Genomic DNA, 512,967 nt, shown 5'->3' with positions numbered 1-512,967 from the left:
CACAAGCGGTTCGCCTAATTAAGACGGTAGCGATTCGCATTAAACGGGCAACCTAATTTGGCGTCACTAGCTCACTCTGAAATGGCCAATCAGCGTTCGATATCAGACGATGGTGCAGCCAAATTCGCGAGTCAATTACTTTTGCTTGTTTTTCGCCGATCGACGTAGCTCTGGCACATTCCCTTGGGGCGCCACGCAAGCAGACGGCGTATGCAGCGGCTGTTTTGTGAATTTGGGTGGAACAAGTTACCGCTCGCATTTACTCGCCCGTGAAATGAGATGCGAACGGTTAATTGGCATGTCGTGTCACTGCCCAGAATAATTATTTGCTCTCGGGGGTCGAAACCCAAACCGTGATTGTAGACCGCGAAAATTGCACATTAAATACTATGCAGTAAACGTTGTAGTCACCATAATTTTTGGTCCAAAACTCCATTTTTTAATGCGCGCCTGTAAATCATTTAAGCATTTACAATGATTACTATGGGCGTTGTGCTTACTCTTCAAAATGTGCTAAGTATAACTCCCAAGCGTTGGCTGTTAAAGACCCAAAAGTTCGTGCCCTATCTCGGGTTTAAATGCTAGTCCGTTTGATCATATCCACCACTGGCGCGGCTAAGCGAGTGCGTGAGCTCACGGATGACGTCACCGCGAGGCGAACCGGCCTTTTTTCCTAGCCGGCTGTTCTCAATACATGGTCTGTACGGCCGGCACTCAGTGGTAGTCGCATCATAGCGTTTTTTTTTCTGCCGGCTACTGGGAGGTGACTGCAGACAGACAAACACTGCAGCAGTAGAGCAGAGCCGGCCCGTTGTGCGCGGAAACTAGCCGGCACGTCGGTGTGCTGGCTTTGTTTGTACGGTGGTGTGGGCAGTTAAAGGGTAGGTCCGGAAATGTTTAGGGTTTGTGGGTATAACGCCAGCATGCCAGCGCTTACAGGTTCTATTATAAATATTTTGCTTTGGCTTATATTGAGTTTATATATTTACTAAGGACAACATGTCAAGTGCAATAGTTCTTGTAGTGTCAGTGTAGATTCTGAACAATAGTTTTAAAGTAGTAAAGAAATATAAATAATCAATATGACTAAGTTTTATTTACCCAAAGTGCCAATTTGCCTGTGCTGCTATTGCAATATTGTGATACGGCCCTTACTTATAACATCGTGTATAGCAATTACGATTGTCAGCAAAGCTTTTTCGCGGGTCTTAGTTTGTTTGTGGGGCGTACGGTTGCGTAGAGATCGTGAATGGATTAGTTTCGGTTTGAAACTTTCAACAACGCATGGAATATAATGAGCAGCCTTTGTAGCGAACGCAGCAGTCGCGCCTGTGGCTGAGAAACGGTCGCTCTAGGCATTTTACTAATCACCTGTGTTCTCTTCTTATTGTCGCAGTGTATCCTTGTATCCAACTATTATCACTTGTATCAGTATTTAGCTGTATCTGTAATATACATGAACCATATAGCCGTGTAACCTGCATGCGAACAATACTCGATCTCTAACCCGACTGCCGTTGAAGATCATCAGTGTGGTTTGCTGTGTCACTAGCCAGTCCGTTTCAGTCGCTTGGTGTAAATTTTACCGAGCTAAGTGCCCGATCAAGCTCTTCACAGACTTAGACCTTTTCGCCACTCCCTTGTGTATATTACTTTGAAATTGATTTTTCGGCTGCTGCACCATGTACATCTGGGCAACTAACCCTGTACCATATTGGGTGAGTAGCGACTTAACCGCTTTCGATTTGGGAGCTGCGTTTTGTCTGTTGCCGTCTGCGGTCTGTTGGTCGGCGTAAACCTTGCACAGCCAGTTCTTAATCGGCCCGCGTTGAATGATGCGCTGTAGACTTGAGAGCATTACGCTGGGAATTCCAAAGCCGGCTAAAGCGTATGACGAAAAGCAGCAGCCTGTAATTACTCGACCTCGACAACTGTACATTACAAGGTGGTACATAAACCGATGCCACCTTTGCAGTGGTTGTGAACACCTTAATCAGATTTACCAAAGGTTACGTTTTAAGTTGGTTAACGAGCGAGTATTGTGCGGTGAAACGTGTTACTACTGTCCAAATCTGTTTAAAACCGTGTGCAAGTGCATAATATTAACTGTATGAGTATTTAATGTTGAGGTTTGTAAAGTATAGCGATTAGACATAGAAGCACCGTGGTAAAAGGCTTCAATAAGTGTTTATGCTTGCTGGTGGCCAGTCCCGACTTCGTGGTATGTTAATCGAGTCATAACGTCATGTTTAAACTCAACGGCAACCGCAGCGCAAATAGTCACAGCCCTGTGGGTCTTTCTGCCGCTTAAACAATCTAAATTAAGGAGAATTCAACTCCTCTATATGTTGCGACATTCATAAAGTCATTCTCCTATTCTTCACTTATGTTTGTTCAATGCGTGAGTGTCATGGAATGTAGCGCAATGAACTCTTTGCGGCGACCTTTGATCGTTGGTCGTTGGCCCAGTACGAGCTACAATAAAACCAATGTGACTGATCACCCAAACTGTTTGCATTAGCCATTCCAACGGCGTTCATGTCGAACATTTACCACGCGCTTGTGGTAGTAATTTAACAATTGTGATTCGGTAATGGAATGAATTTACGTTTTTTTGCGAAAATTTAGCTGTTTTCATGTTTTAAGTCAGTTAGAAGTGTTGACCAATAGAACCATTGGAGTAAACTGATACGGGTCAGCTGTCGGTACTTGGAACTGTGCAGTGTTCCGTTTTCTTATGCAAATAGTAATTTTACTGCATCAAAAATAAAGGGCAAACACTGGTAGTTTAAAATTTAAACCCTGCTGTCGATGGTGTTTCATTGTTTTTTTTTTAAAAAAATTTGCGTTTCTTCTTGCTTCTGTGACCCGCCTACATCGCGAAGAAACGGATTCTGACCGAATTTCCTCATTTATTTTGTTTCTGCAGCCCTACGCACACCCCGCAGCTCCGCCGGCCGGCCACCACACACGGACCATGCCACCCCCGAGTCCGTCCTCTGCCAGCAACACATCATCGTCCAATCAGTCAACCAGCACAGGCAGTCCGGCTAGCGGCTCTGGCAGCCCACACTACCTACCCGTTATGCCTCCTAACCAGCACATCGTACCTCAGGTATATATATACACACGTACACACTCCGTGTTTAAGCGCCAACCACTTTGCCCGACCTGCCCATTTAAGGCACGGAGCGAGGATTATTCGCACCGGCTGGGCATTACCGCATGCGCCTCCCACACATTTGGCGCGTGTTTAGAATTTCGTTAAAAAATGCCGTGTTTTTTTCGTGCAGGGAATGAAGCCGCTCCCAACGCCGCCGTCCAACGGCCATGTCCATAGCAACGGAAACAGCAACGAGCAGCTAAGCAAGACCAACTTGTACATTCGCGGTTTGTCCGCTAACACATGTGACGCCGATCTTCAGGAGTTGTGTAAACAGTAAGTTGAAATTGGAGCTAAAAATAACAGCATTGCATGTTTTAAGCCGCAAGACGAAATATTTTGTTTTGATTTCCGCCAATCATAGACTGTCACGTTGTCGTTAAATGAAGCGATTACCGACACTGATACCGCCGCTTCGATTTCTATCGCCGAGCTTGACATTTCGCTAAAGGCGCACTGCATAACTGCCCTTTGCCACGACAGGTTTATTACTAACGTTGTGCTAGTTAAACCGCTATGTAGTTCTACACAGAAGGGGTTTTGATTTGCTACAGTAGCGCAATGAATGAGGCCACATACCGTGAAGCAATAAAACACCAGTAAAGGTTTACACACAGCGCAGGCGGCATCAACGTCGCTTAACTTATATTCCCGGAAGGCGTGCATTGCCTCAGGGCGAGCCGAGCGTAGCATGTTTGGATTCAAATGCGCCGTTGCCCCGGTAACGTTGCGTCACGCATCCCGGCGTACATGTCAAGCTCATGACTCCACCGTGGTTACTACTCCACTTTGTTGATCAATATTTACCCACCATAGAGCGCCCGTATCAAGTTTCAACGCCGACGTAACCGCAGTCGCGTATAAAAGCATGCGGTTCGCATATAATCTCATGTGATCCCAGTTTGTTCTGAGAACTTCAAGCCGATAAAGCCTTTCAGCCGTTTGTTCCTTGGGCGCTATTCCATCGCTTGGCCGGCGATCCGTAAAATTGGGATTTGAAAGCTAGCCGGGATTCAAGGGAGATCGTCAGGGACACCAGCGGCCCGTTTTGCTACGTGCGATGCCGCCCCACGATTCGGGACTCAGTGCGGGCAACATAAACAGGAAACAGTCGAATTTTAGGCGAATTCCCGGACGTGACGTGCGATTCCGGAACCACGACCCATCGCCTCGTTTTCAGTGGGTAGTGTACAGTACTGATGAAACCCACAACAGTTAATTCCGCATGTATTGTGTTTATCTGGGCGAAATGAGCATTTACGTGCATACCTAAAACAGTTTCTGGTCTTTGGTGTAGAAATTGTTATAATTTTTACTCAGTATTTCAGATTTCATAATGTACCACATGTCAAATATTATCCATACAAGAGTGTTTTATAAACTGACCTCATCATTCTAAAGCGTACTTTAAACTTTAACACATAAGTACAAGCACGCAGTACGTGAAATTTTAGAAGTACTGCTTGTAGTAATTTCCTTATAGCCCCCCCTAAGCCACGTATATGTTAAACTACAATCAGGGGTTCTTAACTAGGGGTGCACGCACCCCCAAGGCGTACGAGAACTGTTCCTAAGGGGTACGGGGATGCTGAATCATTAAAGTTGGTTACGTCTATTCTATATGAATACAAAAACCTAGGGAGTGCGAAAATTGGGGGTACTTTAAAAGGGGTGCAGCAAGGAAAAAGGTTAAGAACCACTGAACTACAGGCATGTAGCGACTAGCGAAGGCTTGTTTCTATGTAATTGATAGTTGGTCAGTGATATAAAACTGTCAGTGGTTTAAATGAGTTGATGTTCTCGATGCTGTCATAAATCCTTCAGCTCACGCAGCAGTGAACGGTATACAACACGCACTGGGGCGCTGTTTAATTTTGGACTTATTGCTGACGACTTTAATCGCTTTGTACTCGACTCGCCCACAAAGCCTTATAATCGCCACAGCCTTGAGACGTGTGCATGACGTGGGTTGCGCCTAAATTTAGAAGCCCCAAAGCTTGAAGCATGGCAAGGTATAAGCCTGTTGTGAAATTGTGTTGAAGCAGCGCGTGGCAAGAAACAGATACTTGTTCTTTAGCTGGCCAGGGCGTGGTGACATAGAATCGTGGCCTCCGTACATTCACACCACCTGTAAAAACGCCTAACCCCTAATAACACGGTACTGTATGATCAGATTTGACCGCCCCACTGGCTGTGCTGAAAGGAACCATTGTAGGCGCGGTGCGATGCCGGTATTATCTCGGCATTCCATTCAACGTCACACAGCGCAGTGAAGCGTTGAGCCACGTCACGGGTGCCTGACTATCCTTGCGTCATCGGTTGTGTTGAGTTAAAGCGCCGAGTACTAAATTTAGTTCAAGGCTTTTCTCCAGTCTCCAATCAGTTGAAACACACTCGCTGTGACCGCAGGTTGATTGTACTTCGTTCCAGGGCGTTGATTTACTCGCCACTGTTAAAGGCCGTTTTAAAATTAGCCCTCGCGGATCACGGGACCTGTATGTATCAGCATTCGATTCACATGACCACAATTTCGTTAATGTCGCGAAAAGCAACCTTCGCCTTGGCCCTCGCAAGGTTTCGAGTTTCAATACACATGAAGAATGCGGTCGAAACTTAACACAGTCGAGCAGTACATTCCGTCAGGGAACATACAACCCGAGCTATTTTGCGCCCGGTACTTGTTTCTTGTGTCACAGCCCTGATAGTCGTGGGCGGACTTTTTTGTGAAGCTTTAAGCCGGCCATGGTTTTTGTTTACATACACCGGGACTATGACAGCGCGTCATATCCCTTGCTCAGAGCTCTTGTCCCTTTAAGCCGGCTAGCCCGGATCTGTGCTGATGAACCGGCAATACTGTACACGAAACTTAAGACTGTGATTTACATACTTGTGTGAGACGCACGGGCTTTAAAATACTTGTCTTAAGGTTGTTGTTTTTTGACGAAATAAGAACCCTTTTTTACAAACGAAAATGGATGCTGCATAAAACTAAAAGGCCAAAGATTTGTTTACAGTTGTCCAAGTTTACATTTGTAGTGTAGTGTTTTAAAAATACCACTTGCTGCAACTCAAATTTATTCAGCCCCGAAAAGGTGAAAAAAGTTAATACTGGCACAACAAATATTATCGATAATAACCATAAGGTCTAGTGTGTTGGAAACAGTTCAAAAATCATTAACACAATGCATTGTGGTTTATGTAGTCGTGTGTGGGTTAACTACCATATTGGTGGTCTTTTGACAGCAGTTGATTTTGAGGCCATCAATTATTTATGCGTCTGTATTAACTTGCGACTGTCAGTCGTAACTCCTCCCCGTCCCGAAACGGCAATCCACGCAATGCACGCTTTTGTTTGTGCGTCACCCGTCTTTGTGGCTAATTAGTATATACCCGAATTCGTAACTAACCTTCGCCGTGTGTTTGTGTTTGCAGTTACGGCAAGATTGTCTCCACTAAAGCCATCATCGACCCTGCGACCAATCTATGCAAAGGTATGAGCATATACTTAAACCCTAGAAGCAAATTTCTTCCGTTTGGCTTGCATTATACAAAAGCATAGCCTAGTATGTGCATATTCTGCCTTAACAAGTGCAATATTAAAGGGAAGGACTTTTAACAAGCGCAATTTTGACTGACCGTCTTTAGTGTGCATTGACTGTGTCTGTGCAAACAAGGGAGCTTTTCACGTTAGGAGTTGTGTTACGCAGCTCTGTCTTACAAAATCATACGTTCGCAAGGCTAGCCTTTTGATGTAAAGTAGCATTTCAAACCAGGCACCATGTACAATAAAAACTTTAGTCATTGGGTCCAACCTATGGGACATTTTATGCCAAGTTTTAACTGATAAATGTATATTTTATGCCAAGTTTTTAAAGTGTATCACTGATGATGGTATCAGCATTTGCCGAAAACGTTTGAATAATAATGCATGCCGCTTTTTACGTTTATTTAGGCCATTATATTGGTCATTAAACTTATGAACAGATCCGTATGTAGTGTTCCAAAGGTTTTTAAACTAAAAAATGCCACAGTTTATTGTCGTTGAAATTTGAATCACCAACCCTCCCCAGTGTTACTGACAGTTGGAATTTTATTAGATAACTTACAGCACAAGAGAGACTTGGCTATTGATTATCATATTAACCGGGGGTCGCTAGGCGCTTGTAGTCTAAATGTCATCTCATATTACACAAAATATCCCCTTCTCGAAATACAAATTACGCATCCTTGTGTATAACCATCATGTGCCCTTCGTTGTGTAAGTCTTCATTTTCGTTGGTAGCGACGCGTTGGCCTACACGCCTTAGCTGACTTCTGTCAACTGACATCGATATTAATGCACTTGTTATTTGCACAGGATATGGCTTTGTTGACTTTGATCGTTTTGATTCGGCTCACTTCGCCGTGCAACAGCTCAAGAACAAGGGCATTCAAGCACAAATGGCAAAGGTATGCTGGTTTTGAATGTACAAGGGTCCTATTGTTTTTTCCCTTGAACTGCTTGTAGCGAAGTAAATGGACTTGTTATACTTTGTCCGAAATTTGCTGCTCGTTTTAAGCATTAAAAACAGGCGGAATTTTTGAATTAGCGTGCTGAAACAATTAGGCCATGCAGTACATCCGTAGGTCAGCGCCTCTCATACACTAACTTTGGAAAAACCCTCGTTCCGAAAGTTCGCGTTGGAAAATAACCCGAATATTACATTGATGCTAAAACACTGGTTTTTGAAACGTTGTGAAACACTGTCAATGTAAATGTATAGCATTAAAAAAATGGTTTGTCTGGCGTTTAAGCATTTAAAGGTTACGTCCATAGGAAGGTATAGGAAATTATGCTTAAGTAAGCTATGAGCTTCATGATGGAAACATGGCTACATGTTACTGGTAAACCTGATTGCCCAGTAACATTAGTTGATTTCCTATGTTTTGTCCCGACAAGCATAACGCTCATAATAAGCCTGCGTTTTCGACGAGTTTTCGTTTGGCTTCTGCTTGTGTTTTGTTTAGCCAGCTGTTTTCGTTTTACTCGTTAAGAATCTCGCTAGCTGTTGAAACGAGCACGTCGTCCATTTCCTGAGTCAATCGCGGTAGCTCGGAGAAGCTTTGTTATTTCGTTGTGGTTTGTTTTTGTACGGTCTCCCATGCGCTAAAACAGCGATGAAAGAAGCAAGCAGAGGTGCTATCACCACTTTACCGGTTATAACTAGTAGTTTAACCCACACAGACCGCTTGTTAACGCTGCTTGCTAGTTTCCGCGTCAAAATTGACTCCAGTTTGGTTAGGCATATTGGGAGTCCCGTTTATAGCAAACGAAAGTGTTCGGTTGCTATTTTAGGCGAGGTTAATGGTTGCACGGAACCTTTGGATGGCAATTTTGTCTGTAACGAACATTTGGGCATTTTGACGTAGATGTAGACTTCCATTTCCAACGAAAACTGTGCCATAAAACTCTTTTTCGCTGATCTTTGTTTGTTTGAAGTAAATTTGTTTGCATCTTTAACTTGCCATAAACGACAAATCATGTATTTATTGAAAACAAAGTAATACATAGAGGCCGAACCCATAAAAGACCCGCATTTTACAAAGAACCAGCATTTTACAAAATCCCGAATTAGACCCAAAAGCTGGTACAATTTCGGCACAAATCATGCAAAGTATAAAGTCAGGCCCGTTTTATTTACTTAAGCCCGAACCCGGTCAAACTTACATCTCGACATAAGCTTAATACTCATAAAAACTATGTTAGCCTATCCCCTTGTCAACACAGTAGCTTAGAACATGTTACCATGTGTATGCAGCAACAAGAGCAAGACCCAACCAACTTGTACATATCGAATCTGCCAAAGAATATCAACGAGCATGAGTTGGAAACGATGTTGTCGCCCTACGGACAAGTGATATCAACCAGGATTTTGCGAGACCATGCTGGAATAAGCAAAGGCGTTGGCTTTGCGAGGTAAAACCATTACTTTTTTTTTTCGATTTGAATAGCTCGTTTGAATGTTATTTTTTTGTTTCTCTGCTGTGGTATTTTATGTGTACGTTAAAGAGTTTCGTTTCGCTAGGTGCTTTTAATGTAAACCACTTTAGTTGTCAGTTTATACACATAACGAAACAAAGCCCTTTAAAAAACATTTTTAGAATCGCAACAAAAAACTGTGTTATTTTGTAGAAACTGGCATAATATTTTAAATTTGTATGTATTGTCTTTCCCAGACGGTAAAACATAGCATACCAAATAGTACAAATAATTCACAAGATGTTGTAAAAACACTGGTTATTCTAATGGGAAAGAATAATCATTTGAAACGTGTATTTTGCTTTTAACGTTTGCTGGTAAAACCTCAAACCCCCTTTAAACAGGTTTTTTAATATATCACCTGTTAGTGGTAAAGTTTCTGATTTACGAAGCACTGGTGCAAATATAGCAAGGATCGAATAACAGAGCGCCTGTCTCGTAACTTACGTGCACACGCTGCTATAAATATCCCGAAAAAGCAAGTTTGACGTATAGAAAATCGAAATTCCTACCCACACAACAACGTTTTATTAAGGTTGACCGGCGAACCTTGAAGAGCTTTTAAGTTGATGAATACTAGCAACTCAAAAATTTCGGTGAAAACAGCTTCGTCATTTCGTTCAATAAATCACAAATGCTTTCAAGCTGCTATGAAGTTAATAAACTCCATGTACGGTGAAATTTTGTGAGCCCCTTGATGACCTCATCCTTTTATCGACGTTTACAAAAAATGCGCAACTGTAATAAACCGGTTTTACTGTAAAATTTTCATATTACCCAAAGGGAAGCCATTTTTCCAGCAAAACTTAGCAATTGACGATGTGTTTTTTTCACGGAGGTATTTTTTTAACAGAATGGAATCAAAAGAAAAATGCGAACAAATTATCGCAAAGTTTAATGGAAAGTACCTGCACTCGGTATCCGGCGGAAGTAAGTAGTTACTTTTCTAGTCGTTCACTTTAGCAACGTGATCTAACACCAGGCCTTAAGACTGATTAGGGAGAATTTCCTTTTCCCCAAATACCTTGAACAGTCAACATAAAAATCAGGGGATTTTTTAGGGGTCACAGTCCTAGAGGATCTTTGCTCCAAGCACCAGATTTATTCGGCTACACGAAAACGAATTGAAGTAGAGCTTGCTGAAATAGCTTTAATAACAATAGTTTGGTCGTAACGCTTGTTTTTTGTCATTCGATTTCCTAATATGAGTTTAGTGTTAGGGTTTTGGTAAGCTATTTATTAGGGTTGTTAGGGTCCCAGCGGTATATAACTCAGTATCATAGACTATGTTAAATGGGTGATGTTTTATATAAATGCCAACATATTTGCGTGGGCGGCGTTGCTGGTATAACATAGGTACAAAGCAAAAGGTGCAAGCTTGGAAGAAGCGTTGTAGGGTTTCTTGGGCATACATGACTTATAAAAGCAACAGGACCATATTTTAACACAGCAAGAGACTACGTGTTCATGCGTGACGAGTAACATCCGGTACAACCTTAGCACAACAGATAAATGGTGCTATCAGGAATTGACAGTTCCCCCGTATAAACATAACTGGGAAATAGTCACCTACACATCCTGATGGAGTAATGGCATTTGTATTTCTGCGAAACAGAAATTGTAGTGGCATTTTCCCCATTTAGGTATATTAATTTTTTTTACGCAAATTAATTCTTGGTTGTACATACTAGGCTTTAAAAAGATGAACTTTTTAAATTTAAACAATTGTAAACCCCTTTACACATAAAAAACATATTTTTTGCATGAATAAGGCCATACAGTGTCCGTACCCGAGCTGTATATTAGGTATTACAGTAAACTTTCTCTTTTCTATGGTCTCATATGATAAGCTGTCACTTATGTTTGCCTTTTCGCCTTTTCAAGACAGACACGCCCAAATCCGGACAAATATCTCCCACTCTCCTATGTTTGTTTGAATTGATAACACACAGTATCCATCCTATTCCATATACCTTTCCGCCCTCGACGGTACACAAACCTCGCTTTATCGCATGCTTATACACAGTCTTTGAAGGAGATATTTTTGACGCTGGTTAGAATGGGGGCAATTTTAAAAGCGTTGTTTTTTTGCGATAACGTTTCCTACATGATTGTAAGAACAAAAAAATTTTTGGCAAAAAATCTTTTTTACTATTTAAAAAAAAACAAAAAACGATTGAATGAATCAGTAAAACTTGAAATGTTATTAGTTTTAAAAATATGTAAGTGTGTTAATGCCAGCTCCAAAATTTTGCAAACCCCTTAACATTAGCTTTATTTCTGTTTAAAGCGATTTTGTTTTTGATTTTTTTCTGATTTTGTTTTACCTACTTTTAGTGCATACCATTTAGTAGATACTTTGGAAAATGGGTTTAGTTGAGAATGGATTTTTTATTTACTTTCCAAACGGGGTGTTTGGCTGCGACGCTATATTCTTTTCAGTTACTTGGCACGTTGTGAGCAAGTGTGTAGGGATATTGTGTTTAGCTTTAAATATTCATGCAGTGTTTTGTCGGCAAGCCAGACAACAGCTGGTCTTCTAACTAGTTACACCTACATCCATACGACTTATACCGCTGTTTTTGTTGTTGCCAACATATAGAGTTAGCCAACAACTCCTGTGTGTTCGCAAAAAATCTCAAATAATTAGCAATACGCGAACCTTGTAGCAACTCCTTCACAATTTGAATATAAGGGTCCATGATTAAATGAACACTTATCTGTGTGGTGTAATAAGGTGTAAATCATATTATATTATAAGCCTTTCTCTAGTGCCAGGAAAGGTTAATTATCGATCCTAAATTACATCTATGACGGGGCCATTTAAGGCATGTTGAGGAATTTGAATGCCAAAATTAGTGTTTTCATTTGATTTTCGACTACAGGTCAACCCACGGAACCTTTGCTGTGTAAATTTGCCGACGGCGGACCGAAGAAGAACAAACAGCACCAGAAGTTCCTGGGAGGCGGCCGAACATGGAGAGACGGAGATATGCAATACACATACGACCTCCCTCCCATGCACAACGGGTAAGCCACCTAAACATAGCTCCCAAAATCGTTCACAGATTCAAATCAGAGTTTAAAACGTTCGATAATGATTTTTTTGTCACGTGACGCCATACTTGACCGACGATAAGTACATGACGTCATTTTTTGGCCATGACGTTATAAAAATCAATGCTATATGACGCAAGGGCAAAAAACTGTTTTAAAACTTATATCATTTGAATTGAAACACAATCTACAAGGATTATTACCTTTGCCAAATACTTTACCGTATTTTGGACTAGTTGTTTTTGAACCACAAACCTTCAAACTATCGCAGGAGAGACGAGTTTATGAAACGTGCCGCAATTGAGACAGTTCTGTGAACTATAGCGTGAATAATTCATGTCACAACACGCAAGTCTTCCTCGAAACTCACAGACCTTGCAACAGCGCATCGCCCAACTTACCTTCTGTTTTTTCTTTGCAGTATTCCACCCAACCGCTTGATGGTCCAACCTCTGCCCAACCCACCTTACCAGGTATAAAAGATTAGACTTATGTATGCTTTTTGCGACTTGTTAAGGTTTAACTGTAATTTGCCTTGTGTATTAACCAGCTCTGGTGATGCCTAGAGCTGTGTGTTTACTATCCTATGGTTTAAAGTTAGACAAAAGCTTTATATTGGGTCCCGCAGCAGTTCTCAAAAATCTTGCAAAAAAATGATGGGGTTAAATAAATTTTGAATTGCTTAGATTTTAAGCGGATTTGGTTTTCATAAAGAATAAGAACTCTGGCTTGAAGTCTAGTAACTGGCAACATTCTATTATGATGCGGTTTACTGTCGTACCTGACTTACAGCATCGGCTTGAAATAAATGTGCTTGTTTTTTAGATGCCTGGAGCTCCAATGTGGGTCCAACCCCAGTCATACGTTGTCCAACCTCCCATGACCCCGGTAAGCGATTGTGTTTATGTTGGTCTGGCCAATCTTTGCAAAACAAAAACACTTGCTCAAGTATGAATGTGTAGACTTTCTCATTTGGCTAGACCAGTAGTTCTCAAACTGTGCGTCGTTTCAATTTTCCAAGGGCGTCGCAGAATATTTCCGTTTCGTGGCTTTTTGTTGTTGTATCAATAAACCCAACTTTAATAATAAGTTTCCTCATTAACTTTTATTTGCTGGTGCGTCGCAAGTCCAGAAAACTTTTCCAGAGGCGTCGCAACAAACAAAAGTTTGAGAACCACTGGGCTAGACCATCGCCGGCTCTTTGTAAAACAAAAACACTTGCTCAAATATAAATGTATAGACTTTCTCATTTGGCTAGACCAAATTATATCGACCCTTTGTCTCATTGGTAAGGAGTCTGCTGCTCTTTTGTTTTAAAAGATCAACTCTTCTCAGGGGACTCTACAGATCAAACCGTTTCCGGCTTTGTTGACCTAACGAAACATGTATTTAATATCCAGCTTGTTTTTTTGTTTAGGGCGGAGTGATTCCAGCCGTAGACCCAGCCAACATGCATTCCATGCACCCGGGTGTAATCCCGCAGTTAAACCAGATCACCGCGCAAATGAACCAACTGCAACTCACACCACACCCAGCTCACTCTGCTCCGGTAAATATGTCGTCCTCCTTCGACAGTGGATGTGGAAGTTTACCACAGACTCCCAGAGCACAGTCAGATCTTAGCAACGGGGCAAATGAGGTCATATCGACAGCGAGAGACATCCAGCAGATCAACAACTCGCCAGCCTTGCACGAAGTCATTGATAATTCGCAATGTGTTGTTGTTGACAGTTACCCAGGGTCTATGGTGCCTTTACCAGCGTTGAGTCAGCCAGGCAGTGCACCGGTTTTCGGATATAGTTTATGCAATGATGCGAGCTGCTTTGAGTCGGCAGGCCTGGTAGCAAACAACAGTAGTGTCCTACCAGTCAGCCCCTTTGAAGAAAATACATATGCATCGTCTTCAGTTATATTGCCAGGAGCTAGTCCTGTATGCAATGCTGGGTGCTATTCGGTTTTACCTGTGCCTTGCAGTTGCAGTGGTAGCATGGTAATGAACAGCTCCAACACCTTTGCGTGCACCTTTTAGAATCACACTTCAGAAAGTGGTACTTTTGCCAAATGGCCAACTTTAGTTGATTTTGTTGTTTTGATTTTTAGTTTAGTGTTGTTTGCAATGAAATTTTAGTGACACACCAATGAAATGAGTTTTCATTACTTTTGTTTTTTTAACCAGACTTGCGTTTATCTTTTTATGTTTAGTTTTGTTTGATTTTGTTTCAGTAATACATTGTTCTGATTTGAGATAGTTTTGTCAAAAGTGGTTTATGAAAGTTGATTTGTAATGGCAACTGGCAAGAATGGACAAAGGACAGTTTGAGATAGGCTTAGAAACTTTAACAGGTAAATAGTCAGTTTTCAGTTTTTGTATCATTTTGCAAAGCATCCCTTCATGGTTTCCAGTAAACAAGTTTGTATTTGAATAATAACCTACGTTGTTCTAATCAGAGAAAGATTTTTCCTTTGTTGTTTTAAGCAGTGGATTTATGAAGGCAACTTGCTAGAAGGATAAACAAAGTATACAAAAGTTTGAGACAAATTCGGCTGCTACAAGAGATAAGCAGTTTTTATTGTTGCAGTGCAGGATTATTAGTGTGTAAGAATCTAGCATGGTGTTGAATGCAAAACGTTTTTATTTCGCTTTACATGAGAACTAAACGATATGTGCGAAGATTTTTAGACTTGTTTAAAAACTTCAAGCTGTGTAAAATCATAGTAAAAATACCCTACTAATCAAATCGGGCCTTAGGGTATAAATATTGCCATTTCACCACATAATATTGTCCTGTTTATTTCAGTACGTTCCAAGCACCGGCGGACCGCCATTGATACCTCAGTACTCGACCGCTCACACCGTTCCTATACCGGTAAGCAGAAACTCAGAAACCAATTTTCGCCAGTAGCAATGTGTGCCATTTCGTTTCCTCGCACAGGAAACAATTATCCAAGCTATCGGCGGCCAAATCGGTCTTTGCGGCTTGCCCGCCATTGTGCACGCTAAATTGCCTTTTGCGCTAGTTTGTTGTAGTCTACTAGCAGTATTTTAGGATTTTTAACATTCTTTGAATTGTTGTTTTGTAGCAAGTGCCTGACGTTCAAGCCAGCAACGAACAAAGTCCTGACAGTGTTACTCCCGCCAACGATGAAGCAATTGTCGAGCAGTAGCAGCCATGCCCACATGCTGGTATGTTTTTATGTGAAGCACAAACTTAGTTTGGCTAAAATATTCTTGTACCAAGTCCACATGTGAAAAAAAGTAAATTCCACAAAAGTGTAGATACATGTGTAGGCTACGATTTAGATTAACGTTCTGTTTTCGTTATGGTTGGTTAAACCTTGGAGAAATTTGGTGTTCAGCAGTAATTTCTAGCTAGTGTACTTTTTAGAGCTATACATAAACATTATCATTTTAGGGTTACACACTTAAATGTGATATGCTGATTATATAGCAGTGCCGACCCATAATGCTATCTTTACTTTGCCTAACATGCAACTTGAATGTTTGCAGATGGACATGGAAGACTTCTGACGATTGTTGATAAAACGACGGGCGCGCTTGCCGAAAGGAATTGAGCTACGGCGACGGGTCCGTTGCCATGTCAACGCGCTTGAAATTCGTTTGATTCCGTCACTGCTTGTTTGGCTTGTTCTACGCACACACAACAAAAAAACATAGAAAGAAAAGAGTGGCTGACCATTCAAGTGATTTTTGTGTTTGCATCATGACGTGTTGTTATTTTTGGTTCTTTGCTCTTGATTTTTTTCACGATTGCGCCTGTGATCTCTATGTGTGCCGTTCAGGACAATGCTCCGTGCGCGGCTTCTTCAAAACTCAACCGACTTCGAAGCCCGGTCGTATACGCGAGGCAAAAGCATGTGCAATGTCTCATTGTCTGTCCGTAGATATCTCCATGCGAAAATCTAACTATGTTTCCGTCACTCTACTCACTGTGCAGTACCGACCCAAAACGCAAATTTCTAACACCAAGGCACACAGAATCAACATAAACAAAGCAACTCGATGCAGGTTCTTGCCTAGGCCGAAATACAAGGGCGCTTACTTGTACAAGCTCAATGGTTTAATGTTACACCTATCAACCTTTCTACAACGCCTCAAATTAACCGTGACTTTTGCAGTAATTCCAAAGCTTTACACGCTATTGCTGCTTAATTTAGACATACAATTCGTTTAAAAAACACTTTTATAGATACAGATCCATTTGCGCAATGTTGTTTTACTTTTTGATTTGGCAATTCGGGCCAATTTTATCAAGTTACGCACACTTTGTGGTGATATATTTTTGATCCCTTTGTAATATACCATGTTGTTCATCAAAGAAAAGATTTTATTTTGTTACCAGAGCGCTATTTATGTAAACTGTGCATTGGGACACTGCTTTTACTTGGCGACACCCGATGGAAACTGTTCGTAGATGCGTCTTCCATCGAAAATTGGTTTACAGAGTTCTATTCGTGAAGAAAACGTTTCTTCGCGTTTTTGTAAATAACTAGAAACAAATCGCTCTACCGTGCTTACCAATTTTTGCGCTCTTTTGCTTTACGAGTTTAATGCTCGTTGTCGCTTTATGATTTCTATCTCGGGAAAAAAAGTGGTCGTTTCTGTTTTGCTTCCTTGTTGTTTTTGCGTTTGAAAATCCCTCGTGTTCTTGTGCAGTGCGTTTCGCATTTGAAGTATGCGTTCGCTTGTGTTGGATGTTGTCCCGTTATGAACGTTGTGTTGTGTACCGAGTGTAAAATCTGTCGTCACTTTTCCGCACTCCCCTTTTTTCTCTTCTTGTCACGAAGCAATTTTCTCACGCACCATTGCACACCATCATCTCCCAGTATTGCCCAAAAGGCGAACGCCAAAGCACAGAATATAGAAAGACAAATTTTTATCGTGTTCCGTCGCACCCCCCTTTTGAGTGCCTTCCTGGATTTTATCGTCTCCAAGAAATATTTTATGTGTGATTATGTTTTCTCTATGTGAGTTTACAGGCTGCTGCTGCGGTCGCATTTTTGCGGCGACTCTTGTGCGCCAGCTTGGGAGCCTGACGCACTTTTTATGTTTTGTTTTTGCCGTCCCCCTTTTTCGTCGGTTTAAGCCCCCAATGACCGCGCGATGCACCTTAAAAATAGCTTATGGCACGCCGCATGCAAACATTGTACACGGAATACTTGTCGTACAACCTTGGACTGAGCCTTGGCTATGGAATTTTCAGTTGAAACTCAAATAAGCAAAACGCAATAATTCACTCTCACTGTTTTGTTGACCCCCAATAACCCTTGTACATATTCGTCATTCGAGGTGTCGTCGGTCATGGTCATTTGTCTTCACTGTTGGACTATGCATGCCAATTTCCACTAAATCCACCTTTGCAATTCGACCGTTTAAAAACCTTCAGAATTATGTCCACATATTACTGAAATATTCTGCGCAAATCTTTTCCGGTGCAAGTCTATTTTGTGCATCCGCCACTTTTGATGGTGAACCCCAAATGGTTTGGTGCCTGCCTTCGTTGTAGCGCCTGTTATTTTGCCAAGCGACGAAACTTTCAAATTCAGTGACTTGCGAAAGCCATTTGGAACATTTTTTTCTTTCCGACTGTAAATAAAAGAGAGACGCTTCCCCTAATTGTGAGTGTTGGCAAGTGAGGGCATATTTTTTAGATTTATCAAAAGTCAGATATTGCAGAGTGGTTTAAAATATTAAACTAGTGTGGTAAATATTAAAGGCAAATTATCTCTATAGGGGAAGCCTCAAATTGACTTTATTGTAAGCAAACATATTTACAAAAAATGGTTTTGAATCAACGAAAACAGTTTCGTATGTTTTGCCAATAGGTTGCAGGTTTGCCATTTCTGCTTTAAATTTGAGTGCTCTATTACAGTGGTCGGCAACCGCCGGTCCGCGGCCCTGTACCGGTCCGCGAGGAGTTCGTTACCGGGCCGTATAGGTTTTCAGGTTAAATGCTATTAAACATTTTGCCCATGTATCCCGGGGATGATAAACTAATTTAGGCGTTTTTATGCTAAATATATGTAGTTTTTTGAAGACCGGTCCGCGATAAAATTTTAGTTTCAAAAACGGTCCGCAGTGCAAAAAAGGTTGCCGACCCCTGCTCTATTAGACTTCATGCATTATCTGAAGCTCGTGTAATTTTAGAATTTTGTCTTGTTGGTGCAAAAGGTTTATATCTTTAGAACAGTGATTCTTAAACTTTTTAACTATGCGGCACATTAAAAAACTGAAATTTCCTTCTGCGGCACAGTTCGTAGGTAAACATAACAAAATTTGTTTAAAGGAATGTTCATTTTCAACTTTGTTTTGGTGGAAAGGATGCGCATTTCCCGTAACAAAAATATGAGCTTGAAAACATTGTCATGCACATCAGCTTTTTGGCACAAAGTCCTAAAACACCGGGAAACATTTGCACTTTAAATATGAATCATTTCGCGGCACACTTTGAAATCTCTAAGTTTGATTTTAATTCATCTGCGAGTGCCACATAAAATAAAATATCAAAACAATAAATGTTAGGTAAACGAATACAATTAAGTTACTTTATAAGTCGTTAAAAATAATTTGATGATTTCGTAAAAAATAAAAAGATACTATTTTTTATGATCACGTTTTATTTGTTTTATTGGTTGTTAACTGTTTTTTTAAACACGGCCCAGGATTTAATAAACCAAAATATTTTTGGTTTTCGAACTCAACCACCACAATTATGCAAACATTCTTTCCCGCGCCACAATTTCACACGTTTGAGCATTTGCAGCCAATCAGAGGCGTTTGAACAAAAAGCGTGCTAAAGTCAATCGTGGCCAAGTCATTTGGTCGGTTGAGTTGTTGGGAAACGATGCAAAAACTATTGCTGAAACAAGGTAAATACAAATTTGTGTTTTTGCAAGCTAATTACATGTTGCTGATTTCCTCAGTGTCTGTAGTTAATTGAATTTTAACGCTTTACTTTAATTTTGTTTGAATTAAACAGGTTTAACCAAATCCCTGTGCGATAAACTTAAATAACCGTGGTAACATAGAATAAACTTTGTTACAGTTGGCATTTAAATTCACAAACTTGTGGCATTTATGTTATTATCACCTCACAACTATAATATAAAATATGTAAGTTACATAAAATGCTTTAACTGCTTAAAAAAAACGGCAAAGACAATGCAATAAACACACGGCCGTGTGACGTCACAAACATTCGGCAATTCGTTCAATTACAACTGATCGGATAAACTGCCTTCCATGCGTTTTTGTGTCCTGTTAGTTGTTGGCTCTTTAGGTTTAGTGTGACTAATTGATTTGGTTGTGTACAGCATTTTAATTTCCACATGTTTACAGGTTGGCAGTCTTTGATGTTTTGACGAGCTCACCAATCTCCACCAATTCGTGGTCAACAACCGGCATTCCTCAACTTCAAATAATTACTTGTATGTTAACATAGGAGTCTGTCGTGGGTCAACCGGGTTTGCGGAATTGTTAGGCTTAACTTAGGTTAACTGGCGCTAGGGCTGAGTGATCTATTCTTTGTCCGAGGAGAAACCGTGAAGGAGTTTCTCCACGGTCAAGGAATGGTCCAAGTCAGTAGGAGTGCTACTAATGTCAGCAAGTCGGCGCTAGGGCTAGAATAAGAGTAGCACTCGTTAACTAGGGTTAGGTTAGGTAATATAGGTAGGGTACGTTTGGGATTCGCGCGCCACGTAGGGCTTTAGCTTAGATCGACATTTAGCTAGGTGTGGCGCGTTGCTAAATGGCTTTAGCTAAAATAAGGTGCACATAGAAACACGGCTTGGGCATGGCCTCCACCGCATTGCATTGGCCGCGGTGCAGACGACACGTAGTAGGGACACCGCTATTCCCAATGATAGCCCAGGCTCGTGGGCCTGAGGGGACCGGCTTTGCATATAGCCCGAAAAGTTTCGTGAGCCATCCTGGTAGGGCGCAAACTGTCGTTACATTTTTTCCCCAGCCCTGCCTCTGCGTAAAACATTTGGGTCCTTTCAGGGGGGACTCTAAGGGCAAGGAACAGTGTCTTTATGTTGTTGAGTTATACGTCTTAAATGTCACTGTTTCTTTCAAACAAACGGTCGCGCCTATGTTAACTGTAATTGTAGGGATGTTGTGGATTTTTTTTCGGGTTTTGACCAGCCTTTTTATCCATGCTTGTACATCCGTTTCAAAGCTTTTTTCAATAAGAAAAAGACGCGAATCGGATTTCAAGCATGCGCTAATAACTCCTGTTTTTCGCGACGTAACATTTATGGTGACAAAATTTCGCCTCACAAAAAGTCCCACATGCCCTGTTTTGCTGGTCAAGACCATTTTTGTACTTGTGGATTTAGCTTAACTGTATTACTTTACTAACTTCAGTTCCGTATATCCTGCTTGACCCGACCACTCAGTCATTTTTTGGGCTGTGGCATTATGGGTGGTTGTAAAACACGACAGACTCACTTTCTACTTTTAATAGGCTATTTTGCGGCGATTGTATGCAGTGCAGTTAGTTGAGGCAAGCATATATTGTGTACTTTTACGTCGGCGGCGCAGGGACGATGGCGGTTCCAACGTTTTTTCAGGATATAGATTAAACAACGAAACAGAAGAACAAACCATTTTAAACTCCATTAAGAGTGACGATCTTGCCAGTGCTTGATTTTCTAAATCATTTTCAAATTAAGTAATTTCTTTGACTAATCTAATCGAAATGTGATTTTGCTGTCGATTTCCCTTTTTCACAAACAAAACTGTGTGCGTGTTCCACTTTTTCTATCCTTTTATTTCTTTTTAGCTAGACCAGATCTTGGGGGGTGTTGTGCCTTTTACATCAGCCTGAAAGGTTCCTTATTATACTTGTGTGTGTTTATCATGCTTTACTCTCGCCCGTCGCACGCTCTAACCGTGCGAACCGCCATCGTCAAGCGTTAGTGCAGTTGCAACACAAGTCAGTTTTTGCTGTTGTCAAATGCCAAGTGGACTAGAGTTAAATTGTATGTTGTTTGTTGTTTATTACTTGTTTTGCTGGAACCTTATTTTGTTTTGCTTTTCAGGATCGTTTTGCCATGCCAAAATTTCCAAAATGTTGGTTTGTTTTGATACGTTTTGAAAAACTGTTGTAAACACATGCAGTGCAATCCAGGAAGTTCAGGTAGTTTGAGTTTTACTTATTAACCTTTGATGTTTTCTTTTACAGCGAATTAGCTTTCTTGTTTTCCACAGGTTTAAACTTTATTTTTTGTTTTTCAGGTGTTATAGTCATTATTTGTAATTAATATTTTTAACATTTTTTTGTTTTTCAGGTTTTAGTAACAAATTTCAATTAGAATTTAATGCAAATTGTTTTGTTTTACAGGTTTTAGTAATAATTTGTAAATAGATTTTAATAGAAATTGTTTTGTTTTTTCAGGTTTTTGTAATAAATTCGAATTGTATTTTAATCAAAATTGTTTTGTTTTTTAGATTAGGTTTTAGGGAACATTCATTAGTAGGATCTAATTAAATTTGATGTATTTACCAGGGAGTCGAACCGCTTGTCATAAGGGTTCAGGTTCGGTTCGGGTTCACTTGGTTTTGTTTTTAAGGGTTCGGTTCAGGTTTTTAAAAATGTTTATTTTCGGGTTCGGGTTTTGTTCCGGTTTGGGCAAATTATCCGGTTCGAACCGGTTTACGGTTTTTAAACCGGTTCAAATTTTTATTTGTTTTCATTTAATTCTAAAATCATTGTCTGGCCTTATCAAACTCTAAAAAAAATTTGCCCGTGCACTGTTATTTTTGACACGCCGTATAAGTGTTATCTCGCGTATTCTTCACTGCGCTGTTTCTTAAAAATATCACAAAATATAAAACAGACTGCATTATTTACTGGTTCGGTTCCGGTTCGGGTCCAACGCCAAACAAAATATGGGGTTCAACTCCGGTTCGGGTTTTTGGAAAATCGTATTAGCGGTTCGGGTTCGGTTCGGGTTTAATGAAATTAACCGCTCAAACCGGTTCGCGGGTTCGGGTTCAGTTCCGGTTCGACTCCCTGGTATTTACACATATCATGTTTGCGTTGTTAAGTATCTGTGTTTGATTAATGCTCTTTTTCAGGTTCATCAAACTTTTATTTGTTTGCAGGTTGTAGGTTTTGTCAATTCAGTTCTGTATGTAAAATCTTCAACTTATCTGTTTTGAATATTGCTGTTTTATGTTTACAGGTTTTTAGGTTTTACAGGGCCAATTCAGTTTTAGTAAAATTATTGTTACAACTAAATGTGTAAAAACACACTTATTTTGCATGTTTCGTAATCTTAGTTTATGGAAGTTAATGTATTTTCCTTTTCTTGCAGGTTTCATACAACTTTGTATTTGTTTTTCAGCTTTCCCTTTGGGATTTTAATTAAACTTAGTATAGAAAATTAAGTTTTATATTTCCACAGGTTTCTGGTTTGTCATTTTTACTGCTGAAATAGAGTAAACACAGAAAAAAACAAGCTTTTTATTATCACACGTTAAGTACGTATACGTCAATTTCTGTTTTTTGTTTCAATGTGCCAGAAAAAAAAGTTTCCGTAAATCTTCTGTTTCTTGCTTTCATTTACAAAATAACTATCTTTTTTCTTTTCATTAAATTAAATTAATTTCTATCTATTTTCAGATGCTTAAGCGGACAGTGACGCCATGCCTGGGATCCGGAAACAACAATCACAGTTTCGTTCAGAGATAAGGGAAGCGAGGAAAAGGTAACTATATTACTTACTTGAAAGAAATATATATGAGTAAAATAGTACGTCGTGTGATTAACCTTAATACCGCGTGGAATTAAAATTTATTACTCAGCTATGTTTGTTGTGATTGCTTCTGTTTTAATACGATTTTTTTTATGTTGCAGACTACTAACCTTTGATCTCGGCACAACGACAAGCACTTTTACTCGTGGAAAACTCATCTTGACGTCATCGACCTGCAGCAACATCAGATTACGTCGCGGACAATCGCACTCATCACTTTGTCTCATCGTTGCCATTCAGAATCTCGTCATCGCAACATCTTACGTCACGGCGATGAAAAGTACGTTACGTCACGCATATGATGATGCTGATGTACCGCCCGACTATCCCCGTTCTGGGCAACTCCCTATCACAATAAACAACGTCGCATTGACTAATTAATTAGAGGCAACGTCAAGCTACGGTTCCATCTCAATGGCACCATCCTTGTCCTGGACAACAAGGAAGGTTTTCTGGAGTCTCGAAATGAAAATGCACAGCGGTGCGTGTGTAATATGCGTTCCGAGGATGCGTATGAAAAATGTTTTATGTGCACTGCACAAAACCAGATGTATAATATAACATCGGGCATGTATAATATACGCCTGCTAGCGGTTTGAAAACAAATATCGTTACATACACGCCTATATTATTTGTACTACGTGTTCTGCACCTTTAGTATGTACACAATAACCGATTTTCATGATAAAACTGTGTTGCTTTGAGGCATAGTTGCTTATCGTGGAGTTATATTTCCGACTTTGGTTAACGTTTCTGTGAGATGTATGGAGCAATATCTATGAACATTCTTAATGTAGTTTTCTTCCAAACTGCTGTATCAATAATTTTTACATGTTTGTTACATCACCAAGTTTTATTTGAGAAGTTTAGCGTTTTTGAAACTTTCCCGCTGATTTCCACTAAGTTCATATGCATTTTTACCGGTTTTATTGCTAATAACATTAGTTTACCTCCGGTGCCATTTTGTCCACTTCTCACTTTACACAAAAGCTTGTTTGCTAATAATCCCTTCCCAAATTTGCCTTTTTGTTCACCTGCAGTTTCTGCTGTACTTATCAACCAAAGGCCATCGATCACGTGACTTGTGTTATTTGTTGCTTTAGTCGTGTTTGTCTTTTCCAAGCCGTTCGGCAGCGTGTGCTTGGTTCAAACATTCACCCGGACTGCCATGATAAAATTCAAAAATTGTAGCCGTTATCACTGCGTGTGTTTGCTTTCTATAAACTGTTTGGCTTCAAAAGTTTGCGTGTTTACTATTATATCATTACGTATGTTGGTTCATCTTTTCAATGCGTTCACAAATGATAGCAAGTGTGTGTTAACTTTATATTTTAGTTTAAGCTTGATATTTCAATGGACTGTTGAATTTATTTGCGACTTTGTACATTTACTTCTAAACTAAAATACAATATTAAATCAGCTGTCGTGGTCTTTGTGTCGAGTTTAAGATGGTTGTAAATCCAGAAAACAAAAATAAAAGTAAATATGAAAGTACAGAGTGTTAAGCTGTTATCACAAACAAAGTTGCAATATTTGTGCTACCATGTAGGCAAACCAGTTTTAGCGTTTCTGCTCGCATATCTCGTTGTTAACACAAAGTATCAGTGAAGATGAACATACTGGTACTGGTCAATCTGGCGATCCCTGGCTTCGAAGCTGACATGTGCAGCATACGAGGCAGGCAACGGTGCTTGTGATTCCACTTTCGGCGGATTCTTGAGCACTGAGCCTGCGTAGCTCAGTTGGTAGAGGTCGAGTCCCTCAAAGACTTATATTGTGGGTTCGAATCCCACCGCAGGCTAGATTTTTAGATTATTCTACCCAACCCCTTGCCATATGGGGTGAATGCTTGGTGACCGACTGATTCGGTACTGCACCTTAAATGGGCCTAGCGCACTGTGATTAACACAAAGTAACAAACAATATAATGTAAGGATAAAACCGGTTTAAACCAGTTTGAAACTGGAATATTCCGGCGAAAACCCACCGAAAATCGAATTTTTCTTGAATTTTTTGATCCCCCAAAATCGAAAAAACGGAAAGGCTATAGCCTTAGGGTTTTATCGAAAATCGGGTCAAAATTTACGATTTTCAAATCCGGTTTAAACCGGTTTGGAGGTTCGGCAGGAGGCAGAAACCGGTTTAAACCAGTTTGAAACTGGAATATTCCGGCGAAAACCCACCGAAAACCGGATTTTTCTTGAATTTTTTGACCCCCCAAAATCAAAAAAACGGAAAGGCTATAGCCTTAGGTTTTTATCGAAAATCCTTAGGGTTTTATCGAAAAGCGGGTCAAAATTTTCGATTTTCAAATCCGGTTTAAACCGGTTTGGAGGTTCGGCAGGAGGCAGAAACCGGTTTAAACCAGTTTGAAACTGGAATATTCCGGCGAAAACCCACCGAAAACCGGATTTTTCTTGAATTTTTTGACCCCCCAAAATCGAAAAAACGGAAAGGCTATAGCCTTAGGGTTTTATCGAAAATCGGGTCAAAATTTACGATTTTCAAATCCGGTTTAAACCGGTTTGGAGGTTCGGCAGGAGGCAGAAACCGGTTTAAACCAGTTTGAAACTGGAATATTCCGGCGAAAACCCACCGAAAACCGGATTTTTCTTGAAGTTTTTGACCCCCCAAAATCGAAAAAACGGAAAGGCTATAGCCTTAGGTTTTTATCGAAAATCGGGTCAAAATTTTCGGTTTTCAAATCCGGTTTAAACCGGTTTGGAGGTTCGGTAGGAGGCAGAAACCGGTTCAAACCGGTTTGAAACTGGAATATTCCGGCGAAAACCCACCGAAAACCGGATTTTTCTTGAATTTTTTGACACCCCAAAATCGAAAAAACGGAAAGGCTATAGCCTTAGGGTTTTATCGAAAATCGGGTCAAAATTTACGATTTTCAAATCCGGTTTAAACCGGTTTGGAGGTTCGGCAGGAGGCAGAAACCGGTATAAACCAGTTTGAAACTGGAATATTCCGGCGAAAACACACCGAAAACCGGATTTTTCTTGAATTTTTTGACCCCCCAAAATCAAAAAAACGGAAAGGCTATAAGCCTTAGGGTTTTTACGAAAATCGGGTCAAAATTTTCGATTTTCAAATCCGGTTTAAACCGGTTTGGAGGTTCGGCAGGAGGCAGAAACCGGTTCAAACCGGTTTGAAACTGGAATATTCCGGCGAAAACACACCGAAAACCGGATTTTTCTTGAATTTTTTGACCCCCCAAAATCGAAAAAACGGAAAGCCTTAGGGTTTTATCGAAAATCGGGTCAAAATTTTCGATTTTCAAATCCGGTTTAAACCGGTTTGGAGGTTCGGCAGGAGGCAGAAACCGGTTTAAACCGGTTTGAAACTGGAATATTCCGGCGAAAACCCACCGAAAACCGGATTTTTCTTGAATTTTTTGACCCCCCCCCCAAAATCGAAAAAACGGAAAGGCTATAGCCTTAGGGTTTTTTCGAAAATCGGGTCAAAATTTACGATTTTCAAATCCGGTTTAAACCGGTTTGGAGGTTCGGCAGGAGGCAGAAACCGGTTTAAACCAGTTTGAAACTGGAATATTCCGGCGAAAACCCACCGAAAACCGTATTTTTCTTGAATTTTTTGACCCCCCAAAATCGTAGGGTTTTTACGAAAATCGGGTCAAAATTTACGATTTTCAAATCCGGTTTAAACCGGTTTGGAGGTTCGGCAGGAGGCAGAAACCGGTTTAAACCAGTTTGAAACTGGAATATTCCGGCGAAAACACACCGAAAACCGAATTTTTCTTGAATTTTTTGACCCCCCAAAATCAAAAAAACGGAAAGGCTATAGCCTTAGGTTTTTATCGAAAATCGGGTCAAAATTTTCGGTTTTCAAATCCGGTTTAAACCGGTTTGGAGGTTCGGCAGGAGGCAGAAACCGGTTTAAACCAGTTTGAAACTGGAATATTCCGGCGAAAACACACCGAAAACCGGATTTTTCTTGAATTTTTTGACCCCCCAAAATAGAAAAAACGGAAAGGCTATAGCCTTAGGGTTTTTTCGAAAATCGGGTCAAAATTTACGATTTTCAAATCCGGTTTAAACCGGTTTGGAGGTTCGGCAGGAGGCAGAAACCGGTTCAAACCGGTTTGAAACTGGAATATTCCGGCGAAATCCCACCGAAAACCGGATTTTTCTTGAATTTTTTTACCCCCCAAAATCGAAAAAACGGAAAGCCTTAGGGTTTTATCGAAAATCGGGTCAAAGTTTTCGATTTTCAAATCCGGTTTAAACCGGTTTGGAGGTTCGGCAGGAGGCAGAAACCGGTTTGAAACTGGAATATTCCGGCGAAAACACACCGAAAACCGGATTTTTCTTGAATTTTTTGACCCCCCCCCCAAAAATCGAAAAAACGGAAAGGCTATAGCCTTAGGGTTTTTTCGAAAATCGGGTCAAAATTTACGATTTTCAAATCCGGTTTAAACCGGTTTGGAGGTTCGGCAGGAGGCAGAAACCGGTTTAAACCAGTTTCAAACTGGAATATTCCGGCGAAAACACACCGAAAACCGGATTTTTCTTGAATTTTTTGACCCCCCAAAATCGAAAAAACGGAAAGGCTATAGCCTTAGGGTTTTTTCGAAAATCGGGTCAAAATTTTCGATTTTCAAATCCGGTTTAAACCGGTTTGGAGGTTCGGCAGGAGGCAGAAACCGGTTCAAACCAGTTTGAAACTGGAATATTCCGGCGAAATCCCACCGAAAACCGGATTTTTCTTGAATTTTTTTACCCCCCAAAATCGAAAAAACGGAAAGCCTTAGGGTTTTATCGAAAATCGGGTCAAAGTTTTCGATTTTCAAATCCGGTTTAAACCGGTTTGGAGGTTCGGCAGGAGGCAGAAACCGGTTTGAAACTGGAATATTCCGGCGAAAACACACCGAAAACCGGATTTTTCTTGAATTTTTTGACCCCCCCCCAAAATCGAAACAACGGAAAGGCTATAGCCTTAGGGTTTTTTCGAAAATCGGGTCAAAATTTTCGATTTTCAAATCCGGTTTAAACCGGTTTGGAGGTTCGGCAGGAGGCAGAAACCGGTTCAAACCAGTTTGAAACTGGAATATTCCGGCGAAAACCCACCGAAAACCGGATTTTTCTTGAATTTTTTGACCCCCCAAAATCAAAAAAACGGAAAGGCTATAGCCTTAGGGTTTTTTCGAAAATCGGGTCAAAATTTACGATTTTTAAATCCGGTTTAAACCGGTTTGGGGGTTCGGCAGGAGGCAGAAACCGGTTTAAACCAGTTTGAAACTGGAATATTCCGGCGAAAACACACCGAAAACCGGATTTTTCTTGAATTTTTTGACCCCCCAAAATCGAAAAAACGGAAAGGCTATAGCCTTAGGTTTTTATCGAAAATCGGGTCAAAATTTTCGGTTTTCAAATCCGGTTTAAACCGGTTTGGAGGTTCGGCAGGAGGCAGAAACCGGTTTAAACCGGTTTGAAACTGGAATATTCCGGCGAAAACCCACCGAAAACCGGATTTTTCTTGAATTTTTTGACACCCCAAAATCGAAAAAACGGAAAGGCTATAGCCTTAGGGTTTTTACGAAAATCGGGTCAAAATTTATGATTTTAAAATCCGGTTTAAACCGGTTTGGAGGTTCGGCAGGAGGCAGAAACCGGTTTAAACCAGTTTGAAACTGGAATATTCCGGCGAAAACCCACCGAAAACCGGATTTTTCTTGAATTTTTTTACCCCCCAAAATCGAAAAAACGGAAAGCCTTAGGGTTTTATCGAAAATCGGGTCAAAGTTTTCGATTTTCAAATCCGGTTTAAACCGGTTTGGAGGTTCGGCAGGAGGCAGAAACCGGTTTGAAACTGGAATATTCCGGCGAAAACACACCGAAAACCGGATTTTTCTTGAATTTTTTGACCCCCCCCCAAAATCGAAAAAACGGAAAGGCTATAGCCTTAGGGTTTTTTCGAAAATCGGGTCAAAATTTACGATTTTAAAATCCGGTTTAAACCGGTTTGGAGGTTCGGCAGGAGGCAGAAACCGGTTTAAACCAGTTTGAAACTGGAATATTCCGGCGAAAACACACCGAAAACCGGATTTTTCTTGAATTTTTTGACCCCCCAAAATCGAAAAAACGGAAAGGCTATAGCCTTAGGGTTTTTTCGAAAATCGGGTCAAAATTTTCGATTTTCAAATCCGGTTTAAACCGGTTTGGAGGTTCGGCAGGAGGCAGAAACCGGTTCAAACCAGTTTGAAACTGGAATATTCCGGCGAAAACCCACCGAAAACCGGATTTTTCTTGAATTTTTTGACCCCCCAAAATCAAAAAAACGGAAAGGCTATAGCCTTAGGGTTTTTTCGAAAATCGGGTCAAAATTTTCGATTTTCAAATCCGGTTTAAACCGGTTTGGAGGTTCGGCAGGAGGCAGAAACCGGTTTAAACCAGTTTGAAACTGGAATATTCCGGCGAAAACACACCGAAAACCGGATTTTTCTTGAATTTTTTGACCCCCCAAAATCGAAAAAACGGAAAGCCTTAGGGTTTTATCGAAAATCGGGTCAAAATTTTCGATTTTCAAATCCGGTTTAAACCGGTTTGGAGGTTCGGCAGGAGGCAGAAACCGGTTTAAACCGGTTTGAAACTGGAATATTCCGGCGAAAACCCACCGAAAACCGGATTTTTCTTGAATTTTTTGACCCCCCCCCCAAAATCGAAAAAACGGAAAGGCTATAGCCTTAGGGTTTTTTCGAAAATCGGGTCAAAATTTACGATTTTCAAATCCGGTTTAAACCGGTTTGGAGGTTCGGCAGGAGGCAGAAACCGGTTTAAACCAGTTTGAAACTGGAATATTCCGGCGAAAACCCACCGAAAACCGTATTTTTCTTGAATTTTTTGACCCCCCAAAATCGTAGGGTTTTTACGAAAATCGGGTCAAAATTTACGATTTTCAAATCCGGTTTAAACCGGTTTGGAGGTTCGGCAGGAGGCAGAAACCGGTTTAAACCAGTTTGAAACTGGAATATTCCGGCGAAAACACACCGAAAACCGAATTTTTCTTGAATTTTTTGACCCCCCAAAATCAAAAAAACGGAAAGGCTATAGCCTTAGGTTTTTATCGAAAATCGGGTCAAAATTTTCGGTTTTCAAATCCGGTTTAAACCGGTTTGGAGGTTCGGCAGGAGGCAGAAACCGGTTTAAACCAGTTTGAAACTGGAATATTCCGGCGAAAACACACCGAAAACCGGATTTTTCTTGAATTTTTTGACCCCCCAAAATAGAAAAAACGGAAAGGCTATAGCCTTAGGGTTTTTTCGAAAATCGGGTCAAAATTTACGATTTTCAAATCCGGTTTAAACCGGTTTGGAGGTTCGGCAGGAGGCAGAAACCGGTTCAAACCGGTTTGAAACTGGAATATTCCGGCGAAATCCCACCGAAAACCGGATTTTTCTTGAATTTTTTTACCCCCCAAAATCGAAAAAACGGAAAGCCTTAGGGTTTTATCGAAAATCGGGTCAAAGTTTTCGATTTTCAAATCCGGTTTAAACCGGTTTGGAGGTTCGGCAGGAGGCAGAAACCGGTTTGAAACTGGAATATTCCGGCGAAAACACACCGAAAACCGGATTTTTCTTGAATTTTTTGACCCCCCCCCCAAAAATCGAAAAAACGGAAAGGCTATAGCCTTAGGGTTTTTTCGAAAATCGGGTCAAAATTTACGATTTTCAAATCCGGTTTAAACCGGTTTGGAGGTTCGGCAGGAGGCAGAAACCGGTTTAAACCAGTTTCAAACTGGAATATTCCGGCGAAAACACACCGAAAACCGGATTTTTCTTGAATTTTTTGACCCCCCAAAATCGAAAAAACGGAAAGGCTATAGCCTTAGGGTTTTTTCGAAAATCGGGTCAAAATTTTCGATTTTCAAATCCGGTTTAAACCGGTTTGGAGGTTCGGCAGGAGGCAGAAACCGGTTCAAACCAGTTTGAAACTGGAATATTCCGGCGAAATCCCACCGAAAACCGGATTTTTCTTGAATTTTTTTACCCCCCAAAATCGAAAAAACGGAAAGCCTTAGGGTTTTATCGAAAATCGGGTCAAAGTTTTCGATTTTCAAATCCGGTTTAAACCGGTTTGGAGGTTCGGCAGGAGGCAGAAACCGGTTTGAAACTGGAATATTCCGGCGAAAACACACCGAAAACCGGATTTTTCTTGAATTTTTTGACCCCCCCCCAAAATCGAAACAACGGAAAGGCTATAGCCTTAGGGTTTTTTCGAAAATCGGGTCAAAATTTTCGATTTTCAAATCCGGTTTAAACCGGTTTGGAGGTTCGGCAGGAGGCAGAAACCGGTTCAAACCAGTTTGAAACTGGAATATTCCGGCGAAAACCCACCGAAAACCGGATTTTTCTTGAATTTTTTGACCCCCCAAAATCAAAAAAACGGAAAGGCTATAGCCTTAGGGTTTTTTCGAAAATCGGGTCAAAATTTACGATTTTTAAATCCGGTTTAAACCGGTTTGGGGGTTCGGCAGGAGGCAGAAACCGGTTTAAACCAGTTTGAAACTGGAATATTCCGGCGAAAACACACCGAAAACCGGATTTTTCTTGAATTTTTTGACCCCCCAAAATCGAAAAAACGGAAAGGCTATAGCCTTAGGTTTTTATCGAAAATCGGGTCAAAATTTTCGGTTTTCAAATCCGGTTTAAACCGGTTTGGAGGTTCGGCAGGAGGCAGAAACCGGTTTAAACCGGTTTGAAACTGGAATATTCCGGCGAAAACCCACCGAAAACCGGATTTTTCTTGAATTTTTTGACACCCCAAAATCGAAAAAACGGAAAGGCTATAGCCTTAGGGTTTTTACGAAAATCGGGTCAAAATTTATGATTTTAAAATCCGGTTTAAACCGGTTTGGAGGTTCGGCAGGAGGCAGAAACCGGTTTAAACCAGTTTGAAACTGGAATATTCCGGCGAAAACCCACCGAAAACCGGATTTTTCTTGAATTTTTTTACCCCCCAAAATCGAAAAAACGGAAAGCCTTAGGGTTTTATCGAAAATCGGGTCAAAGTTTTCGATTTTCAAATCCGGTTTAAACCGGTTTGGAGGTTCGGCAGGAGGCAGAAACCGGTTTGAAACTGGAATATTCCGGCGAAAACACACCGAAAACCGGATTTTTCTTGAATTTTTTGACCCCCCCCCAAAATCGAAAAAACGGAAAGGCTATAGCCTTAGGGTTTTTTCGAAAATCGGGTCAAAATTTACGATTTTAAAATCCGGTTTAAACCGGTTTGGAGGTTCGGCAGGAGGCAGAAACCGGTTTAAACCAGTTTCAAACTGGAATATTCCGGCGAAAACACACCGAAAACCGGATTTTTCTTGAATTTTTTGACCCCCCAAAATCGAAAAAACGGAAAGGCTATAGCCTTAGGGTTTTTTCGAAAATCGGGTCAAAATTTTCGATTTTCAAATCCGGTTTAAACCGGTTTGGAGGTTCGGCAGGAGGCAGAAACCGGTTCAAACCAGTTTGAAACTGGAATATTCCGGCGAAAACCCACCGAAAACCGGATTTTTCTTGAATTTTTTGACCCCCCAAAATCAAAAAAACGGAAAGGCTATAGCCTTAGGGTTTTTTCGAAAATCGGGTCAAAAGTTACGATTTTTAAATCCGGTTTAAACCGGTTTGGGGGTTCGGCAGGAGGCAGAAACCGGTTTAAACCAGTTTGAAACTGGAATATTCCGGCGAAAACACACCGAAAACCGGATTTTTCTTGAATTTTTGGACCCCCCCCCCAAAAATCGAAAAAACGGAAAGGCTATAGCCTTAGGGTTTTTTCGAAAATCGGGTCAAAATTTACGATTTTCAAATCCGGTTTAAACCGGTTTGGAGGTTCGGCAGGAGGCAGAAACCGGTTTAAACCAGTTTGAAACTGGAATATTCCGGCGAAAACACACCGAAAACCGGATTTTTCTTGAATTTTTTAACCCCCCAAAATCGAAAAAACGGAAAGGCTATAGCCTTAGGGTTTTTTCGAAAATCGGGTCAAAATTTACGATTTTCAAATCCGGTTTAAACCGGTTTGGAGGTTCGGCAGGAGGCAGAAACCGGTTTAAACCAGTTTGAAACTGGAATATTCCGGCGAAAACACACCGAAAACCGGATTTTTCTTGAATTTTTTAACCCCCCAAAATAGAAAAAACGGAAAGGCTATAGCCTTAGGGTTTTTTCGAAAATCGGGTCAAAATTTTCGATTTTCAAATCCGGTTTAAACCGGTTTGGAGGTTCGGCAGGAGGCAGAAACCGGTTCAAACCAGTTTGAAACTGGAATATTCCGGCGAAAACCCACCGAAAACCGGATTTTTCTTGAATTTTTGGACCCCCCAAAATCGAAAAAACGGAAAGGCTATAGCCTTAGGTTATTTTCGAAAATCGGGTCAAAATTTACGATTTTCAAATCCGGGTTAAACCGGTTTGGGGGTTCGGCAGGAGGCAGAAACCGGTTTAAACCAGTTTGAAACTGGAATATTCCGGCGAAAACCCACCGAAAACCGTATTTTTCTTGAATTTTTTGACCCCCCAAAATCGAAAAAACGGAAAGGCTATAGCCTTAGGGTTTTTTCGAAAATCGGGTCAAAATTTACGATTTTCAAATCCGGTTTAAACCGGTTTGGAGGTTCGGCAGGAGGCAGAAACCGGTTTAAACCAGTTTGAAACTGGAATATTCCGGCGAAAACACACCGAAAACCGGATTTTTCTTGAATTTTTTGACCCCCCAAAATCAAAAAAACGGAAAGGCTATAGCCTTAGGTTTTTATCGAAAATCGGGTCAAAATTTTCGGTTTTCAAATCCGGTTTAAACCGGTTTGGAGGTTCGGCAGGAGGCAGAAACCGGTTTAAACCAGTTTGAAACTGGAATATTCCGGCGAAAACACACCGAAAACCGGATTTTTCTTGAATTTTTTGACCCCCCAAAATCGAAAAAACGGAAAGGCTATAGCCTTAGGGTTTTTTCGAAAATCGGGTCAAAATTTACGATTTTCAAATCCGGGTTAAACCGGTTTGGGGGTTCGGCAGGAGGCAGAAACCGGTTCAAACCAGTTTGAAACTGGAATATTCCGGCGAAAACCCACCGAAAACCGGATTTTTCTTGAATTTTTTGACCCCCCAAAATCAAAAAAACGGAAAGGCTATAGCCTTAGGTTTTTATCGAAAATCGGGTCAAAATTTTCGGTTTTCAAATCCGGTTTAAACCGGTTTGGAGGTTCGGCAGGAGGCAGAAACCGGTTTAAACCGGTTTGAAACTGGAATATTCCGGCGAAAACCCACCGAAAACCGGATTTTTCTTGAATTTTTTGACCCCCCAAAATCAAAAAAACGGAAAGGCTATAGCCTTAGGGTTTTTACGAAAATCGGGTCAAAATTTACGATTTTCAAATCCGGTTTAAACCGGTTTGGAGGTTCGGCAGGAGGCAGAAACCGGTTTAAACCAGTTTGAAACTGGAATATTCCGGCGAAAACCCACCGAAAACCGGATTTTTCTTGAATTTTTTAACCCCCCAAAATCGAAAAAACGGAAAGGCTATAGCCTTAGGGTTTTTTCGAAAATCGGGTCAAAATTTACGATTTTCAAATCCGGTTTAAACCGGTTTAGAGGTTCGGCAGGAGGCAGAAACCGGTTTAAACCAGTTTGAAACTGGAATATTCCGGCGAAAACACACCGAAAACCGTATTTTTCTTGAATTTTTTGACCCCCCAAAATCGAAAAAACGGAAAGGCTATAGCCTTAGGGTTTTTTCGAAAATCGGGTCAAAATTTACGATTTTCAAATCCGGTTTAAACCGGTTTGGAGGTTCGGCAGGAGGCAGAAACCGGTTTAAACCAGTTTGAAACTGGAATATTCCGGCGAAAACACACCGAAAACCGGATTTTTCTTGAAGTTTTTGACCCCCCAAAATCGAAAAAACGGAAAGGCTATAGCCTTAGGGTTTTATCGAAAATCGGGTCAAAATTTTAGATTTTCAAATCCGGTTTAAACCGGTTTGGAGGTTCGGCAGGAGGCAGAAACCGGTTTAAACCAGTTTGAAACTGGAATATTCCGGCGAAAACACACCGAAAACCGGATTTTTCTTGAATTTTTTAACCCCCCAAAATAGAAAAAACGGAAAGGCTATAGCCTTAGGGTTTTTTCGAAAATCGGGTCAAAATTTTCGATTTTCAAATCCGGTTTAAACCGGTTTGGAGGTTCGGCAGGAGGCAGAAACCGGTTCAAACCAGTTTGAAACTGGAATATTCCGGCGAAAACCCACCGAAAACCGGATTTTTCTTGAATTTTTTGACCCCCCAAAATCGAAAAAACGGAAAGGCTATAGCCTTAGGTTTTTATCGAAAATCGGGTCAAAATTTTCGGTTTTCAAATCCGGTTTAAACCGGTTTGGAGGTTCGGCAGGAGGCAGAAACCGGTTTAAACCAGTTTGAAACTGGAATATTCCGGCGAAAACACACCGAAAACCGGATTTTTCTTGAATTTTTTGACCCCCCAAAATCAAAAAAACGGAAAGGCTATAGCCTTAGGTTTTTATCGAAAATCGGGTCAAAATTTTCGGTTTTCAAATCCGGTTTAAACCGGTTTGGAGGTTCGGCAGGAGGCAGAAACCGGTTTAAACCAGTTTGAAACTGGAATATTCCGGCGAAAACACACCGAAAACCGGATTTTTCTTGAATTTTTTGACCCCCCAAAATCGAAAAAACGGAAAGGCTATAGCCTTAGGGTTTTTTCGAAAATCGGGTCAAAATTTACGATTTTCAAATCCGGGTTAAACCGGTTTGGGGGTTCGGCAGGAGGCAGAAACCGGTTCAAACCAGTTTGAAACTGGAATATTCCGGCGAAAACCCACCGAAAACCGGATTTTTCTTGAATTTTTTGACCCCCCAAAATCAAAAAAACGGAAAGGCTATAGCCTTAGGTTTTTATCGAAAATCGGGTCAAAATTTTCGGTTTTCAAATCCGGTTTAAACCGGTTTGGAGGTTCGGCAGGAGGCAGAAACCGGTTTAAACCGGTTTGAAACTGGAATATTCCGGCGAAAACCCACCGAAAACCGGATTTTTCTTGAATTTTTTGACCCCCCAAAATCAAAAAAACGGAAAGGCTATAGCCTTAGGGTTTTTACGAAAATCGGGTCAAAATTTACGATTTTCAAATCCGGTTTAAACCGGTTTGGAGGTTCGGCAGGAGGCAGAAACCGGTTTAAACCAGTTTGAAACTGGAATATTCCGGCGAAAACCCACCGAAAACCGGATTTTTCTTGAATTTTTTAACCCCCCAAAATCGAAAAAACGGAAAGGCTATAGCCTTAGGGTTTTTTCGAAAATCGGGTCAAAATTTACGATTTTCAAATCCGGTTTAAACCGGTTTAGAGGTTCGGCAGGAGGCAGAAACCGGTTTAAACCAGTTTGAAACTGGAATATTCCGGCGAAAACACACCGAAAACCGTATTTTTCTTGAATTTTTTGACCCCCCAAAATCGAAAAAACGGAAAGGCTATAGCCTTAGGGTTTTTTCGAAAATCGGGTCAAAATTTACGATTTTCAAATCCGGTTTAAACCGGTTTGGAGGTTCGGCAGGAGGCAGAAACCGGTTTAAACCAGTTTGAAACTGGAATATTCCGGCGAAAACACACCGAAAACCGGATTTTTCTTGAAGTTTTTGACCCCCCAAAATCGAAAAAACGGAAAGGCTATAGCCTTAGGGTTTTATCGAAAATCGGGTCAAAATTTTAGATTTTCAAATCAGGTTTAAACCGGTTTGGAGGTTCGGCAGGAGGCAGAAACCGGTTTAAACCAGTTTGAAACTGGAATATTCCGGCGAAAACACACCGAAAACCGGATTTTTCTTGAATTTTTTAACCCCCCAAAATAGAAAAAACGGAAAGGCTATAGCCTTAGGGTTTTTTCGAAAATCGGGTCAAAATTTTCGATTTTCAAATCCGGTTTAAACCGGTTTGGAGGTTCGGCAGGAGGCAGAAACCGGTTCAAACCAGTTTGAAACTGGAATATTCCGGCGAAAACCCACCGAAAACCGGATTTTTCTTGAATTTTTTGACCCCCCAAAATCGAAAAAACGGAAAGGCTATAGCCTTAGGTTTTTATCGAAAATCGGGTCAAAATTTTCGGTTTTCAAATCCGGTTTAAACCGGTTTGGAGGTTCGGCAGGAGGCAGAAACCGGTTTAAACCAGTTTGAAACTGGAATATTCCGGCGAAAACACACCGAAAACCGGATTTTTCTTGAATTTTTTGACCCCCCAAAATCGAAAAAACGGAAAGGCTATAGCCTTAGGGTTTTTTCGAAAATCGGGTCAAAATTTACGATTTTCAAATCCGGGTTAAACCGGTTTGGGGGTTCGGCAGGAGGCAGAAACCGGTTCAAACCAGTTTGAAACTGGAATATTCCGGCGAAAACCCACCGAAAACCGGATTTTTCTTGAATTTTTTGACCCCCCAAAATCGAAAAAACGGAAAGGCTATAGCCTTAGGTTTTTATCGAAAATCGGGTCAAAATTTTCGGTTTTCAAATCCGGTTTAAACCGGTTTGGAGGTTCGGCAGGAGGCAGAAACCGGTTTGAACCGGTTTGAAACTGGAATATTCCGGCGAAAACCCACCGAAAACCGGATTTTTCTTGAATTTTTTGACACCCCAAAATCGAAAAAACGGAAAGGCTATAGCCTTAGGGTTTTTACAAAAATCGGGTCAAAATTTACGATTTTCAAATCCGGTTTAAACCGGTTTGGAGGTTCGGCAGGAGGCAGAAACCGGTTTAAACCAGTTTGAAACTGGAATATTCCGGCGAAAACACACCGAAAACCGTATTTTTCTTGAATTTTTTGACCCCCCAAAATCGAAAAAACGGAAAGGCTATAGCCTTAGGGTTTTATCGAAAATCGGGTCAAAATTTACGATTTTCAAATCCGGTTTAAACCGGTTTGGAGGTTCGGCAGGAGGCAGAAACCGGTTTAAACCAGTTTGAAACTGGAATATTCCGGCGAAAACCCACCGAAAACCGTATTTTTCTTGAATTTTTTGACCCCCCCAAAATCGAAAAAACGGAAAGGCTATAGCCTTAGGGTTTTTTCGAAAATCGGGTCAAAATTTACGATTTTCAAATCCGTTTTAAACCGGTTTGGAGGTTCGGCAGGAGGCAGAAACCGGTTTAAACCAGTTTGAAACTGGAATATTCCGGCGAAAACACACCGAAAACCGGATTTTTCTTGAATTTTTTGACCCCCCAAAATCAAAAAAACGGAAAGGCTATAGCCTTAGGTTTTTATCGAAAATCGGGTCAAAATTTTCGGTTTTCAAATCCGGTTTAAACCGGTTTGGAGGTTCGGCAGGAGGCAGAAACCGGTTTAAACCAGTTTGAAACTGGAATATTCCGGCGAAAACACACCGAAAACCGGATTTTTCTTGAATTTTTTGACCCCCCAAAATCGAAAAAACGGAAAGGCTATAGCCTTAGGGTTTTTTCGAAAATCGGGTCAAAATTTACGATTTTCAAATCCGGGTTAAACCGGTTTGGGGGTTCGGCAGGAGGCAGAAACCGGTTCAAACCAGTTTGAAACTGGAATATTCCGGCGAAAACCCACCGAAAACCGGATTTTTCTTGAATTTTTTGACCCCCCAAAATCAAAAAAACGGAAAGGCTATAGCCTTAGGTTTTTATCGAAAATCGGGTCAAAATTTTCGGTTTTCAAATCCGGTTTAAACCGGTTTGGAGGTTCGGCAGGAGGCAGAAACCGGTTTAAACCGGTTTGAAACTGGAATATTCCGGCGAAAACCCACCGAAAACCGGATTTTTCTTGAATTTTTTGACCCCCCAAAATCAAAAAAACGGAAAGGCTATAGCCTTAGGGTTTTTACGAAAATCGGGTCAAAATTTACGATTTTCAAATCCGGTTTAAACCGGTTTGGAGGTTCGGCAGGAGGCAGAAACCGGTTTAAACCAGTTTGAAACTGGAATATTCCGGCGAAAACCCACCGAAAACCGGATTTTTCTTGAATTTTTTAACCCCCCAAAATCGAAAAAACGGAAAGGCTATAGCCTTAGGGTTTTTTCGAAAATCGGGTCAAAATTTACGATTTTCAAATCCGGTTTAAACCGGTTTAGAGGTTCGGCAGGAGGCAGAAACCGGTTTAAACCAGTTTGAAACTGGAATATTCCGGCGAAAACACACCGAAAACCGTATTTTTCTTGAATTTTTTGACCCCCCAAAATCGAAAAAACGGAAAGGCTATAGCCTTAGGGTTTTTTCGAAAATCGGGTCAAAATTTACGATTTTCAAATCCGGTTTAAACCGGTTTGGAGGTTCGGCAGGAGGCAGAAACCGGTTTAAACCAGTTTGAAACTGGAATATTCCGGCGAAAACACACCGAAAACCGGATTTTTCTTGAAGTTTTTGACCCCCCAAAATCGAAAAAACGGAAAGGCTATAGCCTTAGGGTTTTATCGAAAATCGGGTCAAAATTTTAGATTTTCAAATCCGGTTTAAACCGGTTTGGAGGTTCGGCAGGAGGCAGAAACCGGTTTAAACCAGTTTGAAACTGGAATATTCCGGCGAAAACACACCGAAAACCGGATTTTTCTTGAATTTTTTAACCCCCCAAAATAGAAAAAACGGAAAGGCTATAGCCTTAGGGTTTTTTCGAAAATCGGGTCAAAATTTTCGATTTTCAAATCCGGTTTAAACCGGTTTGGAGGTTCGGCAGGAGGCAGAAACCGGTTCAAACCAGTTTGAAACTGGAATATTCCGGCGAAAACCCACCGAAAACCGGATTTTTCTTGAATTTTTTGACCCCCCAAAATCGAAAAAACGGAAAGGCTATAGCCTTAGGTTTTTATCGAAAATCGGGTCAAAATTTTCGGTTTTCAAATCCGGTTTAAACCGGTTTGGAGGTTCGGCAGGAGGCAGAAACCGGTTTAAACCAGTTTGAAACTGGAATATTCCGGCGAAAACACACCGAAAACCGGATTTTTCTTGAATTTTTTGACCCCCCAAAATCGAAAAAACGGAAAGGCTATAGCCTTAGGGTTTTTTCGAAAATCGGGTCAAAATTTACGATTTTCAAATCCGGGTTAAACCGGTTTGGGGGTTCGGCAGGAGGCAGAAACCGGTTCAAACCAGTTTGAAACTGGAATATTCCGGCGAAAACCCACCGAAAACCGGATTTTTCTTGAATTTTTTGACCCCCCAAAATCGAAAAAACGGAAAGGCTATAGCCTTAGGTTTTTATCGAAAATCGGGTCAAAATTTTCGGTTTTCAAATCCGGTTTAAACCGGTTTGGAGGTTCGGCAGGAGGCAGAAACCGGTTTGAACCGGTTTGAAACTGGAATATTCCGGCGAAAACCCACCGAAAACCGGATTTTTCTTGAATTTTTTGACACCCCAAAATCGAAAAAACGGAAAGGCTATAGCCTTAGGGTTTTTACAAAAATCGGGTCAAAATTTACGATTTTCAAATCCGGTTTAAACCGGTTTGGAGGTTCGGCAGGAGGCAGAAACCGGTTTAAACCAGTTTGAAACTGGAATATTCCGGCGAAAACACACCGAAAACCGTATTTTTCTTGAATTTTTTGACCCCCCAAAATCGAAAAAACGGAAAGGCTATAGCCTTAGGGTTTTATCGAAAATCGGGTCAAAATTTTAGATTTTCAAATCCGGTTTAAACCGGTTTGGAGGTTCGGCAGGAGGCAGAAACCGGTTTAAACCAGTTTGAAACTGGAATATTCCGGCGAAAACACACCGAAAACCGGATTTTTCTTGAATTTTTTAACCCCCCAAAATAGAAAAAACGGAAAGGCTATAGCCTTAGGGTTTTTTCGAAAATCGGGTCAAAATTTTCGATTTTCAAATCCGGTTTAAACCGGTTTGGAGGTTCGGCAGGAGGCAGAAACCGGTTCAAACCAGTTTGAAACTGGAATATTCCGGCGAAAACCCACCGAAAACCGGATTTTTCTTGAATTTTTTGACCCCCCAAAATCGAAAAAACGGAAAGGCTATAGCCTTAGGGTTTTTTCGAAAATCGGGTCAAAATTTACGATTTTCAAATCCGGGTTAAACCGGTTTGGGGGTTCGGCAGGAGGCAGAAACCGGTTCAAACCAGTTTGAAACTGGAATATTCCGGCGAAAACCCACCGAAAACCGGATTTTTCTTGAATTTTTTGACCCCCCAAAATCAAAAAAACGGAAAGGCTATAGCCTTAGGTTTTTATCGAAAATCGGGTCAAAATTTTAGATTTTCAAATCCGGTTTAAACCGGTTTGGAGGTTCGGCAGGAGGCAGAAACCGGTTTAAACCGGTTTGAAACTGGAATATTCCGGCGAAAACCCACCGAAAACCGGATTTTTCTTGAATTTTTTGACACCCCAAAATCGAAAAAACGGAAAGGCTATAGCCTTAGGGTTTTTTCGAAAATCGGGTCAAAATTTACGATTTTCAAATCCGGTTTAAACCGGTTTGGAGGTTCGGCAGGAGGCAGAAACCGGTTTAAACCAGTTTGAAACTGGAATATTCCGGCGAAAACCCACCGAAAACCGGATTTTTCTTGAATTTTTTAACCCCCCAAAATCGAAAAAACGGAAAGGCTATAGCCTTAGGGTTTTTTCGAAAATCGGGTCAAAATTTACGATTTTCAAATCCGGTTTAAACCGGTTTGGAGGTTCGGCAGGAGGCAGAAACCGGTTTAAACCAGTTTGAAACTGGAATATTCCGGCGAAAACACACCGAAAACCGTATTTTTCTTGAATTTTTTGACCCCCCAAAATCGAAAAAACGGAAAGGCTATAGCCTTAGGGTTTTTTCGAAAATCGGGTCAAAATTTACGATTTTCAAATCCGGTTTAAACCGGTTTGGAGGTTCGGCAGGAGGCAGAAACCGGTTTAAACCAGTTTGAAACTGGAATATTCCGGCGAAAACACACCGAAAACCGGATTTTTCTTGAAGTTTTTGACCCCCCAAAATCGAAAAAACGGAAAGGCTATAGCCTTAGGGTTTTATCGAAAATCGGGTCAAAATTTTAGATTTTCAAATCCGGTTTAAACCGGTTTGGAGGTTCGGCAGGAGGCAGAAACCGGTTTAAACCAGTTTGAAACTGGAATATTCCGGCGAAAACACACCGAAAACCGGATTTTTCTTGAAGTTTTTGACCCCCCAAAATCGAAAAAACGGAAAGGCTATAGCCTTAGGGTTTTTTCGAAAATCGGGTCAAAATTTACGATTTTCAAATCCGGTTTAAACCGGTTTGGAGGTTCGGCAGGAGGCAGAAACCGGTTTAAACCAGTTTGAAACTGGAATATTCCGGCGAAAACCCACCGAAAACCGGATTTTTCTTGAATTTTTTGACCCCCCAAAATCGAAAAAACGGAAAGGCTATAGCCTTAGGGTTTTTTCGAAAATCGGGTCAAAATTTACGATTTTCAAATCCGGTTTAAACCGGTTTGGAGGTTCGGCAGGAGGCAGAAACCGGTTTAAACCAGTTTGAAACTGGAATATTCCGGCGAAAACACACCGAAAACCGGATTTTTCTTGAATTTTTTGACCCCCCAAAATCGAAAAAACGGAAAGGCTATAGCCTTAGGGTTTTTACGAAAATCGGGTCAAAATTTACGATTTTAAAATCCGGTTTAAACCGGTTTGGAGGTTCGGCAGGAGGCAGAAACCGGTTTAAACCAGTTTGAAACTGGAATATTCCGGCGAAAACCCACCGAAAACCGGATTTTTCTTGAATTTTTTGACCCCCCAAAATCGAAAAAACGGAAAGGCTATAGCCTTAGGGTTTTTTCGAAAATCGGGTCAAAATTTACGATTTTCAAATCCGGTTTAAACCGGTTTGGAGGTTCGGCAGGAGGCAGAAACCGGTTTAAACCAGTTTGAAACTGGAATATTCCGGCGAAAACACACCGAAAACCGGATTTTTCTTGAATTTTTTGACCCCCCCAAAATCGAAAAAACGGAAAGGCTATAGCCTTAGGGTTTTTATCGAAAATCGGGTCAAAATTTTCGGTTTTCAAATCCGGTTTAAACCGGTTTGGAGGTTCGGCAGGAGGCAGAAACCGGTTCAAACCGGTTTGAAACTGGAATATTCCGGCGAAAACCCACCGAAAACCGGATTTTTCTTGAATTTTTTGACCCCCCAAAATCGAAAAAACGGAAAGGCTATAGCCTTAGGGTTTTTACGAAAATCGGGTCAAAATTTACGATTTTCAAATCCGGTTTAAACCGGTTTGGAGGTTCGGCAGGAGGCAGAAACCGGTTTAAACCAGTTTGAAACTGGAATATTCCGGCGAAAACCCACCGAAAACCGTATTTTTCTTGAATTTTTTGACCCCCCAAAATCGAAAAAACGGAAAGGCTATAGCCTTAGGTTTTTTTCGAAAATCGGGTCAAAATTTACGATTTTCAAATCCGGTTTAAACCGGTTTGGAGGTTCGGCAGGAAGCAGAAACCGGTTTAAACCAGTTTGAAACTGGAATATTCCGGCGAAAACACACCGAAAACTGGATTTTTCTTGAAGTTTTTGACCCCCCAAAATCGAAAAAACGGAAAGGCTATAGCCTTAGGTTTTTATCGAAAATCGGGTCAAAATTTACGATTTTAAAATCCGGTTTAAACCGGTTTGGAGGTTCGGCAGGAGGCAGAAACCGGTTTAAACCGGTTTGAAACTGGAATATTCCGGCGAAAACACACCGAAAACCGTATTTTTCTTGAATTTTTTGACCCCCCAAAATCGAAAAAACGGAAAGGCTATAGCCTTAGGTTTTTACGAAAATCGGGTCAAAATTTACGATTTTCAAATCCGGTTTAAACCGGTTTGGAGGTTCGGCAGGAGGCAGAAACCGGTTTAAACCAGTTTGAAACTGGAATATTCCGGCGAAAACCCACCGAAAACCGGATTTTTCTTGAATTTTTTGACCCCCCAAAATCGAAAAAACGGAAAGGCTATAGCCTTAGGGTTTTTTCGAAAATCGGGTCAAAATTTACGATTTTCAAATCCGGGTTAAACCGGTTTGGGGGTTCGGCAGGAGGCAGAAACCGGTTTAAACCAGTTTGAAACTGGAATATTCCGGCGAAAACACACCGAAAACCGGATTTTTCTTGAATTTTTTGACCCCCCAAAATCGAAAAAACGGAAAGGCTATAGCCTTAGGGTTTTTTCGAAAATCGGGTCAAAATTTACGATTTTCAAATCCGGTTTAAACCGGTTTGGAGGTTCGGCAGGAGGCAGAAACCGGTTTAAACCAGTTTGAAACTGGAATATTCCGGCGAAAACACACCGAAAACCGGATTTTTCTTGAATTTTTTGACCCCCCCAAAATCGAAAAAACGGAAAGGCTATAGCCTTAGGGTTTTTTCGAAAATCGGGTCAAAATTTACGATTTTCAAATCCGGTTTAAACCGGTTTGGAGGTTCGGCAGGAGGCAGAAATCGGTTTAAACCAGTTTGAAACTGGAATATTCCGGCGAAAACACACCGAAAACCGGATTTTTCTTGAAGTTTTTGACCCCCCAAAATCGAAAAAACGGAAAGGCTATAGCCTTAGGGTTTTTTCGAAAATCGGGTCAAAATTTACGATTTTCAAATCCGGTTTAAACCGGTTTGGAGGTTCGGCAGGAGGCAGAAACCGGTTTAAACCAGTTTGAAACTGGAATATTCCGGCGAAAACCCACCGAAAACCGGATTTTTCTTGAATTTTTTGACCCCCCAAAATCGAAAAAACGGAAAGGCTATAGCCTTAGGGTTTTTTCGAAAATCGGGTCAAAATTTACGATTTTCAAATCCGGGTTAAACCGGTTTGGGGGTTCGGCAGGAGGCAGAAACCGGTTTAAACCAGTTTGAAACTGGAATATTCCGGCGAAAACACACCGAAAACCGGATTTTTCTTGAATTTTTTGACCCCCCAAAATCGAAAAAACGGAAAGGCTATAGCCTTAGGGTTTTTTCGAAAATCGGGTCAAAATTTACGATTTTCAAATCCGGTTTAAACCGGTTTGGAGGTTCGGCAGGAGGCAGAAACCGGTTTAAACCAGTTTGAAACTGGAATATTCCGGCGAAAACACACCGAAAACCGGATTTTTCTTGAATTTTTTGACCCCCCCCTAAAATCGAAAAAACGGAAAGGCTATAGCCTTAGGGTTTTTTCGAAAATCGGGTCAAAATTTACGATTTTCAAATCCGGTTTAAACCGGTTTGGAGGTTCGGCAGGAGGCAGAAACCGGTTTAAACCAGTTTGAAACTGGAATATTCCGGCGAAAACACACCGAAAACCGGATTTTTCTTGAAGTTTTTGACCCCCCAAAATCGAAAAAACGGAAAGGCTATAGCCTTAGGGTTTTTACGAAAATCGGGTCAAAATTTACGATTTTCAAATCCGGTTTAAACCGGTTTGGAGGTTCGGCAGGAGGCAGAAACCGGTTTAAACCAGTTTGAAACTGGAATATTCCGGCGAAAACCCACCGAAAACCGGATTTTTCTTGAATTTTTTGACCCCCCAAAATCGAAAAAACGGAAAGGCTATAGCCTTAGGGTTTTTTCGAAAATCGGGTCAAAATTTACGATTTTCAAATCCGGTTTAAACCGGTTTGGAGGTTCGGCAGGAGGCAGAAACCGGTTTAAACCAGTTTGAAACTGGAATATTCCGGCGAAAACACACCGAAAACCGGATTTTTCTTGAATTTTTTGACCCCCCAAAATCAAAAAAACGGAAAGGCTATAGCCTTAGGTTTTTATCGAAAATCGGGTCAAAATTTTCGGTTTTCAAATCCGGTTTAAACCGGTTTGGAGGTTCGGCAGGAGGCAGAAACCGGTTTAAACCAGTTTGAAACTGGAATATTCCGGCGAAAACACACCGAAAACCGGATTTTTCTTGAATATTTTGACCCCCCAAAATCGAAAAAACAGAAAGGCTACAGCCTTAGGGGTTTTTCGAAAATCGGGTCAAAATTTACGATTTTCAAATCCGGTTTAAACCGGTTTGGAGGTTCGGCAGGAGGCAGAAACCGGTTTAAACCAGTTTGAAACTGGAATATTCCGGCGAAAACCCACCGAAAACCGGATTTTTCTTGAATTTTTTGACCCCCCCAAAATCGAAAAAACGGAAAGGCTATAGCCTTAGGGTTTTATCGAAAATCGGGTCAAAATTTTCGATTTTCAAATCCGGTTTAAACCGGTTTGGAGGTTCGGCAGGAGGCAGAAACCGGTTTAAACCAGTTTGAAACTGGAATATTCCGGCGAAAACACACCGAAAACCGGATTTTTCTTGAATATTTTGACCCCCCCCCCAAAATCGAAAAAACGGAAAGGCTATAGTCTTAGGGTTTTTACGAAAATCGGGTCAAAATTTACGATTGTAAAATCCGGTTTAAACCGGTTTGGAGGTTCGGCAGGAGGCAGAAACCGGTTTAAACCAGTTTGAAACTGGAATATTCCGGCGAAAACACACCGAAAACCGGATTTTTCTTGAATTTTTTGACCCCCCAAAATCGAAAAAACGGAAAGGATATAGCCTTAGGGTTTTTACGAAAATCGGGTCAAAATTTACGATTTTCAAATCCGGTTTAAACCGGTTTGGAGGTTCGGCAGGAGGCAGAAACCGGTTTAAACCAGTTTGAAACTGGAATATTCCGGCGAAAACCCACCGAAAACCGGATTTTTCTTGAATTTTTTGACCCCCCAAAATCGAAAAAACGGAAAGGATATAGCCTTAGGGTTTTTTCGAAAATCGGGTCAAAATTTACGATTTTCAAATCCGGTTTAAACCGGTTTGGAGGTTCGGCAGGAGGCAGAAACCGGTTTAAACCAGTTTGAAACTGGATTATTCCGGCGAAAACACACCGAAAACCGGATTTTTCTTGAATTTTTGGACCCCCCCCCCCCAAATCGAAAAAACGGAAAGGCTATAGCCTTAGGGTTTTTTCGAAAATCGGGTCAAAATTTACGATTTTCAAATCCGGTTTAAACCGGTTTGGAGGTTCGGCAGGAGGCAGAAACCGGTTTAAACCAGTTTGAAACTGGAATATTCCGGCGAAAACCCACCGAAAACCGGATTTTTCTTGAATTTTTTAACCCCCCAAAATCGAAAAAACGGAAAGGCTATAGCCTTAGGGTTTTTTCGAAAATCGGGTCAAAATTTACGATTTTAAAATCCGGTTTAAACCGGTTTGGAGGTTCGGCAGGAGGCAGAAACCGGTTTAAACCAGTTTGAAACTGGAATATTCCGGCGAAAACACACCGAAAACCGGATTTTTCTTGAATTTTTGGACCCCCCCCCCAAAATCGAAAAAACGGAAAGGCTATAGCCTTAGGGTTTTTTCGAAAATCGGGTCAAAATTTACGATTTTCAAATCCGGTTTAAACCGGTTTGGAGGTTCGGCAGGAGGCAGAAACCGGTTTAAACCAGTTTGAAACTGGAATATTCCGGCGAAAACACACCGAAAACCGGATTTTTCTTGAAGTTTTTGACCCCCCAAAATCGAAAAAACGGAAAGGCTATAGCCTTAGGGTTTTATCGAAAATCGGGTCAAAATTTACGATTTTCAAATCCGGTTTAAACCGGTTTGGAGGTTCGGCAGGAGGCAGAAACCGGTTTAAACCAGTTTGAAACTGGAATATTCCGGCGAAAACACACCGAAAACCGGATTTTTCTTGAAGTTTTTGACCCCCCAAAATCGAAAAAACGGAAAGGCTATAGCCTTAGGGTTTTTTCGAAAATCGGGTCAAAATTTACGATTTTCAAATCCGGTTTAAACCGGTTTGGAGGTTCGGCAGGAGGCAGAAACCGGTTTAAACCAGTTTGAAACTGGAATATTCCGGCGAAAACCCACCGAAAACCGGATTTTTCTTGAATATTTTGACCCCCCAAAATCGAAAAAACAGAAAGGCTACAGCCTTAACGGTTTTTCGAAAATCGGGTCAAAATTTACGATTTTCAAATCCGGTTTAAACCGGTTTGGAGGTTCGGCAGGAGGCAGAAACCGGTTTAAACCAGTTTCAAACTGGAATATTCCGGCGAAAACCCACCGAAAACCGGATTTTTCTTGAATATTTTGACCCCCCAAAATCGAAAAAACAGAAAGGCTACAGCCTTAGGGGTTTTTCGAAAATCGGGTCAAAATTTACGATTTTAAAATCCGGTTTAAACCGGTTTGGAGGTTCGGCAGGAGGCAGAAACCGGTTTAAACCAGTTTGAAACTGGAATATTCCGGCGAAAACCCACCGAAAACCGGATTTTTCTTGAATTTTTTGACACCCCAAAATCGAAAAAACGGAAAGGCTATAGCCTTAGGGTTTTTTCGAAAATCGGGTCAAAATTTACGATTTTCAAATCCGGTTTAAACCGGTTTGGAGGTTCGGCAGGAGGCAGAAACCGGTTTAAACCAGTTTGAAACTGGAATATTCCGGCGAAAACACACCGAAAACCGGATTTTTCTTGAATTTTTTGACCCCCCAAAATCGAAAAAACGGAAAGGCTATAGCCTTAGGGTTTTTTCGAAAATCGGGTCAAAATTTACGATTTTCAAATCCGGTTTAAACCGGTTTGGAGGTTCGGCAGGAGGCAGAAACCGGTTTAAACCAGTTTGAAACTGGAATATTCCGGCGAAAACACACCGAAAACCGGATTTTTCTTGAAGTTTTTGACCCCCCAAAATCGAAAAAACGGAAAGGCTATAGCCTTAGGGTTTTTTCGAAAATCGGGTCAAAATTTTAGATTTTCAAATCCGGTTTAAACCGGTTTGGAGGTTCGGCAGGAGGCAGAAACCGGTTTAAACCAGTTTGAAACTGGAATATTCCGGCGAAAACACACCGAAAACCGGATTTTTCTTGAATTTTTTGACCCCCCAAAATCGAAAAAACGGAAAGCCTTAGGGTTTTTTCGAAAATCGGGTCAAAATTTACGATTTTCAAATCCGGTTTAAACCGGTTTGGAGGTTCGGCAGGAGGCAGAAACCGGTTTAAACCAGTTTGAAACTGGAATATTCCGGCGAAAACACACCGAAAACCGGATTTTTCTTGAATTTTTTGACCCCCCAAAATCAAAAAAACGGAAAGGCTATAGCCTTAGGTTTTTATCGAAAATCGGGTCAAAATTTTCGGTTTTCAAATCCGGTTTAAACCGGTTTGGAGGTTCGGCAGGAGGCAGAAACCGGTTTGAACCGGTTTGAAACTGGAATATTCCGGCGAAAACCCACCGAAAACCGGATTTTTCTTGAATTTTTTGACCCCCCAAAATCGAAAAAACGGAAAGGCTATAGCCTTAGGGTGTTTACGAAAATCGGGTCAAAATTTACGATTTTCAAATCCGGTTTAAACCGGTTTGGAGGTTCGGCAGGAGGCAGAAACCGGTTTAAACCAGTTTGAAACTGGAATATTCCGGCGAAAACCCACCGAAAACCGGATTTTTCTTGAATTTTTTGACCCCCCAAAATCGAAAAAACGGAAAGGCTATAGCCTTAGGGTTTTTTCGAAAATCGGGTCAAAATTTACGATTTTCAAATCCGGTTTAAACCGGTTTGGAGGTTCGGCAGGAGGCAGAAACCGGTTTAAACCAGTTTGAAACTGGAATATTCCGGCGAAAACACACCGAAAACCGTATTTTTCTTGAATTTTTTGACCCCCCAAAATCGAAAAAACGGAAAGGCTATAGCCTTAGGGTTTTTTCGAAAATCGGGTCAAAATTTACGATTTTCAAATCCGGTTTAAACCGGTTTGGAGGTTCGGCAGGAGGCAGAAACCGGTTTAAACCAGTTTGAAACTGGAATATTCCGGCGAAAACACACCGAAAACCGGATTTTTCTTGAATTTTTTGACCCCCCAAAATCGAAAAAACGGAAAGGCTATAGCCTTAGGGTTTTTTCGAAAATCGGGTCAAAATTTACGATTTTCAAATCCGGTTTAAACCGGTTTGGAGGTTCGGCAGGAGGCAGAAACCGGTTTAAACCAGTTTGAAACTGGAATATTCCGGCGAAAACCCACCGAAAACCGGATTTTTCTTGAATTTTTTGACCCCCCAAAATCAAAAAAACGGAAAGGCTATAGCCTTAGGTTTTTATCGAAAATCGGGTCAAAATTTTCGGTTTTCAAATCCGGTTTAAACCGGTTTGGAGGTTCGGCAGGAGGCAGAAACCGGTTTAAACCGGTTTGAAACTGGAATATTCCGGCGAAAACCCACCGAAAACCGGATTTTTCTTGAATTTTTTGACCCCCCAAAATCGAAAAAACGGAAAGGCTATAGCCTTAGGGTTTTTTCGAAAATCGGGTCAAAATTTACGATTTTCAAATCCGGTTTAAACCGGTTTGGAGGTTCGGCAGGAGGCAGAAACCGGTTTAAACCAGTTTGAAACTGGAATATTCCGGCGAAAACACACCGAAAACCGGATTTTTCTTGAATTTTTTGACCCCCCAAAATCGAAAAAACGGAAAGGCTATAGCCTTAGGGTTTTTTCGAAAATCGGGTCAAAATTTACGATTTTAAAATCCGGTTTAAACCGGTTTGGAGGTTCGGCAGGAGGCAGAAACCGGTTTAAACCAGTTTGAAACTGGAATATTCCAGCGAAAACACACCGAAAACCGGATTTTTCTTGAATTTTTTGACCCCCCCAAAATCGAAAAAACGGAAAGGCTATAGCCTTAGGGTTTTATCGAAAATCGGGTCAAAATTTACGATTTTCAAATCCGGTTTAAACCGGTTTGGAGGTTCGGCAGGAGGCAGAAACCGGTTTAAACCAGTTTGAAACTGGAATATTCCGGCGAAAACACACCGAAAACCGGATTTTTCTTGAATATTTTGACCCCCCAAAATCGAAAAAACAGAAAGGCTACAGCCTTAGGGGTTTTTCGAAAATCGGGTCAAAATTTACGATTTTAAAATCCGGTTTAAACCGGTTTGGAGGTTCGGCAGGAGGCAGAAACCGGTTTAAACCGGTTTGAAACTGGAATATTCCGGCGAAAACCCACCGAAAACCGGATTTTTCTTGAATTTTTTGACCCCCCAAAATCGAAAAAACGGAAAGGCTATAGCCTTAGGGTTTTTACGAAAATCGGGTCAAAATTTACGATTTTCAAATCCGGTTTAAACCGGTTTGGAGGTTCGGCAGCAGGCAGAAACCGGTTTAAACCAGTTTGAAACTGGAATATTCCGGCGAAAACCCACCGAAAACCGGATTTTTCTTGAATTTTTTGACCCCCCCCCCAAAATCGAAAAAACGGAAAGGCTATAGCCTTAGGGTTTTTTCGAAAATCGGGTCAAAATTTACGATTTTCAAATCCGGTTTAAACCGGTTTGGAGGTTCGGCAGGAGGCAGAAACCGGTTTAAACCAGTTTGAAACTGGAATATTCCGGCGAAAACACACCGAAAACCGGATTTTTCTTGAATTTTTTGACCCCCCAAAATCGAAAAAACGGAAAGGCTATAGCCTTAGGGTTTTATCGAAAATCGGGTCAAAATTTACGATTTTCAAATCCGGTTTAAACCGGTTTGGAGGTTCGGCAGGAGGCAGAAACCGGTTTAAACCAGTTTGAAACTGGAATATTCCGGCGAAAACACACCGAAAACCGGATTTTTCTTGAATATTTTGACCCCCCAAAATCGAAAAAACAGAAAGGCTACAGCCTTAGGGGTTTTTCGAAAATCGGGTCAAAATTTACGATTTTAAAATCCGGTTTAAACCGGTTTGGAGGTTCGGCAGGAGGCAGAAACCGGTTTAAACCAGTTTGAAACTGGAATATTCCGGCGAAAACCCACCGAAAACCGGATTTTTCTTGAATTTTTTGACACCCCAAAATCGAAAAAACGGAAAGGATATAGCCTTAGGGTTTTTACGAAAATCGGGTCAAAATTTACGATTTTCAAATCCGGTTTAAACCGGTTTGGAGGTTCGGCAGGAGGCAGAAACCGGTTTAAACCAGTTTGAAACTGGAATATTCCGGCGAAAACCCACCGAAAACCGGATTTTTCTTGAATTTTTTAACCCCCCAAAATCGAAAAAACGGAAAGGCTATAGCCTTAGGTTTTTTTCGAAAATCGGGTCAAAATTTACGATTTTCAAATCCGGTTTAAACCGGTTTGGAGGTTCGGCAGGAGGCAGAAACCGGTTTAAACCAGTTTGAAACTGGAATATTCCGGCGAAAACACACCGAAAACCGGATTTTTCTTGAATTTTTGGACCCCCCCCCAAAAAAATCGAAAAAACGGAAAGGCTATAGCCTTAGGGTTTTTTCGAAAATCGGGTCAAAATTTACGATTTTCAAATCCGGTTTAAACCGGTTTGGAGGTTCGGCAGGAGGCAGAAACCGGTTTAAACCAGTTTGAAACTGGAATATTCCGGCGAAAACACACCGAAAACCGGATTTTTCTTGAAGTTTTTGACCCCCCAAAATCGAAAAAACGGAAAGGCTATAGCCTTAGGGTTTTATCGAAAATCGGGTCAAAATTTACGATTTTAAAATCCGGTTTGAACCGGTTTGGAGGTTCGGCAGGAGGCAGAAACCGGTTTAAACCAGTTTGAAACTGGAATATTCCGGCGAAAACACACCGAAAACCGGATTTTTCTTGAATTTTTGGACCCCCCCCCCCAAAATCGAAAAAACGGAAAGGCTATAGCCTTAGGGTTTTTTCGAAAATCGGGTCAAAATTTACGATTTTCAAATCCGGTTTAAACCGGTTTGGAGGTTCGGCAGGAGGCAGAAACCGGTTTAAACCAGTTTGAAACTGGAATATTCCGGCGAAAACCCACCGAAAACCGGATTTTTCTTGAATATTTTGACCCCCCAAAATCGAAAAAACAGAAAGGCTACAGCCTTAACGGTTTTTCGAAAATCGGGTCAAAATTTACGATTTTCAAATCCGGTTTAAACCGGTTTGGAGGTTCGGCAGGAGGCAGAAACCGGTTTAAACCAGTTTCAAACTGGAATATTCCGGCGAAAACCCACCGAAAACCGGATTTTTCTTGAATATTTTGACCCCCCAAAATCGAAAAAACAGAAAGGCTACAGCCTTAGGGGTTTTTCGAAAATCGGGTCAAAATTTACGATTTTAAAATCCGGTTTAAACCGGTTTGGAGGTTCGGCAGGAGGCAGAAACCGGTTTAAACCAGTTTGAAACTGGAATATTCCGGCGAAAACCCACCGAAAACCGGATTTTTCTTGAATTTTTTGACACCCCAAAATCGAAAAAACGGAAAGGCTATAGCCTTAGGGTTTTTTCGAAAATCGGGTCAAAATTTACGATTTTCAAATCCGGTTTAAACCGGTTTGGAGGTTCGGCAGGAGGCAGAAACCGGTTTAAACCAGTTTGAAACTGGAATATTCCGGCGAAAACACACCGAAAACCGGATTTTTCTTGAATTTTTTGACCCCCCAAAATCGAAAAAACGGAAAGGCTATAGCCTTAGGGTTTTTTCGAAAATCGGGTCAAAATTTACGATTTTCAAATCCGGTTTAAACCGGTTTGGAGGTTCGGCAGGAGGCAGAAACCGGTTTAAACCAGTTTGAAACTGGAATATTCCGGCGAAAACACACCGAAAACCGGATTTTTCTTGAAGTTTTTGACCCCCCAAAATCGAAAAAACGGAAAGGCTATAGCCTTAGGGTTTTTTCGAAAATCGGGTCAAAATTTTAGATTTTCAAATCCGGTTTAAACCGGTTTGGAGGTTCGGCAGGAGGCAGAAACCGGTTTAAACCAGTTTGAAACTGGAATATTCCGGCGAAAACACACCGAAAACCGGATTTTTCTTGAATTTTTTGACCCCCCAAAATCGAAAAAACGGAAAGCCTTAGGGTTTTTTCGAAAATCGGGTCAAAATTTACGATTTTCAAATCCGGTTTAAACCGGTTTGGAGGTTCGGCAGGAGGCAGAAACCGGTTTAAACCAGTTTGAAACTGGAATATTCCGGCGAAAACACACCGAAAACCGGATTTTTCTTGAATTTTTTGACCCCCCAAAATCAAAAAAACGGAAAGGCTATAGCCTTAGGTTTTTATCGAAAATCGGGTCAAAATTTTCGGTTTTCAAATCCGGTTTAAACCGGTTTGGAGGTTCGGCAGGAGGCAGAAACCGGTTTGAACCGGTTTGAAACTGGAATATTCCGGCGAAAACCCACCGAAAACCGGATTTTTCTTGAATTTTTTGACCCCCCAAAATCGAAAAAACGGAAAGGCTATAGCCTTAGGGTGTTTACGAAAATCGGGTCAAAATTTACGATTTTCAAATCCGGTTTAAACCGGTTTGGAGGTTCGGCAGGAGGCAGAAACCGGTTTAAACCAGTTTGAAACTGGAATATTCCGGCGAAAACCCACCGAAAACCGGATTTTTCTTGAATTTTTTGACCCCCCAAAATCGAAAAAACGGAAAGGCTATAGCCTTAGGGTTTTTTCGAAAATCGGGTCAAAATTTACGATTTTCAAATCCGGTTTAAACCGGTTTGGAGGTTCGGCAGGAGGCAGAAACCGGTTTAAACCAGTTTGAAACTGGAATATTCCGGCGAAAACACACCGAAAACCGTATTTTTCTTGAATTTTTTGACCCCCCAAAATCGAAAAAACGGAAAGGCTATAGCCTTAGGGTTTTTTCGAAAATCGGGTCAAAATTTACGATTTTCAAATCCGGTTTAAACCGGTTTGGAGGTTCGGCAGGAGGCAGAAACCGGTTTAAACCAGTTTGAAACTGGAATATTCCGGCGAAAACACACCGAAAACCGGATTTTTCTTGAATTTTTTGACCCCCCAAAATCGAAAAAACGGAAAGGCTATAGCCTTAGGGTTTTTTCGAAAATCGGGTCAAAATTTACGATTTTCAAATCCGGTTTAAACCGGTTTGGAGGTTCGGCAGGAGGCAGAAACCGGTTTAAACCAGTTTGAAACTGGAATATTCCGGCGAAAACCCACCGAAAACCGGATTTTTCTTGAATTTTTTGACCCCCCAAAATCAAAAAAACGGAAAGGCTATAGCCTTAGGTTTTTATCGAAAATCGGGTCAAAATTTTCGGTTTTCAAATCCGGTTTAAACCGGTTTGGAGGTTCGGCAGGAGGCAGAAACCGGTTTAAACCGGTTTGAAACTGGAATATTCCGGCGAAAACCCACCGAAAACCGGATTTTTCTTGAATTTTTTGACCCCCCAAAATCGAAAAAACGGAAAGGCTATAGCCTTAGGGTTTTTTCGAAAATCGGGTCAAAATTTACGATTTTCAAATCCGGTTTAAACCGGTTTGGAGGTTCGGCAGGAGGCAGAAACCGGTTTAAACCAGTTTGAAACTGGAATATTCCGGCGAAAACACACCGAAAACCGGATTTTTCTTGAATTTTTTGACCCCCCAAAATCGAAAAAACGGAAAGGCTATAGCCTTAGGGTTTTTTCGAAAATCGGGTCAAAATTTACGATTTTAAAATCCGGTTTAAACCGGTTTGGAGGTTCGGCAGGAGGCAGAAACCGGTTTAAACCAGTTTGAAACTGGAATATTCCAGCGAAAACACACCGAAAACCGGATTTTTCTTGAATTTTTTGACCCCCCCAAAATCGAAAAAACGGAAAGGCTATAGCCTTAGGGTTTTATCGAAAATCGGGTCAAAATTTACGATTTTCAAATCCGGTTTAAACCGGTTTGGAGGTTCGGCAGGAGGCAGAAACCGGTTTAAACCAGTTTGAAACTGGAATATTCCGGCGAAAACACACCGAAAACCGGATTTTTCTTGAATATTTTGACCCCCCAAAATCGAAAAAACAGAAAGGCTACAGCCTTAGGGGTTTTTCGAAAATCGGGTCAAAATTTACGATTTTAAAATCCGGTTTAAACCGGTTTGGAGGTTCGGCAGGAGGCAGAAACCGGTTTAAACCGGTTTGAAACTGGAATATTCCGGCGAAAACCCACCGAAAACCGGATTTTTCTTGAATTTTTTGACCCCCCAAAATCGAAAAAACGGAAAGGCTATAGCCTTAGGGTTTTTACGAAAATCGGGTCAAAATTTACGATTTTCAAATCCGGTTTAAACCGGTTTGGAGGTTCGGCAGCAGGCAGAAACCGGTTTAAACCAGTTTGAAACTGGAATATTCCGGCGAAAACCCACCGAAAACCGGATTTTTCTTGAATTTTTTGACCCCCCAAAATCGAAAAAACGGAAAGGCTATAGCCTTAGGGTTTTTTCGAAAATCGGGTCAAAATTTACGATTTTCAAATCCGGTTTAAACCGGTTTGGAGGTTCGGCAGGAGGCAGAAACCGGTTTAAACCAGTTTGAAACTGGAATATTCCGGCGAAAACACACCGAAAACCGGATTTTTCTTGAATTTTTTGACCCCCCAAAATCGAAAAAACGGAAAGGCTATAGCCTTAGGGTTTTATCGAAAATCGGGTCAAAATTTACGATTTTCAAATCCGGTTTAAACCGGTTTGGAGGTTCGGCAGGAGGCAGAAACCGGTTTAAACCAGTTTGAAACTGGAATATTCCGGCGAAAACACACCGAAAACCGGATTTTTCTTGAATATTTTGACCCCCCAAAATCGAAAAAACAGAAAGGCTACAGCCTTAGGGGTTTTTCGAAAATCGGGTCAAAATTTACGATTTTAAAATCCGGTTTAAACCGGTTTGGAGGTTCGGCAGGAGGCAGAAACCGGTTTAAACCAGTTTGAAACTGGAATATTCCGGCGAAAACCCACCGAAAACCGGATTTTTCTTGAATTTTTTGACACCCCAAAATCGAAAAAACGGAAAGGATATAGCCTTAGGGTTTTTACGAAAATCGGGTCAAAATTTACGATTTTCAAATCCGGTTTAAACCGGTTTGGAGGTTCGGCAGGAGGCAGAAACCGGTTTAAACCAGTTTGAAACTGGAATATTCCGGCGAAAACCCACCGAAAACCGGATTTTTCTTGAATTTTTTAACCCCCCAAAATCGAAAAAACGGAAAGGCTATAGCCTTAGGTTTTTTTCGAAAATCGGGTCAAAATTTACGATTTTCAAATCCGGTTTAAACCGGTTTGGAGGTTCGGCAGGAGGCAGAAACCGGTTTAAACCAGTTTGAAACTGGAATATTCCGGCGAAAACACACCGAAAACCGGATTTTTCTTGAATTTTTGGACCCCCCCCCCAAAAAATCGAAAAAACGGAAAGGCTATAGCCTTAGGGTTTTTTCGAAAATCGGGTCAAAATTTACGATTTTCAAATCCGGTTTAAACCGGTTTGGAGGTTCGGCAGGAGGCAGAAACCGGTTTAAACCAGTTTGAAACTGGAATATTCCGGCGAAAACACACCGAAAACCGGATTTTTCTTGAAGTTTTTGACCCCCCAAAATCGAAAAAACGGAAAGGCTATAGCCTTAGGGTTTTATCGAAAATCGGGTCAAAATTTACGATTTTAAAATCCGGTTTGAACCGGTTTGGAGGTTCGGCAGGAGGCAGAAACCGGTTTAAACCAGTTTGAAACTGGAATATTCCGGCGAAAACACACCGAAAACCGGATTTTTCTTGAATTTTTGGACCCCCCCCCCCAAAATCGAAAAAACGGAAAGGCTATAGCCTTAGGGTTTTTTCGAAAATCGGGTCAAAATTTACGATTTTCAAATCCAGTTTAAACCGGTTTGGAGGTTCGGCAGGAGGCAGAAACCGGTTTAAACCAGTTTGAAACTGGAATATTCCGGCGAAAACACACCGAAACCCGGATTTTTCTTGAAGTTTTTGACCCCCCAAAATCAAAAAAACGGAAAGGCTATAGCCTTAGGGTTTTATCGAAAATCGGGTCAAAATTTACGATTTTAAAATCCGGTTTAAACCGGTTTGGAGGTTCGGCAGGAGGCAGAAACCGGTTTAAACCAGTTTGAAACTGGAATATTCCGGCGAAAACACACCGAAAACCGGATTTTTCTTGAATTTTTTGACCCCCCAAAATCGAAAAAACAGAAAGGCTACAGCCTTAGGGTTTTTTCGAAAATCGGGTCAAAATTTACGATTTTCAAATCCGGTTTAAACCGGTTTGGAGGTTCGGCAGGAGGCAGAAACCGGTTTAAACCAGTTTGAAACTGGAATATTCCGGCGAAAACCCACCGAAAACCGGATTTTTCTTGAATTTTTTGACACCCCAAAATCGAAAAAACGGAAAGGATATAGCCTTAGGGTTTTTACGAAAATCGGGTCAAAATTTACGATTTTCAAATCCGGTTCAAACCGGTTTGGAGGTTCGGCAGGAGGCAGAAACCGGTTTAAACCAGTTTGAAACTGGAATATTCCGGCGAAAACCCACCGAAAACCGGATTTTTCTTGAATTTTTTAACCCCCCAAAATCGAAAAAACGGAAAGGCTATAGCCTTAGGGTTTTTTCGAAAATCGGGTCAAAATTTACGATTTTAAAATCCGGTTTAAACCGGTTTGGAGGTTCGGCAGGAGGCAGAAACCGGTTTAAACCAGTTTGAAACTGGAATATTCCGGCGAAAACACACCGAAAACCGGATTTTTCTTGAATTTTTGGACCCCCCCCCAAAAATCGAAAAAACGGAAAGGCTATAGCCTTAGGGTTTTTTCGAAAATCGGGTCAAAATTTACGATTTTCAAATCCGGTTTAAACCGGTTTGGAGGTTCGGCAGGAGGCAGAAACCGGTTTAAACCAGTTTGAAACTGGAATATTCCGGCGAAAACACACCGAAAACCGGATTTTTCTTGAAGTTTTTGACCCCCCAAAATCGAAAAAACGGAAAGGCTATAGCCTTAGGGTTTTATCGAAAATCGGGTCAAAATTTACGATTTTCAAATCCGGTTTAAACCGGTTTGGAGGTTCGGCAGGAGGCAGAAACCGGTTTAAACCAGTTTGAAACTGGAATATTCCGGCGAAAACACACCGAAAACCGGATTTTTCTTGAATTTTTGGACCCCCCCCCCCCCAAAATCGAAAAAACGGAAAGGCTATAGCCTTAGGGTTTTTTCGAAAATCGGGTCAAAATTTACGATTTTCAAATCCGGTTTAAACCGGTTTGGAGGTTCGGCAGGAGGCAGAAACCGGTTTAAACCAGTTTGAAACTGGAATATTCCGGCGAAAACACACCGAAAACCGGATTTTTCTTGAAGTTTTTGACCCCCCAAAATCGAAAAAACGGAAAGGCTATAGCCTTAGGGTTTTATCGAAAATCTGGTCAAAATTTTAGATTTTAAAATCCGGTTTAAACCGGTTTGGAGGTTCGGCAGGAGGCAGAAACCGGTTTAAACCAGTTTGAAACTGGAATATTCCGGCGAAAACACACCGAAAACCGGATTTTTCTTGAAGTTTTTGACCCCCCAAAATCGAAAAAACGGAAAGGCTATAGCCTTAGGGTTTTTTCGAAAATCGGGTCAAAATTTACGATTTTCAAATCCGGTTTAAACCGGTTTGGAGGTTCGGCAGGAGGCAGAAACCGGTTTAAACCAGTTTGAAACTGGAATATTCCGGCGAAAACCCACCGAAAACCGGATTTTTCTTGAATTTTTTGACCCCCCCCCCTAAAATCGAAAAAACGGAAAGGCTATAGCCTTAGGGTTTTTTCGAAAATCGGGTCAAAATTTACGATTTTAAAATCCGGTTTAAACCGGTTTGGAGGTTCGGCAGGAGGCAGAAACCGGTTTAAACCAGTTTGAAACTGGAATATTCCGGCGAAAACCCACCGAAAACCGGATTTTTCTTGAATTTTTTGACCCCCCAAAATCGAAAAAACGGAAAGGCTATAGCCTTAGGGTTTTTTCGAAAATCGGGTCAAAATTTACGATTTTCAAATCCGGTTTAAACCGGTTTGGAGGTTCGGCAGGAGGCAGAAACCGGTTTAAACCGGTTTGAAACTGGAATATTCCGGCGAAAACCCACCGAAAACCGGATTTTTCTTGAATATTTTGACCCCCCAAAATCGAAAAAACAGAAAGGCTATAGCCTTAGGGGTTTTTCGAAAATCGGGTCAAAATTTACGATTTTAAAATCCGGTTTAAACCGGTTTGGAGGTTCGGCAGGAGGCAGAAACCGGTTTAAACCAGTTTGAAACTGGAATATTCCGGCGAAAACCCACCGAAAACCGGATTTTTCTTGAATTTTTTGACACCCCAAAATCGAAAAAACGGAAAGGCTATAGCCTTAGGGTTTTTACGAAAATCGGGTCAAAATTTACGATTTTAAAATCCGGTTTAAACCGGTTTGGAGGTTCGGCAGGAGGCAGAAACCGGTTTAAACCAGTTTGAAACTGGAATATTCCGGCGAAAACCCACCGAAAACCGGATTTTTCTTGAATTTTTTGACCCCCCCCCCTAAAATCGAAAAAACGGAAAGGCTATAGCCTTAGGGTTTTTTCGAAAATCGGGTCAAAATTTACGATTTTAAAATCCGGTTTAAACCGGTTTGGAGGTTCGGCAGGAGGCAGAAACCGGTTTAAACCAGTTTGAAACTGGAATATTCCGGCGAAAACCCACCGAAAACCGGATTTTTCTTGAATTTTTTGACCCCCCAAAATCGAAAAAACGGAAAGGCTATAGCCTTAGGGTTTTTTCGAAAATCGGGTCAAAATTTACGATTTTCAAATCCGGTTTAAACCGGTTTGGAGGTTCGGCAGGAGGCAGAAACCGGTTTAAACCGGTTTGAAACTGGAATATTCCGGCGAAAACCCACCGAAAACCGGATTTTTCTTGAATATTTTGACCCCCCAAAATCGAAAAAACAGAAAGGCTACAGCCTTAGGGGTTTTTCGAAAATCGGGTCAAAATTTACGATTTTAAAATCCGGTTTAAACCGGTTTGGAGGTTCGGCAGGAGGCAGAAACCGGTTTAAACCAGTTTGAAACTGGAATATTCCGGCGAAAACCCACCGAAAACCGGATTTTTCTTGAATTTTTTGACACCCCAAAATCGAAAAAACGGAAAGGCTATAGCCTTAGGGTTTTTACGAAAATCGGGTCAAAATTTACGATTTTCAAATCCGGTTTAAACCGGTTTGGAGGTTCGGCAGGAGGCAGAAACCGGTTTAAACCAGTTTGAAACTGGAATATTCCGGCGAAAACCCACCGAAAACCGGATTTTTCTTGAATTTTTTAACCCCCCAAAATCGAAAAAACGGAAAGGCTATAGCCTTAGGGTTTTTTCGAAAATCGGGTCAAAATTTACGATTTTAAAATCCGGTTTAAACCGGTTTGGAGGTTCGGCAGGAGGCAGAAACCGGTTTAAACCAGTTTGAAACTGGAATATTCCGGCGAAAACACACCGAAAACCGGATTTTTCTTGAATTTTTTGACCCCCCAAAATCGAAAAAACGGAAAGGCTATAGCCTTAGGGTTTTTTCGAAAATCGGGTCAAAATTTACGATTTTCAAATCCGGTTTAAACCGGTTTGGAGGTTCGGCAGGAGGCAGAAACCGGTTTAAACCAGTTTGAAACTGGAATATTCCGGCGAAAACACACCGAAAACCGGATTTTTCTTGAATTTTTGGACCCCCCCCCCAAAATCGAAAAAACGGAAAGGCTATAGCCTTAGGGTTTTTTCGAAAATCGGGTCAAAATTTACGATTTTAAAATCCGGTTTAAACCGGTTTGGAGGTTCGGCAGGAGGCAGAAACCGGTTTAAACCAGTTTGAAACTGGAATATTCCGGCGAAAACACACCGAAAACCGGATTTTTCTTGAAGTTTTTGACCCCCCAAAATCGAAAAAACGGAAAGGCTATAGCCTTAGGGTTTTATCGAAAATCGGGTCAAAATTTACGATTTTCAAATCCGGTTTAAACCGGTTTGGAGGTTCGGCAGGAGGCAGAAACCGGTTTAAACCAGTTTGAAACTGGAATATTCCGGCGAAAACACACCGAAAACCGGATTTTTCTTGAATTTTTGGACCCCCCCCCCCAAAATCGAAAAAACGGAAAGGCTATAGCCTTAGGGTTTTTTCGAAAATCGGGTCAAAATTTACGATTTTCAAATCCGGTTTAAACCGGTTTGGAGGTTCGGCAGGAGGCAGAAACCGGTTTAAACCAGTTTGAAACTGGAATATTCCGGCGAAAACACACCGAAAACCGGATTTTTCTTGAAGTTTTTGACCCCCCAAAATCGAAAAAACGGAAAGGCTATAGCCTTAGGGTTTTATCGAAAATCTGGTCAAAATTTTAGATTTTAAAATCCGGTTTAAACCGGTTTGGAGGTTCGGCAGGAGGCAGAAACCGGTTTAAACCAGTTTGAAACTGGAATATTCCGGCGAAAACACACCGAAAACCGGATTTTTCTTGAAGTTTTTGACCCCCCAAAATCGAAAAAACGGAAAGGCTATAGCCTTAGGGTTTTTTCGAAAATCGGGTCAAAATTTACGATTTTCAAATCCGGTTTAAACCGGTTTGGAGGTTCGGCAGGAGGCAGAAACCGGTTTAAACCAGTTTGAAACTGGAATATTCCGGCGAAAACCCACCGAAAACCGGATTTTTCTTGAATTTTTTGACCCCCCAAAATCGAAAAAACGGAAAGGCTATAGCCTTAGGGTTTTTTCGAAAATCGGGTCAAAATTTACGATTTTAAAATCCGGTTTAAACCGGTTTGGAGGTTCGGCAGGAGGCAGAAACCGGTTTAAACCGGTTTGAAACTGGAATATTCCGGCGAAAACCCACCGAAAACCGGATTTTTCTTGAATATTTTGACCCCCCAAAATCGAAAAAACAGAAAGGCTACAGCCTTAGGGGTTTTTCGAAAATCGGGTCAAAATTTACGATTTTCAAATCCGGTTTAAACCGGTTTGGAGGTTCGGCAGGAGGCAGAAACCGGTTTAAACCAGTTTGAAACTGGAATATTCCGGCGAAAACCCACCGAAAACCGGATTTTTCTTGAATTTTTTGACACCCCAAAATCGAAAAAACGGAAAGGCTATAGCCTTAGGGTTTTTACGAAAATCGGGTCAAAATTTACGATTTTCAAATCCGGTTTAAACCGGTTTGGAGGTTCGGCAGGAGGCAGAAACCGGTTTAAACCAGTTTGAAACTGGAATATTCCGGCGAAAACCCACCGAAAACCGGATTTTTCTTGAATTTTTTAACCCCCCAAAATCGAAAAAACGGAAAGGCTATAGCCTTAGGGTTTTTTCGAAAATCGGGTCAAAATTTACGATTTTAAAATCCGGTTTAAACCGGTTTGGAGGTTCGGCAGGAGGCATAAACCAGTTTGAAACTGGAATATTCCGGCGAAAACACACCGAAAACCGGATTTTTCTTGAATTTTTTGACCCCCCAAAATCGAAAAAACGGAAAGGCTATAGCCTTAGGGTTTTTTCGAAAATCGGGTCAAAATTTACGATTTTCAAATCCGGTTTAAACCGGTTTGGAGGTTCGGCAGGAGGCAGAAACCGGTTTAAACCAGTTTGAAACTGGAATATTCCGGCGAAAACACACCGAAAACCGGATTTTTCTTGAATTTTTGGACCCCCCCCCCAAAATCGAAAAAACGGAAAGGCTATAGCCTTAGGGTTTTTTCGAAAATCGGGTCAAAATTTACGATTTTCAAATCCGGTTTAAACCGGTTTGGAGGTTCGGCAGGAGGCAGAAACCGGTTTAAACCAGTTTGAAACTGGAATATTCCGGCGAAAACCCACCGAAAACCGGATTTTTCTTGAATTTTTTAACCCCCCAAAATCGAAAAAACGGAAAGGCTATAGCCTTAGGGTTTTTTCGAAAATCGGGTCAAAATTTACGATTTTCAAATCCGGTTTAAACCGGTTTGGAGGTTCGGCAGGAGGCAGAAACCGGTTTAAACCAGTTTGAAACTGGAATATTCCGGCGAAAACACACCGAAAACCGGATTTTTCTTGAAGTTTTTGACCCCCCAAAATCGAAAAAACGGAAAGGCTATAGCCTTAGGGTTTTATCGAAAATCGGGTCAAAATTTACGATTTTCAAATCCGGTTTAAACCGGTTTGGAGGTTCGGCAGGAGGCAGAAACCGGTTTAAACCAGTTTGAAACTGGAATATTCCGGCGAAAACACACCGAAAACCGGATTTTTCTTGAATTTTTGGACCCCCCCCCCCAAAATCGAAAAAACGGAAAGGCTATAGCCTTAGGGTTTTTTCGAAAATCGGGTCAAAATTTACGATTTTCAAATCCGGTTTAAACCGGTTTGGAGGTTCGGCAGGAGGCAGAAACCGGTTTAAACCAGTTTGAAACTGGAATATTCCGGCGAAAACACACCGAAAACCGGATTTTTCTTGAAGTTTTTGACCCCCCAAAATCGAAAAAACGGAAAGGCTATAGCCTTAGGGTTTTATCGAAAATCTGGTCAAAATTTTAGATTTTAAAATCCGGTTTAAACCGGTTTGGAGGTTCGGCAGGAGGCAGAAACCGGTTTAAACCAGTTTGAAACTGGAATATTCCGGCGAAAACACACCGAAAACCGGATTTTTCTTGAAGTTTTTGACCCCCCAAAATCGAAAAAACGGAAAGGCTATAGCCTTAGGGTTTTTTCGAAAATCGGGTCAAAATTTACGATTTTCAAATCCGGTTTAAACCGGTTTGGAGGTTCGGCAGGAGGCAGAAACCGGTTTAAACCAGTTTGAAACTGGAATATTCCGGCGAAAACCCACCGAAAACCGGATTTTTCTTGAATTTTTTGACCCCCCAAAATCGAAAAAACGGAAAGGCTATAGCCTTAGGGTTTTTTCGAAAATCGGGTCAAAATTTACGATTTTCAAATCCGGTTTAAACCGGTTTGGAGGTTCGGCAGGAGGCAGAAACCGGTTTAAACCGGTTTGAAACTGGAATATTCCGGCGAAAACCCACCGAAAACCGGATTTTTCTTGAATATTTTGACCCCCCAAAATCGAAAAAACAGAAAGGCTACAGCCTTAGGGGTTTTTCGAAAATCGGGTCAAAATTTACGATTTTCAAATCCGGTTTAAACCGGTTTGGAGGTTCGGCAGGAGGCAGAAACCGGTTTAAACCAGTTTGAAACTGGAATATTCCGGCGAAAACCCACCGAAAACCGGATTTTTCTTGAATTTTTTGACACCCCAAAATCGAAAAAACGGAAAGGCTATAGCCTTAGGGTTTTTACGAAAATCGGGTCAAAATTTACGATTTTCAAATCCGGTTTAAACCGGTTTGGAGGTTCGGCAGGAGGCAGAAACCGGTTTAAACCAGTTTGAAACTGGAATATTCCGGCGAAAACCCACCGAAAACCGGATTTTTCTTGAATTTTTTAACCCCCCAAAATCGAAAAAACGGAAAGGCTAAAGCCTTAGGGTTTTTTCGAAAATCGGGTCAAAATTTACGATTTTAAAATCCGGTTTAAACCGGTTTGGAGGTTCGGCAGGAGGCATAAACCAGTTTGAAACTGGAATATTCCGGCGAAAACACACCGAAAACCGGATTTTTCTTGAATTTTTTGACCCCCCAAAATCGAAAAAACGGAAAGGCTATAGCCTTAGGGTTTTTTCGAAAATCGGGTCAAAATTTACGATTTTCAAATCCGGTTTAAACCGGTTTGGAGGTTCGGCAGGAGGCAGAAACCGGTTTAAACCAGTTTGAAACTGGAATATTCCGGCGAAAACACACCGAAAACCGGATTTTTCTTGAATTTTTGGACCCCCCCCCCAAAATCGAAAAAACGGAAAGGCTATAGCCTTAGGGTTTTTTCGAAAATCGGGTCAAAATTTACGATTTTCAAATCCGGTTTAAACCGGTTTGGAGGTTCGGCAGGAGGCAGAAACCGGTTTAAACCAGTTTGAAACTGGAATATTCCGGCGAAAACCCACCGAAAACCGGATTTTTCTTGAATTTTTTAACCCCCCAAAATCGAAAAAACGGAAAGGCTATAGCCTTAGGGTTTTTTCGAAAATCGGGTCAAAATTTACGATTTTCAAATCCGGTTTAAACCGGTTTGGAGGTTCGGCAGGAGGCAGAAACCGGTTTAAACCAGTTTGAAACTGGAATATTCCGGCGAAAACACACCGAAAACCGGATTTTTCTTGAAGTTTTTGACCCCCCAAAATCGAAAAAACGGAAAGGCTATAGCCTTAGGGTTTTATCGAAAATCGGGTCAAAATTTACGATTTTCAAATCCGGTTTAAACCGGTTTGGAGGTTCGGCAGGAGGCAGAAACCGGTTTAAACCAGTTTGAAACTGGAATATTCCGGCGAAAACACACCGAAAACCGGATTTTTCTTGAATTTTTTGACCCCCCAAAATCGAAAAAACGGAAAGGCTATAGCCTTAGGGTTTTTTCGAAAATCGGGTCAAAATTTACGATTTTCAAATCCGGTTTAAACCGGTTTGGAGGTTCGGCAGGAGGCAGAAACCGGTTTAAACCAGTTTGAAACTGGAATATTCCGGCGAAAACACACCGAAAACCGGATTTTTCTTGAAGTTTTTGACCCCCCAAAATCGAAAAAACGGAAAGGCTATAGCCTTAGGGTATTTTCGAAAATCGGGTCAAAATTTACGATTTTCAAATCCGGTTTAAACCGGTTTGGAGGTTCGGCAGGAGGCAGAAACCGGTTTAAACCAGTTTGAAACTGGAATATTCCGGCGAAAACCCACCGAAAACCGGATTTTTCTTGAATTTTTTGACCCCCCCCCTAAAATCGAAAAAACGGAAAGGCTATAGCCTTAGGGTTTTTTCGAAAATCGGGTCAAAATTTACGATTTTAAAATCCGGTTTAAACCGGTTTGGAGGTTCGGCAGGAGGCAGAAACCGGTTTAAACCAGTTTGAAACTGGAATATTCCGGCGAAAACCCACCGAAAACCGGATTTTTCTTGAATTTTTTGACCCCCCAAAATCGAAAAAACGGAAAGGCTATAGCCTTAGGGTTTTTTCGAAAATCGGGTCAAAATTTACGATTTTAAAATCCGGTTTAAACCGGTTTGGAGGTTCGGCAGGAGGCAGAAACCGGTTTAAACCGGTTTGAAACTGGAATATTCCGGCGAAAACCCACCGAAAACCGGATTTTTCTTGAATATTTTGACCCCCCAAAATCGAAAAAACAGAAAGGCTACAGCCTTAGGGGTTTTTCGAAAATCGGGTCAAAATTTACGATTTTAAAATCCGGTTTAAACCGGTTTGGAGGTTCGGCAGGAGGCAGAAACCGGTTTAAACCAGTTTGAAACTGGAATATTCCGGCGAAAACCCACCGAAAACCGGATTTTTCTTGAATTTTTTGACACCCCAAAATCGAAAAAACGGAAAGGCTATAGCCTTAGGGTTTTTACGAAAATCGGGTCAAAATTTACGATTTTCAAATCCGGTTTAAACCGGTTTGGAGGTTCGGCAGGAGGCAGAAACCGGTTTAAACCAGTTTGAAACTGGAATATTCCGGCGAAAACCCACCGAAAACCGGATTTTTCTTGAATTTTTTAACCCCCCAAAATCGAAAAAACGGAAAGGCTATAGCCTTAGGGTTTTTTCGAAAATCGGGTCAAAATTTACGATTTTAAAATCCGGTTTAAACCGGTTTGGAGGTTCGGCAGGAGGCAGAAACCGGTTTAAACCAGTTTGAAACTGGAATATTCCGGCGAAAACACACCGAAAACCGGATTTTTCTTGAATTTTTTGACCCCCCAAAATCGAAAAAACGGAAAGGCTATAGCCTTAGGGTTTTTTCGAAAATCGGGTCAAAATTTACGATTTTCAAATCCGGTTTAAACCGGTTTGGAGGTTCGGCAGGAGGCAGAAACCGGTTTAAACCAGTTTGAAACTGGAATATTCCGGCGAAAACACACCGAAAACCGGATTTTTCTTGAAGTTTTTGACCCCCCAAAATCGAAAAAACGGAAAGGCTATAGCCTTAGGGTTTTATCGAAAATCGGGTCAAAATTTTAGATTTTCAAATCCGGTTTAAACCGGTTTGGAGGTTCGGCAGGAGGCAGAAACCGGTTTAAACCAGTTTGAAACTGGAATATTCCGGCGAAAACACACCGAAAACCGGATTTTTCTTGAATTTTTTGACCCCCCAAAATCGAAAAAACGGAAAGGCTATAGCCTTAGGGTTTTTTCGAAAATCGGGTCAAAATTTACGATTTTCAAATCCGGTTTAAACCGGTTTGGAGGTTCGGCAGGAGGCAGAAACCGGTTTAAACCAGTTTGAAACTGGAATATTCCGGCGAAAACCCACCGAAAACCGGATTTTTCTTGAATTTTTTGACCCCCCAAAATCGAAAAAACGGAAAGGCTATAGCCTTAGGGTTTTTTCGAAAATCGGGTCAAAATTTACGATTTTCAAATCCGGTTTAAACCGGTTTGGAGGTTCGGCAGGAGGCAGAAACCGGTTTAAACCAGTTTGAAACTGGAATATTCCGGCGAAAACCCACCGAAAACCGGATTTTTCTTGAATTTTTTGACCCCCCAAAATCGAAAAAACGGAAAGGCTATAGCCTTAGGGTTTTTTCGAAAATCGGGTCAAAATTTACGATTTTCAAATCCGGTTTAAACCGGTTTGGAGGTTCGGCAGGAGGCAGAAACCGGTTTAAACCAGTTTGAAACTGGAATATTCCGGCGAAAACACACCGAAAACCGGATTTTTCTTGAATTTTTTGATCCCCCAAAATCGAAAAAACGGAAAGGCTATAGCCTTAGGGTTTTTTCGAAAATCGGGTCAAAATTTACGATTTTCAAATCCGGTTTAAACCGGTTTGGAGGTTCGGCAGGAGGCAGAAACCGGTTTAAACCAGTTTGAAACTGGAATATTCCGGCGAAAACACACCGAAAACCGGATTTTTCTTGAATTTTTTGACCCCCCAAAATCGAAAAAACGGAAAGGCTATAGCCTTAGGTTTTTTTCGAAAATCGGGTCAAAATTTACGATTTTCAAATCCGGTTTAAACCGGTTTGGAGGTTCGGCAGGAGGCAGAAACCGGTTTAAACCAGTTTGAAACTGGAATATTCCGGCGAAAACCCACCGAAAACCGGATTTTTCTTGAATTTTTTGACCCCCCAAAATCAAAAAAACGGAAAGGCTATAGCCTTAGGTTTTTATCGAAAATCGGGTCAAAATTTTCGGTTTTCAAATCCGGTTTAAACCGGTTTGGAGGTTCGGCAGGAGGCAGAAACCGGTTTAAACCGGTTTGAAACTGGAATATTCCGGCGAAAACCCACCGAAAACCGGATTTTTCTTGAATTTTTTGACCCCCCAAAATCGAAAAAACGGAAAGGCTATAGCCTTAGGGTTTTTACGAAAATCGGGTCAAAATTTACGATTTTCAAATCCGGTTTAAACCGGTTTGGAGGTTCGGCAGCAGGCAGAAACCGGTTTAAACCAGTTTGAAACTGGAATATTCCGGCGAAAACACACCGAAAACCGGATTTTTCTTGAATTTTTTGACCCCCCAAAATCGAAAAAACGGAAAGGCTATAGCCTTAGGGTTTTTTCGAAAATCGGGTCAAAATTTACGATTTTCAAATCCGGTTTAAACCGGTTTGGAGGTTCGGCAGGAGGCAGAAACCGGTTTAAACCAGTTTGAAACTGGAATATTCCGGCGAAAACACACCGAAAACCGGATTTTTCTTGAATTTTTTGACCCCCCAAAATCGAAAAAACGGAAAGGCTATAGCCTTAGGGTTTTTTCGAAAATCGGGTCAAAATTTACGATTTTAAAATCCGGTTTAAACCGGTTTGGAGGTTCGGCAGGAGGCAGAAACCGGTTTAAACCAGTTTGAAACTGGAATATTCCAGCGAAAACACACCGAAAACCGGATTTTTCTTGAAGTTTTTGACCCCCCAAAATCGAAAAAACGGAAAGGCTATAGCCTTAGGGTTTTATCGAAAATCGGGTCAAAATTTTCGATTTTCAAATCCGGTTTAAACCGGCTTGGAGGTTCGGTATGAGGCAGAAACCGGTTTAAACCAGTTTGAAACTGGAATATTCCGGCGAAAACACACCGAAACCCGGATTTTTCTTGAAGTTTTTGACCCCCCCAAAATCGAAACAACGGAAAGGCTATAAGCCTTAGGGTTTTTTCGAAAATCGGGTCAAAATTTACGATTTTCAAATCCGGTTTAAACCGGTTTGGAGGTTCGGCAGGAGGCAGAAACCGGTTTAAACCAGTTTGAAACTGGAATATTCCGGCGAAAACCCACCGAAAACCGGATTTTTCTTGAATTTTTTGACCCCCCCAAAATCGAAAAAACGGAAAGGCTACAGCCTTAGGGTTTTTTCGAAAATCGGGTCAAAATTTACGATTTTCAAATCCGGTTTAAACCGGTTTGGAGGTTCGGTAGGAGGCAGAAACCGGTTTAAACCAGTTTGAAACTGGAATATTCCGGCGAAAACCCACCGAAAACCGGATTTTTCTTGAATTTTTTGACCCCCCAAAATCAAAAAAACGGAAAGGCTATAGCCTTAGGTTTTTATCGAAAATCGGGTCAAAATTTTCGGTTTTCAAATCCGGTTTAAACCGGTTTGGAGTTTCGGCAGGAGGCAGAAACCGGTTTAAACCGGTTTGAAACTGGAATATTCCGGCGAAAACCCACCGAAAACCGGATTTTTCTTGAATTTTTTGACCCCCCAAAATCGAAAAAACGGAAAGGCTATAGCCTTAGGGTTTTTACGAAAATCGGGTCAAAATTTACGATTTTCAAATCCGGTTTAAACCGGTTTGGAGGTTCGGCAGGAGGCAGAAACCGGTTTAAACCAGTTTGAAACTGGAATATTCCGGCGAAAACCCACCGAAAACCGGATTTTTCTTGAATTTTTTAACCCCCCAAAATCGAAAAAACGGAAAGGCTATAGCCTTAGGTTTTTTTCGAAAATCGGGTCAAAATTTACGATTTTCAAATCCGGTTTAAACCGGTTTGGAGGTTCGGCAGGAGGCAGAAACCGGTTTAAACCAGTTTGAAACTGGAATATTCCGGCGAAAACACACCGAAAACCGGATTTTTCTTGAATTTTTTGACCCCCCAAAATCGAAAAAACGGAAAGGCTATAGCCTTAGCGTTGTTTCGAAAATCGGGTCAAAATTTACGATTTTAAAATCCGGTTTAAACCGGTTTGGAGGTTCGGCAGGAGGCAGAAACCGGTTTAAACCGGTTTGAAACTGGAATATTCCGGCGAAAACACACCGAAAACCGGATTTTTCTTGAATATTTTGACCCCCCAAAATCGAAAAAACAGAAAGGCTACAGCCTTAGGGGTTTTTCGAAAATCGGGTCAAAATTTACGATTTTAAAATCCGGTTTAAACCGGTTTGGAGGTTCGCAGGAGGCAGAAACCGGTTGAAACCGGTTTGAAACTGGAATATTCCGGCGAAAACCCACCGAAAACCGGATTTTTCTTGAATTTTTTGACCCCCAAAATCGAAAAAACGGAAAGGCTATAGCCTTAGGGTTTTATCGAAAATCGGGTCAAAATTTACGATTTTAAAATCCGGTTTAAACCGGTTTGGAGGTTCGGCAGGAGGCAGAAACCGGTTTAAACCAGTTTGAAACTGGAATATTCCGGCGAAAACCCACCGAAACCCGGATTTTTCTTGAATTTTTTGACCCCCAAAATCGAAAAAACGGAAAGGCTATAGCCTTAGGTTTTTTCGAAAATCGGGTCAAAATTTTCGATTTTCAAATCCGGTTTAAACCGGTTTGGAGGTTCGGCAGGAGGCAGAAACCGGTTTAAACCAGTTTGAAACTGGAATATTCCGGCGAAAACACACCGAAACCCGGATTTTTCTTGAAGTTTTTGACCCCCCCAAAATCGAAACAACGGAAAGGCTATAAGCCTTAGGGTTTTTTCGAAAATCGGGTCAAAATTTACGATTTTCAAATCCGGTTTAAACCGGTTTAGAGGTTCGGCAGGAGGCAGAAACCGGTTTAAACCAGTTTGAAACTGGAATATTCCGGCGAAAACCCACCGAAAACCGGATTTTTCTTGAATTTTTTGACCCCCCCAAAATCGAAAAAACGGAAAGGCTATAAGCCTTAGGGTTTTATCGGAAATCGGGTCAAAATTTACGATTTTAAAATCCGGTTTAAACCGGTTTGGAGGTTCGGCAGGAGGCAGAAACCGGTTCAAACCGGTTTGAAACTGGAATATTCCGGCGAAAACCCACCGAAAACCGGATTTTTCTTGAATTTTTTGACCCCCCAAAATCGAAAAAACGGAAATAGCCTTAGGGTTTTTTCGAAAATCGGGTCAAAATTTTCGATTTTCAAATCCGGTTCAAACCGGTTTGGAGGTTCGGTAGGAGGCATAAACCGGTTTAAACCAGTTTGAAACTGGAATATTCCGGCGAAAACCCACCGAAAACCGGATTTTTCTTGAATTTTTTGACCTCCCAAAATCGAAAAACGGCGTTGTTTCGAAAATCGGGTCAAAATTTTCGATTTTCAAATCCGGTTTAAACCGGTTTGGAGGTTCGGCAGGAGGCAGAAACCGGTTAAAACCGGTTTGAAACTGGAATATTCCGGCGAAAACCCACCGAAAACCGGATTTTTCTTGAATTTTTTGACCCCCCAAAATCGAAAAAACGGAAATAGCCTTAGGGTTTTTTCGAAAATCGGGTCAAAATTTTCGATTTTCAAATCCGGTTCAAACCGGTTTGGAGGTTCGGTAGGAGGCAGAAAGCGGTTTAAAACTGGAATATTCCGGCGAAAACCCACCGAAAACCGGATTTTTCTTGAATTTTTTGACCCCCAAAATCGAAAAAACGGAAGGGCTATAGCAGGGGTGGGGAACCTTTTTGTTTATAAAGGCCACCAAACGGTTTATCAACATTGGTTTAGGCCGTATGGACTATTTCCCAGGCCAAGGACAGTGGTGTTCAAACTTTGTGACGTGCAGAATGGTCGTTTTGTTAATCCCTTGTAGAGTTGTAGCACTTTCGGCCAAGCTGAATAAAATTCCTTACTACATTTCAATCTTTACTACAAAATTCAGGATTTATTACAAATCGCTCGTTTAGAAATATCAATGATTTAAGAGCACCTTGTGACATCACAGACAAGTTTAAGATATTCGGTTATGCGCAAACAATTGATTGTAGAATCTTGGGTTCTTGGGAGTACTACGGCAATCGCCATGTAAACCACTATGGGACCGTTTGGCTCTAATTTGAAAACCGCTGCCCTAGAAGTAATCAAATAGTAATGTGGAATAAAGATCGAAAAATACGTTTCTGCATACTTTTCAGCGCCTGGTGCAGTCCGTAATATCAACATCCTAAAATGTAGTTTGACATCAAAGGCCGCAGCCTTAGGGTTTTTTGGAAAATCGGGTCAAAATTTGGGTCAAAGTTTGAAAGTGGAATATTCCGGAGAAAACCCACCCAAACCCGGATTTTTTTAAGTTTGGAATCTCTCTGAAGAAGCGATGGGACAACGCCACTGGGTGTGACAACGTGAATGGATACTAACCGATTACAAACGGAGTAAGGTAAACAACGGCCACCAAAAGGGAAACCCTACCCAACATCGTGAGAGTTATATGAACCTGGTGTATAAAAAAGAAATGATTTAAAGAACTTACAACAAAACAAACACTGCGACTGCGGACTCATTACTAATATCACACAACCAGGTGTTGTACAATGTGCACAACCACAGTTCATAGAAATGTTACAAACCTGCTTCGTCTGGTCATTGGATATAATGTGATTTGGTTTCTTATAGCAACCTGAAGCTCACCCGGTGATTTTCATTTTCCTGAACGCGACTTATCAATTTAATCACACTTTTTTTGCGCAAAATAAAAAGCAAGTGCGAGATGCTGTAAATTTAAGCGGGAATAAGAGAAATCTTGGACATATTTTGAAAAAATTAAATGTTATGGAGCTTCGACGCGGACACGGAGAAGTTGGCTCTGATTTTAATCGTCATGACTTAAACTTAACCAGCACAGGAAGGGGACATTATTACTCAAAGGGATATTACTTTCCACCATCAAACTTTCGGGTAAATATGTTGTATGTTAACCTTATTAAATCTTTGGCTTTGGAGTTTGTTATAATTGGTGTTCTGGCAAGAAAGGTTTTGTTGTAAATTTTGCTTATACTATGGTTCTGTTGGCCAGGACTTATGTTGTTTTTGTGATCAGATTTGCATTTTGTCTGTTACTTTCAAAACATTATTATTACATCCAATTGACGATCGCCAACTGCACAAGACAATCACCAACTGTAGAGTGTAGGCCAAATCATAATGTTGTTTACATGATCATATATCATTAAGATTAATTCCAAAAAATAATGGCCTAAATGTGAGCTGAAACTAAAATATGTGTATAGTGTAAAACTAAACTGATAGCAAAAAAGCTATTTTTTGTGAGAAAAACAAACTGAAACTTTTTCTTCTGGCACAGAGAACAATCAATGATCATTTGCCACCTCCCTTAACTGCTCAAGACAAAGTTACACCAAATGACCAAGTTATTAATCACTATGACACAACAAGTGGTACGCAGCACAACTACAAACACATAGGAGGTGTTTTGTCTCATCCAATGTATAAAAAGTCCCCTGGATCGTGGAAGGTTCATTATGTTAAAGATAACACAGAAAAGGTATAAGCCACATGAGATGTGTCATAACAAGTGCAATTATTATGTTTTTTTCTGTGTAAGAACAAAGGAATAAAATTATGCAAAGGTTTTCCGTCTTTAAGTTGTGATTAGAAATACTATGCATTAAATTTCGTTACTTGTGAAAGTGCTTTTGAGGGAGGAAAAGCATCGAAACAGACAAGTGGAAAAGCAACAAATACATGACACACATATGCTCATTGGAAAAAAAATGACTTAAAGAATTTGTTAACAGTCAATTAAAGTTGATTATGATAATAAATAGCACAGTAAAGGTATAACAGATTTGCAACCGGCAAATCAGCATAAATTTTGGTTGAATTGTTTTAGGTTGAATTAAAGTTTTATTAGTAAGTCTAGTGGCAGCGGATATGAAGAGAAAAGTACAGTGCTCAATGCCTTTTGAATGTATGAAAGTGTAAGACTTTTTAAAGCATCAAACAGTGAGGTAGTAAGAGTTATGACATCATAATAACAGCTTATGCAGTCACAAAAGGTTTAATTTTTCCCAATGAGACCCAGCAAAGGTTCAGGGAAGTCAAACAAATGTAAAGGAAAAGATGTTGACCAAACGGAGCAGTGACCCTCGTCATATGCAGGTGTAGTAAGCAATTATCAATTAGATTTTTTATTTTGTACAGTAACATATCAATTATCCCCATGTTTGATCAGTTATAAGAAGTATGATTCTGACAAAAATTGCTTAATTAGTATTTTGTTGTAATGAATTGAAAGTTTTTAGTTTGCCTGCAGTTGCCATAGTTCAGAATGATTATTTATTTCTCCAAGCGGGTTTCTGGATGTCTAGTTTTGTTAAAGCAATATTCTTTTTTGTGTGGAATCCTTATTACTTTTAAAAACCACAAAAAAGGAGTTATAGACATGAAAAATGCTAATTCTTTCAATGCTTTATAGTTGAAGGTCAGGGAATGGCGAACCCCTCTGACCATGGGATACCAGTCTTCCGAGATGAAAGCCAAGTACACTGGAAAACCAGGAATGACATTAGACACCAATTTGAAAGCTGGGCCACAGCCTTTTGTGTTATCTCAGCACCACAAGACTGGACCCTCTCAAAAAATTATTGCCAGCACTCAGAACAAAGCAATGTCTGCAAAGCCCTTCTTTGTACGTGACAAGGGCATTTTAAATTTAAATGATGTGTACCTCAGTTCATCACAAAAGGCCTACCGATCATTTAAAAGGTAAATGCAGCAATGGTATACCATAATGTAAAACCATAAAAAATGTTTCAAAAAATAATTGTTCTTTAATATTATAATTATAGCTCCATAATAGGGTATAGCTGTTTAGGTATGATCCTAGTTTAATTTATATGACCAATTGTGCCATCCAGTATTCTGCACTGCATAATGTTTTAACATTGTTAAACTATTTATGGCTTGGTACTTGTTCAGTGCAAATCTGTAGCTATGTGTTCTTTCATTAAGTAAAATTAACCCAACTCATTACCATAACACAAAGGGTAACAACATTTGGAAATCAAAACTAAGTAATATTTTGGGATAAATATGAGAAAATGCAACATTTTTTAAATAACATTATTCAAATAAAATCTTCAACAATGCACATATGTTTAACAGGGAAGAACTACTAGACTATCCCCAAAAGAATGCGTCCACATATTGGGAATGTGAGGAATATCCTAAAGCATGGGGCCATGGAGCAAAAGAAAATCCCCTGCCAAAAGATTCTGTTCCTCGGGAAAGGCCACCTTTGAGGGACCCAACCTGGTTCCCAAGTTCAACCAAGATCCCTAGACTACCAAAGCCAATGGTTCCCGTCCCTAACAAAGGTGATATTCATGTTTATGTTTCTTTTTAAGACCTCCTGGTCAGTAATTTTCCTGTCTTCTTAACTTATGGCTTATGTTGACTTGGTATTCTTCCACAGTGGCAAAGTTAAACAAGGATACTATTGATGACAAAAAAACAACATTTTAATGTAACAAAGTTATACAAAGCTGAGGGCTACAACTTTAAAATGTTAAGCATTGTTTTTTTAAACATCGAAGTCTTTCTGGTTTTGCAAATTAGGACACCTACTGTTAAGCCCCTTTGAGTTGAATTACAAAGCTGGGATTATTACAGTTAAGCTACTGTTTCTTTGATTTGCCATAGTCACACATTGTTTTATTTCCACAAACCAAAAATTTCACAAATGTATTCTATTTTCCATCCTTCTCACCATCTCAAATGTATGTGTACAAAATTCTACACCACCATGGTGTGTTTTTGTTTTCATGTGTTATGCAAACACTGTTGCCTAGCACCCATACAAAGATAATATTTATGTGTTTAGGTCTCACAACCTTGGTGACTGAATCCTATCAAAAGCCATCCGACGTCAAGGTCAAAGAGATTTTCTCATGTCCAATCGACACACCATGGGTTATAGCAAAGCCAGGACCTAAAGAGATTATGACTATTCCTAAAATGTACAAGACTGAGTACATGACCTATGGTGGTGGAAGGCCTGTGACTGTTACATGAACATATTGCTAATGAAAATAGTTAATTTGTTTGACTAATCAGTTTGTGACTAATGTGTAAAAATGAATAAAAAAGCTGCTCTAAAGTGCACAATTAGAATTGATCATGTAAAAAAACTGAAAGATGCTAATAGCATTTTTTAAATCATGTTTTCTAAACTATTACAGTACTGACGTTGTTAAAGTTTGGCGTCGTACATAATACAAACTGAGAAATTCAATGTCATTTTTCTTAACTAAGTATTACAAAAGTATTAATACAATGAAGCATTTTCTTTGAAGCTTCCTTTTTTAAAAATGGAGCTTTTATTCGCCAAAAAATGCAACGATAAAAGCTTTTCAAAAATAGCAATCAACACCAAAACTGTGTTTTTACACCAACAATAAATTTCGCACAAAACTCGAAAAAAAACATAAAACAGTAAAACTTAATCAGCTGTAAAAATAAAAATGGGCAGTGAGTTTATACAGGCAAGAAATGTCAACAAATTTTAATTACATCTACAACAGCATTTGCTGATTTCCACAGGTGCAGCAATACTTAAAATTTGACCAAAAACGTCCATATATTGTAAGTTTTATGCATGTTTTTGGGGTCTCACAAGTAGAAATCAAGGCACATAAAATTAAATAACTTTTTTGGCAGTTTCTTTCAAGTTATAGACCAACCCAATAATGTTTTACAAAGATTTATCCATTGTTGCCTTTTGTTTGGGTGGTTCAACATTGGACCAAAATGCTTTAGTGTATTTATAATATTACACAAACAATTTTTGCACATGAATAGAAATGTTCTATGGCCTCGGAGCAATTCGAAAATTTTCTAAAATCCGATTCACCATGCTTAAAAACTATGAAAATAGAATTGAAGTAAAAATAACAGGCTTAAAATCATATAAAATGTCAACAGTTACTGAAACATCTTTTCCTGAGACTTGATTTTTACTTGTGTGAAAGCCAGCTCTGCCTCAGAGGTGACGTTGGTATTTCGAATGTTATAACCATTGCCACTAGGCACTATGAAGTATGATCCTTTTCCTAACACTGACCATTTATCACACAGCAAGACTTCAACGGTACCTTTTATAAGGTGAAAGCACTGCAACACAAAGCAAAAATTAGTTTTCCACTTGATAGTACACTGTGTTCTATTTTAATCAGTGGTTTTCAACCTTTTTCATCCCATGACACATTTCAGCAACCAAATGTAACAATTTTTTTATAATCCCTACAATTTGCTCTCACACAAGAAGAAACGTCTAGACTTGCTGGTCGTAAGGTTTTCACACACAAATCGGTTCGGTTATACTACACTGACATGCTGGTATAAGTAATCATGCATTATCCATTTCTTAATGCATATTTTGATGTTTGCTTCCCCCACAGCGCACAGTGGCACTTGCATTGAATTATTTTCAGTATAGTAACATAATAAAACAATTGTTTTTTATTGTAATGGTCATAATATAACACAAAATAAGTTCAAATCCAATGGTTTAATTATTTTATCGCCATAAATGTATTTTATTGTTTCATCGAATGCAGTTTCAACACCCAGTAAAATGGAAAATGACACACACAGCCTGTGTGACACAGGGGCCGTGGCCCACTGGCTGAAAACCATTGTTTTTGATAATTCACAAGGGCTACACTAAGCCATTTACTACAATTACAACCAACATATACATTTATAACCCAAAGTAGATAGGCGCTAATGCCTTTTTCACACCTTTGAAGGCAGCAAAACTCACCAGCATATGATGCATGCAGCTTAATCCTTTTTGTTGGCCGGCAGGTATTTTTATGGTTCCCATAGCAACTGCTTTGTTGGAAAGTCCCTTTGTGTAGGTCAACTTGTCACCCTCCACTTGATCTTCGAATGTCGTCTCGGTGTCAGGTATGCTGATCAACTTGTTTGCCCCTGGAGTCAGTGATATATGCATTAAGTTGGAGCATAGGTCAAGGCAGGTTATACATTTACACTTAAATATTTAAAATTGTAATACAATTGGCATACTCTTGAAAATTCAAGGTAAAAAAAATATGGCAATTTAACTTTTTTCCAATTGATTAGTGTTTCCAGTTGTGTTGCTATTTCTCACCGCAGGAGAGATGTTTCTTGCCCAGGAGTGTGCAACCTGCGGCTCAAATGCGCCACGTTGATTAAAGGTTGTGCGGCCCGCAAAGACGCTTGGATTTCAAATGTACTGACAAACGAGTCCGATTATTATGTATTTTTGAGCAGATTAATGCACCTAGTGCTATTTTTCTGTGGCCTGGCAATATGTGGCTAGAATCAAATTCGAATTTTACTTTTAGTTAAGCATATTTGGTATGCAACAAAGTAAAATCGTCTTGTGTTATATAAAGGTGCGGCTCACAATCTAGTCTTGGCAATTGCATTTGGCCCCACAGTGAAAAAGGTTGCACACCCCTGTTCTAGCCTTGTCTTGTTATTAGTGGAATGATTCAGGATAACAACAATAGGCCTTGCCTACTGTCATCTAACATGCAGGTCAGTGAATTGAGTTAACTTAAGATATTTGATGCTTGCACAAACAAAACTCATTCTTATAGCTATCATGAGTATTAGAAACACTGGTGACTTTAAGTCCATATTCAACTCACCAACTTCAACAACATGTGTCTGGTCAACAAAGCTGTATGTTGTTGTGTTTAGTTCATTTCCAGTAGTAAGTTTTACTTTTTCCCTTTGACTGGTTTCCACTGTTAGGTTCTTTTCTACAAAACCAATCTTATTCTTAATGTTCAATAGTACAACTTTAACTTTTAAATTTTTGTGAATTTTGTGAACAATTAGCTCCAGCGAAATGAAATTCAGCACATAAAGCATGTCAAATTCTTTTCTATGAAAGGTTTATTTTGTCCATTAAGTCAAAAAAAGATTTGCAAATAATGTGACAAGAAAAAACACATGTTTTGTTGCAAAAATTCAAATTAGCTAATCCTACCAGTGACTTCATGCTCCTCTAATCTGTTGCTGTCAAGTGAATTTTGCAAATCGTTTTTCTTTTTCTTTCCCGTTTGAGATTTCCGCACTTTCTTGTTCTTTCGTGATTTTTGTGTATTTTCTAAACAAAAAGGTCACAAAAATTATTATCAATTCGCTTTTATAAGGAAACATTGTTTTGATTTCAGTTTCTGTCATATATTGCCAAGATGGCATTGGGTTTAGTACAGTCTTGTGGCCCAAATAGCTTTATGCTGAACTTATATATCATTCTGCTTCAAGGATCGATATTTGCTAGCTTGTAGTCCATTTAATAGCAAAAAATGATTTCAAACTAAAATGGCAACCTTAAAGAGCTTATACTTTACAACTCTGTGACCCTTCTTATAAGAATAACACATTCAGCTGTTTTTGTGCCAACTAAACAAAAAAACTACCCACCATCAGCATTGTTGTCTGGTTGTTGGTTGACTTTTGGCAGCCTGATGACAGGATCCATGTCTGAGGTGGGACTTGGAATGTTACCAGTTTCAATCACTGTATTTTCCATCGCTGTGTGGTTCATTTCCTCACTGCGGTTGTCCTCAGGTTCAGAATCAACTAAAACATTGACAAACAAAGCTACTAATTGCCTATTTCTTTACTTACACCACTTATTTACTATAATAGTAAGCAAAATGTAGACAAAAATTTAAGATACGATGCTTTATAAGGAACGATTTAGTAGCTTTACATTTATTGAAGAGAAAGTTTGTCTAATATGCAACATATTGCCACCAAACATAATTTCTGGAATGATTAGCGACAACAATGGTGTTGGACACACAGCAATGTTCAATTTGTGATGCAAAAATGATCACAGATATATATTTTGAAACCCACATTGTACCATTAATTACTTTTATTTATTTTTCTGGTCTTTTATTTTTCTTGCACCTTACAACCCAAAAAACATGTCATTCCCCCCTAAGTGTAATAAGAAATGCTGAGATAAAAATCGAAAAAAGAAAAAACAGGTAACTGTCAAATTCTTCCAAATCTTTCATAAATTTTAGACAATAAAACTCTTTTCACTGATTTAGCATGTTAAATTTAATTCCTTTATTTCCAGAAAAAAAATGTATGGTTCGGTTTCAAACACAGTATGAAATTACAAAGACATGGGTACAGTTTGCTAACCTGACATTTCCGAAAAGATGCTTGAGTTTTTAGTTCTTCTTGCTCTCATAGCTTTGAACTGTTTAGGATTTCGAGGGCGCTCTGATGACAAAAATAAATATCACAAAATCTGATCATCAAATATAAGGACATCTTAAGGACTGCTGCTTTGAAAGTTTCCTCTCAAATCTGGCTAATCCAGACCAGTTTGGATAAAAAAAATTGTATGGATTAGGTGAAGAGTCGGATTAACTAATGTTGATTAGGTAAACCTTTCATATTATTTTAGTGAATATTATACAATAAGTTATGGCCATTGTGCCATATTGTGTGAAGTTATAAACAACAAATTAAAGCTCTTTAAAATAAACCGTAAAACAGTGGTGGCCAAACTACGGCCCGCGGGCCGCATCCGGCCCCCAGTCCTGTTTCATCCGGCCCGCCAAACACCTTGCCTGTTTTTTTTTCCAAGCACCATATTTACCACTGTGAACAAGCAGTGCAACAGCGCTGGCTGCTAGTAGTAGCTTGTGGCAAGCATTGTTATTTTTAGAATTAATGCCCTTGAAAAATATTATTCTACTACAATAATATATATTTTAATAAAGATGGCAACCAGTTACGACAAATTTTATGTAAATCTCATTTAATCCGGCCCTCCAGTGGCAAGACAGATGCAAATTTGGCCCTCTGGTAAAAAAGTTTGGCCACCCCTGCCGTAAAAGGTTATATGTTTTTATAACATATGTACAGCTATGACTGCTTGCTCACTAATATCAGCTTACCTCGTCTTTCAGTAATCTTTTCTAAAATATTAACCTTGAGAGCTGTTACTCCAATGATATTCCCTGCTTCACTACAAACAAAGAAATTTGTAAAAACCTAAAATCGGGTGCAGAAAACTTGCATTTCCACTCACTCATATTCATAATCTTCACCAAGCCATCTGTGAAGAGGTTTTGTCCTGACTCTCGAACTTCTTCGTACACCAGGGGGCGCCTTTTCAGGTTTCACTACAATATAAAGTTTAGTACACTTTAATAAATGCCTACATTTCTTTGTTTTTACATGATTTGGTCATTGTTCACATGCTTCATTATTATCACTGCTCTTTAATTGTATGTGCTCAACAAAAATGTGCTAAACAGGTGACAAATAATAATGGACAAATGTTGAAAAAGGCAATAAACTTTATACGTTTTTGCATTTAGTAACTTTAGTCATAGCAACACACCGTTTTACTCAAATTCACAAATAATGTAAGGGTAAATTCACTTTCGAAGTTTTAAAAACATTCATTCTAAACTAAGTCATGTCTCATTTGTGTTGTGTGATTCCATAATCTGAGCACTGAGCTACATGCGAGATTTTTTGCTGTCTAACAGCAGCTAAGCCATAAAATAAATAACACTCACCAATCTCATTAGGAGCAACATCAAAGAATAAATCAACTGGCCTGTAATATAGAATGGCAAGAGTAAAATTAGTTTAAAAAACCCAGAGTAAAACCCAATAAAACATTCAAAAAATTACTTTATGATGGTTTTGTTGCGTCTTGATCTAACCCTTTTTGGTGATCTGCAAAAACAAATGGAGATATTTATTGGTGGTGCATCAGACTGTCAGTTGGTCATAACATTTAGAGTTAAAGTGTTTGGGTGATGATTCAGTTTTGCTCTTTCATTAAATTTGTATTCCAAACATGAACAACATTTTCTGCAGGTGTTTTTGTGTTTCGGGCATATTTTAAGAATGGATAAAAAAGAAACTTGTTTCTTACTTTAGGTTAAGTGTCAAACAAACAGACTCTTGTATTCAACTGAAAACTATGATAGTACACATCGTTTGTTACTAACACAAACTGGTTTTTATGACAAGTTCTTCAAAAATTGTGTTAATGTATTGTTACTAGAGATGCACCAAATTGGCTCAATTTGACATGAAAAACATTTTTTTTGACATGGAAACATTTTTTTATCAGGAAGACAGTGGTGTTACACAACAGAATAGTTGTGTTTAATTATCATTTTAGTTCTGTGACATTTAAGGTTGATTTGGCCATAGTTGCCAGTCTGCCAATAAATTATTGACTTTCTGTCTGGAGTAGGAAAAATGACATGTTTTTAAAAATCATAATAGTTGAAGTGATTTTAATTATAATGTAGTTTGAAAGATTGAAATGTACTTTATTAGGCAGATAAGACACATTATTATATTTGCAAAAAAATCTAATTCAGTCGAAAAAATTTCTGTATGTCACTAATTGTTACTACTGAAATAATTACACATAAATGTAACAAACAACATATTACATAAAACCAAACCAACCTCACAGACACATCTTTGGTTTTGTTTTTATCCTGTTCCTTTGTAAGGGAAGTTTTCTTTCTGCAAAATTTGACATCAAATTTATGTATTGCCTAAATTGACAAATTTAGTAACAATAAATTCAACACAGTTAAAAAAACACAACGAACCTATTACTTTCGTCTTTGTTTTTATTGCGTTTCTTTTCCATCGAAATATCCTTTCTGTAAGATACAACAACAAATCCAAATATTTGTATAAACTAGAAGAGTGGCTTTCTGATATACTTCCATTTTATATATTCTATATGATATTTACCAATTTACTATACACATCATTTGATCTACACATATGATTGTTTTTGTAAACAAAAACAAATGGGTCCCCACACGCGCGTTTGTGCAGATTTACAGTAAACAAATGTTGCGGTGATTTTTAGATTCTTAAGGACAAATTTTTAGAAAGCATTAACCCAACAAAAAAAAATTGTTCGTATTCTTTTTGCACTCTTATTGTCATATAATTACAAAAACATTAAAAAACGTAACAAATACTTTAATCTAATCTCTTGCTTTGACCCAGATATTGTCGTCCAAGGTCGGATTTTCAACACATTTTTTTTAGAAAGCTGTAACAGTTGTGTTACAGACACTTTAAATTAAAAAGCAATTTGCTACAAGTGTGTACATAACAAATTGTTTTTCATTTAACTTTGTTTCGCAAAACGAGTACCATTGACCTGTAGTAACCTCTCAGTGTGCACACGCCAAACGACTGTTTTACTTTTGACACCGTTTTCAATAGCATGCCGTCCTTGGTGTTCAACAATACTGTTAAGCCTAATTTATACATGAGTATTGACTCCTAAATTGATTGTCAAAAAAAACGCTACGTTATGACGAAAGAAAGGTCTGAACTATGTTTGTAATACCTACTAGTTGACCTTAAGTAACCCGTGATCATGCGGCGGCCAACCTGACAACGAGCATTTAAAAAAACATTTATTTGGCAAAAAAGTCAAGTTAACTTTTTCATCTTTACTTCGATTAACAAAGTTTTGCTTGACATATACAAAACCGAAGCACGGTTATTAGGTTTAAATCACGTCATAGGTGTAAAACCTTCGCCAAAACTAAAAACGTGAGTGATAACTTAATAAAATGACATAGCATTGCTGTGCACAACAGCTGATTTCTAATCACTGAAACGACGTCTCGTAAAACGTCTCTCCGACGTCAAGCTGAGCCCTCCCGCTATCGTAAACCAGTGAGTTACTTTCTTGGTACTTCTGCCTACAGTGTCTTTCTTGTCCAAACGAGCGTTAGACACATTTACGTTTCGGGGGCCTGTGGGTGAATCGCTGGGTCATTCGGGGTCAAACTTCTAGAGAATCAAGTTCAGATTAATATCTAACATGTGTCCAAATTTCAATAAATTTGAAGCACTTTTTCTTGACCAAACCAGCGTTACAAACCAGCGTTAAAAATTTTACGTTTCGGGGGCCTGTGGGTGAACCGCTGGGTAATTTGGGGTCAAACTTCAGGTGGACCAAGTTTGGATTAATATCTAACATATGTCCAAATTTCAAAAAATTTCAAGCACTTTTTCTTGACCAAACGGGTCTCACAAGCCAGCGTTAGACAGAAAAAAGAAAAAAAAATACGGACAAAAACAATATGTGTCCCCTTCAGGGAAGGGGACCCATAAAAAGACGAAAAAGCTAACAAACCTTGAAGATCTGTTACTCTTATTTTTGTTTTCATCATGTTCTGTTTTGGACAAATTTTTCTTTCTGGAAAAATTAACAATAAAATACCTTTCAAAAAATAAATAAATACCATTACCAAAGCTTGAAACCAACCAACCTCGGAGAATTATTTCTCTTGTTTTTTTCTTTACGTTGTTTCTTTACAAATGAAGTGTTCTTACTGTAAAAACAGAACACCGGCGTTACATATTTTTGCTATAAAAACTGTAAATAGGAGTTAAACAAAACAATTACTAACTTTAAAGATATATTACTCCTGCTTTTGTTCATGTCTGGTCCTTTATTAGTAAAAGTTTTCTTTCTGTAAATAAACAGTAAAATTTTGTATTTGCAGCAGTTCAAATCAGTAAGATCACCACTCCAAGGCACAATTAAACATAGTAATATCAGTAAGAAAAAAACTATTTTTCTGAGTAAAAAATAGAGAAAAAAACTAAAACAGATTTTAAGCATACTGTGTCCCTATGTTGGGTTGCCAGTCTTATGATTTAAGCCACTTAAAAAAACCAATGTATAAATTTTTTTTATCACTTACCGCCTGCTTGTTTTGGTGTTTGGTGATTTATCATGTTTTTCTTTGTCTGTTTTATCTTTTTCTTTTGCCTTTTTCGATCTAAAAACATTGTGTTCAGTAAAGCCTAAGTCAAAGTGGTTACCACAAATGTAGGAATGATACCTTCTACTGTTTCCCTTAGATAAGTTTGTTTCGTGGTTTTCTTCTGGTGTGAACATATCTGTAGCTGGTCTAGAGTACAAACATAAATAAAAATTGTAATTTAGCTTAAATGAAATTCTTCAGAGATTCTTAACGTGGAGGAAAGGGTAAAATTGACATGCTTTGAAAAAAGATTTTAGTCAGCAAAACTCCTTAAGTTATGTAGAATCAGTGTGTGAAAAAAAGTTGATTTCTAAATTTTTATCTTCCAAATACGCCAAATATGAAAGAATAACAAAAATAAATCTTTTAAACTGCAAACTAATCACACTTTTTGACTCAAAAATAGAAAAATTACACTAACCAATTTTTTAAGATATAATTTACCTTTCGTTGTCATAGTGATTTGTGTCAATCTCTCGATAATCAGTATAAGTGTCATTTGAAAAGTCACTGTCAGTTGAAATGTCTGAAACTGGGTTTAAATATTGTAACAACTAAAATCTATATTTTATGCCTTCACCATTGACCAAGATTTTTGCAAATATAGCAGCAACAATTGCCTGAAGATTATGTTTGGCTTCATACAGATGAACCCATAATTGCATGTAAAAAGCTTAGAAAATTGGTTTGCGATTTACCGCATTCATCTGTGTGCATATTATCTTTGCTATTGAATCTATTAAGTTTCTGTCTGCATACCTTCATCTTCCATTGCATGTGCAGGAGAAGGGGAATGTTGGGTGACAACTTTGTTTTTACGTCGCACATGTCTTGGTGTGGAAGCTGGAGGCCCCATGAAGTGGGACTTGTCATTTCGGTTGCTGAAATAATAACAAGTGTTAATGTAGAACTGGCATAGCAATGAAAAATTTCATAATTGATTAAAATGACTTTCAAGAAAATCTGACAAACGGTACAAAAATTGTTTGTGATTTTAAAGGGGTGCAGACAAGCAAAAAAAAGAATACTAGTATGAATTTTATAAATTTATTAATAACAAAAACCTTTTTGAGATAAATTATTTACATAGTCCAAATTGTACATTGAAACATTTTTGTGTACAACAAAATAAAGCAACCCACTGGTCAAACTTTGCAAAATTTCAAGTAAGTTTTTTGTAATTTCATAAATTGCATGCAATCACCTGTGATGCAAGTTCATGATGGATGACTGGTCAACAAGTGGGAAGGCAGCATGCTCATCGTGATCCATCTCATCATGGGATATAAGTTCAGGGGGAGATTTGGTCACATGTCCTAAAATACAGACAACTGAACAACTTTTTTGGATCATTAGCATTTTAGGTTAGGGTTGGCAAGCCGGTCAATTGACCGGTCAAATACGGTCAATTGACCGGTCAATTGACAGCACTTTATTTAACCGGTCAAATACTATTTTTAATTTTAAAAATCAAATGTGGTAAATTTTGTGGGACTTGTTTTTTGGTTGTTGGAAAGGGTAAATTATTTCTCATAGCCCCACAGTAGAAAAGTTAAAAGCATACTTTTGTATTAATAAGTGCTTTGAAAGTCAATATAGATGTGTTTTGGTCATGAGAAGTCAATGCCCAAAACAATTAGGAGATACTTTTCATCTGAAATTAACATCTGATTTATGTTAAGGCAAACTTTGCACGGTTTACAATGCAATTAAAACACATGGATCACTTCTAGCACAGCTTTATCTTAATAAAAATGGAGTGTAATATGTCCATGGGGGAAAGTTAGTTCATTAGTATTTACTTGGGCATTTTTGCAAATGTTGCGCATTTTGACTGACTGATAAAAAATCTAAGTAATTTAAAGCATCTGTGTAAACTTGTAGGTCTACAGTATGTTTTTCTATAATTAATCCAAAAACTGTTTGTAGCTATATATTTGGCTTATAATTGTCCTAAATAGATTTTTGTGGATTAATTACAGGTCAGTACTTTTAGGATAAATAATGTATGCACATATCAAGCTTTTGTATATATATTCCTTGTTTGTCATGAATGGAAATGTGACAACAACACAACAGCATAAATTATGACTTTAAGCAAGATCAGCGAGTTTTGCAGTTAAATCTCAGTTAAAAGATAGACTTCAATATGTATGTAGAATATTATGAGAATCCGGTTTACAAATGTGATTACTGAAAAAATAAATACAGACACACAGGTGGGGCTATCAATGAAATGAAGCATGCAATGCAGTCGGAAAAGTCTGTAATATAATATAAACTGAACATTTCCCATTTCACAAACAAATTTACATGAGTTGAAACCTTTATTTCCATTACTTATGGTTTATAAGGAAAGATTTAACTTCCAACTTTTAAAAATTGCAATTTTATAATGTGAATAGTATTTGACCGATATTTGACCAATTTGACAAGTATTTGACCGGTCAATTGACCAGATATTATTTGACCGGTCAAATGCCCAACCCTATTTTAGGTAGTAATCAAAATTACAAAACTTGCAATTATTTTCACTAGAAAGAACAGTGAATACATATGCAATCAATTGAAAGAAAAACTAAACAATTTTGTCGCAGGCAAACGACTACATTGTCAGGGATGTCTTAAAAGTATGACACATATACTATACATACTGTTTCCAAACAAAGTCCTCTGTTTAATAAGGCCAGATGCAACCAGATTGTTGTTGTTTACAGTCGGTTCTTTGAATGGATTGAACTTGGATGATGGAGTGACTAAATTGCACAAAAAATGTTATTTAATTTGTAATGTCATCACCATGAAGCAAAATTTGTGAATTGTCCGCTTTAATGCATAAAAAAGTTACCAGCAGGCGCTTTTGTTTGGCTACCAATACACATTTTGTGCTACGGCTAGAAAGTCAGAGACAAAGTTTGGACCATTATGTTACATAAGTTTTAGGTTTAAAGTCCACAATACTAAGAGTTGACAGTTTTTTATCCGACCTGACCCTTAAAACATAATTATTTTTCAGTTGTATTTCTCAGAGATTTGAATCAAAGTATGGCAGGCCTATTAAAGTCGACATACAGAAATGTCACCAAGCAAGGTACAAACTAGAAAAATCTAGTCTGCAGTGGGATTTGAACCCACGACAGGGGCCTTTACAGGACTTGCACTCTACCAACTGAGCTACACAGGCTCATCAGGGAGCCCATCAAATGTCAAATCCCAAACACCATTGCCTGCCTTATATGCTGCACATATCAGCTTCACATTAGGGCAGTGGTTCCCAAACTGTGGGCAATGGCCCAGTACTAGGCTACCAAGACATTTTCAATGGGCCAAAGAGTCATTTGAACAGATTCTACTGTTTTGTTATACTGTAGATATTATGCGCTTTGTTTTAAAAAACGTAATTTTAGCAAAGAATTCTGAATCTTGTAAAAATCTTGTTCAGGATCATTTATCTCGTTAAAAATAAATTGCTAGAAACCATTTCGCCTGTTTTCAAATTATTATTTTTTTGTGCCCAAATTTACAGCAAATGGTGGGCCACGAATCGCTATTAAATAGACATTTGGGCCACAGACCAAAAAAGTTTGGGAACCCCTGCACTAGGGGATTGTTTAGGCTTTATATTCTTAAGCTACTTTGGCTATGTTTTCTAAATTATTCACACTCTAAATCAGAGTAACAACTTAAAACAGAGGTTTTTACAGTCAGAGCTTACACCTTCTGACTGTAAAAACCTGTTGCACCAAAAGGCAAAAAAGGTGTGTTGTATAAAACTCACCAACTTTAGAAGTATCAGGAGGACTTCCCTTTGATTTAGTTTTCCTTTTTGAGGTAGCTGAAGATTTTTATGTTTAAAGGTTTACAGTAATGCTGCATATACTTTTACCATTGAGAATTAATCACACAAATGTACCTTTCTCCACTTTAGACTTGGTAGTGTTTCGTGCATCAGGCTTGCCCAAATATAGGCGACTTGTAGCAACGCCGCTTGGCTCTGTGCTTGTCTACATAAAAGTATTTTATACCAGTAAGGTGGCTTTTCTATATATTTCCATTTTGATATATTCTATATCCTGTTTACCTATTTAAAATACACACCATTTGACATACTATGATAATTTTTGCAAGCAATAATGAATGGGTCCAAACACATGTGTGTTGTGCGAACTGGTTGCAGTCAAAATAGTGTGATTATACTTGGATTTTTGAGAGCAAATTAGTAGAAAACATCAACCCAAACTTAAAAAGGCTTTGTTTTGTGCGTAAATTTGAGTTAGTTTGAAGCATCCTTTCTTGAACAAACCCCTTTTTTGTGGAACAAAGTGTTAGACAGAAATACAGACAAAAATGCCTTTAGGAAGGGAACCCATAATTAGGTCTTAAGTTACCAGATGTTTTCTCCCTCAATGCAGCTAACAAATGTAAAGATGAATGTGGTTCAATGCACATTTTGTTTAACTACAAAGAAGATTTCAGAATCCAAGGCTATCATTTGTTAAATGAAAAAGACAAGGCAATATCACCTGGATTGTGGTGGTTCATTGCATGTATAAGTTATGTGTTTAGAGTAATCCATAAAACACCAATTACTTACAGTAGACAGCCAGTTGTGGAGACTCATTGAATTCTCCTTATTGCCTAAACCAGCAGAATCTACAGCAGTTTTTTCATCACTTCTACTCCTAAGACGTGGCCTTTTTTCAGGCGAAACACCAGTCTGCTCTTCGCCTGCTACATTTTCGGCTTCAGCAAGTCGCTTGTTTCCCTTTTTACTGGTCCTTCTTCCTTTCTGAATTCTTTTCTGCTTAGTCATTTTAATTGGTTCATCCTCCTTTAAAACAGCTTGGTTTTCTATTGCACTGTTAGTATTGCTGGATAAATCTTGGTTTGTTCGAGCATTACTGTTTTCTATTGTTTTATTGGTGTCATTATTATCATCATCTTTGTCAGATATCTGTCTTTGTTTTCTGTTTTTTCGGTTCGAAGCCTTTTGGAGCCATGACATTGGCTTTTCAGAATGGTCGGAATTGTCGTCAGTGTCTTGCAACAATGAAACTTTGTTCTTTTTCTTGTTTCTGCTCTTTCGCTTAATTGTGGTCGACATTGAATCATCCAACACTTCAGCAAGAGTCGATTTTCTGTTTACAAGGGAACTGTAAAATATAATTGACAATATTTTTTGTCAGTCACTGCAAATAAGGAAAATATAAATACCTTGTTAGTGAATAAGCTATTAACAAAACAGCCAAAGACCTTGAATTTACAAAATGCTTTTGAGCACAGGAATGGTGTCAACTAATTAATTTATTTTCTCCCAATCAGCAATGTTTTCAAGTTACCCTTTTCAAACAATTAAGACTTTTTGGTGGGTAATGCTATAGTAAAATGAATTGTCTCTGACATGAAGTAGGTATTTTACTCAATAGGGCAGTGGTTCCCGACCAGGGGGGAATTTGTGTCAATATATTAATCTCTTACCGGTTGTCTGTGCTATGTGTTATTGCTGCATTTGCCATATATGCGGGAATTAGATTCTGTAGGGGGAATCAGATTTGAATATCGACTAAAAGGGTGCACAGGACAAAAAAGGTTGGGAACCACTGCGAATAGGGTAAGTTCATAAAGGTAACAAACCCAAGTTTTTGAATGGCGTCTTTCTCTTTTGGAGTCATCGGTTCAACAGTGTACCGTTCCACTTCCTCAATACCAGCCGGAGAAACATGATCCAGTAACTGTTTCAAAATGAAGTCATTTATTGCGCAAAATAGAATTTTCACACTAAAATCAAGCTACTACCAGATACTACATGTAAAGAGTAAAAAAAGACTGTACAAAAAAATCTTTCTTTACATATTTATACACACTTACATACCTGAGGAGACTTTTCATGTGGCAGTGATGTCGAAACTGGTGATGACAAACTCCTGTACAAAATGTAATAATAAATACAAGCTTCTGTTTGTACATGTGCACATCAAAATGTAAGAACATTTTTTGAAAATGTACTAGTGCCAAAATGTACAACTCAAAGTAGGGATGAACCAAGCCGAAACTTGAGTACTCGGCACCAAGCATTGCTATTTTTGAAGCTCCTAGGGCAAGCAGTTGTACAAACCCGATTATTAAATTTGCTTATTCATGCCTATTTCTAGAAACTAGTGTTTGAAAGGGTATCCAAGAAAAAAAAATGACTGTTTGAATGCGTCAGATGTTGGAATAGCTCGTATTTCTGGGGTCAGAAACCTAAGAAAGCTACAAAACTAGCTGGAATTGGGAATGTTTGTGATGTCACAATGCACTGAGCATGCTCGGCCAAGCACCAAGCATTAACTTGAGATGCTCGGTGCTCGAACAAACAGAACATTTGTAGTTTTGGCACTTCCCTACCTCAAAGTGTTTGAAATGTTAGGTTTTAACGTTTTTTTGTCTTTAAAACTTGAAAAGAATCATTGAACCAAATCAGGCTGGAAGGACATTTTTTGCTTTAAATTTGTGTTCGTAAATGATTCAGTTTTAGCCAAACCCAAACAATTTTTTTGGCTGAAAGGGAATCTTTGTGAAAATGAGTGATTCAACCAAACAAATTTGGTAAACCGATTATTTAGTACATTTTCACAATTAACCAAAATTGTGCCAACAATAAATAATGGCTTTTTCATCAAAATGTTTTACCGGCTGTCATTTGGAGGTAATGTTTTGTCAGGGATTTTCTTTCTTCTGCTTGGTTTCTTTTTGTCATGATTTGTAAAGGTCTTTTGTGACACAACTGATGTCTCGTTGGCTTGATCTTGTGTGGTGGTGGTGTCAGTATCTTTAGGGTTTCGAGTCTTTTTTCTCTTTAACAAAGGTGATTTCTTTTTGCCTGCAACTCTAAAAAAGGTTGAAAAAGTCACAACTTGAGTGTTTCTAAATTGAACTTTTTGTGTTGAAACAAATAATTTTATTTTTTTCATAAATTTTGTGGTTTATTGTGTTTCAATTTCATTCTCTCAAAACAATGGATTTAAATAAATTAGTTCACTTTTTTAAAGTGATCTGGACCATTGAAAAGAAATTTGTGGTTTTGAGTAAGTGATATTTAAGAGTCTTTTTGTGATTTTATTTTTCATGAGAAACATAAATTTATTATGTGGAGAAAATTTTTCACACTGCTAAGATTATTACAACATTGATGGCATGCCAGTCTTTAGTGCTCTAGATGTCAAGTTATTACATGTTCTTTAAAAAAGTTATGAAAACATACAGATGGCTGCGAATTCTTGCACTTTCTGCTTCAGAGATCGATTCAACGACAAATTGATCATCCATAAAATCATCAACGTCGCTCTCATCTGGTTTCGATAGGGTACTTTTAACCTTGCCAAGAAATACATCAATTTAAACTAAATCAAACAATATTTATAACAATACATTAACATTATTTTTTTATATTTTCTTTAACACCTAAAAGCAATCACCACAGTTTCCAATTTAAAATGAATTATTTAAGAATTAAAACCCTATTTCCAAACAAATATAGAAAAATAAAAGCTTATGTCCTAAAATATAAGCTAACATCAATTTCATGCAAAACAACATACATCAGATGATAGGTGATTGTTATTGTTGATTGATTCTTCATCCATTTGGGCAGTTCTGTGTTGCAAAAATAAAGCATGTGGTGAAACTCAAATCACAGAACCACACCTAGTTTCAGATGAAATTTAAATTATTACATAATTGTTGCCTGGTATTATACCTGTCACTCTTGTTGGTCCCGTTTTGTGATGCAGACCTATTTTCAACCATTGTATTGGTGATATTGGATGATTTCTGGGTGGAATTTTCCAAGGCAATTTCATCAACCAGATTTGTTTTTTGCTTTGTATTTCTGTAAAAGAAACTAACAAATGTCATGTAAAATTGCATTAAGTGTTTGTTTACCAAGAAATTAATCAGTTTGTTGGGCTTGACAAGCTACTCCACACACACCCATTCCTGATGCACACAACAACAAGTTATGAGGCAATAGATTTGTATTGTTTAGCGAAGTCAGCACTAATGATTTGGTTGGTCCTTGGTCGTAACATTTTGGCTGAATATCCCATTTGGCCCTTGCTACAATAGTGTTGGTCCACTAAACTTTTCGAGTGCTAAAAAAATGCTTACTACTTGTTTTGTTCAGCCAATGCAATGTTAAGTTTTGTTTTGCTGTGTCAAAAATGAGTTTAGCTCAATCAACAACACAAGATTCAGTTGAAAACACCCCTTAGAAAAAGGATTTTAGATTGTGCCTAATTAGGCCAAAATTATTTGAACTTTTGACTGAATATTCCGTTTTCACCCGCATCTTTTGAGACAGGTTTGATACATCACTAGTCAGCACCCAAATACTTGGTTCTTTGCATCTCAAGCTTACAAACTAATATATATATATATATACCAAACTCTCAGGTATTTATATTTTATAGTCAAACACTCAGATTCTGAAGCAACATCATTAAACACTATCTCCTCATTATTTTTTTAACATATCTGTATGGAAATGTCAAAAAGTTTTCACCATTTACAATTTATCAGTTTAGAATAATAGAGTGGTTCCCAACCTTTTTAATTTTCATCACACTATGTAAACTACATTATTGTTCGTGGGATATCTGTAGTATGAAAACACAATAATCTGCAATATTTATGTGGTGTCCAAAAATATTACATTTCGTCACATTTGTGGTTTTTGTTTACATTTTTTGTCGTAAGCAGCAATTGCTTCAGTACTGTATTGTTCTATAACAGTCGTATCAGCAACAAAACCTATGCTATTTTTTTGTTTAAACATTGCTCATACAAGGCCACTGTTGTATGCCATACACATAGTACTAATAGTAGTGATGGGACAAGTATCCGGTACTAGGTACTTGGTATCGAATGATTTCAGTGGTATCTCTACTCGAAAATATTTCGCCTCATTTTTCGATACCAACGTTCGACACCTAAGTCCGCTTTACACTATAAGTAGCTTGTTGCCAATATTTGCTTCAGTCAGCACAAAATTGGAAAAAGTTCCACCATGTTACAGCTTTTTTGCTTTTGTAGAAAGATCACATTTTTCTAAATGCTTCTGCATGTGTGCGTGTGTGTATGTACCCCGGGCATGGCAGATAAATTAGCTTGTGATATACAACTAAGTTCAACACTATATTTAAGTACTCGGCACTCATACTCCGTATTGATACTCGCTTCAAAATCTGGTATCGTCCCATCACTAACTAATAGAAAATAAAAACTAGCTACTACCTAGCCCATTTATACAATGTGATTCGCGCTTATTAACTTACCTGGTTTTATTCTGAGGTTTAGTTTTCTTTCTGGATGAACTTCTTGGAACAGATTTTGCTGTTTTATCGATGGTCTTGTCAACCATGTCCTGCAAATTCAACAGAAAATCAGGAATATTAAAATAATGGGTAGTATGTTTGTTGGAAAAGCTCACAGAAATCCTAATTAACAATCAAGATTCACCTTTTCCTGGTCTACTGTGCTTTCGCCATTTAGACTGGTTCCATTGAGGATGTGGTTCTGTGAAATCTGCAAACATGTCAGGTTGTCAAAGGGTGGTGCAATAAAACCACCACCAACAACATATATATACATACACAATATAATGCATATCTAAACCATTATATAACTTGCAGTCTTTTATATTTGTGTTACGTTGACACTAGAGACAACATGCATATCCGGAAAACACCAAATACCTGTTTACTATCATTAAGATGTGATTTTGTTTTCTGTCTTGGTACAGTTCCAGTGTTTGTGAAAAGCCTAAAATAAATCACAAACAAATGTTCTTTGTATATTCTCAGAAATTGTCTTCATTTAGACACAATATACACACACCCCACTCTGCACAAAATGTCCATGTTACCTCTTTTTAAGAACTTTAGTTTTTACAAGTGGGGATGCAATAGTTTGACTGTCTCCTATACTGTTGACCAGGTTGGTAGTAAAGCTTCCATCTTGGGTGCCTTCCAAAGCAAGGGGTAAAGTGGGAGAAGAAGCATTAGCTGCAACATCTAAAATGAAAAAAAAACATTGGTATACTTTTTTCATTGGATTGGTATTTGAGAAAATTCATTGATTGATTCTGTACCTACGCAAAGTTTTGCAAAATAAGAAAACAGACTTAGTTAGTAAGGTTGAACTGTCTTTTGTGTAAAACAGAAACTTTTTTGTAAAATGTGCACTGCCATTACAATACAATGTCATATTTGGCACATATTTTATTTGTTTTTCACCGTTGGTACTTAAACAATGAGCACATTATATTGAAGCTGTGTTTAAGTTTTATTTGAAAGATGCGTTAACATTATTGCAGATTTTTTTCTAATACATGTAATATGTAAATATTTACCCAAAAAACATAGAAGACATGCAACCAAACAACATTACTACCTATCGATTTTGCGTTTAACACAATACTACACATCTTACGCGGAGTGCTTTCTGTGCTTGGCAAAAAATCAGGTTCGGGCAATGCTGCTGGTTCTGGCAGTTTCTGCACAAGAATAAAATTTATCACATACAAATAGCATAAAGGCACATCATGTCAACTTATGTATATTGAACTTATACATACCGATGGCTGATTTGCAGCAATTGGTGTATCCAAGTCCTCATTATCACTTGAATCTGAAAGCAAAAGTGAACGTAGCAAATAAGTTTGCAGCAGTTGTACATGTACACATACATTCATCTCAACAGTTGTATGCTTGTTGCTGCTTACACAGCAATACTTAACATGCACAGATTGATATCACTTTCAAAACGGCATACAAGAGTAAGACAACACAGTTTTAATTGAACCCACCTGAGCTTGGAAACAGTTCATCTAAGTTTGTGGTAAATGGTACCAACTTTCCAGTTCGTCTGTGGAAATTCAAATATTTAATAAATCAGGTTTGTTCAATTAAGTTTAAGTTTTCATAAGTTTCATTTCTGTACATTTATTTCTGTAACATAGGTTGCACCAACATTAAAGTTTTCTTTAACATAGGTTTTAAATCATTGTAGTTGCAATGCCCGATATTACCTTGATGTTTGCAGCCAATTTAAACTAATTCTAACCACCCTACATTCTTCAACTTCCTAAAGTTTATGACACAAAAATTTTTGTCTTCCTTAGTTTTGGGTATGTACGAATTGTACCTGAGTGAATTTTGGCAAATTTGTTTTATGATCAGTGCTTGCCAACAGCCAGTCTGCAGAACATGGCAGTTCCCGACGAGATCTCGTGCGTGCAGGACCTATATGTCCCGCGTGCGCGCATGCACGGCCCATAAATTCGCGTGCAAAACCAATTTCTGCAGGCGCAAAGTATGCGATAGAGTTTAAGACAGGACACTTAATGCCTTTGATGCAAAATTTCAGAGTGCAGAGCCGAAAATTCGGCACGCCAAATTTTTTTTCAAAACTAAATCGCGCGTGCAGTTGCCATACTCCGCAGACTGGGCCAACAGTGTGATGCAATTTTTAAATGCAATATAACAGTAAGATGTGTCTTTTACTATTTTAAGAAATATTACACAGAATGCAATCATATCTTATGAATTTCAAAACAATACCACTTCTAACTCTTACTTTCCAATTTCTGGGTTGTTCAAATGATTAATCCAGTTTTGTAGTTTTAATCTTCCTTCTGCAGTTTCCTGGCACTTGCTAACCTGAAATTAAAATGGCATAATATGACTAATTTAAACATTAAACAGCAAAAAACAAATTTGGTAAGCAAATAATTTAAACAGTAATATAGGTTTGCAGTCGTTTTAGTTGTTTATATAATACAGCAGGAATAACTGGTTGTGCAACCTTATAAGCTACAATTCTTTAGACTAAAAAAGTTTGTTAATTGCAATTTAAAAAGCAAGTTCTGCAAAGAAATAGAAGCAACGCAAAACTACTATACACCCAAACATTCTGCACAAGCACAACTCACCATAAGTTGCAGATCTTGGCGACCTTTTTCTAAATCCATTGCTTCTTATTATAGTTGAAAGCAAAACTAATTAGTTGTTTACAAATTCATTCCTGTCAGTGCAAACATGCAGTTGCAACTTGCAATTCCAATTCAAAAATGTCCATTGGAGTGCGTCGCGAGAATAACATCATTGTGACAGAACTTTCACACTGCTTCATGTAACGATGTAAATAGTCTGTGGTCATTCAAATATTTCTGGGGTGTCGTTTTGCGCGTATGATATGAATTACATTTTAATTTACACTCCATTTAGAATAGCACTTCTGGCCTAATATATGTAGCATCACATTTCGCTTTCAAAAGACAAGCTTTATTTGACAAATGTAAAATAAAATGTTACCGTAAGTATGGCCTGTGCAGGTTTTTTTTAAATTTTTATTTTATTTTAAGCTTGCAACAGTAAAAAACAACCCCCTTTCATTCGATTTACCTTGGGGGACTGATTATCGAAAGTTCCTTAACAGCTAACGCTCGTGTAGTCTGATCGGCAGCGAACCTTTTCTTTTACATTTATTTACGTTCAACCACACGTAGCCAAAACAACAAAAACAACAATCCAGCACTACCATGCAGTTCTCTATTCCCTTCTATATCATTCTATGTATCATCGTTAGATGGGGGCGCTTATATGTCTTACATTACAATAATCGGGAAAAAAGGCGTTAACTCGCTGCGACCCCTTGGGGGTGAGAACAATGACACAATAGGACCTGCAACGATAGACTCTAGCTCTAAACCAGTGCTCCGCAACCGGTGTGCCGCGGCACCCAGGTGTGCCGCAAGACGATGCTGGGTGTGCTGCCCCAAAACTTTTTGTTTTAAATTTGTTTTTGTGTGTTATAACATTATAGCAAATGATACAGTTCACAACACTACACTAAAGCTACACTACTCACTACACGTTCGTGTTTTATTACATTATACTATACTTTACAATGGCTTTACGCAGGGGTTTTAAAACACGCGGCCTGGTGTGGACCCAAGAGGGTTTTTGTGCCGCCCGCGAACTAACTTCGAAATTTTAGGTGTTTACCCCAGGTGGAATACCCTGTCAGACCACTGATTCTAAGAAACAATCATTCTTTATTAGTAATGGCTAGAAATAAATGCGACGTTTCAATCGTATGATGGAAATACCTCCTCCTGTAGAAAATCAGAAACTACAATTTGTTGCATTTTTTGAATCAGTTTCTTGTTTATTGCATTACAAATGTTTTGTGTACATACAAAAATTCCAATAGTACGGCCCTTTACCAAGGTAAAAAATGTTTTTGGCCCTCAAAAAAGTTTAAGACCCTTGGCTTAATGCTCTTTTAGGTTTTGAAAAATTCAAATCGCACTTTTTGGTTCGGGTGTGCCGCCGAACATTTAAAGCTAGTATGGTGCGACGTGCGTGAAAAAAAGTTGCGGAGCACTGCTCTGGAGTCTAGAGCCCAGACATACAGAAATGTTCCGTGATGCATTGTAACTGGATCGCAGGATATTGTCATGGGGCGGTCTAGAATATTTGAGACGAACGATAACTTGTTTTACCACTTTGACATTTGTTTGATAAAATTTGATTGGTAATGGTAATTATTTTCGATAATTGTTCAAATAATCTAGCGTGCTTCGTAAATGTTTGCTGACTGGCAATGGTTTTATTTGTTGTCTTGCCTAATTACATAGCGACATTCTGCATTTCCTGTTCTCTCTTTCTAAATTGTCCAAGCAGCAAAGGTATTGAACATTTTTTGTTTGTTGTTCTGATGTCTTGTTCATACCACTTGGCCCTCAGAAACAGGACAACAAAACGAAAAGCAGCTCAAGGCAAAGACAAAGGGAAAAGGCCGAATAACGAACATGTGCACGAAATAAGCAAGAGCTTCAAACTGAATAGGGGACCGTGAGCGCCACCTAGCTGCCCGCTTGCTGACGGGCACCCAAACCATTTTTCACCAATTGTTGATTCAGTGAGTGTGAAGCGTTCATTCAGACGCCAGCATTTGGTTCCTTTGAGGAAATATACGGCGCCGCCTTTGTCCGTCGGGTCTGTAAAGGCTCCGTCAATGTTGTCAGGCATGTCTTTGGAAATGTTTCTTATGTTCCGGGGATAGTTGCGCTCTATTTTGCGTGTTTCCTGTTAGAGAACAATAAAATAGTAAACTAATACACCGTAACAACTTAGTAGGCACGCCAAACTGATTATAATACGTTGCCTTAGATGCGATTTTAAGCCAAAATGTTGGTGTGTCACCGACAAAACGATTTTTTTGTATTTTTTTCAATGGTGATTTGAAATGGGGTGTTACAAAACTTACGCGTACCTCATTATAACCCCAGTACTGATTTCCTTTTACAAAATACGTCTGTTCATTTGCTTTCCAAACAAAGGCCGCATCAATACCACCCTCCATCGGAAGTCCAAAATCACTGATCGGTCTCGGATGGGACACGTTTAAGCGTCGACCGTGGTACTCCCAATAGTTTGTACCTGAAATATTCTTAATTTTACTGCAGTCCTGATTTTCTTGGCCTTTTTCCTGACATACGATCAATTGCTGCTCTTATGCCAGTTGTAGATTATTATCAAAAAGGAAAAAAAACACAAAGGTGTCTACAAACTGAAGCAAACAAATGGTGTCTACAAACTGAAGCAATAAAATTATGTATTTGCCTGAGAATATGAATATCTTGTGCTTTCGCTCGTAGACGGCATCGACAGAAACATTAGGAAACCCACTCCAGAAAACCGGCATTTTAATGTTGTCGAATATTTGTCCGTCTTTAGTAATACGCCAGAAGTAGTTGCCCTGAAATAAGAAACTGAAAAATTTGCTTTGTCTACATTCATAGGTTTTACAAAAATTCAAGGTGGCGGACGTAAATTATGACGTCAGTTTTATGACGTCACTGAACGTGTGCAATTAAACGAGCTGCAACTCAAAGCCGAATATACTTTTAATAAAATGCAAAGTTCGTTAAATCCTTAAAAAAATTAAGGTCCGAAGCCATGGAGGTAAAAATCTTTTCTAAAGCCAGAAGGTTAAATGTACCAAAGTCAGAATACATCATAAATTCGTTGAGTTAGGCGCGAATCAACTCCGTTTTATTGAATTAACCTTAAGCCCAGCAAACCCAAACACAACTAGAAAAAACAGTACAATAGATTGAGAAAAAGACCCCACCTTAAAAAAATAAACTCCTCCCCTGATGTTTGCCACTGCGTCGAACGTGTAGTTGCAGTTCTTGTTTGACGTGACGTCGGGTGTGCTGCTTTGCTGTTTCATGTCCCTTACCAACACTTCACCACTAGTGGCGGTATGGGGTGAGTCGGGATAAATCGGTTGAAGGTCAATAAGATAATCGTGCATATAGTTGTCCCCACCCGCACCTGCAAGGAAACGGATTAAATGAATTTGCAGTTAAACACACAAAAAAGTTGGAAATGAGAATAAATAACACAGAAATATATTAAAAGTTGGAAATTTTGGTATCATATGAAAAATGAAAATGTTAACCTGTGTGTAGAAACTGCAATGAAGACCCTACAATAAATCAAAAAAACCACCCATATTTTGTAGTATTCTCTAGCAAAAAAACAGGCAGCAAGTCGTTCCAAACACATTTAGGAGAGAAATTAAATCAATCATGGATTTTGACAAATTCGATTAATGCCGCCATGCTAAGCGTGAACGCCACTCTGTACGAGACAGCTCAAGGCCTGAATATTTCATGAGGAGAAAGACATAAGACACGAATCGGCGTCCTGGGCCAATAACGAACGACCGAGCAAGTTTTAGGTCTTCAGGGCCTGGCGTTGATCGAGGGTCCCAAGTTGTCACGTGACAGGTTAACGCTATCAGTCCTCTGGGGAAGTGATCACAAAATTTAATTTCGTAGCAAGTTGCATCCTGTAATTGACAAGGGGCGCGACCCAGGACGTGTTTTTTTCTCACTAAGAGCGCCATCGACCGGTGCGGTTTCCCGGGCTTTCCGGGGCCAGGACCGGTTTGATGACAAAAAAACAAAACTTTCCGGTCGATAAGGGTTTTATCATGTGGAGAAATTGTTTTCGACGCTCTTGGAAATTTTTTGTGAGTTTTTGTGGGAATGATTTTGTGTGGTAGTGGCACCACGAAGCTGTATTTTTTAGGAGTTCCGTCATAGGACAAACATCGCATTATTGCAATGACGTCATCGATGTAGCGCATATGTAAATATTCAACAGTACTTGCCGGAATATGAACTTTTTTGCTGTTGGGCAATGGTATAGGTAATCTAAAATTTGACTAATAAAACAAACAACTTGACATGAGTTATGGTTTTATATGGATTCTCCCTGCCTGGTCACACTAAAGACTAATCGGTTAATGATACAATCAGCGAATTGTATTTATATGTAATCTTCGTGTAACTAACATAGTACGTCAAACCGATTTTTTCATAAATTACAAAAGTGTCGGATTTGTGACTAAACTTCTTGTTCCTATGAACTTTATGCCTGGAGTCTGCAATCGTGACTCCTCAAAATTTGTCTTTTTTGTCAGTCGGTTCTATCACAAAAGCCATATTTTTCAGCCGGTTCTTTTTCTGCCGGTTCACAAAAAGTTCATTGACAGTAACCAGTAATGCTAACCGGTTCGCTGATCTCATAAAATTTCGTGAGACGGTTCTATAGAACCACTGCGCGTAAATCTGTTTAAACCTGTTTCACAACAAAAGCAGTACAGTCCCTATTAAATACAGAAACATATACCGAAACTGCTATACACAAAATATAACTCAAAGTTGAGAATTATTACAAAACACAAACTTACCATAAAGGTTGTAAATAGCTTTTGTATCGTCCACACCGAGTCTTGTGTTCTCGTGATAGTTCTGATAAAATGGAAGCATAACGGATCCTGAGGAGTTGCTGTGAGCAAGTCCGAGTGCATGACCAATCTCATGAACTGCTACCATAAACAGATTGGTGCCATCTGCAAAGTACATTTCATGGGTTAGTTAGAGCAGTGGTCGGCAACCGCCGGTCCGCGAGGAGTTCGTTACCGGGCCGTATAATTTTTCAGGTTAATTGCTATAAAACATTTTGCCCATTTTGCCCCAGGGATGATAAACTAATTTAAGCGATTTTATTGCTTAATATTTGTAGTTTTTTGAAGACCGGTCCGAGATAAAATTTCACTTTCAAAAACGGTCCGCAGTGCAAAAAAGGTTGCCGACCCCTGAGTTAGAGAAATATATTTGTTGATGAAATTACATTTTTAACTCTAGGAATACTTTTTAATCTAAGTTTGGCCTAAGTTTTGTTTTTTGTATTTTATTTGCTTTGATTTTTTGATTATCTGTCCTAAAAAACTTTGTGCATACACTTGGAAAAACAATATCGTAGATCAGTGGTGGGATTCAGCCGGTTCGCACCGGTTCTATAGAACCGTCTTACGAAATTTTATGAAACCAGCGAACCGGTTTGCATGACAAAAAATTTGAATCCCATAATGGAAATTGAATCGCACCACTGGTTTTATGAGATAAGCGAACCGACAGACAAAAAAAATTAATCCCACCACTGTCTAGAATGTATATTGAAAATCTCCGAAGAAGACAAATTAACACAGTTTACTAAAGAGTCCTATATATGTTTTTTAGTAGCCTCATCAACTGCAATCAGTTTGATCAACAATTAGGCAAACAATACTTTCGTATGTTAAAAGTTACGGCTTATTGTCATAACGATGTAAACATGTATCATTTAACACTTTACGTACAAAACTCGTTCACCTGCATTCTCGTTAATATTCATAAGTTCAAATAGGGAAATTACACATAGATCATAAACTTAGTAGAACCGTCGTACAAACTGTGAAGTCGATCTTACTTGGCAATGCAAGTTTCTAGAAATCTTAATATATTTTGCTATTTTGCGTGATTAACCAGTGATGACAACGCTTCGAGTTTTATCGACAAAAATTGGTTTGGATTCATAACAAAGGGATAAATTTTTAGCACACTTCATAAACATTCCCTGTAGAATTGCATTCGGGCCATTTCTCTCATTAGTTTTGAACCTGAAACCGAAAAGTTAGTTCCATTCATGCCCAGAAGGTAATTTGCGATGCGAATCACTTGCGTTGGCGGTCTTTGACATGTATGTACGGTTCTTTGCAACAAATCACGTGTTCATTTGTAATGCAAGGTATAAAGTACAACTAAAAAGTTTGAGTTCGCTCCCGAATTGATTTTTTTGTTTAAATTTAAATCAAAACCGGTGAATTCCTGGGATTTTCTTATCATTTTTCCTTACCGTCTGATCGTCTGTAAGCCCATTCTTCATCCTCGTCAAAGTGTACGTCGCCACTTCGCCCACCCTGGCCTGGGTAGAATGCGTGAGCTAGAGTGTGACCTGGTCCATCAAACGGGTACCCGTCGTCATGGATACCGCGCTCGAATGAGATCATGATATCTGCGTCTCCATCCCAATTCTACAATTTTTTGAAAATATTATTCTTAAACCTGAATTATTGATCGTCAAGAGCGAAAAAGACAGCGCCAGAAGTGTTTTGTAACTACTTGGAATTGCAGTGTATTGAAATTACACGCTTGGGCGACCTAAGTAAAGTGTAAGATACGAGGATTGGATCAGCGTTGCCCAATTTAATGTCATACTGAGAAACAAGAACATAATGTATCGCTTGCTTTCCAGTCTATGAAAATTCTTTCGTTTTCGGTCTTTCGTGTGAAATATGGTTTAAAGGCTAAACTGATACGAATAGATTCTGTTTCGCAGTTTAAAAGTGTTTTCGGCAAGCTGAAATGCCTGAGACGATTGGCCTTTAAAAATATCCTCGAGAAATGGTGGTGGTTTCAATTCAACTAAGGGCTAAAGGGTGAAAAATTATGATTTGTATTAGCAAAGCTCCTTACTCAATCAATCAAGAGCAAAGCTAGCAAAGATCTTTACAAATCAACCAATTTACCTGTGAAAAAGTGAGGGGAGTTTCATCACTCCAAACTTTCAAGGCTTGGGAAATGACATTTTGTTGTTGAATCCGAGAAAGTTTCTGACTGTAACTTCTAAAACTGGAAAAAAATTTGAAGCTTACAAACAAAGTGTAGAAATTCCAACTACAAACGAAATGCTGAAGAAATGTTATTTTAAAATACACTTTTAAAGCACGCACTGCTTGGTGCACATAAATTTGTTAAATTATTTAAGGAAACAAAATTCATCTTGACCGAAAATTTTCAGATACTTTATGGCGTGACGATTGCGAACAAGTTATGAACTTTAAGACTGTATAATTACCCGTAAGTGATGTGGGAAGTTGGCCACCTACTGACAAGCGCAAAGCGTTTTCTTCTTTTTAATGAAGTGAGATTTTTTGATTTGTTGTGGTTTCCATCTCCGGGTGATCGAAAACCTGTTTCAACGAGACGAGAGTTATGCGTGAATGTTGATGAAAACTATACCAGTACAAATTATGCTTCTATTTTAATAAGAATTGGCCTTTTCCTTGATTCTATTTGAATAATAAACTGGCACTTGTTAAAGCGAAATTAATGTTAACAACAACACATATCCCAAAGAAAACACATAGGCTACTGATTCAAGTGCACTGAAAAGTTGGATTTCTGTGTGAAATATTTTCAACTTAAATCGTCTGTATGGAACACACGTACTGATTTAATGCAATTTCAGAAACCTTCAGTCCTAAATAACTGAACAGGACAATGGTAGTACAACAAAACGTTGTTTTAAGATCAAATTTCGAAAGCGTTTTGAGTCTGAAATTTTAAGGTAAAATAAAGCAAGGACTTTAATTACCAATGGCTCCAATATGTCCTAAGGAAAAGCATGAACTGACAGTACATAACATGAACACAAATCACCAGAGACTCAGGACAAGGGACAGGACGTAAAGTAAAAACAAAGGGTGATCCTAAAACGTTGCTTATCCTGTTAATATTCTACTGCCATAAAACATAACGTCAACAGGTTTTTACTGCTTCTGTTCACGCTTTACTTGTACGATTCTTTAGCGCTGTCTGTTGTTTTCAGAAAACCCAAGTTGCCTATTGATCAGGTTTTTAGTCTGTTAAGTAAAAGCATTTTGGTTTTTCTAAAGCTAAAAAACAATCAAACTCCATCACAGATCCGACATTAAAACGTCTAAAAGATTTCGCTAAAACGCAATTTCAGACTTAAAGTCTTCCTGTAATCGGCTTCGCGTCAGACGCTTAACCTCGGAATCCGATTTGCAACATCAAGTTTCAACCTGAAGTTACGGTAAAGGTAAATTGCCTGGTCATTGCCAAGTTGCCAGGTGGTCTGACACAAAAACAACACCCATAAGTGAACGAATAACAAAAGTGAAATACAAAGACTTGAGACACTGCTTGTTAATTTTTAGACATTGATTGTTTAATGGGTTCATTTGGTAACCAATTGAATGTTTTGACTACAACACAAATAAAAACCTTGTTGTTTATTCATTTTCCATTTTATCCAACAGCAAAAACTTTTGGCGCTATTACAGGCATTGTGCCTTGTTTCCATTGTTACGAAATAGGTGAAAGGGCACAGCTGTCTTTCAGTGAGTTGTGAGAGTAATAACTTGGTTGTGCTTGAGATTCGTTCATTTGCATGTTGAAAGTTAGAATATTTCGATTATTTTGAAGCTGTAACGCATTTTATTTCTTCTTAACTTGGTTGGTAACAAAAGTTATAAGCTATTATTTTTTTCCTATGAAGTGCATATGAAGATATAACCGGTCCAATTCTGCTAGTCAAGGGACTGACAGGTAGATTTGGTAAATAAACTTAAACATTGATGATATATTTGGTTACAGGTTTATGCAATTGTTTCTGACAGAACTTGCCGAAAACAAAATACTGCGTTTGTACAGTCAAGCTAACACGCCGTTTGTGGAGGAAAAACAGCGAAACTCCTACAACATGTTCAGTACACAATAATCGCACAACTTGAAATACACTAAACTGGGCGTACGAATTGGTTCATGGATGAAGTTTTGGCTATGTTACTTGTTAATCCGATCATAAATAATCCATGCAGTCCTCACCAAAGGCTGGTTCCACATCTGGAAGTCCACATCTTGGCTTCTGCATTACTTTTAGAGTTCTGCGATCAAATCTCCGGGTTATTGGCAAACCGTAGGAGCTTTGAAACTTGGCGAGGGCATTGGCAACCGAAGTCTTGTCCAATGGACGGGGTTTTGCTTGCAAGTATCCAAACTCGACTAGAAAACTCTGTCAAAGTTATACAGAAAGCTTACATCGACATTAGGTTTTCAATGTTACGGGCCTGTTTAAAACAATACAATTACAGACATTAATGAGAAAACTCAGCCAGGGTATAAGTTCACTTGACTTAAAGGCCTTGAACTTGATAAATTATTCACGTGATGATTATATACAGTATAAAACAGCCGCGACCACGCGAACAAATTACTAAAGTAATAATAAAACCGTTTTAGATGTTAACAAGTTCATAAAACTCTAGGCGTTGGGTGATTTTTTAGTCGCAGTAAATCTGGTCAAACAGACGCAGTGTTTCCTGCTTTTGGGAAAGAAATTTTCTGGCTATTCAATGGGGACTGTAGCCTACCATGTAAATTTCAAAGTTGTTTTAAAACGTCTTAAGTTCGTAAGTAGGCTACTATGTATACCAGCCAAGGAGGTTTAGCTTCAAACGAGTTCTTCGGCAAATAAAATTATTTTTTTCAATTCTATTGATTATGGTTTTGCTTTCAGGCCAATTTTTTTAATGGGCAATTAAAAATTAACGGCCGTGGATTAATATTTAATCGTTTCCGTTGGAAGTTTCCGACCAAATCGCGTCGTTTTGCTTTCTCGTTTACAAAAAAAGTTATTACTTTCGAATTGTTTATGTGTTCAGTCGGCTACACCTGTCAAATTTAATTTGTGTAAACCAACACCAAATAACAATACGACAAAACTGTTTAAATTATAATTTTGGCAAAGTTAAAAATTCGGGCTAAATTTGTGAAAATCAACACCAAATAACGACATAAAAAACGTTTATAAATGTTCGAAATTTTGAAGAATTTTGGAAAAAGTAGACTGTAACGTTGCCAGTATAAACCCCAATTTGATGTGACGTCAAGCATCAACTGACGTCAAGATTGAGTCAGCTATGCTAGCGCTTGAGTTTACTTCTGGAAACTGCGTATTGACATAGCGGTAACTTGGTGAAAATTTTTTGGTAAATTTGGTGCTGCTGAAACAAACCGTTCATTTTGTGGAGCGGTTGCTTGATCAATTATCATAAACGTGCGTTTGGCTGAGGAATTAAAAGGCAATTTGCTTTTGAAATTGGAACAACTCGGTTGATTCCAATTGTGCGCTCTTACGTTTCTTGTTAGAAACACCAAAGCGGAAAGCTCAATACTTGACAAATATTGCAGCAAAGATGGCGGAAATATTCCCTAGAGGAAAGACGCGATATTCCACAAACCTGCCAATAATCTATACAAATCAAATCAAAAACCAACAACAGCCACTGAGCGTAAATTTGCGTCAAACGGCGGCGTCAAAGTTTTTACTCTGGTGCTTGCGTGCATAACGCAAAACACAGTGCTTCACCAGGCACCCGTTTTTAAAGCAAGGATTTTGCTTTTGCAGTGGCAAATACTTAAATCAATTTATTTTCATTTTTATTATTCAATTTTCTTTTCAAGCTAAGTGAAGCAAATCTTTTTTGTTAAATTGTGACGTCAATTTATAGCTTATTGATAGCGGCTTTAGACATATTGGCTAAGGCAAAAAAATTTACGAAAACACAAGCCGAATTGTTAATAAAAAGTACAATTTTGACCTGATAGCTTTCTAGATGACTTACCAAAGCATTTTCACTGTCAATCAACGAAAGCGAGTCCTTGGAAATCTTGCGATGGGATGTCAAACGCGAAACAGGAATGGAAGACGTTTTTGATACGAATGTGGTTATGAAAAGTAGAAAAACTGGCATTGCAGTGTACATAGTTGAACTTTTTGGATTGAAACCCATTTCGATGGTTTGCGTTTCAATTAGGACAGTCATGCACTTTTGTACAATGCGACTTGTTGATGCTGATGGCAATCCATAACTTTGAAGAGTTGTATTCACTAGGTACAGCAGGATCCAATTTGTTTCATGGCACAATTAGCTCAAAGTTTTCAACAACAGTAACAACGTGATTAGTGGCGATCGTCCGGTAAGTGGCGAATCCTGTAACGACACGTGACACTTTTGTTAAACCTTGTGTGTTTTGTAAAAGTCCACACACCATTACTACACGAGGATTGCCTTACCTTAAGGTGAAGAATCGTCTAATTCTAAGCAATGTCTGTCCAAATACACCAAAACAAACTCGACAAATGCCGCAATTGAAATCTATTTTTCTCGCAATTTCGCAAAGGGGATAACCTGAATTCGGAAAATAAATCAATTTGCATTTAAACCTGATTACCAATACCAAGTTATTGACCATAATCCTGTCGTAACACTTCCTGACTTGTCCTACTACGCCCCCTCCTCTGCTCTGCAACATGTGGCAATACGTCATGCCCTGTTTTCCCGCTTTGCAATGTCGGGCTACAGCGAAAAAAAAACGCAACAAATTCAATTAGGTGAAGGATTTACGATGCCGCTTTGTAAACGGATCAAACGTAATTCGCGTAATGGTTCGCGAGCATTCGAATTGCAATGAATCATTAAAAGCGTCGAAACGGCCCACGCCCGCCGATTCAGATTAAAGCTCCCCCTATTCCCATTGGAAATCATTCAACGACAGTTTTTCTGTCGGTTCTTGCATTGTGGCAGCGCGTCGAGGGCAGGCAGACTCTGCTTTTGTCACCGGACAAAGGAGCGACTTTCTACTGGAAGCACCGCACGGGCCTCAACAGACGGTCAGGCTTCCAGGTATGGATTTTGGCTTGGCCTTTAAATCCTTACCGACGGTACTTGTAGCTTGCAGATGGAAAATCATTGATTTGATCAAAAACCGTTGTTCGTAGTTTGACATGACAACGGCAAGCTCCACAGGTAAAAAGGTTCGATGGAGAAGACGGAAAATCAAAAAAAAGAAACGTTGTTTACTGCGTTTCAAACATGCTGTTTAATTTTTGCTTGATTACATTTGGACGAATCTTTGAATACTGTAAACCTTTACTTAGGCTTTTAAAAAAAGATTTGTCATTTTTTTCGAAAATCTTTTGCCAATTGGTACAAGAATTTAACCAATTTCAAAATAGTAAAACCTATTTAATACAAAATCCCATAAATTTTGACTTAAAAAATTAAAACCCTTTTACTTTACGTTACATGGAAGACATTTTTAGGTAAATTTTATTACAAAGGTAAAAAAGATTCAACGCTCACAGTAATAGTATGAACACACGGCAAGGCATAATTCAGGAACTTTTCCTGGAGGAATGACATGGTTTTGGATTGTCAATGTCACTTGGACAAGGCTTTAGCAAAAAAATAATATGTCGTTAGGCTGGCATTATTGGAACTAGATATGTACACAAGGGAAAAAAATGGGGCAAAATGTTCCTAATTAAGTTCTAAAAGTGCTTATTGACAGTAGACTTAAAATCAGAAGCGGAAACAAAAAATATCACAAGAAAACCGTGCAGATAAATATGTGACTATAAAGGTCCGCTGTTAAACTAACTGTTTTTTTGATCAGGACAGCAAAATAAAAAAAGCAAAAACACAACAACAGAAAAACATACATCGTCAACCAATGAAACAAGCATGGTAGAATAGGTTTAGATCAATGGCACCTAATTTTCGTAGCTGGAACATTAACAGTAAACAAAAAAACTAGTGGAAATGATAACGAAGATAGGGCAGACAGAATTTAAAAAGTAAACCTAATCGCCCCTTTTGTTAGAGCGGCAATCACTAATTGATGGCACGTCAAAGTCAGACGTTTCTTAAATAACGAGAAGTGAAGGGCAATGTGACTGATACAATCTCATTGTGAAGTGGAATTAGAAGCGGCAGGGCTGTCACTAAGGCAATTTGAAAGCTTGAGTTTATCTATTCTACGTTAAGCCTATAGTCTACCCTACAATTTTACTGGGTATATAAATTACGTGCTACGTAATTGGTCGTGAAGTAGCGGCTGTGGGGGTTGTGCTCATAAACCAATATTAAAGACATTTTTTTACAAGGAGCATGTATACATTTTATACTCACAACAGAAATGCACTGGACATATGTAAATAATTTTCACAACTAAAGCAAGTTTTAAAACGATCTTTAAACAGTCAAGTGTGGCGAAGATTTTTGCTTGAACCGACAAAATTGACATCTGATGTATATAACTTGTTTTGGAAACCTTTATGCACAATTGCTTGTTCTGAGATTGTTATAGCACCTGCTCTAGTTGTTCATGCAACATGGTAAAGCCAAGTGGTAATGATCAAAGAAAAAATCACAGTGAGCACAACAGCAAAACGTTGAAACGTGGATTGAAAAAGTGCGTTTGCCACATGAGAATTGAGAAAGCAATAAGTGAATTCAGAATTTTAAGTGGAAAGCGTGTTTACGCGTGAGGTGTGGAAACTAAAAACTGGCGCAATCATTTACTTGCCGAACAGTTGCATGAACTCCTACTTAATCTTAACACTTGACAACAAAGTCTTCAATCTCGTACGCAGACTCTGGCGGGTACCTGAAAATTTTTTTTCAAAAAGGTTTAAAAATCACATAGAAAAAGAGCATAAAATCATAAAATGGGATGTAAGCTGCAGATAGTGCAGCTGGTGACAAGACATTGACAGTATCAGGATAATGCAGCCACATTACGGCACTCCAGTTCATTGGGAATAACCCTAAATAAACGATCACAAAGCATAGTAAAACATTCGCTGGTGTTCTGAATTCCAACACGAGCAATTTTAACACTTTTAACACGTTTTTATGTCCACCTAAACTGTTCGACTTGTAGCACAGTATGGCCTACATTGCTCACAACATATTTACAGCACTGTTCAATATGTCCTTATTTTTTTAATATATTTTAACTTTACCATGTAGGCCTCATCAAATACTAAAACAAAGTTTGTTTTCCGCCGTAAAGCTTGTTTTTGCTGATACACTTACAAAGCCCATATTGTTTACTGTGGCAAAGGACAAAATAGCAAAAAAATAACAACTTACTGGTAGCACATGCCAGATACAGTGTTGAAGTCGTGCTGTTGCGATGTGTCAATGGTGTTCGTTTCTGGTTTCATTGAAGTTCGAGGACGGCCCGATTTCTCTACGAACGTCGACTTCGTGGTGGTGGAATGCTCAAGTGCGGGCCTCAGCTGTTAAAACACTTTCACTTTATCACATGAGAGTGTTGATTCTGTTAGAGTCTGTGTGGACTTTTTGCAACCTTTTAACAAAATTGCGTCAGAGTAACTAATGCAGTGTTTACCAACTTCTTGGGCTTATACCACCTCCAACGAGAAATATAAGTTATTGACAAGCATTACCACCAAATGCTTTTAATTAAAATGCTGCTTATTATTATTGATACTGTAGTGGAAATGCGCGTGGTATTTGCGACGAAGTTTTTACATTCCAGCAATTTCTTCGTGGTACATTCATCGTAGCAAGTTTTATCGTGCCAATTGCATCGCAGAAATGCCATTGTGGTTTATTTATTGCAACAATTTTATGCTGGTAATATCATCGCGGCAAGTTTTTCGTTGCGTTTTATCGCAGAAACATTGTCGTCACAATCATAGGAGGTGGCGTCCACGATTTTGTGGCCACTGCATAGCCGGTAGTGTAGTCCATTTGATGAGGTTCAAAAACGTCAGCAATAGGGCGCGTTTACTAGCTAACAAATAAACACTAATGGATCATACGAACATAGGCTGGGATGTATATCTGCTTGTAATGCTCGTGGAAGTCTCCGAATCTTGGGCGGCGTTTGGGCGCCCAGTCTTTGTAGAAGCTCTTGTTGGTTGTGGTTCCATGGAATTTGCCTCTAAACTCGACGCGATTCGATTGTGGTCGGTCGTTCGGACCCGGGCGTTCTACATTAATCTCCTTGGGGGTGAAATCGCGCTGCGAATAATTGAACACCGTAAGTGTTGTGTGTAGTCTGTTGGGTTGGGAACACGTTTTAGCGGCAAGAAAATGCCTGCAAGTCGTGAAAAACACTAGTGACCCAACAAACAGAAGAAAATACGGTGCAGCTGCAGCGCGTTCAGCCATTATCCACCAATTGTGCCCCCCACTTTATGTTGCGCTCCATAAAGTTTCAATGTTGCGCAGCTAATTCCGGCTTGGTGATTGTTTTACTGTAATTGAGTTGCTATGTTGACATTCACCAAGCAAATTAAACTTAACTCAAAATTTCTGCTGTCCTCGAAACTATTAATTGTAAGTATTTACATTTAATCAAGGTAGTATAACTTACGCCCATCGTGGACTTTGTTTGCATCGGGTCTTTTGAGATTTCTGTGTTATCCTGAAGTTTGGAGGCACCTGGCCGAGGAAACTTCTTCACATCCCAACCGTGATATTGTTTCCGCTGCTCGGTTTCGAACACGCAACTACAGGAAGATAACGGTTATCTTAGCTTATGACCTTATGTTGGTCGGCAACAAAATGTAAGTTATTTTGTGACATATGCGATTCTAAAACAATAACGCGAGTCACACCTTTTAGATTTAGAACATCAGAATTGTTCTACTTAACCTGGTCCCAATAAAATTAGCAAAATATCCTGAAACGTTGCCGGTACTGTGCATAGCAAAATGATACAAACCCATTCAACTCACTTACGTAATGTATACGATCCCAGCCGGCACCATAAACTTGTCCACATAACTTTTGATTGCATATCAAAATTTACCCCTTTTGCGGTAAGAACAACCTTACAAATAACTAACAGTCTTGCTTTTGGAAAATCCCTACAACTGTGTTTCTTACCCCGCAAACGGATCAAAACAACACACAATAAATCTCCATACCGTTTTCATTATCTAAGTCAAATTGATCAAATGATAAAATTGTTATGCCGAGGCAAAAAAGTCTGATACCGAAACGTTTACAAACTCTGTTTAAGAACATACTTATCATTCATTTTAATCTCGAGGGTGTCGGGGGCAGGTGTGGTTGGTTTTGGTGGCAGTGGATACTTCTTTCTGTGAGGAAAGTCGGCCTGGTATTTGGTGGTCAACTCCATCTGCCGCTGGGCTAGCGACTTTGTGTTGCGGCCCGGTCTCATGCTTAATGTGCGGGTTGCGTCTTTAGGTGAGAACTGGAAAGCTGACCGATGTGTAGTCTGCAGGTTGCGCTCCCCTGCAATGGTTAATACTGGTTGGTAAACAATGTTTCGTTTGGATAAAATAAACTCATACAGTTATTTACAACACAAGTTTATCTTAAAAATAAAAACAAATAACAGGATCATAATAAACCAACATGTGCATGCATGTACATATGTAACAAGTCATTAAAAAAGTTGTCCTAAACATTAGTCGAACAATTACTGTTGAACACTAATACAAGGTCAATGTCTGAGCTTCAACAGCATGGCGAAGTCACTCATGCATAAACTAAAAATCAAAGAATGTGAAACTTATTTTAACATTGGTGATAACTAATAAAGTACTGAAAATGTAGGGTCAAAACCAACTTCTGTACTGTACTTCTGTACATGATCAGAAAGTTTGAACCTAAATGTTTCAGCAAAAAGGGTATGTTTTCAATGTAAGTAAACTCACAATAAGTTACTTTATACAAGTTAACAGTAAACAGCTAATGTCCAAATATGGGAGTAACAAATAAACAGACAACCGTCCCATAAATACACACAGAAAAAGCAGGTACCGAACGAGCTGTGTGCAATCAACCGTTGCGAACCAGTTTGAAGAAAAACGCTTAAAAACAGTTTAAAATCTTATCTCGCACATATTCAATATTTTGAAAAACGTACGTGAGAAATTTAATAAATTTATTATGGGTTATTGTTCTGTATGTTGCAACACTTTTTTCCAATCTTGAACAAACTAGCAGGAAAACGCAAAAAAGCACTAACTCTTGCCGCTATTTTTTTTAATTGCTGAGATTTCAGCAAACTTGTATATACAGGCATTTATGTATCGAGGCAAAATCTGCTTCACCGGTAGGGTTTATACTTAACGTGTCCAAAAAACATTTAGTCGATTTGGATGATCCTAATCTTCAAATTTTATGCCTATATACAATGATTTGATGCCAATCTTATAATGTCAGGATTTGTTGCTTCTTGGCCTATTCTGTCTGTCAAAACACTAAAGCCTCGCGTGGAGCATTTTCCACGCAAAAGTTGACATAAGCAAAACCACTAAACTCACAAAAAAATTGCTACGACACTTCAAGTTGCAAAATGAGGATAAAGGATAAATTGAAACCCCAAACCATTTGTGATAAAAAGAATGAGTTATTTTAGCATATTGTGAGGACAAAAATCCAAAAGTTTTAACAAATTTCCCATTGGCATGTGATAAATTTTGTTTAAGTCAACGACAAAAACCGGCAGGACCGCTCAGACAAGCACACACTTTTGTTGTAACCGAGGTAACGCGAGCAATACAATGACAAACCCGACAAGGAATTTGATAACAGTCAACTACACCAAAATTTGGCAAGATGAATAAATTGTGCTAGACACTAAAGGACCAATGAACTCGGTGGGCGGACAATGTCAAAAAACGTTAGGCTCACAGTTGTCCGCCGTCGAGCTGCCTATTAAATTTAAAATCCGTTGAATCAACCTATCGGGATCATACCCCCCAAAATGTTGTGAACAAAAGGCAGTTGTGCTAACCACTCGGTTATCTTGTCAGGCTCAACTTTGTATCTCTTTTTTGTGTCTTAATTGCACTAGAATTTTCACCAAACAAGTTTTTTTGTGTTTTTTTTTTAGGGCGAGTAAGGTCATATCTGTTGACCACATCAACATGCAGCTACCGTCACTCCTCTTTAACGACAGTGCACAAAACCCTATTAATTGTAAGCTTGCGAGTGTTTATTGGTCCACTTCATGGAATCGGAATACGTGATTTGTTTGACAGAACAAAGGGCATTACCACACACTAATTCTGGATATATGATGACGTAAAACGTATATGACGTAACAAAAACAACATTTTTACTTTGGTCGAGCACACAACACGATTTTCAATGTTGGGTTAAGGACTCTGGTTAAAAATTGATGGTCAACAGCACTTTGTAGGCTTACCTTCTCCCACTTTGATGTTAGGTTCCATGGCCTTCACCATTTCAGGTTTCGGAATCGTCTTGTACGGAAAGTCAATTTGACTTCTCGACTTAAAGACATCAGGGTCCTCCATCATGGCTCGCTTGTCGGGGTAAAGAAGCGGAGCTGTGTATGTAGGGAATTCCCCATATCGTTTCCTTAATTCCGGTTTCCAATCTTGAAAGGATTGCTTGTTCGTTGTTCTGTCATCGAACTTAACTTGGCTGCTCTGAAAGTCTGCGTCTGTTTTGGGTCTCTGCATTAATAAATAAAGAATTATTATTGTACTGGGTTCCCATTCAAAAGAAATATGCAAATATGCAACTGTTTTACCATGTATTTACAAATTAGCAATGGTTTATAGTAACAATGAATTTGGGATTCACTGTGAACTAAATATCAGCTTTACAACTGTTCATATAAATTCAACTGCACGCCTTATATCACAAAGATATTGTTAGTGTACATTGTAATAATTGTTGATTGCATTTTTTAAAAAAAAAGTTAAACTTTTTTCATACTTGATTATATCGATTGAGTGCATATGCTTACATTTTCTTTAGGCTCAAAAATTAGCTGATAATATTCTCATGAATAATATACGTGCCACTTCGGTGATTAAAATATGGTAGGCCTAATCAGCACTCACAACAAAAATGGCAGGAAGCACAGGCTTAGCTGGGAATTCATTTCTGTATTCTGTTACACTGCTCAAAGGCTCATCAGAAACAACATGCTTTGCTTCCTGTTGAGAAGAAAATGGTCTTCAGGACATGCAAACACAAACAGGGTGATTTAACTTACAGGGATTATCATGTCTCGTTTTGAAGTAACATCTTGTTGGACATAACTATGTTTGGTTGTGGTTTCTGACTGCATTGCAGGAAACCTTGGTCTTGGTGGTGTTGGAGGTGGTTTGAGATTCTTGGGAGGTGAAAAGTCTCTGATATAAAAACCATTAAAACATTATATATTACCTAATATATTAATACATGAAATGTTTATTTTTATTTTTATAAGGCTTTATTTTGGCAATCTTGCTCCAGTCAGGAGAAACCTGGTTGGTCGATTGAAATCATTTTTACAAACTTGGAAACCATTATTCCCAAAATAATACTTTAAACTGCAATATAGCAAATTGCACAACAACCAATTGAAGATGATAAAGCATTTACATGTTGTAAAGACAATAATATTTTTTTACAACCGTTGCTTATGGCCCAAACTCACACAGTAATAAAAATGACTTGTGAATATCAAGAATATTAATATGTGTGTTTTATCGGTGCATCTAAAATATACAGGATCGCTTGGATCACTTAGATCGCTTGGTGCACCTTTACATCCGTTGGTGAACCTTGGTATTACTTGGTGCATCTTAATATAGCATGGTGCACATTTATATCGCTTGGTTCACCCTTCTATCGCATGATGCACCTTTATATCGCTTGATGCACCTTTATGCCGCTTGGTGCACCTTTATGTCGCTTGGTGCACGTTTATTCCACTTGGTGCACCTTTATTTTGGCCGGTGCAACTTTATATCTCACGGTGCAACTTTGTTTTGCTTGGTGCACCTGTATAATGCTACGCGTACCTTTACCTAGCGATATAAAGGTACACCAAATGGCGTAAAGGTGCACCAAGTGATATAAGGGTGAACCAAGTGATATAAATGCTAGTGATGGGACGATACCAGGTTTTGAAGCGAGTACCGATACCGAGTACGAGTACCACATGTATATGCCTTCGATACCGAGTACGATTACCGAGTACTTAAGTACATTGTTGTACTTAGTTATAAATCACTGGCAAATTTATCTACCATAGTCGGGGTACAGGCGTGCACACACACATGCCGAAAAATGTAATCTCCACACAATAGCGAAAAAAATATACGTAACCGGGCGGAACTTTTTCCCGATTTTGTGTTGTCCAAAGCAAATTTGGCATAAAGTTGCCTGTGTTTTTATGTTGTAAACCGACCTTCGGTACTCGCATGTTGGTATCGAAAACTGGGACAAAATATTTCGATACCGAGTACGAGTATCGATACCACTGAAATCGTTCGATACCATTGATACCGAGTACCGAGTACCGGGTACCCGTCCCATCACTAATAAATGCACACCAAGCTATATAAATGTTCACCAAGCCATAAAAGGTTGAACCAAGTGATATAAATGTGAACCAAGCGATATAAAGGTGCACCAAGTGTTGCAAAGGTGCGCCAGGCTGTGTTAATAATGCACCAAGCAATCCAAGTGATCTGTATATTTTAGATGCACCTGTGTTTTATATAATTTTTGAAACAACAGAAGTTGGTACCAACCTGTGCTCAACAAATGTGGATCTATAATCTGTCTTGTTGCCTCCCAATTTTCCTTGATTAACATCCACTGTTTTGGAAAACTTCTTGACTACTCTTGGCCGACCCATGATGAACAATCCTTAATTTTTGACCTGCACCTGTTTAAACATATGATCAGAAAACATTCTACAGTTTTTTATATATTTTGGAACACAAATTTTCAAATGCAAACTTTGGCTAAGATATTTTCCTTTACAACATATTTAAATTACAAAGAGTTATGGCATTTTAGCAACATTTTGCTTTTTCCACTTTCCATAAATATAGATTTGTACATCAAAGAATGGTATTGTACATATAATGGCTCTTACATTTTTACTAACTTTATTTAACATTATATAGTGAGAAAGTGCATTCTTATGAACAATTTAACTGAACATTATGCAATCAACCAAACAGCAAACAGCAGATGTTAACAGTCGCCTACCTAGCAATTTAAACAGGGTAATGATACGGTGTAGGTCTTTAAATTACGTTTAAATGCATTCTTACAATTGATATCAACAAGCAGACAAAACATCCTTACCAGAATCGATTCAGACGAGCAACAGACTGAAAGATCACATTACGACCCCTCGCTTCTATAGATACGCTCCTAGTTACTGCGCCTTCTTCGGCAACTCGTTTTCATAACGATTGCCGACGACCGGCGCTCGCAAATAGAATAATACCTCGTACAAAATTGGACTACACATTGGTTACTTTTATTGCATTTTTCAAGTCTATATTTATTAAAACTTACCCCGGAAACTGTAAAAAAATGTAGGTTTTGTTCATTTTTAGGGATTCTTTGAACAACCATTTCCGCAAAGAAACTTCCTGGAGTCGTGCTCACTACTACCGCTCAATTTCCAACAAACGACTTGATAAATTTATTAGCTTTTGAACAATCAAAGAACACAATAACTGCTATATCCCGTATTGCAATACTGGACAAGGCTGAACATTTTCCTAGGAAATATCTTGATTGAAAGTTGGAACTTGAAAAGAACTGGGTAAATTTTGAAGTTTTAGTGGAAGTTTGCAGCAAATTCTTCACCCTTCTTGATAGATTTCTGCAACTCTGGTACGCATGCATCCACCAATTTCTTTTCGTAATCACTCAAGTTGCCCAAACCAAAGTTCTTCTTGACACCATTGGGCTACACAAATCATTATTGGTAACCATAATATTACAGAATATTTGTAACAAATAAATTATTTTTATACTTACTCCAAGCAGCAGTGGTGTAGAAAAGTATGTTGCAGCAGTTATGCTGGATTGTATAAAGGCACATTCCACTACATTATCTTTTCCAGACAATGCATCCAAAGCAGATGCAGCAAATCGTGCACCAGCATATGCCATTGACAGAGTTGCAGATCCCTAGAAATAAGCAGCATAAAGCAATTGATAGAATTTGAATTAACTCATGAGTCTGTTGAGAAAACTGCTAAAAGAAAGTGATAATATCAAAAACATAAGCAAACAAACTTATTTTTGGCACATTTAGCAATGCACCCAAGGGCTCCTTAAAGCATTTGTGTAATTGACATTCATGTGCATGGATACAGAATTATAACAGAATATGTTATACATACAGCGCCAGCTTTAGCCTTCACAACTTCAGTTCCAGCATCTTGAATTCTTTCAGTAATTGCCTCCAAGGCAGGTTGTTCAAAACTGCAAGACGGTGAACATTGAGAAATGACTGGGATAATTGTGATTCCAGCATGTCCACCAATAACTGGAACATTCACTTTCGATACATCAAAGCCCTGCAAGAGAAGACATGTTTATCATAAAAAGGACAATTTAACATTTAATAAAAAAATGTGAGAACAACAACTATATCTAGTTCTGCTTCAAATTGGTACACTTGGCAGCCAGGTGTTTGAAAAACACCGCTTTAACAAAACATTTGACATATATTTATTTATGGGTCACGCTATTTATCTACATCATCCTTATGTTGGTTGTTTAATGAAGTACATGAGCAAATTTGCTGTGTAGTTACATTTACACCAAATTTTATGCAGTGCCCCAATCTAGTTTTAAACACCTGCTCTGCAACACACATTGAGAACCACTGATCTATATGTTAAACGGTATGTCATTTAAAACACTGAAAACCCACTTTAGCTTCAGCAATAAAAGCATTGGATCGGACAACATCCAGAGTAGTGACGCCAAAGATTTTGCTTGTGTCAGATACACCACTCTTTTTGTAGATTTCACAACAAATTGGAACAGTGGAGTTCACCTGCAATACAAAGTTTACAAGTTAAAACACAAAGAGGTGTCTAACAAGATGTAGGACCTACAGGGTTGGAAATGATGCAAATAAAGGCAGTTGGGCAGTATTTGGCACAAGCTTTAGACAAGTCTGCAACAATGCTGGCATTGGTGTTGAACAAATCATCTCTTGTCATACCTAGAAAAAGTAAAAAGGATAAAATGCTTTTGCTTTAATACATATTCTGTAACTTTCTGACGACATTAGAAGGTAGACCCTAGCAACTGGTAACAATATCATTATACATCTATTGCTTGCAAAATCTTAAGGTCTTGGAGATTTTAAATATTATACCTGGTTTTCTAGGTACTCCAGCAGGAATAACAACCACATCACTGCCAGTTAGACAATCTCCCAATTGTTCAGCTCCAATGTGACCTATAATAAAGATTTTGTTTAAATTTTCTGAAACGCATTTGCTGATTAAGCTACATGATGCATTCAACTTACCACTAACTTGGGCAGCAGTGTCAATGTGACTAAGATCTGCAGCAACACCTGGGGTATGCGCGATATCATACAATGCCAACTGTTTAATGGCTGGTGTTTGCTTAAGAAGAAGGGACATGGGCTGACCGATTCCACCAGAAGCACCCAGGACTGCTACCTTGTAATTGTTCTGTAAAATCATAAATGTTATTTAATGGCTAATGGAAAACACATTATAAAAATCACAAGGTCACAATTTACCTGTCCAGTAACAGAAAAGTTTCGCACCAACTTTGTGAGATTGTTCACAGTTGATGGGCGGAGAAATTGCTTTGCAACACTTGCCATTTTTGACAATAAGTTAGATAAAGGAAAAGTTAGGTAATGTTTAAAGTCCAAACCCTGTTTGTGTTGATTTAAAAACAATAAAATAAATGTGTTTGCAGCAGATCATACGAAATAAGATTGAATTGAAAGTAAACAGGCAGTCAATTTTCCAACTATTATTCGACAAATCACAACGTGAAAATATAACAAAACATCACTGCGTTAAGTATACCACTCATTTTAAACCCATATTAATGCTAGCTACAAAAAATACGACAAGAAACTCTTCACCAGCACTTCTGTCTTCGTAAATTTCATCAAGGTCAATTTTGTGCTGATCACGCCGATCTGCATTACGTGTTTTCTTAAGGCGGCATTTTTGTAATTTTTTACTTTCGTCGGGGTGCTAAATTTTTCCAGTTTTCTCAGAGCCAATACAATTTATGAGCTCTGTTTTTTTTTTTACAAATATGGACTTTGGTTCTATTATGCTCACAGAAATTGCAAAAAACGAAATAAAACTGTGGTTGTCATGGTATCCAAAAATTATTTGTTTTTCTATTTTATGCACACACAGTCACACATAAATCGTAAATCCCGCTCTTCTAGGTCAACTATAGTATAATTATGACACATGAGTACACTATGATTACCTCATTATTGATACAACATTTGTGTAAACTATGTAATAAACACTATTGAATTTATTTTGTAGCACCTGGCTTAACATAAATTTTTGTTGGCGCTGCAACCACAAGTTACACGAAAGAGATGTCTGGAGAATAATGACTGATTGTTAGGACACACAAGTTAAAAGAAAGGATTTTCTACTAAATTTGTGATGTCTGATGCATGCTGCAGAAAACTTTTGCACAATGCACACATTCATCACACAGAAACCATACAAGTTACTATGGACCCTGAGCGCTGTCTCTTATTTCCAGCTGTTTTCATATCTGAGTACTCTTGGATCTTGAAACAAAATAGGCGGCGATTCAGGAAACATGGCTAAAATTGTGCTAATTGAACCAACGGAACTGTATAATATATTGAATCAACAAACGGTTTATCCTTGTTTAAGTGACCAAAACTTTCTGCTTCTTTTAGGTAAACCTTGGTACAACTACATTGGGTTGTCATAGTTTATGTTTGTCCGTATTTGTTTTTGTCCGTTTAACCTTAGAATCTATAACTTTTTCAACACCAAAAGTTTGCCTTGTAACCTACGGTTTTGGTATATGTTTTAGTCCTAAAACAATCATGTTGTTGGGATTATTGTGCAACTTCAGCTTCATTATTTTGCAGTACAGTTTAACTATAATATATCCACCTTGCTATTGTAAGGCAACTATACAGCCAACAACTAATGTTTATTTTAATTTACAACTGAACCATATAAAAAAACATTTATAGAATTTTACAACAGATGCTCGAAACAAGGCAGAATACGACGAGAGCCATGTTGTAACAGCAAAGAGAGCACCATTGGATGAAGATGGGAATTACAAAGTTCCATATGATGCTGAGTTGGAATGCAAAACTCATGTCATTGTTTATGACAGCAACTGCCGGTCATTGAGGGAAAAAAGTGAGTAATGAAAAATAAGATAAGAGGAGTTACTTTTTTTTCGATTTCAGGATACCCATTGTGCTAATATGCATTGAATTCAGATCATATAACATCCATCAAAAACAATGCTTAGTGTCCTTGTCCTCCACAGAACAAGAAATAAACTAGATCATATCTTTTGAAAAACAATTTATTAATTTTCGATGAATTGTGCAGGGTTGTACATGTATTGAGTTGAGTATTTATAATATAAATAATCTTCAAATGTATTGAACTCTGTTCTAGATTCTGCTGTCTACTGTGCCTCAGTAATGGCAAATAGTGGAAGCAAAAATCCAGTCAAAATACTAAGAGGAGGCTATGAAGACTTCTCTGCAATGTATCCTTTTCTGAGGACACAGAAAATACTTTACATGCCTCAAGTAAGCAGTTTTTAAATTTATTGTGTTTCATATGTGGTTGATTTCATAGAATTTCTGAAACATGGACCAAAATTTCAAATATTGAGTTGGACTAGCACAGTAGTTTTAAACCTGTGGATTTGGGGTCATTTGCCATTTTACTGGGGGTCACAAAGGCTTTTGATAAACAGTAAAAAAGTAATATATGTATCAGCAATAAATAGTAAATTTTTTATGAGGAATATCAAAGAAACCATCTTAAAATTTGCTAAGGGTTTTGTTCTAGTATTTTGATCCTAGCCAATACAATAGGACCACAATTTCATTTCAACTTGTTCTGGTCATTTTATGAAAAAAATATACTTTGATGCTTTACTGTGCAGAAACTATTTGACTCGAGAAATCGCAGCTGTAAAATGTCAGTGTGGTATTGCAGATTAACCAGTTGTGTAAAAACTAAAATAACTAGAAAGCTCAGATCTTTCTTTCTGTCTAAAGTCAAACTAATCTATTTTGTGTGAAAAAACTAGTTTTCGGAAAGCAGGTCATCAGTTTCATTGGATTGCTAAACTATACCCCTGGATAAAAACACTGGACAAGCATACGATGTAACGCCTTATCAAGGCTTTATATTTTATAGGAATATGACAGTATTCAAACCTTTCCTTGTGAAGTTTTGCCTGGCATTATGTACATTGGATCAAGCAAACAGGCCCACGACAAATTTATCCACAAGGAACTCAAGATAAGAGCACACATCAATCTCTCCCATGAAAAAGACATGTTGTAAGTCATAGGTTTTTTATTCAATAACCTGCCTGATGCAAACCTAACACCATCCAACAATTAGGGAAATATTTTTGTTTCTGATTTATCCCAGGTACAAATAAAAAGATGAACCATTCATTTGTGTGTAACAGCAGTACAACAAAACTTTCCACTAAATTTTGAGTGCTTTTGAAATCTTGAAAATTAGGTTTAGGCATTTTACATGTGCTAGTTTTAACACTATAGTTAACAGCAAATTAGTTTGTTTGCATTTCAACAAACATGGTGTCAAGCTCTACAAATAGAGTACTAATTGGAAATATTTTTTTTACAGTTTTTCTGAATCCAACACAGATACCTATTTGCATGTTCCTATTGATGACACTGACGATGCAGACTTTACGAGTTATATCGACAAAATTGTCAGTTTTATAGGTGAGGCACAAAAAAAACGAACATTGAACCAAATCATGTGAATAATGCTTTTACCTACAAATCTTCTCAAGTGTTAAAATACAAAATCTTCACCATTCGCATACAGATACAAACAGGAATGAACTAAGAACAATCCTAGTATGGTCTAGCAATGGAATCAGCCGAAGTGCAGCAGCCTGTATCCTGTATCTTATGTCCTACTACAAATGGCCAATGCGGGTAAGCATTTTATGGACAAATGCCTTTTACTTCAAGGGAAATATATAGCAATCCAAATTACACAAGGCCACCAAACTAAACCCCAAAGTTAAAATGACAAATATGTTCAATATGATTAACACATAGTTATTTACAACTCTATGTGATGTACCATACTCGGTATACTAAAATTCACTCTATTCCATAGTAGTTTGCTGAATTTAAAATCTATTACAAATTTAAAATTCAAAAGCCCTTACCAGTAAATAGGTGTAATGGTGCAAAGAATAAAACCAAGTTGCTTATTAGAACTTGTTGTACCAGAAATACATGTTATGTTTACTGAAGATAAGCTGACTAAATTTAAAGATATAAGAATGTGCTAAATGTTTTTGGTTTGGAATGTACGTAATGCATGTGGTGCTAACAATAAGTGTGTGTTTTAACAGGATGCTTGGAGACACATGAGATCTTGCAAATTCATGATTCGGCCAAACAGAGGACTTGTAAAGCAACTGGCAAAATTTGAAGAAAAGCATTTGGGAAAACAAATAACAGACATTGAAGATCCAAACTATTGAAAACATTCTTGTTTCATAATTTCAGACAAACTGCTACTGTGCAAAAAAGTATATGAGCATTGTTGATTTCAAATAAACCTTTTATAACAGATAAAACCAATTATAAAAACGTAGAAAAAGTCAGGTTTAAAAGTTAAAGCACTACTTCACCTTGAAATGATGAAGCAATTTTTAAAAGTTTACTTCCAGTTTCATGCAAGTCATTTTCTCCCAAAAACTGGGTGGAAAGTTCTCGAAATGTGCAGCACAGTCTTCTTCCATGAATATCTTTCCTAAAAAGCAATAAAGTATATAACATTCTTAATAATATAAATCACAACATACAAAAATACAGTTTGTTGAAACTTCCTGTAGTAATTGGTTAGCATTTTTTAAACAAACATTATATTAATGAAGACAGTACCTTTGAATGGAATGTTTCCATTTATATCTTGCTTCTCCGCTGAGAATAACCAAAGACCTTCTTAGTAGGGGGATTTTCACTATTAAATCATGATAGGTTAAACACGGCGATTTATTGTCATTGCTGCATTCATCTGCTTGTAACTCAGTCTGTATATATCTTTCCAGACCCCCTAGATCACACAATTGAGTCATTTGTACTGGAACAGTCTCTTTGCTGGATAGGGACATGGTTAACCATGTATCTGACAATAAATTAAGGGTAACCAGCCTTTCACCCCACAACCAATCATCATCAAAATGTGGATCTATAGAAGAACCTCTAGTAGAATCATATTCAAGATTGCATTGTTCAACAGTTTGAAAATCAGAAAGCTCTTCTATGCTTTTCAATTTGTTTACAACTTCTTGAATGTAGCTAGGCAGGCCGTTGAAGCATCTATCATTTATCTTTTGCTTCTTAAAATTAACTTTGGGTCCATAATCTTGCTTTCTTCGACCAGACTGAGATTGTTTCCATGGTGAGGAATCAATACAGGTCGCCAACATGTTTTCCACATCCTCAGAAATAAAGTTTTCCAAAACTGTTACCCCTGGGAAATTCACCGCCATAATTTCTTGATCATGGTCCTTTATAAGGTGCAAAGCTTTCTTCAAGAATGGAGAGTAGAAAAATGTTTGATGATTCTGAAATTCAATGTAGAAATGTAAGACAAAAGTGTCAGATTCAGAAAGACTGCAGTTTCTTACCGAATTTGTCGTTCCGTTATTAGTTTCTGTCTCACAAAGTAAACACGTCCGACAGCCTTTACAGCCACATGAGCTCAAATTTTCCATTCTTTGAGGTGTTAAGACGTTATATTAATGACTGAACGACCGACTAAAATAGTATTTTGATTGAAAAAATTACAGCTGACGATACGCATGGCTAGACACGTCACACATCAGTGCGTGATTACTATCGTCGCTTTCTATCTTTATTTGCCTGTATCTTTTATTTTTTAAACTCAATGCAAAACAAAAGGTTGAAGAGGAAGTGGTCCAACACTTCGGGATCTTGAAGCAATACCATCAAAAATGGTTGTATAGCGTGCAACTATCTTGTGTTCACAAGGTTCTGGTTTCAAATCCTGTCTTGGGCACTCGTGTTTTCCTGCGAGAAACTTCACTTTGACCCTGTGAAATATTGGTTAGAACTAATTTGAAGTTACCAACTGAACAGAGGAAAGAATTATTCAACGGACTTGCAGACAGTTGACAACGGAAATAAGAACATCAGAACCAGAGTACTCGGCACCGAGCATCGCTGTTTTTGATGCTCGGCCAACAGTTGCACAAATTGACCCGAGCATTAAATTTGCATATTTATACACTGCTAGTGTTCGAAAGGGTATCTAAGAACAAAAATGACTTTTTAAAAATGCGTACTTCTGGGGCCTGTACATACTCCGCAGGTGACGTAAGGGTCCTTGGAAAGTTACAAAACTAGCGTGGAATAGGGAATGTTTATGACGTGACAATGCCACGACCGTTAACGTGAGATGCTCGGTGCTCGACAAAACAGAACAATTGCAGTTTTGGCCCATCCCTTGCAAAACTTGCTGTTTTGTTTGGATGTAGGCCTACCTTTCGTCCACCTAACTAGAACAAAACTATTGCATCAACCACGATGTATTCAAACAAGCAACAAAAACATTACGGGCAAAACAAACAAACTGCACAAAAATAAACTTTATTCAAATGTTGGAATTTCGATTTCGCTTGCTTGAAATTCTTCACCACTGTTTGATCCTTCTGACGAACGATTGTCTTCGTTTTGTAAAAAGGCTGCTGCGAGACTCAAAAAGTTGCCTTGGTGGAAAATGAATGCCCTTATAACGCATTCCAAAACCAGAACAAGTGTGGTATAAACACCAGCGGTGACAGCACAAGATAAAACGACGTCCATGGATTTGTCAACAGTTGTCAGCCCAAACAATGCGGAGACTGCCATGCAAAGCAACGTGCCCAACCAAACCGCAGCAACAAATAACTTTCGAGCAATGGGTACCTGCAACGGGTGTTATGTATTAATTGCTTGGTTATGCAAATCAATATTCTCTTTAACTTACATTTGGTATGTAGTCGTAGTTTTTGCTACAGCAGTTATTGAATAAAATTAAACATTTTGAGGTTTATCGGGATATTTGCGTACTTTTTTTTTTGCCCACAGGATTATTGGTGAACTCTGGGAACTTGCATGAATGTAAAAAAGTTAATGTAGGGGTTAGCAAGCATGATAAGGTTACACGAAATGGATTTCCTGGCATGCCAACTGATTTTCTATCTCACGGAACCTACCAAGACGAATCGACCTACTTCCTGATAGACCAGTGCTCCGCAACCTTTTTTCGCACACGTCACACCATACATGAGTTAAATGTTCGGCGGCACACCGAACCAAAAAATGCGATTTGAATTTTTGAAAGCCTAAAAACGCATTAATCTAGGGGTCTTAAACTTCTTTGAGGGCCAAAAACATTTTTTACGTTGGTAAAGGGCCGTACTATTGGAACTTTTTTTGTAAAAGTAATATGAACAAAAATATTATGTCCTTGAAAATGTTGTGCGTTTATGCCATATAATGTGCATAAAACATTTGCAATGCAATAAACAAGAAACAGATAGACGGTGTAGCAAAGTAAAAATACCAAGTGCAGTAAACTTCTATGTCGAAAACAATGGCATACAATGCCGAAACAATTGAAAAATTTGACGCAACAATTGGAATTGCTGATTTCACCAGGAGGAACTATTTCCATCATACGATTAAAACGTCGCATTTATTTCTAGCCATTACTAATAAAGAATAATTGTTTCTTAAAATCAGTGGTCTGACAGGGTATTCCACCTGAGGTAAACACCTAAAATTTAAAAGTTAGTTCGCGGGCGGCACAAAAACCCTCTTGGGTCCACACCGGGCCGATTAAGCCATTATGACGTAATAAAACACGAATGTAAAGTATATTATGACGTAATAAAACACCAATGGATAGTGTAGCTTTAGTTTGGTGTTGTGAACTGTATCGTTTACTAGAATGTTAAAATACACAAAAACAATTTTAAAACAAAAAGTTACGGTTTTGCGGCGGCACACCCAGCATCGTCTTGCGGCACACCGGTTGCGGAGCACTGTGATAGACAGATCATAGTATTGAAGGCGTTATACCGAACCAACCGGTTACTAAGTATTTAAGATGAACATAAATTTCTGGGATCAGCTATTAAGCGTTAATGTAGACCAGCAATCACGGCACACTATTTTTAGTCGCTCCTCAAATGAAAGGACATCGGTTAAAACTTAGTTTGAAATGGAAGCAAGGTTAAATGTGATCGCATAATTCGCATAATTCGCATGAACAACAAAACATTTCTAACCGTGTATAATACAGCAGCAGGAGTTGCTACAAGAATTTCTTCTGATCCAGGAATCTTGTGCAAAGATGGAGCACGCTCGATTGGTGGTACACTGCTGTGAAAAGATACTCGCGACTTGATCACTTCTGCTGTGGTGTCGATTTCCGTAGCAGTTAAACTTTCTTCGTCACTATGCCTCGATCGCGAAGCTGCAAAGCAAAACGTGTTTTGCTACCTTTTGGGACGCTTTTTAACTCTAAATTAGAGATGTTACAAAAATAGTAGGAAACACCTAAGATTTGGATTTGTAAATGTTGACCGGTCGTTTTTAACGAAACAAAACAGAGTCCCCGGGAGTATCCTGGGTTCGAATCCCGTGAACGACAAAGGGCAATTTTCAGTTCTCGGACTGCCGCCCGATTGTCGAAAAATACAATAAAAAAAACAGAGTTATTTTTCCACTTTTTGTTTTGAAAATATAAACGCGTGTTTTGCTTATGCACTATTTAGCTGGTAATGAGAATTGATTGTTTTTAAAGGCGTCTACGTTTTATTTTACATCGTTGTATTTATATTTATAAGTATTTTCACCCAGAAAATAACAACTGAAAAATCACTTAACCAAAATAATTCGTAAATACTTTCGTGCTAGTTTGAATTAGAGGCAAAAACTTGGCCATTTGGTAATAAAAACGTTTCACACAACCTACTTAGTTTTTGACCAGATGAAGGCATTGGACAGAAGCTGATTTGTGTTTGATCTTCGTATTCTGAAGTTTCTTCCGTTGCATCTGTTGTAGATTCGACGGTGGTTTGAAATCGGCTAGAGGAAGAAGCTTCACTCACATCAGGAGTTTGAGAAAACCGAAAATGCCTAAAACCATGAAAAATAAGACAACGAAACTTCTTGTCTGTATGAAAGCATCAAGCTAATACAGATGGTAAGTAGCTGCAGACAGTGCACGCTGTTTCGACCTATAAGGTCTCATCAGTGCAGCTGATGAAAAGACATGGGCTGTATTGGCTGGTGCAGTAATTCTCAACCTTTTTCCTGTACCACCCCTTTTACGTCTACGTAATTAATAAACGCCTACCTTAAAATTTCAAATACAATTCAAAAAAACAAAACTCCGCTTAATTGAATATTTCGTTTAATTGAACATTCCGGATAATCAAATTTTCAGTTTAAACGAATATTCCGTTTCATGGAATATTCTGGATAATCGAAAACTCCGTTTAATCAAATATTTCGTTTAAACAAATATTCCGGTTAATCAGATTTCCGATCAATGCGATAATTAGAGCTGAATCTTTAATCTATATTTTAGCACCTAAAATAATAACATGTTAATCGTTTATCAACATGATACCACTGCAGACAGTGCTCATTGCTTTTAACTTGGTACCAGTGATGGGCCAAAACTGCAATTGTTCTGTTTGGTCGAGCAGCGAGCATCTTACTTTAACGCTTGGTGCCCGGTCGATCACGCTGGGTGTATTGTGACGGTCACACATCGTTCTCATTAAAATGGTGTTTTTGTTATTTATTTTTTGACCCCTTTTCTAGCTGGCGCCTACGTTAAATCCACTGGGCTAGTGTATCCATCAAAGGCACTCCAGTTTGTTGAGAGTAACAGACAGAAAAGCTATGTCTCGACCAATTCTGTTCGATGCCACAAATGTGCACAAATATCTTTTTGAACTAACCACTTATGTCAGGGAAAAACGAGTTCGATATAGTTTATTTTTGAGCTGACAAACAAGTCCAAAATTGTGAGCTGAAAATCTATACAGTGCAACGCGTTGTACCACTATCCACTAATTGTGCCCGACACTTTTTAGCGCTCCATAACGTTTTAACGTTGCGTATAGCCATTTCCGGCTTGGTGATTGTTTTAGTGCAATTGTGTTACTATGTTGTCTTTCACCAAGCGAAATAAACTCAACTCAATTACGACACCAATCCACATGTGCAGTCAAAAAAGTCGGCGACCCAATTTGCAGTGATGTTTAGATTTTTCTTAAAGCCACTGTGTACTATCAAAGTATTGATCAAAGGTGAATTCATTCAAACCTCATTTTCAATCTTCCGAAAAAACTAGGAATCTGTTTTAAATCCACTTCTGATGAGGTATCGGAGCCGGTGGTAGTGTGTGTGTCACGATCTACTCTGTCAAACAATCGGAGCGAACTTTCGCTGGTCGTCATTATCGAAGGAGTAGTTGTTGAATCATCTACCTCTGCGGGTGGGGCTGCTAAAATACCACACATTAGTCTAAATCAGTAGTTTGCGTGAAAATAAGTACAATATTGGAAAAATTGCGTTCGATCTGTGGATAGAGTTGTAATTTCGAGACTAAATTGAAAAATCCTACGATTTCGATACTGAGTAAAAAATAAATGATAAGCTGTTTTTCCCCTTAAATTTTGAAAGCAATAGGTTCGAATCTCGGGATTTCAGCAAAACCACCACACGCAAACTTATAAACATTTTACGCCCTTGCGTTCGCACTAGGGATGGGCCGAGCCGAGCCGAGCCAGAACCCGAGTACTCGGTACCGAGCATCGCTGTTTTTGATGCTCGGTGCTCGGCCGAGCAGTTGTACAAACTGACCCGAACCTTAAATTTGCATATTCATGCCCTGCTAACATACGTAACTAGTGTTCTAAAGGGTATCCAAGAAAAAAACGAATGATTTTTCAAATGTATTAGATGGTGGAAAAACGCGCTCTTTATGGGCATGTACAGCTCAATGAAACACTGCCGGTGACGTAAGAGACCTTGTAGAGCTAAAACGTAGAAAGGGGATTTTTTGTGACGTCATAATGCACCGAGCGTGCTCGGCCGAGCACCGAGCATTAAAGTGAGATGCTCGGTGCTCGACCAAACAGAACATTTGCAGTTTTGGCACATCCCTAGTTCGCACTATTTGATATCAAATAAGAGTGTAATAAAACTTTAAACGCTCAATGAACCTGCTAAATTCGCTTCGCAAACTGCTGGTCAAAACTTTTCATCTTCTTTATATGTTAACAACTGCTACTGTTTCAAGACATAATGCCTACATATAAAGTATTGTTCTAAGGGCGGATTAAGGTTGCATAGAGCTCCGAGCTTAAACTTTGACAAGACTCACCCATACGTGTACATATAAACTGGTTTAAAAGAGAAAAAACACTAAAACTCTTTGAACACTAACTCTCTTTGAGTGTGGAGCCGTAGCTGAAATCCAGTCAGTTGGGTAAATAAAGACAAACTGTGTAATTTGCATTGTTTTTCACCTGATGTAATTTCGACAGCTTTTTGCCCCCATTCGGGCAGCGATCGTCTGTCGGCTCTGTGAAACTCGATGTTAGATGGAATTCGTCTGTAAGTCGGATCGTGCCAGAAAAACGGAGATCGATAACTGTACAAAAAATAAATCAAGAAAATTTGGAGGGGAGGAAAAAGTTAACAAAATGCAAATCCAAAATTTCACATTTGAGATTTGGTAAGAAATTGTCCAGTAAAATGCATAATCCAGTTAATCGCATAAAAAAGCTTGGTAAATTGTTTATGCGATTGAATTGTCTTTATAATCGCATATTTTTTTATAATTACACAACTAAGTATGGTAAATTGGTTATGCGAGTAACCGGATTCGTTTGTATTTTTAAACACAAACATGGTAAAATCTATCAATTTCAAACTCATATTTTAGTGCACTGACTTGTAATCTCCGAAAAGTTCTCCAATAGGTCTGGAAACACTTGTATGAACTCTGTGCCACGCTTCTATCAGATCATCACGTGACCAAAGGCTCGCGCAGCTAAATCGGCTGCGGACGTCATGGATGTCAGGTAACGATGAACTCGACCAAGTATCTTGAAAGTTTACGAAAACATGTCAATTTGTTGCTTTATTCGTGCCACTTTTGTTTTATTTATATTTTTAGCAGGCGTTATTAATCCAGGAACGTTATATGTATTTTTATTCGTGTAAAACGTTATTTGTGTATTCGTTTTTTTGTGTGCAAGTGTTGAAAATCTTTGAAGTTGTGCGGTGAAGCCCGAATCAAGTCCGTTTTATTCAAACCAAAGCCCAAACACGACCTTCTCTGTATCTCGGCACGATTTTTTTATTTTGTGTTTGCGTATTTTTGTGCTTTTGGGATGGGGACTTTGGCTAAATTTAACACGCCATGATTTACTATAGATAGGAGCAGTTTCGCTTAAGTTTCTTGCTCACAAAGTACAACCCATCGAGTAAAAAAAAAGAATTGTTCTATTTATGTTGCCTACCTTTCTAGATTTTTCATTAAATACAAACAGTTCTGTCAAATTCCCACAATATATTGACACAATCGTAATAATTTTATTCCTAATCTATCTACATGCGGTTAAACTATGAAAAATACTTCACACCGATATACAAAATACAAACCTGTAAATCTTGGTAGCCTGGCGAACTGCATAATGGCTGGAGATGATCTTGTTCTTCGTGGAAGTTTGCGAAGTCGTTTCTTGTGGGCTATTCTCAAATCTCGCAATGAAATCGTTTCTATATAAAAATACTAATTGTGCATTGGGATTTTAGCAGACCTCGAATTTCCTCCGAAATAAAGCAAAACAATAATAAGGACGGATCAGAGCTAAGTTTGCAAAAACTTTTCCTTGTTTATTTTTAATCAAAGAGTTATTTACAGAAAGGGTACATCCCCCAGCTTATCCGCACTTTCTGCACTGGCGCATAGTTTACGCGCTTTACACGACAAAACAAAACAGTCAAGTTTTTAAATTTGTGCGACGTACATTTTAGTGTATGTTATGTAATTAGTTGCCAAAATATATTCCTGTACAATTAGATAAACGAAATTAAAATGAATGAACATTTTTTTACTCGTAATGCGTCACATTATCAAAAAGCGACCTGTCTACATTTTAAGTTATGCTTAGCAATATAGTGCATTCTGTCTGCAGCTAATGTATTGGCTTGATGCCGAGCCATATTATTTCAAAATATACATTTAGCCCCAACCATAATTCCATAGACGTGGGACTCGGTATCTCGCAGGAAGCAAACACGAATCTTGTGTGTCTGTGACGCTCGGTATCGGCTCCGCAATAAACATTCGTGATTCCTGATCGTCCACGTCGTACAGTTCCCTCAATTCGTCTATTAACTCCTGAAGCCTACGGTCTGATGAATGGAGAATGGAATCGGCCAGTTTTTGAAATTCGCGCCCCTACGTGACGACTTGAGATTAGTAGTGGTATTTTGATCGTACAGAAGTTTCGTAAGCAGGAGTCTTACACCCCTGTAGCTTTTTATCGGTAGAGGTACTAACACCATCCTACGGCAGACCCACATTTAGCTACATTTCGATAGGTGGCGTAAAGAGCTGATTTATTTATTTAGCAGCCAAATAGGGGTAGGTTGGGAAAAATTTTTTTAAAATTTTTAGGTTAACTAAGTTTCAAAGTTGATTTTATTGCATTTTAAATAATAATACGCTACCCCAACCAAAATAGCCCTAATCGTCGGCATTTTTTAGAGATATTTCGTTTTAAATAGGCGTTCGTCTTTGAGCCACCTAAAGGAAATTATCTAAATGTGGGGCTGTCGTGAGGTACTTTGTCAGTAGATTTTCCCTTTTATCACGATAAAAGTTTTGAAAGAAAATTCAAAAGACACTATGCCTTGCTAACTTAGCACAGAAGAAAAAAAAAACAATATTTTGTAACATTTTGGAATTCTACTTTCGTATTGACAAAAAACTCAATTAAAGTGACTACAGCATATCTTTAATCAAGAGTGATTTTCAACAACAAAAATCGACGTTATTTCACACCAGCGCAGTCTGTCACAACGTTGAATGCAATCACAAATTTGTATTCTAGTGATAACTTACATCACGATTAATAGCTAAACCAACTCAACTTTAATCACTCGCCTTTTTAGTGGACACAGTCATTGCTCCAACATCACCTCTATCAAACGAAGCCAAGCTTGGTTTTTCCGCTAAATTATCAAAATCTGATGCAAAATCGCCACTTTCAGGAACTTGCAGTGACGACTTATCTTCACCCTTATCCAATTCTTCGCCAAGATCTTGCGTTGTGTGAAACCTGAATGCTTGTGAGGCTAAATATCGGGACAAAGCAAGGAGTAATGGAAGGACGAGCAATGAAGAAATACATCCTATTCCGTAAAAATGTAACGCGGATAAAATGTCGTGTTGACTCGATAAAACTGTGGAGACGGAAAGAGCCGAGAAGCAACCGAACGAGGTTATCATTACTCCATCCAGACGCGAAGTTTTGGTGATGAAGTCTGTAATGATAAGCATAGGGTTCATAATAACTTCATTGCAAGGTAATTATAGTTCAGGTTTCTTTAATGTACCTAAACCTAACACCATTGCAACGATCGTGTGCTATTGAAAAGCCTGTACTGTATCTGCATTGTTGTGAAAATGTACGATACCAATACCATGAAGAAAATGATTGCAATGTAATTACCTCAAATGGCATAGTAAATTTTAACGCAAAAATTCCCTAATATTCCTTGGTACGTGACAAAGTAACACTTATCACCATAGGTTTCGTTAGCTTACAGTAATAAAAGGTCTCAGCCGCAAAAGAAGATTATCCCTAATATGACAACAGCGCTTATTACACTGAAAACGGTACACCAAAATAATACTTTTTCACTAAGACACAAGACATTGAAGTGGACATAAAATTTGAGTTATGGTTTTGTCGTGGTTGTTATAATATACACAAAAATATAAATTACACATGAAAAAAAAATCTCATTTAGCCTAAACCCATAATCACTACAAATTTCCTACCTTTAAAAATGGTGGCAAAAATCAAATGGTTTGTGCAAAGCTTAAATAAGAAACTCAAGATTGGATTAAACAAAGCAACTTGAAGCAAGGTGGTGCGACTTTTCTTTGAGTGAGCTAAAAAAACAGTGGTCAAAATTACTTAATTTTTTAAACTTTACCCGAAATCACTGGTGTTACCGCTATCGGCCACAGAAATGTAGTTGACCTTGTTGGGTTCAAAGTTCACGGTTTTCGCGAAACTCCAGGTCAATCTTCCAGTTACAGGATCTGTAGCCTCAAACGGACCAGCTTTTACCATCATTTTCCTGTAAACAAATCATCTGCCCAATCCTTTGTCTCATGATAGAAGTTTGAATATCGGTATAGAAGTTTGAAGTACAGTAAATTTAAACATTAGCGGAAAAAGTGAAAGGCTACCTTGCCTCGACCCCTTTGCAAATGCAATTAAACGGATTGTGTGATTGCCCAGTAAGCAATTAACCGTAAAGTGGTTGTACCCAAATATATTGAGTGTGTGGTTTATGTATGACATAAAAGAGTTCGTAAAGCTGAGAGAGTAACACATTGGTTTGTAACAGGTAAAAATCGTTGATTTTAAAGTGTTAGTTTGCAGTTTTCTGGTCTAGAGGACGTTGAAATACTTACACGGACTGGTCAAAGTCTTCGTCATTTTGTGTAATACAGCCGAGACAAAGTTTGGTGAAGCCTTTACCACTGGGAGGAACAATGAGAATCGCATTCTCCGCTTTTATTCGGGAATTCTTTAGATCAATTGACATCACAAAGATTGGAGACTTCGATTCCACACCTACACATCTACAAAACGTGAAGTAATCAGCCAACCATGATATTTTAAACACAGAACAACCAACAGTTTAAACCAAAGTATTTTCGGAACAAATAGCTCAAAATGTGTGGGCGTAGAATTGGTAGTCTAAATCCAAATTTACGTCTAAATAAACCTCCTATATCAGTGTTTCTTAACCTTCTTATCACGCCGAACCCCAACGATACTTTTCATGCTTTTGTCGAACCCCAATTAATAGTTTGATATTTCATTTACTAATGCAAAACCAGCATTCCTAAAATATTTTGCAAACAGAGTTACAATTATAAACCAAACAAAGCAATTACTTCCGGTGATTTGTTAACTAGCGACACCAAAATGAGTTTACAGGGCGTGAAACCAGAAAAAGGCATTGTGCTCAAATCAAACAAAGAAAGCACCGAATCAAATTATTCACTATATATTCGACAACAGTGCAGAATTACGAAAGGTCAGGTGACGAGCACGTTTGCTGCACGTTTGTACTTGAAAGGTCCTACGTCGAACCCCTGTTTTGACGTTGGCGAACTCCTGGGGTTCGATCGAGCCCAGGTTAGGAACCACTGCCCTATATCCAAACTAGGTCGGATAGTTAGGTGTAGTAAGCAAAGAAAAACGTAGTCAATGAACTCATTCCAATCGTTTCAATAATTTCTATTGGTATTAATGGAGCTAAATCAAAACTTTGTGAATTACAAGGTATCTGGATGTTATGCTTTTATCGAACTGACCACCATTTTCGTATAACATACCAAATAAAAAAAATCAATCATATCAAACAAATCTCTACCTGCAAACAATTTGCTTCACTCTCCCAAGCTCCTTTCCTCTAAATTTAATCATAAAGAAATCCTCTTGCGTTGTGAGTTTGTCCATAAACGTTTCATTTAAACCGAACTGCAATCAACAAATGCGACTTTTATGGTCTGCTTTACTTTTGGTCCAAACCAAATTGGCTCGTTACTACAACGTTTAACTGTTAGACAAGAAATGTAAAGCTTCGAACAGAAATAGGTTTCGTAACACATAAAACAACCATAGTAAACAAGTTTGTAAAAAAAAGGTGGACGAGTTGTGGCCGTTGTGTTGTTCTACTATCCGTTATACATTAACACTGACACTTGCCTCAAACATACGCCCAATTGCTATTTTGGTTTTTAAACTTTCCGTCTTTTTCCTAATCTTCTACATACGCCTGATGTGTTTAAAAAGTTTTTTTTGCTAGCATTTCGTACCATTATAGTTTGTTTGTCCTTGCTGTCCTTGACGAAGGCATAGCATGCCCACGCAACGAATAGTAGAAGCAAAGTGCCAAGGAATATAGGAACACTCTGATAGTCGGGTGGATAAATTATTTCCCACTTAACGGGCTGGGCAAGTAGTTGGAAGTCGTGAACAACTGGTGGGTAATCAATGTGCCTTGTGGATAAAATTGCAATCTGTAGTAAACAAAATAACAGTATTTAATTTGACCTTATAAAGCTACTCTTTGATAAGACTGTCGCTTTATACTTTTGGTTGTTTTCAGAAAAAAAATACATCATTGGGTCATCGTATATTTCATTATGAGTCGGTTTTGCTGTTTTGAATTAAGTTGACCAAGAAAAAACTCCTAAAATAGAGGGTCCCCAGTAGGGATGTGCCAAAACTGCAAATGTTCTGTTTGGTCGAGCACCGAGCATCTCACTTTAATGCTCGGTGCTCGGCCGAGCACGCTCGGTGCATTATGACGTCACAAAAAAGCCCCTTTCTACGTTTTAGCTCTACAAGGCCTCTTACGTCAGTGGCGGTGTTATATTAAGCTGAAGTGCGCGTTTTTCCACCATCGAATACATTTAAAAAATCATTCGTTTTTGTTCATAGACATGCCTTTAGAACACTAGTTACATATGTTAGCAAGGCATGAATATGCAAATTTAACGCTCAGGTCAGTTTGTGCACCTACTCGGCCGAGCACCGAGCATTAAAAACTGCGATGCTCGGTACCGAGTACTCGGGTTCTGGCTCGGCTCGGCTCGGCTCGGCTGAACTGCTTAGTACGTCGCTGGTGACGTAAGGGGCCTTGGAAAGCTACAAAATTAGCATGAAATTGGAATGTTTTTTATGCCACAATGCACCGAGCGTGTTTGGCCAAGCACCAAACACTCACGTGAGATGCTCGTTGTTCAACCAAACAGAACATTTGCAGTTTAGGTCAATCCCTAATAAAATTACTTATGGTTTTAACAGAAACGAAGGTCATTTATAAGCATTACATGAGCAAACTTGGCGAATTCCGAAAACCCAGAAATTTTCCACTTTTGGCCTTGAGCTACACGAATTGATTCCATTTGAACACCTGGATTTGTCATCACACCAGATCGTGATGCGACTTCCATAAATGAAAGACCGACAGTTTTATCGAAGCGCTTCCCGTCAGCCGAAAAATCAACAACCATTTCCAGAATTTCATCTTTGTTTCCAGTCCCCGTATAAATTTCCATACCCTGATAACAATTGGGTTTTTGAAAGGTGGCATTCAAAGTTGGCTAACATCTTTCACAGCAAGCGTCTCTTAACAATGCCATAGGTTTGTCTATTGCAGCAGTTTTCAACTCGTTTTAGGCTATGGACTACCGACCCCGCAAAAATAATATCGTGGACCATATATTTTTGTGAGTACGATTGAAGTAAGAATGCACAACAAGCATTTTGGCCTAAAACACATTTCTTTAAAACGCTTTTCAAACGGTGGATTAAAATTATTTAGTGTAGAAAATTTGACAGAACAACTAACTCTGTTCCACGAAACCGTTTAACAACGACAAATTGATCTACCTTGACCATAACTAATTAGGTTTGCTTGCTTTACTTACATCAACACGATAATGATCGCCGAGATATAGCGACATCGAGTAAATTCTCTTTTCGGTTTTGTTGACTCGCCAACTCGTCTGTTCGTCTCCGTCCCACGCAAAATCCACAGAACTTCCCGGTGCTGAAGGGGAACCGGTTCGAATGATCGATTCGGGTAATGTCCTCCCGTTTATCAACTTTCGTTGTCCTGAAAGTAATTTTCGATTTTAGTTAAAAAACTTGTTTGTTAAACCTTTTTAAAAAATGACCAAACCGGTCGACAAGCATAACTTATATTATTGATTTCAAAGCAACTTTGTGTCGTGGAAAATGACGTTGTTATTTCAGCAAATGTCCAAAAAACCTTGCTACTTTTGTTTGTTTAAAGATAATAAAAACACACACACAAATCATTTCACTTTTATCCCCGAAATCAATTCGCCAACCATCAGATATCTTTAAGTCGGAGCAATGCTGTTTTAGTTTCTTGCTCAGGAAAAACAGTTGTGAATTTTAACTGGCAAATGTTCAAGCAAAATAAAAAAGTGTGTTGCGTAATTTATCTTAAGTTGTGTGTTTGAGTTAGTTTTCCCTTTTGCCTTGTTTTTTTTTTTTTATCTCGCGAGCTTAAAGAAATATTGGGTGTTTGTCCAACAAAGGAGATTGTGCGATTACGACTTTAAAACTTGCACAAAAATACATCTGCAAGCAGCAGCAGTGTATATAGTCTACATTTCTTAGCAATTTCTAGTTTCAACCATATAAATCTGAAAAGCTAGATGGGTATAGTAATTTTGTTTTGCAGTTTCAAGTATCAGTTTTTAACATAGGTACATAGAAAATGAATCTAACCAGTCGGTGTTGCTTGGAGATATGTATGTTTCCGAAACCCTTCCCACAAGAGTTCTTCATTTTTCAGCCATCCCGCAGCTTTCACTCCTTCTGCACTCAAACCTCTTCCTTGTCCGATGGGAAGTGGCCCGTCTTCCAAAGCTAAAAACGCAACGAAATGCTTACCATGTAGGTCGAGCACCGCGAGCAGCAAAATTGGCACAGTCATGTATCGAGTTTTCTAGCTCGTGGTTAAACATCCTTAATATCTTTATCACATCTTGAAAAATAAACATTAAGGTATCTTCTCAAACAATCTATTTTTACTTACATCCACAAGCAAATGAGTCGGGGTGGGGATGCCACAATCCCGATACATTACATCTCAATCCAACACTGGTAAGCCCTGAAAATGCCCATTCGGTGACGTTGTACTGAACTGACAGCCAATAAAAATCGTCGCACTTGAACGTCATCTTTTGATCCACATCATAATGGGTTAAGTTTATTCCACTGTCCGCGCTAAAAACTGAATTTGGTTTCTTCGATGGATGTGCGCACTTTACAACTAAACAAGAAAAGTTCAAAATTAGAGCAAACTTTATGAACAAAACAGATATTGTGAACAACTGAAATAATCTAGAAAGGTGCCTTTTGTACAAATTTTAGCCTGCGGTTGAATTCGAACCCACCACAGTAGTATTTCTGGTATTCGCGCTCTAGCTATACACAGGCTCAGTGGTGAAGCCGGCGAAAGTTGGATCACAATCACCGTACGTTACCTGCCATGTATGTTGCACATGACAGCTTCGTAGTAGGGGATCACCAGTGCGACCATTGATCAGCTAAGATAAATATACAAACGTTCTGGGATTAGTCCTGAAGCGTTTAATGCAGACCAGCGATCACGACAAACTCATTTATAAATCAAAATACACAAGACCTATTGAAGGAGGCGTTTTACCGAATCAAGGCCTGTCTGCCAGTCATTACCATATGACAAGGCATAGGCTTGAATTCGAATCCCACCACCGGCTAGATTTTTCTAACCCACGCCTTGTCTTATGGGAATGCTTTGCAGCCCGACTTGATTCGGTATAACGCCTTCAATAAGTCAGGCGTACTATGAATTGTGTAAAAAGAGAGAAAGCAAAAGTTGCATTGGAAGAACAGGTGAAAATTTAAATATAAGGATAGAGCATCTCTGTATCCGGTTAATGTAAAAAAAAAAACTGAATAAAATGGTTACGCGATTAACCGGATTCGTCTGTGTCATAATTCTAAACAAAATCTGATATGAATTAAAATAGGCTTTAAAACTTTACTTTTGCACTCAAAGTCGACAACTGGATTCCACAATCCTTTCTCGTCACAGAAAACACGTTGAGTGAAAACCTGATCCCGAATCCAAAATCCATAGTTGCACTTATAGTCGATGAAAGAGTTATATTCGGGTACAGTGGGTGAGACGACGAGTTGACAGTTGGGGATCTGACGTGCGGCCGGACAATGAAATGCTGAAACAAGCAAACACTTTTAAGTGGATTGTTTACGAACAATCTGTAACTGAACACCAGTGATGTCTGGGTGGCGGTTTTTCCGCCAACTTGGGTTGGTTTCCGACATTGAGTTTTTATCACTGATTGCGATTTTTGGGGCGGGCTGTCTAAAACGCCATTGTTTGTTATTTTACACGAATTTTAATATGCATGGGTCAGTTAAATCACCGTAAAATTGAGCTCATTTTGCGTTTGTTTTAAATTTACTTTACAATTCCGCTCGTTTTGACAAGTACACTGGCGGTTTTTCATAACTTGACATTGACCTGGCAACACTGCTGTAAACCAGGAGTGCTGAAAATTTCACGAAAGGGTTACGAAGGCAAAACAATGCGATTAAGCATATTTAAGCAAGGCCATACGATGTGCACTTGATAAAGGTCAGCAAATTTCTTTTTTGAAACCGAGCAACTTACGGAAGCACTCTATGGCATGAACGTCCTCGCTCCACGTGGAGTCATGCAGACAGGCGATTTCCATTTGGTTCACACCACGTCTTAAATAGAACCCAGGTTCGCAAGTGACCACTAATGTTGTGTTGTACAATCCCGATCCGTTGATGGATGCTCGTGGAATGAAGCGGGGGATGGGACATTCAACAGCTGCCGAAAAAGAAATCAACATTTTGCATGATAGCCATGTGTTTCAGTGTACTTGATGAAGAAATGATGTGTCTAGTATTGATACATACTCAACCTACGAAGTTAATTAGTGGCCCATTCCATTTGAGTTTTTGTTTAATTTTTACCACATTTTTTTAATAGTTAGTAACAAAGGCTAAATAGGTGGGGTGTGGCTTAAGTTTAAATGAAACAAACTTGATTTTACCCTCTGATATGTTTGTGTCACAAATGCACCTTGGTAAATTTACTTCCCGACACAATTCAGGCTTTATTATACGTTTCTAACCTAGACCATGTATAACTTCACAACAGTTAACAAAGGCATTTGATTTGTTTTACAAACAATTACCTTTGCATGTATACAGTGATGGGGTTGGATACCAAAACCCAGTCATGTCGCACATCACAGTTGGTGGACTTGAAGGTTCCGGGGTCAAAATATAGCCACCGATACAAGCCAACACTACCTGACTTGTGTAAGAGAAATCCTCATGTGCAAGAAGTATGTGGTCGAGATCAGGTTTTCCACAATCAACAACTACATCATAAATTGAAGGTGGTTCTGGTTTTATTTTTGTATATAATGGTGTAGGCCTTAAAAACTGTAATATCTGTTTAAATTTGCCTACATACAAATCTTTATAGATTGTCAGTGCAGGTGTTTAGGGACTGATAAGCCCTACATATTATATTGTACTTTTGTATATATTGTAAACCAAAATATGTTTTGAAACGGATAAAACTGCTTGGAATAACACATTTTCAATATACAATAGAAAATTTCTCTATGGTAACAGTGTGAACCACATTTTTTTAATTTTTTTTTATTGAACGGTACATTTTTTTAAAAGTATATTAAGTTTGATGTTGTTCGAACCATTTATTACCCTGACATTTTTTCCCCTCCAAACTTGGCTCCCATCTTCCATTCTCACCACAAATTGCCAGGATTTTTGTCATATTGTGACCAAACCACATGTTAGGGGGACAGCTAAAATAAAAAATGTTATTTTAATGTGCCTCAGAAATAAAATTCTGCATATAAAACCTGTATAAACTTCTTGAACCCATTGTAAATGAGTCCACCACTTTGTAGGCATTCTCCAAATCCACATTGTCACAATAAACATCTAAAAAAATGTAGTGAATCTATCGAATTGTTGCAGACCTATATTTTTAAGTTATAAGACACCTATATTCTTGAAGTATATACTCCTAAACTATGTTTTAAAAGTATTTAAACATAATTTCAATGCCAACAATGTTGATAATAACAGTTTAAACAATGAAGTCATATACACGTTATTAAAATTTAAGCCAACATAATTTTCCTCAAAAAAATGGAAATGTACATGGCCACAGGCATTTGCTTAATTCAACACTGATATTAACTGAACAAAACAAAGACATGTTACATAAACTACCATCATTTACCAGAACAATACAAAGATTTCGGGTCTGGATTCCATCTGCCATCATCTTCGCATGTAACCTCAATTCGACGAAGTTTCTGATGTGCAAAATGTTGTCCTCGTGCACATGTGTAGTTCACTTTACTTCCAAAAGCATTAAAAATTCCATCGGTTCTAGCTCCCTCTACTGGCATTACTTTGTCACACACAACCACTAAACAGAAATAATATTTTTTTTTATAAAACACCAAGAATTAGGGGAAATAAAGCAGAAACAAATGTTAAGTTTAGTTCAGCACCAAACAAAATGCTTCATACAAAGCACAAGTTCGGGAAATGTTTATTTCCAGGCTGAAATCAGTGTTGTCAGTGTTGTAAAAACAAATTAATTTCGCTAAAAAGCATCTTCAGTGTCTTGAGAGCAATAAAAGGGATTAAAATTAGAAAAGGCGTTAAAAATAGAAAAATCTAATGGTTCCTTTGCACACACAATCAATCCTCGACTGAAAGCCCAACAGACTAAACTGACTGGACATGCAATGAATGATAAGAATTGCACGAAATAAACATACTTGTGATTTATAAAATGAAAGGTGGAAATCGTTGCGACAATGGCAATAGAATAGGGAAAGATTCCCAGAAATTTTTTTTTTCAGCACCAAACAAAATGCTTCATACAATGGTTGACAATTTGACATCATACAAATATTCATAAACATCAACAAACTATAGATTGTTTACAGTTCACAATTAAATCTCTTTGCATACAATTGTTGGCCTGTCTTGAATGCCATTGGACTACTGAAGTATTTTTACCATACATCTACAAAGCATTAAAAAATATTTTGTTCGGAACTCACCACATTAAAGAAAAAAACTTTTGCTAGCTGATATTAGCAATAGTTACATAAGATTTTTTTTCAAATCCTATCAATTCAAAGGTAAGTTTACAAACGTATGTCTTTAAGTGTTATAAATAAATATACTTACTGACACAATGAATGCTTTCAGTTGGTGATGGAATCCAATCACCAAAGTCACAAGTTGTGTTTTTGGAAGTCACTTTGTCAACTCCATCACTTATCCAATAACCAGGATCACATGAATAAGTAAATTTATGACCTTCTTTAAACTCTGTGAAAATATGAAATAGGCTATTGCTGCCAGGCATAATGTATAACAAAGTATTGCTCATCCAGCAGTTTTATTATAAATAATCGACGTTTCGACGTCCTATACAAGACGCCTTCATCAGGATAATGACATAACTTGCAGGACAAAATTCTTATAAAGCGAGAAAGTGCAAAACACACACACAAAAATAGCGATAAGAAGATTGCGCGGCTGCAAACTCGCACCACACAATGATAACACAGCTCAGTGCTGTTAAAGCGCCCGATAATTTATCAGCAAATATGTTTTTGTAAGTTCAACGCATGACACTGACAGCATTTTTCAATTTCTGCGCACTAATTTAAATTTTTATTGCAGTTCAAGTTTTGTGTTAAAAAACAATTCTGCAACAAACAAGTTATAACATTTAAAAACCAAAACAATGGCCAACGGTTTAATTTATAAATATGAGGTAAAACAGCAACATGTAACATAATGCTTATTCTTACCTTTGATAACATGTCCAGCCTCAATTGCAGAAAGAGTATCATTGATGGTATGAGGAAGAATGGGTGGAGCAGAACAATGAACAACTGCAAAAAAGTTAACACTCTGCATAAATAGTTTGGGCCGAATGAAATCAACATAAATATACTGAAATAAAAATACCCTGGCATTTCAGCAGAGGTGAATTTGGTTCTGGAAACCAATCCCCACTTTCAAGACATTTTATATTTCTTGAGGTTACTCCAGGGGCCATCCTGCATAGATAAGGGATTGAATTTCAAACAAAAAAGAGAGATTGTAGTTTACAGATTAAATGTCAAAATTTTATATTGTTTGTTGTATATTACATTATGTGCGTTAAAAAAATCCTGATTTTATTTAGAAAAATATTAGCAACAGCCTTAAGGTTTATCCAATTAAATCACTAGCTTGGCCTGCTGCTACCTATGCTTCATGAAAATTTAAGAGCAACTGATTGCTATAAGCCTGAAAGTCTTGAAATGTACTGCTATTGGAGCTTGCAAAGAATTGCATGCAAAGTAAATACGACTAACAATTCCATATCAAAAGACTAAAAGTACAGCAGCAATTCATTTGCTTTGTAGAAAAATAATGTCCAAAATGTTAAGTACACATAAACCACCCCCTGAACTTTGAAATATTCGTGCCTACATGGACGGTGCCATGACAAAAGATCAACTAAACATTGGACTGATTTCCCACAACAACAGTAGACCTAATTCGATACTGCTCAAATCGACAGAATTGGAAAAAAACTGTGACAAACGCTAAGCCCCTGACACTTCACACATCATTATCTACCAAAAAAGTATTTTCAAAAGACTCTTTTGAACATTCGTCTCTGCATCATGAAAAATTACAAGCAAGTCACTTTGCAAGTTTTTTAAAGTTTTTTTTAAAAACATAAATTAGGTAACCAAACTTCTCAAAAAATAAGCAAAAGTTCATAGAAGTCCAGCAATGTGACTTTTACACTGTCTCCATGTAATTGGCTTGTTTAGACTCAAACACTTTTTTACTACCTGTATTCATCCAAGCATTGATATAACCACAGCGAGCCAACAACAAGGCCACTTCCTCTGAGAAGAGCATTTGGTATTGGTGGCGGATAATCACACAAAACATCTAACATTAAAAAAATCCTGATCAGCACCTTCACAGATATTATCTGAACTTTCTGTGCTGTTGATACTATTCTAGCTTTTTCTAAAATGCTAGTATGATAGATCGCAGTATGAATATACTCATCTTAGCTGATAAGGTCAAACTGGCGATCTCCTACTATGAAGCTGACATGTGCAGCATACAAGACAGGCAATGGTGCTTGTGATTCGACTTTCGGCCTGTGTAGCTCAGTTGGTAGAACGCTAGACTCCTGTCGCAGGTTCAAATCCCACTGCAGGCTAGATTTTTCTAGCCTGTGCCTTGCCATATGGGAATGTTTGGGAGACCAGCTGATTCGGTATGACGCCTTTGATAGGCCCAATATATATAATACAGGGGCCAATATATATGTTTTTGTACACCAGGAATCACGACACTCAGATATATTATAGTAGAAGTTGTTATTCTAAATTAAACTGGTCTCCCATGTCAAGGCAAAAAAGCCTGTGGTGGAATTCCAACCAATGACCGGGGCCTTTCAGGGGCTGGTGGTCCACCGACTGAACTGCACAGCCTCTGTGGCGTGCCCAAACTGAGTCTACTTTGTATGCTGCACATATCAGCTTAGAAATAAGGGATTGTCAGTTCTGCCTTTACTAAACTGATAAACATATATGCATCACTGGGTTAAGCTCTGAAGGATTTATGTAACACCAGTAAGTAGCATCGCACGGCACACTTATATATAAATCATACTGAGTTACAAAAGATTTTTCCAAAAAGCCGGTCTTCTAACCATTCCCGCATGACAAACCAATGGCTCTTTCCAGCAAGACTTTAGAAGTTGCCTAGTATGTTCCAACTATTAGATTCTTGCCATAAACATCGAGTTTGAATAGAGTTGATACAATAAGATGGGAGCTATCAATTACTTACCAATACATGAAAGTTTGTCTATTGAAGGTTTCCATGTGCCATCCCATGAACATTCCGCAGTTTGTTTGGATACATTGTGAGGTGAAAACCACTTTCCTTTGGGGCAGAGGTATGTTAACTGATGACCGTAATTGTATTCACTTGCAATGTAATCATATGCGTCCAACTTGAATGTGACGTTCGGTTGACCATAACACTTTACCCCTGTGTACAAATGGGTGTTTAATCCAAGAAACGTTTTTATATACATTGTTCCACAGCTTGACTTACAACCTGCACTGATGATGACAACAGAGATTGTTGAAACGTCTGCATGATGTATTCAATATACACCGGTTCTTTGGCAGTAATGTTTATGATTAAATTACTTTTCAAGTCCGTGCATAGTGTTCCTAAGTTTATATACTTATACAGCAAACCTCAATTGAACCAGATTCAGTTAATCTGGACATTTGCTTTTACAGAAACTGACGCCTGTTTATATAAGGCAAAATATTTATTTCTGTTGATTTAAATAAATGATTTATTCTTTGTATGTTTTTTTATGAAACAGTCTAAACTTTTACAAAACATATTATTCTTGCTTATTTATGTTGAGTTGAGTTTATTTTGCTGGCCAAAATCGTAGCAGCACAATTACGCTAATTATTCACCAAGCCGGAAATAGCTGCACAACGTTCAGCATTAAAAAAAGCGCTACACATGTGAATTAAAGTAACCTACTTTGACATGTGATAGTAGTTGGATCTGGGTTCCAGTGGCCAGTTTCATTGCAAATATGCTTGGATGAAAATTGGAAGGGAGCAATACTGAACCCACTCACACAAGAAATTCGAATCTCCTGCATTCTATAATGAAGCAAAGGCAATTTGTAAATGAAACAAAAAAACAAACAATTCAAACTCATCTTACAAAGCCACAGTGTCATTCAGCTTGTAGTCTAAAGCAGTGATAGTTAGCGTAGCAAACTTTGGAACTGCTGGAAGGTTGCACTTGGCATCTGCATAATAGCATATATGTCAGTTTTTTAAACCTGTGTAAACACTACATGCATTGTTGTTATTTTTCTCAATCTCACATTAACTATTAAAGGTACAAAACATATCTCTCCTAGTCCCAACAGTTCTTTTTATTTTATGTATTTCCTTAATCTTGTAGTTAGACATAACACTTTCTTCTAAGCCCCTACCGAAATGTGATATATGGAATATATGAACATTTTAATCATATGAAATTGTTGCGAAACCTGAAGATCGTATTATCCAAAATGTACCTTAAACTGGAAAATGTGATTAAACAGAGTATTTGATCATACAGAATATTTGACAATGAAATATCGGATTAATTAAAATATTTGAATTAACAAAATGATGTATAAAAAATATGCGATTGGACGAAACATGGAATTAAACACGACATTTGACTTTTCCAATATTTTAGTTTTATAACCAGAGTTTTTGATTTTCAAGAATATTTGAATGAGTAGATAGAGTTGAAAGCAAGTCTAAACCAGTCTTTGTTGAAAATATACGATCTAGGTCTGATCATTTGACATATTAATAACAAGTTACTATACACATGTACAAGCAGGTCTAAACTAGTCCTTTATTCACACTCCTGGAAAATAACATTCATGTTTTAACAAATTTTAACCTATACAATTTCAGTAGAGTTATTCTACAAACAGACTTACAAGAACACATTTGTTGGTTTGGGTTTAGTTGCCATGTTCCATCTTCAGTGCATGTTATTTGAAAAACAGTTAGATTTTCGAATGTCATATTGTGTTTGCAGTGGTATTCAGCAACTGATGTTAAATTGGTTAGATTAAAAATTCGCTCAGTGTTGTCAAGTTCAGGTGGGTTGCCACAATCAACCTCTGAAAGAATAAAATTAAATAAAAACTAAAAAGTAATATCACCACATGTTGGCAAAGATACTTATCCATTTTTGCTTTTATTTTAAGACTATGGTTCATGATTAAAACAAAACAATAAAAAATAGTATGTAAGACAAACATAAGCACTTGGCAGCAGGAATATATGCGAAAACAGACACATCCGGCTAATCATGACTCCCATTCAATTGCTATAGTATCGTCTTCCAGAATGCACTTAATTTTATTCTTTTCTTTGCCAGGTTAACAACATCATTTGACCATTGTATGCTTCTACCAAACTTATCTTAAGACTATGTAGTGGGCAACAAAATTTACCATTGGAACTGAAAGACAATTCTGACTACAAAAGGTAGAGCAGAGATTAAAGGAAAACAAATGATGCTGTTATCTTAAAGATAATGTCTTGGATCTACAACATGTGGGCCATGTTACATGATTCTTTCCTTATGTTTTACTAAAACACATTTTGCAACATACATATTATTAAAGTATGGTGACAGATTCAGTGATACACTGGTATGAGAGAGTGATAATATTTGTTCTCAACCATTTAAGAAAGAGCAAAAGCATCTTCGTTGGTGGTGGTGAAAATGATGGTAAAAACCTACAACTTCATAATTGGGACAAAAGTTTGGCCATTTGGAATCGCATAAAAGCAGAATCATCTGTATTAGTAACAAAACATTGCAAACATTAATTAAAGAAACAAACAAAAAAACTTTAAACCTTTGCATTGGAGTGAAGTTTCAGAAGGTAACCATTGTCCAAGTTCCCCACACAGCAGTTGTTTTGTAACAAACCATGATTTTGGTTTATTCAAACCCTTGTATGACATTGCATATCCATTATTGCATCTTACATCAACAATAGTAGAAACTGAAAAGCTTTTTGTTTTGACAGGTTCCCCCACAACAACATGTGGACCATCAATTGAGGGGTATGGACATTTGATTTCTATGTGTTAAAAAAAGTAAATTTTTTGTTACATTTAAAAACGAAAAACTATCATTTGCACCCACCAATCTTATACTGTGTTAAAAATAATTAACAGATTAGGCATTTTTTAACTTACAAAGTACCCCCCTTTAAATCTAGCTTAAATGAACATAAATTCATAACTGATATCAGGCCTAAAGCGTTCGTGCAAACAAGTCATCAACGCACATCCATATATAAGTCATATTGAACAAACGATTCTAAATCAGCCAGTCCTTAAGCTTTCCCCTTTTAAACTTATCATATTTGTTTCTAATTATAAAAGCAATACTTATTTATTTTCCATTACCTTCACCCAATAAATCAAGACACTATTATGAATATTTCTTTCCCAATTTAAAAAAAATACCTTCACATTTAAAGTTGGTTGGAATCCATGCACTGGAACCATTGCAGGAAAGCTGTTGAGTGGATGAGACGTTTCCGCCAGGAAGTTTAATTCCATACCCAGGGGTGCAATGCATATCAACCTTTCGTGAAGAGTTTCTGGTAAAATATGTGTTCGGCCCTCTAAGTGGAAAATCACATTCAAAGTCTGCCACATCTGCAAAAGTTCAAAAGTTGGTCAGCCAATTCAAAAGTTGATGCAAGATTGGCCATACCAATCCATCAGTAATTACATAATCTGTTTAATTGCACAGAGATTGCAAATCCTAGCTAGTAAAACAAAATATGGATCATTGGTTAACTTTATAGAAAAGCCTGATAAATTGGTTATGTGAATCCCGGATTTGTCTGTATTGTGTTTTTAAATTAGGGTATTTTTCCATAATTATGTGCTGTTTTTAACTATGTGCTAACTGTTTTTGAAAAACAAACAAATTGTTTTTGAAAAATATTGTACAAAACAAATATGAAGCATAAAATCGGAATGCCCCAAAATGAAATATTGAACCTTTGATTAAAGCAGTTATATATCTTTGGCCAACTATATGAAAAAAGTTCAATTTACTTGTAAGAAATTGCTACACAAATTTGGCCACTTGCACTTTTATGTCAAAATGTTCTTTTTTGAGAAAAAAAGGTTTCTAAAATTACTTCAAAAATTCTATATGTTTGACAAGTTTTGGTAACATACTCAAGCACTTTATGCGTGAATTGTGCCACTGTCCATCTTTTGCACAAGTCAAGATGGCTGTGTCCACTCCAGGAGAGAAGTAGAAGTTGGTTAAACACTTGTAGGTTACGTTTGATGTGAACAGGGTTGAGATGTTGGAGCTGACAACTACCGTATTCTCTAATGTTGGAAATGCCCCACAGTCTGTTGCTATAACAACACATTGGTATTTTTTGAAATTTAAAGAGAGCCAATCTATGCAATGTAGTCATAATGTAGTTTGAAACAGGTAAAAGCATCATTGGAACAGATTTTTCAAAACTTGTCAAATTTATGTAAAAAATATCACAGAAATATTTATGAGTTTAGATGTTTGGATAAAAAGCTTTTGCCATTAATCATGATTTTTGGGCTATAATACTCCTCATAGACTTATGAACATACATTATGTTTTCTCCAAAATGACAAAATTTGTGACTTAAGCAACAAAAATATACTTTTTCAAATTTTATGTTAATACCAAACACAAACCTTCACATTTGAGAGTCGTATTGGGTGGAAACCACTTTCCAGTTCCATCACATGTCAAGGTAGAAGCAGTAGATATTGTATAACCATCATGGCAAAAATACCTAAAAAAAGCTAATAGATACATCTACATGCACATTCATTTATCAATTGTTAGCAAGAGTACTGACCTTGCAGTATGAGTAAATGTCAAACCGCTAAGAACATAATGGCCATTGACAATGGGGGGTGGATCCTTGCATACAACTCCTGAAAAGCAAAAGCAAAAGCAATTCAACACAACACAATTGTCTAGTGCTAGTGATTGTCAAAACAAGTATGCTAACTATGTTTTGGCTATTATAGAGCATTGGTAAATTCTTTATGTGTCACAAGAATGCTTGTACTAGGAACTATTTTTACTAACAGTAAATTGATTTTGATCTTTGAAAATGTACATCAGTTTGAAAAACTCTCAAGGCATAGGAAAATTCTGTTGAAAATTTCTAAGTGGGAGCTAGGACCTTGTTTTGATTTTCTCTCACCAATGTAAAATAGCTTTTGAGTATGAAGCATAACTTCTATTGCTGGTTCAATACCACACATACTTATTAGCATGTTAGTAAAACTGAATTTTAAGGCAAATTTATTGGGTTAGTCCTATTGTTTATAAGGTTTAGTTGATCTGAATTCAGTTAAATTTAATTTTATCGGACGGAAATTTTTTTCCAGTTTGGTTAAGTAACAAAAAGTTAGAATTGCTTACGGATGCAACCCAAATTGGTCAAATCAACATTCCACTTTCCATTCTTCTGGCAAGTGACTTCCATATTAAATACACTGGTATTGAACCAAAATCCTTCATCACACTGATACGTAACCGTGGAATCCACCAAATATTGAATTGATGATGTTGCTATGTTTTTCGACACAAATCCATGCATTATAGCATTGGGTGGAGGACACACAATTTCTGTGTTAAAATTCATTGATATGAATATTATTAGAGGTCTAGAAATATGGACAGGCAACCAACTACTGAATGTATGCAGTGCTTTTTTTTGGTAAAAGCAGTCGGCCCAATTTTTACAATTACAGACATTAACATTTTTTCTGCTTTTACTTGGTTATGCAGTATTGCTCCTACTGTTTGATTTTCAAAACTTGAAATTAATTCAGTAAAAGTAAACTTAACTGTATTTTTAAAGTTGTTTCGTACAAGAAAAACACATGCAAATGTCAAAAAAGACAACAGCATTGGCAAAATGCTTTGGTTTATCCCCTTTAATAAAGTTTGTGTTTTTTTCAAGTATAAATACTCTACTTTGAAGTGTGTACCATTGCATTTCAAGTCTTGTGGGTTTAACGACCAAGTCCCGTCACCAGCACAAGTTGTGACAGCCGTCGATGTTTGCCGACTAAACTCCAAACCATGGTTACAAACAAGCTTTAATTGAACACCGAAGTTAAATTCCCACGTTCCAGTGCTAAAATTTGAGCAGAAACAGTAATACAAATTTAGTAAAGTTTCACAAAACTTCTTACTCTGGGTTCTCAAAAGCCACTTCGGCTATTGGTCGGTCAGAAACAACTGTTCGTTCAGCATTTTTGACACTACCAGGGTCTGGACATCTAGACTCTGACAAAAAGCAACATAACATAAAGATTAAACAAAAACTTTATTATAAAAGGTTATGTAAACTTTTACATTGGTGATGTTGGTCTTAAAATACAAAGGAAACATGCTTCGTTACAATAGTTAATACAACAGATACCTGTTACTTGCATACCAAACTTTTGAAGCTTTTTGAGCAATTATCTGTTAGTGTAAACCGTTTGTAAACAGTGCATATTGTTTGGTCAAATATGCAATTTATTTGTATTCAAACTAGTAACAATGTCTTTACCACTCATATGTCATTTAAAAATAATTTTCCATTTGCATTGTTTTAATTTTCTAAACATTTTTTTAATCTTTTTTAAATCTAAGTTAAAGTTTTTTGAGTTAAATAAAGAAGTAATTTTTGTGATTAATAAAAAGCAACCAACCAACACAAAATATATTTTCAGGTGGTGGTTCCCACAGGCCTTCTTTTGAACATGTTATGGTGATCATGCTTTTATGCTGATCTTTTAGCAGATACCCATCACTACATTCAATGGTGGCAGAAGCTCCATATTTTGTCCCACTGGGTGGTTTGACAGGTTTAGCATTGTAGAATGTGCCAGGGTGGCCACAGTCAACCTCTAAAAAAAATTAAAAATTACCTTTCAAACAGTGCTATGGAAGACAATGGAAAATAAATAATGCAAATATGTTTTTTTAAAATAATGATGTAGCTGCCCACATACTGCTATAAACAAATATTGCTCTTCCAGCAGTTTTATTAAGTTTAAACGTCTCATACAAAACACATTCATAAGTACAGTGCCATATCTTGAAACACAAAGTTCTTACAAAAACAACAAAAGCATTAGTAACACACAAATAACATTGATAGGGTGTCATATCAACTGTCTTAAAAACTGCTTGAAAAGCAATATTTTTTTTGCATTTTATGACTATGGGTTTATAAATGTATCCTGTCAAAATTTAGACCAAGGTTTCCCAACCGGTGGGCCGTTCTTTCTGGTGGGACACGAAGATTTTCAAACTATTACCATACCAATACAGTAGTTTAAAAAAGTCACACAGTTTGTAAGAACGTACTTTCAAGTTAAATTATATTTCTCTAAATTATAATATTACTTACTATGAAAGTCGCACAAGATTTCACGTTAAACAAAGCTTTATCACACAAACAAACTGCAATTGACACGTCACAACTGTACTTAAACTGCAATTGTCACATCACAACACTACTTGTATTAGCAACTATAACGAAATCAAAGACACGAAACAGTCTTAACACTGACACACTAAATGCTGCATTGTGTGTGAGCTTGTCTCTCATTAAACTTCGACTCGATCTCATCATATCAAATCATCAAGCTCAGGCTTTACATTAAAAGCTTGTGCGCTTACTATTTTTCTTTCTTAATTTTAGATCTTTTTGCATTGTGATTTTGTCGCACTATTAAACGGTGGTCCGCCCAATAATTTTTTTTTAAAGTGGGCTGTGAGCTGGAAAAGGTTGGGAAGCACTGTTTTAGACAGAAAAAATCTGTTTCCTTCAAAGATTTTTCGAAAAGTATGCTTCTACATGTTGTAATATCCATGTAGCAGCAAAACATTTCACTGCATCCATCAACTATGCCCCACACTTTATTGTGCTTCGTAACTTTCTTATATTGTAGCTATATTCAGTTTGATGATTGTTTTAGTCTAATTTTTTTGGTATTTTTTTTTTCATCCTGCAATATTAGTTCAACTTAACAGAAAAAACTCAAATCAAGGTGTTTGATTAAAAGTACAAATTAATGTTGTTCATTAAGCCTACAACATTTCAAGCATATTTTTTTATAAATTTTTTAGATTGCTAAAAATATCATCACTATTACAAACTATGTATTCTAAGCATACCTTTGCAAATAAAATTTCTTGGGTCAGGATACCACCTTCCATCAGCATTACATTCTGATATTCTTGAATGCAAAGCAGGTTGGATCCAATAACCGAGATCACAAAAATACTGCGTGAATGATCCAAACAAATGATCTGATTCAACCATTGATGTGAATGACACATTTGTTGGTTTGCCACATGAAATAGCTAAAATGAAACAAAAAAAATTAAACAATTATTTTCACTATGTTGTGGACACTCACAAATTGTGGCCAATTAACAAAGATTAGGAACACTATACACAAACTTGAAAAGTAATGTTATAAAAAACATAACCCAAGTTCTCTTGCAGTTATGTTTTTAAAACTAATATTAGGTTTTGACTTCGAATTGTTTTTATTGGCTTATTAGAGCAGCACTTTTGTGAATAAAATCATAGCAGCATGTTAATGTACGCTAATGTACATATGTGTGCAAAACAGTAGCAGGTTCTTTTATGCAATTTAAATTGAATTCTGACACAATTAAATAGTTTGTCCACTTTTTAGGGGGCCAGTGGGGTAAACATAATAACACACCACCCTGACTTAATCTGAGTAATAAAAGTTTTAAATAACATACATAAACTAAAAACATGTAAAGGGATAAATTAAATGCTAGTAACAGTAAATAAAACATTTTTGGAATGGCAAAAAGTACAATGTTAGTGTGTTGTAATTCTAAACAATACAAAATTGCTTACGTAAGCATTGAAATTGCCTCATGTCAGGAATCCACGTCTGCTGTTTTGTGCAAGTAATCTTAGTTTGATTTGTAGCTGTCAGTGAGTTACTGCCCAGTCGATGACCACGATCACACACAATCGTCACCGAGCGTTCAAATGAGAAATCGTCTCCAATCAGAAATGAATTTAAAGGGAGGTTTTCTGGCTTGCTACACGTCATATCTACAAAAAACACATATTTGGGAGATCTAAACAATGCATTTTAAAACTTAAAGGTGTGGGAACTTTTAACAAACAAGTTTGGGATTATTTGGAATAGGTTACCTGGACAACTTCAAATTTAAGACAACATAGACAATACAGGCATGTGGAAGAAAGATAAAGCAGTAAAGCAAACAAAAACCCACTATATTGTCCCAATATTGGTTTACCATTGGAAGACAAAGTTAAAAACATGATTGAGGTAACTAATCTATCTTTAAGCATTTTACTTGTTTTTAACTAGCATTTTGTCGAAACAAGGCAAAGTTAAAATCTTGCTTCAATGCAAGTACCTGAACTAGCATGCTTTGAGATATATTAGTCACCTGAAATTTTAAAAAAAATTTCCTATCCATCCTAAAATTTTAATTAGTGGAAGTTTTCAAAATGAGTTTTTAACTTTTTTTAGAATACAGGATACAGTTTGTAATATTCTTATTAAAATGGTTTTACTTTGTGCAAAGATGTTTAATATACTTTTTTCTCAAAAAACCAAACATGATTTAATGTTTAGACATCTTCCAGCAGGGACATGGTGCTGCTCAATATTAAGGTCTCAAATTATGAACAAACATTGAAACATGCTTACAGTTATTTTGCAAGCAAAGATACAGCATAGCTACAGCATATTTTGACCATTGTCATTCTGCCAGAATAAAAACGAAAAAAGGAATGCGAAACGAGAGACTGTCACGGATGGATGCGCAACGAACGTTTTGGCCAAATCCAAATATTGACGAAATATGCTAAATTTAATACAATTTTTAAAATCTTTTCGGGCCTATTATTTTCTTTACATTTGCAACATTGCTTAATCTTTCAGTCTATTTTAATAATCCGGTTTCAAAAAAGTGAACCCGACTCGATAATTACAGCAAAATGCAATTAACTAACACCCACTTTGGGACAAATGCTGAAAGCGACGAAATACGCTAAGTTCAACACAATATTCGAAATCTTTTCGGGCCCATTATTTTCTTTAAATTCGCCACATTGCCTAATCTGTTAGTCTATTTTAACAATCCGTTTTCAAAAAAGTGAACCCGACTCGATTATTACAGCAAAATGCAATTAACTAACACCCACTTTGAGTCAAATGCCAAGAGTGACGAAATACGCTAACTTGAATACAATATTTGAAATCTTTTCGGGCCCATTATTTTCTTTATATTCGCCACATTGCCTAATCTTTTAGTCTGTTTTAACAATCCATTTTCAAAAAAGTGAACCCGACTCGATTATTACTGCAAAATGCAATTAACTAACACCCACTGTAGGACAAATGCTGAAAGCGACGAAATACGCTAAGTTCAATACAATATTTGAAATCTTTTCGGGCCCATTATTTTCTTTAAATTCGCAACACTGCCTCATCTTTTAGTCTATTTTAACAATCCGGTTTCAAAAAAGTGAACCCGACTCGATAATTACAGCAAAATGCAATTAACTAGCACCCTCTTTGGGCCAAATGCCAATAGTGACGAAATACGCTAAGTTCAATACAATATTTGAAATCTTTTCGGGCCCATTATTTTCTTTAAATTCGCAACATTGCCTTATCTTTTAGTCTATTTTAATAATCCGTTTTCAAAGAAGTGAACCCGACTCGATAATTACAGCAAAATGCAATTAACTAACACCCACTTTGGGTCAAATGCCAAGAGTGACGAAACACGCTAACTTGAATACAATATTTGAAATCTATTAGGGCCCATTATTTTCTTTAAATTCGCAATACTGCCTAATCTTTTAGTCTATTTTAATAATCCGGTTTCAAAAAAGTGAACCCGACTCGATAATTACAGCAAAATGCAATCAACTAGCACCCTCTTTGGGCCAAATGCCAATAGTGACAAAATACGCTAAGTTCAATACAATATTTGAAATCTTTTCTGGCCCATTATTTTCTTTAAATTCGCAACACTGCCTCATCTTTTAGTCTATTTTAATAATCCGTTTTCAAAAAAGTGAACCCGACTCGATAATCACAGCAAAATGCAATTAACTAATACCCTCTTTGCGAATTTAAAGAAAATAATGGGCCCGAAAAGAATTCAAAAATTGCATTGAAGTTAGCGTATTTCGTCACTTTCGGCATTTGGCCCAAAGTGGGTGTTAGTTAATTGCATTTTGCTGTAATTGTCGAGTCGGGTTCACTTTTTTGAAAACGGATTATTAAAATAGACTGAAAGATGAGGCAATGTTGCGAATTTAAAGAAAATAATGGGCCCGAAAAGTTTTCAAAAATTGCATAGAAGTTAGCGTATTTCGTCACTTTTGGCATTTGGCCCAAAGTGGGTGTTAGTTAATTGCATTTTGCTGTAATTATCAAGTCGGGTTCACTTTTTTGAAAACGGATTATTAAAATAGACTAAAAGATTAATCAATGTTGCGAATTTAAAAAAAATAATGGGCCCAAAAAGTTTTCAAAAATTGTATTGAACTTAGCGTATTTCGCACTTTCAGCATTTGGCCCAAAGAGGGTGTTAGTTAATTGCATATTGCTGTAATTATCGAGTCGGGTTCACTTTTTTGAAACCGGATTGTTAAAATAGACTAAAAGATGAGGCAGTGTTCGAATTTAAAAACATAGTGGGGCCGAAAAGATTTTAAAAATTGTAATCAAGTTGGCATATTTCGTCACTATTGGCATTTGGCCCAAAGAGGGTGTTAGTTAATTGCATTTTGCTGTAATTATCGAGTCGGGTTCACTTTTTTGAAAACGGATTGTTAAAATAGACTAAAAGATGAGGCAGTGTTGCGAATTTAGAGAAAATAATGGGCCCGAAAAGATTTCAAATATTGTAAAAAAATTAGCGTATTTCGTCACTATTGGCATTTAGCCCAAAGTGGGTGTTAGTTAATTGCATTTTGCTGTAATTAACGAGTCGGGTTCACTTTTTTGAAAACGGATTGTTAAAATAGACTAAAAGATGAGGCAGTGTTGCGAATTTAGAGAAAATAATGGGCCCGAAAAGATTTCAAATATTGTATTGAACTTAGCGTATTTCGTCACTATTGGCATTTAGCCCAAAGTGGACGTTAGTTAATTGCATTTTGCTGTAATTATCGAGTCGGGTTCACTTTTTCGAAAACGGATTATTAAAATAGACTAAAAGATGAGGCAATGTTGCGAATTTAAAGAAAATAATGGGCCCGAAAAGTTTTCAAAAATTTCATTGAAGTTAGCGTATTTCATCACTTTCAGCATTTGGCCCAAAGTGGGTGCTAGTTAATTGCATTTTGCTGTAATTATCGAGTCGGGTTCACTTTTTTGAAACCGGATTATTAAAATAGACTGAAAGATTAAGCAATGTTGCGAATTTAAAGAAAATAATGGGCTCGAAAAGACTTTGAAAATTGTAATAAAGTTAGCATATTTCGTCAATATTTCGATTTGGCCAAAACGTTCGTTGCGCATCCATCCGTGACGTTCTCTCGTTTCGCATTCCTTTTTTTGTTTTTATTCTGGAAGAATGACGATGGTTTATTTTGCCACTGACCAATTGTGCCTTCCACTTTTTGCACTGCATAACCTTGCAACGTTGCCCAGCTACATCCGACTTGGTGGTTGTTTTAGTGAAAATTTTGCAACCATGTTTTCATTCAATAAACTCAATAATTCAGTTACCTTTGCAGTAAATAGTTGTTGGATGTGGATGCCATTCAGCGTCGTCTCGGCAAGTAATGGCAATTTTGTGCACATCCTTGGCAAACCATTGCCCGGTGGGACACTTGTACATAATTATAGAACCGAAATGAAACTCTCGAAAAGGTCTGGCAACTTCATATTTGTAAGTTCTTGGCACAGGACCTGGATCACCACATTCAATTTCTATAAAATTATACATGCCGATAATTTAATTTTAAGTAAAATCAGATAAGCAAGTCAATTCTAGTCACTGTAATAAACATGATATATTGATGACTTAGCACTTTTAATCGAAGGAAAAAATAAAAATGATGTGCTAAAGTAGCATAGCACAATTTTTTTTTATTTAGGAACAATACTTCACAAAGCATAACAAACATGAAGACAATTGCAAAGATACAATATCTGGAGAATAAATAAATTACTGCTGGTTTGAGCTATGAAAAAACGTAAAAAATAAATAACAAACAACTTGTTTGTCTATAAGATATACAGAACATCCAGTTATGCTAACAAATTGGCTAACATACAAAATATTTACTTTTACACGATAAAGTGTCAGGATCTGGTGACCAAGTACCAAACTGAGAACAGTGCACATCCTTATAAAAAATACCAGGTTTAATCCAGTATCCCTCATTACAGGAGTATCTGAAATTTACAAACAATTTTGGATCCTCAAATTACAACAGTACTTGTGGCTTCGTAAAAACAACGGTTTCTACATACTGAAAAACATAAATAACCTTTAGCTATCAGGCATAATAAATGAGTATTGCTCTTCCAGCAGTTTTAATTATAAATAATCAACATTTTCATGTCCCATCTGTGCCACTTTCATCAGGATAATGGCGTATCTTGCAAGACAATTTTTTTTTATAAAGCAGCAAGATATGCCATTATCCTGACAAAGGTGTCACAGATGGGACATGAAAATGTTGATCATTTATAATTAAAACTGCTGGAAGAGCAATACTCGTTATAGCAGTTTAAATTAAAAAACAACAAGTAAACCACCAGCCTAGTACAATACAAATGAAATTATAAGCAGATATTTTTCAATAAACTAAGACACAGAGCTCTTAATACATTTCTTTGCCAAATGGAATTCGTTCCTTACCTTGTAAGTGAATTGTATTGGGTCCCAGTTGAAGTCATTGTGGTATTAGCAAGTGTTGGAGGTTTCGGGCATATGACAACTGTGAAGAAATAGTTTGTGTGGCTGTAAAAAGTGTAAGGTGTAGCAACAAGTAATTTAAACAATACTTTGACATTCATTAACATCATGAGAAGCTTTCCATATTCCCTCGTCACTGCAGTATACAGTGATTGCCTCCAACGCTTCACGAAAATTCCATCCACTAAAACACATTAAATAGAAATTGCAAACGAAAAATTCAAGCCAATATTGATCTAAAATATTTTGACAATTTACCTTTTTCAAATACTAAGATGAAACAAAATTAAAACCACAAAACAGCATATTACTCGCCAAAACATAAAAATAAATTAATCAAATGTAACAGAAAGACATAGATGTCATTCAGTTACAACAGGGGTCACCAAACTACGGCTCTAAGACCATTTCATCGGTCAGCGACCACATTTTTTGGTTTGCCAAATGGTATAACTTTGTAACATTAAAAATTAACCTAATCCTTATGAAAGTTTCCCTAACGAGATATGTAGTAGAATTGATATTACCTAGCTTTATATAGAATTACAACGCCCAGGAGTGATCCAAAGCCAGTTTGTTAGACTACAAGTGTTAATTGTACGCAACAAATGGTTTCTTTTGTTACTTGTGACGTAATATACAAGCATTGCTAGTAAGATGAGACTAACTATACAGTTTAACAGTCGCATCACCATATTTTAAATTAGTGGTTCCCAAACTATGGTACACGTACCACTAGTGGTATGCGAAGGTCTCCAAGGTGGTACGCGAGCAACTTATTAAGTTCACACCAAACGATCGCAAATGATCTTCTATTGATTATCGTAAGCATTGTTTTAATTCACACAAGTTACGTAGAGCGTGAAATTTCATACTATATTCCCTACTAAATTCTAATTCCTTGTAGTGTATTGACGCATTGAACTGTAAAGCAGGGTTTCTTTGTGACGAAATAGGTTTATTATGACGTAATGAATCTGTTATTACGACGTAATAAGTCCTTAAAGTCAGTTTTTGTAATGAGCTACTAGTTGTGTTAACAGTAGCACCGTAGCGAGGGCGGTAAAAGTTTGACTAATTTTTGCTTAATATTTACGAGCTTTTGGTTACTAAAGGCTAAAGTTTCTAAGGTAAAGTTAGTTAGTAAAGTTTAGTAACATTTTTATTCATTAAGTTCTAACAATTATTGTAGGTGGTACGAGAACGCTGCATGAACCAAAAAATGGTACGCGAGTAGATGAAGTTTGGGAACCACTGTTTTAAATGGAATTGTTGAAAAGCCAATCTTGGCGCCCCTATAAAAATCGCCTTGCTGGCTAAGTTGAGAAAAACGGCGCTAAGGCATGTAAACCATGCAGCCCGAACGAATCATTATTAAACATATCCGGCCCTCAGTGAAAAAAGTTTGGTGACCCCTGAGTTACAACATTGTTAAGTTTAACCAAAATTGGCAAAAAATTTGAAGCAATTATTGCATCTAAAAAACAAAAACTTTTGTTGGTTTTGTACAGTCAATGTTTAAACACTGGTGCTCTATAAAAATGTAATGTTTTTGGACTCATAGGCAGTAAAAATGCCAGCTTACATTTTACAAGCAATGGTCATGTGTGCTTTGTAGTTCCTGTTCTCAATGTTCCCGAACGTAACTTTTGCATTTTCCGGAACTTTGTATGGAGAACATTGAATGGATTTACAAATAAGATTCACAGGGTTGGGAATCCAAGTGGACATAGCCGAACATCTGTGAAAAAGTTTCAATACTCAGACAAAAGCAAGTTATGGCATACAGCAGGGATTGACAACCCTTTAAACACAGCATATCAGTTTGATTGCTATACAAAATGGTTATGACTTGTGTGACAATATTTCATGTGTAATAGTGCTTTGTTTGTGTAAATTGATTTAAATACAAATACAGTAGCAGGCAGATTCATATTTGCAGGTTGTGTTTGCAATACTATCAAATGCAATCAATGTAAAATCAAACATCACTTGGGATGCCATAAAAACAACGTTGTACATCAACCTTGGCATGCATTTCAGTGGATTATGTATCACTAGCCTATAGATCAGTGGTTCTTAACAGTGGCACGCTTGTACAAATACAACAAACAAGTTAGTTTGTAAGAAAGAAGTTGTGTTAAGAAGTTAGGTATTTTTGGCTGGTTCAACCTTTTAACTAATTTTTGTTACCTTGATATATAGGATTTTTGTTTTCTTAAAAATTCATACCCAGACCAGCAAGTATACTTCACTGCTGTGCCATAAACATATCCATCCTTCCTCTCGGATATAGTTCGAACCTAAAAAAGTGAAAACCAAACAGTTGTGTGATTACTGATTACCCACAAATGGTATAAATAACTGCTAACAAAAAGCTAAACATTTAAAATAATTAAAAGAAATGTGGAGTTAAACAAGAGGACATGTATTAGATTGGATCCATACAAAAAACCTGTGAGTTTTTCAAAATTGGTGGAGAAGTACAGTTTATAGTTTCACACTGAATTGTGTAGGGATCAGGAATCCATCGACCCTGCCTAATGCATGACACAGTTTGTTTGTGGTAAGGTTTTCTGAAATGACATATGTCCATTTCTGTTTCCAGGTGCCTGTAGACATATAAGAATTGTTTCTGATTAGATATGGGAGTTGCTAATATGCGTTTTTAGGCATTTATCGAATGCAAAAAGGGTGGTAGGCTCCAAGTCAGTGGTTCTCAACCGGGGTCCGCAAAGCATTTTTAGGGGGTCTGTGTCCATTTCTTAAATTGCACAAAACAAGTTTAATAAATTGCAATTAAAAAAAAACGCTTTGGCGTTTTAAAACAGCATGAAGCGTGCCACATCACAAAGCAATGGGCCTTGCTTGTTAATTTCCCGACATGCAACCCAAACCTAGGGGCGCAATTAGGTTACAGTATCAAAAAGGGAAAAAGGTTGAGAACCACTGCTCTAAATTTTCAAGCAAATTTGCTTCCATACACAGAGCTGTCCTGTTGGTATAAAAGTATTTACCTTTCCGAGTATGCTATGATTTCCAAACCATCAATTTTGTCACTTGATGTATGAAGATATTTTCCACTTTCACTGTAGGCCAGGTAAAAATGTTGGGAGGCATTTAGACCAATAATAAGGTTGCTTACTCCCTGAAAAAGGTCAATGTTTTAAATGTTACCTCTAAACACAACAAAAAAGGTAACACTGATGCATACAAGACAAAATCCAAACAAAGGGCACAGTCATGTAGTTTTCAAGCATTTTTAGCAGTATACTTTCCAGAATAAACTAACTAATAAAAAGTCATAGAGAACCTTCACATTGGCAAAAATATATCCTTCATATGCAACAAAGCAAAAAAATTAAAACAAAAGATTTGGTTGACATTGTTTGGAATGTTCACCCAATTTAAAACAAAGTTTTTGACTTTTTTTTCAGAAATGTGCATCCAAATAATAATGCAGACATATACAAAAAAAAAACTTGTTCTCAAATTTTAAAGGTAAAAAACCCTGAAGCATGACTCAAAACTATGTGATAATTACATTTTTTTATTTTTTTGCTATAGTTTAAATTTTGTTTTAAAACTAACATCTTCATTGCAGAACCACCCTTGTCTATAGTCACTACTGTTGCAATAAGTCAAAATGAATTTCTTAAAGGTAGCGACAGCAGTAGGTAGGGATTCCACAGTGAGACAGAGTCCAGAATGTACATCTTTCAAATGCATTGTCTTCCCTTCTATTTCGTTTTCCACCCATTGTAGATACAATGCATCGGGTGTTCCACAAGCCTCTTCGCGAGCATGAATATATCCATCAGCGTCTAAACAAAGAAAGACATACAACCTTCATTTTACATCTAATGAAACAAGTCAAAAAAGTTTCAGATGTCAAATTTAAAAAAGTTGTTTTGAGTACATAATGGAGGCGAAAACATAAATAAAAATGCCTAACTGCAATTTAACCAAACAACATCGGGTGTTAATTTTCTATTTTTTATAATTCTGGAAGTTTGGATAGATACAAGTACAGGCTGCTGCATATATTACTAAATCTTTTAACTGTGTAAAAAAAACTTTTTTAGTGTTTCTCAACCTTAGTAGATTTTGTATCATTTCCTTTTTCGTCATAATCATTTGCGGACTTAATGTGCAGTAGAGAAAAATTATGGAATTAAGTAAGATGATTTAGCATTTTGTGAGATAGTCACAGACTCTTTTTTAGGTGTACAAACTTGTTGAGAAATGCCTACAAAACAAACCTGGTAATCACACTAAAGGTGCAACAAGTCGTAAGTGAAAAAAATAATTTTGTACCACACTACCAACACTAGTGGTCATGTGATCCAAAAAACATAACTGTGATTGCAAGTTGCTATAACACAACCACACCTTCACATCTAAAGGCAGAATTTTCTAATAGATATAACTCACATTTAAAAAAAAAATGATACCTTCAACAAAACAAGTTTCTTTCAATACTGCATATGGTGAAAATATTCTACGTATTGAACGTCCAGGGTGGCAGTAATAAGTGACCTCCCTTTTGTAAGTGTATTCATCAAGAAATTGAGTTTTGTTACTCTCTGCACCAACAACATCAGGTGGGGATCGACACTTGATTTCTGTATGCAAAGAGTAAAAATTTGCCGTTGTATTTTTCAATCAATTTTTTAAAGTTTAAAATCTTTTACAGTAAAAAATTGTACCACATTGTTGTAAGTGTTAAAATTAATTGCTGATATTGGAAAACACTAAAAAAAAATATAAACAAAAATGATTGTGAAAGTTCTATAGATTTTCTAGTTAAATTTGCAAAATCAACTTAAACACAAAATAAAATATACCTTACTTAGACAAAATACGCCTTACTTCAAAACATGTACGCCATATGAAGTATCAATATTAATCCAAAAGTATTTCATATGCCACTAAAAAAAGAAACTGTTTATTTTACTCTCCACCTTTTTAGTCATACTATAAAAGAAGTGTGCAATCAATATTAATGATGGGCCAAATACAATTAATTTAATTCAATTATAGCTAGCACTTTCAGATAACACAGGTTGTTTTTACTTTTTTGCACACTGAGCAATCATAAAATGAGTTAACAAGTAACAATATCATTAGCAAATAGGTTGCAAACTAATAGAACTGCGCACAGTGATATGCTCATTAACGATATATTCATTAAAATCACTCGCTAGCACTAAACTAAAATAGTTACACCTTCATTTGGAGTCCAAAAATCTTTACAGCTAGCACAACCTTTGTTGTACACATTTGGCCTGCAAGCCTATAATTGCAAACCCCTGTCTAAAAATTTTGCTTTTCAAGTCCTTCTTATGTTTCACTAGCCTACCTTCACAGTAGAAGTCAGTTGAATCCGGATTCCAGTTTCCATCATTACCACATCGCAGGGTAATAGTGTGAGTGAAGTTGGCACTAAGATCAGATCTCCAAGATTTTAGTTCATAACCAGCAGCACAACTTAAGTTATTCGTTTTTTTGTCCAGAGGAACCCAAGCTGCGTTCTTCACATCACCAGGAGGGGAACAGATCACCTCTACAGCATTGGATAAAAATAATGTATTTAAAAGGTTTTGTGTTTTGGTAAAACAGTTTGCACATAAAGAATGGACATCATTCTTCACTTTAGTTATCATTTTCTGAATTTAATGTAACAGTGGTCTTTAACCTGTGGGTCAGGACCCCAAGTGGGGTCACCTAAACTCTTTCTGGGGTCACTATAAATGCACACTATTGGCGTTTAAATTTATTACCGAAAAATGATATGTTTTTGTTCTAGTTTGCAACCTTTGCTCATGTTTTGCAGTACAGCTTGGTACCCCTTGTTACAATCTTATGATTGTGATGCAATAATTATTATAAAACACAAGTTGTTCAACCCATTGTTGCCTGGTAGAGCGCTATGAATGACATATTGTGTCTAAAATAATACAGCGGGTACAGGAAAAATGCATGAATTTACTGATTTCTGCAAACTGGTGAGCTTTAATGCGAATTAGATTAGCAAAATTAAATGAAACTTTTGGGTTCTAACATTTAAGCGCATTAATGCACGCTGAATGACGTGAATGCTAATGTTTAAAGTCTACTTGAAAATTAAGCTGGCATATTTACATGAAAATAGCTTCAGTTTCGACATTACTTAAAACATTTTTCTCCCTTGCGGAAAAAATGGGGTCGCATGTAAATGCTGATTTAATTTACCTTCAAATTGGGGTCGCCTACAAAAAAGGTTGATGACCACTGTAATATACGAATGTTTACCAAAGTGGATAAAGATTTTTGTTTAAATGTTTCGCATTTCTTTTCTACTTTGTTTTTTTGACATGCATTTTGGCAGCTTCTTATTTAAACCACATTAATGGAGTTTTCGGATTTTTGCCGAAAGGTTTTTGAAAACTAACAATACATCATATATTTACATATAGGGGTGATTTGGTGAGACATGGACAAAAAAGGTAAGAAAACAGTTTAATAAACAATTAAGCATGTTAATAGTAGGTGCTAACACCACACGAGTTTCATTTGATCTCACATCTCATATCAAACAACTTAATTTTGCTTGCTGCATTGTGCATCACCTGTAATTTTAAATTTACCTTTGAAAGTGCCACAGTTGTAAGAAGAAAGAGGTTTAACACATCTAACAAAAATTAACTAAGTAGTTCAGAATTGTATAGCATTTACCATCTTAAAGAGCAAAATAGTAATGATTATGTACACAATCTGCGCTTTAAAATAATTTCAAACAAACATATGCCAAACAGCACTGTACTGTTTCTTGGTATAAAAAGATTACAATTTTTTAAAATGTTACAAAACAGAGGCAATTATTCTGTTAAATACAATACTCGGAAATTAAAAAAAGTGAGTTATCTGAATAAATACTACGAGGCCAAAAGCTCTTTGCCCAAAGAAATATGTAAGTGCAAAGGCAGCGTGGAAACAAAAAAACAAAGGCTTACCCCAGCAGACAACGTCCTTTGGAGCAGGTTTCCAAGATCCGTCAGCAGCGCAATTAATATCAGTGGTTGGTATCCCAGGACCGAACCAATATCCATCATCACATGTTATCGTGGCATTGTATGGATATTCAAATGTAAAAGAATCTATCCTTGCGAACGGAATCTTCTCAGGTGGATCACAAACAACAGCTTAAAAGTTGTAATGGCATTTGTTGCAGAAATTTGGAAACACAAGCTTGGTAAAAGTTAGTAAAAAAGCATGTTTTAGAGTTGGGTTTCTCAATCTAGGAGGGTAATATAACTTTGAGACTTTTGTAAAGTAAGGCACTTATTCATACAATATATTAGATTAAGTTGGTGGCTATTTTTAAAGGTTAAAAAGCTGTGTGTGTGCTCTTTTTTAAAGCGGTTTTGAGCTATACTAGCATGTCTTTGGGTTTGAAATAAATAAAACATTTATGAGAATTATATTAAGTCAAGTGATTAAAACAAATTTTTGTAATGGACCAAAACCACCAACAGCATGGCTTCATCTGGCGATCACTGTTTATGTTTATACAACCATAAGCCAGTAAAACCAATTGACAATAAAATCCTTGGTTAAAACAGAATCTGCCATTTTTTTTCAGTAAAGCCATGTATATTTCGTCTAAATGACATTATCAGTTTCTTTCAAAATACAATCATGTATTAATAAAGAACTGGTGATGTCACTGAGACAAGTGTTAACCTTTTTACCATAAGTAAAGAAAGCAAATTCTTACGTAAACACTTAAGTGTGAGAAGAGACGGAGCCCATTCAGCATTGCCTGAACATGTCACTTTTGTTTTAAAGATGCTTTTGGCGAACCAAAATCCTGCGTAACATGTGAAGTAAGCTTTATCCTGCCAGTCAAGCCCATCTATTCTAGACAAGTTTGCATTAAGAACCTCTGTTGGTTTAGGACAAGACAAATCTAAAAATGTAAGGAGGGAACATAAAATATACAAATTATTCTAAATAAAATTAAAAACTTACATCTAGAGATTAAATACAGTCATTTTTTCTGAATAAAATTCAAAACTTATAGCAACACATTAAATTCAGACGTTTTTGAGTAAAATTCAAACCTTGCATCTATAAATTAAATACAGACTGAGAAAAAATCGAAACTTACATCAACAAATACAATTCAGACATTTTTGAGTAAAATTCAAAACTTGCATCCATAAATTAAATACAGACATTTTTCTGAGTAAAATTCGAAACTTACATCAACAAACAAAATGCAGATATTTTTTGAGTAAAATGCATAACTTGCATCTATAAATTAAATACAGACATTTTTCTGAGTAACATTTGAAATTTACACAAACAAATGAAATTCAAACATTTTTTGAGTAAAATTCAAAACTCGCATCTATAAATTAAATACAGACATTTTTCCGAGCAACATTTGAAATTTACACAAACAAATGAAATTCAAACATTTTTTGAGTAAAATTCAAAACTCGCATCTATAAATTAAATACAGACATTTTTCTGAATTACATTCGAAACTTACACAAACAAATGAAATTCAAACATTTTTTGAGTAAAATTTAAAACTCGCATCTATAAATTAAATAGACATTTTAAATTTTAAAACTTACATTTGCAGATTAAGCGGTATGGGTCTGGATCCCATTCAAGATCTGATTGGCAAGTTATTGTCTGCAAACAAAATTAGGCTTTTACCACCACAAAAATGTATGTTTTAACAAAAGAAAAATTACAATAAGCTACTGCCTTAAACAAAGCTTTATTCACACTTTTTGTAAAAAAATCCCTGCATGGTGACACAAAGTATTTATTCTGAGATGTTTTTCTCCAGCAGTCGGTATTTTATGTCGAAGATGACCAATTGACTGTTTGTTTTTTTATCTTGTAACGACCATAAAATTCACTGATAAAGATTCTATTTGAATAAGAAAGTTTAATCATACCCATAAGATTGAAATATATATGGTGTTTATAGGACTTATTAACTAATAATGTAAGGGAGAGTATTGTTATTTCAACATTATCCCTGCAAAAAAACTAAAAAGGACCTAGAATAGTAAACTTTTTTGTTTCAAATTTTTTTTTGTACATCTTAGGACAATTCAAGGCTATAAAGATTCTGACAAGAAACAGATTAGCCAATGGTTTTACTTGCTGCTTGGATTTGACTTTTCATTTTATTTAAAAATGACCTGAAATGTGTTGAAATGTCATTTTTTACTTTACATAACTATAATGGTCTGTTCCTTGTCACAATTTTTATCTTTTTTACACAAAACAAGCTTGCCTGAACAAATCTACCATCACCAAACCAATATCCAGGGTCACATTCATACGAAGATCTTCCAAGGTAGGAATAACTGGTGAAATGAGTCTCCAGGCGTGATGCATGCTGCAGATCAGGAGGCGGAGGACAAAACCATCTAGACTGTTTTCTGTGAATTAAAATAAGATAGGCAACTTTTAGTACAGCACCTCAATACAATATTAAGCCAGGGGTTTATAAGCAGGGGTACGAAGCACCAAAGTTTGGGCTGCAAGGCTTAGTGGTTAAAGAATGGTTTTATGGCTTAAACAAAAACAGTAAAGTTTTGTTATGGATAAAATGTGGGTGTGCTGAAATGAATATTTATTTAAAAGACTTATCTGGCAAGGCATGTATTCTATACATATTCATTAGTTACAAATGTATTGAGTTTCTTGTCAATGATAAAACGCTTGTGTGCTCGCAATCTTCATTCATTGCCCTGAAGAAGTCCTACCGTTCTAGTTGGGGTAGCATCAGCAAAAATACAAGTTCTTGAAAAACAACTAGTATTTTGTTTTGCACCACACTAGTTGAATGACAAAAATTATTAAATGAGAAGAAAATAGTTTGTTTCTGATAGTCATTGTAGACAAGTGTCTAACGCAATTTTGTGTGTGTCTAATTGCAAATGAGCAAAGTTTCAGACAGACTGGAATATGGGAGTGTTCTGTTAATTTAATTTGTTCTGGTAATTCTGTTACTAACTGTTAATTTAAAAAACTTATCTATTATTGTGTGCATTTAACACACATTCATTAATTACACATGTATTGGGTGCCAGTTGGACAAAAAATGTTTATTTCTGCAAGTAAATGTAGACAAGGGATCCACAGCAATTTTATAAAACATGAAACCTTACAAGCACAAAGGGAACCACTGGTTTATGAAATAGTTTACGAAAAAATCCATATACCTTAGTTACTCAACTTTTTGGGCCTACGCAAGATTTTAAATAATGACCTGCATATATATTGTCAAATCTAATCACTTTCATCAATGAAGTCATTTACTCCAGAATGATTCAAGCCCTGGACTTCAAATAAATAACTTAAGTCGGGGAAACAGCCTTGTTTAAACAATGGTCACAAGTACAAGCTAGGCTTTGTTTTAAGTAGAAAGATTGATTTCATTGGACTAAAGTTTCTCAAAAACAAAAGGCAACCTTCACATTACCATATTAAACTATACAACAATACAAACCTGCAAATGTATTTAGCCGGATCCTTGGGATTTTTTTCTTGCACCCCCTCCTTGTCAGCAGCATGCAGCCACAAAGCCAATGCCCACGGCAAAGTTAATGGATTATCACTTCCTAAAAATCAATAAAATGTAATGAAAAAATGATCATTTTCCACAGGGGACACCAAACTATGGACCACGGGCCGGATCCTTACCCGCGCTGTCATTTTTCTGGCCGTTAAGGTATTTTTGGTTTAACAAAACGTTAGGCACATTTTGTACTGTCATAAATTAAAGCTTGTACAAACCTGAAGAATGGATTCTGGTAACAATTTACATCACAGACAAGAGCAAATAATAGTAACTGTGCTCGAACAGTTGCCTTTATTTGGTACTTAAAATAAAGGAGCATTAGTGGGTAGATGAGAAACTCATACATTCTTCATGATTTAATAATTTACAAGCAGCACCATCTAAATACAAATAGAATTAGAAGGACCTGTAGTCGACCTGTCAAAACTGCGAGAGTTTCAGTTTAGGAAAAGGTGCGTCATGCAGCCCACATGCGTCAGTATTTAAGCTATCTGGCCCGGTGTGGACAAAGTTTAGTGACCCCTGATCTCCCAAAAAACAAATAATAAACCTTTGTAACACCACACATCAGCTTTAGTTGGAGTAGGAGTACATTGTTTTACGCCACCCTTGGGGGCACTGAATGTGCAATATGGGTCATTGCTTCCCATCACTGAATATGCATCACCTCCATCCACCCAAGCACAAGCGCAAGATGATATATCCTGAAATATTGGTTTTGAAGATATATTTACGCCAACTAGGTTGTTGCTACATATTTTTGTTATCTTTTTCTTATTGTTAATTGTTCAAGTATACGAAAAATGATTATTGATCAGTTAGGCTGCTATCAGGAAATCGCTTCTAAGTGAGAATACTTGTAGATATAGTAACTTTTTTTTACTTACGGTATACATTTAGCATTGATCCTGTCATAATAATAAAGCATTCAAGAATCAATTTTTAGTAAAGGATAAAAAATGCCAATAAAAAAGTCTTGTATAAAATTTCCTTATGTTAAAAACTATTAAGAGCATACAGAATTGGAAATAAAATTGACAAAATCAGTCAAGTGGCTATTTTAACCTCTTTTGTTAAGGCAGTGTCTAATTCTGCCTTTGTGGCTAATCTGCTGTGATGATCTGTACACTTTGTGTCCGCTTCTGTGAAAGTGTAACTTTTTCCTTCTGCTTGTTTCCCTTCCCACAGCAGAAATACATTGCCTACGATAAAAACATAAAACTTCAAAATTGCAGCTTTAATAGGGTATTTACACTCTCAGGAAGTTTGGGTATACAGAATAAGGAAACGAAAAAAAATAATTATGTTTAAATAAGTGATCTGCATCAAGGATGGGCCAAAACTGCAATTGTTCTGTTTGGTCAAACACCTAGCATCTCATGTTAATGCTACATTGTGATGTCACAAACATTCCCAGTTCCATGATAGTTTTTGTAGGTTTCTAAGGTCTCTTACACAACCAGCAGTGTATTAATCTGTACTCTAGAGTATGCGTTTTTTCACCATCTAACTCATAAAAAAACATTTTTGTTCTTGGATACCCTTTCGAACACTAGTTTTGTACGTTAGCAGGGCATAAATTTGCAAATTTAATGCTGGAATCAGTTTGTGCAACTGCATCGCCGAGCATAAAAAAACAGCGATTCTCAATATTTCCAATAAATCATCTTTCAGTTAATTCCTGTGGATCCATGCCATGAAAAAAACATTGCTTATACTTTATAATAAACTGCTAATAATACCTTAATAATTTATCAATAACAAAATCATTTACTAAGCATAATTACCTCGAGGCAATACAGAATGGTGGCAAATATCATAGTCACTTGTGTTTAAAACCCAACGAGTGTAATTTCCAGCATAAAACCTGCAAAGATTTACACTGTTAGGTGAATACTTTATGTCAACTACAATATCTTATCACTAGTTAAAATGAACATAAATTTGACAATTTTTTTTATAAATTTGAAAATTGAAGCTAACTTGTGCAACATATGAGGCAGGCAATGGTGCTTGTGATCCGGCTTTTGGGGGAAACTGTGTAGCTCAGTTGGTAAATCACTTTCAATTTTTTTTTTTACTTGATATGGTCCTACTATAACAGTGTTTCTCAACCTTATAATTATCGCATACCACCTGGTAATTTTTATATCGCAGCATACTATCTAAATCCTGTTTGGCTGGTTAGATCCAAGAAATAAACTTAATGGTTAGATTGGCATGTCGAAAACACAAGTTTTGTCACAAACCAGGACTAATCAGTTGGGTCAGTTGAGTTACAATTTCGATTGTGACTACTGGTCTAGTGGATAAAAAATTAATAAAGATGGTAAAAAAGTATTTAAAACTGTTGAAGGCATCTATTCTTTGCCTCATAAGTTACATTACATGTCTTGCTTGAAACATGTTCTGCCTGCAAACAAACCTGACACATAGAAACATATTCAAGTTTTAAACTAGTTTATCGTTAGGATCTTACTAAAAACATATTGATGTCCTCTTGCTTACTTACCCTCCTCCCATCTGAATCTTATCCCAAGGCTCAGAGACATCATCCACAAAGTAACTGCCTTCACGAAACAGAAGTTTCAGCGAAGAATGAGTTTTTTGTCTGCGACAGCCAACAAACTGGTTTTTGTTTGTGATGTCACAGGGATTGGCTCTTGCAGAAGGAAGGATGTCTTGCTTGGTAAATCCATCTTTTGGAAAACCTTTAAAGTTGGGAACATGTGAGACCGTTGCAGGAAAATAGTATTGAAAACCACCAATATGATGTAACATATGTGTTTACATGTTGCAAGTCTGCTTAAAAATACAAATCTGGTTAACAATATACCAAAGAATCCCACGTTTTGCTTAAGTGAACGAGGATTTTATACCAAGCCTATCTTTTGTTAAGAAAAAAAAAACTGTATTGCACATTCTGGTTATTTGCATAGAAATGATAGAAGAGTCCAATTCTATACAATACAGTGAAGCATATTTGTCTGTACCTGTCAAACACCTTTTGCTCGCTTTATTATAGAGATGAAATGGGGTCACCCACATCCACAACATCTGGCTAGGTTTGTAGTCATAGCAACCCCGCGAAGCAGCAAAGAAGTACTTATCATCAATAAACATACACCTGAAAGCAAGGCATAGACATTTAATATAACATTTCACTGTCTCTTCACAAAAAAATTGGGCAACTATTGGACATTTCACATTTAAAGTATTTTGTATTCACTAATCCTGTTTGTGGTAAATGCATTTAGGTATTTAGAAAGTTAGTTAAAAAAATCCTTATTAATGGTGTCTGTTGGAGAACCAGGTGTTCCTTTTAAACAAATAATCGCGTCATTTTCTATGTACAATCCAAAACATTATCATATGTTTAAAAAATAAATCTTTTATGTGCAACAATTTTAAAACATAATTTAAATAGTAAAAAGTTGCCTCAAACGGACCGGCAACAATTCTGAAATAGTAGATTTCTGGTAAATTGTGGTTTGAATCTGGTAACGTTTTATAATCAATGGCTTGTGGTTAACTCTGCTGTGCATTTCTGATCTCACCTTTGGTCATAGGCCAGTAAGTCATCAAACTCCTTGGTATATCGATTGTGCATGTAATGCATGACATAAAACTCATGGCGCATTATTGGCAAGTACGCTGAACCCTTCTTGATATTTATTTCTCTTTGACTTTTAGTATTTACCGACCTTTCAAAGATAAAATGGCAAATTTATCCAACATAATTTTTTGACATTTTGTGATTGAAAAAGTTAACATATGTTACTGTGGCACAAATCGCTAGTTTGTATTGTATATGATAATAAATAAAATAACTATATTCACAAAACATGTATTTGTCTTATCGGTGCAAAATTTAAGCATTGAAATATTTCCTATACAATCAAATATCCATTTACACACAAATTTATAAAAGTTTTACTACCATAAAAATCGATTACTTTTTGCTATTTTGGGAAAAGCATGAAAATCCTGATTCAATAATTCAAAACCACTTTAAATCGACAAGCTTGTAAAAATGACCCACACATAACAAATTATTAAAGATCAACCTATATGCACGCCACAAGGGGTGTCTTGGTGTTGGCCTCTTTGGAACATGCTGAATCCCCAGCCAGTATAAAGTATTCAGGCCATGTTTTGCCTTGTCTGTTGTAACAACTAGATGCTTGAGAAAACCAAATTCTGTTTCATCTTGCAAATCAGCAAGGGTTGCACCCTGTAATAAAATACTATAATGTTTTATAAACAATCAACATACTGCTGTTACATGGTATTATAAAGCACTATGTAACGGGAGCTCACAAGAAAGAGAGTGGTGTGCATTGAGAAAACTTGACAGGGGGGTGATGTTGGTGAAAAAAGTCGAGAGCGTCATAATAAAAACGAGGTTGGGGTTCAACAAGAAAACATACAGAAAGAAACCCTGTCATAGAGGGATGGGCCAAGCCGCATCAGAATCCGAGTAGACCAAGCATCGCTGTTTTTTAATGATCGGTTTGACCCATCCCTACTGCCGTATAGTTTCAACACTGAAAAAAGGAACACACCACAAATCCCTATTTTAATATTTCACTTTGGCCTAATATACAGATGTTATTGATAAAAGCATTATCTGAGTTAATATTTGTGAAGTATACGTGTTAAACATTTTTCATTGTCGTAAGTCTGTCTAAAAACCTAAAATAACATTTACATCAGCCATTTTGTGTGAAACAAAACCATGTTTTAGGATATTTTTGGCAAAAAATCATATGTGACATTTGCAAGTAACTTACAATGGCTTGGCATCCTGCTTTGGCTTGATCATAAGGTAATTTAGTTGTGTTCACTTTATAGCACTGAGTTCGAAAACTTGTCCATCCAGGGTCACAAGCTACTGTACATTCATCTGCCTGTCCACTAACTTTCTTCCACTGACCAACTTCGTTGCACTGAAAATCGACTAAACAAAAATAGTTCTTTTAATCTAGTTTTCAACATGATTTCGGTGTATATTAAAAAAATAGGTATATATTTGGTCAAGTCGGGTGGCCTGTTTTTTGGGTTTGCCCAATTTTTCACTTCGTTTTGTAGCATAGCATTTTATTCCACACAGCATGAAACAATTGCACAAAATAAACGATTACTTACACTTGTTGTTTAATAACCAACAGATGATGTTTTGGTTAAGTAGATGAAAAAACATTATTTGGTACGATATCTTTTTATAGAGCTGAACAGAAAATGGTTGTACTGGGCATTTTACTCACTAGATATTTTTCCGGGTCCTGCCAAGTTTTGACCATCGCAAACATAAGAATTAATTTGCCCATACAGAATATTTGTAGATGATGACAAAGTTGCTCCAGGGACAGTTAAAGTAATGGTAGGACAAGACACCACTGCAACAAAATGTATTTTTTTTTGCAGGAAAGGGGACAAAACAACTTTTGGTGTGGAGTTAAGGACTTCCAGGAGGTACATAAATATACTTAGTTGAGAAGAGTTAAATTAAAATGATATAATTAGCAAGGTTGCATTTTGCAATATTGTGTCATAATCTTTTTGTATGCACATTATAAGCTTATGAAGCAACAGGGTCTTAAAAATAAAACTGCACTTATACAGAAATGGTCCTGAACCAAACGTGTTCAATACAGTCAATTTCAATTGCAAATAATTAAACTCAACAGAAGCTATCAGTACACCTAAACCAGTCACACTTACATTCCATCTAAATTAGAACTAAGGATACCAATAAAGCGGTGAAACTGATATTATGATCAATACATTGGATAATGAAAAACTGATTGCAGTGTACTGAAAGCACTAGTTGATTGTAATTATCTGAAACTGGTATCATCTGGACGATTTCTGTACATGCGATATAGCAGGGGTGGCCAACTTGTTGGTCGTTAAATCGACGAAAATTTTCTTAATTGCACACGATCGACTGATCAGTAATAATTTAGGCTACCACTTACACAAAGCAATAACGCAAATTTCTGCATGAGATTTGATTGACAATAACAACATATTTATAGCCATGAGTTTTATTGTCACCACCTAGTTCTTGCAACAATAAATCGTCGCATATATACATATTTTTCAAACTTTAAAATCTCCTCAATCAATTGCAACTGCTTCGTTAACGCAAACATTAAAGTTGTGACGACAAACATTGTAGTTATTACGACATAATTTGTTGGTAAAAGCACAATTGTTACGCAACGAACAGAGTGGCATTTACATAATTATTGTCTCATTGCATATTTGTGCGTTGTGTCAAAATGTCAGAAGTGCTGTTTTATATTATTTAATTTGTTTTTCAATTAATAAGCTTTTGATTAGTAGTGGAGAATTTAGTGTGATCGACCAGTCATAAGCAGGCGATCGACATGTTGGCCGCACTTGCGATATAGGTAGTATGCGAGCAATGTATGAATCATAAAAATGGTAGACAAATCAAAAAAGTTAGGGAATCACTTCTTTAAAATAAATACCAGCATTTACACCAATTACCTCTGCAGGAAGCAGGCTCTGGTTGCCACCTCGCATCAGCACATGTTGATTCATGTCTGAATTTGCCAGCAGAAACCCAGTATCCCCTATGGCACTGTGTAATAGCTTTACTACCACTTTCAAGTCCATATACTGCTGCTGCAAACTCATGGTGCACTGTCTCAGCATGAAAAAGACCTTCTGGGGCTTTAGGACAAGTCTTATCTGAAAATTATTCATAAGTAAACACTTTGATGTGATGCTTGTAACTAAGAAAACACATGTCCAATTTTGAAAACACATCGTTTGTAAACGGTTCCCTGAAGATACTTCCTCAGAATTTATTAATAGTTTCTCTTTTTCTGTATTTTTACTGGCACTTGTTCCTATCATGCAACTTATTTTTGTTCACAAATTTTTGAAATATCCTTTTAAATATTTTTATATGTACAATATGGAACAAACTGGGTTTGTCTTTTCAAACAACACCATGCCCTAAAAAACAGCAAATAAATGATATCATCGAAATGTGCATTTTTATTAGGGATGGGCTCAAACTGCAAATGTTCTCATGAGAATCTCATGTTAATGGGTGCATTGTGATGTCACAAACATTCCCCATTCCAGCTAAAACAGTGACTTTTGTTCTTGGATGCCCTTGCGAACACTAACTTCATATCTTATTTAATGTTAGGGCCAGTTTGTGCAACTGCTCGGCCGAGCACCAAGCATCAAAAAGTAGGAGTACTCAGGTTCTGGCTCAGCTCGGCCCATCCCTATTTTTTATTTACCACCTGTAGTTAGTAGAACAATTGTCTTACATTTACATAACTGGCAAAGCTTTTATGTCAAAAGCAAATGAAAGTGATATATTTTGAATTTGAGTAAGATGCACAGCAAGAAAACACTTACGGCACTTTGGAACTGGACAGGTTTCTTTAAGTGTGTTCACTTTCGTTAAATAACACCAAGGCCCAGCCGGAGATCTGATACAAAAAACAAGCACAATGACAAAAAAAGAAATTTTCTAATGTTTTGGAACTGAAAAAGTTGCTGAAAAGAATTTTATAAGCTTGTATACTGCCAAAAAAAGAAACATAAGGGCTTACCCTGTGGGATTTCGACAAAAATTGTGATCTGCCACGCCCTTTGAGATATGATCAGACCATGAAACACACACACCACCTTTTGTGATATTCCATGAGCCAACATAATCGACACCAATGCCACGATAACACTCTGGTTCTATTTCAACAACAAAAAGGTAATATAAATCAGGGGTGTGCAACCTGCGGCCCGCGAAGAAAAATTGTGCGGCCCGCGGAGAAATGCCAATTTTGAAAGTGAATTCAACTTGTTATCTACGCCTATGACATAACAACGCTCTATCAGAATAGCTTGTGTGAAGCGAACAAAGCAATTCACAAAGCATTCAATTGCTAAGCAGTGAGCATATCTGAATCTAGTATACTGACTCACTGCAAATTGTTTTTGTCTGTAATGGCAAACTCTGTAGCAAATTTGCAGAATGCAAAAAAGAGAAAGGTAGAGGAAGAGAAACGATGGACCTTTGAGTATTTCTTCATTGAAAATTCAGATAAAAGGCCTTTATGTCTTATTTGCAATCAAACTGTTAATGTTGCTAAAGAGTACAACGTTAAACGACACTACGAAACAAAGCATTCTGAAGGTGTTTATGGAAAGCTAGAAGGACAAAACAGAAAGATGAAAGCGAAGCAAATGCAGGAAGAATTAAAAAGCCAGCGTTCGATGATTCAAAAAATAAATAGCGATAACGAAAAAGCAATCCGATGTAGTTACTTGATTGCACAGAGAATAGTTCAAACTATGAAACCATATTCCGACGGTAATTTTGTGAAGCAGTGTCTTATCGATGTAGCAAAAGAAATGTGCCCTAAACTGAAGAGCGAGTTTGAGAAAATAAGTCTGTCACGGTGGACGATAGCGAGGCATGTCGATGATCTTGCTTTTGATATCAGTGAGACTCTTAGGAATAAAGTGAAGAACTTTATTTCGTGGAGTTTTGCTATCGATGAAAGTACAGACCAGAAGGATACTGCACAGTTGGCCATATTTGTAAAAGGAGTGGACAAAGAGTTAAACGAAACTGAAAAGCTTCTGTCGCTACAGTCAATAAAGGGCACGACTACTGGTGCTGATATCTTTACTGAAGTATTCGATGCTCTTGGCAAATTTGGACTTGACTTGTCCAACTTATGCGGAATCGCAACTGATGGTGCTCGATCCATGTCCGGAACTGGCATTGGATTTGTAGGTCTCTTAAAGTCTGCCTTGAGGGAGAGAAAAATTGATGACGATATTGCAATTTTTCATTGTACTATTCACCAGCAAAACCTGCGTGCAAAATCCTTAAAATTCAAACACGACTTGAGCCCGGTAATTAAGGCAGTAAATTTCATTCGAGCACGCGGGCTCAACCATCGTCAGTTTCAAAATTTTCTGGATGACCTCAACATGACACATCAAGATCTAGTGTACTTTTCTGAAGTCCGTTGGTTAAGCAAGGGCTGCATGTTGCGCCGATTTTACGAACTGCGGAAAGAAGTCGCGATTTTTTTGAAACTTAAAGGGCACCCAATAGATGAAATGGAAGACGAAAATTGGTTATGCGATCTAGGATTCTTAGTTGATATAACAACGCATCTAAATGAACTTAATACAAGACTCCAGCGAAAAAGCCAGTATGCAAATGAAATGCATGGTCACATAAATAGTTTCATGAACAAACTAGAAGGGTGGCTTAGCACATATTGCCCTTGCATATACACTATAACCTATTTTAAAACATAAATATATTTCCTATGCTTATTTTGTATTGGGTCCCATATTAGCCATCGTCTTTTATAACTTTAGTCGTTTCTGCAGGCAAAAACTCATGGGTCCCCACACATGCAAAGTTGAAAATAATGCAATTCAAGAGATAATCTTGAGAAAGTCGGGTGTTGTAAGGTAAAACACAGTGATCGGCACTGGGCTTAAATAATAATACTATGTAGAATACAAACTATAAAATTAGATTCACCCCAGATATTGTTTGAAGTATGTCCTATTTAACGTTTTAAAAAACTGACCCATTTTAGGGGGCTAGTAGGGCAACTAATTGGGTTCGACACACAAACTAAAAAATATATAAAAACCACAATGAATCAATCAATAGTACTGCAAAATTTCAGCCCAATCCGCTAATGTTTAAAATTTCGACCACTAGAGGTGTTTTGAGCAACAACCGTTAATGTTTCTGACGTCATAGGGCTGTTAACAAGCCCCTAACTGCCATGGTGACACCTATAAATGGCATACTATACAAGAAATCCAAATTTCAGTCAATTCTGACACTGTTTAAAAAATCACCCATTTTAGGGGGCTAACGGGGTAAATACTGGGGTTATCAACAAAAACAAAGTGGGATGCACATCTACATGAATATATCTACCATCTGTGTAAAATTCACTTCAGATATTGTTTAAAAAAATGTCCTATTTTGGGGGGCCAGGGGTAATGGTTTGGGCTACAGGGCAGAACACAAGAATCAACACCTATAAATGGCATCCTGTACAAGCTTTCCATATTTTATCCAATTCAGACATTGTTTAAAAAATTCCCCTTTTTTAGGGGGCTAACGGGTAAATGTTGGGGCTACAGGTTGGAAAACAACAATCAACACCTAACAATGGCACAATAAACAAACTGTACAAATGTCATCCCATTCGAACACTACTTAAACCATTCACCCTTTTTGGGGGGCTAGCGGGGTAAATAATTGGTCTCTACTCCAAAACTAAAAAAATATCAAATCACATTAACCCAATCCACAGTCCTGTAAATTTTTTTCCAAATCGGCAAATGTTTAAACATTTGGCCACTGGAGGGGCTTTTGAGCAACAACCGTTAATGCATCTGACGTCATAAGGCTGTTAACACCCCCTGACTGTCAACTGCAAAAACATCCACCAAGCAACCCACAAACACTAGGAATGTATACATGGACTTTATAACATCACACAAAACTAACATTTGTGGTGCGCACAAACCACATTTTACATTTTTGGGGCTAGCGGGGTAAATACTGGGGTTATCATGACAAACGAAGCAGATGGCACATCTACACAACTATATCTACCATCTGTGAAAGTTTCATCCAAATCCATCAAACATTTCAGGGCAAAAAGGGGTGGACAAACTTCAGGGAAGAAAAAAAGAAAAAAAAAGAAAAGAAATTGAGTAAAATCAAGATGCGTCCCCTTCAAGGAAGGGGACCCATAATTACGACTGTGGAAAGCTCACATACAGGCAGGAAATCTTTTCCACTTTCCAACTTTAAGAAACTGTGGAATGCATCCCGAGAAAAAAACTGAATTTGCAGACCAACTTGAAAAATTGTTGTGTGAATTTTTGAATCGTTTTAAGGACTTCAAATCTCATGAACATCTGTTCGATATATTCTCTTCGCCATTCAACACAGACGCACCAGTTGATATCCAACTTGAACTGATTGATCTCCAAGAGAATACTGATTTGAAAGCAAAGTACCTGGAAATGAATCTTGGCGATTTTTACCGAAAACATCTCAACCCAGACTTTCCACATTTAAACAAATTGATGGCTTCAAAAATGGCCCTTTTCAGCTCAACGTATTTGTGCGAACAATTTTTCTCGAAAATGGGCGTGATGAAATCCCCCTATCGATCGGCTTTGACAGACGAACACTTGGAAAACGGACTTCGAATTGCGAGCACATCCATTAAAACAAGTTTGGAAAAAGTCGTCGGGAAAAGAAGCCAGCTGCAAATTTCTCACTGAATTCGTGTAATGTGGGTGTGACAATAAATTTGAATAGCAGTTTTCTTCAGTAATTTATGCGTCTTAACTTGATGTTTTTGCAAAGAGATAACCCCTAATAATGCCATCAGATTAATAACGAAAAGAAACTAGATTAGTGCCTGCAACTGCTAGAAAGCCTAGGCTGTGTTAAACGGACATGCTGCCCACGGTTTCTTCCAGTTTTTCATTTCTGGCCCTCCTGTAATAAAGGTTGCACACCCCTGATATAAATCATTTCACAACACACAACTGGTTTTAAATGGCGACCTGCTTGACAGAAACAATGCATCTTGTCTTTTCCGCTTACTGCATGCCATTTCCCAGCCTTATCGACAGCTACTTTGACTGTTGGGCATTCCGGTAAATGGCAGGTTTCTGGCTGAAGAGCACCCTGTTTGAACAACAAAAGGCGCTCTTTGTCGTTAAAACTGTTAAGTTTAAATTAAAGAGTCGTTCTTTTATTTATGTTTGACTGAGTTATATGTATGACTGATTATGTCCATGTGTCAAGTGGCAATTTGCATGGCCTTGCACTCTTTCTGTTCAGTTGCAGTTGGTGTACAGTGGTAGTTGACTAGACGTTACTCTGAATGTGTTTATATGGCAGCTATTGTATGTGTGTTCTGCACTTACGATTATTAATCATCTGTGTATGATTCTATTTAAGGCAATAAAATCAGCTTACAAAAACATTTACCATCCAGTCTGCAAAACATGGCAGTTCCTCACAAGATCTCAGGCGTGCAGGATCAATATGTCCCGCATGCGCAAATGCACGACCCTTAAGTTTGCGTGTGAAAACCAATTTGAGCAGGCGCAAAGGAAGTGCTAGAGGTCAAGGCGGGACAATAAATGCTTTTGGTGCCAAGTTTCTGTGTGCAACCCCAAAAAATTAGAGTGCAAAAAATTGCTGCCATATTCTGCTGACTGGATTACCATTGTATAGCGTCATTTTCACTTACAGATGCATCTCTGACATAACACCATGGAAACTTGGAGTCATTTCCAGGATTTCTGCAGAAATTTTCTTCCAATTCTGGAAATATTGCCTTTCCATGGCTTGACCACGGATTACACCTTTGTGAACAATACATTTTTAGACATTTACTTATTTAGCAATTGAGTAGTCGCGCCCAAATGCAATTCCTAATCATTGCAAAACTTAAAGCTTAAGGTTTTTTGATACATTTTATGAACCACCTTTCCTAAAACTTAAGAATTGTTTATATTTTAATAGTCAACATCTTATAATTGTCTATATATTTCTAAGAAACATCGTTATTTGGTCTTAAACTGGGGTTTAGATCTCAAAAGATTCAATGTTTATAAATTGCAAAACGAAAATACTTGAAATTAGTTGCAAAAATATAAATAAGTTTCCTCCCAGATGCCTATAACACAACTGCATATATTCTTGCTTCAATCCAAACCTTTTAACAACATCGAAGCCACCAACTCTTTTAAGTGGAAAATAAACTTGATTTAACATACTAGAAATAAAACAAACAGCTTGATGGCACACTCGCTGGCAGCACAACACATTTCAGTTCAGTCCGGCTACATAAGATCAAAATGAAACAAACAAACAAACATACTCTTTGCCACTTATTGAGTGAGAAGCATTTCCCCTGTAGAAATATTTTGACTTGATGCTTGCAGCTACACAGGATGCTGCATTTTCAATACTGGTTGCAATTCCTAAACTGCAAAAAACACACACATGTGTAAATGACAAACAAGTTTGCAGTAAAGAAAACAAAGATGTTAATTTTTTTCCATAATCAATTACAATAAAAATAAAAGACAAACAGACACTAAACAGCACAATAATGTTATCTCTGTTTGGTAATTGAAGCCTCCTATTAAAATGTGCATTTCCATTTATTTTGCATTTTCAACACTGGTTACAATTACTAAACTGTAGAAACACACACTTGTAAATGAAAAATTACTGGAAAGAAAAAAAAACTACATTATTTTTTTTTATGATGATGATTAACATGAAAAATAAACACAAAAATGGCAAACAAGATTATTTTTTTTGCTTTAACAAAAGCCTTAGTGTACCTGTTTCTAGCATACCAATACCGAGTAGTGTCGTCACGAATTAGCACATTCTTGTAAACCGAGTTCATCGAAAAGATAAAATTGAGGTCTTCAATCAAATGTATACTGACAAAGGAGCAAAAGTGCAATATTAAAAGTAGAATCTTAGCATTAAACTGTGCAAGACAGCCTTACAAAGAATACAATTTCCGTGTTGTCAAAATTAATGTGGCATTTTTGTGGAAATAGGTTTTGTGTAAAAGTAAAAAATGGTTGCCACAACACAATGCTTTTATACCTTAGTGCAGTGTTTGTCAAACTGGGGGCACAACCCTACTCAGGATGATATCACTGTATCATAAAACTTTTCCCATTTTTGTTTGTCATAGTAACTTACCCAGCAGTTTAGTTTAGAATTGGCGCAACAGCATATGCTTAACAAGCGTTTTGTCCACCAGGTTGCATATTTAACAAATCTGTCATTCAACTGGTGTAATGCTAAACAAAATTCCAATTCGAATGTTTTAAATTGCAATGATGGCCAAAACCTAAGCCCGTTTTTCTGGGACATTTATGTCCAACTTCCCCACCAAATATCGGACATTAGTTACGAACTGTTATATTATAGCGCATGCAACTCCTCATGGAAAGCCTTTGTTCTCGTGTAATTATTTTTCATCATATCCCGCTGCTCTTGCACATTTTCGCTTGTATGCCCATAATATATTATTTATTGCTCTCAAGAAGCCCTACCGTTCTGGTGGTGAAAATGTCAGATAAAAAAGAAGTTTTTGAATCAACAACTAGTATTTTATCAGTTGAGCAACAGCATCAGTTTGAGCAACTGTGATTAAATACTTCTATAACGGTAGTTTTGGGCTTTTTGACATAAAAAAACACGTTTATAGTAAAGTTTATAGTCCTGAGAAATAACCACATTTTTAGGGGGTTTTCTGTACAACGTTTCAAAGGATTTTAATTGGGTTGTTCGACGGCGGGGTAAAACATAAAGTTAAAACATGATGCTACAAAGTTTAATATCCACATGCCTGAGTTTTTTGTTTTTAATTTTGCTAAGAAGTATCACTGTGTATTTTTAGGACTTACAAATGTTGTTAGTTTTTTGCCCAAATTTACCTGTAGTATATTTTTGGCGAAGGATGCCTGAAAAAGTGGCTATTTCTTGGAAATATCGCCCAGTGTTGCAATGGATTTGAAAAAGAACAGCCTCTGCCCACTATAATAGCACCAGCTCGATCTAAAAAAGAATAACACAGCAATAATTTTAAAAACACAAAATTTACATGAAAAAAATATGGCACAAATTTTTGTTTTCCTAGCAAAGGCTGTGTTTTCTGCACTAGAACAGAGATATCAAAAAAATTATTATTTAAACCAGTGATTTATATAAAGCGTAATCTTAAATAATGTTCTTAAGGGCTGAATGACCAAATGGGGTTTTCTTTTCCAATCTTATTTGTTACCAAAAGCAGTTTTACCAATTTTTTACCAAAGTTGGGTGTTTTGGGCCTAAATATCTAAAAAAAAATCCCTATTCGTTGGTGTATAGCGTGCTCAAAATAGTTAGTTAAGGTTTGAGCAAAATGGCTGATCGGGGTGGTACAACAGATTGTAAGAATAAATTTTCTGTGAATTAACCAGAGGTGTATTTTTAAATTAATTCATACATAAACAAACATTTCCAAGAATCCTTAAAAAGAGAATTAGCAACTTTCAAGATGATGTATTTCAAATTGGCGCAAAATATTAAGCAAAAAAATTATTATTAAATTTTGGCAACAATCTCAGTTTTCCAACAACTACACTTTATCAAAACAAACTATTTGTAAGCAGAGTTGCCACACCGACCTTAGTTCTAATGTCCGCCCTTGTTTCAAAGGCAAATGTCTTGGGAAAATACATTGTACTTATTTTAAAAAAATGTTCTTGTTTCGGTTCGAGTCCTTATTTTGTGTTAATTTCAACAATTACAAGTCATATCCCTGCTACCAGCAAAAGTAAAGATAGACCTGACTGGTAAAATTAGAAGTATATTCTACAAAAAAGAAGTTACTGAAACAGATTGGCATTTGTTGTGTTTTGTTCGTATAAAAAAAATCAGTTGTCCTTATTTTGGGCTCCATGTTGATGGCAACCCTGTTTTTAAGTATTAATAACCCTTTTTTATGCACTTACATGTGCCAAGTGTCAAACAGAACCTGGTGGCAGTATGCATAATAAATGTTGGATTTTCCCCAAACTGCCACACCTCATCCTCTGCAGAACCAAAAGGTTGGCATGTTTTACCAAACACATTTCCATTGCCACCAGTCTAAAAAAAATTGAAAAAAATATCATTTTTTGCTTGCAGAAAGTTTTTTCTTAAACTCTTTTGTTCCTTTATAGTAGCAATCCTAGGACATACTAAGCAAAACTTTAACAGCAAAACATTACCAGAGATTTATGACTATCACTCGAAAAAAAATTATTGATAACACTGGGCAACAAAAAAATATTTTTTTACTGGTGTCTGTAATGTTTTAATTGATTTTGACTAATTCTAGTGCCCTGATTTCAAAAATGAAATCGGTTTATCTATATCACATCTAGTTTTCCTGTTATGGTACATCCACATTTGAAAAACAATCTATATGTATACACTATAGTAAAACTGGTTTCGAGTATTTTATTTGGAATTAACGTTATTGCAAGAACAAAATTTCGAATTTAATTTTAAATGTAACAGGTGGACATTCCTAACAAACAAAATTCAACACAAAAAAAACAACAAAATGTTTCAAATTTGTAAGTTATCAGGTATAGCTATACCTAGGCCTACACATGTACTTTGGTAACTTTCGGAACAAGGTGGCAGCAATATCGTCCTGTTTAACTGACCAACAGCAGTTAGCCAGGACCACATTATTCCCTCTTCCCTGACACGTTTCGTTTCACTGATATCCTGTTGGGACCTTTCAGCTTAATTCTTATCATTTATATCCCCTACGTTTTAAGGGAAGTTTAGCTTTATACTCATTTTCGTACCGATTTTTTCAGACCGCCTAATAACTTAGTTATGTACTCTTTCTAATAATTTTAGTCCCTTTCTACTGTTTTTGTCCATTACTGCAATATTCCAGTCAACATTAGGTGAGTGGAGTCTATTGCTTGTCCTAAAGCCACATCGAAGTGTGCAAGATATGCACATTTGATACAGATCTTTTTTTTTTCTTTTTAGTTGTGTTGTATGGGTATTCACCAGTAATGTAGCATAAAACATCTTGGTAATTCATGCAACACCTTATAGATGACCTAGCCACTATTAATTTTGGTTTTACCACCTTGTTTTACTAGTCTGAAAATCACTCCATAAAACACTTATAGTTTAAAGTTACCGCTAGCCTGCACCAACCATTTTAGACAGAGCATAGGCATAGAATGCATATTCATGCTATGAAACTGACTGCACTGTAGGAAATGGATGTGTATAATGTAACAAAACTTTAACAAACACATAAAAGCATGATTTTAAAGTCATTGAATCAATATGGTCATAAATTTTGATTTTGTAAATAACTTAAAAAGTTGATCTGATTGAAGAAAACCGTAATGATTTTTGAAATCAGCACCCCAAGATTAGTCAATATCAGTTTTAACATTAAAGACACCAAAAATTGTGTTGGCCAGTGTAATTAATGATGTCTAATGAAATATGTAGGGGTTGATATAATCTTTAAAGCCATAGAAGTTCATTATTTAAATAAATAAATAAACATATAAAAAACATTTCTGTAAGAGCTGCAAAAAATATTTTGCATATTTTCCAAGTGTCATTGTCTTCAACAGAAATGAAAGTAAGTTCATGAGATTTTCTTACATGCAAACACAGTTTGCTAAACTTGTTTCGAATAGAAAACTGGCTGCCAATAGGCTTATAGTGTATTGGTGTTTTCACACTGCATGGTGTTCTGCTTTTTGATTCCCAAATCATCCACTTTGTTGTTTCACTTGACAGTTCACTGATCTGTGATAGAAGCATAACATCAGAAAAAAACATTGAGTGGTTTGCCATGTTTTGTCTAAAAGTTCAATAATGTAAGCCATGCAAAAAACAAGATAGAACAAAGCTTTAGATAAAATGTAATTGGGCGCAATTTGTCCAGTTGCTAGAAAATTGAAAATATATAAGATACTCATTATGATAGAAAATATTTTAGATACTCATAACCCTGCCTACACCTAGCAATGTATTCTTACTTCCTGTCTGTGTACTGCTACAAAAATGCCAGCATTGCTTGCTTTACCAGTTAAACTTTGACTGCTATGCTTGCTTTACCAATTAACATGAGATAATAGTCAACAAATAATGGCCAAGTGTTAAGAGCAACTGTCTTGTGTTCGCAAGTTTGCAGTTTCTAACCAGCATTTCATACCGAAGAAAGAAACAAGGGTTGCTTAGCACATAAGGCTATTGCACATACACTATAACCTATTTTTTAACAATATGTTTCCCACACTTAACCTATAATGGGCCCCACATTAGCCACAGTCTTGGTTGTTTCAGCGGACAGAATAATGCACTCCAAGAGAAAACCCCAAAAAAGTTAGGTGTTGTCATGTCAAACGCAGTCATCAGTACTGTGTCGTGCTTAAACAATCTTGTCATGTAAAGTACAAATTATCCTATTGTTTGTACTTTACATGACAAGATTGTTTAAGCATGACACAGTCGTATATCCCAGACATTGTTTGAAAAACTATCCCAGACATTGTTTGAATTTAATCCTATTCTATGCTCTATTTTAATGGAAAGATGAGGCTACAAGGTACAGGGTAAAACAACTATCAACACCTATAAATGGCAAAATCTACAAGCTATCTAAATTTCATTCAATTCGGACATTGTTTAAAAATTCACCCACTTTAGAGGGAAGTGGGTTACTGTTGGGGCTATAAGGTAAAACACAACAACTGAAACCTACAAATGGCATATACTACAAGTTATGCGAATTTCATCACAATGAATCATTGTTAAAACTATAAAAAAACCTTAAGTTTAAATTTGCATCTTCAAACGTCCTACTTAAACAAATGTTGTGCTCCATTGGATAAAAATTTGCACAAAACACTGACTAGGAAACTTACTATGACTGAACCACCAGATGTTGTCAAATAAAGTTTGTTGTTTTGGGCCGAATTTATCATCAAATTGTCTTGGCAACTTAATTTCATTGCTGGATCACTAACACACGTTCCCATCTCCAACACAGTTCCCGATTTCAATGTGGGAATTTTTAAACAAAGAGCTGCAAATAAAAAGTATTATGAAGCTCTCATGAAATTCAACGTTCAAAATAGGGAGGGATGGGCTAAGTCGAGCCAAAACCTGAGTACTCGGTACCGAGCATCGCTTTTTTATGCTCGGTCGAGCAGTTGCACAAACTGACCCGAGCATTACATTTGCATATTCATGCCCTGCTAACATACATAACTAGTGTTAGAAAGAGAGTCTATAAACAAAAACGAATGATTTTTCAAAAGTATTAGATAGTGGAAAAACACGCACTACATGGGCATGTACAGCTTAATACACTGCTGGTGACTTAAGAGACCTTGTAGAGCTATAACTAACGTAGAATGGGGAATTTTGAAAAAAGTATATTGGCACAACATACAAAACATATTTTATCTAGTTTTGCAGGATCACGTTGGCAATGATTCAAAATTAAGTTTATTAAGTCACAGATAAAATTTGCGCAAACAATGGCCATTTTGTTAATTGTTTAGTAAAATAATGGATCATTTTTTACGTCACAGTTGCACAATCCGACCTCACTTAAAATTTTGGAAAGGCTTTTTGGGATAGCCTAGCTGTCATGATCCCCCAATAAATCAAAACACGGACCGCTGTTTAAAAACTGCTGCTACATTTCAATGATTAAGTAATTACCACATAATTCATAGTGTATGTAGCCGTAATAAAAAGATCGTCGAGGTCCACATCCAACGCTTTAAAGGTCCGGATGTGGATTGCAGTCCACCATTTGAGTAGCCCTGCTATAAACTGTTGAAATTTTATCCAATTCATTGTTTAAGGACATTTTTTTAGATTCACCCATTTTAGGGGGCTAGTGGTGTTGTCCAAATTTCATTTAATTCCAACAGTGTTTAAAAAACTCACCCATTTTAGGGGGTTAGTGGGGCAAACTAATGGGGTTCTACACCCAAAAATATAAAATTACATTGACCCAATCAACAGTCATGTAAAATTTTAGCAAAATTGGCCAATGTTTAAATTTTTGACCACTAAAGGTGTTATTAGCAACACTTGCTTTTGACATCATAAGGCTGTTAACATCTCTCTAACTGGCATGTGCTAAAACGCCTCCCAAGTAATGCACAAACACAAGTGTTCTGTTACCGTTATTACACCACAGAAATCTTTGGTTTGTGGGGTGCAGCAACATATGAAACGTTTTATATTTTGGGGGCTAGAGGGGTGAACAATGGGGTATCAACTCAAACGAAGCAGATGGCACATCTGCATAACTATATCTACCATCTGTGAAAGTTTCATCCAAATCCACCAAAGATTACATGACAAAAGTGCATTGACAAACTTCGGCCAAAAAGAGAAAAAAAAAGAGTGAAATCAAGATGCATCCCTTTTAGGGAAGGGGACCCATAATGATACTTACAAGTCTGCATGTGAAAGAAAATATTCAGGTTGCCTCTGTATCTAACCCATTTTAAGCTGGGTGAGTAGTGACACGGCATAAGGATTGGAAACACATTAGAAGGGTTCATGCTAGCTGCCTGGTCGCTTCCATCACTTATATTTACTCCCAAGCATAAGTTGTCTGTTATGCTGTACAGATGGAAAGATTGGTCTGCAAACAAAAGTTAAATTTGAAGATTTCTGCTGTGCGAATAGTTTGCAGTTAGTAGGATATTAATTAGTAATACTTGTACTAATGAAATGTCTGGTCCGTTGAAGGCGTTATACTGAATTAAACAAAAAGAATCGCCAGATTGACAAATAATCAGTTAAGATGAACAAAAATTTATAACTGGTATCAGCCCTGATGCATTCATACAAACCAGTGATCCAGGCTTATTTATAAATAAATCATAGTACATCAGGCCCATTGAAGGTGTCATACCCAATTCAGATAGAAAAATCGCCAGATCGACCAGTAATCAGTAAGATAAACAAAAAATTATAACTGGTATCAGCCCTAATGCATTCATGCAAACCAGCAATCACGACACATGCATACATAAATCTTAATACAGTACTCTGTAATTACTATAAGGTTGAGAACCATTGATTTATTGGTGTTCAAGCTGCTTTGATTTATTGGTGTTCAAGCTGCAGATTTTAAGTGTTTTTAATCCTGGGGCAACAAGTTTTTTATTCCTGGGGCATTATTTGTTACTAGAACTATACCTTCTAAAACTTTTCTCAGTCCAGCCCAATCAACAAAGTGTCCACCAGCCTTTGTGACCGTCCATGCAGTTAAATCAACTGTTGTAACAACGACGCGCTTCTGATCTATCGACATATCCAAATGCACATCCTAACAAAACAACCAACTGTTTGTAGTCAACTGAATGAAGTTAAGAACACTGTACATGAATCTGTTCTTCTGTAAATATAATGAGGGAAATATTGACCCAAATAGATGTAAAGCGACATGCCGTATTATTCAAATGTTTCAAAAAATGCTTGTGCCATTATCAGTTACACCTTTTTATAACCATTTGAGTCAAAGATTTATAGAGCTCTTCTGGCAAATATTTTTTATTCCCACGCTTCGATGCCCTATTCAGCTCGCCATAATCAGGTTAAATAACACTGAATGCACATAATACAGTGCATGATAAACAAAGGAAAAAAGAAATAAATGCAAGCATGTCACATTGCAAGCAAACACTGCACAATAACGAATGATTGTGCCTCTTTGAAAGATGCACATTAAGTGTTATTTACCCTGATGAAGGCGACCTGTATAGGACAGTGAAACATCGGAATAAAACTACATTTGCCAGAAGAGCTCTATAAACTTGGTGCAAAAACAAGCATCACGTCATAAAGATAGATAGGCAGGTGCTCAGCAGTGCAGCGAAGTTGTAGCTTCAACTTTTGATTGTCAAAAATTTTGTATTAGTGAATGATTTTTATTTATTCACAACAAGATTAACTATCTACCTTAGGATTTAACACCTTTTCTTGAAAGGTTAGTTAAAAAACACTTTTGTACAGACAAAAGTAGTCATATATCCAATTTGGTAAGCTTTGAAGTTAACTAGAATATGCAAATAAGTATTTTTGACGAGTAACAGACTTGTTGTGCATAATTGCATTGCAGTAGCTGAAGACTAACCATTTCATGAACATTAAGGTAAAGCATATTTTTGGCCGCTAACCATCGCTGATTAATTCTATTGGCAACACAAGTCACAAACAAAGGAGTAGATTCTGGCCTTGTTGACTTAGCTTCTAAACAAAGCTGTAACGAAAAAACATATCAAAAAGACTGAAGGTAACCAGTGTATGTGACAAGTTTACATCGTCTCGTGCAAACATGATTTTGTTCCTGGTTGAATCCCAAACAAATTTCCTCCTGCTTGGCACAGATGTACTGCGCCGTGTTTTCTTGTGAGCTACACAACCTAAAAGTAGAAAGCAATATGATTGTTTAGTGCAGGGGCTGGCAACCTTTTAGGTGACACATGGAAATTTTTACTTTTTTATGTGTTAATGACCTTGCGTGCCAACATTTTTCTAAATAACAGTGGTTCATGTCAGCAGACATCAATAATAAAGAGAAAGCAGGGTGTTTTCATAAAGAGAAAGCAGGGTGCATTCACTGGCAGACAATTATGTGTTTGACGTCATAAACAAGGCTCTATAACCTAAGCATGTTGCAGTTTTAATGCACGTTTTGTGGTTATTCTGCCAATACACTTATTTAAATGCATGATTGTTCCTAATTTTCTTCAAATTTGACGACTTTTCATTTGATACCGCTTCAAACAACCTGAAACATCCACGGTGGCTGCCACCGTGCTTCACAAAACCAAGGTGGCGGTGCCATCCCGTTACCGCCTACTTGGCGCCTATGGATAGACCGAATATTATCAACCTATCGGCATATTACAAATTATTGGTACATGGATTTTGTTAGTTGTATTTTTACATGGTTATGGTCGTTTTTATTTATTTTTATGTATATCACAGCCAGAACTTGCAAAAGTTGAAGTTATTTGCTTTGAATAAGTATAAATGTATGTCGGCCTATTTTCCTAACCAATAATCGGTATTGGCCTTAAAAAACTTATCAATCTATATCTATGTGATAGCATGGACCCTTGTTATATCCCAAGCTGTTAGTTGTCGTTAAAGCACCAATATTCGCCAAAGACTAGTTGGGCACCAAGAAATATATAATGCAAGATTCAACAACCACAAAGTTAAAACTAAAAGAAATAAAAAAATGTCTTCCATTGATATATTATTCATGAAATAGCCTCACAAGTCGGATACTTTTCTTCAATTGCATCATTTTTACAAACCCAATTTTCCAAGCTTTTTATGCTGTTTGCCACAATATTTTTGAGTAATTACAGTTTAGGATTTGGTACGCAGTTAAACAGAATATACAATTAAACAGTATTTTCTGTGTTGTACAAATATGTGCTGCTATAAATAACAAACATTAAACTTTCGGTACCAACCTGTCCTTGTGGCGATTTGAGATTTAACACCTACTGGACCAGTGACCTGGAGATAAGCAACTCCCTTGACCTTCAAGATCACATCTTGACATTCATGTTCAAATTGAAATTCTGACATGACTGATAACTGAAAATATCATTGCACTGGTGATGAACAGAATACATCCACAAGTCCACATAGACTGTAAATGTCTGGCTCTTTTTTTATCTAAATTATGGCTGCATCTGACTGATGTCTACTAATTACTCTAGCTACATACTTGAATTGAATAAACCTTACTTCAAGGCATATCTATTTTTTCTACTTTTAGGCCCAGGTTAAAATCACACTGGCCATTGTTTAAGGCTGGCTACTCAACCAAAGCCAAAATAATAGAAGTTTAAAAAAATAACATAATTGGCCAAATTGTTCGATTCCGAATGTGTCAATAATTTTGGCCAATCAAATTAGCGTTAAAGCTCCCCAGTTTGTAAAAATCAGACAATTTATGTTTTTCCGTATAGCCACTGCGCTATTTTGAACACAAAATGGTGTCAGTTAGGCAAATAGAGGCTCTGTGGCATAACAATGGGTCACTACTTGTGTTTTATGTAGACTTTGTTCTAAACAGCTAAACCAGTGGAAATGCTTCCACATGAATGTCTCTGGTTAAAAGGCTGGTTCTGGTGGACCCAAATTAATATAATAAAGTCATGCCTTTCCAACACATATTTGTGAGCCTCGCATCTATTACTAAATATCTTTAACTGCTCACTAAAAACATCAGCACTAAACTGCATAAAACTGGGATGTTTTTTTGTAAAAGACAAATTATCGGGTTAGCCTGTCGCAGTTTAATCAAGCTGACAACAATTACGAAGTTTGTGTAAAATAAACAGTTTGTTACTTTTTCTGTTGTTGTGGTTTCCAGGCAGTGAGGTATTTCACAATAATCTTTTTCTTTGTCTGGATCAGTTGTGTAACACCACGGACCAATTGAATCCAGATTTGGGTTTCTAAACAAAACTTTGTACACTATATAACTGCAATTCCCTATTGTTATTTTATTCCTTTTGTGTATTTACATCCCGATATTTCAATTCTTGTTTACATGTGAGGACACCATAAGAGCGGCGAAATTGATTTTATTTTTATTAAATTGCATAACAAAAAGCAGATTGAAGTAGGATTGACTAAAGCAGGGTTCCCGCGTAATTTTTGTTTATAAATTCCATGACTTTTCCAACACTTTTCAAGAAAAAAAAACGAATTTTCATAACCTTAATCGAAAAAAATCGAGCAATTCCCATAATGAAACTAGTAAAGAGGCTTTGGTATATGTAGCCAATTTTCCATACTTGCAACGAATATACAAACGTTACATAATTTGAAATTCCTATCTCTATCTGGCATTTTCAGGCGCCAAATTCCATACTTTTTCAAGGACTTTTGCAAAAGTTGGCTTTTTTCAAAACTTTTCCAGGCCTTAAAAATACAAATTCAAATTCCATAACCTTTCCAGGTTTTCCATACCCGCGGGAACCCTGCTAAAGTAGTACAAAAAATTTGTCATTAAAGAGGTTTCAAAATTACAACAATTTAAAACTTTTCAAAATAAATTAAACTTTACACAGTCTGGTGCTTTGACTACATACCGAAACACACTCTTGTGCCTGAAGTATGAAAAAAGCCTTAACAGCTCGAATACGAACCCCAAAAGTCGAAACCTACCTGCAACGGTTGTGGGCGTCACCATCAACTGGATGATAGTTTACAGTGTGTGGTATATTAATATCCCATCTTTGACATGTTATACCAGTTGATGTTTCTGCAACCTTTAAAAAGCAAACAGTTGTTAATGAATTCCAAAAAGGTTATGAGACAAGCGCTTTTGTGTACTATTATATCGTTTCAAGGACAGTATATAATAATACACTTCATTGCATAAAAAATTTCTAAATTTTGAAACAAAGCAGTGTCTCTTTCTGTAAATTGCTATTGATTTTTTTGTACAGCTTATTAAAATAAATATGTCCAATATTGTGTACTACACTCAAGGTTGCAGAGTGTCAAAATCGTGGGCAGGTTTAGGAAAAGACAAACTCCATAAAGTTACAGAAAATTTAGGTCATACAAAATCATTTAACCTTAAAAAGGAAGTCCAAAGTCACATTTTTTTCAAACTGGGGTGGATTGTACAGCCGATATTTTTACCCTCTAAATTGAAATGCCAAACTAAAAGAGTTATAGTCACAAAATCGGCATGCCTAACTCTGATATCATACAACATTTTAGTGACAAAAAAGGTTTGTTTTAGAGATAGACTAACTGTTCCAGCATAGTCAAAACCAGCTCCAAGCACACAGTCTGCTTTCCATGGTCTAAATTTTCCAATTGGTGTATGATCCAAGATGTATCTCAAGTGATGACCCTGTATCGGTGCGTTGTAAAAGTTTTCCTCAATACCTGATCAAGAAAATTGTTATACATTGTGAAACTTGTGAAGCACGCTTGGTGCATTGTGATATCACAATCATTCCTAGTGATGGGACAAGTACCCGGTACTCGGTATCGAACGATTTCAGTGGTATCGATACTCATACTCGGTATCGAAATATTTTGTCTCAGTTTTCGATACCAACGTGCGAGTACCGAAGGCCAATTTACACCATAAGAATACGGGCAACTTTATGCCAATATTTGCTTTGGACAGCACAAAAGTGGAAAAAAGTTCCGCCAGTTTACGTATATCTTTTTCGCTATCACATGGAGATTACAATTTTCGGCATGTGAGTGTGCACGCCTGTACCCTGACCATGGCAGATAAATTAGCCAGTGATATACAACTAAGTACAGCACTACCTTTAAGTACTCGGTATGGAATATACATGTGGTACTCGTACTCGGTAATTGCTTGAAAACCTGGTATAGTCCAATCACTACTAATTCCACACTAGGTTTGTAGCTTTCCTAGGTCTCTTACATCACCAGTGATGTGTTAAGCTGTACAGACCCCAGAAACATGTGTTATTCCAACATCTGACGCATTTACTAAAACAGTTATTTTTACAGTTACAGTTATTAGTAACGTATGTCAGGCATGAATATGCAAATTTAATGCTCGGGTCAGTTTGTGCAACTGCTCGGCCGAGCACCGAGTATCAAAAATAGCGATGCTCGGTACCGAGTACTCGGGTTCTGGCTCAGCTCGGCACATCCCTAATGCATTCCTAGGTTTATTGCCAGTTTGATTAAACTGCTGCATTGCCGATTGCATCAATTTTAACCAAAGTTGGATTTTATAGTTGTATAAACACATCTTTATATGTATGTTTGTTTGTTTTATTTAATCCTCAGTGGGCAGGTAATACCTTAATGTGTTATGCTCACAATCATTTCCCTGTCAAGTGGCCTGTTCTATTGTTGAATCATTTTTATTCGGTTATTTACATTTCATGTGATATTTATTGGAAGTATTAGGGATGGGCCAAAACTGCAAGTCTTCTGATTGGTCCAGGACCAAGCATCTCACGTTAACATTCGGAGCTGGGTCAAACATGCTTGGTGTACTGTGGCGTCACACACATTTGCATAACATGTAAGTCAAGCCAAGCGAAACACCTATGTTTTATAGTAATTTGTGCAACCGCAATTAATTAAAAATGCTAGTTTTATGTCTGCGATTCTTGATGTTACAGATATTGCGTTCGGGTGGGATGGTTCAAAGCATGTTTTCTTTTCAAAAACTTTTTTAAAGGTCAGCATTACTTCTTTTATCTAATGTTTGGCTTAGTTCATGTAAAAAAAATACTGAACAGGCGTTCATGTAATTACTTGGCTGAGCACTGGGCATTAAAAATTGCTCAGTACCAAGTACTCCAAGGTTTTAACTCAGTTTGGCCCATCCCTAGGTAGTATGTATAAATTGTATCATTCTGCTGGACCATGTGGCCACTATTCAAATCTCCAGGCAGTTATAGAGCAGCTATATGTCACTTCATAAGTATTGTGAGCCAATGCAATTATTAAACACACAGCACTAAGATTGTTTTTAGGAAACTTAGCCTTTAAGCCTTAATCCTTGGCTATTACATTTACTTACCAACATAAACCATTGCGCTGACTGAAGCAGATGCCATCAAAGTCTTCAAGATATCACTGCCAGCGTTATCTTTGATTGAAGCTAAAAATCCGCGATGTCTTGCACATTCAGTTTTTGCCTCCGCATAAGTCATCAGTGAAGCATCCAGCAATTTGTAACACCCAGGATCAATAGGAACTTTTTCAAGCAGTGCTCTTGAGTTGTTCACAGTCTTCCATGAATTGCGGCAATTTGAGTTTTGGCTGTGCTTTCCAGGAACTGAAATTTTACATGATATTGAAAATATTAAGATGAGATGACAAAAAACAATGAAAGTTGCTGCAATATTACATTTTTTTTCCATAGTTCATCAAATAAAACATCTTGGAAAAAAGAGGTTATTGCAACTCCAAGTATATGTGGTATGTAATTAACTCAATAATTTCAAACTCAGTGAATGCTTGTTACTGAAAAGACATAACTAACATTGTCTATTACATAATACGAAACAAGTAAATAAAAAGAAATTAATTACTTAAATTTAGTTTACTACTAATAGCTCCAAATTAGCAACACATACGGACACTTGATTGGTTTCACAGACATTGGTATAGTTAACAATGAGAAAATTTACCAATTAACTAATTTAAACAAGTTAGAATTTAAACAATGCAAACATCCATTTCACAACAATAGCAAAGTGCAAATACAACTTATCATAAAATACTTCCTTGCCTGAGCATGGGATCGCGGCATTGCAGGGAAGGACTTCATTGTTTCCACCAACACAAGGTGAAACTCCTTCCATCCCATTTATGCAAGTTCTGGTGTGACTATGATGCCCACCAACACATGTCATTGAACAAGGACCCCATGTGGACCATTCTGACCAGTAAACTAACCAATAGCAAAAATGGTTTAAATAAAGCACAATGTAGAATATATTATAGAATTCAAGACCTTTAAATAATTTTTAATAATTAAATACTAAATGATAGCAAATGTGGTACACATACAATTACACACAAAAGTGCAAAACAAAAATATCTTTTAATAATGATGAACTGATGTCTACACATTGCTGGCAATTTTGTGTTTAGGAAAGCTACTCTTAAAGTCTGTGTCTTGTGTACCTAAATATGTACAGAATGTCTATTCTCAAAATACTCCATAGTATAAGTATTTAAACACAATGTAAGACAAAAAAGACTGTGGCTGCAATCCTAACTTATACTGGGCTTCTTTCAAACTTAGTCTGCATATTAAAAATTATAAACTGCATGCACACACAAAAACTCTGTAAGAACCTTGCAAGTCTCCACAAATGGTTGATGGTGGTTCTTGGGGGCCTTTGTGCCAGAAATTGTTCAAATGTGTGTAGTTAGAGGTCAGTTCTGGAGGCCAACCAAGGTTAGTCAGACCAAGTGTGATATATCTATTGTCTGTTTCCTAAAAGAAAACGCAAAAGTTTTGGGGGAGTGGGCAGAACGTTATACATTAGTGTGGGTTAAATTTTAGATATCTAAGGGCATTAATGGTGCAGCACAACATCTTTATCCTGGAGGTCAAACAAGCTTCTTTGTGAAAAAATTCATAGTGTGCCAGGCCTATCATACCAAAACAGCCGCTTTCCAAAGCATTCCAATTCAGTAAGGCACAGGCCAAAAACATATAGCCTGCAGTGGAATTCAAATTCATGACAGGAGTCTTCCAGGACTTGAGCTGTACCAACCGAGCTACACAGACTCATTGATGAGCCCCTAAATCACAAGCCTCATATGCTGCACATGTTGGATTGTAGTACTAGGGGATCGCCACGCTTCAGGGCTGATCCCAGTTATAAATTTATGTTCATCTCAGCTAATATAGTTAAAATTTGCTAAAAATAGCTTAAATACCAAGAGCATCCTCCAGATCAATTAAACTTAAAACCTTTGACTATCATAAATCCACAAATCCGGGGCACATGAAGAAATTTTGTATTGCACTATAAAAATGGTTTGTAACCTTTTTGGTGTAGTTTCCCACTAAAGCAGTGGTTCCCAACCTTTTTGTAGTCATGGACCCCTTTTCTAAATTTGTTACGCCAGCGGTTCACATTATGTTTGTCTTAAATCAATATTCAACGGTTAATTTAAAGCCGGATCTTACATAATTTCCCTCTGCAAAACTTTTCCACTGGTTAAGAATGACTGTACTATAACATCATGCTACAACTACTATAAAATCATACTATTAAACATACCTAAGTATTATGACGACCGGTGATAAATCCTGGCATTATAAAATTTAAACTAGAAGATTAACAGAAAGTTTTTTATAGACCCTGTTCTTTGATTTGAATCATGTTGTTGTGAGTCAAATACACATGGCACTATAACCTTGTTTTACTAACATCTGTAAGCTTCCTTAGTCTAATGAGCAAATCGTTTGTTCCTCTGTCATCACATACAAACTTCTGGTTGTCTCTTGTGGAATCACATGGTTTTGTTGTTAACTGAAACACCAAAAATAAATTGTAACAAGCAACATTGCTCCAACAAATTTGCAATTGTTGAGTTGAATTGTGTTTATTTCGCCTGGCAAATCGTAGCAGCACAATTGCGCTAAAAACTAGAATAGTGGTTTTCCTATATATTGCCAGTTTATATATACTACATCATATTTAACGATGTATCACATATTGATTTACTATATTTATAATGGATATATATTTGGCACCTACATTTCATTGGGTCCCTATCTTTTTCCTGGCACTTTATACCATAATTGTTTCTGCAAGCATAATCTAATGGGTCCCCACACATGTGCACATGCGATTTGGTAACAGTAAAAATAGGGCACAATCATTGTTAAACTGGAATAGTGATTTTCCTATATATTCCATTTTACAGAAAATGTGCCATATTTACGCACCATTTGTTATAATTGTAAGGGATATATATTTGATGGATACATTCAGTATGGTACCAATACTTTATGGCCTGTTATAACATAATTGTTTTTGCTAGCAAAAACCAATGGGTCCCCACACCCACATATATTTTGAGTTCGACGTATTTAAGAAATATTTATAAACTTTTGTTTTGTAACAGTCACAGCCCTTTGTTGGTTGAATTATGATTTTTAATCCACACATAGCCTTCCCTGGCGCCGTTAAGTTTCTACATACCATCAATATGATTGCTTAGCTGGGCTTTTTATGTCCAAAACCTGTTCTGAAACAATTTTATTAATGCTTTCAGTTTGAGAAGTTAGGTTACACAGGTGTAACAAATAGTGAGGCGGTCTGCGTTTCGAAACACGAAAAAGTTGACCTAGATTAACATTTACAGCGCAATATAACCATAGGCGTCGATTTAGGGGTGACCGGGGTGACATGTCTTCCCTCCTGAAAAAACAGGGGTTACAACATATGTATTGTCTCCCCTGTTTTTTGTTTAAAATAAAGTACTGCCAGAAAGACCACATACACACCTATGCCCTAAAGTAGTTGAAACTGGATGTTTGTTATAGATTGAAGGTCACAATCAATGACAAACGCAAGTGTCTCGTGGTTTGTTATGCGAGGTAACAATGGTTGCAGTAACAATCGGCATTGTTATGTGATAGTTAATTGTTTTATTCCCAGCACATTCAAGCTGGTGGTTGAAGTATCTTATGTTTGCTTTATGTTAACTGCAGGAATGACTAGTCCAGGGGTGCTCAACCTTTTCGCCATGACGGCCGCATTGCAGATCCTTATTTTACCAACGGCCGGCCAATTACCTGCTTGCTTGTGTTTTAAAATTACTGATGTAACGAAATATTATATGTCAACCATCTAATGGCGCCTAAAAAGCTTAGACTTGTAACTTGAAGAGCAGATTGAGCTGAACAGTCTGACGATCAGTCTTAGCTGTTTATGACGTCATCATCTATATTGTGACGCTAAGGGAATCTGGTTTTTCGCATTGTTTGCACACAAAGGCATAAAATAGTCTGCCACATATGGCTACTAGGCTGGTAATACTTTTTCTGTTCCATAAAATGTGTTTAGAGCAGCTTGAAAATAAAAATATTTGACAAATAAGTTTTTATTTAGGTCATGGCCGCCAGTACATATATTTTAATAAACATGTTCATGCCCGCAGGTTGTGACCTCCTGGACCAGTCAAGCTAATATATAGGCATTTTTGCAGCCAAAACGCAAGCAACCCTCGAATAAGACGTTTTCTGTCTGATGTTGAGTCATTTAAAAATCATCACACGCAATGTAAATAAACATCTTGAACAATGTATACTTAAATACTGTCACAAATTTACTATCTCACTGTGTGAAAGTTGTATATCTGCAATGTTTAGTTCGTTACGTGCAACCGAATATGGGTCTATAACTTAGATCGTGCGGTCGCTAGGACAACGGAGCAGTTAACGTAACTGCTTTGTGTTCCTACGATTGTGGGCTTTAACGGCTGATGGATGTTTCCAAAACATGGAAAGGTCTCCCCTAAAATTTTGCAAATAATTAAAAAATCGACCCCTATGAATATAACTAACATCGTAACATCTTAATACCAATAAGAAATGGTCAAGTGACGACTGCGTTCATGCATGAAGCAGAGGCATTTTTTCCATGCGTCACTATCGTCAATCACTCACTGAGCGACAGGCCAAGACGGTCATGACGTCATACACATCGCCTGTCCCTGCCGTGACCCCGCAGCGTTAACGTTTACAGCGCAATATCACTAACATCGTAACATGTTAATTCAAACCAGTGAGAAAATGGTCAAGTGGCGACTGCGTTCATGCGTGAAGCAGAGGCATTTTTCCATGCGCGACTATAGTCAATCACTCCCATTGCATCAGCTGTGCACAGAGCGAGCACAAATTTGACAAAAGACAGCATGTAAAAACATATTTTTACTATTACTGAGCCAATTGCACTGAAATTTTTAACAGCCAACAAGGAGTACCCTATCCACAGCTGTTTAAAATTTCAGCAGGTTAAGTTTGTATTTCTGACCTTATTAACATGTGAACAAACAAACAAACATTTGGGGGTAAGGGGGTGAAAATGGATATATACAACTTCAAGTTACAAAATACTTCAAAATACGCTGCAATGTACCAATCAAAAAAGTATGAAACTCCAGAATCATCTGCTTTAGCAAGTATAGCCGTTTCAACAATTTCACGTTTTGGGGGCCTGTGGGTGAACCGAGGGATCAAACGGGGTCAAAATTCACATGGACCATCTTTAGACCAACAACTATAATGTGTGTAAATTTGAAAAAGTTTGAAGCATTCTTTCTTGTCCAAAACGTTGGAACAAATGCGCGTTAAAAATTTCACGATTTGGGGGGCTGTGGGTGAACCGAGGGATCAAACGGGGTCAAAATTCACATGGACCATCTTTAGACCAATATCTGTAATGTGTGTAAATTTAAAAAAGTTTGAACCAATTTTTCTTGACCAAAACGTTGCAACAAATCTGCGCTAAAAATTGCACTTTTTGGGGGGCTGTGGGTGAACTTAGGGGTCAAAATTCACATGGACCATCTTTAGATCAATATCTGTAATGTGTGTAAATTTGAAAAAGTTTGAACCATTCTTTCTTGACCAAAACGTGGGAACAAATCCGCGTTAGACGGAAAAAAAGAAAAAAAAAATACGGACAAAAACAATATGTGTCCCCTTGGGAAGGGGACCCATAAATAGCTGCGCAACATTTAAATGTTAAAAAGTGTGACAAAGTTGAGGGCACAATTGGGGAATAGATTATAAATGCACAACAGTTTTACTGTTACTACAAGTGTTTAGAGCAGGGGTGGCCAACCCGCGGCTCGCGAGCCGCATGCGGCTCTTTGCCTAGTTATATGCGGCTCTTACGTTGTTGTGGAAGTTTGGGGTCACTGCAGATTTTTTGGTTAGTTTGTGGCTATGACATTTTGCTTTTAAACAAACTTACTATCGGTATGGCCACAAACCTTGCCTTGAAACTGCAACCTTATTACGTAAATGGCTTGATTATGATGGCACATATTCAATTGTTGAACAATGAATGATTCCTCATTGTTTCGTACAATGCAAACAAGGCACAAAGCAACAGCAATATTTACAACAACGTGTTCCAAAATTAATAATGTTTCAATCCGTTGTTTTTCGGGTTATGGCCAACGTTATTTTATGGGCAGTCTGTCTCTTGGTCGTGGGTTTGAGTTGAGCGATTGTTGGTGTTGAATGCATTAGTGACGTTGCAATGAATTTAGTTTCACCACCTTGCATTTTTGTAAAACTCGACGCCTACTTTGGGGCTCGTGCGCGTTAGATGAAAGTACCGCTAAGTTCAAAGCAGGGAAAATCTTTTAAGTACCGGTAAGCAATTTTTGTCAAGTTTGCCTTCAAAATGGCAGAGAAAAAAAATTTCAGTACATCACCAGACATGAATCTCACCGTCCGTTACTGATAGTAAGAGAAAAAAAGAAAATTTTAATTTTTTTGTTTGTTTGTGGGATTCGTTAAAATTAAAGAGATTGTGTGTAAGACAGTGCAAATCATTCATTGTTAAAAATGACTGGCCCGTGGTCTGTACAAGTCAAATTGTGTCATTATTATGTTTGTGTGTGACATTTAGAATAAATCTGGCTAATACAGGTCGCTCATGTTGGCCAATGTTTATAATGTGGCTCTTTGTGGTAACACAATAACAAATGTGGCTCTTAGGCATTGGCCGGTTGGCCACCCCTGGTTTAGAGCCATAAATAAAATAAAAAAACTAGCACAAAACAGGCATGTAAGTTTTAGACTCAGGGGATATATTTCGGTACACAGATGAGTCTGGCTCATTGCTTTTGTTAAGTCTATGGAGAATAGGAATCAAAGCTTATTATTTGTTAAAAAAAGATCCTGGTTAATTTCATATTCTGGTAACAGCAAAAAAATGACAATTTGAACTTGTAATTATTCAGATTTGTCTGTGTGCTTATGATAAAAGGATAACTTATTTAGCTTTGTGTGATAAAAATTAATCAAATAGGTACATTACGAACTGAATTACAGAAAAGTACAGAAACCTTATCTAGTGTACCTCAGGGGTAGTGACTGCCATTGGGTTTTGGCTTTCTAAGCATCGTCCAGTTTCAATATTTAACAAATGAAACGACTTCCACCATTTCCACAGAAACCGGTTTCTACAAACATAAAAAAATGTCACATTAAGAATAATTGCACATTGGTTAATCACTTGTCTGCTGCAGATAAATTGCGAAATTAATTACAACTTGTAGAGAAAAAACTGGTTATTCACATATTTTGGTTATTGGCATAAAAGGGCATGGATATGTGTGGTAAATAACTAGATTCATCTGTATTTATTTTTATGTCGAATTACATCAAATTTCATCTATAGTTTACAAAAAGCTTGCTTAAATTACTTTTTACTGTGTTTTTAGGATTTAACTGGACAACCTTTCAGGATTTAACTTGCTGGGGCATCGCCTATAAGCTCGTACTCCATTAATTGGACCAGCAGGATCATCAGTAATTACTTCCATACATACTTGTTTCCACTCATTCTTGATCTGAAAAGCTATCCCAAAATATGATCAACAAAATTTGAAAGCTATCAAACACAAAGAGACTTACTGTCATTACTATCTTGACTTGCCACACAACTTGTCAAAACTTCGTCCTTGCCATTAGTGCAGTCCAAATAACCATCGCAAACCAATTTTACGTCAATACATGAATCCAATGCATCCTTGCAAGCAAATCTAGAGTCATTGCACAATGCTACAAACAAGAAAACATGTTACAGGATTCTGCTCGCGAATCATATGCAGTTCTTGTGATGACCGCGTCTGACTCTCAGACAAATCTTTATTTGCATTTTGAAATATGTGACTTTAGTTGCTCTCTCACCTAAAAAGACCTTAACCCTTGGTTACAGTGTCATTCTGTTTGAATCGGCTAAATTTCAATTCGGCCGAAAACGAATATTCGGCGGTTTTGCTGAATAAATTCGGCCGAATCAACCGAATCATTATTGCGTCACGCGACTTCGTACAGTATGCGTTTGACATGAAAAAAATGTTTATTTACCAGGCAACTAGTGCAGAATAGTTGTGTTTCGTCCTAATTTCGGTTCTGTGGGGTTTAAAATTGCCTCAAGCATGATTGGCAACCTGCCAATGAATTACTATTTTTTTACAACCTTGGGAAAAAAACGATAATGTGTTGAAAGAGATACAAATTGATGCGATTTTTGTTATGTTTGGGCTTTTGAAAGATTGTGTGGTACCTCAATAATCAGAAAAGACACGTGTAACATTTTAAATTTGTTTTCGTAAAAGATTCAGTTTCGGCCGAATCGCAACAAATTATTCGGCCCGTAACCGAATCTTTGCAAAAATCACCGATTCGGCCGAATAAATTCGGCGAACCGAATATTCGGTACATCTCTAATTACAATGAAAAGGGAAACTGGTACAGACACATGTAGATGGATAATTAAAGTGAACAATTTTTGGAGAATTAAGTGTGTTAAAGTAGTTAAAAAATTTCTGACTTCAATTTTACCTAAGACAAGTCTTTATGGTGTCCTTACACAGTTTATTGCTATGTTTGTTTGTTTTTTTGAGAAAATTGGTATATTTAAAAGTTGGGAAAAAAGCTAAAAAATACCATGAATCTACAACATTATAAATGCTCTTTTGTTTTAAAAGGACTTCACAAACACAGACTGCAACTACACCTAATGAAGTGTGATTTCATTACTATGGTATATTAGTCAAATTATGGTGAATATAAGCCAATCTGAGCTGTTAAAAATGAAGTCACATACAACTATATGTTTCTCATGTCCCTGTTAGACCTACTTCCTTTTTTCTGAACAATTATGTACCTCATCATATTGTCAATCATAGGATACTGTACAATTAAAAAACATTTTTTACTTATTTTGCAGATTAAAATTTATACATTTGTTAAAAATAACAACACTGTATACTTTCAACTTAAAACTAGAATCTCTTAGTGTCGTTAATTGGCGGATGAAGACTATAATGAACCTTATGTCTATTGGTGCAATGGAAAAAAATGTTGTTAGTTATATATATATATGCCGTAAATGAAGAAATATTAGCTAAAAAACAGTTTGCTATGAAACCCCAACATGTAAAACAACATATTTTCGACAGCTGCTGCAAAGCCAGTATGTTGAAAACATGGAGCAGACGAAACATTGAAATGTGAATTTACTAGCGAATTCAATGCAGTTTTCAAGTATATATTCACACAAAACATAAAATAAAAAAAGTAGTCAAACCTGGAAATGGCGCTTTGGTGACACCAGCACCGGCAGAGACATTGGTTAAACCAGCAGCACCAGTAACAGCTGCAAAACACATCTGGTCAACAAACAAGCTTTCTCCGTGCATTTACTAAATTTTTAACAGCGCTTGGTTGTACCTGCAATGGGAGGGGGAACTGTTGCACCATGACATGCAACACATGCTTTATGTTGAACATCAGGTCCTTTACATTCATCAGGTTTACCAGTACACAGCCTTGTCCTTGTTTGTGTTCCTCCACAAGAGCCAGAACACAAAGCCCAACCTGACCATGCTGACCAACCTCCACCTGTTTTTTGGTTGTTACTTAGTTTGTTTTTAGGCTTTACGAATTTGGTACATATTTTATAAACAAGTTCAAAACAAAATTAAAAAAAGTACAAGACATTGATCTTTATATTACTAACATTTTTACTTCGTACTAATTGTGCAGTGGTGTTTAAAAATCATTTGCAAAGCCTCCTTTGTATACTGTTATAGCCACAAACTGTGTTTTGAAGCAAAGTTGATTTTTTTCACCATAAACCTTACCGGCAGATTTGCGTTAAGTATGTATGGACCCAATGTTGGATTATTAAAACAAGGTGAGAAATGTCAAAAAAATTGGTTTGGCTCCACTATGTTTGCAGTGAAGCATCAGAAATTATATTTCCTTCTGGGTAAATCAGGCAAAAGACAGTGTAACTTGTACTTTGCACACAAGATGCCTATTAACTTTAATAATTATATTATCAAATTATAATTTGTGTGTTGTGAAATTATACCAATTGGTGTTTTTCATGTATGTATATTTGAATACAATGTCATTTGGGAAATTGGATGAAAGCTAAACTGGGCGCATTTTACAGCATTAAAGTGTGGATGTATAAATTGATAATACTTACCACAAATTCCACATGATCGACGACATGACACCCTGGCTTCATACAAATGACACTGAATCCACTTTACATAAGCATCACAAACATCAGTCATCAAAAGATCATCACATACCGGTGGGACAGCTAAACATAAAAACAATGTATGGAACTAAACAACACAAAATGCTGCCAAATATCCTATTGTGACACATGACAAGGCATTGTTATGTGTAATAAAGGGTTCTTGCGTCAACAAACTGTTCAGGCATTTTTGTGCCAGAGTAGAAACAATGTTTTTACTGGCTGTTACTTGGTATATAACTATAAAAGATAAAAACAAAATTATCTATTGATTAAAAACCGTACATAGTCACCCTGATGTTTGTGCCAGAAAAAAGTTTTACCTGCAAAAATTTCAGACCTTGGCCCGCGGAGTAAGTTAATGATTTTTAATGGCCTGCAATACAATAAAGTTGGACCACACCATTTTGAATCAATGATATTGTCCAGTTTGTACGATTAATTAGATGATTTTCTTAATAAATGACCAGCAAGGGTTTAGAAGCTTTATCTGTGATTGCAATTAAACAGGTTATGTGATAAACTGTCATGTGTTTAACCAGATTTGTCTGTAATGGATAGGGATGTCCAAAGTAGTATATCAAATCCTTTTGTTGTATATATTGGGTAATTGGAACCGTCATAAATGTGTGCTTTTACCGTTTGTAAAAATGTAAACACATGCGTTGCATATTTATGGCAATGCCTTGTCATTGTGCCCATCGAAAAAGACAAGGACTAGTTGGCGTCAAGTCAGAAGGTGCTATAGCAACACCATAACGACAGTGGTCCATCGGAGGTAAAATTAGGGATTAGCCTGTGACGCTTGTTTGTTACAGGATTAATGTTTATGCGGTGCCATTAACAACAACTTGTTGGCGTTAGATTGTTTTCGAACTTTGACAACAAAATACAAACGGTTATGGCGTTAGGCAGTAATTAGTATGGTATTGTCTGTCAAGATTGCAAAAACAGTAAAGTAATGCTTAAAAACATATGGTGTTTGGGTCATTTCTTAACCCCAGATAAACATAAAAATATAGTGGAAACACGCTGTAAAGTTCATGTTTTGTGTTGCAAAATCGTGGGTAGTTTAATTGGGATTTGAAAATTAACCACCCAATGTCCCAACTTGCTGGGGTGCCTGTTTTTTCAGATGTTTCAAGTTAGCAAACATTATATATTTGTGCACTAGGGTGTCTATGTCAGTTCTCTGCCACCGGCCAAACCAAAATTACCTCAGCATGCTCACAAAATAGTTACTCCTACTGAAGGCAATAAATACCACTAAAAAAGTTGTAAGGAGTTAAGTTTTCACAGTTGTGCTAAATTCTCTATGTCTTTGTAGATTTTGGGGCATTTCCAAGTGTCTTTTCTTTGTTTTGATTGTTTCTTTTTTACATTTTAAGTGAAAAATATATTTTATTGTGTTTTAAACTGGATTGAATTCATGGTTGTGAAGATAATTGATTGAATAGTGATGGAAAGTACCCGGCACTCGGTATATTTGCTTTTCCGCCAGTTTACGTATATCTTCTTCGCTATAATGTGGAGATTACATTTTTCGGCATGTGTGTATGCCACAGGACCTTGGCAGATAAATTAGCCAATGATATACAACTAAGTAGAATACTGCACTTAAGTACTCAGTAAACGTACTCGGTATCGACGGTTTATACATGTGGTACTCGTACTCGGTATCGGTATCGGTACTCGCTTCAAAACCTGGTATCGTCCCATCACTATTCTAGAATACACAGTTATTCTACTTTGAACATCCCTAGTAATGAAAATGATCATGAATCCCGTGTTACCTTTGACCTAATTAGTTGGTAAAGTTTAGTGGCAACACACGTTAAAAATCGCTGTTTTGGGAGCCAAAAAAAAGTGTGCTCTAGGGGCGACTTGAAACAAAAAATACATGTAATAAGATGTGTCACATTTACTTTTTGCTTATGACATGTGATGTAATATCTCGCGAGAAATTTTACCTTATTTCTCGAGAATCAAGATTCGATTTTTTTGGATACTTTTTAAAAATTTCTTGAGAAGGAACTCTACATTGTCCCTAGCGATATAAAGGTAGGCAAGCGATATAAGGGTGAACCAAGGGATATAAATGTGCACCAAGCGATATAAACATTGACCAAGCGATAAAGGATTGAACCAAGCGACATAAGTGTGCACCAAGCAATATAAATGTGCACCAAGCGATATAAATGTGAACAAAGCGATTTAAAGGTGCACCAAGTGTTAAAAAGGTGCGCCAAGCTGTGTTAATAATGCACCAAGCGATCCAAGCGATCCTGTATATTTCAGATGCACCCCTTTGGCCCAAATATACAACTGAAATAGATAGTTTTTGCCCATCTCAACTGTTTTTACATGAAAATGGCTTTCAGCAAAATTAAATTTTATGAAGTGTACACACAAAAATTGGTTTACTGTCTAATTTTTTATTGTTCTAAAAGTTGTGCGTAAATTAAATAGGCCAAAATCGTTCCGTTTACCACTGCGTGATAACAGGGAGTCGTTATCTCAAAGACGCGAGCCTTCAATCTCCTGTATTCGCTTGTTATCTAATCGCCAATTGTGACGTAACAAGGGTTTAATAAGGAGGTTTATGCGCTAACAATCGGAAAGTCACGTTCCGGCTAGGACGCTGATAGCAGTTTCTTGCTAAGTGGTAACTGCACTAAGTGCAACATATCAAACTGTTTTTGCATTTGAACAATGTAAAAGGGTTAAAAACGTGTAATGTTGTGTTGCTTTGATCCGCCAAACACGTAATAGTTTGTCAAAAACATTAGATCGATGTAAATCGAGTTATGTTATTAGGGTAATTTGTTACTTGCCAGGCACAATTTATGCCTTCTGCAGTTACCATCTTTAGTGCATTCGTGATTTTACGCAACTTAACAGTAGGATTACCGCTTCAGCAAAAGATTAAGTTCTTTAGAAATTGGACCCTGTTTTTTAAGCAACGATTTTGATTACCTGACAGTCACGCTTATTTTGCAGCTGCAGTTTGGCTGAGTAAGCTAGATAGCAGCGGCGAAATCAGAAAACTACAAAGCTTTCGCTAAAATTACCTGTTCTTACTGTCAATTAGATGGGTAGAGAAACCGCCAATTTTGGAAAAAGTGCTTTGCCGCATAACGCGTCGTTTTGAACGACGTGTGACGTCATTAAGGATTTCCCCCCAAAAAATTGTTGGACCCCCCCCCCTTTAAAAATTTCTGGATACGCCCCTGGTTCTAAACAAATCTGAAATGTTGCTATAGATTAATGTTTTTTTTCTAAAATACACTCACCTAAGCAAAATATAATGCCAGTAACTGCACACAGCAATGAAATGTGCACAAACTTCTCCATTCGTAGATTTGCAAATTCAAACGAACATATTTAACACTTCAAACATCATGTGCGATAGAAAAAAAACATTCTGCAATGCCATTGAGATGATAACTAGTTGTCGTTCGAAGAGTTGAGGTTTCCCGCCTAATCTCTCACAAAAAGGGTTTTTTCCGACATAGAAACCAAACCACATTTTTTTAAGATGGCAAACTTTAAAACTTGCCTGTTAATTTTTGCATCGGGAGGTCACTCGAAGATAATAATGAGCAGAACAAAATTTAGTAACTATTACAGATCGACGGTTATTATTCTTGTTTAGCGTTTAAAAGTTTCGGAGGCTTTTATTTTAAACTAAGCTTACAAAAGTTTACATTTTAATTTAAAGTAAAAAAAGTGACGTTATATTGGCCCAAATGCTTTAGCGAGCATTGAGACTTACGGTAACACCACTACACTAATGCAGTTGAACTCGAAAGTAAAGCATCTGTTACAAAACAATCTTCAACATGAAGTTTTACTTGTGTCACGTTGTTATGGTACATAATTGTTTTGCAACAATACACTTCTCTGACACTGCCAAGATGTAACAGATTTTTGGGCATGCAGATTGAGTGACTGATATGTTATGTTTAACAGCTGGTTTTGAACTAAGGCTTATAAATTGTAAGGCAAAGTTATTTCTGAATTCACAATCGAGGTGTAGGAGTTACATAGCACTTTAAACGCTTTTAGTATCTGGCTACATCGGCGCATAGATAGATCACACGTGCTCCTAGGGAGGTCAAAAGTAGACAGCACTTACAAAACTGCCGTAGAATTAGTCGGCATTGCAGTCTAGTAGCTTATCAGTCAGCACAATGTAATATTCCTTGTTTTGGGGCTTGTTCTTTGTGCTAATTTGCGCATTTTGTTTTGTGCTAATTTGCTTTTGATTTGTTTTTGTGAAACAACCTGGCACCGTTGCAGCCAGTGGCGTATCTAGGATCGTTTTTAGGGGGGAGCCAACAATATAAAATATCTTGCGCCACCTTGCGGCGACAAGTGCGCCACCTTGCGGCGACAAGTGCGCCACCGTGCGGTAGACTGTGTAGACCTCTCTGTTAGCACCTGTTGTGCCCACTAAACTCGCAATATCAACTAAATGCTGGTTAGCCTAAGGCCCTGTGAAGCCCTTACTCTTGCTGTAAGTAACGAACGTGTAGTCACGATTCGATCGTGTTCATGTAACACTTTTTAACACTTGGCACAGTTGTTTCTAACAGTAGTTGCCTCTTAATCATATTGTGAATTATCTTCACTTGTATGAGTGTGACGTAACAAAGCTATTATAAAACCCATTGTAACGTCATACGCGCAGTTGGACGCCAAGTGGCCTGGATTGGCATGCATTGTTTATTGAGATGTGTGACGAACATCAATGCGTTACGCACATTAAACAAAATAGCGCACATTGCTATTCACAGTTTTGTCTGAAATTACAAGATTTAATACTAAAACAGCCGGTCAAAATTTGTGCTTCCATCTGTCTTTGTGGAGGGCAGCAATTAGATTGTTTGCCATGGCCTGTCTCGATTGGAGACCTAGGCCAGTGTGTTCACACTGTCCAGTGTGTAGAACTTCTGCATGATAACCACTGCATCTTAAGCTTAGCTCAAGCATACGAATATGAATCAAGCTAACCTTTATTAGACACACAAATATTGTTCAGTATATAAGATACAGTTTTAATGACACAACAACCTGCTAAAACAAACACATTCAGTTAATAAAGTTTTGGGCAGTAACGAAAATCGCCATTATTGTAGAACAAATATGTACATGTATATGCACACCACAACTCCAAATGAGCTTGCATGCGCTGGTTTCTGTCGGGTTTCCTGTGCGACTGCCGCCATTTTTAGCCGTTGACAATGTGGTTTGGGGCGTAACTGTAATTGCATTTCTGATTGTACTTGCATTTGTGGATTGCTGGTTTGACGGTGGGTTTAAACTTGCTGTTACACATAAGTTTCCTTCACAATCTGGGGCTATCCTAGGGCATTGAGAGCATGGATTCCCTCTTACGCAGGGCCTAAAACCTTCGTTGTTATAAAAGGGACCGGAGTTGCACACGATCATCTTCTTCGGGGCCTTTTCACCATTGGGACACAAAGAGACGCCGCATCCAACACCATAAATGTCAGCCAAGACCAATATCAAGTAAGGACCACAGCCGAAAGTGCATTTATTTATGTTATAATCGTACAGGTCTTTCTTGGATATCCACAAGTTTAAGCTGTCCATGACGGCATCTTTAGCGGTGTCATTAGTCTTTACTTGTCGTCGTTTCTCGCCAACTGTCCCAAACCCACCAACGCCTTGTCACAAAGGGTTGGGAGTCACGTTGCACAATAACGAATGGTTGGTTGCGAGAAGCTGCAAAGCTTCGTTCCAGTGCATTTTTAGCATATTACTCGCTTTTGGATCAACAGCGGAACGTTGGAAATTGATCGTGTCCACAATCATTTGGATATCGTCAGATGACAATTCCAAAGGTTCCGGGGTTTCGGGCATAGAGGGAGTTGTTGTCATGATTGTACTTGCATTTGTACTCTGATTTGAAGGCACGGTTGAAGTCATACTTGTACTTGTATTTCCAATGTGATGATTTGGCACAGATGGAGTCGTGCTAGTACTAGTATTTGTGTTTTGCTGGTTTTAACTGGCTGGCACATATAAATTTCCTTCACAATTTGGGGCTGACAAAGGACATAGGGTGCATGGATTCCCTGTGTCGTAAGGCTTGGTGTCGGCAGTGTTACCTGCCGGACCGAAGTTGCATACGACCATCTTCTTCGGGGCCAGTTCACCATTGGGACACAAGGAGACACCACACCCAACAGCTTCTGTCTCAAGAATTCTTAGTCGGCTAAACCTTTTCTGAGATCCTAATTTCCTAACATTGATTTCAACAAAATAAGTTGGCACTTTCGAAAAAAATCAAGACGATTTTACAACTTTGTGCTAACCATGGGCGTCCGCAGGGGGAATATGCAATAAGTTGCGGTTTATTAAACGTGCCTACGTTACACAGTACACAATGTATATTAATATATTCAATGCACTTGGCGGATAACAAAGTGACCCACAAAAATCAACACAGCCAATTGAAACCAGAACTTGGGGTTTGCCAAAAGCACCACTTTTTCCGCTTGCTTCCTCAATGCAAAGATTTGTCAAACAATTGTGATTAACGGGACAGGCACTGCACGACGGACCAGATAAATAAGGATAACTGGCTGTTGCGTACTATTCAGCTATTAAGCCGAGCACGGCCTTCCGCTTTTATACGGCCGTTTTTCTGAGCAACAAGGGCCGAAATGGTAAAACAAATTCAATGTTTGTTAAAAGAATGCATGATATTGTTTTCACTTTCATCCTTTAAATCAGTGTTTCATACCGGAACGGAACGGAACGTTATACCGGAACGAAATAAATAATTTTTGGCTCAAATACCGGAACGAAATACCGAAATAAAAAATATTCAAGATACCGGAACGGAACGAAATACCGTTATTTATTATTCCGGTATTTCGTTCTGGACATTTGACATGAAACAATTGCTGAAAATTTCGCGCCGTTAAGCTAAAATAAAAATTGAAGTTCCTAAAATTTACATACGTTTGACCATCATTGTCAAAAGTTATGTGACGTAACAACTACCGACAATAATTCTTGTGTGTTGCAACTTTCTTTCTTTTTTCGCTTAATAGTTGCAAAGACCACAAAGAAATGTTCGTTTGTTAAGACCGAAATACCGAAAAATACCGTTATAAATTTATTTCGGTCGGACCGGAACGAAATGAAAATATCGGTCCAGAACGAAATAACGAAATAAATAAATTTGCTCAGAACGAATAACGTTATTTGGTTTCGTTCCGTTCCGGTATGAAACACTGCTTTAAATACATCGCAAGATCTATGAAATGAGCATAACTAAAATAAATTTGGTAACAGTTGCAGAGCGAAGCTTATTAACCTTGTTTAGCATGTAAAATTACCTAATCCGGTAGATGAAAACAGTTAACAATTTAATTTGAAGTCAAAAAAGTGACGTAATATTTAGCGAGCATTAAGACAGCCAGGCACTTTAGTGTTTTTTTTCTTATTGGCGGATATTTGAAATATGTTTCCAGCTGTCTTTTACTTAGCTCAAGACCACAAACCGTTGAAACGCGCATACAAATATGAATGAAGCTAACTTTTATTAGACACACAAACATTGCTCAATATATAAGATGCAGTTTAATTGCAGAAACTATAGCTGATGACGCAATAACCCACTAAAACAAACACATTTAGTTAATACAGTTTTGGGCTGTGACGATCAGCGCCACTATTGTGGAACAAATATGTACATGTATTTGCACAACACCACTCCAACTGAGCTTGCACGTGCTGGTTTCTGTCGGGTTCCCAGTACGACTGCCGCTGTTTTTTGCCGTTGACAATGTGATTTTGGACGTAAAGGTGATTGCATTTCTGATTGTACTTGCACTGGTGTCTGATACACATAAGTTTTCTTCACAATCTGGGGCTGACAAAGGACATAGATTCCATGGATTCCCTTTTTTGTAAGGTTTGGTGCCGGGAGTGTTACCTGAAGGGCCAAAGTTGCACACGACCATATTCTTCGGAGCCAGTTCACCACTAGGACACAAAGAGACGCCGCACCCAACAGCTGTAGTCTCTGCCCAAATTAACATTAAGTACGGACCACAGCTGGAAGTGCAGGTATTTGTGTTAAAATCATAACTGTCTTTCTTGGATATCCACAGTTGTACACTGTCCATAATCATATCTTTTGCAGTGCCTTCCTTGTCTACGAGCCGACGTTTCTCGCCAACCGTCTCAAACCCACCAGCGCCGTGTCGCAATAGGTTGGGATGGGAGTCATGTTGCACAGTAACGAATGGTTGGTTGCGACGAGCTGCAAAGCTTCGTTCCATTGCATTTTCACCATATTTTTCGCTTTTGGATTAACATCGGAACGGTAGGAGTTTATCGTGTCCACAATCATTTGAATATCTTCAGCTGACAAACCCAAAGATGTTGGGGTTTTGGGCATAGATGGAGTTGTAATCATGATTGTACTTGCATTTGTTCTCTGCTGGTTTGAACTTGTTGGTACACATAAGTTTCCTTCACAATCTGAGGCTGACAAAGGACATAGAGTGCATGAATTTCCTTTTTCGTAAGGCTTGGTGTTACCAGTGTTACCTGCTGGACCGAAGTTGCATACGACCATCTTCTTCGGGACCAGTTCGCCATTGGGACACAAAGAGACGCCGCACCCAACAGCTTTAGTCTCCGCCCAGATTAACATCAAGTAAGGACCACAGCTGAAAGTGCAGGGATTTGTGTCATGGTCGTAACTGTCCTTCTTGGACGCCCACAATTCTATACTTTCCATGAGAAGATCTTCTACACTGCCTTCCTTGTCTATGAGCCGTCGTTTCTCGCCAACTGCAACAAAACTACCAGCACCGTGTCGCAAAGGGTTGGGGGTCATGTTGCACAGCAGGGAATGATTGGTTGCAAGGAGCTGCAAAGCGTCGTTCCATTGTATTTTCACCATATTCCCTGCTGATGGGTGAACATCAGACCGGTAGGAGTTGATTTCGTCCACAATCATTTGGATAACGTCAGCTGACAAATGCAAAGGTTCCGGGACCTTTAGCAATGCGGGAGTTGTTGTCAAGACTGTACTTGTATTTGTACTTTGATGGCTTGAAGGCACAGTTGGAGCCATGCTTGTACTTGAATTTGTACTCTGATGGTTTGCAGGCACAGTTGGAGTCATGCTTGTACTTGAATTTGTAGCCTGATGGTTTGAAGGCACAGTTGGAGTCATGCTTGTACTTGAATTTGTGCTCTGCTGGTTTGAACTGGCTGGGACACACAAATTTCCTTCACAATATGGGGCTGACAAAGGACATAGTGTGCATGGATTTCCTGTTTCGTAGGGCTTGGTGTTAGCGGTGTTACCTGCCGGACCGAAGTTGCATACGACCATCTTCTTCGGGGCCAGTTCACCATTGGGACACGAAGAGACACCATGCACACCCAACAGCTTCTGTCTCAGCCCAGATCAACGTGAGATAAGGACCACAGCTGGAAGTGCAGGTATTTGTGTCATAATCGTAACTGTCTTTCTTGGCCGCCCACAATTCTACACTGTCCATGAGGAGATCTTTTGCGATGCCTTCCTTGTCTATGAGCCGTCGTTTCTCACTTACTGTCTGAAACCCACCAACACCGTTTCGAAAAGGGTTGGGAGTCATGTTGCACAGTAACGAATGATTGGTTGCGAGGAGCTGCAAAGCTTCGTTCCATTGCATTTTCACCATGTTCCCTGCTGTTATGTTAACATGGGAACGGTAGGAGTTGATTGCATCTACGAACACTTGAATCTCATCAGATGACAATTCCAAAGGTATCGAGACATTGGCAGGGGAAAAATTGTCAATAGTGCTGGAACGTGCAGGTATCACGCTACAAACTGCAAAAAGCAGCGCAACTGATACACACTTTTCCAAGAGACGCATTTTGTATTTTCAACTGTAACAAAAGAAGAGTGTAAAGAGTTTTTGATTTTACGTGCTGTCCCCAATATAAGTTTTTAAATCTACACTACAACTTTTAAGGTAAGCGAAGGTAGTACATTAACTGCAGTGATACAATTTTGTTGCGATACAGCTATTTATACTCACAATTACATTGTAATTGTGTTTATGTTTAAAAGTTAACGATTCCAGTTGGAGTCCATTTACATGCTAACATGGGAAGGAACAAACAGTTTGAACTATTGGTGTGCCGGTACAAAATGTCAGTTGTGTATTGCGATGCTGCTGTCAACCGATGACACTTTAGTGAAATATTGAAAACGGCCTTTCAAATTTTCCATTTGTATTAAACATCATGTCAATAACAAGCCATTGGCAAAGGCATTTTGATCATTTGTTGTGTCGAGGCAAGTTAAATGTAGAAAAATGTTTAGGTTTTTATCATTTAAAAATGCGCATTTTTTGTGAGGAAAAATAGCCTTATTGAAAGAACAGTATAAAAACAAAACGTTTGCTTGAAGTCAGGGAATTCGCCGACAATCTTTGGCTGGTGTCGGTGATCTTGGGGACAATGAAAGTTATGTTTGCGTTTTTACTGTTTACTATTCCGGTTCGAGGTCCATCTGGCTGCCAAACGGAAATTATGAACTGCCTGGTTGGCACTGTCCACTGATGTCGAGACCTTTTATGCAAATGTTTTTACTTTAACTGAGTATCACAGTGAAGTCAACGACAGGCGACAAGAGGTTATGTTGACTGTTTGCCAGACATCACAGTAAAAAAATCTGATATGTACTGCTGAATTTTCAACCTTTTGTATTATTCAACAAGAACTCTTAATCGGGCCAAACCTTTTCTGATCTTTTCTTGTTAACATTGATTTCAACTAAATAATTTGGCACAATGGGAAAATAAATTCAGGACGGTTTTACAAACTCGGTGCTGCGTCGACTAACGTATTTTTTTTTATTACGATAGCCTTTCATTACGTATTATCCAATCTTTGGAAACATCAGTTAATGCAATATTTTTACGCTAATGAATATTATTTGTAAGATTCGCGCCTTGTGTTCAAACAGTTGCAGTAGGTTGACCTCTTGTGCAGTTGTAATTAAGCGGTCGTTTATGGCTATTTTGAATGATAAAAATACCTATATCTATGCATTTTTTATCCAACAATGTACCTGCACTTGTCTCCTGATTGTTGGAGTGCACGCACATAAGCATTAAGTTGAAGTTTATTATATGCGCCTATATAATATAGAACACAATATATATTAATATATTCAAAGCACTTGGCGGATAACAAAGTGACAAACAAAAATCAACACAGCCAATTGAAACCAGAAATTGGGGTTGTGCCGAAAAGCACCACTGTTTTCGTTTTCTTTCTTAATGCTTTCCTCAATGCAAAGATTCGTCGAACAATTGTGATTAACGGGACAGGCACTGCATGATGGACCAGATAGATAAGGATAACCGGCAGTTGCGTTTCGTATTGGATCATACACACACACTAGGAATTTGACACTCGACAGTATTTTGCCATTTGTACCTTGCATATACTGGCAGTTAGAGATAGCACAGCCGACATGAGTGGATTTCGCCCAGACCATTTGCAAATAGCGGTCGCAAGTGCCATTGCATGTGCCGTTAGCGTATATGTATTTCAAACCTTCGTTAGCCCAGGTTGTGATAGCTTTAAACCCAACTGTAATTATGCTCTCATTCGCCAAGCCCAAGTAGAAGTTAACACCGATGGTTGGTGTCGCCAAACAGCGCTTTGCCCGTGATTCTGCTTCCGTTTCCAACTCTGAGCTCCAATTCAATTTGTGCATGTTAGCCGCCGGTGGCTGGACTACACTGCGAGCATCATTGTTTGTCGCTAACAATGCGGACCTGTGCATATAAGTCAATACAGTCATGTTCAAGTACTGGTTCGGTGTGCCTAGCACACACAGTTTCCCGTCACAAGCCGGCGGCAAAGGGCAAGCCGAGCACGGTATTCCGCTTTCATACGGTAGTGTTCCGGAGCTGCTAGGGCCGAAATTGCAAACGATCATTTTCTTCATTATCTGTTGTCCAGTCGGACAGTGGGCCACTCCACACCCTATAGCTCGGGTTTCTGCCCAGATTAACTGCGTGTAACGACCACACCCAGAAGAGCAAGTATTTCCTGTATAGTTGTATCTGCTTTTCGTTGACTCCCACAAACGTACAGTGTCCAGTAGAACGTCTATTGCGCTCCCTGATATGTTCACAAGTCGTCGTTTCTCCCCAATCATGTTAAAACCGGCAGTGCCGTGTCGTAGAGGATTTGCGATAAAGTTACACGATTTTGAATGAATGGTCGCCAGCGACTGCAAGGCTTGATTCCATTGTAACTTATTCATATTGCTTGCTTGTGGAGTAACGTTGGTGCGTATGGAGTTGATTGTCAGCAAAAGCCTTCGAATGTCCTCAGGGGTCAGCGCCATAGCTGTCCTGTTCATCACATATCCTGCACGAATATTTACATTGGAGCGTGCAGGACTAAGGTTAATTACTGCAAACTGCAGTGCGACCAATACGTACGCACCTATAAGACGCATGGTAGCCTTAAAAACATTTTTTGTGACAATAGTTAAATGTTCATGTTTTACTTTTACTAAAAACTAAAGTTATAAGACCATGATCATTTTTATATGTTTGATTGTTTAATTGTACTCTACTGTCTTCTGCTAAAAAAAAGTAAACAACAAAACCAAAAACTTTAATCATCAAAACTTATACAAGTCTACATTAAACCACCATCGTTTGTCTTTGATTATTATCACAGAAGATTGATTCAAAATTTAAGGAAAAATTAACAATGTGATAGATCAGATAGAATAACACCTTTTTATAATCTATTGTTTCAATGTCACTGCTGTTTCTGATAATAACATGAAGTTGTTTCTACACTTAAAATATCCGCGACACGGTCGGACTGTGGCTGATTGAATTTTACTTAAAATACAAGTGACTAAACTAAATAAATGAATGTTAACGAATATAGTTGCCTCTTACATACATCTGATATACCTATTCCATTTAACCTTGCTATTAGTTCAATCTTAAAGCAGTAGTTAACTTGCCAACATCTTTTCCTGTGTGTTCAAAACACCTGTATTCAACATATGACAGAAATCTATGTTTTGCGACAATGCATTATATTGTTTAGCAGGTACATTTTTGGTCTAATTCACACGCGAAGTGGTGCAGCAACGCGGAAGCAGACCTGACGTCATATGACCATAAAGCCACATTTTGCTAGAGGCGTCCAACATTTTTTAAGATACATATATAAATTTTAAAAACAATATGTTCGGTGAATATTATTGATTTACATGGGGTCTATATTGCAAATTATTTTAACCGAATCATATCCCTTAGGATATCCCGTTCAATACCATTAAATTGCCAAGAATTTATAGCACCTGAGGATGGTTTTATGGGTAAACTATAAAGAACTTATGCGTTGACTGATTTTGAATCCGAAAATACTGCTCAGAAAGTAACTAATTGTTACAATGTGTTTGAAATGTACTTATTTGTTTATTTATTTCGTGTGGTTAAAACGGAACCTATAACGTACCGCACGAATATTTCCATGAAAATGTTTGTTCATTTTACTGTATTTGCAGACGTCATTGATTTAATGTGACGATTACGTTTAACATAACTTACTTCAGTGCATTTCCCTTTTCATTGTGCTGTGTACTTTTAAGCGATAGTGATACTGATAAGGCGTCAAATAGCCGACAAAACAGCCTAGTTACGAAGCAAAAATGTTTTCTTATTTGTGTGTGTGACATCATAATTACGTCATGTGGGTATTTTTAGATTTGTCCTATGCTCAAAGTAAGAAATCGTATCACAAAAACATGGTAATGACACTCTTTGCTTTTTACCATGCGTTGCGGGCAAGACCAAATTCAATACAATATTCGTTACATGAGCGAAAACCATTGAAAAACTATTTTCATACCCTGTTTAACGACGGCTGTAAGCACTTGAACTTAATAAGAGTTGCGTTATTAAGTGCTTTCGGGTGCCGACAATTATACTTCAATCAAGTAGGCACGTTTCAGACTTAAATGTTTAGCTGATGACAATATTAGTTACAATACAGACCCAGTCAATGGCACAAATTTGCAGTGTATGTACGTCAATGATATGACCATGGTCATGTAGAGAACAACGGTATCAGATAGTTAGTTTGAATTATTTTGAATATCAGAGCCTAACCCAAGAGGTCAAAAAAGCTGATGGATACATGTAATTTACTCAAATCACTAAAAAGTCTTATTGAGTGAGCAACAAACTGCAATAGCAGAACAAAAAATAAACACAAAGCAAATTATATAAATTTTCTCGTTTCAAATTATGTCAATTTTCTCTAAAATAAACACAGAAAATTGCGTCAAATTTCTCGGTTTTCTCGGCATTAAGCGTTTTTTACCCGACCTTTTTGGGAGGCGTCGTAGTCATAAGTATGACAGGTAGGGAAATGGGAATGGAAAGACATATTTAAGGGAAAGGTACTCTCAACAGGACATAAAATACTAATTTTATAAAAAAAATGAATAAAAAAATAAAATTAGAGCGATTTTTCTAAATTAGAATCAAAATAAAGCAAACGGCAGCAACAACTGGTGTGGAATGACGAATGCATATTTTAATGGACATAAAGTTTAAGAAGGTTTCAGGGCCAATCGTTTGAAGCACATTAAACCTAAATCGCAATGGATTACCTTTCGCGAAAATTTTTCAGTATACAATGCCCCCTTAAGGCAGCTGAGTTTATATCGTCGGACGAAACATCTCCAAGGCATGTTGTTTTTAGTTATAAAGCATGCAAAAACAAGGGTAAGAGTTAGTAAATCAGTGATATTTATATGTCCACAATGTTGTGTATATAAGTATGTCCACCATGGACATGAGATCCGCATACCATACAGCCTCTTGATCCACTTAGAGGGGCCCAATTTGTCAGTTGTCCACTGGTCACCAAAACACTTACAGTCTCCTAAGCCCAGTACTTGTTTGGGTCGCGGGGTTTAGGTTTAAAGCACCGGTAGAGAGTATACGCATGAAATATATATTTTTGTTGCAAACGTTACAGTAAAGTCGTTAGAGTTTAAATGTAAGATTGTCAGTAAAAGTTTGGTAAAGAGATAAATAAACGTACAAGGATCCGCTAAAGCTTGTGGGGTTTGTAAATTTATTTCCATTTATATATTGAGGACCTAAAATAGACTAGTTTAAAACAATTATTTGTTCTTTCGTGCACAAGAAACATGATCCTTAAAGTTACAACTACGTGTTGCATTTTGCAGTGAGGTACCGTCGATAGATAGTTTGTTTTCTTTGGATAATGAACCGTGCAATCTTACTTGCGTGTGTGTGCTGGCTATGGCTTCTCCACTACAACTTCAACCACGGAGAAGTGGTTCTTCACCGCACGAGGCGAACAATAATAAACAGCACAGTTCTGCGGGAAAGCGAGAAGAAATTCTCGGTAATTCGGCACAACGATGCCCGAGCTGACACCAACCCGAGCGGCAGCAACTTACAGAAAATGAGCTGGGACGAGGAACTAGGCGTGACTGCGCAGGAGTACTCGCGCGAATGCATATACAGACACAGCAGCGGACGTAAACATAGCAAGTTTCCGTGGGTGGGTGAGAATCTGTACGTTGGTTCACCGGAGGTGGCTCCACGCAAGATTCTGAATACAGCTATCACGCATTGGGATGACGAGAAGTACAACTACACTTACGACACACAAGCATGTACAGCCGTATGTAGCCACTACACACAGGTGGTTTGGGACGATACCTACGCCGTTGGGTGCGGCATAACAACGTGTAAGGACATTGATGTTGGCGACGGAGAGATATGGCCAGTGGGGCAGCTTGTGGTTTGTCACTACGGCCCTGGAGGCAACATGAACCAACGTCAACCTTACGACATGGGAGTTTACTGTTCGGTTTGTCCAAGGGGCTTTTGGTGCGAAAACAACCTGTGCACAAATCGAGTAGGGCGCGTTGGTAGCGGGTCAAGCCTTTACATAACTGCTTTTTTCGCAATTGTTATTGCGCAAGCGCTTTAAATATAATTATCTATGTAATTAATTTATCGTTAGATGAAATAACCTTTTGACTTGTTGCGACAGATTTAGTGTCTGGTGCCTGGTGCTATGTTGGCTTTGAAGCTCTGACGTATGTGTTATTCAATTATCGTTTTTATTTTGTCCTTCCCTGCAATAAACCGAAATAAAGACCCAAATGATTTCTTACGCATAGGCCTTTAGCAGATGATCATTTTCTAAAAACATCACCGGAACTTCATATGATATGCGTCAGCAATCCACAACGTACGACAATGAGTATAGGCATTTATCAGTACGCCATCTCAGTTGAAACTAACATTGATATTGCTGCTAAATAGACTAGAACTATAGAACAAACAATCAGTACTCATGTATACCACACTTGCAAAACTCTCAGTAACAGTGGTAGTTATTGCGATCCTTATCGGAAATGAAAAAGGTATTTCAGCAAATCAGCAGGCAAGTGACGTAAAAGTCAGAAACAAACGGATGGTCATTGAAAGGTTGGCATTGACCTCAGCTGACAAGCAGGTAGTGGTGGATCAGCACAACCTGTACAGAACAAACGTCTCGCCTACAGCGACCAACATGATCAAACTTTCTTGGAGCAACGAATTGGCTCAACTGGCTGAAGATTATTCGAGAGAGTGTAAATTTGAACATAACCCGAATCGGAACATAATGCCTTTCCAACACGTAGGAGAAAATCTGTATGTTATAGGCGGCAACTCCGGAAGCGTCGTAGGTTTGATGAGTGACGCCGTCAATAGCTGGCATGGAGAGGTTTCCGATTTTACATATGAAACAAACACTTGTGCAGCTACTAAAGTGTGTGGTCATTACACTCAAATTGTCTGGGCGTCGACAGTATACGTTGGCTGCGGTGCAACGGCCTGTTCAGGGATTTTAGGTCCTTCTGCCAGGCTCGTTGTGTGCAACTATGGCCCTGCAGGCAACCTGCAGGGTTCTCGGCCATATCAGTCAGGCTCCTCTTGTGCATCCTGTCCAATGGAATATCCAACATGCGAAAATAGCCTGTGCACTACTTCAGCACCGGTTACCCAACCACCGATGGTGTCAGATCCAACAGTATCTAGTACGACAAGTGGGGCTGAAGATCAAGCGACGACTAGCAATGCCGAGAGCACGTTTAGGATGTCCGCGGCGGCGCCTGGCTATTTTATGCAAGTTCTTCTACTGTTGATGACGGCTTGTGCACTTAAGTTTTAAAAGTCAAACAATTAGTTTTACGCCTGCTGGTTATGAACTGAGGGCGATAAAATATTCTGTACATAATAATGAATGAACTATTTTTATTGTGTTTGTTAGTTGTATATGTTAAATATTGAGTTGCAGGTCATATGTAGCCAACTTGGTTCATGGCATTTGGATTTCTTTAAATACAAAGAAAAAACGAAGATTTACGTAAATTATTAAAACACCAACTTGCCACTTTTTTCAACATATATCCGTCCAAAAAATGTCAGCTAATTTGTTTTTGGGGGAAAAATATTGTGGCGTTTTTCAGTGTTTGTTTCCTAATATTGTTTAACTTTTTTGTCACGAATATATAAAAACAAGTATATTTGTGACAATTTTTGGAGTGTGAAACAAAACAACTTTTTCAGAAACTAATTTTGAGTAGTTGTTACCATCAGCCAAGAATTGGGTGATGGAAAAAAAAGGCAGACCCGTTTTGGTTCTTGATTGTTGGTTCAAACACCACCGCGGGCTGCTTTTTTTAGTCCACATTGATGTGCCACAGCAAACTTTTTTTACAGGGTAGAGCTGCTAACGTAAGAACTGACAGTAGACAGGTTTGGGAGTTTCCGGGAGGTGGCGCAACGGAGAATAGGCGTTTACGGTGACAATAATTGCTGAGTCGGCAATGAGTCTACTGTGAGTTTTACGTTAGTAGCTCTTTTTTTTACAGCAGACCGGATCTTTTTACAGCAGACCGGAAAATTTTATTATTCACGCGCAAAGACCGCATGGCTTTCAAGCCCGGACGCAGTCTTTCTCAAACCGGAACTCGCGAGGCGGTTTTGACAAGACCGCCAAGTTTTCTACAATCTTTTTTTTATTTAGATTGTGCCGATATTTAATTGGAAAATTATAAAGGATGTATAAGTGTCTCATCTACCAACTAATGCTTCCTTATTCTATCACAAGTGCCACAAAATGGCAATGGTTCGCGCACAATTGTTCTTCTTTGTTCTTGTGTGTGACGTAACACACTGCGTTTGGATCATAACCATGCGTTGTAATCCTGTTATGCAAGAGAAAATTATTACGAGAATGCGTTCTGGAGGTTTGCGTAATCTTTTACGTTTTACGTTACACAATGTTCCAAACGTATTGTTGAATCAAAAACACCTTGGCTGGGCAGAAAAAGTGACGCAAATCAATTTACTTATTGTAAAATTCAAAGTGCTTTATTCATGAATATATCGCAAATAATAAATGATAATCAAGTACAGAGGCTGCAGTTAATTGCAGCCATAGCGCCATAAATTTTACAAATTCTAGGTTTTTTCTTTAGAATCTAAAAAGTTTAGATTGACCAATATTACACACGTCTTTGGTAGAATAAGTCTAGTAACCATAAATGCTGCACATAAATTAAAAAGGTAATGTAGATTATGGCGTCTTCGCACAGTGGATTTCCTTTAGGACCGGAAAATTTATATTGGTCACCGGTCAACACTGAATTCAAAAGTAAAAAAAAACTGGAAGTAACGAAACTAACCGGAATGTAACGACCGCTAGGTGCGCAGCCTGGCCCTGCGCCGTTCGTCACACTAGATCAGTGCTTGTCAACCTTTTTTGAAACTGTACACCCTTTTAACGTTTACTCAAAATTTGTACACCCTAGTGAAAAAATTATTCAACCCTGTAACACACTAAATCTGTGGTCCCAACAGAAATAATGATGATGAGCACAACACCAACAAGCCATAATCCATAATTTCAAAAATAACTACCATTAACAACGATTATCAAGTGAAATATTGAATTATGATGTCACAAATAGAGTTTTGTAACTTAAAATCAACGTACACTTGAGATGCATGTTGTGCCATATATTGTACACTCCAGTCAGTCTGTTCTAAAACTGAAACCTGCCTATTGTGATGCCTGGGTCATAGGTATATTATATTTTGTATCTGGTACACCCCAGTACACCCCATCAAAATGGTACACCCTTTAAAAATTATGGTACACCCTGGGGTGTACAATACACCCGGTTGAAAAGCACTGCACTAGATAACCCTTTTGTAAAACGCGCCCGTAGCCTGTCCTCCAATACGACCCACTCTTGCATTTGCAACGAATGTTCTTTTTTGGCGATAAAAGGCAACGCTGACGAATAAACCAAGACGACAACGTCAATAGCAACGGCAACGGTTTTTCTGTAACCATAAATAACACACATAAGCCATACGTACACATTACGACGTCATAGCGACCATCACAAATTAATCAGTTTCAACAGTACACACAAGGTTTCAAATTAAATCTACATTAATCGGTCATATCTTACATTAAATTACTTCCAGATTACTCGTAATAAGTCCAGTTACGGTTTCAATACACTTTGACACAAGTTAAACACAAATCAAATAAGAACATAAAACATACCAACTGTTGGGTAACCAGGGCTTTACTAGCACGCGGCTAGAGGTTCCACAACTGACAATTCAGCATTTTAGCTATTGCTTTTAACATTTACAGTTTCACTATAAACAAATAGACACAAGAAATTAGGATAAATTCACTTAAATTGACTGCAAACCTAGCAACTAACGCAGCTCACAAAAACGTGGCGTTCAAAGCACATGCTCTGTCGCGGATGAATATTTCAATACGTCACGAATAAACGAGAACTTAAATCACCCAAGCGGAACAATTAATTCTCGCTGTAACACGGAATATGGATCAATCATTTCGCATTAGTTACGTGATCCCATGAGGTAACCAAAAGAAACGTTTGTTAGCAGATGATCAATTTTCAAAAGTAATATCAGCACCGGAATGTTATGTGGAGGTGTCAATGATGTACAAGAAACGACAATAAGTAGGCGTTTAACAGTTATCTATCTCGGTACATACATACATTGATGTTGCTGCTAAATAGACTACAACTGAGCTGTACAATCAATAATCATGTATACCACACTTGCAAAATTCACAGTAACAGTGATAGTTTATGCGTGTCTTATCGGAAATGAAAAAGGCATTGCAATAAACAAGGCAAGTGAGGTAAAGGTCAGAAACAAACGGATGGTCATTGAAAGGTTGACATTGACCTCAGCTGACAAGCAGGCAGTGGTGGATCAGCACAACTTATACCGAACAAACGTCTCACCTACCGCAACCAACATGATCAAACTTGCTTGGAGCGACGAATTGGCTCAACTGGCTGGAGACTATTCGAGAGAGTGTAAATTTGAACATAACCCGAATCGGAACATAAGGCCTTTCAAATATGTAGGAGAAAATCTGTATATAACAGGCGGCAACTCCGGAAGCGTCGTAGGTTCGATGAGTGACGCCGTCAATAGCTGGCACAGAGAGGTCTCCGATTTTACATATGAAACAAACACTTGTGCTCAAGTGTGTGGCCATTACACTCAAATTGTCTGGGCGTCAACGCTGTACGTTGGCTGCGGCGCAACGGCCTGTTCAGGGATTACAGGACCGGCTGCTTCCAGGCTCGTTGTGTGCAACTATGGCCCTGCAGGCAACCTGCAGGGTTCTCGGCCATATCAGTCAGGCTCCTCCTGTGCATCCTGTCCAATGGAATATCCAAGATGCGAAAATAGCTTGTGTACCACCGCGGCTGATGATCAAGCGAAGACCGGCAATGCCGAGAGGACGTTTAGGATGTCCACGGCGACGCCTGGTTATTTTGTGTTGTTGATGACGGTTTGTGCAATTCATTTTTTAATGTCAAACAGTTTGTTTCACGCCTGCTGGTTATGAACTGAGGGCGAGAAAATATTTTGTACATATTAATAATAATGAATCGTTTTTTTATTGTATTTATTTGTTATCTAACCGATATGGTTAATGGCAGTCTGATTTTTTTAAACACACACAAAAACTGTCATGATATTTTGGAAAATATTATAACGTTTTCACACAACACTTATTACAGAAACGTATTGATGCAACTTTAGTTAATAAATCAAAACTTATTACCAATGTGAACTAGAAACAGGTGCTAGATATAAAGTAGGCCAATGTATCCACAATTATACAACATTCTGATAGACGTTGCAACATAATGTCGCTTGCTTGTAACCTGGCTTTGAACTCGGTTCTTCTATAAACAACAGTTTAATAAAGTTTAAACACGTTTTCCAGTGTTAGTTTCACAATATTGTTTAACCGTTTGGTTACAAATACACACATTATAAACAGTAATGGTTGTGACAATTCGTAGAAAGTGGAACAAATACAATTTTAGAAAACGTTTTTCAGGCCTAGTTGTTACCATAAGGCGTGTTAAAGAAAATAAGACAGGTCCGTTTTGGTTTTTAGTTGTTGGTTTAAACCCCACCGCATGCCATACATTTATCTGCCACACGGGAGAGCTTGAAATGCGTTTGGTTCGAAACGATTGCCTTTTGTAAGACATAAAGTGAATATAAAATAATATTTTTCACATGATGATCAAATACGAAAGCTGCAACAGTCAGTTGTAGTTGTAGCGCAGAGGTGTGCTCAAATTTTACAATTTCTATGGTGGACACTCAATTTCTAAGTTTTTGTTGTTGCATTGACTAATATTCCACACGTTTTTTGTGCAATAAGTCTAGTAACAGAAAACGCTGCACATAAGTTACAAAGGAAATGCATATTATGACGACTTCGCACAGTGAAGCACTCTTTGACCGGAAAAAATGCATTGGTCACCGGTCAACAACGAATTGCAACGTAGAAAACCGGAAGTAATAGAACTAATTGAACTTTAGACAAAATCTTTTTAGATAAACGTCATCGCATAAGGTAATCAAGAGAAATGGTTGTTAGCATATGATAGATTGTCAAAACAACTAGCAATACCGGAACTTCATATGGAGGTGTCAATGATGCACAACAAACAACAATATGTAGGCGTTTAACGGTTTGTTATCTCGGTTGGTACACATATTGATATTGCTGCTAAAATGACTGCAATTAACTGTAAAATAATCATGCATATCACACTTGCAAACTCGCGGCAACAGGTGGTGGTTTATATGTGCCTTATCTGAAAAACATCTTTGCTTTGTCGGTTACTTAAAGGCCTTGGAGTGTCTTAACCACCATCGATTGTGAAAAGTTTTAATAGGGCTTCCCACATCACTTCATTTGGCTAATATAATCCCTGCATCAAACAGCGACAGTTCAAACCGCAGCAGGACTTTTCCGTGACTTTCTCATACAAAAAGGTGCACGACAGGGTTGTGTGCTTTCCCCACGTTTTTTAATTTGTACAGCGTAAAAGTCATGGGCCTATGTCAGTCCAAGGGTGGGTATGGTGGCATTGACTACTTTGGAGACAAGCTGCACAATCTACGACAGTGGTTCTCAACTGGTGGTCCATGGACCACTAGTGGTCGATGATGCCTTTTTTTGGTGGTCCACAGGACGTCCACTAAATTTAGTAATAAACTAGAAATGATTACATATTACATTTAGAAATGTAAAAATGCTAGCTGTTAATAAATCAATCTCACTTCTTGAAAATCGGTTTAAAAAAAGTATGTTTCAAGCCCAAATGGTTGCTATGTATATGTACTTCAATCTTACTCAAAAACGAAATGGTCCATGATATTATTTTTACTGGGCCGGTGGTCCATGGCCCGAAACGAGTTGAGAACCACTGATCTACGATATGCAAACGATGCAGTCCTTTTTGCTGGATTAAAGCAATCGCTTTAGCGATCTTTCAAGCTGTTGGAAATACAAAGTGAAAAATGGGTCTGCTTATAAACACAAGGAAAACGAAAGTTATGGTGGTAGCAAAACATCCCATAACAAGTACTTTTGTAACATCCTCTGAAAGCATTTTAGAACAAGTCTACTTGGTAGCTTTAGCATAATTGATTCTGGAAGTGACTTCGTAGAAATCAGTCGGAGGCTGGCAATGGCGAGAGCAGTCACATAAAATCTTTACTCTATTTGGAAAGATGCGACCATTAGCAACAGCCTAAAGGTTTATCTAATTAAATCTTTGTATTGGCTTTTTTTACTACCTTTACTGCAACCGATCGCTCTAAGCTTGAATGTTTTGAAATTTACATACGTACCGGTATCGTCGCTTGCTAAGAATTTCACGGAAAGAACATAGGACCAAAGTTCAATATTAAAACAACTGAAAGTACAACATCAGTTCATTAGATTTGTACAATAACAATGTCTAAAATATCATAGACGTATGAATGAACACTCGGTAATATATAGAGCGAATTAAACGTGCAGTGAATACCACATTATTTGTAGAGCTAATTCGATGCTGCTCGCAGCGACAGAGCTGGAAAGAAACATATGAAAACGTCTAACCGCTAAGCGGAAGGCACGCTGATATATTATTGGAAATAGAAAGCCATTGTAGCAAACCAGGCAAGTAAGGTAAAGATCATGCGCAGAAACAAACTAATGGTTATTGGAAGTTTGACACTGACCTCAGCTGACAAGCAGTCAGTGCTAAGTTAGCACAACTTGTTCAGAACAAATGTTTCGACCGGCAATGCCAAGAAGATTTTACGATATCCGCGGCGGGTTTTAGGATATCCACGGTTATTTTATGCTCCAGTCCAGTAATGGGGAGACTCGAGTCACCTTTTTCAAAGACTTGACTTGACTCGGACTCGTTATTTCACCAACAAACCGGAAATTTCTCATAATGGATAACCTGGTCATTTTGGCTTCAACCAAACAACAGCAGCAATTTACTGTGGGATGCGAAGTTGTTTCGGTGCTACATGCACAAACTTTCTTACGCTGGCATTAAGTATTGTACTTTTTGCTTGAGAAGGTCAAGTATACGCTTTTAAGCGCTTATATTGATGTACAAAGGCTTTAGCGCATGCAGTAAACATATTTTGGGTTTTCAAAAACTCCTTTGAACAGATTGACGTTCTTCTCCACGCTGTTTAATGAGTGTCAAGTAACGTGTTTCATTAAAGTTGAGGCTCTAAGAAAGGGGCGTTGATGGGATTGGTTCACTGTAATTAAGCGGTCCGTAAAAAAGTTGCGATGAACCATTCAAATAGAATAACTATCCAAACCTTTAACTTTTCCCTGCAAAAACTTTTTGGGACTCGCCTTGACTCGAACCGCTAATAACTTGACTTGACTTGAGACTCGAACCTCATTTGACTTGACTCGACTTGAGACTCGAACCCGTTCTGACTTGACTTGACTTGGGACTCGAACCCGTACTGACTTGACTTGAGACTCCACAAAAAGGACTTGTTACCCAACCCCGCTCCAGTCATCTACGTTTGCTGATGGTTTGCACAACTCAGTTTTAAACGTTCAATACCTTGTTTTACGCCTGTTGCTTTTGAACTGAACCGACTTTTTTATTATGCTCGTATAGGCCCCAATGTTCACTTCGAGTTGCAGTTAATATCTAAACATTGGGTTCAGACAATTTAAATTTCTTCAAACCTAAGGAAAATATGAATCCGTAATAAATTTATCAAACCCACCCACCGCAACTTTTTATGGAAGAAAATTAAATATTATGGCGTTTGTCATATTGCATTTATAACAACGTATAGATCCGACTTTGATAGATAAATCACAACTTCCTATAAATAGACTGTAAACAGGAAACAGCTGGTAGATAGAAAGTAGGTTAAAATCCTATCGCTGTCTAGTATTTTTCCACTCCTTATGAATGCGCCAAACAGAAGAATTTGGAATGTTTAAACCAAATCATTTTTACGAGTAGTATAACCCGAGTGATTTAATAATAAATATTTCGCAAGGCATGATAGTCTAATGCGAAAGCTGCGGTCAATTATGGCTATAGTGCTTAGGTGGACAAGGTATGCTATCGATTTTTCAATACATAAGTTTTTGCTTCACGTTGACCAATATTCCACACGTAGTAACAGAAAACGTTGAACATAAACCAGTTCTCTTCAACCGCTTTAGTGACGCTTATATTGTTTCTTGAATTTTGAAAGTTCCTCCCCCACCACCGCAATATATGTACAGAGACAAGTATATGTAAGTTATACATATTACAGGAAGGCTACATAAAAAAAACATGCAGTGTTTTACAACGCCACCTCAGCACATAAGTATAGTTGACTTTTAAAAAACGATTTACTGGATTGCCACGTTGTATGGATTAGTTGTTTTATACTCTTATTTCGCAATTTGGGCAGAGTGTAGCGAAAATTTACGAGACAATTGGTCACTGCTGTAACTATAACCCAGCAGTGTTAGAGAAGTTTAACAGGCTGTCTGGCAAGCGTGTTCTTCCTGTTTAAATTGTTACACAAACCTAGCGGAACCCCTGCGCAACCCTTAAAGTTCACGGAACCCCCATGGGTGTTGCACAGGACCCCAGTTAAAGAGCGCTGACAAATACCAAAAAAGGCGTGTACATTATGACGACAGCGCACAGTGACGCGCAGCCTTAGGACCGGAAAGTTTACATTGGTGACCGGCCAAAACACAATTCAGAAGTAGGAAACCGGAGGTAATAGAACTCACCCAACTTTTAGTACATCAGATTGCAGTTACGTCATGGCATGAGGTAACGAAGAGAAAAGTTCAAACACAGTGTTCCCAAGTGAATGTGTTTCTTTTGGAATGTAAATTGAAGAACTGTTTGTTGCAAAGTCACGCCCAAAGTCTCGAAATAGCTGGCAATGTCCATTCGCACTGGAACATGAAAAATAGCGAGAATTTCGTTGCTTAAAAAATTATTTGAACAACTATTTTCTGAACCTACATGAGCATGCTACACTTAGAAAGTGTTTTGTGTCAGGCGGGCTAAAAAGAGGCAAATTGGCACTTAGGAATTTCAGCCACTATTACCGTTCTTTGTGTACGAATTTTGAGCATCTATATTTAGCTTACAGCGAAATTTGCGGGTTGAGTCGGTTCTTTATAAAGGTTGTTGCGAAGCATTTATAGAACGCGCGATTTGTACGAACAATTGAGACCAGCTATTGTTAATACGAGACTGTAATTTTCCAAAGGATACTGCATGTGTAGCTAACAATACAAGATTAGCAGCACGTACTTCATTGGCTTAATGTGCGGAAGTTGGTAAACGCACATAAACTAACGCAGTGCACGACGTATGTAATAAATCACACGCCTGTGCAGGTAATCGTTTCCGTACTGATTCAACGCAATAAAAGTATAGACAGGTTTTTGCGGAAATATTAACTGCAATGGCTAACGCTTGCATGTTTTGCATTATACTACAGTACAAGGTATCATAGGCAATTAAGTGTGGATTTTTGTTGCTGTTAAATGCATAATCGCGTGCGTTTGTTTACAACACAGATATGACGGTTCAAACATATCGTCTTGTTGTGAATGTGATATATGACTCTCGTATGAGTCATATGTAAAAGGCTGCTTGCAGACACAACAAAGAAAACTAAAGACTAAAGACAATCATTTTGTTCGAAAGCATTTGTTGTTTAATATTGACAGAATTAATAATGGTGTTTAAAAGACGTGCTTAAAATGATATCTAGCTCTACGTTTAGTAGAACGCTTCTAAGTATTTATGACGTCACAATGTATATAGTCTTTTGCGTTGCATGTATTGGAGTGTTTGCACAAAATAAGCTAACAAAAAGTCTAATGTTTCCCAGAAAACCATTTCAGACTAGTCTTAGAAGCCAAATAACTAATTTGACTATTGAATAGTTGGTTTGAATCCATGCACAGTAGACACTATACATACTTTAGAACAGGTTTATGGCTGCAGGTGCACCTCTGCTATACAAAGTCCCAGGTTATTGTATGTACGCTTACTTATATTTTAAAGCTTGTATATGTGTTGGGTAAAAATCGCCCAGCACTGCGTTTATTGTTGTTGCGTACAATGGGTCATGTATTACGTCATACAGACAAGGATTGATAAACACATTAAACTCAAACTGTCAACATCTAGTTTAAAGTCTTTCCTGTAATAGACAATATAGTAAGTTAATAGTTGTAAAAAAAGCAACTCTGAAGTATAAACATTAATAAAATGAGGATTTGCGAAACCGTATTGTGTTTAAAATTCAGACCTCATGGCAGACAAGGCGTAATTGTGCACTAAAAGAGCGCAGATGCTATTTTTCAGCAGGCATAATAGTTATATGTGCATTAATGATTAAAAGATACCTTTTGTGGTTTGGTGAATTGCCTGTGGATAGAAAAAAATGTCACAAGAGATGCAAAAGACGTGTTGAAAGCGCATCCGACTGATTTTGTGCATATTTCTGTGTTTTGCGCTGAAGTTTTGTGTAAGTAAAAGGATCAAATACATAAAAATAGAAAAGCAGCTTAAACAGTTGTTACAAACGTGCTGTGATAATCACTTAATTGGCCCTTATTAGGATTTGACATGGCAAGTGACACTCTAATTTTATCCTTAATTTCGTCCGACTGCGGTAAACGTATGAGTCATAGCAAAGGGAAGTGTAGAAGAAGCAGATGGGAGGTTAAAATACAATGGGAAGTAATGCTAGATTTACAACAAGAAGTAATCCAACGCATCGAACTTTGGATAGTGTCAGAATAAAAAGGTCGATCGGTGCAAAGGAAGGACAATTAGGCGTTATTTGATTTGATGCTGTACCGTTGTATTATAAGTTGATTGACAAAAAGTCCGAAAGCACTATCTTTAAATAGTTATTGGCCTGATTTCGTAGAAAATCCACAAAGAAAGATGTCACACAGGTAAAATAATCAATAATATTTTATTCATCAAACTACAACAATATATATATTTGTTTCTGGAATATTCAGGCTAAACGAAATGAGAAAACACGCATTCCATGTACAGTGCACATGTTTTTTATTAATGTACGTACGACAAAACATGCTTTTTCAATGTGTGACAGCGAGGTCAGCAACAGTCAGTTTATGCAACCTAACAAATCAACTTCCGTTTACATAGAACAACAGATGAACATGCGCCTACAACGAGGCTGGTCGTTTGTTTAGTGGGCGATGTGATGCATTTGTCGGCGAGTTAACAGCATTACAAAAAAACTTCTTTTGGTTGAACCCATATCGGTCATAATACTTCCTTGCATGTAATGCATCGATTGGGTCGAAAGTAACTACACGCCATACAAAAAGTTAACTGAATTATTGTCACTGTTGCAAGTACATAAAAATGTCGTGTAGCCTGCGCCATTTTCGAGCTGTCGAAATAGTTACTCTTACAAAAAGGTGTGTTTATGCAATAGTAAAGCAGAGGTAGGAAACATATTTTTTGAGCTTGATTCTTGAGGCATTGAAACAGACTAACGTTTAACTGCATTAAAGGCCGCCGCAGGATCCTATTTTTATTTTAACGCAAAACGTTCGAAGCAATAGAGTAGTAGCTTGTCCACACGGCTAAAATCAGACGTTTTTTGTATTCTGCGGTACAGGTGCGGCGTTGCGTAAAAAAGCTATTCAATTTAACGTTAAATTATTTATGGTGTCACAGTTTTTGACAGTACATCCACGCTGTGCGTGTGTTTGCTAGTGTCAAAGCCTGTTTGGCGTGCAATGAGGTCAAAGCCTGTTTGACGTGCTCACGATATGTTTTCATGTTAGGAAGCAATAACATCTTTAGGTGCTTAGAGCTGTTCTGCAACCTGTAAAAACATGTTTAGGTACGCGTTAATGATGTTTTTCTGCCTGGCTTTTGCACACAAGGAAGAAAATCTGTTGGCAGATGGAATACTGTCAAGGCAGAAAAGGGGAACCCTGACCACAGCAATGGTGCTCAATACTGCGGATAAGCAAGTAGCAGTTGACAAACACAACGATGCAAGAAGGTCTGTTTCGCCTTCGGCCAGTGATATGATCAAGATGCAATGGAGTGAAGAGCTCGGGGTTCTGGCCCAGAGTTACTCCACAAAATGTGTATGGGGACATAATCCAACCCGAAAAACCGCCAACTATTCATCGATCGGAGAAAACCTGTACATTAGGTCGAATGAGCAGCTGGCTAGCACAGTGTTGGAGGGTGCTGTGGTATCCTGGGATAAAGAACGGAATGATTATACGTATTCTACACGTGCATGCTCCAAAGTGTGTGGACATTACACACAAGTTGCCTGGGCTTCATCGTACGCTGTTGGTTGCGGTGTAAGTACCTGTGCCAATGTTCAGGTCGACACCAAGGTTTGGGCAACAGCACAAATCGTAGTTTGCAACTATGCTCCGGCCGGAAACTTCCCGACTAAACCGTACAAAGAAGGGGCTTGGTGTACTGCCTGCCCCGCGGCTTTTCCTAAATGCGACAACAACCTTTGCTCGAAGACAGGGGCGGCCAGCATGTCAGCATTTTCACCGCTAGTACTTATATTAGCAGTTTACTTCGCCTGTGTGCAAAACGTAAATTAGACAAATACCACTTATCGAATGAAAATTTGTTTGGTTTGCCACATCAAGTAAAAAACGTAGAAAATATTGCGGGAAAATTATACACTAAATCAATTCTGACATCAACATTTTTTAAACCTTTTAACCGCTATTATTATTTTCTATTTATTATATTTTGAAACGGTCTTTGTAGCTTGGAATTTCGTTAACTTACTAAACAGGACCGATACTTTTAAGCGCAACCAATCAGTACAACGCTGTACCAACATGTCCATTATTTCTTGTGCCTTTCTTCAAAAACATTTCTCTGAAGTTTCGGTTTACTTTTCGACCGTCAAATTGTTTTCTATTTGTTACTTATTATTTGCGTTTTTATTTCAACTGTAGTGCACTTTTTTTAAGTAGTCGAGAGTTGTTGTATTCTTATTTCAATGTGATAAAGTTCGTGCTTATATTAAATTAGGACACGTAAATCATAAATAAAGTTTGCAGTTTTAGAATTTGTCGACTTGGAAGGCTTAGTACAGGGGACGATTATAAACATCAGAGCGCCTAACTATAAAGGTAGAGCTGCTAACAAAAGAACGATGTATGATAGAAACCTATAGAGCCTTGTGTATTAAACAACCTTGTTCCGCAGGTAAGATAAACATTACTCAGAAAAGTTCAGTCAGTCATGATTTTATGTCGTTTTCTAGCAATTTCCGGGCCAACTTTTTAGATAATAGACTTTGTGCAGTAAACAGAAACCACCACGACAATGGTTGAATATCCAATATTGAAACTCTTTTGTCAATTTATTTTCAGTTTCGAGAAACTTTCGAAAGATAATTCCAATGATAAATCTGCGTACATAGTGATCCGAAAGCATTATGCTTGCAGTGCGCGCGTTTGAACGAGATAATGTCTTACGATTTTAGCGGGTACCATGCACCGCTCTACACCTCCCTAACTCTTGTCGGGACAGGGCCCTTGAATCTCTACCCGGGTGTCTTGCAATTCGGCTCCATTGCCTGTTAATCACATGCAATGTTGAAAATAAATTAAGAAACCAAGGAGGGCAATTTATTCGAGACTAACCAAATTAACAAGTGTTTTTTAGTAACTCATTTATTTAAATTACAGTAACGTTACTGATATCGACTATACTTATCCTCATCGGTACGGAACATCAAGAAATTTTGATGGTGTACTTAACATCACCTATGTTCGGCAAAGAGACTTTTATCATTAAAACATTTTTTTCTCTGGACCAGGTACCGCCTTAGCTCGACCCAGACGGCCAAGCGCTTGACAGCATGTTGTCCGACATATCCCAGGTCCTACCTGCCGTTTTCCCGGTAACAGGGCAACCTTGCCTGTTACCGTACAACAGTAAAGATTTTCAAAGTTTAGCGGCAAAACCTTAGAGATATGTGGTTGTTGCTTCCACGACTCAGGCTAAGATTTGATGCACAGAAAGTAATATTTTTTCACAATAAAAACAACTAAAATTGCCAATTATTATTCAGTGCGGGAAAACCCTGCGTAATCAACTGGCTCATAAACGTTTGATGCTAAAATAGTTTGTTCACACATTTTACAAGACGACCCTTGAATATCTGTTACGTCACGCGGTATATACAAACGTAACAATGCTAATTGTAACCATGGCAGTTCATTTTCAAGCAGAAAGGTGTTGCTTTCAAATTTTGGCAAAGGAAGTTACAGTACACAACAATGTTTAGCACTGCAGATTTTAATTCCATTGCCGTGATGTTGGTATTCTTTCTACCTTATGTGACATACGAGACTAAAACGCAAGATCAAGTGATTTCAAGGCAGAAACGGGTTGTTTTGGCAAAGGCATATGAGTTTACTGCCGAGGACAGACAACTAGTATTGGACAAACACAATGAGGCAAGAAGAGCAGTTAGCCCAAGCGCCAGTGATATGATTGAAATGGTGTGGAGTAGTGAACTAGCCTTCCTTGCTGAAAAACATACTCAGAAATGCATTTGGGGTCGTAATCCAACCAAAGCTACGCCTAGTTTTTCATGGGTAGGGGAATCCTTGTATCTTCAAGCAGTCCCTCAGACGGCCGACGTAGTCTTTACGACAGCATTTACGAAGTGGAACGCACAGCAAAGCCATTACACCTACCGAACGAGTTCTTGTGCGACATCTAAATCATGCAGCGACTACAAGCAAATTGTCTGGGCCAAATCACAAGCTGTGGGTTGTGGTATAAGCCATTGCAGAAACTTTAAAATCTCAACGACCGTCACCTGGCCATCAGCAGTTCTTACAGTTTGTGATTACGGACCGGGCGGTAATCAACCGTATAACGAAAAGCCGTACAAAGAAGGTGGGACATGTTCTGCTTGTCCCGAAGAATTTCCAACCTGCAGTAATAAGCTTTGCACGAAAAGCAAAGCAGGGGTTGTGACGATTGGAGACGAAAAAAACACTAAAAGTTTAGCTGTTGATAGCCGAAAATCACCAGTGTTGGTGGTGATAACATTTTTGTTTCATTTTACTACACTTTTAAAATAAATTTCCTTTTACAAAACTTGTTTGTTTATTTAACTTGACAGAAACTTGATTTTTTGCAAAATGATTGTTTTACTTTTGACTTTTTGTCGGCAATAGCAGGTCGTGAATTTCCCAAAACGAGGATAAAGTTACCACCAGATGGGGATAGAGAACGACATGAAACCTTCAAGTTTATACATCATCTTTCATAATTTGACTGAACTTCACAAAACTAATGCAGCTCTGCAATAAGTTTTATGCGTAAGCACATAAAGCGAAATAACAATTAGTAGAAGTGAATTTACATAGCTATGAATCCGCCTATGTCGAAAAAATGCTTTAATCTAACTACTTAAAATTAAGCTAGGGAAAAGCAGGTTTCGTAAATTACAACCAGAAAATGCTGCAACATGTAAAATCAACCGCAGATGCTTCAACTTCACACAAACAACAGCATACCAGATATTCTATCGCTCTGGTTATGACGTCACCATTCGTCACAAAAAGTGCGTAATACAGGTGGGTTTAGAAAAAAACGAAAACACAGATCATGACTCACTTAAACGCACAATAAACAAACATACTAACTGTTTGGCCACAGGAGCTTGAGTCTAAATTTGTCTTTATAAAGCCGAACAAGCCCTGCATAAGAAACAAATATTCTTAGGATTAAAATTAAACGACACATCAAGGGATAAAGCTAAACTTACCAGCACAAAGTAATAGGAGGCAGTTCAAGTTTTCTTAGTTAAATCAGCAATTTATAACTCACTAGCTGCTAAATGAAAACACTTATAAATAGTGATGTACCGAATCGGCTAAATTTCGATTCGGCCGAAACCGAATATTCGGCGGTTTTGCCGAATAAATTCGGCCGAATCAACCGAATCATTTATGACGTCACGCGAAGTGGTAGGCTACGCTTTTGACATAAAAACATAAGTTTATCTATCAGGCAATTAGTGCAGAATGGTTGTGTTTCGTCCTCATTTTGGTTCTGTGGGGTTTAACATAGCCTTAAGCATAATTTGCAGCCCGACAATGAATTACTGATTAGTTGTCTGCAGTGGGAAAAACGATAATGTGTCAAAAAATACAATTATTTACGGGATTTTCGTTGGTACAAAGGAGAAGAGACACGCTTAACGCTTTAAATGTGTGTTCGTAAAAGATTCGGTTTCGGCCGAATCGCAACAAATTATTCGGCCGAAACCGAATCTTTGCAAAAGTGGCCGATTCGGCCGAATAAATTCGGCAAACCGAATATTCGGTACATCTCTACTTATAAACTGATTACAGGATACGTACCAAGCATGCAGTTGACGTCACCCAATAGAACACTAATTGTTATGTCGGCTATTGCGTCACAGGAAAATTGTTGTGTTTGCCTGACGTATTAATATCCACACCGGTTGGTAAAAAACAACGTAATAATAAGTTTTTAACACAAAAAAATAAGTAATATACTTGAGGGTTAATTTGAGTGTGCATTCGTAAGTGGTAAGAGCAGGGTTGCCATCGACTTGAAACCAAAAATAAGGACAACCGAAAAATTAATTTTCAATGCGAAACGAAACAAACGTTTTTGAACAAATCTTTGCATTTATACGAGCCATGACATATCATATGCAATATTTGGACCAGAAACAATCTGTTCCAGCAACTCGTTGTTCGTAGAAAATACTTCGTGCATCCCACAACAGGCTGGGTCTAGGTTGACTTCTACTTGTAGAAGGGATTTGACAATATGAATTGTTGAAAATAAGACAAAATAAGGACTACGGTTAAAAATAAGGACATTTCTTAGAAATAAGGACAATGAACTTTTCTAAGACATAGCCCTTCAAAATAAGGACAAATCTTAGAAGTAAGGACGGTATGGCAACCCTGGGTAAGAGCCACTGGTTTACAGACAACAGACCAGGTCACAAGCGTATGTTCACATGGACCTATCTGACAATGTATTTGAGCGGTACGTGGGAGTTATCATAGCACGTTTGTGTCGCAAAAGGACTCGACTTACATGTAACTCCACTGTAGTCCGAAATATGTGTGACCTGGACCATCTGCATGAATTATAAGAGTTAGACGTCTACACATAGCGTAATTGTTGGCGGCACAACATGCCTACGTCACGCCGGAAATGATACCTACTGGTTGTGTTAAGCAGGGGTCGCGCCAGGAGAGCAACAACTAAACACGGGCCACACCGTATTAAGTTATAACTGTTAACGTGCACGTTTTTAACAGACGCGGCGGAAAGTACAGGAAATACCACACTGTAAAAAGTTAAATAACGCTTTGCAGTCGGTATTTAGCAGTGCTTCAGTAAATAAATTTTAGGGAGCGATTAGTCGAGGTAAAACTGAAACGCAAAACGTTAGTTTTTAAACAACATTTGCAAAATAGGCAGAATTGTTGAAAAACGTTGAAAATTAGTGGTATAACAAATTACGTAGGCTAGATGTAGAATAAAAATCAGGTAGCCTATGTATGTTTTAGTTTAGACACATTTTGAAATAAACTTTGCTTGTTTACAACTTTAGTGTTTTTGACTTGTTTAAAGAAATATAGCGTTTAAAAAAATCTTTAAGTTGGTAATAATGAAGCTTTTTACAAATTTGATATTATGTCTATTGATTTCAACGTTAGTGGCGAGTGGCACGTGTTCGGACGTTGCCAAGTTACGACAAAAAAGAGGCATCAAGTTTCGAAACGAGTTTACCGCGGAGGACAAGCAACTCGCCGTGGACATTCACAATCAGCATCGTAGTGCGGTAAGCCCTAGATCAAAAATGATGCTCAAAATGAGATGGGACGAGGGCTTGGCTCAATCAGCTTTGATGCATTCACGAAACTGTAAACTGAAACACAGCAAAAATCGTCAGACACCCAATTTCAGCAAAGTAGGTGAAAATATGGCGGCGATGTACCACGCTGAAATACCTATTTCACAGTATCTTCCCGAAGCCATCAAACAGTGGGTTGATGAAGTAAAATACTTTCATCATTCTACAGGCAGTTGTATGACCGACAAGGTCTGTGGTCATTATACACAAGTTGTTTGGAATAGAACATACGCGGTTGGATGCGGGCTAACAACGTGCAACTGGGAGAATGGTCTCTTCGGCATGTTTATGGTGTGTCAATACGGTCCAACTGGCAACTATAGACCCCCGATTCCTTACGAAGCGGGTACAAGTTGCTCTAAATGTCCGCAAGGAACGGTGTGCAAAAACAACCTTTGCGATTGGTCATCCGGTATCACAACCAACACCAATTCACCACCTGAGGGGAAAGCTGGTGCACAAGCTCCCTGTTTAGGTCCGGGATGTGGTTCGGCTTCCGTCGCATATTTACACCGTTATTTGTTGACTGCATCGACTCTTATATCCCTGTATTACGCCCTAAAGTGCTGATAACTGACCAAAAGTTTTGCAATTTATACGTGCATGTATTGTATTTGCCGAAAAGTTTTGTGGTTTTGTTGCAGCTGATAGTAATAAACTAAAAACTGAAACAAAACGTAAAAAAACTATAAAAATTTATATGACAGACTAACTTTGTCAATACCGCAAAAACTTGTCCATGTGTTATTTATAATGTTGCACAAAAGTCGTCACAGTACGCCAGACCCATTGAAGGCGCCATGCCACATCAGCCTGCATAGACGCTACAGGGCTGATACCACTTATGAATTTATGTTCATCTTAGTTGCACAACGGTACTAGTTTAGTAAAAAATACCATTCATTTAAGTATGTTTTGTATTAACTGTTATTTTTTAAAGTCAGTTGGTTTATTCATGAAAATGATTTAAGACAGTGCTTCTATAAGTTTAATCGCTATGCGACAAACCAGATAGAAATTTGAATCAAAAACAAAATTTCTGTTTAACACCAGTTCACTGCAGAAGAATATTATGTCACTTCATTAATGAGGTGTAAATAAAAAGTGATTTCGGGCGAGAAGGAGGTTTGATTATTGATTAAAAAACTCCTTCGAAGAGCTGATCGTTATCCATTATCCAAACCTTACAAGTTGGGTAAAAAACATGACGAAATTTAGATAATTTAGTTTCTCGTTACACACCTATTCCAAATCATGTATTTAATGCAGTTGATCACTCACTCTCGTATGAAAATTATGAAAAGCTTTTTTTGAAGTGACTAATTCTGTTGGTTTGGCGCATGCTTATGATAAAAACCGCATTTGAAAGCATGAAAATGCAAAATGAATAACATGCTTCATTAAAACATGGTTATTTTAGTACTAACTTAGAGCAGTACTTAAATCACACTCAGCGTGCCATAGCAGTGATGCCATCGATCTGGAGCTAAAAATAAAGAACTGAGAAGAGATAATAAATTCCACCAAAATAAATCAAACGACTTTTTATGGAAAGTATTTGCGTGTATGCCACAAATGTAAATAATTTGATTTTAATACTTAAAGACCAAGGCTAACATGCCAATGAAAGCATTCTTTTTCAGGATTAAAATTTAAATAAAACTGGCTTGTACGGGCCTGACCACAATTATGGCCCACCCTACAACTCTAAATTGAACTAAATAAAACAAGGACCAAGTCCTAGGAGATATCTTATAACCAAAGACAGTAGCAGGCTAAGCACGGTTGTAAATTGTTCCTGTGGTTTATTGTAAATACGTTTTATGACAACATCGAAGGCCTACTACCTATGTTTAGCGTGCATTATGTATGTTTATTGCCTATTTGCGGCAACTGCTCGTTATAACAGGGTTCGTTCATTCGTTGTGTCAACTCTCTAATGACATAAAAACACGCAAATAGCTAAGCGATGTCAAGCAATGTATTGAACTTTGCGAAGGACTAATATTCATTTGCGCATGATCACATGATAGACAAGAGAAACGTTGCGTCGGCAAAGACATGACATTTACAGTTACATTCGGCGGAAGACCTTGCAACAAAATACAGCGGTTACTTGTCATGTGAACAAAACACAAACGTCAGTAGGACAGCGGGAACAAATTTCCAAACATGGATTGCAACACGGTTGGGTATTTATGGCAAATGAATCACCAGATCGTTCTGTCACGACTTATACACAAGGAAGTAAACGACTGGTAGTCATTAGGTGCACTACAAGGGTATTTCGCAATAATATAAGCGCATCCAAAAATGGTCGGACTTAAACATTTTAATTTTATTTCGTTCTATTGACCCAACTCCTTTTTGCATCCTAACTTTACTGTGGTGATAAACGGAGTAGTTAATGTTGTTCACACAAACGTGTTCAAAACGATTTTAACCGATTCTTCTCAGGGCTATTAATAGGGAAATAAGTTTGAACGAATAACTAATGTAGAGTCGAAAACGGAAGAAATACGCTGTTTTCCAAATTGTGTGTGTACATATATTGCTATGCTACATATATCCTACAAATGTTAATAGGGAAGTGAGTTGAAACTAATGTCGAGCAGAAGGCTGAAGAAATACACTGTTCCCGATGTTGTGAGTGTACATATATTACTATGTTAGTGTAGTATATACACGAAGAGAGAGGGGGCGACGACGACGGAATCAGTGTTAACAAGCCAACGCAGTTACGCTCGGCTCCAACGATATATCGATCCGCGCGTTATTAATTATTCATTATGAAACTTAATGCTCGAGAGTTTATTCGCACAAATCTCTATCACACATATTCCATGAAGCTGGTCCCGTTTCCAACTGGCTTTACGTACTCGCTTGACCTCACTTCGCTCCGTGCGGGCGCCCTGTACGCGGTGTTGGCAGAATATCCAACCATTGTCGATTTAGTCGCGTTCGTGTATTGTTCCGGTTTGGACCCAGGCATACAAAACGTCACAATCCCAGTAGAAAGCGAGAAGAAACAACTGATATAACCGAGATATAATGTGGGTCCAAGCTCGTACTTGATCATGTTGTCTTGCGTTTCGAAGGAAAAAAAGTCCTCGACGATCATGGCTGAGTACCAAGCCACTGATGTCAAAATTAAGATCCCTGCGAACAGAACAGTTCAACGTCAAAACTGATGCCGGTTTAGTTAGTTGGGCCTTCTGTTTCTGGCGTTCACGTTGACCTACGCCTTTATCTTTATTATGTGTTCTTAGCTTTGGAAAATTCGGAAAAAAATAAATGGTTGCGATGTCTTTTACATTAACAGTTATTTGACCGCCCGTTTAGTTAGTTTTTTTTACTCGATTCCTTGCCAAACAGATAAGCTTTGATATTTTATTGGTTTAACTCGGAATGACGCCTCTTGTCAGCGCAATGTACTGTGCAAACCAAAGTTTCTAAATATGTTTTGCATTTTTGAAACAACATTTAACGTCAACGTTAGTAACACAATTCTTCTAACCCGCTAACTTATGCTTAATTATCTATTCTGGGACAAAACAAATTACTGTGTTTTGGTGTCCCAGTCCAACTTTGGGTTTGCGTTACGGCGTTACACCAATCGTCTGGATGTTGTTAATTGCAGGCGTTTGTGTTAATAGCCACTGCTCCCCAGAGAACAACTGACACACTTCATGGAAACATACAAGGCGTATTTAAGAACCTGCGATGCAATGGAAGATTGCACAGATGAACATGATCTTTCGCTTTGATTGAGGGTCGTCCTTCAGCAATCGTGTACATTCCATTCCCAACAGCAGCAAGAAGCACGCAAGGCCAGATAGACACATCGCAAAGCACATAAAGGCGCGAATGGCGATCAAATAACCTGGAAGAAACAGGACACATATCATTGATTTGCAAACATTAGCGTTCGACTGACTTATTCTCCCTACGTGGATCTTCAAAAGAAATACCACAACAACCTTTAATAAACTATGTTTCTGCGTGCAATCCAAACCTAAATTCATGTTTTATCAAGCTTTGTTGTATATTGAATATCGATCTACTTCAGAGGTTCCCAAGCTTTTATCCATGACCTAAACAGTCACCTTTCAAATCCCAAAGGTGAAATATGTAAATAGCAATTTTTGTTTGCAATGTTTTTTTTTTCAGATTACGCATAGAACTCATGGCGGATTGGGTTTTTACAAATTAAACGAAAACTATTTCTTTAGCTGGTTTGTATGAGGTAATGTCTTGGAGAGGCTAAAGTCGCAAATTTCCATCTCACGGGGATAGGTCTTTTCATTTCAGGCCTCTTGGTTAAAACGCACATAAAGCTTCCTGACTTATTACACGGTTGCCGTCTAGAACTAATAGCTTTTACAAGGCGCCTGGTAGGAAAAAAACACGCCGGCCTTCAATTAAAAGTTGTAAGAAAAATAATCAATGCAATGAGGTGGCGTGCGCATGCGTGGTTCATTTGTGTTGTCTTGGCCTGTTCCTGGCATTAATTGAGATCAATCTATTCCGTCGAACGCGAGCAATCCTATGTCACGTTCCCGCTTCGGCGTTTGCTTTATATCGGGGATTAGTGTTCCCGCATGATCGATCTAATATCACACCCCATTGCGTTATAGTAAATAGACATGACACCGCCGTATTTCGTTTGCACGTGCACCGACCGAACATAATTAACTATTTTCATATCTTTTCTTACTGTGGTTTTATTGGAATATATATAAGTTATATATATAGGCTATATTACTTTTTTATTTTTACTGTGGTTTTATTGGAACTAAAGATGCCAGTTAAGCGAAAAGTATATTTTCCGTGTTAAATCATTCACAGATTCTGTAACTTGTATTTTTTTCTTTTAATATTTTCCATTCTCAGAGAAATAGTGTTTGCAGTATACAATTAAACTCATGAAATTAAGAAAATGTAGATGTAAAAAATCTAAGTGCAAATGTCATATCAGACTACAGGAATCAGCCTTATGTTCACTGATAGGATGGTGACCGCCGTATCTGCCTTCACTTATCAAATATTCAGAACCGCTCTACTTGAGTTATTTCGAATGTAAATCAACTAATTTAACTCTTATTAAGTTTATATGACCGGGAAACACTGGGAGATTTTAAAGCATGCCGCAAAGTTAGTTTTTTTTAGAGCAAATGTGTCATCTTAGGTATTAGGGTTATATAACGATACGTCGGTGTGCATGTTAACGTTAGAACAGTATCGTGATCTTAATTGTTATCAAAATTAGTCTCATCACATTTGCGAATCCTTTTTTGGAATATCTTTTTTTTTTGCTTTGTAAATTCGCCGCAAAAAAAGTTTGTAAGTGTGTCACAAGCAACAAAGATTAGAAAAATTATAGCTGCGGTAAAACACTGAAACTTATATAGTAAATTTAAATCTTTCAGTACAGTTAAAGAGGAAGTTGTTTTCTGGACACTGGATGCGCAAAAGTATATATTATGCAAAAAAAGAGATAATAACGAGATAAAATGAAAATAAAGTTTTTTTAAAAACAAAATAGCATCAACAAAAAATAAACAAAAATCTCACCGTCAGCAAGAAACATGGACCCCTGCTCCTCGCAGTAATACTGTCCAGTTTCAATTTGCATACAATCTGCCCATAGTCCCTTCCATGCCCAAATCGGGCCTAAAACCGAGGCACTTTCTGGTCCACTAATAGCCCAAACACTCCAAAACGTGGTGGTCGTACATAATGCAGTGGACACATATCCCAACACCAGACAAGTAATTTGCACGTACATTGTTTCGAAGACGAAAATCGAAGCAACTCAAAATGAACCTTGTCGTTGACGCGAGTCTCAACACTTCCAGAAACTTCTTTCCAAGGACGACTCTCTCTTTTATCAGCCACAAGCTGGGCCCTTTTTTCCACTGTGTCTCCAGCCGGCCGTTGACCGAGCTGCCGTTGTTGCTCACTAACTTGTTGTGGTGTTGTTAAATAAACGACATGGTTTTGACTAGGCTACTAGTCTTCCCGTCCGTAGTTGACATTTTACCTACTTAGTCTGAATCTGTGCGACGGCTTGAATTGAGAATTGGATCTCAATGGTTTCGGCAGCACCTAGCATTGCACATTAGTAGGATCAAATCGCCATTAGCACAAACCGTTTATCGATTTTGTAGAACGATAGATTTCAATGCGAATCAAAAAGTATATATCGAACAAAGCGCTGGATGGTTAAAAAAACCTGTACGAAAGTGATTGCAAGTGCGATAATGGCGAAAAAGTAACTACCAATTGCGTTAAAAGATCTGGAATTGCTTTAAGCCTACTTGAACTCATCATCAATCGTTTTGTTATGGAACAATGACGTACATTGATACTAATGTTTCTCTATTTTTTGGGGGGGTGGGGGGACAAATTTGAATTAACAAATTCACAAGTAAACAGTCAGTCAAACTTTAACATTATGTAACTTAAAACAAGCAAGGTGTTGGCATTTACAAACTCATACGTAGTTATATATATTTCAAATATTTAACCCAATTATGTTATGCTTTTGTTTTATTCCATGCTCAAACAGCAATTGAATTTTATTCTATTCAATTAGGCCGGTAGAATTGTTTTTTATCGTGAAGTTAAGAGCAACGTTTTTTGCGCCATATAACACTCTTTGCGCAGCTATTTCCGTGTTAGCAAATATTTTAGTGCAATTCAGTCAATTATATTGTTGTTTTTTTAAGCCAATAAACTCAAACTTAACATAAGAGATCAATGCGCAATTGATATACGGGCGATGTTGGCCTTAGTACAACGTAACGTTAATTCATTCAGAAAAATACTATTATGTCGATGGCAACATATGTTCGTTTGTTTATTCCGCTCGCATGTTGGTACACAAACATTGTAAATGGGACGGAACACAATACACGGATGTTGATATCAATGTGAAGCGACGACATCCTATATTGGGTGAGCGCAACTTTTTTCCATGAATCTTAACGACAAAATGTAAAAACGTCCTGCGCCGCAATAATCAGTTTGCTGTCAAATTAAAGTAACACGTACGCAGCTACGTTAACCGGCAGGGCTGTATACCAACAAAGCGAGGCAAAAGGTTTTATTTGCAGTAGCTTAGCGCAGACCTATTTTTTATTAGTTATATTGAGACATATAGTTTGAAAATATTTAAGAATGTTTTTTTTATGGAACGAAAAAGTTCAGACGAGACTGAACCTATGGCTAAACAGTAAGGTACATAAATCAGTTGTTTATCACTTGTCTGAAACCGGCGATTAGTCCAATGATATTGAAACATGCGAATGTGTGCTAAGTTTGCAGAATTTATTGTCTATCTCTTTCCAATTAAGTTGTTTTACAGTTGCTATAACTCTGTAACAGTTTGAACGGATTGGAAAACTTTCAAGTTCGCCTTCAATTTGCTCACCTTGTTTGGCGTCGTTAATTTAATGAGCACATTATACGCCTCGTGCGTGCCTAGTACTGCATGGTGTCCGTGTGATTACCGGAATCGATTTAGGCGGACTAACCGAATTGCACTCTTTTATGGTGGTTTATTGCTTTTAAGGTAGTTTATTGCATTTCTTCGGCGTTGTCAGGACAACGGATGATAATATTTGTATCCCGACAAAGGTTGACAAACAAAGAAACCCATTTAGTAGTTTGATTGGAGTCCCGGTTACCTATCGGGGCAATCAACCTCTAAAAACGAGCATTTAAACAATAGGGCACGCCAAACGTACGCAAGGTCATTCAAAGTTCATTAAAACAAGAACAAAATGTTCAAACTCCATTAGGTTAGGGTTGTACCTCCAATATGTTGGAATCATATAGTTTACGATTAAACTGCGCTAGGGTGATTGTTGAAAGCTTGTTTGGTTCTATAATAAAATTACGTTAATAACGTGATAACAATTTGTAGTCAACGCCGTATTTTACCGCTAAGTGTCGCACGAACACGACATTCGAAAGAAGTAATTTTCACATTAAAACAAGGTCCCTTACCCAAAGATTGAAGTTGGGTTGCAATAGACTTTTATTTTCTGTGTTGATTTTAGTAACAAAATGTAAAACTTTTCTTTCGTAAAACAGTTAGACAAACGCATCAAAATGGCGCATTAAATTAAAAAAGAAACTAAACGGCAAATTTAAATCAGCAAAACACAAGACGAATACAAGCAAACAATAAAAAACAAAACAAAAGAAAAAAATCATTTAAGGCATCAGGTCAGATTGAATCATTTAAGGCATCAGGTCAGATTGAAACAAATTGAATTCGACATCGGTAGTCGGTACAGTAGTCACTATATAACAACAGAAATATCGATTTTGGTACACTGCGAGGAATTCTGTGCCCTTGAAAACACGAATCAAAAGTTGTTGAAACTAACACTTTCCGGAAACTCGAGACATGTTTCCGACTAAAAACAAGGCAAGAAAACTTAATGTAAACAATCTGGTGACTCAAAACGACTTTGCAACAACAAACTGACTGTTGTTTGATAAAAATTAGACGATGTATAATAAGGCAAAAAATATTGGTGTAATACTGTGCGAAAAAACGTCAAAGATTTTATTTAGCATAGGTTGATCTAGACGAGGCTAAAGCAACGATCAACAGAAACCATATATCGGGCGGTGCCGTTGGTGGCGTTATACAAAATTATAAATCGCGCGGGAACAAGTTACTGGCGTTTTAAATTTAGCATTCGGATATGTCGTTAACCCTTGACGTATTTGCCTTGAACAGAAAACATTAATCAGTTTGTTGTCGAGCAAGCACGGTAGATCCAAGGCCGCGTTGACTACAAGACCGTATACACCACATCGCGTCATTCGAACGCGTTTAAACATGTGTTTCAAAATATTAAATGCATTTACAAGCGTTTGCGGTTGCGAACATGACTTTAATTTTAAATTTCTGAAACCTTTTGATTTCGTGCCTTTAGCAAATGGTAAATCAATAGCAACAGAAATAGAGACGATTTCTGTTGGGAAATTGTTCGTAAATAAAAGTGCATTTAGGTTTGGCTTGTTTGAAACTTTATGTGTCAAATTATATCGCGTGGGTTAAGACACGGCAAGTCTCAAAAGACCTTACCACTGTAAACCGAAAACAACTTTTTGAATGCTTTCGATTCTTTGAAATATTAGCGTATGCATTTTGCTATATCCCGCTATGCCGTTTTTAACAGAGCAAGTTTTGTCAGTAATGTCGCTTTGTTTACAGTTATATCCATCAAACATATTCCATGGCGCTAGGTTTGCTCGGCTTCCTATATCTTTCGTCGGACTTTTTGTCAGGTTTTGAACTGACATAAGCAGGGGTATACGATGTCTTGCGGTAATCGTATTGTTCGTCTCGTGGACCAGGCATGCAGCAAATGCATAGAGCCGTGACAAGGCACAAAAAACTGCAGACGAAACCAAGATATATGGTTGGTCCCAACTCATATCGTACAAGATTGTCTTGGTTCTCAAAGGAGAAAAAATCTTCAACGATCATTGCGGCATACCAAGACACAGAAACCAGGGTAAACATACCTGCAAGAAAAAGTGCGCTTTAGACATAGAATTGTGTTTTACGCAAGTAAGGAAATTTCAAATCAAATTCATTAACCGTTATATTTAGGTGTGTCATGTTTCATATAATTGTAAAGGTTGTTTTATGTCGCAGTTATAACTTAAATACAGTAAACCTCGGTGAAATCGGATTCGATTAATCCTGATCTTCGCCTAATCCGAACATTTTTTGGTCCAAACGGTCCGGATTATCCGCGATTTACTGTATTTTAAAAAACTAACACTTGACAAAATGACAGTGCTGCATTTAAAAATAAAAATAAAGAAGCTTTGGTAAGGTTGCCGTCTTGCACTTTAATTTTTATTTTTTGGTATTTTTTTACCTGATACAAAAAAGCAAATTGCGCAGATGAACATAATTTTGCGTTTAGATTCGGGTTTGCCTTCTAGCAAAAGTGTGCACTCCATGCCAACAAGCATCAGAAAACAGGCAGACGCTGATAAAACTGTAGCCAAACACATCAAGGCTTGAATCGTGACTTTGTATGCTGTGAAATAATAACAAAAAATAAGAATTTGGTCGAGTTGCAAATTTTTTTGAATTCATTCTTAAAAGCACACTATGTTAATAAAGGATCTATAGTAAAGGTGAAAATACTTCTAAATATACGCGAATCGAATTTTGTATCTATAATGGAAAAAATTTAATGTTGCCAATAAAGCGTTTTACAGGTGCACATATTCGTTAAAATAAGGTCAGCGTGCCCTAAATAAGGTTAACATTATTTTTAAGTTTGGAAACAATATCACTCTGAAAAAATTTAGTTTGAATCATTTGCGCCCAGCTCTTACCATCTTCCATTAGTAAAGAATACTGTTCTTCGCAGTGATATTGTCCGCCATAAATTTGCATACAATCCGCCCATATTCCTCTCCAGGCCCATACCGCTCCCAAAACCGGTGCACTTTCCGGGCTACTGATGGCCCAAAGGCTCCAAAAGTTAGTAGTAGCGCAAAGGCCGGTCGAAATATACGCCAAAATCAGGCTAGCTATTTGTCCGTACATTTTCAAATTCTTTTGACTGCACGCCTTGTGGTAAGTTGATCCCACAATGATTCAAATGTAGCGACGCTGCGGATGCATATATCGGTTAAAGATCATCTTGTGCAAACATCCTTCCCTTTTTTGCACGGTAACTTGACAGACGACCGTCGTTTCAGTAAGTCCAGGTTACTAGAACCCTATCAACCGATTGCTATCGTTATGTGGGCGTTTCTTCATGTTTTACTGATCGTAAACATGGACACGAATGTTGTGCAACGCGAGATATGCTCCGCACATATGAAACAACGTAATGCGTAGCTTTAGTTCGCACGTGATAGGCAGCGTCTTAAAGCACCATTCCACTATAACAAACATAAACCGAGAAAAAACATGAAATGGAATATATTTTTCAAATAACCGAATCAGCCCATGAATATCGTGGAACAAATATATTTTGCCTAGCTGTCACATTTAGTTCCTATGAAACGACTTGTAATAATGTAATGTAAATAATGTAATAGTACAACTGTGTCAAATAGTATAAGAATATACCCTTATACATATAGTACCATAATATGAAGCGTATGCCATAAATAATTACCTCGTGGGTATCCTTTGCCACAGCGATATGCATAGATTTCGTTTTTCGTTTTGAATTTTTATAAAAGACTAGTTTTCGTTTTGTCTAATTAGAAACGAAGCGATTCTGTAGTACTAACTGCTGTATGCAGTTCATTTTCCTTGCAGCGTTAATCTAAATTCTAAACGTACGTATTGCTATGTTTTACACCAGGGGTCGGCAACCTTTTGTGCACTGCAGATCGGTTGAAACTGATTTTTTTATAACGGAACGGTCTATAAAAACCACAAATATTCAGCACTAAAAACTAGTTATAGCTATTACAACTTTGATTCAATGTGATCCTTGAGCAAGTTTTATGCAGCCCGTTAACAAAACCTCACGGACCGGCACCGAGCCGCGGCCCGATGGTTGCCGACCACTATTTTTCACGACATAAACTAGCAAGGAAGGTGTTTCTGCGTAGCATGTGTTCATCGTTCGAGTTCTCTCGCTTTTGCTGTACAGCATTTACCCGTTTGTTAAATATATATGGTACCACCATTGTGTTTCTTGTCAGTGAGTCTTATTGTGATGGATTTTTTGGTTTTGATCGATAACAAGGATCTTCCTGGGTAGACCTGAGTGAAACTGGCCAACAATCGAAATAACACCGAAACTAAGAGAAAGACGATACTGAAATTTTGACGCAATATTCTATACTTTAAAAGCGTTTCAGCGCACACTTTTTTTTTTTTTTTTTTATGACGCGTATTTTGAAATTAATATTCATCGAAAGGAAGCGTCGGTTGTGTTGTGTCAAACTTTTAGAATGTTTAGCTGGAGCATGAAAATAAGCCCAAACACTATATTCTTGCAAAAAAGTTATTAAAATAACAGGTTTCTTAAAAACTGTACAAACGGACTAAGGATTATATTAAAATTAAACGTTCTCGGCATTCACGTGGATTTGACTTCACGAGAAAGCAACGTTTAAGCATAAATCATATAAAACGTCCACAGAGTATAAACGTCTACAGATCCTGATTTTGTGGTAAAAAACGTAAAACCACATAAACGCCTCAAAGAATTTCTAGCATGACGTCAAATGACGCGATTGGAATGCAACAACGTCAGCAGCATCGGTAAAACGAACAGAAAACGCGTTTATAACTTATATGATATGACACAAGAATTTTGATTTTGGGTAATAAACGTTTCAACGACTGATAATTGATGAAGTCGGGGGCGACGACCTAATAAACTTTACTCTGTGTTGGGCGTTTGACATAAAGTTTCCGGTTTTGTTTGGCAATAAAAGTAATTACCGCCCTCAAACATCAGGTTTACTGCACGAATTTAACGTTCAAAAAGGGTAGTGACTTTATGTAGTTGCTTGAGCCTCAATAATGATTTATTGTGCAACCGGCAAATCGTATCTTTTGACCTTTTATTACGACGTTACGATATATTCATGTCTTTAAGAAAGTTTATTTTTTTTACTCTTCTGTTCCATATTTAGATAGAAATGATAAAATCGGAGTCAGACCGCTGGGTTGTAGCGCCAATAGAATTTACTGCTTCAAATCATGAGAGATGCTTTAATGAGCATTTTTCAATTTTCATAGCGAGCTGCAATGCTGTTTACATGAAAGACTCTATTCCCTTAGTGGTCGTCTGCAATCGGCAATTGGATCAAGCCTTTGCAGCGGTGCTGGTCGTGAACAATCAAGGATATCAGGCTGATTTAGCCGAGCGCTGCCTGCTTCCTGTCTAGCGAGAATACAATTCCCAACTATACAATGCTGCTTGAGCAAAGGCAATCTACTGAGCCAAACAAACGACACTTAGCCTTACTATTTTGTTCATTCCTGATGCAAATTCAGTAGTTCAGCAATTTCTTTTACACAAATGTTAAAAAATGCAACAATTGAAACGTTGGTTGTTGGGGTCTAAATGGATACAAACGTGGCTTGGGCTTTTGTCTGGATGGCCTGGTTAGAATATAAACACTTAAACAAGGCTTTAGTTGACCTTTGCAAAAATAACTCCAATTGTTGCTTCCATGAAAGGTTGTAAATATAATCAATACATTACGTCGAATTCACACTTTTGTTTTTGTCAGCCTTTTTCTCAAGATGGCTGTTTAGTTACTAAATCGATCAAAGGAGTGGTTACGATTTGCTTGTACTAATGAGGCAAAAAAGAGGGACAATTAATTGCCTATTGTTCGATTTGCAGGCCATCAACAAGCAATACGCAGTGATATTCAACTAATCACACAACGCACAAACAAATGTGATGTAATCGATATGATTCAATTGAGCCTGCACACCAATCATACGTTCATTGCAAAAAAGAGAAATGATTGTTACTTTGTATGTTGCTTTTGCTGATAGCAATTAATACATCCTGCAAAAGGTGCTGAGGCAGGGCCAGTTGCCGGTCTGCAAAGCAGAAGACCTGTAGGAAGCAAATATTAGAGGAAGTTTCACATCCATTGACGTAACTTCCGGTTTAAGCGGGGTTTTATTGAAGTTTGTCAGTGATGGTCAGATCAGGCGCGACTAAGGGTCTATTGCTCATGATGCTGCGTCTTGGCAGAAAAATGCGCCCGCCCAAAGTTGGTATCACCAACCTAAGAAGCTAGAAGGCCATTTTAGAGAATCATAGAACTAAAGTACTGTCGGAGCTTCTTTACCAAAATTTGATTTTTTTAGATCTTTTTTAGAGAAAACAAATTTACTGTTCAGTTATCAAAGTAATATATGCTTTGTTGTTTAGAACTGTTCAGTCGCAGGTTATAGCGATTACGTAGGGTTGGAGAACGATGACGTTTCCGAACCCGCTTAGTGCTGTAAAGTGGAACGTTTTAGGTGGACGAGTTTTTTGCAGTGAAGTAAATAACATTTTCTTTTTTTATTTGGATTTGAATATTTACATAAACTTGGTGAAATCCGTTCAGACGAATTCGTATCTTTAAAGTAAGTTGTATGTAAATTTGTAAACCATCGAGTTTTGAGAAGCGTTTAGCGCTTTTTTAGTCAAAGTTCAATTCAGTTGTTGTAGTTTACATAGGACTTTGTGTGGCGCCTGGATTATTTTCCAAGCGACGTTTTTTATTGTTTAAACTTTAAACAATCAGTGAGTTTAAACTAAAGCGTATTGTCCTTCATTGAAAAAACACGTTATGTCATTACTGATAAACTTGTAAACCGAAAACACTAACCAGAATTTTTTTTTAAGTCAAACCAGACAAGAAGAGCAGTTCCAATTTAAACATACACATTATGTAACGTGTTTAGAATAGCTATTAGTTCTTGTAGACCAGGGGTGGCCAACCTTCTACATACCATTGGCCAACTTTTTAACATGCTGTGTTGGATGCGCCATAAATGTCTCGTAACCCCATCTTCTATGACTACTTCTTGTACATAGAGAGAAAGAGAAAGAAACAACTTTTGCATGAGAAGGATAGTAATAAGAATGTTGTGCATGAATATATATATATATATATAATTAATAGGGCTGGCTTACTTTATTTATTTATTAGTTTATTAATTTGATTTTCATGATTATCAAAAGAAGGCAATGCGCCCTTTCTAATCATGCAATGCGCCACGTTTGGCGCATGCGCCATAGGTTGGCCGCCACTGTTGTAGACTGTTATGTAAGACAAGGTGTCGATCCAGGAAAATTGCTTTAACGAGATAAGAGACGCACGGGAAATAAGGTCACGTGAACGAAGTTTGCTTGGAGGTCACGTATACAAACCATGACATTACATACATGACCTCATGTGATGTGATGTTGCACTGTTGTCGAATTTGCGAAGTGTTTGACGAAACTTAACTGATCAAGTCCGCAGTTTTACACTATACAGAGTCTTATGAGTCGCAACGAAAAAAAAATCATATTTTTTGTTTTTGATGTGCTGATTAAGCCAGAATTTATACTTTGTGTGTCAACCAATTTAAACCACATAAGTGTTTGTGTTTGTATTTGTAAACTGACGCCGTTTTTTATGTAATCATCGAGTCAGTATTGTGTCACGCCGCTGTTTATGATGCGCAAAGGCAAATCATTTTACCCCGACATCACAAAACAACAACAACCACGTCCTGTACGCACGTCACACTACCACCAGTGCTGTCAGTTTACCACCCCAAGTGACGTCACTAGCCTGTGCAACTCGTGAGGCAAGGTAAACGGATCAGAGGACTTTGCATCATCGCTTCCGCTGGTTCAGAGCTTCGCGCGGTTGAAATTATTGCGCATAGCGCGGAAATGCTACTTCATCATTACCACGGATCGAAAACGTAAACACCATCGGTCAGTTATGAAGCCCTTTGTACAGCAATGAGTGAAATGAATGGCTATGCGTCGTTTGTGGTGACTATCACGCTCCCGGTCATTGAACAATGCATTAGGTCTTAGTGAAAAATTTGGTGATAGTACTATGGATTGCACAACAACAGCAGGGCCACGTTGCTCATGTGATGAAACTCAATGCATAAGACAATACTGGTGTGACTAAGCCGGATGTGAATGGACAAACGCGAAATTAATGAGTGTCAAAATCAGGAAAGAATCTGGCTTTGCTCACAGCATACTACAGAGATTTTGAATAGAACTTATTAGATTTTGGTTGGTCAGAAGTTTACGTGTGTTGCAGTCTTTGGCAGTAAGAATGTCTTGTTGTTAGTTTTACTTTTGTTTAACTGTGTAAATAACAACAGCTTGAATTGAGACGATTAATTGCAAAAAATGCGATACGATTTTTGGCTGCACTGCGGGTCGTGTTTTTTTAGTAGTTAAGTTACAAACGGGTCCAGAAAGTAGGACATCTGAAAGTAGAAAAATGCCATTACTATAATTTCTGAGAAATGTCATTTAGGGGTGTTAACGTCTTTCAAGAACAGACGCAATGTTTAAAAATACAATTTAAAGCGAAAGATAAAGCTAATTTTACTTAATTTGATAATTTGTTTGTCAACATGTAGCAATGAATAAAAATCCTATATTGGGGATACTTTCAATATACAACATTCTGTCCAACGGTTTCACTAAACCGCTCAACATAGCAGCCAGTTTACCGCGATAGTTAAAGGCAAACGACCATCGCTGTGTGGCCGCCAAGCGTAATACAACACCAATAGAAGTTGTTAATGTTTCCTGGTACGCGCGCCATGTCACATCAAAACGGCGCGTGCCGACTGACTCGCTGGTTTAGCCAGGATGAGACAGATTTTGCTTCTCTCAGCAAAATCTCAACTGTTCAACTCTTTCTATCTAATATCTAAAACTCGGGCGCTATTTGAAATGGTAAGCTTTGGAAAAGGTTTGCAGGTTAGGCAATAGGGAATTGGCAACAGACTGCTGAAACGGTTATAACTTGTCAAAGGGTCTGCCTTTTACGTTTCACTTTTAGATACATGTTTATTGATATCACTTTTGATTGGGCCCCTCTAGTTAAAGATATTTTAAATACTTCTGCTCTGTTCGATATAGTAACCTAAACATAAATGAGTAATCGATTTTACACAAACTTATTTTTGCTATGCTGTGTTTACAGGACATCTTATGGGAACTATAGGTTAGAAAGTAGCACTGAACGCTGGCGATGCCGGCCACAAACAGACTTCTGTTTCGCTGTAGTGTCTACATTTGTCTAGTCGCTCTGCTCAATGGACAGACAACCTACAATATAGTGGTTGTTGAAGACAAGATCAGCAATGGTCGTAACGGAGTTTGCAATCAACCCAAGTCAAGTCAGCGAATCGGACAAAGCTGCTCAACGGGATGGAGAGTACATAATCAAACCAGCGGACCAAAAATTCAACTGTCTACTTACGCTGGCTGCAAGTACTGGATCAAAACCAACATTCAAAATTGTCTGGAACAAAATTCCTTCGGAGGTAAGTAAAGTAAGAACAGCTATAATAAATCTACTCGAGTATGAAACGCCATTAGTGTTCATCAAAAGTTTTCAGCAGTTTGCTGAGGTGGGAGCGTTTTATGAACAATGTATGCAACTAAACATCACTTTCAGTTGGGAAAATATAAATGCGTTTCACATGATTTGTTCCTCTAATAGTAGGCATGTCAATAGCGTCCACGATCACTCAGTCAAAATAGATTCTATTTGATTAGGTGTTTAAACCCTGACGATGCCTGTGTAGGTGAAATTTATAAAATATCTCGATTTTTAACAACTTCTTGTAAGTCAGAAGCATTTGCTTCTTTATTATATCACTTTCATTAGTGGTGTCATTTTTCTATTTCAGACTTTTTCATGCTTAGAAAAGGTGGCCCAATAACAGTTTTCGGTGTAGTCAAATTTGTGTGGGTCGTAGCTAAACTAGTGAGATGTAAACAATGGGTCGTTAAGTCTTGTAGCAAGATTTGGATTGTTTACATTGCATAAGGATCGAAAAATATAAACAAACCATTAAATCATAGGGACACATTTCCTTTTTCAATTTTGGTTATTTAAACGATGGTCTAGTTAAATTGTACCATATTTAAGATATTTAGGAAGTGCATTGTCACCTTGTTATGCACACGCTGACCTATATTACATGCGCAGCACTTGGAAGCGAAACCTGCGTTCGAAAGCAGACCTACTATTACATGATGGCAAGGTGCATGCGCAGATGGCTCGAGTGGGAAACTTGCGACAAGTCGTGCGGAGGTGGCCTTTCCCGGCGTTACAAGTTCCAGCAGATCAGCACGACCAAGTTCTACGAGGTAGAAACTATGGCGTGCAACACGCAACCCTGTCCAAGCTGGTCACCATGGCAACCCAGTGGGACGACTTGTGATGGCAACTGTACGCGTTTATGGACCAGGACCTGTCAGAATGGGACAGTAGCGGTGGACGCCACTCAATGCGCCGGTACAGCAGCGTCTGACAGTGCTGTGGAACGACGCTCTTGCTATGTAAGCATGTGTAAGAATTTCGTTGAATTGCTGCCATCTACGAAGAACAAAGTGACAACTTCCACAACCGTGTCAAGCACGACTACATTATCAACGACCCCTACAAAAAGCACTACTACTACAAACGCCCCAACTACAACTACAGCACTGAACAAACGAACGAAATATTTTCCAGATGTTGGGGTAATAGTTTTTCCCAAAAGCCCGGGCAACCAAACCAGACCTGGAGTATTGCTAAAACCAAGACTCAACGAAAACAGCGTGGCCACTGAGAAACAATCAGGAGAAGATTCGAAAGTTATGGTGTATATCGGGGTCTTGGTAGGTGTGCTGGCGTTTTGCATACTCGTCTTACTCACATACATCGGTATGCAGAAATTTCGCAAAGGGAAGTTGTCAGTTCTTCCGTTTCGGTCATTTCAATCAACAACGGCTAGTCAGGCCGTTTCCCAGAACACCGGTGGTGCAGCTGGTAACGCACGCAGCAACCAGTACCACTCGTCCTCTATCGACAGACTTATTGCAAGGGTGCGGGCTTTGCAACAGATGGCTACAATGCGACGTAACTCGCCCAGCTCTGTGTACCTGCAACCCGACGTGCCCAGCGGCGGACCAGGGCAAAACAGCACCCCACAGTTTGCCCGGAACAGCTCTGTACGCTCTGTGGCATTTGCAGAAAATACCGCGGCATCTTATACCGCAGTGCCACACGCCGAAAACCGTGCCAATAACGGCGAGGATCCTATATATGCTGATATACCGGCCTACCGAAACAATAGCGTTGATGATTTTACATCAGATAGTGATTTTGATCAGCTAGAAGAGGAGCCGACGACTTCATCAGTGCCAATCCCGAATGGAGTAGGAAGATTTGCTCAACGACGAGAATATTCAGGATCTTTTGTGGCACGCCAGGACCCGGGTGGCGCCTTGAGGAGCCAATTGCGCCGATGCGAAACTGAGCGCCGGGGACCTTTACATGAGGAGATTCGGCGCCTTGGCAGTGTGCGACCGGTGCCGCGACCCCAGGTTAAACGCAGGAGCTTGCCAAACTATATGCGACATGGGGTGGCGCCAGGCAGCGCAGGTTGGAATCAGCACTTCGGGGAGTTTGGCAGCGATTCGCCGTATACAAGGCCACTGAAACGCCGACCTGGAATGGGAAGCGTAGCTGAGAGTAGCCAGGAGGACATTTCGGTATTCGGTGGAAGCCGTACTCCCATCGTGCAGCACCGTAACAGTTACCCTCCACCAAGCGAGGCATCCCCGTACCTGGCGCCAAATATAGCCCCATCAGAAGCAAGTGACCGAACACGCGAGCCATTGCCGCCGCAACCTTGCGCAGAAAACAATACCAACCCTGTATCTCCTCAACCGAGCACTTCGGAAGTATATTCAGGGTCTTACAATGCGTCTCACGAGTTCGGATTTCAGCGGTCGTCGGCAGAACCGCGTTCGGCTCGGAACAGTTCGTCCTCTGTTCGTTCAACCAGCGAAACTAGTGCACAACGGGACGATTATCGTGAACCGATTGACGCGGCTCGTCCTGCTGTAAACGAAGCTTACGCAATGTACAATGTTCCGTTTGAATCGCGAGTTCCAGCGTAAAGACCAGGTTGAAGTTCAACTAATTTTGGAGTTTTATAGTTTTTGCCCCCATACGTTCGTGAAAAGATAAGAAAAAATACATAACGGGATATAAAGCTAAAATTTAATCATAGTTTGTCTGTTTTTGTTCAGAATCTTTAAAGACCGTCAATTATGAACTTATAAATCATAGTTAGTTCAAAAACAGTGATAAAGTTATTATACCTTCTCTAGAAAAATTCTGTAAAATTGCGGGTTTTTTTGTACAGCATTTGTTGTCACGCTTTGGTTTCAATTTTTATCGGTAGGTTACCAATCGGTAAAACCTAGATCTGTTTCAAAACAGAAATGTATTTTTAACTTGGCTTTTTTGCTGTATTTGGTTAAAAGTAGGTTGCATTGATCACGTTTTTCTTCTTCTCTATTGTTTTCATATTGTTGCAATGCAGCGACTTTGCCATTCTGTTACAAAAAGCCGAACAGGCAAATAAAAACGGTCACGCTGCCGCCGCCGTAATGTCAACAAGCTTGTGCAAAAAGGATGCCGCAATCTGATAAGCCCTTTTAAGGTAAAATATATACCGACAGGTAAATACATGCAGCAAACAAACATCCTGTAACATAACCGGCACCGTTGTCATTCAACCGTGATTGAGTTGAACTGTGCCACTTCACTTCCTTCCGTCCACGTGACCTGAGTAGCCAATCAGCTAGCGAGAGACTCTTGATCGTGCTGTTGCATGTTTTTAAGTCGAGATCTACGCCATTTGGCTCGGCGATTAGAAAACCAAACCTACAAGGATAGAAGGAGAATTTATGTAAATGTTGGTTTCCTGGAAGTGATAGCTGGCAATTGAATATACCTGAACCCGAGCCTCGGTCAGACCGGTACGATTTGCAAGCTTCTCTCGCACGCCCACTGGAGGATAATGTCCAAGCGAGAATGCCGCTTCAAGTACTGTCAATTGATCTGCCAAAAAACAATAGAACTGATAATAAACATGCTGCTTGTTTGTCCGCTTTATGTGACCAAAAGTAATATATATATATATGTATATACATGAAAAAGAAAAATTAAACACTATAAGTTATCTATACAACAAGTAAAAAAAATCGGTGTGACACCAGTTGTGCATTTTTGGAATTTTTCCGAAAATCGATAACTGGTGCCCTTACATGTATAACCAACTTACATGTAACTTATAAGATTGTAAATAAATTAAAAAATTTAACAGTAATGTTCTGTTGTAATAAAATGAGGCGTCGTGAAAGCAGCTCAAGTCAGTTACAGGTACGCATAACAATGCATACTTGTCGTACCAAATTTAGTCTTTTATCAATTTACCAACTAACGACAGATTTTGAGGGATACGTAGAAATATTTTGGGCTGATATGTTTACAGATTGCTTGCACACCTGAAGTAAAACGAGTCCTGCTTCTTCGTTGCTGGTGACAAGACAATTCTCTTTCTTGTGTAGGAAGCATCAAACCGTCCTTCCTCAAATTGCTTGGATTCCTATCAACTTTTGTTTCAAAACTGTGAGAACGTGGAGAGGTTTTCTGATAAAGGTGTCTTCCATCTTTGGGTAACATAAAAAATGAGAGTAAAAAATATTTTTCAAAAAAGATAACCCAAACAATAATGGCATCTTACAAAATCAAATAAAGTGATAAAAGCAATATCATCCAAAAAATGTTAACGCGTAAAACTACTTGTTTCATAATGGTATAAAATGTTAGTATAAAAGCATTGAGTCAATATATAATAAGGTGTCCAAAGTACACACATTTCGGCAAATAAGGTCTCATAGGTGCAGCTAGTGACAAGAGATCGGCCGTATGAACTACCACTTTACGGCACTTCGGGTTGTTGGGAGCAACAGATAGAAAAGCCATGTCTCCCCGACCTGTTAGTGCCCACAACTGGATTTAACGACGGTTATTCGGTCGTAAAGTGGCTACATTAGCTCATACTGCCTATCTTTCGTCACAGCGTGTTACGAAACATCGTATTCTGTCTGCAGATTATCGTGAAATGTTAGGTTTGTAAAAACAATGAGTGCTGTGTTACAACCAAAAATGTTTTTACTAGTGATGTACCGAATCGGCTAAATTTCGATTCGGCCGAAACCGAATATTCGGCGGTTTTGCCGAATAAATTCGGCCGAATCAACCGAATCATTTCTGACGTCACGCGAAGTCGTACGCTACGCGTTTGACGGGAAACAAATGTTTATCTACCAGGCAGCCAGTGCAAAATAGTTGTTTTTCGTCCTTATTTCACTTCTGTGGGGTTTAAAATTGCCTTAAGCATGATTGGCAATCTGCCAATGAATTACTATTTTTTTTTGACTACCGTGGGAAAAATGATAATGTGTTGAAAAAGATAAACATTGACACAATTTCGTTATGTTTGGGCTTTTAAAAGATTGCTTGGACCTTAATAAGCAGAAAAGACACGTTTAACGCTTTAAATTTGTGTTCGTAAAAGATTCGGTTTCGGCCGAATCGCAACAAATTATTCGGCCGAAACCGAATCTTTGCAAAAATGATCGATTCGGCCGAATAAATTCGGCAAACCGAATATTCGGTACATCTCTAGTTTTTACCTTGGTTTGACAAAGGTTCTGCCGATTTTACAAAGTATTGCAGAGATGAGGGCATATAAAATTCATTGAAGAGGTTTTCCACGCCATGTACATTGGTGCCAATATTTACAGTCGGTTGCTTCGATTGACCACAGATTTTCGATGGTTTGCTACTTCCACTCAATTGGGAAGTCAAACCTGTAATGTTGTTCTCACTGGAGATTTTTGTCCAATCATTGAGCGCGCAGTTTAGGGCGGTGAAGCCTCCTCGTTCGGTCGTGAGTTTTTCCCCCGTTGTTTCGCTCTACAAATATTGATAAAAAATTAAAATAAATCATGGTAAAACGAAACCAGAAAGGTAGTATTCACAATACCATATAGCCAAAAGGCTAACTGGGAAATAATGGTTATAATATATATCTACAGCCAGTGAGCTTTTTTTTATTCCGATAAGTTAATAAAACCAAATCAAATATGTCCTCTTTAATGAATGATATCCACACTTCGATTGTTTTGTTTTTTTAATCAAAATAATGTATAGGCTAGCTAGAAAAAATTAGGGCAAGCAAAGTTTAACCAAACACAAAATCGCAATGTTGAACTATAATCAGCAACGATATGTATAACTTTCATTCATCAATTTCATACACCATAACCTAGAAAGGATTAGTGCGATTTCGTACCGTGTGGTAAATTTTTTTATACCTGTTTACTTTGTTCCCGTGGAGGGGAATTCGTCCGGCTATTGCTGTTACTTTCCAGGTGATATTTCAACAATTGTGGATCTGCATTTACTGCAAAAGTTGTAAGCAAAAAAATAAATAAATAACTCAAATCCCCCACAAAAAACATCGTATACTTTATACCTACCTCGCATGTCTGAAGCGAAAATGTTTCGCTGTATAGACAGCTGAGTTTGTACGTTGTTTGCCGTTTGCTGTAACACCTGGGGTAGAATAGAACCCGGCAGAGACATTAACCAATCCAATGCAACCGGTACCACACGATTATGATAGTTCGTTTCCGTGGGCACAGCGGGGGTCCTGAAACGGTCCTGCCATGGAAAATTCTCGAAAGATCTTCGATTCTGCAACGCCTGGACAAAATTGCACTTCAGTTTCGATTCTATACCACTAGTGCTTGTCAATCTAAACGGTTCCATTTTGCGCAACGTTGCTTGTAAAGTGCCGGTGAAGCAACTGAAGTCCCCTGTTTTGGCCAATAATCACTCCACTGGGCACAAAAAAATCATGTTGCATTGAACATAGAAAAGAAAAGCAACATCTCGAAATGAGATTATGTGCAAGGTGGCAGGCGTAGGGTTCTTTTCAGATACTTAAGTCACAAGGCTAGATTATGAGAAAATTTAAAAATCAATAGCTTCGTAATGGAGTTACCGCCTGCCGTAACTGCATTATATCATATCGATGAGTGGAATTGATATAGGCTGCGCGTGTTTAAACGGTCACTATTGGCTTACGGGCTTATTCACTCGAAATGTATCAATCACTCTTTAATCCCCGCCCGTCAAAAAAAAACGAACAGTCAAAAACTGCCCGAGAGCCATTCTTTCGAAAAGAAATCGGTAAAAATTTGATTCGTGGACTATTTACAGACTTGATAACATGTCCAAAATGGTTTGATCAACAACTACATACATATACATAAATTTGATGCACACGTACTAACGGTGTGGGTATAACCAGTGGTGGGATTCAGCCGGTTCGCACTGGTTCTATAGTCTCAAGAAATTTCATGAGACCAGCGAACCGGTTAGCATTACTGGTTACTGTCAATGGATTTGTAACAGCACCGGCTGAAAAATATGACTTTTGTGATAGAACCGGCTGACAAAAAATTTGAATTCCACCACTGGGTATAACTATAGCCTAAACGTAATTAAGCCTATAGAAATGATTTTGCACAAAATGTAGCCTACAAAGTACCTGCTTTTGAAAATGTGGCGATCATTCCTTTGTTGTTGAAGTGTAACTTTTGTTAGGTTGTTTTCAGTCAACAATTTTTTGAAGAGTTCTCAGAATTAGAATGTGGTCGCAAACACCTGATAAAAACAGCAATTTAGATTTAAAAAAGAAAGCAGTCAAACATTGCATGCGTGAACACATTTGAAACTTGCCTTAAATCCTTTTCACCGTCTTCTCTAAATTGGCGAAACTGCAGATTCGCTGTGAACGTGCCTTTGGCACGATGCGCCGCGCGTTTGAAACAACGCGGGTGTCACAGAAAGGCGATTTTGCAAAAAAATGTTATTTCATTAGTATGATGCAATTATTGTTTCATTATACAATTCATACATCATTTGCATTACTAATTTAGTTTAAACGTTCATACACAAACTGCGGTTTAAAAGCGGTATGCACAACTTTATGCAGGTTCATTTGTACATCAAGATTAAAGAAACAATAAATATCAAAAATCAATAGACATCAAACTGCAATTGCTTTGCAGGCTACTTTGCTTTGCAATTTTACAAACTAGCATAAATACTTAATATTTTAAGCTTCAAATGTAACTTTCACGCATTCACCTTCAATCAAACTAGCTGAGTGACGTGTCCCGGTAAAAGTTTTTTTGGTAATCCGGAGCAGATAATTTATCCACAGCCATAGAGTTAAATTATCACAAAATCTTTAATTTGTTAATTAATGTTAAAGATACATTTTCATCGCACAATGAAACAAAAATTAATTTTTTTTTTTTGATACAACATTGAAAATTTGATTTAACGAAAGTATTATAATACAAATTTTGTTTACACTGGTGCTCAGTGTTGCACTTCTCTCATTTTTACAAATGTGTTGTTTATCTTTTCCTGGCTGAGTGAAGCAAAATTCGTTTGTTGCATTTGAGTTAAAGTGTTCTTTAAAACGATTGCCATGAACGTTTGCCTTGTCTCATGTTGGCGAAGCTCGCATTTCTGTATTTTATCCCTAGTCATTTCGTTATTATTTGGAAGAACAAAATGCGTTGAACTAACGTTCGAGCTAGAGGACAATTCAAAGCAGTGTTTTTTCGAGGATTTGAGCAAAGGCACCAAAGCTACTTTAGAATATCAGGTTTGTTTTTTGTAATATATGGTTAACTTTTCACCTGCAATAGTGTTTTATTATATTGGGTCTAAAGAGTTAGCTGAAGGCGTTTAAATCATTGCACATTGTGTGTGGTTTTTTAATGTTAAATTTAAACACACAATATGTGTCACCACTTTTGTCACACTATTGCACCCTTAAAATTAACAAAGAAAAAACTTGGCATTTAAGCTTTTTTTTCCAACTTGTCTTTTGCTGTATATATTTGTTTTGGTTTTTAGGTCATCAGTGGAGGAAGATATGATGTTGATTGTTATGTGGAGGACCAAGATGGATTAAAATTATATCAGGAAAAAAGGAAACAGTATGATTCTCATGAGTGGGAAGCAACCAAGAATACAACTTATCAGGTTAATTTTTGACATGGCTTCAGATTTTGGTTTTCAAGTTGAGCATATGCAACATGTTTTTTTGTTTCTGTTTTTTTTTTTGTTACATATCATTAGATATGCTACAAGTTTATAGTTTTTTTTGTGTGTTTTGTTGTTACTTTTGTAATGTTGTTTTTTTAAAATATGTTTTTTCCCCATTAGATATGCTTCAGTAATGAATTTTCCACAATTACACACAAAGTTGTGTATTTTGACTTCTCAGTTGGTTCAGAAAAGCCAATAGTTGATAGCATGGACAGAGCAACAGCATTAAGCCTGGTAAGAATCCCTTGACTAGTTGCATGTATCGGAACATAATAGCCATTTTGTTTTCACCTGTAGATGGAAACAGCTTGTGCAAATATCCACGAAGCTTCCAACAAAGTTGTGAACTTTCAAACACACTTCCGTTTGCGTGAGTCATTGTCAAGGACATTTGCAGAGCGCTTAGGAAACCGTGTTCAGGTTGGTGTTTACCATAATTATCTCAACTAATCTCACAGGTGTCCACTTGTCATAAATTATTTCTGAGTCTAATGTTTTCATGTGTAATATTGATGATAGGTGTCCTTTGTATTTCATGCAAAATGCATCTAAAGCAAAAATGTACATATTTTTTCCTGGGTGATATGAAGCATGTTCTGTGGTGGGATTTAAAAGTTTTTTCAGCGGGTTCTATCACAAAAGTTATAGTTTTTCAGCCGGTTCTGTTACAAAAAGTCGATTGACAATAACCAGTAATGCAAACCAGTTCGCCAATCTCATAAAAATTCGTGAGACGGTTCTATAGAACTGGTGCAAACCGGCTGAATCCCACCACTGAGCATGTTCAGTAAGTGTAGTATTTTTATTTAACTTTATTTGAGTTGAGTTCATTTCGCCTGGTGAAAAAAACATAATGACACAATAGCACTAAAACAATCTCCAAGCTAAATAGCTACACAACCTTAAACCATTATGCAGCACGAAACAATGAAGGAACATTTGGTGGATAAAAGCTGAACGCACTGCAGCTACACCATAGTATGTCTTCATGCATATATGACTGGGGCTCATTATCTTTTACAGCTTTGGTCACTAATCCAACTTGGAATTATGGTGATAGTGATGGTTGGACAAGTGATGATACTTAGAAGTTTCTTTGCAAACAAAATGAATGTGGGCCGAAGAACGAACACATAAGACATCATCAGACTATATGTGTTTTATCTTGGGGTTACCAGATTTTTTTAATGAAGTTTTAGGAAATATTTAGTTCAACAACTGTGGTGAGACTTTTGCAAACATCTTGACATTGTTGCTGTTTATATGGTCTGGTATTTATTTATGTTATCAATGCTCTGCCCATCTAAAATTTGTTGACCATATACACTAAATGAATTTATCCTGTCAAAAATAACATTTCGGATTTTAAAACAAGAATTCCTATGTGATATAGCTTTTTGAGCCATTGACAGACATAAAAAATGTCTTCATCACATCAAAGCAGTGGCTTAACTTTTATAAATTTGTTATCCTTTCACTAAACTGCTGAATTTGCTTTGTCTACCATGTTTTTTGATAAACCAAAGGTATGAATCACTGCTTAAAAGTAGCTTTATGGTTGGTTACATGCTCATGCAGACAAGAATCTATTGAGCTAAGTAGAAAATCCACCTGCTCACATAACTTACCCCTTCTAAATCGCTAAAACATAGCATATTTGCCTGCATTATACATTGAGTGTTTAGGTGGGATTATTGTGCAATGTGTTGTTCAGCAAGGTAACTGTTTGCAAACAGGACAGATTTTGCCTTTGTGTTCACACACATTCAAAGTTGTTGTCCAGGAACGTTTCATTTTAGATTACACATTTGACTCCACAACTGTAAATTGATCTTTGTAAGATTTCAATGCATGTAAGGTTTGTCTGTCATTTGCCTGCGAAACATGCCCTATTTATGGGAATTGCAATGGTTAATTTAATCATTTTTTACCTATGTTTGGGAACAAAACATTTGAAGCAACATGTTACTTCTGAAATTATTTACGAAAAAAAATTGTCTAGCACTTTATTAAGTTATGTATAGATTTGCTATTCTTTGCTAAAGTTCGGTACATCAAATGTTTGACAATTGAAGCAGCATGTATACAACCTGAAGTTCATAAGTGTGAAGCATTTTGACACAGCACAATATTTATTAGATAATATGTTGGATATGGGAATCATGGTGTTAGTTACATAGTTAGAAATCAAATTGTAGCCACAACTTCTAAGCAGCCCTTGAGCACCATCTAGTGGCTTTTAAAACAGTCGATTTTCTTTGTTTGAAGCGTGACGTATTACTTTTGTGACGTGTTTTTGTCGTGTCTGATGTCTTACGTTACTTGTTCGTATTTAGAGATCTGTTTGGCCCAAAATTGAAAATCCTAACAACTATGAGGGTGTTGTGGGATATAAAATATACATTGTCTGGTCTTTTGGAATAAATTGTCTGTTGTGCCTGTTGGATTTCTTAGGCGTTTGGAGATCAATTTGAAACAGTATCCATGTAGTAGCGTTAGAACAGTGATTATTAAATTCTAGTGATGAGACGATACCAGGTTTTGAAGCGAGTACCGATACAGAGTACGATTAAAAAGTAATCTCCATAGGATAGCGAAAAAAAAAAATACGTAACCTAGGGGAACTTTTTCCCAAATTTGTACTGTCTGAAGCATATATTGGCAAAAAGTTTTCCGTATTCTTATAGTGTAAGCCGGCCTTCGGTATGGAATGTTGGTATCGAAAACTGAGACAAAATATTTTGATACCGAGTACGAGTATTGATACCACTGAAATCGTTCGATACCGAATACCCGTCCCATCACTATTAAATTCGGTTTCATAACGCCTTAAGGTACATTAGGGGTTGATTTAAGTCGAAAATCTTTTTAGTTTAAAAACTGAAAACAATAAGACTGAGTGATGTTTATTTACTGGTTTACTCTTAGTTTTCGTGTATTTGTGAAAACAATCATTAGCCTAATAGTCGAAAGTCAAGTATAAATAAATAAAACGCGATTTACAGTTTGCCCACTTGTATTAACGTACGGTACGCAGTTGGTTCTGCATATTTTAGTTTCAAAGGCAAAACATTGTAAAGAAAGAAAAGTTTATTACAAATTTCGGAAGTTAGGAACAAACTGAAAAAATGCGATTGGCTTTTAACTAAATTGTATAGGCACTTAGTTGGCCCCATTCAAAGTGGAATTGAAACACGTTATAGCGACTTGGGCTCATGGCTCCACAACAATTAGAACAATTAGCCTACTTGCCTGAAGTAAAGATGGGTGGCAGCTGCCAAATAGCCGCGCTAACACAAGCATACTTAGATATGGAATTCGACAACCTGTCTCATGGGACGATATGTTGAACGCCTTCTCGGCAAACAAATATAGGTAAACAGTACAGTTTGGCCTTTCCGAACCGATACTGTATGCTGTCAGATGGGCGTGGTGAGCTGCTCGGCGTCAACCGCTTAGCTACAGTACAAACACTTGTTGTGAAACAAGCCGTTAGTAGTTGGTACACATTTGGATGTGGGTTTTACTGATACAGGGTTGAATGCTTTCAGTTGATATGAGTTTACTGTTTACGAAAATGTTTTTGCGTTTATGAGCTAGCACTATAAGTTTTATTTTTATGTCGATAAAAGTTGTTTTTTTGTGCTTTTTTCAAACGTTAAGTGCATGGTATTAAATTTGGGCAGATTTAAGGCCTATTCGTAGAGTTGTAACATTATTATGACGAGGTATAATCAAGACAAATTTGTTGTCTGAGTCTTGTTTTATGCAGCTAAATATAAAGTTCGATACGGCTACGTTTGCTACAGTCATAAAATTGTGGATATTTTGTATTTTTTGTTTGAAGCTTAATTCTGGTTTTCATGAAGGTAACACAGAACTAAGAGTGAACTATGGAGTCAGGCCCAAAGTACGCGATTTCTAAAGAAGGATTAATAAAACTGGTTGTGTTGTTGTTTGCTTGTACAACCTTTGCCCTTCTGGCGGACAGTGGAGCTTATGAGAGTCCACCGGAGAAAACATGGGCTTTTGCAGCATTTATTATCTGCTTTAGTATCTCCTTTCTATTCTACTTCTTTCATGTAATAGGTAACACTAACAGAATATTGATTGTTTTTTAACAATATTTCTCAGCGGTTTGTTGGGAAATACACAGAATTGTTTGCAACAATTGTTTTCAACTTAATTCGACGAAATAAACGTTTGCTACGGTTGTATTACTATGGTAGATTTATCTATTAGTTTTAACATTTATTATTTGTGTTAAATTATTGTAAGGGTTTTTGCGTTATAAAAACATACTGTCTGTATTTAAACAAAACATGGCTTGGTATTTGTGTGGCATACAGTTTAATGGCAAACCGTTTCTACTTTCCAATTAAACATACATCCTATCGTTTTCCAACTGCCGCAGTTGGATAATAATTTCCTGTATATGGCTGAATTTAATATATTTGTTACTGTTAACGCCTAATACAGTTGTTGTAGTTCATGGTTCGCGAACCCGTTTGGAGTTGCTTCTTGCTTGCCGTATTTACCTACACCTAGATGTTACACGGACCAGACATCTTGGCAAATAAGGATGTTATTTATATTTTATTTGCTTTTAAGTTATTAATTCGCTGTTAAAATCAAATCCCGATAGCTTTTTAACTACGTAAATTGACAACAGTTATTTTATGTTACATTTGTAACTTATATTATTAGCACAACTCTAACTTTTAAAACATTTTGAAATTGGGTTAAGATTTCAAGGTACTGCAAAGTTGTTTGGTCCGGGCGGCCGCCAGCCTGCCAACCCAGTTACAGCTTAAAGCAAAATAACGCACACCTCGTAAGGAATTACCAATAAAATGCTTTTAAACCAGGAAAACGTACAATTTTACATTGATTTTACCAGTTACCCAGTTTATCCTCGCCAATTCGGCGTAAAAAATGTTGTGTCCAAATTTTAAAATTTTGTCGTTGTGTATTTATTTGATTTCTTTCATAAGGTTTATCGAGTCGTATGAACTGCGGTGGATCTTGCACGTATGTTGGATTCGAATTTCTCTGGTCCTGGTTGAGCACGATTCATTTCTTTGCGGCATCAATCGCCTTTGCTCTCAACATCAACTGCAATGTGTGCGATAACTGGTAAGGACAATGAGCAGTGGCAGAAACACGATGCGATAGCAAAAATGATTATAAACTTAACGTTACCTAGTTTTGATAATACGAATCGACCCGGCTCAAATGCGTCGAAATTTCCCCCAAAATGTACCCTTTAAGTAAATACAGCCTGTAATAGTTAAGTCTATGTTTAATCTAACTTACTTTTAACTTTGTTTAACGGCAACTTTGTTTAGCCTATGTTTGATACCGTGTTTCATTTGCTCTAAAATGAAAAAGTTGCAAAACTATGACATACCGTAATCAACACAATTTGATGATGAACGAATTAGGCACCTTTTGACGAAATTCCAAAGCGTTTACGTGTGCAAAAGGAATTATAGGTCCTGACTTGTAAAGCATATGGGCTCTACTTATAGCAAAATACATGTCGTAAGTTCGTAACTAAGTAAATAGCGGGATTCCATATAAGTGGCACTGTTAGCAGGTGATTAATGTAAAGTAAACATGGGCGTTGTTTTAAGAATGGCATCCTAAAACGAGAGTGTTTGAGTTTCATACTTTCTAGGAAGTAAAAACAGAAATTTCACAACACAAAGTAGCCTATGTGCAGTAACAACGATACAACGTAACCTGTGAGGCCTGTTATCAATAAAACAACCCAATTTACGAATATATTTTAATGCTAAAAATCTGCTTGCAATTAATTGCACTTGTACTGATTGACATGCTTAATAATTACGTATGTATTAGTGTAACTTGTTTTTACGAGTATTTAATTGATTTAAATTAAAAGCAAATCAACATAGATAATTGTAGACAAGTTGTTTACCGATGTTAGATATTTATCACGTATAATTCGACACAGCGAGTTGCAGTAGCATACAGTACAACTATTTAACCGACAACTTTCTGTTACAGCAAATGGTGCAACGAACAAGTTGCCAGTGTAACACTTGCTTTCGTCACAGTCATCTTATACGGAGTGGAATCGTACTTTCTACGAACCTACGCCCCAGCCAACGTTGGTACGACATCTTGCTGCTTGTTTGAAACTAAAACTGGCTGTGTGATTAAAGATTTTTTTATTCTAAGACAGATTAAGATCATTTTTTGCTTTTTTTACTCGGTTTAAATTCTGGTTTAGAATCACGAACATGTTTTGAACTTATTTTGGGGGGCTTTCGATAAGGCATTTTCCAAACAAGAACACTCACGACAAAGAACACTTTTACTTTTGTTGGATGGGATATTTTTTGTGTTTTTCATGGGTTTTGAACCCAGGGCGTCCAGTGTTTTGAATGTGTCGAAATTTAAGGCGCCCCGAACCATTCGGCCATGTTTCGACCCTGCTGATATTTCTTGTTTTGGCAGGTTATATAGCGACACTACGCGGATGGTTAAAAACTGCAATTCTGGTGTTTGGTGGCGCTGCGTTTAGCCTTCTTGTGGATTCGGGATATTCGTGGTGTCGTGGAGGGTAAGAGTAACGTATGATTACAAGTAAAAACATGCAAACTTAAAATGAGAAAGAAGACTTGGTTTACTGTATAACTGAAGAGCAAAACTAGCGTTCTATCATTATTTTGCGGAGTTTTTGTTTTTTGAAACAGATGTTATGATGGTACAACTTACGCATTGGCAGCTTACTGCATTGGATGGAGTGTAACCGTACTTATATTCTTTGCAATGATGTTCGCTCCCAAAGGGAAGTAAGTCAAAATCCATGATGTGTTTCACAATCTTATTTTACCAAGAAAATATTCAACCTTATCCGTGCTTGTGTATTCTATAGGTTGGATTCAAAAGGATTTTCGATGTTTCATTTCGTCTGGTCAGTTTTATGTGTTTTACTCTTCATCACGGCTTCCTCCTGTTTTGCCGCTTACATGCAATGCTCCAACTTCGACTATCCAACGTGCAGGAAGCGCCTTTGCGGCGTTATAGCCGGCTTCATAGCTGCTGTGTTGTACATTGTTGACGCAGTACTCAATAAGCCGGACAAGTAGATTGGAGTTTAATCATTATTTGACTTTATAATAAAACTGTACTCAGTTATACCTACACATTGGTCATACGTTTTTTTTTTGCTGGGCTACGGTGTTTTGACTTTATCTTTGTACAACTAAATTACCTTGGTTGCTTTGCTACTTTTGTAATTACATTTGGACAATTTTTATTTGATGTTTACCTTTGTAAAAACCACATTTCAAGAAATTCGTTGTGTAGGATAAATTTATGATACGTCGCGTGTATGGTTTTCCCTATCACATTTCCCATTTTAAATTCCTAACTTGTCGGTATTTGTGCAGAAACGACCTATTAGAATTGTAAGTCGGGCAGACTTTTCGGCTCCGGTTCGAGCTTTTGGGTAACACACATAATTAAGTCACAACCATGCTGCATCGTATGTTCACTTTTTTGTACGAATATGCTTGCGGACAGACTGTGTATAGAGTTGTTGCATACGGCCGTACATCCAGTAGCTCTTTATGTAGTTTAATTTGTCTAAAAAGTTTGTTAGAAATCGATACCTTCAAACGTGGCCTAATTTGCCTTACAATTGCACCCACTTACCATGAAAATATGAAACTGTGAAATTCAGGAACTTATTTAAAAACCTAGAGTCATTAAGTAACGACGTGTGTACAACCATTTATACGCAATGTAAAACATACAAGAATTAAACGCCTGTTTACAAAGAAGCGCTAGTATTCAGCAAGCCTTCAGATTGTTATGACTGGTTCGTTGCGCATTATTGATCCTGAAAGACAAAACGATTTCCGACAACAACAAAATATTCAATTAATGAAATTCTCACAGGTTTACGATTTTATAATTGATTGATTTACCCATGGCAACTTCACACCCGAAAGCTAATGTTCAACTGAAGACTTTGATTAGAACTTAACTTCTTAGGATGGTTACCAGGTGATAATATTGCCTCTGAGAATGTTTTGTCCAACGCAGTTAATATAACGTTGTTTCAGTTGCGACATTGGGTAGACTTTAGAGGTCACATGAGCCCTAAAACAGAAGACAGCTACACCACTGGTTAAAAAAGTATTTGCAGAACTCAAAACCATTGGTGTTTTAGACCTAGAGTATCATTTGGTTTATCCAGATGCTGCGAAAAACCATATATTACAAAAAATGTTGCGACAAAATTAAAGTTACTGTACTTTACTGTAACGCAAGTCAAATATTTGTTCTGACAGAATTCAGCCATAGTGTATTTGGGAGTTTGCGAAACAGATAGTTTGTTTTGGAGTCTCCTTTAGAAACCAGTTACCAACTTGTCCGATCATGGAAAGTGCCACTAGTAACGCAGCAATGAGACTAGCAAGAGTCTTTACTGTCAATCCTGGCTCTAGCCCAGCTGTAAAAGCTAACGGAGAATCTGCAAACATAGGACAAAACTCATCGACAGAACAAAGAAAAACTGGAACCCGCCCAAACACCAAACCAGCAGCAATGGACGGTAAGCAGGGTCAAAACCAGAACCATTTAATGATGTAAGGTAGAACTTTAACTTTTTTTACCTTATAGCCCACTTTTCCGTTTCTTTGTTTATGCGAGAAACACTAGGCCTAAAATGTTTTTAAGCGGGCATTAAATAGGGGCTCATCCCGTAGGTACCAGGTCCAAACCTACAAAACACAAAATCCGAATCATGCCCGAAACTAGGTAAAAATTTCGGCTAGAAAGATGCCAAGGGTGAATTCACCCTAACTTGAGTTAGGCCAGGATCAAACTCTTTTTTCAAATTCTGGCCCAAAACGTAACCTAATATTCCGTATATGACCACAAGGTATTTCACTGAAAATCATATTAGCCTATCACCATAGGTAAAACAGTTTTTGTGGCCTTTTGCAGTAGCCTGCCAATTTTTTCTTTGTCTTTTCACACAAACCATGTGCGGTCCTTTCATTGTTACAGTATTACGGTAAACAAGCTAAAAATCGAATTAAAAACCGGATCGGTACAAATCAGAAGATACTCAACCACATAAGACCTCGGGTTAAGATACATTTAAATAATTTAGGCCATTTAACACGCAGAACTAGCCTAAAATGCGAATTTTGGGGTACTTAACACAAGAAGGTTGACGAAGTTCTTAACAGAGGCCCACAAAAAAATCTGTCATTACTTTGAACCTAAAGTCCTTTTGTTGTAATAAGAAAGTCTAAGGTGATCATAAGACTTGGTGAAACAATTTGACGTATACAAAAAAAGTTGTCGCAATACACGTGACGTCATTTACCCCAAGCGACGCGTAGATGCTGGTTGACGTGGTTGAGACTTTGTGTCGAAATGACGTGTTGCGAAACAAATTTTGTCCGAATATGGAAGTAGTTGCTACCAACCGTCATTCCGATTAATAACCACTAGGTGATTAACTTACATGATAGTACAACCCATGAGTTGACCCTAAAAATCCCCTTTGCCATTGTTGTACAAAAAACTTGCATGTCTACATTTGACTTAGGCTACATGTCAATGCTTTGTCTGCACAGACTTATACAGTAGGTCAAATTTATGTAAGGTGAAATTGTTTTGTGGTGTGATTTAGAGGGAGAATATAACTATGTTTTTGTCCAAATAACTTTCCCCAATCATAATATTTCCAACAAGATACAGACAAGCCAAAACATTCGTAAAAAATGTAAGATTAGTCGAAACGTTATGTGGTTTACAAACTTCAAAATCTGTTCAGAAACCTTTACTGTATTCCTAGGTGTAATGTATGGATAAATTTCAATTGCTTTCCGCAATACTGAAACGTGCAACATATCACGTCAACGGATAAAAATAAGTCTTTTGCGAATTGCAATCGAAACATAACAACACACCCCGTATCGATTGGTTACGTATCTAGCAGCCGGAAGCAACCTGCAATTCAGCATGGACAATATCGTACGTCAGATCCGGGATGACATCATCAGTCGATGCACCAAGATTCGAGAACGTGTGAGCGCGATGCGACCCGATGAGAGACACGGTAGGGAATATCACGATACCGAGTGACTTAAAACCTTTCTCCTAACATTTGATACAGAATTCTGTGACTTACATGGCAATTGGTAAAGCGTATTGACCAATAGGATCCAAAGATCGGTTGTTGAGGATAAAACTGACGCCAAACTCGAAATCAGAACCAGTTGGTCCCAAGCGGGTGTTTTTCTTCTTGTATCGCACCCAAACATTTTCGATGTGAAATATGTTTCGTGTAAGGCGAATAAGAAAAAAATGTGTTTTTGTTCTTTAGTGCGTATCTTAAAAATAACCCCACACTTCAAAAGTAGTTTAAACAAAAGCAAAACTACTGGACAGACCTTAGTGCAGAGTTGTAAACCGGGTCGAAATCGAAGGCCCGAACCCGAAAGTACAACCCCGAAACCCAGTCAGAACACGATTTCTCTAAACAAAGACCGAACTGGACCCAAAGTTGAAAGCCGAGTGCAAAGTCAGAGCCAAATCAAGGCCGTTTTTTAAACTAAAGCCCTAACCCTACATGATGTTGTGAAATACGCTACTGTTGAAACAACGACATTTGGAATTAGTGCAATATGGTGTATTTACTACATCTTTTTATCAAACATTTTTTACATACATATATTGTTGTTAATTTCAAGAAGTTTGAACGTTATATATATACGTTTTGTATTTAGTATCATAGGTAAACAAATCTGTTGTAAAGTTATGGCAAAAATCAAAATAAACCGTTGCCATACTCAAAAAACACATTTCTCCTTTTAAATGCAATTTTATTTACACGGCACAAACGTATGCATTTTCGTGGGCAACCTAACACAATAAGAATATAAAATGCGATTAAAGGAAATGTTGTCGGGTAAATCGATTCGCTTGACGGAAAGTAAATGACCGATTTTTAATTTTATCTGCACGGTCGTTGAATAATAATAGTACGGATTTTTCAAGCAACTATGTTTCAAACATTCCATCTTGGTTATGGAAGCGAAGTTATAATAGGTGGATACATCATGCAGGGTTGCATTTCACAAACATGCAACATATGTAGTTTGATTGTTTTTTTTTTCGGGTCGTTTTTGAATGGGGGCTATACTTTCGGCCCTAATTCACACTCAGTTAACATGTTTACTTGACTTTCATATATCCACACTCTTTGGTGGCCTGTCGATCAAATTGGTTTATTCGATAATTTTTCACGTCTAACTATAACTTCAAATAAATTTTCGGCTTTGGGCTTATAAACCAAATTTACCTGTGACTTTTACTCATAGTAATATTTCTACTTTCTTAGCAACTGGCATCATTCCTGGTGAATACAGAGCGGATTTGGAAAAGCGACTCGCCGATTTGATGATTGTTGGTGAACGATCAGGTCTCAGTCGCCACAAGTTGTGTGTATATGAGCTGGAATGTCATTTCCACATTAAGATTGCCATGATCCACTTAGAGGGGCCCACCGATTCACTCGGTAAGCCAGTATTGAACGACTGACAATTTTTCTTAAGCTATGTTCTAACCGCTAAATACGCCTTTTTAATCAATTTTATGATATGTTTAGTGTGGTAATTTGCGTCAAGTAAACAGCTATAGGTGCTATATACTTGCCCGCGTTTTGGACATGGAAAAAATGTATCTCTCTTTAAACAATGCAGTGTACTTTCCTGCATTTTGTGGCTTTTTAATGACTGTGAGCTTGTTTTTGCGACATTAAAGTGAACCTAATGGTGACTATATATTGTGCAAAACAATGCTTTAAACATTGCTCTTTTATGCAGACAAAGCCGTGCAGTTGTACAGAATGGGCCAGTACGCCGAAGCTTTGCCAATGCTTGAACAACAACTTGAGAAGACCAACTGTTACATGCATGAGCTTATCGCCGGCTCCATGTTCAACCTCGGTCGTATAGACGGTGCTGGGTTCCACTACCAGCAAGCCATCCGCAATATGGTGTCCCGACCAGTCCAAGACCGCACCATCAAAACCGACAAACAACAAACCAATCTACTGGCTACGGCGAGAAACGCCAAAGCCAAGGCTGGAGAAAGTTTAAAGAATAAGAATTACGAAGACGCAATGCGATTTTACGAGATGTCCAATGATTTGTATTCAGCCATTGAAGACAGAAGAGACGGCATCGAAGGGATGATTCTGTGCATTGGAGGCACTGGCGATGTTATCCAGTCACTGAGTAAGATTAATAGGGTGGAGGGAGGCTCAGCTGAAACTAAGCAGTCACTGCAGACGATGCTGCGTATGTACGACAGGTTAGGAAATCTTGCTCACTGTTCCCTTTTACAGTTGTGAATAAAAAACGCATAATATAGATGTCCCGGGAAGTTGTAGTTTAGATTACACAATTGACTGTATTTTTTTACACTTACCTAACCCTAATACCCTGAATGTGACTTAAAGCTTAAGAAAAATTGTCAGCAACCTAAAATTCATTTTCCCCCTTTTACAACAACTGGCGTTAAACTCCAATACATTTTGACTTCCTTTAAAAAAAACATCCACTAAAAACGACATCAACACAAAAGAGGTAACTTTCTAATCACAACCATGCAAAAAAACCTAAAATTAAAAAAAAAACATTGAAAAGTACAAAGCGTTTTTTTCTATATTCCAAACAGGTTTTCGGACATTGTGATCCAAAGCGGACTTGACACAAGCTTCCAGAGTCAATGCCATGGCATCTGCCTCAATATTATGGGAGTTGCGTTTGAATCAAGCGGCAGGTTCAGTGCAGCAATCAACCGCTACAAAGAGTCACAGGAGGCATACAGCAAGCTCTCCGACGACAAACAGCGTGTACTGCGCATGCGCGAGTGCGTCATCAAGGCTCGTCATGTGCTCCGTGAGCTCATAAAGATGTTGGGAGGAGCGAATTCCGAAGGGGAACTTCCAACACCGGTAACTGATTGTAGGATTTAAACCGGAACTTTACATGTGCCTTTTTCTAAAAAAGTATATGTATATATATATCAAGACACGTTTGATTTTCTGGTTTATTTAACTCCATAAGCATCAGTATTTTTTTCGATTAAAGTAATTTTAAATGACACCACTTCAAAGAAAGGGCTAACGCATTCCAAGAAGTAATTTAATCAACGTGCCTTCATTTTCATCCCGCTATCGACCAACGGTTTGTCGTGATCGCGTTCTTTCCCATCAGTTTCTGATAAGTTAATTAGTCTCGTTGTCCTAATGCAGATCGATTTCCACAGAATACACTAATTCTAATTTTAATCAAAAATGCTATTTCGGGAAAAGCTGGACCTTAAGGGTATTATTGTTTTGATTTTCGGATGGATTTAGGTGGAACTACAAATGATAAGCACTCGAGTATTTTAGTAAACGCTTTCTTCTGACTTACAGGTTTCCATTCAGGGTTAAACTAACCCATAAATGCTAAATTTATTTATTTCATGCGTAAAGTAAGAAAACAGGGTAAATTTTAAACGAGAAAAGATTAAGAACGTCTATTTTTGATTTCACCACCAAACACGCAAATTTCCCCCCATTTGAAGCCAAGCATACGGTTTGGACATAAGTCTGCAAGTTTTCTCCAATGAAAAGTAAACAATGAAAAAAGTATGTTGCCTTTTTGGTCCCAGCAATATGTTATCACAAATGGACAATACCTAACTAAAAAACGCTTTCAAACGCACAATTTAATATCTCCTTCCATCACTTACAACAAATATGGCCATAGTTTTACCTTGTGTGGTATAACATGTAAATTAGGTGCTGAAGCGGTGATCCAATTTCCGTTCATGTCCAGGAAGTTTGCAGATCAGCTTGTAAATACATGTTTATGAAACGCAAATGTGGATGCCTCCCTTGCTTGTGGTCAAGATACATAAAAAGCTGTTTTCAACACTTAACCCTATTTGTAATTATACCAAGGTCCAACAAGCGATGTCGAACATTCTTCAAATGCACGATGGCTTTATGGCGGAGAGCGACCACGCAAAAGTCGACCCAACTTACAAAGCTGAAAATCAGGCGGAGTGCTTCAATAGCATTGGAATCGGCCACTACGAACTGCGCCAGTTTGATCAGGCTGAAGCACTGCTAAAACGAGGAATTGAAGTTATGAAAGATGCATTTGGTTCATCTTGCAGGTAATTGGTATTTATAGTTTCCTGAAAATACGCTAATTGTAAAACTCAAAAGATAGGTGTAATTGTAGGCATACACAGACCAACTATACCACTGTTATAACAATAACAAGCATTTAAACTTTTCCCAAAATCAAACAACAAAAAAACAAGGGTGATTTTGGACTTCGAAATTTTATAATTTTGAGGTGTAATTATTAATATTTCCGCTCACACATGTTTAAAAAAGCAGTTTAAAGAGATATTTTTAGGCATCGTTAACACACATTTCCTAAAACCGGTTCTACTTTCTACTAAAACAAGCATCAGTTGGCTGGTTGGACGCGACGTTCATTTGCATTAATTGCTAAAACGTTCTGTGAGAACAAGCTAAATCTGTTGGCCAAGCGTCGTGAAGTGACGACTATACTGCAAGAAGTACCCTTGTATTCAATTGTTGTCTTGCAGGCATATCACCCTTGCCCAGTTGCTCTATAACTTGGGTCTTCTGTACCAAGATGTCGGTCAGCTTGTAAAGGCCAGAGGTTGCTTTGAAGACGCCCGGGCTCTTTACAATCGCCTTGAAGATATGGACACGCGTGCTGAGGGCATGCGCAAAACGCAGAACGCCCTTGAGGACATTGACTGATGTCGTGTGAATTAATGCTGTGAATGCATTATCTTTAATGTGTCGCGTTTTGTGTTAAATTTAAACACGCTAGTAACATAATTGGGAAGCGAGCGTCATGTCCTTGCATGGATCAATTTACATTAGGCCTTTGCATATAAATTTATAAACACAAGATGGTTTGACGGACCCTTCATTGTTTATCCTTAGCATGGGTGTAGAAAATGTTAACATATATTTTTACAAATCTGTTTTTAGTAGTGCCGCGATCCAGTTTGTGCCGATGTAACATAAACTTTTTAACAAAGTATGCATGGGTATATTGTGTGTACCATGTAAACTCTCTGGACCGTTACCCGAATTCTGAAAATTCACACAGTTCTTGATAAAAACACATAGTGTTTTGTTATGGCGCTTCGAGGAAACTGGTAATTAGTTTATTGGCAGCGCATGAACGGTCAATTCCAGTTATCGATGTACAGACAATACACCACCACGAAGCGGGACGCCCCTTAAAGCCCGTTCCGAGTTATAACCAACCAACAATGCTTGTACCAGCGTTTATTTTGAGCCATTTCGTTAACTTGCTCATCGTCTGTGCCAAGAGAAGAGAACACAACAATGCACAGTTCTTTATTATAAGCCTTATAATACGGTGCAGCTGTAGCGCGTTCAGTCTTTATCTACCAATTGTGCCCTTCACTTTTTTGCGCTTCATAACGTTGATGATTTGTTTTAGTGGCATTGTGTCGCTATGTTTTCTTTCACCAAGCGAAAAAACTCAATTCAACTCAACTCAAAGACTCATAGCATACCTAGTTTGGCTAGCATTAACCCAGAGGTCATTAACTCCATTTGGTCTAGTTTACCAGTAATCCACAAACAATTGAAAAAAAATTAGTTTGCTGTTAGCACCTTTGTGGATAATTGTTGCCAGAGTGTATGCGTGTGATAGTAATATGGACCAAATTAGTTAAACTAAGCTTCATCTGAAGGATTTGCAAAATTATACTTTGTTTTATTTACCCCAAAATCATGTCAAAATATTCCCTCAATTTTACCTCGGTTCAAAATCGGGTCCAACCAATATTGAATTATGCATAGCCTTAATAGGATTTCATCAAGCCAAAAGATGTTACCTAGAAATTCGTTGCTGGAAAATAAATTATTTGGCAAAAAGCGGCCAGCATCTGTTTCTATTTTTAAGGAACCCTTTAGTCAAACCGAACATAAACTTGCTTTCGATTGTTAGTAAACACTCCTTAAAATAGACACATAGTCAATAAAATTAACATGTAGGCTAACATTTATTCATGTTATTATATTTATTCATGTTATTATACCAAACTTAACATTTAAAACAAGTATACCACATTGCAACAGTTCGTGCATTGATATCTCACATCTTTCGTGCATTGTGTACTCGCAATAATGGCAAAAGGTTTAACCAAGAACCAAAAATGGAATTTGACTCACATTAACGTGCAGTGCACGAGAACAAGAACTGCCAACAGATTTATCAACAGCATTGTGATTTGCTGCTGTTTGGGTCAGACTCCTGTGTTGAATGTGAGCTCGTGACGTTCTTGCAACTGCATTGAGCAGTTCAAATTGCGAACGCCCTTTCAGCCTCGGCCAAACAACCCGACGACATACGTCATCGACTTGCGTCGTTGCCATAACAATCCGAGTTCGATTGCCCACGAGACTGATTAATTGATTCTAGAAGATTGTGCCATGTCGAAATATCGAACCCGTCTTGGTTTGGGGGCCCCGCGTCGCCTCGAATAGGGTTGCACCGCATTACAACAATAAGAAATCGATTTTCGTCTTTGTTTGCCAGGTATTTTTGGATTTCTGCTGATCACTTGAAGGTGTGAGCTATTTCTGCATCGGCCCAAAAGCCATTGAAAAAATATATTTAACTGTTATTGTTGCAGTATAGAACTTGACCAATCGAGAGCATATACGTAACCATAACTGAAGTCGCAAAACACAATTTCCCTTTCTAGTCGTTTGAATAATATTGCAATCGAATTTATTGTAATCATTTCCTAAATTATCGCTTGCACTTGCCAAGTCAAATGGAACAAACGACAATTAGGCTACCATAGGCAATTCACAATAACTGGGCTCAAACCAAAGTGATTTAAGGAAAAAGCTGATTTAGTCCATTTAAACATAACGACACGTTTTCCCTAACAACAACTTTGTAAATACCAACATGCTCTATTATGTTTTCAACAATTTTCAAATGGTGACCAAATAGAATGACTACGAAGGCCTCCAGATCTAAATATACCAAGTAAATATAGCTGTACTTTAGCCCAGCCATTCAAAACGCTGCCTGTCAAATTTGGTTGCCATTGACGAGAGATCTGGCGCCCACGCAGGTAGAGAGAGTGTGGTGGGTTCGCAAGCCACAAAAACAGGAAGAAAACAAGTCCGAAAAGGCGAACATTTCAGCAAATGACGTAATTATTCGCGAATTGCTTGATGCTAATTTTGAATGCGTCGCGACGATACTTGATGATCGACAGATCGACTAGTAGTACTTCGACTGGCGGGTTCGGTAGTTTGTCGGCGACTCTTAAAGGTTGCAAGGCCAGTGTTCGTGTTGTTCGTGAGCTTTGAGGTGAACAGCAAGGACAAAAAAGCACGTTCAGAGGCTAGCTACAGGTCTCAAAGGGTTATGTGCAACTCTTGCGCTTAACATCCCAAAAACAGCGACTTGCGCCTAAACCACATTAAGGTGATTTCCTTTTACAAAATCGAAAAATGTGGATTGATGCAGTGTGTTATTCCCACAATGCCATGATTTGTAAAGTTGCTGATATTTTGGCACTCAGCCAGTTTGTCTGCAACCTGCTGCCGTGCTTTGAACAATTTTATGTGCACAGAGTTTGCTGGCAGTTCGTGGCATTAACCGTTTCTATTTTTAAGCCTCAAATTATCTTGCGCAAGCTGATGTGCACGACAAATGACACGGGCCGATGCTGAATTTTGGATCCGATCGATGTTTCGACAAAAACCTTTCACGCGGTATTGTCACGACGGAAAATCGCCGACCTGTTTGGAAGGCCTGACACATTAGGCCCAAACTTGCAAATTTGAAAGTCGTTTTTTCGAGCGTTATTTGGCATTGAAAAACCATCAGCGTATTCGCAATCATAATGGCCACAAAATCCAAAATTGTTTGAAATTCCCAACTACTCTTAATTACTTAAGTTTATGAGTTGTTTGAAAACTGTGGTATTCACTTTTCTTTTAGCTTCAATGTTTAAAAAAATAAAAATAAATTTAAAACTGCAAAACGCATGTTTCTTATGTACTTTCAAGGTAGAAAAATTGAACAATCTTCGCCCACCATGAAATAAAGTTTTCCACTTTAAAGTTTGCTTTTTAACGAAATGATCATTAGCTATGGCATTTTAGCTTTGGTTTAATGTAAACTTTTTGAACTTGGCATCTTGAAGCTGTCGTTTGCACTGTTAATATTTCTGCGCCGGGCTGACGTCTTTGCCTTAGTTTTCTCGTAGGAATAACATACAATATCCGAGATTTTAGGCAAGAGCCTCACGCGTTATATAGATAACTTTGTTAGTACTAGGCGCTGAGAAAAGCATGAAAAATGCGGCTACATTCCCATGGGATGTATACAGCGGGCGCCATATGTTGATAACTGATGGTGTGGGACGACTGAAGCGTCCCATACAGTTTGAAATAGGCCACGCAAGGATTCCACCTCCACACGCGCCCTGTCAGTAAAGGTAGAACTGCAAGGGTGGCGTGTCGATTCTTGGACGTCAGTTTTTGACAAGGAAGTCTTAGTCTACGTAAGAACGCATCATCAGCAAAATGCAAATGATATACAAACGATAGGAGAAGGTAGAAGTGGCGTCAATTGCAAAGAATAGAAAAGCTGATGTTAGATTAATCATGTATGCCCAATATAAGTCGATAACTGTATGTATGTCGCTCTAAATAACTGAACCAAATATCAAATAAAGTTTGGGTATGTATACATTGGAAAAAGTTCATAGTTGAGCGTGGTTGTATGTGCTAGCCCGATTATCATAAGCCTTGCGTCAGCTATTGGGGTTTTCTACGATTGCAATTGACCATCGCAGTTCGTTCTATTGCGCCCAGGGGATCTGTGAGGTCACAAACGCCGAGATTGCAGCAGCCAGCATAATATTCCATGAAACAATATATCGATCTTTCGGTAGAGCAGGGAAAGATAATAACAACACAACTCGAAATATGAACCCGAATAACGTCACAGCGCAAGGTCAGGGGGCTGAGTAGCTTCGATTTTTGTGATTGTTTTGCTGTGGATCGATTCTGGGAAAACGCCACCGTACCACCAGGTTTGAAGCTTTTGTGTTCGTTGAGCTTTTTAAGGTGAATTCGGGCTGCAACATATGTTCTCTGACCTGCAGTCTCCTTACATTTGAAGAAAAAGGCGAATATTACATGTTCGTAGTTTGAAGCATGGTGTGCCCAGCCCAGCAAGTGTAACACAGCACAAGTTGCTTAAACAAATTTTCAGTTGTATGTATTTTAAAGTTATGCGTGTTTTCGCTAACTTGTTGGATTGTTTTTGTGTTAAATTGTACAAAGCTAGTGTGAGTATAAGTTAAAGGTTCTGTTTTTGATCACAAATAGGAAGTATTTATTTAACAGAACTTGTTGTCAAAGTTGCTCCTTGCAGAGCACAATGTGGACGTCAATAGTTTCAAAATGGCGGTGCGAATGTATGCGCTTCCGCGGATCGGCCTTTGAATCATGTGACCTACCTTGCCTCTTACCCTACAACCCTAACCCAAGGCGTTGGAGTGTGTTTGTGGCTTCAAAATTCATCTGGAAGTGTTGAAATTGGTCACAGGCCAAGCCATGGCGGCGCAAGGCAAACCCAAATCCCTTCTCACGAGTTACATGTCCCTTGAATCACTGCCCAATCACAGGTCAATAGGGAATGTGTATATGCTGAGCTGCAGAGCGTATGAAATATGTGACCTCAAACCAACGATGGGAATTTGCCCCGAAATAGTTCCTTGCGCATATTACGCATGCAAATCCGCTCAACTGATCTATGCAAGTGTTTGCGAATTCGCAAAACTTTATGAGGAATTTGCAACTGCTTTTAGTCTTAAACTATCAAACAGGACAAATTCTTGTTCATATTACTGCGTAATGTAACTACTATGTACAGATTATTTCGTTTTTTTCGAGCCATTATTGCTCATTTAAACTCGGCGATTTTCAAACTTAACGTGGCCTAATATGTTAAATGTATTATCGTGTAAATTTGATAGATAAGGGTAAAAGGAAAGTTGGCACAAACATATGAAGTTAACACCGCAAAGCTTATTTCAATGTAAATATAGGTAATGGCTAAGCTTACTTCACTTTTTCGATGTTGCCTTTGAACGCCGTAATGTGATCAGTGGTGGAAGTCGCCTGCAAAATAGACATCAAACGCCAAAATCAATTGGGCGCTAATGAATGCGGGGTCATACTGACCGCTGAGGAGCACGATGCGGTTTTGTCTGGCAGCCAAACAGCCCTCACATTAAATGCCAAGGACAAAACGTCGCTGCTAGCAGACTGCTGTGCAACTTGTAGGCGCGGAAATAATCAAGCACCCACTGTACAATGGTTATTCGCCTATGGAAGGGCAATTGAGACGCCGCTGTTTCGCTTGCAACCATATTTGATATTGCACGCACAATAACGCGTACATTGATAGCAAAGGCCGGCGTTTGAATTCCCTGTTGCATGAAAGTTTCTCACGGGTAGTGGCAGCTCTCTCTCTCGTCTCCATGTCCCGGTTTCCTTAGCTCTGCTGTTGGTGAGTTGTTGTAGCGCAACCGCTGTCCTTGACTGGCGCCTTGTAGTCGAATCGCGACCCCAATATTGCCCAGCATCGCTTCAGCGTCTTTGGTCGCTTCCCATCCACTGATCGACGTGTATAGGTCCAAGTCTAAACATCCCCGCTTTAAAAAAACCCAGAACAGCTGGCCACTGCAGGTGTGAGTTATACAAGGAAAATTGCTACATTGGGTATGTTTACAAGAAAGGGAAAGCAGTGGTGTTAAATCGATATCACAGACGGCTTTTGTAGTGGTGGGCTGGTAGCTGCAGAGTCGAAAACACAGTGTGTGGCAAAATAGCATTTACGCGTGACATATTATGCATATTTCATTGAGTGTTCCGTGGGTGGTGTCCGTTCGGCTTTTTTTAACTGTAAACCGGTGGGATGCGCAATACCAACAAAACTAGACGCAAACAGTGACCAGTTAGCTCAAAAATAGTTGAGATTAAGCTGTTTTTGGACGGTTGATTTATTTTGGGTTTAGGGGCTCGTTTTTGAGTTTTGGCAGTTACATTTGGCAAAATTGCAAGCACTTGCACATTTATTTCGCTCCGAATGGCTGCTTTTTAAGTGAAGATCAAGTAGCTGAATCGGAGGAAAGGCGTTTCTGATCATAAACTGCCAACACAGCAGTATAGTAATGTCCGTTAATCGACTTAACGTAGTGTCATATATTCGCGAAACTAATCCGATATCGTGTAGAAAAGGGGACATCCTAATCCCCTTTTACAAGTACGGGGCCGCAGTCGTCCAACAGTTGTGCTCTAAAGGCGAGAAGAGAAGCCCTTGATAACTGCAAACGCCGGCAGTTTTGTATTGCTGGTCTCTGAGAGCGTGGCAAGCAGGCCATTGTGGTGAAGCAGGAAGTCTGATACCGGGCGCCTTTTTCACAGCGTTTGTCTCGCGCAAAGACTGAAAACTATACTCGGAAGAATAATACGCAGTGTTGCTGGTCGCTGCCTGACAGGCTGTTGGGCCGTTCGGTTAAGCAGCTGAAAGCGATAGCAAATCTGTTTATGGTTAGGTTAAAACTTTAGAATGTTATGACTTCAAACTGTTTTTCGCAGTTATCAGCATGTTCATATAGAGTTATAGACCATGATGAGGAGTTTGCCTTCAGTTGAACTAAGAAATCATAAAAATGCGTTAGTAATCACGGCAGGACGGTAAACATGTTGTTTTGTGTCTTTCTGATGACGGTGTTGCGATGCATAGATGCTTTCGTAAGCCGATTACACAACAGGCGTTTTGTATGATGCTGCAGAGAATAAGATTTTGAAACAAACGCCTGCTTGTTTGTTTTTCCAGGCGCTAATAAGGAAAACAGCCGGTTTTAGTTGTAACTTGTTTATGTGTGCGGTGTTAGGAGGGATTTTGTTAACACCCAACCTAAGGGCACGTACAGTTTTTCAGTAATATATCAAAACTGCCTGAATATCGAAGACATGATATAAATCGAGTTTAAGGCTGATTTGTGATTGTGCCTTTCATTGGAATCAGGCTAAGAGCAAATGTACAGTATTGATTTTGACCAGTTGGACGCGTTTTTTACCATAACAAAGGTTGAAAAGCCTTCTTTCAAGTTTGAAAAGCAACAGACATGCAGCGGCAGTAACAATTTTAACAGCTTCGAAAACTCATGAAAAATCATGGGAAACCCCAAATACATTGTTGCATTACGACTGTAACCGGTCATTTATCTATTTCCAGAGTCCGATGTGTTAAAGCTGAATGCCTAGTGACTTTTTGAGTTAACTGTGCTTTGGCCTGAAACCGTTTCGGGTCCAGCAACGTTGACGGACTCATCAATAATTCAGACTTCATTACTTCGAGCATATTGGAAAAATGGGAAACAGTGTGACCGCCGACTTGCAACGTGATCAACGGATATCAAGCATTGAAAATCTTAAACAGGTTAGTTACAAAGTCCTTGCCTACATTAAACACAACAAACGTTGTTTGGACTCCAAAAACACAAGGCCTTTTAATACGTATGTGTTCAGTCCCAAACACTGTTACTGTTGGATCGCTTTTAGGCGCTGTTAAATAACATTGTCCACTTGCGAAAAATCTACCAGTCCCGCATTTGTTTGAAACCTTCCAAACAAGCCTTGACAATTGTCGTGGAAACAATCGGTATTGTCGACGAATGTAGATTTTGGTGTATGTAGCTGCGACTTCCATTGGTATTACGTTGTCTAGTTGGAATTCATTTGCAATAACGACCAACGTTCAAACGCGTTGATAAATTATTTAACAACAGTGCACCCGAATAGAAAACAGTAAAGGCGCAAGCTGGGATGGAATCGATCAACCACAGGCACTCTAAAAACGCACCCTATATATAATGGCATAGTTTCGATAAAGTTATAATGCAGTTACATAAGGATACCATCGATTTTAAGCACGCCTAATAATGGAAAGGACAAAAACAGCAGGGTAGACCATAAGTCCACAGTTTTTGGTAAAGATCTTTCTTTTGGGCGGTTACAGTTATGTAATGCAAGTATCAGTAATGTAGCTGGTATGAAAACGGCACAGCAAAATGGTAAACAGGATGCTATAGGTATCTGTCGTCTGCACTGACGTGACTCAATTGCGAGTGCGTGAGCTGTAGCTGGATGCTGATGTGAATCCTGTGCGTTGCCATAACTTTTGACGCATTTCACAGCCCAACCGTCTCCCCCTCTCATAATTACACCACCACCCCAAGTAAACTCTAAACTTTAAAAAGACGCAGCAAAAATGACCAAAACCTGTTCGCTGCACGAATATTAAAAAAAATCATCGCACGAATATTCTAATTATTGTGCAAGTTTTTATGCGTTGAGCTATCGAGAGTTTTTCGAATTGTTTGTTGTTAAAGACGCAAGCTAACACAATTACAAACAAATCTAACTGATTCGGTGTAGCGGCTTTGATAGGACTGAAGTGTTGTGAAAGTTTCAGACATTTTAAATAAAAACGACAGGTACTACTTTTTAAGGCGAAATTTAAATCAGCATTAATGTATCGCACAACGAAACCCCTAAACTAAAGTGTACTAAAAACCATAGTAGCTGTTTACTTTTTTGGACCACATATGGCCATAAAAAATGTCATTACAGTTTACCCTTTGAGCTATAAAACAGTTTTATGTAAACCAGTTTTGAAACAGTGAATCCTGTTAGTTATGGCCTTGTCTTGTACAAGTTTGAAACAAAGTGGTGTAAGCAAAAAACACCTTATAAGGGCGACTTTCCTGAAATGTCACAAATGTTACGAAATAAAACTAGTGTCCAACTAATCAATATAGACAAGCAAAGGGGCGGGGTTATCGACTCAAGATTTTAATGAAATTGGCAGCACACAAAATATTCCCAACACACTCAAATCACGTGCATTTACGTCTACATCATCTGTGGAGGGAGGTTGTACAGTGCGGGAGTCAGTGCACGGTTCTCATGAGTTCGTGAATTGATCACCCTTGTTCGTTACATGACTGCTCTTGTGCATCCTTTTTGTAACAAATGACTTACATCACGAGTTTGTCTAACCTTCGGTAATTTAACTCATCGTTAAATTTATCCCTCAGTCGTGTTGTGAAATATTCGAGGATCGTCTATTCAAAGTGCATGGCGCTACAGAATCGACAAAGTTTCAATCGATATGAGTTGAATTTTACGGATTCAGTATGAATGGGCTTTTCCAAATAGTTTCGCAACCACGTTTTACAAATTTCAATGCCTTTGCGCTTAGCCCATTCATACATCAAAGGCGCGTGATGGGATGTTGTCCATTGGTGCAATTCCTACCCAAATGTCACAAGCGGGAAAACATCGCGGAGCTTTTGCCATTCGCGGCTGTTTCTGGGCTTACTAGGTTGGCGGTACAGAACGCGGAAGTGTTATTACAAAAGCGGATAAGAGGGCGCATCTAACTCAGCGTGTGATTGTGCGCTCCTGTCCGACACAACACCGCATGCTCAGCGGATGTGGCACAATGCATCACATCATCAATTTGTCACCCTGCCGCGCATTTAATGTCCTCCTGGCACACTTACATACCCGGCTGCCCCGCGCTACCACAGCCGTCAGAGCAGCGGCTTTTCGAACTGACAGTCGTTTGATGCAAATGACGTGTGAAATCAAAGCGTTCCGTTTCCGTAAACACATTGCATCATGCAGCATGATCAGGTGCTGACGTGCGGGGCCTAGCGTGGGTTTGCGCTGTCATAAATAGGCACAACTTGCTCGTTAGTCAAAAATTGCGGTGTTTTCCTACCCTTTGGCCGATCACAGTTCAAAACACATAGTTTAATATGCGGAAATACCCTTTGCTGTAGGTTAATGAAATTTAAATGGTTACTACTACTCAGAACACCACAAATGTGTTTGCTGCAACTATTTTGGAGCTAGAAAAAGGGGTTAGTTGGGGTGAAGTCTGCGGCCCTCTAAAGGGCTTCTGTTTCAGCCTTGGCTGATATGAGGTAAACTTGGTTGTATATTTGTTGCGTTTCTATGGGCAAACCTCGATATGATATAAGAAAGACCTAAATCCTTGCACACGGGGTGTTGCAAAATGCCGAAGGAAATACTGTGGTGACAAAACCCACCCCGAAATGCGTATGTCGTGGTTTACGCTGTTCCCGTGTGTGGCTAAGGAGGTTATGTGCCCCTAATCACTAGTTTGATCGCGGTTTGTTGTTATTTCGCTGCAGTAAGCGGCTGCGTAACGATCATTAGTCGTTTCATCACACAGGAAACAGCGTTGCCTGTGTTGTCATTTCCTGACTAGCCTCTGATCAGCCTCATATTGCCTCTATCACCAAGCATAGGTTTTGCATTGGCGCGAAAAACACTATATTATATCGATGAAAGGCTTTTTTGTTCATCAGCAATATAATCACGATTTAGATATTTCCAATTAACCAAACGTAGCCATAGGAAAAACAATACATCAAATGAATGCTTTATAAAGTTTATACGGACGGGTGAAAAGCCTTTTTGCAATCATTGTAATTGTCGTCCCGCACCCGCCTCAAATCGATCGAACCCCAACGTCGATATCTGGCCTTGTTTGTCACCAGGGGAATTGAAAGCCAATCTGTTATTGATCGATGTCTCAATTTTAAGTTGTCTTAAGTCTAACCTGGCCTGCAAAGAGCAACTATGCTGCACTAGTGCAACATTCCAAAAAAATGTTTTACAGTTTTTATCAACAGTTACAATTATTAATTCAAAATCAATAGCTACAATTATAAAAATAATACAATTATTTACGACTGTAACCTCTCTCTGCCAAACTAAAGGCAAGTTTCAAAGAAACTTGTGTTTCGAAGCTGCTGTAAAACATTCTAAATACAGAAAAAAGCTTCCAAAACCGATACACAAACCCAACAAAAACAACTTACAAAGCTACGAGTAGAAAAAGACATAAATGTTTATTGTGGTAACTGGTAACAGTTAGTCAAATACCCTTTATTTACTTTAGCTTGTACGTCATTTTGTGGTTAAACGATTGGAGTTATCAGTAATTAAATTGTTTGCCCTTTCCTCTTTCAGATTCCCTTCGTGGAGTCGAATCAACATGGACGAAAGAAGCGATCAATAATTTTTAGCAGCACAGCCTGGAAGCGACTGGTTGAGTCGACTAGACGGCGAGGCAGCAAAGGTTCAAAGGTGAGTTATCAAACAAAGACTTTTCTAAAAAAAATTTATTGTAACTAATTTGTTGACCGTTATGGCATTTGAAACTTAGCTAAACGTTGACTTATAAAAAGACCGTTGTGCCATTTGAAATTTAGCTAACCGTTGACTTTGAAACTAAACGTTGACTTATGTTCAGGTCAACCCATCAATATCATACCCCGATGGGACGTTGTACCAAGCCAACCATGGCAACCACGTCCATGCCCGGCACACCAATGGCCTTCCAGCTGGACATAGCAACAGCCTAAAGAAGTCGCAATCCATGTATGTGATCAACTCCAAAGCGCCCAGCGGCCTAACGAACGGAGTCGTTGATACGAAGCCTGTTTACCAGCAGCCTCGAACTCAAGGCGAGACCAAACAAGGCCTGCAAGATCAATACCAAGGCCTGGGTGTGAAGCAAACCCAACTGTCCCTCGCCAACAGCAACGCACGAGATGGAGGGCGAAACGAGATTACTGAACGGAAAGTGGGCAACGTTGTTACCAACGCTGTGGCGCAGAGTAGACCAAAACCTGCAGAGCAGACCGCCACTAAACCAAGCGGAGCACCACGAAAAGTGGTTATCCAAGCATCGACTGCTGAACTTCTCAGGTGTCTTGGCGAGTTTATATGCCGGCGATGCCGAAGACTACCTGACCTTGACCCAAGCGACGTGATTTCGTGGCTGCACGGCGTCGACCGGTCGCTTCTAATGCAAGGCTGGCAGGACATCACGTTTATAATGCCGTCCAGCGTGGTGTTTGTGTACATGCTGTGCCGGGAGATGGTACCCGAGAATGCGTCGTCAGTCTTTGAAGTTCAGTGCATTGTGCTTACATGCCTTTACATGAGCTACTCGTACATGGGCAACGAGATCTCCTATCCTCTTCGACCATTTCTTATCGAATCCGAACGCTACACGTTTTGGGGTCGGTGCTGTAAGATCATGGACAAAATGTCGGGCAAGATGCTGCGAATCAACAACGACGCCCAGTTTTTTACTACAGTTTTTCGGGACCTTAAATCGTACAGCGGGCCGCCCCTGCACCACAAACCTCCAGCGTACACATCCACTATTTCAACGGCACGCAGCACGATGAGATCTATTACCGTTGGTGGACCAGGGTGCTGACTTGGATGCATAAGAGGCACCGGTCAAAACACACCCAGTAACATTCGAGAAACTGAAGGTGACGGAGATCGCCAATGGTAAACGCTTCAAAATCAGCATTTGCACAAGTTTTCAAGTTTCCAGCGTCCTGACCTTTCCCGGAATTCGCATTATACCGGGTTTCGGCTTGCGCTATGACGTTTTCCCTGCGTGATGCGTTGGCGCACGCGCAATATTTCGAGTGCGCTTTGTTTTTCTGTTTGGTGTTTCGTGTGTTGCGAGCGTCATAGCTTGCATCAGCGTTGTGCCCGAATCTCCTTTTTGCTCTTTTCGTCGTACGCAACGTCCCGTTGTTACAATCACTGTGTATTCGAATGTCCCTATTTATATCTTAGTTCAAAGCAAACCGATTCCATTTACTCTTTCGTGAAAGTGCAATAGAGGACACGTGACGTAACATTGACGTCACAAACCATTGAAATGTTATGTCGATCCCACTTCTTCAACTAGAAAACTAACTGCTTTATGTAACAGTGTTTTAATTTGAACAAATGAATTTATGATTACAAAACGTATTTGGGTGCATTTTGCGCCTCTCAGAACAAAAATATATCTCTACGAAGATATTACTACTGTGTGGGTTTGGCTGTGATCTTGCTTACACGAAATATCCTCTACAGTTTACAAAAAAGGCGCAGACTCTTCAAGTGGCAAAGCACGCAGGTTAGGTGCCACTTTTTGTAAAGTTTGTTGCAGTTGATTTGAAACGTGGATTTGATGAAAACTGAGATTTAGGATTTAAGTTTTGTTTTCATACCTTGCTTTTCTGTCCCCTGCCCCTTTAAAGACATTGTATGTTTAGTTGTCAGTGTCAAGTACTACTCACAAACATTCAACACCCCGTAACATCAACTGCAAGTAAAATATCACGTACTTTTTGGCAACAATGAAACAGAATCAAGTAAATTCAACACCAATCTTCAGAAAACAAAAGCATCCACAAACTGTCCTTTGAGTCAGCCTTAAATTCCGTCATTCATATTCGACCGCCTTTTCATCGACTTTAAGTGTTCGGAATTGAAAAGTTTCGTACAGTGAACTTCGAGGACATACGGATCGTTACTACAGTCTTTCGAAGAGGTAACGTTCCTCAGGTCCTCACAGATGTCACGTGAGCGAAGGGTGAAGTGGACTCGGGTTTGGTTGGTGTTCTCGCAGGGAAGGTCGATCAGGTCATCCGGCACGTCGCAGTTGTATTTCTGTCCCAGTCTATAATTAATCAAGCCGCCAATCATTCATTTGCCGCATGGAAAAGCTATACCTATAGCAGCAGAGTCGAGGCAGCGATGATTTTGCTTTTATTCGCATTCATTTGTCAAACACATCAGCACGTATTGTGTTACGGTCCAAGAGTATAAAATGAGAAAACATAACGAGACCCCTTAACCAAAGAAATGTTATGCTCAGTAATGCAGTAATGCATATTTATAAATTATAGGGAATTAGCAAGTATCAACGAAGCAAGGCCAAAAAGCGATTTTTTTCAAAACCCCCAAAGCTCATTTGTCCTGTTTTTCATATTTAGGCAGTCATAGATAAGTGTTTTGACCCTAATTGTGGGGTTTTCACAAGGCACAAAGGAACAATAGAGCAGCGCATGTCAGCGGATATCATGACGTCAACGCTACGCGTATGGCTACGTAAATACGAACTTCCTGGTGAGAACGTCACAAATGAAAGAAAAAAGTTTAGCAAGGCTCCGAACTTTTAAACCAACTGGGTTTGTTTACTGCACTGCTAAGTTGCCAGTTTTTGTTGACAGTAATTTTTTTGTCGTTGCGCAATGTGTAAGTTATATGTTGAGAGTTAACCATGCCAAATTGTTGACATACAAACGAACTTTTGTCTCGGTTGTAATGCAAAGTCGTATGAGGGCAAAAAGAGCGAAAAAAATAACTACTACAATAACAATAACCACAATTTCAACTAATGGTTGTTGCATTACACTTCGGCCTTTTCTCACTATTAACACACTTTTGTATGGTAAGATGTAAAATAAACTTACACGCTAACGAGACTGCGAATAGAACCACTATGAGCCACAACCAAGACGTGTATTGGTGAAGTGAAATTGCCATCAGTAATGGAGCTGTCGTTCCATAGACGGTCGCACAAAGACCTGTTGATGAATTGCAAAACGGTATGAATTATTCATTACCTTCAGCTGGAACCGAAAACAGGATAAGGATCTGTACAGCGCGGCTTTTTACCTGAGGAATGATTCTGTCCTTCGCCCAACTTCTCGCAAAGTTTCACCACCTTCCGGGGTAAACACCCGGCGATGTTGATTGTACTCGTTTGCCTTCTGACGCAGAACAGACAAAGGCAGGCCTGGAAGTGGGAAAACAATTGAATAGAAAAGAGGGATTTCCAGGAACAACAGTGAATGCAGCAAATGCATTAAAAGCCATTCTTTAATGCAGACTAAATACGCATGGCCTGCAAATGAACCTTGTAGGCAATTTTATGCTGCATGATGGAATATAAAGCATGTTCTGCACCTTTGCTCAGGCATAATGGCAAAACATTGAATTGGGCAAACCAAAATGTCGTGAATACAAAACACTTTGTCCCGTATGTCACGTTTTTGTACTTTTGTAACATTTTAATAAAAATGGATGAATATGTGTACTTCAAAAAGTTTTGGGCACACAGTTTTGTATCACAGTACATCAGCATGTCATGAAATTTTTATTGTTTTTGGGCTAATACATATGCTATTGGCGGCCATAGCAGTTGATGAAACAGACCTTCTAGTACTCCCATACATCTTTCCTGCAAACGAGTATCGGTCGTGTACAACATTGTTCCTTCCCCATTTTCTGCAAACACCAACAAGTATTATATTTGTGTCTATATATAATAATGTGCTGTTAGCTATACGTTCTTCCAAAGAGTGTAAATTTAATCGAAGATGTCGCCTATCCTAATGTAAACAATTGTGCGGGTGTTCTAAACATAGCATAACTTGTTAAAAACACCAACGTCAAGCACACGTAACCTAAACCTGAGCAGTGATTGTTTTCTTGCAGAATGATCAGACAGGTTTCAATTGCCCGCTTGAGGTCGCTACAGTAAACATGAGTAAACACTTCGTCTTTCAAGCTCCTGCAAATTAAACTTGTGTCACTGAAGCCATCAAAAACAAACCTTCAAGTTTATAAGGGTTCTTTCTGATAAAAATACAATTTCATTTTAACATATAGCCAAAGTTATAGTCAACATGTGTAGCCATTGCTTTTGGCGTTTTAAGTCTCGCCTCAATTCCAGGGATGTCTTTGTTTTGGGTTGGTCATCGATATGGAATACATTGTGTGTGTACATCGATTGTCATACTGATTTCTGGATTGATACCACAGCAACAAGAAAATAGCGAACACGTGAAGCGGACAAAAATATGCGCACAAAACGTTTTTGAAAGATAACATCGGAATTCTAAACTATCCTGGGTTTCGAAATGTTCTGTCTTTGGGCTTTACCATTCTACTGATTAAAGGAGTCCACAAATAAATCCATTAGTAATATATATGACTTCCATTCCTAGGCTACAGTAACATTTACCCACATGGCAAGGAACACATGCAATACCTGCCCAATTCGTGAGCCTGCTTTCTGCCTTTGGTATTTAAAGGCGCATCAAGTTTCTGTCCTTGGAGCAACTGTAGCATATTGTTTACAGTTTGGCCATGTCGTACCATGGTCAACAGAAACGACAACGCAGTCATGCCGGTCCTTGAGAACTCTGATATGCGAATATCACCACACGAGTTAAACCAGACTCTAACAAGCTTGCTCAAGTTCCCGTACACACACACACGGCAGACTATTAACAACTACTTACAACCAGTAGCACGATATATATCACTGCAAAGAGACCAACACGAGCTTGATTTAACCCTGATGACATGTTTCTAGTTCGATCAAGTTCACAGAGGACAAACAAGTTCGACAAACTTCTTTCTCACCACTGTGTTGAACCATAAACGCACATATGATGTCTGTCTGTGGCACCATGTTGGTTAATTGACTCCAAATGTTTTGCAAAAACAAAGTCAAGAACCATGTATGAACCTACACACAGATAACAAGACAACGATTTTACATTACGAGACAGGCTTGGGTAACAGCTGTCGGCGTTACATCATTTAAATATGTCTTACTCCCAAGGGTACACTGACTTTAATATAAATTTATCCATTTTGAGTCATGGGCCAATGGAAGGTAAGGTTAAAAATAGTGTCATTGCTCAAACGAAGGAGGGGTTTGGAAACTATATGAGTGAAATAGCATCAGTTTTAAACCTAAGACGTGTTTCCTAGTTTAGCCTGTCCGTCAGTTGTAATTTTAAGATCTGGACATCAAAAATAAACTTAAAAAATAATGCAAACAATTGGCATTCAAAGATTTTTCATCAAACGGAGAACATGCTTTCAAATGGGACAATTGCCAATTCCCTTAAGAAACCTTCGGCTTCACACGTCATATACATGCTTTTTACTAGATTTGTTGCAAACAGGGAGTCGAACCGCTTGTCATATGGGTTCAGGTTCGGTTCGGGTTCACTTGGTTTTGTTTTTAAGGGTTCGGGTTCGGTTCAGGTTTTTAAAAATGTATATTTTCGGGTTCGGGTTTTGTTCCGGTTCGGGCAAATTATTCGGTCCGAACCGGTTTGCGGTTTTTAAACCGGTTCAAATCTTTATTCATGTCAATTTAACTCTAACCATCATCTACCTGGCCTTATCAAACTCCAAAAGAATTTTGCCCGTGCACTGTAATTTTTGACACGCCCTATAAGTGTTATCTCGCGTATTAGTTTTGAATAAAATCACAACATATAAAACAGACTGCATTTTTTACTGGTTCGGTTCCGGTTCGGGTCCAACGCCAAACAAAATATGGGGTTCAACTCCGGTTCGGGTTTTTAGAAAATCGTAATTAGCGGTTCGGGTTTAATGAAATAAACCGCTCAAACCGGTTTGCGGGTTCGGGTTCAGTTCCGGTTCGACTCCCTGGTTGCAAACAAAGGGGCTTTGGACGACAACAGCTTGCAATCCAAAATGAAGCTGTGTTTCATTTAAGTGTCATATTTATCGATACACTGTGAGTCTGGCTGGTAGAATTCAACCGACTGGTAACCACCCATGTTGCCCAACGAAGTCACGTCGCCTCTTGTAGCACTCACTTCTCCACCAATACTGTAATTAACCTTCTTAGGCCCGTTTATAGGTACAACTGCTGCACTTATTAACATTATTACCAGTTATAATACAATTTTGTACTTACAACCGCTAGGTTTTTGCAGCTGTAAGCATGTGTTTGTTGTTCCACATTATCACCACGTGGTTATCTTTGCAGGTTCGTCGACGTGCACGAAAAAAATCACAATACAATTTGGTAAAAAAACTTTGAATCAATTCAGATTCAAACCTACGGGTTTCTACAGTATATCTTTTATGATTAGAAAGCATTAATATCTATGTAGTTTTATTAACGTTAGCCACCACGGTACTTTGATAGGTTTCAAGTTTCAACCTACTAATGAGCAGTTGTCGCCCAGAGAAAAAAACTATTCGATGGTCGCAAGTTAATTCGGATTTCAAGGTGGCATTTGAACACAGCCGCAAGGTACAGAACGTAGCCCAATTTCCAAAATGTACCGCCGAATGGTCTTCTTGCCTTTTTGTATCCATTTAATGACAGTGGTGTTCAAACCTCAATGTAGTGTCCAGCTTCTGGTGTAACAATCTAAAGCCCTCGTTAAAATCACTAACCCATTTTAGTTTTTCACCAAGTAACAAAAAGTTTCATTTCACACAAAACAAAAACACATGGTATGAAATTGATTACAAAAGTCATTAAAAAGCTCTAAATTAAAATGTACTGCATTTGGAATGACTAACAGTACGGTATGTAGAGGTAGCAATGTAGAAAAATAACTAATAAGGCTGCATATTTAACACTGGTAAAAATGTGTAGCATAGAAACTAGTAAAAGCATAACTAACGTGCAGAATAGCATCTGATACATACAAAATAATAACAAATTGGAGTTGTTTCAATAAAAGAAGATCTTCTAATCTAATAACATTGAGGTACATAAATATGAAAAGATAAGGTATGCAAAGAGGTGAAAAGTAAAACCTCAATTAGCAATACGTTAAAACACCAAAATCAGGTAGGTTAGTATGTACTACATAATACAATATATAAGTATTGCACACCCACATACAATATGTTCCTTTCAAACAAGTGAGTAAATCAGTAAAATATTATCTTGATCTAGAAATTGGAATATCAAAATCTGTACAATTTACATTGACATGTTTAAGCCATGTTTCATCTTGCCCATTAGTCAGAGACTGTAATGTCTCACTACTTTTATTGGGCGGAAAACATATCTCAAAGGTTGTCCTGCCGGCATTAGACATCCTCACTCCAATATCATTGTAAAATACACATGCAAACTTTTCTTTCAACCTACAAAAATTACAAACAAACATAGGTTGTAATTATGATAACCAGGATTGCCATAGATAAATATATACCACAGAAACAAACTGTGATGTTTTTTGTGTGCCAATGTTGCTTAACAATATCTTGCTTACTGTTGACCATTGAGTTTTTATGGTCCACAGCCAGTTACAAAAACACATTTGACATTGTTGTAAACACGATAAAATAAGGGCACAGGCCCAAAATAAAGACTCTTAAATTTTCTAATGTCTTATCAAAACAAATCTGGTTTCAATCAAGACAGTAATTCATGTTTTAATGTTTGTCTGCATTTTAAAACAGTGCTATTTATGAAATAGCATAGATACTCGCAAAACAAAGTTTCAGAAACACTTACGAAAGATTACTAGTAAGTCAACTTACATTTTGTAAAAAGATCTCAAAAATGCACCATGTGTAACAACCAAAACATTGATTCCATATGGAAAGTTGCTACCCGTACCATGTACAACTGTCTGCATCATTTTGCACAAGTTTCTACAGAAAAAGATTTAACTTTTCAGGCATCACACTCCAAATGATTAAATACCCACATAAAAAAATCTTCTGCTCGCTTTTGCAATGCAATGTAAGACTCTGCTTCAGCTGGTGTAAACATATTTGATTCAATTCCAGCTTGTTGTGCAGCATCAATAAATTCATATCTCAATCTTCCTAATACAGTAATACATAAATATTTCTATAGATATTAAAATCCTTACTGAATTCCACACACTTACCTTCCATGCAGCCATATGATCGCTCACGGAGCATTGGATCCAGCATTATCGAGGGTTTTAAATTTCCATCTGATCATGACAATTTCGGACTATGATGCAGGGCAATTGAATTCAGCAAATCTATGATACACCACTTACCTTGCTGAAGAACATTCCTTGTCAAAGCTATTTGGCAGGTATCTTTAGCTCTTTTGAGGTCACTTGAAAAAATATGAGTGAACTGTTCCTTAGCAATCGATCTAAATAGATTATTTTGTTCAATGCGCTCAGTCTCAAATTGGCCAAAAAATGTTTAAAATTTCAAACAATTCCAGTTCTTACTGTGCCAAAGCCTCTGCTTGTTTTCTTCCAGTTTCATTTAATGGCTCATCGAGTTGCCCTTGCAGGATGCCATCTTTGTTAAACTGTGTTTCTGCATGTCTTACCACCATAAGTTGGAACATAGTGCAAGCAGTAAAACACAGCAAATTATATTAAAGTATTAACACTAAAATTCCACCATAGTTGGCGAAACCTTAAAACCATTGCGCAGCGACACCATGTGGGTAGAGCTACTAATACCATACGTTTCTCCTGATCCAAAAGTGCTTAATTTTCGATAGGTGGCGTAAAGAGCTGAATTATTTATTTAGCGGCTATAAATGGGTTGGGAAATATTTACATAAAATTTTTGCATTAGTAACTAATTTTTTGGGTTAGTTTTATTGAATTTTAAGTGCTAATACCTTACCCCAACCCTAATAGCCCTAACCCTTAGCATTTTTTGAGATATACCGTTTTAAATGAAAAAAGTGCTCTTTGCGCCACCTGTCGAAAATTAAGCACTTTTGGATCAGGAGAAACGTATCTTGTTAGTAACTCTACCCACCATGTGGGGGTATTCGAGGGAATTACCCTATTCTCATCCATAACACTTAAAAAATCCTATTATTGCACAGTTCACAACACACTAACTATTTTAACAATACGCCAAGTCTGGTGAACGTACAAAAAGTAAGGGTGGTTGTCAGGAATTGACCGCTTTGCCGAACTGGTGCGACGTCAAAAGGTTTAGATGGGCTACTTTTCTTTCATACAGCAGGACATCGTTACCTCTTAGCAACCATGTCCCGTTTGACTAATCACAAAATTTGATCCATGCCTAGCAAAAGAAAACGCTGTCCATACTAACAATTTTTATTGCACAATGCACTTTACACTTGATTTTGAATTTTGTCACAAGAAACAAAATGTTTCGCAGTTAAACAGATTCATATCACATATAAACCAACAAAGCATCTTTGTGGCAACGATTTTACCACACACTTTGTAGTATAACTAGTGAATTTTACAGTCAAAATCTGACCATTTAGTTAGAAAAAGCTTATTGTTAAAGATTATTGTGCTGAATCCAGAATACACGACAGTATTTGACAGCAAATCATAAATTACTGTGTACGGGTATGTTAAGACTTAAACATTTTATTGTAATTCCGTTTTTCCAGTCATCCAAAGAGTTTGTTTCACTCGTATCAAAAATGACGTCATCGGCCGTTTTGCGTGATGGTAACGTCACTATTAGACTGGTCCTTCCAGCATTGGCCATGACAGGTTGAAGGCTTTGGTTAAAGATGCAACCAAATGTATCTCGAAGTCTACAATTTTAAGTAAATTATACTTAATTGAAGACATACATATTAGCAGCCAACCAAGTTACAAACAGGCCATAAAAGACATTGACCAGATTTTAGGCATTTTTAACTACAATGCAATCATATATATTTATTTGTAAACAAACCTTACTTACAATTCACATAAAGATCTCCAATATGCACCATGACCAACTGCAAGAACATTGGCCTTACATGTCACATTTTCATCTCCATTAGACATGTTTAAATACACTGATTCGCATAAACTCCTGTAAAAGACAACTTTGGATAATTTGATAAGGTAGCCATTTTGACTGAAAAGCCCACGACAAGAATGTATTCCATTCACAATCCAATAAGTCTACAATCATTAAGCAAAACAAAACTATGTAGGTTTACAACACCGATATAAAAAACTCACTCACATAAAGAAATCTTCTGCTCTTTTCAACAACTGTATCCTAGTTTCAGCACCTTCAGGGGTAAAGCTTTTTCTGTCAATGCCAGCTTCCTTTGCTGCATTCAGATATTCAACAAAAGGCTTTCCTACAGAAGAAATTCAAAATAACATCAAGTTAACAAACTGTTTGACAAATTTAGATGAACTGTTTTTACCTTCCATAGACCCATAGCAACGTTCTCTCAATCTGGGTTCAAGCTTTATTTGTATGTCACTTTTTGCATCTAAAAGTATGTTTTGCAGTTTACATGGTATAAAATGGGGAATTATGCTATGAAAATATGACATGATTTTTTAATATCTAAAATGTTTATTTGGGGGAAACATCCAACCTTGAAATGATGTGTTTTTTGACAGTGCAAGTTTACATGTTTCAGAAGCTCTGGCTAGATCACTGGAGAACACATGGGTGTAAACTTCATCTTTCAAAAAACTGGATGAAAACAACACATGAAAAGCATTAGCTTTGTACAATAATGTAAAAGTACAAATATTCTTTCAAAATACCAGGCTAAATCCATAGCTTGGGATCTTCCTGTATCGTTCAATGGTTCATCAATCTGACCTTGCATGATTCCATGTTTATTTAGCTCTGTTTGTCCATGCCTAACAAGCATTAGCTTAAACATCACGAAAATGGAAACATTTGCTTTTATGCTTGTGTTTTTGAGTCAATTGTCAATACTGCTGGGCACACTTATCCTTTATCCACCAGTTTACACAACTTAAACAATCTTTTGTATCTAAAAAAAGTCTAAAAGTTGTTAACTCGCTAGTGACATTTGGCACTGATTGTTGGCAGTGACAGTACATTGCAGTGTTGCCAGGTCAAGTTCTCAGCAAGTCAGCAACTCCTACTTCTACTCTGCTTGTCAAAACGAGCCTAAAATCCACAACTGAGATAAATCAAAACATACCAAACTATAACGTGATTTAACTGCTTGCAAAGACGCATAGATGTGGAAATGCTTGAAAATTAACAAAAAGGGTAATTTCGACAACTGCTTAAAACGCAACCAACTGTATCCAACATCACTCAGGCATGACGGCAGTAATCCAGAGCTGATTCGTTGTACTTTCTCTTAAGACTATTACGCGAAACACTTTGTTAATTTGTACGTTGACTTGTTTCGTGGCAGTTTTGTCATAACATTAGTTGAAAAAAGGTTATATAGCTCTTACATCTTATTTGATTTCTATACATTCCAGCTTCCCCTTACTGCAACTTGTATTGCAATCCATGGCATGGTGTGTGGTAAAAAAATGCTGCTAGTTTTGTCTGATAACGCAATGGGATTTAGTTTTTTCGTTCCGGATTTCCGTGGAGCACGGCGCTATGTCGTTTGCATTATAAAGGCGTGTTTTGTCGCGTAGATGATTGCTGTTTGTAAGTCGCTTTCGTAAAGATTGTGTGTGACGTCATAATAGCGCATTGTGGTCTTATCCTTTGCGGTTTCTGCATAAAGCATGGCACAAACAATGCATTTTAAATGCCGGAATGTAATTCAAAGCTCTTTAACTGTTATGGGAACCGAAAGAGAACATGTAACATGGGCAATCCTCAAAATCACTCACGAACCCAAAAACACATAAAAAGCATGAGACCACAATATGTTATTACACGTTGTACACATGCTTACCAAGCTATGTAGAGCGACAGTGTAGAAAAATCACGCTTCACGTGAGTACCGTACAAGAACGCTGCGAAAACAACAACAACTTAAGCAACTTGAATAAACCCAACTACACGTACAGCACAACTATTACAGAGCGAAATGACAGTTTAGTTTAGGTCATTGCAGTTAAGTTCGCATTCATTATAGTAATTCACATTTTGGAGTCATTGAACACATATATACAAAGTAACTCACCAATAATCGTCAACACGACCTTAAATGGCTTTTCTAATACAACCTACGCAGCACCGTGCTGCACGGAAGTCAGCTACGAAAAGAACTAAACCACGTTGCGTTATCACACAAAACTGGTAGTCGATTATTACGTCACACAACGCAACAGATTGAAATACAAGTTGTACTGTGGAAAACCGAGAATCGATAGAAATCGGCAATTACTGGCAAATAAGATGTACATTTGAAGTAAACTTAAAACTATGGTGTTATCAAATATTTGCCTTCCTTATCATGGTACCTTTCACCAGTTTTAAAAAAAATTTCTCATTGTTTAATATATTTTTTTATCAACCGAAAAGCTCTGCAATGCATTTGGTCACAATCTGATTGTTTTAAATCAAAGGACATAATTTTCAGTCAACCACAAGTTTCTACAGTAAAATTAACGAGTAAGTTTTAGCACCGCATTCACTACATCACAACAACACAAAATGTACATAAAGCAACATTGGTATTGAATTTGACAAATTGTCTGAAGCAATATAAAACGACCATGGTACTTTCTTTATTAAGTCAACATGCTTTCCTTGGTACAAGCAACTTACAAACAGAAAAGTGGGGCTTAGCATCACATTGCAAATCTTCAGACGTTCGCTCATTAACATTAAACGTCCCTCACACCGCTATACAGAAAAGTAATACACAAAGTAACTTATATCGACCTTTCGTAAATACAACTGCATTTAAACCAGCGTCAAAATCAATTATTTTTTTTAACACTTTTATCATCATATTGGCGTTTCGTGGTCATCTAGAATCTTTTTTTCTGCTGCACTCATAGCTCCATTTCTTCCTACCACATACTTTGAATTTCGCCTTTCTTGAAGACCGTCCTTGAATCTCTGTTTAATGCATAGTCTTTGTTTAAATTCTGGTACTAAAAAAAGCAGTAGGCCATTTTTATATTTTTTCAAGTTTAACAGAGATTGTGTTTATGTTTTGATCAAATAGTAAAACTTGCTTACATAAACATAGAACAGTGGGCGATATTGGTAAAATACATTTTGATGCAGTTTTCCTTTTTTAGTGACATTTGAATCGATTTTCACTTTGATTCGTGTGATTTAGAAATATGCCTTTAGTCAGCGATAATCGGAAACTCATGCAAACATGTGTCTGTATTTTTTGGAAATTCTTCTAACATAAGAACACACAACAGAAACGTTCGCTAATACGGATGGATGGCGCAAAGAGGTATACAAAGTATAATTGTGTAAAAATGCAGACGGTTAGGGCTATTAGGGGCTGTAAATTTTATCACAAAAATAGTAATTAGCTCAACTTATAAACTTTGTTTTAGCCCTATCCAGGTCTCAGTGTTTAACTTACTGTGCTCTTTATGCCATCTATAGGTATTTAGTATTTATTTGTTGTAAATTCTTATGTTAGCAGCTCTACTGTATTTTCTAGCAGTAAAAATTGGATTTAAAAAAAGAAATGCCTTACCTCATGCATTGTTCCTTCGCCCTTCCACATGACGTAAATAATTACGATTGGAATGCAGAGAATGGAGCACATGGACATGAACCAGCCAATCAAGTTCGCCCAAATCGGATACTGGAAATCTCCTACCTTCAGTGGTTCCCATTTGATAATGAAAAACAGCAACACCGACTAAAAACAAACGATTTATTGCTAATATGATCCAACTGTAAATCCGGTATATTTGAACCTACCGAAGCGACAATTGGGATCAAGAATTTGTAGCAATATTTGAAATACAGGGCAAGGTTACTTCCAGTCATATTTTTCACGTCTCGCTTGAATTGATCAGCATCCCATAGCCAACCAACGGTTATGGATTCGCAAAGAGCCGCCCATAAAAGGCAAATCCCTGATGCACCGTAGTAGTTCATCAGTTCAAAGATGTAAATTCCATACTGCGAGACAGAGTTGTTACTGAGCATGTTCCATTTGACATAAAGTAGTTTCGTTGTTATTGGAGACACAGGGACAAAGTCAAAACGACGGAACAGTTAAAGATATTACTTAACTTTGAGTACAAAAATTTCTCTAGGGCGCTTTGTAGCAAAAAAAATTTTTGTCCATAGCTACTTTACATGAAGTAGGCTATACTTACGCCCGAAAGTTGCATTAAACTAAGTAGAAAAAACGTGACGCCTAGTCCAATGTTTGACCACGCTCTGTTCCGAGGAGTAGCGACAAGTTTGGGAAAAGCGTCACCAATCATTGTCATCAACCCTTCAAATTCCGAAAACTGTCAAAAAATACAAGTTGATTATGCATATATTCTTTTATTGGTTTTCTTCAAATATTTAGCAAACAAGTAGGCAAACTTACGGAAGAGTCGACAGCAACAAAGTAGATCATCACAAAAAACATGATTGACCAAATGTGTGGTGCTGGCATCAGGGCGACACCTACCGGAAAGACTTGAAATACGAGTCCAGGCCCTAATAAACAGTAGTGCCATGTAAGTTTAACGTATCGACAGATTACAGTCAACCCGCACATGGTTTATTGATACAACTATACAGTTTTTTGAGTTTACATAGCGCTTGTCTGACTTACCTGACTGAATAACATCAGTTATATTTACATTCTGGACATGGGCTAAATGGCCGAGCACACTGAAGGTTACAAAACCCATTGTGAAAGAGCTGAACGCACCAGCTGGTACAATCCACAAAGACGACCTATAAACCAACCAAACAAGTTTCAACATAACCAGTAGCTTCACTTTACTCGTGCTTTTGACTTATAAAATGATTCACCTAGCTCGTTGGTTTGTGAATAAAGATTATAATGAGCCCTAGATTTAAGTTTGTGAAAAACAAATCAATCGTTTTTTTTTATTGTGAGATTTGTTTCAGAATCAAACATTGTGTGAATATGGCAACGCTATTAGGTTACCAATGAAGAATGCCTCAGAAACCTTTTTTGACACGTCGGGTGCATTTCAAAGTTTAAAACCTTTAATATCTTGGCACAAATTTTACCAAACTAATTTGTCTTTTGCCCCGAGAAGCAAATCGACCCCGGGACAAACCAAAATCAGACTAGAACTGTCACTAATGCAATTATTGCAACTTGTTTTACCTGTAGAAATTGTGGTCGTATTTGTTGTAACGACCAATCGCAGTAACGGCCGCGAAGCAGATTCCAAAAGAGTAAACAGTCTGTGACACTGCCTCGATCCAAACCTAAACAACAAAAATATGTTTAGTTGGGGAATCCCCTACCGTTAAGACATATTACGAACTCGTGTCCAGTTGTATTTAGTTACAATCCTCCAATCTTACTTTCTTGTGAGATACCGTCCCATTAACCTCTACAACATGCAGCGCGATTGATATTATTATACACAAATTGTGCCTCATACTTTTTTGTTTGTTTTTAACGTTCCGTAGCTATATCCAGCTTAGTGACTGCTGTTTTAGTACAATAATGTCCCAATGTTTCAGTGCTTTACGAATCCACTTTTTAACAAGAACCTGTGCCAATGTCTACGGAATGGCTTAGTCGTCACACGACGGTAACGTTTACTTACTGAACCATTACATTAATAAACAGTGGATACTAACATTAGATGTTTGTACCTGTGCATTGGCAAGCTTGGAAAGGTCAGGTAACAAGTAGGCTTTGATTCCATTCGTTGCGCCCTCCAGTGTTACACTACGGATAAGCAATGCAATAAGCATGACGTACGGGAAAGTAGCTGTAAAGTAGACGACCTGCAAAAAAGTGTGTTAATACATGTCAAAACGGCGATAAACCAAAGTCAACGAGGCAAAAACTAACACTTTTTTAAATGGAAGAAAACTAGTGATGTAGCAAATATTCGGATTTTTACGTACAATTCAACGATTTCATAACGATTCGATTTCGAATTAACAACTTGTTACGATTCTTCACCGTGCCCATTCAAAGCGTGAAACGTGTCCCTTTCGTGTGGTTACTCACCAGAGCACAAAACCTAAAATCACGTTAACTAGCACAAACATTTATCCATCTTAACTACCCCTTTGCGTTATAGCCACTGTTTGCATATGTCAAAATCGTAGAGTACGACTTCGCATGGAGACAAAAATGACTTGTATGATATCGGCCGAATTTTAAAGCTGCGAAACTTTCGGTTTAGGGCGGAACCTTTCGCTTCATAATACAGTGTAGCTGCAGCGCGTTCAATCATGATCCACCAATTGTGCCATCCACTTTCTTGTGCCCCATAAAGTCTTAAGGTTGCGCAGCTATTTCCAACTGGGTGATTGTTCAGTGCAAATGTTATTTTACCAAGCGAAATAAACTCAACTCAACATAAGTTAGCCGATTTGGTGCATCACGAAAGAAAACGCCTTTCGGTCATAGCAGTAGCACATTAAGTGTTAATTTGTTGTTCGTCGTTCTGTTGATTCAAAATTTTTGGAATATGACTTGGTAATTGGGTCACTTCATTAGGTTACTATGTATATTAAACTTCCTGTCAAAAATTGTTTACATATTTTATGGCACACGTATCATTGTACCTTCCCGCTGGACTTGATTCCCTTTATGGTTACGAAAAAAACTGTGACAAAAGCACCAATTAGTGCACACAGCACTGGCCAGTTGAACTCCCCATCTATTCCACTTTCGGGGTTAGGAATCCGCAATACATAATTTCTGTTTGAGACACAAAGATGGATATTAACGAGAGGTAAATGTATTTGTGTTAACAAAGTATGGGGGGAAATTTCTATTTTGTTTTGCGTGTGTGTGCGTGTAAAAGTTGCATGACAATAGTGCTGTCGCCATGGTGAAAATTTATATCTTGGTTTATACAAACAATATTAAAAATTAAAAAAAACATAAAACGTTGCAAGCGCCATTAAGAACGCCTTTCTCCAAACTCTGTATAACTAAGATATAATGATTTTTTATGAAAACCAATTTTCACCATTTCGTCCATAATCACTATGTGACCAAACTTGGACCAACGTTAATCCGTGGATCAAAATGTTAAACACTGTAATTTTGGAAAACCTACTAACGCCCTACTTCACGTCAGCCATACATTGAGCCCAATTTCAAAAGGTGAAACAATGAGCACTAATACCTATTTAATACTGAATATATCTAAACATTCTTACAGTTAGGGCTGTTTAAGTTAAGGTGAAGTAATGTTTCAAAATTTAGTTCCTAACTAAAAATTCTCCAAAACCCTTTTCCCTTTACAGCTGCAAAATTAGTCTCTATGTGTCACCTATCGGAGTTCACTTAAATGTGGGGCTAACATAAGGTATGGTTTAGTGTTTACATCGTCGTGGCGCTGTTTTTAAATGTTCAGCTTTATGGAATACAATTGATCAGCAAATTATCGTTGGTGCTTTGCAAGTGAAATTATCGCAAACACAAGCTAAACATTTATGCACAAGTCATGATAATGTCTTTTCAACATTGCTACACACGTTCAGCATGCAGATGATCTGGTTGCCGATACACTATTGACAGGGATCGGTGCAGAATCGACTTCAAACTATAACAAACATTGATGTAAAAGACACAAGGTTAATGCTGGTAGGCTGCGCAGCTTAACATAGGTTTGCACATAGTGAATGTAGTGAAGAAGCACCGTAAAAAACTTAACGGTGTAAGTTAAAAAATGTTTATTGCTGCATCTGTAACAACAGGTTTGTAGTGTTTTTTTACCGATCACGGAATACGCTTTGAATGGAAAACAGGAGCGACAATTTTGCCTCCAGGTTACACAGGCTGAACCTACATAGCTCATGTCGTCGAAGGCGTATGCACTCCCCAAATACGATGCCTCTAAAAATCCAAGGTACGCCTTCGACGACTAAACGAGAAGCATGAGCTATGTAGGTTCAGCCTGTTTGACCAGGAGGCAAAATCGTCGCTCACGTTTTCAATTCAAAGCGTATTCCGCCATATATGCTGCAGCAGACCAATGGAGAAACGTTTTGCCCCCAAACTTTTAAATGCAGACACCGAAACGAAAAAAGAATTGTTTTGGCTACTTCCTTCACAAACAATTTGCGACTGACTGACCGGGAATGTCAATTCAACCCATTAGCATGTACAAACGACCCTTCACCTTCGGCGTTGCTTTGATGCGATACCAAAAATTAGCGTACGACGCAGTGGATTATGCAACAGGATCTTATCCTTGTGGCAAATGTTCCCTGTGCAGTCACCACGGCAAAGCCAATCCAATGGTTTTTCCAGGGACCGACTTGCGATCAAAACAAAGACTTTTTCACTTACGTCAGAAACCTAAATACGGCGGCCGATTTAGTGGTTTTCAGGCTGAATTTTCTTTATCTGATTTTAATGACCTTGAATCGTCGCAGTTGCTTTATTTTAAAGGAGATTTCATTAATAAGAAAAGATCTACGTCTACGGGAATTTGTAAATGTAAAAGTCTACGGGAATTTGTAAATGTAAAAGTCTACGGGAATTTGTAAATGTAAAAGTCTACGGGAATTTTTAAATGCCGCAAACTGGTTGCCCTTTCCCAGACACATTGGAATGTCAGCGGAGTGCAAGCAAAACTCATGCTCTAATTCTTTGTTATTTTTAATTACGGCCAAATCACTCAAGCACGCAGTAGTTTGAAGTGGTGTGGTATAATATTACGTCGGCACATTTTTAGCCTTTTTTGGCCTCAATTTTGAATGAAAAGCCTTTTTACGAGAAAATTGCAGCTGTGAAAAGTGGACACCGCCAATATCGGAGTAAGCAAGTCCGAATGTGTCTGAAGGTTAGTTAACATGCGCGCAAACATGCTCCTACCTCCAAAACTGAACTTGTGGTAAGGATTCTTTGGTGTAAATCAACATTCCAGATTCTGAAACATTAAAACCCGCCCCCTTTGAGGAAACCGCAGTGGTGTGGTTTGTCGCCATTTCCAATGTGATGCAAGAGTTCGTGTTCCAAGGGTTGTCTTAAAATAATCATGTAAGGACCTTTAGCACGAAATTCAAGGTGACTCGCTAAGGTACTTGTTCGGGCAGCAACATACACAACTTTCGTTACCACCCATCTAGGTTGTGTGTTAAAGTTCAAATTTGTGTGTTAAAACTCAAACTGTATTTAAGCAAAAATGGCCTTAACCTAACTGTCTTCAGCTTACTTTTAAATGTATTGTTTTATATCTGAAATATAAGTAAACATAACAACATGTCATTGAGCAAAAACACGATTTAGCCGGAGCAGCTAAATTCTCGCTGTTTACACGTTTCTTACCACATGTTGTCCAGGGTAGAGGTCCTGTAGTGAACGAATGTCCGAGAAATAATATTCCCCATCCCATGATAAGCATGTACGGTATCATGCTGAAAATGGTCACAAACATAGAAGCGTAACCAATTCCCTGTGCAAATATGTAATTATAATATTACACGCAAACTTTGAACACAAGGGGATACTTGATCCCACTTTATATAAGTGCTTGGCAGTCTGTCCTTAGTTACGACACCATATAACGTTTTAAAATACAGGAACATACCTTAAGCTAAGAAACACTGGATTTTTTTTGTTTTACTACGCATACCACTGTATTTGACTGGCCGTTGTTTTATTCAACTTTGTCAAAGAATAATATCTGTGTTTTAAAAAAAGTGATTTTGATCAAAATTGCACCGCGGTCCACTTAGTACGCGAGCACTGTGTCACGTAAACATGAAATACACAAAACAAACCAGGTTAATTTTGCGTGTTCTACAAAACCTTAAAGGCTGGATGAGATTTTGTATCAATAAATTCGGTGTTTCTTAACACTAGTAATTTGTATGGTTTACCTTCATAAGAGGAACTCTGTTCCATGCCCCAAGCCGACCCTTGTTGGTCATCTGGCCGAGGCCGATTTCAAATGTATAAAGCGGGAGTGATATGATGGCCAGAGAAATAGCATACGGTATTAGAAACACTCCTGTAAGTTACAAAATTATTATTGCAAAATCCTCAATTTTGGGTCACTATTAGCCTATGTCAGTTTTCTTGATTTAAAATGATTACAATAAAAAAATGTTTTTATTTTTTGTGTAAATTAACATAGAAATAGTAACCTCCTCCATTCTTTTGACACAGATAGGGAAACCTCCATAGGTTGCCGAGTCCCACTAAATACCCAACCTGTGTGAATACTGACTCGATAGGTTTGTCCCATGTCGTACTGTAATAAAAAACAACAGGTTATTTACGGCAGTATTCGGTCCATCTAAATGCGAAATTTTAAGACTTTAAATTTGTTTATTAATTTACGTATTTTTGACAAGTCGATTTTAATTAGGAATTGCATTTTTTGTGTCGTTACCCGCGAAGCTTTTTAATTGCAGTACTTTTAATTCAATAACTTATTACATATTTTTACCTCTTCTTTTCTTTTTTAACTTCCATAACTCCAGTTAAATTTGCGTATTAAATCTACAGAAACATGAAAAAAACTGAAGATATGAAACCAAACAAACAATTTCTGCTACTTCTAATGACATTAACACTCAAACAAATGAAATAGGCTATTGCTGCCAGGCATAATGTATAACCGAGTATTGCTCATCCAGCAGTTTTTTGTACTCAAACAAATCTATGTTAAATAACTGCACACTTTCCCCCATACGCTATAAGTGGGTTAACATCCTAGGCAATCAAGAGTTTCCATAAAGTCATGTTTTTCTTTGAAGTTCAAAAAAGTAACGATCACTGATTTAAACCCACTGGCAAAGAAACTACTTTACAAAATTGCACATTTTTGTGATTTTTTGCTGTCCGTTTTTTATGCTTTTTCTTCGCGGTTTAGTGCTTACGCAGCGCTTCTTGTAACGGAAAAATTTCGACGTGCCCTACTGGTTTCGCCGACTAGCCACAATCAGTGACTCAACACGGTTCCAGTGAGTCGTGTGTCTGCTTACTCAGCTAATAATCCGCTCCAGCGCTTTTTCCCACTGCAAAGGTGCAGTCCGTTGCGAGCTGCTACTACGCTGCGTTCAAACATTGGTGGAACAAAATTTTATCGACCACACAACTGCAAAACGGTCAACGTCTTTACTGTCGTGGAAGGATTTGAAAAAAATCGTATTACACCTTTCAGAAAAAAATCAAAGCATCTTCATCAGAACGTGAGACCTAAAGGCACTGCTACTTCACAAGACTATCTGAAAAACTGTGCAACTTGACACCTCAAACCTGTTTTTCCCCAATGGTAGTTTCTTTGAACAAAGCGGTGAATGCTAATCTTCCGCAAGTAGGCCGTTTTTGCACCATTGTTTAAGGTTCTTGACCCAATTCATCTTTTTGAACGTGATAATAAAGCATCTACACAAATCACACTTTTCAGCGCACCATCTTTCAGTTCAGCCACTTTGAAAGTGCAGAAGCAGCACGTTCAAATCTTTTACCAACTCTTTTTTAACATAACATTTCGCAAGAGTTATAAGTGGCCTGAAATCGGGGCCCAAGTCACAAATATGGCTTTGTGTAAAGTTAGATCAGAATCTTATTTTTGTTTAAACTGAAGCCCAAAGCCCGACCCAAAAACCTGGCATTTACAACAGTGTGGCAATCGTACTGTGATTTTTTTTTCTCTTTTTTTTCAAGTTTTGTTGTCTTTTGTTATTTTATATTTGCATCGGGGCAAACATTTTATGTTCCGGGTTGGGATTGGTTGTATTGAGACTGAAGCATAGACTAACAGTTCGCTAAGTTTTTGTTAAAGCCCTGTGTTTGTATCATCTATGATGTGGTGTTAATATTTACAAATGTTGTCGTATTTTGTGTGTCATCAGTAGTTTGCCATTTTTGCCTTGTGTGTCAACTCGTATCTAATTTATTAAAATTAGATGGTAAAAGGTTGTATGCATTTAGAGGTATTGCCCTGCTAAATAGTTAACTCTAATTTAAACTGAAATTAGCACACAAAGATCCATAAGCTTTAGAGTGAATTCGCGCTTGACTAAGAATGAATTGAAAGACCTAATCTTTGTTATTATAAAATTGTATTTTAATTTGTGACGCCAGTTTAGACTTGAGACAGATGTGTAGTCTTAACAAGCTAACTAGAAACGTTACAAAGGCGGAGTTACTCACAAATGTTGATCAAACAACCAACCAAAAGAAAAATTGCTTTGATACAATTCCTGTGTTTCGATACAAGTTTTTCGTCGGTCAAAAGCTTTGACTCGAAAAACAAATGACCCATGAAAACCGATGATGCAAAAGATATCAAATTCGACCCACTGTGCAGTTTTGCCACTTTCTACAAACCCAACACGCAAACTAGGAGTACGGTTCAAAGCTAGCAAAATATTGTGGGGATGCTGAAACAACAGCGAAACAGTATCAGGTTGTGGCAAGTGGAAAACGCGATAAAAACGTCAAGTTAGCAAACCGGCGTACCGAGTTCACTGAGGAATGCGGTATGAATGTCGATAAGTGAGCTTTGAAAAATCTGCACAACTTTTCTTCCACGTCTTGGTTTCAAGAAAAACTATTTTGTAGGCATCGATTTTTTGTTCGTAAAAAGTTTGTTATCTTAGTGACTAAGCTTTTTCGCAGATGTCCTTTATTTCTATTTGCTTGCCGATTGAATAATAATAAATTTCTCACTGGCGCATTGTGTTGAGATGAACATAAATTCGTAACTGAGATCAGCCCTGAAGCGTACATGTAGACCAGCGATCACTGCACACTCATATAAAATTACAGTACACAGAAGGCGCCATACCGAATACCTGTCACCAAGCATTCACCAGCATATGGCAAGGCGTTCACTGGAAAAATCCCATTGCGTTTGCATTTAAGAGAGAAGAGAAACGAAGAAATTTACTTTAGTGTGTATTGTTAAAAAGTTTTTGGTTGAGAATCTAAGTTTGATGTTAGAAATGTTTGACGTTTTGGGCGGTGTGTTATGTTAATTTTAAAAATGCATTAATATTTTTGCACCATTTTTCGGTATTTACAAAACGTTGTCGAGATTTAGTTAAGTTATATTTACCCATTACAAAAGCACCTTAAAAGAAATATTTTCGCCTAAGATTCGTCCCTGAAAGACAATTATAACATAAACTGCTTTTTAATTAAAATAACCTGGTACGCAGACCTCACACTGTTGCTGTCGTCTTTAACTTACTAAAACGGACATGTATATTTTTTAATAATATTGATTTTCTTCAAAAGGCATTTTATCACAGTTAAATACTGAGGGCTGCGCTAAAACAAAAAATCGCAAGGCTAACGAGTAGAGCTAACAGGCAAAATTAAGGCTAGTTACTTTGTAACACTAGAGGTACTAACGCGCAAACCCAGCTTGAAATACCACATTTTAAAACTTGCCTTTGCGGTAATTTGTTGATTAAAATTTAACCTGTTCTTCTCGACAACTACATCTACATAAACTGTTAACAAATCCATGGTCTCAAAGTAAACACCTTTCTTCCCAATAAATATTATTTCTAGTCACTGAAACATTTGCAAAGGCGTTAATTAAAAATCTCTCTGTTATCGCTTAATCTCACCACGAGGCCAAACATACGCTAAAGTGTATACCCACATAGTCGGAGCCAAAGTCTAATCGGAAAACTATGAATGCCTTTGCTGAAACAGTTTTTCCGGATAAGTCATGATTTCAAATTAGTTTTGTGTCATTGTAACATTTAAATAAATCATATCAGACACAACATATTTTACATCTTTAAATGTTGTAATGACTCTTTATTCCTTCGCAAAGTTTGTTACTATATTTTACGATTTTCACCACCTATTCGTTTTCCAAACTGATTTGTTTTTTGACATGGTTGTTCTATTTTAAGTAGGGAAATATAAGTATGGAATGATTCATAAATCTTCTTTGTCAGTAAGTTCTAATTTTTTGATACGTTGCAAGAAAAAAATCTGGCTTTGGAATTTCGAGGTTAGGTCTGAGTGGAAACTCCTCTTGTACCCGGTTTGCGGTTCTCGTCTGTATCAAGTAGGCAGTGACGGGGAGGCGACCACCCCCTTGGGTTTGTACAGCGGCTACCGTGGATATTTTAGTTTGTTTAGATGGGTAACGTACGGAACATCGTAAAATCTGAAGAAGACTAAGAAACGATTTTTTGGTATTAAACAAGCGTGCTGGCGATATGGCAACAAACCGTTCCTTAAAAGCAACCTGTTTGGGTTAGTGTCTTGTTTGTGACGCCAATCACATAATTGTTTGCAAGTGAATCTTTAGGCATTATTCTTTATATATGCTGTAAAAGATTTCAGTTGATACAAAACAGAAACAACTTGACAAAAACATCTTTAAACGCTGCTAAATCAAAATTTATATATATTTAATTTTTGTTTTTTTTTATTGATTTTAAATGTGCATTCTTTGCAAGGTTTGTGGGTATTTAACTTTGTGTTTGAATAAAACTATTCTTGTACTTGCATCCATTAGTGACGCCACAACTAGTTGATTTTGTGTACTAATGTGTATGTTGTGTATACGTGCATATTTGTGCACAAAACTAAGCAAATAAGCAGTTAGGATAAAAGTTAAAAATAAATAGTTCAAATTACTGGAAGATTTTAGAAAGTTGACTTGTGACTATAGTTTTTTAACACCAATGTAGGCTTCGAATCTCAAATCTCACTAGTGCCACCTAACGGCAAAGGCTCGTAAACTGAATGTACACAAGGGCATGGGGAAAAACACAAAGCCTATTTAAGCTGTAGGTACCTTTGATGTGGTGTGGCGACACTGCATTGTCGGTTAGCCGCTGAAAGTCCAGGCTTACAGACAGGCTCCTGCTCTTGTCTTTATTTAAAAGCAAACCATAAAAAAATGACTACAGGCCGAGTTAATGTGCGGAAAGTCAAATACGGCACGACGAGCACACAATGTAACTGATGATAAAGAAAAAAAGAGTTGTAAGTCGGGCCGGGCTTTTCGAGCCGGGTTCGGGCTTAGGTTTCTTCAAAAAAAACGGGCATGATTCGGGCCTGACTTTACACTCTGTGTCACTATTTTTTTTGCTTTGCCTGACCTAATGTCAAACAGCCATGAAACTCTCTGTTGAAGACCAATTGTCTGTTGTGTTTGATGTATCATGCTTTACTCTGTAAAGAGCTACACCAGGACACGTCTTTTAAAACAGGTCCAGAAATGCTAGAAAAACAGCTTCCTACAATCTATTTAAGAAACAACAAAACACACAGGTTACTTGACCGCCTTTCACTGATTAACTATCACCAGCCTAATGGCTTCTTTTTGTTGGTAATAAGGCACACTAAAAATTTCAGTTGAAATGCTTTCGTAAGACAATACCATGCAAGAGATGAAACAATCTTGAACGAGTACTTGAAAACAAAACAAAAACGTAAGCCTTGTAAGGTCATTGTTACAGCGAGAATTAATTGTTCCGCTTGGCTGATTTCAGTTCTCCTTTATTCGTGACGTATTGAAATATTCATCCGCGACAGAGCATGTGCTTTGAACGCCACGTTTTTGTGAGCTGAGTTAGTTGCTAGGTTTGCAGTCAATTTAAGTGAATTTAGCCTAATTTCTTGTGACTATTTTGTTTATAGTGAAACTGTAAATGTTAAGAGCAATAGCAAATGCTGAATTGTCAGTTGTGGAACCTCTAGCCGCGTGCTAGTAAAGCCCTGGTTACCCAACAGTTGGTATGTTTTATGTTCTTACTTGATTTGTGTTTAACTTGTGTTAAAGTGTATTCTAACCGTAACTGGACTTATTACAAGTAATTTGGAAGTAATCTAATGTAAGATATGACCGATTAATGTAGATTTAATTTGAAACCTTTTGTGTACTGCTTACTGTGTAGTTATCGCTATGACGTCATAATGTGTACGTATGGCTTATGTATGTTATTTGTGGTTACAGAAAAACCGTTGCCGTTGCTATTGACGTTGTCGTCTTGGTTTATTCGTCAGCGTTGCCTATTATCGCCAAAAAAGAACATTCGTTGCAAATGCAAGAGTGGGTCGTCTTGGAGGACAGGCTGTAGGACGGGCGCGTTTTACAAAAAGGGTTACCTAGTGTGACGAACGGCGCAGGGCCAGGCTGCGCACCTAGCGGTCGTTACATTAAAGTTTTTCAACTGATTGAAAACAAAGTGTTCAATCTACGGAAGCCTTTGAAAAATAAAGTTTTTCAACTTATGGAACTCGTTGAAATCGAAGATTTCAACTTTGGACTTTGAATTGTGCATAAGCAAAGTGAACGCGATGGTTGAATCTCAACACACTCTTGACAATTTAGTTAAACGACTGAACTTAGCATATCAAGATGCAGAGGAAATTATGATTGATTCCTCGAATGTGCAACAGTTAAAAGAGAAAACTTCATCCATTGATGTTTTGTACGACGAATGTGTTGGCAAACATACAACACGACTGGACTTTGTAAAAAAGAAAAAAGATAGAAAGAAAATTAATGCTGCGCTCTCAAGTTTGCGAAGTGGCAAGCAAGAATTTGATGCGCGCACAGAAGAATGGTTAGAGGAAGTAAGGCGATCCAAGCCGCCTGAACACTCAAGCAAGGAACCGTCTGTCAGCGATTTTGGTTCTAGAAGCAAGACCGGTTCATATGCTAGCTCGAGGTCGAGTTGCAGACGTACTGAGGCGCGGGTGAGAAAAGAAGTCGCATTTCTAGAAAAGGAGTTTCTGCAGAAAAAGATGGAAGCAGAAAATAGCCTTTTGCAGAAAAAAATGGAAGCAGAAAGTTTACTTAAATCCTCTGAAAATCAATTAAAAATTCTAGAAGCTGATCATAAGATAAAGACTGCTACAGCGGAAGCTGACTTATGGGAAAGGACATCTTCATCTGGGTCATGTTTTGCTGGATTTCAGCCAGAGAAGCAAGTTGAATTACCAGTCCTCTTCTCACCTGAGATCAAACCCGATTTAGTAAAAGAGGAAAAGCAAGCATCAGAGTCCGGCAATATTAACAGAAGCAGTTTAGAAGCGCAGGTAACGGACATTCCGTCCTCATCGCGTTGCGAACCTAAAACAAAAACGGAAGTGTTGAATCATGAGCCGGAGGTGAGTGACCTGTGTCGTGTTGCGGCAGTCTTGAAGGCAGGGATGGAGCTTCCCAGGCCACAGCTGCTGTATTTTGATGGTGATCCGCTAATGTACACGCGTTTCATGATAAGCTTTGACGAAAATATTGGTCGACGTGTAGATAGCGACAGTGTGAAGCTTAATTATCTCATCCAATACTGTCGGAAAGAAGCACATGCAATGATTGCCTTCTGCATTGGCCTTCACCCCCTTGAAGGTTACCGAAGGGCTCGAGAGTTGTTATTCGAGCGTTACGGACGTCCTATTATTATCGCACGTGCATACGTAGATAAGCTAAGTCATTGGCCTTATCTGAAATCCGATGATACTGACGGATTGATAGAGCTAGCACAGGCATTAGAAGAGTGTCTGGTGACCCTGACTCATCTGGGATACTTCGCAGACATCAACAATTTTGAAAATATGCTGAATATAATAAAGCGATTGCCGTTTGCACTGCAAAGTCAATGGAGAAGACATGCTGCTAAAATTGAAAGGAATGGGAAAGAGCCTCGTTTCTGTCACCTTGTTGAATTCGTTAAGAAGGAAGCGTACATTGGAACCACGATGTTTGGTCGAGTGTTGGGTCCTCGGAAGGACAGAGATGCGCAGAAAAGGCGCAGTAAATCTCCTACGACGAGGACAAGAGCATCGACTCATGCGACATCGGTTGCTCCAGGAAACGAGCGTAAGGCTGAACCGAGAAGTCTTCAGAAGCAGGGATGTCCTTTGTGCAGTAAATCACACGACCTTGGCAATTGCGACGTGTTCAAACGGAAAACCTTCGTAGAGCGAAGAAAGTTTCTGCGTCAAGTTCAGCTGTGTGACAATTGTTTTGTAAAGGGTCATATAGCAAGAACATGTAGTTTACCAAACTCTTGCACCATCGGCGGATGCCGTGGAAAGCATCACAACCTTCTGCACTGGACAGAATGGAAGACTTCTTCAACTGCACCCGTACGCGAAGCGTCTACGCAGGCCTCAGAAGAGAAACCGACATCATCAAATGCAACTGTTACCTGGACTTGCATGAGCACTCATGCAGAGAGTGTGTACCTTAACATAGTGCCGGTAAAGGTTACGGCCAGTAATGGTAGAAAGCTGGAAACTTACGCCTTTTTGGACCAAGGATCGACTACAACCTTGTGTGACAAACGACTGATCGAGCAGCTGGACGTCGGGGGGGAGAAAGACAACGTACTCCTTGACCACTGTCAGTGATATGTCACGGAGAAGAGAGGGTTTGGCCGTCGATTTAACGGTGGCGTCGCTCGACGGGAAGCAATCCGTACGATTAAACGACGTTTTGAGCGTGGACAGTTTGCCAGTCTCCCCAAACAGAATACCGGAAGGGTCGCTTTGGCGATGGCCTCACTTGCGTAATTTAGAGTTTCCTGTCTTGCCCCATGGGGAAGTCATGTTGCTGATTGGAGCAAACGTTCCCGAGGTGTTCTGGATAAATGATGAACGAAGAGGCGGAAGAAAGGAGCCAAGTGCCGTGCGTTCTATGCTCGGTTGGTCGCTTGTAGGTCCTTGTCATAGTAATGGTTCAAGAAGTTCACAGATACGGGTGAATTTTGTAACCTCGCAGGACGAAACGTTGTACCAACAGATAAAATGCATGTGGGAAAGTGACTTTGGCCCAACCGCGTTGTCACCCGCAACGACACTGTCGACAGATACGCATCGAAACAGATGGAAAGCTCAGTAAAGTGTCATGACGGACACTACCAACTGCGATTGCCATGGAGACCAGGTGCTCCAAATTTGCCAGATAACCGTGCTATGGCAATAAAGCGTTTGTCATACTTGAAACGGCGATTGGAAACTGATTCGCAGCTGTATGAGAAGTACAAGCAAACGTTGGATACGTACTTGAACGAGGGATATGCCAGACGTTTAAAGGGCGACGACAAGGAGCCGGAAGATGGCGCTGTTTGGTACCTGCCGCATCACCCGGTTGTACACCCGCAGAAACCTGGAAAGGTGAGGGTCGTCTTTGACTGCGCCGCCAGATATCATAATATTTCGCTGAATGACCAGCTCTTGCAAGGCCCAGATTTACTCAACAGTCTTTTTGGGACGCTTGTTCGATTTCGCCAGGAACCAGTTGCGTTTGTCGCCGATGTAGAAGCGATGTTTCACCAGGTAAAGGTTGATCCGATCGATACATCTGCACTAAGATTCGTTTGGTGGCCTGAAGGCGATTTGTCACGTGAACCCGTTGATTACCAGATGCTGGTGCACATATTTGGTGCAGCCTCGTCTCCTTGCTGTGCTGGGTACTGTTTGCAGAAAACTGCCGAAGACAACCAGGAGAGATTCAGTCCTGAAGCGGTTTCGACAGTGAAACAAAACTTCTACGTGGACGATTGTTTGAAGTCCGTAAGGAACGAAGACAATGCAATCAAATTGGCTGGCGAGTTGCGTGAATTGTTGCAGCTCGGAGGATTTCGGCTCAGAAAATGGGTGAGCAACAGCGAGCGTGTGTTGTCGTCAGTCCCAACCGAAGATAGATCTGTACAGTCCATTATATTAAATGTTGATGTAAAGCACATGGAACGTGTGCTTGGAGTGTTGTGGAATTTTCGCTCCGACGTGTTTGAGTTTGACGTAAAGGTCAAAAAGAAGCCTGTAACGAGAAAAGGGATACTTTCCGTGGTCAGCTCCTTGTTCGATCCCTTGGGTTTCGTTGCGCCTGTAATATTACATGCGCGAAAGCTTTTGCAGGAGCTTTGCAAAGAAAACTATGGCTGGGATGAGGAAGTTCCACCGGATATAGAAAAGAGATGGAACGCATGGATTTCTGAGCTTCCAGGTCTATTAGAAATTAAGATTAAAAGGTGTTTTCAGACCACTGGACTTGAAGTCAAGACGCACGAGCTGCATCATTTTGCAGATGCGTCTTCCTGTGGATACGGAACAGTCGCATACTTGCGAACAGTGGATGAACAAGGCAATGTGCATTGTTCTTTTGTTACTGGAAAGGCCCGTCTTGCGCCTTTAAAGATGGTGTCCATTCCCAGATTGGAATTGACCGCAGCTACTCTTGCTGTTAAGATGGACCAAGTTTTAAGGCAGGAACTTGACTTGGATATCGGACGATTCGTGTTTTGGACCGATTCAACTGCAGTTCTGCAATCCATTTACTACGTAAATAAGCGTTTTTGTACCTTTTTCGCCAACCGTCTGGCGAAAATTGAGGAAGGATCCGACGCGTCGCAGTGGAAGCATGTTCCTACTGCACTGAACCCAGCTGATGACGCATCTCGTGGGTGCACTGTAAAGGCTTTTCTCCAAAACAAGCGTTGGTTCACCGGACCTTCGTTTTTAGGCAGCGATGAACGTCACTGGCCTACGAATCCTGTGAATACCAAAGATGTTCCCGAGGAATATTTAAACATGAAACCGAAGAAAATGATGGCTGTACATGTTGCAGAGGAGCAGTGTTTGTTTGATGATTTAATTTGTCGCTATTCTTCATGGAAGAAATTAAAGAAGGCAGTTGCTTGGCTTCAGCGATTCGTTGACTATCTGCGTTCTCAGAAGAACCAACAGCTATCCAAAAGACTGACTGTCGCTGATCTTGAAAGGGCTGAGCTAGCGATTGTCAAATATGTTCAAAGAATACAGTTTTCTGAAGAAATAGACGCCTTGTGTAAGTGTAAAGACTTAGAACGCGGCGGAAAGAAGAAAGTCATGAAGAAACTGCCATCAAAAGCTCTTCATAGACTCAATCCTGTTTTGATTGATGGTGTGTTGCGAGTCTGGAAAGGGCACCGATTCCCTTTGAAATTAAACACCCGATGATTCTCCCAAACGCACATCACGTTACTACCTTGATTATTCGCGAGACACACGCTAATGTTTGCCATTCCGGAATGTCGCACACTTGGGCAATTGTTCGTCAGAGATATTGGATTGTGCGAGGTGGTGTAGCGGTAAGAAGAATCCTTGGAAACTGTGTGTTTTGTCGAAGAAGAAATGCTTCAGTCTCGAAACAAATGATGGCCGACTTACCTGTTGAGCGCACGACTCCGGGTGAGCCACCGTTTTCGTCTGTGGGTGTGGATTACTTTGGACCCATACTCGTAAAACAAGGAAGAAGCGAAGTCAAACGATACGGTTGCATCTTCACGTGTATGACCGTGCGTGCTGTGCATTTGGAAGTAGCGCACTCGCTTTCTACTGACTTGTTTATTGACGCTTTCCGAAGGTTTATTGGAAGACGGGGAAAGCCCAGGCGCATTTTCAGTGATAATGGAACGAACTTCGTCGGCGCTGAGCGCATACTGCGCGAGTCTCTTGAAAAATGGAATCAAACACACATCGAAGAGCGTCTTCGCCAGTGGGGCGTTGACTGGTCATTTAACCCACCTGCCGCCAGTCACATGGGTGGCGTCTGGGAACGTCTAATTCGTTCGGTGCGCAAGATTTTGAATGTATTGTTGGGACAGCAAGTGCCTTCTGACGAGACGCTGAGTACGCTGCTTGTTGAGGTCGAGTTCATCCTAAACTCGAGGCCCTTGACTCCCATCAGTTTTGATCCTGCCGACAGAGAGCCTCTGACACCGAACCACCTTCTTTTGATTGGGCGACATGATATCTCGCCACCCGGAGTTTTTGTGAAGGAAGACAAACGAGTACTTGCTGACGCTACAGACGCGTCAGAAATGGCAATTTCCCGAAGAGAACCTCGACGTTGGTGATCTGGTCCTGTTGGTCGACAACTCGGCACCAAGGGGAAAATGGCTTACCGGAAGAATTGTAGAAACGTACCCGGATAAGTCCGGGTTTGTGCGAAGTGCTTTGGTTAAAACGCACGTTGGGTCGTTCAAACGACCGATCGCAAAGTTGTGTTTGATTATGAAGGCTTAAAATGTTGTGTTGTTCGTTATGTTTCCTTTCTCGCTGTTTGTGTGTTGTGAAGATGTTCTCATGGGTTCGCACATCGTCGGGGGGTATGTTACAGCGAGAATTAATTGTTCCGCTTGGCTGATTTAAGTTCTCCTTTATTCGTGACGTATTGAAATATTCATCCGCGACAGAGCATGTGCTTTGAACGCCACGTTTTTGTGAGCTGAGTTAGTTGCTAGGTTTGCATTCAATTTAAGTGAATTTAGCCTAATTTCTTGTAACTATTTTGTTTATAGTGAAACTGTAAATGTTAAGAGCAATAGCAAATGCTGAATTGTCAGTTGTGGAACCTCTAGCCGCGTGCTAGTAAAGCCCTGGTTACCCAACAGTTGGTATGTTTTATGTTCTTACTTGATTTGTGTTTAACTTGTGTTAAAGTGTATTCTAACCGTAACTGGACTTATTACAAGTAATTTGGAAGTAATCTAATGTAAGATATGACCGATTAATGTAGATTTAATTTGAAACCTTTTGTGTACTGCTTACTGTGTAGTTATCGCTATGACGTCATAATGTGTACGTATGGCTTATGTATGTTATTTGTGGTTACAGAAAAACCGTTGCCGTTGCTATTGACGTTGTCGTCTTGGTTTATTCGTCAGCGTTGCCTATTATCGCCAAAAAAGAACATTCGTTGCAAATGCAAGAGTGGGTCGTCTTGGAGGACGGGCGCGTTTTACAAAAAGGGTTACCTAGTGTGACGAACGGCGCAGGGCCAGGCTGCGCACCTAGCGGTCGTTACAGTCATAGTTGTTATTTTGGTTGTCTCTTGAAACTACATGCTTTGGAATACGCTTGAAATGAGTTATTTGTCTGGTCAGGTTTTTTGGCGCCTATGTTCTGGCTTGTTTTTCCGGGCCTATAATTCAAGCCTGAGTTCACATTCTGTGTCCAAAATTATAAAAAAGTAATTACTAAGCTCAGTAGCCAGTTGCTGGATATAACCTAATGCCCAACCGCCCTAACATATCTTGTTTTTGTCATGGTTTATTATTGCTCATTGTGTATATTTTTTGTACAGCTGTACTTAATATTATGTACACACCCAGTAGTGGGATTCAGCCGGTTCTATAAAACCGTCTCACAAAATTGTATAAGATCAGCGAACCAGTTAGCATTACTGGTTACTGTCAATGGACTTTTTGTAACAGAACCAACTGAAAAATATGACTTTTGTGATAGAACCAGCATAGAAAAAAATTGGAATCCCACCACTGTGTACAGCTGTGCTTGTTTTCGTGTTTAAGCATAACAATTAAACTTTCGAGCCTAACGGGAAAACGACTTGGGTTCGGGCTCTAATTTCGGCTGATATCTATGGGCTTACTTGGATTGTGTACGGTTTAGTGTAGCTTATCGTAAAAAGGAATGATATCAGCTAGCTATAAGGTAAACACAAGCGTTGCTTCATGTAAGCGTTTATATCGTGGTTAGGTTCGCTGTGTAAAAAACAGGAAACTCGATAGCGCTCGGTTGGTTTGCATTGTAATAGATGATTAATTCTGATATTTCCTGCTTTACTACACCACCATTGCATAACATGTCAGCTCTAAACGTTTCTGCAAACGCGGTGTGTATTGCGCAATGCAGTAAACCGGTTGACACTCCTCATTGCTAAATGTCATGATTTGATTCACTTTAACGTTTCGTTTATGTCATACTTTATTATTGCCCAGTATGTATGTCTTCTTTGTATTCTATACAGCTCTAGTGGGTTTTCATATATCCATGTCATATCAGGCTCTGATTTCGGTCCTGCTTTCAATCCCGCTTACAGCTCTGTCATATTAGTTAGCAGTAAACAGTGCCGGATTAACCATTAGGCAAAGTAGGCACGTGCCTGCAGGCCAGTAAAAAAATCCAGAACACCTTTAATGATTTAGCAACACTAAAAATTCTAATTTTTTAGTTGGCAACCCTGATTTTTGAGCCACTTATAAAATGTGCCTACAGGCCAGCAGACCCTTAATCCAGCACTGGCAGTAAACTAAGAAATGCTTATTATTGTTGTTAAATTATATAGTGTATTTATTGTGTGTATCTTTTATAACAGGAGTTTGCAACCTGCCGCCCGCAGGCCAAGTGCGGCCCATCGAATAAATGTTTTGCAGCTCGCAGAAACGCTTGGAATTGAAATGTACTGTAAACCGAGTCCAATTATTCAATATTTTTGAGCAGATTAATGCGTCTGGTGTTATTTTTTAGTGACCTGACTATAAAGTGGCTGGAATCAAATGTGATTTCTACTTATAGTTGTTAATTCAAAATAGGCATATTTAGCATTCAACAAAGTAAAATAACCTTGTGTTATAGTATAACATAACAGTTAAACAAAGGTGCGGCACGCCATCTAATTATCGTAATTGTATTTGGCTGCACAGTGAAAAAGGTTGCCCACCCCTGTTTTATAACATAGCTATCAGCACTTTTGATGTAGCTTATCTTGAAAAGGAATGATATCAGCTAGCTATAAGGTAAACACAGGCGTTGCGTTATGTAAGCGTTTGAATCGTGGTTAGGTTTACTGGGTGAAACACAGGAAAGTCGATAGCGCTCGGTTGGTTTGCATTGTATTAGATGATTAATTCTGATATTTCCTGTCTCACTGTAGAACCATTGTATGGCATGTCAGCTCTAAACGCTTCTGAAACCTGGTGTATTGAGCAATGCATTAAATCAGAGGTGGGCAACCTTTTTAACACCAGTTAGGAAAATGTAATGCTCAGGAGGGCTGCACATCAAATAAACACTAATTCATACTTTCAGCTTTAACTAGAAAATCGCATGTACAAGCGAATATGAATATGTTGCCGGATACTAAACGCGTTTAAAGCCCGATGTTAACTCCCACACATCGATTGTGAATACGGAAATAACTTTGTCTTGCAACTCCAATAATGCCATTCTCATACGGATCGCCTCAGTACAATTTAAGTCAACCTGCCTGGCAAAGGTCTGTTACGCCTTTACCGTACCAGACTAGTGTATTGTTGCAAGCAATTTTTTACCATAACAACGTGACACTTTATGAATGAAGAATGTTTTGTAAAAGAAGCTTTCCTTTCGCGTTCAACTGCATTAGTGTAGCTGTGTAGCCTATGGGTTACATCGTACTTCAAACAGGAAACTGAAAGAGAAAAAGTTCCAACATGATAAACACTCAAATAGCCTTATGTGGGAGAAAAGTAGCTGGAAAAAGATGAAGGGCCGCAGATTGCCCACCCCTGCATTAAACGGTTGACAATCCTCACTGCTGATTATCATGTTTTGATTTTGTGCACCTGGATAAATCGGAATCACGTTTTAGTTTTTCTAAAATTTAGCAATTCGGGGCTGGATTTACAATTGTACAGTAATATTAAGTAATCCAACTTTCGAGGTCAAATCCCGCTCAAATTTCGGTTTGCTTGCAACTCGTCAAATGTTTTTAGTTTTTAAATGTAGAAACATAAGATTGGCCACAGTTAATTTTATGTCAAAGCAAAGTGATGTCATATGAAAGTAAAAGCAGACCCATTTACGTTTTTGAAAACACGTAGTTACAAAGCTTCGATCAACTGCGTAAGTCAAAATGTTTAAGAGATAAGATGATAAATATAAAAGTCGATGGCATATTTGTCAGTAATATATTGTTGCAACTACGTGTATCGTTAGTACGTTTTTTTTTCAAAGGGTGCAGTTGCAACCAGCCATCGCAAACCGACAGATGACTAAGCATCCACCAATCCTCGCGTTCCCCGAAATTGCAAAACAAAGCATTTAGATTCTACCAGGTTGCTCATTTCTACATTTAGACCTTTACAGAACAGTCAGTTGTTCTCATTTTTGCTGGTTCCCAATCATTCAGAGGGTCGATTGACGATGGGTTTTACAGCACTGTGGCGGTTGGTTGTGGTGCTGGTTGTCCTAACAACAGGTCAAGGTAAAAACAAATTTAATTTGTTCTTAAACACCAAATATTAATTTTGCGCCAATTTTAGTTGATGGATTTTGTGGCGCTGCTCCCCCCGACAACAGCGATAGTGGACTAATTTCTATTGATGGCAGTTGTGAATTTGCCTCAGTATTAATTACAAAGCCATCGACAATTTATTTTTATTCTGGCAGAATTGCTAACGGAGACCAATGCCAGGTAAACAAAAGTTGATGCATTTAAAGTTAAGGTAAATACATTTTGTTGTTCATTGCAAGACATGTGGTCATGAACAGGTAAACAGGAAAAAAATGGTCATTAAAAGATTGAGGGAATGTTTCGTATTTTTGCAAATGGGCTGCCATAATTTGAATTGTGGTTTTGGGTCGTGGCGTTTTCGGCTTCACGCAAAAGCTTTTCCATGGAACTTTTTTTCCGATAAAAAGAAAGTATACATGGTACCGACGCAACAAAGTTCCAGAACTACCTTAAACGCCGTATATTTTGCATTATAATTGCCCGATTATTATAATTGTTGCAAAAGTAAGTTGGCCCGCAAAAGTCTGCACCTGAAAAAAATGGCACCGATCAAAAAAGTTTGGACACTTCTACCTTAAACTCACTGAGAAAACCAAAAACAAACCTAAGAACCGCTAAACTTTAGTTTATACCCTTGTTACGCGATCTCAAAAATCTAATATTGAACCACGGTTCCGAAACATTTGACTCGTCAAACGATGGTGCCTTTTTGCTGATTTCGTATGATTTTCACATAAATTAGTTTGCTGTTCCTTACGAAACAAAATCTTTTATGTTGGATTTCAGTGTTGCAACCAATCCCCACACTCCGTGAAATTTTTGGCCCTGAAATTGTTTTGTTTTTGGCCGTGCAGGTTTTTGACGGAACAGATGAAACCGCAACACTGCTTGGTACTTTTATTGTTACTGGTTGGGCGACCGGTGGTGTACGTTCATCAAGTGGGAACTTATTCCTCACATGTACAAATAGTGGTCCTAATCCAATTGTTTTGAAACACCAATTAGGTATGTCTTTATATGTCCTTCTTCTATTAGACACTTCCATAGTTAGAGCGATTTATGCTTTTTACGATCCTAAGTCGTACATATAAGCTAATTATTTTACTAATCCCTTTTTCTTGTGCACGTTTGAATAAAATTGAACTTTCAAACAATTAAGAATACGGTAAATGCTATAGCCAAAGATCAGTAAAAATAAACATAAATTTATAAATTGAAACGGCCCTGGTGCGTTTATGCCAGCAATCACGGCACACTCAAGTATAAATGATATGCATAGCCTGAGCTGTGTGCCCGTTAAATATCCAATCACCAGCACCGTTGACTACCTCGTATGCAAACAATAGGCCTGGTGTACTATGTGCACTATCAAACCTACCTGCTGCATTATCAAACCTACCATACAGCACCAACATTGTTTGCAGCGATTGAAGTTTGTGAGGAAACGTACACTGAAGATTTTACTAGAAGAATTGAAAGAAATGCACCGTTGACTGCCGGCGAATTTTGCGTTTGGAGGTTTGACGCTCGTGTTGGATGCACTTTTCATTTCGATCTGAACATGACCTTGGGACCGTCAGACTTTATTTTCGTAAGGAATGTGTTGTTTATTTTTGCTTTACAGTAAAATAGTGATTTTTTGTTACTGTTACCTCAAAAACAACCAGGCAAATTATTTACAACGATCGTATTTTTATATAGATAAAGTTATCTGATCTTCTCCTGACTTTTTAGATAAACTGGGCTGACGATGCTTCAGAAAAACTTGGGGACCCATCAAGATATGGATTCACATCTATTGGACTTGAATCTTCCCAAATGAAGACAATTTCGGGCGACAAAGTGCTAATTCAGTTCATTAAAAACGATGTACCAGTGCCATCTGACGAATACTTTCATATTAACGTGAACTCTTGTAAGTGTGATTTTGGCACATATACAGTTTTTTATTTGATACCTTCGAAAAATTCCCTTTTTGTGAATTTAATATTTTCGTCCTGGTTCGTTCCTACGTTTTTATTGACATCCATGCAATAGCATGGTTCAGCGGTAACCTCATTACCTCTTGTTGGTTTGCAGCATGTCCACCCCTTCCCCCTCCCCCTGCACCTATTGAATGTGGAGAAACAACGATTATCACGTAAGCGTGGTTAAGGTTTTGACTGGGCATGTGTTTGCAGTCCATGTTTAAATCAAACAAAGTGTTACTTTAAATAAGTGTCAGAAAATCATCATCTACCTTGTACATAATCTATGTTGTGCTTTATAGCTTAGACGAAGAGAATCTAAACAAGTTGAACGCCTCCGAACTTGACATCTTGTACATCGCACCAAGTGAGGATGTCAAACCTGAAGATGTTGATCCGAGTTGTGTGACAAATATACAAAACCCATATTTTGTTTTCAACATTACTCAATGCGTCCCAGTAGCTTCGGTAAGTCGTAAAATGCAAACAGTCTCTTTGTGGATGCAAATCACAGACAAAAAATGTTGGGAAAAAAAGCTCATTATATTGACCTAAACTTTTACCAGTAGCATAGTTCCCAACAAGGGAGGGGAGAATTTTAAAATTTGAGGGAAGGAGTTTACTTAATTTTTTTTACATGTGGTTTGTAAGTAAACACTTTAGCTCTAGCTATTTAACCTGCAAAGTTGGTAAACACGCAATTTTAAATAATGATTTTATAGTTGCATGGCTTAGCATCTACTGTGTAATAAATTAGAGAAGAATGGCAATGTATTAACTTGTTAAGTGATGAATTTGTCAATAAAAAATGTGACCCACTGCCTCAAACCATAACGCATTTTAAACCTTTAAAACTTGTTTGCCTACTGTGAACTGAATGTGAATAAAACCAACAGAAGCACCGAAAACAACATCTTGCTGACCAAAATGTACTTTCTATTGAATATGTATGAATTAAGAACAGCCCAATGTTTTCTTTTGCAGTTGTGCAACATAAAGATTAATTGTGAAATATACCGTAATTACTTTTTGCCCAGGAATCCGACGGTCTCATCAAACTAACGTACATCATATGGAACCAAAAATATCTTGATCTATCGGCTCCCATTCAACGCTACAAGATCTACTGTCTCAACTTGACTTGTGTATTTGATGCCAATGTTACAGTCAGCTCATCTGAAATCAATCCAGAGATAATGTAAATATTACAATATCAAGTTATGTGAAATGTAATTTGTACTTACACTTTCTGGTTTCACGACAGATACAGATGCTAAGCACATTATTAAACACACTTTCCGTAATAATTCAGTCGGTCTTGTGTTTATGCAGGAAAATTGGATTTGACACGGATCCAGCAGAAGGGGAATTTCAGGTGTCATTGGATTTGTACAGTGACGATTCACTTGAAGATCCACTGAGCGACGGTGACACAGTTATGGTTTCTGACTACGTTTTCGCCAAAGTGGAACTTTCTGATCTTCCCGATTCCGCCGACAACTTTCAAGTGGATGTAAGTTTGCAATGAACCGTTTTCAGTTTCTGTAAATGTTTGTTTGAAATCGCTTCGCAATCGAAGTGGCATTTTTGCACCCTATTCAGCGATACATGTGTAAAGTGATAAAACATAAGTTAAGTGGTATGAGATTTGGTAACTCAACCTAGATCATACAGGAAACCGCTTTTATCGACTGGTCAAAATATTACAAATCATAATCTTGCTTTTATTGTTGTAGATGACGTCATGCTGGGCTACAGAGGGAATGGAACCAACTTCTACTCCAATATATCCCATCATAACAGCCAGGTACAATTTTCATTTATGCTTATCTTCATCAAAGTGAAATCACATACATCGTAAGGCCACCTAGGTCTCCATGGAAACAATGCAAACAAATTGCTTTAGTAATTTTCCTGTCAACTGTTCAGGTGGGAACAAAGTTTGGACCATTTTTTTTCATTGTGAAAACGCGTCCCGTTTTTACATTCATATAGCATTTTTTTCAAAACAATGCCAGTTTAAAATTTAATACTGCTCAAAAAGAAAAGAGCAATCAACAACGTTGTAAGAATAATTGCCGAAGCAACAGTGCTTACTAATCAAAATCAATTAACAAACTTGTTTCAATAGAATCAGTTCTATACATAAGAACGATAAGAACGACTGAAATGCCCTTTTGGGGTTTGTTGACTGTTTTTGATTAGGAAGCACTGTTTCTTCGTCAATTATTCTTACATATAATTTTAAAAATAATCAGTGATCGTCGACGAAAAAGATGCCTACTACTTGCGGGATAGATGCTGTGCCAAACACTAAATGTCAGTCAACAACATTGTGTGTTTTTTCAGCTGTCCTGCATCAAACCCGTACGATCCTGCCAATGCAATTGTGGTGATGAGAAACAGCCACCCAATCTATGGAAAGTTCAAATTTCGTTCCTTCGTGTGGACCAACGTCACTGAACAAACCCTGTACGTGCACTGTGACGTCACCATATGTGATACTGACGCAGGAAATTGTCCGGATGAGGTAAGCGATAACGTCATACTGATGTGGATCAAAAAATGATCACTAGTTTTTGGAACGATTAGTTAAGAAAAACTGTTATTTGCAAGCGGTAGAAACATCTCCTTCCGACAGGTCAACTTTTAACGCTGAAAATCACTTAAATACGAAAAATAACGACTTTCATGGACTAAGCAATTAAGTGACCAACGCGTTTAGTCAGTGAAACTAATTGCCCTTCGTCCATTTTAGTGTGACAAAAAGCGCCGCCGTCGTCGCGAGATAACAACCGCTGGAAATAAACAACTCCTTTCTGCTGGTCCAATCATCATCTCCTCTCAACACACCAACTCCGAGCTCCAGAAGGAAAATGATGGGAAAAGGGTGCAATATGTTGATATTGAGGAAATGCTACGATCCATTCAAGATTCCCACGACCAGGAAATGTATGCTTTCCTTGGAGTTGTGCTGGTCGTTCTCATCTGTGGTGTTGTGTATCGTTTCGCTTTAAACTAGTGAAATAGTTCGAAGAACAAAACTAAGTTACTGCTGGTTTTCTCAGTTACTTACCGTAAAAGAATATTTGAAATCAAGACCAGGCAACTGTGTAAAAATTGTTTTCAATGTTTTTTTTGCCATCGCTGTTTTCCAGATCGAAATATCTTTGGGCTCTTCCGCGATATTCTTTCGCTGTTCATGTGTTGGCATTTGTATTGTTCTTCTTGAGGTTTGTGTGTTTGTTCAATTGTAACATCTATATTCGTCTGATGCTTATACATGGTAATAAATATGAGATTCTGTTTAGCAAATTTGTTATCTACGACCTTCTTCGTTCCAGACAGATTTGCTGCAACAGTATAAAAATGTAAAAAAGTGTTTTATTTTCCGGACAGACAATTAGCAGTTGCATTATCGACTGCAGACTAGAATGCTAAAATGTGTAATAAAAGTTTGGTAATAATATTTATCAAGAACATAAATTTACATTTTTAGCTTAATCACAAATCTTGCACCTGATTAACTATAATGTCACAAATGCCATTTGCTTGCATTTTATTAAATATAGGTTTGTAGCGGAAAATCTCAGTTCTGGCCATTCATTTGAATTTTAACTTAAGCGTTTGCGCAAGAACTTATTCCATGCATTAGTTTCTTTGTGGGTCAATGTTTAAAAAATATACTGTGAAGACCGGCGAAGCACTTATTTGAAATTAACTTGATAAATGTACGACAAATTGATATATTGTATATTTTGTTCGCTATTGATATGTCGCTGTAACTCCGTGTAGCAAATCGTTTCAAAACAGTACATGGCAAACCGACAGATGACTGAGCCAAACACATCTTCTAACTCTTCTACTCTTGCGAAACGTTGTTAACGTAAAACAAAGCATATAGTTCGCACTAAGGTAGATTAATTCTTTTAAACAACTAAAACAAACTGTTGATAGCAGTTGACAGAAAGTTGAAAATGCAAACGACGTTTGTTTTCGTTTGAAACATTAAAGATAGTTTGAGCCTTGGCGTTTTCTGTTGTTGAATATTTCGTCATAGTGCATGAACTTATGTGATAAATACCATATAAAACAAGACGCTCAGTGCATAAATCTACTAAAAGCCACGATGTTACCCGTAACGGAAATTATACACGAAGGCTGAAACTGGACAAGCAGTAGTTGCAGTTAGGAGAACTGCATTACACGGTGGTATAGTTTGCTTGAGTGAACACATATGAATAAACCCGATATTTCCGGCCCGTGGGATTATTAGGCATTTAAACTGGAAACGCATGAACAACTGATGCGCGCTCAACTTTAAACCACAAAGCTTGGGTTGTTGGCACTCGACAAAAAAGTGCAATAATGACATTTTGCTTGTGTTGTGTAGTATAAACCCAGTTTCTTTCAAAAGAGTCGGTGTTTGTCAATTTATTTTACTCGGTATAAGTTGACTAAATATCGTCTTTATATCGGGACGGTTCTCCTCAGCTTTGGACATTGTTTGCTAATAATATGTTGCTGCAACTACGTGTAGCATATCGTTTTAAAACAATCTATGGCAAACCGACCAAACACATCCACCAACCCTTCAGCCAAACACATCCACCAACCCTTTTGCTCCTGCAAAGCTTGATGGCGTGAAACAAAGAATACAGATCACATAAAGGTGGTTTATTGCTACTGGTGGTCGAAACGAGATTGACCAATTTGGTGGGTATTGTTAAAAAGTTTTTGGTGGAGATTTGATGTTAGAAATGTTTAACGTTTTGGGCGGTATGTTATGTTAATTTTAAATATGCATCAATATTCTTGCACCATCTTATGGGATTTACAGAACGTTGTCTAGATTTTGTTAAGGTATCCTATATTTTTCTACTAGTAAAGCACTAAACAACAAATGTTTTCGCCAAAGAATCGTCCCTGAACGACAATTACAACATAAACTGCTGTTTAGATGAAGTATCTGATACGCATGTATGTAAACCTCACACAAATTTAACTTTCCTGGAAAGGCATTTTATCACAATTATAGATGGACGGTTGCGTTAAAAATAAATCGCAATGCCATCGAAGTAGAGCTAACAAACCAAATCAAGGCGAGTTACCCTGTAACCATAAATGTACTAACGCACAAACTCAGCTCGAAATACCACATTTTAAAACTTGCCTTTGTGGTAATTTGTTGATTAAAATTTAACCTGTTCTTCTTGACAACTACATCTGCATAAACTGTTAACAAATCCATGGTCTCAAAGTAAACACCTTTCTGCCCAATAAATATTATTTCTAGTCACTGGAACATTTGCAAAGGCGTTGATTAAAAATCGCTCTGTTATGGCTTAATCTCACCACGAGGCCAAACATACGCTAAAGTGTATACCCACATAGTCGGAGCCAAAGTCTATTCGGAAAACTATGAATGCCTTTGCCGAAACAGTATTTCCGGATAACTCATGATTTCAAATTAGTGTGTTATTGTAACATTCAAATGAATCATATCAGACACAAAATATTTTACATCTTTAAATGTTGTAAAGATTTTTTATTCCTTGGCAAAGTGTGTGACTATTTTTAAAGATTTTTACCACTTATTCGTTTTCTAAACTGAATTTTTTGATATTATTTTGACATGGTTGTTCTATTTTAAGTAGGGAAATATAAGTATGGAATGATTCATAATTTTTTTGTTACGTTGCAAGAAAAAAATCTGCCTGTGAAATTTTGAGGTTAGGTCAGAGTGGAAATTCCTCTTATACCCGGTCTGCGGTTCTCGTCTGTTTTAAGTAGACGGTGGCGGGGAGGCAAAGACCCCCTTAGGTTTGTACAGCACGGCGGCGGCAATCGTCGACATTTTGGTTGTTTGGTGTCTTTGAACGTACAGACATCCTAAAATCTGAAGAAAATTTACAAACGATTTTGGTTATAACCCATCATGCTGGCGATATAGCAACAAAACATTACGTAAAACTGCAACCTGTTTGGGTTGGTGCCTTCTTTATGACGTCAATCACACAATTGTTTGCCAGTGAATGTTTAATCAATATTCTTAACAATGTATTTATGTGCTGTAAACCAAAGTCTATATAAAACACAAGTTGTCCAACTTATTGTTACGCAATAAAGCCTATGTAGCCATTTTGTGTCCAAAATGATACTGTGTGTAGAGAAAAATAACACGTAAATTGTCTGATTTTTACAAACTGGAGAGCATAGACGCGAATTTGATTCGCCAAATTGAATGAAAATTTCGGGCTCTAACATTTCAACGCAATATTAGAAGCTAAATTGCTGTTTTCATGTAAATTTGGCCGCTTAAGTTTCATGTAAACTTTAAATATTTGCGTTCAGCGTGCATTATCACGTTCAACTGTTAGAACGCAAATGTTTTATTCGATTTTACCTATCAAACTCGCCTTAAATCCCACCAGTTGGTAAAAATCAGACAATTTATGTTTTTTCCCTATGGCGTCCATGTGGCTCTATCGCGTAACAATGAGTTGTACTACTTGTGTTTTATATGTACTTTGCTGCAAACAATTTCAGTTGATACAAAGCAAAAACAACTTGACAAAACATCTTTAAACGCTGCTAAATCAAAATAGATATATATATTTAATTTTTGTTTTTTTTATTGATTTTGAATGTGCATTCTATGGAAAGTTTGTGGGGATTTAACTTTGTGTTTGATTAAAACTATTCTTGTAGTTGCATTCATTAGTGACGCCACAACTAGTTGATTTTGTGTACTAATGTGTATATTGTGTATACGTGTATATTTGTCCACAAAACTAAGCAAATAAACAGTTAGGATAAAACTTAAAAATAAATAGTTCAAATTACGGGAAGATTTTAGAAAGTGGACTTGTGACCATCGTTTTTTAACACCAATGTTGACTTCGAGTCTCAACCTTAAAAAGCCAAGTCTCAAATCTCACTAGTGCCACTTAACGACAAAGGCACGTAAACTGAATGTACACAAGGGCATTGGGGGGAAACACAAAGCGTATTTACGCTGTAGGTACCTTCGATGTGGTGTGGGGCCCAAATAAATGGTTGTCACTAGCTCTAGAACACTGCAATGACGGTTAGCTTTTCTGGCCGGGTTTGGGTTTGGGTTTCATTAAACAACGGGCCTGATTCGGGCCTGACTTTACACTCATTGTCAGTATTTTTTTGCTTTACCCGACCTAATGTCAAACAGCCATAAAACGCCTTGTTGAAGACCGATTGTCTGTTGTGTTTGATGTATCATGCTTTCCTGGGGCTTTAATGTATTGCTATTTCAATCAAACTTTAGGGCCAAAACAGGCTTCTCAAGAACGAATCGGGTTGCGGGCTTGTAACTTTGACTTTTAGCCGGATTCGGGCTCCAATTTTAGGCCCGTTTAAAACTTTGTAAAGAACTACACCAGACCATGTATTTTAATACAGGCCCAGAAATGCTACAAAAACAGCTTCCCACAATCTATTCAAGAAACAACAAAACACACAGATTCCTTGAACGCCTTTCACTGATTAACTATCATCAGCCTAATGGCTTCTTTTTGTTGGTAATAAGGCACACCGAAAATTGCAGTTAAAATGCTTTCTTAAGACAATACCATGCAAGAGATGAAACAATCTTGAAACAAAACAAAAACGTAAGCCTTGTAAGGTCATATTCAGTGGTTCTCAAAGTATGGGTCGCGACCCAAATATAGGTCGCGCAGGGTCAAAAAATGGGTCGCGCTGAGATAATTCAATTCTACCCTAACGAACTATTACTTAATTAGGTAAACACAACGAATTTACTTAATGCCAGGGAGTCGCACCGCTTGTCATATGGGTTCAGGTTCGGTTCGAGTTCACTTGGTTTTGTTTTTAATAGTTCGGGTTCGGTTCCGGTTTTCAAAAATGTATATTTTCAGGTTCGGGTTTTGTTCCGGTTTGGGCGAATTATCCGGTCCGAACCAGTTTGCGGTTTTTAAACCGGTTCAAATTTGTATTCATTTAATTTAATTCCACCCATTATCTATCTGGCCTTATCAAACTCCAAAAGAATTTTGCCCATGCACTGTTATTTTTGACACACCATAAGTGTTAACTCGTGTACTTTACATTCTTTCGAAAAAAAAACACAAAATATATAACAGACTGTATTTTTTACTGGTTTGTTTCCGGTTCCGGTCCAACGCCAAACAAAATATGGGGTTCAACTCCGGTTCGGGTTTTAAGAAAATCGTAATTAGCGGTTCGGGTTCGGTTGGGGTTTAATGAAATTAACCGCTCAAACCGGTTCGCGGGTTCGGGTTCAGTTCAGGTTCGACCCCCTGCTTAATGCAGTAATAAAGTCACCTCACTCGACCACGCTGTACAGTAAAATGAACCAATCATTACCACATACAGACAATAGCCTTCCAACTTTACTGTTACGTTCATGGCGATTGTAACGTCATAGCACGGGAAATAATAGGAGAAGTTAATGATGGGAAACTGAACTTGGAGATGTAACAGATAGCGTTAAGGATCAGTAAGTATTCGTACAAGGAACAATGTTTAAATTTGGGATTCACTTCTATTCTTTCAATGATCATGGTGCTACAAAGCCGCAATGTGTGCTGTGTTATGCAGTGTTGGCGAACGAATCAAGCTCGTTCAGACTGCAGCCATTTTTACATGGCCAGACTCCTATGCGACTACGACGTGGCCTCGAAATTGCACTACGTCTTGTTATCGAACAGCACAGTTAAATATATTAATCATTTGTTTGTAATCAATCATTGTTTCATAGAACTGTGTACTACAAATGGTTGTCTGCGTCTTTTTCAATTTCACCCATATCAGAAAAAATACATTTTTTAAGGTTTGGGTCGTGAGGTGTTCATAAAACTCAGATTTGGGTCGCGGTCAAAAATGTTTGAGAACCACTGTCATACGCAATGCCTTCCGTTTTTCAGACTTTTACACAAAGGCAATGTAAATGTTGGCGCAGGCGATTCAATCTAGGGGCATTACCCCATAGTTGCCACACAAATTTAACGCATGAGTGACTTCCAAGAGGTTATTTTTTTACAACCTTCAAACTGAGGTTTGGGTCGTGAGGTGTTCATAAAACTCAGATTTGGGTCGCGGTCAAAAAAGTTTGAGAACCACTGTCATAGTTGTTATTGTGGTAGTTTCTTGAAACTACATGCTTTGGAATACGCCTGAAATGTGCAGAGTTATTTGCCTGGCCAGTTTTTTTGGCGCCTATGTTCTGACTTGTTTTTCCGGGCCTATAATTCAGGCCTGATTTCACATTCTGTGTCCAAAATTATAAAAATGTAATTACCAAGCTTAGTAGCCAGTTGCTGGATGAAACCTAATGCACAACCGCCCTAACATATCTTGTTTTTGTCATGGTTTATTATCGCCTAGTGCAGGGGTCTCAAACTCAAACTGGTTTGGGGGCCAAAAACAAACTTTTAAGTAAGTCGGGGGCCGCACTATCGACACATTTGTTATAGTGTAACATGACACGAAAAGACATTGCGTGATTAAAAAGTGAAATGTGCATTAATGCCACTAACTACATTAAAAAACAAAATTGTAATAAATAGGATACTGATATACAGTGTAGCAAAGTGAAAGAGTCAACTGTGCTATATCGCTTTGTGTGGAAACAATGGCATACAATGACGCAACAATGTATAAAATATTACGCAACAATCGCAATTGCTGATTTTAAACATGATCTCGCTCAATCAAACGCTGCATATACCACCAGTAGAGAATGATTGTACCATGTAAATTCACCGATCTTATGGGATATTCCGCCTAAGTAAAACACAAAACTTTTCAAAATTACTTCGCGGGCCGCACAAAAACCCTTGGAGGGCCGCATGCGGCCCGCGGGCCGCGTGTTTGAGACCCCTGGCCTAGTGTGTTTTTTTTTGTACAGCTGTACTTAATATTATGTACACACCCAGTAGTGGGATTCAGCCGGTTCTATAAAACCGTCTCACAAAATTGTATAAGATCAGCGAACCAGTTAGCATTGCTGGTTACTGTCAATGGACTTTTTGTAACAGAACCAACTGAAAAATATGACTTTTGTGATAGAACCAGCTGAGAAAAAAATTGGAATCCCACCACTGTGTACAGCTGTGCTTGTTTTCGAGTTTAAGCCTATCAATTAAACTTTCGAGCCTAACGGGAAAACGACTTGGGTTCGGGCTCTAATTTCGGCTGATATCTACGGGCTTACTTGGATTGTGTACGGTTTGATGTAGCTTATCGTAAAAAGGAATGATATCAGCTAGCTATAAGGTAAACACAAGCGTTGCTTCATGTAAGCGTTTATTTCGTGGTTAGGTTTGCTGTGCGAAAAACCGAAAACTCGATAGGGCTCGATTGGTTTGCATTGTAATAGATGATTAATTCTGATATTTCCTGCTTTACTACACCACCATTGCATAACATGTCAGCTCTAGACGTTTCTGCAAAGGCGGTGTGTATTGCGCAATGCAGTAAACCGGTTGACACTCCTCATTGCTAAATGTCATGATTTGATTCACTTTAACGTTTCGTTGGTGTCATACTTTATTATTGCCCATTATGTATGTCTTCTTTGTATTCTATACAGCTATAGTGGGTTTTCATATATCCATGTCAATTCAGGCTCTGATTTCGGTCCTGCTTACAATCCCGCTTACAGCTCTGTCATATTAGTATCATATTAGCAGTAAACAGTGCCGGGTTAACCATTAGGCAAAGTAAGCACGTGCCTGCAGGCCAGTTAAAAAATCCAGGACACCTTTAATGATTTGGCAACACTAATAATTCTAATTTTTAAGTTGGCAACCCTGATTTTTTGGGCCACTTGTAAAATGTGCATACAGGTCAGCAGACCCTTAATCCAGCAATGACAGTAAACTAAGAAATGCTTATTATTGTTGTTAAATTATATAGTGTATTTATTGTGTGTATCTTTTATAACAGGAGTTTGCAACCTGCCGCCCGCAAGCCAAGTGCGGCCCATCGAATAAATGTTGTGCAGCTCGCAGAAACGCTTGGAATTGAAATGTACTGAAAACCGAGTCCAATTATTCAATATTTTTGAGCAGATTAATGCGCCTGGTGTTATTTTTTAGTGACCTGACTATAAAGTGGCTGGAATGAAATGTGATTTTTACTTATAGTTGTTAATTCATAATAGGCATATTTGGCATTCAACAAAGTAAAATAACCTTGTGTTATAGTATAACATAACAGTTATACAAAGTGCGGCCCGCCATCTAATTATCGTAATTGTATTTGGCCGCACAGTGAAAAAGGTTGCACACCCCTGTTTTATAACATAGCTATCAGCACTTTTGATGTAGCTTATCTTGAAAAGGAATGATATCAGCTACCTATAAGGTAAACACAGGCGTTGCTTCATGTAAGCGTTTTCATCGTGGTTAGGTTTACTGGGTGAAACATAGGAAACTCGATAGGGCTCGATTGGTTTGCTTTGCAATAGATGATTAATTATGATATTTCCTGTCTCACTGTAGAACCATTGTATGGCATGTCAGCTCTAAACGCTTCTGAAACCTGGTGTATTGAGCAATGCATTAAATCAGAGGTGGGCAACCTATTTAACACAAGGGCCAGTTAGGAAAATGTAATGCTCAGGAGGGCTGCACATCAAAAAAACACTAATTCATACTTTTAGCTTTAACTAGAAAGTCACGTGTACAAGCAAATATGAAATATGTTGCCGGATACTAAATGCGTTTAAAGCCCGATGTTAACTCCCACACATCGATTGTGAATACGGAAATAACTTTGTCTTGCAACTCCAATGATGCCATTCTCATACGGATCGCCTCAGTACAATTTAACAGCCTTAGTTCAAACCAGCTGTTAAACGTAACATCTCAGTCAACCTGCCTGGCAAAGGTCTGTTACGCCTTCACCGTATACCAGACTAGTGTATTGTTGCAAACAATTTTTTACCATAACAACGTGACACAAGTTAAACTTTATGAATGAAGAATGTTTTGCAAAAGATGCTTTCCTTTCACGTTCAACTGCATTAGTGTAGCGGTGTAGCCTATGCGTTACATCGCACTTCAAACAGGAAACTGAAAGAGAAAAAGTTCCAACATGATAAACACTCAAATAGCCTTATGTGGGAAAAAAGTAGCTGGAAAAAGATGAAGGGCCTCACGTTGCCCACCCCTGTATTAAACGGTTGACAATCATCACTGCTGATTATCATGATTTGATTTTGTGCACCTGGATAAATCGGAATCACGTTTTAGTTTTTATAAAATTTAGCAATTCGGGGCTGGATTTACGATTGTACAGTAATTTAAGTAATCCATCTTTCGTGGTCAAATCCCGCTCAAATTTCGGTTTGCTTGCAACTCGGAATCGTCTTTATAAAACATATGATAGGCCACAGTTAATTTTATGTCACCGCAAACCGACAGATGACTAAGCATCCACCAATCCTCACGTTCCCCGAAATTGCAAAACAAAGCATTTAGATTCTACCAGGTTGCTCATTTCTACATTTAGACCTTTACAGAACAGTCAGTTCTTATTTTTGCTGGTTCCCAATCATTCAGAGGGTAGATTGACGATGGGTTTTACAGCACTGGGGCAGTTGGTTGTGGTGCTGGTTGTCCTAACAACAGGTCAAGGTAAAAACAAGTTTAATTTGTTCTTAAACACCAAAAATTCATTTTGCGCCAATTTTAGTTGATGGATTTTGTGGCGCTGCTCCCCCCGACAACAGTGATAGTGGACTAATTTCTATTGATGGCAATTGTGATTTTGCCTCAATATTAATTACAAAGCCATCGACAATTTTCTTTTACTCAGGCAGGATTGCTGACGGAGACCGATGCCAGGTAAACAAAAGTTGATGCATTTAAAGTTAAGGTAAATACATTTTATTGTTCATTGCAAGACACGTAGTCATGAACAGGTAAACAGGAAAAAAATGGTCATTGAAAGAAAGAGGGGTTCCTTAAACTAGGGGTGTCCAAAGTGCGACTCGCGGGTCAAATGTGGCCGGCGACGGCATTTTAAGTGGCCCTCAGCTGTTGTTTCGTATTTTTGCAAATGGCCTGCCATAATTTGAATTGTGGTTTTGGGTCGTGGCGTCTTTCGGCTTCACGCAAAAGCTTTTCCATGGAACTTTTTTTTCCGGTAAATAGAAAGTATACATGGTACTGATGCAACAAAGTTCCAGAACTACCTTAAATGCCGTATATTTTGTATTATAATTGCCCAGCTATTATAATTGTTTGCAAAAATACGTTGGCCCGCAAAAGTCTGCACCTGAAAAAAATGGCACCGATCAAAAAAGTTTGGACACTTCTCCCTTAAACTCACTGAGAAAACCAAAAACAAACCGCTAAACTTTAGTTCATACTCTTGTTACGCGATCTCAAAAATCTAAATTTTAACCCCGGTTCCGGAACATTTGACTCGTCAAACGATTGTGCCTTTTTGTTAATTTCGTAGGGTTTTCAGATAAATTAGTTTCCTTACGAAACAAAATTTTTTATGTTGGATTTCAGTGTTGCAACCAACCCCCACACTCCGTGAAATTTTTGGCCCTGAAATTGTTTTGTTTTTGGCCGTGCAGGTTTTTGACGGAACAGATGACACTGCAATACTGCTTGGTACTTTTACTGATGATGGTTGGGCGACCGGTGGTGTACGTTCATCAAGTGGGAACTTATTCCTCACATGTACAAATAGTGGTCCTAACCCAATTGTTTTGAAACACCAATTAGGTATGTCTTTATATGTCCTTCTCAAGCCTTCTGCTTAGACACTTCTATATTTAGAGCGATTTTTACTTTTTACGATCCTAAGTCGTACGTATGAGCTGATTATTTTTCTGATCCCTTTTACTAGTGCACTTTGAAATAAAATTAAACTTTTAAACAATTAAGAATGTGGTAAACGCAAAAAACATAAGTTTATAACTTGGAACGGCCCTGGTGCGTTAATGCCAGCAATCACGGCACACTCAAGTATACTAAGTATAGTAGTACGGGAGATTTAACGACAGGAGTAGGACCCATTCGGGACTCACGCTCTACAAACTGAGCTATACACAGCCAGAGCGGTGTGCCCTTAATATGTCCAAGCACCGTTGGCTGCCTCGTATGCAAGCAATAGGCCTGGTGTACTATGATTTATAAACCAAAGACAGGTCAAACCTACCTTACAGCATCAACATTTTAACAACTCCTTTGCAGTGAATGAAGTTTGTGAGGAAACGTACACTGGAAATTTTACGAGAATTGAAAGAAATGCACCGCTGACTGCTGGTGAATTTTGCGTTTGGACGTTTGAGGCTCGTGTTGGATGTCGTTTTGATTTTGAACTGAACATAATCTTGGGAACGTCAGACTTTCTTTTCGTAAGGGATGTGCTGTTTCGTTTTGCGTTACAGTAAAATAGTGCTAAATAAACTTTTTTGTTGCTGTAACCTTAAAAACAACCAGGCAAATTATTTACCCCCGTTTCAAATTTTTCAAATCAAAAATTCAAATTACCTACTAAGACGTCACAGTAAGGTGAGTTAACGAAAATAACAAATAATAAAAATAAAATAACAATTTATCCAGTAATTACCGGATGTATAATTTATAAAGATTTAGTTAATCTAACACTGTTCTTTTTCTTAACTTCATACATTTATAAAACGATCGTATTTTTGGATAGATTAACGTTATTTTATCCTTTTTGACTTTTTAGATAAACTGGGCTGAGGATGCTTTAGAAAAACGTGGTCTGCCAATAAGATATGGATTCACTTCTCATGGAGTTGACGCTTCCCCAAGTTGGAGAATTTGGAGCGACAAAGTGCGACTTATGTTCATTAAAAACGACGGAGCAGTGCCATCTGACGAATACTTTCATGTTGACGTGGAAACGGGTAAGTGTGATCCGACTGTTGTTTGTTATTTTGGCACAGATACAGATTTTTTTTTTTTATTTTTTTTTTGTATTTTTCGACAATCAGGCGGCAGTCCGAGAACTGAAAATTGCCCTTTGTCGTTCACGGGATTCGAACCCAGGATACTCCCGGAGACAATCAGATTTTTTATTTTATACATTCGATTAATTCCCTTTGAGTGAATTTAATATTTTCGTCATGATTCGTTCGTACTTTTTCATTGACATCCATGCAAAATCATGGTTCAGCGGTAACTTACCTCTTGTTGGTTTGCAGTTTGTCCACCCCTTCCACCTCCCCCTCCCCCTGCATCTATCAAATGTAGAGAAACGACGATTATTAGGTAAGCGTGGTTAAGGTTTTGACTATGGCATGTGTTTGCAGTCCATTTTTAACTCAAATTAAGTGTTTAAATAAGTGTCAGCAAATCACCATCTACCTTGTACATAATCCATGTTGTGCTTTATAGACTGGACGAAGGGAATCTAAACAAGTTGAACGCAGAAGAACTTGACATCTTATACATAGCGCCGAGTGAGGATGTTAAACCTGAAGATGTTGATCCGAGTTGTGTGACAAATATGCAACAACCGTATTTTGTTTTCAACATTACTCAATGCGTCCCAGTAGCTACGGTTAGTTGTGTTGGTTTATGTATCAAAAACAGTCTTTTCAGTGGATGCAAATCACAGACAAAAAATGATGGGAAAAAAGCTCATTATATTGACTTAAACTTTTACCAGTAGTTCCCAAGGGGAGGGGAGAATTTTAAAAATTGAGGGGAGGAATTTACTGAAATTTGTACATGTGGTTTGTAAGTAAACCCCTTAGCTATGGCAATATAACCTGCAAAGACGCAATTTTAAATTAAGGTTTTGTAGTTGCCTGGTTTAGCATCTACTGCGTAATAAATTGGAGAGGAATGGCAATGTTTCAAATTGTTAGGTTGTGGCGACAACTGGGTGTTTTCCCCAACTGCGTTGTCCATCCACGCGTAACCGAACCGCACATACGTCACAGCCTTTTTCTATTTGCAACGTGTCTTGTCTCGCCCTTTCTGTCTTGTGTTCATTCGATATTTGAACTCGCGCAAATAAACAGCGCTACAAGGTAATGAATTTGTCGATAAAAATTGAGAACCATTGCCTTAAACTATAAAGCATTTTAAACCTTTAAAGCTTGTTAGCCTACTGTGAACTGGATGTGAATAAAACCAACAAAAGCACCGAAAACAACAACTTGATGACCAAAATGTACTTTCCATCGAATATGGGTGAATGTCAAGAACAGCCCAATGTTTTCTTTTGCAGTTGTGCAACATAAAGATTAGTTCTTTAATACACCGTAACTACTTTTGGGTAGAAATCTGACGGTCTGATCAAACTAACGTACATCATATGGAACCAAAAACGTCTTGATCTATCGGCTCCCGTTCAACGCTACAAGATCTACTGTCTCAACGTGACCTGTGTGTTTGATGCCAATGTTACAGTGAGCTCATCCGAAATCAATCCCGAGATAATGTAAATATCACACGATATCAAAGTTAGCTGAAATAAATTTGTAGTTACACTTTCAGGTGTCACGACAGATACAGTTGCTAGGCACATTACGAAACACACTTTCCGTAATAATTCAGTCGGTCTTGTGTTTATGCAGGAAAATTGGATTTGACACGGATCCAGCAGAAGGGGAATTTGAGGTGTCATTGGATTTGTACAGCGACGATTCACTTGACGAACCACTGAGCGACGGTGACACAGTTATGGTTTCTGACTACGTTTTCGCCAAAGTGGAACTTTCTGATCTCCCCGATTCCGCCGACAACTTTCAAGTGGATGTAAGTTTGCAATTAACCGTTTCCAGTTGCTGTAAATGTCTGTTTGAAATCGCTTCGCAATCGAAAAGGCATTTTTGCACCCTATTCCAGTGCTTTTCAACCGGGTGTATTGTACACCCCAGGGTGTACCATAATTTTTAAAGGGTGTACCACTTTGATGGGGTGTACTGGGGTGTACCAGACACAAAATATAATATACCTATGACTAGGTATCACAATAGGCAGGTTTCAGTTTTAGAACAGACTGACTGGAGTGTACAATATATGGCACAACATGCATCTCAAGTGTACGTAGATTTTAAGCTGCAAAACTCTTTTTGTGATGTCATAGTTTAATATTTCACTTCATAATCGTTGTTAATGGTAGTTCTTTTTGAAGTAGAAAGTGGATTATGGCTTGTTGGTATTTTGCTCATCATTATTTCTGTTAGGACCACAGAATCAGTGTGTTACAGGGTTGAATAAATTTTTCACTGGGGTGTACAAATTTTGAGTTAACGTTAAAAGGGTGTACCGCTTCAAAAAAGGTTGACAAGCACTGCCCTATTCAATACATGTGTAAAGTGATGAAACATAAGTTAAGAGGTATCAGGTTTGGTAACTAAACCCAGAACCATCTTACAGGAAACCGCATTTGTCGACTAGTCAAAATATTACAAAACATAATCTTGCTTTTATTGTTGTAGATGACGTCATGTTGGGCTACAGAGGGAATGGAACCAACTTCTACTCCAATATATCCCATCATCACAGCCAGGTATCTTTTTCATTTGTGTTTATCGTCATCAAAGTGAAATCACATACATCGTAAGGTCACCTATAGGTCTGCATGAAACAATGCAAACAAATTATTTTAGTAATTTTCCTGTCAACTGTTCAGGTGGGAACAAAGTTTGGACCAATTATTTTTATTTCATTGTGAAAACGCGGCCCGTTTTTACATTCATATAGCATTTTTTTCTTCAAACCAATGCCAGTTTAAAATTGAATACTGCTCAAAAAGAAAAGAGCAATCAACAACATTGTAAGAATAATTGCCGAAGCAACAGTGCTTCCTAATCAAAATCAATTAACAAACTTGTTTCAATAGAATCAATTCTATAAATAAGAACGATAAGAACGACTGAAAATGCCCTTTTGGGGTTTGTTGACTGATTTTGATTAGGAAGCACTGTTGCTTCGTCAATTATTCTTACATATAATTTTAAAAATAATCAGTGATCGTCGACAAAAAAGATGCCTACTACTTGCGGGATAGATCCTACCAAACACTAAATGTCAGTCAACAACGTTGTGTTTGTTTTTTTCAGCTGCCCTGCATCAAACCCATACGATCCTGCCAATGCAATTGTGGTGATGAGAAACAGCCACCCAATCTATGGAAAGTTCAAATTTCGTTCCTTCGTGTGGACCAACGTCACTGAACAAACCCTGTACGTGCACTGTGACGTCACCATATGTGATACTGACGCAGGAATTTGTCCGGATGAGGTAAGCGATAACGTCATACTAATGTGGATCAAAAAATGATCACTAGTTTTTGGAACGATTAATTAAGAAAAACTGTCTTTTGCAAGCGGTAGAAACATCTCCTTCCGACACGTCAACGTTTAACGCTGAAAATCACTTAAATACGAAAAATAACGACTTTTATGGACTAAGCAATTAAGTGACCAACACGTTTAGTCAGTAAAACTAATTGCCCTTCGTCCATTTTAGTGTGACAAAAAGCGCCGCCGTCGTCGCGAGATAACAACCGCTGGAAATAAACAACTCCTTTCTGCTGGTCCAATCATCATCTCCTCTCAACACACCAACTCCGACCTCCAGAAGGAAAATTATGGGAAAAAGGTGCAATATGTTGATGTTGAGGAAATGCTACGATCCATTCAAGATTCCCACGACCAGGAAATGTATGCTTTCCTTGGAGTTGTGCTGGTCGTTCTCATCTGTGGTGTTATGTATCGTTTCGCTTTATACTAGTGAAATAGTTCGAAGAACAAAACTAAGTTACTGCTGGTTTTCTCAGTTACTTACCGTAAAAGAATATTTGAAATCAAGACCAGGCAACTGTGTAAAAATTGTTTTCAAATGTTATTTTTTGCCATCGCTGGTTTCCCGATCCAAATATCTGTGGCCTCTTCCGCGATATTGTTTTGCTGTCCAAGTGTTGGTTTTGTTCTTTTCGAGCTTCGTGTGTTTGTTCAATTGTAATATCTATATTCGTCTGCTGCTTATACACGGTAATAAATACGAGATTTTGTTTAGCAAATTTCTTACCCATGACCTTCTTTGTTCCAGACAAACTTGCTGCAACAAATTTAATGAAAGTGTTTTATTTTCCAGACAGGCAAGCAGTTGCATTATCGACTGCACACTAGAATGCTAAAATGTCTAATAAAAGTTTGGTAATAATATTTAACAAGATTATAAATTTACATTTCAGCTTAATCACAAACCTTGATTAACTGCAAATGCCTTTTGCTTGCATTTTAATAAATTTAAATTTGTAGCGGAAAAACTCAGTTCAGGCCACTCACTTGGATATTAACTTAAGCGTTTGCGCGCAAGAACTTATTCCATGCAATAGGTTCTTTGTGGATTAATGTTTCAAAATATACTGTGAAGACCGTCGAAGTACCTGTTTGAAATCAACGTGATAAATGTACGACAAGTTGATATATTGTATATTTTGTTCGCTATTGATATGTCGCTGTAACTCCGTGTAGCATATCGTTTCAAAACGGTACATGGCAGACCGACAGATGACTGAGTCAAACACATCTTCTAACACTTCTACTCTTGCGAAACGTTGATAACTGAAACAATCCATAGATCGCATAAAGATACATCAATTCTTTAAACATACAAAAAAGCTTATGGTGGCAGTTGACAAATATTTAGACTGCAAACCACAGTTGTTTTCGTTTGAAACATTTGAAATAGTTTAATCCTTGTTGGCGTTTTCTGTTCTTGAATATTTCGTCATAGTGCATGAACTTGAATGATAAATACCATATAAAGCAAGACGCTCAATGCATAAATCTACTAAAAGGCACGATGTTATCCGTAACGGAAGTTATACACGAAGGCTGAAACTCGATAAGCTGTAGTTGCAGTTAGGAGGACTGCATTACACGGTGGTATAGTTTGCTTGAGTGAACACAGATGAATAAACCTGATATTTCCGGCCTGTGGTATTATTAGGCATTTAAACTGGAAACGCTTTAACAACTGATACGCGCACAACTTTAAACAACAAAGCTTGGGTTGATGGCACTCAACGAAACAGTTCAATAATGACATTTCGCTTGTGCTGTGTAGTATAAACACCATTTTTTTTAAAAGAGTCGGTGTTTGTCAATTTTGTTTTACTCTGTCTAAGTTGATTAAATATCGTCTTAATATCAGAACGGTTTTCCACAGCTTTGGAAATTTGTTCGCTAATAATATGTTGCTTCAACCACGTGTAGCATATCGTTCTAAAACAGTACATGGCAAACCGACAGATGACTAAGCCAAACACATCCTCCTACCCTTTTGCTCCTGCGAAGCATTGATGGCGTGAAACAAAGCATACAGATCACATAAAGCAGGGGTCTCAAACACGCGGCCCGCGGGCCGCATGCGGCCCGCGAAGTCACTTTTTGAAGTTATGTGTTTTACTCAGGCGTAATATCCTGTCAGATCAGTAAGTTTACAAGATTCAATCACTTTCTGTTAGTGGTATATATGCAGCGTTTTAATAGAAAAAAATTAAAAAGCTCCTCTTTAGAATGAGCAATTTCGATTGTTGCGTCATATTTTTCCATTGTTGCGTCATTAAAGGTCATTGTTTTCACACAAAGCAATAAAGCACAGTTGGTTCTTGTGCTTAATTACACTATAAATCTGTTTCTTATTGTGTTGTTTTTAATGTGGTTAATGGTATAAATGAACATTTTAGATTTAAATCACGCAATATGTTTGTCATGTTACACTGTAACAAATGTTTCGATAGTGCGGCCCTCGACTTACTTAAAAGTTTGTTTTTGGCCCTTAAAGCAGTTTGAGTTTGAGACCCCTGACATAAAGGTTGTTTATTGCTACTGGTGGTCGTTTACAGAACAGTCGGCTCTTAATTTTGTTCATTCAGCCAGTGGTTTGACAATGTATTTTACAGTGTGGGGGCGGTTGTTCGTTGTGCTGGTTGTGTTGACAATAGGTCAAGGTAAGAACAATTGTACTTTATTCTTAAAACCACGAATATTAATTTTAACCTGATTTCAGTTGATGGAATTTGTGAAAGTGATTTTGTACAACTATCTCTCGGCTTTAAAGGCGGAGAAGTTATAATCGACCCCAATTGCGATTTTGCTTCAATAATAATTAAGACCTCGACACCTTCGTCCATTTATCAGTCTTTCGGCATCTTCGCAGAGGGAGACCGATGTCAGGTAAACAAATCCTGTTGCATTTCACGGTTATTTAAATGTTTAATTTTTGAAAACTACAAGACGTAGTCATTACAGAGTTGCAAGCGGGCCCGAATTCTGAGCCCGAACCCGGCCCGAACCCGAAAGTATAAGCCCGAAGCCCGGCCCGAACCCGAAACGTTTTTGAGAAGCCCGTTTAGGCCCGAAATTTTGATTGACAGGCCTATCCACGAAAGCCTTGCAAAAAAGGATGAGAAAGAAAAAAGAGAAAGACAACAAACACAATGAGCAATAGTAGACAATGGGGTAAACAATACGTTTTAGAGTAGGGTGGGCATTATAGGTAAACGCCAGAGACTTGTTACTCAGCTGAGTGATATTATTGTAAAAAAATGGCGGACACGGAACGTAAAGTAAGGCCCGTTTTAAGCCCGTTTTCTCACAAATACCTAAGCCCGAACCCGGCCCGAACCCGGCCCGAACCCGGCCCAAACCCGGCCCGAACCCGGCCCGAAAAGCCCGGCCCGAAAAGCCCGGCCCGACTTGCAACTCTGAGTCATTAACATTACGCGCGGTAAATAGGAAGAAAAGAATGTGGTAGGAAAATTTCAGAAAAAGCCCGACAAAGTGTCACTGTGTAATCATGTCGCGCCATCAGTTAAAAATCTACAACAATTAAGCTTTTAATGTATACATTTCGTGTTATTTTTTATTTTTTACTTATTTTTTAAATTGTTTTGATTTGGCCGCATAGGTTTTTGACGGAACAAATGACACAGGAACGCTGCTTGGTACTTTTACTGGCGACGGTTCGGCGATCGGTGGTGTACGTTCATCAAGTCCAAACTTATTTCTTGTCTGTACCAACACTGGTCCTAGCCCACCACCGTCCATATTACGTTTCAATTACCAAACATGTAGGTTCTGATTTGGCACTTTTTTGGACTCATAAAAGCGCTTTGGCATCGTTTTTAGAACCTTTACGATCCTAAAGCGTATGTGTATAGGTACCGCTAAGTTTTGGCTTTGAATAAGTTTTAGCATTTATTGACCATTTCGCACCTTGTTTGCAGCGGATGAAGTTTGTGAGGAAACATACACCGAAAGTTATACTAGAATTAACAGGAATGGACTGCTGAATACCGGTACTTTTTGCGTTTGGACCTTTGAGGCTTATGTAGGATGTGTCTTTCAGTTCAATCTCAACATGACCTTACCAACGGGAGATTTTCTTTTCGTAAGTGCTATCCTGCACAAGTCTAAAAAAATGTTTTTACTGTTGATAGATGGATACCTTAAAAAGCTTTACTTATTCTACACAATCTTTCCTTTATACTGATTATTATTTGATACATTGCGCTTAATGACTTTTCAGATAAACTGGCCTGAGGATGCTTTAGATAAAACTGGGAATGCAACAAGGATAGGGGACCTCTATGATGGCCCAACTACACCCGTATCGTGGAATCTTGGTGGCGACAAAGTGCAACTTATGTATCTGAGTGACAGTAACGAGGGTGGATTGGACGATTTCTTTCACGTGGACGTGGAGAGAAGTAAGTGCGATTTGACTGTTTTGACATTTTGCAACAAATACAAGTACAGATTACAGATTGCATTACATTTTGGTGAACATGTTACGTTTGTTCACAGTCGTTTAAGTCCTGGTCTTTGTAGATCCATGGCCCTGCCCAGGACTAAACATTACTTACATATTTATTCCGTTAAACATAATCTTAAACATTTCTCTTTAAGCAGCGGTTCTCAACCTTATTCGTGTACCACACGACGACTTTTCGCTGCGTTCCACTATTACCCTGTTTCAACGGGTTAAGACAAAGAACTTGGTTTCTCTACCAGTCTGACATGTTTCTGAAACCAGCAAGGATAGCATTTTCAGAATAAGTTCAGATAGTTAATCGCTAAATAGCTCTGGCGTACCACCAGCGTTACACGTTCCACAGGTTGAGAATCAACAAATATCTAAGACAATTTAAGCGTCCGGCATGTGCAGTTTGCTATTTTTAAAAAATAACGCGTACAGTCAAACTTTACTTTGTCAAGTCATATTGACGCTTGCATCAAATATAAAGGACGCTAATTAATTGTTTTTGATATGCAGCTTGTCCACCCCCTCCCCCTCCAACAATTGAATGCGGAGAAACAACGGTTATTACGTAAGCTGATTGAGTGTGTATTGCTTAAAAACAACGGTGTGCATTTGTTCTAACATTAGATTCATCTCTCCTAATTAAACATGCACCGAGCCGGCTTAATTTGAAAAAACAATCGGCCAAATCAACCGAATCATTTATGATGTCAAGCGAAGCCGTAGGGTACACGTTTGATATGTAAACATAAGTTTAATTATTAGTCAAAAGTGCAGAATAGTTTTGTTTTATTACCGTTTTATTTCTGTGGGGTTTGGGGTTGCCTTGGTTGCCAGCGTGCCCAAAAAATAAGTGATATTTTTTTTCTGGGAGGAAAAAACAACTATGTTAGAAAAAATTTGCAACACTTTATTTGGCAGAAACCGGGTCTTTTTAAAAATGGCCGGTACGGCAGAAAAAAATCGCCAAACCGAATATTCGGTACATTTCTACTTCAAATATGGTTGCATTTCTCGTGTGAAACGTTGTCAATTAAGGGAACTACTAACACAGAACTTTGGCTGGGGCCCGGTTTGGTAGTTGGCGCAACGGAGCATAGGCGTTTATGGTGCTGACTTAGCTATCATTCTTACGATAAACCCAAATTGCTGAGTCAGCACCATCAACGCCTATACTCCGTTGCGCCACCTACCAGAAATTCCCAGACCGGGCCCCAGCCAAAGCTCAGTGTTAGTAGCTCTACCTTCAGTTAAGGGCAAACAAGGTTTTTCTGCAGTGTTAACAATTTAATGTGATATGAGAGAATTATCTTTCTTTTTCGTACATCAACCTTGTTTTGTATTATAGACTTGACGAAGAAAATCTAAACAAGTTGAACGCCTCCGAACTTGACATCTTGTACATCGCGCCGAGCGAGGATGTTAAGCCTGAAGATGTGGATCCGAGTTGTGTGACAAATATACAAAACCCATATTTTGTTTTCAACATTACTCAATGCGTCCCAGTAGCTTCGGTTAGTTACGTTGGTTTAAACTCTAATTAAAAAAAAGCAATCTTTCCATCCACAGAGAACGAATAATTTGGAATGTTCATCAATAGCTCATCAGATAGTTTAAACAATAAAGCATTTTAAACATTCAAAACATGGTAGCCTACTATGACATGCTTGAAACAAAGGCAACAGAAAATACAAACATAATGTGCAAAATGTGCTTTTAGACTGGACGTATTTGAAGACTTTGTACCTTTGGTTATGTAGCTTACTCATGACAAGGACAGCAAAAATGGTTCCATTTTGAGTTGTTTAACATATAACTTCGCTTATAATACACAGTAATTACTTTTTCAGGAATCCGACGGTCTCATCAAACTAACGTACATCGTATGGAACCAAAAACGTCTTGATCTATCGGCCCCCGTTCAGCGCTACACGATCTACTGTCTCAACTTGACCTGTGTGTTTGATGCCAATGTTACAGTGAGCTCATCCGAAATCAATCCGGAGATAATGTAAATATCACACGATATTAAATTAGCTGGAATGCAATTTTACTCACACTGTTTGATTTTTTTACAGATGTAGTTACCATGCAGCAGGCAGATATAACACTTTCAGTCGTAATTCAATCGGTCTTGTGTTTATGCAGGAAAATTGGGTTTAACACGGATCCAGCAGAAGGGGAATTTCAGGTGTCATTGGATTTGTACAGCGACGATTCACTTGAAGATCCACTGAGCGACGGTGACACAGTTCTGGTTTCTGACTACGTTTTTGCCAAAGTTGAACTTTCTGATCTCCCTGATTCCGCCGACAACTTTCAAGTGGATGTAAGTTTGCAATAAACCGTTTTCAGTTTTCGTAAATGTCTGCTTGAAATCGCTGCGCAATCAAAAAGGCATTTTTGCACCCTATTCAATACATGTGTAAAGTGATAAAACATAAGTTAAGTGGTATCAGGTTTCGTAACTGAACCTAGAACCATCGTATAGGGAACCGCTTTTATTGCCTAGTTAATGATCTTGCTTTTATTGTTGTAGATGACGTCATGTTGGTCTACAGAGGGAATGGAACCAACTTCTACTCCAATATATCCCATCATCACAGCCAGGTACAATTTTCATTTCTGTTTATCTTCATCAAAGTGAAATCACTTACATCGTAAGGTCACCTAGGTCTGCATTGAAACAATGCATATAATTTATTTTAGTAATTTTCCTGTCAACTGTTGAGGTGGGAACAAAGTTTGGGGGGGGAACAAATTTTTTTAATTTCATTGTGAAAACATGGATGGTTTTCACATTCCCATAGCATTTTTTTCAAAAAAAGAACAGTTTAAAATTCAATTCTGCTCAATAAGAAAAGAGCAATTAACAACCTTTTTTGTTTTTTCAGCTGCCCTGCATCAAACCCATACGATCCTGCCAATGCAATTGTGGTGATGAGAAACAGTCACCCAATCTATGGACAGTTCAAATTTCGTTCCTTCGTGTGGACCAACGTCACTGAACAAGAATTGTACGTGCACTGTGACGTCACCATATGTGATACTGACGCGGGACTTTGTCCGGATGAGGTAAGCGATAACGTCATACTGATGTAGTTCGAAAAATGATCATTAATTTCTGGAACGACTAATTAGGAAAAACCGTCTTTTGCAAGTGTTATAGAAACATCTCCTTCCGACATGTCAACTTAACGCAGAAAATCACTTAACGCTTTTTATGGATTAAGCCAGGGGTCTTCAACCTTTTTGCTTCAATTGCCCCCTTTCCAAGGCACTGGCTCAAAATAGCCCCTTTATGAGATTGTTATTTGTATAAAAGTTTCCCTACTTTAATTGCTTCTACAACATGCAAAGTCCATTTCACGCAATTCTTTTGACACACCTGTGAAAAGGTCGTTCATTCATAGACAAAACAATACTACGATTATGCGCAAACAATCGCTTTCTTTTGTTGAAAACAATGGGGCATTACTTGGAAGAGGAGAATCCTAAATGATACAAATACTTTTTTTGGGAAAGCGCTTGTAGTTTTATAGGAAAATTTGCAGTGTGAAAGCGAAACAAGTTTGAAGTAAAGCTCGTTACCGTTGTATTTAAAAAAGAAGGCCGGTCACCATACATAGCCCCAATAAAGTCCCTGTGGCTAATGAACTGCCCAAGCATGCTTTCGAGATCACAAAAAGTACAATCACCAGTAAACACAATGTATTCAAATAGCAGCATCTTTATGCTAATGCGACGCTTGTCCCTGGTGTTTGTTTGCATGACAAACTATATCTGCTTGTAAGTTAAAGTTAGCTGAGCCTCACAGTTCTCGTACATATTTATACAATCAGTAATGTTGAAATCGCCCTCTTGTGAAGTCATATCGCCCCCCAACTCCCAAAATTGTCACCATCGCCCCCTCGGTAGACGAAATCGCCCCCCACTGAATTAAGCAATTCAGTGACGCGTTTAGTCAGAAAAACATTTAGTCAGTAAAACTAATTGCCCTTCATCCATTTCAGTGTGACAAGAAGCGCCGCCGTCGTCGCGAGATAACAATCGCTGGAAATAAACAACTGCTTTCTGCTGGTCCAATCATCATCTCCTCTCAACACACCAACTCCGAGCTCCAGAAGGAAAATGATGGAAAAAGGGTGCAATACGTTGATGTTGAGGAGATGCTACGATCCATTCAAGATTCCCACGACCAGGAAATGTATGCTTTCCTTGGAGTTGTGCTGGTCGTTCTCATCTGTGGTGTTGTGTATCGTTTCGCTTTATACTAGTGAAATAGTTTGAAGAACAAAACTTACTGAGCTTTCTCAGTTACTTTCCATTTCGTAAGAAGAATATTCGCAGGGTGTGTAACTGTGTAAAAACTGTATTTGAATAACAACTTTTTGCCATTCGTTTGTGGTGTAGATTTTAATTTGGATTGATATCATAGGCCGTATACCTGCGTTGATTCTTGTGTGTTATTGTTTTGCTGTGTAAATGTTGACATTTGTTTTGTTTTTCCCAAGCTTTGTGCGCTTGTTCATCTGTGAAATTTATATTCTTTCTGCTTCTTATACACGGTAATAAACATGAGATTCTCTGTGATAAATCTGTCAATTACAGTCTGTCAATTGCTGAATATAACGAAATGCCAAACAGCCCTAAAACATCTCTTTTAGCCATGGTTTATTATTACCCATGTTCTAACCTATCAGTGAAACTTTCAAACGTAAACGGGCTTCTCAATAACGACTTGGGTTACGGCTCTTATTTGGGCTGATAGCTACGGGCTTAATTGGATGAGATGAGTTTATTTAGCTAGGTGAACATAGCGACACAGTAGCACTAAAACAATCACCAAGCTGGAAATAGTTGCGCAACGTTAAAACGTTATGGAGCACAAAAAGATGAAGGGGACAATTGGTGGATAATGGTCAGCGCTGCAGATACACCGCATTAAATAGAAAATTGTTTGCGTTTTGGTGTAGTTAATCGCAAAAAAAGAAATAACATCAGCTACCTATAAGGTAAACACAAGCGTTGCTTTATGGAAGCGTTGGAATCGTGGTTAGGTTTGCGGGGTAAAAAACAGGAAACTCGGTAGCGCTCGATTGGTTTGCTTTACAATAGATGATTAATTCTGATATTTCCTGCCTTAGTATACAACCCTATATGGCTTGTCAGCCCTAAACGCCTCTGCAAGCGATGTGTGTGTTGCGCAATTGGCAGTAAACCGGTTAACACTCCTCATTGCTAAATGCCAGGATTTGATTTATTTTAACGTCTCGTTTATGCCATGCTTTATTATTGCCCATTATTTATGTCTTCTTTGTATTCTGTACAGCTGTACTAGGTTTTCATGTATAACCATGTCAATCAAACTTTCTTGCCTAAACGGGCTTCTCAAAAACGTTTTGGGTTTAAACTCTAATTTCGGGCCCGCTAACAACGCTGTCACATTGTTTAGCAGTAAGAAATGTATATTTTTGTTGTTAAATTATATAGTGTATTTATTGTGTATATCCTTTATATCAGCAGTGTGCAACCTGCGGCCCGCAGTCCAAGTGTGGTCCATTGAATAAATGTTGTGGGACGTGCAGAGACGCTTGGAATTCAAAAGCACTGGAAACCGAGTCCATTTATTAAATATTTTGAGCAGATTAATGCGTCTGGTGTTTTTTTTTACCACCTGACTATAATGTGGCTGGAATTAAATGCGAATTTTACTTATAGTTATTAATTTAATATAGGCATATTTGGTATGCAACAAAGTAAAATCACTTTGTGTTCTATACAGGTGCGGCCCGCGATATGTTTATGGTAATTGTAATTGACCCCACGGTGAAAAAGCTTGCACACCCCTGTTTTAAAACGTAGCTATCAGCCTTTGTTTAAATTACTTGCTTGGATCATGTGCGTTTTGATGTAGCTTATCGCAAAAAGGAATGATATCAGCTACCTATAAGGTGAACACAAGCGCTGAGTTTGCAGCTCGGCTTGTTCCGTTAAAAACAGGAAACTCGATAGCGCTTGATTGGTTAGATTTGCAATAGATGATTAAGTCTGATATTTCCTGCTTCACTAGACAACCATTGTATGGCATGTCAGCTCTAAACGCTTGTGAATCCGCGGCGTGTTTTGCGCAATGCATTATACCGGTTAACACTCCTCACTGCCGATAGTAATGTTTTGATTTGATGCACCTGAATTATATCGGTTCGGAATTCGGAATCACGTTCTAGTTTTTCTAAACTTGGCGTAATTCGGGGCTGGATTTACAACTGCACAGTAATTTTAAGTAATCCAACTTTCGAGATTAAATCCCGCTCAAATTTCGGTTTGCTGGTAACTCGGACTCGCATTTCACAAAGTTGTTTAGCCTACACTGTAAATTGAAATGGTGGAAAACAAAGGGTGGGGAAAATAAAAGGTGGTATGATCCACCTATTGGGGTGGTACAGCTTAAAAGGTGTAATTTCACACCATTTTGAGACCAAATTTCCACCCGTCCTATAGTATTGGTGTAAATACCAACCCTCAGTTCTCACAAGGGTGGGTATATGCGCAAAGGTATTTTAAAAGACGCGGTAACACATTGCTAATCATTTGAAACAATTTGGGTACTGCAATAACTTGCAATTAGGCGGTCAATACGCGATTTAGACCATTTGGTGCTAGGATTTCTCTTCCGTTTTCTTTGCGGTCAAGGTTTGGAAATATGTTCAAGCCGTGGAAAAACGACATTGGAGGTTTGGAATTGTATTTACTCTAGTATAAATGATTACTATACTGACAATTAAATAAACCAGGTAGTATATTTGTATTTAAACAACGCATCTTTTTACAACAAACCTTCCTATAACTGCAGTCTATGTAACGTAAATTGAAAAGTTTTTCAGAAGTTTAAGGCAGATGTTAGTATCCTACATGTTACTTTTACGTTCTAAGAGCGAAATCCGTAGCAGCAATGTATGGCAGTCGCGACTTAGAACTGTAACCAAACGAGCCAGTGGCATTTTTTGAAAAAAAAACATGCACATTTATCACGCTGGATCTCATAAACGCGACGTATGCACGCTATACAGTATACATCATAATATTAGGGGAGTTGGTAGAAATACGAGTATAATTAAAATGAACAAATCACCGGTGAAAGAGTTTTCATTGTTAGTGAAGCTTTAGCAACACAGCAAGATATAGATTGTCGCATAACAATCCCAATTGTTACATCAGACAGAATTCTGGGATCGCCCAAGCTGAGTTGCAGGGGCATGTTTCTTTTATTATGACGTTTGCGGTAAGCCACACCCAGAGTTCAGCTTGCGCAGACGCCACGTTTTGTGCCGATTTGGAGGATTTGGAGTTTGGATACGGATCGGAAACAGTTTTAAGGTTTGTTGGTTATACTTTTTGTTTACCTTGCAAACTGACCAATAACTGGATGCATATTAAAGTTTTTAAAATGTATGGAGTTGCGTAGTAGACCTGTGTATCTCTAACCTATTTTATTGCGTGACCAAGTCAACGTTTTTTTAGAAAAAAATGGCCCACTTTCTCATCAGTATGGCTAGCAGGTCTTGATAATTGGTACATCAGCACTTTACAAACTACTATATGGCCCACAAGCTAATTAGTTAAGAAACACTGGTGCAGACAATACTGCTTGTCCATTAGTTTTTGGTTTATTTTATATGCATTTGGTAATTGTTGGTCTTGTGGATTGGTTGTGTTAAGTATAAAAATACCTTTTAAAATTATATGTATCAGCAATATAGATTCAACTTGTAGGTTCATTAAAAGTGAGTTGTGTATGTTGTTTTTCTTGCAACTGATAAAGTATGTACATTTGAAGACAAATCTCAGATCAAAATGAAAAAACAATGTAAGCTGGAATTTTATGTCCTCATGAAACTGAAACGTGTGTTTGCCAATGCATTTCTAAAAAAAACTCCTTTAATATTTAAGAAATGAACATCATCATGTGACTGTGCCGCCATTGTGTTGCACAATAAACTTTTGCTCCAGAAAGTATTCTTCACCAAACCAAAGGGTGTCAAATATATTTTACATTTCGGTTTAAATGGTGGTGTTATAGTGGTTTCGTAAAATATGACATGTTGAATTTCCAAACGTTTCAGTGAGTGCTTATGTAATGTGCAAGAGCATTCTCTGAAATGTTTAGATAATAATTTAGGTTGCTTTTTATCTCCTGTATCATCCTTGTTACCGTCATTAAGGTTATTTTTGTTCGCAGATTAAAAAGTAAATATGGAATATCATGTGACCTGTGGTGAGAGAAAAGTGATATTAACCTGTATATCAAAACTGGATGTGACCAATCAAATTGAGACTACATTCAATATCACCCATCCGTTCTCAATTCAGCTTTACTCACAAACGTTTAATGACTGGGTGGATGTAGATAATCTAACAGATTTGCCAGAAAGTGGCAAACTTCTTGTCAAAGGTATTTGCATGTAATACAATACACCAGTTAATGTTTTACACTCATGTTGATTGTGACAATATGTCTTAATGTTGTTTGTATTTGTACAATTTTGGCTTAGAAATATGCGATTAAATAATTTTCAGATTGTTTACCGGAGATACAAAATGATAATGAGACTGCAACACATCTTTCATCCTCATCTTCACTTTCAACTACATCCCCCTCAGTAGAAACTGATGGATGGTTGGTTAGATACAAGCTTCCAAAACTCATTGGTGATGCTTTGGAAGATTGCAACTATCCAAGCAAACTAACCAACAAAATTAGGAGCAAAATTGTTCAACTCGTCTGTGATTCAATTTTACCACATAATATGTAAGTGTGATATAGTTTGTTTGAAAATAGCTTGTAACGTACACATTAAATATTACTAATACTGTAAAAATTAATTACAGGTACCCATCACCCTTACAAATGAGAACAGTATTAATGGAATTAGTAAAGGCATATCCAGTATTGCAAGATCAAAACAGTAGCAGTCCAATAGTAAGTAGGTGCGAGATTTCTGCCCAGCACAGTACTGATTTTGGTTTGTTTTGTAGAGCACATGGGTTTGTAGTTTGCGACAAAGATTTAAAGACATAAGAAGACCCCTTCATTCAGATGTGCAAATTGCTGCTATGAAAATAAAGTATGGCGGTCGAGAAAGGCAGGATTCTTCAAGGAGGTTGTTTAAAGATGTAAGTATGTACATATATTTATTAAAAGTTTTCTAGGTTTAGCAAGTTAGATAGGTTTATTTTCAGTTAATCACCAAAAGTGAGGTTATGTTCCAAATTGTGTGTTTGCATACAGAGTTTTGAAGATGAGGAATCCGTTGCACTGCATTCTAAAATAGCACAATTGGAGCTGGCCAAACCACATCCAAGTCATGATTTAATAGAAGACTGCCATAAGTGTACATTCGAGTTTTGGAGAAATATCATTGCAAGAGGTGCAGCAAGTAATGACATTTTAGACCATGCAGTTTCCAACACTTCATGAAATCAATTTGGTAGGTGGATCTTTTCACATTATATTTAATGTACCCATTTTAATGTAATAACCATTTTATTGAAATTGGAATGTCCAGTGATTTGTCTGTTTCAGATATTTTTGGCAACAGAATTGATTCTTAAAGTAGATGTATTGCAAACATTCATGGAAAAATTTGGTGACCAAAAATGCTGCAGAGACTGGAGAATCTTATTAAACCTAATCATAATCACCAAGTACATTTCACAGGTATATATTAATTTAAATTTCATGTTTTAAAATATGTGTACGGTTTAAGCAATGGGTGATGTACCAGTAATATTTTTATTTTAAATTGTAATTGACTTTGAAATGATGCTATTTTGCACAAATGCTGTGGGTTATAACTTGTTTTATAATATGCAGGAGGATGAAAGAATACTTGGTGTTTGTTGGTGGAAAGAAGTTATGTGTTGCACCTAATTTGCCACAAGCCGTAGTTGCAATGATCTGCAGCTATTGGGTGTTCGACATTTGCTTTCCGAAACAATTGGTCAAGTCTCTACAACTTTTCTGCTGTATTCTAAATTTACCACTGAAAAATCGTCACATTGGTGTACAGCGTGTTTCAAACAAGCTGTAAGCGAAGTGCAAAGTAAATTTTGTGAAACCTGTTTTGCAAATAAATTTTGTGAAACCCTGTTGTACTGGAACACCTTTGCAGGTGGAGATACCGACACCCTATAGTGGTGCAGACAGCTGAGTGGTGGTTGCCACCAATGGGGGCAAATTCACACCTACTATGGTGGAGTTCACAGGTGGAACTTACCACCTTCGTTATCTAAAGGTGGGAAGCAACTCCACCCTAGGTTGGAGTTTGTGGACCACCAATTTTGGTGTTAGTTTCCACGACTACCATTTACAGTGTACTACCTAGAACAGTGTTTCCCAACCTTTTTTCTGTACGACAATGCTGAATCATTAAGGTTGGTTAGGTCTATTCTATATAAATACAAAAACCCAGGAGGTGCGAAAATTGGTTGGTGATTTGAAAGGGGTGCAGCAAGAAAAAGGTTAAGAATCATTAGTCTAAAGGCTCGTTAATGCGACCGAACGAGTATCACATGTTGCTCGCGTTCTGGCTCGGTTGGGCCAAGCACAACTCAATTACTACCTGCAAATTTTGACCGACAAATGACACACAACATGCATTGTGACATTATCATCGAAACCACATAGCAAAACACATACAGTCAATACTTAGTCAAATTTACTTTTACTGGTCGTTGGAGAGATATAACAAAAATGATTTCGTCATTTTGTTTCGTGTTATCTGCCCTTTTTTCCCCAGCGCTCTCTAATCGCCAAAATTATTCTCCAGCGCCTTTGAGAAAAACGTCCCCGTTGAGAATTACTGACCTAGAACTTTTAAAGCAAAAGAACCCATGCCCCAACACAAATCTACCCATAGTTTGCCAAATGTTTTTAGTTTTATATTCATAAACATATGATAGCTAGGGCACAGTTAAATTTAAGTCAAAGCAAATTGATGCAGTATGGAAGTAAAAACACATAGATAAACGTGTTTGCTGAAATATGTAGCTACATAGCTATGAACTACTGCATAATACAGCAGAGGAACAAGATCATGATATACACAATTCCATTGCTACCATTCTCAGTGTGATATTGCCATTGATTTAACCAGTGGTGGGATTTAATTTTTTTGTCATCCAGCGCTATCATAAAAGTCATATTTTTTAGCCGGTTCTGTCACAAAAACTCGATTGACAGTAACCAGTAATGGCAACCGGTTGGCTGATCTCACTAAATTTCGTGAGACGGTTCTAGAGAACCGGTGCGAACCGGCTAAATCCCACTACTGGATTTAACCTAAATCGAGTTTTGCTGTTCCTTATTTGTTTTAATAAAAGTTACCATGTTAACCAAAACGTAATTTGTGCACAAAGACTAAAAGGGCAAACATGTGGAGGTACAGGCAGAAGCGTTACAGTAAACAGGATGGTTTAGGTTGCTTGTGTTTAACAATAGATGAATAATTTCAATATTTCCGCCCATGTTGTTGAATCGGTTTGTTATCTCAAAAGGCTTTATCAGTAGCTTGAACCATGGCGGTAAACAGGATATTCACAGCTTGGGTTGCTCGTGTAACAATAGATGATTAGGCTTGATATAATTCCGCCCGTGATAATTAGTATGAACTCAAAATAGTTCAAAACCCCTGTATGTATTAGACCAGGGGTGTCAAACTCGTGGGGTTCGCGGGCCACATTGCAGTTTGGGAATTATGCCGTGGGCCGCATCTGACTTTTAGTTGTATACACTTAAACAACCTTTTCGCTACGACGACCGCATTGTAGATCCTTATTTCACCAACGGCAGCCAATTATCTGCTGTTTTTGTTTAAAAATTCAAGAAAAAGGTTTATATCATATATATACCATCTATTGAGGCCCAAAAAGCCCAGATTAATTTCCAACTTATTGTACAAATTAAGCTCCACAATGTGAAGACCCGCAGTTTTAACTCTATTATTACGTCATAATCTATATTGTGACGCTTTTTGTACCTGTTTTTCGCATTGTTTGCACACAATACGCCTACAAAAAGTCTGTCGCATATGGCTACTAGGCTGGTAATACTCTTTTCGGTAACACAAAAATCTGTTTAGGGCAGTTTGAAAATCAAAAGTTTTGGCAAAGAAGTTTTAATTACATCACGCCTGCCAGTACATATATTTCAATGTGGCCGTACGGCCGCGGGTTGTACACCCTTGACTGCAACTTTAAGGAACGGTTCAATTACTATCGTTTCTATTCATAACATATGAATTTGTATGTATAAATTAAGTTTCGGTAAACGTCAGTTTAAATAATAGCTTTCAACTTGAAAAGTAAGACAAATTTAGTGTAATTAGATAAAAGTCTGACAAAATACTGCAATTGTTGTTGACTGTTCGTGGGCCGCATGCGGCCCGCGGGCCGCGAGTTTGACAGGCCTGTATTAGACTACACAAACAACACAATCTTTCTAACTACGAAATATCTAAAATCGCGTCAACTATTTTGATTTTTGAAACATTAACTTTTCGCCATACAGATAAAATGTTAGTAGATAATTGGCAGGCAGGCAAAGATGCTCAATCCCACAGAACTAAAATAATACTGATAAACAACTACTATATAGTGTAACACCACTTTTGACTGGTAGAAAAACTTATACTTTTGTTGTTATAATTGATTCGATTGACTCGGCTAAATTTATTTTTAAGAACTTTTTTTGCTGAACCTAAATTTTCGGTGCATCTCTTACTTGAAGTACTTTTGTGGTTTAAAGTTTCATAAATTTCCGCCGAAGTACCTGTTTAAAAGGTACGATAATAAATGTACGACAAGTCGATGCATGCATATTTGGTGTACCATTGATATGTTGTTGCAACTATGTGTATTGTTAGTACTGTAATTCGAATGGTGCTGTTGCAACAACCTATGGCAAACCGACAGATGAATAATAGAAGAGCATCCTCCGACCCTCCCGTTCATGGATAGTGTCACAATGTGAAACAAAGCATCCCGACCGCAATAAAGTTGTTCATTCGTACGGTGAGACCTTTACAGAACAGTCAGTTCTCAATTTTCTCCAGCCAGCAAGTGGTTTAACAATGTATTTTGAAGCACTGGGGCGGTTACTTGTTGTGCTAGTTGTCCTGAAAACAGGTCAAGGTAAACACAACTTTACTTTGTTCTTAACACGCCGACTATTCATTTTGCGCCAACTTTAGTTGATGGACTTTGTGGAAATGCTCTTCCCGAAAACAGCGATAGCGGACTACTTGCGATTGACAGCGATTGTGATTTTGCTTCGGTATCAGTAATAAGTTCGATGCGCTCGTCGATGTACCTTGCTCTAGGTACCATTTTTGAAGAAGGCCAATGCCAGGTAAACAAATATGCTGCACTTAAAGTCAAGTTTGACTTATTTTGTTGCTCAATGCAAAAAACAACAACAAAGTCATGTACAAATGTGTGATGTGGCTTTTTTGTTGGCTGCTCCGGTGGTTCTCAAGCAATTTAGTTTGATCTTCCTTACGTAACAATGATTATTTTATGTATTGGATTTTTTCAGTATGCCAATGCTCTCTTCTACCCTAATTTTGTTGGTCTTTTAAAAACACAGTTGGTTGTTTTGAGTCGTGAAATTGTTTTGTTTTTGGCCGTGCAGGCTTTTGACATAACAGATGGCAATGGAATACCGCTTGGTACTTTTACTGGCGATGGTTCGGCGACCGGTGGTGTACTTTCTTTAAGTGGGAGTATATTCCTCCTCTGTACCAATACTGGACCTGACCCAGTTTATTTCAGATATCAATTAGGTATGTTCTGATTTTTATTACGATTTGAAAACAACTCTTATTAAGAGTTAAAAAACATGCTTAAAGTATGAGTGTCTTACATGGCCTTCAGCTTAGACACTTTTGTATTTGGAAAGGATTTGTACGTTTTACGATCCTAAGTCGTAAGTATGAGAGCCGCTATTTTTATTGTAACCATATTCACCAGTGTATTTTTAAATAAAAATAAACTTTAATACAATTAAAGCTGTGCGAAAGGATTTAGCAATTTCGTAACATAAACCAGGGACTCGCGCTCTACCAAATGATCCATACACAGCCTGGGCAGTGTGCCCGTCGAATATCGTATTCGTACAACAGGCCTGCCACTGATTTATAAACCATAAACAAGTCGAACCTACCATACAGCATCAATATTTTAGCAACTTCTTTGCAGTGAATCAAATTTGTGAGGAAACGTACACTGAAGATTTTACTAGAATTGAAAGGGGTCCACCGCTGACTGCCGGTGAATTTTGCGTTTGGACGTTTGAGGCTCGTCTAGGATGTGCTATACAGTTCACGCTGAACTTGACCTTAGCAGCGACACAAGTTCTTTTCGTAAGGAAAAAAGAACGTGTTGGTATTGCGTTACAATATAATAGTGCTAAATTTATTACTCCCGTTACTCCCGTTTCAAAAAACTACCGTTTATTACTCCTGTTTAAAAAAAAAAAAACTAAAATTACCAATTAAGGCGCCACGAAGGGTGAAGTCGCAAAAATAACAAATGGTTATGTAATTACAAAAACAAAATTATACCTTGGTCAGTAATTACCCACAAGTTAAAACCACTGCGCCAGACCGATTGATAGTTTATAATGTGTTGTTTTACAATTTCATGTATTCATTAAACGATCATGTTTTTGGATACATTAAAGTCATTTTATATGTTGATTTTAGATAAACTATGCTGAGGATGCTTTAGAAAATTTTGGGACGCCAAAAAGGTATGGAACTTTTAACACCGAAGTTAGCGTGTCCACAAGTTGGTTTGTTAGGGGCGACAAAATGCGACTTATGTTTGTTAGTGAGGCACAAGCCGAATACGCTTACTTTCATGTTGACGTGGAAATGTGTAAGTGTGATCCGACTGTTGTTTGTTATTTCGGCACAGATACCACTTTCTATCATAAAGATTCGATCCATTTTCTTTGAGTTAATTTATTATATTCGTCCTTGCTCGTTCGGATTTTGTCATTGTAGATCCATGGCAAAATCATGACACAGCGCTATAGACTAATTACATGCGTTGTTGGTTTGCAGTTTGTCCACCACTTCCCCCTCCCCCTGCATCCATTAAGTGTGGACAAACAACAAATATTAAGTAAGTAGTTTTTGTGTGCATTTCTTCAAAACGACGTTTTTACGCTTTTGACTGTGTCTTTTTTTGTAGTCCATTTTGAACTCAAACGCAAGTGTAACTTACAATGGTATACGTAAATGATCAATCTACCTGGTACTAAATTAATGTTGTGTCTTATAGCTTGAACGAAGAAAATCTAAACAAGTTGAACGCCTCCGAACTTGACATCTTGTACATCGCGCCCAGCGAGGATGTTAAGCCTGAAGATGTTGATCCGAGTTGTGTGACAAATAGACAACGCCCATTTTTTGTTTTCAACATTACTCAATGCGTCCCAGTAGCTACAGTGAGTCTTGTTGGGGTAAACCTTAACAATGACAGAAGTTACTTTCTGTGGATGCAAATCAGAAAAAAACAAATTTAAAATGTTGACAACAAAATTTTTACGACAATTGTGAGCCTCCAGTCGTCTTTAAAGCCGTCTAAATAATAGTTAACAATAGGAGCCATTTTTTCAGATGGAAAGTAACTTATTTTAAAAAATCTGTGTCTTCAATTTTGTACAAGTAATACAAACCACTTTGCAAGGACCGATTTCTTCTTAAAGGGCTGATCTCAACATAAAGCTTAGTTGTTTAACACACCGTAACTAACATTTTGCCAGAAATCCGAGGGTCTGATCAAACTAACGTACATTATATGGAACCAAAAATACCTTGATCTATCGGCTCCTGTTCAACGCTACAAAATCTATTGTCTCAACGTGACCTGTGTGTTTGATGCCAATGTTACAGTCAGCTCATCTGAAATCAATCCCGAGATAATGTAAATATCACACAATATCAAATTATCTAAAATGCAATTTTACCTATACACTTCTAGGTTATATTACAGTTGTAGCTGCTAAGCATATTATTAAACACACTTTCGGTCATAAGTCAGTCGGTCTTGTGTTTATGCAGGAAAATTGGATTTGACACTGATCCAGCAGAAGGGGAATTTCAGGTGTCATTGGATTTGTACGGTGACGATTCACTTGAAGAGCCACTGAGCGACGGTGACACAGTTATGGTTTCCGACTACGTTTTTGCCAAAGTGGAACTTTCTGATCTCCCTGATTCCGCCGACAACTTTCAAGTGGATGTAAGTTTGCAATTAACCGTTTTCAGTTTTCGTAAATGTCTGCTTGAAATCGCTTCGCAATCGAAAAGGCATTTTAGCATCCTGTTTAATACATGTGTAAAGTGATGAAACATAAGTTAAGGGGTATCAGGTTTGGTAACTAAACCCAGAACCATCCTATAGGGAACCGTTTTTTAGCCTAGTTAAACAGGTACAAAAAATAATCTTGTTTTAATTGTTATAGATCAGGGGTGTCAAACTCGTGGGGTTCGCGGGCCACATTGCAGTTTGGGAATTATGCCGTGGGCCGCATGTGATTTTTAATCTAGTTGTATACACTTAAACAACCTTTTCGCTACGACGACCGCATTGTAGATCCTTATTTCACCAACGGCAGCCAATTATCTGCTGTTTTTGTTTAAAAATTACAAGAAAAAGGTTTATATCATATATATACCATCTATTGACGCCCAAAAAGCCCAGATTAATTTCCAACTTATTATACAGATTAAGCTCCACAATGTGAAGACCCGCAGTTTTAACTCTATTATTACGTCATAATCTATATTGTGACGCTTTTTGTACCTGTTTTTCGCATTGTTTGCACACAATACGCCTACAAAAAGTCTGTCGCATATGGCTACTAGGCTGGTAATACTCTTTTCGGTAACACAAAAATCTGTTTAGGGCAGTTTGAAAATCAAAAGTTTTGGCAAAGAAGTTTTAATTACATCACGCCTGCCAGTACATATATTTCAATGTGGCCGTACGGCCGCGGGTTGTACACCCTTGACTGAAACTTTAAGAAACGGTTCAATTACTATCGTTTCTATTCATAACATATGAATTTGTATGTATAAATTAAGTTTCGGTAAACGTCAGTTTAAATAATAGCTTTCAACTTGAAAAGTAAGACAAATTTAGTGTAATTAGATAAAAGTCTGACAAAATACTACAATTGTTGTTGACTGTTCGTGGGCCGCATTGGAGGGCTTCGTCGGCCGCATGCGGCCCGCGGGCCGCGAGTTTGACAGGCCTGTTATAGATGACGTCATGCTGGGCTACAGAGGGAATGGAACCAACTTCTACTCCAATATATCCCATCATCACAGCCAGGTACAACTTTATTTATATTTGCTTAAGCCAAAGTAAAATATCATGTTGTATGATTACATACCTAGGCATTAAAACAACATGACGAATTAATATTAATATTTTTTGTTGTATTTTAAAGTTTGAAGCCATGTTTTTGCTTTTCCGTAAAGCGGCATCGGCAGAAATAAGTTTTTGTCGTTTTTGAAAGTAGTTATTTTAAACAACCAAAATATTGGAACAAAATTGTGTTTGCTCACAAAAAAACAATCAGCAACGTTGTGTTTTTTTACAGCTGTCCTGCATCAAACCCATACGATCCTGCCAATGCAATTGTGGTGATGAGAAACAGCCACCCAATCTATGGAAAGTTCAAATTTCGTTCCTTCGTGTGGACCAACGTCACTGAACAAACCCTGTACGTGCACTGTGATGTCACCATATGTGATACTGACGCAGGAATTTGTCCGGATGAAGTAAGCGATAACGTCATACTGATGTGCATCGAAATATAATCATTAGTTTTTGAAACTACTAATTATAAAGCTGTCTTCTGCAAGTGTTATAGAAACACCTCCTCCTTTCGACATGTCAATTGTTTATGCTGAAAATCACTTAAATACGAAAAATAACGACTTTTATGGACTAAGCAATTAAGTGACCAACGCATTCAGTCAGTAACACTAATTGCCCTTCGTCCATTTCAGTGTGACAAAAAGCGCCGCCGTCGTCGCGAGATACCAACCGCTGGAAATAAACAACTCCTTTCTGCTGGTCCAATCATCATCTCCTCTCAACACACCAACTCCGAGCTCCAGAAGGAAAATGATGGGAAAAGGGTGCAATACGTTGATGTTGAGGAAATGCTACGATCCATTCAAGATTCGCACGACCAGGAAATGTATGCTTTCCTCGGAGTTGTGCTGGTCGTTTTGGTCTGTGGCGTTGTGTACCGTTTCGCTTTAAACTAGCGAAATAGTTCAGAGAACAGAACTAAGTTACTTTTCATGCTGTAAAGGAATATTCGAAAGTAGAACCAGGTGTACTGTGTAAGAAATGTTTTTAAATGACACTTTTTGCCTTTCGTATATCTGTTGCCTGTTCGGCGATGTTCTTTATTGAAGTGTGACATTTGTTTTGTTCTTCCAAACTTTGTGTGCTTGTTCATCTGTGAAACCTATATTCTTTCTGCTGCTTATACACGGTAATATACATGAGATTCTGCATGATAAACTTGTCGCTTCTAGCCATCTGTTACACTTGCTAAGATAGTAAAAATTTCATGTTCCGGTTAGTTAAGCGTCTATATTTTTAGCTGCCGGTAGGGCAGTGTAAACCGTGTACGAAAGTTAAGTTTGGTGAATAGTAGTATTTCAAGAAACTCGTAGCAACTGTTATATGACTATCGTTGACTGTTGTTAGCTGTTTATTTGAACTTTGCGGCATTTTAAGTTAAGAAGCGAAGGTAAATGAGCCTTGATTTGACCAGAAGTTAATCCAATATCTTGTAAATTTAAAAGGTAACGCATGCATATTTTGTTTGGATTTCATTGGTTTCCGCAGATACGTGTAGCATGTCGCCGGTGCGGTTTTTCAAAGCGTGCTGTGCGTTTTAAAAAAATCCATGGCAAACCGACAGATGACTAAGCCAAACGCATCCTTCAACCCTCCTTCTTTTGAAAATGCTGCTGGCGTAAAACAATGCAAACAGGTCACATCAAGGTGGATTAATTGGTTCAAACAACCAAAAGAAGCTTGTGATGACAGTTGACACAAACATTAAGACTGTAAAATCTCGTCCAAAGGATAAACTCATCACCGTTATTTTCGTTTGTTGTATTTGAGATAGGTTTGGCTTTAATGGCGTGTTGTTGGATGTTTCGTTGTACACATTTTTTGTTTGTCTGTGGTGAATATCAAATCAATCAAGAAGCCCATTGCCTAAATCTACTATAAAAGGTACGATGTTACACGTAACGGAAATCGTACACGAAGGCTGAAACAGCGACCAGCTGTAGTTGCAGCTAGGAGGACTGCGGTAGCCGAAACACAATGGTTTAGGTTGCTTGTGTTACACCAGATGAACAATCCCGATATTTCCGGCCCTGCTATTTATCAGGCATATAAACTGGAAACACTCTACCAATTGATACACGGAAGAGCTTCTAACATAAGAACTCAAATCACAAAACTTTGCAACATTCTGATAGATGTTGTAAAGAGAACAGTTATTCTAAATTAAAAGTAACACTGGGATAGGGTTAGGAACTAAATGTAACGTTATCAACTAAGTTTATAAGTTGATTTAATTACCATTGTCATTATAAAGCCTCACTCCAACCTGAATGACCCTAAATTTATTTTTTGGATTCATCTTTAAATTTTGAAGCCCGTCAAAGTTCCTGTTTGATTATTTATCATGATAAATGTACGACAAGTCGATGGAATGCATGTTTTTGTTTGCTATTATTTTGTTGCTGCAACTACGTGTAACATATCGTTCGTACCGTTTGCAAAGCGTGTATGTTAAACAACCTATGGACAGATGATTCACTCAGTCACACACATCCTCCGATCCTTCTGCTCCTCGGAAACGTTGATGCCGTGAAACAAAGCACAGATATCCAATAAAGGGTATTCATTGCTACTTGTGGTCGTTTACAGAACGGACTGTTTTTAGTTTGATTTATTCAACGAAGGGTTTAAAAATGTATTTTACAAAATGGGGGCGGTTGTTTGTTGTACTCGTTGTCCTGACAATAGATCAAGGTAAGAATAACATTTCTTTAGTAATAAAACTCCGAATATTAATTTTGCGCTAATTTTGTGTTGACGTGGAAAGGTGTAAGTGTGATTGGCATTTTATTCAATAGTTTGGCACAGATAAAATTTTATCATATAGATTTGATTTATTTCGTTTCAGTGAATTTATTAAATTCACCACGCTCGTTCAGACGCAAGTCTTTTTACATTCATGGCAATGCTAGTTCTTCTAAAAATCAACAAACCTTTTTTAATTATTTAAACGTTGGACACAATTTAAACTCCCTGCGATCGCTGTTTGCTCATTCCAGGAAACATGCCACGTCGTTATTCACACGAATGCTTGTATTAAATATCTAGGACTGCGAAATAACTTACTAATTACCTGTTGTTGGTTTGCAGTTTGTTCATTCCATGACTCTGCAGAAACTGAATGCGGAGAAACAACGGTTATCAAGTAAGCTGATCTTAGCGTGTATTGCTTCAAAATCACATTGTGCACTTGTTTTGACAATAGATTCATTTTACTACGGACGTGTCTTATGAAATTGGTATTAGTTAAAGCAGGGGTCGGCAATCTTTTTTGCGCTGCGGACCATTTTTGAAACTGATTTTTTCGCTCACCGGCCGTCAAAAAACTACACATATTTAGCAATTATAAGGTCTTAATTAGTTTATCATCTCTGGGATAGTAGGGCAGAATGTTAAAAAAATATACCTGAAAAAGTATACAGCCCGGCAAGGAAACCCTCGCGGACCGGCGGTTGCCTATGTCAGCAGTGAGTTAAAGTATTCTTTTCTGATGTGTTTCTGTGCAACTCAGTCACAATCACCTAAATATTTTCACGCTCTCATTACAAAGTGTTACGTTTTTGACTGTAATATATGTTTGCAGTTCGTGTTCAGCTCAAATGTAAATGTAGTTTAGAGTTATGTCAGTAAATTATGAATATACATCGTACAAAATCATTGTTTTGCTTTATAGTCTGGATGAAGAGAATCTGAACAACTTGAACGCAGAAGCACTTGACATCTTATACATCGCGCCGAGCGAGGATGTTAAGCCTGAAGATGTTGATCCGAGTTGTGTGACAAATATACAACAACCATATTTTGTTTTCAACATCACTCAATGCGTCCCAGTAGCTTCAGTAAGTCGCGTTGGTTTAAACCTTAAAAATGATAGACGCAAATAAAAGAAAAAAATTAAATGTTGATGATAAAAAACTTTGAAGAAAATTATGAGCCTCATGTCGTCTTCAAAACCGTATAAATAATAATTAATGTAAGAGGCTAATGTTTTTACAGATGGAAAGTATTTAAAAAATATGTGTCTTCAATATTGTACAAGTAATATAAACCAATTTGCAAGGACCGGTCTCTGATCAAAGGGGTGTCCTCAACATATAAGTTGTTTAACACACCGTAATTAACATTATGCCAGAAATCTGACGGTCTGATCAAACTAACATACATCATATGGAACCAAAAATACCTTGATCTATCGGCTCCCGTGCAACGCTACAAAATCTACTGTCTTAACGTGACCTGTGTGTTTGATGCCAATGTTACAGTCAGCTCATCTGAAATCAATCCGGAGATAATGTAAATATCACGAGATATCAAAGTTAGCTGAATTAAATTTGTACTTACACTTTCAGGTTTCACGACATATGTAGTTGCTGAGCACATTATTAAACACGCTTTCGCTCATAATTCAGTGGGTCTTGTGTTAATGCAGGAAAATTGGATTTGACACTGATCCAGCAGAAGGAGAATTTGAGGTGTCATTAGATTTGTACAGCGACGGTTCACTTGAAGAACCTCTGAGCGACGGTGACACAGTTATGGTTTCTGACTACGTTTTCGCCAAAGTGGAACTTTCTGATCTCCCTGATTCCGCAGACAATTTTCAAATTGATGTAAGTTCTCAATTAGCTTTTTGCACACAACCGAAGGGCCAATTTTGAATCCAGTTCAATACATCAGGTGGCAAGTGCTGAAATAAAAGTTAAGGGATACTAGGTTTGACGATTCAACAACATATCAATACATGATTCCTAATGGTGGTTTAGATAAGAAATTGTAACAAAAACAATAATGTATTTATTGTTGTAGATGATGTCATGCTGGGCTACAGAGGGAATGGAAGCAACGTCCACTCCAATATATCCCATCATCACAGCCAGGTATCTTTTTGTTGATATCTACCTGAACCAAAGTAAAATAACATGTCATATGACACATAGCTTAGCATTAAAACAATATCAAGAATTAATCTTAATAATAAATCTTAAAATTAATAATTTTTGTTTTGTTTAAAAAGAGGAAACCATGTTTTTGCTTTCCCGTCGCCAGAAATAAGTTACAACGACGGCGTCGCCAGAAATAAGTTTCTGTCGTTACCTAAAGTAGTTGTTTTAAAACATCGAAATATTGGAACAAAAATTGTGCATCTTCCTCGAAAAGGCCCTTTTTGCAACGCCTCCGTTCTCAAATGCGTTATACGGTCTAATTTTGCTTGTCGGAAGTATATTTGCCAATAGCCTAAAGCGACATTTTCGTTTTTGCTCAAACAGAAGCAATCAACAACGTTGTGTTTTTTTGTTATTCAGCTGCCCTGCATCAAACCCATACGATCCTGCCAATGCAATTGTGGTGATGAGAAACAGTCACCCAATCTATGGAAAGTTCAAATTTCGTTCCTTTGTGTGGACCAACGTCACTGAACAAGAATTGTACGTGCACTGTGACGTCACCATATGTGATACTGACGCAGGACTTTGCCCGGATGAGGTAAGCGATAACGTCATACATCGCAAAATCGCAAAATATTCTTTTTATTTGGAACGACTAACTACAAAAGCTGTCTTTTGCAAGTGGTAGAAATATCTGCTTACGGCATGTTAACTTATAACGCTGAAAATTACTTAAATCCGAAAAAATCCGTGTTTAGGCTAATCAATTAAGTGACCAACGCGTTTAGTCAGGAAAACTAAAAGCCCTTCGTCCATTTTAGTGTGACAAAAAGCGCCGCCGTCGTCGCGAGATAACAACCGCTGGAAATAAACAACTCCTTTCTGCTGGTCCAATCACCATCTCCTCTCAACACACCTACTCCGAGCTCCAGAAGGAAAATGATGGGAAAAGGGTGCAATACGTTGATATTGAGGAAATGCTACGATCCATTCAAGATTCGCACGACCAGGAAATGTATGCTTTCCTTGCAGTTGTGCTGGTCGTTCTCGTGTGTGGTGTTGTGTATCGTTTCGCTTTAAACTAGCGAAATAGCTCGAAGAACAAAACTAAGTTACTGCTAGTTTTCTCGGCTAATTTCCATGCCGTAAAAGAAAATTGGAAAGAAACCCAGGCAACTGTGTATCAATTGTTTTCAAATGATATTCTTTTGCCACTGGCTTGCCGATCCAAATCTCTGTGGCCTCTTCCGCGATATTCTTTTGCTGTTCATGTGTTGGCATTTGTTTTGTTCTTCTCAAGCTTTGTGTGCTTGTTCATCTGTGAAACCTATGTTCTTTCTGATACACGGTAATAAACATGGGATTATGTATCGTTATCGTTAATTTTCATGTCAAGCGAACGTTTCCTACAAGCCTTAAATCCCGATCAAGGTTTTTATGACTGTACGTAGGTTTAGGCGCAACCATTCAATCGTGGTTTTGTCCAAAATTGTTCATTTAAGATGAGCATAACTTAAACTGCCCAAACAAAGTACTTCATGCATATATATGTGAACCTCACATAGTTACTGTCGATTTTAACTTACTAAAACAAAACATTAATTACTTGCATCACGTGTTTAGATCAGGGCTTCCCAAACTCGGGGTGGCCGGGGTAGCGTTACAGGCTAATGTCCATGATTCTCTGACGAAGCAGCAACCGCATCCCTGCCATTCGTGTCGACGTACTTATGGAACTCAGCGTTTTCAACGTTGACAGCAATCAAAACAAAATACCGTTCCAGCAGTTTTAGCAACCTAAAACAGCTTTAAGATCAGCATTAACAAATATTGAGCCACGGCTGGACTTGCTTTGTTGCAGAAAGCAGTCGTACTCATCACACTAAATTCATGTTTTCTCTTTTGTTTTGAAGTAGTTGCCATTCTGAGTACCAGGAGCTTGTTATAATTTTTCGTTTGAAATAAGCCTGTAATAAATACAAGAAGTGCATATTTTGCACTGTTTATTATATTAACTATAAAAGTGCGCGGAAAATTTAAGAACATTAAAAGGGGTCGCGATCGAAAAAGTTTGGGAAGCCCTGGTATAGATGTATGCCAAAAAGGAATGTTAACTGCTACATTTTGGTGTAGTTTATCGTTAAAAGGAATGATGTCAGCAACCTATAAGTTGAACACAAGCGCTCAGTTCGCGGCTCGCTTTGTTCCGTCAAAAAACAGGAAATTCGGTAGCGCTCAATTGGTTTGCATTGCAATAGATGACTAATTCTGATGTTTTCTGCTTTACTACACAACCATTGTGCTCGAAAAGGCTTCTGCAACCGGCGTATGTATTGCGTAAGACAGCAAACCCGGTTAATACCTCTCATTACTTGTCATGATTAGTTTTATGCACATGGATTACAATTGTAAGGGACTCGGGAATGTCTAATTTGAATCAGGGCCTATATTAACATTTGTAAAGTAATATCACATTACCTAATCTGACTTTTAAGCCTAATTTAGGACACAATTTCGGACCCGGTTACAACTCTCCAAACAAAATAACCCTTCATAGTGTGGTTTGTTTCGGGCCGCTGATGAATTAAGGTCAAAACACATTGATGTAATTTGAATCTCAAAACACGAAGATTTACGTTTTTGCCGAAAAATATTCCTGGGCAGTTTTGAACTATACTGCATAAGGCAGCAGAGTAACAAGACCATATAGTGCACACAACACCATTGCTATCATTCAAAGTGTGATATTACCATCCATATAACGTTCCGTTTCCTAAACCGGGGTTCGCGTTCCCTTATTTCAGTTGCTAAACGTTACCATGTTTCCCTAAACGGTATTTGTGCACAAAGACAAAAATGCCAGAAGGTTCGCATGCTGGCAGAAGCATTGCAGTAAACAGAATGGTTTGTGTTGTGAAAAGGATGAATAATCTGATATTTCCGTCCATAGTGTTTACCTGGAACGGCTTCATAAGTAGCTAGAACCATAGCAGAAAACAGGATATTCAAAGCTTGGGTTGCTCGTGTAGCAATAGATGATTAGGCTTGATATAGTTCCACCGTCCTGTTTGGTATAAACTCGAAAACCTCGTAAGCCGCTGTATGCATTAAACCAGTGCTTCCCAACCTTTTCCAGCTCGCGGCCCATTAAAAAAAAAATTCTGGGGGCGGACCACCGTTTAATATTGCGACAAAACCACAATGGAAAAATAACTAAAATTGAGACAGAAAAATAATAACCACACAAGCAATAGTTCTGTTAATGTGGAGCCTGAGCTTGTTGATTTCATATGATGAGATCACTACTACTTTCTGAGATTTTTTTCTTTTCTTTCTTTACTTTCCTTGCTTCATCAATTTTGCAGCTAGTCAAAGACCAAATAAAGCTAACAAAGACAGTTCTAGCATCAATATTTTACAACTAGTACAAGTACTGTTGTGACGCGACAATTGCAGTTTGTTTGTGTAATAAAGCTTTGTTTAAGGTGAAATCTTACCCGGCTTTCATAGTGAGTAATATTATATTATTGAGAAAAATGTTAAAATTGAAAGTACGTTCGCACATACTGTGCAACTTTTTTAACTTCTATATTGGTAATAGTTTGAAAAGCTTCGCGGCCCACCAGAAAGTTCGTCGCGGACCACCAGTGGGCCGCGGCCCACCGGTTGGGAAGCACTGCATTAAACTACAAAACTGACTGACGTATTCCAGTCGTTTATCTCGAAAATGCCATCCCAATTGCTATTAGATTTGTTGGAGTTTTTGAATCCAGCCAAATGAGCTATTCGCCTGTTTTACTCTGCGTGTGATTGAACAAAATTCTTTTGAATTTAAATTGATTAGGAAATTTTTCTCACATTTTTTTAGCCCAGAGCGCAGTTTAAAAATAACCATATCGTTGGTATGGTAATCAAAGCCTTAGTGCAAAACAATCCATGCCAAACCGACAAATGACTAATCCAAACGCATCCTCTATCCCTTCTGCCTTTGCGAAACACTGTTAATGTAACATAAAGCATACAGATCCCAATAAAGGGTGTTCATTAGGCTACTACCTGAGGTCGTTTACAGAATAGTCGGATCTTAATTTTGTTGGGTCTCAATCATTTAGCAAGTAGTTTTACGATGGATTTTACAGCGTGGGGTCATTTGTTTTTTGTGCTGGTTTTCCTGACAATAGGTCAAGGTAAGAGTAAAATTAATTTGTTTCATAAAACGTGTGGTATCTATTTTACGTCGATTTCAGTTGATGGATTTTGTGGAGCTGCTCCACGTGACACCAGCGGTGGCGGACAAATTGTAATTGACGCCAATTGCAATTTTGCTTCAGTAATAATCTCAAGTATGTTTCGTACGTCCATTTATCTGGCTAACGGCTTCATTGGGGACCAATGCCAGGTAAACATAGATACTGCATTTGAAATTAAGTAATGCGTATTTGTTTGTTAAAAAAAACATCTTAAATCCTGATAAATTGATTCTTTCCCTGTTCTATTATCATTCTTGCAATAATTTCCAAGTTTTGGTGATTATATCACAAGTTGGGGAATGTTTATTTTCGGGTCAAAATCAGTTGACAATCTAGTAAGGAACAATTTAATGCTTATTTCATTGAAAAAGAATTTAGCCTTTTCTAATTCTAATGTCTTCTATTACCCTTTGAAGATGCTTTTCAACGAAATAAGTTTGTTTCTTTATTAACTTGTAAGCTTAAAATTAGGAAAAAATGTATTGTAAAACCTTACGGAAATGCATTTCAAAGTATGTGACTTTATTGGCTTTCTTCGGCTTAAAAGGTCGGACAATTTTTGCCGATATTGAATGTTTTAAATTTGTTATCTTTTAATTTTTTGTTTGCCTGAACAGGTGTTTGACGGAAAGGATGACACTGAAACGTTGCTTGGCACTTTTATTAACGTTGGTACAGAGACCGGTGGTGTACGTTCATCAGGTTTCAACTCATTTCTTACCTGCATCAACACTGCTCCTTTAACAGATTTTACTAGAATTGAAAGAGGCCCACCACTAACACCCGGCTTATTTTGCGTTTGGAAGTTTGAGGCTGAGGTCGGATGTACTTTTCAGTTCAACCTGGACATGGTCTTTTCAGCGGCAGACTATCTTTTCGTAAGGGATATCTTGCTTAGAATTGTGTTACGAAGGCCGATGGTTCCGAACTTTTTTATTATCGTTACTACAATCTACAAACTAAGACGTCACTGGAGGATGACGTCACGAAAATAACAAATAGAAAATTACCTCTAAAAATACAAATTGCTCTTTATAAGTAATTAATCACCGGTTACGAACCACTCCGACAAACAGATGGATAATTCAACAAGTTTTAGTAATTAAACTGTGTTAACATTCACCATTTCATGTATTTATAAAACGATCCTATTTCAGATACATTCACGTTATTCAGTGTAAATAGCTCCTGACCTTTTAGATAAACTGGGATGAGGATGCTTTGGGTAAAACTGGGTCCCAAACAAGGTATGGAACCTATAACGGGGCGTTTGATTCTTCCCAATCCTGGGTCATTGGAGGTGACAAAGTGCAACTTATGTATGCTAGCAAAAGTCAACCGGGGGCTTCTAACACTTACCTTCATGTTGACGTGGAGAGAAGTAAGTGTGATCTGACTGTTGTTTTGTTATGTGTGTAACAAATACAAATTCTTATCATATACGTCTGCCGTCAAATCGCCACGATGTCATGTTGATGCTTGTGTAAAATATGTAGGACTGCGCAACGCTTATTATCTGTTGTTGATTTGCAGCTTGTCCACCACCTCCCCCTCCCCCTCCTCCTGCCCAAATTGAATGAGGAGAAACAACGGTTATCAAGTAAGCAGATTTTGAGTGTGTTTTGAACAAAAAAATTCGGAAAACCGAATATTCGGTACATTTCTACTTTAAGTACAGTTGCATGTCTCGTGTGAAACGTTGCCAGTTTTTCTGTAGTGTTAACAGTGCAATTTAGAGTGGCGTGAGAGAATTATCTTTCTTTTTTGCACATAAACCTTGTTTTGTATCATAGCCTTGACGAAAAGAATCTAAACAAGTTGAACGCATCTTGTACATCGCGCCCAACGAGAATGTTAAGCCTGAAGACGTTGATCCGAGTTGTGTGACGAATACTCAACATCCATATTTTGTTTTCAACATTACTCAATGCGTCCCAGTAGCATCGGTAAGTCGTGTTGGTTTAAACCTTTCCATCTTGGTTTCCCATCTCTTTTTCCACTTGGTGGACATCCAGTCGGTTCCGTCTGAGGTGCTATTGTCGCCGAGTAGCTCAAGAGCTGCCGGTACGAAAGGCCACCTTGATGTTAATCTTTTTTTTCTGTGCGCCGGCTCTGTGATCTTGTGATAGAGAAGATGTTGTTCCATCAGAGCGCGGCGTCCTAGACGTAATGTGGCTTCTTTGCGACGGAGGTCAGCCGGCTGGATGTCTGCCAGGATGGGTAGGTAGTCCACTGGTGTGGGGCGCAGGCAGCCAGTGACGATGCGCATTGCGTCGTTAAGGCACTTATCAATAAGATGGGTGTGGGCGCTTCTGCCCCACACAGGAGCGCAGTATTCGGCTGGGGCGTAAACAAGGGCTAGGGAAGACACACGGAGAATGTCCGCGCTGGCTCCCCAACCAGTGCCTGCCAGTCTTCTGATAAGAGCAACGCGTGATGTGATTTTTTTGCGGCTCGTTACAAGATGTTTGCGGTAGGTAAGTGACCTATCCAGCTGCACACCGAGATAAGTTGGTGCGGCGTTAAAGTCCAGACTTTTCCCATTGGTCTGGACGGACAACTTGCGTTTGGCCTCCTTGTTGTTAAGGTGAAAGGCCGCTGAAACCGTTTTAGTCTCGCTTAGCCTTAGCCGCCACATCCGAAGGTAGCCTGACAGGACTGACATGTCCTGGCTGAGAGTCTTTTCCACGTGTTCCCAATCGTTATCGGAATGCATGATAGCCAGGTCATCGGCATAGGCATACTTCTTAGAGACTGTAGTGGGTATGTCGCTAGTGTATATGTTGAACAGTAGCGGAGCCAAAACAGATCCCTGGGGCACGCCATTCTTGAGGCGGCGTAATCGGCTTTGCTGACCGTTGCTGGTCTTGAGTACGAAGCTGCGGTTGTGGACCAGCTCCATGATCATATCGACCATGTGCTTGTCTGGCAACAGGCGGAGCAGTTTGCAATTAAGGCCGCGGTGCCAGACTGTGTCGTAGGCAGCTGTAAGGTCTAGAAAAACAGCACCAGTCTTCTTTTTAGCTTCGAAGCTTTCCTCCAGATCTTGTGTGAGTAGAGTGACTTGATCAACAGTGGATCTTCCGCATCTGAAACCAGCCTGCTCCTGGGGGAGTTGTTGGTCGATGACTGGCTCTACACGGGCATGAATCAAGCGCTCAAAGATCTTAAATGGTGTGCGAAGCAGAGATATCGGACGGTAGCTCTTTGCTTCATCCAGAGGTTTGTTTGGCTTGGGGATAGCGATTACTGTCGCTTTTCTCCAGATTTTCGGAATCTTGAGCTGACGCAGACAGGTGTTAAGAAAGCTGCACAACCAGGACTTTAGCGTGGCTCCGGCATGAAGCAAAAACTCTGGGCAAAGGTGATCTGGGCCCGATGCTTTACCAGACTTCAGATGTTGAAGGGCCACAGACAGTTCTGCAATGGTGAAATCCCCAGACAGGTTGGCGTCCGGTCCGTTGGCCTTCCGCAATGCTGACAGTTCTTTGGTCACGAGTCGTGATGATTCGCGAGTTGATGTCGAGAAGGTTCCATTTTTGACCAATTGCGAAGCTATGGCGTTTGCGGTAATGGGACATTTTGCTGGCGGAGTCGCCGACCTGCCAGCGAGTCGATTTATAGTACTCCATGCTTTCCGGCTGGAATGTGTGAAGTCAATGGACTCCACCGCTTCTGCCCAGCGATGTCGACGTTGCTCGTTGAGATGGGATAGCAATAAAGTGGCTGATGCGTCCGTCTCGGTACCCGGGGGTGCGGTAAGAAAGGCGCTGTAAAGGCGGTCGCATTCGCTGTCCCAACACGGCGTGTAGGTCTTTCGATAGCCTCGTGGGATGCATTTTTTAGCCGCTTCTATGAGAAGTTTACAGAATTCCTGGTACGCTTGATTTAAGTTGGTGTCGTTGGGTGTTGGAAGCATGTCCGTTTCATCGTTGGTGATCAGGGAAAAGCGTTTCCAGTCAGCCTTGCGAAAATTCCATCGCTTTACAGGCTTGCTAGTGACTGATGTTACGTATTTGCCTGTAGTGATCAGTGAAGGTCGATGTTGAGAGCGAGGAAATTTCGCTATCACGCGTCGCTCGGGAAGTGGCAAGCCACTGGCGGTTGCCGCAAATGCCAGGTCCGGGTTAGTTCCGGTGTTCCAGCGGGCAGAGTGGAAACTGCAGGCATCCTTTGGATGATGCAGTAGGGTGAGACCGGCGTTGCTGGCCCAGTTGACAAGTTGTTCTCCGTCTGTGTTGCTTGATTTGTACCCCCACGTTGTGTGCTGGCAGTTAAAGTCACCGGCGTAGATACATGGGGTTGGAAACACCGGGAAGGGCGAAGGTGACAATTGCGTTGGTGGCGGCTTGTACACATTCACGATGTGATTCCCGCAGACGTTGGTGCAGAGCCATTCGATCTCCGATGATGTTGGAGATTGGCTCTCATGCGTCCAGCTCAGGTTTTCTCGTACGAACGTGGCGAGGCCATGTGTTCTGCTGGGGATAAATCCCGCTAGCACAAAATCTGGAAGTGTTAGCTTGTCCGATGTTGTCCGATGTGTTTCCTGCAGTAGGATTATCGAGACTTTGTTGGCTTTGGCAAGCTGCTCGATGATGTTAAGCTTGCATGAAGTGAGTCCTTCCACATTTAGCTGCATGATGTTGAACTCAAGACTATTACTACAAGGGATTCCCCGTAGAGGTTTTCTCGGTTTTGACATCCTGCTTTGAGGACAGTTCCTCCTAGAATTTGAACGGTAGTCCTTATGACAGCATCTGTTCGGCATTAGAGGTCGTCTTTGCGCAGAGGACTTAATGCCTTAACAGGAGGGGCCACGTGTAGGCTGCTGTCATCCCTCCCAGCATATTCTCTGAGGTAGAGCTACTGACGCGGTGCCTCACAGGAGATCCAAAAGTGCTTAATTTTTAAAACGGTATATCTCAAAAAATGCTAACGGTTAGGGCTATTAGGGTCGGGGTAAGGTATTAGCATTTAAAATTCAATAAAACTAATAAAAAAATCAGTTACTAATGTAAAATTTTTAAACACTTGCATCCTAAACCAACCCTCTTTAGCCGCTAAATAAATAGTTCAGCTCTTTGCGCCACCTATCGAAAATTAAGCACTTTTGGACCTCCTAGGAGGCACCGCGTCAGTGAGCTACTACCATTCTCTGAAGTCAGCGTTTTCAACGTTGACAGCAATCAAAACAAAATACCGTTCCAGCTTTAAGCAACCTAGAAACAGCTTTAAGACCAGAATTAACAAATATTGAGCCACTGCTGGACTTGCTTGGTAGCAGAAAGCAGTCGCACCCATCACACGAAATAAATGTTTGCTTTTTTGTTTTTATTTCACGCTCGAAATAAGCCTGTAATAAATACAAGAAATGCATATTTTTGCACTGTTTATCATATTAACTATAAAGGGTCGCAGAGCCTTGGTTTAAGTGTATGCCAAAATGGAATGTTAACTGCTACATTTTGGTGTAGCTTATCGCAAAAGGAATGATGTCAGCAACCTATAAGGTGAACACAAGCGCTCAGTTCGCGGCTCGCTTCGTTCCGTCAAAAAACAGGAAATTCGGTAGCGCTCAATTGGTTTGCATTGCAATAGATGACTAATTCTGATGTTTTCTGCTTTACTACACAACCATTGTGCTCGAAAAGGCTTCTGCAACCGGCGTATGTATTGCGTAAGACAGCAAACCCGGTTAATACCTCTCATTACTTGTCATGATTAGTTTTATGCACATGGATTAGAATTGTAAGGGATTTGGATTCGGGAATGTCTAATTTGAATCAGGACCTATATTAACATTTGTAAAGTAATATCACGTTACGTAATCTGACTTTTGAGCCCAATTTGGGACACAACGGACCCGCTTACAACTCTCCAAATACGAAATAACCCTTCATAGTGTGGTTTGTTTCGGGCCGCAGCTATACTAAGGTCAAAACACACTGATGTAATATGAATTTTAAAACATGTAGATTTACGTTTTTGCCGAAAAACATTCCCGGGCAGCTTTGAACTATACTGCATAAGGCAGCAGAGTAACAAGACCATATAGTGCACACAACACCATTGCTATCATTCACAGGGTGGTATTACCATCGATATAACGTTCCGTTTTCTAAACCGGGGTTCGCGTTCCCTTATTTCAGTTGCTAAACGTTACCATGTTTCCCTAAACGGTATTTGTGCACAAAGACAAAAATGCCAGAAGGTTCGCATGCTGGCAGAAGCATTGCAGTAAACAGAATGGTTTGTGTTGTGAAAAGGATGAATAATCTGATATTTCCGTCCATAGTGTTTACCTGGAACGGCTTCATCAGTAGCTAGAACCATAGCAGAAAACAGGATATTCAAAGCTTGGGTTGCTCGTGTAGCAATATATGATTAGGCTTGATATAATTCCACCGTGTTGTTTGGTATAAACTCGAAACCTCGAAAGCCGTATGCATTAAACTACAAAACTGACTGACGTATTCCAGTCGTTTATCTCGAAAATGCCATCCCAATTGCTATTAGATTTGTTGGAGTTTTTGAATCCAGCCAAATGAGCTATTCGCCTGTTTTACTCTGCGTGTGATTGAACAAAATTCTTTTGAATTTAAATTGATTAGGAAATTTTTCTCACATTTTTTTAGCCCAGAGCGCAGTTTAAAAATAACCATATCGTTGGTATGGTAATCAAAGCCTTAGTGCAAAACAATCCATGCCAAACCGACAAATGACTAATCCAAACGCATCCTCTATCCCTTCTGCCTTTGCGAAACACTGTTAATGTAACATAAAGCATACAGATCCCAATAAAGGGTGTTCATTAGGCTACTACCTGAGGTCGTTTACAGAATAGTCGGATCTTAATTTTGTTGGGTCTCAATCATTTAGCAAGTAGTTTTACGATGGATTTTACAGCGTGGGGTCATTTGTTTTTTGTGCTGGTTTTCCTGACAATAGGTCAAGGTAAGAGTAAAATTAATTTGTTTCATAAAACGTGTGGTATCTATTTTACGTCGATTTCAGTTGATGGATTTTGTGGAGCTGCTCCACGTGACACCAGCGGTGGCGGACAAATTGTAATTGACGCCAATTGCAATTTTGCTTCAGTAATAATCTCAAGTATGTTTCGTACGTCCATTTATCTGGCTAACGGCTTCATTGGGGACCAATGCCAGGTAAACATAGATACTGCATTTGAAATTAAGTAATGCGTATTTGTTTGTTAAAAAAAACATCTTAAATCCTGATAAATTGATTCTTTCCCTGTTCTATTATCATTCTTGCAATAATTTCCAAGTTTTGGTGATTATATCACAAGTTGGGGAATGTTTATTTTCGGGTCAAAATCAGTTGACAATCTAGTAAGGAACAATTTAATGCTTATTTCATTGAAAAAGAATTTAGCCTTTTCTAATTCTAATGTCTTCTATTACCCTTTGAAGATGCTTTTCAACGAAATAAGTTTGTTTCTTTATTAACTTGTAAGCTTAAAATTAGGACAAAATGTATTGTAAAACCTTACGGAAATGCATTTCAAAGTATGTGACTTTATTGGCTTTCTTCGGCATAAAAGGTCGGACAATTTTTGCCGATATTGAATGTTTTAAATTTGTTATCTTTTAATTTTATTTTGCCTGAACAGGTTTTTGACGGAATGGATGACACTGCAACGTTGCTTGGCACTTTTATTAACGTTGGTACAGAGACCGGTGGTGTGCGTTCATCAGGTTTCAACTTATTTCTTACCTGCATCAACACTGCTGCTTTTCCATTAGATTGGAGACACCAAGCATGTATGACCTACAAAAACGCGCATTTTTTACAGTTTTTTAATTGAACAGAATTTGCACATTTTTAGAATCTAAAGACGTATGTTTGGGTACGGATAATTTTTTCATCTTTAAATAAAAATAAACTTTGATTTGGCAATTGCCATGCGAAAAAATCAGGTTTTGCTTAACGTTCTGAAACTAGCGGTCCTGTAATATAAACTAAGATAAGTTCAACTTCGCAACTTGTTTGTAGCGACGGAAGATTGTGGGGAAACGTACAATGAAGATTTTACTAGAATTGAAAGAGGCCCACCACTAACACCCGGCTTATTTTGCGTTTGGAAGTTTGAGGCTGAGGTCGGATGTACTTTTCAGTTCAACCTGGACATGGTCTTTTCAGCGGCAGACTATCTTTTCGTAAGGGATATCTTGCTTAGAATTGTGTTACGAAGGCCGATGGTTCCGAACTTTTTTATTATCGTTACTACAATCTACAAACTAAGACGTCACTGGAGGATGACGTCACGAAAATAACAAATAGAAAATTACCTCTAAAAATACAAATTGCTCTTTATAAGTAATTAATCCCCGGTTACGAACCACTCCGACAAACGGATGGATAATTCAACAAGTTTTAGTAATTAAACTGTGTTAACATTCACCATTTCATGTATTTATAAAACGATCCTATTTCAGATACATTCACGTTATTCAATGTAAATAGCTCCTGACCTTTTAGATAAACTGGGATGAGGATGCTTTGGGTAAAACTGGGTCCCAAACAAGGTATGGAACCTATAACGGGGCGTTTAATTTTTCCCAATCCTGGGTCATTGGAGGTGACAAAGTACAACTTATGTATGCTAGCAAAAGTCAACCGGGGGCTTCTAACACTTACCTTCATGTTGACGTGGAGAGAAGTAAGTGTGATCTGACTGTTGTTTCGTTATGTGTGCAACAAATACAAATTCTTCATATACGTCTGCCGTCAAAATACGTCTGCCGTGCAACAAATACAAATTCATCATATACGTCTGCCGTCAAATCGCCACGATGTCATGTTGATGCTTGTGTAAAATATGTAGGACTGCGCAACGCTTATTATCTGTTGTTGATTTGCAGCTTGTCCACCACCTCCCCCTCCCCCTCCTCCTGCCCAAATTGAATGTGGAGAAACAACGGTTATCAAGTAAGCAGATTTTGAGTGTGTTTTGAACAACGTTGTGCAGTTGTTTTGCCAAATGCCAATAGTCTGATGTCAATATGTTGTTAGTTAAAACTACATCAGGTTTTCTTGTTGTGCTTCCGTGCAACCAAATCACCTAAACATTGTTAGGAGTCCATCTAAAAAATAAAAATTGTTACCAATGTGACATCGTTGCTTAATCAATCTACCTTGTACAAAATCAACGCTTTGCTTAAAAAATTCGGAAAACCGAATATTCGGTACATTTCTACTTTAAGTACAGTTGCATGTCTCGTGTGAAACGTTGCCAGTTTTTCTGTAGTGTTAACAATGCAATTTAGAGTGGCGTGAGAGAATTATCTTTCTTTTTTGCACATAAACCTTGTTTTGTATTATAGCCTTGACGAAAAGAATCTAAACAAGTTGAACGCCGAAGAATTTGACATCTTGTACATCGCGCCCAACGAGAATGTTAAGCCTGAAGACGTTGATCCGAGTTGTGTGACAAATACTCAACATCCATATTTTGTTTTCAACATTACTCAATGCGTCCCAGTAGCATCGGTAAGTCGTGTTGGTTTAAACCTTAAAAACAAAGAAATGTGCTTTCAAAAAAATAAATTATTTGAAATCTACAAAAAATTAAGTAAATTGGTTAAAACCATAAAACTTTTTAAACATTCAAAAGTTGTTACCCTACTGTGACCTACATGTCAATAAACAGAAACAGAAGCATCGAAAACATCAACTTTCTCGCCATGTGCCAAATTACACTTTCAGACCCGGATTTTTCGAAAACAAATTGATACTGTTAGTCTGTACATTTATTAGTGGTGTTGCGCTGTCTTTTAATTGGTAGAGGGCGTGACTCTATGCGCCCAGACAGCACAGCAGGGGTGATCGCTTAAATTCCTAGAACGGTTCTCAACGCGCCTTTCCTCGCGCTCAACAACTCCAAGGCACCAAGAGCCAAAATAACGAATTCTTTTATTAAGGCAATTCAGGACAGAGACGGTGCTCAAGGGTTCAGCAGCAAGACGAGCACAAAGGCAAATGCGGTTTCTGCAAATATGCACTAATTTAGTTAAGGAAACAGACGAGAAATTATCAGTACAGTTGACTCTTACCGAACTATTATAGGACCAGAGTCACAGTAACATTCAAAGCGATCAGGAGATTTTAGGTTCTGCAAATACAGCATCAAATTCAATAAACATCACCAAAACAGATTAGTAACGAACTGCGAGACTTTAAGCAACAAGGCTTACCGGAAAAATACAGTTATTTACAGCAAACAGCAAGTTGGCTGACGACGGTGGGATCCGTGGGCCAGAAATGCACAAATTACACATTGGACGACCGGCAACAGTTCAGTTAGCACAAATTTCCTATTCGTTAGCAAAGAAACAAACATAACCGGTCAATTAGATAAAGCATGCTGCCTCTATAACATCCAGTCGCTAATAAACACGAGGCAGTCACGCTTACAAGTTGGGACTTCAGTAAAACAATGCCAAGGTTGTGACATCATAAGCACCAAATGTGTGACAGACAATGTCACCAGGTTGCACAACATTGCGCCATACAAGTGAGTTAAGCCTACTGGCGGGAAACATAGAAAACATAATAATATGTACGATGGCGATGTAACACTCCCCCACAAAATGCGGGACACATTTTCAAACACAACATCGCCAATCGCGCGCGCATCGCAATGCGGCAAAAACAACGTCGGACAGTCCTCAACACCAGCGCACCGCACAGTCAACTCGGCGTTCATCCCAGAAGTCTGGGCTGCAATCACTCGGAGGGGCTGATGCCGAACTCTCATCAGAATCAATAATGTGGTCAAGTCCTTTAACCGGACACCGGAGCGTACCGCCGCTCGCCAGTGCGAGCTCGATATTAACTCCTCGAAATCCACCAGGATTGGCACGAAAGATTAGCTTCTCACTGAAGTGGCAACGGGAATCATCGATCAGTGGAACAATGTCGTCATCACGAGACGATCGCAGATCACACAACCAGGACCCAAACATGGGCACTTTCATCCCATGAGGCGTCGGAGAGCAGCATGAATTTCCATCAGGCCATAAATGAAAACAAATTCTGTCAACATTCGGAGGCTCCATAGCACAACCCAAGTGAGGACCCAGCACTTCAGCATTATCAGGACAGACCTTTGGGCTCCTAGCACAACAGTTAAGCCGCCTGTCTAGCTTGTTCTCACTCGAATTCAAATTGAACGGCAAACACAAAAATTGCCCGGGAGTAGAAACCTCTTCAGCACGACCCTTGGAATTGTAAGTCTGCATCGTATCAACATCCTTTTCACAGAAACCTTCGCTGTGTAAACTGACGAGACGCTTGCCAGCCATCGAGCGGCCAGCCTGCAGCGTTTCTGCACGAACCTTCCGTGACAACGGAAGTTTTGAACGTTTATCGCGGTGCTTGACAGACCTTTTTGTTGAATCCAGAGTGATTCGCTCCTTGCCAAATGTAGGCGCACCGTGAACTGGTTTCCTGTCGCTATATTTGCCTTTCCTTTCCTGTTGGTACATAACCTTGGCCACTCTCATGCATCGGACGTCGGTCTTGTTCGTAGCGGACGAACTAACTTCGGGACCAAAAAGTGACCACCCAAGGGGTGTCTTTACAGCACACGGACCTTGTGGACCCGAGCACGTACTCAGGACGTTAAAGGCAGATGGAACGTCAGCGCCAATGAGGATGGTGACCGTTCCTCCTTTCAAACAGGGCAGGCTGCAACCTTGAAGATGTGAAAACTCGTGAAGAACACTCGGTGCTGGATTACAATTCGGCGAAACAGGAATTTCGTCAATGGACAAAACCTCTTTCAACTTTAGAGGTTCTCCACCTTCAAACGGCGTGACAGTTAAGGACACCGTGGAACCTTGATACACTCGGGATTTGTCGGTGAGTGTACTCAAGCAGATTTTTCGACCTTTACGCTGCAAGCCGAGTTTGTCAATCAGTCGTTGTTCACAAAATGTAGAAGTAGAGCCTTGGTCAAGAAAGGCATATGTGTGTACCTCAATCCCGTTATGTCTGACCTTTACCGCCACGATATTGAGGTAGACCCCGCAGTTATTGTCGGACGCATTCGTCGTTACCATGGCAGAATTTCTCGAATTTTTGAAAGCTGGCCTTCTCTTGAAGGTTCCATGCAGCTTCGTGTGATGAAAGTTACCAGCGCAACCCTCAACGGAGCACGATTTCCGAATCGGACATTTTCGACAACGATGACCCGAACAAAGACATTTGAAACAAAGGCTATTTGAGCGCACAAACTCACGACGCCTGAGCAGTGTCATTTTGTCGAATTCCGGGCACACGGACAATTCATGTGACTGCTTGCAACAGACACACGAAACAAGAATTGGCGAATTCTTAGAACGTGCCCTGTCGAACTTCGATAATGAGATGCTGTATGCCGCGGCCCTTGAACCTTTCCTTGTTTCAATTCGCGGTTTATCGCGCACGGCCTCGTAGACCACTTCTGTTCCAAACAGCGAATTGGCCACACGAGCGCACCGCACAACGAAACTTGTAAACGCAAGGTATCCAGCTTGTCTCCCGGTCTCGTCAAGCACTTGGAAAGATCGTTCCACCCATTCCCTTTGAAGATCAAATGGAAGTTTCCAGATCAATTGCTTCAACATATCCAGTGAATTCAAACTCGCGTACTCTTGGATGTCTTCCAGAGAGCTACGGCATCTTAGAAGCAGATCAGAAAACTCCATCAGTTCCTTTGGTCGATCGGGTCTAACGGGCGGGAAAAGCCTTAAGCGACGTTCGCAGGCATTGGCAACAATGTGTGGCTGACCATAATCATAATACAGTCGGGAACGCGCCTTTGAATACCCAGAGACTGTATCCTTGCTGTACATTTCGAGTTTGTCAGCAACAGAATCTTCACAGTATTGAAGCAAGCAAACAAGTCGCGATTCTTCAGATTTTGTTCTGCGATGAACATGCGACTCAATGGCACGAACAAACGACCAGTAGTTCAACGGATCGCCGTCGAACTTCTTGATGGCCGGCTGAGGCAGGACTATTTGCTGTTGTACGAAATCAGTGTCAGGTACACATTTAAGCGGGGTAGAAGCACGCGGTTTGTTCATGTATGGAGGATAGGAGTCGCAACAGGTGCGTGACCTATCGATAGGTGGACCGACAGAAGGAGCAAGAACTGGCTTTGCATCCATCTTCGGAACATGCGGCAGTGACATCTTTACATGTTTCGTCGGAGTCTTGATCACAGCGGGTGATCTAGTTGTTACGTATGCTGGCTCTCTAGAACAGTTTCCAAGAGAAACGACAGGTTTGGCTTCGAGGGCGACCTGCTGCTGCTCAATAGCAGCTTGATGCTCGACTTGTTGCTTCTTCAGTGCTACATCTTCGTAAACTTGCTTTCGCAACAAGCGAGCCACGCGCAGCCGCACCCGAGCAGCCCTTCGGCAACTTTCCGTCGAACCAGACGTTCGAATACTTGCGGAACCGTGATTGGAGCTGGACGAGTAGCTTGTACGAGTTTCGTGGTCACCCTTAGATTTCTCGACGTTTACTATCCATTCTTGTACACGGAAATCGAGTTCACGTTTAGCCTGTTGGCATTCTTTTCGCGCTTGAGATATGGTTTCGTTATCATTAGCAAAGGTGGCGTACGCGGCAATAAGATTGTTGAAGATGGTTTCAACCAACGGAATATACCCTTTCACGAGATCAACATTTCTGGCCTTCAGCATTAATTCCTTACATTGCCAACAAGCTTGTTTCCAGGCGTACGCGCAGCTGGAAACCTTGTCCCCTCCATGGGCATCAGCAATGGAAAAGAAATCAAGCGAAGGAGTGACGGATTTACCAGTTTCCATTGCAGAGATTTTCAAGCTTGATTCTATTGAATAAGATATGATCTTACAAGTGTCCAAAGGTTCTGAAACGTCCTTCAGTTCGAAACGTCCTTTAGTTCGAAACTATGTTGCGCTGTCTTTTAATTGGTAGAGGGCGTGACTCTATGCGCCCAGACAGCACAGCAGGGGTGATCGCTTAAATTCCTAGAACGGTTCTCAACGCGCCTTTCCTCGCGCTCAACAACTCCAAGGCACCAAGAGCCAAAATAACGAATTCTTTTATTAAGGCAATTCAGGACAGAGACGGTGCTCAAGGGTTCAGCAGCAAGACGAGCACAAAGGCAAATGCGGTTTCTGCAAATATGCACTAATTTAGTTAAGGAAACAGACGAGAAATTATCAGTACAGTTGACTCTTACCGAACTATTATAGGACCAGAGTCACAGTAACATTCAAAGCGATCAGGAGATTTTAGGTTCTGCAAATACAGCATCAAATTCAATAAACATCACCAAAACAGATTAGTAACGAACTGCGAGACTTTAAGCAACAAGGCTTACCGGAAAAATACAGTTATTTACAGCAAACAGCAAGTTGGCTGACGACGGTGGGATCCGTGGGCCAGAAATGCACAAATTACACATTGGACGACCGGCAACAGTTCAGTTAGCACAAATTTCCTATTCGTTAGCAAAGAAACAAACATAACCGGTCAATTAGATAAAGCATGCTGCCTCTATAACATCCAGTCGCTAATAAACACGAGGCAGTCACGCTTACAAGTTGGGACTTCAGTAAAACAATGCCAAGGTTGTGACATCATAAGCACCAAATGTGTGACAGACAATGTCACCAGGTTGCACAACATTGCGCCATACAAGTGAGTTAAGCCTACTGGCGGGAAACATAGAAAACATAATAATATGTACGATGGCGATGTAACAAGTGGCATGTTTTGCGGGCGGGAATTTATTACATTTAGCTTGCTAGTTTAATGCACCGTAGCCTAATTAACCTACATCTAGGAATCTGACGGTCTGATCAAACTAACGTACATCGTATGGAATCAAAAACGTCTTGATCCATCGGCTTCCGTTCAACGCTACAAGATCTACTGTCTCAACTTGACCTGTGTGTTTGATGCCAATGTTACAGTCAGCTCATCCGAAATCAATCCCGAGATAATGTAAATATCACACAATATCACGTTAGCTGAAATGCAATTTTACCCTCACTTCTAGGTTTTATTACAGTTGTAGCTGCTATGCACATTATTAACCACACTTTTGCTCCTAATTCAGTGGGTCTTGTGTTTATGCAGGAAAATTGGATTTGACACGGATCCAGCAGAAGGAGAATTTCAGGTGTCATTAGATTTGTACAGCGACGATTCACTTGAAGAATCACTAAGCGACGGCGACACAGTTATGGTTTCTGACTACGTTTTCGCCAAAGTGGAACTTTCTGATCTCCCTGATTCCGCCGACAACTTTCAAGTGGATGTAAGTTCTCATTTCGTTGTTTTAACGTTTGCGACATAAATTAGGTCGAGTGCAAAGTCAAGCCCGCGTCAGACTCGATTAGCGCTATCGAACTTACAACTTTGCATCGGAGCACGCTAAATAAACGTTGTAAGGTGTAGTGGGTCTGCCAATACAACGACGTAACATAATTTCTTCATTGCCTGTTTGTAGCTTAGTTATAAAATTGTAATGATAGAAATCTTGTTTTGATTGCTGCAGATGACGTCATGTTGGGCTACAGAGGGAATGGAACCAACTTCTACCCCAATATATCCCATCATCACCGCCAGGTATCTTTTTTTATTTGTGTTTATCTTCATCAAAGTGAAATCACATACATCGTAAGGTCACCTAGGTCTGCATGAAAACAATGCAAATAATTTATTTTAGCAATATTCCTGTCAACTTTTCAGATGGCAACAAAGTTTGGGGGGACCAAATTTTTTTATTTAAACGCATCGTTTTCACATTCTCATAGCATTTATTAGACCAATTTAAAATTTAATTCTGCTCAAAAAGAAAAGAGCAATCAACAACGTTGTGTTTTTTTGTTATTCAGCTGCCCTGCATCAAACCCATACGATCCTGCCAATGCAATTGTGGTGATGAGAAACAGTCACCCAATCTACGGAAAGTTCAAATTTCGTTCCTTTGTGTGGACCAACGTCACTGAACAAGAATTGTACGTGCACTGTGACGTCACCATATGTGATACTGACGCAGGACTTTGCCCGGATGAGGTAAGCGATAACGTCATACTGATGAGCATCGAAAAATATTCATTTTTATTTGGAACAACTAACTACAAAAGCTGTCTTTTGTAAGTGGTAGAAATATCTGCTTTCGGCATGTCAACTTATAACGCTAAATATTACTTAAATCCGAAAAAAAAACGTGTTTGGGCTAATCAATTAAGTGACCAACGCGTTTAGTCAGGAAAACTGATTGCCTTTCGTTCATTTCAGTGTGACAAAAAGCGTCGCCGTCGTCGCGAGATAACAACCGCTGGAAATAAACAACTGCTTTCTGCTGGTCCAATCATCATCTCCTCTCAACACACCAACTCCGAGCTCCAGAAGGAAAATGATGGGAAAAGGGTACAATACGTTGATATTGAGGAAATGCTACGATCCATTCAAGATTCCCACGACCAGGAAATGTATGCTTTCCTTGGAGTTGTACTGGTCGTTCTCGTGTGTGGTGTTGTGTATCGTTTCGCGTTAAACTAGCGAAATGTGCCGAAGAACAAAACTAAGTTACTGCTAGTTTTCTTAGTTAATTTCCATGCCGTAAAAGAAAATTGAAAAGAAACCCAGGCAACTAAATTGTTTTCAAATGATAAAAAATGATTTTTTGCCCTCGCTGCCTTGCCGATCTTAAGCCGTCAATCTATGACCTCTTCCGCGATATTCTTTTGCTGTTCATTTGTTGACATTTGGTTCGTTCTTCTTAAACTTTGTGTGCTTGTTCATCAGTGAAACCTATATTCTTTCTGCTGCTTATATACGGTAATAAACATAGGATTGTGTATGGTTAACTTGCCAATTATCCTGTCAAGCGAACACTTCCTACAAGTCTTTCAATTTTTTCAAGGCGTTGGAACGCAGGACGTTCCCGGGGCTTAATTCCGATCAAGGTTTTTTTGACTGTACATAAGGTTGGGCGCGACAATTCGACAGAGTTCTTGTCCCAAAGTGTTCATTCAAAGATGAATATAACTCAAACTCCTTTAATAAAGTACTTCATGCATATATATGTTAACCTCGCATGGTTAGTGTCGATTTTAATTTACTAAAACAAAACATTAATTACCTGCATCATGTGTTTAGAACAGGGCTTCCCAAACTCGGGGTGGCCGGGGTAGCGTTAGAGCATATTCTCTGAAGTTAGCTTTTTCAACGTTGACAGCAATCAAAACAAAATACCGTTCCAGCTTAAGCAACCTAGAAACAGCTTTAAGACCAGCATTAACAAATATTGAGCCACGGCTGGACTTGCTTGGTAGCAGAAAGCAGTCGCACGAAATAAATGTTTGCTTTTTTGTTTTTATTTTACGCTCGAAATAAGCCTTTAATAAATACAAGAAGTGCATACTTTGCACTGTTCATATTAACTATAAAGGGTCGCAGAAAAATTGGGAAGATTAAAAGGGGTCGCGATTGAAAAAGTTTGGAAAGTCCTGGTTTAAGTGTAGCCTATGCCAAAACGGAATGCTAAGTGCTACATTTTGGTGTAGCTTATCGCAAAAGGAATGATGTCAGCTACCTATAAGGTGAACACAAGCGCTCAGTTCGCGGCTCGCTTTGTTCCGTCAAAAAACAGGAAATTCGATAGCGCTCAATTGGTTTGCATTGCAATAGATCAGGGGTGGGGAACCTACTTAGTACTGCGGGCCGCATGAATTGCACAACATTTTCGGGCGGGCCAAATATTTTTTTATTTTCAAATTCCGTGTAAAAATGCCCTAAGCACACAAGTGTTTTATATTTCAACGCTCCGGATTTTTTTATATTTCATCGCTCCAGATTTTTTTTCTTTGCTGTTACTTATTTGCAACAAACATGGAATTCAGGTTTATCACTTAATTCGACTAACATTTTTCCATTCTTCTGGAATACCCTAGCTCCGTTATACCGAATACATTTTATAGCTCTAAAATCAATTTAAAACTAACACCACATGGCAAATACTGCAAGGAGAGGTCGAGTGACTGTTACGTCACAAATAGAATCGAGTGACTGTTACGTCACAAATAGAATCGAGTGACTGTTACGTCACAAATACAGCAAGTGGTTGAATGTGTGGCAATTTTTGCACGTTTGGCGTCAAACGTGGAAGTGTCGAAGTCATTTCAAGTAAATATTTGTACATAAACATTTTATTGTTTTTTTTTATGTTAAGTTTTATGCTGTACTTTAACAAAATGTTGAGGCGGGCCACTTTAAAAAGGCAAGCGGGCCGCATGCGGCCCGCGGGCTGCAGGTTCCCCACCCCTGCAATAGATGATTAATTCTGATGTTTCCTGCTTTACTATACAACCATTGTGCTCGAAAAGGCTTCTGCAACCGCCGTATGTATTGGGTAAGACCACAAACCCGGTTAACACCTCTTATTACTTGTCATGATTAGTTTTATGCACATGGATTACAATTGTAAGGGATTTGGATTCGGGAATGTCTAATTTGAATCAGGGCCTATATTAACATTTGTAAAGTAATATCACGTTAGGTAATCTGACGTTTAAGCCTAATTTGGGACACAATTTCGGACACGCTTACAACTCTCCAAATACGAAATAACCCTTCATAGTGTGGTTTGTTTCAGGTCGCTGATCAACTAAGTTCAAAACACATTGATGTAATTTGAATCTCAAAACACGAAGATTTACGTTTTTGCCGAAAAACATTCCCGGGCAGTAATGAACTGTACTGCACAAGGCAGCAGAGTAACAAGACCTTGGTATACACAACACCATTGCTATCATTCACAGGGTGGTATTACAATCGATATAACGCTCCGTTTTCTAAACCGGGGTTCGCGGTCCCTTATTTTAGTTGCTAAAAGTTACCATGTTTCCCTAAACGAAATTTGTGCATAAAGACTAAAATGGCAGAAGGTTCGCGTGCAGGCAGAAGCACTGCAGTAAACGGGATGGTTTGTGTTGCCTGTGTTTAGCGAAGGATGAATTGTCTGATATTTCCGCCCATAGTGTTTAAAGGGCCCCGGCAGCGGCGATGTGACTTTTTCTACATTTTAGATATTTAGAATTGCCAAAAATCAGGGATTTCGAATCACTAATTTTTTTTGTCCTATGATTTGTCGTTTTCGAGATATTCAATCAAACAACGAGCTCTCGAGCGACACCTTGGTTTGATATGTAGCAGCGATTGTTACGTCACCTCGTACCAACTTCTAACAATGGCGTTGGTCAGCTGTTGTTTTTATTGCTTGTTTTAGCTTTGATGCGTACATTTTTCTATTGTTTACAACTGATAAAATTAACGTAGATACTTAGTTGACAGTTAAGCAATAAATAACAACTGTTTGCTTAAAAAGGTAGGTGAGAAAATCATGCGTTTGCTGCCATGAAATTAGTAAGTGCAACAGCAGTTAGCCAAGTTCAACGAATATTCTGAGTCGAATCTGCTTTGTATAAAAACATATCCTGGATTTGAATCTATATGTCTCAACGTGTATTAGAAGCAGCATGTTATCGATTTAAACGTCAATTAGGCAATCATGATGAGGGTAATTAACACCCGTCACGAGTAAGTTTTACTGTACTAACTACTAACATGCAACTAGCAACCTCTATGCGTTACAGGTATACTGCTTACTAAAATTTGTTGAATGGTGCTGGGGAAGACTTCAGAGTTACGTTGCCGGACTGACAGCCACTTGTCAACTATAAGTTGTGAAATCCCTTGTGATGTTGCTGCACAACAATACATGTGGTTGCATATGCTTTTCACCCAAGGTCCCAACTCTTTGCAATAGGCTTTGTTAGAAAGTGCTGTCAGTTCTTTTGGATTTCTGAATTGAAAACCATAAACACAAATATACTGGTGTATGCTCATCTTTTATTTCTATCATACTTGTAGCTACATGCCAAACATAATGTTTTGTTTCTGACGATTCTTCACTAATGTATTTAATGATTTGTGGATGCCTGTCAGTCACAAAGGCTTTAATAAACAATCCTTTGCTTGTGATGTTTTCAATGCATCCCAAGAATCCTTCTTTTTCCATATCATTGCTGTTTACCACTTCATTGCTCTAGAAAATATTATGAAATTACCATCTGAATACATTAACAAGGTTAATAGCAACAATTTTATTGTTGCAAAGATCCATCATTCATCATTGTGTATGTACCAAATTTAGCTGAGTGTCCAGGGAAATCTGCAGTTAATTTACTTCTGGTACACCATTTAAGAGGTAAAGAAGTTTTCCTTTACATACAATGTATTTTGGCTCATAGCTTAGATTGGGTGGTTCCCAAATGAAAATATATTGATATTATCACACCTTTTTTCACAACCACACTTTTTTGTTATTACCAAGTAAATGGCATGACAATAAACTAAATTAGTATGACATAATGGTAATATTAAAGACTATCATGTTAAATGAGATTATGTCAGAAAACAATTAATTAAAGCATACCATATGCTACTTTTCTTACAACTGCTCTCAATGCCATTTCTTGATGAAGAAGACTGTTCTAATGAATACATGGAACGGCATTTGGCTTTAACACCAGAATTTTTGCCATACTCCTGTCTGCTGCATTTTATTTGTGAAACATTCATCTGTGAAATGTAGGCTACAAAGAACACTGTATTTCGTTGGTCCCTTTTTTTCACGTTAACAAATTTAATCCAAGCTGACCGCAATCGCTTTATATTTGGAAAGCGAAAAAGTGTCAAATTGCTGGCCTTTTGATTTCCTCTTGAATTGCAACCATACAAAGAACACACTGCAGGCATTTTTGCACACTTGAGTATAAAAATGAAAACATTTAAACACCAAAATACCTAAACTGACTAACGTAATTGGCGCCGCAGAACCTTAACAACCACCGACTGCAAACAAGCTCCAAACCAAGTTGGTACGAGGTGACGTCACATGGCGTTTGAGCTCAGTGACAAAAATTTCCGCAAGGTGTCAGTGTTTTTAGATTTAAAACGTAAATATTTGACTAGTAACTTCGATTTTTGTGGTTTTAAATCTGAAATCGTGTTTATAAAAATACGACAAACAACATATTAAAAAATAATTTTCCGGTGCCGGGGCTCTTTAACACGCTTGCCTGGAAGGGCTCCGTCAGTAGCTTGAACCATGGCGGTAAACAGGATATTCAGAGCTTGGGTTGTTCGTGTAACAATAGATGATTAGGCTTGATATAATTCCATCGTGTTGTTTGGTTTAAACTCGAAAACCGCTGGGTGCATTAAACTACAAAACTGCTTGACGTATTCCAGTCGGTTATCTCAAACAATAATTTTCTTAGTGCTATAGCCTACCTCAATACAATTGCTATTAGATTTGTTAGTGTTTTTTACATCCAGCCAAATAAACTATTCGCCTGTTTTACTCTGTGTGGGATGGAACAAAATTTCCTTGAATTGAACTTGATTTGTTATGTAAATTTTTCTCACATTTTTTAGCCCAGAGCGCATTTACAAAATAACCAAAATTTTGAGATCATTTCATACCAACCATAACGTCTTCATTTTCTTTGATTGCATGCACTTGGTACCTATCAGGGTGAATCTTTTGAGAACTCTTGATTATATTAAGTTGACAATATCACAAAATATCGTGTTAGCTTTCCACAGATGTTGTGTGAATTCAACATGGTGACAAGAAAGCCATTGTGCGCGCATAATTCAGGTCTGCAACAGACAAACTCAACAAAATAAATATTTATTGAAAGTACTTTTGAGGATTTATATTTCATCAATTTTCGCCAACGTACCCGCTTAAACGGTAATATAATGAATGGAAGACAAGTCGATGGGATGTATATTTTGTTTGCCAGTAATTTGTTGCTGTAACTACATGTAGCATATCGTTCGTAAGGATTTTCAAAGCGTTGGTTCAAAACAATCCATTGCAAACCGACAAATGACTAAGCCAAGTGCATTCTCTATCCCCTCTGCTCTTGCGATACATTGTTAATGTGACATAAAGCATACAGATCCCAATACAGGGTCTTCATTACTGCCTTTGCTCGTAAACAGATTAGTCGGATCTCAATTTTGTTGGGTCTTAATCATTTAACATTTTAACAAGTAACTTCACGATGGATTTTAAAGCCTGGGGGCATTTCTTTTTTGTGCTGGTTCTCCTGAGAACAGGTCAAGGTAAGAATAAAATTAATTTATTTCATAAAACGTGTGATATTTATTTTACGTCGATTTCAGTTGATGGATTTTGTGGAGCTGCTCCACCTGACACCAGCGGTGGCGGACAAATTGTAATTGACGCCAATTGTAATTTTGCTTCAATATTAATCTCAAGTATGTTTCGTACGTCCATTTATCTGGCTAACGGCATTATTGCAGTTGGGAACCAATGCCAGGTAAACATTTGAAATTAAGTCATACGCATTTGTTTGTTAATTCACAACCACCTAAAATCCTGGTAAATTGATTCTGGAAATCATACCCTGTTCTATTATCATTCTTTCAACAATTTTAGTGTTTTACTAATTATATCACGGTATGGAAAATGTTTACTTTCCGGTCAAAATCAGTTGACAAACTTATAAGGAACAAGCATAGGCGGCGATTTTTTAGCATAAATTTTCTTTTGTGGGGTGGCAAAATTTGGTCAGGTTCCTTACGTGATCAAACCACGCCACGATACTCGTTAAGGTTAGTAGATGGCGTTTCGCGGATATTGGCAGGGTATAAACACGTATATTACTCTGTACGCAATCTTGCTTAACTTGGACGTAACAACTATGAAAGTCATGTCACAAATCGTCCATCTATATGTGTAGTTATGACGTCACAATGCGTTAGTTATGTGATCACAGCAGTGTACTGGTTAGTGGCGGGAAAAGTGTATCTCGTGCTGGGTAGCGTTATTTATCCGAAGTAGTGTGGTTGAAAAGGTAACATAACGCACAAAACGCAACGTAGCATGTGATACATAAACAGAGATCTGTAAATTAATTTTACAAGTTCAATTTTGCAAGACTATCGAATCGGCATTGCAGTTTCGACACGAAATTTGCGCACATGGTGGCGGCTGCAATTAAATTTTCCGTGCATGGAAATGAAACTCTGTGTAACAATATATTCTCCAACTGCTAATTAACATCCACAACACATAAAAACGTGAAATTTGCCATTGTTACGTCCTGTTCAGACTTGTTCTGGTGGAGCAAACTTGAAATCACTGAAGCGAGTAGCGCAAACGGGTTTCCCCATGCGTTGTTTAAAAACAAAAGAGATTTCGCGGAGCTTGCTTTGCACATGCTCGAAATATACCGACCATTAAAAAGAGCGCATGTAAATGAAAGAAGCCCATATCTGTAATGCACGAATATAAATACGGCCAGGCAATTTCTGGGGTGGCAGCAGCATTTTCTGGGGTAGCTTACAGCAACTAACTTTTTGCAACTTGTTTCTAGCGTCGCAAGATTGTGGGGAAACGTACACTGGAGATTTTACTAGAATTGAAAGAGGCCCACCGTTAACACCCGGCTTATTTTGCGTTTGGACGTTTGAGGCTGACGTTGGTTGTATTTTTCAGTTCAAGCTGGACATGATCTTGGCAGAGACAGACTATCTTTTCGTAAGGAATATCTTGCTTACAATTGTGTTACGATGGCCGATGGTTCCTATTTTGTTGTTGTCATACTACAATCTACAAACTTACCAACTAACACATAAGGATGACGTCACGAAAATAACAAATAGTAATGTAATTACCTCTAAAAATACCAAATGACGCTTTGAGAGTAATTCACCGGTTACGAACCACTGCGATAGACCGATGGATAGTTCGACGAGTTTCAGTAATTTAACTTTGTTATGTTTCACAATTTCATGTATTTATAAAACGGTCCTAGTTTCAGGTACCTTTAAGTTAATGGATGTAAATAGCTCTTGACTGTTTAGATAAACTGGGCTGAGGATGCTTTAGGTAAATCTGGGTCCCCTACAAGGTATGGAATCTATAACTCAGGGCTTACTTCTTCCACAACCTGGGTCCTTGGAGGTGACAAAGTGCGACTTATGTATGCTAGTGACGCTCAACCAGGGGCCGCTGACACTTTCTTTCAAGTTGTCGTGGAGAAAAGTAAGTGATATCTGACTGTTGTTTTGATATGTTTGCAACAAATGCAAATTCCTATCAAATACGTCTGCCGTCAAATTGCCACGATTTTATGTTGATGCTTGTGTAAAATATCTGGGACTGCGCAACGCTTATTGCCTGTTGTTGGTTTGCAGAATGTCCACCTCCTCCCCGTGCACAAATTGAATGTGGAGAAACAACGGTTATCAAGTAAGCAGAGTCTGAGTGTGTATTAAACAACGTTGTGCAGTTGTTTTGTCAATTTTAAACTTCAGAACAACGTTGTGCAATTGTTTTGCCAATTGCAAATACGGACCCTTGTACGGATCAAATACAAATACGGATCAAAATGTTGTCAGTTAAAACCACATCAGATTTTCTTGTTGTGCTTCCGTGCAACTAAGGCACCTAAATAATATTATGTGTCTATCTAAAAATTAAAAATTGTTACATATGTGACATCTAATCAATCTACCTTGTACAATATCAATGATTTGCTTCATAGCTTAAACGAAGAGAATTTTAAAAACCTCAACGCAGAAGAACTTGACATCTTGTACATCGCGCCGAGCGAGGATGTTAAGCCTGAAGATGTTGATCCGAGTTGTGTGACAAATATACAACGCCCATATTTTGTTTTCAACATTACTCAATGCGTCCCAGTAGCTTCGGTAAGTCGTGTTGGTTTAAACCTTTGAAACAAAAGATATGCCTTTTAAAAAAATATTTTAAAATGTTCACAAAAAAACTCTAAAAAAATTAAATTGGGTAAAACCATAAATCATTTTAAACATTCAATATTTTTTCGAAAACAAATTGATACTGTTAGTCTGTACATTTATTAGTGGCATGTTTTGCAGCAGCAATTTGGGACATTTAGCTTGCTAGTTTAATGCACCGTAGCCTAATTAACCTACATCTAGGAATCTGACGGTCTGATCAAACTAACGTACATCGTATGGAATCAAAAACGTCTTGATCCATCGGCTCCCGTTCAACGCTACAAGATCTACTGTCTCATCTTGACCTGTGTGTTTGATGCCAATGTTACAGTCAGCTCATCCGAAATCAATCCGGAAATAATGTAAATAGCACGAGATATCACGTTAGCTGAAATACAATTTTACCTACACTTCTAGGTTTCATGACAGGTGTAACTGCTAAGCACATTATTAAACGCATTGGCGGTCATAATTCAGTCTATCATGTTTTTATGCAGGAAAATCTGCTGCAATTGGGATAAAATACCTGTCATGCAACCTTCAACCTTACCTTCTGTTGTATTTGAAAATCTCTTGGCAAGTTTTCATAACTGAATAATGGCAACTTCTACGAATAGCATTTTGGTGACCAACGCTTTTAATCAGTAAGACTCGTTTTTCGTCCATTTCAGTGTGACAAAAAGCGCCGCCGTCGTCGCGAGATAACAACCGCTGGAAATAAACATCTCCTTTCTGCTGGCCCAATTATCATCTCCTCTCAACACACCAACTCCGAGCTCCAGAAGGAAAATGATGGGAAAAGGGTACAATACGTTGATATTGAGGAAATGCTACGATCCATTCAAGATTCGCACGACCAGGAAATGTATGCTTTCCTTGGAGTTGTGCTGGTCGTTCTGGTCTGTGGTGTCGTGTATCGTTTCGGTTTAAACTAGCGAAATAGTTCGAAGAACAAAACCTGATTGCAGTTTCCATGTCGGTAAAGAATGATCAAAAGCCTTTTATAGATAACATAGTAAATACTGTTTTCTAAAGACAACTTTTGCTATTGGTTGGTGGATTAATATCATAAGCCGTATACCTGCGTGTCCCCTTTCGCACTATTCGTTTGCTGTTCAAATGTTGACATTTGATTTGTTCTTCTTAAACTTTGTGAAACCTATATTCTTTCTCCAGCGTATAAACGGTAATAAACATGGGATTCTGTTGATCAAATTTGTCACTTCTAGCCCTCAGTGTTTGTTCCAAGCAAAGCGAACACTTGCTACAACAGTTTGAATAAACAAAGATCAGGGGTTCTTAACCTAGGGGGCGCCCTCCACCCCATAAGGGAGCGTAAAGGGTTTAGAAGGGGCGCAGCACAATCTGGATGCTAGGTATTTACTTGCAAGCAATTGCAAATGAACGTATTGTAATGATGTCGGCGCTGATTTCGAACTTATTTTTGGAAATTGAAGTAAACGCTTCATTTCTCTGAAATGTCTGGTTGTACTATATCCTGTAATGTATTTTTTTCGCAATATCGCATTGAAGATTGCCTTGACTACATCAACCATTTCTGGGCGACATATGCACATGTTTATAGAAGAATACGTCATATTTACAAAAAATACTGGCAACGTGGCTCTGTGCGCCCACACAGCCTTCTTTTTCGCACTTTATCAGTGTTGAAATGGCTTTTTCCAACGCTTGGAACTATGTATGTTGTTTCCGAAAAACAAGACAAACACCTGATTACAAAAAGCATCCTTTATTGATTTTATCAATGCTGATATTAATTTAGGGGGCAGTGAGATTGAATAAACATTGTCAAATGGGACATGACCGCAAATGTAAAGAACCCTGACATAGAGAGTAATACTTTCATTTTTCCTGCTGGAAAGTAACTATATAGCCTATACTTTAGGCTGTGGGCTGGTTGGTAGAAATGAGTTTAGTAAATATCATTAAACAAGCTGTAACGGACAGTAACGCTCCCCAATAGCAAGAACCTTTCCCGCCGTTGTAACCCGTGACCTATACGTTCATTGTGATGACATAACTGCCAACTTTATGTGCGTCCTGCTTTCTCGGTTTTTTTCTCTGCACGTGTAGCCCAGTCATTGTTTCAGCAGTATCTAAATCTGTGGTGTTGTATTAAACTTTGCTGAGGTGGATAATTTTATGTTATATAAGGTAAATTGTTTGGACTGTTTGTAATTGTGAAGTTTTGATTCTATTTGATTAAGGTGGTCAAAAATCCGTTTTAAATCACTGAAAATAAAGTGCATCTGAAACCGGCTATCTTATTCTGCCAGTCAAGAGACTGAAAGGTAGAATTAGCACACTGCTTGAATTCTACATCATTTAAAACGGTTTTGCTTTGCTGTGGCGATAGTCTCGAGAGAAATGTCTATTAAGGGGGAAAACATTCCCAGCACGTCACAGGAGTTGTTTGAAGTGATTGATACAGTAAGACATGAACAAACCAACGACGGCGCCCCGTCCGTTAAAGGCTCGGTGCGAAGTGTCAAAAGTACTGCCAGTGCGCGTGCTCGCCGAGAAGCCGAAGCTGCAGCTTTGAAACTTGGGCAACTAAAACGGCGATGCGCCATTAGATCCAAAGTGTTGGACTTGGAAATGGAACTCGAGCTTGATAAAGCCCAAGAGGAATTAGAGTTAGCTGAGTTTGCTGCTGAAACGGAGAGCGAGTTCGATTCGTGTGAGTCTTCACATGGATGGGATGTTACGCCAATCAAAAGACCGAATCCTGTACCTCTATTGCAACACGCAAAGGTTTCTACAAAGGCGTTAACGCATACCCAAAATGAACAGCCATCGAAAGCTATTTCAGATCGAACAACAAATGTGAACTCGACAGACAAACCACTTGCACCAGCCAAGTCACAGGTTTCTGTCGGGCCTTCTCGAGTCCTCCCAGCGAAGGCAGAGGGATTCGGTCCTGTGGTTGCCACCTGCGCAGAAGCCACTGGGGCCGGCACATTTGAAAATGAGCATCAAAATGCAACAATAAAACCTTACCCTCATGGTCCACCGGCGACTACTGAGAATTGGTATGTAATTGCAGAAACTATAAAACAAGGTTTCAATTTACCGAAACTGTCATTGATGAAGTACGACGGCAATCCTATTAACTATCACAAGTTTTTGAACGACTTTGACCGGCAGATAAACAAGGCGTATTTATCTGATGCTGAGAAGCTGGGATATCTCTGTGAATTTTGCACTGAAAATGCCCTGACCAACATTTTGGAATGCAAAAGCATGCCTCCCGAATTAGGATACAGGGAGGCATTGGATATACTCCACAGGAGACATGGGAGATTAGACCTTGTAGTAAGAGCGCATATGGACAGATTGACGCAACGCCCACAATTAAAGGATAGCGACTTCCAGGGCTTGCAACAGTTTCGTGCACAAGCTGCAAGTTATTCAGTCAATGGGACTGTAAATACACGCTCGATCTGCCTCAAAATGTTGAGGCCGTTGTGCAGCGCTTGCCGCAGAGGGCAATTAGACGGTTCATCACTAAGTCATCCGAACTTCGTTTACGAAATCAACCAGTAACCTTTCAAGCTTTGTTGGATCATTTGGAAATGTTGGTAGAGGATACACTCTCGCCAATGATGAGGTTTATTTCCGACGAGGAACGTAAGTCAAAAAGCCAAGTTACCAATAAAGGCAAGTTCCCGGGTCGAGTCGCAGCTACATACTCGACAGTGTCGGGTGAAGACTCATTTGTGAATCAGGATCTACCGGGACGGACCCTTACATGCCCCCAATGTGGGTCGTCACATTGTTTGTGGAAATGTGAGGCCTTTGAGCCAACCGGTAAAGGAACGCCATGCCCTAGTGCGGCGTAACAAACTGTGTTTTAACTGTTTTCGTCCCGAGCATTGTGCGGGCGAATGTACATCCAATTATGTGTGTCGTGTAGACGGTTGTGGGAAAAGGCACCACACGCTACTGCATTGGGATCAACCTTCTGGCCCATCCGGGCAATCTTCTAGCGCTTTAGCGGGAGTTGACGGATCCGCCCTGCCTGGAATATCCGCTGCTACTCTGCGAACTCACTCTGTGCGACTTAAGGTCGTGCCAGTTACCGTCTTGGATAAAGATTGTAAACCCCATTTCACACATGCCTTTCTTGACGACGGGTCAGACACGTCATTGTGCTCTGCAGCATTGGCAAAGAAACTGGGACTAAGCGGTGTTGAAGACAACTTGACAATTACTACCGTAAACGGAACGCAGACATTGCGCAGACGAAAAGTTTCGCTATCCGTACAAGGCCTGAACGATGGCGCATGTTTTTTGTTGAAGGATGTTAGGGTCGTTCCCAAGTTACCCAACCTACAAGGCAGCATTCCTACTGTGGACGATATAAAGCGGTATCCGCACATTCGGGATCTCAAGTTCTCTACAATAAACTGTCCGAATGTTGACTTGCTCGTCGCAGCCGATGTTTACGAGGCTCACGAGCAACATGAGGCTGTACGTGGAACTCGTGGCGATCCCATTGCTATTCGCACTGGTTTGGGTTGGTGTTTGTTTGGCCCAGGGAAAAAGCAGGACACTGAGAACGCGAACGTAAATCACATACACGCTGACACAAAGCTACATTATCAATTGGAGCAATTATACAGTACTGAGTTTCAGGATAAACGTTCGAGTGACCTAGGACTTTCACTTAATGACAAACGAGCTCTTTCAATCATGAAAAACAGTGTCATTAAAGTGAATGGACATTACCAGATAGCCTTGCCTTGGAAATCGCCTGAACCCATTCTGCCCTACAACAGGAGCTTGGCAGAACGACGCTTGTCACACTTAAAGCGCCGCCTCGACAAGGATAAGGAATTGCTTGAAAGGTACACAGAAAAGATGCAAGATTACTTGAAACAGGGATTTGCTCGAAAGATTCCCCCAGATAGTTTGCCATGTACAAAGCAAACATGGTACATTCCACATCACGCGACGGGTGGCAAATTCCGAATCGTTTTTGATTGCGCCGCTTCCTACAAACGAACTTCCTTGAACGACAAGTTGCTGCAAGGGCCTGACCTTACCAACAGCCTTGTCGGAGTGCTATTACGCTTTCGCCAAGAAATGATCGCCTTTGCCGCTGACATAAAAGGCATGTTTCACCAGGTGAGGGTTTTGCCCGAGGACTGTGATTCGCTTCGATTTCTGTGGTGGCCCAACGGGGACACAAGCCTGCCGCCAGTGGACTATCAAATGTTGGTACATTTGTTTGGTGCCACATCATCGCCTAGTTGCGCGAGCTTCGCGCTGCGTAAGGCTGCGCTCGACCAGAACGACATGTTTTCGCATGATACTATTGAGACCATTTTGAAATTTTTTTATGTCGACGACTGCCTCAAATCAGCGTCGTCAGTTACGCAAGCCACTGCGCTAATCAGGGACATAACCGAGGTTTTGCGTGAGGGCGGATTTCACCTGACGAAATTTCTTAGCAACTCGACAGCCGTCCTCGAGTCTGTTAACGAACCAGACCGCTCAAGTGCAGTGCTGAACTTGGATTTGTCGGACTTACCCAGTGAAAAAACATTGGGAATTCAGTGGAACATGGCCAATGACAGCTTTGGGGTTCGAGTGAATATAAAACAAAAGCCGCATTCCCGTCGCGGAATGCTCTCAGTGATCAGTCAGGTCTACGACCCACTTGGATTTATCCAACCCTTTATGCTTCCTATGAAACGGCTAATGCAGTCTCTTTGCAACCAGCAGCTTGATTGGGACGATCCACTGCCCGAAAGTGCGGTTGAGCACTGGAATCTTTGGTTGGACCACGTACCTTTATTAAAAAACGTTTCTATACCGCGTTGCTACAAACCTCCCAATGCAGTCATCGTTTCAACACAGCTGCACTGCTTTGGCGATGCCTGCGAGACCGGGTTCGGTGCGGTGTGTTATCTTCGCTTTGTTGACTCAAACGGGAATATTCACTGTTCACTGGTGCTTGGAAAATCTCGTGTGACCCCTTTAAAACCTGTCACAATACCGCGACTGGAACTCGTCGCTGCTGTAACTACAGTTAAATTAGGGACAATGGTTGTTCAAGAATTGGACTATGACGTAGACAATGTGTTGTTTTGGTCTGACTCGACAACTGTGCTACACTACATACACAATACTGCTCGCCGTTTTCAGACCTTTGTTGCGAATCGCCTCGCTATAATTCATGAGCATTCGCGGCCATCACAATGGCGACATGTTGGAAGCAAAGATAACCCTGCTGACATTGCTTCGCGTGGACTAATGCCCAACGAATTTGTTAAAGCCAGACATTGGTTCAGGGGACCAGATTTTTTATGGAACTGTCAGGATTCCTGGCCTGATCAGCCGGCCATATTTTCTGTAGCTGATACAGACCTCGAAATAAAATCACATACTATATGCACTACAAAGGTGACTGCCAATGACACGCCACTGCAACAGCTGTTGCAGCGTTTTTCTTCGTGGGATAAACTGCAAAAGTCTATCGCTTGGTTGAGCCGATTTAAGGATTGTGTGCTTTGGAAATACGACAAGAATAGGTCTGCGGATGCGCCAAGTTTTAACCCGGTAGGACTGACTGTACAAGAGTTGGAAAATGCGTCAAAATATATTGTGCAGTTGGTACAACAAGAAGCGTTTCCCTCTGACCTTGCCTGCCTGCCGGACTGTAAAAGCTTTGAAGAGGCAATGCAGCATTGTTGCTCAACGAAATATCGTTCGTCGTTGTGCAAGCTGCGCCCCTGTCTTGTCAACGGTATTATTTGCGTTGGAGGAAGACTGCGGAGGTCAGATGTATTTGAGCAACAAAAACACCACATTATTTTGCCATACCGTCACCACGTGACGGACTTAATTATCAACCACTACCATCACACTGAAGGTCATTGTGGAACGTTACACGTGCTCGCGTCTGTGCGCGAGAAGTATTGGATAGTTAAAGGGCACTCAGCTGTGCGGCGTGTGGTTCGCCGATGCAAAGGTTGTAAACTACGCCACGCCAAGGCCGGATCACAGATCATGGGTGCTTTACCTAAGGAACGAATTACTCCTGGTAACCCACCATTCACCAGTGTGGGAGTTGATTACATGGGACCTTTTCTGGTAAAGATAGGAAGGAGTCAAGTCAAACGTTATGGTTGTGTATTCACCTGCATGTGTACCAGGGCTGTACACATTGAGGTGGCTCATTCGCTGGACACCTCTTCTTTCATTAATGCGTTTCGCAGGTTCTCCAGCAGAAGAGGATCTGCTTCTGATGTTTTTAGTGACAACGGCACCAATTTCGTAGGTGCCGAACGTGAACTTCGTGAAGGCATGGCAAAATGGAATCAAACTGCTATTCATAGCCATCTGCGTCAAAGAGGGACAAACTGGCACTTTAATCCCCCGATTGCAAGCCACCAAGGTGGTGTCTGGGAGCGCGTCGTCCGCTCTATTCGCCGAATTTTACAAGCAATCGTTGGCAATGCTTCGCTTACCGACGAGTCGTTGTGTACGTTGCTCGCAGAAGTTGAGCGCATTCTCAACAACCAACCGATAGCTGCCCTTAGTGATGATGTTCGGGATCTGCGAGCACTGACTCCCAACATGTTAATGATAGGAAAATTGGACTGTTCTCTTCCTCCGGACAAGTTCGCGACTGCCGACGGCTACCGGAGATCGTGGCGTACAGTCCAGTGGCTGGCAGATACGTTTTGGAAGAGGTGGCTTCGCGACTACCTGCCAATACTTCAGCTGCGCCAGAAATGGGTACGTCCAACTAAAAACTTTGGGGTTGGTGACCTGGTTTTGGTCGTGGACGAAATGAATCCGCGGGGTGCCTGGCCAAAGGGCATTGTCGAAGAGGTGTACCCTGATGGTGAAGGAGCTGTCAGAAGTGTTCGCGTTCGCACTGCGAGGGCTGTATATACGCGCGATATTCGCAAGTTGTGCTTACTTGAGGCAGCGTAACTTTGTTGTGTTTCGTTTCTGTCCTTACGTCGTTTTGTGTAAATAACTTCGTTTCCACGTTCGTTATTTAGGGGCCGGTATGTAACGCTCCCCAATAGCAAGAACCTTTCCCGCCGTTGTAACCCGTGACCTATACGTTCATTGTGACGACATAACTGCCAACTTTATGTGCGTCCTGCTTTCTCGGTTTTTTGTCTCTGCACGTGTAGCCCAGTCATTGTTTCAGCAGTATCTAAATCTGTGGTGTTGTATCAAACTTTGCTGAGGTGGATAATTTTATGTTATATAAGGTAAATTGTTTGGACTGTTTGTAATTGTGAAGTTTTGATTCTATTTGATTAAGGTGGTCAAAAATCCGTTTTAAATCACTGAAAATAAAGTGCATCTGAAACCGGCTATCTTATTCTGCCAGTCAAGAGACTGAAAGGTAGAATTAGCACACTGCTTGAATTCTACACAAGCTTATCATTATAGAGCCGGATTTACTACACTGATCAATAGTTTTATTTGTCTTACCTTAAAAATCCGGCCCAATTGCGAACGCAGCATCGCGTTTTAGCAATTACGTGAACCTTGTTAAGCAACTTTTGGTGTCCATGATTCCACAAACAATATTTTTTTCAAAACTTTAGTAAAAATCACAAACCGGAGGCACAGTATTTTAGTTGCATGGAGTTCCCCCTTGTATTTGTCACATATTGTAGATTGCGGCCATAAAGCACTAATAATGTGCACAAGAATTAACATTACATTGACTGTAATACAAATATTATTACTTACCACAGTCCACTTTTCTTTTTTTCCGTTTAGCAATTTTTTAATAGAGCATTTTCATGCAACAAAGAGATAAAAGTCATGTTGAACAGCGGCAACAACCACAATGTTGCACACAATGATTGTAAGCAATCCAGAAACAGGATTAGAACTGGGACACAAACAATCATTCGCTGCAAGCACTGTATGAAAATATAGTATGCTGAGCCAAATATGTAAATAATAAATTAAACTTATGGCACAACACAAGTCAGAATAAACACTTAACCAACAATCACAGAAAACAACGTTCACACTAAGAAGTCATTCGGCATAACAACATTGAATTTTAGCCTTTTTCTTTCAAAAATGTAGTACAACGGTTTTAATCAAAGCAGTATAAAGTCACCTCACTCTGCCAAGTTGTACAGTAAATGAACCAATCATCATAACCTGGAGACAATACGCCTTCCAATTTCATTGTTACGCACATAGTAGAGATTGTAACGTCTTATCGGCAGCAATAATCCAACAAAGTTAGTCAAGCACGGAACTAAAACATATTTTTAAATAAAATCACAATTGATACTAAAAGTATAACATTTGTGATTATGTGTAAAGTGGTTCGAATAACAAGAAGCTGACCCACCGTGCAAGTACAGCGTCATCAACTTGCAGTTCACCACAAATTTTGGTTCAACATATAACTTGTACCGAGTAGCCTATGCCCTCCTTTGGATCAAATGCCTCCGACTCTGAAACATAGGTCTGTTTTAATGGGATTCTTTTTTTTAACAAATTACTTTACTTAAGCAGTTACTTTATTTTTGTAAAGCAATCATAGAAACACCATTGATGTCAACATTGTTCTACTTGTTCAACACACTCTGGTTGGCGTTCTATGTGTTAATACTTCTTGGTGCTATACCTTAGGCTCATGATACTGACAGGAAACGGCGTCTTTAATTGCGAATCTGATCACACTCCTTTCCAGTCCAAAGCTAGCCTTTTTTGGTCTTTTTGCAAAATGTTCCTTATCATTTCAATTGAAGCACCGAAAAGAGAAAAATCGCATGATCTTATTTCTCATATTGTTTAGCTTCTGTTGTAGCTGTTTAATCTCATCTGTCAAGCATTTAAACTTATCCCTGACTGCGTTAACTCCAGGCTTTACCACACAAACATTAACTTACAGCGACTTTTCGCAGCCATAAATGAACCGTGAGCGTTAATTGCTCGACGCGACGCTTTTCTAAAACTCGGGTCTCGCTTCGACCAATTCTTATCTACAAGGCGTTTACCCCTAAAGCCAGTAAGCAGAGAAGTGAACAGCATGTACAGCATTGCTGTCTTCTGGAAATGCTTGATTTACAAGCGGTACAAGAGCTAATGCGAAAGCTTCCTTGGTTTTGTTTACTGTTGCAATACGTTTCTCCGTTATTCAAGTCTTGTGTTACACTGCGTACAAATTGCCACGGCGGAACTTTTTTATAAACGACACCATACAAGTTTTCACTTTCAATTTCTAGAATATCGATCTTGAAAGCCAATGGTAGTGCCAACAAAACTGTGCATTTTTACGGTTTTGCTGGTTTCAACGATTTTAAAAGGGATCTAAGGCTTTTAGTAAAAGATCTTGCCACAAAAACGGGCTATCAGTATCTAAATGTATTTTGTATGACAAAAGTAAAAGCTCAAAGACGTTTGAGACAAGCGGCACAGACATATCAACACCACTCCAACTTAACCAACTGGTCGAATTTTTTTCCTCTTTCAAACACGCTTTAACGAAATTTCGCTACAGCGACAAACATCGAAATGTTATGACATCCGAGAACAATATAAAAGTATAATGTATCAAGTTTGTAGAGCTCTTCTAAATTACATTTGCCAGAAGAGCTCTACAAACTTGATATTATGCCTGGCAACAATAGCTTATGTATAATGTATCAGTTCAAGGCGGACGGACCCGTGGACGTTTGTCACTTTATGTTAAAAAAATGTTAAATAAAAGACTTTTACTGTATTAAGACAGAAACGATTTGACTTGAGGAAAGTGGTAGACGTACAGTGGCGTTCTATAATGTTGACACTGTCGCAGTCTTTCAACCAAAGTTTACTTGCGGTCAACAAAAGCTTGACAGAAGTATGCTGCAATATTAAACTATTCACCCACACTTTCGTGGGAAAATAGCGGAACAAATTGCAATGACGTAATAACACGTCATGTAGCTTCCGGAAAACGTGCTAGTAAAAATTGGCACTCATCTAACAACCTTAGTTTGGGGTTACCGAAATGTAAGCAACAGATTAATATAATGTAAGTCTTGTCAAAAATAAATAAACAATAATAAAATAATAACGAATACAAAACCCAAATAGCGTGACAAAGCGACATGCTTTATTACATCAGCGATATGAAGGATGTGTTACATAAATAGTAATAAAATACTTTGTTTATGTGAGGCAATTCAGTATATTTACATTCTGCTCTTCATCTGTGATACAATTTTAAAGTTTCCGAACAACACTGTAACTTTCAGTCACTCTTCTCGGATTAGATTGAGCAACTCCGTTAGAGTCAACCACGCAAAAAGACTTGCCTTTTCCATATTCCGAATTGTCTACACCTTTGACTTCAGAAATGCTATTCATTTCAACATTGTTAGGATTGGAATCAACTTTCGTTTTCTTTGATCTATTTGGGGCACAATGTTTGGAAAAGGAACGTTTTCCAGATAAACTTTTTCGGAATGGTATTTGGGGTTGTTCCGAAGAGAAATAAAGGTCCGATGTAGCTTGGTTTGTTTCAGAAACTTCAGAAACAGACGAAAAGCTGTCGATATTACTTCCAAATTCCGCCGCAACTGAACAAACCAGGTACCAGATTACAACTTAATTATAATCAATTTAAATTTAGTTGTTACATTCTGTCAAAAAGATTGAGTTTGGATTAGCAATTGTTGTTAGAGTTCCTTACCTTCTGAAGAACGTTCTTTCTTTTTAACCGGAAATTCCATTTTTCTGAATTAACAAACATGAACAGTTTTATGAAAAAAAAAACATTCCCAGTGTGTGTGTGTTGAAGTTTTTAAATTTCACGTACCTGATTTTTTCTAAAAAGTAAAAAATTACTGACACAATTATGATGACCAGTAACAGAATAATAAACGCTTCTACCACGATGATGGTAAAATACGTTCGGTTCATATTTGAATTTCCTGCAAGCAAAAACATTTGTAAAATTCCAAATCAAAATCATAATTCATCTATTTTTACCAGGTAATATGGTTTCTTTTGTATTTGTCGTGGGTAAAAAGGTTACAACGGTGGTTGGCGCAGAACTAACAAATTCAATGGTATTTGATTGATATACTGCAGGCACAGATGTTTCTGCGACTGATAGAGGCGTGCTGGTGTTTGGTATTGTAGATGTGTTCGTATCTAGAATGGAAATATTTCAGTAATAATTTTAACCTGTCAAACACTGTAAGCTTTTGCGCAGTTTTGTTTGATTAAAGCAGGTCACAGTCAACCGAAAAGAGGTTTGTTTTCGTTTTTTTGAACTACACATTTCATACACTTCATTTCACGGTTTTAAAGCTAGAACCCGTTCTATCAACAAAAATATTCACAAAAAATACTTGCGCAACCATTAAGATCGTTCTCGATAATAAACCCATGTGACAATACAAATAAAAATGACTTGAATTCTATTTACTTTTTATCAAAAACCTTTGTCATTTGATTCAATGAAGTAAGTTGGAATAGCTTGACGGTTTAAACCGCTACATAAAACGGTCTTGTATAAAGCGTGCTTATGGTAACATTTACCTTTTGCGTCGTCCAATTGACAAATTACGTTACCAGGAGATGAACAGGCAACGGTTTTCCACATATTGATCGACCGAATTGTTTCTTTTCGTATCATAGCAACACATCGTGCGTTACTCAAGTTTTTCGGGTATCCATCCACCCAAAATGTTGGTAACGTTAATCGTTCGACATGCCGCCACACAAACCCACTTTCACTGTTTACCAAACCGATGTAGAAAAGATCCATTTCTGTACACAAAAAGCTGTAATAACATGTAGTACTAGTCAGTCTAACAAAAACTCAAACTATACAAAATACCACTGTGTTTACAGTAATGTTGATTTAAAGTTAATGTTTGGTTTAGCACCTGCGTTCTTCCAGGCGGAAGTCATTTGACTAATCAAAAAAAGTTGATGATCATACTTCTTTATGACAACCGGATACGCTTCAGGATGTAAAGTGTGGCATATGTTTCCAAGATCCGATGAGTTGAACGAGCTTCCAGACTGGGCGATGGCATAACTAAAATTAAATCCCCTTAAACTTATCCATTGCTCTTGTGACCAGGCTGATGTTGTAATGGCAGCTACGTAAACAAAAATTACCAATTTCATTTTCTTTTCAATCTGTAAAACGACAACCAATGCTTCAGTATACAAAAATGGTCGATATTCTAGACAGCTTTTTCAGTTAATACCTTAACGTCTGTGTACGTTCCCTTGTACACTGTTAGTTTTTATTTGACCTCAAAAGTGCTGGTTGCAATCTGCTGCATTTTCGTTACCGAAAAAAAAGACATGTGACGTCACGTGATGACGCATGAACCACGTTATCCATGTTAGTAGCGGTGACTTGCCGATACCTACACAACTTGCGTAGGTTGCGAAGTGTTTTCCATGAAACAATGTCTGACTGCGTTTAACTTTTCGTCAGATTTCTAGACAACGTGTGGTGACCATGTCGCGCCAGACTTAAACGCTGAAGGTACAGGGACCAATTAAACAAGCCTACATTAAATTCATAATAACTTTGTGTGTGAACTGTTGTCGGTAAGAAACTGATGGCACTTAAAAGCTTTTTTTCTGTGCTGTTTGTTTTAACAGATCTTGATGTTAGTTTTTTTTTTAACCCAGGTAAGTGTATGCATTAATTTTTCAATGTGTCCCATTGTTTTCATATATTGTGGGTAAAATATTCCCGCTGTTTGTACACTTCATTGGCATATTTGCAGATAAAAGTTTTTCAAGCAATTCAGCTCTAACGTGTAATTTTGCTGAGTCAGCAACATTGCACATCACATTCATTTACGGATATAGTAAGCACAAGGAACATAGATTTCCCACACGACCATCTGTTTCCGTGGTTTGTTTCAGGCATTTAACACAATAGTTCGCAACGTGGTGATCCAAACCAGCTAGAGTCAACTGCAGCCCACCAATGTTTTTAATCCGATCCGCCGTGCTCCTAGCCCCATTCTACAACAAAACAAACATATACGATCCTGATTCGTTTTTTTTTCCTTTTGTTTCGGCGCGGGTGAGACGAGGGAGTGTCTCAGTTTTATATAAATTTTGACAAATTCGGGAACATAATTGCAAAAAGCATCAACTTAGTTCTGTCGTGAAGGGTCCATCGGTTGTCTTGGCAAACGACGACATGATATAAAACTTAAAAATGTTAATGTTTATCCAAAGATTTGGAATCAGTTTTTTTGTTATTATTTATCTCTCTCGTCAGTTATAACCAGAACAGTGGTTCCCAAATTTTCTAAGATCACTTGCGCACAGACACGATGGAGAAAACAAATGGAAGCGATCGCAAGAACATTCGAATGTGTGGTAGGGCCTACTTAAAAAATTTAATCGTTACCTTAACAGACCTAAACTTGGACTTTTTATAAACTGACAAATCAAACTTTGCGTTTTAGGCATTCCCCCAAACCAGGCCCACTGAACTTTAAAAAGTCCAAAATGCGGCCCTCCACTAAAAAATGCTTTGGATACCCCTTGTTTAAGCTCCAGGGTTTGAACGAGAAAAAATGTCGGTATCAGGTTTGCGTAACAACACAACACTAGCGAATAGCAAAAACACACACATTTGTATGTACGTTGCGACTTGTGTGTAGTAGGGTAGCAAGAAAAAAAAATAAGAGTTGTGGTTCTGTACAAACTGGCTCAATATACCGATTGATGAAACCAAATTGTAAATTGTCAAAATTTTGGGGGATAAAGCTTTTTGGCCCTTCCCTGAACTTGTGCCTCAGAAGCGGTAAAAAATAAGCTGCTATAATCACAACTTAAAGACCAAAGCTAATACCATAAAATTCGGTAATTGCGCCCCTACATGTTCTATTGTACAAAGCCTTTAAACTTCGATCAATTCGGACATTTTTCAACAATAATTAGGGGGCTATTGGGGGCCAACAATCAAATACCAAGTATAATAACCCAAGTTCGACTCCTGTTAATATGTATACCAATTGGTTACTATTCACTAGTTTGGCCACCTGTGGCGTTTGGAGCAAACACGCGACGGTTAATATGCCCATCACTGCTTTAAGTTATATATACTAAGGCATGCAACCACAATCAACATGCGTACAGTTGCACTAGAACACCTATACGACATCCAGCAATATGTTCAACGTTTTACTATTTGAGGGCTAACGAATTAAGCGCAGTGCTCAAACAAACAGATAACAAAACATGGCCTTATCTGCCAGCTGTGAAAGGTTCATCCAAATCCATCACTATTTTATGCCTAAAGTGCATAGACGAACTCCACCTAAGACAATCAGAACACGTGTTTAGAGATATGTTGGTAGAACGAACCTTTTGTCAGTGTAAACTCATGAAGCAAACGACATGCAGTTTTTTTATTGTTTAAGACAACAGCCATGAAGTAACAACAATTATTCGGAGGTTTAAAGTATCACAGTTACAGCAGATCATTTATTAAGGGTGTAGCGTTGCACGACAATGACATAAACAGCCTTTCTCAGGAACAACAGCATGTGTTTTGTTAGTACACAGTAAAACGTGTGTAAATCGAATGCTTTACAAAAACAAAAACGAATAACGACATGTAAATGACCCATATCATGCACAACAAAAGGTTATCATAACACCACCATGGTAATGATACTGTTTGATGTGTTTTAGTTACAATCTCTTTTCGAACGAATACTGGCAAGTCGAAAGCTAAAAAAACTGGTCAGCATATTAAAAACGTACACATAGTTCGATGTACATACATGAATACATGATTTACAATTAGGATTTATTTTTTATTGCTGAAAGGAAACTTTCAAAAGCTAAAACAGAGGTTTCACAAAAACAATGGGTGTTAACTAACCAGTGAAGTATAGGCAAAAATACGAATGTTAAAAAACTAGCGAGTGTGTATATGGATGTTTAGGTTAAGCAGTGGCAAGAATTCGAACGATGTGGATAAAGCGATTCAAACGCCAGGTATACTATGTACAAAACATCTTAGATGGGTTACACCTGTGGAAATGTCAATTGTCCACAAAAAAACATCTTTAGCTTAGTTGTTTTGCGGTTTAGGCCGTGTCTGGGAGGACATTAGCCATAATCTTAAAAAAAAACAATCAATATTGATGCTTACGGCAGTGTAAATGCAAGATTAAACTTGAGCACCTAAAATGGATTTGTGCGAAAATTGCATCGCTATCAACCGAGATACATTTATAGCATCAGAGTTTTATTTGCGTTATTTTGTTACATGGTGAGCACCAAATAACTTTGCGAAGTGACAACATAAAATACAATCTTCTGTGGCGTATTATCGGTTTGACGAATCAAAAACTTAAAGCTCGGTACATCATTGCAGTGTGTAAGTTTGAGGCCCGAGCCAGAAAGTTTTGAAACAAAGCCCAGAAATGGGACGAAAGTTGGTTAAAACGCTGCAAAAATGCCGAGTATAAAATCAGGACCATTTTTTTAACTCAAAAGCCCGAACCCGACCTGACTTTCAGCCTTTCAAAATAAATAATAAACTTTAGGACCTATACATACATACAATGAAAAACTAGTCGACATATCAACACAACACTGGAACTCAAGTACAAAATATCAAATTACTTTCATTGAACTGGACAAATGATGCCGTTACACCATCAGAGATGCTTGGTTGTTAGTCGGAGGTATGGACGTGGTTTTTCATTTTTTTTTGAACGCAACCCTACCATATTAGCCCTGTATGTCAGTGGTGAGTTGGGGCCTTTCTAAGCGCACAGATTCTTAAAACGAAAACAAATATTCGTTATTGTAAGTTATATGTACAAATGGTGCCGTTACATCGACATAGATGCTCAGTTGTTTTGTTACTCTACAGGGCAGTGGTGGATGAGAGCATTTTTTGGTCGCTAACATCGTCTCCTTCTGGATTTTGCTCGTTGCTAACAGGACGCATACCCCTGAAGAACTTCTGGAAAATAATAATAAAAGTTACACACAAAAACTGTACATGCATCCATGGTAAAGCGCAACATTAATTTACAACAAACAACAAGTTCATAGTTTAAAATAAAATCAGCTCATGGCTTGCGACAGAACAACGAGGAAAAATAAAAATCGTTGCTGCCAGGCATAATATACAAATTGAATAATGATCTTCTGGAAAAAAATATTGTTTTTACCGACGTATCAACGTCCTATAGGGGTCGTTATTTACTTTTGAAGTGAAATTATATTGATGAAGGCGGCCCGAATTGGACGTTGAAACGTAAGTTAAAACAATACAATTAATAGAAGAGCGATGTGTAGTTAGTAAAGAGAATAATGTAAAGGCGGCTTGCAACTGCTATGTTACTACACGCACCTGCTTAAAGGTTTCACCCTTGGTTGTGAGCAAGAAGTAACCGGCTGTGATGGGAACACATATTGTGGTGCAGGCCAACAAAATCTAACTAGTCAAATTTGCCCAGTATGGATACAAATAGTCACCTTCAGTCCATGCAAGAATGGAGGTCATCACGACAAACTGTTGAACATACATTGGTTTTAGATTAAAGCTTTACAACGGGAGTTTAAAAAAGGCACAAACAATCACGTGATGTAACATGACAATGCGTTTTACAGAGGTCTTTCAAGGTCAACAGTGGTTATATGCGGCGTGTTTACAAAAGTTGCCATTTTTTTCTTCTTTTATATAATCTACCTGTTTATACTTCTTTACAAATATTATTTTTAAGGAGTTCCACAAAAATGAGAATTGTATTCGAGAACGTAGTGGGCAGATTAATTTTTGGGTATGGATAAAATACCTTTAATACAGTATTATTTAAATCATGAACACACACTTGTATTAAATCTTTTGTGGTACGCTTATACATGCATTGGAAACGAAATAGGCGATATAAAGGAGTTGGACTTTAGAGAGTAAACAATCTTTTTGCCCGACCAGTAGTATTACTTCCGCAACTTCCTAACAATGCGCCGTGATTGGACGGTCCTGAACACGTCTATTTTGTGTACGTGACATGATCAATCGAAAATGATCCTTGTAAAAAAATGCCCAATCTTATCTAACCAATGTAAATAAAAATTCTTTCCATACTGTCACTTAATTTGCATATTTTGGCATAAAACCAGATAAGTTGTTTGTGTAAACCGTTTGTGGCGGCGATTAGTAATTTTAGGTTCTACAAAACCCAGGTAGGGTTCGGGTAACTTGGTTCAATTGCATCAAAAATACGTAAGTGGTATTTTTACGAATGGTTTTTGAACAAGGCAATACATAAAATGTTCAAAAAAGTTGGGCGTAGTTTTCCCATTCGCGTCAAACATTCGCAAAAAAAACTTCAGTGTATGGTGCTTGAAACGGACACTTACAGAAAATGAATGGGCACTGCACGTCAAAATAAACCAAAAACCGACAAACCTAAGGTTGTTTGTCAACAAGGTTGCAAATTTAACTAACCAAAGAGGCCAAAAACCCGAAATATATTTTAAATGCTGGCCCACTCACCATCATCAGTCCTGGTGTAAAGAGTTTCCAACAGTATAGATAATTGTGGAGGCCATACGGCTACCAGCGGTTTGGTGCAATTTCAGATGGAATTGTCCAAACCAACCAGCAGCGAGCACCTCCAACATTCCAACAAACACAAGGGAAAGCCTATTACTCTGTACGAGTCGATCAATTCGAAGAAGTAGAAGGCTTGCTGTAAAATGTAGAGCAACAAATGTAGCACATTTTTTTTAAGTTACATTTGATAGATAATTATGCAGTTGACATTACAAAACCCTAAATATTTAAACAGGACTTAAACAACTGCCAAACACACAAGATTGATGACCAATAAATTTAACCATCATAGTACGGCTGTTGAAGGCATGTGTACATCAGTACAAAAACATATTGGAACCTATTTTAGCCCAACACCAATTTTTAGGCATACTTTCAGGGCAAAAACAAACTGCTTTCATTAAATGTGTTGTGTAAAGTGGTACACAAAATTTTAGGTCAAGTTAAAATTTGCGTAATTGCCATATACTTACAGTTTTACTGGGATAATATTATTTTCCATATGCACAAAAAAATTACAGAAACTGCTAGTTGGGATAACGGTTTTCCCGGCAACTTGGTAAAGCCTTTTTCGCAATTGGCAGTTTACGACATAAGCGTATAAACAATATTTAAAAACTTACCGCAGTAAAAAGCGGTGCGATGGTCAAGATAAAGAATACCAACCCTATAGCCACCCTGCAGCACCTATTTGCACATGGAGCTTCATCCACAATAGTACGTGCATCCCCAACGACCGTCATCAGACCAGTAAACTCGCAAAACTGCATACAAAGTCTATGTTACCGACAATCTTCAGTATCAAGATGCTTTAGCTAACTAGTATAATGGTTCTTACCACATTGTCTTGAGCCACAATGATAAGAACCAAAAAGAAGACAACACACCATAATTGCGGAACGTACATGTGATCCATGATAATGGGAATCAATTGGAAGACCAAACCAGGACCTTGATTTTAGATATTTTAACCGAAGTTACTTTATTTATGTGGTGTAAACCAACAACAATATATAATACCGTACCTGGTTGAACCACGTCACTGATTGCTGCACCTGTGATGTAAGCAAGGTGACCCAACACGCAGTAAGTCGCCACAGCCATCAAAAGCGAGGTCACAAAACTTGTCAAAGCAAGACTAAAGGCCGACCTGCAGCAGATTAAGGTGTTATATCATACGTAGGTGAAACATAAGAAACATAGTACAGTACTACATTGGACTTTTGGTTGATTGTTACTTGACAGCATGCAGGGTTTCCCAAACTGGCAGTCAACGAAAATACTCAGGTAAACGAACACATTAACGTATGTAAAATTTTGCTAAACGTGAGAAGTCGCAATATAAAAAAGTAGCTAAAATTGACCGCCTGCTAAAAAGTTTGAAAAGTTCTGCGTTACACAACCATTGATCTACGTACATGCAAAAGTTGTGACCAGAACGGCTGTTCCTTCCAAAAGCAGTCAAAGCAAGAAAGCCGGCCCCAAGGGAGTACAGAGCTTGGGACATTGCATCACCCCACGTCTTAAAAGAAATATATGCAATTTGTACGATAAATTCCTACAACTTGGTAAGAGAACCGGACCTCTTTGTTATTGATGCCATGGCGCAATCACATAAAATGATAACCAAGCTATTCGCAAGTTTGAAAACGTTTTGAATTATTGAAGCGCCTGCATCGATACAGTCAGGTTAAAATATTGATGCGCCTGTGCCACACATTAAGACTAGTCTGGTTATCTGATGTAAACCACCTCTGGAATGTTAATGATGACCGCACACATCGGGCAGTGGCGCAATTTCATATGCTGGGTTACGTAAAAATCGTGGCACAAAGCATGCTAACCAACCATTCTGCTATTTTTTATTCAAATAAAAAGTATTAAACACTATAAAATCAATTCAAACACGTATGATCACAGCACATGTGCATTTTGTAAGGCTCGCCTGTACAGAGGTCAACGCCATAAGATAGTTAATTCAAAAACTTAAAACAATCTATTTTTTATAGCAGGTGCTAATGTAGTGCTTTTCAACCGGGTGTATTGTACACCTCAGGGTGTACCATATTTTTTAAAGGGTGTACCACTTTGATAGGGTGTGTTGGGGTGTACCAGATACAATACACCTATGACCAAGTACCTCAATAGGAAGGTTTGTATTTTAAAAGAGCAGACTTACTGGAGTGTACAATACATGGTACAACTGTATCTCAAGTGTACGTAGCTTGTGAATTACTATCTTCTATTTTTGACGTCATAATTTAATGTTTCTCTTGTTAGTCATAGTTATTTCTGCATTAAAAAGTTAATAAAGTTACTATTTTGGGGTGTACGATTTTTGAGTAAACGTTAAAAGGGTGTACCATTTCAAAAAAGGTTGACAAGCACTGTGCTAATGTACATCTTTACCTGTGGATTCATAAGCAGCGACCATTCAAAGGTGAAAAGAGCATGAAGGCTGATTGCAGCACCTTCCAATCTTGCACCGACCACCACCAAAACCAACATAAGAATGTAGAGGAAACATGCTCCCACAATACAGACCTACATTTAAATACGGGGATTTTAGTCGATAACACACAAACATAAGATATCAGAAGTTCAGTTTATTGAGGCCACGTATTGTTCAGCAAACCTAAGATAAACCAAAAATGTCAACAGCACCTTAGACTTCGAAGCTGCAGCCTTGATGTTAAGCATGGATAATACAAAGACGGCAGCAAAAGCATACAACATCGGCCAGTTGAACTCCCCATCAAAGCTACTTTCAACGTTAGGAATCCTCCACACGTAATTGCTGAGGAAAATAGGTTTACAAAGACAGTGCAATACTCGTCAGCCAATTCCATGGTGTATACTAATCATGCACGGAATAGATGTTAAAGTGGGGTAGAATTAAAAAAAGCAAAAGACAAATTACATTTAACCGGTATGTTGATTATTGTGAAACAAAACTGGCGTTTAAATTTAAGTTTATTTCAAACATATATATATAAGTAAAAAAAATACTAGTATTATGAAACTTTGTTACGAATAAGTTTAAGAGCAGACAAGTCGTAGGACTCTTAGCATTAGTTAAAGTATAAAGCACATTTTTAATTCAACTAGAAACAGGTTCATGGTATGGTTTGTTTTGATACCAACTGTTTAAGCGTCATGTGAGTGTCAATATGGCAAACCGGAAAATAACAAGTAATTCATTTTTAGTAACGCCACAGCGCAGTCTTACACACTGACTAGGCGAAACAACATTAGGAAGCTCGCGGTTTAACATCTGCTGCATTAAAAAGAAACCGACGAATTTCTGAGTAATACAGTTCTTCAGCAAGGAAACCAACGCCACTTTAGACTGCCACACAAAGACGCAACAAAGCCGATTCTCCAGTGGACTACCCAGTTTACGAAGTGCAGGCTCGTAAAAACGATTATAGCATTCACTTGATAGCAGGTACAAGCTTGAAACAAGTCCTGTTGTAAAAGACTTACTTTAAAAACTGGGTTTGAGAAAGGGCGTCACTTGTGTAATTCAATCCAGTAATGGCCGATGTTGAACTGTTACCAAATTGATCGAGTTTAGTGCATGAAGCTGTGTTCCAATCATTATCTGCATGTAAAATATTCCCATTAAAACCAGAAAATTTGTGGGTGTCAACTCGTGTCAAATGGTAATGGTTTTTCATTTGGGAATAAACTTATTATGGTTACACAACACCATGTGCGTGTGTTAAAATTTTGTTTAACAAACAACATCTTTCTCTGGAGATAGCATCCACACAAAAAGAGATGAGCATGGCACATGTATTGTACTATATTCTAAGTTTAACAAGAAAGGTGAAGGGAAAAGAAAGGATTCTTTTAAGAGAAGGAAACCATAATTGCCTTTTTTTGAAGCAAAACAATTTTATTAGTTCTTCTTACCATACTGGCTCCAGGGAAGATTATTCCAGAATGAATGCCAGAGGTAAATGATTCCCATGGTCATTATTGTCATGTAGGATAGCATTGCAAATGTCACAAGAAACAATGAAGCCCATCCTACACCCTGTCAACATCGATTCTTATAAGTACTGCAAAGTTATGCTGTCTTATCAACATAATATTGTTTGTACATTCAAGTTTTGTTAATTTTAAAACTAGAAAGGTTTCATTGCTTTATATTTCCGTTTTGTATATACTACATACTACCTAACAATTTATCATACACACCATTTGATCATATATTTGGAATTGTAGTAAAAAAAACAGAAAAAGTACTATATATATATATACTACAAAAAAAACTACAATTTAATTTCAGGCTTTGACATTGAAATGGTTTTGTACACATTAAGTTTTAAAATAGTAATACAGACACTGACAAAAATAAGAAGTATTTTGCAGTAGGCTTTTGCAAACTGTTGACCTGGGTCCCCTTCGCATAATAAAATTGTTAGGAGAATCAATTCTTTTGGTAACAATGCAAAAAGTAAATGCTAATTTGCCAAATTACATGCAACACTATTAAGATATCAGAACTCAGAAATTAATAAAATGAAATTATGACAAATAACTTTATATTTTATGTTTTTACTAACCCTCATGAGTGGCATCAAGCTCCATGCACCAAGCCGCCCTTGATTTGTATGCAGACCATGAAATCCTTGGCAAACATATGAAGGCACAGCAATCAATGTAAGACAAAAGGCATATACAATGAGAAAGATTCCTAAAAATAAAACAGACCAATTATATATTTAAACATGATAGCCACTGAAGAACTCAAAATATTTAACGGAATGTTTAAAATTAAAATAACATTTTGGACTTTTTGTGTAAAACAAACATACGTAAATGCCATTTTTCTGCATTTTTTTGGAGTCTCCAGTCAATCATGACTAGTGATAAAAGTTAATTATTGTTTTAAGCAAATTAAATTTACAAAGTGTTGTCGTTTTAAATATTAAATGATTATGTCATATTTGTTTTGCAATGAGTGCTGTCACACAATACGCCATTTGGTTCACTGCAGTGTTTTCATAAAATATATGTTTGCAAACCTCCTTGATTTTCAACAGTAAGATATGGTGACCTCCATAAATTTACAATGCCAACAAAATATGACACATGAAAAATCAATGCCTCCAAATTGTTTCAAAATGAGCTAAAACACACATAATTACACATAATAAACAGACAAAATTTGATTACGTGCAAACTGTTTAATTGCATCATAATGTGTGTAATTGTATAATCCAGTTAATTGCAAATTTCAAATAAATGCATAAATCTTGGCAAATTGGCATTTAACTAATTTGTCTGTATACTGACAGTACAAAAACACACAATTAATTAACAACAATCTTTGTGACCAATTAAATTATTGACTCTGAACCAGTCTGCAGAATATGGCAGTTTCTGAAGAAATCTAAGGCGTGCAGGACCACCATGTCACATGTGTGCACATGCATACCCTCTGCATGCAAGATCAATTATACATGGTACAATGCAAGTGATCAACAGGACCAGGCAGGACTTTATGCTAAAATTGCAGTTGCAGTTAAAAAATGGCCAGGAAAATTGTTTTTTAATTGCAATTGCAGCTACCATACCCTGAAAGACCAGAGTAAAGCTGGTGAGTAATCGCTTTGCGCTAAAACTAAAAAAGATACAATTACTGACACAATATTCTACGCTTTTAAAGCTTTTCAGCGCACAAACTTAAAAAAAAATATTTTTCAGTTATTAATACGCATATTTTAAAATTAATATTTATCGATATGAACGTCATAACGCCAGGGGTGCTCCATATAATGTCTTGCAAAGTTTATCCTAAACACAAGCTTCAAAATAAGCCAAAACACAATGTTCTAGCGAATCGGAATCGTGTCGAAAAGCTGGACTCAGCAATGCAAAATGCCTGCAAAAGACAGGTTTTTGTTTTGGGAGTTTACATGTATTTGACATCATCAATAGCAGAGAAATAGACAAAGCTGTAGCTCTAAATACATCCATAACAATTGCATTATTCAGCCATAGTGTATTTAGATTCAAAAAGGTTTAAAACATCAATCAACAATACAAGAATAAGAATATTTGTCATAAACGATGTAAATTTACTCACCCCCTAGCAGACATTTTCGGGTCAATAGTTGATTGATGTTGTTGATAAAACAAGGTAAAATAACAAATCTAACTTAAAATCAACAAAGCAATAACAAATCTGTCAAAAACAGTTTTATTTCATTAGTAAATTTAGTTTGCTTTTATATATGATTGCAGACATCCAGTGCGGTTATATATCAGCTTGATCAACATTGTTTAAGTAGAGAAACACAGCAAAATAAACACACACAAAAAAAAACAATACACATGCGAAGGATTGCTGGCTCATCCTTTTTCTGCTTGATCACGAAAACAAAGGTTTGCGTTTTGCATGAAAATTTCTGGTAAACTTGATTGTAATAAAAAAATAATTTTGCGATAAATCTTAAGTCTACAACTCTATTCCTTCCCTGCACCTACTAAAATTGCAGCAACAAGTGTTTAGCTGATACCATAGTATACTAACATGGTAGTCCAGCTCCTCTTTTCCTCTCGTTTCTTTTATTATCCTGCGCATTTCGGTTACGCATGACTAACACTGCACGTCGCCTGAAGTTTTGTATGAGGTACGTGGTAAACAGCTAGTTTTTAAAAGCCGCTGGCAACAAATCCGTGTCTGTTTTGAAGTTTTTTAGTTATTGGGTTTATTGTTTAATGCATGTAGAGCTATTAAAACGATTTTAGCTTTCAATTGTATGAACTCTTTGAAGTGTATTTTTAAAAACTTATAGACAGGCATCTTCTTGTAGAAATTGCTTTAAAATTGAGGCAATGAACCGAATTGGCGAGTCAAGGTTTTTCAGCATGTTACTACACTAGCCAACATGGCCTGTGTCTTGTCATCAGGTGCACTGATGAGACCTTGTCAAAACAGTGAGCAGTATTTGCAGCTTACTTATCATCTATCTATTGGCTTATTAATCATATTGCCATCACTTTGGTTCCCCAGCAGTTGCTTAATTAGGCATTAAAAATCAGTTGTTTTCTGTGGTTTATACCCATTTGTGGTATTGAACAGATTTTGGTGAGGCATCATTTTTTGTAATTTGAAAAAAGAAGCACATTGTGCAGAAAGTACAGACACTTTTGACAGTTTTATTTTGATATATTTTTCAGAGCCCATTTTTTTGGTTTCCTTGGTAGACCTTTGGAACATTTTAGAAAAGAGCTTTTCGGCAAACGTGAACGACAAGACACAAATAAATAAATCCACGAATATTAAAACCTATTGAGTACTTTCTCTTTATCCATATCAACTTCCAGAATATCACATGTCCTATTTTAGAAACTTTCATGATGAACATCATGGAAAAACTTTTGCAATACACAAAAAAGTCTAGCTTGTTGGTTGGCCACAAAACTCTTTCTCGAGCATTTCAGGTACACACTTTGTAAAAGTTGCAGTAACTCTGATGAAGGATAAGTGAGACCTCCAGGGTTTTGCTCCATTGAAGAAATCAGCTTGCCCTGCTGTGATTGCATGGTGTGCAACTTGCTAACAATTTTGCTTACTTTTGTAAAATTGTTTTTTGCCTTGAACAAAACATCACCTTCCAAATACTCTAAACTCTATGTTACTTATCACAGCATTTAACTGTTTTATTGTTTATGATGTCTAGCAATTGTTTTTGTACCTTGAATTTTTTTCAAATAAACTTTTTGCTTCACAGCACTCTTTTGCTTAGTTTCTCATCTAATCAGTTCTTTTATGAAAAATCTGACGCTTGTTGACAGTTTGAAATGAGTAACTTTGGAAAAAATATGGTCTTCGTTTAAGCTTGACTTTTCGTCTGTCCGAATCGAGTTCCTGGTCGGGTTCAAAGTTGTTAAATATCAGTTCATTAAAAATGCAGTCAGTTTGGCAAAGTTCAATTTTCACCAGACTTTAACTTAATCAGTAACAAGCTTTATGCACCCTTGAATATGTTAGGTAAAACCACGCTAAAATCACTTCAACGCGTTTAAAGAAGGACTAAAAGGCAAAAAAACTCAGTAAATTCTCCCCAACAGCACAATTCCAACCAAACGTAATAATATTACAAATGGTAGATGCATAAAACCGACCACGCACGCTCAGTTTTGTCATTTTCCTGCTCTGAAAGCACCCAACTCAATGCAAGCATCCGACAAGCGTGCAGAGTTAATCAAGCGTGACGGTAACAATAGCTGGACTACCATGTTAGTATACTATGCTGATACCGAGTAAACCAAAATCCATAGAAAACACAAGTTGTCGCACGCCATAGAAAACACAAGTTGTGGGGATGAAAATGGGGCGAAATTAGCGCGAATTTTGCATTGCGCCTTATGGGGCCGATTTATAAAATGATTAATTTGGATACTTTTGCGGTGTTTGATTTTGCAATTTCTGCAAAATTTTGAATAAAAATATAACTACGCTTAACTTATAATGTTTAAATGGAACTGATGAACATGAAATAGAGTTTAAATTAGGTTTTAGCGGGTAAATTTTCCAGTAGATATACATGTAGCCTACTTAAGTCCCGAAAGATAAAAAGGTTGTGATGTATATTCATCTAAAATTGGAATAAATAGTTTGACCATGGTCCTCCAAGGTCAGAAAAGTCATGACGTAATAGTGACGTCATCGTTTATTTACTGCATTTTGACGCTTTTAGCACATACTGAATTTTGAAAGCTTTTGGTACTACCTTTAAAGGTGTTGCACAATCTTTCCCTCTTTTTTTAATTTTTTTGAAAGATATTTCACACTTTTTAGTGATAAAAATATTTATTGCATTAATTAAGGTCTATATACCATGTTGAATATGTGTACTGTCATATGCAACACAACCACAAGAAAAAATGCAATATAAACAAATACAACTAACATTGATGCATAAAACAACCAATATCAACAAAATTGTTAAATCTTCTTGAATCTATTCACCTGTACAGCACAAAAAGTCTCGTGGGAAATTTTGCATCCAAAGTGGCACTTTTTTCATTTATTTCAGTTTCAGCTGATACTTCCCACAATACATGTTATGTGAGGATATCACAAAAAATCCAAATGATTTCATTAAGGGCATAAAATAACATGCAAGAATTATTAGCATTTTTCAAAATTGGTGATTCCATAAAATCAAAAAAGTCAAAACTTAAGAGACACACTGCACAGTATGACATGTTTTTTTAAAGCTTCATAAACTCAAACACAGTAGTTACATGAAGTCCAATAGATCCTGTGTCAGCCTTCTAAATGTCACAAAATTACATGTAAATCAATGAATGTTATTTGTCTTTCCATCTTGTTATGCATTACTATTTTATGTCATTATTTGTGTCTGTTTTAATCAAAATTGTTGCAAAATAAAACATTGGCATTTATGTTTTACTTTTTTCTGAGTCTGTATGCCTGTTGGTATTGCAAGCCAGGAGCCATGCCAAACAGCAACTTCTTACACAGGTTTGGTGCGATGGGACACTAGATAATTCTTCTTCAGTAAGGATACTTTGAAATCAACGGCTTGTTCTTTTAAAAGCCCACCCATCCACCAGTTTCTTCATTATATTGGTGCACTTAACAGGCCACCAAACCACTTTTTTTACTATTTTAAGTTGCAAGTTTATATATATGAACACTTTATTCATCTTATCATAGAACTGTTAAATGTATTGCAAATTTCTGTAGGTTTGCACTTTTTCCAGTAGCAAAAAAATAAGTATACCGTTAACCTAAATAAAGACTTTAAAAAGTATAACTTTAATAAACAAACTGCTTTGGTTAACACTTATATTTCTAAGTTTTTGAAATATCTGTACAATCAACATTTTTTATTACTAAAAACGGTCGGGATCATTTATATTTACTACACTTTATTCACAAATTTGCTAGCAAACGATGCAGAAAATTTTTTTCGCTAAACTCGTGCCAATAAAACTGCTTTCCTGCAAACATTGTGCGTTGCCTGGCAACCAATGACGTCATTTTTACGTCACGCATAAATTTTCTTGTCAGCAAGGCAATTTAGAAATAAAAAATATTTAGTCGTTAAGCCAGGTTATTGAAAAAAACATTCAAAACCCTATCCTTTGCGTTGTGAAAAGCGTGCAAAGTCGCCCCATTTCACGCTCCATGAATTCTCGTGCGACAACTTGTGTTTGATAGATAGACTTTGGAGTAAACCGACCAATCACATTACAATTACAAATCACATGACGACAAGTTCTGGTTATGATGGACGTGTAGCAAATTAGCAATGTGTTATTATTTTGTGTGTGTTTTAATGTTTTTTTTTGCTTTAAATCGCAACAGACGAAGCGCGGAGTAATAATTTAATTACGGTCGAATGAAACAATTTATATGTTGTGTTATACTATAAGCCATTGGTTCTCAAACTTTTTTGTGTTGCGACGCCCCTGGAAAAGTTTTCTGGACTTGCGACGCACCAGCAAATAAAAGTTAATACGGGAACTTATTATTAAAGTTGGGTTTATTGATACACCAACAAAAACTCACATAACGGAACTATTCTGCGACGCCCTTGGAAAATTGAAACGACGCACCAGGGCGTCGCGACGCACAGTTTGAGAACCACTACCATAAGCTTATTTGGCACTTGTAATACATGTGCTCTCTGCTTGGTTTAATAATAATGTTAAACAAAGTAAACTTGATAAAACCTGTTACTTTGGTGTTATATGTTTTTCATTTGTCTTTGATTATTTTACTGTTGCTCCATTGTGCCAGCAACTAAGAAGTAAGAATACATAACAAGGTTTTGTTGTAAGGTAGGGTTCGAAAGCAACTTAAACATTGTGACCAACATCTTTTGGGTACCAACTTGTGCTTAGACTGCCAATCGCAGTGAACTGTTGTTGTAAATTAAGTGTGTTTGGTATTTTGCTCTTCCACATTGAGTCAAAGTAAATGTGTGGAGTATCGTGTATTGAAGTTATACATAAGCGCGTATACATCGAGTGTCTGTGATTGCATGAACGTTTTATTTCGTCATCGTCACCTTTTCAGTACTCGACCTTAAATGCCAGTTGTCGCTGTTTAACACCTTAAACACAATTGTACAGTTGCGTCATCGTCACCTTTGCCACTATATATTCACATGTGTTGTAACTCTCATGGTCAGAACGTATAACTCTCTTAACGCAATAAACTAACATCAAGGTTAAAACGCCATCTTCCTTGTTGGACTAAGCCCAGACAAGCAGTAGCTCAGACAGCCAGGGACTTCGAGTATAAACATCTACAGCGAAAGATACATCTGTAGTAATAAGTACGACGTCATCAGGACCAATAGCCCCTACAAATGTTCCAGTTCCACGGGTGGGCTTTAAACATATTTCCGTCCCGAACACGTGTGTTTTCCTGAGAAAGAAGCGACATATGGCTCCAACTCAGCGAAACCTAATGGGCTTCAACCAAACAGAAGTCGCTAACCTTCTAAAAAAGATATATAGGCTATAATTCAGACTTTCAATGAGTCAGGTAGCTCATGTAGCCTACTGGCTGTTTGTGAAAACGCGTATTTAGGCGTTCCCAGATCACCTAGGATAAAAAATTAGTATCCGCGAGGCTAAACTGTTAAACTCAAAATAAAAAAACAGTTCAGTTGGACTTAGATTTCCTTTAAAAAGCAATGCGCGTCAAGTTTATCTAAGCTAATAGGCATTTCCATATGATACATTTTAGCTGATGGTTTACATGACCACTCGCATGTCCGATGCTCAACAAAACACAGTAGTAAAAAAACAAGGTCTACAAGGCAACATCTACTGCAATCATTCGTCTTTTCAATAGAAAGGATTCGGGATGCTCCTTTCTGCATCTGGGACGTAGACCGTAGCAAAATCTCTGTAGACACAAACAAAGATAATGTTCAAACAAAATTATTCCGTTCAACCGTATTTGACAAGAGATGGGATCAGAGCAACGGCATTGATCTTATACCTCTTTTAATGACCCCTTTCCATTCCAAATGACGAAGGCGATTCCAAATGGGATACAGAGTACAGAACACAAGGACATGACCCAACCAATCACATTTGCCCACGTCGGGTAGACGAAATCTCCAACAGTTAGTGGTTCCCATTTAATGATGAAGAAAACCAAGACGAACTAACAAAATAGCAACTTTTTCTATCCTTACAGAATGGGCGTCAAAAATTGACATGTAAACAATACTTATATGGTACCAACCAGTGTCACAAGAGGAGTAAACAACTTGTATGGGTAAATAATGAACATGGGAAGGTTACTATCGGTCATCTGTTTGACATCACACCTAAACTCATCTGCGTCCCACAACCAACCAACCGCAAATGCCTCGCTAAAAGCAATCCAAATAATTGCGATGCCCGCAGCACCATACCAGTTCGTCAATTCGAAAATGTAGATTCCGTACTGAAAGATAGTTATAAGATAGCAAGAATATTTCGGTACTGCTGTTAGTAAGAAAATCTATAGATGCATTTTTCTTTGAATATTTTATTCTTTGAAATATTTTATTAATTTATAAGTTATGCCAAAAATTGTCCTACCACTTAAATAACAAAGGCCAAAACCAGCCTTAACCCAAAACGTTTTTAAACAAAGCCCGAAATAGGACCGTAAGTTGATGAAATTGCAACATAAAAGTCGAAAGTCAAGTCAGGTTGAATAAGGCTCGCTTTATTCAAACTTAACCCCGAACCCGACTTGAAAAGGCTAATGTTAAAACATTTCATGCTTCGGAGTTTTAAACCAGGCATTCGTTTGTCATGCATCCTTGTCCAAAATTACAAAAAAACTATCGTTTTCCAAAGAGACGTAAAACATTCGCGCCTAAACTAATTACCGTAATTATTCAACTATCTTACCTCCCCCATTCTTTTGACATAAATATGGAAATCTCCATAAGTTGCCAAGCCCAATACAATATCCGATTTGAGACAAAAATGACTCAATTGGTCGATCCCACTTGTCTCTGTAAAAAAACATTTTTAGGGATTGACAAAGGCTCAGCCAACAAGATGTGCTCATAAAATATACTAACCTGTTCGTATTTTTAATGTCAGCCATTGATCCACCTGCTGAAAAGTTGGTTCTCTACTATACGGCAACAGACTAAATCTGACCGACAGAACATAATGAAAACATATGCAGTTTCCTGTTCAAGTATTTTAACAATCAAAAAAAAATATTTACCCACCACTTATTTTGTGTGAAATTTTCCGACCAGTGAAAAAGTAAAGCAGTGTATGGGCGTATGGTAATGTCAAGCACGAATCAAACCCGTTTACAAACTTAAGATCGAACCTACACGAAACATCCGCCTAACTTACAACACTGAATTAAAGACCTTGGTCTGAGCTCACTGATTGAGTGAAACTAAGATATATTTTTTTGTACAAGACATGCTTTAGTTTAGGAGCTTCCAATTATAAGCAGCGAACCACAACGTCGACATAAGTGTACTTAATAAAAAAATACGATAAACCAACACAAAAAGAATTGATTCAATTTTAGAGCTTAATTTGGCTTTCATGCTGGTTCACATTATCCCCGTTGTTTGTTTACGTGTACACTTTTCTGGCAAGTTATTACAGTTGTACAACATCAAATAACCGATAAAAAAAGATCGAAACACCATTAAACCAAGCGCTCTTGTCAACCTGGATCAGGCATAGACCAAAAAAACCTTGCCTTGCAAGTTGTAACTTTCTTGGAATTTGCACAAAGTTACATTGCAAAACAAAGAACTAAGCTTGATTATAGCGTTGGGTTGACTTTGAACAACAACACAATTCGATATGCAACACATACCTATAGTAAACTGGATACACACAAACACTGCAAAAAATACACCTTTATGGACTGACGTTTACCGCACATCATTAAAACACACATTGTTTTAGCATAAATATATTTCTAACATACACTTGTGTTTCTATGTTTAATGGTGAAAATAACGGTCCAAATAGACGTTAAAAGCGACTTGTGTTTCTTTTTTCTAAAAGAACTTCTGTTATCTTCAACTTTGCTTCGTCGTCTTCGGGAAGTTTTTTGACGGCGATGGGACGTAAACCTCTTTGAAATCTCTGCAATTGAAACAGTTATTTGATAGTGCAAAGCATGTAGCACTAAACATATTGCAATAGCGACTTTTACCTCTCTTAGTGTGCCCTTTCCTTTCAATATGACATAAATCATGACAGCAGGAAAACAAAGAATTGAACACAAAGCCATACCCCAACCAATCACAGTCGCCCATACCGGATACACAAAATCTCCTACAGTCAGCGGTTCAAATTTGATGATAAAGAAAATCAAAAGAAACTGTAAACAAAAAAGTTATCACAAAACAAAAACCGGCAAAGGCAAAAGATTGATTTAATTTTTACTTAAAATTTTATAGTTTTCAAACAACAACTTAAGACAATTGGGTTTTATAACAGATGGGTACCAGGGATACAAGGGGTGTAACGTATTTGTAGCAGTAAATGAAGAATCGGGAAAGGTCACTTCCGGTCATTTGTTTTACATCACGCTTGAATTGGGCAGCATCCCACAACCAGCCAACCGCGATGGTCTCGACGAGAACAATAAAAATCAAGGATATTCCTGATGCGCCGTAGAAGAAGATCAACTCAAAAATATAGATTCCTTGCTGAAAATCAAAAGCAAAAATTTGATTCACAAAAAAACTAGCGGTTCGGGTTTAATGAAATAAACCGCTGAAACAGGTACGCGGGTTCGGTTTCAGTTCCGGTTCCACTTCCTGGTTAAAAAATAATTTGTCACATGGGGCCGTACTATCCAAGGTTTTATTTTTGCAAAAAATAACTTGTTACATAACCTGTGAAAAGTAATAAATTCTTGCAGAAGTCATCCCCCCTTGTTATTGACAAAAACAAAACAATTCTCATCATATTATCAACAAAGGGCAGATAAGCTGTGAAATTTAAGATCAAGTTTACCTTAGATAGTTGTGAAGAACATACAAGAAAATATACAAAGCCAAGCACTGTGTTTGTTGCCACTCTTCGGAGGGGAGTAGAAATCAGACCCGGAACAGCGTCCCCCAAAATCGTCACAAGACCCTCAAATTCGGCAAACTAAAACGTGGTATAAAAAGAAAATGTCACTCATACTCTTCTATATGGTTATGTATATTTATTGTAAGAATTGTAACGTTGTGCGTGTTCACATCACGTCGGGGTCACCAATAAAGCGAGGTGTTTATTCGAGGTACCTTCATAGAATAACACAAAGTACGAATATGCCGTATAAGACGAGAGTCAGAGAAAAGGGCAATTTGTCCGGTTCGCTGTAGTATGCAAGAACACGATAATCGTAGTGAGAGAGGCCGCTACAACGTTATGTAAATAGGAAATGTATGTCATATGTTTTTCACAGGCATTAACAATCGCTTATGTCTTGCATAGTAAGAATTCTGAGCTGCTTTGTCTTTAAAGGTTTACTAACCGCACTGTCGATTGCCACGAAGTAGATCATAAGAAAGAAGAGGGCAGACCATACTTGCGATGCAGGCAAAAGGCCCAAAGCTACTGGAAGAACTTGAAAGACAAGACCGGGTCCTGCAAAAAAAACAATATTTTTAACGAATAATATCCTGTTTGGTTCGCTGTGCCAATGCTGATTACTGTTACTAAATATTGTTCTGCTTTTAAAAATCATGTTAAAATTAGACAAAGCTTTTCTCCCAAATTAGAATAGGGCAAAAGGGCATTTACATAAAATCAGTATAACCTAACCTTGACCAAATAGTAGATTTTTAGGGCCGAATGCAGAAACCTGGATTATCTCAAGTCGCGGCTTAGCGCCAATCGAGGCTCAGCCGATCCCCGGATCATAGGCCCGGCTCAGCGGTATGCAGAAACTCGGATCAAGCTCGGCTCAGCCAAGCCTTGGATTTGGTCTGTCACGCATCACTGACGCCAAATTTTCCGTTGTGACTCAGCTTTTGTTTTGGCGCGAATAGGTTTGGACGGCAAATTGCAACAGGAAAGTTGTCGCTAACAGTTTGGAGTGGACAGAAATGAGGCAGACGGCGGCAAAAAAAGTTTAGACAGTACCGTTTTTTTTGTAGGATTGTTCCTCAACTTTGACAAAAAGTAGTTGTATTCTCTTGAGAACTTTTTACTGGTATCAAGTTCATTGTAAATAGCTTTATTACTGATATCTGTCAGCTAACAGTTGTGTTTTTTTAGGCACTATAACTCATTTATGATTATAGAATTATGTCTTCAATAGAAGTTTGCAGCAAAAGGGCACGCCACAGCTTTGTTGATGCTGACAAAGAGTGGTTGGCAGCTTTGCTCACTGATCCGAAGTTCCACTTCAGTGACGTGATTGAATGCAAAGCTACCGACAAGGCTTCTGCACGGCGCAAGGAATTGGCTTGGCAGCAGGTCACGGAAGCTTATAATAGCTGTGTCCAAAACCCTTGTGACACTAGCCATTTAAAGCGACTGTGGAAAAACCAGAAAGCCAGAGCCAAGAAATTGCATGCCGACAACAGGCGAGAGATGTTCAAGACAGGTGGTGGGCAACCACTACTTGTTGAGGACCCTCTTGCCGAGTTGGTCACAGGTACAGTGAGAGCAGTTGTAAACTTATTTTTGTAGAAGTCAAGTTTAACAGGAGTGTTTTTTATGTGCAGCAGCCCTTCCAGCACAGGTGTTTCCTTTGGGAAACAACTTTGACTGTGACGCAGAGGCCACCCCCAAGGATGAGAGCAGTAAGGTTGTTGTTGAGTTAACAACTGCAGCGCCAGGCACATCAACAACTGTGTCTCAGCCACAGAGCAGCAATCTCCGCTCGATGCGCAAAAATGAAATGGCAACAAGGCAGCTATTGTTAGAAAGGGAGCTAGCTCTCAAAGACGAGCAGCTCAGTGAAGCAAAAGAAAGGCGAGCCTTAGTTGCACAAAAGTTGAAGGTGGCACAAATGAAAGAGGCTATTTGTGCTGAGCAATTAGCCGAAATAAAGGAGAGAAGGGCGCTGAATCGAGAAAGGAGTGCGCTGCAATGTGGTTGCAAGTGCTGCCGGCCCGATGTCCTACTGTAATCAGAGGGGGCTTCCTACGAAACATACTGGTGATCCCAAGGAAGGGCCTCCGTCCTGCTTAAAAAAAAAAACCTTGGGAAAGGATCCAGTGTGCGAGGAAAGCAGGACGGATTGAGCACTTAATTGCCCTTCATATTGCTCAAGGCAAAAGGCTAATGTGAAGGGCACCTATTATGTTATTAAATCATTTCAAATTAATTTGCAGACATTGAATATATTTCGCCTGTTTAGTTGTTGTTTTTTTCACTAGTTTTTATTTCACATGTGTTTATATATTTTACCATATGCATTGTTTATTTGTAATCAATAAAGTCTGCTGCTGACTTTTGCTTGCCTGAACCACAAAAAGTTAACATTGTTTTGGGTTATATTTTTGAACTCTTTCACCGCCAACAAATCAGCATTACATCAGAAATGGGAAATAATAAACACATGAATGTGTGGTGGTATCACAAAAAAGTTACCATGCAAGCCTCTGAAGTCAGATAGATTTTAATGTAAATAAGATTATGTAAGAAATTTTGACCAGAAAACTCCGCCTAGTATGTAATGCAATGTAAAATTGATTATATGTTAACAAAAAAAATGTGGCTGTTATAATAATTTTATCTAGTTTTACAAAAAACATGCTCGTCTAGCTGCAGTAAAGCGAACACCTTGAAATTACCAAAATTCACAGTAAATGGTCATAAATATTAGGTACAAAAGTACACCGGCAAAATATAAAATAGATCCTAAGAAAAGTCTATATAAAACAAAAGCTGTCCAACCTATTCTTACACCATAGAGCATATATTGCCCTCATTGACACCACATTGTGTCCTAAATAATCCAGAGGTTATAAGAAACCATAATACATACATTGCCTGATGTTTATAAACTGGAGAGCTTTATTCTGAAAAAAGAATTGGCGAATCAAATTCGGAATAAAGCTCTCCAGTTTATAAAAGTCAGGCAATGTATGTATGGTTTCTTATAACCTCTGGATTATTTTGGACACAACATGGTGTCCATGACTTTCTATCGTGCAACAACAGGTTCGACCACTTCTGTTTTATGTAGACTTTAGTACCATTTAAAAAGGTGTTGTTTCTAAAATATTATTGTGTGAAATAGAATTTTGGCAAAACACAACCCACTGTTTTTTTGGGAAATTAGTCACAGAATCATAAAATCTTTTAAACACTAAACTAAATAATAAGTTCAAAACAAACGCTGAAATATAACAGAAATCAAAACAAATGCAAAAATATATAACTGATAAAATGCATTTCTTACACAAAAAGCTCAGGAAAAATGGTTGATTACAATTTGTTCTCGCCAAAAATTTCCACGGGTTGTATTTGAAGAAAAAGGTACCATGTCAACTTCAAGATCATCCTCTGTATCATTAATTTCTATATTGTTGTTGTGGGTTATGGCAAAGTTATGTAGAAATGCTGTGGCAACAATTATGGCCAAAGAATTTTCCAACTTGGTGCGCAATGGAATTCTTAAACACCGGAACCTCTGCTTGTAGACACCAAAGGCACGTTCAATGCAATTCCTGGTTTTAATATGAGATTTGTTGTACCGGTTCTGTCCAGCAGTTGAAGGGTTACGGAATGGAGTTAAAAGATAGTGCTTCAATGGATATCCACCATCTCCAAGCAAACAGCCAGAAATCAAACCATCCTCAAAGTTGCTGAAAACTCTACTATTTTGAAAAATTCTGGAGTCATGTGTAGATCCTGGCCATTGGGCAACGATGTTTGTAAATTTAAGAAAAGGGTCACAGATGCACTGCACATTAATTGAAAAGAACCCCTTTCGATTGCGAAAAACCTCAGCATCATTTCCTCCTGGTGATTGAATGGGTATATGTGTGCAATCAATTGCACCAACTACATTCGGAAATGATGCTATGGAATAAAATTTATTTTTCAAAGCTGACAAATCATCTGACGAAGGAAAAGATAAAAAAACATCCCTTCGCTTTGCAATGCTTATGCTTACTTTTTCTATGATTCTGCATGTCGTGCTCTGATTGCACGAAATCAAATCCCCATCTGTTCTTTGAAAATGACCGGTTGCATAAAATCTTAAAGTTATCAGAAGTTGTAAAAAAGGAGGAATGGCATGAGCTCTCACTATTACATCTTCAGATATTATATTTAGAAGGAGACAAACTGTTGGCTTGGAGAAGCGGAATCTCTTGAAAAAATCTTCATTGTTAAAGCGCTCAAATGGATTTTGATAATCTTTTACATTTCTGGTGTCAATGGCAAAGGTATCATCCAACATCTCAAGAAGATCAATTGTATCAAGGCTTGTACTTGAGGCCATGACAAAACGTTGGTGATGCCGATGGTGATTACAAGTTGATTAAAAAAATGATGATTTGAAAAAAATGATTTATAAAAGGCAGATTAAATAAAATGATACTGATTAAATAAATAGATTTTTCTAAAAAAATAAAACTTGTTTTTAAACAAAATAGAAAATGATATTAAAAAGTAATGTATTCCATTTTAAATACCACCACATCAAACTACCATAAACTTTTCCTGTCGTCTGAAAGACCACGCATACAACCGTGCACGTCTGCCTTACCTAACTTTGCATTTGAGCGCAGAGCACCGAGCCCTGCCCACGTGGAAATAACCATTGCAATGCAAAAATCGGCGGCTCAGAGCGCTAAACCACCGATCTACCAGGATTACAAATCCACCTAAAATCCTGATCCGCGGATCACTGTCAAACCCGGCTCACGCGCTAAGCCGAGTTTCTGCATACGGATCAACAGACCGTGACGTAGATAATCCGAGGCTCAGCGATAATCCAGGTTTCTGCATTCGGCCCTAAATGTTTAAAAGGTATAATTTGGTTTTGTAGACTATGCTTCATTAAGATATGATATAGTTTCAATTAGTATCGGATGGCAAATTCGAACCTGATTGCACGACGTCATTAATGTTGACACCCATGACGTGTGACAAATGTCCGAGAACACTGAAGGTGGCAAAACCCATCGTAAATGACGTCACAGTCCCGATGGCCGCAATGAAAAATGAAGACCTGTTACGTAGTAAACTTTGTGAAACCTGAACCAAATTTCTGGTTGGCACTCTTAAATGGACTTGAAGTAAATTTTAACAAAATATCGGTTAAAACTAAAATTTGCCAAAAATGGCCCGATTAACCAGAATTTCCGATCATCCGAATAGATATGTTACAAAGTGAAGTGCCTGTAGGATGCAAAATGTTCAGTGCAATACTTATTCTACAGTCAGCGGTAATTTAACGAGATTTGTTTTACAAAATGTTGTCAAAGTGCATACCTGTAGAAATTGTCCGTGTAATTGTTGTAGCCACCCATAGCAGTTAGCGCTACGAAGCCGATGCCATATGAGTAGACTGCTTGCGAGGCGGCGTCCACCCAAACCTACAGTGCAAGGAGTTGAGTTTATTTCGACGGGAGTAAGAGATAGTTAAGTACTAAACAATGACCAAGTCAGATATAACTGCGCAACGTTGAAACGTTATGAAACGCTGCACTGCTACAGATGGCAAAATAGTGCTTTTCGATGGTCAAGTTGTTTAATGTAATGTTTTAAAATCATATAAAAACCTGCCTGTGCTTTCGCGAGCTGCGACAAATCCGGAAGAAGATAAGCCCTAATTCCCATGCTTGCGCCATCCAGTGTGGCACCTCTAATTAGCAGAGCGATCAAACTGACGTAAGGGAAGGTTGCAGTGAAGTAAACGACCTAAAATAAAAGAAGTACAGCTTCTGGGAACAAAAAAAGCAAAATCTTAAAATATGTCCTTGAAATATAACAACTTTTAGCAGGATTTTGCTAACTACAATCTTTTTAAAACAAGAACGTAAATTTGTGAGTGAAAACTACCTTTCCACTTGTTTTGATTCCTCTAATATTAACAAAGAACACTGTAGTAACGGCAGCGATAAGAGCACACAGCATTGGCCAATTAAACTCCCCGTCTAGAGCATTGGAAGTGTTGGGAATTCTCGCAACGTAATTCCTGATAACAATATTAAATCCTCAAATACTCGATGATAAATAACGATGATAGGGTTCTTTATTGTATAACGCTACCTCCAAAACTGAACTTGAGAAAGTGATTCCTTTGAATAAGCGAATGCCAGCGATTGGTTAGAAGTGGACAGGAATGTGGTCAGCGAAGTGTTCCTGACCAGTTCAAGTGTTACGCATGAGTTGGTGTTCCAAGGGTTGTCTGACAACACAATGTTAGTTGAATCAAATGGAGAAGAGGAAGATCAGTCGAAAAGGTTTATAACCGTTCGTTAACTACTTAAGATTTCCAAAACCAAACCAGAACCAGGCATAAACTAAGCCCGAACCAGACCCGAACCAGACCCGAACCAGACCCGAACCAGACCCGAACCAGAACCGAACCAGACCCGAACCAGACCCGAACCAGACCCGAACCAGACCCGAACCAGACCCGAACCAGACCCGAACCAGAAACGAACCAGACCCGAACCAGGCTCAAACTAGACATGAACTAAACCCAAACAAGGCATAAACTAGGCTCAAACCAGGCATAAACTACAGCCGAACCAGACCCGAACCAGACCCGAACCAAACCGAACTGTAGACAATTTGGTATAAAATTAGATAACAAAACAGAACTATACAATTTTGAAGTAAAAACGTAGATGCACTTTGTGGTATTAGTTATACCAGGGGCGGGCAACTTCTCCAGTCGGCGGGCCTGATATGGGAAAATGAAGTACTTGGCGGGCCGGATTCGTGAATCGATACATTAATCGCGTATTTATCCAGTGATTTAAAACGGATTTTTGACCACCTAAATTAAATACAATCAAGAACGTCGCAATTACAATACAGTCCAAACAAAATTATTCATCACAGCCAATTTAATGCATACACCACAGACTCAGATACTGCTGAAACACTAACCACACTACACATGGGGAAACAAAGGAAACCGTGAAAGCAGGCCACACGCAAGGTTGGCAGTTATGTCGTAACAATGGATGCATGGTGCAATGGTAACAACGGCGGGAAAGTTTTTTTGTTATTGGGGAGCGTTACTGTTTGTTACAACTATAATTTGACGTAGTAAGTGTCATGAACGCACACACCTTTAAGCGGTTACCTGTATTGACTGCCACGTTTAAGACGCGGTACACGGTTATATACGAAACGTGACGTCATAACTCAGGGACGACATCTAGCGGTAAATACATACATCACAACTTCCCTTCGTTTAAATTGAACTTAACTGACGTCTCGAAGGGTAAGGATTCACAATAACATTCAATGGACGTAAATGAACACGATTACGCCGATATAATACACCATCACTAGTTTTTACAAGATAAGACCGATGAGATAACTGTTTTTCTATAGTTCCCTGTTGATCCCATAGTTTGTTTTGGGTATTGTAAAGTTTTACAGGAGTGTTCACTTGTAATTGCAGCATGTTTCTTGTTCCCCTGTCATAATACTTCTTTTGTTGTTTTCTTTCTTTTCCAAACGGACGGCAAGTTGAACTTTTTAACTTTTCGATATCCAGGGGCATCGTGTGTCTGATTTGCCGACCCATGAGAAGCTGTGCAGGTGATTTTCCGCAAAGGAGAGGAGCACTCCTAAATATTAACAAACTTTTGTTAAAATCCTGTACACTGGCGTGAGCTTTTTTAAGTAGTTGCTTCGTTGTCTGGACACTCCTCTCAGCCAGTCCGTTAGATCGTGGATAATGTGGACTCGAGGTTAAATGAAGAAAGCCCCATTCCTCGGCGAATTTTGCAAACTCCTCACTAGAAAACTGAGGACTGTTATCACTGATAACAGTTTCGGGAATTCCAAACCTGGAAAAAATAGTTTTCAAACCACTTATAACAGACGCCGCAGAAGTTGTAGTCAACGGGGTTACTTCTGGATATCCGGAGTAGTAGTCCACTGTTACCAAAAACATTTTTCGGTTCCAATAGAACAGGTCAGTTGCCACTTTCTGAAACGGATAAGAAGGAGCTTGGTGAGGTTCTAACGGTTGGCGTTGTTGCTGTGACCTGAATTTTGCACAAATGGCACAGGAAGAAACCAAACCAGATATGTCGTTGGATAACCCAGGCCAATATATACTTTCCCGAGCTCGTCCTTTGCATTTTACTTCACCCAAATGGCCTTCATGCACACGTTCTAAAAAATAACTGCGCATAGACATTGGAACAACTATTCGAGATCCACGAAACAAAATACCGTCAACAACAGAAAGTTCATTTTTGACATCCCAAAAGGGTTTTGCTAAAACAGGACAAGCACGCTTATGTAAAGGCCAACCATTATTTACAAGACGCGTTACAATTTGCAACTGTTCGTCACATATGGTTTTACTTTGTAACTTTTGTTTAACTAATGGCATACAAGCAATAGCGGATACAATTAGATCTACATATTCACATACACTATGACAAGAAAGCGATTGAACGGACACACTGTTCTCCACACATCTTGATAACAAATCAGCTGTGTGCATGAATTTACCTGGAGTAAACTCTGCGGTGAAATGAAATCTTTGCAACCGGATCATTAGACGTTGAATGCGCAACGGACAGTTATTTAACTCCTTGAGAAACAACGCTATGAGAGGTTTGTGATCAGTTTCTACCACAAACTTCTGACCATAAACATACTGATAAAATCTTTCACATGCAAAGGTGATAGCAAGCAATTCTTTTTCAATTTGTGCATACCTTGTTTCAGCGGATGTTAAAGCTCTTGCCGCATAAGCCACTGGCTGCCACATGTTGTCATGCTGTTGCAAAATTACAGCTCCAAGTCCATGTTTAGATGCGTCTGCCGAAATTTTGATCGATTTCTTGGGGTCGAAAAACCGAAGTACTGGGGCAGTTGTGACCAGCCGTTTTAAATTCCTCCATTCCATTTCGTGTGCTTGCGTCCACTCCCAGTTGCTCCGTTTATGCAATAACAAACGCAAAGAAGATGTTTTAGTAGACAAGTCGGAAATGAAACGACCTAGGTACGTGACCATTCCCAAAATTTCAGCAAGTCACCCTTAGACTGAGGACGCTTTAGTTGCTCTATTGCAGGAACTTTATTTGGATCAGGTTGAACACCTGAAGCACTAACAACTTCACCAAGAAAAGTAATCTTGTCTACACCGAACACACATTTTTCCTTATTGAGTTTCAGATTATTGCGTTGCAAAACCGTTAACACATTTTTAAGCCTCATGTCATGTTCCTGCTTAGTTGAACCCCAAACCACAATATCGTCCATAGACGTTACAACGCCGTTCATGTGTTCAAACATCATGTACACCAACTTGTGAAACACTTCTGGCGCAGAACAAATGCCGAACGGCATGCGCAAAAATCTATACCGTCCAAAAGGAGTGTTAAACGTACAAAGCTTAGAACTATCTTCATCCAACTTTACTTGCCAAAACCCAGACAAAGCGTCGAGTTTAGAAAATACTTTAGCATTTGAAAATTGACTAATAATTTCTTCTCTAGTCGGAAGACAGAAATGCTCACGCAAAATTGCTTTGTTTAAATCTCGCGGATCTAAGCAAACTCTTAGTTTTCCGTTTTTCTTTTCTACTATTACAAGAGAGTTCACCCACTTAGTTGGTTCTTCTATTCTTTTGATTACTTGCATGCTTTCCATTCTTTGTAGCTCCTGTTGTAGTTTGTTTTTAAGTGCAAATGGAATTTTTCTGCTGGGACGGACTACGGGACAAACTCTGCTATCGGTGTTTATTCGGTGACAACCTGGAACACAACCCAACCCTTGAAATAAATCTGAAAAGCTGGACAGAAAATTTTGTTCGTCACTGACAATCGGTTCCAGTCTATTTATTAGGCCAAGAGCCACTGCTCCATTTAATCCTATAATAGGCAATGCATTAATCTCCACAACAACAAATGGTAGAGTAAATGATTGCTCTCTGTATTGAAGTGTTAAACTAATTGTCCCACAAACTGGAATATGGTGGCCAGTATATGAGATCAATCGAATATTAGTAGAAGAAACATATGGACGTTCCTGAAGTTTTGGAAAATCATTCCGTGACAAAATATTAACTTGGGCTCCCGTATCTATCTTAAAACGAAGTGTACATGAAAGCACAAAAATGTCAACAAGCCAATCTTTTGGTGAACTAGTAGTACTTACAGATTGCATGTTGTACGTCTGAATTGTATCCGCGCGTTGCGCTTGCGGGTGATTAGCTGCACTGCAACATCGAGCGAAGTGGTTTCTTCCACCACACTTCAAGCATCGCCTTCCCCAGACAGGACACGCTCTGACGTCATGTCGCAAGGCACAGAATCTGCAAACTCGAGGCGCTGGTAATTGATTACCACGTGGTTCGCGTTGAACAGCATCCAAGCTAAAACTTTTAGAATTTGTTGATCGAAACATTGTCATTTGCGATCTTACTGTTTCGTTTGTTATGCACATTTTAATAGCTTTTTCAAGCGTTAGTTCCACTTTCCGCAGCAAACTTTGACGAAGTTGATCACACTTGATACCAATAATAATTTTGTCTCGGATTAATGAGTCGCAAAGTTCACCGAAATCACAGCTTTTAGACAGTTTTTTTAAATCGGTTATAAAAACATCTATTCTTTCACCATCATTTTGATTTCTAGAAAAAAACCTGTATCGCTCGCTGGTGATATTCTTCCTCGGACAACAGTAGCTTTCGAAGGCATTGACCACAGTTTCAAAGTGCATTTCTTGTCCTTCTTCAAATTTAAATGTTGAGTGGATGGTTTGACCTTGCTCTCCCAACACGTGGAGCAACATAGATGTTTTAACTTTTGCAGCCTTTCCGTCATAACCAACAGCTGTCAAATAAAGCCTAAATCCCCTAATAAACTTAACCCAGTTTTGTGACACATTGCCACTCCATTGCATAGCTTCCGGCAGTGAGAACGAACCTTCCATTTTATTTGAAAAACCACTTCTGACACCATGTCATGAACGCACACACCTTTAAGCGGTTACCTGTATTGACTGCCACGTTTAAGACGCGGTACACGGTTATATACGAAACGTGACGTCATAACTCAGGGACGACATCTAGCGGTAAATACATACATTACAGTAAGCAAGTAGTGGGGGATTCGGCAGACTGTGGCCGCGGGCCACGTTATATCATGTAATACCAGAAACTGTCTGCGGGCCGTTCACAATCCCGTCGCGGGCCGGATGTTGCCCGCCCCTGAGTTATACCCTTTCCATAAATTGTCAGTTTATAAATAGACAAAACACATTCTAATTGGTATTAATTGCCGCATTGCACAGCTGAGCATAATTTTTCAATAAACGTCGGATACAGCAAATATATAATAAGGAAATCGATATCAATTATGCAGCACATCCGAAATGTAGCTATATACGTTAATATTAAATATCTGTTATAATAGAAGACGAATTGTTCACTTTACTTACCGCACGTTGTCCAAGGAAGCAAATCGGTTGTCATCGAATGTCCCAAATACAAGATCGACCAAGCCATTACTAACATGTAAGGAATCATGGCAAAAACTGTTATTACCAAAGAGGCGTAACCAAGTCCCTGTAGAGAAGAGTAAGTTTGATTGAGCATTTCTCAAAAATAAACCATCATTGTTTCATTACAACATCATAAAAATGGTTATAGTGTGGCCTTTCTATACATTACTACATCACTGTACAGCTTGTGTTGAATTCATCAGCTATAAAAACAGCAGGGTTCCAGTGACGTTAAAGGCAATCCCATTAACCTTAGACAAGTGGTTCTTAACCTTTTTACCACGACCAAACCCCTATGACATTCTTCAGCTTTTGGTCGAACCCCCACAATAGGTTTCTAACTCATTTTGTGTTTTGACCAAAGGTTTTTGCTGCCAACAGAGATCCGTTGTTTTGCCGCTTACGAACAATGCGCACAGTGTTACAACCTTCCTATATTTTGTCATCTAGCAAATAAAAGTTGCTATTTTTAGGGACTATACACCCCTATAGTTTGGTTCAAACTTTTGTCATGCATTTCAGACGTTCGTCGAACCCCTTGAATCTATGTCTGCCGTACCCTTGGGATTCGATCGAACCCAGGTTAAGAATCACTGCCTGGACAAACACAATCCACTGTTGCATATTTTTTACCGTGTATGGATTTTGCAGAATATACATTCCATCGAAGATTATTGCCACCACAAAAACCTTATCCAAATAGAATCAATACAATACAAACCTTCATTAGCGGGAGCCTGTTCCAAGCTGCGAGCCTTCCGCTGTTGGTTACCTGCCCCAAACCGACTTCAAAAATATACAAGGGAATGGCCATTACCACCAGCGAGAGGGCATAGGGGATCAAAAACACCCCTGTACAATGTACACAAGTTTGACACCTTTCAATTGTACCTACTTTTTTTGCAAATGGGATTGCAAGTTACGTACACAATTCATTGTTTTAAAAATTATAACAACAGATGAACCAGTGGCCTTTTTATATTTATCTCCTCCTTTTTACTGCTTTTACTTGTTGTTTGGTTTCATATTTAAGATTGGACTCATATAGCCTCATTTTATAATTTAAAAAATATAAACTTTATTGTTTGAACAAAATTCTCACCTCCTCCGTTCTTTTGGCAGATATAAGGAAATCTCCACACATTGCCGATCCCGATGCAGTAACCCACTTGGGCGAAAAGAGACTGAATCCCACACTCCCATTTGTCTCTGTAGTATAGGATTATTATCAACAAAAACTAGCGTTCAATATAATCATCAATTTGTTGTTACTGTTCTTACATACAACTAACTGTTTTACCAAACAGTCTTTCAGATCACAAAGGTCCAATATGCTTTCGTACCAACCTAAACTATAGGTAACTATAGTAATGTGATTTTAGCCAAAAGGCATAAAACCAAGAAACCTTACCCTAATCTACTGTGTCTTTGATTGCAACAAAATTTGGATTAGGTCCGGTTTGGGTTTTTACTTTTCGAACTAGGAAATGATTTTGGTACCGCTTACAGTTTTGAGCTTTGATATAACATCCTTCAGCATTCTGTAGCCTAACAGGTGAAACATCAAGAAAACAATTTTTATTAAAATAGTAACTCACCTTTTTCGTTCGTTCATGGCGCATAAAGCAAACCGAATTCGGATTCTCTTATAATAATCAGTAAGATTTCGCTGTGTTGATTTTCTTCCAAGATTGGTTATTTGTGCTCAAAGTAGATACTTGTTGTCAGTGATAAAAACAAGCCACAAAAATCAAGAATCAGCAAGCATATCAAATAGAAAAAACATTAATTCAATAAGTCACTACATGCATGCACTCCCAGCCCAGTGGATTGAGTTAACATGAAAACGTAAGTAGACTTCGGAAATGGAAAAGATGAAAGCGGGGAAATCGTTTTACCGCTATGTGCTTCCACAAGCGTTCTATTAAAACATCCCGCATTAACGTCCGTTGTATGTATCATAACATCCCTTGCCAGTTCAGCCAAACTCAATATCAAGTCTGTAGTAATGGTTAGTGTAAATAATGTAAAATTTATAAAACATTCGGCGTAAACCAATCACATTTATTTATTTCAGGAAAAAAATATAACATTCAATATACAGCCATTCCTAACACCATTCCTCACAGTAGTCGCACACTAGAACACCCACGTAAAACGATAAGTCAAACCTCGCTTATCACGGACCCGATTGGACCAAAATCTGCCTTATCTTGGCGGTGGTTGACCAGTGCAAATACCAACGACACGAATAATACATTAGAGTGCCTAAAAAGCATTGGGCGACAAACTGCACAACTGACTGCTACGTCATGTTTCGCGGTAGTAGTAGGTTAATCGGGTGTCTACGCCATATACGTCCTAAAAATAGTGACAAAAAGTGCAGTTATACAAGTAGCGTTATAACTAGGAGCGAACAATAAGCAGTTACTGCAATGGTTTAATGTAAACATTTGCAAACGTAACGTAAAAATCCGGATAATAGTTGTGTTGGATAATTTTTCTTCAGATAGTTTTGGGCAGTTATATATTAAGTAGATTAGTACATATAGTTACAAAATTCGTCTAATATCTGAGTTATGCAGAAATATCAGAGTCTCCTGTCCCCAGTTTTGGAATCATTTTTATTTCTGTTTCGTCGTTTTCGGGCTGTTTCTCATCGCTCATCGGACGAATCCCGCCATAAAATCTCTGGAAAAGATTAAATACACTTTTTTTAATTCATAGCACTATTATAAGTTTAGGTAGCAAATTCATGGCACAAATATAAGTAACCAGATAATATCACATCTGACTGTTATATACCCAACGTGCTAATCAAAGTGTATTTTGGTGCTAATAGTTTTAGCAGTGTGTTGTGCAAACGCCCTGTGTAAAAATCGAGAGAAGCTAGCATTTAAAATTGTTTCTGTTGCAAGTATTTTAGTAAACAACCTATCAGCGTCTGCCAAAGTGTACAGAAAAAGGTGGAGTATGAAACAGACTTAAAAGTTAGCAATAGGACCATTATTATAGTTTGGTTGTTGGAGAGAGCTTTGAAGACTATTAACCGGGGAAAATGGTTAAGTTACCTCTTTTAATGTTCCTTTTCCCTTCCACATGACATGAGTCATAGTAAATGGGACACAGAGTATAGAACACAAAGACAAGATCCACCCAATCACATTTGCCCACGTCGGGTAGACGAAATCTCCAACTGTTAGTGGTTCCCATTTAATGATGAAGAAAAACAAAACGAACTATAAACAAACCGATCGAAGATTATAATTTTTTATATATTGAAGCAATTAATGAAAGTTTCTTAATCGTTGCGATTTTCATTATACGACGACGAACTGTGAGTACACAAAAAATTCCTTATATTTGTTGTTTCAGCACACACATTCGTTAATGGCAATTTAAAATTCAACTTGCAACCCTGTTTTGTAGGTTGAATTGGTTGCAAATTCAAAACTTAGAAATAAAATTAAAGAAGGTTTCCAAATATGGTCATAATAGGAAACAAGATATTTGGTATCTTACCAGTGTTACAAGCGGTGTTAGAAACTTGTAGCAATAAATTATTGGTTTGGCAAGGTTACTCCCGGTCATCTGCTTGACGTCACGCTTAAATTGCTCAGCGTTCCACAGCCATCCAATTGTGACCGCCTCGCTAAATGCCACAAAAATCATAGAAATACCAGAACCGCCGTAAGTATTGAACATCTCAAAAATGTAGATTCCTTGCTAGGAGGTAAAAGTACAAATCAAATATGACATGAACCAATATAATAAGCATTTACAGTCGTTTCTAAAAGCGAGTTAAAGTTTTTGATGGTTGAACTGTTTTTGCCAAGAAATCCCTATATTTTGCATAACCTCTGTTTTTTGTGCGCACAAAACCTTAACATCAACGGACATTCATTGCAGGACACTTACATTTATATTAGCTAATAAAGAACATATATGTAATTACATAACAGTACAAATTATTGCTAACAATGTAATTACTGCACACTGTGCAGTGCACAGTATCGTTTTCATTTTCATCATTTCCCCTTCGGACTCGACCATTAAATGTTATACCGGAATAAAAACTTCCTATTTTAGATGGGAAAACATACCGGGGGTAATTGTGACAGGCAAGCAGCAAAAAACGCAGTCCCCAAAATTGTGTTGGTGCCTGCTCTTTTTAGACGAGTAGAAACTGTTGCTGGAAAGGCATCTCCAATAACGGCCATTAATCCCTCAAACTCTGAAAACTTTAAAATATTTTTTTATTTCAACAAAAAAATTACCTGCATAAAGAGTTTATAGTCGAAGCTAACATGCCTATACCGAAGTGTCGATTGCCACAAAGTATATCATCAGAAAAAACATGGCCGTCCAGAGTTTCGATGCTGGCATTAAGGCCAACGCTACTGGAAATACTTGAAAGACAAGTCCAGGTCCTAATAAAAGTGAACAAGCATTTGCTCAAAAAACTTATTTTTTATTACAAGTTCATAAAGGAAACACACGACTCTCTATTCTTACTAGATTCTACATGTTGTAATGTCTTTACTAAAAATTTACAACGTATCAGCTGTTTATTATTTTAGAATAGTTATTGCAAAAATAGGAAAAAAATACTTTTGTGGAGCTAATAGTTTTACTGCTATACGCATTTTTGCTGTGTTGTTAAACCAAAATTTGTTTCGAAAAACTTATTTTGGTATAAGGTATCATAGCAAAGAAAACTTTTGTTTGGTTCTCTAACCTGATTGCACTACGTTGTTGATGTCGATTCCCATAACGTGGGCAAGGTGACCCAGAACACTGAAGGTTGCCAAACCCATTGTCAAGGAAGTAAGACACCCCAAACAGACAACAACAAAGGTGGATCTGCAACGTAGAAATGCAACAAAGAATTGTCTCTGCTGAAGTAAAATCTCAAAAAGTTAAAAACCTTAAAATTCCCAATCACAAGATAATAAGTGTTTTATACATGCCTGTAGAAGTTGTTTTTGTGCCGGTTGTAGCCCCCAAAAGCCGTCAAGGCAGCAAAACCTATTCCGAATGTATACGTGGCTTGGGAAACTGCATCAACCCAAACCTAAAAATACATCAAGTCAATTACTATACACTATACTTTTCAAGTCATAAAAAGTGATTTAAAACAATGTATACCAGTTGTTCTCAACTTGTAGTCCATGGACCACTAGTGAATTTGGTGATAAATTGAAGATTATTGTATATCATATGTTAATTGTTAATAATTTTGGCATACTTCTTGAAAATCAGTTTTAAAGAAGTATGTTTCAAATCGAAATACTTGTTGCGTATGCATACTTAAAGCTTGTTTAAAATTGGAATGGACCACAATATCGAATATCGTTTTTACAGCGCCGGTGGTCCATGGCCAGGATCGAGTTGAGAACCACTGATACCATTTTTGTGCGAGGCATGTTTTGATAAATTACCTGCGCTTTTGCAAGGTGTGACAAATTGGGAAAAAGATAAGCCCTGATGCCCTTGCTAGCTCCCTCTAACGTCACTCCTCGGATCAGAAGGGCAACCAAGATGACGTATGGAAAGCTTGCAGTGAAGTAGACAACCTAATGCGGGACAAAAAAGCTTACATAAGAGTGCGCGACAATTTTACCAAAAATTTTAGCTACTAGGTTTCCCTTTGCTTTTTTGTTTCAGGTTTTCACCCTTTGAATACGGTGTCGCCTTTTAATACGGTGTAGCTGCAGCGCGTTCAACCATTATCAACCAATCGTGCCCTTCATTGTTTTGCGCTCCATAACATTTTACCGTTGCGCAGCTATTTCCGGCTTGGTGGTTGTTTAGTGTTATTGTGCCGCTATGTTCACCAAGCAAAATAAACTCATCTCATCTCCCTTTCTCTTACTTTTCCACCAACTTTGATTCCTCCGACAGTGACAAGAAACACAGTAATAAAGGCAGCGATGGTCGCACACAGCATTGGCCAGTTAAACTCTCCATCTATTCCATTTTCCGGATTGGAGATTCTTAGCACGTAGTTTCTGAGGATTTGCAAATGTATCGCTTGATGATAATGCAAACGAGAAACAAATGAAGCACTCATCATTGCATTGGTGTGACTGGGATGACTTAAGCAATTTAAAGACACATGATGCTTGTTAACAATCAAATGTGTTTAACACAGGGTTACCAGACGTACGGCATAGGCCATGTCAGAAATTTTGGCGTAAAGTCTTTATTTTACAAGTAGTTTTACCCCATAAGAAAACAAATTCCTTAATTTGGCCCAGTTAGATATGCTGGTAAATTTAATGTAACGTCGGTATCAACCTTGCAGCACAGCTTTCACGCATTATGCGACGATGTGAGTAATAGCGCTATCTTTAAAATAGTTATCAAGTCTAATACAGGAAGCGCAAACTGTGCTTTTTTGTTCCGAAGCTACACTAGAAGAAACAATTTGATGAAGGTTTGCATTGCAGTCAGTGTGGGATTCAGCCGGTTCGCGCTGGTTCCATAGAACCGTCTCAAGAAATTTTATAAGATCAACGGACCGGTTAGCATTACTGGTTACTGTCAATGGACTTTTTGTAACAGGAACGGCTGAAAAATATGACTTTTGTGATCGAACCGGCTGACAAAAAATTTGAATCCCACCACTGATTGCAGTATAAAGTGACGATCACAGAAGACGTTATCTCACATGATACAAAGCAACTACTGAATGGAATCTTAACGGCTACAACAAACAACACTAGAATTGAACAAAAACGTTTCAACCTTTCCTCACAGGTACGTATACGTTGTTTATGTTTCTTACCTCCAAAACTGAACCTGAGATAAAGATTCTTTTGTATAGGAGATCGAAATGGATTGGTTAAACTCCAGGGAAGCATTTGATTTGGTCAGAGAATTGTTCATGACTTTATCAAGTGTCACGCAGGAGTTCGTGTTCCAAGGGTTATCTTGTGGTCAAAACCAATATGACAATTAGGATACGTTATGAGTAACATTTCGCAGAACTTAATATGTATTTTTCTTGTTAATTGTTGCTGGACTTAACCAAGTACAAAACCATGGTGGGATTCAGCCGGTTCGCCCCGGTTCTAAAAAACCATCTTACGAAATTTTATGAGATCAGCGAACTGTTTAGCATTACTGGTTACTGTCAATGGACTTTTTGCAACAGCACCGGCTAAAAAATATGACTTTTGTGATAGAACCCGCAGACAAAAAAAATGAATCCCACTACTGTACAAAACCCATTGGAAGTATGAAGCGCTGTTTTGGAAACTTACCGCAAGTTGTCCAGGGTAGAAATTCGGTTGTCATAGAGTGGCCCAAGTACAAAATCGACCAAGCCATTACTAGCATATAAGGAATCATCACGACGACCGTTAACACCACCGAAGCATATCCTATTCCCTGTAAAAAGAAAATGTTTTTCGTTTTATTGCACTGGTTGATACACAGAAGGGCCTGAGTTTAATTTACCACACTTTAAGTTCCCTCTTTTTAATACATACCAAAAATATAGCACTAAAACTTTGACTCGTTAACTTGTTTTTGTGTAGTCGATAAATGTTTTAAAAGTCATAATAAAAAGCTTTTTTTAAGTTTGAAACAATCTTCTTTCCTCTGTAAACAAACAAATTCGTATTACACAATCATATGAATCCGTACAGATAAACCCATGAAAACTGCAATCATTTTTAATGTTTGTTTAGCAAATATTAAAGGCATTTTCTTTCTCTTTTATACTGGAAGCACACATAGGTACCATTTTTGCCATGTAACTAGGCATAATAAACGCTCATGACCTTTTGTCAGGTTCATAGTCAAACCATAGCAAGCGTACTGTGAGAATCAGGGAGTACATCCTGTAACCAAACAACTGCAAATTACTACTGTATATACGTAAGGTCTCAGCAATATTTAAAAAAATCTGCCACTGACCTTCATTAGTGGCAGTCTGTTCCAAGCAGCTGCTTTTCCTCGATTTGTTAATTGCCCAATACCAACTTCAACAATGTAGAGTGGAATTGATATTACCATCAATGCGAGGCAGTAGGGAATCAAAAATACCCCTGAAAACATTTTGACAGGAATAATTTTGTTAGGATTTTGAGAATCTACATTTTAGTAAAAAAGAGTGGAAATAAAGCACTGTATTGGTCAACAAAAGTTTCTGTGAACTTTGGTGCAGAAACCATGTGCTTGTATTAATATTTTGAGCACTGTCGTTATAAAGTACAAAAAAATCTTAGCAAACTTAAACAAACAGCGAAATGTTGCGACAACCCTTGCAAGGGTGTAGTTCAGGGGTGGGAACCTGCGACCCGCGGGCCACGTTTGGCCTGCTTGTCTTTTTAATGTAGCCCCCATCACAATTTTGTTAAAGTACAGTATACAACATAGCATACAAAAACCAAAAAATGTTTATGTACAAATATTTCCTTGAAATGACTTCGACATTATTGGTAATCTTCCCATTCCACAATATGACGCCACACTTCTAAAAATTGCCACACTTTCTATATTCAACCACTTGCTATATTTGTGACGTAACCGTCACTCGATTGCCTCTCCTCGCAGCAAACAAATCATTTGCCATGTGGTGTTAGTTTTAAAATGGTTTGAGGGCTATTAGCGTGGATCCTTAAAAATATATCCTTGGAAAAAAGACAGATCGGTATAATGGAGCTACGGTGTTCCAGAAAGAATGGACAAACTATTACTTTTTAGTCGAAATAAGTGATAAACCTGTATGCCTTGTTAATTGCAAACATGTAACAGCAAAGAAAAAAGCAAATCTGGAGCGATGAAATATAAAACCACTTGTGTGCTTCGGATATTTCGCATGGATTTTGAAAATAAAAACATATTTAGCCCGCCCGAAAATGTTGTGCAATTCATGCGGCCCGCGATATAAAGTAGGTTCCCCACCCCTGGTTTAGTTTGTTAAGGCAAACACACGCACGTACCTCCACCATTCTTTTGGCATAAGTAAGGAAATCTCCACAAGTTACCAAGGCCAACGCAGTAGCCAACTTGAGCGAACAAGGATTCAATCGGGCGATCCCATGTGTCTCTGCACAAATTGCTACATGAGGAACATAACATAGGCCTAATTCTGTATGCACTACAATCTCAACAGAAACTTAACACACAACAGATTTCCGAAAGACCAGTTTTGTTAAAGTGGGCTCGTGTTTCTATTATCCTCAATAACTCAAGTATATTATGTGCATATTTTTTCCACGTACGTAAAAAAGCCTTTACAATTTTATGCACTTCAATTCAAATACTATACCTTTTCGTACTTTTGTTCGCTAGACACTTTTATTACCGACATGCACCCACCTTTCGTTATTGGGCATATTGCAGGAACAGCAAAAATCAACCTGTGTGTTCCAATGACCCAAACTTGCTTAAAGTATTGCCTAAACCTGCAAACAGTCTATTGCACAGTTCGACTAAATGTACAACACTGTCTGTCCTTAGAGCGCTTGAATGCAGTCGAGCGTTTGGCAAGGAAGCCGCTGCATTTTCGAGAGAAATTGTAATTCAACACTTTCATTTCCGTAAAAGCGTTATGGACAGTGCCTTCAATTGTTGTTATTAAATGTTTTACAGACACAAACACAAACATTTCTATCATTTGACTGCTCTAATGTTTTTTAAAGATATCTCTGGCTTTTATAAACCACACTGCAACGTTTTGGTTTTTGCTACTGGCGAATAATGCGATTTTAAACGAGTTATAAACATACATAAAAACTGCACACTTGAGCAAAACTTTAAAGATTAAAAGATTCTACAGCTACCAATCGTGTTAGTGATTTAATTTCTAAATAACTGCATGGTATGTTCTGCTATTAACTGGCCGCAAATAATGCATTTATTTCCTTATTTACTCCCTTTTTTTTTTTTTTTTTTACTTTTATTTACTCCCTTTTTATTTGCCATAAAGGTAAATAATGCATTTACTCCCTCTGCCGGGGACGCCTTTACTCCCTCTGCCGGGGACGTTTATTCCCACGTTAACATATGCGTTAATATAAATGTCATCTTAATTGACAACACCAAGATCTCAAGTACGGGCGTGTTTTCTGCTGTTGTCTATAGATTGGTGCAACTATAGTAAGCCCACACTCAGACATCAAAAAAGCAATGGCAACAATGTTTGAATATGCAATGAATAGCACATTAGTTGCGCAAGATTGAAAAGCGTGTGTTTAGTATCACCCTCTTGAGGAGATTGCATATTTAAACCATAATTACATACCTCCTTTTCTTGCAGCATCCATGCATTGTAATGATCCTGGCCATTTGGCAAAGGTGCACTTAAGCCACTCCACCACCGACGGCCTCGATACTGATGTTCAATTTGTGTTGTTTTGTTATGAGGCATATAAGCAACCATTTCAATGAACCATGTCTAAAGGGAATGCCTGAAGTACAGTGCAAACAGTGAACCACTGTGGGATAAGCATGACGTACACTTGGTGCAACGCCACCCTAAAGAAACATTTTCTTCAAATGTTTTTTATTATTATTTGACTCCTAAATCCAGTGGGCCGAGGCCCACTACCGGTCCGTTAAGGGTTTGTTACCGGCCTGCATAAAACTCGCTCAAGGTTCACATTAAATCTAAATTGTAATATCTGTAATTAGTTTTCGGTGCTGAACATTTGTGATTTTTAAAGGACGGTCCGTGATAAAAAAATTAGTTTCAAACCGGTCCGCATGGCAAAAACGTTGATTCCAAAACCCAGACTGATTTCTCTGCACAAACGTCCAGCGGCACGAAACGCAGGAGCTTTGGCGCTTGGTGCGTTGCCGGTCTAAATGGGCAATAGGGCTTCAAATTGCCACTATGAGCTTCGGGAAGACTTCACTGCCCAATAACTGCCTTGTCGGTTTAACAAGTGGCCAACAGTTTTCATTTTTCCACCAGGCTTAAATAGTTTAACCCGCTAACGTTCTGTTCAATACATTAATTCTTCATTATGGATCGAAATTGCTAAAACAAAAATACAGCACTGTTTAACCCAGCACCTTCTGCTCCTGTTCTGGTATGCTCACCAATGTAGCTATCCTTTAATATAAATCACCAAGCTGCTAGACGACACCTGCGCATTGATTGAATTGAGCAGTCTGCCCAAGGTACAAGGAAATAAAACACGCCCACTTTACGCCCATTCGTACAACGGTTCATGTACACAATAATAGTAATACTCTGCAACAAATTTGTTTTGATAAAAATTGACGTTTCGACATGCTCTTGCTCTTTTATATTTTAATCAAAATCGGTAAAAGGTAACGTCATCACTTACCACATGGCGTCATTTCAATTCTATTTTCTAGCCACACACAAAAAATCAGACATTGGCTCACTATGCACTGTTTTGAAAATAATTTACCAGGCCAAATTTGATTTAAATCCAAACGTCTCCGCGCCCCCAAAATGCACACCCTGTTTTAAACAACGTACCTAAATGTTGTAGCGCCAGCCCCATTTAAATACTCACATGGGCAAAACCGTTTTCGCAGGTCAGCGCTAACGATGTCAATGTCATTTTACGACAATTTTTATTTGCAATTCTAGCACTGCACAACAGTAGCAGTCAAATTGTCACACACAGTCATGCGACAGTAGCAGATTAAGCTTAGTATTTTGCACAGTTGTTAAAACACAACAAACCAAGCAGCACAAGATTTTCACAACTAAAATGTGATGAAAGGTCGATATTTCGAGTCGGGGTCAACTTTATTACAATTTTCCATTACAAAATAAAAATTTTCAAAACGGTAATAAGCAAATAAAAATACCCTACTCTTTGTAAAAAAAAAGTCCACCTAGTGTACCTTATCGCCATTGTGTGAGCGTAAAGCCAATGATTAGCGTTAAACAGTTATCAGTCATGCAAAGTTGTATAACACAGCAAAACTACAGGAGAAATATACGAAAACGTACTGGTCATGATTTCATTCAAAATATACAGGAGAAATATACGAAAACGTACTGGTCATGATTTCATTCAAAATATATATACAGCTACACAGCTACGTTTGTTTTCATGCTTTACTTTTTTATGCTTAATGCTTCACTTAGCAATGTGTAATTTTTCTAGTATCTGTGTTAGGCAAAAAATTCACTTTCCTTTTTAGTGCATTTTTGTTCGATCATCTTCATTTCTGTTTCGTCGTTTAAGGACTGTTTCTCGTCGCTCAACGGACGAATCCCGCTTAAAAATCTCTGCGCAAGTAAAAATACATTGATTTATCAACTTTTCTGTCATGTATTTTACCAGGAGTGTGCAAGCTGTGGAGGCCAGGACAAATTCGGCCCATTAAACTGCTGTGGAGGCCAGGACAAATTCGGCCGATAAAGATGATTTGATTTTTAATGAAGTGTGGCCCGCTTAAATATTTTAGTATAGTGCTAGTAATTAAAAAGCGATTCCAATTTTTTTCGAAGTGAATTAATGCGTCCTGTGTTTTTTTTCTGCGACCTCGTAACGTGTGCTAGAATCACCATGCGAATTTTACTAGCAACTGTAAATACGGTTTATTCAATTTAATGTATAAGACTGCACAAGCTCAGAACAGTAGGCTATACTTTCACTTTTAAAATTTTAAACACGATTTTATCGTGAGCGGAAAACATTCAACATGTATCGACATGCAAACCAAATTTAGTCGTATTTTATGACGAGCTGGTCTAAAAATTTTAAACAAAGCCTTATATATTTAGGATATTATGGGGGTATTACCAGTGGAGGGATTCAGCCGGTTCGCACCGGTTCTACAAAACCATCTCACGAAATTTTATGAGATCAGCGAACCGGTTAGCATTACAGGTTACTGTCAATGGACGTTTTGTGACAGAATCAGCTGAGAAATATGACTTTTGTGATAGAACGGGCAGCCAAAAAATTGAAGCCCATACTGTGTATTATCTGTTATATGCCTGTTATATGTGGTAGACCTCTCGTAAAAACGGTTAAATTACCTCTTTTAATGTTCCATCTTCTTTCCATAAAACGTAAAGAATAACGAATGGGATACAGAGTATAGAACACAAAGACATAATCCAACCAATCACATTTGCCCACGTCGGGTAGACGAAATCCCCAACAGTTAGTGGTTCCCATTTAACAATGAAGAAAAACAAGACGAACTATAAACAAACCGATCGAAGATCATTTTTTATGTATTGTAGAAATAAATGATAGTTTCTCAATGGTTGCAAACAATATGTTCGAAATTTTTAGAAAATGCCCTAAATTTCGGTGTGGTTTGAAAAAATATCTTTATGTGTTTGTTTTTTGTCTTGTACAAAAAAGTGTGCAATTTTGCTTTTATGAGCGACTTTAACAGAAACGATGTGATTACTATTAGATCATCTACACACAAAACCGAACAATCAGTTTTTTCACTTTATTTTTATTACTCGAAGAACATTGGTGTTAACAGGCCTTTTGTTTGGTTTACGTTTACGTTTAATACTATATGTTAATGCACGAGATGTAACCAAAAACGATTTATTTTACGTAACGTCAAGAATACGTGCGGTGGTGATTATTTTACTGTGTCAAAATAGAACAAACCTATGTTGAACCACAAATCATAGTACGCCAGGCCTATTAAAGGCGTTGTACCGAATCAGCTGGTCTGCCAAGCATTTCCGTGTTGCATATGGTAAGGCAGTTTGCAGTTGGTACAACGCGAGTCCCGGAAAGACTCTGGGTTCGAGTCCCACCACAGGCTAGATTTTTCTAGACTGTGCATTGTCACATGGGAATGCCTGGGAGACCAGCTGATTTATCGATATGTATGCCGTGATCGCTGGTCTGCATAGACGCTTCAAGGCTGACCCCGCGATGAATATGTTCATCTCAGCTATGTTAAACTAGATTTGATTCCCAATATGAGGTTTTAATAGAGATCTCATCTTCCTTACCAGTGTTACAAGTGGGGTCATGAACTTGTAGCAATAAACTATTGGTTTGGCAAGATTACTCCCGGTCATCTCTTTGACGTCACGCTTGAATTGCTCAACGTTCCACAGCCACCCAACCGTAACCGCCTCGCTAAATGCGACAAGAATCATAGAAATTCCACATGATCCATAAGAATTCAACAACTCAAAAATGTAGATTCCGTACTAGAAGTTAAAAATTAAATTCAAATACTCAAGTCAAATAAATTTGTTTCGACAATAACCGAGTACTGCTCATCCAGCAGTTTTATTGTAAACAATCGACGTTTTTGACGTTGCATTTTGTCGCTTTACAAGAATTTTGTCTTGCAAGATATGCCAGTACCCTTTCGAAGGCGTCTTCTATAGGACGTCGAAACGTCGATTGTTTACAATACAACTGCTGGATGAGCAATACTCGGTTATACATTAAGCCTGGTAGCAATAGCCTATTTTATTTGGACAATGCTACTAAAAATCGATTTCAAAATGGCTTCATTTGTTTTGGCACAATGTCAGATGTAAAGCGACGACTGAATATGCAAAATAACTATTTCATCACACAGACCCCATGGTCCGTCCTAGTGTATAAGTTTCGCGATACTTGATGTGTCAGTGCTGTAGCGCGTGTTGTGGTTGGTGCGTTGTGACGGACAGATGTGGCTTTACTATTAGGTTTCATCAAGTGTTTTTACCTCATAACCTTATCTTATACGATTGCAATTACTGGCAAAACCCGATCTATACCGAACCGAAAAATCGTGCAACAAATGTAACATGAGGCGAATCTTGAATCTTTTGCTGTCAAGTATATGTTTGTAATGTTACATACCGCGGGAAGCTGAGGAAGGCAAAGCACGAAGAACGTAATCCCTAAAATGGTGTTAGTGCCTGCTCTTCTGCGCCGAGTTGAAATCAGGCTTGGATAAGCATCTCCAATAATTGTCATCACCGCTTCGAATTCCGAAAACTATAAAAATAACTTGTTACCAAGTAGAAATGCCATAACAGACTATAAGAATCAGCCTGTGTAACAGGGTGGTGACCGACGAATCATTCTTCACTTATCAAATATTTAAAACTACAGACGACTTTAAGAAGAAGGGCCAAAGACGACTTCTACATCAATAAAACAACTGACGAATTATGTTTCAAAAATAAAAGATTACATTGAATAAATCAAAAGACTTGCCGAAGTGTCGATTGCCACAAAGTAGATCATCAGAAAAAACATGGCGGCCCAAAATTGCGATGCAGGCATGAGGCCCAATGCCACGGGAAATACTTGAAAGACTAGTCCGGGCCCTAAAAGTAATGATAGAGCTACTAATATAAGAACACACAATAGAAAAAGTTTGCTAAAGTAGTAAATGGCGTAAATAGTATAACTATTTAAGTTAACAGTGAGACTGGGATAGGGTGAGGAACTAAATTAAACTTTACAAACTTAGTTTATAAGTGGATTTTCTTGAAATCTATTATAAAACCGCACTTCAACTCTAATAGCCCTAACTGTCAGTATTTTTACACAATTTAAAATAATTGCGAATTCTCTTTACGCCATCCATGACGCGTTTTGTTTAGTTTAAACCAGTGGTTCTCAAACTTTTTTAACCGCGACCCAAATCTGAGTTTTATGAACATCTCACGACCCAAGCCTCAAACATCAAAAATGTATTAACGAGACGGACTGCAATTTCGAGGCCAAGTCGTCGTCGTCGCATAGGAGTCTGCCCATGTCAACATGGCTGCAGACTTAACGAGATCGATTCGTTCGACAACACTGTATAACACAACACACATTGTGGCTTTGCAGCACTATGATCATTGATAGAAGTGAATCCCAATTCTAAAAATGGTTCCTTGTACGAATGCTTACTCTTCCTTAAACGCTAACTGGTACATGTCCACGTTCAGTTTCGCATGATTAACGTGTACTACTATTTCCCGTGCTACGACGTGTCACGTTACAATCGCCATGTGCGCAACAGTAAAGTTGGAAGCCTATTGTCGTCTGTATGTGGTAATAGTTGGTTCTGTTTACTGTACAACGTGGTCGAGTGAGGTGACTTTACTACCACATTAAGTAAATTCGTTTGTGTTTACTTAATGCAGTAATAGTTCGTTTGGGCAGCATTGAATCGCCATAGGGCGACCCATTTTTTGACCCTGCGTGATTCATGTTTGGGTCGCGACCCATAATTTGAGACCCACTGGTTTAAACCAATGTAAACTGATGTATAGTAAAAGTAGTACACTGACGTTAGAGTACAACATTTATTACTGTTGAACCTGACTGTACTACGCCATCGATGTCGACATCCATGACGTGTGCAAGATGTCCAAGTACACTGAATGTTGCGAGCCCCATCGTGAATGATGTAATACACCCCAAGCAAATTACAACGAATGTTGACCTGCAACATAAAAACAGGTGTTTAGGGTGGTAAGTTAAAAATAAGGCCAATACGACCGATGTGTTCACTAGCTGCACTAATGAGGCCTTATAGGTTGAAACAGTGTGCACTCTCTGCAGATTACTTAGCATTTATTGGCTGATGATTTTAGATCAAAAAAGTTTTGTCCTTAGAATGTTGCACTTAAAAACTTTGACGCCGCAATTGTGTTGCAATAAAGAAGTATACTTGCCTGTAGAAGTTGTTTTTGTGTTTGTTGTATCCACCAAAAGCGGTCAAGGCGGAAAATCCTATTCCAAAAGTATAGATGGCCTGGGAAATTGCATCAACCCAAACCTAAATACAAAAAAAAAATAATAATAATAAAACAGATTAATAAAATAGCAAACAAAAAAATCAACATAAACCAGTATTGCAAGAAAATGTAATTTCAATGTGAACCACTGCTTCATACGGAACATGTGTAAATTACCTGCGCTTTTGCAAGTTGTGACAAATTGGGAAGAAGATAAGCCCTGATGCCCTTGCTAGCGCCCTCTAATGTCGCTCCTCGGATGAGAAGGGCAACCAAGATGACGTATGGAAAGGTTGCAGTGAAGTAGACAACCTAAAGCGAAACATAAATCAAACGATTAGGGCTATCCACTTGAGAACTCAACTCACAAAAGGTTGCTGTACCCGATAAAGAACGCAAACAGCACAGTTGTTTCTGCTTTTGAAACTAAATTAAACGTTCGAAACTACGTTTTAAGTCAGTTGTATTGTTATTTGTATTAAAGAACCTCACCTAATCTAAATAGCTCTAAACGTTGGCATTTAGGCTCTCACGTTAATAGAATTTCCAGGCTGACCAAGGTGGTTTTTTACTTACTTTTCCACCAATCTTTATTCCACCCACAGTAACAAAAAAGACAGTGAAAAAAGCAGCGATGAGGGCACACAGCACTGGCCAGTTAAACTCTCCATCCATTTCGCTTTCGGAGTTTGATATCCTCAGCACGTAGTTCCTAAGTATTGCAAATTTAAACCTTCACGACATTGCAAAAGATGCACATAGCGAAAACCTTTCTCTATAACCCGTGGGATGGGAATTTGGTTTAAAACAAAAAGCGCTTATCAAACATGAGGTGAATTTTTGGCTTTTAAATCAAGTTTAAAGACTGTATTATTGTTTATTTAAACTGGCGTAAAGTCATAGGTATAAGTTGGGTTCAAGGTCGTTTCGCAAGGTTTGACACTGACGAGAGTTGTGAGTAGGCCAAAGACTTTTTGGTACGGGCCTGATAATGATTTAATTAATCCACTGAAACTTAAAATTAGGCCTCAAATGTAAGTGTATTAAATGCCTCAGTTTGGCAGAATAGTCTGCAGAATATTCTTTTGAATGTATGGCTGTTTTTTTCGTGAAACGATACAAATACTCTTCGTAAAACAGTGAGCAAAGATCAGGCCCGAATCTAGGCCGATTGTTTGTCACGCATTGACCAAGAACCGGCCAGATACCGAACCTAAAACCCAGCAGGCGCAACTTACAACTCTGGTATATTGACCGACTTTCGGCAATCAGCGGTTTTTCAGTCGCGAAGAATTATTAGAGAAAGGTTGTCGAAAAACAATAACAGGTAAAGATTGGAATTTTAGTGTACGTTTTTAACACTACAATAGGCCTACATAATAAACCACAATATCCAACGCGTGTGTGCAGAGTAAAGTTACGGCTATGGCAGGACGTCGTCTCGATCAATACGAAGCTCTCATTGGACACGAGCAGTCGAAGTTCTGAAGTGAACTGTACGGCTACAGCAAACAATAACAAAAAGAAAAAAACAAACAAAGGTTAGAAAAGTTTCTTGGCCTTTGTTTGTTACAGTAAACCTAAACTTTTCCCCGTTTTAAGGCCTCACCTCCAAAACTGAACTTGAGGGAGGGATTCCTTTGTGTACGAAATTGAAATTGATTGGTTGAATTCCAGGGTGGCATTTGTCTTTGGGAAATCCACGGATATCGCCATAGAATTGTTCATGACGGTATTAAGCGTCACGCAGGAGTTAGTGTTCCAGGGGTTATCTTAACACAGACCTATTTAATCCAATAGTTCCAGACCTGGGGTTCCCACACAGATGCAGAAAAAGCGTGACTGAAGAGGTTCACTTAAGACTTGTCTTTTTTCTAGTGTGAATTTCGTAAAAATTTTAAAAGCTTGATTAAACCGGTGTCTTGGGTATTAGGCTTCTTTGGAACAAGAAAACCTTTATCTCTTTCTTGCATTGTGGACTCTTTATTGCAAAACCAAGTGATTCACTGTCAATATGGAAAGTTCTAATAACTACAAACAGTTTATTTTTACTTAAAGAATATATTAGAAAATACTTAGCGTATGGAAATCAAATGGAATAATGTCGGCAGCCTCCTTAAGTGCGAACGTATTAAATTCTGATTTGCAAACTTACCGCAAGTTGTCCAGGGTAATAGCCCGGTTGTCATAGAGTGTCCAAGGTACAAAATCGCCCAAGCCATGACCAGCATATAGGGGAGCATGGCTAAAACCGTCAACACCAACGAAGCATATCCTATTCCCTGAAAAAAAGAGTCGCGTTATATATTACTCGTTTGGTGCCTTATTTGAAAAAAATCGACAGTTTTTAAACCATGGCGTTAAACAGGCATGCTGAAACATAGCGACTCAAATCCCGTAAAACCATCACCAAGCTGGAAATAGCTGTGCAACGTTGAAACGTTATGGAGCGCAAAATAGTGGAGGGCACAACTGGTGGATAAAAGCTAAACTTGTTGCAGCTACATCGTCATTACAAGGCAAGGGCTCACAAGAAATGAGGTTGGCACATTATGGGTAAACAAGTTTGGCCACACTTTATGGAATTTTTAAACAACGAACTAAAACCCACGCGATTAGTGACAAAAACAAAAACGCTTTAGCAACCAAATAGATGGAGAAAACACCCGGGCTGAATGTTTTGTGTAACGCGGGCACTTTTCATACACACGTCGAAACAATGATTTAGAGATCATCAGATAAACATAAACTAGACTAAACGTGCTTGAATCGGGTCTTATATTTCACTCGGCACCATTTGTGCCACAATTCCTCCATGGTAAGTAGATTCAATTCAACCTTTCGGACCTAAATGGGGCTTTATTTTCAATTAAACTGGTTAAAAGGGTTCGTGTTTACAACTCTGGTACGTGAAGACCTACAAAGAAACCCGAACCCATATGACAACTTTATTTACCCTGATGAAGACGACCTGTATAGGACGTTGAAACTTCAGAAAAAAATTACATTTGCCAGAAGAACTCTACAAACTTGATATTATGCCTGGCAGCAATAGTTTATGTATTCATTTGTTTAGATTCAGCGGTTCTCAAACTGGGGTCCGCGGTCCCTTTGGGATCCGCCACGCGATTTCAGAGGGACCGCGAGGAGCTTATGCAATATCAGATCTTGCGAGTGGATAAGCAAAAGTTGGTCAGACAAATGAGTTTTCTGTGCCAAGAAGTGGTCCATTGCTTCATTTTCAAGTAACAAACAGGAGGCAATTGTTCGCGCATTATATTTATATTGTTTTAGTCTTGTTTGTGACGTAATAAATTTTCCTTGAAATATTTCCACACGAAGTGATGTTACGAAACTAATTTACAATTTATTCTGCATTTTGTTGTGGGAGTACTTGTTGTGGAATTTGAAAGGAATAAATTATCTTTTAGTGGGTATCTCAACAGTTTTATTTTGCCAATGTATTTTCAGTTTCATAAATATATATAGCTTGGACCGCGAGTGTTCGAAAAAATTGCGAAGGGACCGTTATGACAAAAAATAAAAAAAGTTTGAGAACCGCAGGTTTAGAAAATGTTGCTTCTGTGGTCAATAGCATTAAACTATTAAAGACTACAGCCTCGAGCAAAATATATGCCTGTTTATGACTTAATGCGTTTTTCCTATTACCTTTTCATCTGGTTTAACGCATTTCTTACTGCTTGAATTTTGATCGATAATTGTTCGTACCCCCAGGCTATAGCTGCTGTTCGCTGATCTGATCAACAGTAAAAACTTTGCTAATCTGATCACCCGCATAAACTGTGGGAAACGCGTTAACGCCATGACTTACAGCGTCATGTGCTCTTTTCGTTCCATAATGTAAATAATTTATAACACAGGAGAATATCAGCACGTGTGCGAACTTATTACCGGCCTCATACATTTTACCCGTTGCCGTTCTGGTAAAAAGAACTGCTATACCGAAACAGCGTTCCGCTGGAAGTCTAAAATTGCACGAGTATTGAATGTATAAAATCCAGTATAAAATTCCATGGTAATATCTGTATTTCCTTAATAATCTCAGACTGAAAACTTTCACAAGTCTGAAGTCGTCCACCGTTATATTTAGACATATATATTTCACCTAAGGAATAGGCTATAATAATAAAGTAATAATATACTGCACACAGTCCTTAATAATCTCTTCGATATTTAGTGTCACTGATGATTCATGCCAGACACTCTTTAACTATTTATTTTTGTTCTGTGGCTTTGTTATGATCAGGAAACTTTGGGCTAAATTGACAAAAACCGGGTTGTTTCGACAATAAAATGTTATACTTATGGAACCAAAGTCAATACCATCTAAAACCAAAGTCTGTGTTTTTTGTGGACTTTGGCATGAACTAGCGTTATTTGCGATTCCATGAAAGCATTATTGTTGGGAATGCACATATTTTGTGATTGCCTTGCGATATTACAAAAACAACCACGTATACTCCCAATGCACGTAGCAGTACTGTGTGAAAAAATATTTAATACAAACCTTCATGAGAGGTAATCTGTTCCAAGCTGCGATACGACCTCGATTTGTTGATTGCCCGAGGCCAACCTCAAAAATGTACAGGGGAATCGACATCACCATTAAGGCGAGACCGTAGGGGATCAAGAATACACCTTTATAACAAACATTAAATGTGTTGCTATTTGGGAAGGGTGTTATAGCGAAATTGTAGCCCAAAAACTACGTTGGTATCGTAAACACTGCCTTCCAGTGTATTTGATCCAGGAAACAGAATTTACGTTGTTAAATACGTTGGCAAATAAACGCTATTTTCTCTGAGTGTTGTGGGTACGGGTCACCAAACCGCAGCCTGTGAACAGTGTTTATGTTAGGGCACCACATGGTTTTACTTTTACGGCGGTCTCTTTTGGTACTTGTAATAAAACAAAGAAACATTGCCTGGTAGACATATTCCACCCAGTTTTACAGTTAAGCAATCGCCCTCTATAACTTTAAATAAGATTGTGAAGGGAGCAGCTCTGGGCTGTACCGTCAAAAATCGCTTCGCGGACACAGTTTTGAAAGTGTCCCGTTGAAGCATGTAAACTACCCCAAACCCCAGTGTTATTCTGACAGTTATACGGCCCGCTTCAAAACAAGTTTCGTGACTTTGGTGTATACAGCATATACACCCTAAGCCAGTGGTTCTTAACCTTTTTTCCTTGCTGCACCCCTTTCAAATCACCAACCAATTTTCGCACCCCCTTACAAATCACTAACCAATTTTCGCTCCCCCTTCTGTAATTGCTTAAATAGAATAGACCTAACCAACCTTAATGATTCAGCATTCCCGCACCCCCTAGGAACAGTTCTCGCACCCCTTGGGGGTGCGTGCACCCCAGGTTAAGAACCCCTGCCCTAAGCTGTTTGAAATCCAAAGAATTTGGTCATAAATAATAGTATGTTAACATTTTGTCGTAATTTAAATCATACAAGTCTGCATACCTCCGCCATTCTTTTGGCATAAGTAAGGAAACCTCCATAAGTTACCGAGTCCAACGCAGTAGCCAACTTGAGCGAACAAGGACTCAATCGGGCGATCCCATGTGTCTCTGCGCGACATTTTTACAGAAAACCTATGTTAGTTACAGAAAACCCATGTAAAGAAACACAAAATATATTCCTAAAAATTCCAAAAGGCCGAAAAGCAGCTAATGATACCCATCAACACCAAAAAACGGGTGTAGTTCTTTGTCAACAAAGCAGGGGCGGCTCGTGCTAGGGTGCTGCGGAGCTGCAGCACCCCCTAGATATTTTTACTTAATATTCCCACCACAACATTACAGATAACTTTCATGATCCGATACCGTCTGCGGTTTACACTCGTGTACATTATTGCGTAACAAACATTACGCCACAATGGAGTTGCCGATTAAGATTTGTATTACTTGTTTTTGTACACAAAACAATGGCTAGAAAACTAGAAATGTGGCTTTTCTATAAATTGCCAACTAATATTTGTTCAATAAAGGCTAAAATTTGAAGCAGCACCCCCACAAAATTTAGGCACGAGCCGCCACTGCAACAAAGTTATATAGCGACATTTTACGTCTATGATTACACAGAATAATTTCCTCTATGTTCCTGATCCATTATATTTAAAAAGTTGCTTTCACATTGTAAAGCTGGTCTTAAATTTAAAGAGCTGTCATAAGCGAGCATTAATAACCGGCACCTACCTTTTTGTGTTGGCCATATTCCTGATTTGGCAAATGTCCGACTCTAAGTTCTATCTGTTAAGAAACACCCAATAAAAACGCAGAACAGAAGCTTGGTGTTCAACAAAAAGAAAAAGGCAGTCTCCTCTCCACGTGGTGCGGGGCTGACTGATATACAAGGTGCAATAATCCCTCGTTTATTTTGGCGAAACAAAACTGTATAATCCGCCGTATAATAAAGCCCTCAAGCACTATTATAAAATTAAAGATTCGACGGAAATCAAAAATATGAATTAACAGGCTTACAAGAAAACAGGCAGCTCGACGACAGACTCTTTGTAAACATAACGCATTCAGGTGTTAAGGGCGGTTTACACCACGCGCGTGCGAAGCGGGCAACGCGAAATTTCTTTCTCTGTTTAAGCCACGAGTGGGGAAGTCCCATTTCGCGCTTCTCTCGTTTGCGCGCTTCGCGTCTGGGTTGCTCCGTGAGCAACAGAAACGGCCTTTTGCGCGAGAATTTCGTCACGAAAATGTAAAAATGATCAGTTTTGGCCAATTATGTCGGATATTTTGTTGTTGTATAAAATTTTATGTGCTGCAACTTTATTCCACAATGTCATTTGATGCTAATAGTAAAGTATATCACACATAAAAGTGCCGGACAGTTATAAAATCTTAAATCTAATTTATCATATGTTTGAACGCTTTAAGCCCTTCCAATAAAGTTCCTTAAAGTGAGAATTTTGTTGGACAGTTATCTTTTTCTGACGTAAGGTACCTAATACTCTAGTTTTAACAGAAGTATGGACACTACAATGTCAAATTATTGGAAGTAGGCTACAGTACTTCAACAATAGACCCCCGGGATATGGTTCACAAATACACTGCTAAACAAGATCCAACTGCTTTTAAGTGTACATTTCTTAAATTAGCTCTGCAGAGTAGAGTAGTTTTGTATTACACAACAGCGGTTTATTTTAGAAGCAATTCAAATTTATCAGTTGCAAAAACACATATTTGATGGTCAACCTTCACATTCAACAGATAAAGGTGCGTTTGGCCCATAAACAACTTATTTTACATACAATTCCTTGAAATTAACTGCAATTCTTTATATATATTGGAAGTACACCACTGATAGATGAGCGAAAGTGTTCGCAACGTTTGCGCCTGGTGTAAACCTCAAATTTCGCGTCATTCGCGTGAGGAAAAAAGGAGCCGTTCGCGTTCGCGCTTGGTGTAAACCGGGCTTTAGATACGCCCGCTGAAGATAAAAAAGAAATTTAATAATTTACACTGGACCCAATTTAATATTCCAGGCTTCTAAAACCGCATTCATTGCATATTCTATTCAGCACACTGAGTGTGTATAACAAATCTATGGTCATCTATCAGATAGCCCAGGGTTGTCCTAACTTTTTTTTAACAGGGGAAAATTTTTATCGGGTGAAGACGCCCGCGGGCCAACGTATTTTGGCAAATTTTTTAACTGGACAATTACAACACAAAATATATGGCAAATTTGGGGCTTTTGTTGCGTCAGCACCATGATGTATACTTTATTTTTACCGGTAGATAAAGATCCATGGAAAAGCTTTTGCGTGAAGTCGCAACAACCCAAAATTCAAATTGTGGTGGGCCATACGCAACACAATTTCATACAACAGTTGCGGTCCACTTAAAATGCCGTCGCGGGCCTTACTTTGGACACCCTTGAGATAGCCTATGCTCTGCCAACTCAGCAAATATTAATGTCCATTGACAGCAAGTGTACTTTTTAGGTGTAATAAGCAGTTTGACACAAAGGACAACGTACGATGGACTGTTGTTTTTTCCTGTAGATTGAATCCCTAAAGTAGACCAAGCATAAACCAGACAAAGAAAGTTAAGCACAGCAAAGCTCCGTACGATTCTGCGCACACACGCACAATGGATAGTAACCGGCTAACCGGCACCTAGGTATGCCCAAAACACCACGTTTTTTTATTTTCTAATGACATAATGATGTGTCCCAGTCGTATTTTCGTATAATCTTTTTGCTTTTTAACGTGAAAACGAAAATTTAACAACAAATTTTTAAGACAAAATTATTATCGAAACGTAAAAGCGATGTATGAAACGTTTAGGTAAGTACATTTTGACAGTTACTAGTGCCCAACTATCTTAACTGGTAAATTGTTACGTAAAAGCTAAATATACCTCCCAAAAGGCCTGTGTAGCAATGTGTATTTTATATTTTTGTGTGTTTTCCATTTTAGCGCCACATCAGACACGAAGTTTCGTTGCAAGTTAGCTAAGTTGCCCCAAGTTAGCTATCTTGCAAAATTTTAGTTATGTTTAAAACGGCCTAAGGGCGCCGTTGTCGAAGTTGCGACAACTTAATTTATTCGACAACGGCGCCCCATATACTTTGGAGTCGCCAATATGCACCATTACTGAACCTCATAAAACTTAAGAACGAATACCAGCGCCAATTGTTTTTTACTACAAGAATTTCGTAATACGTTTTTATTCACGGTATTTATTGATTACTGGAAAGAAGTACTCACCAAACGTTTGTGTTGTTTACATACTTTCGTTTCGGATTTCTATAACATCTTGAAATTAATCATGCATGACTACATTCGTTGATGCGAAACAACAGCGGGTGTTACGATTTGCTAATAGACGGTTGCTTCGTTACATTTACATTACAACAATTAACATTAATTTTAATAAACTACTGTGAAAATACAGATGTTTGAATGGAATGGATGACTTGTTTAAATCGAAAGGTACATTTTGACACTGTTTCGTTTGAAATAGACGCCCCATATTATAAACATGTTAGCAAAAATTGTAATTTTTTTAGTACAAAACAATATGTTCCTAGTGTTTTATTTCCCAGAAAACTAACTCCTGCCGGTCAGATTTTCAGTTTTATTTGGTGTACATGATAAATTTAACTCACTGGCATTTTGGTGTCTCAACGTTAGAAATTCTTGGTATTATTACGTAAAGATTAAACTAGTTTTTGTTTTCTTTCATATTTAAAAGTAGTAAATCGTTTGTACCATTTTCATTAAGAAACCGCGGAATGATTTATTCAAATGCCGATCAATAGTATACTATGTGCAATTCGGACGTTTAAAACATCGTGTTTTGTACAGAAATGTACATACGAAAACAAGTGGCAAAGCAAATAGTTTGCAACAATATTAATAATACAAACAAATTTGCAATTTTTCAAAAATTAATTTGGTCATTAATTTTTACACTGTTTTTAGATGCAGAAATATCTAAGCTGCTCACTGAGAATAGAGATCTTTCTGATGAACTCAGACAGTGCCAAGCAGACAAGGAGTTTGTGTGGTCGCTATGGAAACGGTTGCAAGTTTCATCCCCTGATCTTACACAGGTACAAAAAGCCATCTTAATCGGTCTGTGAAAACATCTTGAGACATTTTAAAAGCGTACATAAAACATTATTTTTCGAAGATAATTCATTGCAATGCATTGAAAACTGCTGGATTAATGTTGTTAGTTTGAAAGGTTATGTGTTTTCACGATTTGTTTGTAGTACATAAGCAGATAAATGCTCCCAGTACAGTATCCTCATTTATATACTAAGTGGACACAAAATTGCTAAAAAACACTAAATGAATATAGACAGTGCACAAACAGACAAATACTTGTTGTTTTAGGAACCACTAATCATTTGTTACAAGTTCATGACCTCTTAATGTGTTTACATGGTCATGTGATCAAATGCAGAATTGGTGTTTATTATACATTGAGAAAGTTGTGGTAATTCTAATTAAAAAAGGCTACAGTTTTGGCAATATTTTTGTGCTTGTTACCATGTCAGCATGCACAGTAGTAGAGTAACACACTCATACATTGTCTATCAGATCAATAATAACAACAAGAATGCTTATATATATCTTTGAAAAAAGAAGGACTTGCTCAATTGTGCTTAAAGGCACAGGCATTACTACTAACCAATGTTCCACTTCCTAAAAAAAATCTATTGGTAAGTTACTCTTATTGACAATGTGTTTTTTCAGGCTATAAGTCTGGTGCTGCAAAGGGAAAAAGAGAAAGCTGAAACCAAGGATAGGAAAGTTCTGGAAATACTACAGAGCAAAGATGAACAAATTAAAGACCTTCAAGAAACTGCAAGATGCCTGAAAGCAGATTATGACAAAGTCTTAGAACTGTAAGTCTAAGTAAAAGTGTAATGCTTATCCATTGTGGCATTAAAAGTAAAACTATAGTGCTATTCAGTAATATGATTTAAGTAGTGGCCTATATTATGATGTTAGGACAGGCATGCATAAAATTGATTATCATTATGAGAAGTATGTTATCAGGCTTTTGTGTTTGAAGGTGTGTAAGTTTGGATGAATACTTAAAAAAGTATAACCCCAAGTACGCAAAGGAAACACAAAAAAACATACACAAGCAACATATTTTGCAGACAACAGGAATTGTATCATATAGAGACAATGATTATATAATTTATTGCAAATCAAATTGTAATCAACCTTCATAGTGCTTAAATATCAACTAAGTTCTGTACTGACTTAGTCAACGCAATTGAGAGAAAAAATTTCTGGTGTACAAAACCTGAAACAAAGCACTTTTAGCTTGATTGTTCTTATGTATTGTGATGTCACAATGGAGGTAAGTTAGGTAACAATCACAAAAAAGTTAATTTTCCTGACCCAAAGGTTTGATAAACAGTTTGCACTTGTATGCAGGATTGTAAAAATGGTTAAAAAACTTACAAAAATTGTATTGTTGGTTAATGTTACTAAGAATGTTTGCCTCCACGGACCCCCTAAAACCATCTTACGAACCCCTTGGGGGTACGCAAACCCCAGGTTGGGAACCACTGGTATAGGTGTTTGTTATGCTCTTGAGCTTAAATCTGTTAATATATTTGTTTAATATTCATCTTGTGTTTTATCCCCAACAGTAAGGTAGCAGCAGAGGGCGAAAGAAACAAACTAGCAGCCGTTTGTCAACAATCAGAAAAGGAAAACAACCAACTGAAAGAAAATGTTGCCAAGTCAGATGTATACAAAGATGTGCAACTTACACAGTATGTTATCTTTTTTAGCTTCGGTTCTATTCAATTGTATTTGTTACTTTAATTAGTCATTCAAATTTAAGCTGTTAACTGTAAATTAGTGTCACAAAAATATATATTAGACTGTTTTCGGATAACAGTTTTTTAGCCAAAATTTCACAAAAAACATTGTATTTAACTATATTAGCATTTTATACTTTATTATAACATTTATTTATTACCATACACTTACTATTTTGAAAATCACAATTGTGTCTCACAGAGTAAAGGAGGCATTAAATGATGCTGAAAAACAGAAGTCACAATTACATGAGCAGGTATATATATGTTTGTTTGTTTTTAACTGTGGATTATGTCAATTGCTGTAATACAGTAAGCACTTAAATTATAATTGATTTGCTTGTAAATTTATATATTTGCCTTATTAAAACAGAATTACAAACAGACAATTAATAAACATAGTCTTTTTAACAAGTGTATAATAGTTGACATAGAATCACTATTGAAGAAAACACTTAATTCTACACCACCATGAACAGCTCTATATAACCAGACTGACACACTGACTGATTAACTGCAAGGCCATGCATGTGGCCACTTGCCACATGGACAAAATCAGTCATGCATGAAACTCAGTCAGCCATAAATAAGATGACAACAATTAAATTTATTTAGGGACAAATTAAAATTTTCAAAATTTCAATTTCATAAATTAAGATTTTTACATATTTGGAATATTTTGTAAACAATATGCGTTAATTAGTATTAAAGTCTTAAAAGACTTAAATTAAACCATTACAATCCTTGTCTTTAATTGTTTATCATTCAAAGTCCTGAAATGCAGCCTACATACACAAATTTGTCGCTTTCTGTTTACCAGTGATATCACCTGACACAAACCACTATTACTTAAAACAATGTTGTTTCCACATGGCATACATTAGTCATTTCCACGTGGAAATAACAATTAAATTGGAACGCATTGCTAAAAAAGTTGCCGACCCCTGGTCTAGCACAACGGCCTTGTGTTCACAGGGTTGTTGGCGTTTTTCTGAGCAAGAGACTTGAGCGGCATTGCTGTAATCCAATCAACTCTAATGGGTTGAACTTAATTAAAGTCAAGTTCCTAAACAAAAAAGTCAAATAAAAAATAATCCTAATGACTTCCAATAAAACAGGCAGCTCCTAGCGGACTCATTGTGACCATACTGCATTAACAGGTTGTCATAAGCAAAAACACTACAACACAGTGACTAATGTCAATGTGAGACTTGCCATATTCACATGTACTAATAACTTGCCCTTCATTTTTGTACTGTTAATTATCTTGCTGTTTAGGTTACCAGTTTATTGAGGGAACTTCAACAAACAAAGGATAAAAAGCAAGGTTTCGATTCAGAGCATGCTAAACTTTTGGAAACAATTCATAATTATGAAAATGAAATGAAGGACAGAGATCGGGTGCTTTCTAGGCTCACTGAAGAGGTCAGTTTGGATTTATACATTTATGTTTTACCACTAAGAGGAGAACTTAAAGGGTTGCATAAAAAAATGCATTTTGTAAAAAATATTTTTTTATTTCCATTTGTGCAAAATTTACAAATTTTGTCTGTTCCATGCTACAAAACATGTGAATAAAATATTTTTGGCTAGGCATCATAAAAATATACAAAAAAATAATAATGAATTTCAAAACTTGACCCAGTATTTATTGCTCTTACATAGACTATATTTCATTGCAATAACATTTAATAAGTGTGACTGAGCTTAGATTAATGTTTATTTCTATGTTTACATGTTTGGCCAGTTGTCATGTAAAACTAGATGTGTTGAAATCAATCGACTAAAAAGGGGCCCTCACGCTTTTTTTCCAAGCTTAAACAAAAGATACATTATGTTTACAGTAAATAGTCCCAACCTATTCATATGAAAAGGATCTAAGCTCTAAAGCTTGTTTATGCTTTTTTTCCTTTTCAATTCAAACAGTTTGGCAATGTTGATTTTCAAATCCTTCTGGTTTGATTTAGTACACTAAGACATGTCAGGAAGCTTCTGCCTTAACCAGAAATAGGGAGATTCTATAGTGGAGTGCTAATACTTGAGCTGGCGGTTTTCTTTGCAAAGCCTCCTGCCATTGTTTGCTTTGCTCTCTGGATTAAAAAGACAACAGCAGGATTTTTTAGAGTGCCTTTTCCCTGTGTCAGTCTTCCAAGAAAAAGTTTTTTTTTTCAATTTGTTTAATTCAACTGTAGTTACTTTTCTGAAGTGTACATTGACTTCTGGCAGTTAGGGTTTGAAAACAGCGTCTGGAATTTAATTAAGGATTTACAAAATACAAATAACACAAAAGTTTTGTTTTTCATTTTGTTCATTTCAACTGTAGTTACTTTTCTGAAGTGTACATTGTTAGGGTTTAAAGACAGCAACTAGCGTTTAATAATGGATTTTTAAACTACAAATACCCCAAAAGTTAAAAAAGATAGTTAAGTTTATTTTTATAGCTGATGCAATATTTTTTTGTTAGAAATTGCAACTTTCCAATGAGATTGAAGAATTTAAAGCTGAACGTGAAAAACTTAAACAAGTGAAAGAAAGCCGTAAGAAACAGGAAAGCAAAGTAAAGGAGCTAAAAGAATCATATGAACAACTGAAAAACCATTGTCACCAACAGAAACAACTAATTCTTCAGGTATTTTTGATACTGTTAAATTATTTTTGATCTTGGTTATAATGATTAAATTTTAATGCAGTACATATAAATATGTAGGATGTGAATTTAGTGCGCCATGCGAGATTTACAAGTATGTCATGAAATATTCACCATATTTTTAAGTACAAATACCTTCTTTTGTTTTAGAACGTAACAAAATATAAAAAAACATTTACTAGCTCATTTTTTTATTATTTGTCATAAAAAAGAAACTCACTCCCAACAATAAGGTTACTTTATAAGTATTTTTAGAACTTTTGTGTTGTTGGCCTTTAAAGTGTGCCACGAAACCAATTACTTTGTAATCTTTAAAAATTTGAGAACCACTGACCGTAGACCAAGAAATAGATGAAATACAATAAACTGTCTCTTTAATAACAAAGTAACTTACTAACAATAAAATGCAATCAAGTTGCTTCATCTAAGTAGGTGCAATCATTTGTGTTATAGTTGGTTCTAGATATCTGCAATTAAATCCTGCTACATGTAAATTATTTTTTTGTAAGATCTGATTTTCATAGTTGTTTTAAAGCGAGAATTGCAAAAATAATAAAATATACATTTAAATAAACTGGACATGTTACCAAATTACTAATAAACTACTAATACATTTAGTTGCAAGAACTTCATAACAGCACACAGAAGGTTTTGAAGGAGCAACAGGAAGCTCATAAAAATGGCACTTACTCTTTACAGTCTATGTATGATGACATAACCAGGTAATGTCAACTTATAACAAGTGTTTTGTCCACAACTTAGCCTTCATAAGGCCCTCCACATAAAGCTTATGTGTAGTAGATATTAGGTTTTGTTGTATTTTTTGTTAACTTTGAACTTCAAATCTTGCAAATGTATACTTTATGGTACAAATCAAATTTTTTGCATATTTTGGTGTTAAAATAATGTGGCACTAGCTTTTGCTTTGTTTTATTAATAATTGCAGTCTTTAAGAAAAAAATTTAGAATATTAAAGTTTTTTTGAACAGAGACTATGCAAATCTGAAAGAAGCCCATGCAAAATTGCAAACTGAATATACAGATTTAAAACAACGTGTACAAGTTCAAGAAAACGTAATCCAGTCCACCGAAAAGGAATTGAAAAAGTCAATTGAGATGGTTTCCAGGAGGGATAGGGTTTGTCCTTAGATTTTCCTAAAGTCACGTTTATTTTATTTTTTTTACTATAATTTTATTTTTTTTATTATATTTTTTACTTTTTTTTTACTAATTTTACTACTATCATCGGATTATATACACTATACTACTAAAATAATAAAAAAACATTAGTTGGCTGTTAAATGCTTTTGCATGTGAGCTACAACTGGTTTCTAGCGTTAACTTAAAATGTTGGTTTTTAAGTTAAACAACCTTGCAATGTTTTTTGCACAGTTATGTGAGTGCTGAATTATATTTGTTGTGCCAACTTTTTGAATTGGGCCGAAAATAGATGAATTGTCATCTTGTTTCAGAAATATGATTATGATGACTTGCAAGATCACATCACCTCACAACAGCAAGAAATTGATCAACTGCGAAAAAGGTTAAGAGACAATGCACACAGGTAATGTTGTTTTTGGAAATATAAAATATCATGTCCAACTCCACAGTGTTTCAAAACCATTGTAAAAGTAAAACTTAAAACAGACCCATAAACCAGACAACTAAACTACTTAAATGTGAGACCGAAAATGTGTCTTCTTTGGTAATATTCAGTAAATAAGACCTAACTGGTACTACAGGACCTCTAGTAAATCTTAGTCATGCTGCTGGTTAAACATGAGTTGTAATACAAACTAAAATCTAAGGTACAGAATTCACAGTTTCAAAAATTCTGACAAAAAACATAGAAGCCAATATATATATTTTTTCAAATAACGTTTCGACAATCCTTATGTTCTTCTATGATGAAAAGTAAAACCCAAGCAGTAAGTAAAACCAGTAACAGCAGTTAAAAATGTGAAAAGACAGGTAAACATGTGCAGATAAACAGAAATCTCTAAAAGAGTAGGGATTTTGGCAATTTAAAAACTGTGGTTATTACATTAAAACTTTAAGGTTTACTAAATAATTTACTAGATTTCAATAGTGTTTAACAACCACATTACCTGTGGTTCAGGTCAAACTGTGGTTGTGTCTGCATTTATAAATTATTTACAACACATTTAGACGATCGAATTCACCATATGAAGCTGAACAGACGTTCTCGCCCATTATTGAGAGGGGTGTGCAACATAACGTAAGTTGCTAAGTTTCGTTTGGGAATGCAACTGTTCATATTGGCACCATGGTAATATGTGATGCTGTGTTTGTATTCTGTAGAGATATAAATCTCCACTGTCTGTTTTGCTAAATAATGCTTTGTATTTGCAAAGCAATTTTACAAATAAAAATCCTAGAGCAGTGGTTATCTTGAAAGGAAGGAATTTTAAAACTTGGGCGGCGGAATTTACTGTAAATAGACACTTTAGCTCTGGGAATATGACCTATAAAATACCCAATTTCAAATATTTGAATGGTTTAACATCTACTATGTAGTATATTAGGAAGAAATGAAAATGTTTTAAATTGTTAAGGGTGGAATTTGTCGAAAAAGATTCGGAACGACTGCCTTAATGCAAATCACCCTCAAAAATGAATTACAACAATAATAGTAATAATATAATTTGTGTAAAAACTAATACAAAACACATTGGTGTTATGTTACTACAAGAGGTTTGTCTGTAATTTAGGTTCCACGATCCCGTTCGTATTCCCCACATCGTCATACGAAAGAGCTCACCACTATGCAAAAAAGGTTGAAAGCTACTGAAACCCGTCTAGAAGAAACTAAACGACTCCTTGAATTCAAGGTAAATAAAACAACTCAAAAAAATCTTGATGTTACGTCACTGTCAATCTGTTAAATTCCTCAACAACTTGTGTTGAGAATTTATTTCGCTTGGTGAATAAACACATATCACATGTGATTATGGCAGCTCATTTATTCCTACAATACAAAAAGTTTAAACTTCAAACAGCTATTTGGCACAGTGATAAAAACAATTACCCACAGTTTGGGAACCACTCCTGCAAACCAAAGCTTTTTAACTTTTTTTGTTCCACTAAAAAGATTTGAAGACAAATTTGCTTCTAAATTTACAAGATAGTAAAACCACGCACCTCAAGAAGCGCACTCGAATTGATCCCGAATTAAGAAATTGTAGGCATAAACAATAATTTTCAAATCGCAGCAAGCAATATTAGCGCTTTTTTATGTCAGAATCTATTGCCTTCCTAACTATATTTAGACCAAAATCTAGCAATACGACCATTACCTAACGTGGGTAATATGTAAAGTGCCGACAGTGCGCTGTGTTTCAAACTATATGGCCTTATTACCTGCGCAACTGGTGACAAGACATAGGCCGTGTTGACCAGTGCAACCATCTAACGACACTTCAAGTTTGTTGGCAGTAACAGGATGAAAAACCACGCATTGCCAATTCTGTTCGATGTCACTACCGAGCATAAACTAAGGAGGAAACTAGTTTACAATTGATTGGCTTGACGCTTTTTATATGTTTTTTTACGTCTTATGATTTAAGCCTAAATTAGTTGGGGTTTTTTGTTGTAGCGTGACGAGGTTCGAGAAATTCAACAAGCCCATAACAGAAGGTTAGAAAGACTCAGAAATCTTCAGAGCGATTATAAGTAAGTAGATGCACTTGTTCGTGTCTGTTTACGTGTTTTGAAAAAGTAAAGTAAAACTTAGCACGTAGTACTCGAGCCTTGACCATTGGTTGTTTTTGTCAATCATTGATTCTTGTTTAGATCTCTAAAGAGCGGCAGTGCACAGGATTTGTCACCGCGAAAGAAGAGAAATCGTCCTGTGAAATCAGACCGACGAGATTTGCGACAGGAAAATTCGGACACTGTGTGGAATGATCTCGCCTACTATAAGCGAGAAAACAAGATGTTAGCACAAGAAAGGTCAGTTGCTACAAATTCGAATTAGTTTTTTTTTTTCATGCTCCATATGGTAAAACAACATTGATTTTTGCATCGTAGGTAGGTTTTTTTAAACAGAGGTCGGTGTAAGCCCCTAGCTGTGATTACGAAGTACCAACTCAGGGGAGACGAAATAGGCTGTTAGCACAAAGAGTGTTTTGGTCCATTTGTAAAAAAAGTGAAGTGTGGTTTAGTATTTATTGAATAACACACAACAAACACCACTGAATTCAAAAAAGGCCGTTAATCCTGCTTCATTTTTTTTTCTTTTACGTTTAATTGTTTTTATTATTTATTTATTCTACTCGCATTTAGTGTTATTTACCTTGATGAATACCTGTATAGGACGTCGAAACGCTGTTACAAAAATACAATTAGCTCTATAAAGTTGATATAATGCCTGGTAGGGATGTGCCAAAACTGCAAATGTACTGTTTGGTCGAGCACCGAGCATCTCACTTTAATGCTCGGTGCATTATGACGTCACAAAAAATCCCCTTTCTACGTTTTAGCTCTACAAGGCCTCTTACGTCACCGGCGGTGTTTTATTAAGCTGTACATGCCCATAAAGTACGCGTTTTCCACCATCTCGTGCATTTGAAAAATCATTCGTTTTTGTTTAAAGACACCCTTTAGAACACTAGTTACATATGTTAGAAGTGCATGAATATGCAAATTTAACGCTCGGGTCAGTTTGTGCAACTGCTCGGCCGAGCACCGAGCATTAAAAACTGCGATGCTCGGTACCGAGTACTCGGGTTCTGGCTCGGCTCGGCGCATCCCTAATGCCTGGCAGCTTCAGCTTATATATATGTAGGTAATTTATTAGTGTACTGCTGCTTAAAAAGGGGAGAAACTGCTTTCTGCAACGCGGCTAGCGCACACAATAGACTACGTTGGTTTCAAAAATCTACAGAATTTTCGTGTCGTTGAGCACTGCCAAAGGTGCGCCCTCCAAAATTGAAAAGTTTGAGGAACACTGACCTAACAGCATGCCTGTTTAATTCAGAATGTCACTAGAAGAGGAATTGGACAATCTTCGTGTTCAGGTTACCATGGACCGCGCTACCATACAGGATTTAAATATGTGTCTGCGGAACGAAAAACAGGAGCTGGCAGCAAAGTTACGATCCTCTGCCAGAGCTGAAGGTCAGTGTTTTCTGAATACTTATTGTCTGGTCAAAATGTAGACGAATCCGGTTAATTGCATAATCTCTATGCTAAGCTTGTTTATGCAACTATCCCGATTATGCGATTAACTGGACAATTTGTCGGTGTTTTCTGATTACTGCGTGTCTGGTCCATATGTTTAATGCAGGCGAATCCGGTTAATCGCATAACCAATTTGCCAAGCTTATATATGCAATTTGCTGAATTGTTCGGTTAACCAGCCATTTTTTCTAACAAATGGTAATACCTGAGATTTACAATTCCTATGCATTCAAACGGTTTGTGCGATTAACTTTTGTCTGTAACTTCAAGAATCTCATCAGCTTCCAAAAAATGACCTTATTACATCTTTACGTAAAGCATTATTATGATGGTGATTTTGAGTTAAGCTATAAACTTGAATAGGTGCTTTTAAACAAGGAGTCGACCTAGTAAGCATTTTGTAAAATGTGTTATAATAACAAAAACCAAAATTTTCGAACACCTCATAAAAACCACACATCTCACTGGCGCGTAATAATTTCTTGTAAATGGAGAAGTTTAAATTTTGATTTTCTGTGTATGCTGTTTGTTGGTAAAATCAGTAAGGAAAGCAAACCCTTTTGCCTGTGTGAATATACGAAGTGTCAGTAAATTTGATAATACAGCGAACATTTATATTACACAGAACGCCGCAGCAGCACACCAAAAAAAACTAAATCCCCTTCACCGAAACCGACCCATCGTGCTGTAAAAAATCTCGAACGTCGGTTGGAAAATGCTGGGGAAGACAACAGACTGCTTAAGAAAGACCGGGACCGACTACTGGAAGATAACAGGTGAAAGATAACAAGCTATTGAAACTTTTTAGTTGGAACCAAAACAATCTTAGACCATGTTATGTGTTAAGAGCAGTGGTTTTTGACCTATGTGAAACTGCCGCAAAAGGATGTAGTAAAACTCGCTTAATCCGGAGCCGTTTGGACCAAACAATTTGTCCGGATTAACCGATGTCCATTAGTTCAAGCCTTACCACATTACAAATCGTTTGTAGCTCAAGTTTTGTCCGAATTAAGCTTTATGTAAATTACCAGGATAAACCGAAGTTTACTGTATTTTTCAAAGTGAGTTATTCCAAAAGGAGTTGTTTGGCATTTTTCACAAAATCTTAGTTTGGTTTTGTGTCGTCTTAGTTGGTAACTTTAGTAGTAAAATTCTCAAATCCCACCTACTAACAATACCCTGAACAATTGCAGAAGCCTTAAAGGCGAAATAAAGTCGCTCAAACGCGATTTGACCGAGGTCCGACACTCTGGCACCACCATGCGACAGGAAAACTCAGAGCTAAGGATAAAACTCCAGTCGTTAGATGGCGACAGAGGGCAAATGGAAAGAGAAGTATCGGCACTGAGGGCTGAAAATCAAGGATTGCGTACTGAAAACGCTGGAGTTCGATCAGAGAATACTTCTTTAAGGTAAAAAAACGAATTCAGAACCACTGGTTTAAACTCTTGTTGATAATCTAATAAGCTGAACTTTGCAATGCAAAAATATTTTCCCTCTTTAGGTCTGAAAACAGCGATCTGCGTTCTGACGTCACTGACTTGAAACGTGAATTGTCGAATCTACAAGGCGAGTTACGTCACATCGACCGATCTGTGTCGTCAGCTGAGAAGAGAAATGGAAAACCCAGTTCGACTCACCAGCGCACGAAAAGCGACACAGCTAAGCAAGTATGTTAAACTAATTGTGTCCATTATAGTAGTATTTACTTCTTCGCTGTAATAATGGTCAACCATCTGAAAGACAACATGTGAACTGCTGATTTTTGTGAATCAAACGCACATCTTTTAAGACTATAATCAGGAATATCTCAATTTTAAATGAATAAAAATTGAATGAATAAACCGTCTACTTTTGTTACGTTATACATACGTGATGTCATCACAATTATGGGTCCCCTTCCCTGAAGGGGACACATATTGATTTTACTCAAATTGTTTGTGTTTTTTTTCTTTTTTTTTTTCTTCCTTTTTTTTCTTCCCAAAGTTTGTCCGACTCGTTTTTCCATCAAATGTTTCATGGAATTGGATGAAATTTACACATATGGTAGATATAGTTATGTAGATGTGCATCTCACTTTGTTTTTGTTGATAACCCCAGTATTTACCCCGCTATCCCCCTAAAATGGGTATTTTTCCGCCCAATGACGTCAGAAACATTAACGGTTGTTGCTTAAAACACCTCTAGTGGTCGAAATTTTAAACAATGGCGGATTGGGCTGAAATTTTGCAGTAGTATTGATTGAGTCATTGTGGTTTTTATATATTTTTTAGTTTGTGTGTCGAACCCAATTAGTTCACCTACTGCCCCCCTAAAATGGGTCGGTTTTTTAAAACGTTAAATAGGACATACTTCAAACAATATCTGGGGAAAACTCATTTTATAGTTTGTATTCTACATAGTATTATTATTTAAGCCCAGTGCCGATCACTGTGTTTTACCTCACAACACCCGACTTTCTCATGGTTATCTCTTGAATTGCATTATTTTTAACTTTGCATGTGTGGGGACCCATGAGTTTTTGCCTGCAGAAACGACTAAGGTTATAAAAGACGATGGCTAATATGGGACCCAATACAAAATAAGCATAGGAAATATATATTAATGTTTTAAAATAGGTTATAGTGTAAATGCAACAACAAAATGTGCTAAGCCACCCTTCTAGTTTAAACGTAATTTGCCGACCGCCGAACATTAGAGCGTAATGCTTGGTGCTCCGGCGAACTACTAAACACTTTTCAAAAGGCGATCCGTTGGGTGCAGAGTTGCAAGTTGGGTCGGGTTCGGGCTTAGGTATTTGTGTGAAAACGGGCCTGACTTTACGTTCCGTGTCCGCGATGTTTTTAAAAATAAAATCACTCAGCTAAGTAACAAGTCTCTGGCGTTGACCTAATGCCCACCCTACTCTAAAACGTATTGTTTACGCCATTGTCTACTATCGTTCATTGTGTTTGCTGTCTTTCTCTTTTATCTTTCTTATCCTTTGTTGCAAGGCTTTCGTGTATATGCCTGTCAATCAAAATTTCGGGCCTAAACGGGCTTCTCATAAACGTTTCGGGTTCGGGCCGGGCTTCGGGCTCATACTTTCGGGTTCGGGTTTGTATGATTGAACGGTTTCGACTGGTTTTCGACTTTCAAAATCAAACTGTAAAATATCAAATCTTTTTTTGCAATCTATTTTTATTGCAATTGGTTTGCCATTGCGAACCAGTTCCTCTGTATTTAATGCCCAGTTGCGGCATCGAACAGAATAGGTGAGGCATGGGTTTTTAGCCTGTTACTCCCAACAAACTGGAGTGCCGTTAGATGGCTACACTCGACAATATGTCTTGTCACCAGCTGCACTAATGAGACTTTATAGGTCGAAACAGTGTGTACTTTCTCCAGCTTAGTTATCATTGATATGCTTGGCGCTATTATGTTTTCATTATTTTTGATCTTTGCAGCATCAGAAGTTTCTCAACAAGTCAATAAGCGAAATGCGAGCTGCTTTCGGAGAAGACTTTAACATGGAGGACCTTGATCCGGTTTCCACGACAACCATGAGTGAAGACACGACCGCTGTCGATGAGGAGGAGATCGGAAGATCGGACGCCAGCAGTCTCGGTCAAAGTATAGTGAGAGCATCGAGGAGGAACAAAGGTCAATTAAGAGGTAAATTCATGTTGTTTCTTCTCATAGATAAAAACTAAACGCTACGGAACATTATGTTAAAATTGGTATTGGTTTAAAAAAGTTGTAGTTTGAACTGGAAATCACCAAACGTGTTCTGTCTATAATTGACCGGTTTGTCTATATTTTATTTTTTTATTTAAAAGGAAAAGTGGGAAAATATCAAAAAAATGGAAAGATTTTTTGTGGTAAATGTGTGCGGTAGTGACGTAGCCAGAACAAATTTTTTTTGCACCATATTGGGGGGGATAATGTTGTGACATAACATATAAGTTGGATTGGAACTCCGAGTTACAGCCCAAAAATGGGTAACATTATAAAATTTCGAATATCATGAGATGCTCGGCGGTCAACCAAGCAGAACTTTAGCCCTATCTTTAACTGAAAAGGGCTTTTAAGTTCAATAAACTGTGTGTCATATTAAAACTAAAGCACGTTTGAATGTTATTTCTTTCTGCAGACGAAGATGCTGATGAAGACGACACGCTGGTCGACGAACCGCTTCAAACGGGTTGGTAGCATTTTAATTACCCAGATTAAATAGTCACTAACCCTTTTCTTGTGTTGGTTATGATTCTACCTGCGCTAAACCAAGAGGACACCTGAGTATACTCGGTGTCAAAATCACTTTCACAATGCGTATAAGCTTCACTTAAGTTCTAGTATTTTGCAGACAAAATTGTTCGATTTTTTTTAGATGCAACAATTAGATAATTTATGATGTTTTATGTTGGCGATATTGTCATTCGAGGCATTAATTTCATACAACCAAAAGGTTCGGTTTTGACCAAGTTTTTGGAAAAGTTCAGACCGAAACCGAAGCATTGGAAAACGGCATCACTAGTCAAGACTTCAGTTGTGTAGTTTGTTCATAGAAGGTGTAAATTTGAAACACTTAAGGTTTCATTATATTGATGCTCTTTTCTAAAGAGAAACTAATTCAGCAGTGCTATAGATTTGAAGAAAAATCAATACACCATTAATGTGTCGTTACGACATGTATATATGACGTCACAATATTCAGAACAAACGCCACTTTTTAACGCAGCGCGGTGCCAAATACAAATTTTGCAGTGGTTTGGCACATTTTTCAAAGCCGAATGCACTACATTAGCGTTTATAATTATATTTGGGGCGTCTTCACCTGTATGCTACCCAACACAATTGTTCTTACAGCACCACGTAGGGTGAATACAGCAGGGGACTGGCACAAAACGGTGATAAAACACAATTCATTTTTTGCAGGTGGTCGAAAAACGGGTAAGGTATCCAGCAAACGAGTGACGTCACGCCACGGACAGGGCATGCTCCCGACATTACGTCACAGGCTAGCCTCGCTGCAGACTCAGTGTCAGTCGTTGAGAACAGCCAAGCAAAATGCACTGAAGAAGGTAAGAAAGATGTATCGCTTAGATACCAAGTATTGTCGAACTGAATACTTCTGTAGTATTTTGGGAAGGAAAACCTATTGACTTTTTTGCACATTTTTGTTAATTAATTGCAGATGAATGATGAAAAAGAAAGAAACGAGGATCTTCAAACGGAAATCACATCGTGTCAAAACAAACTCAAGGCAGCGAAGCAAGTAAGTTTTTGGATAGCTTTAATTTGCTAAAGTTGACATTCTCACTCTGTTTAAACCAGCTGGTTAGTTGTTTTCAGAAGAATCATTTCAAAGTTGTTGTAGTTTTGCACAGGTTTAAACGAAGTCTGTTTAGCCTGTACGTTCCAACAAACTGAAGTACTATAGTCCGGTTATATTAGCCCAAACGGCCAATATATTGTCACCAGTTGCGTTGATGAGACCTTATAGGTTTAAACATTGGGTACTTCCAGCGGAAACGCTAAATTTCAACCAAATCGCGGGGAGACAAAATCATTTTTTCGGCACAAATTCATCTGCAACAATTGTCACCATGAGATGTTTAGTACTTTAAACAAAAATTACACTTGAATGTTTACCTTATTGCCTTAGTACCATTTCAAAATCACCTAAGAAGTATTCTTATGGTCTATGGTAGACATATTCCTAGACAACAATAGAAAATTTTAACGATAAAACGAAGCAACAGAAAATTATTGTTATCAAACTTATCGTGCCCACGTGACCGCGCAGCAAATTCAGCGGATGAGCCGGGAAGCAGAAATCCTTCAGCGGGAGCGGGATGAGACGCTCCGGGATTTGGAAGAGGCGAAAAGTGCACATCCAGAGCCGCAGAAACATTCGGACGCCGATTACAAATACATGGAGAGTAAACTGAAGGTTGGTAGTCGGTTTTTTTATGTCTGACGTCACAAACAAAATCATCCCTTGTGACGTCAAAGATAATTGTCATAAAATTACTATTACTCAACAGTTTAAAAGCCGTGGAAAAAAACGCTACGAATCTAAGTTAAGATTTCTCTATTACAAAAAAGCGACCCAAAATAATTTTAGGGGAGCCAACTTTGTTTCGTTTTAGTAACACTAGTTGAAAGCAATTCACAAAAATCACCTCGTTTTCACAGTTTCGTATTCGTATCCCTATTTATAATCCCTTTTTTCGGAATGTAACCAAGATATATTTCTCCTGCAGTTGGCAAACAGCGATGTGACTCGACTTAACGAACAGATCAAAGACCTCAAAAAAGAGATTGAGACGAAAAACGCGCAAATCTCTACCGACAAGGAAAAAGTGAACAGGTAACGTTTAAATTTGATTTCACAAAATTTCAATAAAAATCGACATCGTTGACGTCATTCTGACGTAGGTTGGAACGTGACGTCGGAGCGAAACGTCAGCTGATCGATGAACTGAGGGTCAAAGTTCGCGAAAATGATCAGAAAACTAAAGATGATCGCCAAGGAGCAGTACGTGTTGTTGTTTGTTGAATAAAGAGCATTTTGAACACCTTGAATTTGCAAAACTAGAACCAAAGGAAAGCAAAACCCTTGCAAAAAATCAATATAAAATAGCGTTTAATTTTAATTGTGAATAATCATTGAAATATCGCAGAAATTCACAGTTATATAATAGAATTACACTAGAAAATCAAATGTACTTGTTAAACAAGAACATCTGTGATAACCGAACTATATTTCTGGCATATCATGTATGATTCGTAGATATAGCCCTTGGATAAAGTTCGACTGAGCTTGTGTTTATAGCAGTGGTTCCCTACCTTTGTCGACGAATTCCTCACGAATTCCAAATTCAAAACATTTTCAATCCTCCACAATAGACTGCATGGTAGATCGTAAAACACTCAAAGATCATTTAAAATTGGGACTTATATCAACTTTACAGGTTGCATTCCCAGAGCTGAAAGGTCTATGTACAACCCACATGTAAAAAAAAGAAAGTAAATTCCCTCCCTCAAGTTTTAAATCTCCCCCTTGGTTGGGAACCACTGGTTTATAGTGTTTACATTTGTGTGTTCAATTTTGCAACCTGAAATTGCTGACTTGGATTCGAAGGCTTTTGTTCTTGCATGACAGTGAATCATAACTTCCGCCAAATTTGTGAATTGACCAATACTTATTAATGAATGACTCCCCTAGATTGTATTTGAATAAGCAACTAAAGGTGCTAAGGCGAATTTTACACATTTCACGACATGCATTGTCTGATTTTGTAAATAGGAACATAGGCTTTGTAAAGCACAGTGGCGGCCACCTTGGATATTTTTGATTGCTTGTAGCGGTTTGGCACGAAATATCGTCAAAACTAAAAATCAGGAGCGATTTAGCTTTTAAATAAATGTGCTGGCGCAAAAGCAACGAAACGTTGCTTAAAACTGCAACCTGTTTTGGTCAGTACCTTTTTTTATGACGTCAAACACACAATTGTTGCCAGGTAATATTTGGCTATTATTGTGTAACAGCCTATGGGAAGTTTTTGAGCTTTGAGTTTGACTTCTTGCGGTTTCACGCATAAAATGACGTCACACTTTACGTCCGCCACCTTGCACTTTTGTAAAACTCGGCGCCTATGAATTGGAAAATATGTTCCATTCTAGTTCCCTATCTTTAATATATGTACCAGCATTGTATTTTTCAATATAATGCCGAAATGAACATTTAGCATGTAAATAATAGCGGGTTATGCAGATTGAGTTAAGTGAGCGTCTTCGTGCAATGGAAGAAGATCTCCAGCATAAAAAGAGCCACGTGGAGTCGCTGCGGAGACAGCTGCAAGCTGCAGCAAAGGAGAAGGCGAGATACGAAACAATGTACAACAAGTCACGAGAAGAACTCGACAAACGGGTAAATACATTGCTTTTAAGTTGTCCATGAATTTTTGGAAATTGTTTAATCATGAATCTAGACCAGAGGTGTCCAACACGTGGCAAAACGTTTAAGACAATACTATTGGCACGCGAGTATATCAAAACCTATACGCCCAATGCCGCCTCTTTTCCATTGATATTAAAATTATAGCTGAGACAAATTCACTACTACACACCAAAATTTTGGCACATGAAGTCATTCTCATTTTACCAACAGGGTCATTTAGCAGCGGCGTTCAAAACGTTGCCCATCCCTGCTATAGACCAGTGGTTCTCAACCGCCGGTCCGCGTCAACTTTCCTGCCGGTCCGCCAAATATATTACAATTTTATATCTCAATTTAATGTTTTTACATCTCAAAGAATCGCGTTTAACACGTATGATATCAAACAGACAGCAGCAAACTTCTCATTGAATTGAATTTTTCATGCTTCTTTTGAATTGCATATTTTTGTCGTAACTGCATTTTGGGTAGACTTTGAAGTCCACCGGTCCGCAAAATTTGTTTAGAAAGTTTACCGGTCCGCTAACTTAAAAGGTTGAGAACCACTGCTATAGACCGTTTTGGTCCCAATTCAATACACGGTGTTTTTTTTGCCTACCGTACCTCAATAACCTCTTAGTTTTTGAAATTTCTCTACCGTGCATTACAGTGTGGTGAAATGTCAGCCCTGCAAGCCGGGAAACTCGAGGCGGAAAGCGCTACTTCACTGGTGGAGCAAGCAGCCGAACAACAACTACAAACTCTTGCCAGCAGAAGCGAACAAGCCCTGGATAAACTCAAAGCAAAACTGGAAAGATGCGAAGAGAAGTTAAACGAATTCAACTTGTTTGTGAAGGTACTTTATTTGTAAAATTGTGCAAATTTCGACCAATAGCAGTGGGGCTAGCAATTTAAACATAAACAAATTTTAACCTTACTCGTCCTTAAACAAATAACGGATGATACAATTTCATTTGCCCAACCTAAAATTATGCTTGTATCATGTCAGCCGTGTAAAGAATAGGTAGAATTAAAATAAAAGAGGATTTAAACCGGTGCGTATACCGGGTAATTTGCGCGAACCGGAACAAAACACGAAAATATATATTTTTTTGAAACCTGAACCGAACCTGCACCCATATGAAAAGCGGTTCGACCTAAAAAATCATCAGGGAAACCAGAAGAAAAAAAATCATTTGCTTGTACAAACAAAACTTGCTATTTGGCGTATTTAGAAAAGTGGTTGTAAATTTTACATGATCCGTCTAATTTACCTAACTACCCTGAATCAAACGTTGATATGTTAATCAACCTATTTACTTTCTACAGAGTCTGACGAACAATCTTATAGATCTTGTACAACGGCAACGGGACAACTTCCACCGAGAGAAATCTTCCCACGTCGAACCCAGGTAAGTGTCACCGTTAACAAAAACCAAACCACGACGTCACAAACTGATTACGTTGCAGTGACGTCGATTCCAGGCCTTCCTCGTTAAGTCGGGCACAAACCGTCGCCTGCAATATTCTGAATATTTCACGGTCCGATTTCGAAGACCTGATGGCGCCGGTGGACTCGGTACGACGCCGCCAGGCCGATTCGGACGCCGCTAGGGACGAGGAACGAAATTTGTCGGCCAAGTCGGACCAAACGTGGCGCTCAAAAGTGGACAAGATTGCAACAGAAAATGTATGTGCGACATAATGGTGGTGGTGGTTTGTTTTCGACAGTGTAATAATTCCCACTTATGGCAAGGTATAGGCTAGATTTTTCTAGCCTGTGCGTTGCCGTAAGTGGGAATGCTTGGTGACCGTCTGATTCGGTATTACGCCTTTAATAGGCCTGGTGTACATTTATATAAGAGTGTGCCGGGGTCGCTAGTCTACATAGACACTTTAGGTTTGATGCCAGTATTGAATTTATGTGTTCATTTTAACTGATATATTGAATTACAACTAAGATGAACATAATTCTTTACTGGGATAAGCCCCGAAACGCTATGTAGACTCATACAATACGCCAGACATATTAAAGGCTTTATACTTTCATGTGCCTGGCGTACTATGATAAATTAGACTAAATTTGGAATCTACGGTAGGAAAAACCCGAACGTTATTGAGTTGTTCAACAAAAACTAGTTTTTTTTTTCAGAAATGACATCCCCGATCAAAGAAATAAAAGTTTTTTTGTATTTTTGTAGCCTCCCTTTGCCAAATCGTTGTGCCGATTATTATGGGACAAAGTGCAGGACGCGGTGAAACTGACCGAGGACAAATGGAGATTTCAGACAGAACAACTCGAACAGAAGTTAATGAGCAAAACGTAAAGAAAACCTCGATATTCAACATTTCACTCACCGCTGCTACACGGTCTGAAAGACTTTAGTAGTTTGTGACGGTGGTGCCCACGATAGTTTGTTTTTCTGGAGAGAGTGTAGTGACTTGTTCATACCCGTTTGAAAACGATTCGTTTCCGTACGGAGAAATTGTCTTTGCCTTGTAATTCGTGTTTTAACTTGACACAGATGCGTTTATGACCTCACGTAGCTTATGCCTTACTTAGTATGTTTGTGCATGTACGCGAAGTCAAGCTATTGTTGCCTCCCATTTTGTGCAAACTGATCAACGGTTCCTAAACATTTTTTTTTTAATCTCCAGCCTAGATATTTACTTGAAAAGGGTGTATGGCTTACCACATGCTGTGTATTATAGCACACAATATTCACAACTTCATACACAACAACTCAAATACTTACAAAAAAACAAAGTGGACGGCTTTTCTTTACTATCCTAATGTAATTAAACGGATTATGCGATTTTTTTTCTCTGTACTGTTTGTAAGTGATTTGTGACACACCTTTGGAACTCATAGTCCATACTAATACACGTTTCATGCATACCAGTAATGTGAAAAACTGTTAAACATCAAATTGTTTTTGGTTGGAATCCAAGACCGCTTACAATCCTGTGTTTCGTTCCTTCATGTTTTCCGTTCTTCATGACAAGTAGTGTAGTTTTATATGCATTTGCCCTTTTGTGCCTTTATTCTTTTATACTCAAAAGTATTTTGCTGCTGAATTACGTTGCATATTTACCTGAACACTGTAGCTATAGTTCACGAAACAGATTTTATTTTGTTCCTACTGTATACAGGCTCAGATAACTATATTTTTTAAACTCGTGTTGATAAAGTGCAAAAAATGATATGAACTTCTGGTTTTGGAAAATCGAAAAATTGGAAAATACGACACAAAATTTTCAGTTTATTGAACGCTATTCGCAAGTGATAAATCCTGATACACAGTTTTTTTTAAAACGAGGTTGTTTGGCATATTTTAATGAAGCACATTTTTACTGTTCATCATGCACCCGTTTTTACTGTACTTTTCAGTTCACACGTATTCTTGCACGAAAATATAAAGTTTCTTAGGTTTGTTCGCTTTTCTGTGTAACGCGTGCATAGAGAATTGGACTAAAACATTATCCGTCATCGACAAACGTATGTAGGACTTTTGAGGTAGAAAAGGTTTAAGTTTGCAATGCAAAAAGCGGCAGCAGAAAAAAAAAACAGTAACTTCATTTTTAGAGCTCAAAAATACATAAAACCACAAGTTAAAACCAATACTTGGCACGTTCTGATTTTAGGCACACGGTAAAAACATGTTTTACTTTGCTTTGAACGAATACTGCGTTGGTTCAAATCAAAGGCAGAAACTGAACGCTAAGCGTTTGACGTATTTGATTATAAAACAAACATTCAAAATTACCTGATTCGAAGAATAAAAAAGAGAGATGATTTGCAATAATTCACTAATCAAGAAAAAACACCTTTATAACGTTGAAGTTTCATCGGTTTAGCAGGCGTATTGTTTCAAAGGGCGACAGCAGCACCAGCAGTAACTAAATTTCCATTCAAGAATTGTGTAAAGCAGGTGACAAAACAAAAACAATAATTATTATGATTTAGAAAAATATAAGAACAAGGCAAATATAGTACCTTTATTTGTGCTTAAAGTAGTCTGTGAGCGGAGCAAGGATATGTCGGATGACCGGAACGGACCACGACCTTCCAAGTAAGGCTAAGCGCTCCTTGGGACCCAGATTGTTGACGTCTGTGTAATGCTCAGGAACACCAAATATTCTACAGCAAATTACAAATGTGTTATTTCCTAGTTAGTTGCCTCAGCGTTGTAAACGGGCCTGAAATTGGAGACCGAAACCGACTTTTTGAGAACCACGTTTAGACCCAAAAGTTTGATTGACAGGCCTAAACATTGAAGCCCCAAGAAAGACCAAGACAACAAACAGAATTGAAAGTAATAGACAATTGGTCTTGAACAAGGCGTTTAAGGGCTGTTTGACATCAGGTCAAGTCCAGCAAATCTACTTAATACACCACTGGTGACGTATGGGATTTTGGAAAGCTACAAAACTAGCGTGGACAAGGAAATGTTCGATGATCACAATTAGGTATGGGCCAAAGCTGCAAATATTCTGTTTGGTCGAACACCGAGCATCTCAAGTTGATCCTCGGTACATTGTGACGTCACAAACAATCCTAATTCCACGCTAGTTTTGTAGCTTTCCAAAATCTCATACGTCACCAGTGGTGTTTTAAGCTGTACAGACCCCAGAAGTTATTCCAATATCTAACCCATTAAATAAAACAGTCATCTTGTTTTTGTATACCGTTTCGAACAGTAGTTAACTATACAGGGCATGCATATATAAGCTATTGCTGCCAGGCATAATATCAAGTTCATAGAGCTCTTCTGGTAAGTGTAATTATATTACGACGTCCTATACAGGTCGTCTTCATCAGGGTAAATAACACTGAATGCGACTAGTACAGTACACGACAAACAAAGGGAAAAAAGAATACGCAAATTTAATGCTCGGGTCAATTTGTACGACTGCTCGGCCGAGCATCGAGCATTAAAAATATTCAATATACTCGGTACCGAGTACTCGGGTTCTGGCTCGGCTCATCCCCAGTCACAATGTAGCGAGCGTTAAGCTGAGATGCTTCTGTTTGTTCGCTCAAACAAAACATTTGTAGTTTTGACCGATGGCTACAAACGACCACTCCAACCTAACATTTTCGTCTCACCTCTCAACTTCAGTTGACCACAAGGTGTCGTCCTTCCCCGAATGTTTTACAGCTGGTTGTCGGTTGCTTCCCGCATACAAACACGATGGCTTCGTTGTAATTGTCTTTAATTTATCCACAACGGCAACGCGTCCGGGCTCAAGACAGTCCTGCACTGTGAGGCGATCCCCGCGCGACGGATTTAAACGAAGCCTGGAGATTTAAAGACTTTAACAAAGATTTTTTTGAATCACAAAGTGAGAGCATAGGATGCTAATATAGCGTTTGTGCTGCACAGCAGGAACACAATATTTTCTTTATGGCCGATGCGTTAAAACTTGATCAACTGTTTTAATTTGGTCCTGGGAGTTGTTTTTATTTGGTCCAGCATATATTAACTTTAGTTGGCGACATTAACTTTGACAAACAAGTTACCGCGAAAGTTAACACTGTACAAAAAAATATTAAAACGCAAAACAAAATTAAAGTAAGAATTACATAGGGCGCATTGCAGCCCAGTAGGTCTCGCCGCCAACTTTCCATTAAACAGCGCTCAGGCTAAACGCCTTCAAACTAAATGGCAGCGCCATAATGTCTTGTCACCAGCTGCTCTGATCAAATTTCATGAGTAAAAACTTACTTCTGGAGTTTTCATATCAATTATTGGCTCCATGCGTTCATACTAATAAAACACTCATTTCAATGTAATGCTAGGATATCGGCCTAATATCTACACTTCATTTGTAGTGTGAACCGGCAAAACTTGGGCACCACATTTAGAACTTACTTTTGCAATCCTGGAATATTTCCCCAGAACAACCTGGGCCTAGCAGCAGCGCTTACATGCTGGGCGTTGGCTGATACAGGCTCACACTGCAAAAATCGGGATATTCGGTGACGTTCGACCAATTTCATTGACACAACGTTCTCGAATAGCCAGAAAAAGGGACGTGAACCCTGCCCAGTGACATCACAATTGCATCCGGCGGGCGCGGGGCTGGGCTGGGCGGCGCGAAGTACACGATAAAAGTCAAAGAAAAGACACCCGCTGCCTTCTGGGTCTGAAATAACAATATATTTGGTAACTACAAAACCTTATTGCCATACTTTAAGTAACAATTTTCCCGCCCAATTGGGCTGTTTACTGACTTTGAGTTGTTGGTTGGTTGTGATGCACCGAACCCGCCTAAAAAGGTTCGGGCCGAAACCGAATATTCGGCCACGAGGCCGAATAATTTCGGCCGAATCAGGCCGAACCTAAAATCCCCGTTTATATGAATGTTGCCAACTGAACCTTGTGTCGTTGATGCGAGTGAATTGAATTATGACAAATCAAAATTACTTCCACAATGCGGAAGCTTTACTAAACTTGTAATATTTTGCAGACAACGTGGCTCGTATTTTATAGATACAACAATTAGTTGATTTATGACGTATTGTATTGGTGAAAATGATAGGTTGGGCATTAATTCCATGCAATTAAAAAGTTCGGTTTCGGCCGAATTTTCAAAAAAGTTCGGGCCGAAACCGAAACATCGGAAAACAGCATATTCGGCCGAAATGTTTCGGCCAACCGAAACTTCGGTGCATCACTAGTTGATATTAATGGTTGCGGGTTGCGTTTTTTGGGCGGGTTGTCGAAGAAGCAATTTTACTAGCAGTTTACATGCTTGTGTATTTGCAAACAGCTTAGAGACAGTACAGTACAGGGTTCGTTTTGTGCCTGTTTTTGTTTCACTTCGAAGTTGCGGTTTTTGGGCTTGATTTGACAAGCGGTATTGCGCTTTTTGAGAATTGGCAATGAAAAACGTCAGAAGAGGTAAATATGCAATGAGCAATTTAAGACCACCAAAAAAATTCATGCGTTCTTAAAATACTGAAATATTTGTACACTCAAGTCCAAATTCAACTTTAAACATTTTATCTTATCTGCAACCTTATTCTCCAGGTTCTACTTTTTACTACTGGACATGCTTTAACTTTAAATTACCCTTGATTTGTTTGGTATACAAACTGGTATACAAACTGGTAATAAAGTTGTAAAAATACAATAAAAAAGCACCTAGGAGTCCTTTTCGTCGAGGGTTGGCACCAGAAAGGTCATTACAAGGGCTTCCACCCATCACTAGGTCAAATGGACCCAACTTTTTGACGTCAGCGTCCGTTAATTTTGTGACGTCACCAATATGGACGACTTCTGAATGTCGATTCTGGACCAAACGAATCGCGTCCTCGTCTATTTCAGATGCCACAAATTTGCCAATCTGCCAAAAAAATATCGTAGCGTCACAGCTTAGCACGTAGTAACGTCACACACTACGAAACATAGTTTTTAGGATATTTGTATTAGTGTAATTCAGTTCATGCAACACAATCCTTATTTATTTTTCAGTAACTTTTATTTTATTGGATTAAGCGGTTGAAGTCTCTTATAAATTAAACTCACCTCAAGCCCCAGTTCTTTAAGAGCAACCAGTCCAGTGGCTATTCCGTCGAATAAAGAAAGAACACGAATCGGTTTCCGTTTTCTCGGAGATAAAAACTTTGGGACAGGAGCGATGGGCTGCATTATTTTAAAGTTTGTCAAATATCGTGTAAGTAATACCTTGTTGGGACAATAAGTGCTATGGTGTTAGTTGATCGTTGGCTCATTGGTTGATATCATATTTATATATATTTACATGCAAAAACGGTAAACATAGCATTAGCATAAAAAAGCTGTTGCTGCAAGGCAAAGTGCTATAAACAAATATTTTTCTCTCAGCACTTTTGTCATAAACAATGAATGTTTCAATGTAACAGACGCCTTTATCAGGAGAATGCCATAACACCAAGTTCCTATCTTTAGTTGCCTTGTAGAAACATGCTTTATGTTATGCCATTATCCTGATAAAGACATCTGGTATGAAACCTTAAAATGTCAATAGTTTAAAATAAAATCCCTGAAAGAGCAATATTTTTTTTTGCTTTAGCATGGAAAACATGTTTGCAATATTTTATTCGTTAATAATACCAACTTACATATTTACTAGCAGTTTCCTTAGTGGACTGATAAAAATTTTGCAAGTTGTCCTGCCAATTTGAACGTGTTTTTAGCAGACTGTCACGGAGACCTGTCCTTTCAGAACATAGGTAACAGAGCCACTGTTTTAAAGCTGACACCTTTTCGTATTGCTTGGCACCAACCAACAAATCAATACAATCTGAACAGTAACACCTACAAAAATGCATGCATTTAAAAACACATTTTTCATGTTAGATTAAGGTTTTAATTACAGAAGACCAATTTCATAACAGAAGGAAATGACTAAATTTTGGAAAAGTGGGAAAAAACAGTGATGTGAAATCATCGGTGATGAAAAAAGTTTCTTACCTTCGACAACCTGGTTTATCGCAAAGTATAACCTGACATCCCATGCAACAAATTGCACAATAAGCTTGATATCCATCCTACATTGTATAACATATCATGTAAGAACATGCATGCAAAACAACACTGGTTAGAATACATCCCAAATAGCAATTCACTGTGTTATGCTATAAACCAGTGATTCTCAAACTGTGTGCTGTGAGAAATTTCCTAGTGTGTCTCAAAATTTTCGCTATTTATGCAATCAATTTCTGGCGTTTTTTGAAAAATCAGCCAATGTCTAAGGACCTTACTTATTTGTAAAAAAACCATCCCCAACTCTGAAATATATTTTCTATTGACAACTTTGTGTGGTTGACCTGCAAAGTGTGCTGCAGAAACAATATTTGTTTTGTACTGCGCCAGATGTTTAAAAAGTTTGAGAACCACTGCTATAAACACGATGCACAGTAAATCAGTACTAGCACAATTTCACACTAAAACTTATTTGAAAGATGCATACCTGGTCTTTTTGGAAATACCACTCTTGAAACATTGAGTGATGTTCTGCGCACAAACCACCAACAAACAGGGGATGTTTGGCTTTGATATTGTCTGTTGTACCACATGATAGACATACATCTGAAACAAAGGGGATTTACATGATTTTAGTTAAATTATATTACATCACAATTACTATGCCCTAAAAACATTTTAACATAATTATTCCTGGAAATGACATTCACTTACAAGTTACAACTACATATCACAAATAGTCGTATTTAGTATGTAATAAAGGTAATTTAAGGAGTGTTTTAGGAAAATTGTGTGCTAATTATGATTTTAATGACACATATTTAAGAAGTGTCAGTTACATTACAATTACACCAAAAATAGTAAATTATATTACATTTAGCTTAATTACTAATTGTAAAACATCCAACTCCGTAACAGCAAAAACACAACAAGCACAATTTACTTTGGTAAAGTGTAATTGTATCAACAATATTGATGTACCCAATCCCAAAGTCTATGTAACACACAAGTTGTCCAACCTATTGTTACACAATGAAGCCTAAGGAGCCATTATTGTGAGCTCTTATTGTAATATTACTTACAAACCCATTGGTTGCAAACAAGATAATCACCTATTCAGATAGTTACATAAAACTGCTTGGTAAAAGAATTAAAAACCATACCTTCAAGTGAAAGTTCATGTCTTTTCACCTTTTGCAAATTGGCTCTTTTGTTTGTCAAAACATCTTGAGACAGTTGTTTTGATTCCTCACCTTCGAAACTGTTGTCACATTCATTTTCTGTCTATTTACAACAAAAACGAAATGATAAGGACTTGTTGCTAATGATAGGCTCGTTATTGGTCAGCATTTTTAACCATACATTTGCTTAACCAGCCCTATCTTTGTCTTGGGCATTGGTCAGCCACTGGTTTGTTTATTATCAGGATAGTTAAGGTGTGTAGGTTACCTTTTACCAAGTATATATATTCCCATCTGTCATGTCCCTTATAATGGCAAGCATGAGATATGGTATCTGCCTGTTTAGGCATAGTAAAAATTATTGGGCTAAAACATAGTTCAGTTTAGTACAGTGGTTGTGGTACACAACCTTTATCATCGAATTTCTAACAATTCAAAACCTTCCTAATAGACTACATAGTACATGCTGAACCATACAAAGTTCATTTAAGATTTGGATTTTTAACATTACATGTTATATTCCTAGAGATAAAGTGTCCATTTACAAACCACATGTACAAATCAAAGTAAATTCCTCCCCTCAATAATTGAAATTTAATTCCTCCCTGGTTGGGACACACTGGTTAAGTGTTAATGGCAAAACAATTCAACTAAACCTGACATTGAAAATTGATTAAGGAATTATGCCACACAAGTTCTTTTTTCAATTCTCATCACCTCTGTACTGCAATCCATACCAATCCCTAATCCAGTTAAGTTTGTTAAGCTGAGTTTGTTCTTCTTTTTAGCCTAACAAAACAAAGAATGTAGTAATATCGGTGTCCTCTAAAAAAATGAAGCATTTCATACCTTTTTCTTTAAAGTTGGAGTACATTTATGGGGTTCACTTTCACTCTCAGTAGTTGTGTCAAGAATTCTTCTGCAGCGCTTTGCTGTTTTGTTTGAATGCTTAACTGGAGTTGCAGGTTTTACCATACTACGCAAACCAAGCTTTTTCTGCAACATAGATTTGAGTTGAAAGTTTTGAAAATGCACTGCTATTGTAACTTGCTATGAATTTTATGGAAAGAACATATGACTAACAAATCTATATTAAAATATTATGGACATATAAACATATTTCCTAAACCTCTGAAGTATTCATGCCAAATGACCCACCCCATGGGAAAAGAGTAAGGCCATGATTGTCATATGAAGAGCAAATTAAACATGCAGTAAATATTAGAGCTAAATTGGTCTTGCTCGAAGTGACTTAATTGGAGAGAAATCTGTGATAACGTCTAACTCAGGGGTGGGCAACCTTTGTCACTGTGGGGCCAAATACAATTGCGATGATTAGATCGCAGCCGCACCTTCATATAACACAAGGTGATTTTACTTTTGGCTGATACCAAAAATGCCATACTACAAAAATTCGGATTTGATTCTAGCAGCATATTGTCAGGTCGCAGAAAAATAGCACCGGGCGCACCAATCTGTTTAAAAAAATATAAAAATTGGACTCGTTTGCCAGAACATTTGAAATCTAATCGTCTCTGCGGGCCGCACAACTTTAATCAATGGGACCAATGTGGCCCGCGGGCCGCAGGTTGCCCACCCCTGGTCTAACTGATAAGCGTATGACAATTGTACTTATATGTATATATATATATAGGTTTGAGTTTAAGAACTGGATTTAATCTACACATTTTATTCTGGAAAACCTGGGCTTGTATTTTTAGTTGGTAAGCAAAGTAAAACTTGTTAAACATATGGCATTTTTTAAGTCAATACTGTTGACAAATGTGTGTATCATACATTAAATATAGGGCTTACCCGTTTTTCTTCACTTCCAGCATATGGACTTGAGATGCTGACGCTTGATGAGCTTCGTGTTCTTAATTTTCTTGGACTATTACATGATTCCATGGAGCTGTTTACTTTCTTTTTATGTGAGCTTTTGTTTGATGCTCTACACATTTTCTTTTTGCATTTTGCCTTTTTATTTTTATTTCCAAACTCCTTTCTTAATGTATCAACAATTTTATCAATTGAATCTTCCCGCTTTACCCATTTTGGGCTGTCAACCACTGCTGGTCTTGGTAGTGGTGTAACAATTGCACATTTTGTAGGTCTGTTACATCCAAATGTGGGAAGAGTTTTTAGTGGGGAAGGGATTCGATCCTTAGATACATCCACATTTGGAAATGGTTTTCTTTTCCATTTTTGCGAAAAGTCATACAAATCTGATTCGCCTTCGGACTGAACAAACAAAAAACTTTGTTACAAGATTGAATGCAGTAATGACTTGTTTGCCAGTCTGCAGAATGAGGCAGGCGCATGAGTGATTTTTTTTGCATGTCAATTTTTTATGTTTGCATACGAAAATTTTGCACCAAAGGCATTTAATTGGACTATCTTATCTCTAACTTGCTTTGCGCCTGCTGAAATTGGCCTTGTACACAAACTGGCAAGTCAGGCACGCACACATGCGGGACATGTTGGTCCTGCATGCCCGAGATCTTGTCGGGAACTGCCATGTTTTGCAGACTGGTTTGTTTGCATTGGTTTATTACTTTTTTGGCTGAGAGCATGCTTAGGTTAATAAAACCCTAAACCGGGCAAACCACATACAGCCCACAAACAAAACATTGCATATCGTTTATTTTATAACAGCTAGAACAGTAAAATGCACCTGTACTAAGTCGAGCACACAGAATTAAAAAAGGGTGACACTAAAACGCTGAATGGGCGGGACGAGCGGGAGATGGGTGGGGGACGTCGTAAAAACCGCTGAATATCGGGTTAAATTGCTGACGGTTAGTGCTATTAAGGTTGGGATATGGTTTTATAATAGAAAATCATTAAAAATAATTCCGCCGGATACATTCCGCGACCGAGGGAAACATTCAGCTGCCGAGGGAGACTTCCCGCCCAAGCATTTTTGCTGAATGTCAAGAAACAGCTGAATAAGTTTTAGGCAGGGACATTTTTTGATTTATACACTATTATAAAACCTCAACCCAACCCTAATAGCACTAACCGTCAGCAATTTACCCGATATTTAGCGGTTTCCGCGACGTCCCGCCCATTCAGCGTTTTAGTGTCACCCTTAAAAAAATGCAAAAATTAAAAGGCATCTTTTACATTACTTATTTGATCACTGTGTGGATCTTTAGTAAGTTGCACAATAACAATTAGCATTACATCTCAACATACTCAACTAGTAATAGTTCTTGCTTAATTCGTGATTTTTGTTTGCTTTTACTAATTTTGTTACATACCTCGGATGATGAAGATATTACAATGCACTCAGATGTAGAATCTTTTCCCATATTTCATTGAGGTAGATGATAACAAAATTAAAACAAAACAGGAAAAACACAAGAACGCGAAATAGGACGACTCTGCTTTTTCCCGCAGCTTAACAAACAGATAACAGAAAAAAAATAAGAAGCAATAGCAAAATATAATAAAAACGCCAAGAGGCGCGAAACCGGCAAATATGGAAATCGTAGCTGATTAATAAGATCTCTATAAGTTGGAAAAATGCGGGCCTGTGTGAGGTTTTTTAGGACGAAACGCCTACAAATTACTCCGTTTTTTTTTAGCTAAGCGGTTTCCATGAGTTGGTGATATTGAATTAATCTAATTTATGTTCTGTGTCAATGAAATTATCGCTTTGAAAATGATTTAACATTTAAAAAACGGTTTTGAATAATCTTAGCAAAAAAATCAGAGCCAGTATTTGTGTACAATATAAAACATGACTACGTTTCGACAATTACTTTTATTCATTATTGCAGTAGAAACTGGCCAAATGATCAGTTGCGCCTGATCCACATGGAGACATAAAAAACCCTGATCGGAAATCGACCCGGGGAGCGCTTGGGTTTGAACCATGGTGGGATTCAGCCGGTTCGCACCGTTTCTATAGAACCACGGTCTCACGAAATTTTATGAGATCAGCGAACCTGTTAGCATTACTGGTTACTGTCGGTGGACTTTTTTTTTTTTTTTTTCACGGGGTTCGAACCCAGGACTCTCCCGGGGACGAATCCCGATCTGGGTTTTTTATGTCTGTATGTGGGTCAGGCGCCCTAGACCGTTCGGCCAAGTTCCTGCCCCTGTCGATGGACTTTCTGTAACAGAACCGGCTGACAAAAAATTTTAATCGCACTACTGGTTCGAACCCCGTAAAAAATTAATAAAATAAAAAAGAGTTTCAACGTTTAGCTGCTGTGTCCATCGCTACGTCTGTCACGTGGACTTACAAGTGCTATTCTGTGGTTGTCCAGTCATATTTGCCTAGCTCGCCACACATGAAAATGGAATGTTTAGTAGTAGGCTACTACATAGTTAGTGCCAAACGATATATTTTATGCTACTGCTGTGTGGATTGATCAGGTTAGAATCAACAAGCAACAACAACCTAGACCAGTGCTCTTCAACCTTTTTTAGTGTGGTGAACCCTTAAAGTTGTTGTGACAAACTCACGCACCCTGTTTACTTAAAAGGTAAATTGAGATAAAAAGCGACATGAAAAATCGTTATGCATATCCTCTTGTCAATTTAACTCCAAGCATATGTTCGCGAGTTTTCTATGAAACATCGGCGAAAAAAACAACACTCAATATCCTAACATCACCTGAATGCAACACAGACACTTTTAAACTAGACATGGGGATAAACCATTAAAAAATTTAAAATTTACCTGGGTTATACGTAAGTTGAAACCTACATCTTTTTTCTAATATCTTGAAAGTCAAATATTATTGGTTCATTAAAAGTTTGTGATGCACCCTTGTATACCTTTTCGTACTGGTGCACCCCATGTATATTTTGGTGCACCCAAGGGTGCACCGTGCACACCGGTTGAAGAGCACTGACCTAGACCAAACTTTTACCAGC

At 38.2% G+C, this 512,967-nt stretch overlaps 47 protein-coding genes, 2 long non-coding RNA genes and 1 pseudogene across 64 annotated transcripts; 26 read left to right on the top strand and 24 right to left on the bottom strand.

The window, feature by feature from the left end:
- Positions 1-1,364: 1,364 nt before the first annotated feature.
- LOC145215535 (RNA-binding motif, single-stranded-interacting protein 1-like) lies at positions 1,365-17,874 on the top strand. 2 transcript variants are annotated; one of them, XM_080084238.1, is made up of 13 exons: positions 2,930-3,115; positions 3,294-3,439; positions 6,596-6,654; positions 7,521-7,612; positions 8,962-9,119; positions 10,036-10,112; positions 12,068-12,212; positions 12,661-12,712; positions 13,065-13,127; positions 13,657-13,788; positions 15,038-15,106; positions 15,321-15,423; positions 15,748-17,874. In XM_080084238.1, exons 1-12 carry the CDS (start codon positions 2,978-2,980, stop codon positions 15,402-15,404), a joined length of 1,215 nt encoding a protein of 404 aa, XP_079940364.1. In that variant the 5' UTR covers positions 2,930-2,977; the 3' UTR covers positions 15,405-15,423; positions 15,748-17,874. The 2 variants fall into 2 exon arrangements, with proteins under 2 accessions (XP_079940363.1, XP_079940364.1); XM_080084237.1 differs by lacking the exons at positions 15,038-15,106; positions 15,321-15,423; positions 15,748-17,874 and adding an exon at positions 1,365-1,718 and having other exon boundaries at positions 13,657-14,303.
- A 4,798-nt stretch (positions 17,875-22,672) lies between these two features.
- LOC145214406 (uncharacterized) lies at positions 22,673-24,436 on the top strand. Its single transcript, XM_080082918.1, has 3 exons — positions 22,673-22,746; positions 22,889-22,973; positions 23,123-24,436. Exons 2-3 carry the CDS (start codon positions 22,912-22,914, stop codon positions 23,400-23,402), a joined length of 342 nt encoding a protein of 113 aa, XP_079939044.1. The 5' UTR covers positions 22,673-22,746; positions 22,889-22,911; the 3' UTR covers positions 23,403-24,436.
- A 49,121-nt stretch (positions 24,437-73,557) lies between these two features.
- Positions 73,558-77,071, top strand: LOC145213424 (stabilizer of axonemal microtubules 3-like). 2 transcript variants are annotated; one of them, XM_080081687.1, is made up of 5 exons: positions 73,559-73,847; positions 74,254-74,454; positions 75,388-75,677; positions 76,077-76,288; positions 76,795-77,071. In XM_080081687.1, exons 1-5 carry the CDS (start codon positions 73,722-73,724, stop codon positions 76,983-76,985), a joined length of 1,020 nt encoding a protein of 339 aa, XP_079937813.1. In that variant the 5' UTR covers positions 73,559-73,721; the 3' UTR covers positions 76,986-77,071. The 2 variants fall into 2 exon arrangements, with proteins under 2 accessions (XP_079937814.1, XP_079937813.1); XM_080081688.1 differs by lacking the exon at positions 74,254-74,454 and having other exon boundaries at positions 73,558-73,847.
- Positions 77,072-77,254: 183 nt separating this feature from the next.
- Positions 77,255-97,953, bottom strand: LOC145213423 (uncharacterized). Its single transcript, XM_080081685.1, has 39 exons — positions 97,758-97,953; positions 97,403-97,485; positions 96,633-96,691; positions 96,402-96,454; positions 96,257-96,320; positions 95,691-95,838; positions 95,521-95,587; positions 95,285-95,350; positions 95,101-95,189; positions 93,525-93,656; positions 93,367-93,421; positions 93,030-93,142; positions 92,459-92,656; positions 91,659-91,710; positions 91,421-91,518; positions 90,381-90,939; positions 89,700-89,790; positions 89,565-89,621; positions 88,441-88,542; positions 86,991-87,102; positions 86,546-86,667; positions 86,231-86,318; positions 85,865-85,933; positions 85,724-85,801; positions 85,427-85,489; positions 85,286-85,348; positions 85,150-85,212; positions 83,591-83,644; positions 83,442-83,501; positions 82,647-82,691; positions 82,529-82,569; positions 82,033-82,126; positions 81,899-81,969; positions 81,135-81,215; positions 80,397-80,555; positions 79,957-80,076; positions 79,613-79,726; positions 78,736-78,905; positions 77,255-78,083 (listed from the first exon to the last, which is right to left on the bottom strand). Exons 1-39 carry the CDS (start codon positions 97,794-97,796, stop codon positions 77,895-77,897), a joined length of 3,981 nt encoding a protein of 1,326 aa, XP_079937811.1. The 5' UTR covers positions 97,797-97,953; the 3' UTR covers positions 77,255-77,894.
- Positions 97,954-99,064: 1,111 nt separating this feature from the next.
- LOC145215094 (stromelysin-2-like) lies at positions 99,065-109,223 on the bottom strand. Its single transcript, XM_080083747.1, has 11 exons — positions 109,114-109,223; positions 108,662-109,030; positions 106,863-107,049; positions 105,088-105,202; positions 104,759-104,861; positions 104,086-104,263; positions 102,599-102,760; positions 100,967-101,172; positions 100,456-100,591; positions 100,106-100,272; positions 99,065-99,918 (listed from the first exon to the last, which is right to left on the bottom strand). The coding sequence occupies exons 2-11, from the start codon at positions 108,860-108,862 to the stop codon at positions 99,604-99,606; spliced, it is 1,770 nt and encodes a 589-aa protein (XP_079939873.1). The 5' UTR covers positions 108,863-109,030; positions 109,114-109,223; the 3' UTR covers positions 99,065-99,603.
- Positions 109,224-110,131: 908 nt separating this feature from the next.
- LOC145213551 (uncharacterized) lies at positions 110,132-119,238 on the bottom strand. 4 transcript variants are annotated; one of them, XM_080081872.1, is made up of 10 exons: positions 119,174-119,238; positions 118,393-119,118; positions 116,865-117,003; positions 116,710-116,805; positions 116,043-116,316; positions 113,890-114,118; positions 113,232-113,367; positions 112,679-112,876; positions 111,977-112,125; positions 110,132-111,488 (listed from the first exon to the last, which is right to left on the bottom strand). In XM_080081872.1, exons 2-10 carry the CDS (start codon positions 118,497-118,499, stop codon positions 111,437-111,439), a joined length of 1,380 nt encoding a protein of 459 aa, XP_079937998.1. In that variant the 5' UTR covers positions 118,500-119,118; positions 119,174-119,238; the 3' UTR covers positions 110,132-111,436. The 4 variants fall into 4 exon arrangements, with proteins under 4 accessions (XP_079937998.1, XP_079937999.1, XP_079937997.1 ...); XM_080081873.1 differs by having other exon boundaries at positions 118,393-118,529; positions 119,174-119,235; XM_080081871.1 differs by having other exon boundaries at positions 118,393-118,529; positions 118,958-119,219.
- Positions 119,239-119,290: 52 nt separating this feature from the next.
- Positions 119,291-121,908, bottom strand: LOC145213552 (malate dehydrogenase, mitochondrial-like). The gene is made up of 8 exons (XM_080081875.1): positions 121,398-121,908; positions 121,158-121,326; positions 121,002-121,085; positions 120,736-120,845; positions 120,549-120,674; positions 120,013-120,189; positions 119,645-119,797; positions 119,291-119,573 (listed from the first exon to the last, which is right to left on the bottom strand). Exons 1-8 carry the CDS (start codon positions 121,482-121,484, stop codon positions 119,442-119,444), a joined length of 1,038 nt encoding a protein of 345 aa, XP_079938001.1. The 5' UTR covers positions 121,485-121,908; the 3' UTR covers positions 119,291-119,441.
- A 284-nt stretch (positions 121,909-122,192) lies between these two features.
- LOC145213554 (serine/threonine/tyrosine-interacting-like protein 1) lies at positions 122,193-125,416 on the top strand. Its single transcript, XM_080081878.1, has 7 exons — positions 122,193-122,570; positions 122,890-123,051; positions 123,319-123,455; positions 124,075-124,220; positions 124,537-124,637; positions 124,744-124,856; positions 125,285-125,416. Exons 1-7 carry the CDS (start codon positions 122,468-122,470, stop codon positions 125,414-125,416), a joined length of 894 nt encoding a protein of 297 aa, XP_079938004.1. The 5' UTR covers positions 122,193-122,467.
- On the bottom strand, positions 122,888-126,817 carry LOC145213553 (alpha-ketoglutarate-dependent dioxygenase alkB homolog 4-like). Of its 2 annotated transcripts, XM_080081877.1 has the most exons (3): positions 126,569-126,802; positions 125,820-126,505; positions 122,888-125,688 (listed from the first exon to the last, which is right to left on the bottom strand). In XM_080081877.1, exons 1-3 carry the CDS (start codon positions 126,653-126,655, stop codon positions 125,550-125,552), a joined length of 912 nt encoding a protein of 303 aa, XP_079938003.1. In that variant the 5' UTR covers positions 126,656-126,802; the 3' UTR covers positions 122,888-125,549. The 2 variants fall into 2 exon arrangements, with proteins under 2 accessions (XP_079938003.1, XP_079938002.1); XM_080081876.1 differs by having other exon boundaries at positions 125,820-126,817.
- A 654-nt stretch (positions 126,818-127,471) lies between these two features.
- On the bottom strand, positions 127,472-213,175 carry LOC145212961 (uncharacterized). The gene is made up of 96 exons (XM_080081208.1): positions 212,969-213,175; positions 209,619-209,738; positions 208,853-209,023; positions 208,710-208,778; positions 207,029-207,175; positions 206,852-206,972; positions 206,472-206,574; positions 201,795-201,896; positions 200,707-200,848; positions 200,135-200,296; positions 199,421-199,678; positions 197,648-197,784; positions 197,050-197,153; positions 196,094-196,334; positions 195,339-195,471; positions 194,170-194,273; positions 193,985-194,110; positions 193,048-193,177; positions 192,296-192,487; positions 190,743-190,903; positions 189,475-189,621; positions 187,794-187,929; positions 186,735-186,855; positions 185,619-185,723; positions 185,147-185,254; positions 184,514-184,628; positions 183,819-183,942; positions 179,798-179,933; positions 179,601-179,674; positions 178,710-178,913; positions 177,458-177,589; positions 176,984-177,150; positions 176,258-176,424; positions 175,748-175,894; positions 175,184-175,317; positions 174,703-174,901; positions 173,978-174,057; positions 173,256-173,392; positions 172,741-172,894; positions 172,119-172,230; positions 170,898-171,045; positions 170,221-170,281; positions 169,353-169,544; positions 168,589-168,777; positions 166,956-167,159; positions 166,048-166,218; positions 165,185-165,417; positions 164,611-164,741; positions 164,049-164,205; positions 163,787-163,896; positions 163,179-163,334; positions 161,683-161,777; positions 161,537-161,615; positions 160,958-161,067; positions 160,396-160,599; positions 156,522-156,725; positions 155,798-155,986; positions 154,324-154,521; positions 153,820-153,913; positions 153,613-153,761; positions 153,041-153,247; positions 152,466-152,544; positions 152,299-152,399; positions 151,789-151,977; positions 151,060-151,254; positions 150,441-150,668; positions 149,508-149,693; positions 148,727-148,814; positions 148,538-148,662; positions 147,815-148,018; positions 145,756-145,839; positions 145,124-145,267; positions 144,156-144,347; positions 143,770-143,851; positions 143,609-143,712; positions 143,071-143,259; positions 142,515-142,700; positions 141,865-142,056; positions 140,871-141,107; positions 140,561-140,701; positions 139,729-139,916; positions 139,129-139,359; positions 138,109-138,312; positions 137,664-137,770; positions 136,693-136,863; positions 136,225-136,352; positions 136,048-136,161; positions 135,148-135,527; positions 134,232-134,439; positions 133,638-133,754; positions 132,925-133,078; positions 132,497-132,621; positions 131,289-131,469; positions 129,925-130,088; positions 129,236-129,423; positions 127,472-127,868 (listed from the first exon to the last, which is right to left on the bottom strand). The coding sequence occupies exons 1-96, from the start codon at positions 213,027-213,029 to the stop codon at positions 127,551-127,553; spliced, it is 14,688 nt and encodes a 4,895-aa protein (XP_079937334.1). The 5' UTR covers positions 213,030-213,175; the 3' UTR covers positions 127,472-127,550.
- Positions 213,176-215,679: 2,504 nt separating this feature from the next.
- On the bottom strand, positions 215,680-219,598 carry LOC145212960 (uncharacterized). Its single transcript, XM_080081207.1, has 3 exons — positions 219,122-219,598; positions 217,877-219,069; positions 215,680-215,946 (listed from the first exon to the last, which is right to left on the bottom strand). Exons 1-3 carry the CDS (start codon positions 219,596-219,598, stop codon positions 215,709-215,711), a joined length of 1,908 nt encoding a protein of 635 aa, XP_079937333.1. The 3' UTR covers positions 215,680-215,708.
- Positions 219,599-220,902: 1,304 nt separating this feature from the next.
- LOC145212959 (uncharacterized) lies at positions 220,903-222,222 on the bottom strand. The gene has a single exon (XM_080081205.1). The coding sequence runs from the start codon at positions 222,205-222,207 to the stop codon at positions 220,903-220,905; it is 1,305 nt and encodes a 434-aa protein (XP_079937331.1). The 5' UTR covers positions 222,208-222,222.
- Positions 222,223-225,014: 2,792 nt separating this feature from the next.
- LOC145212958 (GLIPR1-like protein 1) lies at positions 225,015-226,123 on the top strand. Its single transcript, XM_080081204.1, has one exon. It carries the CDS (start codon positions 225,015-225,017, stop codon positions 225,750-225,752), a length of 738 nt encoding a protein of 245 aa, XP_079937330.1. The 3' UTR covers positions 225,753-226,123.
- Positions 226,124-229,712: 3,589 nt separating this feature from the next.
- Positions 229,713-230,797, top strand: LOC145213984 (GLIPR1-like protein 1). The gene has a single exon (XM_080082404.1). The coding sequence runs from the start codon at positions 229,920-229,922 to the stop codon at positions 230,736-230,738; it is 819 nt and encodes a 272-aa protein (XP_079938530.1). The 5' UTR covers positions 229,713-229,919; the 3' UTR covers positions 230,739-230,797.
- A 6,339-nt stretch (positions 230,798-237,136) lies between these two features.
- LOC145213987 (glioma pathogenesis-related protein 1-like) lies at positions 237,137-239,806 on the top strand. Its single transcript, XM_080082406.1, has one exon. The coding sequence runs from the start codon at positions 238,599-238,601 to the stop codon at positions 239,340-239,342; it is 744 nt and encodes a 247-aa protein (XP_079938532.1). The 5' UTR covers positions 237,137-238,598; the 3' UTR covers positions 239,343-239,806.
- A 1,234-nt stretch (positions 239,807-241,040) lies between these two features.
- LOC145212957 (peptidase inhibitor 16-like) lies at positions 241,041-242,047 on the top strand. Its single transcript, XM_080081203.1, has 2 exons — positions 241,041-241,710; positions 241,953-242,047. Exons 1-2 carry the CDS (start codon positions 241,041-241,043, stop codon positions 242,045-242,047), a joined length of 765 nt encoding a protein of 254 aa, XP_079937329.1.
- Positions 242,048-244,396: 2,349 nt separating this feature from the next.
- On the top strand, positions 244,397-245,331 carry LOC145213985 (peptidase inhibitor 16-like). Its single transcript, XM_080082405.1, has one exon. It carries the CDS (start codon positions 244,439-244,441, stop codon positions 245,252-245,254), a length of 816 nt encoding a protein of 271 aa, XP_079938531.1. The 5' UTR covers positions 244,397-244,438; the 3' UTR covers positions 245,255-245,331.
- A 1,322-nt stretch (positions 245,332-246,653) lies between these two features.
- LOC145213923 (claudin-7-like) lies at positions 246,654-250,719 on the bottom strand. The gene is made up of 3 exons (XM_080082331.1): positions 250,259-250,719; positions 248,403-248,567; positions 246,654-247,843 (listed from the first exon to the last, which is right to left on the bottom strand). The coding sequence occupies exons 1-3, from the start codon at positions 250,470-250,472 to the stop codon at positions 247,515-247,517; spliced, it is 708 nt and encodes a 235-aa protein (XP_079938457.1). The 5' UTR covers positions 250,473-250,719; the 3' UTR covers positions 246,654-247,514.
- Positions 250,720-252,710: 1,991 nt separating this feature from the next.
- LOC145215218 (claudin-19-like) lies at positions 252,711-255,425 on the bottom strand. Its single transcript, XM_080083892.1, has 3 exons — positions 255,068-255,425; positions 254,599-254,763; positions 252,711-254,236 (listed from the first exon to the last, which is right to left on the bottom strand). The coding sequence occupies exons 1-3, from the start codon at positions 255,279-255,281 to the stop codon at positions 253,932-253,934; spliced, it is 684 nt and encodes a 227-aa protein (XP_079940018.1). The 5' UTR covers positions 255,282-255,425; the 3' UTR covers positions 252,711-253,931.
- A 5,973-nt stretch (positions 255,426-261,398) lies between these two features.
- On the top strand, positions 261,399-264,855 carry LOC145213491 (uncharacterized). The gene is made up of 2 exons (XM_080081786.1): positions 261,399-261,737; positions 262,409-264,855. Exons 1-2 carry the CDS (start codon positions 261,443-261,445, stop codon positions 264,367-264,369), a joined length of 2,256 nt encoding a protein of 751 aa, XP_079937912.1. The 5' UTR covers positions 261,399-261,442; the 3' UTR covers positions 264,370-264,855.
- LOC145213493 (ALX homeobox protein 1-like) lies at positions 262,682-269,457 on the bottom strand. Its single transcript, XM_080081788.1, has 8 exons — positions 269,075-269,457; positions 268,884-268,999; positions 267,808-268,033; positions 267,643-267,731; positions 266,959-267,241; positions 265,765-265,929; positions 265,212-265,318; positions 262,682-265,141 (listed from the first exon to the last, which is right to left on the bottom strand). Exons 3-8 carry the CDS (start codon positions 267,911-267,913, stop codon positions 265,055-265,057), a joined length of 837 nt encoding a protein of 278 aa, XP_079937914.1. The 5' UTR covers positions 267,914-268,033; positions 268,884-268,999; positions 269,075-269,457; the 3' UTR covers positions 262,682-265,054.
- A 295-nt stretch (positions 269,458-269,752) lies between these two features.
- On the top strand, positions 269,753-272,909 carry LOC145213494 (transmembrane emp24 domain-containing protein 7-like). Its single transcript, XM_080081790.1, has 5 exons — positions 269,753-270,014; positions 270,269-270,397; positions 270,581-270,697; positions 270,761-270,883; positions 271,487-272,909. Exons 1-5 carry the CDS (start codon positions 269,835-269,837, stop codon positions 271,598-271,600), a joined length of 663 nt encoding a protein of 220 aa, XP_079937916.1. The 5' UTR covers positions 269,753-269,834; the 3' UTR covers positions 271,601-272,909.
- Positions 272,910-272,976: 67 nt separating this feature from the next.
- On the top strand, positions 272,977-277,754 carry LOC145213492 (myeloid-associated differentiation marker-like protein 2). The gene is made up of 6 exons (XM_080081787.1): positions 272,977-274,552; positions 275,458-275,599; positions 276,497-276,603; positions 276,950-277,055; positions 277,189-277,287; positions 277,371-277,754. The coding sequence occupies exons 1-6, from the start codon at positions 274,357-274,359 to the stop codon at positions 277,582-277,584; spliced, it is 864 nt and encodes a 287-aa protein (XP_079937913.1). The 5' UTR covers positions 272,977-274,356; the 3' UTR covers positions 277,585-277,754.
- A 1,127-nt stretch (positions 277,755-278,881) lies between these two features.
- Positions 278,882-286,101, top strand: LOC145212955 (uncharacterized). Its single transcript, XM_080081202.1, has 7 exons — positions 278,882-279,056; positions 280,455-280,577; positions 281,862-282,038; positions 282,346-282,835; positions 283,202-283,481; positions 284,478-284,695; positions 285,140-286,101. The coding sequence occupies exons 1-7, from the start codon at positions 278,882-278,884 to the stop codon at positions 285,318-285,320; spliced, it is 1,644 nt and encodes a 547-aa protein (XP_079937328.1). The 3' UTR covers positions 285,321-286,101.
- A 6,550-nt stretch (positions 286,102-292,651) lies between these two features.
- Positions 292,652-298,589, top strand: LOC145212507 (uncharacterized). The gene is made up of 3 exons (XM_080080640.1): positions 292,652-293,091; positions 296,721-296,837; positions 297,004-298,589. The coding sequence occupies exons 1-3, from the start codon at positions 293,023-293,025 to the stop codon at positions 297,979-297,981; spliced, it is 1,164 nt and encodes a 387-aa protein (XP_079936766.1). The 5' UTR covers positions 292,652-293,022; the 3' UTR covers positions 297,982-298,589.
- Positions 296,795-302,091, bottom strand: LOC145212508 (fructose-2,6-bisphosphatase TIGAR B-like). Of its 3 annotated transcripts, none has more exons than XM_080080643.1 (6): positions 301,609-302,091; positions 301,028-301,128; positions 300,771-300,842; positions 300,231-300,351; positions 300,026-300,139; positions 296,795-296,861 (listed from the first exon to the last, which is right to left on the bottom strand). In XM_080080643.1, the coding sequence occupies exons 1-6, from the start codon at positions 301,743-301,745 to the stop codon at positions 296,846-296,848; spliced, it is 561 nt and encodes a 186-aa protein (XP_079936769.1). In that variant the 5' UTR covers positions 301,746-302,091; the 3' UTR covers positions 296,795-296,845. The 3 variants fall into 3 exon arrangements, with proteins under 3 accessions (XP_079936769.1, XP_079936767.1, XP_079936768.1); XM_080080641.1 differs by lacking the exon at positions 296,795-296,861 and adding an exon at positions 298,880-299,229 and having other exon boundaries at positions 301,609-302,082; XM_080080642.1 differs by lacking the exons at positions 296,795-296,861; positions 301,609-302,091 and adding exons at positions 298,880-299,229; positions 301,280-301,579.
- A 1,396-nt stretch (positions 302,092-303,487) lies between these two features.
- Positions 303,488-305,903, bottom strand: LOC145212511 (fructose-2,6-bisphosphatase TIGAR-like). 2 transcript variants are annotated; one of them, XM_080080646.1, is made up of 6 exons: positions 305,573-305,903; positions 305,390-305,451; positions 305,252-305,320; positions 305,066-305,186; positions 304,896-305,009; positions 303,488-304,496 (listed from the first exon to the last, which is right to left on the bottom strand). In XM_080080646.1, exons 1-6 carry the CDS (start codon positions 305,692-305,694, stop codon positions 304,289-304,291), a joined length of 696 nt encoding a protein of 231 aa, XP_079936772.1. In that variant the 5' UTR covers positions 305,695-305,903; the 3' UTR covers positions 303,488-304,288. The 2 variants fall into 2 exon arrangements, with proteins under 2 accessions (XP_079936772.1, XP_079936771.1); XM_080080645.1 differs by having other exon boundaries at positions 305,390-305,490; positions 305,573-305,900.
- A 508-nt stretch (positions 305,904-306,411) lies between these two features.
- LOC145212509 (fructose-2,6-bisphosphatase TIGAR-like) lies at positions 306,412-308,085 on the bottom strand. Its single transcript, XM_080080644.1, has 6 exons — positions 307,850-308,085; positions 307,675-307,775; positions 307,498-307,566; positions 307,308-307,428; positions 307,038-307,151; positions 306,412-306,885 (listed from the first exon to the last, which is right to left on the bottom strand). The coding sequence occupies exons 1-6, from the start codon at positions 307,969-307,971 to the stop codon at positions 306,672-306,674; spliced, it is 741 nt and encodes a 246-aa protein (XP_079936770.1). The 5' UTR covers positions 307,972-308,085; the 3' UTR covers positions 306,412-306,671.
- An 854-nt stretch (positions 308,086-308,939) lies between these two features.
- LOC145212506 (sodium- and chloride-dependent GABA transporter 3-like) lies at positions 308,940-318,242 on the bottom strand. Its single transcript, XM_080080639.1, has 15 exons — positions 318,126-318,242; positions 317,588-317,640; positions 317,283-317,389; positions 317,016-317,146; positions 316,462-316,588; positions 316,009-316,159; positions 313,743-313,878; positions 312,816-312,950; positions 312,316-312,419; positions 311,788-311,912; positions 311,557-311,669; positions 311,336-311,473; positions 310,932-311,135; positions 310,702-310,869; positions 308,940-310,097 (listed from the first exon to the last, which is right to left on the bottom strand). The coding sequence occupies exons 2-15, from the start codon at positions 317,611-317,613 to the stop codon at positions 309,984-309,986; spliced, it is 1,779 nt and encodes a 592-aa protein (XP_079936765.1). The 5' UTR covers positions 317,614-317,640; positions 318,126-318,242; the 3' UTR covers positions 308,940-309,983.
- A 4,498-nt stretch (positions 318,243-322,740) lies between these two features.
- LOC145214637 (uncharacterized) lies at positions 322,741-323,169 on the top strand. The gene is made up of 2 exons (XR_013857090.1): positions 322,741-322,860; positions 323,081-323,169. It is a non-coding gene; the product is annotated as an uncharacterized LOC145214637 (long non-coding RNA).
- Positions 323,170-326,046: 2,877 nt separating this feature from the next.
- Positions 326,047-328,071, top strand: LOC145212954 (uncharacterized). The gene has a single exon (XM_080081201.1). The coding sequence runs from the start codon at positions 326,047-326,049 to the stop codon at positions 328,069-328,071; it is 2,025 nt and encodes a 674-aa protein (XP_079937327.1).
- A 71-nt stretch (positions 328,072-328,142) lies between these two features.
- LOC145212953 (uncharacterized) lies at positions 328,143-328,970 on the top strand. Its single transcript, XM_080081200.1, has one exon. It carries the CDS (start codon positions 328,143-328,145, stop codon positions 328,968-328,970), a length of 828 nt encoding a protein of 275 aa, XP_079937326.1.
- Positions 328,971-332,854: 3,884 nt separating this feature from the next.
- LOC145214160 (uncharacterized) lies at positions 332,855-338,248 on the top strand. Its single transcript, XM_080082633.1, has 12 exons — positions 332,855-333,100; positions 333,159-333,310; positions 333,985-334,135; positions 334,555-334,721; positions 334,865-335,045; positions 335,210-335,270; positions 335,400-335,565; positions 336,135-336,295; positions 336,430-336,610; positions 336,834-336,904; positions 337,447-337,627; positions 337,856-338,248. Exons 1-12 carry the CDS (start codon positions 333,040-333,042, stop codon positions 338,117-338,119), a joined length of 1,797 nt encoding a protein of 598 aa, XP_079938759.1. The 5' UTR covers positions 332,855-333,039; the 3' UTR covers positions 338,120-338,248.
- Positions 338,249-347,594: 9,346 nt separating this feature from the next.
- On the top strand, positions 347,595-354,083 carry LOC145212952 (uncharacterized). The gene is made up of 12 exons (XM_080081199.1): positions 347,595-347,756; positions 347,815-347,966; positions 348,710-348,860; positions 349,332-349,495; positions 349,834-350,014; positions 350,312-350,378; positions 350,505-350,670; positions 351,398-351,558; positions 351,695-351,875; positions 352,562-352,632; positions 353,186-353,366; positions 353,595-354,083. Exons 1-12 carry the CDS (start codon positions 347,696-347,698, stop codon positions 353,856-353,858), a joined length of 1,800 nt encoding a protein of 599 aa, XP_079937325.1. The 5' UTR covers positions 347,595-347,695; the 3' UTR covers positions 353,859-354,083.
- A 1,721-nt stretch (positions 354,084-355,804) lies between these two features.
- On the top strand, positions 355,805-362,490 carry LOC145214039 (uncharacterized). Its single transcript, XM_080082467.1, has 12 exons — positions 355,805-356,085; positions 356,145-356,311; positions 357,045-357,207; positions 357,364-357,527; positions 357,666-357,846; positions 358,413-358,467; positions 359,248-359,413; positions 359,750-359,910; positions 360,048-360,228; positions 360,439-360,509; positions 360,794-360,974; positions 361,913-362,490. The coding sequence occupies exons 1-12, from the start codon at positions 355,809-355,811 to the stop codon at positions 362,174-362,176; spliced, it is 2,031 nt and encodes a 676-aa protein (XP_079938593.1). The 5' UTR covers positions 355,805-355,808; the 3' UTR covers positions 362,177-362,490.
- A 1,797-nt stretch (positions 362,491-364,287) lies between these two features.
- LOC145214997 (sterile alpha motif domain-containing protein 3-like) lies at positions 364,288-368,052 on the top strand. The gene is made up of 9 exons (XM_080083651.1): positions 364,288-364,636; positions 365,121-365,279; positions 366,142-366,354; positions 366,480-366,711; positions 366,792-366,882; positions 366,939-367,076; positions 367,192-367,390; positions 367,486-367,620; positions 367,777-368,052. Exons 3-7 carry the CDS (start codon positions 366,156-366,158, stop codon positions 367,378-367,380), a joined length of 849 nt encoding a protein of 282 aa, XP_079939777.1. The 5' UTR covers positions 364,288-364,636; positions 365,121-365,279; positions 366,142-366,155; the 3' UTR covers positions 367,381-367,390; positions 367,486-367,620; positions 367,777-368,052.
- A 2,980-nt stretch (positions 368,053-371,032) lies between these two features.
- On the top strand, positions 371,033-376,317 carry LOC145212951 (uncharacterized). The gene is made up of 12 exons (XM_080081198.1): positions 371,033-371,093; positions 371,153-371,310; positions 371,497-371,743; positions 372,159-372,322; positions 372,665-372,839; positions 373,028-373,088; positions 373,248-373,413; positions 373,732-373,892; positions 374,030-374,210; positions 375,235-375,305; positions 375,577-375,757; positions 375,989-376,317. Exons 1-12 carry the CDS (start codon positions 371,033-371,035, stop codon positions 376,250-376,252), a joined length of 1,890 nt encoding a protein of 629 aa, XP_079937324.1. The 3' UTR covers positions 376,253-376,317.
- Positions 376,318-377,847: 1,530 nt separating this feature from the next.
- Positions 377,848-381,579, top strand: LOC145214278 (uromodulin-like). Its single transcript, XM_080082775.1, has 8 exons — positions 377,848-378,050; positions 378,447-378,501; positions 379,030-379,195; positions 379,489-379,649; positions 379,786-379,966; positions 380,163-380,233; positions 380,660-380,840; positions 381,064-381,579. The coding sequence occupies exons 1-8, from the start codon at positions 377,990-377,992 to the stop codon at positions 381,325-381,327; spliced, it is 1,140 nt and encodes a 379-aa protein (XP_079938901.1). The 5' UTR covers positions 377,848-377,989; the 3' UTR covers positions 381,328-381,579.
- Positions 381,580-391,159: 9,580 nt separating this feature from the next.
- LOC145212950 (uncharacterized) lies at positions 391,160-401,357 on the top strand. Its single transcript, XM_080081197.1, has 12 exons — positions 391,160-391,449; positions 391,510-391,661; positions 392,129-392,279; positions 392,512-392,675; positions 392,998-393,178; positions 393,381-393,447; positions 393,843-394,008; positions 399,344-399,504; positions 399,640-399,820; positions 400,061-400,131; positions 400,401-400,581; positions 400,807-401,357. The coding sequence occupies exons 1-12, from the start codon at positions 391,389-391,391 to the stop codon at positions 401,068-401,070; spliced, it is 1,800 nt and encodes a 599-aa protein (XP_079937323.1). The 5' UTR covers positions 391,160-391,388; the 3' UTR covers positions 401,071-401,357.
- On the bottom strand, positions 394,284-398,402 carry LOC145214898 (uncharacterized). Of its 2 annotated transcripts, none has more exons than XM_080083516.1 (2): positions 394,572-398,402; positions 394,284-394,506 (listed from the first exon to the last, which is right to left on the bottom strand). In XM_080083516.1, exon 1 carries the CDS (start codon positions 398,337-398,339, stop codon positions 395,187-395,189), a length of 3,153 nt encoding a protein of 1,050 aa, XP_079939642.1. In that variant the 5' UTR covers positions 398,340-398,402; the 3' UTR covers positions 394,284-394,506; positions 394,572-395,186. The 2 variants fall into 2 exon arrangements, with proteins under 2 accessions (XP_079939642.1, XP_079939640.1); XM_080083514.1 differs by lacking the exon at positions 394,284-394,506 and having other exon boundaries at positions 394,542-394,630; positions 394,713-398,402.
- On the bottom strand, positions 398,397-399,256 carry LOC145214899 (uncharacterized). The gene is made up of 3 exons (XM_080083517.1): positions 398,879-399,256; positions 398,738-398,796; positions 398,397-398,672 (listed from the first exon to the last, which is right to left on the bottom strand). Exons 1-3 carry the CDS (start codon positions 398,960-398,962, stop codon positions 398,459-398,461), a joined length of 357 nt encoding a protein of 118 aa, XP_079939643.1. The 5' UTR covers positions 398,963-399,256; the 3' UTR covers positions 398,397-398,458.
- Positions 401,358-404,404: 3,047 nt separating the features above from the next.
- LOC145213901 (uncharacterized) lies at positions 404,405-405,396 on the bottom strand. The gene is made up of 2 exons (XR_013856913.1): positions 405,008-405,396; positions 404,405-404,617 (listed from the first exon to the last, which is right to left on the bottom strand). It is a non-coding gene; the product is annotated as an uncharacterized LOC145213901 (long non-coding RNA).
- A 6,369-nt stretch (positions 405,397-411,765) lies between these two features.
- LOC145212949 (uncharacterized) lies at positions 411,766-417,348 on the top strand. The gene is made up of 3 exons (XM_080081195.1): positions 411,766-412,824; positions 412,872-413,028; positions 413,315-417,348. The coding sequence occupies exons 1-3, from the start codon at positions 411,766-411,768 to the stop codon at positions 417,346-417,348; spliced, it is 5,250 nt and encodes a 1,749-aa protein (XP_079937321.1).
- A 7,430-nt stretch (positions 417,349-424,778) lies between these two features.
- LOC145213806 (creatine transporter-like) lies at positions 424,779-432,630 on the bottom strand. Its single transcript, XM_080082204.1, has 12 exons — positions 432,544-432,630; positions 431,888-432,011; positions 431,456-431,573; positions 430,634-430,766; positions 430,379-430,513; positions 429,388-429,491; positions 428,995-429,119; positions 428,808-428,920; positions 428,593-428,733; positions 427,910-428,105; positions 426,761-426,922; positions 424,779-426,367 (listed from the first exon to the last, which is right to left on the bottom strand). The coding sequence occupies exons 1-10, from the start codon at positions 432,556-432,558 to the stop codon at positions 427,992-427,994; spliced, it is 1,122 nt and encodes a 373-aa protein (XP_079938330.1). The 5' UTR covers positions 432,559-432,630; the 3' UTR covers positions 424,779-426,367; positions 426,761-426,922; positions 427,910-427,991.
- Positions 432,631-441,388: 8,758 nt separating this feature from the next.
- Positions 441,389-449,891, bottom strand: LOC145213514 (sodium- and chloride-dependent GABA transporter 3-like; the record flags this gene model as incomplete). The annotated part of the gene is made up of 11 exons (XM_080081822.1): positions 441,389-442,108; positions 442,179-442,346; positions 442,474-442,677; positions 442,988-443,125; positions 443,496-443,608; positions 448,033-448,157; positions 448,421-448,524; positions 448,715-448,849; positions 448,991-449,126; positions 449,201-449,339; positions 449,810-449,891. Coding segments are annotated over 11 exons (1,458 nt in total), but the record flags the coding sequence as incomplete, so codon positions are not given.
- A 344-nt stretch (positions 449,892-450,235) lies between these two features.
- LOC145213515 (uncharacterized) lies at positions 450,236-454,217 on the bottom strand (annotated as a pseudogene). The gene is made up of 3 exons (XR_013856845.1): positions 453,293-454,217; positions 451,849-452,889; positions 450,236-451,294 (listed from the first exon to the last, which is right to left on the bottom strand). The product of XR_013856845.1 is annotated as an uncharacterized LOC145213515 (transcript).
- Positions 454,218-456,671: 2,454 nt separating this feature from the next.
- On the bottom strand, positions 456,672-465,084 carry LOC145213513 (sodium- and chloride-dependent creatine transporter 1-like). Of its 3 annotated transcripts, none has more exons than XM_080081818.1 (14): positions 464,898-465,084; positions 463,594-463,700; positions 462,566-462,696; positions 461,908-462,034; positions 461,430-461,574; positions 460,515-460,650; positions 460,081-460,215; positions 459,610-459,713; positions 459,378-459,502; positions 458,957-459,069; positions 458,743-458,880; positions 458,162-458,365; positions 457,711-457,878; positions 456,672-457,330 (listed from the first exon to the last, which is right to left on the bottom strand). In XM_080081818.1, exons 1-14 carry the CDS (start codon positions 464,939-464,941, stop codon positions 457,217-457,219), a joined length of 1,791 nt encoding a protein of 596 aa, XP_079937944.1. In that variant the 5' UTR covers positions 464,942-465,084; the 3' UTR covers positions 456,672-457,216. The 3 variants fall into 3 exon arrangements, with proteins under 3 accessions (XP_079937944.1, XP_079937946.1, XP_079937947.1); XM_080081820.1 differs by lacking the exon at positions 464,898-465,084 and adding an exon at positions 463,973-464,104; XM_080081821.1 differs by lacking the exons at positions 456,672-457,330; positions 457,711-457,878 and having other exon boundaries at positions 458,182-458,291.
- Positions 465,085-465,740: 656 nt separating this feature from the next.
- Positions 465,741-478,080, bottom strand: LOC145215534 (sodium- and chloride-dependent GABA transporter 3-like). 3 transcript variants are annotated; one of them, XM_080084234.1, is made up of 14 exons: positions 477,534-478,077; positions 476,800-476,906; positions 475,837-475,967; positions 473,464-473,590; positions 472,918-473,080; positions 471,885-472,020; positions 471,486-471,620; positions 471,246-471,349; positions 470,889-471,013; positions 469,789-469,901; positions 469,429-469,566; positions 468,579-468,782; positions 467,628-467,795; positions 465,741-466,871 (listed from the first exon to the last, which is right to left on the bottom strand). In XM_080084234.1, exons 1-14 carry the CDS (start codon positions 477,548-477,550, stop codon positions 466,755-466,757), a joined length of 1,785 nt encoding a protein of 594 aa, XP_079940360.1. In that variant the 5' UTR covers positions 477,551-478,077; the 3' UTR covers positions 465,741-466,754. The 3 variants fall into 3 exon arrangements, with proteins under 3 accessions (XP_079940360.1, XP_079940361.1, XP_079940362.1); XM_080084235.1 differs by lacking the exon at positions 467,628-467,795 and having other exon boundaries at positions 477,534-478,080; XM_080084236.1 differs by lacking the exons at positions 475,837-475,967; positions 477,534-478,077 and having other exon boundaries at positions 476,800-476,858.
- A 2,071-nt stretch (positions 478,081-480,151) lies between these two features.
- Positions 480,152-501,861, top strand: LOC145215532 (centlein-like). Its single transcript, XM_080084231.1, has 30 exons — positions 480,152-480,289; positions 480,782-480,912; positions 481,562-481,713; positions 482,476-482,601; positions 482,852-482,906; positions 483,928-484,074; positions 485,114-485,278; positions 485,915-486,018; positions 486,286-486,433; positions 486,769-486,860; positions 487,466-487,535; positions 488,029-488,148; positions 488,913-488,989; positions 489,110-489,268; positions 490,296-490,435; positions 491,124-491,274; positions 491,692-491,910; positions 492,003-492,168; positions 493,945-494,152; positions 494,631-494,681; positions 495,416-495,561; positions 495,675-495,755; positions 496,287-496,433; positions 496,747-496,853; positions 496,922-497,021; positions 498,261-498,416; positions 499,093-499,278; positions 499,752-499,834; positions 499,893-500,112; positions 500,624-501,861. The coding sequence occupies exons 1-30, from the start codon at positions 480,265-480,267 to the stop codon at positions 500,747-500,749; spliced, it is 3,858 nt and encodes a 1,285-aa protein (XP_079940357.1). The 5' UTR covers positions 480,152-480,264; the 3' UTR covers positions 500,750-501,861.
- LOC145215533 (DNA (cytosine-5)-methyltransferase 3B-like) lies at positions 501,666-511,551 on the bottom strand. The gene is made up of 14 exons (XM_080084233.1): positions 511,341-511,551; positions 509,893-510,318; positions 508,927-509,073; positions 508,795-508,866; positions 508,060-508,180; positions 507,384-507,502; positions 506,885-506,961; positions 506,533-506,728; positions 505,958-506,074; positions 505,574-505,775; positions 504,299-504,572; positions 503,533-503,724; positions 502,420-502,563; positions 501,666-502,322 (listed from the first exon to the last, which is right to left on the bottom strand). The coding sequence occupies exons 1-13, from the start codon at positions 511,389-511,391 to the stop codon at positions 502,422-502,424; spliced, it is 2,136 nt and encodes a 711-aa protein (XP_079940359.1). The 5' UTR covers positions 511,392-511,551; the 3' UTR covers positions 501,666-502,322; positions 502,420-502,421.
- Positions 511,552-512,967: the final 1,416 nt, after the last annotated feature.

This window comes from Phallusia mammillata, chromosome 2, assembly GCF_965637545.1.
Source record: "Phallusia mammillata chromosome 2, kaPhaMamm4.hap1.1, whole genome shotgun sequence".
In the NCBI taxonomy this organism is placed as follows: domain Eukaryota; kingdom Metazoa; phylum Chordata; class Ascidiacea; order Phlebobranchia; family Ascidiidae; genus Phallusia; species Phallusia mammillata.
This window is presented reverse-complemented; position numbering and strand designations above follow the sequence as displayed.

Bases quoted from the DNA above. Each gene is read 5' to 3' on its own strand.
- LOC145215533 (XM_080084233.1), bottom strand. From the start codon at position 511,391: ATGGGAAAAGATTCTACATCTGAGTGCATTGTAATATCTTCATCATCC. The intron at 509,074-509,892 runs GTAAGCCCTATA...TCTATGTTGCAG, and splicing joins CTGGAAGTGAAGAAAAACGG to AAAAAGCTTGGTTTGCGTAG. The intron at 505,776-505,957 runs GTGAGTTTAATT...TTTTTTTGGCAG, and splicing joins TTAAAGAACTGGGGCTTGAG to ATTGGCAAATTTGTGGCATC.
- LOC145212951 (XM_080081198.1), top strand. From the start codon at position 371,033: ATGTATTTTGAAGCACTGGGGCGGTTACTTGTTGTGCTAGTTGTCCTG. The intron at 371,094-371,152 runs GTAAACACAACT...CGCCAACTTTAG, and splicing joins TGTCCTGAAAACAGGTCAAG to TTGATGGACTTTGTGGAAAT. The intron at 372,323-372,664 runs GTAAGGAAAAAA...TGTTGATTTTAG, and splicing joins CAGCGACACAAGTTCTTTTC to ATAAACTATGCTGAGGATGC.
- LOC145214039 (XM_080082467.1), top strand. From the start codon at position 355,809: ATGAACATTTTAGATTTAAATCACGCAATATGTTTGTCATGTTACACT. The intron at 356,086-356,144 runs GTAAGAACAATT...ACCTGATTTCAG, and splicing joins TGTGTTGACAATAGGTCAAG to TTGATGGAATTTGTGAAAGT. The intron at 357,528-357,665 runs GTAAGTGCTATC...ATGACTTTTCAG, and splicing joins CAACGGGAGATTTTCTTTTC to ATAAACTGGCCTGAGGATGC.
- LOC145213923 (XM_080082331.1), bottom strand. From the start codon at position 250,472: ATGTACGTGCAAATTACTTGTCTGGTGTTGGGATATGTGTCCACTGCA. The intron at 248,568-250,258 runs GTGAGATTTTTG...TGTTTCTTCCAG, and splicing joins GTCCATGTTTCTTGCTGACG to GTTATTTGATCGCCATTCGC. The intron at 247,844-248,402 runs GTTCTTAAATAC...TTCTGTTCGCAG, and splicing joins AATCTTCCATTGCATCGCAG to GGATCTTAATTTTGACATCA.
- LOC145213553 (XM_080081876.1), bottom strand. From the start codon at position 126,655: ATGGAAAATTTGAGCTCATGTGGCTGTAAAGGCTGTCGGACGTGTTTA. The intron at 125,689-125,819 runs GTACTGTCTTCA...ATTGCTTTTTAG, and splicing joins TGGAAACATTCCATTCAAAG to GAAAGATATTCATGGAAGAA.
- LOC145215094 (XM_080083747.1), bottom strand. From the start codon at position 108,862: ATGACTGTCCTAATTGAAACGCAAACCATCGAAATGGGTTTCAATCCA. The intron at 107,050-108,661 runs GTAAGTCATCTA...TAACTTTGACAG, and splicing joins TTGACAGTGAAAATGCTTTG to AGTTTTCTAGTCGAGTTTGG. The intron at 104,862-105,087 runs GTAATTATACAG...ATTTTTTTCCAG, and splicing joins ACTTCCCACATCACTTACGG to TTTTAGAAGTTACAGTCAGA.
- LOC145213492 (XM_080081787.1), top strand. From the start codon at position 274,357: ATGGAGTCAGGCCCAAAGTACGCGATTTCTAAAGAAGGATTAATAAAA. The intron at 274,553-275,457 runs GTAACACTAACA...TTCTTTCATAAG, and splicing joins CTACTTCTTTCATGTAATAG to GTTTATCGAGTCGTATGAAC. The intron at 276,604-276,949 runs GTACGACATCTT...TTGTTTTGGCAG, and splicing joins CTACGCCCCAGCCAACGTTG to GTTATATAGCGACACTACGC.
- LOC145214278 (XM_080082775.1), top strand. From the start codon at position 377,990: ATGTATTTTACAAAATGGGGGCGGTTGTTTGTTGTACTCGTTGTCCTG. The intron at 379,967-380,162 runs GTAAGTTCTCAA...TTATTGTTGTAG, and splicing joins CAGACAATTTTCAAATTGAT to ATGATGTCATGCTGGGCTAC. The intron at 380,234-380,659 runs GTATCTTTTTGT...TTTGTTATTCAG, and splicing joins TATCCCATCATCACAGCCAG to CTGCCCTGCATCAAACCCAT.
- LOC145214997 (XM_080083651.1), top strand. From the start codon at position 366,156: ATGGAATATCATGTGACCTGTGGTGAGAGAAAAGTGATATTAACCTGT. The intron at 366,355-366,479 runs GTATTTGCATGT...AATAATTTTCAG, and splicing joins TGGCAAACTTCTTGTCAAAG to ATTGTTTACCGGAGATACAA. The intron at 367,077-367,191 runs GTAAGTATGTAC...GTTTGCATACAG, and splicing joins CAAGGAGGTTGTTTAAAGAT to AGTTTTGAAGATGAGGAATC.
- LOC145212950 (XM_080081197.1), top strand. From the start codon at position 391,389: ATGGATTTTACAGCGTGGGGTCATTTGTTTTTTGTGCTGGTTTTCCTG. The intron at 399,505-399,639 runs GTAAATATCACA...GTGTTTATGCAG, and splicing joins GAAATCAATCCCGAGATAAT to GAAAATTGGATTTGACACGG. The intron at 399,821-400,060 runs GTAAGTTCTCAT...TGATTGCTGCAG, and splicing joins CCGACAACTTTCAAGTGGAT to ATGACGTCATGTTGGGCTAC.
- LOC145213551 (XM_080081872.1), bottom strand. From the start codon at position 118,499: ATGGGTCGGCCAAGAGTAGTCAAGAAGTTTTCCAAAACAGTGGATGTT. The intron at 117,004-118,392 runs GTTGGTACCAAC...TTTTTATATCAG, and splicing joins TCCACATTTGTTGAGCACAG to AGACTTTTCACCTCCCAAGA. The intron at 112,126-112,678 runs GTTCGTATGATC...GTGTTTTAACAG, and splicing joins AGATATACATCCCAGCCTAT to CTGAGGCCCGCACTTGAGCA.
- LOC145213987 (XM_080082406.1), top strand. From the start codon at position 238,599: ATGTTTAGGTACGCGTTAATGATGTTTTTCTGCCTGGCTTTTGCACAC.
- LOC145212509 (XM_080080644.1), bottom strand. From the start codon at position 307,971: ATGTTTAAGCTAATGCTTGTTAGGCATGGACAAACAGAGCTAAATAAA. The intron at 307,152-307,307 runs GTGAGTGAGTTT...TGTCTTTTACAG, and splicing joins AGAGCAGAAGATTTCTTTAT to GAGTTTATGCGAATCAGTGT. The intron at 306,886-307,037 runs GTAAGTAAGGTT...TTAAAATTGTAG, and splicing joins TGGAGATCTTTATGTGAATT to ACTTCGAGATACATTTGGTT.
- LOC145213984 (XM_080082404.1), top strand. From the start codon at position 229,920: ATGTATACCACACTTGCAAAATTCACAGTAACAGTGATAGTTTATGCG.
- LOC145212960 (XM_080081207.1), bottom strand. From the start codon at position 219,598: ATGCGTCTCTTGGAAAAGTGTGTATCAGTTGCGCTGCTTTTTGCAGTT. The intron at 219,070-219,121 runs GTTGGGTGTGCA...CTGGCCCCGAAG, and splicing joins TCTGGGCTGAGACAGAAGCT to AAGATGGTCGTATGCAACTT. The intron at 215,947-217,876 runs GTAGACAAGGAA...AATCAATGTTAG, and splicing joins TTGGCGAGAAACGTCGGCTC to GAAATTAGGATCTCAGAAAA.
- LOC145212955 (XM_080081202.1), top strand. From the start codon at position 278,882: ATGGAAAGTGCCACTAGTAACGCAGCAATGAGACTAGCAAGAGTCTTT. The intron at 279,057-280,454 runs GTAAGCAGGGTC...TTACGTATCTAG, and splicing joins CAAACCAGCAGCAATGGACG to CAGCCGGAAGCAACCTGCAA. The intron at 284,696-285,139 runs GTAATTGGTATT...GTTGTCTTGCAG, and splicing joins GCATTTGGTTCATCTTGCAG to GCATATCACCCTTGCCCAGT.
- LOC145213494 (XM_080081790.1), top strand. From the start codon at position 269,835: ATGAACGTTTGCCTTGTCTCATGTTGGCGAAGCTCGCATTTCTGTATT. The intron at 270,015-270,268 runs GTTTGTTTTTTG...TTTGGTTTTTAG, and splicing joins AAGCTACTTTAGAATATCAG to GTCATCAGTGGAGGAAGATA. The intron at 270,698-270,760 runs GTAAGAATCCCT...TTTCACCTGTAG, and splicing joins GAGCAACAGCATTAAGCCTG to ATGGAAACAGCTTGTGCAAA.
- LOC145212953 (XM_080081200.1), top strand. From the start codon at position 328,143: ATGTCGCACACTTGGGCAATTGTTCGTCAGAGATATTGGATTGTGCGA.
- LOC145212511 (XM_080080645.1), bottom strand. From the start codon at position 305,694: ATGTTCCAACTTATGGTGGTAAGACATGCAGAAACACAGTTTAACAAA. The intron at 305,321-305,389 runs GTAAGTGGTGTA...TGTCATGATCAG, and splicing joins AAGGAATGTTCTTCAGCAAG to ATGGAAATTTAAAACCCTCG. The intron at 305,187-305,251 runs GTAAGTGTGTGG...TTACTGTATTAG, and splicing joins ATCATATGGCTGCATGGAAG to GAAGATTGAGATATGAATTT.
- LOC145212952 (XM_080081199.1), top strand. From the start codon at position 347,696: ATGGGTTTTACAGCACTGGGGCAGTTGGTTGTGGTGCTGGTTGTCCTA. The intron at 350,015-350,311 runs GTAAGTGTGATC...GTTGGTTTGCAG, and splicing joins TCATGTTGACGTGGAAACGG to TTTGTCCACCCCTTCCACCT. The intron at 351,876-352,561 runs GTAAGTTTGCAA...TTATTGTTGTAG, and splicing joins CCGACAACTTTCAAGTGGAT to ATGACGTCATGTTGGGCTAC.
- LOC145214406 (XM_080082918.1), top strand. From the start codon at position 22,912: ATGCCTGGGATCCGGAAACAACAATCACAGTTTCGTTCAGAGATAAGG. The intron at 22,974-23,122 runs GTAACTATATTA...TTTATGTTGCAG, and splicing joins ATAAGGGAAGCGAGGAAAAG to ACTACTAACCTTTGATCTCG.
- LOC145213985 (XM_080082405.1), top strand. From the start codon at position 244,439: ATGAAGCTTTTTACAAATTTGATATTATGTCTATTGATTTCAACGTTA.
- LOC145213423 (XM_080081685.1), bottom strand. From the start codon at position 97,796: ATGGATTTAGAAAAAGGTCGCCAAGATCTGCAACTTATG. The intron at 92,657-93,029 runs GTATGTTTTCAT...AACCTTTTTTAG, and splicing joins GCAAGAATTCGCAGCCATCT to AGTTGCAGGCAAAAAGAAAT. The intron at 82,127-82,528 runs GTGAGTGTTATT...TTTATATTGTAG, and splicing joins TGTTGCTCCTAATGAGATTG to TGAAACCTGAAAAGGCGCCC.
- LOC145213493 (XM_080081788.1), bottom strand. From the start codon at position 267,913: ATGTCTCTGCCGGGTTCTATTCTACCCCAGGTGTTACAGCAAACGGCA. The intron at 267,732-267,807 runs GTAGGTATAAAG...CAACTTTTGCAG, and splicing joins TTTCGCTTCAGACATGCGAG to TAAATGCAGATCCACAATTG. The intron at 265,319-265,764 runs GTGTGCAAGCAA...GTTTTTTGGCAG, and splicing joins CAGGACTCGTTTTACTTCAG to ATCAATTGACAGTACTTGAA.
- LOC145212506 (XM_080080639.1), bottom strand. From the start codon at position 317,613: ATGGAAGTTAAAAAAGAAAAGAAGAG. The intron at 313,879-316,008 runs GTAGGAGCATGT...TGTCTCAAACAG, and splicing joins CCACAAGTTCAGTTTTGGAG to AAATTATGTATTGCGGATTC. The intron at 311,670-311,787 runs GTAAGTCAGACA...ACTGTTTATTAG, and splicing joins AACTGATGTTATTCAGTCAG to GGCCTGGACTCGTATTTCAA.
- LOC145215534 (XM_080084234.1), bottom strand. The intron at 471,621-471,884 runs GTAAGTAAAAAA...GTTTCGCTTTAG, and splicing joins GAATAAAGATTGGTGGAAAA to GTTGTCTACTTCACTGCAAC. The intron at 471,350-471,485 runs GTAATTTACACA...TTTTGTATTTAG, and splicing joins CACAACTTGCAAAAGCGCAG to GTTTGGGTTGATGCAATTTC.
- LOC145213513 (XM_080081818.1), bottom strand. From the start codon at position 464,941: ATGGCCAGGATCATTACAATGCATGGATGCTGCAAGAAAAGGAG. The intron at 462,035-462,565 runs GTCAGTGGCAGA...TTCTTTTTACAG, and splicing joins ACAGACTGCCACTAATGAAG to GGAATAGGATATGCTTCGGT. The intron at 460,216-460,514 runs GTAAGAGAAAGG...GTCCCGCATTAG, and splicing joins GAATCAAAGTTGGTGGAAAA to GTTGTCTACTTCACTGCAAG.
- LOC145215218 (XM_080083892.1), bottom strand. From the start codon at position 255,281: ATGTACGGACAAATAGCTAGCCTGATTTTGGCGTATATTTCGACCGGC. The intron at 254,764-255,067 runs GTAAGAGCTGGG...ATTATTTCACAG, and splicing joins TTCTTTACTAATGGAAGATG to CATACAAAGTCACGATTCAA. The intron at 254,237-254,598 runs GTAAAAAAATAC...TTTTTCTTGCAG, and splicing joins AATTTGCTTTTTTGTATCAG to GTATGTTTACCCTGGTTTCT.
- LOC145213491 (XM_080081786.1), top strand. From the start codon at position 261,443: ATGCCGGCCACAAACAGACTTCTGTTTCGCTGTAGTGTCTACATTTGT. The intron at 261,738-262,408 runs GTAAGTAAAGTA...TTACATGCGCAG, and splicing joins GGAACAAAATTCCTTCGGAG to CACTTGGAAGCGAAACCTGC.
- LOC145212958 (XM_080081204.1), top strand. From the start codon at position 225,015: ATGAACCGTGCAATCTTACTTGCGTGTGTGTGCTGGCTATGGCTTCTC.
- LOC145212954 (XM_080081201.1), top strand. From the start codon at position 326,047: ATGGCAATAAAGCGTTTGTCATACTTGAAACGGCGATTGGAAACTGAT.
- LOC145214160 (XM_080082633.1), top strand. From the start codon at position 333,040: ATGGGTTTTACAGCACTGTGGCGGTTGGTTGTGGTGCTGGTTGTCCTA. The intron at 335,271-335,399 runs GTAAGCGTGGTT...TGTGCTTTATAG, and splicing joins GGAGAAACAACGATTATCAC to CTTAGACGAAGAGAATCTAA. The intron at 335,566-336,134 runs GTAAGTCGTAAA...CTTTTTGCCCAG, and splicing joins AATGCGTCCCAGTAGCTTCG to GAATCCGACGGTCTCATCAA.
- LOC145212961 (XM_080081208.1), bottom strand. From the start codon at position 213,029: ATGGAGAAGTTTGTGCACATTTCATTGCTGTGTGCAGTTACTGGCATT. The intron at 174,058-174,702 runs GTAAGTAAGCAA...AAATCTTTGCAG, and splicing joins AAGATTCAGATGGGAGGAGG to GTTTTATGCTGGAAATTACA. The intron at 144,348-145,123 runs GTAAGTATATTT...ATTTCTGTTTAG, and splicing joins TGAAAGCATTCATTGTGTCA to TGGTTGTGTGTGACAAAGTA.
- LOC145214899 (XM_080083517.1), bottom strand. From the start codon at position 398,962: ATGTGTAATTTGTGCATTTCTGGCCCACGGATCCCACCGTCGTCAGCC. The intron at 398,797-398,878 runs GTAAGCCTTGTT...CTGTATTTGCAG, and splicing joins TAAATAACTGTATTTTTCCG to AACCTAAAATCTCCTGATCG. The intron at 398,673-398,737 runs GTAAGAGTCAAC...GCATATTTGCAG, and splicing joins TCTGGTCCTATAATAGTTCG to AAACCGCATTTGCCTTTGTG.
- LOC145215532 (XM_080084231.1), top strand. From the start codon at position 480,265: ATGGATGACTTGTTTAAATCGAAAG. The intron at 488,149-488,912 runs GTAAATAAAACA...TTTTTGTTGTAG, and splicing joins AACGACTCCTTGAATTCAAG to CGTGACGAGGTTCGAGAAAT. The intron at 490,436-491,123 runs GTCAGTGTTTTC...TATATTACACAG, and splicing joins ATCCTCTGCCAGAGCTGAAG to AACGCCGCAGCAGCACACCA.
- LOC145212957 (XM_080081203.1), top strand. From the start codon at position 241,041: ATGTTTAGCACTGCAGATTTTAATTCCATTGCCGTGATGTTGGTATTC. The intron at 241,711-241,952 runs GTAATAAGCTTT...TGTCGGCAATAG, and splicing joins CGAAGAATTTCCAACCTGCA to CAGGTCGTGAATTTCCCAAA.
- LOC145212959 (XM_080081205.1), bottom strand. From the start codon at position 222,207: ATGCGTCTTATAGGTGCGTACGTATTGGTCGCACTGCAGTTTGCAGTA.
- LOC145215535 (XM_080084237.1), top strand. From the start codon at position 1,683: ATGTACATCTGGGCAACTAACCCTGTACCATATTGG. The intron at 3,440-6,595 runs GTAAGTTGAAAT...TTGTGTTTGCAG, and splicing joins CTTCAGGAGTTGTGTAAACA to TTACGGCAAGATTGTCTCCA. The intron at 12,213-12,660 runs GTAAGCCACCTA...TTTTCTTTGCAG, and splicing joins CTCCCTCCCATGCACAACGG to TATTCCACCCAACCGCTTGA.
- LOC145213554 (XM_080081878.1), top strand. From the start codon at position 122,468: ATGGCTAAAATTGTGCTAATTGAACCAACGGAACTGTATAATATATTG. The intron at 124,638-124,743 runs GTGAGGCACAAA...ATTCGCATACAG, and splicing joins CAAAATTGTCAGTTTTATAG to ATACAAACAGGAATGAACTA. The intron at 124,857-125,284 runs GTAAGCATTTTA...GTGTTTTAACAG, and splicing joins ACTACAAATGGCCAATGCGG to GATGCTTGGAGACACATGAG.
- LOC145213424 (XM_080081687.1), top strand. From the start codon at position 73,722: ATGGAGCTTCGACGCGGACACGGAGAAGTTGGCTCTGATTTTAATCGT. The intron at 74,455-75,387 runs GTATAAGCCACA...AATGCTTTATAG, and splicing joins TTAAAGATAACACAGAAAAG to TTGAAGGTCAGGGAATGGCG. The intron at 76,289-76,794 runs GTGATATTCATG...TTATGTGTTTAG, and splicing joins GGTTCCCGTCCCTAACAAAG to GTCTCACAACCTTGGTGACT.
- LOC145212949 (XM_080081195.1), top strand. From the start codon at position 411,766: ATGTCTATTAAGGGGGAAAACATTCCCAGCACGTCACAGGAGTTGTTT. The intron at 412,825-412,871 runs GTAAATACACGC...GCCGTTGTGCAG, and splicing joins GTTATTCAGTCAATGGGACT to CGCTTGCCGCAGAGGGCAAT. The intron at 413,029-413,314 runs GTAAGTCAAAAA...TGTGTCGTGTAG, and splicing joins GTTTATTTCCGACGAGGAAC to ACGGTTGTGGGAAAAGGCAC.
- LOC145213806 (XM_080082204.1), bottom strand. The intron at 430,514-430,633 runs GTGCTGTTGACA...ATTTAAATGTAG, and splicing joins CTGCAGCTTCGAAGTCTAAG to GTCTGTATTGTGGGAGCATG. The intron at 428,921-428,994 runs GTACGGTATTAT...TCTAAAATCAAG, and splicing joins CAGTGACGTGGTTCAACCAG to GTCCTGGTTTGGTCTTCCAA.
- LOC145214898 (XM_080083516.1), bottom strand. From the start codon at position 398,339: ATGGAAACTGGTAAATCCGTCACTCCTTCGCTTGATTTCTTTTCCATT.
- LOC145212508 (XM_080080641.1), bottom strand. From the start codon at position 301,745: ATGACTGCGTTGTCGTTTCTGTTGACCATGGTACGACATGGCCAAACT. The intron at 300,352-300,770 runs GTCTGTTTCATC...TCCCACTTCCAG, and splicing joins ATGTATGGGAGTACTAGAAG to GCCTGCCTTTGTCTGTTCTG. The intron at 300,140-300,230 runs GTAAAAAGCCGC...ATTCATCAACAG, and splicing joins AGGACAGAATCATTCCTCAG to GTCTTTGTGCGACCGTCTAT.
- LOC145213552 (XM_080081875.1), bottom strand. From the start codon at position 121,484: ATGGCAAGTGTTGCAAAGCAATTTCTCCGCCCATCAACTGTGAACAAT. The intron at 121,086-121,157 runs GTAAGTTGAATG...TCTTTATTATAG, and splicing joins CACTGCTGCCCAAGTTAGTG to GTCACATTGGAGCTGAACAA. The intron at 119,574-119,644 runs GTAAGTATAAAA...TGATTTGTGTAG, and splicing joins CTACACCACTGCTGCTTGGA to CCCAATGGTGTCAAGAAGAA.
- LOC145212507 (XM_080080640.1), top strand. From the start codon at position 293,023: ATGGGAAACAGTGTGACCGCCGACTTGCAACGTGATCAACGGATATCA. The intron at 293,092-296,720 runs GTTAGTTACAAA...TTCCTCTTTCAG, and splicing joins GCATTGAAAATCTTAAACAG to ATTCCCTTCGTGGAGTCGAA. The intron at 296,838-297,003 runs GTGAGTTATCAA...ACTTATGTTCAG, and splicing joins GAGGCAGCAAAGGTTCAAAG to GTCAACCCATCAATATCATA.